Source organism: Lissotriton helveticus, chromosome 8 (assembly GCF_964261635.1).
Source record: "Lissotriton helveticus chromosome 8, aLisHel1.1, whole genome shotgun sequence".
NCBI classification, from domain to species: domain Eukaryota; kingdom Metazoa; phylum Chordata; class Amphibia; order Caudata; family Salamandridae; genus Lissotriton; species Lissotriton helveticus.
The window spans coordinates 1300153492-1300730207 of NC_136069.1; the positions used below are offsets into that span (position 1 = coordinate 1300153492).

At 44.3% G+C, this 576716-nt stretch overlaps 1 protein-coding gene across 1 annotated transcript; it reads left to right on the forward strand.

Moving 5' to 3' along the window:
• Positions 1-171677: 171677 nt before the first annotated feature.
• On the forward strand, positions 171678-447410 carry TSPAN7 (tetraspanin 7). The gene is made up of 8 exons (XM_078658270.1): positions 171678-171833; positions 418036-418224; positions 421152-421226; positions 429271-429366; positions 433094-433249; positions 438494-438577; positions 440893-440965; positions 446339-447410. Exons 1-7 carry the CDS (start codon positions 171753-171755, stop codon positions 440959-440961), a joined length of 750 nt encoding a protein of 249 aa, XP_078514396.1. The 5' UTR covers positions 171678-171752; the 3' UTR covers positions 440962-440965; positions 446339-447410.
• The last annotated feature ends 129306 nt before the right edge of the window (positions 447411-576716 follow it).

The window sequence follows — 576716 nt, forward strand, 5'->3', positions numbered from 1 at the left end:
TCAAAATTCTCTTTTAGTTTCTTTCTGTGAAGAGATCTGGGCTAGGATAGTGTGTTTACTGTTGTGGTAGAGATTGTAAGGATAGAGGGAAGATAGCTGCCAAGGGGGAGAAATCAAAGGGGGGAGCAGCAAATCCACAATAGGGGTGATCTTCTCAGGCTTCAATTTGAATCTATCAAAGTTTTTAATTTTAGGTTCTTGCGGAGGTTGGTAATGTAGGTCATCCTTCCTATTTATACTCATGTAGAAGAAGGAAGGGCCAACAATCATATCACGTGCACTGAGTGTGGCGAAATGCAGTAATTGATATAAAAAACAGCACTAGAGGGTTGTGCGCTATAGATATTAAGACTCTTACTCAGCACTATACCATAATGTTCCCTCTTCTACTCCATATTCACAAGAGTGACTCTTTAAAGATGGCCATTGGGTTACAAAGCTGTATTCCTCTGTTTGTTTTGCCTGTAATAGAGAGACAGAGGCATGTACAAATTCAGTGACATATCCTTCCTGCACTTATGTATGCAGCATCAATAAAGGCAGTTGCATACACATTTATAAAATCAAAGGTCAGTAATAGAGATGTTGGAAGCCAGAGTCCCCGTCCCGCACCACTGTCTCCAAATGCCAGACCCGGGACTCCCCACTCAATGTTAGGCCAAATAAGGACAACGTTTGAGATAGCTCTGCTCACCCCCTTAGTAGCTTGGCACGAGCAGCCAGGCCTATCTCCACCACCATTGCAACCACGCTCACACCAACCCACTGGAGACACCACAAATGGACTCCACACAAGTTTGATAAAGCGAGTATAAACTTTATATAGAAAGATATAAAATCAGACCACACGCTACAAAAGCCAACATATAATAAAGGATAATATTTGTTACGGCTGGCTGGTAGGTTCAGATCCCAGCCACCGCTTTCCACATGCTATGCTGGTCATAATGCTAAAATCACACATGTTGCAATGGACAAACAAAAGTGAACTGCGTAACGATACAATCCTGTGCTTGTTAAAGGAGAAATAATACAATGCGTAACGATACACCCCTGTACCTTGCAATGGGAGAAATAATGCAATGCGTACCGCTGCAATCATTTACTGCACAATGAAGGAATAATGCAATGCGTCACACCACAATCACGTACTTTGCAATGAAGAAATAATGCAATGCGCACTTCTACAATGATGTACTTTTCAATTAAGAAATAATACAATGCGGGCTGCTACAGTTCTGTACTTTGCAATGGAGAAATAATGCAATGCGTAGCGCTACAATCGTGTACTTCGTTATGCAGTAATAATGATTGGCGTCATATTCAGTCCGGCATTTTGTTAGCAGCAATTTTGACAATGTGTATTACGACAGTAAGCCTCTTCGATAACAGTTGCCTCCCACATGTATCAATGATCATTAAGTAAAGCGTCTCACTCTGGCCCCAGTACTGCCACTCCTTGGGTCAGTACGGGCCCCAATTTGAGCATAATCAAAGGCTCACGTCGCCCGAAGGACTGAGAGGCCGAGAGAGTGTCCCTGCAAGCCCACATCCCACCCACCCAGGTAGTGATCAACGCTACCTGGGGGCGCGACCCCACTCTCCTCTCCTCCTTCAGCGAACTGGGCCTTCCGTGCAGAACTTTCTCAAAGGGTCTCAGCGGCTCTGCCGGGCAGCTCATCTCCTCCGGGGCTGCCGGGCCGTGACTGTTTGGAAGGTCTCAGGCGGCCTCAGGCAACACGCACCCCACGCCCCTGAGATTACTTTACTCCAGGTGCACATTCACCACAGCACCCTCCGGGTCTCCTCTGGCCTGAAGCCACACACACAGCAAAAAGTTTAGGGAAATCTAGCCAAAAAGGCCAAGTCCTACAAGAGGCAAGCAAGTAAAATATAAACCACTTATACAGATATAAAGACATTGGGGCATATTTACAAGAACTGACGAATTGGCATCGATGCATCAGATTTCTTGCGCTTACCACAAATGCCCTAACGGCACCATGGATGCACTGTATTTACAATACAGTGCTCCATGGTACAAGGCTTCACGGATCCATCAGAAATTAGGATGCATCTTTTGGCAATAAAGTGACACATTGCTAGAGTTGGTTGCAAGACTGACACTCCAGCAATGTGTCAGTCCCATGTTAAAAGCTTTGTGTCAATCCTTACGCCTGGTTTGAGAAGGTGTAGGGATTTTGATGCAGTCAACTCGTAGAGTGACACAGTGAAAAGTTGTACATTTCACTGTGTCAGTATTACATGGCTTTTAACGTGGTAACACCTACCCTGCATATATTATACCTGGCACTGGTAAGATATGAGGCAGACCTCTACAAAGTGACACATTGGGCCCAATGCGTCAGTTTGTAAATTTGGAGCAGTGTGCACCTCTCATTGCGCCACTGCTGCATCAAAAAAATGAAGTTGCAACAGCGCGTACTCCTTCTAAAAATGCCCCATTGTGACTTAGTTACTTTCACATCTAGTGACACAGCCAGAGAGGGATTGATACACTTATTTAGATATGCATTTTTTTTCAATTTTAAAATGTTTATCTATCGCTAGCTTGACCCGTGGGTATAAGAGCACTTTACATACGCACACTAAAAACAGAAGAAAGTTGCATTACATAATAGGGAGGCGGTAAGGAAGCAAAACAGAGATAAAAAAACACAACATGAAAAATAGGTAAACAGTGCAAGGGAGGGAGAGAAAACAAACAAAGGTGGCTAACACAGTCCGGTCACCAACTATCACTGCATGTCAAGAAGAGAGGAGTCAACTCTGATATTGAAGTCTTGGTTTGTTGACGTTGGTCAGCAAAGTATTTGTTGAGGAGATGGGGTTTCAGGGCCCTTTTGAAACAGGAGAAGGAGGGGTTGCATCTGAGGACTCTAGGGAGAGTGTTCCACATCCTGGGAGCGTTGCCAGAAAACGATCGGTACTGTGTGGTTTCCTTTTTCAGTTTTGGAGGGATTAGAAGGAGTTAGTTAGAGCTTCTCAGAGTTCTGGTTTTTCCTGCTCTTACCAGTTTGTTGTTTAGGTAGTTGGGGGACGGAGAGTGAAGGGTTTTGTGTGTGATGCAGGCCAGCTTGTAAATACACCTCACTTCCATGGGAAGCCAGTTGAGGGAGTTGAGAGCTGGAGTGATGTGTTCAAATCTTTTTACTCCAGACATGAGTAAAGCAGCCATGTTCAGCACTGCCCTTAATAGGGCTAGTGCTGTACTGAAGTAGTGATACTCCTTCAGACTATTAGACCTTTAAATATGTGGCCTTCTTATATCTGTAGAGGCTGTCTATGCAGTTTGACTGCTAGGTTCAGTAGTGATTTAAAATGCTTACCACCCATACTGTGACTCACATACCTATTGACAAAAACTTAGAGACACTCACCCACCCAGTCAGACAAAGACAGATCACTTATACATTCAGTCACATGCCCATACAGCACTTATGTATGCAGTAGTTATATACCCCAACATCCACTAACACAGCCAGTAAGCAATCCATACAGCCAGTTACATACATATATAGAGACCCATAGAGATACTAAGACAGCTAGTCATATAGTGACAGGGCCATATGTAGGTAATTTGTGTTTTGCAATTCTCAAATTGCGATTTTTAGGGAATCGCAATTAGAGAATCGCAAAACGCAATGTAGGTAGGATTAGTAAAAAATTTTGCGAATCCCACTTATTCCTTATTTGTGAAACGGAAATTGAGATTTGCAAATAAGGAATACCTTCTCATTCATTTCTATGGGCTAGAAGTTCCATAGGAATGAAAGGGAAGACATTATCAATTTGCGATTCTCAATTAGAGAATCGCATGTTGAGAATGCAATTTCAGGGTCGCAAGGGTGTCAATAGGACACCCTTTTGCACCCCTGAAATTAACATGTGTGCACTTGTGGCCCACATACATGCCCTATGGGCATGTACGTGACCCACATGGCACTTTGAAAAATGCCAAAAAGTTAATTTTTCAAAGAAATCGCAAATTACCACCAACCTGAAGTTGGTGGTATTTTGCGATTCCTTAAGCCAAAATTCGCACAACTTGGGTGCTTCCTACATTGCATTTAAGGAATCGCAATTTGCGATTCCTTAAATGCAATTGCAAAATAAGAAATCGCAAATTTTGCGATTCCTAATTTTGCATTTGGGATTTTGTGTGCTACATAGCACACTGCCCTAATTGTGATCGCAAATGCTGAAATTCTGTGAGACAGCTACCTTCCCGGAGAGCTGGAAACACGCCGAGATCAACGCCCTACTGAAGAAACCCAAGGTAGACCCCAAGGACCTCAAGAACTTTCGGCCCATCTCCCTGCTCCCCTTCCAGGCGAAAGTCACAGAGAAGATCGTCAACAGACAGCTGACCCGCCACCTCGAAGACAACAACATCCTAGACCCATCCCAGTCCGGCTTCCGCACAACCACAGCACCGAGACCGCCCTCATCGCCGCCACCGACGACATCAGGATACTGATGGACAAAGGGGAAACAGCCGCCCTCATCCTCCTGGACTTATCAGCAGCCTTCGACACGGTCTGCCACCGCATCCTGACAGCACGCCTCCACGACGCCGGAATCAAAGAGAAGGCCCTGGCATGGACCACATCCTTCCTCTCCGGCAGAACCCAGAGCGTCCGCCTCCTTCCATTCCGCTCAAAGACCACCAAGATCATCTGCGGCGTCCCACAGGGATCCTCCCTCAGCCCGACGCTGTTCAATATCTACATGGCACCGCTCGCCCAGGTCGCAAGACGACACAACCTCAACATCATCTCTTACGCCGACGACACCCAGCTGATCATATCCCTCACCGAAGAACCCCTCACCACCAAAGACAACTTCCACAGAGGAATTAAGGCTGTCACCGAATGGATGAAGGACAGCAGGCTGAGGCTGAATTCAGACAAGACGGAGGTCCTCATCCTCGGCTCCACCCCCTCAGTCTGGGACGACTCCTGGTGGCCCACTTCGCTAGGAACTCTGCCAGAACCCACTAAACACGCATGCAACCTGGGGATCATCCTCGACTCCACCCTCTCCATGACCCAGCAAGTCAATGTCGTCTCCGCGTCTTGCTTCAACACCCTCCGAATGCTCCGCAGAATATTCAAATGGATCCCCTTTGACACAAGAAAGACCGACACCCACGCCCTTGTCACCAGTAGACTGGACTACGGGAACGCCCTCTACGCAGGAACAACAACCAAGCTCCTGGGACGGCTCCAACGCATCCAGAACACCGCGGCCCGACTGATCCTCAACGCCACACGACGCTGCCACATCACACCCTACCTGAGAGACCTGCACTGGCTCCCCGTCAACAAGAGGATCACCTTCAAGCTCCTCATCTATGCACACAAGGCCCTCCACAACACCGGACCCAAATACCTCAACGACCGACTCAGCTTCTACACCCCACCCGCAGCCTCCGCTCGGCCAGCCACGCCCTCGCCACAACCCCTCGCATCTGGAAATCCACCGCCGGCGGCAGATCCTTCTCCTACCTCGCCGCCAAGACCTGGAACTCTCTCCCCACCCACCTACGACAGACCCAGGACCTACCGACCTTCAGAAGACTTCTCAAGACCTGGCTTTTCGATCAGTAGCAGCCCCCCCCCCCTCCAGCGCCTTGAGACCCTCACGGGTAGGTAGCTCGCTTTACAAATGTTGTTGTATTGTATTGTATTGTATTAAAAAAGAATGAGGCCAGTGAGTTACAGAATTCCTGGTTCATTTTATCCGTGTTCACAACAGCCGAAGATGAAAGTTTGGAGACAGCTTGAATAAGGGCTTTAGAGATACAGCAGGCTTTTTCAATAGATTTAATAAAATATGGTGATTTTTGCCTCAAAATGAGTTTTTTATATTCCGCCAGTGAAGGTTTACATTTGTTTGTTTCTTTATCATCGTAGTTTTCCCTCCACTTTCGTTCTTGTTTGTGGCATCTTTATTTGGTTGCCCATGATATGAAGACCCTCCAATCCATTACTGACTATGAGGAAGATCCTGTGTCCATACGTAACATGCTTACAGATTTGGAACTATGTACAAATCTCAGTGAGGATAGTGGTTTGAATCAAAGGTGCACACCACAACTTTCCAGTGGTAACAACATAGATCTATTTTACAAGCCTGTGGTGTCTAAAACAGATAAATCGGAAATAAAATCACAATTGAAGGGTAGGAGATATAATAACAACCTGACAAATGGGGAAATTCAGGCTTTGAGAATATGGAGACTTGATCATGACTTAATAATTTGAGAAGCAGACAAGGGAGGACATTTTGTAATGTTGGACAGTAGTGATTATGACGCAGAAATTACCAATCCATTTAGCAATACATCTTGTTATTATAAACTGAGTAATATTCCTATTCCTGAGTTTTCTAAACATATCAATGCTAAATTGAAATAGGGGCATGGATTGGCTCTTATTATTGATGATGAGTGTGATTACACATTGCCCAAGATTCACATGGAGCCCCCCTTTTCCCCAGGCGGGCCAATAGTGACATGTATTGGTGGTACTACCAAAATTTTATCGGAATTTGTAGAACATTTTTTATGTCCTTTCGTGACAAACCTTCCATCTTTTATCCGTGATATGAAGCACATAGTAAATCTAATGAATGATGTGGTATAGCACCCAGGAATGGTCTTGGTAACTATGGTTACGGTTTCACGAATATACACCATGAACCAGGGTTGCTGGCATTACGATACTATCTTAATGAAAGACCTGTGGAGTTCTTTGACCATTCGGATATGCTCATTGTAATGGGAAATATGATTTTAAAAAATAAGATCTTTTTGTATAATTGTGAAGGGATTAAACAACAGGGTGCGTGGTCTCGACCGCACTGTAACATTATCAGATGGTAAACGAGATACCAGTAAGCGAAATTCGGTGATTAGAATTGTTATGAACTTTCACCCTTTGTTCAGCAAACTGTATAGTGTAGTCCACAGAAATTTGCATATTTTTCTAAATCACAGGTTGTTATATCACTTTCTTACAAAAAATCCAGGTAGGGTCTTCCATAAGGGCTTAACACTGAGGACTATGATCAGTCCGAGTTACCAAAGTACACAAGGACCTGGTACTTGGCATGGGAGACTGATCGTAGGATGTGGACATAGTAATGTATGTAGACTGGCGATGGGTGGTATTACGACTTTTGAATTTAACAACTATAGGGTTAATACCATCAGAATGCATATTGCCAGTGGCACTCGGATGTTATAATACATTCCAGGTTGACTTGGATGGTATTTTACTAATCCAAAGATGTAATGCTGTGCCTGGAAGGGTAAAAGGCTTTTGTCATTTTACAGCTCGGTGTGGATGGCACTGTGCTAATCCTATGCTTAAAGACGTTGCTGTAGAAATGGCAAGGGACTTTGTCCATTTCTATTTCGACGTCAGTGGCAATGTGCTAATCCTATGCTTAAAAAATTTGATAGAAAAGCAGACATTTGAGTTAAACAAATTCAGAGTTTTGCTGGTGTTGTAGGGTGCTCTATACAGGAGCTGCTCTCAACCTAAACTTGGGCCTACCCAAATTTACACCCCCACAATGCACTGCTTATGAATTCACATATTACATCACTATATTTCAATGAATATATATATATAGATATATATATACTTATCGATATGAATATATATATGTATTTAAAAACAAAGGTCACAGGGACATTATAGTTAGACTCAGATCTAATATGTAAAAAAACGCAGAAATTCAGCAGTTATAGTTACCTGAGGTAACTAAAACGTATGCCCCCATCACTCATGACACGGTCAGTGAAATCACAGAATTTCTTAGCTTTGCTTTAATTCTATGTTATATATATATATATATATATATATATATATATATATATATATATATATATATATTACCTACTGGCGGTCGCCAGTAGGTATATATAGTTAGGATTTTTTCCCTACGGGATTTTTGAAAATTCTATGTCTAATAACTTTGGCGTTTGTGGACGGAATTGGCTGAAATTTTCAGGAAAATGGAACATTTTGTTTCTGAGCAGCCCCTGGAAATTTGGGGGGGGGTTCGTCAAGGGGGGGCCGAGAAAAAAGGGGGGTCCCAAAACGTGTTTTTCCCATGTTAATTTCCATAGGGCGGTTGGCCTCACTTTTAGGCCGAACGGCTGAATGGATTTGCACAAAACTTGGCAAAATTGTAGGGACTGTTAGCCCGATGTGCCTTTGCTAGGTCTCAATATATGTGCTCCAGTAGATTTTGAGAAATTAACGTTCCAAAAAAATATATATCTGTAAGCGCGCTCCAGGCAGCGCTCCGGTTCGCGTACTTGACGCGTAACGGAACTTCGCGTAGCGAAGCTGATTGGCTCTCCGGTGTCTGTCAACATTCTAAACAGTCCGGAGCGGCCGCCATCTTGTCTCTCGGTAGGATCGAGAGACAAGAGGAGGCCAAAACAAAGGGGGAAATGACCATAAGGGGGCATAGTAGATCCTCCCTGACCCCCTAGGTTTGATGTGGAGGCTTTAAAAGGGCCCCGCAGGGCAAAAAAAAAAAAAAAAAAATTCGTTTTTTTGCGTGGGGAGCGCCCGGTCCGCGAACCGGGAAGCGTTCTCGGGAGCGTACTATAAGGAAAAAAGAATGATAGACTTTTCAAATACTGTATGTTAATTGATTGTTGGTTTTGTCGATTATTTTTTAATTTCTTTATTTTTTAAGCAATTATTTATTATTGTGATTGTGTTTCAAAATTTAATAACATTTCTAACATTTCACTGTCTGAAATGTCGTTATTTTCATTGAACATAGCTTGTAATCTCTGAGTGTGTAAAATGTCCTCATTTTGAAGGAGGTCATCTACTGCTTGCACACATTGCAGTAGTTCTTGGTCCCAAGTTTCATCCATAAATTCTATATAATTTGGATCAATTAATTCTTGGCTGCTCTCTTGCAGGACAATTTGAAATGAAACTTTCTGTTCGCCTTCCATGTTGCCTGAAATTTGGATAAAAAAAATATATATTAGTAGAGATAGGGCACTGTTGGGATTAATTTTAGATAGGCAGTTTTTATCAGTGAATTTATCTTTGGGCAGTGTATAGTATCAGAGTGGAAGTAGGAATATAAAAAAGTGTATGTGATTTAACGTAAGTAAATTCATAATTATACAAGAGAAACCTAACTCCATCCATAACTATAACAGAGAAGTCTATCTAAATCTATAACTACTACAGAGGGATAGTATATAACTATCAGAAAAAGTTTACCATATTAACTGATAGTGCACAATATACTTCAGTTTTTAAAATAACAACTTACCTTTACAGAGAAGTTGAAGTGATTAGTGAAAATCCAATTGAAATGTACACCAGGAAGTAGTAGTCAAAATGGCTGTGTTCCCTTCTCTTCCTTTAAATATATTCAGGTATATAACGAATCAAATGTCAGGTAAAAAAAGTAGAAAATGAAAGTAACATTTTCATTGGTTGTCAATTCCAACACTTCAGATGTGTTCTGTGAAGTAATTTACCTCACGGTATTTAGAAAGGTCTACAGGCTAAATGGCTAAATGGAATTTCAATCAAATTTGTGAAAATGGTAGGGATTGGTATGTAGTATGAGCTAATCTATATTTGGTGAAAGTGTCTCCAGTCGTTTTTCTGTAAATTACTTTCCCACCTTTTTTGATGGAGCGCTTCCCGGGGAGCGCCCCAGTACGCGAACTGGCGAGCGCCCCGGTACGCGAACCTGAAGCGTTACGGGAGTCCACCATTTTGTGTTTCGGTCGAATTAAGATACAAGATGGAGGGCAAATAATGTTCAGAATGGGTAGAAGGGGGCACGGTACACTTATCTTGACCCCCTAGATTTTCTGAGGGTGGATGAGGAGGCCCATATGTGCGAAAAAAAAACATTTTTTTTTTAAATTTCGCGAGGTTAGCTTCCGGTTCGCGTACCGGGTAGCACCCCGGGGAGCGTACTTTGTTGAAAATTAGTGAAAAAAGTTAGAGTAAAATAATAATTGTGAGTGATCAGATGTAGGGTAGCTCTGAGAAGAGCTTTTGGGTTTATGGTACATTTAGGTACTTATAAGTAGGTACCAATGCACAGTCTTAAATTCAGAATGAAAATTCTGTTGCCCTCATCTGAGAAGTGAACTCCATCTCCTCTGTAGATATCTTGCATGTAGTAACGCAAGTTATTGTTGTACACGGAGCCCATTCCATGGTCTCTCATGTAAGCTGAAACAGATTTGTTTACATGCTTCCTCGATTTCTCAATTTGTGGACAAAATTGGTTTGACCACCTCCATTTCTGTCTTTGGCATATATTTGAATATACCAAGGCAGTTTGAGGAAAAAGTGCCATTAATTGCTCAAAGGTGTCCTTTAAAAGCATTTCCAGACCTACCCCAGTCAAAGTGCCCAAATCATTACCTCCACAGTGCACAATTAACAGGTCAGGTTTTGGCAAATGCATAAAGGTTTTCACCAATGGTATCAATTGGTGACATTTTAATCCTCTGTGGCCAAACCACTTAATTTCCACATCTTGTAAATTGAGGTTAGGTAAATTTCTGTTCTCAGCATACCTCTGAGCCCAATAGATGTAACTATGTCCAACAATCCAGACAGAAAACATGGTGAGAGAAGGTTCTGCTGCAGTCAGATGAAGTGTGGCAATGAAATGGCAGTCGAAAAAATAAGAGTTTAAAATGAAAAAAACTGTGGAGTTTCTGTGTTAATGAAGCAGTAACAGTGATTGGTGGATTTTGATTGCTGAAAACAGAAAGTTAGGGTGCATGGATGAGTTCTTTGAAAGTTGTATCTTGAATGGTCAATAAAAAATCATTAAATGAAAGATTGCACTGGATATGCAGGTGCACTGAGAGTTCAGAGTTCAATTGAAACATTGTTGTGTGAACTTGCAAACACCAGAGGTCTTCCAGGAGGTGGTTGCTATGCAAAAAAGGCAGAGAGGGCAGAGGGGGGAAGGGTTTTGATTTGAAAAAAGTGAGGGAAGAGTTTTGATTGGGTGACATGAGAGATATGTGTGAAGAATCACAGCATTTCTGTGCTTTCTATAGCTGCAGCCTCTGGAGTGCATACCCTTTGTTCTGCTGAAGACAAATTGGTGTATTTCTGAGACTGTTTTGAAACTCATAAAGTATTTGCTAAGGTGAGAAAAGATTTATTTAATTTAGATAGAGAATAGTGTGTTTTAAGGAGAAAATTATGAAGAAAGTTGTGTTTTTAAAATGTTGCTTTGTCTCAGGTGTTTTACAAATAGATTATGTTTCTTTGAGAAATTGTAATTGGAGAAAATGTGAAGTATTAGTACTGACAGGGTGTTTTTGTGCATAGGAGCTGTGCAGTGTTTTCAAATTATGATTTGAAAATCGTTTTTGAGGAAAAGGAATGCATTTTAAATTTATGACAAGGACATAATGGTGTATGCTTCTTTATAAGGCATTTGAGTGTCTCTGATGTTATTTTTCCCATTTTAATGTAAGACCTTTCCCCGTGGTGCAAATTCCTTGTAAATATGCTCCCACCTGTGCTTGGCAAATTTAGATTTTGATTGTTTGATTTACATAGCCATGTTAAAAGTGACCCAAAAATGCTGCAAAGGCAATCAAAAAACGCTTCCATGTGTCTTAAGGACATTTTAAGTCATTTCCCCATGTGCAGTGTTTTGAAATTATGACTTGAAAATCGTTTTTGAGGAAAAGGAATGCATTTTAAATTTATGACAAGGACATAATGGTGTATGCTTCTTTATAAGGCATTTGAGTGTCTCTGATGTTATTTTTCCCATTTTAATGTAAGACCTTTCCCCGTGGTGCAAATTCCTTGTAAATATGCTCCCACCTGTGCTTGGCAAATTTAGATTTTGATTGTTTGATTTACATAGCCATGTTAAAAGTGACCCAAAAATGCTGCAAAGGCAATCAAAAAACGCTTCCATGTGTCTTAAGGACATTTTAAGTCATTTCCCCATGTGCAGTGTTTTGAAATTATGACTTGAAAATCGTTTTTGAGGAAAAGGAATGCATTTTAAATTTATGACAAGGACATAATGGTGTATGCTTCTTTATAAGGCATTTGAGTGTCTCTGATGTTATTTTTCCCATTTTAATGTAAGACCTTTCCCTGTGGTGCAAATTCCTTGTAAATATGCTCCCACCTGTGCTTGGCAAATTTAGATTTTGATTGTTTGATTTACATAGCCATGTTAAAAGTGACCCAAAAATGCTGCAAAGGCAATCAAAAAACGCTTCCATGTGTCTTAAGGACATTTTAAGTCATTTCCCCATGTGCAGTGTTTTGAAATTATGACTTGAAAATCGTTTTTGAGGTAAAGGAATGCTTTTAAAATTTATGACAAGGACATAATGGTGTCTGCTTCTTTATAAGGCATTTGAGTGCATTTAAAATGCATTCCTTTTCCTCAAAAACGATTTTCAAGTCATAATTTCAAAACACTGCACATGGGGAAATGACTTAAAATGTCCTTAAGACACATGGAAGCGTTTTTTGATTGCCTTTGCAGCATTTTCGGGTCACTTTTAACATGGCTATGTAACTCATTTTAATTTCATTTTAAGTCATTTCCCCATGAATGTAGGTATACAATTGATTTATATGTTGTGTTTAAAAACGTTTTTTGAAATCAATTACATTTCTGGATATGTACTGCTAGAGCTTCATGCACCTTAAACAAACCTCTGGATAGGCTACACCTTATCGTCATCCTGAATTAATCATTTAAAATGCTAGGGACAGATTTATGATAGGTGTATGCCTCTTTTGCGCCACTGTGTGTCACTTTTGTGACGCAGTGGCGGTGCAAAAGATTTGCTATGTGGCGACAAAATTACAAATTGATGCATCTAGGCAGATGTGTCATGCTGTAAAAAACCTGTGCCACATGAAACCGATGCAGCAGTGATGCAAAAGATGCACCATGTTGCAAGACAGGCCTCACTTCATCTCCAACAAGATAAGAAGCTGAATCTTCTGTAAATGTGAAAATTGTTGTATACACTGCTCAACTTCTGTGTACTCTTTGATATGCTAGACTCCATCTGCACTATGAGGTAGCTAAGCAAAGGAAACACAGGTGATGTAATTGTAAAATGAGGAAAAGAAACTCCACATTTTTCAATTACATCACCTGTGTTTCTTAAGTTTACGAATGACATTGTGCAGATGAAGTTAAGGTCTGTCCACAGACACAAAAGAGGTCTGGCCTTTGTTCAAGAGTGAAGTGCACATGACTTACTTCATTAGTAGGCCTTCACATGTATTATCTCCTCTGTATTCTTCAACAAGCGTAAATTTGATCTGCAACCCTGAGTAGACCTCACCTTAAACAAACCTCTGGATAGGCCACACCTTATCGTCATCCTGAATCAATCATTTAACATGTTAGGGACAGATTTATGATAGGTGTGTGCCTCTTTTGCGCTGCTGTGCGTCACTTTTGTGACGCAGCGGTGGTGCAAAACATTTGCTATGTGGCGACATATTTAAAAATTGATGCATCTAGGCAGATGTGTCATGCTGTAAAGTCCTGTGCCACATGAAACCTGCGTCAGTTTTCATATAGGTGTTTTGTTGCAAGGTATGCATTAATTTGCAAGAAAGCCCTGTAAAACTAACACAGTGAATTGATTTATATGTTGTGTTTAAAAACGTTTTTTGAAATCAATTACATTTCTGGATATGTACTTGTAGAGCTTCATGCACCTTAAACAAACCTCTGGATAGGCTACACCTTATCGTCATCCTGAATTAATCATTTAAAATGCTAGGGACAGATTTATGATAGGTGTATGCCTCTTTTGCGCCACTGTGCGTCACTTTTGTGACGCAGTGGCGGTGCAAAAGATTTGCTATGTGGCGACAAAATTACAAATTGATGCATCTAGGCAGATGTGTCATGCTGTAAAAAACCTGTGCCACATGAAACCGATGCAGCAGTGATGCAAAAGATGCACCATGTTGCAAGACAGGCCTCACTTCATCTCCAACAAGATAAGAAGCTGAGTCTTCTGTAAATGTGAAAATTGTTGTATACACTGCTCAACTTCTGTGTACTCTTTGATATGCTAGACTCCATCTGCACTATGAGGTAGCTAAGCAAAGGAAACACAGGTGATGTAATTGTAAAATGAGGAAAAGAAACTCCACATTTTTCAATTACATCACCTGTGTTTCTTAAGTTTACGAATGACATTGTGCAGATGAAGTTAAGGTCTGTCCACGGACACAAAAGAGGTCTGGCCTTTGTTCAAGAGTGAAGTGCACATGACTTACTTCATTAGTAGGCCTTCACATGTATTATCTCCTCTGTATTCTTCAACAAGCGTAAATTTGATCTGCAACCCTCAGTAGACCTCACCTTAAACAAACCTCTGGATAGGTCACACCTTATCGTCATCCTGAATCAATCATTTAACATGTTAGGGACAGATTTATGATAGGTGTGTGCCTCTTTTGCGCTGCTGTGCGTCACTTTTGTGACGCAGCGGTGGTGCAAAACATTTGCTATGTGGCGACATATTTAAAAATTGATGCATCTAGGCAGATGTGTCATGCTGTAAAGTCCTGTGCCACATGAAACCTGCGTCAGTTTTCATATAGGTGTTTTGTTGCAAGGTATGCATTAATTTGCAAGAAAGCCCTGTAAAACTAACACAGTGAAATTTAGAAGATTTCACTGAGTCAGCTTTATAGCATTGCTGAATGAAATCCTTATGCCTGTTTGAAACAGGCATAAGAAGTGATGCACCATGCAATGTGAGGGTTCCTCCTGTGCATTGCAGTAGACATGTCGCGCTTATGATGTGATTCCTGCAATGTGCTGCTTTTGTGGCACAGATGTGTGACGCATCTGTGCTGTTTTGCTCAATGGTGCTCCTCATTGTAAATTCGGCACACTATGGCTGGCAGAGCAGCGGTGCACATTAACTGGTGCATCCGTGGGGATGCGCCATTTAGCATAAATCTGCCCCTGTACATTTAAGTATGAGCAGGGGACACAGAGTCGGTGAGGCTTATCCAAGGTTAAGAAGAGATGAGTCATGTTCACTGAAAACTTGGACATAGGCTTCACTTCCTCAGCATCGCTGGACATGGCTAAATAATAGCTGCAAAATGTTACTCTTGTTAAACAATTTTACTATTATAATCTCTGAGATTTGGTTCTTACTCTGCAACATCTCATTGTTGTTCTCTTTCTTTAAAGATAACGACAACATCAACCATGAGTGACAATCAGCAATCAGTTGATTATGACATTATCATTGAACTTGTAATTGAAACATCAGTGGAAGTAGATCCCTTGGATGATTTAAATTCTGAGGATGATGAAGAAAATGATGAGGATGCCGATTTGTCAGAATTGTATGATATAGGCTGGGAAGCTGACGTGCTTGAGCCTATGGAACTATAAACATATAAAAATTTATAATAAATGAAAAGTAAAAATGTAAACCGTTTCATTTAAAAATAAAGACACCTTCAAAAACAGGTTATGTGTAGTGTCTTCAATAAAATATTAAAATATGCTCATAAAATTAGATCAGATTCACATATAAAATAGCACAGGTAAAATGAATATGAATTCCATTTCTTTTCTGCTATTTCTGTATTCTAAATTTGCCAAGCACTAAAAAATATTCTATGTAAAAATGTGAAGTAGTGTGTTAAGTTTTTGATGACTGTTATTGATTTACTGTTTGGTAATAGTGGTTAATAACATTTTTTATTATATTTTACCACAGATTCAATTGCATATCATTTCAAGATTTCACCATGCCAACCAAGGATAGAGTTAGAAAGGCTGCAAAACGTCAAAGACAGCAGGCCCAGGAAATAATGCAGCAGTCCTCTAACAAAAAAATGTGTCAAGTCACCAAGAAAGCACCGGGTAAGAGCACAAAAACATTTATAAGAAATATTTGTAGTAAAAAAAATATTACTACAGAAAATGTTTCAGTCCAGAAAAAGAGAAGCATTTTAAACGGAAAGGAAAGGCCAATCAAAAATGTTACTGCTAGAGCAAGAGATAACTCTGTGCATGATAGTAGAAGGAAACAAAAGTTTAGGGACATTCGTAAACGAATGTTCCGCAACAGGAAAATTGGCAATTTGTTAAAAAATATTAAGAAAGGTCAACAGAAAGTGGTTTTTTATAAGAGAAAAAAAAAAGTTGAGAAAGTTATTGATCAGGCATTTGAAATTAAACGTAAGTTATTTATTTTGATAATCAATAGAATTAGGAAGCTAAACAAGGCAATTTATGATTTCAAAAGAAATAGTAGATGGAAGAGAATAGTTAATCGTAGTAATTTTTGTGAAGTTTTTTCCGGAGAATGGATGCATAGTTCAAGTTGTGAGGCATTTTTTAATGAGGAGAGTTATTTCCAGGATAATGATTTGGTGCATGCAGTTGACACCAGTGGTCGAGCTTATGAAGTGAAAGATGGTTGTCCAGTTGAAAAGGAAAAACTTGTGACAACAGAGACAGAAGAGGTGTTAGGTAATGAGGTTTTAGGAAGACGTCCTAAGGGTCCTGTGTACACCTGGAAGTGTAGTAGTATTTGCAGTGTGCGACAGGATTCCATCAATTTGCTTTGTGATTTTGTACGGACATTTAATAAGAAAAGTTTGAAGCAGAAAATGAAGTTGTTGCAAGAATTAGATCCTTGCAGAGTGAGAGAAGTGACAGGTTTGCATGGTCATTCACTGGCTTGTCTTTCCAGGAGAGTATGCCAGAGTGTTTTTCATCATTTCAGGATGCTAGCAGTGCATCATAATAAAGTGAGGAAATTAGTTAGAATGTTGTATTATGCTAAGAGTCCAGCAATTATGCTTAAACAATTATGCGCTGCTCTTTTGCATGGTTCTGAAATAGATGTGAAGAATATTTGTGAAGAAATTGAGTTTTGTTACTTTGGAAGTAAAGAGGAGAATGTTGAAATTGACCAAGAAGAAGAGGGTAATGTGGAAGATAGTGTACAGGTTTCCAGTACAGATAATTTTCAGAGGGAAATTGCGACGTTTCAGGTGAAATCAAGTGAGAGGCCTAATTTCACTTGTGTGTGTTGTCGACGCACTTATTATAAGAATCAGACTAAGTTAGTGGATTTATATGCAAAAAGTGAAAGGGAAAATAATAGTGAATGGAAGGATTTCACAACATATTTGATGGTAGAAAATTGTTTTGATTTGGGATCGGATCAACGTGTGTGTACTTATTGTTGTAGCAAATTAAATCAAAACCAGATGCCTGCTAGAGCAGTTCATAATAATCTGGAATTGGTTGAGATTCCTTCTGAATTGAAGGATTTAAATACTTATGAATCTATTTTGATTCAAAGTATCCATCCCTTTCAGGCTATTGTAAGAATGGAGCCAAAGACAGGGAAATTGCCTCCATCAGATTTACAGAGAGGATTAAAGGGAAGAGTTGTTTATTTGCCTCTAGATTTGAAGAAAAACATTAACACAATTGGAGTAGAAAAAGTGGAAGAGGACCCTCTGGTTATCTTAGTTAATGGGGTTCCGACAAAGAATAAGAAAATATGGCAAGATTTAGTGGATGTTAGGAAAGTCAAAAAGGCAACATTGTACTTGAAAAAAAATAATAAGTACTATAAGAATATATATGTTGCAGAAGAGGAAGTAAGTGAGGAAGAGGATAGCGATTTGTGTGCTGGTCAAATTGAGAAAGTAGAACCCTCTACTAGTGAAGAAATATATGAACATTATAGTGTTCATCCTTTGCATTCCAAGGAAGTCATGGGGAATGCTATTGAGTTGTTTCAAATGAAACAAGCCAAAGGGAGTCCCATTAGTGTTTGGGAGGAAAGTTTGGAAGCTCGGTGTTTCCCACAGCTTTTTCCAACAGGTCAGGGAGGAAGATATGATGAGCGACCTCATCAAATTCCCTCTTCTGAATACCGGACTTTGCGATTGTATGCAGGAGATGCTAGGTTTCGACAATGTATTCCCTATTTGTTTCATCTCCTGTTTGAAAGCGATCTGTCTGGACTGTCATATGCAGTGAACCACATCTTGAAAAGTGGTATACACATGCAAAACATCTCGGCAAGTGACTTTATGGATAAAGTCAATGTCCAAGACAGTATTTTGGATTCTCACCTGATTAATCTCATGGCGTGTCAGCGTGGTACTAATGAGTACTGGTACCGTCGTCATGGTGATTTCAAATGTATGCTGAGGAACTTAGGAACTCCCACATGGTTCCTCACTCTGAGCTGTGCCGAGTATGGCTGGGAAGACTTACTTGAATTTCTACGAGAGGCAAATGGAAACATCGAAAACATCGAATTCAAGACACCCGGAGAACTGTGCTCTTTGGATCCAGTCAATGTATGCCGGTACTTCAATCATAGATTTGAAGCTATGATGTCTTTCATCATGAATAAGAAGAATCCACCTCTTGGAGAGGTGTTGGATTTCTTCTGGAGAAAGGAGTACCAAGCAAGAGGTGCTCCTCACATACATATGCTGTTGTGGATCAAGGATGCACCTAAATTTGGAACAGATCCAGAAGACTCAGTGATGAGTTTCATACAACAGTATTCTACGTGTGCTGTTCCAAACGCAAAGGAGAAGAAAAGCCTAAGAGAAAAAGTTCTACGTTTCCAAAGCCATCGTTGTGGAAAGTACTGTCGTCGTAAATTCCGAAACAAGGACAAGTTCTACACCAAATGTCGTTTCGGCTTTCCACGACCGGTGATTTCTAAAGGAAGAGTAAACAGTTTGATGTCTTCGCTGCGACATAATGTGATGAAGAAATCACCTAAAAACACATACAATTTGAAGAGGAACAAAGAGTCCAAGTACATCAACGACTACAACCCGGTGATTTTGTCCATGTGGAATGCTAACATGGATATACAGTTTGTGGCTGATAACTGTATGGCTGTGGCTCGGTATGTGACATCTTACATCACCAAAAAAGAGAAGACAGAATTGAAGGATATGTGGGAGGACATTTCCCATGAAAAGAGTCTCAGTAAGAAGTTGTACAGTTTCAGTCTGAAGATGTCGCATCGAGAAATCGGAGCTTACGAATGTTCTGACCGGTTGTCTTCAGCAAGTCTCTATGCCAAATCTAGGAGTATCGTTTGGGCGAGTCTTGGTCTTGCTGCAACACGTAATCGAGTTCTGAAACCTGTGCGGGAAATTGAGTATTTGGCGGAAAAGGAGCCAAACAGTACCGACATTTTGAAGACCAACATGTTGGATACATATTATCCAAATCGAAGCAGTCACCTCGAGAATGTTTGTCTGTATGAGGTTCTACAAAATTACATATTCAAGAGGAACATCAAAGAAGATACTGAGAAAGGAGTGTATGCTGTAATTGGAAGTGAGGGATGTCTGGTCAAGCAAAGAAAATGCCACTTGGTAAACCATCGAAAATTGAGTGGCGAATCTCCTGAAAAAAAGGAGTTTTTCTATTTAGCACTATTGCAACTTTTCAAGCCTTGGCGTGCAGAAGAGGAACTGCTTGGAGATTTCCTCTGTTACGAAGACTCTTTCACTGCCGCCAAGGAGACCATAGAATGTCCTGCTTTTCCCAAATATGTAGAAATGTTGAATGCGGAAATCGAGCAGGAAGCAACGATTGCAGCCGAGATTGCCAGAGACAGTTCTCAGGACAGTCAGAGTTCTGCTTCATTGAGTCAGGATCCACTAGGAGGACCTGTTATTGAAAATGAAGCTGCCACTGCTATGAATGAAGTGGAAAGAGCCATGGCACATGCTCAGGAGGATGCGGTTAACTTAGAAGAGTTGGAAAGACAATTCAACGTTGAGCAGAGGAAAATATATGACGAAGTTACCATGCAAATTGATCATGGATTAAGTCATGAGAAGAAAGAGTGCTCATGTACGTCGTTGAAGCCTGTCCGACTGTACGTGAGTGGAGAAGCGGGAACTGGAAAAAGTTTCCTTATTAAAGCAATTTCATGTTATTTGCAGGAAAGGACTGAGTCATCGCTGTCTTGTGTTGTCACCGCTCCAACTGGACTGGCAGCACATAACATTAAAGGGATTACTTTACATCGTTTACTTATGCTGCCAGTGGAGCATGACAACAAATTACAATATCACAAGCTATCTGGAGATGCTTGTTGTGAAGTTTCAAGAATCTTGAGGAAAATGAAACTTCTTATCATTGACGAAGTAAGCATGGTTTCCAATGTCATGCTTGCCTTTGTGCATTTGAGAATGCAAGAAGTTCTCAAAACAGAGTATGATGTGTTATTTGGTGGCAAACACATCATTGTTTTCGGAGATCTTCTGCAGCTGACACCAGTGAAAGGGCAACCTGTGTTCAAAATGCTCACGCATGAAGATACCAGGAAGTGCCTAGGGAGCATTGGCAACGTCAATATATGGTTAAACTTCAATTATGCTGAACTGCATGAAAATATGCGTCAGGCGAAGGATGAAGTTTACAAGAATATTCTACAAGATGTTAGAATTGGAAAAGTGACCGAGCATGGGAAAGAAGCTTTACATGCACGATTACTGTCAAATTTATATCCAGAACAAGATGTTGTGCCTGAGAATATTTTTCAGAAAATTACTGAGAAGAAATCTGGAATATGTTTGATGCCAACTCTTGCAGAATGTGCCATCTTCAACAACAAAATGTTGCATTTAGAAAAGCAAGAGATTGTGAAACTGGAAGCTATTGACAGAGTAGAGCATATGGGATCAACAATTATTTTGTCTGAGAATTTGAAAACAAAATTGGATTCATTAGAGAAGACTATATCTAAAACTGCAGGTTTTGAAAAGACTCTGAATGTGTGCTTGAACTGCCGTATAATTTTAAGAAGGAATTTACATGTTGAAAGAGGTCTGGTAAATGGATCAATGGGTAATGTTGTTGATTTTGTGAAATACAGAAATAGAGATGGAATTGAATTTTTAAAAATTAAATTTGATGGCATTGAGGAAGTACAGCTAATTGGTCGTTGTTCTGCTAGATTTTTGCTTGTAAATGACTTATATGTTCGCCGTAAGCAGTTTCCTGTTTGCTTGGCATATGCGGTGACCATCCATAAATCGCAAGGTTTAAGTGTAGACAGTGCATTGGTGAATATTGGCAGTTCTGTGTTCAAGGAGGGTATGGCATATGTGGCATTGTCACGAGTTAGAACTTTATCGGGATTGTACTTGATTGAGTGTGATGTCACAAACATTTGTGCGGATCTAGATTGTGTTAAGGAATACAATAGGTTAAGAAGAGAGTATGCGCCACATTTGCCTCAATATCCTTTGTTTGAGAAACGTGTGGTAGGCCGGAAACGAACAAATGTGACCAATACTAGGGAGGTTGTAGCAAAAAGACGAAAAGTCGATGAACCTGAAATTATAAGCAGAAACAAAAAGGATTCTGTTGAAGATGTTGTTGGTTTTCAATTTGAAAACAGTTCTGGTGTCAACTGCTATGCTAATGTAGTGGTTAATGTTTTGTTTTCTCTAGAAAATGTAAAAGAAGAGATTGTGGTCAATTCTGATCAAAGATTTTGCAGTTTGTTAAATTCTGTGTTAGAGAAATGTAGCACTGATAGAACAAAAATAGAAAGTGTGTCTGAAATTCGACATCTGTTAGACAGATGTTCAGGTCAAACACAATTCTCTCAAAATATTCAGCAAGATTGTCAGGAGTTTTTAATGTATATGCTTGATGTATTGCATGCTGAAGGTGTAGATGTAGATCACCTGTTTGGGCTTTCTTATCAATGGCAGCATGACTGCGAGAACTGTAGGGTATCAAGTACTACTAGTGTAGACTCAAAATGATTTATATATTTAACTTTGCCAGACAGTAAATCAGTCTCTTTTAATAAGCTAGTAAAAGCAGCTGATCACAACATGGAATGTAGCCAATGTAAATCTGAAATGATGTCCACATTATTTATACGAACATATGGCCAGTATGTCATTTTAATGTTCCAACGATGTAGGCCTGATGGAACAAAATTGACAACTTTAATTAAAAATTTTGTGGCTTCACAGTTGTCAATATCAGGAAGGCCTTTTGTAACTGTAGCAATTATATATCATGACGGTCCTTCAATAACATCAGGACATTACACAGCTTATTTAAAGTCTAGAAATGGCTGGTCATTCTGCAACGATTCTGTTTTAATTTTCAAAAAAAAATTGCCGTATGACCTTAAAAATTCTTACCTGGTGTTTTTAAAACCAAAATTTTAGGGAAAGAATCTCGGGATGTGCTCTGAGGAATTTCAAGGAGTTCTAATGGCTCCTACACGATTTGGCCTTGAGGATAAGTGTAGTACAGAGACATAACTTCTTACCATAACACTGGACGTCCTGGAAAAATAACTGCACTTTGAATGAGTTCAGAAAAACTATTTCTTTTTATAAGCTAATTCAAGCAGCCAATCAAAACATGGAGTAGAGGGAATGTAAGTCTGCAATGCTGTCTACTGTTTTATATTGCTTTGTGATTAAAAGTGATGTAGAAAATTAAATAATTGTAGTAGTCATAGAGGTAGTGTAAGTCTGCTTCATAGTAAGCAGTATCAGTGTCATAGGAAATGTAGAACATGAGTGAGCAAGAAGGGTAAGATATTAGTAGTCCTGGATTGTGAAAATGATCTTCAACATTTTAATTCTGAAAGTTGCGGAAATACAACATGACGGGATTGGCTTACAAGAATTCCAAGAGTTATAAATGGCTCTGACATGATTTGGCCTTGTGGAAACGTGTGGTAGAGAGCGAGAAGTCATTTATTGTATGTAACATATTTTTCAAAACGATGGAGGTTTTCTTTCAGAAAGTGGCGGGCTGAAAGTAATAACAGCACAACAGAGTGTAAGCTGTTCATAGGACATCCTTCGACGTCATGGAAAGTAAGTTAACTTTAAGGAGTTCTGAATTCTGATTTGTTATGTTGTATGGGTTTTTTAAACACAATCATTTTGATTGTGTTTTTTTTCCCCGCTGTTATATGATGAATACCTTCAAGTCACTGTTTTTAGTGAAATTTGATACATTCTGAGAACAGCAAAAATAAACCATTTAACATGTATAATTAATTCTGTACTGTTTGCATTTATGATGTACATGTAGAACTGTGTAGAAGGCATGGAGAAGGTGAGGCTTCTGTAAGTGTCAAAGTTGTTGCATACAGTGCTCATATTCTACGTAGTCTTTCATATGATAGACTACATTTCCACAATGAGATACCTAAGCAAAGGAAACACAGGTGATATGATTGTGGAATGAGCAAAAAAAATTGCAAGTTTTTCAATTATATTACCTGTGTTTCCTAACATTACACATCACATTGTGTAGATGAGGTTTAGGCCTGTTTCTGGAGACAGAGGAGGTCTGACATTTGTTCAAGAGTGCAGTGGACATGACTCACTTCGTTGGTAGGCCTGCACATGTATTATCTCCTCTGTATTCTTCAACAAACCTACATTTCATCTGCAACTCTGAGTAGGACTTACCTGAAACAAATCTGTGGATAGGTTACACCTTATCGGCATCTTGAAACAATCATTTAAAATGTTAGGGTCAGATTTATGATGGCCGTGCGCCTCTTTTGCTCCGCTGTGGGTCACTTTTGTGTAAAAGATGCACCATGTTGCAAGATAGGTTTCAGTTCATCTCCAGCAAGATACCATCAGTTTAAAATGTATATAATTAGCACTGTGTGGGGGGCATGCAGAAGCTGAAGCTTTTGTAAGTGTCAAAGTTGTTGCATGCAGTGCTGCACTTCTGGGTACTGTTTCATATGCTGGACTACATCTGCACTATGAGATACCTAAGCAAAGGCAACACAGGTGATGTGATTGTGAAATGAGGAAAAGAAACTCCACATTTTTCAATTACATCACCTGTGTTTCCTAAGTTTACGAATGACATTGTGCAGATGAAGTTTAGGTCTGTCCACGGACACAGAAGAGGTCTGGCCTTTGTTCAAGAGTGAAGTGGACATGACTTACTTCATTGGTAGGCCTTCACATGTATTATCTCCTCTGTATTCTTCAACAAGCATAAATTTGATATGCAATCCTGAGTAGGCCTCACCTTAAACAAACCTCTGGAGAGGCCACACCTTATCGTCATCCTGAATCAATCATTTCAAATGTTAGGGACAGATTTATGATAGGTGTATGCCTCTTTTGCGCCGCTGTGCGTCACTTTTGTGATGCAGCAGCGGTGCAAAAGATTTGCTATGAGGCGACAAAATTACAAATTGATGCATCTAGGCAGATGTGTCATGCTGTAAAAAACCTGTGCCACATGAAACCGATGCAGCAGTGATGCAAACGATGCACCATGTTGCAAGACAGGCCTGACTTCATCTCCAACAAGATAAGAAGCTAAGTCTTCTGTAAATGTCAAAATTGTTGTATATACTGCTCAACTTCTATGTACTCTTTGATATGCTAGACTCCATCTGCACTATGAGATACCTAACCAAAGGCAACACAGGTGATGTGATTGTGAAATGAGGAAAAGAAACTTCACATTTTTCAATTACATCACCTGTGTTTCCTAAGTTTATGAATGACATTGTGCAGATGAAGTTTAGGTCTGTCCACGGACACAGAAGAGGTCTGGCCTTTGTTCAAGAGTGAAGTGGACATGACTTACTTCATTGGTAGGCCTTCACATGTATTATGTCCTCTGTTCTCTTCAACAACTCGAAATTTCATTTGGAACCCTGAGTAGGCCTCACCTCAAACAAACCTCTGGATAGGACACATCTTATTGGCATCCTGAAACAATCATTTAAAATGTTAGTGTCTTGCGACACTTTTGTGAGACAACAGCAGTGCAAAAGATGCACCATGTTTTAAGATAGGCCTCACTTCATCTGCATCAAGATACTGTTAGTTTAAAATGTATATCTTTAGGACTGTGTAGGGGGCCTGGAGAAGCAGAAGCTTCTGTAAGTGTCAAAGTTGTTGAAAAACTGTTTGTCCTTCAATCTTTTCCCTTGTCTTTTCTAATTTTTAAATACATGTTTTAATATTTTTCAAATGTTTGTTCTCTCTTTCACAGATTGAAAGTATAAAAATAAAAAGTGAGTAAGTTAACGACAATTATAAGGTAAATGTTTTGTACTCTTTTCGTTACATTTCTATCACATTCACCTACTATTAGTTCCACAGCTTCATTTCTTTAACCCTCAGTTTCCTGCCTTTGCTACTTTCCTCATTCCTTTCTCTATTACCTACTTACTCAACTCCTTCCACTCTTTTTCTCAGTCCCTCTCTTCTCATAGTTCCTCACTCTTGTTCACTCACTCCGTCTCTATTACTCTTAGTGTCTTTGACTGATCACTCTTTCACTACTTGTTCATAGTGCTTTCTCTGTGTAGTTGAAGCACACTAAGGGGCATATTATGAACACAGCCAATAAAATTATTGCTGTTTTTATTGGCAGAAAACTGCTGCAAAAGTGGTTTTAGCGGCAGTTTTCTGCCGCAAAAGCGGCTTTAGCGACACATTTCTGCAGATAAAAGCTGCAAAACTTTTATTGGCTATGTTGATGATATGGCTCTATGTTATTTACATTTCTTTGCTGTTTCAATTAATCTTTGTCTGTTATTTTTTCTTTTCTGTTTTCTGTTTTTTCTCTCTGTTATTCCACATGTTTTAATCTTATTTTGAACATTCACTCACATTCTCCAAGAAACTCTTCTTTGTTATTGTTCTACTCTCTTTTTTTTCTTTCACTTCCTTATCTATTTTGTTTTTCACAATTATACCCTCTTCCATCTTTTCTTCGGTAAATAGATCTATTAAACAGTATCTCTGGTTTACTCCCTATAGCTGTCTTTCTTTTAACATTACTCTCTGTTTACTTCCCTTATACTTACTCTTCTTTTTTTTTTTTAATTTTTTTGGTTCGCTCCCAGTTCGCGAACCGGGAAGCTAACGGGGAAGCGAACCAAAAGAAATAGAGCTTGCCAGAGTGCTAAACATTCTAGCAATTTTTTTTGAAAGGGGAGGTAGTTCTGAAAAGAACTTTTTTTTAATGTTTTTGTTGTTTTATATATATATTTTTTTTTCTGAACATTTTTTGTTTTTTTTGTATTTTTTGAACAGTTTTATGTTTTTTTTTGTTTTTGATGGAGGGGAAACAACAAAAAACAGGCATTGGAAACGGCTCAACAGGAGCAAAAAAAAAAATTACTGTCTGGGGCGTTTAGGGCAATTGTGATTTTCATAAGCTCGGTTGATTAAGGTAATGCTCATATTACCACATGACAGTAATGCACCGCAATACAAACAGGTAAACTTCATATGGACAAAGTTGTCCTGAATGTTTGGCACGGTTTCCCGTGCCTCTGCTGCTGTCAAAGATATCTGTGATGATGACCTGGCCACAGGAGTTTGTGGGTTGTCCTGCTGGTCACGCATCTCTGCCCGGCTGTAGTTTAATGGATGCCACCTGCTCATGTGACGATGCATGGTGTAGTTACCGAAGCTGTACTTTTTTAAGGTGCCTCTAGATAACTTCTCTTTACATATGAGGCAGGTGACATATCTAGCATTAACTTTCTTCTGCCCTTCAGGGATTGAAAAAAACTGCCAAATAAAACTGGTTTTCCGATGAGAAACCCGGGGCTGCTCTTGTAAAAACTGTGGTCCTTCTGTCTCCTCTTCCTCTTGTTCATCCTCTTCCTCCTCTGTGTTGCTGATGAACTGGGGAGGTGGTCCTCTCTTCCCATGAGGAGGTGGTGGTGGTGGTGGGGGTCCACCAGCTGAAGCTACCAATGAAGCCATTGCTCAAATATCAAAAAAGGTCTTCCTCTCACAAAGATGAAAGTCAGAGTGAGGAAAGAAGGAGGGGTTTTCATCATTTGGGAAAAACAATAGTTCTAAACCAATGAAAAGTGTTATTTTTAGGTCACCTGACCTAGCCTTACATCATTATGAAACCAAAAGTGAAATGAACCAATGAAAAGTTTTATTAACAAGTCACATGACCTGTTACGCTTATGTTACGCGCTGCGGAACGCGCCCCGGATCGCTTCCGGGTCGCTGCGCTTCGCGCCTCGGTTCGCGCTCCGGAGCACTTCCGGGTGCGCTAATGCGGCGCGTCATAAGATGCATTACGCGGCAACGCGATACGTCGCGCTTTCGCAACGCGCCCCGGATCGCTTCCGGGGAGCTGCGCTTCGCGTCTCAGTTCGCGTACCGGAGCACTTCCGGGTGCGCTAACGCGGCGCGTCATAAGACGCATTACGCGACAACGTGATACGTCGCGCTTCCGCGACGCGTCACGATGTTGATTTCTAACGCGGCAGTTGCGCAAACGGAACGTTTACCGGTTCGCGGACCGGGTCGCGGCATCAAATGGAGCTAACGGGAAGCTTCCCGGTTCGCGAACCGGGAGCGAAGAAAAAAAAATATTTTAAAAAAAAATTATTAATAAACATATAAAATATATTTTGGGATTTAAAGAAGAATACATTTTACAGCTACAGATATTAGCTTTTAAAAAACCAATGAAATTCACTGAAAAAACCATAGGTTATAGACCATATATAGTTAGGAATTAGCATTTACAAAACCTTGAAAATTCACTGAAAAAACCATAGGTTATAGACCATATATAGTTAGGAATTAGCATTTAAAAAACCTTATTTTACTCACACAAAACCATTGAAATTCCATATATAGTTAATTGTACTAACTATATATCGCGCACCCGCAATCCACTGCTGATCATGTCACATATTACATCATTCATGACATGGTCAGTGACATCACTGATGACATCACTGATGACATCTCAAATGACATCACTGATGACATCTCAAATGACATCACTGATGACATCACTGATGACAACATCCAGTGACTGTATGTTTCTGTAAAGTTAAAATATGTCTTACATATTGAAGAATGAGTGGATGTATAAGTGTCTTGATGAAGGATTTAGTAGGGGCATGACTGACTGTATGAGTGACTGATTAAATGTGTCTCACTGAGTGCATGGGTTAGTGACTAAACTGTCTTAATTTGTGCATCATTATGTCTGTTGTTCTGTAAACTGCTGCATGTGTTGATCAGTAGCTATATGATTAACTATATGGGTTATTGATTGGTTGCCCAAGCATTTGTATGGGAGACTGAGTGTGTGTGTGGGTGGCTGGGAGGTGTATGACTCTGTGCATAGATGTGTGAGCAGTTGATTCACTAGATGTATGGGTTCAAAAGTGCATGTGGAAACAGCTGTATGGGCGGTTGACTGTGTGCATGAGTGTATTGGTGAGTGAATGGATATCTCAGTGCTACATGTCAAAGTAAGTACATATGTAAAATACAGTACATGTGAGAGTTGACATATATAAATAACTGTGCATAAGAGCCAGTGAATGTGTGAGTGGCTGTATGGATCATTGTGAACTTGTATCCAGGATTTTATAAGTGAGTAAATATGTTTTAGTATATGTTTGAATAAGTAAGGTGTGTATAACTGTATAGTTGAGGAAATGGAGGTGTGATTGATTCTTTGCATGACTGACTAGGTGTGTGAGTAACTCCATGGATGAGTGACAGTCTGTGAGTGTATGTTTATACTGAGTGTATCTAAGGTTATATAAGAGTCTGAAGAGGTTCATCATAATATCACATGAATGATGTCATCAGTGATGTGATCAGTAATGTCAAATGAGATGTCATCAGTGATGTCATTTGAGAAGTCATTTGAGATGTCATCAGTGATGTCATCAGTGATGTCATTAGTGATGTCATTTGAGATGACATCAGTGATGTCATCAGTGATGTCATCAGTGATGTCATTTGAGATGTCATCAGTGATGTCATTTGAGATGTCATCAGTGATGTCATCAGTGATGTCACTGACCATGTCATGAATGATGTAATATGTGACATGATCAGCAGTGGATTGCGGGTGCGCGATATATAGTTAGTACAATTAACTATATATGGAATTTCAATGGTTTTGTGTGAGTAAAATAAGGTTTTTTAAATGCTAATTCCTAACTATATATGGTCTATAACCTATGGTTTTTTCAGTGAATATATATATATATATATATATATATTCACTGAAAAAACCATAGGTTATAGACCATATATAGTTAGGAATTAGCATTTACAAAACCTTGAAAATTCACTGAAAAAACCATAGGTTATAGACCATATATAGTTAGGAATTAGCATTTAAAAAACCTTATTTTACTCACACAAAACCATTGAAATTCCATATATAGTTAGTTGCACTAACTATATATCGCGCACCCGCAATCCACTGCTGATCATGTCACATATTACATCATTCATGACATGGTCAGTGACATCACTGATGACATCACTGATGACATCTCAAATGACATCACTGATGACATCACTGATGACAACATCCAGTGACTGTATTTTTCTGTAAAGTTAAAATATGTCTTGAGTGGATGTATAAGTGTCTGGATGAAGGATTTAGTAGGTGCATGACTGACTGTATGAGTGAGTGATTAAATGTGTCTCACTGAATGCATGGGTTAGTGACTAAACTGTCTTAATTTGTGCATCATTATGTCTGTTGTTCTGTAAACTGCTGCATGTGTTGATCATTAGCTATACGAGAGGCTATATGTGTTATTAATTGGTTGCCCAAGTATTTCTATGGGAGATTGAGTTTGTGTGGGGGTGGCTGGAAGGTGTGTGACTCTATGCATAGATGTGTGAGCAGTTTATTCACTAGGTGTATGAGTTCAAGAGTGCATGTGGAAACAACTACATGGGCAGTTGACTGTGTGCATGAGTGTATTGATGAGTGAATGGATATCTCAATGCTACATGTCATAGTAAGTACATATGTAAAACACAGTACATGTGAGAGTTGGCATATATAAATAACTGTGCATGAGAGCCACTGAATGAGTGAGTGGTTGTATCGATCATTGTGAACTTGTATCAGGGATTGTATAAGAGAGTAAATATGTGTTAGTATATGTTTCAATAAGTAAGGTGTGTTTAACTGTATAGTTGAAGAAATGGAGGTGAGATTGTTTCTTTGCATGACTGACTGGGTGTGTGAGTAACTCCATGGATGAGTGGCAGTGTGTGAGTGTCTGTATACACTGAGTGTATCTAAGGTTATATTAGAGTCTGAAGAGGTTTATCGTATTAGCACAAGAATGATGTCAAATGAGATGTCATCAGTGATGTCATCAGTGATGTCATTTGAGATGTCATCAGTGATGTCATCAGTGATGTCACTGACCATGTCATGAATGATGTAATATGTGACATGATCAGCAGTGGATTGCGGGTGCGCGATATATAGTTAGTGCAACTAACTATATATGGAATTTCAATGGTTTTGTGTGAGTAAAATAAGGTTTTTTAAATGCTAATTCCTAACTATATATGGTCTATAACCTATGGTTTTTTCAGTGAATTTTCAAGGTTTTGTAAATGCTAATTCCTAACTATATATGGTCTATAACCTATGGTTTTTTCAGTGAATTTTCAAGGTTTTGTAAATGCTAATTCCTAACTATATATGGTCCATAACCTATGTTTTTTTCTGTGAATTTCATTGGTTTTTTAACAGCTAATATCTGTAGCTGTAAAATGTATTCTTCTTTAAATCCAAAAATATATTTTATATGTTTATGAATAAATTTTTTTTTAAATATTTTTTTTTCTTCGTTCCCGCTTCGCAAATCGGGAAGCTTCCCGTTAGCTGACCTTGATGCCGCGAAATAGACCGCGAGCCGGTAAACGTTTCTTTACCGCAAGTGCCGCGTTACAAAACAACATCGTGACGCCTCCCGTCCGCATGACGTTTCACGTTGTCGCGTGATACGTCATATGACGTACTACGTTAGCGAACTGGTACGCGAAGCGAGTCGCAAAGCGCAGGTTTCTGGAAGCAAACCGGGAGGCCCTGCAAAGCGCTTAACGTAAACACAGCAAGTCATGTGACTTGGTAATAACACTTTTCATTGGTTCATTTCACTTTTGGTTTCCTAATGATGTAAGACTAGGTCATATAATCTAAAATGAACACTTTTGATTGGTTGAGAACTCTTGTTTTTCCCAAATGATGAAAATCCCTCCTTCTTTCCTCACTCTGACTTTCATCATTGTGAGAGAAAGACCCTTTGTGATCACTGAGCAATGGCTTCTTTAGTAGCTTCAGCTGGTGCTTCCCCACCACCTCCACCACATCCAAGGAAGAGTGGACCACCTGCTCAAGTTATAATTCAACAAGAAGAAGAAGAAGAGGAACAGGAGGACGAGCACGAAGAGAGGCAGTTTTTGCCTGAGCAGCCCAGGACGTCTCACCGGAAAGAAAACTTCATTTGGCAATTTTTTAAAGTTCCCAAAGGTCAGAAAAAAGTAAATGCAAGATACGTAACTTGCCTTATATGTCAAGATAGACTGTCCAGAGGGACCGACAAAAAATACAGTTTCGGAAACTACACAATGCATCGCCATATGACTAGGTGGCATCCTAACAACTACAATGCTGCACAGTTTCGGAACGACCTAGATAATCTCCCTATTATGGCCAGAAGATCTGTTGTACCGGAAGTAACGGGACCAGAGGGCAGGGAGATGGTGCCAAATATACAAATGAGATTTGGTGATGTAAAACACATCTGCGCATTTTGCGATGGATTCATTTCCTACGGACAAAAAAGCATCACTCTGATCAACAGAGCTATTGACTATCATATGCAAGTTTGTCCGAAACGCCCAAAATAATAAATACTTCTTTTTTTTGTTTTGTTGCTCCTGTTGAGCCCTTTACAATGAATCGTTTTCATTGCCCCCTCCAAGAAAAACCCAAAAAAATATAAAACTGTTCCGAAAAATTCAAAAACAGTAAAAAAATGTTCAGAAAAATAAAAAAAAAAGTTCTTTTCAGAACTACCTCCCCGTTATTAAAAAATTGGTACAATATTTGGAACTGTGCCAACCTCTATTTCTCTTAGTTCGCTTCCCAGTTCGCTCGCCGGTACGCGAACCGGAAGCGAACCAAAAACAGTAAGTATAAGGGAAGGAAACAGACACTTATGTTAAAAGAAAGACAGCTATAGGGGAGTAAACTAGAGATACTATTACCCGTAATCCACTGCTGATGATGTCACATATTACATCATTCATGACATGCTCAGTGACATCATCAGCAGAGGATTGCGGGTTTTTTGGCAACATGCCTTATCCACGGTTTAATAACGCTGCCTTTTGCTTTATATAAGTTTTCAAATTGTATGAAATATATACCAATAGGTCGTTATGAACCTTTAGGTAGTGCTTTTCTTCATGAGGTCTGGTCGCTTCCATACACATACAGATGTTTCAAAGATGATCAAGAAGTTTATCTGAATGGAGAGGAATGCACTGAGACGCCAGATCATTCACTAATGTGTAGGCACATACAGTTACACGGTTCATGCAACAAACACCGACCAAATATGGCTTGCGTGTTGCAAGGCACGCCAGTTCCTGCTATCATCCCCACGTTCAAGTTGTTGGAAAATGGTAGTTATTTGATGCTCAATAATGAAGATTGTTCTGAGTTAATTAAAAGTATTCCTTTTATCGTAACAGTAAGTGAACGGGTTATTTGCTGCAGAAATGTTCTATTTCCTCCCACACATGAACATAGGGAGTTTTCAATCTGGCCACAAATACCAACCTTGGGACACGTTTCAACGGCATGGCAAGAATAAGAGCTCTTTTGTCTCAGAGAGAGGTGGCCTTGAGTTCGGCCCGTGAAACTTTCGTACTTCACATAGCGAACACCCGTACAGAGGTGCACACCCTTTTCAATTAAGATTTGCCTTTCAATTTCAGCAACATGTTTCCGACTATCTTTAACGCATCCTCCACAAAGTCCCTGGCGCACTTTTTTAAAGTTGTTACCAGTGGTCTCGTGACTTCATTTGAGAAAATCTTTGGAGTCATCCCTGCTTCCTTTCATTCTATTTTCTGCACTCTGGTTCGTGGATTGGCATTTTTACTTGCATTACCAGCGGACGCTCTTGTGCTTTTTTACATTTTTAAATATGGATGTCCCTCCTATGCAACCTCCCACCCTGCAGCTGCTGACACTGTTCCGCAATCGCATGCTAGAATATTATGGCACAATGCCGTTGGCGATATTAAGCACGGCATATGGATTATCTTTTCGATTCTCCTACTTCACCTGTGTCCAGCCTGTATTTCACTGCCTGACCTGTGATTTCGATTGGGCCATTGATTTGTGTCTCTGCGGACCGGTTTCTCCTGACGTCGACTTTAATCAGCTGATGACTCCTATCATTACTCACGAGTTGGTTTGTCCTGGCGAAAGGATTATGGCTGTGGCATTGATGCATGGACTACTTGGTCCCTGGAATTTACTGGCGGCAGCACAGTCTTTCTTGGAACAGAGCTTTCTTGAAAACCCACCGAGCTGTCCTCTGATGGTGATAGAGGATCCGGTGCTGGGAGAGCACGTATGTTCTTTTCCGCTTTTAAATTGGATGGCTGAACTGTTTTCGGATGAAGACGGTGACTTCCTATTGGAGGCTGTTGCAGCTTATTTTGCATACACAGTTATGTCATAGACCTTTTTCATGTTTGATATGCTGAGTACTAGCATTTCATTGACAATTCATTGACTTATTTGTCAAGTTTTTATTATTTACCTTGCCTATTGGCTTAAGACTCGATAAAGTACTTGGCTGTTTTATTTTTCTTTAGCATTAAATTTTCCTAGTTTTTAATGCTTTACCTTGCGGACCGTCCACATATAAACTTGCAATCTGCTCTCATGAGATGGCACTTCTATTATCTTATTCAGTTCGTTTCCGGATCATGAGGAGGTGTCATCTAGGTCCTGGATATCTTTACACCGTGTTAAGTTAGCATGGGCTCATTACCGGTTTAAACGCCATTTTTCCTTTTTTGCAACTTCTGCACACGACACTTAGTTGTTGCTTTAGCTTTCCACCTAGTAGTTCATCGTGGTTTACATGAGAATAATATGTTATTGGTCTACTATCTGCTTTACTTGTTAAACTATATCTGTACAGCGAGTGCTAAAGTTTCAAGAACAACACGATACATAATTGTTATGAGGTCTGATCTCCACGACTTCATACTCATAACATAAGTGCAACTTCTGCCAATTCTGGGCATGAGGCGGGTTTTATATTGCTTTGCCGAACACACATACACAACAGTTGATGCGGTTCACATGAAGAGAGAGCTGGTGTATGCTGATGTGATTCCTTCAAATCTAAGACACTAAAGTATGGGCACGCCCTAAACCAACACAAAGAGACCTTCTTAGCAAATAATATAATATGTGTATTAGGGAGGGTGAGATATAAGCAGCCGCGGGCCGTGGAGGGAGTTACGATGGGGCAGGGAGGCGGGGAGGGGGAGAAGCAGGGTGGATCCCTCTCTACCTTGCCCCTCCCCCTCCCCGCCTCCCTGCCCCACCGTAACTCCCTCCACGGCCCGCGGCTGCTTATAAGTGTTGCTAACTCTTATTCATTTACAGCATGTTAACATACTGTCACCATTCGCTTTTTATGTACTAGTAACTATGCTGGTAATTTTGCTACTGATAATATGTGTACTTGTATTCTCCACCCTGCTTCTCCCCCTCCCCGCCTCCCTGCCTCACCGTAACTCCCTCCACGGCCCGCGGCTGCTTATAAGTGTTGCTAACTCTTATTCATTTACAGCATGTTAACATACTATCACCATTCACTTTTTATGTACTAGTAACTATGCTGGTAATTTTGCTACTGATAATATGTGTACTTTTATTATCTAAGGTACTACGCCTGAGAAGACGGCATTAGTAAATAAACATTTCAAATACACATCTGTTCTTCTTAACTCCATGTTCTGGTTTCTAAGAAATCTATAACGACCGACTGTTCATGAGTTCCACGTATCCTGAGGTACTATAAGTTCATATTCTGGATTGTCTAAACATTGAGAGTTTGTTATATCCAATGTGACACTGTACCTAGCTTGCTAAGGAGTTTTTGATTACTAACGTGAGTTTTGGGACACCCTAATTCGCCGAGGTTCCAATCCTCTGTCCACAGTTCTGTGTGAGAACAGAAACCCTGCGACAGGGGCACCCCCGACCCTTGCTGGAGCTTCATCACACTTGCGATACAACTCCAGCAATGCATTCGCCGAGGTTCCAATCTTCTGTCCACAGTTCTGTGTGAGAACAGAAACCCTGCGACAGGGGCACCCCCGACCCTTGCTGGAGCTTCATCACACTTGCGATACAACTCCAGCAATACGCCACCTTTACGGCACAGATACATCACGCATCTGTGCTGTTTTTGCCCCATGATGCGCCGCATTGTAAATGCAGCACACCATAGGTGACGGAACAGCGGCACAGAATGACTAACACATCCCTGGTGATGCGCCAGTCATCATAAATGTATCCCTATGCTTCTTATCTTGTTAGAGATGAACCGCCATATGTATCATCAAAGTTTTTTGCATTTCCTAAATAGCGAACTTTAAGGAATAAATAGCGATTCTTTACCATTCCTAGTTTGCGATGAGCTATTTGCTAATTAGCCGAATGTAGCCCAATGAAGCCCAATGTAGCCCAATGTAGCCCAAAGATGGCCGCCAGACACACAAAAAAACAAATGTAGCCCAAATATCAGCCAGATGTAGCCCAACTATAGCCCAGTGACAGAATGACCAATCAGCTTCGCAAACCTCCGTTACGCGAAGCGGAGCGCTGTTACAGATATATATCTTTTTTTGAACGTTAATTTCTCAAAATCCACTGGAGCACATATATTGAGACCTAGCAAAGGCACATCGGGCTACCAGTCCCTAATATTTTGCCAAGTTTCGTGCAAATCCATTCAGCCGTTCGATTATTATTATTATTATTTTTTTTTGCCCCGCGGGGCCCTTTTAAAACCTCCACATCAAACCTAGGGGGTCAGCGAGGATCTACTATGCCCCCTTATAGTTATTTCCCCCTTTGTTTTGACCTCCTCTTGTCTCTCGATCCTACCGAGAGACAAGATGGCGGCCGCTACGGACTGTTTGGAATGTTGACAGACGCCGGAGAACCAATCAGCTTCGCTTCACAAAGCTCCGTTGCGCGAAAAGTCCGCGAACCAGAGCGCTGCCCGGTCCGCTGTTACAGATATATATCTTTTTTTAAACGTTAATTTCTCAAAATCCACTGGAGCACATATATTGAGACCTACAAAAGGCACATCGGGCTACCAGTCCCTACAATTTTGCCAAGTTTCGTGCAAATCCATTCAGCCGTTCGGGCTAAAAGTGAGGCCAACCGCCCTATGGAAATTAACATGGGAAAAACGCGTTTTGGGACCCCCCTTTTTTCTCGGCCCCCCCTTGACGAACCCCCCCAAAATTTTCAGGGGCTGCTCAGAAACAAAATGTGCCATTTTCCTGAAAATTTCAGCCAATTCCGTCCACAAACGCCAAAGTTATTAGACATAGAATTTTCAAAAAACCCATAGAGAAAAAATCCTAACTATATATACCTACTGGCGACCGCCAGTAGGTAATATATATATATATATATATATATATATATATATATATATATATATATATATATGTATATATATCAAATCAACAACTTGGCTTTCCGTTTCTTTGCCAAATAACACACAAACTCCAATTGCTGAAGAAAAAGCCTTTAATGCAGTTTAAAGGCAACCAAAATACTCTAGAGTATTTTGGTTGCCTTTAAACTGCATTAAAGGCTTTTTCTTCAGCAATTGGAGTTCGTGTGTTATTTGGCAAAGAAGCGGAAAGCCAAGTTGTTGATTTGATATGTAGGTTCGCTACCTACACACGAACCGCCTTCGCTCTGAGGCTTGAGGAGAGCGGAGCTTGGCGGCTGCTGGGCTATTTGAATTTATATATATATATATATATACACATTACAGTGTGGCTGTAGCCACTCTATAGTCATAGTTAGGATTCCCAGAGATGGAAATTTTTCAGATTTTTTTCTTCCTAACTAAGGGGCTGATTACGGTGGAGGATTTTCCGCATCCTCCGGGCCGGCGGAAGCCACCGCTGGCCCGGAGGATGCGGAAAATCCTCTGCGGACCCACCAAAGACCCACCGCCACATTAGGATGGCTGGTGGGTCCTGGTTTCAGTCCGCCGTTTTTCCGCCGCGGTTGGCTTACAACCGCGGCGGAAAAGGCCTAATATGGTGGCGGTGTCTCTCAGACACCGCCAGACATATTAGGATGGCTGAGAAAACATGCTTTTCCGCAGCGGCTTCTCCGCCGAGGAAAAGCATGCGGATCTTCACCTCAGGGACCCGTAGCGGGCCCCCTGGGTGAAGGGGGGTGGGGGTGCACATGGGGGGTACCTCTGGTACCCCCTGCATTTGTATGCAGAAATCGGCAGGCACCGCGCGGTGCCTGCCGCTTTCTGCATACAAATGCAATGTATGCATTTGTAACATTGCGGCGGGTGCAGCTTGAAGCCGCACCCGCCGCAATGTTACAAATAGAGAATGTGACCGCCAGGGTGGCGGTAACATCCTAATTGGACAGGAGGGAACTCCGCATGCCCATGCGGAGGTTCCCTCCTCCTCGGTGATCACAGACGGACTCAAGTCCGTCCGCGATCATAATGGGCCCCAAGGTTGGCACCATTTGAAAAATCTCCATGAAACTTTCCAGACCTATTTATTTTTCTACATTGGGAGAATATGGAAAGCTTTATGGTGATTCATTAAAGGCATGTAAAGAAAAAATCGGGATCCAAAACACATTTTTCCCCAATACATTTTCCATAGACTTTTTAAAGAGGTGGAGCTGCAAAATAGCTGAATGGACTGTCATGACATTTGGCAAGAATGTAGATTATAGTCTGGAAAGGATGCTTTTTGGCAATTCATGAAAATCTGTTATTTTTTATGAAGGCATAAAACTTAGTGATACATTCGGCCACGATATACCGGAGTAATACCATGGTATACCACGGTACATGCCAATGACAAGGCAGTATATGATGACTGGTTTTCAAATACAGCCATGTTGTTTAGCCCACATTTAGTCCATGTTGTGGGTAAGACGTGAAAATATGGAGCCTCATTTACAATCTTTTGGCATAGGTCAGTGCTGCAAGCCTTCATGCTGCACAGCCCTACGTCAAAAGAATGCACCGTAACTATCAGATACGGCCCATTCCTGTCCTTTCTCTCTGTGCTGTCGCAAAATGGCTGCCATGGTGCAAGGGTGTCTGCATTTTAATGGTCATTGTTTTTGTGCAGGAAGAGACACCTTCCTGCACAAAAAAACAATCAATGGAGCCAATTTCCTCTTTCTATGTGTGATGCAAAATGCAGCACACATAGAAAGAGGAAAAATAATGTTATTTCTCCTCGCTGCGCCTCCCCTATATCACCCCTGTTGAGGAGTAGGCTTTTGACTCCTTTCCAGGTTTACAAAATCTTGTAATTCTGGCAATGTGTCAAATGCCACAGGTGTTATGTGGGAACACCCACCGTAACGCCCATGGCACAACTCCCTATCACAGGGTGAGGCAACGCAGCGACTTGCACTGCGTTGCCTCAGTTCATATCTACAAGGCCATGAAAAGCAACGCAGGATGGCTTTATGTGGCCTTGTAAATATGACCCTGAAGTGTGCGCCTCTGAACCATCACTAAAAGTGATGTTCCAGCGATGTAGGGGCCTTGTACATGAGGCCCAAAGTGTTTACTGGTTTATAAGTGCAAATTAAGTATTGAGGCACTTTAGGTAAGTTTGTAAAGGTAGGGAAAGTAGTTTTATTACTATATATATTTTAGAAAAAAGTTTGCAGAGTTCCACGGTACTTCCTAGAAAGTATTGCAATACTTAAATAGAAATATGTGAAAAAAATGAAAAATACACTAAAAAATACTAAATTTGTAAACAATTTAAAATACACTCTACTACACTAAAGGGCTTATTTACAAGCTCCTTGCACCGCTCGCATGTCACTTTTACCCATATTAAAAGTGACGCAACAATGGCACAAGGGGTTTGTACATACACCCCTATATTTCAGAAATATAGTGTACTACAGTGTATTTTAAATTTTGTGCATATTTAATTTTTTTTGTCTGTAACCACCACAGTACTTTTTAGGCAATAGCGCGGTACTCCATTAATGTTTTTTAAAGAACATATTAAGTAATATGACTACTTTTCCTTACCTTTACTTAATTACCTAAACTGTTTCATTTCTTTCTATGAACTTAAAATACAGTATTGCATTATATTTCCTCTTTAAATCCAGAACGTAGACAAAGTTAGGTCTAAACAACTCTACAACACTGCACTCTACACAATTACAGGCTACATCACTACACTGTACACCACTTCGATCTAACCAATTCCACTCTATGCCACTCCACTCTATGCCTCTCCGCTCTTCGATATTTCACTCTACTCTACTCCACTCTATTGTATTCCACTCAAAACCATCCTACTCTACACCACTCTATTCTCTGACACTCAACTGTAAGCTATTCCCCTCTACACCACTCCACTCTACACCACTGTAAACCACTCGAATCTACACTATTCCACTGTACACCACTCCACTTAACACCAGTTCGCTGTATGCTTTTCCACTCTTTGCCTCTCTTCAACATGCCACTCCACTGTACCCGACTCTACTCTATGATATCGCAGTTTACTCTGCACCACTCCATTCTATGTCCCTCGACTGTAAGACACTATACTACACACATTTTTATGACACGCCACTCCACTCCACTCTACAGCGCACCATTCCACTCTAAGCCACTGCACTCTACGCCACTCAATTCTAAACAATGCTATTACACTCTGCGCCACTCCACTCTACACCACTGCACTCTATGACACGCAACTCTTCACCACTCCACCTTTGCTATTCTATTCTACGCCACTAGACCCTACCCCACTCCACTCTACGCCACACCACTCGACATCCCTCACATCTAAGCTACTCTTTGCCACTCACTCTATTCCACTCTTCACCACTCCAGTCTATGCCACTCCAATCTACACTATTCCACTGTATGCCACTCCACTCTACTCTACGCCACTGAACTCTGGCCTGTCCACTATACTACACTCCGTTCTACACCATTCCACTCTAGGCCACTCCTTTCTACATCACTCCACTTTACTATATTAAACTCTACACCACTCCACTCTATGCCACCCCACTCTACACCACTCCACTCCAAGTCACTTCACTCTGAGTGATTCCACTCTACGCAACTCCACTCTACACCACTCCACTCTATGCCACTCCACTATTCATCTCGACCCAGTTCCACTCTATTCCACTCTACTGTATGCCACTCAACTCTACGTGACTCTACGCCACTCCACTTTACGCTATTCCACTCTATGCCACTCTACTCTTTGCCGCTGTACTCCACACCACTCTATGCGATTACAGTGTGTGCCACTCCACTCTATGTACTCTGCTCCACGCTATTCCACTCTATGTTACTCCAGTCTATGCAACTCCACACTATGCCACTCAAATCCACAGCACTCCAATCTATGCTACTCCACTTTACGCTATTCCACTATGCACAATTCCATTCTATGCCACTTTGTGGTACACCACTCCACTCTACACTATTCCTCTCTACCACTCAACTCTGTGCCACTGTGGGCCACTCCACTCTAGGCAATTCTACTGTATGCCACTCCACTCTATGCTTTTCCACTCTATGACATTCTACTCCATGCCGCTCAACTCTATGCCACACTCTACTATACCCCACTCAACTCAATACCACTCCACTGTATGTCATTAGACTCTAAGCCACTCCCTTCTACACACCACTCTACTGTGACATTCTACTGTACCCACTCCACTCTACGCCACTCCACTCTCTGATATTCCACTTGATGATACTCCACTTTATGCCACTCTACTGTATGCCACTCCACTGTACCCAACTCCACTCTACGCCGCTTGACTCTACGCCATTCTAATCTATGCCACTCCACTCTATACCACTCCATTCTATGACATTTCACTCTACTCTATACCCTCCACTATACACCGCTCCACTCTATGATGCACTCTTCTCTCTACATCACTCCACCACTCCTCTCAATGCTATTCCATGCTATGCTACTTCACTCTTCGCCACTATTGTATACCACTCTACTCTACTCTGCGCAATTCCACTCTATACCTCTTGACTCTATGCCATCCTACTCTAGGCCACTGTATTCTATGCCAATTTACTCTATGCCACTCCACTCTACACTAATCCACTATGCGCTATTCTATTCTATGCCACTTGACTATACGCCACTCCACTGTAGACCAGTCCAGTCAACTCCGCTGCACTGTATGCTATCCACTCTGTGTCTCTAAACTCTAAGCCTCTCTAGTAAACATCACTGCACTCTACACTACTCCACTCTACACACCCCACTCTGCTTTTCCACTCTACACTACACTACGCTATTCTACTGTATGTCACTGTATTCTACACCACTCTACTGTACACAATTCTTCTGTATGCTATTCTCTATGCCACTACAAGTCACTGTATAAAAAGAAAAACAAACATGTATTTGCTTTGTGACATGTTGTAAAAAACGTTTTAATAATTCAAAAATACCATCAAAATTTAATGAAAAAAATAAATGTTAAAGCTTTGCTATAGTTAGAAATCTTTATTTATTCTTTTAATAAAACCAAACTTAAAATTCACAAAAATGTGAAATTCTAAAGTTTTGTCACACCTTACATTTATAATTTACACACCACCATCAAACTATTGGAACTCGTGCACCTACATACACAGTGTTGTCAACGCATTAACCACAGATAGTGTTGTCTTCACTATCTTATGGAGAGCTGGGTGGTGGATCCAGCACCATGTTGTAACAGCAGGACCCGCAACTGATGAAACAATCACCATTACAAGGATCATCTTGTGCTGTGAAACCAACACCAGCAAATCTCTAGAAACAATATCTGCACTGTGTTGGTCTTTGGGTGTTCAAGGATTTACAACATTTGCCTAGATGCAAGAAACTCAAGATCAGCAAATATTAACTACCACAATAGAGATGTTACTGGAATATGTGGACGATCAAACAAGTTTCCAGTAGATGAAGATCCATTAATATATTTGCATGGGAAAAAGGAATGGTTGCCAGAACTAGCAGGCTGCCAATAAAATATCTAGCATGTCTTGTAGCCTGCATATCCTCTGAGCCGGTTTTCGGTGTTGCTGAGACAATCGCCATGATCAGAAGGACCAGTCTGCTGACTCAAAATCTAGCGAGACCTCCGATAATCAAAATGAATATACATTTAATTTATAAAAATGATCAAGCTTTACAAGGCACAATAGTGGATGCGGGTAATTTCTCAAATATCACAACTATGGCAAATGCGGTCATCCTCCAGAGGAAGTTCTTGACTATGAAAATGAACTGTGCATGCTGGACTAAAAAATATCCAAAAAAAATGTCCACTTTAAAAAAAATGAACTGAATCTATTTGCATTATATTTGTAAGCCAAGAGATGTAAATAAACAAAACTGGACTAGTGTACAAAACACAACAGAATATCAATGAGAAAGACAAGTTTAGCCATGTGAGTGGTGACATAGACAGCAACTTCAACCTTAGAGGTAACCACAGACCTTATATATCGGCTATGGACCCGTTTCCTGAAAGAACAGGGTGCCTCCAATGCTTAACCTTTCATCCCCATGCTTGGCTGTCTTTGATATTCAAGTTTGCTGCACTGTTAATGTGTGTGGCTTTCATGGAAAAGAGGCACATAGATACAACATGGGTTTGGGAACAAATGACTTGGATAAAAAATAAATAAACCTCAAATGGCTAATGTGAGATCTTGAAGGGGTTTCACTGAATCTGATATTTTTAATGTTCAGATGATAATTCTTGGTGCATGCTTCCACATGTCTCTGTGAATGATACTTGGTTGGGCTTTTGTTAACTGTATGCCGGCATCTTTTAGTTCTTCTGAGTCCTCTTACTTTACCTGGCCTCTGAATCAAAAATTTCCTTTGCCTGTTCATCAAGTCTGTCAATTGTCTGGAGAAAAGAGAACATCATGTCCGGATCTGGTGGCTTAGTGGACTAATGCGTCCACTGTAGGGGCCTGTGTTTGGTCACAGGTTCAAATCCGGCGCGTCCACTCAGCCTGTCATTCATCTGAGGTCGATAAAATGAGTAGCGTTGGGTAACAATAAACATCTGTTATTCAGCGCCTTGATACCCATGGGTGATATGTGCACTTTACAAATACACGTGTTATGTTATGTCAACAACATCCAGGAGATGGACCAATCTCTGGTTATCTGCTTCCAATTAAAGAGATTTAAAGAGGAACACTTCTACAGACTGGATACAGGTTTTTTATTTGGAATAGTGCTAACTAGTGGTTCAAGTGAGAAATGTAAATTAATTAATGTAGAGGACATTTTGGGCGTAGATAAACATGCCATTTTTTCACGTTTGGGTGTTAAGTCTTTCGGGGTCCACCCAGCTAGTTGTATATTTATCTGGAAGTGCTATTAGATTTAGCTACATATAACCGTATTACACAAGAATGTGCTCCTCCCTCTGAGACCTTGTGCATCATGTTTATCTAACTCACCAGTTTTGTACTTTACTTTTCTCATTCAACTGATCCTCTCTTCTGGAAGTATCCTCCGTGGCACCCCTGTTCAGCCCTGCCCCCATGATAGACAATGCCAGAATAAAGTTGCACCATTTTTAGCCCGTGATAATTTGACTTATGACAAATGTTTCACCTATATATGTTCTCCCTATTTTGGATTTCAGCCTGTGCAAATAACTTGAGAGGCTGTGGAAGTCTAAGAATGATGTCAGCTTAATTGTCATAATCCAAAGTGCCATGCCCTTGGGAGTGGCTCAATGGCATACCTGACTCTTTTCCAACTTTTCCCTAATTATCCCTACTCATCCATTAAATTATTACCTAACTCGGTTCCCTGTAATAGATTTACTTTGCTGTAATCTATTTCTACCATCAATAGATCTCACACTTTGCAGAACAGATATGGGGTATGCAAAACCATACCTCTGCGGGATGTGGCCAAATTGCAAAGATACCCCCACCATCTTCACTTCCCTGCCCAAAGAACATCTATTTTTTAAAATAATACTCAGTGATTAGGTACAGCACACTTTTATTTAATTTTTATAATTCATGCCTCCTGACTTGTATGCAAGAATATATTATTGCGTCTAAAACTATACTATACTTCTATTTAGTACATGGACTACTTTGGTATTGGAAAAACATTGTGTGCCTGAATTAGTAAATTACTCAGTCCACTGTGTAGATTTATGCTGGCCTCTGTTTTGCATTTGATACTGATTCTGTCTTCTTTCATGGTGCAGGATGTTTATGCCTAGTTGCCTGTTCCATGTGAAACCAGAAAACTTGCTTCCTCTGGCATCGTCTTTGTTTGGGTCGATTAGGTGGCCAGTTAATGTTTGGCCCCTGCTTCAAAAGCTACTCGCTAGTACTGGAGGAGGTAACAAAGGTAATGGAGATCACTGCTCAGGTGAGAAGCCAGGAGTACTCTGGGTTTGGTGGCTGGCGGTGTAATTTGGCATTTAATTGATGGGTACTACTATTTTGTGGTGATGTCAGAGGAGAACCAACACATAGCTGTTACTGCTGGAAGGGGGTCAAGGGAGAAGTCATGACGAGGATTCAGAGGCATGCTGAGACATTCCACACTGATTGCAGGAGGGTGGACGGCTGTATTGGGAGTGTCCTGGCAAAGAAATTCTTGTAGAAAGTGTTAGAGAGAGTATGATGGAACTGCTTCATTTTATGTGGTGGGCCAGGCTTGAGGCTGGACCTCTACTGTTAGGTAGGTGGACCTTCCATGGTTTAGCCCGATGCTATTGATAAACACACATTAAAGGACACCACTAAACTAATAAAGAAGAAACCATTATTTGAAGGACAAAAGTACATTAATGGAACCAAAAGCATGCAATCCACCACCGCAACAGATCGAACCACTCCCTAAATGCTAAAAAACACAAAAGTAAATTATTCCATCCCTATCTCAGACCACCAAATCACCCACAACCTACTCTACCGCCTCCATAAAACCTTTTATTTATTTTAAGTATTGCTCCATAATTGGTGCCTGCCATCTTGGAGTGGTAAGTAAAAAAACCAAAATGGTGTCTTGTCTTCACATCGGCATCTGTCAACTTCAGCAATTGGGTCATGTCACCCCTTTCTTTTCCCTTGGCAAACCCTCCGTTTAATGACTCCTTGTTTCTGCGTTTGTGTACTTGAGGGACCTTCTCTTTTCTCCTGAACCCATGCCCATCCCTTAATTTGTTTTCCCCTTGTGCGTCAGCAGTTTCACAAGTATCCACTCCCACTTTCCCTTTTTTTCCCAATCCTGCCCCTTTTTAGAGAGCAGCATGCCAGCACCACCCCTACTGGTAGAAGCAGATGTGCACAACCTCACCTGTGGATAAGGCGCCATGAATGTCCACCTCGCCCCGTTTCTTGTACCTGATAGTGACTGTGCTCGAGCGATCCTGAAATTCTTCAGTTTTTTCCCCCATTTTGGTAACTACAGGGAAAAAAATAAACAGAGGAGACTCCCTTGGCTCAAGTCACTGAACAACCATCAGCAGCCCTCTGGAAGAGGGTGCCTGTTCATCCTTTCCCCTGGGCCCTACCCTTGCGACCGTTGAATGTATCTATAAAATCCACTTTATTTAACTCCAATCGTCAATGGAATGGTTATATTTGATAAAACTGTTGGAGGGGTAGGTTTTAATCAGGGTGTGGACCTCACTTATTTTGGAAATGTAGTCCAGCAAACCTAATGACAGGTATGGGGCATTACATCACTTTTGTCATGCCTGAATGAGTCCCTCATTTTATTTTTTTCTGTGATTCTCTGCATTTCGTTGAGATGTGTTACCCATCGATGAGATTGTTTGCATATTCCACGGTTCTTGGTCTGTCAGGAAAATAAAAAAAAAATCATGCAACTGGCACAAAACTGTGTAACCCTGTAGTCTGTTTTCAAACTGAAGACAAGATTTCTCAAAACCTTTACAAGAAACCAAACATAAAAATATTACTCCGCGAAAATTCATGACAGAGAGTCCCTCTTCGATCGACATTCTTTAGGGCAGGATTGGCAATGCTCTTGCTTGCTGCTCCCCTGCGTGTGATACTGCCGTAATGTGTTAGCTCTATTGATATGCTGAATTAAAGATCGCTGCACGTCGTCCGGAAAACCTGGGCTGGATTCATGCACAATCTGTACCGGAGCTGATAGTAATGGCTTTATAAAATGGAAGCAGAATCACGGCGTGTCTATGACAATATCAGTGAATTGTGAGCACCGTGATGACATTTGCCTTCTCCCATACAAATATAATGATGATAACGATAATTGCCGCACGTATGCAGCCAGGGCCTTTCTGTATTCTGTGCCTGCCTCCATCTCAAGCAGCAGCGGGATCACGCCTTCCTTTCATCAGCATCGCGTGGGATGCAAGCAAAGCAAAATGCCTGTAAGATTTAGAAGCCTGTCGCTGTTCTCTGTGCGGTGGAAACGGGCAGAGGCTGCACCGCCAGACACAGGGACAGCACACGAACAATTGGGGCAAATATTCATATTTGGCAACCACAGAATGCTGCAAGTATGAATCTATGGCATTTTTTTTTAAAGGAAGAGCTCGGTTAGCATTTAAGAAATTTGCATCACTCAAGAGCACCCACAACATCCTCTTCAGCGGCATTTGGATTACATTTTCACACCTTTTCTCAAGTTTTAATCAATGTGAAGTATCTAATGGTTTGAAGCATTATCTTTTTGGAACATACAGGGTTTGTGTGTGTAATAAAAATGATTACATTTGTGCCTGTCTCTGTTTAATACTGTGCTCCGTTGAACCAGTTTATGTCATAATGGTGCCTTTTGAAGCATTTATTTAATTGTTTTTTTAGCTTATGTGTAAGTAGTGGTAAACAATACTGCACGTTTGTAAGTTTCAGGCATCTATGCAATAAATGACAATTTATTATATTCATCCAATATCAGAAAAAAAGGGATTTAAAAAAAAATAAAATACACTAAGGGACCTATTTGTGTAAAATTACCTTTCTACACTACACTGCATTACAGGGAAAAGGCAGGAATGCACCGTATTAAATACAATAGGGTGCATCCTTGTCCTTTTCCCAGTGCTGGCGCACAATGAATTGCCTAATGCCAGTGCAGGCACCCTAGCACCATGGTGCAAGGGGGCCTGCGTTGCATGTAGAATTGTTTTTGTGTAGGACGGGGCAAAACCAGCTGTTGCTAAATAGCTCCTTTGTGGGTTTTGACCATATATAAAGATGGTTTACAACTTACATCAATGTAGAACAATGTAGTTCTGATACGTTTAAATAATGTAACGTTATATTTGAGTCTATCTAAGACACTTTCTTAACTAAGTCTCCATACTTATTGCAGATTATATGCATTTACAACATCAGAAAGTGTGACCACTGGCGCACCTCTGAGGATATTGGAAGCTCTCATAAGAGATCAAAAGGTACATCAACATGGTCCTAATCAGAAAATAGTCGCCCCAAAGACAATTAAACAATCAGGACACATGAATTGATCGTTTATTTTTCATTTTTTCAGCTTTAATTAAGATACACCTATGACTATCGTTTACATCATTTAACCTACAGATTGATGCCGTGTTGACCTTGTCTTAGAAAGCAAGCAACTCTATTTTATCGACAGGGAACATCAATATTTAAATCTGGGATCTGATCGTTTTTCACACATAGAGGCTTGATTCACTCACTCTTGACCAATTCTTTATTCTTTTAATTTTCTTCTTGGGAGCACTAAAATATTTATTTGAAGACACGGGTTATCTTTTTCATATATCAACAGAAGGGAAATGACATATAATGAACAAAATATATTGTGTCTTTCCAGGGGTCAAATTCCTAATGCAGTAAAATATTGTCCTGAAGATGGTCTGACAGAATAACTTGAAAAAAGACCGAAACGTCGAATTGATTACCAGTTTTACTCAAAATTATTTGATTGTTTTGACTATTTGTTTAAATGCGACATATGTCAAATTTTGATTCACGAGGAACTGGTTATTGATTCATGAGATATAGGCTTGATTCATTTTTACCTTACTCATGATTATTTATCCTGCATTTATTTCAATGACAATTGTATGTTTATACCCTATTCAATACATTTATAAATTCTGATAAGATATTCCCGTGTTGTGATTCGTTTTTCCTAACAGAACGGTTACATATATATGAACTGTATTTGTGATTTCATTCATTTGATTGTTGGTTAGAATCATTCAACCAGCTACACAAAGATTATTGCTAAGATTTCAAACAAAATCCCTTGCTGGCACTTTATATTTGTTTATACTATTGTTACCCAAGCCTCCAAGGGTTTATTGGGTTAGCCCTCTCCTTTGTTACTAAATTACCAGGAAGGCAGGAGCCAATTAAGCATCTCAGTTCAGCAGCAGTTCCCTGAGACTGAACGCTTGCCAAGGCTGTCCAGGACTGCCAGTGTGGATACACAGCCTATATTATTGGTGGAACACTCTTCCTGCACCATCAATGGTTCTGTTTGGCCCAGGTCATCTGTTGCCTCTCTCTCTGACAATGCTGGCAGTTCCTCGAGGACAGAAGTGACTTCGCCAGCGGATAACCCCTGGCAGACTGGTCTTCTCACTTTAGATGGTGCCCACTTTGAAATAAAACTACAATAAATATATACACACACACACACACACATATATCTTGAATCTGTACATGTTGAACCTCAATTTCATAAGGCTACTGCACATATATCAGCACAGTTTCTGGGTAAAGACCTAGCTTTGTGATTCATTTGGTGTAATCTGTTTGGCCATTTTGACTATTGCGCTCTCTAAAATTCCCAAAGAAAAATACATAGGGGAAAAGCATTTTTGGCCCCACTTCTTCCCAGCCCCAGTTGACAGATTACCCAAATCTTTCCAGGAAGGAGCTGAGGTGGATTTATGTTTTTGGGGAAAGTTTCATGAAGATTTATGAAACTGTGTCAACGTTATTAGTAAAAGTGAAAATGCTCTTCCTATGGAAAGGCTGACCTAACTATAAATACACTGTGGCGATCTCAACTGTGTATTATATGTGTGTGTGAGTATGTATATATATAGGTATGCATATGCATGCTGCAGTTTCTGGTAGAAATCAGTAGGCTCCTTGCGGATGGAACGCGCATCTTATGCTCAGGAACAGATTTTCAGAAAGATGAGGACATTTACATCATTAAGCAGGGGATATAAATTATATAAACCATTGTGTGCCAATGAGGTAGGATTGAAAATTATCTCAATTGATATAGTTGATTAAAAATGTTTTAATCTTTGTGTATAACTATAATTCATATTTTACTTTTAGTATATATTGCCCGTGAGAACTTCGCCCGTTCTTTTATGTATCTTTCGTTGTAAGTAAAATCAATAAAATTTACTTGAATTAAAATAAAAGAAAAACCTCAAATGAGAGGGAGTGATTATAGAAAATCTTCCGAAATTGGAATTATGATATAGAATTCTAAAAGGAATATTGTGAAATGCATGCAGACATTAAAGAAGCCTTTTTGAAAACTAGGTTATAGAGTGAGATAATTTAAATAGTGACTGAGATTTGTAATAGATGTGTTAAACATAAAAGTGAAAATTGTCAAGTGATTTATATCAAACATCAGTGTACACTTGATACATGGTGTAAGATAACACTATTTATCACAGTTGACTAATTTTCCAATGGGTAAAGGTTGGAGGCCCCTAAACAAAGCATCTAAACAAAAATTAAGAGAATTGTTATTCTCTAATAGGAGAGTGTGAGAAAAACACGTTATTATTAATCTGCATAAGAGAAATATAGGGGTCCAAGAAGGTGAAGACACATATAAGGAAACTTTTAAGAGACCCAAATTTCCCTAGGTCTCAACCTAACACTTACTTCAATGTAATTCCAGCGTTAAAGGGCTGAAGATAGGTTCCTGGGCTCCAAAGGTGATAGACAAAGTAACTAAATATGAGCTGTGGCAAGCAATCCTAAATAGGACGTCAATGTTTAACCTAAACCAACAACTCTAGCAACAAGGAAATCAAACTGGGGTATAACATTAAAAGGAGAAATACGAATACAACTCTCTGATCAGGTGACCCTTAGCGCCTGCTGGATCAGTCACGTAGGCGTGACAGATTGGCCTCCTGAGAGTTAAAGTCGTGGATTTTAAGGTAAATAATCTTAAAGGTGTGTCTGAAAATGCTGGCAGGACTGTGGGACAAATGACTTGGGAAGGCAAAACGCGACCTAAAGAAATTGTCCATCGCAACATCCCTTAAAACAGGTTTGGACGACAAGGGAACCCTTAGAAAAAAAATTGTACATGGCTGTCATTTAAACCAGTTGAAGCTACTGCATTGAGAAACGAAATGTAACTAATCAAGAGAGTTAAGCGCCTGTGTCCATGATAAAGATTATAGTAATCTTGGATTTAGAAAATTCAAGTTGTATTTCATGTATAGAAAAAGTATAGTGGCAGGGCACCACACAAACCGCACGTTTAACAAAATCGCCATAGGTGTATTAAAGCCAAAAGGCTAACAAGACAAAATGTTTGATGTTGTGCAAAGGCACAGTAGAAATGGCTGTACGTTACCGCGTCATAAGACTGGTGCCAAAGACTCATGAAGAAAAAGGCAGGCCAAATTAAACAAAGATATTTGGGCACGACGTTTATCAAACAAAAGTACAATATTCTCATATATGAAGTGACACATGCTAATAAGGATGAACATTGGAGCTTGACACTTTTGCAAGCAAATTTCTGTAGTTTTAGAAAAATGTAAGTCAAGTGTCTTTGAGTATAGCAGAAATTCTATAGAGTACAAACGACACAGATCTCATTAAATTATTCCCAAGCTTCAAAATGATAGCATTCATGGACAACGCATGGACTGTTATCTACTCTATGCACATGTCCATGGGCGGACAGGCCTCTTTTCTAGACTGTTGTATTCTTCGACACTAAGTATGATGTCATAAGGTGCCTCTCCTGTGCTTCCTCTTGTGTTCAACGTGTCAGCAGCTGACTAGTTCTTGCTTCTATATTGATTCTGAGATTTGTATTTTAAAAGAAATATATATTAAGCACAATAAAATATGATTTTAACGTCTCTTCTGTGGTATTGCTAATAAACATGAAATGCCTGTACACTAGATTGATGCTCAAGTGAATGTGCCTTGTGGTGCTTATATACAGGGCGGGTATATTGCAGAAAGAAAAAAAATGGCATCTAAAACACTCTTCTATTGCTTTCTCACTCACATCCCTTTTGTTTGTGTTTGGCAAACAGCTCTTTTTGTCATACACATATTAACCTTGATGTAATCTAAGTAACTGAAATTTATTTTTCCAGTGGACACTGTTTACTAATTTAATTAAGCCTAGATTGAACACTTGAGTCATGTTGGAAGGCAAGGCTATTTCCTAACATGAATTGCCAGAGCACCAGGCCTGTCTTCATACAATATAGTGTGTGATGAATTTGAAGATGTGCTGTGTGAGTAGTGTTAGAAGATTGTGCCTGAGAAGAAAATGCTGGAACGTTATTGAAGTTTTTATACGAGGGCAGATGAGTAGGCATGCAACCGGAGCTCACTTTTGTCCTTCGCTCTTTGCTCTGTAGTGCATGCTTTTGGGAAGCAGAATATGCCATGCTAGAACTAATCAGCATGTCTGTAGTCACTTTAAGAATATAGTATTAGCCCTTCGAGAGGCACTGCTATACTTAAATGGGGAAAGCAAATCTCTACTTACCATGGCTGACATAATCTTAAAGGGACCGTCCAGGCATATATATATATATGCAAGGTTGCTATACTTTAATATTATGCATCTTTTGCTTGTTGGCTGTCTCTACAAAGACATTTTGCTACATAAACTGTTAACTATTTGTCTTAGATGGCATTGCACTCAATACTTTAACACAAACTTAGAGAGGGCTTTGTCACTTGCTCACGATTACAAGGCTTCTTATCTATTTCAATTCCCTGCTCCTGATTTAATGTCTTTTCTCCCTATTCTTGTGTTCGTCCCTCCATTGGAGAATTTAGGTTTCAATCTAAATTTTAAAATGTGATTGTTTGAGTGTATCTGTCCATTGATAGCATTACGGATCTCTCTCTCCTTCTCTCTCTCTTCCAGTCAGTGACTCTCTGGGTGGGGCGGGGCTGGCCAGATTAGGGGGAGGAGTGGTTTTCACTCCCTAATTGCGCACAACTGCTTGGCCGGGCCACTTAGGCCACCAAACAGTCATGCGCACTTTTCATCTTCCCCACCAGGCTGTAATGCATAGCCTTTTGAGTAATATGCCTAGCTTTCCATTCCCCATCTGAGCGCTGATCCATGGTGCTCAGACCAATTACAACACTGCATTGCAGCGTTGTGATTGGCTCAGAGGAGCCTGGGAGCCCTGGTGCTTCCTGCTGCCAGGCCAGAGACAGGAAGAAGAGGATGGAGAAGAGGCGGCGGATGACGTTTTCAGGTAAGTGTTTTTTCTTCCTTTTTGTCAACGACCCCCCCCCCCCCCTCCCCTCCACCGGGTCCAGTAGCTGCTGCTACTGCAGTCAAGAGCATCTAGAGGTAAAGTGACAACTTTCTTGCACAAAAAAACATTTGAAAATAGCTGCCGTCTGCAATTGGCTATGTCAAGGCTTGAACTGCAGTTTTACATGCAAGAAAATACCAGTATCAAACAGACATTGACAAAGCCAGATCAATTGCCGTCACAAATGTCTGTTTATGTTTTCTTCCTAACTTGCTTGACTTATTTTGGAGCTTGTTAGTTTGCACCTTACAATTTCTATCCAGGATCATACTTGTTATTTTGTTGAGGGCACTCATTAGGATACCTGCCTTCCCAACCACGAATGCCAACACAGATCAACTTGAAAATAGGGAACCAATTTATATTTGCTAGTATTTTTTTATAGTTTTATTACAGTTTGCTGGCTGGCAGATGGTTGTTTACAATTTTATTAAACTTTGATGATTGGTATAGTAACTACTAACTTTTGATTCGTTGAATAATATTACTCACTGAGTTTGTACCATTTATATCTTTAACTTAACCTCATCTCTGCGGCGCAAATTCCGCCGCAGTGCTGAGATTCCTATCGCGGGCGTGGTCATGACAGCTCCCGTCCGTCATCCGCACACGCCCACCGTGACTCATGACGGCCGGGAGCCGTCATGAGCATGGAAGAGGCTAATGAACATATGATTAACATGTGAAAAAGATAAAGTAGTATTTGATGCCTTCTGCCGTACGGGTTGACACTTTGATTTTTTAAACAGTTTTGGTGTGAAGATAGGAATAACATATCTTCACTATTATCATGTCGATAGTGAAATCATTTTCCTTTTCATTCCAGCCTTTATGTATTGTAGAGGTTAGCAAGGACATGCTATAGCAATGTGGGCCTTGTCACGATGTTGGGTGGGCCATCTTCGACAGGCCATTGCTGGTGGTCCCTCCAACATCCTGAGAATCTGTCCGACGGCCGGATTACAATACTGGCAGTCGAAGCACTGAGATCCGGGGGTTAGGACCGCCTCCTCTGACAGGATAAAAGATCAGTTGGGACAGCGGTCGGATTCCTAACCTTACAATTGGGTTGCTGCCTGCACAGGCACCGTCGTAGGGATTAGGAAATCCCTTTCTGACAACTGCCTTTTCATGCCGGTCCCACCGGCATGAAAAGGCAGCCGGAAAGACACCCCAGGGGCCCAAAACAGGGCCTCCATAAGCCACTTCTAAGCGGCCTGGAAGGCACAAGTAGTGCCCCCCCACACATCCATGCACTGTGTGTCAGACCCCACATGGTGCTTGGCACACAGTGCATGGATGTGCATAAACTGCCTTTTTCCACTGCGGCTTGTACTGCAGCCCTTTTCCTGGGTCGCAGCACAAGTCACAGTAGAAAAAGGCAGTTTCCGACTGCTTACACGGCAGTCTTATCATTATATGGCAGATGCGACTGCCGACTCCTTGTCGGCTGGTCCCATTCCCGCTGAGACATCCTTTGTAATTAGGACCTGTGTTTTATGCAGTAGTATGGCCATTGGAATTTTGGGTATTCTACGTCTGCTGTGTTTTCTGCATAGTTATGTATCTGACTCATTTCTTGAAAAATGCCCTTTGCATAATTTGCAGATAAAAAACATATATTTTCCAAGATGAAATGGGTCAAATGTTATCAATAAATGCATGTAGAATGACATGCTGCTCCTCTTTCTTAGCAAAAGTTAACTGGCCACCTTCACCTGTTAATTTCCATATTCAGCAGCAAGAGAGGTGAGAACTTCAATCAGATTATGTTGGTGTCTGTAATAAATTGATCGGGGAAAATGCTGGTGTCTACAGCGGAAAACAAAAGCTCTGTCTATTTTATGTAATGTCATTAAACTGATCTATAGCATTGAAAGCATTGTTACTCTTGAACATTGTCCAAGCAAATGCATTACATTCAGGTGGACACCACTCTTCAATGCACCTCTGAAACTAGTCTACATGTAGCAACATGAATAGGCAAAAGAGCAAAAAAGAATTCAGTCATCTATTATGTATTATAAAGCATGTACACTGGCTTACTTTGAAGACAGACAAACTCTCCTTTTTCCATAAGAACATCTTTTTGCGCTTACCATTCATTGGGGACTGATTAATCAAATTATGGGCGAGGCCCAGACCCAGGTCATACGAGCTTCTCCATCAAGGTTAGGCACTTTTCACGGCTTGTGGGATGCTGCACTCGTGCTCAAAGGCACATGGAAATGACATGTGAAAGAGCACATGCCACAAACACTATAAGCATGACTAAAACACATATTTATGGGGGCATGGTTTCAGCACCAATTGGGATGAAGGTGCCTCTCTGAGCTCCGGCAGACAGAGGGAGCTTCCTGCCCTTTAAGGCCGCTCTAAAACTCACTTATCAGAGGAGACATAAATGTGTCTCCTCTGGAATTCTTAGTGAGTCATCGGGAGCCACTCCATGATCAGTTACATTACATCTCTGCTTGTGGCTGGCCCTCGGGAATTTGTCTCAGAACACATGGTTGTGTCCGCCATTTTAAGAGGCTGTGAACGCATTCCTTCATCTCAACGTCGCATTCTGAAGTTGCTATGCTCCTGTCTTCATCGCTGCATTTCCACATACCTCATGCCTGCCTTATAATTTATTCTTTCATGGACGCTTCATTTTTATCAAGTATATAAATGTTGCCAGAGCCAGCAAACATATCAAATGAAGGTCACAACAGCGAATATTTAAAGATTATGGAATACCTGGCTTTGTTACATTTCTGATGGTTTGTATTTGCCCTAATAATACAGTTACTATTTGTGAGGAGATTCTAATGTGCTTATTTATTGCATTCCTGGTCTATAACAAAACCACCTATCTTCATGCAAGCACAGATTATCACCTACAGCTTCCTTTGAGGAAGATGGCGTCGGCCGTTTTGAGAAGTGGTTACTGTTTTCCTTTTTTAATGCCACCTTTTTTGGAGCTGCTTGCTCCTTCCACTGGAGGATTTTGTCTTAAATTAGGATTTTGTCTTAAGTTAGGATTTTGTCTTGATTTAGGATTTTGTCTTAGATTTAATTTAAGACAAAATCCTAATTTAGGACAAAATCCTAATTTAGGATTAAATCCTAATTTAAGCCAAAATCCTATTTTAAGACAAAATCCTAATTTAGGACAAACTCCTAATTTAAGACAAAATCCTAATGTAAGACAAAGTCCTACTTTAGGACAAATGCCTAATTTAGGACAAAATCCTAACTTAAGACAAAACCCTAACTGAAGAAGAAGAATAGAGCCTTATTCTATGTCACAAAAAATCACATATAACAGATGCTAGAGAATAAATCAGATTCAGATGGTTGATGGGTTATAACTTATTGTTAAGCTCCTTGTTGACAACATACCTCTGATTATATTTAATGATTGCCTGTCTCTGTTGACAATACATTTTGGACTACAATCTCCGATAAATTGGTTCAATATAATGATGATTATATTATATTTGATGGTGACTGCAATCAACTGTATGATCCTATACTGGATAGGAACTCCATAGTCAAAATTTACACACTAAGATCCACTCACAATTTAAATCCACCATCCATCGTCAAGCCTTAGTTGACTTATGAAGATTATGCCACCCAGATTTCCAGGAAAACTATTTACTCAGGCCCCTCCATTCCGAAACCCGAATAGATTATCTTTTTCTTTGTAAATCCCTGGCCCAACATGTCCTTCATTTAGATACAGGATCAATTTTGATTCCAGATCATGCACCTGTTTATATAGATTTTGATCTCATGCCCTTCTCTACACATACAGATAGATGGCGTTTTAATGATTTATTACTTTTAGAAGCAACAATTACATCTCAATTTGAAAATTTGAAAACTTTGCTTCTGAATTTTTTTGATTTTAACAGTTTGCCTGATTCCTCTTTTGTAATGATGTGGTATGCCTTTAAAGCAGTGGCAAGAAGATTTATAAGAGATTTTGTCTTGCTAAAAAAGAAGTCTTTGGAAGCTGGATCAAATCAGTTAGTTGACAAGATAAAGCAATTGGACTATCAATATTATCACTCTAAGAATGAGACTTCATTGCAACACGTAATCAATGCCAAAATTAATTTGAATAGATTAACCATCAATGTTGCTTCTTTTTATCTACTGAAAAGTAGTGCAAGATACTATGGGGGTCAAAACGAAATAGGAAAACTGCTTGCATAATTATTTGAAGATCAGAAGGAATCGGACTAAAATGGAATCAATATGAAATAATGCAGGGACCACTCTTTACAAGGATAAAGATATTTTAAATTAATTTATTGCCTTTTATACCAACTTATACTCACCAGAAACACACCCACTACAATCGGATCTCACCAATTATTTTCAAACTATTGCTTCTCCTCTTTTACAACATATTGACTTTAATTCACTAGAAGCAGACATCCCAATCTCAAAAATCACTCATGCTGGCTCTGCATTGTGCAGAGGGAAAGCTCCTGGACCTGATGGTTTCACTATTGAATTTGAAAATCATTTTGAAAAACTTCTCCTCCCCAACCTCTTACTTTTGTTCAACTCATTTATTACTAATGGTACATCTCAAATATATATTATTTACAGACAAGGGAACCCAATACAATTGGCCAGGGTATCAGTATGCTACAAACACAGTGGCCCCTCACAAGAACAATTGGAGAGATTGACCACGACCTTGTCGCGATTTGGGACTGTAGTTCAAAGTCTAGGAGTATAGCCGAATGATCGGACAGGTGTGATGGTAGATAAGTTATATCCCTGACTGACTTTTCCAAGCTTTTGTTTATCAATATGAAATCGATCCTTGATCTGTGACGGTACTTATGGTTTCTAAAGGAAAAGCCGGATTTCTGACCCGACCTTGCCCTCCAAATATCAATGAATCCGTATTGATGCATATTTTTAATTAGAAGATCTCTAGATTTAGAATGTACCTGTTGTCGACTAGAAGTAGACTTATCCAACTTCGGATCAAGCACAATGTTAAAATCTCCCGCTATTATCATGGGTTCTGGAAAATGTAACAGCTCGGAGAACAACGTGGCCAGGATCTGGAGTATGTTAAGGTGGAGACGCAAGAATTCTTTAAAATCAACATTGGCTCGGCGTGCTCTAGTTCAGTATGGGACGCTTTCAAATGCTTTTTGAGAGGGATCGTCAAGAATAAAATTTCGTTTCGTAAGAAACAATACACCCAAGCGGTTACACTAATAGAGGCCAATATACTAAAAGCCCAATCAGAATTAGAAAATTTAAACTATTGCTCAGATCATGTTATGCATGCTAAGCAAGAGGAGCTGACGAAACTTAAAGGGCAAATGGCTTCCGTATTAAACCAGCGTATTCTGCAAAGGTGGGAAGCCAGTAAATTAGCCAATTTTGAATTCGGGGAAGGGGCAGGCAAACTACTAGCCTGGAAGTCTAGGACAGACCAAACGTGCAATAACATCAACTCTATAATTTCTGGCTCAGGTACAACATCTTCGGACCCAGAAATAAGGTCAGCTTTCAAAGATTTCTTCCAGGCTATATATCGGGAGGACAATAACATCACCTCTATTGAAGTAAGAAACTGGCTTAATAAAATTTCCCTACCAGTGTTTTCTAAAGAACAGGTGAATCTGTTAGACCAACCAATTATGGTTGAGGAGGTATCATCTGCTATATCAAACAGTAAATCTGGAAAGGCGGCGGGCCCGGATGGCCTTCCGGCAGAGCTATATAAATATATTGCAGCAGATATTGTTCCCTTTCTCACCAAACTATTCAACCAAATACTGGTAGATGGCGATTTACCTTCGTCATCATGGAGCAAAGCTTCTATCATGCTTATTTTGAAACCAGGCAAAGTAGCCACCGCCTGTGCTTCATATCGTCCAATTTCAGTTCTCAACGCCGATTATAAGATCTTTGCGTCTATACTAGCTAAGCGATTGGGACAGGTCGCTCCCTCAGTCTTACATCCCAATCAAAAGGGCTTTGTTAAAGGTCGCCAACTACACGAGCTAATATATGACCTAATAGGTGCAATCGACATGGCAACTAATTCATCATTACCCTTGGCTATTCTCACTTTGGACGCCGCCAAGGCCTTCGACAGGGTCAACTGGAAATACCTGTCAGGGGCCTTGGAAAAATTTGGTGTAGGCCGGGCTTTCCGCAGAGCGGTGGAACTATTATATCACGAACCTTCAGCCTCGGTCTTGGTTCACGGCGGGCTGTCGGAACCTTTTACCATCACAAGAGGCACCCGGCAGGGTTGCCCGCTTTCGCCCCTACTTTTTGATATCTATATAGAGCCATTGGCTCAACTGATTCGTGAAGATATTAATATCGCTCCATTTAGATACAGAGATTGGGAAAAAAAGTATTCTTATATGCTGACGATCTTATGATTTTAACTTCTGACATCAGCACAACGTTTCCATCAGTCCTTAATTTGGCACAACAATTTGGTAACATCTCTGGCTATGAAATTAACTCCACAAAGACTGAGATTATGGCATGGAACAGCATAACAGCGTCACTCCCAGTACAACCTTGTGACAGCATGAGATATTTAGGTATAAAAATCCTAAAAGATATCAATCAGATCGCCCATACAAATTTTACTCTGGTGGCCAAAGACTGTAGGAAGTTAATGAATTCCTGGAGAAATCTACCATTGACGCTCCTAGGTCGATCCAGTTTAGTCAAGATGTCCATTTTGCCGAGGTTGACCTTTATTTTTAATAGTTTACCACTTTATTTTGAAAAGAAAATGATAGCAAAGATGCAGAGTGACATCACCTCATTCATATGGAGGAATACGATAGCAAGAATTTCTTGGAATAAACTAAGGCGTCGTAGGGAGAAGGGGGGTTTGGCCGGCCCTGACATACAAATCTATGCCTGGGCATTTCAGTTGACACACGCCCGAATACTATTTAAAACTCCAGCAGATCAGGGTATCGGCCTCATGTTTTCAACACTTTTAAAATGTGAAGGCTTAAATCAGACGGGATTTCTATTCAAGTTTGGAGACCCAACATTTTTTAAGAAAATCAAGTTGAAGATACTGCAAGGCCTAGCAAGAACCTGGTATAATCTTAGAACTATCACCAGAATAGGCTACTACTCTAACGGTTCTCCTATATGGGATCTTCCGGCTCCTTCGGTATGGACTAAAGATGCTTTGATAAGCCCGCTAAAAGATGCTGGGATCTTAACCTGGGGAGATTTGTTTTTCGAGGGGGAAATGCTCACCTGGGAACATCTAGTGAGTAAGGTAGGCCCCAATCTCTCTAGACTTAAATTCCTTCAGATCTCTAGCTGGGCGCTTGCACAAAAATCCCGCCCCACACGCCGTCCACAATGACCATTAGGAGGCAATAGTGAACTAGAATCTTCCTTACTCGATAACGCTCTAAAAACTAAAGAGGTTTCCCACTATTACAACTTAATCTTAGAGGAAATAGACGGAGTCTTTCATCTTCTGGATCAGCTTTGGGGTTCTCTATTGCCTGCAATAAATGTAAATGAACTATGGGAGACATCATTCATCGTTCTTTGGGACATTGTCAAACCAGCCTGGCTGCAAAGAAACCACTTCTTTACCCTTCACAGGCCTTACTACTCTCCTGAGAGGTTGTCCAAATTTTCATCAGGTACACCAGTAGCTTGCCCCCGTTGTGGTCAGGTTGCAGCCTCTGACGCACATATGTTTTATGATTGCCCACATCTAGCATCTTATTGGCAATCAATAAGCAACAAACTAACATCTTCTACAGGCACCATTGTCAATATAGATCTATGCCTTGTAATTCTTGGAGTAATGGACAAAAACGTAGTGCGAATAACAACCTTTTGTTTTACTCAATGTTAGTGGCTCGACGGGAGATCTGTAGGCGTTGGAAAGAGGCCTCTCCCCGACACTACAAGACTGGAGTTCGTCCATGCTTTCTATATCAAAATTGGATCTCTCCAGAGGTGGTAAACCTGAATAAAGAGCTTTCTGGTTGAAACTCGATTGGTCTCAATAATTAGAAACTGTTTTTTTCTCCCAGTTCCTATGATTACGAAGCCATGTCGCACTCTCTTCGCTTTATCATATCTGTCCTTTTATATATTAAGGTCAATCTGTGGTAAAAGCAATGGTGGAATTTGGCTAATGGAAAGCACCATCCCAATAGTACATAAGGGTCTGTGATTTATTATGAAACTGACTTGGCTGTAGGGTCCTGGCGCTCCTTCGTAACGATTGACCCCTATCAGTCTTGCACTGAGACAGCATGTCTGTTTTTCAAGTCACATTTCTCCTAGTCCACGGTACTGATGGGCCAGCCATGGTTGAGATGAGGAACAAAAAGAAATTAAAAAATAAAAATAAAAAGAAATTAAAAAAAAGAAAAAGAAAAAAGAAAAATGGGAGAGAAGTAATGAATATAGACATACAATTATATCTATATTGTGCTGTCCAGCCGGACATGAACACTTTTAATATTTCAAATTTATAACAAACTATGAAGTAGGAACACAATCTTTGCATCAAGCATTGATATCACCTCGAAACAGATAAATGTGAGGTATGACCCTTACATTTCTTGAGTAATAAGCAACTTTTTCAGCATTCAGGTTTTAATTGGCAACCTCCCAAAATAAAACATTTGGGACTATATTTTTCACAGACCATCAAGGACACTTTAACATTAAACTTTGAATACATTGTGAAATCATTAAATGATAATATTGCTCATTGGCATACACTTTTTCTTTCTTAGTGGGGTAGCATCGACTCTATCAAGATGATGCTCACACCTGTTATATTATAAACTATTACCATGATCTCAGGTCACATTCCTGATCACTATTTTATTATGCCTTTTCTTTAAACTAGCTTCTCGATGGCTTGGCAAATTCTCATTTGTGGCTGTAGCTAAAGAAATCTCTTATGTCCCCTTTTGATTTTACAGAAATTCTTGCTTTCACAAAAAAAATCGTGTACTTCACTTATTTCGCATTCCTGCAAAATCCTGGCACTCTTTCTACCTTCAGCAAATTCCTAAATTACTACTTTTCAACAACCTATTTGGCATAAAAGGTCATTGCGAGTTAGGAATTGTTCTATATACTGGAAAACATGGTGAATCAAAGATTTGTGTTGGTTGTCACAACTCTTTACTAATGATCAACTCCAATCAATCAATCAATCAATCAATCAATCAATCAGGGGGATTGTAAGCGCGCTACTCGCCTGTGAGGGTCTCAAGGCACTGGGGGGTGGGGGGGGAGTAGCAGCTCCGTTCAGTCAAAGAGCCAGGTATTGAGTATTTTCCTGAAGATTTTCAGGGAGGGGGCGTGTCTGATGTCAATCGGTGGCTCGATCTTGGCCACGATGTAGGAGAAGGCTCTTCCACCTGTTCTGGCTTTGCAGATGCGCAAGATTTCGGCGAGGGCGAGGTCGGCGGATCGGAGGTTTCACTTGGGTACGTGGAAGGAGATCCTTTTGTTGAGGTACTGGGGTCAGGGGTTGTGGTGGCATTTGTAGGTATGGGTGAGTATCTTGAAAGTGACTCTTTTCTCTATCAATCAATCAATCAATAAATCTGTATTCAATCTTTTTTTTTAAACAGATCATAAAAGCACAATTTCATTAAATGACCCATAAAACAGTACAAGCAATATTTTAAGAACATATAAAAATATTACAATCTTAATAGGCTATAAATGGCTTTTAGGGCAGGATCAGTTGATTAATATACATTTAATTCTTGGTTACAGCAGTTGGGCCAAAATACCACCTTGCGCCTTTCTCCTTCTCAGACATGCCCACCAGAACCTAGCTACTGAAAAACAGATGAAAGGGTCGAGAAATAAAGTGCCACCCTACATTGGTTAAAGTTATAGCTCCTTAAGATAGGAAGAATGGAGGCTTCTCTTTCTGCCTTGTAAAACTTACAGAAAAGTATTAAATGGAGGTCCGATTGTGTCAAACGGTTGTCACAGGGACATGCATTCAGGTCTGAATGTTTAAATTTCTTCTCTGGATACCCTAGCATCAAAGGGATGAAATTCATGCGTAAATACAATACGATGTATCTGTGCTGCGATATTTTTGTACGAGCCAGATAGGAATATCCTTCCTCAGTTCTAGGGGGGATAAGATTATAAACTAGGAGCACTTTTTGACGCTCGTTCTTTTCCCTGTGGGCAAAATTAGCCCTCTGCATGGCGCCTCAATTATTTTCTGTTTGGAGAACCTCCTGCAGGCTAGATGATCACAGAATAGTTCTCCCAACCCAATTACACTTAGTTGAGACTTTACGTAGCTAAGCCAGCCAATCTTTTTGTAATGATCCAGTTTCAGAGAGTCTTTGATTATACACTGTGTTAAATTAACAGAGTTTCTGTGCCATATAGAAAGCCATAAAAGCAGTGGTGCCAGTTTGATTGTGTCTGCCAAGGGAGGTAGCCCCAGTTCCAGATGAATAATATAATTAGAGGAAGAAGGGGGTAATGATACCTGTGACTTAAAAAAGCTATATTTCTGTAAGTTGGTCAATGTGTGCCATTCCCCAGACTCCTGCTGCATAAGTAACCACTGAATTTGTTTTTACAAGGTAGAAGTTTTTAATTCGTTCCAGGGGATTTGCACCTAGCTTTCTAACAAAACCTTTTATAGCTTGGAGACTTCTTTTCATGCCTAGCCCTCTTGCCACCACCAAGTTAGCCCATGAGTAGTTTTTGTCAAATAGGACGCCTAGGTATGGAAAGGACTCTACCACTTCTATTTTCTTTGAGTCCAGGTGGAAATAGGGGGCTTTAGATGTTTACCAGATCCTGCTATAATAATGTAGGATTTTGTTTCATTCACTTTGAGGTCTAGTGAGGCCATGAATGATAGATACGAAGTTATAAGATTTTGGAGGGCTACCCCCGTCCTAGCAATCAGGACTGCATCGTCTGCATACGCCAACTCCTATCATTTTCTGATCTTCAAACTAAGTTTTCTCTCACGTGTACATCCGGCCCACAAAATGTTCTTTTAAGTGCATCTCTCAACCAATATATATCTGCGTTTCATACTGCAGTTACCTCTCTCCCTATTGCTGTTACACTTTTACCATTATTAAACACTAATCCCTCAGCCTCTGCTATTTATGTCATTGCATATTGTTTTAGACAGAATCAAATCAAAAACAGAGTTGGCCTGGGAAAAAGATTCAAAGGAATGTTGGTCTGTTGCGCTGTGGGACAAGTTGTGGCTTAAACTTCATAAAACTACACGAGCTGCCAATATCACACAAACCCTTTATTTCATTTATCATTGTATGTTATTTACCCCTATGACTCTAAAATCATTTTTACCAACTACAAATTCATCTTGCTGGTCCTGCTGAAGCTCAACTATGGATTTAAAACATATGTTAATTTAGTGCCCTTCTATTTTTCCAATTCTGGAAACTGGTTTGGTGCCAAATCAGCAAGATATTTAAAACTGCCATCTTTGGCATCTCAGTGGCTTTGCTTACCCTCTAGCTATAAGCTGATGGATTTGTTGTAAGCTGTTCTCTTTCATTTAATAACGTCTAATTGAAAACAAGCACATAAAGTTACTTTCAGATCCTGGTGGAATACCATTTGCTTTCATCATAGATTAGTTACAAGCCATGTATCTCCTTAGCCATACATAGCAATCTTTTATGGCTTCCACTTACTGCCTATTTATCATCCTCACCTGTTGATAAAAGTATAACTATGTCTGGCGAAGTCAGACACCCACCTTAAATTAACCCAGTTGCTTTTGTATATTTTATTTTATATTATTATATAATTCTCATATTGTTATCATTATGCTTAAATATTTGATTTACCTTCTTTTTGTCTACAGTTTCATTAATACTATGTCTGTCAATCTTGCATGATATAATTATATGTCTTCCTTCCCTTTACCTCCCCCTTATATTCCCTTAACATTTTTGCAGTTTCTTACAGCTTAAAATGCGTCCCAGTGTATTATTTATATCTATTTCATTACACTTTTTGCTATTAGGTATTGTATTTCATGATTATCAACCTGGTTCTTTATCTTGCTTTCATAATTTATGCAATTTATTGAATGGCAATTTCTTGTTGTTCTCAGTAAACTCAAAGTTTAAAAAAAAACATATTTATTCATTTTCTATAGCTCAGACTGAAACTGTACACCGAGGCTGCTGACTCAACCCCAATATGTGGTGAAGCAGTCCTAAAAAATACACAGGGAAATTATCATGCACATTTATGTTACTGCATTATAGTAATGGCTGTTACAAACATACCATAAGCTTCTTTGCAGCATTACTAATGTATATACTTTGAAATATTTGTTTGGATGTAAACATATGATTTGCAATGTATGTTTTCATTAATAATCTAGACTTGCGTCTATCACTGCAAAGCAGTATTTGAAGCAAACTTTACGTTTTAACGTCATGTTATGTTTTTATTAGTGCTTGAATCATCCTCCTAAGTGAATGAGCACTAAAGCACAATAAAATAGATATCACAGATCTAAATGTAAACAGAATATTTAAGTGTTCTTACCTATTGTAAACCATAAACATCTTTTCCAGAAATGATTGTGTAGATGACATTGTAAATGACTTAACATTACAAAATTTTGAAACAAATGTGATGCAAGTTTGCTTGGTGACTTAAGGAGTGGACTGTCTTTCAACAAGTGTAAAATAAATCTGCTGTCATTAATATTTCAGTTCTAGGATGTTAAGGGTCCAATCAATGGCAGAAGGCGTACAATAGCATTTTTGTGGGTGTTTACGACTGTCCCACCCAACCTTGTTTTGATTGGCTACTCACTCGTGATACTTCGTCTTTCGGAAAGAGGATGCCTGGCATCACATCAACCCTCAGGAAGGATAAATAGTATGAAGATCCTAGAATGACCCTTGTGTTCCTACCATAAAGTTTTGGCGTGGGGGTTATACCTGTGCGCCTACGCTACGATTATATTCATGCCTTGTGCTGGATAGCTGTTTTTATCACTAAGTTAAGGATCATTGCTTGTATGGGCTAATTTTCAATAAGTGCAGATAACTTGTCTGGCTCCCAAGAACTCCTATAAAGAGTGGTCAACAACTATATATACAATGCATGTGGATGGACCGCTCCAATGTTAATGGTTATTGAATGTTTGAGATAACTTCAAACCAGCAGAAAAGTGTGTTGGACATTCCCAAATATTAGCAAGATCAGCGCATCAAGAATATACATTATTTTTTTGTGCGATTTTATATGTGAGCTGAACATATATGGACATGACTGATACTGATTATGGACTTCTGCGATAGCAGTTCCTTTCTTTTAACAAGTTTGATCGTCATGTATACATGACTTGCCCTGAAGAAGTCCTCAGAGTTTTGGACAAAACACATAGGCTGTAGCTTCTAATATATGTTATGTGAAGAAGTTTGCTAAATAAAACAAAAAAAATGAAAATAGGGATTCAACGTATGAAATTTTCCATTTTCTTTTGTTTCTTTACAACTTAAGAAGTGTTTGATATCTATTGACTTATCACAATGAACTATTATGATGTTAGTGTTCAACGGAAACTTGTATTCTTAAATAACAGTGCTCCTCTACTCCTGTAGTTATGTAATTCACTTGTGATGCTTTGTCTTTCAAAAAGAGAGTGCCTGGCATCACATCAACCCTCAGGAACGATAAATGATATGAAAATCCCGGGCTGACCCTTGTGGTCCTACCAAAAAGTATTGGTGCGGTGGGGCTATACCTGTGCGCCTATGATATGATTATGTATGAACAAAAATTCCAAATCATTGAAGGCTCAAGATTCACTACAGACAAACAGCAATGCCTCCTCGAAACTCCTAAAGTTAAAAGGTTCAAGCCGTAAATCAGGCATTCTCAGACACAGCATCAAGTTCTAGAAGGTGATGTCTGAAGAAATGAGTGGCACTTGTTCTGCCTTTTTTTCTCAAGACCAGCTTGTGTCATCTTTTCTGGACTAACATGAAAAGTTAACTCTAAGAGTCTGATTCACAAAGGGCCTTGTGCTCGTGGTAGAAGCCCTTTGTGCATCTCTGCACCCGGGGCAGAATCTCCACGATGGGAATTCTCAATGAGGAGATTCTGTCCAGAGTGCGGGGACTCCCCAGGACTGTGGGCCTCCTCCATGACTGAGACCTCCGCCATGAGTGTGGAGGCTCTTTGTGAATCAGTTCCAGAGCCACTATCTAATTGTCCTCTCGCCTGGATGGCCTCATCTACTCTGAAAAAAGTCAATTGCATTCCTGTATTCTTCATATTATGCCTTCACCAGTCCTTACATCATTATTCTCTGTGAAGTGTTTACCTGTCCTCATGGCAAGCACTGTACTACACAAATACCTTAAATATTGAAATTCAGAATGTAGATATGTTCACACTTCCACTCTGTACTTTGCTGCCCATCTGCTTGTTCTGAACACTATAATCAAGTTTAAACTTAATGAAATGATACTATGTGGCCTATTCACAAACTGCATTTTGTAGTTCATGAAATAGTACTACAGTAATACTACCCATGTGGAACAAAATGATATTCACTAATCTACTTGCAGAGACCTCTGCATCCTCCTTTCCCATTTATTTGATGCGGAGGTCTCCGCCACGTGTTGAATTCTTCGAATATGTAGGTCTACAGTATAATAGTACATTTGGAAGGCATGGGAGAGAAGAAGGAGAAATTGGGAATGCTAACACTTAAATGGTTGGAGTCTAGGGAGAGGTGAGGAGGGGCTATAGGGAGGGACATGTAACTACAAACACTCATCCACCGAAGAGTAAGGCCATTGCTATTCACAGGTACCACTGGACTAAGTGTAGCACCATACATGGTCACTCACCAGTACTGATATACACCCTGTAGAAAATAATTGAGTCAGAGTTAGAATAACACAACACAATATATATATTTAGGTCCTGCAGTTAACAGGGTGCAAATACTACAGCAATTGAAATATTAATTATTTTGAGTAGCAAACACAGTTTGGTTGATAGTTTCCTTTACATGTGTTTCATAATGTCTTACTAAGCCCAAACACCACTATAAGATGGCCACTACTATTTGACCTTTCTGCCCTTTGTTTATGTCTTCACTGAGGTAATCACGTGTGTATTAGTGTTTTTGAAACTTTATTTATACATGTTTTGAACATTACTCAACTACCCGTGATCAAGGCGACTGGTTCGCTGAAACGCGTTGGGCTGTTTCATGTATCTGTGTGTGGAACCGATGTAAATAAATATTATCTTTGCAAGCACACCCGACTGTTCGAGTGATTGACGTGCCACCTGAATGGAGTGCATCGGCACAGTTTTTACTGTGCTTTGTGAATTACAATATATATATATATATATATATATATATATATATACATACATACATACATACATACATACATACATATGTATATATATATATATATTCAAAACACAGTTCTCCAATCTCCTGGCCACTTAGACGATGGCAGGCTTGAGCGAGGAGGCGATCCTCTTAATTTTTCACAAAAGCCTTTTTAAGTTTCTTCAAAAAAGCAATCTCGAGCTCAGCTCCATTAGCGTGAGATTTATTAGAACAAAATGACAATCAAACGCCCGACGTGTTTTGGTGCAGCTGCACGTTGGTCACGGGTGATTTGCAGTTTGTTGACAATGAAACATATAGTGCTCAAAAACATTACAATTAAGGAAGACTACCTGTCCCAACACAAAGTATAGACCTTTAGGCTTGGCAGTCATTTTAAAATGATCAAAACTTTTGCATTTTCAAGCGTTTTTCATGATCTCACGGTCAAATTTGGTCAAACATTCACGTGAATTTGATGTTTCAAACACATGATTAAATAAGGATTAGGAATTGTCAATGCATCTAGGTTGAAAGTGTCATAACGTTTGTTGATGTCTGTTGCTGTGCACCAAGAGCTCAGATGAATTGTATTATATTCTGTCAATAATGAAGCTACAAGTTTGGAGATTCTGCCCTGAGTGTGGAGACTCCCCTTGACTGTGGGACTCCTCCATGACTGAGATATTCACACACCCCATAGTGATCACACATTTTTTTTATTTTTTGTAGGAGACATAAGTGTAGAACAACAAACAAAGGCACAAATAAACGATCAAACTTTGTAATTCGATGTGGAGAGTAATAACATTGTCTCCGGAATAAGGTTTTATGTAGTTGTAAGAACTGGGGTCACCAATTCCACTGCGGTAGCTTGGCGCGAGCGGTAAGGCACCCGAAAGCTAGGTGTAAAGCAGAAGTGCAGCACACACTCACACTGAGACAGGGAAGCACTCGCAATAAAATGACACCACACCAGCTAGTCGTTTTTAAACAAGATTCTTTTATCTAGCTTTGTCATTGCAGGTAGGTAATTCTTTGTCATAAACTAAGCATCAATTCATCAGGCAACATTTCATGATATAGGCATAGGCGACAACATTCCTTCAGAGATCAGTCAACATTTCATTGTATGGGCATGTGCAACAACATTGGACCTAAGCAGATTCAGGATAACCACATTTCATAAGACACTACAATATAGAACATTTCCTCTTTGCAATTTGGAACATTTCATAAGACTACTTTCATTATAAACCATCTCTGGTGAAAAAGGGGGGGGGGCCTTTCAGCAGTTCAACCGAGGCCTAAAGGTATACCCACAACCTGAGCAGGGTTTCAGGCTCAGGGGCAGCTGCAAGAACATTCCCCTAACAAAGGGTTAACTTTAGCACAATCTATGAAGGTTTATAGGAGTCTGGTGCCCAGTTCCGCAGGCCTTTACTTAATTATCCCCTCCCTCCAGGCCTCTATGGGGTTAATCCGGCCCAACCAGGGGCAACAGCAGTCTTCTGTGGGGAGGGGCGGTAGCAGGGCTGCCTCTCGGTTCACTCGAGGCTCCACGGCAGCCCCCGTTTGCTCCTAGGACCGCTGCTCTCCCCCAGGGGATAATTACCTTGTTCTTCGGCCCCTCGTGGAGCCCTTGCTGTGGATTCACGCCGGTGTTCCCAGCCAGCACCGGGCTTGCTGGTGTCCTCCCAGGCCGGGGACCAATCAGGGAGCGGCTGGGTGGAGGCGCGCCTGCAGCCGCCAATGGCAGCGCGGCTCGCGGGGGTGCGGTCACCTCGATCAATGGCAGCGCAGAGGGCGGGGTCGCGGCCTATGACGCGGCCAGCGCCCCATCACGTGATGATGGTGGCGGCCTCAGCGGCCTTCCTCAGCACAGCGGCGGCCCTCTCCTGGCTCTGGGGGCCGCCGCGAGGGTGGAAGCAGCAGCGGGGTCCACGCAAATGGGGCGCCGGGCCGCGACAGTGAAGACAGGCCCCCAGGCGCCTCCGGGTGGCGCAGACAACTCCGGGCAGCGGCTGTGAGTTCAGCCCCGAAACAGCGCTTCAAAGACACATCGCTTCGAGGGGCAGCAGTGCGTTCTCGGGCACAGCGCTCTGGAGACACGAGGCAGTGTCTTGTAGCCCAGCGGGGGAGATTATTACGGGCAGAATAGCGCTTGGTAGGCACAGCGTTTAGAAAACACAACGTTTAGATCAATACCACATGGTGGGGCACAAAAGCAGCCTCTTGAAGCTGCAATCCTGGCAATAGCGCTTGGAGCAACGCAGCGCTTTGGGAGAAGGCAGTTCAGGTGGAACCCAGTTCTGGGCAGTCCAGGGTAAGACAGCTTAGGCAGGACAGCACAGGGGGGGCGCAGTTCTGGCAGGAAAGCGCTTGGATGGTGCAGCACTGTTACCTGGTTGATTCCCCAGCAGTCCTCACTGTAGGTAGGTGTTTCGTTGCTGCGCTTGATGGTTTCTGCGCCTTTCTTATGTAGTTCCCTGGGGGGAAGAAGAGGGGTTGAGTTGGTGGCTCAGAGGCAGGATGGTTCCCTTGGCTCACTGGAGGTGGTGTTAGGTAATTGAGAGAGACCCCTTCACACACCAGGGGAATAGGATACTCGTAAACAGTAAGAAAAAAGGGGAAATCCCTTGGCGGACAGAACTAAACCCTTAGCCCATATATTAGCATAGGTTTTGACATCAAATATACAAACAAACATTTTTTTTTGTTAAAAACAAGGGAGATTTCTCACTTTTTATTTTTGTTAAAACACAGACAGTTTTTATACATCAACAAATTATAATTTCATAAAAACATACGGTGCTCTCACCACCATATTTAACTAAAATACATAAATATACATTTAATGCACAATAATATAACCATGAAAGATGATCGTCATGTACAGAAAATAAATGAGTAAATTTGAAAAGAGAGAAAAGGGGAGAGACAAACACAGACAGTACTTTTTGTCATAAAATTGCACATCTAACCAGACCAATTTGAAGCTATATCCTGGACCTATTTGATTAGTCGTGTCTGCAGGGTAAGCTTAGTCCTGTGATTGTGCTAGTGTGGACGTCGACGCGTTTCGATGGCTCTTTAACAGTGATGTGCCATCTTTTTACTGCAGGTGGTTCCCTGGGTTCCCCAACGCTGGGCCAGATCAGTGGGTTGGCAGAGTGCCTCACCTAACTTAGAAAGCAGTACCTAGGCCAAGTCAATTCCAGTGGTGTAGTTTCCTCCCCTAGGCCCTACCGCCTAAACTCCTGCAGAGGTTCCCCCAGGTCCAGTGATGCCCCAATTTACAGGCAGGTTTCCCTCCTTTCCCCTTATACCCCTAGGTCAGGTGACCACTCTCTGAAGGTGGCAAGGTGTAACCCCTCCCCTATACCGGAAGGTTCCAGGAGCTCCCACAGTCTAGGCTATGGGCAGAAAAGGCGGGATGGCAGTGCTACTGTATCCTAATGTCCCAGCCTGTTCCTGACTACTAGTGCATGTTTAAAAAGGCCACTCCACAGTAGCAGGGGCCTGTGGCAGCCATGTTGTTAGGAGAGAGCACCTGCACCTTAACACTGATTGGCAGTGGTAAGGCGCCCAGAGACCTAGGTCTAACAAAAAGATGGTGGAAAAAAACAAGTAAAAGGGCAAAAAAACGGGGTAAGACCACCCTAGGGCTGACAGGTCTAAAAGTAGTGAGTTCGTTTTCAAGGAGTGGTCCTAAATGAAATCCAGTTATACATAATGAAACGTACACTGGGGCGGAATTGTGAAAAAGCACACAGTATGTGTTGTAAAACAAAATCGCTATGACAATGATTAATTCAGTTTAAAGAGAACTGCCCACAGGGGCAGAATGCAATTTATTGGTGTTGCAATTATGTGTGTTGCAATAGGAAATGCCTACTGAGGCGGAATTGTATATAGTGTACATAGCGTGTTAATACAATATATTGTATATACTGCTACAATATCGCCACAGTCGGAATAATTTCAAATCAATGTTTGAAACATCAAATTCACTTGAATGTTTGACTGTGAGATAATGAAAAACGCTTGAAAATGCAATAGTTTTGATCATTTTAAAATGGCTGCCAAGCTTAAAGTTCTATACTTTATGTTGGGACAGGTAGTCCTACCTTTATTGTAATGTTTTGAGCACTACATGTTTCATTGTCAACAAACTGCAAATCACCCGTGACCAAGGTGCGGCTGCACCGAAACGCGTCGGGCGTTTGTTTGTCATTTTGTTCTAATAAATCTCACGCTAATGGAGCTGGGTTCGAGATTGCTTTTTTGAAGAAACTTAAAAAGGCTTTTGTGAGAAAAAAAACCATATATATATATATATATATATATATATATATATATATATATATATATATATATATATATATATATATATAATGGCAAAAAATATATAATTATTTTGCTGCTACAACATTTAATAATGAACAAATTGTAATATTAAAAATGGACTAAACATTTAAGGGTGATTTAGATATCTGCAGACGGGTTACTTCGTCACAATGGGGATGGATATCCGATAGGCCGAAATTGAAATCCCATTGGATATTATGGGATTTATATTTCAATGGACAGGATATCTGCCGGTTGCAACGGAGTAACCCATCTGCCAATATCTGTATCAGGCCCATAAACCTTTGTTAAACAATTAAAAGATATTTAAATTAATTCTATGCAAAGCTTTAAAAAATGTAAGCCATACAAAATACAATGTTTACTGTATGTGGGACTTTTAAAGAAAAAAATATTTAAGAAATATTTAAAGTTAAATAAATATATTTTCATTTGTCAACACTTATTTTATTTAGGGTGCTGAGGCATTTTATTTCATGATTTTTAATTTTAAAATAAAAATTGCAATCATTCTAATTTGTTTAATTTTAACGTAATATTTTGCATTCAAATATTTGTAATGTTTTAACTTTAATAACTTTTTATTAACTTTTACATTTTCCCTATGCTTTTACAAAGGGAGACCACTGCCATAATGGTAGTGATACCTGCCTAAATTTGAAAAGTTTTGACTAGTAACTTTGCACTCAGAAATCCTAAAGTAGAAGGGGCTGAAGACATATTAATCTGAACCTAGAAGTAACTTTACACTCACATAGGATAATTAGCAAAAAGTGTAAAATTACTAAGAGATGCAGTACTAGATTTACATATGAGTAAACTTACATGCGTAAATTTACCTTTGTGAATAAGGCGCTATATTTTTGAGGCTCCGTAAAAGAGTACTGTATGAAGAAAAAGTCTTCTGTGCTCTGGTTCTCACAGAACTTAATGGAGGCCAACTGGGAGCTGAGACAGCTACAGCAAACGTGGTGTGAAAGAACTGATAGAAATATATAAGAAAGACCTAATGAATTATAAACAAAATAATTTTTCAAGCCAAACAGGACTTTTTCTCAAATAAGATCTATGAAGCTAGTAACCCACAGAGGGAGAACTTAAAAATTATGCCGGATCACTCATCAACAGATAGGGTTAATCAAACAGGGACTAGTTTGCAATTTCATTGCAATAAATTAAACATGTTTTTTATTAATAGGATATGTCATATCGTAGAATCCATCCTAGATAGCCAAAGGTCAGCTACAGAGAGCTGGTTGAATTGATAGAGGTTGAGACTGTACTTGATAATTGTACTCTCTTGAGTGAAAATATCCTAAACCGGCTTAAAACCAAAATAAAATCTGAATCTCCCAATGATCCTTACTCTCCTAGAATTATATAGGCATAGCCCATGTATCACCTATTTGCCCAACATTTCCCTGCAGACATAAAGAGTACCGTACATGTTTGAGAAAGCTATAGTTGTTCCTCTGCTTAAAAACCCAAATGATGACTCTGAGATAGTGAAAAACTACAGGCCTGTACCTCTGTTAATTTACTGTGCAAAAATATTGAAATCTCAATTAGCTCAAGCATTGTGAACTCACTTGCAGACCTCAAACTTCTTGAATGCTCTCCAATTAAGTTTTCGTTCAAAACATAACACTGAATGGTGCTAGTTTCAGTGATTGATGACTTAAGGAAGGACTTAAATGCAGGAAAAGTCATGGCCTTAATCCTGCTTGATCTATCTGTGGCCTTGATATGGTTGATCATGGGATATTGCAACACTGTATTAGGGCCACAGACATCTCTGAAATGGCAAACAAGTGGCTAAGTTCCTTTATCAGTAATAGAACTCTAGCAGAACATCTAGCAACCTTTAGAGTTCCTGAAATTGTTGTGAGCTTCCCATAGGGCCCACTGTGTTTTCTCCCCCATGTTAGCCTAACTGCACATTGTAGGCCGATTTTACTTTTAAAACGTTACAAAAGCTCACAATTGTTTTTGCGCCACAATGTTATCTTACGAATAGGATGCACATTTTGTTATTTACCTCTTCTGCTGGGATTCAATCGGATCATTTCATAAATGGTCAAACAACATTGTGCCCTCTTCTTTTCTGTAGTCGGACACTAACACGTAGAGATAATAGAGAAATTCAGCTGCTGTTTTCGAACATGCCATTCTTATCATATAAACCAGGACTTGTCATTTTGAAGATAGAGAGAAGAAATTCTCACATGGAAAACGTCCCGAGACGAGAGAGCTGAGCCATCTGAGATGTAGAACAGCTACCTATGAATGCCAGGTATGGGGTCCGCCACTAATCCCAGAGATCCCCAATATATCAGTGTGATCCCATAGCGAGGATAGGCTTGGGCAGATCTGTCATTCAATGTGACAGGGTTATTTTTTGTGTATAGTTAATTGATCATGCTAATCACATTGTTGACCTGCACATATTTCTAAATTGCAGAGCAGTTGCTTCATGATAAAGCATGATAGTTTCAATAAATATTGTAAGCTTTCTTTGGGTCTCTTTTTTATTTATTGTGGACATGTATGAGTGAGAGAACGAAAGGTGATGACCTGCTACCACATTCCCTGAGAGAGTCCAGAGTGTTGTGTTCAGGGTGCAGACTTACTTGTTTCTCTGGGAAGGTTAGGAGGGCAAGTAAGGCACTATGAGCTAGTCTGATTTTAGGCCCATAGGTACTGATGTGTCCCTACACACTGATGTTTTGTGGTCCCAGGCAGAGTTCTGTTTCTAAGCAGAATCCCTGCAACAAAATCAAAGTGGACTGTGGAGTAACCCAAAGGTCAGCCCTCTCACCTCATTTTATTAATATTTTCATACAGCCATTGATAAATGAGTTGACTAGAAGAGGGTGCCACCTCTTTAGTTATGTGAATGAATCTTAGATCATATTAATTTAATGTGCTTTATATATATATCGATGGATAAGGACAAATTTCTTTAAATTAAATGCTGAGAAGGCACAAATTATGGTCTTAAATTATAGTCTTTACCGATCAGTATTGGCCCAGGGAAATGAACCCGCCTCTAACACCTAATGACACGGTGAAGAGCATGGGAATAATAGTGGACCATAAACTATCCCTGAGTCTGCAAATTAATAATGTGGTTTCTAAAGGGGTATTTATTCTTCAGGCAGTGATAAAGCTCACTACTTACCTTTCATCAGGAGCCATGAAAAAATAATGGCAGCAATGATTAGAGGGAGGATTGGTTGTGCCAGCGGCATCTACCTGGGTTTGCCAGACTGCAATTTAAAGTGACTCTGATTACTTCAGAATTCAGCTGTGAAGTTGGTGTTTAAGGTACCTCATATGTCACACACTCTTCCTCTATTAAAATAACTACATTGACTACCAGTAATACAATGCATTCAATATAAAGTCTGTTGTTTTGTCTTTAAAGTTATCATGGGTAGGTCCCAGATTTTCTTGATAAACGTGTGGTGAGGTATATGGATAGGGCTCTGCGCTCTTCTAAGGCCAATCTTTTGGTGGTAACTAGGTTCCAGAAAACAAGATTAGAAGATCATAGGTTTTCGATTTTGACTCCCAGGAACTGAAACTCCCTCTTAGCATTTATTTGATCAGCCACATCACTGGAACCATTGAGATGGGCATTGAAAAGCTGGTTCTGAAATATAGTAGCTGCTGGAACATGTCATTTATTTTTCTGAGTGTTAGCAACATGATACCTCTGGGTGAACGTGCACGCTATAAGTACAGCTAACGATAATAATCCTATTCTTTTGGGACTAGTGCTAGCAAAGTTCTTTTTGATCTGTGTGCTTTGGTATTGTTTTTTGGTGAATGTAATATATAAATTGATACCAGTTCATACTGGCATCATAATCTCTTTCAGGCAGCAGTGTTTATAAGAGAGCACTGAGAAGGTAGACAACTGCAAACATTTTACATCTTTTTTCAGGTTTGATGCTATGCATTTTCTATCCTGTATCTTACATTCTTCTGGGTGAGCAAGGACAACAAATAGGTATATCCATGGGTAGCGGTTGGTGATCTTAGCTTGCCTTCTATTTTCCTTGACTCTTGTTACCCCTGGTATCAGGGTTCATGGATTCATTGTCACAAATCAAATATAAAAGGCTTTGAAAACTATGTTCTCTTTCTACAGTTTCCATGCCTGGCTCTTTCTCCAAGCCCTTAGTAGCAATTAGGAAGCAAATGAGGGGAAAGCGCGAGACAAGTGTCCCACCCTAGGTTGTTACCATGTGCCAAGGATTGTGCAACATCACTTCTGTTCTTTCTTGTGTTTTGAAGTGTTGACATAGAGGCTAGCACTCTGCCTACACAATAACTATGTAATGTACAAATTGTTTTGTAGAATCATTTTTTGTTCATAACTAGTTACCTATGATGTCCCTGTACAGAAACAGCTGAAACTGTGCTTAGAAACAGGATATGGAATGTAACACTGGTGCGCAGAATTAAATAGACACACCATTAATCACAAGAAGTGTTTACGTGGAAGAATGCGTTCTGCTGAAAGCACCTTTATCAAATATTTCAGAAAAACGAAGGGGCTCATTTACATTCACTTTTTATGAAGTTCCGATTGTGCACAGGGATTAGAGCCATATTTACAAGGTCACGTAACGCCACCCTGTATGGCGTTTCATGGCCTTGTCCATGTGGTGTGAGGCAATGCAGTGGAAGTCACTGCGTTTCCTCATACTTTGTTGGGGAGACGTGCCATGGGCGTTCAGGTGGGTGTTATCACGTAGCACCCATGGCATTTGACACATTCCCATATTAACAGCAAGTTGTAAGCCTGGGAATGTGTCAAAAGTCGGTGCAATGAGGAGAAGTAACACGATTTCTCCTCATTTTTCCTCTTTCTATGTGTGCTGCACACATAGAAAGAGGAACTTGCCTCCATCGATTGTGTTTGCGCAGGAAGCTGTCTCTTCCCTACAAAGCAGACACCCTTGCAGCATCGTGCAGGGGTGTCTGCGTTGGTGCAAAGCAGCTAATTGAGCACTAGTGCAGATAAATATACAAAGCCTGCTTGATGAAACACGTGTCGGCTGGCGTCTGTATATTCCACAAAAAGAATCACATAAAGCTTTCACCAAACCAACAGCTTCATCTCTGTTTGTCCTGCAATACATTTATACCGAATTGTTTATCTGACATGTGCACAGTAATTGTTTGTATGTTTTATAATGTTCAGGCACCTCATGCCTCAATATTAGTTACAGGGTTTTCCTCTATACTGCCTGCACCGTTGTATCTCACCAACCTCCATCACCAAACCCCACCTGCACTGTTTGAGCGCCCTTCACCTGTACATACCAAACCCACAGCAGATCATACAGTGCAAATAAATATGACAGGAATAAACCATATCTCACAGATGTGGCACATTCCTGCCCTTATCTTTTACTGTGGGCAGTGCGTCTGCAAGGCGTGTGGCGCTGCCCTATGGCAAAATATTGTAAATGAGGCCCTAAGTATTAAAGAGAATGGTGATATAACATTGTGTTAATTTCCTTGCATGTTACACAAATACATTTATTGTTATTGAATAATATATGGGATATTGTCTACTGATTTTATAAATATTTATCTTATTTTTACGCTATCCTTATATTTTCAGAGTATTGGGTTTCATTTTGTAGCCATAGACATGATTTAAATATAATGCCGCCTCAACTTCTACGCTCCCAAACGCCAGCTTCGATCGACCAGCCACGCCCTCGCCGCCGTCCCCCGCATCCGAAGAGCCACCACAGGAGGAAGGTCCTTCTCCTACCTGGCCGCCAAGACTTGGAACTCCCTTCCGACCCACCTCCGCCTGACCCAAGACCACCTCGCCTTCAGGAAGCAGCTCAAGACCTGGCTGTTCGAGCAGTAGCGGACCCCCTCACCCCAGCGCCTTGAGACCCTCCGGGTGAGTAGTGCGCTATATAAATGCTTTGATTGATTGATTGAATGCAATAAGATATCATCTCCTAGAAAACAAAGAAAATGAGACATCACTTCTCACCAGATGGGAGGCAATAAAAGCTATATTCAGAGGGATTATAATTAAAATCAAATTAAATATGAATAAAGAGGCCAATGAGAAGTTACACTACCTAGGAAAGAAAATGTCGGGGCTAGAGAAGATACACATAACCAAAAAGGACCTGCAGACGCTAAACAAGATATCAAACAAGAAGTCTGAATACAACAAAATTATTAACACCAGAGCGGGGGTCTGGATTAACAAACAAAAAAGCCTGTGCCTGTGCAAAGCCAATAAAGCCAGGAAATCCCTAGCCTCATATCTAAAATTCAAAATGCAGAAAAATTTCATCAATGCTATCAAAGATGGCCCAGACTGTCACGATCGTCACCTCCTAAGGATCAGGGCGATGCTCAAAGGGGTCCACCTCCTGATTTCCCCATACTCTAACTGAAAAACCATGCACAGAGCATAAAGGGGATCAAGTGAGGGAAAGGTAAGGAAAGGGACAGGAACGGGAAGGGACAACTGAAACAAGAAAACACAAGGATTATAACATGTATCACTAACTACTCTCATTAGAGTCTCGCTAGTAGAACACGTACCAAAAGTAGCTTTCTGGAGGGGAACCCTTTCCCTTTGATTCTGGTAGCAGATGCTTCTCTCTACACTGATCAATCGCTTTCCTTCCAATCCCCCAAAATGAAAATAAGGAACCCCTCTTCAGTAACCGGTAAAAAGAAAAATACTCAAGGGGTAAAAATAACGGATTAGCAGATGCTTCGATATCACCACCGAAAGTCTTGTACTTTGAAAGGACAATGTTCAAAAAGATCCGAGCTGAAACTAGCTACAATGTTAATCCACCAAGAGAAATGTTGTATCCCAATCTAGAAGAGAAAGAACTTGAAACATCACACGAGGCTTACCCCAAAACAAAAGTCACGATCCTTCAGAAGAAAGAAAAATCCTTCCTGTTCTGTGGCAGCCGTTTCCGCCACCGATGCACTCGGGAAGAAGACAAGCAGAATGTTTTTCCTAACAGAGGGAAATACTCCAGTACGTGAACCGCGTCTCCGCCGAGAACGCGTACTACGAACCTCCTAGAGCCTCCAAAATTCTTGACTTCCTCAAGATCGCGTTTCAGCCGAGAACGCGCAACGACAACTCCGCCGCAGCCGATGACGGCAGAAGTCTTCCAGCAAATACGTTCGGCAGCCGCCGAATGTTCCAAAACGAGAAGACAGTTACTTCTATTGCCACTAAATCAACGTCTCAGCCGAGAACGCTGTAATCAGGTTCTTCCCAAACGATCTGCAATACCCAAGCAAACACGAAACAGATTTCGGGAGTGGAATCACGCACAGCGCACGTCTGTGCTACGAGATACTATATGTCTTTGGCTCCTCCCTTGTACTGGGCATTCTGGGACCTGTAGTTCTGCAGGCGCTTCAGGCATATTGTGACACAGGCACTATCCATATGAACCCACTCAAAACAGAAGATACCTTCCAGAAATAATATAAAAAATTGCACGATACAAATACTAATTTTAATTGAATGAAGAGTAAGGAATTCCTAGATAAAATTTCACTCAATACATTAACTGAACAAGAGATGAGCTCCATGAACGGCCCTATTACCCTCCCTATTACCCTCCAAGAAGAAGTCATCATCATTAAAAAACTAAAATCTGGCAAAGCCCCAGGCCCAGACGGCTATAACGCAACATTCTTTAAAACATTTGGTAGCCTCTTAAAACAACCTCTTATAAACCTTTATCAGCAGTTTACATCCACTGGCCAAATCACAGGCTCCCCAGCAGAGGCTGTCATAACAGTTATCCCAAAAGAAGATAAAGACCCACTCATTACTAAAAACTATAGACTAATTTCATTAATAAACCTAGACTGAAAAATATACGCTATGATACTGAATTTCTGACTGCAAATATATATGGGTAAACGTATTCACCCCACACAAGTAGGTTTCCTTAAATATAGACTCTCCAGTGATAATACTAGGATATTCAGCCATGCAATTGAAAAAGCTTAGCTATTCGACTCCCCTACTACCGCTATCACATTGGACACAGAAAAAGCTTTCAACAAAGTAGACTGGACCTACTTACGCATGACACTAGAAAGGTTCAAATTGTGAGATTTGTTGATACGAATGATCGTGGCTCTCTATTATGAACCTAGGGTTAAAGTTAGAGCAGGAGGTGCAATCTCCTCTTCCCTATCACTATGACAAGTCACCAGACAAGGTTGCCCTCAATCGCCATCACTTTTCCTACTAGCTATAAAGCTGTTTCTCCAACACTTGAGAGAAAATGCAGAAATACCAGGGATAGACTTTGGTAGTGTAACCTTTAATGTGGCTGTGTATGAGGATGATGCTCTGGTAATGTCCAGAGAGGCTGAAACAGCAATCCCGGCCCTCATAATATGATACAGGAGTTTGCTGAAGTGTCAGGATACACCCTTAATAAAGATAAAACAGAAGTTAAACTGTTGAATCATCAAGGCGACAGGGACATCTTGGGACACACAGGTCTGACGTGGCAACCAGGACCAATTAAATATCTGGGTCTACTATTCACTAACAATCTCATAACTGCATTCCAAGAGGATGAAAACTCATTATCTAAGGAAATCTCTGAACTTCTGGATGGATGGTCACCAAAGTTTCTCACGTGGTGGGGAAGGGTAGAAACTATTCAAATGATTATATCACCACTGATCAACTACCTTATTATTATGCTATCTATGATTCTGTCAAAAGACTTCATGAACAAAACTGATAAGGATCTTACCAACTTCTTATGGCAAGGGAAGAAAGCTAGAATTTCTCTGGAAAAACTCAAAAAGTCCAAAAACAGAGGAGGAAACGGTCTCCAAACTTCAGAAACTATCAAATGGCATTCCTATGCAGGCAAGGAGCGGCCTGGTTTGTGGACAACCCACATTACCATCTTTATGGCTGGAAGTTGAAGTGAATTTAATCAAGGGTGCCCCACTTTCAGAAATCATGTCTATGCACACATCTATCCTGCAGCATTTCAAATATATTATACAGAACACACATCAGGCACTCTCACAACTAGAAACACACTCTATTGTTAAGCTCAACAATTCTAACATAGCTGCAATCTGGTATAACTCCAAAATAAGAATAGATGGCAATCTAATCTTCTGGCAGGAAAGGTATAAATGTTATCAATGACCTATACTAGGGCACCTCTCCTAAATCCTTCTCCGAACTACAAATAGAAAAGAGGATATCCAATCTTGATATGTACACATTTCTGTAACTCAAAGTCCAACTATCTAAAAACTCAATACAACCAGTTGACCTCTCTCTACCCCCCCCCCCCCCCCAGACTATCCCAACTGCTCAAGATTGGTCTCATAGTGTCAAGCATATATAAATTTCTACTATCCAACCGTGTAAGAATCTTATAATCAATGAGAATAAGTGGGAAGCTGAACCCAACTCCATTTCTATTGAATTTGATTGGGAACGTATACATGTATTTCCCTTTAGGAACAAAGTCTCGCCTACACGCTCCCAAATGATATTCATGATTATAAATAGGTCCCACTGGACTCCAGATAGGCTCCACAAGCTTAATCTCATCACCTCACCCCAATGCTGGAACTGTGACTCTCACACAGGAGATCTTCTAAATATGCCATTTCAATGCCCAATTTGGCAACCATTCTGGGATAGGGTCTTCGAGTGTATAACACACACTCTACATATCATTCCAAATAGAGAATTCTCGTATATTTTACTTGGGTACCTAGATCCACACATACAAAATGACAATGAAGCAGACTTACCTGATTTAATGCTCACTCTGGCGTGCAAAATAATCCTAAGTAACTGGAAATCCTTCAAGTCAGTAGCTTTCAAGATGTAGCATGGTTAATCTTTTTAAGAGATCAGACAATACTACTCTACAACTTTTCCCGTTGCTTCCATTCAGCAGGAACATGTGGAACACTATGGACTGTTCCTCCTTCTTCTTTAACCCCCATGACAACTTTAACATTCAATTCGCCATGGGACACACATTAGGATTACCATACCCTAGCCGAACAGTACATTATAATTACCTCAATTGCGCATCTCAGATTACCATCAAGCGCATCTATCATTAATAACACGAGCCATTGGTCTTAAATATTATTTTTGATGTTGGTATTATTATTTACTATAATTTAAAGGTGATATAGCAAGATCTAATTTTAAGTAAAAGGTCTTAGTTACTCTTAAATTGGTAATCATACCACTGTAGCTCTGCACATGCAAATAATGATTGTACGATTTTGAATGACAGACTTGGATTCTAGTGTCCACCTGCTGTTTATTTATTTCTTTTGTCAATTTGGTTTATTGTCTCCTTAGTTCCCCTGGTTGTATTTTGTAAAACTTTCAATACAAATTATTTGAAAAACATATAATAAATAATAATGACTAGATAATAACACCTTGGGAATTTGTGCATAATTTGACTTTATTAGTAATCTGCATCCTGCATACTCTGCCCTTTTCTCCTCATCATTCACTAACAATAACAAATGACTTGGCCCTGCCTCTTCCACCATTTCAGTGGCCTTGTGTAAAGGTCATGCATCACTTGCAGAGTTTCTGTTTTGTAAAATGACTCTGTGTACACAACAAGATGGCCTTTCAGAAACATTGTTTTGAAAACAGGGTTGAAGACATGTACATGTTTTCAATACAATTAGAAAATATTTCAAAAGTTACTTTGTGCTCTGAGATGTTCATGCAGGTAATGTATTAGCTACAAATTGATTATAAGTACATCTCTAGGAAAGACCAAGCTAGAAAACAAGGTCTTTGCAAAGGTGTTTTATACATGATGTTATATTTTTCACATTTATGGGTTGAGTTATATAGTGTAGGCCTACAATCAGTACTTAAGCTGTGCATTGGGGTTACAGAAGGTGGGTACCAATACTCAGGGGCATATTTATGAACTTTGGTGTGCAAGACAGCAAAGCAAGTCACCTTGCTGCGCTGCCCTGCGTCACGCGAAAAGGACAGAAATGCATAATATTCATCCAATACGGGGCATTCCTGTCATTTTCCTTTGCACTAGTGCCATTTTGGAAGCCTGGCACCAACACAGGCACCCTTGCACCATGGTGCTAGGGTGCCTGTGTTGTAGGCAGGATTGTTTTTGTGCAGGAAGGGGCGACTTCCTGTACAAAAACAATCCTAAGACACATAAACAATCCTAAGAATGCAGCACACATAGAAAGAGGAAAAAAATAAGAAAACTAAGAATATTTTTCCTTGTTATGAATCTCCTGAGGAGGCATATCTTTTTGGCACATTTCCGGGTTTACCTGTTCTGAAAAATGTGGGAATGCATCAAAATCCATGGATGTTGCGTGGAAACACCCACACCTCACCCATGGAAATTCCTCCCTGGAACAGAGTAATGGATCACCGCAAATTTGCTCTGCGTTACATTACTTGAGATTTATAAAGCCAACCAAGGCCACATAAGGTGGCCATGCCTGGCTTCATAAATATCCAGTGGCGGCAGCCTTCAATAAATAATGGTGAGGCGTGAAGGCGCGAAGGCGCTCCTCACCATAAACTCTGAGCTGGAACACTACCGCTGCAGCACTTCTCCCTTCCATGAGCAGGACCAGGAAGGAATTCCTTCCTGCTTGTGGAACGGAACTCCAACCAATCCTGGAGCTACTTTCATGTTCTGAGCTGTAAAACAACACAGAGTCTGTCTCTAATCAGCCAGGCTGAGCCTCTAATCAGAATACAACAAAAAAACGTGCCTGTACTGGTCTCTGTCCTACTTACCTCTACACACGATCTCTTCCAACCGTAGGGGGCAATGCATATGACCGGTATGTAATGACAAGGACCCAAGCAGCCTATGTATAACCAGCACACAAGCACCGCAACATGCCCGTATGTATTATTACCGATGCGTATGTTTACATTTACCAGTGTTGCCTTCGATCGGCTTACTCTGTACTGTTTTGTAAAAACTTCATCTAATAAAATCTTTTGAAATAAAAAAACAAGATATAAATCATCCAAGTGACAGCAAACCAACAAAAAAAGATTGACGTGTTTCGAACCCCGTGAGTTGTTGACTGGGGGTTCTCCTCAGGATCAATCACTATTTGGCTAAATCAGCCAATTTCGCTTATAGACTTAATCAACTGCTGGCTAACATGGGTTTTTATAATGTGGAAAGAGTCTGTGGGACTCAGCCCGGACGTGTACAAGAGATTCGGGGACGCCAGCTCTGACAAAAGGATATTGCTCCTGCCACGAGGCCGACTAGACTTACAAACAAAAGAAACCATTGAAAGGGTACACCCTTCCCATTCAAGCCATCAAGAAGTCCCACAGACTCTTTCCACATTAAAAACCCTTGTTAGCCAGCAATTGATTGAGTTTCTTTCAGCAAAATCGGCTGATTTCTCCAAATAGTGATTGGTCCTAAGGAGAACCCCCAGTCAACAGCTCATGGGGTTCGAAACGCATCGAATTTTTTTGTTGTTATTGTGAAACAAGTATGACCAATGATAAGATGTTCTCTGCCTGGTTAAATGAATGATGAAACAAACGTCCATAAATTGGCACAGTGCATACATTTTTTCGTTGAACAATTCACGCTCTTGTTGTTGATTTCTCTAGATTGATTAACGAATGTAAAGAATTCTTGCAAAAAGATGATTCAGTGTATATGTTTCATGATTTGTATGTAAGTTGTCTTTTGATGTTGTCCATTATTTGTGTACTGACATTAAGGGCCAGATGTAGGTGGCCATTTACCGGCCGGTACTGGCCGATTTCGTCCGTTACCGACCGGTAAATGGGTTATTGGGATGTAGGGGGCCAATTTTGCAGATTCGGTAAATTTACCGATTCGGTAAAATACCGAATCGGTATTTTTACCGATTCAGTAACTTCTAGATGTAGGTGGGACTCTTCTGAGTCCCAAAGGAACTTTCAGATTCGGTATTTTACCACCCAATGCAATTGGGTGGTAAAATACCTAATCCAGGTGTGCATGCACATGTGTGCATGCACACCTATGCCATGTGACAGACAGACATGCCCTTAGGGCATGTCTGTGTGCCACATGGCACACATGCCTGTATTTGGGGTGCTAGAGGGTGTCAAAGTGACACCCCCTGCACCCTTGCTGGAATCGGTATTTACCGAATCGGTAAATACCAATTCGGTAATGCCCATTGATTCCTATGGGCTTCAATGCCCATAGGAATCAATGGGCATTACCGAATCGGAATTTACAGAATAGGTAAATATCGAATCTTAAGGATTCGGTATTTACCGATTCTGTAATACCTACATACCCCCCCTCTATTTTACCACTTCTTAAATACCGAATCGGTAAAAATCGGTATTTATGAAGTGGTAAAATGAAATTAACTACATCTAGGCCATAGTCATTTAAATGTGTTTTGGTCTTGTGGTGTAATGTTAAAACTTGTAGATTTAGGATATTATGTGAAAAACAAAATGATCTTTGAAAAATGAAAAATAAAATATATTTTTGAATAATTTTTGAGGAGGTTGACAATAATTGGTTTGCTGTCACCTGGATGATTTTTATCTTGGAATAAGGATCAGTACAGGTAAGGTTTTTTGTTGTATTCTTTCATGTTCTGAGAGCAGCTCCAGGATTGGTGGTAACAGGCTCACCCAGCTCTCATTTTGAGTCTGGTGGCCTGTGCCAGAAATCCCCAGGCTGTTTCACAGCCTTTGGGTTGCTGGGTCTACACTGCGCATGTCGGAGAAGACGGCTGCAGACAGCCAGCCAATCCGTCATGCGCACTGTAGACCAGTGCTCTAATCCTGCATTTGCATGTTTCAGCCCGTCCCCAAACCTTGCGCTGTACAAAGCGCAAACTAGTGGTGGCAAATAAATAAAGTTGCCTCCAAATGACATTCTATTTATTTGTGTTTGCCTGCTGCGCTCGCAAAAGGCTGAGTGACGCTCCTCCCTCCTGAGAAGGAGCAGCCCCTGTAAATCTAACTTGACATTTGTATCGCTCTTGCACCACGTTGCGTGGTGCATGAGTGACACAAAGGGGCTCATGAATATGCCCCTTGGTTTTGTGGGATCAAAACTAATTTTCGCCATCATATTTTGGCAAAGAGAGAAAGGCAGAAAAGGGAGAAAGAAGGAGCAAGAGAAAGGGAGGGAAACAGTGACAAAGGGAAATTAAGAGGAGATGAAAAAAAATCTGGAAGAATATGATAAAGTGAGAGAAAGTGAAAGATAGAGGATTAAGGTGTAATTGAGAACTTAGGGATGAAAAGAACATACAAACGATGGGCACCTAAGAAAATTTGTAGCCAACTGCACTTTTTTATTTGTTACAAATCACGTTCAGTCTACAATTTGGTTTGAAAGTGCAGTTTTACTGTGTTTGATGTTAAATTGTCATTAATCGTCTCGCCTAAGTAAAGCAATCTTTTCTGTGTGCCACCCTTTCAGGGTTAGAGCAGTACGTTACTGGGCGAGTTGCTTCAGGTTATTTAGCAACCACACCCTCCTCTTCTGTTACTCACTCTTTACTCATATGGAGCTCTTACTGATGCCAGACAACAGTAGTTCTTTGATGGCACTTATACCCCTTAGATTTGAATAGCTTTGGATACATATAGCTCACAGAAATTCCCAAATAGAGTACAAATAAAACAAACATTGGCAACGTTAATAGGTCTCACCTATTTGATTGTTTTCTGCAGTGCTGCACAGCGTTGGTACACTGTGCAACTTCAAAATTAATTAAAAATGGCACAATGGCCATCATGTAATTCTACTGATGTGCATGTGTCAGAAGGCATGTTTGCGACAGGGGGATGGCGAGTGCACCCGTTGCATTAATTTTATATTTGCTATTCCATAATGACAGGTGTCACTTATATTGGTAAATACAAAAATAATGATTTTTAGCCCAAAGTGCCAATAAAAAAAATGGAATTGGGATGTTGGGGAGAGGGTATGGCTTAACAGCTAGGGTGACCTACCTTGAAGCTGGGGAACCAGATTTGAGTCTGGCAGGAGGCCCAAACAGCCTGTGATACAGGAAGTTTAAGTGATAGGACCATAATCAAGAGACTTTCAAGAAGCCAGGATAAGAATGCAGGTCCTCCGAATTGAAAGGCAGCAAATTCATTATTGGCCCACATCTCCATGATCTCAGCATCAATTTGATAGTTCTCTACTGAATAAAAATTATGTTTATAATGGGATCATTAAATAAGAAACCATACAGCAATGAATTTATAAAAGTTTCAACTAAAAAAGCACCATGAGTTTCATTCCTTTATATATATATATATATATATATATATATATATATATATATATATATATATATATATATATATATATATATATATATATATATATATATATACATGTAACAAACTCCCGGAGACCAGGAAAAGAAGGGTCGCACACACCAGAGGATTCTGTTTCTTCAAAGTTTCATTATTTATTCTTAATTTTGCATATTATTCGGTTCACTCGGCAAGACGAACCAAAAGCCGACGCGTAACTTACAAATACACAATTGTTATTGGTTTACATAGGTTTGAAAAGGTAGTGCATCATTTCCTGCATCATTTCGGTCACAAACAAGCCCATAGGTTTTATGGGACATGTAGTCTATATAATTAAACCAATCTGAAAAAAACAAAAAAGAAGCAGTGCAAATTTACAAAAACAACCCGGGTATTCTGTCAGTCAAAGTTTTACCTTTTTGGAGTATATATGTAAAACATACAGTGTAGTTTACCCCATTCGTTGTTAATATAATTTCTAATAATTCAGCATTCTTTTAGTGCACATATTATTTAAACATTTTGAACATTTTAATCGATTCTGTTTATTGTTGTATAGTAGTTCTATCAAAAGTCATTAAAGGTGCACATAATGTTCCTCCGACTGATTTAAACCAAAAGGGGTTATTGTTCTGAATTTTAAGATATGTCGAGATTCCTTCTGACGGAGTAATTTTTCCAAATTTCCTCCCCGTTTGTTGTCTAAGACTTGATCAATGCCATAAAATTTCAGAGTTTTCCAATCCCCATTATGGACCAATTCCATGTGTCTGGCTATGGCGTTGTTTTTGTCCTTGTGTGTGGTGGCACGAGTGTGCTCCAAGATTCTCTTTTTTAACTCATATGTCGTGCTCCCTATATATTTCAGTTTACACGGGCATTCTACAATGTACACCACATATCTGCTTTTACAACTGATTAAGTTTGCGATTTTCCACATCTTTTTATTGGCCATTTGGATTTCCAGGGTGGGTTTGGCTATTGAACAGACCTTGCAATTGTAACATTTGATGAAGCCTTTGGTGTGTAACCAGTCTTTGCTTTTATTCTGGGTGTCGAGATGACTATGCACGAGGTAATCTTTAAGATTCCTTGCTCTCCGGTATGTTACTCTGGGGTGATCCCCTATCATCTTGTCAATGGTGCCATCTAATTTCAGATTTTTCCAATTCTTTTTGAGAATCAAGTTTATCATTTTGTAGTTCTGGGTGTAATCTGTTATAAATCTTATCTCTGTTGGCTTTTTTATAGTTTTGGTTTTGATTTTCAGACAATCACTTCGTGTTTTTGCATTCGCCTTCTTCCATCCGCTATTTATCGTGCCAGTATTGTATTGCCGATTTTTGAATCTTTTTGCGGTGTTTGTGCTGTGTTTCAGCCACTCATCTTCCTCACTGCAAATTCTGCGAATCCGAAGAAATTCGCCATATGGTATGCTTTGGATTAATGATCTTTGGTGGAAACTGTCAGCTTGTAGGGTGGCATTGGTAGCAGTTGTTTTGCGATGTAGAGTTGTTTGAATTTTGTTGTCCTTTATGTAAATTTTTGTGTCCAGGAATATAGCTTCAGTTTTGTTTATTTGATAAGTGAATTTTAGAGTTTCTATACTCGTATTCAGTATTTCGAAATACTCTTGAAATTCCATTGCTGTTCCTTTCCACACAATTAGGAGGTCATCAATAATCTTGACCTTTGGACGATATTTTCCACATATTTTTGGTTCTGTGTATTCCATGCCACCTCTTTTTCCCACCAACCCATGGTGAGGCATGCGTAGCTGGGGCTGCAGGAAAAGCCCATGGCCGTGCCATTACATTGTCTGTAAATTTCCTCTCCAAAGAGAAAGACGTTCCCAGTCAGGCAGATTTCCAACATTTTCAATAGCATACAATTGTGGTCGTTTAAGTGTATGGAGCTTTCTTGCAGAAAATATTTACACGCGTTGATACCCATGTCATTTGCTTTGGTCGTGTACAATGAGATGACATCCATTGTTATCAGGTGATATGAGTCATTCCAGGTGATTAGTTCAAGCTTTCGCAAAGTGTCACTTGTATCCTTAGTGTAGGATTCTAGATTAGTTACAACAGGTTGCAAAATATAGTCTATGTAATTAGCCATTGGCTCTAGAAGAGATCCATTCGCCGAGACTATAGGGCGTCCCGGGGGGTGTGCTGCGTCTTTATGCACTTTCGGGAGGAAATAAATGGTGGCCATGATTGGATGATCCACCACCAAGTATTTTTTCTCATCGTCATCGATTAATTTCAGAGCAGTCCATTTATCAATATGTTCATCTATCTCTCGTTTCATTTTGTTGGTAGGATTCACTTGTAACCTCTCATAATAAGTTGCATCACTCAGTTGTCTGTGTGCCTCGTTGATGTAATCTTGCCTGTCCAAGACTACAATATTTCCGCCTTTGTCGGCTATCTTTATTATTATTTGTTTGTCATTTGAGAGGTTATGTAAAGCATCCCTTTCTTCTTTTGTTAAATTGTCTTTGTAGCTCATTTTTTTCATTTGATATAGATCTTGTGTGACAGCTTCCTGAAAAAGATCTAGTTTGTTCCCTGGATATAACTGAGGATAAAATCTTGCTTTGGGATGTTTATCACTCAGGCCTGCACCAATTTGTTTATGAGCTTCTTGTAGGGTGATTTCTTCATCTTCCAAAGTATTAAGATTGAGTAGCGTTAGATATGCTGTCGCATCTTTTGCTTTAAGAGTGGCTTCAGGTATAATATTCTGAATGGGTTCATTTTTCGGATGTTCCATGAAAAATTTCGAAAGCTTAAGTTTTCGTATGTAGAGGTATAAATCTATCCTCGTTTGCGCAATATCCATTGCTTTGGTTGGACAGAAGTTTATGCCTTTCTTGAGGAGGGTCTCTTCAAACTCAGTTAGTTTTCGTTTGGATAAGTTGAGTATTTGCAATTCCATTTCATGTGTTGCCTCAGTATCATTTATTTCCATATTGTTATCTAAAATTGTTCCTTCCTTTGGGCCATGCTTCTTGTTGTCACTCCAGTTTTTGTTATTGAACTGCTTGTTGCGTCTTCCTCTCCGCTGCGATTTTTTCCTTTTGCTTGCCAAGGGCGTCCTCTGCCCTTTCCTTTTGTTTGGATTTGCGCACCGCGGTTCTGTTCCCATTCTCTTTGTTGAAGAATTAGGCGCATGTCCCCTAAAAAATCCTGTTTTTCCCTTTCTGTTTGGTTATCGGATTCCTCTCCACTGATTTGTTCCGTGGAGGTTAGGGAGGACACACTGCTTGAGGCACTTGTTGTTTCAAATTTCGATGTGTTTTTTCTGAAAGAGTCAAATTTGCGCGCGAAGGTAAATATTCACCCTTCCGCGTAATCCACTGTATTGTGGAATTTTAGTTCGTGTACTAAACATCATCTACGCCATCTTGCCGATTCACGTATGAACATACACGACAGCCATTTTAGGTACCATGGTCTCCCTGTTCACGATCGCCCATCAGCACACTTCCCTGAACCTTGCAAGCCTTCCCCGCGCCTCCTGGCTGCCCCCGCGCTCACATGCACAAGCCATGAAACCCCCCCATGACTCTGTCTCAGGAAATTACACCCCGCGCCTGACCAACACCTCCTTTCCGTCCATGAATACCCCTCCTTTGATGACCCCTTCCTCTGAGCCCGACTGCCTGTACGAACCGCTGGTCATCCCTTAGCCCGAGGATACAGTTTATTGCCCACTACTGTATGCACTCGCCTCTCCTGAAAGAGACCACTATTGATCATGACGTCCCCACCCCCTGAGATTCGATCAGGCGCACACATTCCAAAGGAATCGGCAGAACACTCAGCTGCGTGATAGCCCCTCCCAATCATATGAGGGGAAAGGGCCTCTACTGTTGTCATGTGTTGGAATGGGCCGGAACTGGGGGGGTGCCGGGGATGTCGTTCTCATACTTCACAATGTCCTTGCTGTAATAAAGAACGTTCACATGTCTTAGACCAGTGTATAAAAGACCAGGTCTCAGAGAGGTTGGGAGAGCACCTCGAGACGATACCTTGTTGTCTGATCTGATGTGTTCTACTCCGACGGAATAAACTTGTTTCCTGTCTTCCTGTCTCCAGCGCCTGCCTCTTTATTGAATAACTTCGTATGGTATTAGAGGCGTTTTACGCCGGGCAAATTTAACTTAGAAAACATCTACTGAAATCGCCTGACCATTTTGAATTGATCTTTATCAATTGGCGTCCCAAACGCGGGGCCCATCAGCGACACGTGGATCCAGTGGGAGAGGTCCCGACGACAGAGTGAATAACTGCAACGATCGGAAGAGCTCCTGTCCGATAGACCCTCGTCTGACAGCCGATCATCTGAACTTCACTGATTCCGAGCAGACCTCTCCCGAGTGATCTACGGTCCTGACTGGGAACCACCAGGAGTGCCGCGATAGCAACAGAGAGTAGAGGACGATCGGGCGCTGGAAGCGGAAGACGAGAAACTGTCCATACGGTCCGGGTAAGGTCGTGACACACGACAAATTGCGAAATTGATTGATTGATTGTTTGAAAATACTAGTATTACTTATTGACTGTTTCTGAGGAATTCTCTATTTGCAAACAAGCACAGAATCACCATACTCTGTTTAGTCTTTGCAGATAGTGAAGGGTAGGCAACGCAAGCCTTTAACACGTCGTGCCTATTTTTTCTCCTCATTTATTGATTGATTGAATCGAGCATTGAATTGTTCGAAGTTGGTTCTCTTAAGGATCTTCTCTGCCTGCAAACGGGGAAGAATAGGAATATTCTCTCTCCCTTTGCCGATAGTGAAGGGTAGGTAACGCAAACCTTTAACACGTCGTGCCTATTTCGTTCTTCATTGATTGATTGTTTGCCCGAACATTGACTGTTTTGGGAATTGGTTCTTTTTGGAGGTATTCTCTATTTGCAAATAGCGTAGAATAGAATATTCTGTCCAGTCTTTGCAAGTAGTGAAAAGATAGGTAGTGCAGGCTTTTGCCCCCCATTGTAATCCGTCATGCCTATCTTCTCCCCATTGGTTCATAGTTGGGTCAACCCGGACCGCTTATTAGAGATGAACCATCCAGCTCCACTGGAAGGCACCCCTAATAAGGACATGTTTACTAAGCAAGGACTAGTCGCTATAGCTTATAGTAAGTTATGGCATAAATATACAAAAAAGGATCCTAAAAGTCAGTGGCCACTGATAGGTTCTTTTGATAAAAATAAAATAAAAACACTAGAGGCAGCTGTAAAAATAAACAAGGCAACGCCCACTATGCTTGATAGTATCGGCATGTGGCGCAAAGAAGCAGAACATCGCAGGAAAAGAGAGGAAGCGAAAATAGTGAGAGAGTTACGAAAAGCCGCCCATCTGGCCGCAAAAGAACTAGATGAAGAAATAAGAAGAAGAGAGGAAGTTAAACAAACGCAAGAATCAGGACTGACAGGCCAATGCCCTGTCAGGACCACCTCTGCGCTCTACCCGGAGATGCCCTCCAAACAGCGGGCAAATGACGAGTTACTGCTCGGTCCTCCAATTATCTACATGCCTCCTCCTTATGCTCCCAGCCAGCCTCTAGCACAACACTCACCAGTTCAAGGTGCAGGTGTGGGTGACCCTAGCGCTAGTGCCCCGGCTCTTACGGCCTTCGCACCAGCCGCATTGGTAACAACAGCAGATGAACATGAGACTAGCAGGCACCTAACAGCCAGACCAAATAGGTTGAGCAAAGATGAGCGGGATGGAATCGACAAGATAGCAAAAACATTGGTAGAACGGAAGGAGAGCGAAGAATATACGATGAATATGCACAATTCACATGCCGGTAGTCACAGACGGCATTTCATTTTACGATTCAGCTACCACACCCTGAACGCGTATGAGGATAGGTACCAGAATAAAGGTCCTGCTAAATTGACTGCTCTATATAGAAGGGTCGATGTTGGAGATGGAACTGAGAGCGATGTGACGGACCTCTTCATGCAAACGCTTGAGGTCTTCCGCTACCTCGCGGAACAGAAACCAGAGGTCAAGATCACAGTCCCTGAGACGATTGAGCCCTCATTAGAAGCAGCCAACACGATGATGCCTATCAGAGAAGCCGCCCCCTATTGGGTTCCCCCAAGAGGTCAGGGAACAAATGATGATATCAACCACGCAGATGCAAAAGGGAGGGTTGTGTACAACTGGGTTTACCAACCATGGGATCGGCAAGATATTTTAACCTTTAGGCAAACCCTGCCCGATTTACGAAAGAACCCTTCAGCCTTTTATACAGAACTAGGCACAGCCTTGGGCTCAACCATAATGACTCTAGCGGACATTGATTTGTTTTTCGGGTTGTGTCTGCCGGCTGATGTATGGAAGCAAATCCGGAAAGCCGACCACACAGACCTGTTCGGACACACCTGGAAACAACTCGATGACCTAGATAGGCAGCGAGAGCCCGGAAAGAAACCTGTAAAAGACATACTGGAACTCCCCGACAAAATAGTGCAGAAGCTAAAGACGTTGATCCCAGAAAAGAAGGTAGACTGGTCGGTAGTCACGGCTTGTCGCCAGAAACCTCAGGAAGATGTATCAGAATACTTCTCACGATTTGAAACAGTGTTCTCCGACTACAGTGGCCAAGATATGACCACCGCAACCGGACAACACCTATTCGTGCAAAACTACGTAAAGGGGCTATCGCAAGAGGTCTCCCAAAAGTTACAGACTAGCGAGAGTAGTTGGGGAGCCTCTAAACCTGCAGCTATCCTTCAGATGGCTCAGTATTACGAACACCAAAAGAACGAGAACGAAAGGGCAACTGAGAAAAAGAAAAAGGACTTAAAGGAACGAGTAATGATTGCTCAATTGCAGGGAGTGACTACAGGAAGGGAACGGTATAGGGGGAACTACCAGTCGATTGCCCCTAGGAATTCGGCCCCTAGAGACCGAAACCCCACACCTGGCGCTCCACGAACCGACCTCGATGAGAACCAGTGTGCATTTTGCAAAGAATTTGGGCATTGGAAGTCTCAATGCCTGGCCCTTCGGGAAATGATTAAAAATAAAGAAACAAGGGACATGACAAATGGCTCCAAAACTGGAGGGCAGGGACGAGGGCAGACCCGCGACACTACCAATGACCGATCTGACAGACCAAACACATTTGACCGCCCCCGACAGAATCAGTGCCAACAGTCCGACTGCAACAATGCTCACGACTCTGCATAGGACTGCCAGGGGCAAGGGAGGGATCCAGTCGAGCTCTGTGTTGACCAGCAAGGTCCTTACGTCACTGCTAAGGTCCTGGGTACAAAGTCTCCATTTTTGGTAGACACTGGAGCGACACGTAGTGTATTATCAAAACGACTCATTGCAAGGGCACCCTTGTCTGGCTCACACATTACCTCGATAGGTTTCGATGGAACGCCCTCCACTAATCCCCTGTCTGTACCTATCTCCTTTGACCTAGGAAACAATCCCACTGACACAACATTTCTGCTCTCCTCCAACTCCCCTGACGCCATTATGGGTATTGATTTACTGAAACATTTCCGAGCTACTATTAGGTGTTCCCCGGATGGAGTCCGAGTCATCCTGTACGACAACCCGAGCATGTCCAGACCTTACCCCGCACGACATATGTACGCCATAACAGATGCTGACCTATCCTTGCTCGATACCCTACCCCTGTACCTATGGGCCAGAAACGACTCGGATGTAGGACGAATGATGATCGATCCTGTACACATAACTGTTCGACCAGATGCAATACTCCCGAAACTCCCACAGTACCGGATATCGCCCGAAGGCGAGAAGGCATTGGTAGCAATTATTCAGTCCTTGGTAGATGCAGGAGTGGTAGAGGAAGTGGTTAGTAATGTCTGCAATAGCCCTATCCTACCCATTGTCAAGAAACAAGGTGAGGGAGATGAGAAAGCGTACCGCTTCATCATCGACCTGCGAGAAATCAACAAAGTGGTGGTGCCACAGTACCCCGTAGTCTCAGACATCGCCACCATTCTGACTCTCATCCCGTCCACTGCCACCACCTTCACCGTTATTGATCTTAAAAATGCATTCTTCTCTATCCCCATCCATCCAGACAGCCGTTATCTCTTCGGCTTCACTTTAAAAAACGTTCGTACCGATTTTGTAGAGCTCCCCAGGGCTACACTGAAAGTCCCAGCATTTACAGCCAGGCCCTCAAAAGACCACTGGACGCCGTCCAGCTACCAGATGGAGTGGTGTTGATCCAATATGTTGATGATATCCTTCTGGCGGCCGACACCACTCCACTTGCAATCACAGCCACTATCCACCTCTTGCACTTTCTTGCGGAGAATGGCCACAAAGTCTCCAAAAAGAAACTGCAGTTCTGCCAGCCCCAAGTAACATACCTAGGTCATCTCCTGTCCACAGAAGGGAGGAAACTTACGCCCGACCGAATCCAAACCATCCTAGACACCCCCATTCTAAAAACACAGAAGCAAGTCCGTTCATTAGTGGGCCTTACTTCTTTCTGCCGACAATGGTTACCAAATTTCAGTCTCATTATAAAACCCCTACTCTCCCTGTTGGCCAAAGATGTTCCGTTCCCAATCCCTTGGACTCCCGAATGCCAAGCATCCTTTAAGGAGTTGCGGGATGCCCTTTGCTCGGCACCCGTTCTAGGAACACCAGATTACTCCAAGCCCTTCTCCCTCTTCACTCACGAAAGGGAGGGATGCGCATTGTCTGTTCTAACTCAGCCCATCGGCGCCAAACAACGCCCTTGTGCCTACTTCTCTGCCACTCTTGATCCAGTCGCCAGAGCTCTACCTGCCTGCCTTCGAGCAGTAGCCGCTGCTGCTGTCTCTATCCGCCAGAGTGAGGGAATTGTACTTTCAAACTCCCTCACGGTATTAGTGCCCCATGCAGTTGACACCCTTTTGAACCAGACTAAGACTCAACATCTGACTAGCGCACGACTAACAGGGTACGAATTGACTCTACTTGCACCCCACATCACCCTGAAGAGATGCACGACATTGAACCCTGCTACACTGTTACCCTTGCCCGAAAATGACCCCGATGTGCCCCCTATACACGACTGTGTGACCCTCACGGACGAACAGACTAGGAGTAGAGTTGACCTCCGAGACATTGCTCTTACAGATCCTGATGGAGAACTATGGGTAGATGGCTCTTGTATCAAACTCCCAGACGGCACCACTTCTGCTGCCTATGCGGTGACGACAGCTCGAACAGTAGTTGAAACCGCTCGCATCAAACAACGATCCGCACAGGCAGCAGAACTAATTGCCCTCACACGAGCATGTATCATAGCAGCAGGAACCACGGCAAACATTTACACGGACAGCCAGTACGCCTTCGGGGTGGTTCATCATTTTGGGCTCCTGTGGAGGGAAAGGGGATTCCTGACGTCCCACGGTACACCCATCCTTCACGGAGATTTAGTCTCCGCCCTGATTGAAGCAGTTCTTCTCCCCAGACAATTAGCAGTGATCAAATGCCAGGCACACAAGAAGGTGACAGATTTAGTTGGACAGGGAAACGCACTAGCCGACAGCACTGCCCGAACCACAGCTGAGAATAGGACAACGACACGCATGTATGTGACCAGGTCACAAGCAGAAAAATGGACTGACGCTAGGGAAACAATCAGGGACATCCAATCGGCCAGCACACCACACGAATTGACTGAGTGGGCGCGGGTGGGTCTAAGGGATGATGAAGGCTGCTGGCGGACAAAAGACACGAACAAATGGTTGCTGCCTGATGCATATTTGATCCCCATACTGACAATGGCACACTCCCCTGCACACATAGGCTCTGCCCCCATGATTGAACTCATTTCCAAAGTTTGGCACAACAACAAGATCCCCGACTCGGCCACACGCCTAGTCCAGCAGTGCCTTATCTGCTTACAACACAACCCCGGGAAAGGAACTGTGGTACCCCGGGGAGGGTTTGGGATCCCAGACCACCCCTTTGAGGTCCTTCAGATGGATTATATCCAGCTAGAGAGGTGCCAAGGCTTGAAGTACGTTTTAGTCATTGTATGTGCCTTCAGCAAATGGGTGGAAGCCTATCCGACCCGAGATAACACTGCCATGACTACTGCCAAAGTACTACTGAAAGAGTTTTTCCCCCGCTATGGCCTTTGTCGAATTTTATGGAGCGACAATGGCCCCCACTTCATAGCTGAAGTTATCCAACTAATCCTGAAGGGGTTGGGGGTAAAACAAAGGTTCCATGCAGTCTTCCACCCCCAATCCGCTGGCCTGGTTGAACGACACAACGCTACACTGAAACTGAAACTGTCAAAAATAGTGGCCACCACAGGACTTAAGTGGCCAGATGCCCTTCCACTGGCATTACTATCGATGCGCTCCACTCCCACTAAGCACCACTTGACCCCCTACGAAGTTGTGTTTGGGCGGCCTATGAACCTCTGGACTGCCCCCAAACCGACCTCCATTCACGACGTCCCCAACGTCCTGCTGTCAGATTATTTATACAAGTTAACTAAAACATTGTCTGTCATTCATCAACAGGTGCAGCAGGCCGTCTCCGATGCTTCCAGGGGTCCCGGTCACGATATCCAACCGGGTGACTACATCCTAGTCCGGAACTTTCAACGAGCGAAGAGTCTGGAACCCCGGTGGACGGGCCCCTGGCAAGTACTGATCACCACTCGGACGGCTCTTCGAGTGGAGGGGAAGAAGCACAGGCTGCACGCCCACCACTGCAAAAAGGTTTCCTCGACCCTGGCCACGACAGACAACGTCAGCACCCAAGAAGAGCTCCTGAACAAAGACCGACCATCACTGAACTGCTATCCTGATACCGAGGCACTTGAACTTGCAAAACACTCTGATCCCACTGTGCCATCTCGAGAAGGGTATTTCCTGCGTCGAAAGGAGGGAGCTTCGGCTAAGTAGGCCACTGACTAAGTTAAAAATCTCAGAACGGTGACCCAAAGCAACCAAGGGTTACCCGGAGAGAAGCTAAACAAAGTCTGTGGTTCTGCCCACTACCGAGCACCTTGAAGATGAAGATGATGGAAGCGCCAGATAAGAAGATGATGGAAGCGCCAGATAAGAAGACGTCGGAAGCAACAGGAAATACCCACTACAGGAACCCAAAGACTGACAATTTGCACAAATCAAAGACAATCGCTTTCTTCATTGTCTTCCTCTTTTGCCTCCTCCTCATGACCTCCTTCTGGATCTTGGAGGAAAGCACACCCGCTCACCAGATGTTGCCAACCACTGTCCAGCCAACCACCATGAAAGAGCACCACCTGATCACCCTTTCACCTCAGCTCCGAGAAAGGCGTAGGGAGTTCTGGAACAATTCCTTCGTACAACTGTTCCACCAGCACGACCTTGCTGCAAATGCCACGAACTGCTGGATCTGTGGGTTGCTCCCACATGCTACCGGACACTCCATCCCCTTCATCCCTTCTCCTTCATCAGTTCACGGCTCCTGCCTCGCCTGGTTGATCCTCATGCAGGAAAGCCACAAGGACAACGCCGCTTCTGGTCAGACAGTGTCACACTTCTACTATGGGTTCTGGCTGAACAAGACAGGAAAGCCCTTTTGTCCTGCAATTTCAGGTTCAACCTTCCTTACGAACATCCCTGCCAAAGAAAGGGTCGAAATGCAAGTGCTCCACAATCCAGCCAGACCCACCTTCTCCCACCTGCGGAAACAAACGGCTGCCACCCTGACCGTGGCCCTGTCTGTCATCAATGTCACAGGACTCGTATGCCTCAAAGGACAAGGAACGCAGCTGGTGGGTCACAGTTCTTGTCGCATCACCAAAACATTGGTCTCAGCTGACCCCCCCACCTTTGTTGCTTCCCCGAATATGTACTTTGTTTGTGGCACCAAAGCTTACACTTGGCTCCCAAGAGGCTGGAGGGGTACGTGCTACATCGCCTTCGTTCTTCCTCCCACGTATGTGGCTCCAGCCAACCACCACCGGCAAAAGCGCGCCGGAGATGTTGAACAAGCCGACTCCACCGGAGCACAGTTCCTGGATGCAGCAAAGGGACTTGTTCCTCTGTGGGGACCAATGGCAAATAGCCGCGCTATCCGACACCTGACTCAGGCATTAGAAACAACCATTAACATCACCACTGGCATCCTCGCCAACAACACGGCTGAGCTTCAGGCCGTCCGCCTGGTGGCTCTTCAAAACCGTCTTGTTCTAGATGTGGTTCTGGCCGACCGCGGAGGAGCATGCCGCATCATCGGCTCCAGCTGTTGCACCTACGTGCCAGATAACTCACCTTCAGTCTACAAGGCAATCGAACACCTCCACAGACTGTCCTCAGAGGTTCACCAGGAGCAGGAAGGATGGTCGCTTGGAGGCTGGTTCTGGGACACTTTAAAGAACTGGGGATGGAGATTGTTCACGTTTTTATTGATACCAATCATGATACTGTGTGGGTGTTGCCTAGGTATTCAATGTTTACCACCTTTATGTGCACTCATTTCCAACTGTATGTGCCCAAAGACTTTGAACTTTAAACCTGAGCACATGAGTCCCCTATACGAGATAGAGGTGCGTGGTCTCATGGGGATCGATCCGAACTGACAAGCTGGCGAGACATGTTAAAGGGAGGACTGTGGAATTTTAGTTTGTGTACTAAACATCATCTACGCCATCTTGCCGATTCACGTATGAACATACACGACAGCCATTTTAGGTACCATGGTCTCCCTGTTCACGATCGCCCATCAGCACACTTCCCTGCACCTTGCAAGCCTTCCCCGCGCCTCCTGGCTGCCCCCGCGCTCACATGCACAAGCCATGAAACCCCCCCATGACTCTGTCTCAGGGAATCACACCCCGCGCCTGACCAACACCTCCTTTCCGTCCATGAATACCCCTCCTTTGATGACCCCTTCCTCTGAGCCCGACTGCCTGTACGAACCGCTGGTCATCCCTTAGCCCGAGGATACAGTTTATTGCCCACTACTGTATGCACTCGCCTCGCCTGAAAGAGACCACTATTGATCATGACGTCCCCACCCCCTGAGATTCGATCAGGCGCACACATTCCAAAGGAATCGGCAGAACACTCAGCTGCGTGATAGCCCCTCCCAATCATATGAGGGGAAAGGGCCTCTACTGTTGTCATGTGTTGGAATGGGCCGGAACTGGGGGGGTGCCGGGGATGTCGTTCTCATACTTCACAATGTCCTTGCTGTAATAAAGAACGTTCACATGTCTTAGACCAGTGTATAAAAGACCAGGTCTCAGAGAGGTTGGGAGAGCACCTCGAGACGATACCTTGTTGTCTGATCTGATGTGTTCTACTCCGACGGAATAAACTTGTTTCCTGGTTTCCTGTCTTCCTGTCTCCAGCGCCTGCCTCTTTATTGAATAACTTCGTATGGTATTAGAGGCATTTTACGCCGGGCAAATTTAACTTAGAAAACATCTACTGAAATCGCCTGACCATTTTGAATTGATCTTTATCAATATCCCTTATGAATTTTGAGTGTTTGTGTTGTCTGACCACTTCCTCATGCTTTTGTATATGGCCTTCCAAATCCTCTTTGTATTTGACCATATCAGGGCTTAGTTTTAATATCGCCAGTTCCTTTTCCATTTCACAGAGTTCCTCTTTTATTTTATTTAAAGCAATGTCTATATGTTTCACTAATATTGCAATCAAACCCAATGACGATTTCAGAACGAAGTTCCCCCAATCTTCTAATAAATCATTGGTAGCATCCTGGTAATTGGGCATTAGCATGATCCTCAATCCTCGTGGTACGCGTTGTACCTCCAAATACTTTTTCAGTGCCAAAACTTCCTAAGATTTATTTATTTCTTTTTTACTCAGTTTTTCCCATGCTCGAAGTTTTCCTTTAACATCCAGTTTGCCAGTTGTATTTTGTGTTTGCACGTCTTTTTGTACCTGCTCCTTTTCAAACATTGACGTGAAAAATTCCTGTCTATTCACCTCTCTTTTCTCCATTTTGTCTTGCTCCGAGTGTTATTGCCACCGTTGTTACACCAAAATTGTGCAATTGGTATTTATTCTATTTCTGTGTGTTTAAATCCTTTGTTCGAGATTTATTTTGCATATAGTAGTTAGTCTATTCAAGAGCTTTGGGTTATTCTATTTAGATCCAATAGCACGGGTTGCACAAACTCATATGCAGAAAGACTCGACCGAATTAGCAAAGTGATGTGATTGAATTTAAATGTGAACAAAGTTCTTTGTTTTGCATTTATCTCATTTGCGTGTTGAATTGTTAAATACACACAGTGTCTTTAAGGAAAATCTTCGCGTCTCTTACCTCCAGCCGGAGATGCGAGTATGATTTGTTTTCCTTATTCCTTTTGAAAATCAATCACTTTGCGATCACCGAAGCAGGTTTCTTTCCTAACCAAACGTAGTCCAAATGTCCTACTAACCAGCGATCTATCGGCGGTGCGGTTTCCGACGGCAGGACCATGCCGTGATTTATGTAACAAACTCCCGGAGACCAGGAAAAGAAGGGTCGCACACACCAGAGGATTCCGTTTCTTCAAAGTTTCATTATTTATTCTTAATTTTGCATTTTATTCGGTTCACTCGGCAAGACAAACCAAAAGCCGACGCGTTTCGCAGCAGCCGCTGCTTGATCACGGTAACTTACAAATACACAATTATTATTGGTTTACATAGGTTTGAAAAGGTATTGCATCATTTCCTGCATCATTTTGGTCACAAACAAGCCCACAGGTTTTATGGGGCATGCAGTCTATATAATTAAACCAATCTGAAAAAAACAAAAAAGAAGCAGTGCAAATTTACAAAAACAACCCGGGTATTCTGTCAGTCAAAGTTTTACCTTTTTGGAGTATATATGTAAAACATACAGTGTAGTTTACCCCATTCGTTGTTAATATAATTTCTAATAATTCAGCATTCTTTTAGTGCACATGTTATTTAAACATTTTGAACATTTTAATCGATTCTGTTTATTGTTGTATAGTAGTTCTATCAAAAGTCATTAAAGGTGCACATAAAGTTCCTCTGACTGATTTAAACCAAAAGGGGTTATTGTTCTGTTCTGAATTTCCCTATGGAAAACAATCCTAACTATATATATATATATACCTACTGGCGATAGCCAGTAGGTAATATATATATATATAATAATATTAACTCGGGGGGGGTCAGAGGGAAAGTTTAACGACCACAATGCTACGACCCTCAAGACTACTAGGAACCAACTAACGAGTAGCATTAAGTCAGAACCCTCTAACTGAGGGTTGAATGGATGCGTGTGCTGATAGCAAAATCATTCATGGAGCACCTACAAGTAATTTGAAGTGTTCCCATCAGAGTTCCATCCTGTACCGCCCTACATCATTTGGGAATGTCACCAGTAATGCACAAGGGAGGACCCAATGTACGATTTGGCACAGCGTTAGCCTAGTAGGGATTGATTACCCAATGGAAGTTATATGACAGGTCGGTATCAGGATGTAACTAGTAAGCAGTGCTAAGCAGTGCAGTGATGGTGGGTGCTGAATTTAATAGCATAGAGAAATGTGTTTTCCATGTCTATGCACAATGTGATTCACTCAGGGGGTGGAGCACTGCAAAGTAAAAAAACGTATTTAAATGAATGCTGACCAGGTGCATGGTGTGTGATCAAGAGCACGAGTTGCTCGAAACGCGTCGCCTGAGAGGTGAATAAAATCTCCCTTACGGCAGCCTGGGGTCCGTGTCTTCTTTATGCAAAGGATTGAAGATTTGGTGTTCATATATATATTTATATATATATATATATATATATATATATATATATATATATATATATATATATATATATATATATATATATATATATATATTACCTACTGGCGATAGCCAGTAGGTATATATAGTTAGGATTGTTTTCCATAGGGAAATCGCAGCATTCTATTGGGAATAACTTTGGCGCCGGTTGAGGAATCTTCCTGAAATTTTCCTTAACTTTGCCTCGCGGCGCTCCGCTCCTTCCCTGAAAGTTTGGGGGGGATGTGTCAAGCGGGGGTCGAGATAAAAGGGGGGTCCCAAAACGTGTTTTCCCCATGTTAATTTCCATAGGGCGGTTGGACTCACTTTTAGCCCAAACGGCTGAATGGTTTTCCACCAAACTTGGCAAAATTGTAGGGACTGGTAGCCCGATGTGCCTTTGCTATGTCTCAAGATATGTGCTCCAGTGGTTTTTACGAAAATTAACTTTGAAAAAATATATATAGGGCTACATTGGGTATATATATGTTAGTGCCCAAATGTAGCCCAATGTAGCCCAATGTAGCCCAATGTAGCCCAAAGATGGCCACCAGACACAAAAAAAAACAAATGTATCCCAAATATCAGCCAGATGTAGCCCAACTATAGCCCGATGACAGAATGTCCCAGAGTGTTCTAAAGAGCAACTAGAGCGCTAACAGTCTTACTTATGACAAAAGTATGGCACACCTGAGGTCATCTTGATTGGAATAAAGTGTTCACACTTAAAACATTTAATTTGCAAAGGAACAAAATGAGGGGGTTCATTTTGCCATAGAAATTATGATTAGTGCTGAAGAAAGAAAAATTAGGGCACATTTTGAGTGACTTCTCAAATCCTCTTATATTTCATTAAAAAAAATTCTGATATGCAGTCTCCCAAGATGGTCACCAGAGACAAAAGAGCCCAAATGTAGCCCAAATATCAGCCAGATGTAACCCAACTATTGCCCAATGACAGAATGTCCCAGAGTGTTCTAAAGAACAACTAGAACGCTAACAGTCTTACTTATGACAAAAGTATGGCACACCTGAAGTCATCTTGATTGGAATAAAGTGGTAACACTTAATACATTTAATTTGAAAAGGAACAAAATGAGGGGTTTCATTTTGCCATAGAAATTTTATATATATATATATATTCACTGAAAAAACCATAGGTTACATACCAGTTATAGTTAGGAATTAGCATTTAAAAAACCTTTGAAATTCACTGAAAAAACCATAGGTTTCACACCAGTTATAGTTAGCTGGAAATTTTACTCGCATAAAACCATTGAAATTCCCACGTTATAGTTAGTTGGACTAGTATAACTTGCACGTCTGCAATGCACTGCTGATGACATCACATATTACATCACTCATGCATATATTTAAATATTTAAACATTACTCGCTAATATATGTATTCACTAAGATACACTTAATAAGCCAGTTAACCAATCAATTTTTTTTTAAAAACACTGAAAAAACCATAGGTTTCAGGCCTTATATAGTTAGGAATTAGCATTTAAAAAACCTTTGAAATTCACTGAAAAAACCATAGGTTTCAGGCCTTATATAGTTAGGAATTAGCATTTAAAAACCTTTGAAATTCACTGAAAAAACCATAGGTTTCAGGCCTTATATAGTTAGGAATCAGCATTTAAAAAACCTTTGAAATTCACTGAAAAAACCATAGGTTTCAGGCCTTATATAGTTAGGGATTAGCATTTAAAAAAACCTTTGAAATTCACTGAAAAAACCATAGCTTTCAGGAGTTATATAGTTAGGAATTCGTTTTTAAAAAACCTTTGAAATTCACTCAAAAAACTATAAGTTTTAGTGGTGTTATAGTTAGCTGGACATTTTACTCATACAAAACCAATGAAATTGCTCCTATATAGTTATTTCTACTAACTATATTTCGCGCACCCGCAAATCACTGCTGATGATGTCACATATTAGTTCATTCATGACATGGTCAGTGACATCACTGATGACATCTCAAATGACATCACTGATGACATCACTGATGACATCATCCACGTGACAATCACATACACCTTTTCATACACTATTACAATTTTTCGTCACTGTTTGTAAAATACAGAGTATCATATTTAAATCCATTGTCACAGCAATACAAGTATCTAAAAATCCACTCAGTGATTCATAGATGTATACACACATCTAATCACTTACCTATGGATTCACTCATACATGCTGTCAATGAGCAATAGAACACTATCAAAAATACTTATACATCTATATCGACATTAAACAACAGCACGCATCCTATTCACATATGAAGTCATCCTACTCACTTATGCAAACAATGGATCATACTTACATATTTACTTAGCAAAACACTTATACAAATACCACTTCTTCTATTCATTTAGATAGTAAGTCATACTTAGTGAATTATAAAATCATTATTACAAGTATACAGTTATCCATACAGTCACTCACACAATCATTGTGTCTTATGTATACTTATTTATATACAACTGACACATACACTGCCTTTTATTTTTCTAGTTTGTTGGACCTGTACCTTTGAGAAATATATTTGCTCATCACCACACCCATAAAGAGATTCCCTCACCCAAACTGTTAGAACATGTAGTTTTAACTTCATATATCTACTGAATCAACTATTCACACATCTTTGGACAGTCACACACCCCCCACTGAACCTCACACACTTTCACACTCCCATACAAATACTCAATTAACTAATCAATAACTAATATAGACTTTCACATAGCTAGTAACCAACTGTAGAATCAGTTTACACAACAACTGACAAAGTGATACAGATATTCACACAGTTTAGTCACTATCCACTATATTTAGTGAGACATTATAAATTGGTCAAGTAAACAGTCAATTACACTGCTACTAAATCCTCTATCCAAATATTTATTTATATATATCCACTCTTCCTTCAATGTAAATTGCTATATATATAATGCATATTTAAATAACGAAGCAAACCACATTCACTGAATGATGTCATCAGTTATGTCATCAGTGATGTCATTTGAGATGTCATCAGTGATGTCACTGACCATGTCATAAATTATCTAATATGTGACATCATCAGCAGTGGATTGCGGGTGCGCGAAATATAGTTAGTACAACTAACTATATAGGAGCAATTTCATTGGTTTTGTATGAGTAAAATGTCCAGCTAACTATAACACCACTAAAACTTATAGTTTTTTGAGTGAATTTCAAAGGTTTTTTTAAAACTAATTCCTAACTATATAACTCCTGAAACCTATGTTTTTTTCAGTGAATATATATATATATATATATATATATATATATATATATATATATATATATATATATATATATATATATATATATATATATATATGATTCACCAAACGCCCACTCAATTGTTCAGAGGGCACACACAACTTGCCTGCCAGCCGGCATTAATTATTCCAACTCGCTCTCAAGTTCCGGTAAGTATCAACTGCCGACGCGTTTCGAGGCTTGCTGCCTCTTCTTCATGGGCATTTTCACAAACAGCAACACGGACTCGCTTTTCTCAATTAAGACAATTTATTGGTTTCCTTGGTGGCCCCCTAGTGGGCCTGTCTCCGCAAGTTGTCCTGGGACATGTAGTCCTACAAGCGAGTTAACAGTCTCCCCTCAGTGGGTGTGTCGCTGTATGATTATACGAAATATTACAATCCTTTCAGTAAGGTCCAAAACTTGTTGAGGGCGAGTTCATTAAGGAAAGGCCTGCTGTACTGTATACGGGAAGGACACAGTTCCGCCCACAGCCTCTCGCATTTCATGCTTGGTTGAGATGGTGCTCCTCTGCGCGGTCTGAGCCACCGTGCTCAAAATGATTCACCAAACGCCCACTCCATTGTTCAGAGGGCACACACAACTTGCCTGACAGCCGGCATTAATTATTACAACCAAGCATGAAATGCGAGAGGCTGTGGGTGGAACTGTGTCCTGTGGATGATTGGTGATGTGTGAGTATCTGTATAGGTGTATAGCTGTATAGGTGTATGAGTGCAAATGATAGTGCTGTATTGATAAGTGACTGCATGCATGAGTGACTGTATGGGTGAATGAGTGGATGCCTGTGTACACCTAGGAATCAGTGAGTGGGTATGTAGTAACTGGTATTGGCGTGTCTATGGTTTCCAAAATGGTAGTCTGCATTTTAGAGTGGGTGTATCAAAGATTATATTAGGGTGTGAGGAGGTGCATCAGATTATCATGTGGATGATGTCATCAGTGATGTCATTTGAGATGTTATCAGTGATGTCATTGACCATGTCATGAATTATGTAATATGTGACGTCATCAGCAGTGCATTGCGGGGGCACGAGTTATAGTTAGCTTAACTAACTATAACGGCCAAATTTCTCTGGTTTTGTGCAAGTGAAATGTCCAACTAACTATAACTTCACTGAAACCAATGTTTTTTTTCAGTGAATTTCTATGGTTTTTTTAAATGCTAATTTGTAACTATAACTTCCCTGAAACCTATGGTTTGTTCAGTGAATTTCTAAGGTTTTTAAATGCTAATTTCTAACTATGCCTAAGAAGTAAGAGATATGCAGAAAGAACCAACAGAGGTGCAGAAAGATGCCTTGTTTCAAAGACTTCCTGTGCCCCCGACTTTTTACTGACCGGTACTGGTGGTAACTGACTCTGCCTAACCAAGCCTAGAGCCAGTGCTATGCTAAAAGACACTTAGAATAAAGTGAAAATATCTACATACACTAGGGAACACTATACGACCGGAACAGCGGAGATAGCAGCAGAGACAGGAGAGCTGGAAGAGGTGAGCGGTAACCTTGGTAAGCATGGGAGCCAGGAGACTGAAACAGATTAAATCAGAGCGGCAGAAGGGCTCAGATGCTGGATGCTCTCTTGCAGGTAGAAGAGGAAATGACTAATAATCTGAACCAGCTCAAGTGCGCAAAGTGGGGGAGCCTAGCGAGTATTGATTCGCAGAGAGAACGTGAAGGTGACAAATTCTTCTCTGTTAATGAAGGCTCAGACACTACCTCCAGTGAAGAGGAAGGCAAAAGCTCAACAGATATCAGCTCAGATACAGAAGGGAGCGATAACAGAAATACAAAGAAAAGGAGGAAACCGACCGCAAGGCGAGGGGACTCCCCGGACAAAACAAATAAAAAACTTCTATGGGACTACTCAGCAACTTCAGGGATTTATCAGGAGACTCTACAAGGGGAAGGAGGTGCAGCAGGTGGAGGAGAATATGGAGCCTCTCAACATGCTACGATGGACATGTTATTTAATACACTAAAGCAAATGCAGGCTGAAGCGAGAACAGAGAGCCGGAGAGCTAGACATGACACAAAGAAAATTCAAGCCTCAATAAGAAAAATGAACAAAAAATAAGAGGAGGTAGAAGAGAGAGTCGTACATGTAGAGGAGCGGACGAGCAGAATCGAGGACGAGATTACGGATTGGCAGTCATTCAAAGCGGAACAGTCAAAAGTAACAGAGGATCTACAGTGGAAAATTGAAGATTATGAAAACCTCCAAAGAAGGAACAATGTACGACTCCTTGGGCTTGAGGAAGGAGTGGAGGGGCAGGACCCAAGAGGATATATTATTAAGTTATTGAAAGAGGCTTTTCCAGAAACCCAATGGCAATGGGAGCTAGAAGTACAGCGGGCACACAGATTCCCACTGTCAAATCGAAAGAAGAAAGATGGTAGACAGGATAATTTGCCTAGAGCCATGTTAGTTTACTGTGGGAACTTTTTGGCAAGACAGGAAATAATTGAAAAAGCTAGACCTGACTAAAAAAAAAACAGCCCAGGGAGTGACTTTTTTTGCTCGACCCGACTTCTGCCATGTGACTGTAGAGAGATGGTGGCGGCTGAGACAAATGATAACACCTTTCCAGCAACAAGGAGCAGAGGCCTATCTGATGTTTCCTGCAAAGCTGAAGATTATTACCGGTGGTCGCACTAGGATGTTTTTCTCTGAAGTAAAGGCCGGAGAGTATTTACCAGAACTTACAGAGATGAACAAGGGAAGAAAGAAATAGTTAAAGGTCTAGTTAAAGGTCTAGATGGCTAGATGTGCATTAATAATAAGACAGATATAGTGTAGGGAATCAGAGCAGTAGAATAGGTTGAGGGGAAAGAAGATGGAACAGGAGGAAGGAGAGGGGGGCGACTATACATCATACAGCAGTCACATATAGGTCATGTGTGACCTATTTGCCTGTGAAAGGGGGGTGGGAGACTTGTGGGAGGGGGGCACTGCAGGGAGAGAGGGGGTGTAGAGGGAGGGGGGGAAAGGGGAGGCTGGAATATGGAGTAAAATGGCACAAAAAATCAAAAAAGGAAACATAAATAAGAGAGAGAAGGATGTACTTCTAAGAGTGTTATTAAGAGCTTGTAGAGGTAGAATGAATTCATGGTGATGCTCAAGATGGAGAAACCTAGGAAAATGTAAATGGCATTAAGGATTATTTTTATAAATGTGTGTGGCTTGAACAACGGAGATAAAAGACAGAAAGTTGCTGCCATGTTAAGAATGCTCAGACTAGAGATAATGTGTCTGCAAGAGACACACATTGCAGGAAAGGAAAAATTATTGATGGAACAAATGGGGTTTGATATTCTTGCCCACACAAAACAAGATACTAGAACAAGAGGGGTCGCTATATTAGCTAAAAAAGGGATTGTGAAACTCAAAAGGAAAAAAGAGGACCAAGATGGAAGATGGGTAATTGTAGAGATAGAAACCCATGCTGGTAGTTATACATTGGTATCAGTTTATGCCTCAAATGATGATGAACCAGGGATCTTTGAGTATCTAGATATGGAACTTGCTTTATGGCCTGAACCGATAATATGCTGTGGAGATTTTGACATCAATGGCCTGGATGGAGGGAGTATGACGAATAGAGGAGGATATGACGGGCGAAAGAAAAAAACAAGAAAGGCCATATATAATATGGCGTTACATAATGCATTAGTGAATGTCTGGGCTGAAAAGAACCCAATAGGGACAGGGAGTACGTTTTACTCAGCCCCTCACAAGGTGGTAGCGAGATTAGATTCCTTTCTTATATCAAGATCAATAATGAATGAATCTAAATTAGAAATGTTGCCCAGGGTAGTTTCAGGTCACAACCCATTAGTGTTAAATCTGCCATCTGCCACTAGGAGAGCGGGGAAAAACAGCACATGGACATTCGAGAGAGGTTTACTAAGGGAGCCTGGATATATTAGACATATGCGGGAATGGATACCCCTATTCTGGGAGGTTAATAGGAACACAGCTACGATTAATATGGTGTGGGATGCATTTAAGGCCGGGGTTGGGGGGAAACACTAAGCTACACATTACAAAGAACTAAGAAGGAGAAGATCAGGATGGATAATAAGATGAGGGAATTGGGGATTTTAGAAGAGAGATTAATCGGGCTATATCTAAAAGAGAACCAATAGAGGAAATACTATTAGAAATAGAATTGAACAAAGCAGAGGCAGGGATAAGCTTGGCACAGAAAGTGGCGGGGAACTATTTGACAAAGAAAGAAAAGTGCTATGAATTCAATGAAAGAGTGGGACACCTCCTAGCAATACGTACCCGACAAAATTTATCAACAGGGGATATAAAGGAAATTAGAGATAGTTTAGGTAGTAAGGTTAATACACCAGAAAAGATACAGGAGGTTTTTAGGAGCTTTTTTTGGCAACCTGTATGATTCAAATATAAGTAACATAGATGAGAAAATAACAGAATATTTGTCAGGGATACATCATGATATATTAGATCCGGAGGCCAAAGAGGAATTAGATCTCCCAATAGCACTACAAGAATTTGAGGTTCCGTGAGAATCGTTATGATGTTTTGGACATGATCGAATATGGGCAAGTTTGGTATCTATGAACCGTAAATGACGAGTTTAGTAAGTGTGCGCGTTTTCGCTACACTACTTGGTAGGGTTCGCCTTATTTACGCGTTTCTTCATCTGAACCCTCGGGTTCCATTTTAGATACGGCATCCATTTTGTTTCTTCCCTCACGTAGTTAGCTAGCAGGCAACTGTCCGCGTCATGACCCTTAGTTCCCAAGCCTTACGGAAGACGCATATTCCTTTCATGCGTCTTTTATGACCAGGGGAATGACACTGCAAAGGCAGATGGCTCCGCTCGAGGGTAATCTTGCTGTGCTGGTCTATTGTTTCAGCCGTGCATGTGCTAGGATCGAATCCTTTGATCCTGTGATCATGCTTCCGATATTACCCTCACACTTTTTTCTCTACCATTGTCTGTCTTCCTTGCAGCTGTTCTTGTCTCTTTCTTTTTCTCGTTTACAACTAGAGTGGAATGTGCCTAATGGTGAGAAGATGTGCTTTTACAGTTGGGAACCGGCAATGTTACTGTAATTATGTTCCGGGTTTCAAGAAGCCCTTTTGAAGTTTATTGTGGGAACTGAGTTGTAACCTTTTGTTCGTATGTTGTCCAATGACTAAAATGTGTATAAAAGGAGCGATCCACATTTGCAATTTGAAGCAGACTCTCAGAACCTACACTCTGTTGTACTTCTTGTGACTTTTGCCTCCCTGCAGTAATAAACGCTGATCTTTGACGCCGAAGGAAGTGTCCCGTGTCTCTGTCATTTGTGCGCCAGAACAGGTAACCCACGAAGGTTTCAGGTGTTGTCCCCTGGCACCGCTGGGCCTTAAATAGTCCAGTCCTTCAGTTGGCGCCCAACGTGGGGCGACATCAGCGGTACCGGTCCAAAGCCTGACGATTGTGAGGAACTTCGTGTGAAATCTCCGAGGGAAGGTGCACCCCGCTTCATCGATCCTGTTGTCGAAATAAGTGGTCCGAAGATTTTTCCCATGAAGCTTCCCGCCTCCTGACGGCTGCGACGGACCGATGCCCTGACTGTCGACCTGTTTTCGGCGCCTGGCGTAGTCCTTTCATACGGCGAGACGATAGACGGGCCTTCCTGGTGACGCCATTATACTCTCAGTTAAGTATTTGTGGGTCGCTCCCAGTATCCTTGGTTGTTGTTGAAGCTTAGTTGTTTGCATGGTTCCATTGCATTTGTGGTTCTTCGTTGTTGGTTCTTAGTTGTTATTTGACAGTTGCAATTGCCAAAAACCGAGGGTTTTGTCTTTCACGAAGATTTAGCGCTTCGATAACCCTTGAAGTTTGATACTTGGTTAGTGAGCAAGATGCCTAGCCGTAGTGGTTTCTTTGGTTTCTTTAAATGTTATAACACTGATTCCCGGTTGGAGGACTCGTGTCCGATACCTCCAGTTGGAACTCCAATTTATGAGCTCTATAGTCGACATGGTGTAGGCCCCTATTATATATAATGAATATTGGGTTTGTTATACGAAAAACGATGGTGACCTTAGTTGGCCACCACATGGAAGTTTTGAAATTACGATTTTAGATAATCTTGAAGCTAAATTGTTTAAAAAGAAAGCTAGGCCCGCTATGTTTGATTCCTTTCGGTTATGGCGTAAAGAGGCCAAGCAGAAAGAAATCAAACAGCTTAAGAAAAATAAAAAAGAAGGTATCATTACGATGATGCAAGGTGCAGAACAGTACCAGCGAGATAAAGCAGAAAAAGAAATAGAAGTTTCTACTAGACTGCATCACTTGAGGATAGACAAATGTTACCCGGTTTTATCAACCAGTCTTGATATGAAAGATGAGGACTCGAAGAAGGATCCTCTGTTAGCGTATTTGATGAAATCGCCACCTCCTTATGCACAGGGTGCTGCAGCCCCTGTAGTTCCCCCTGTAGTTCCTCCTGTAGTTCCTCCTGTCGTTCCAGCTGCTGCTGGTCAGCCTGTTGTTGGTCCTGCGTTTGTCCCACCACCTGCTCCTATTCCTACTGCTCCTTTGCCTGTACCTCCTCAGTCCATTGTTCCTGTTACCTCAACTGTCCCGGCTACCTCTGCTGTCCCTACGTTCACTTCTAATGTTGTTGCTCCTGTTCTTCTTTCTCCTTCTGTTCGTAATCGTATCCCTAATACTGTCGCTACTCTTTACTCCCCACTTTCTGGATCGTTATTTCGATCCGATGTCTCTGAAACTCCTCAGAGACTAAGTCGAATCCCTGGTGGAAGGGAGAGTGCCACGTTGGTAACTATGGCGCGTAGATGGATAAGACACCCTGCTAACTACCCTCCGCGCATGGTTTTTGATACATTCTCTCAGTTTAATGAGCCCACTCAGAGATTCGTATTTGAAGAAATGTGTAACTTTTTGAGAGAAGAATGGTATAATGATGAGTTAGATAATGTACCGCCCGATATGACTGAACTTCAGAGTCAATTTTCGAACTGTATGATTGTAGGTGGTGATGTACGACGTGCATTAGAGCGATTGTTAGCCTTTAGATCCACAGTGCCTTCTCGTGTGTCATTTGATGATGACACCGATAACACGAAAACGAACTCTGGTCAGTATCCTATGAGAGAGGTTCCGCCAGTATGGATGCCAGGTGATGCTAATGCTAATCCTGTGATTCTTCCATATTTCCAACGTGTTTGGATACACCTCCCGTGGAAGCGATCAGAAGTCTTGCAGGTGAAACAATCTTTGCCTGATCCGCGTAAGAATCCGGCGGGTTATTATAAGGAGTTATCCCAACTGGTGGATGCTTCTATTATGAACCTTGCTGACATCGACATGCTGTTTGGAAATATCGTACCACAACCGATTTGGGCAAAAATTCGCCAAGAGAATCATTTGGTTGAGTTAGGTGGTGACTGGGCTACACTAGTAGCGACTGATGGACGACAAATTGGTGGAGCTAAGTCTGAGCAATTAATTTTGGATCTACCCCAGAAAATCATTACACTTATGAAAACACTCATGCCAGCGATGAAGGTGAATTGGGATAAATTATCGGCTTGCAAGCAAAAGAAAGACGAGAGTGTCTCCGATTTCTTTACTAGATTCGAGGAAGCATTTGTCGATCATAGTGGTCAGGACATGAGCACCGAAGGAGGCCAACGGTTATTTGTTGACAAGTTTGTGTTAAATTTGTTGCCTGATCTATGCAACAAATTGAAGAATTCAGAAAGTGCATGGGCTGTTTCAACCACTGCACAGATATTAGCGACGGCTCAATATTATGAGAATAGGGAAAAGGAAGAAAGTGATCGTTCAGACAAGAAAACGAAGGAGCTCAAAACAAAGGTTTTGTTGCAGCAGGCATATCCTCCACGTTCAAATCAAAATGATTTACAACAGCAGTATCGACCACGAGCCCAGTCCACTAGGATGCAGTCGCGCTCTGACTCCTCTGACTTTAGATCTACGCTTGGGTATAATCAGTGTGCATATTGTAGGAGAGAGGGCCATATGAAATTCGATTGTCCCGCTTTACGTGATCGTTATAATAATGTTTCGGCTCGGGGAGGTCGTGGTGGTCCTCAACAGGCCCCTCGAGGTAGAGGTCGAGGTTTCGTTCAAAATCATGAGCGCTCTACTGTTTCATCGGACGCAAATAATTGTTTCGACCAGCGAAATGCGGGGTCCGATAAATCTGCACAGTACCATGTGGACGATTATTATGTTGAGCATGAGATTGTTGCAGATGACTGTTACTAGGACAGCCATCGACAAAGAGAGGGAGTAGTATCAGTTCCGGTTGATCAGAGAGGGCCTTACGTCGCGGTTGCCACATCTGGCGTAGTTGAGCCTTTTCTGTTGGACACTGGTGCAGCAAAAAGTTCCATCATGCATTCCAAGCTCCCTGGCGCACCTTTGTCTGGCTTAACGAATGTTTCCATTGGATTCTCTGGCGCCCCTGTTAGCAATCCTGTCTCTAGCCCTTTGTCCCTTGCGATTGGTCCTCGTGAGCTGGAGGCTCCATTGATTCTATCCACTGGGTGTGGTGAGAATCTTTTGGGTCTGGATTTGTTAAAACGATTATATGCGACTTTGTATTGCTCTCCTGAAGGAGTGGAGCTTACGTTAGGTCAGAGGGTTATCTCTCCTATGTACCTATCAATGGATAAGTTCCCACCGGAATTGAGTTCTCTTCCTGCGTCTTTATGGGCAACAGGTACCAATGATGTGGGCCTGTTAAACATTCCACCCTATGTGGTCCAGTTGAAAACGAATGTTCGATTACCGCGTGTACCTCAGTATCGTATCTCTCTTGATGGTGAGCGAGCGCTATTAGCAATCGTTTATGACCTAATTAAAAAGGATGTCATTGAAGAAACTCGGGGAAATGTGTGTAATAGTCCTGTGTTACCCATTTTGAAATGAACCGATCCATCTAAGCCTCCTGTGTACCGTTTTATAATCGATTTGAGAGAAGTGAATAAAATCGTGATCCCACAGTTTCCTGTGGTGCCTGATATCACGGCCTTGTTGACCCTGATTCCAGCTTCTGCCTCCTGGTTCACGGTGATCGACCTAAAGAATGCTTTCTTTAGTATTCCGATCGCTGAGGAAAGCAGAGATCTATTCGGATTCTCATTAGGAGGTCGCAGTTTTAGATTTAAACGCGCACCACAGGGCTATTGTGAGAGTCCATCGATCTACAGTCAAGCCCTTAAAAGTCAACTTGACGCATTTGTGTTACCGATGGGTGCGGCTTTGATTCAGTATGTTGACGACCTGTTGGTAGCTGCTGATACTGAGATTATTTGCAGAACTGCTACAGTATCGTTGTTGCAACATTTATGTGACTTACATCACAAAGTGTCACCTTCCAAGCTGCAATATTGTTGTCAAGAAGTAACCTACTTAGGTCACTTATTGTCAAAAGAAGGGAGAAGGTTGACCTCAGAAAGAATAGCAGCGATTGCTCGAATGACTGTGCCAAAAACTCAGAGAGATGTACGTGCCTTTCTTGGTATTACATCATACTGCAGACAATGGATTCCGAATTTTTCATTATTGGCGAAACCATTGTTAGCTCTTACGTGCAAGGATGTTCCGACTCCTTTGCCTTGGACTGAAGAGTGTCAGAAAGGTTTTTCTGAATTACGTGATGCGTTGTGTTCGGCTCCTGTGTTAGGTACCCCTGACTACAGTAAGCCGTTTACACTATACGTTCACGAGAGGGATGGCTGTGCGTTGAGTGTCTTGACGCAACAATTTGGCGATAAACAACGTCCATGTGCATATTTCTCTTCGACCTTAGATCCAGTGGCTAGAGCATTGCCAAGTTGTTTAAGAGCAACAGCGGCAGCTGCGGTGTCTATTCGACAGTCCGCAGGTCTGGTCATGGATAATATGCTCACGGTGATGGTCCCGCATGCAGTTGACACTCTTTTGAACCGGACAAAAACCCAGCACCTGACGAGCGCAAGTTTTTCTGGCTATGAGTTGACACTTTTGGCAAGTCATATTAGGATAAAACGTTGCAATGTGTTGAACCCAGCAACATTATTGCCGATCAGCATGGAATCAGGTGATGTAGCACCACATGATTGCTACTTAAGAACTGAAGAAGAGACGAAAGGTCGTATTGACCTGAAAAACACTCCATTGGTAGATCCCGAAGGTACTTTGTATGTTGATGGTTCATGCTTTAAGTTGCCGAATGGTGATGTAATGACTGCGTATGCTGTAGTGACATTGAGTACGGTTGTGGAAACTGCGAGATTGAGTCAGAATTCAGCTCAGGCGGCTGAATTGATTGCGTTGACAAGAGCGTGTGTGTTATCTAGAGGAAAGCGGGTGAATGTGTTTACCGATAGTCAGTATGCATTTGGCGTAGCACATAGTTTTGGTCGATTGTGGAGAGAAAGAGGATTCTTTACGTCGCATGGCACGAAGATTCAGCATGGACAGCTTGTGAATGACCTTTTAGATGCACTCATATTGCCTAAACAGGTGGCAATAATTAAATGTAGTGCGCATCGGAAAGTGACAGATGATGTGGGCCGTGGTAATGCGTTTGCGGATGAGACTGCTAAAGAAACAGCCAGAGATCTGACAATTCGAATGTATGTTACGAGCTCAGTGAGATGGCCAGCGGAGACTAGCATGTGTGAAGACACAATTGAAAGTGTGAAGGAAATACAGAACGAGGCCACTGAGATGGAAAAGACTAAGTGGAAAGAAAGCACGGGGAAGTTAGACGGGAATGGATGTTGGGTTGACTTGTCAGAAAAACAGAGATGGATGTTACCGGATGCATATGTGCTTGCTGTTGTTACAATGGCCCACGGCACAGCACATATTAGCACGAAAGGCATATGCAAGTTGTTGTCTCCTGTATGGCAGAATGATGGGATTACTAAGTGTGGGGAGAGAGTGGTTAAGAACTGTATGGTATGTTTGATGTATAATCCTGATAAGGGCACCCCCACTCCACCTGGTCACTTTGCTCCCCCTACATGTCCTTTTGAAGTTATCCAATTGGATTTTATCCATATGGAGAGATGCAATAATCTGAAGTATGTCTTGGTTGTGGTTTGTGCGTTCTCCAGATGGATTGAGGCCTACCCTCTTAAGGATAATACTGCCCTGTCAACAGCAAAAATCCTGCTCAAGGAATATTTCCCTAGGTATGGAATGCCACGGATTGTATGGTCAGATAACGGAAGTGAGTTTGTGGGAAGTGTGATGAAGAGTGTGTGTCGTGGCCTAGGCATAGTCCAAAAATTTCATAGCGCTAATCATCCTCAGTCGGCAGGTTTGGTGGAAGGATATAATGGCACCCTGAAACTGAAACTTGCCAAAATCCAGGCAACGACTGGTTTATCGTGGCCGGATGCTTTGCCTTTAGCTCTCTTATCGACCAGGGCAACCGTGCACTCTCGAGTAGGGCTTAGCCCATATGAGATTGTGTTCGGCCGTCCTGCGAATATTTGGGGAGTTCCGAGGCCTAAGGAGTTTAACAGAATTGAATATCCGATGTTGATTGATTATCTTTATGATCTGACTGCTAAATTGAGTTTGATTCATCAACAGGTCTTTGAAGCTTTACCGGCACAAACTGAGGGACCTGGTCATCGGCTCCAACCAGGTGACTGGGTGCTTACCCGAAATTTTGGACGAACACGAAATCTTGAGCCAAGGTTCGTGGGTCCCCACCAGGTGTTACTGGCAACAAGGACGGCGGTTCGACTGGAAGGCAGAAAGCATTGGGTACATGCCACCCATACCAAGAAAGTTCCGTTTCCTTTGCCAGCAGATGCATGGATCAAGAAAGGAGTCGCCTCGACAGAGACCAGTACGGTCCCGGGTTTTATACCATTCAGTGATGCTCAGCTTGTAGAGACCAATTTAGTGCAATCAGACATCCCTGTTGAATCAACCGAAACTTTACCTACATCATCACTAGTGGAGAGTTCAAGTCCTGGATTATTACCTGAGCAATCGAACACTGCTTTGCCATCTGAACCGTTGTTTGAAGAACAGACTCGACCCGGGAGATGTCGATATTTTATTCGACCACGCAATAAGGACAAATACATTTCTTTTATTATTTTTGATTTTACATTACCCCCTCACATTTGCCTTCAATATTGTGGACATTTTATATTGTGTGTTTTATATTGTGTGTACCCTTTTCTTTTCGGGCAGCTAAGAGACTTATATTAAATTGAATGCTCAATTCATTTAAAGCCTATCATCTGGGTTGGCCGTAGGGCCGTGCGGGTACTTCCTTCTGTTTGGCAGGTTATTGACACTAGGTCGATTTCTTTTGTCGATTTCTGGGAACTCCTGGGAATTGATAATCGCTACTCAGAACGAAGTGCGTCAAGAACGCCACGGACGGTTTTTAGAGGATGGAATTTACTATGCTGTCGAAAAGAGAGGAAATATCGGCGCAAAGATCTAAATTGCATAAGGTGTTTCGTACAAGATGTTTTTTGTTTCAGATTTTTATACTATTTCTAACTGTTTCTATGCTATTAGTGGGTGGAGTATATTTTGGGATTCAATTATTATTGTCTTCTATTCCGTCTACTCCTCCTTCACATGATTTGAATTTTGCCTCCACTATTTCTCCACATTCCTTTCATCTTCTGCCTCAACATGAACAAGTCAGACGTGCGGAATTTATGAATAATTCCTTTGTTCAACTCCTGCATCAGCATCAGTTGGTGATGAATACTACCAACTGTTGGGTGTGTGGGTTAATGCCACATACCATGGATAAGGGTATTCCGTATTTGGTTCTTCCTTATAGCTCCCACGGGTCGGCTCGGGCATTCCAAACTATGTTCCGTAGTGCACTAGATTCCTACCCCCATCGAGAACCACGCTCAGTAAACCTTGGTCCTGGCCCGTACCACAAGTCTTTGGCGATAGCTATTGCTGATTTAGATAGAGACATTTTTGATGCATCGCTCATCCCAGAGGAGGAGGTGCGAGCATATAAGGATCTGAGTGAGATTGAGTATAGTATATTAGTGGGTAATAGACAGCTTAAGAGCTCGTCTCCGATTTGGATCGTACCTCACCTTGGTCACTTCTGTCTGCAAGGGCTTGGTCAAAATCCGAGAGCTCAGTTTGGGAAGAGTGCTTGTACTGAGACGTATGTCTTACCGATGCTCTCTTCCCCTGTCTTTCTGACAGCCAAAGGTACTTATTTTGTGTGTTACGATCGTGCTTATACATGGTTGCCTCGTGATTTCTCAGGCACCTGTTATATCGCGAATCTTCTACCACCGACTTTTACCGTTGCCTCAGACTATCACAAGACTAGAGTTGTGAGAGGCGTTATTAGTAGAGAGGATACTCCTGGTCAAGAGGCAGGAGACTTCTTTAAGGGTTTCCTACCGTTTTGGGGTCCTATGGTTAATAGTAGGAACTTGAGACAGCTGACTCGTGTGGTTGAATCGACTGCTAATATCACTGCAAGCGCCCTTGGTAACCTGACAGCAGAGCTTCAAGCGGATAGACTTATGAGGCTACAGAACCGTATGGTTCTAGACGTTGTACTAGCAGATAGAGGTGGTGTGTGTAAGGTCATCCATTTGAGTTGTTGCATTTTTATACCTGATAATGCTCCAACTGTCTACCAAGCCATCTCAAAGTTGCATAAAATCTCAGAGTCCATACACGTGGACGAGGGAGATTGGACGCTTCTAGGATGGTTTTGGGGCATGATGTCGACCTGGGGTTGGAAGATTCTGATGATTATAGGGATTGTTGTGACGTTTCTGTTCACGTGTTGTCTTTGTGTGCAGTGTGGTCCTGCCTTATGTGGCCTTAGTGCTACTACGTGTATAAGAAGGCCGTCTGTTACCAAAGAGGCATTGATGGATAGGATAATGTTCCAGCAACACCTGAATGATCTGATGAATATTGAAATCGATTCTGATTTCGACTAGTGCTTGCCTACATGAGTGCAAAAGGAGCGTCTGAGGTTCCGTGAGAATCGTTATGATGTTTTGGACATGATCGAATATGGGCAAGTTTGGTATCTATGAACCGTAAATGACGAGTTTAGTAAGTGTACGCGTTTTCGCTACACTACTTGGTAGGGTTCGCCTTATTTACGCGTTTCTTCATCTGAACCCTCGGGTTCCATTTTAGATACGGCATCCATTTTGTTTCTTGCCCTCACGTAGTTAGCTAGCAGGCAACTGTCCACGTCATGACCCTTAGTTCCCAAGCCTTACGGAAGACGCATATTCCTTTCATGCGTCTTTTATGACCAGGGGAATGACACTGGAAAGGCAGATGGCTCCGCTCGCGGGTAATCTTGCTGTGCTGGTCTATTGTTTCAGCCGTGCATGTGCTAGGATCGAATCCTTTGATCCTGTGATCATGCTTCCGATATTACCCTCACACTTTTTTCTCTACCGTTGTCTGTCTTCCTTGCAGCTGTTGTTGTCTCTTTCTTTTTCTCGTTTACAACTAGAGTGGAATGTGCAAGAAGATGTGCTTTTACAGTTGGGAACCGGCAATGTTACTGTAATTATGTTCCGGGTTTCAAGAAGCCCTTTTGAAGTTTATTGTGGGAACTGAGTTGTAACCTTTTGTTCGTATGTTGTCCAATGACTAAAATGTGTATAAAAGGAGCGATCCACATTTGCAATTTGAAGCAGACTCTCAGAACCTACACTCTGTTGTACTTCTTGTGACTTTTGCCTCCCTGCAGTAATAAACGCTGATCTTTGACGCCGAAGGAAGTGTCCCGTGTCTCTGTCATTTGTGCGCCAGAACAGGTAACCCACGAAGGTTTCAGGTGTTGTCCCCTGGCACCGCTGGGCCTTAAATAGTCCAGTCCTTCAAATTAAGGGAGGCTGTGAATAAACTGCCAGCGGGGAAAGCTACAGGACCAGACCAAATACCGGTCGAATTTTATAAGACATTTTGGGACTTATTGGGGTGAGATATGTTAGAGATCTTTAGACAAGCACAGGCAGCCCGATTGGTACCCCAGTCATGGGCCGGCGCCGATATAATAGTGATTTTAAAGAAGGATAAGCCAGCTTTAGAGCCTGGATCCTACAGGCCAATTACTTTACTAAACGCAGACACAAAAATCTTTTCCAAAACACTAGCTCAAAGACTAAGTAAGGTTATTGAGGGGTTAGTCATCACTTCACAGCATGGCTTCATTCCCGGGAAAGGCACGACTCAGCACATCAGGCAAATGATTACGGTTTTGGATGCTGCAGAGGTGACACGGTACCCTGTCGCGGCTATATTCCTCGATGCTGAGAAGGCTTTCGACAGGGTCTCGTGGGACTATCTGTGTAGGATAATGAAGTGGTTCGGGATAGGCGAGGGCTACATTAAGGCAATTCAGGCCCTTTACGAACAGCCAACAGCAAGGGTTAGGATAAACAGAAATTACACAAAGGCAGTACAGATCAGATGAGGGACGAGACAGGGCTGCCCAGCTTCCCCCTTGCTGTTTGCCTTATATCTAGATCCTTTTTTAAGGAAACTAGCAAGCAATGCTAATATATACCCAGTTATGTTACATGGTAGGGAGTATAAGTTATTCGCATATGCGGATGACGTGGCTATTATAACATCAAACCCAGGGAGTTCGATAACTGAAATAGAGAAGGAGGCCTTAAACTTTGGGATAATTGCAGGCTACTCGATTAATAAAGGCAAAACCCAGATTGTGCAGAATAAGTATACAATACACCAAGATACCAGAATAGTCACCGCAGCAACATATTTAGGGGTAAAGGTGACTACCGACTTAGATAGCCTAGTAGGACTTAATATGAATCCATTACTAGATAAAGTAAAAAGAAACACCGAAAGGATCCACAATTACATCTGACATTAATGGGTAGGATAAACGTTATTAAAATGGTCACCTTTCCGAAATTTCTGTACATTTTTAGAGCGATCCCATTATTTTTCGATCAGGCTTGGTTTAGGAAACTGGAATTAATACTTAATAGACTGATATGGGCTCAAGGGAAGACTAGAAGAGCCTATCGATACATGGTACTCCCGAGGGCGAAGGGAGGATGGGGGGCTCCAGATTTTAGATTTTATTATTGGGCAGCAGTTTTGCAGTATACACAAGGATTATTAGGTGGCGGGGGTAAAGAGAACCAAGATGGCAGATTAAATCACACAAATGTATATAGAGCACTAGTAGGGGAGGAAGCCGAGAATGGCCTGCTGAAAACAGTTGATTTTAACTACTTTAAACATACTAAGTTTGAGGCTCTACGAGCAGCATATAATGTGTGGAAGGCGGTGGCGAAAAAGCTTGGCATTGGTCGATATAATTACTATACGCGTCTATATGGTAATCATTCATTGCCAGGAGATATATTCAGGGATGCAACTATGAAGGTCTGGGAGAATAGGGGGATCAAGAAGATAGGGGATCTACTGGACATGAAGGGGGTGATTAGACAATTTCAGGATTTACAATTAAAACACGGGATAATGGGAAACAATTTTTTTAAATATTTACAGATAAGAAGCTACTTTGTAAATAAAAGAGGTGGATTAATAGGGTTTGAACGCAGTAGAATTATGGATTATTTGGAGAGGGCGGACCACTGTACAATTCGACAGTTGTATGCAAAACTGTATATACTAAAAACCGATGACAGAGAAAAATTTGCTAATAAATGGGCGGTAAAGGTGGGAGCGACCGCGGAGGATTTACAGACATCGCTGGATTTAGGGCACACAGTTCTTTGCTCTGCGACACTACAATCGCAACACTATAAGTCACTATATTCCTTATATCATACGCCAGCCAGAATTGCACAGTGGGTTGGAGACACAGGAATTACTTGTCCACGTTGTGACTCAAGAGAGGCGGACATTGTCCATATGTTTGCTCAATGCCCGCAATTACATACATTAAAAGTGGCAATTGAAAACTTTTTGGAGACCTCTTTGGGAGTTAAGAGTAAATTGACGGATGATATAATAATCCTAGGAGTGTCGGGAGGTTATAGAGGACCATATAGAATTTATGTTTATGGTAGCGGCGGTCTACCGAATTGGAATTGCAAGGGCATGGCTCGATAGGGCTCCTCCAACATTTCAAATGTGGATAGCAAGATTGATCTCAACGTTTAATTTGGAGAGAACTATCTATGAAAGGAAGGGTAGGAGAGCGAGAGCATTGGGAGATAGAATCTGGCAACCACTAGATCAGTGGAATAACAGACAGAGAGAAGAGTAGATATAAAGCACGTAATGTCAAAAGTTATGATTTATAGCAAATTTGTTGTTTATGTTTGAAAATTTACTGTATGAATATGATTTCATGTTTTGAATTCTTTTTGTGCTGTATTGGAAAATATTGTAAAATGGGGTGAAAAACTTTTTTTAAAAAATAAAAAAAATGAATAAAGTGAAAATATCTACATACACTAGGGAACACTATACGTTGAGGTACCCCTGTGATTGGCATGACCTCCTCTGTAAGACCCAAGTACATAATAGGGCAAGGGGATTAAAACTACCTCTAAGTCAGAGATGCAGAAAGATACTTTTTCAAGTAGTAGTCACGTTTGCAGAGTGGTAGAGAAAGGGTGCTGGGCCTCCGACCAGCACTCAGGAATTCTGCTGCTTCGGACTTACAGAGGGTACCAGGAGGGTTGTTTTTTTACAGAGCTTTATATGGCACAAACTTGACCCGAAACGGGTATCAGAGCACTTTACATAGCACCAGTTGAATTACATGAGGACACATTCATTTTTTTTTGTTAGGCACAGGGAGTTTAAGTGATTTGCCCAGAGTCACAGGATGTTCAGCGTCATTGCTGAGACTCAAACCCAGTTCCCCAGATTTGAGGTCGACCACCCTAGCCGTTAGGCCAACTCCTCTCCCCCTCAAGAGTAAAGTGGACTTCATACCCCATCCCGTAGTCTGCCAGGAGTTGCGATTGCAGAGTGGTGGAGAGAGGGGGGCATGGCCTCCAAAGACTTCTAGGCAATCCCACTTTGTTGGACTTACTAGAGGTAACAAGCGGGGTACTTGGCCCCCAAGGACATCCTTGGAGGCCAACTACCCCTCCTATTACCTCCAGTAAGTACCCCATAGCAGGATTGCTAAATTCTCATAATAGTCCACACCCCCTTTGCCCACCACTCTGCAAACGCGCTCCCTGGCGTGCTCTACGATAGGGATTGAAGTCCCCTTCGCTGTTGGGGGTCATTTAAGGGCCAACTAGCCTACCTCTTATCTCCAGTAAGTCCCGCACAGTGGAATTGCTGAGAGGTGGACACAGGCTAGGTCTCCTTCCTTCACCACTCTGCAAGCGTGCCTGGTGCCTTCTTGAATACTGAGGGTCCCTGGGGGCCAACTAGCCCACCAAGTACCTCCAGTAAGCGCCACACAGCTGGATTGCAGAGAGGTGGTCCGAGGCCACACCCAATTTTTACACGACTCTACAAACATGCCTCAGTGCATTGCTACTCGGGGGTGAAGTCCACTTGTGTCCTGAGGTCATCATGCCTGTTGTATGCCAGGAAGTAATTGCCCTGCAGTACTCATGTTTGGCAAGTCTTCATTCCCAGTGGCAGAGTGAAATGGGCCCACGCCCAAGAAGACGGTTGCCGTAGGTCACTTGGTGGAGAATGGGAGGGACCAGTTTTCACTTCTGCCGTCTCTGCCGATGAGACCATCTCTGTTTCAGGTGACTAAGCTGACCAAGCTGCAAGAGGTGGTAGGGTTGGGTGCACTGCAGCAAATGGTGTGGCTGTAGAAGCACCAGTAGAAATGCTGAAAAGAACATGAATATTACATTATTGCACAGCAGAAGAAGAAGAAGACAAAAAAAATTGAACATGTAGTGCTTAATTTGAGCCAGTGGGTTGCAGTACTCGGTACCAGCATTTAATTGGTTTCCAGTGCTCAGCACCTGCACTTAATTGTCAATTTATGACAGTCTGCCACATGGTGGCGCTGCTCATCTAATTTAGAGATGAGCAGAACAGCCATTATTTATGAATACAATATACATTTAAAAAATGACTACTACCTGCCTCCCCAGCCATTCCTTTAGCTTTGAGGCCCTGCAATAATCTGTATTGTCCCACTTGCATACGGGAGAGATGGTTAGTACTTGTTTTGGCAGCGATGACAGGGGCGATGGGTGGTACAAGCTGCAGTGGCCTCTTTGTCAGGGCCCTGGCACTTAGTATTTTACGAATTTGGCACTGTGAACATGTAATACGCTTATAACACTCTGCACAAGTCTAATGCATTCAGAAGTGGACGTTTTGTGTAGCGCATACATTGACTCACACTTCCCTCACTTTGTTTCGCACAGTAAATTATAACAAAACAACCTCTAACTCTAAACATGTCCATGCAATGCAGAAGTTAAAGACTTTCTCACTCAGAACAGCTTGCAAATACTTTAAGGAGAAATGCATTTACTTAGCGCCTCTGTTGAACTTGCAGAGGCTGGTGCTTCCCTTTTCTAAGTAGAAACAGCACATATCACATTTCTACTTATCCACACTCAGATCATTTGCAAAATACATGCAACTGTAAGCGAGATGCTCTTAGAACATGTGAAACACAAATGCAAGTGCAAGCTCACCACAGTAATGCTAAGCATACACATGAAGAAATTACTCAGAAAAGGTATATCACATGCAAAAGTACCAGCTTTGAGCACACTTAAAATGTCCATTGTATGCAGAAGTGCAAGCTTCACTTATATTTGCTCACAAACAGATAGAATCAAGCTTCAGTAATTCAGAACTTGTTCTGGTCATGTAGTGATTGACGCATTCACTCTTATTAGGTACTGCAAATGCCCTGTGACGTAGTCAGAGTCACGTCCAATGACATGTGTAAGCACTCTGCCATTCGCCCAGACACAAAATCAGGGGCTCACTCTGAAAGAAGAACATGCACACTGCCACTCACTCAGTGTCACTCTAATGAAGGTGAAGGCACAATGAAGTTGTTACAGCCACATCCAGCGACACGTGTAAGCACATTACCACTCACCTAGATTTCCTGGGGCACATCATCACAGTCTCCATGACAGTGGAATGGATACAAAGGAACAGTCACAGTGTCAGCACACTATCAGGCACATGCATCAATATTGCTTTTTGCGATTCTTAATTGCGAAAAATAAGGAATCTCAATTGAGGAATCGCAAAATGCAATGCATCAAGAAATCGCTAAAAAAATTGCGATTTCTTAATATTCCTTAATTGCGACTCGCAAATTGCGAGTCGCAATTAAGGAATACCTCTCCATTCATTCCTATAGGAATGAATGGGAAGACATTCTCAATTTGCGATTAGCAATTAGCGAATCACAAATTGAGAATGCGATTTCAAGGGTGCAGGGGTGTCCAAAGGACACCCTGTTGCACCCCTGAAATCAATCTGTGCACATATGTTGTGCACACACATGACTTAAGGGCATGTGTGTGCACAACATGAAACTTTGAAAAATGCACAAAAGTGCATTTTTCAAAGTTTTCGCAAATTACCATGAGGTTTGCTCCCCCTAATTGCGAAATCGCAATTTTTTTAAGTTTCATGCGTTGCATTTAAGGTATCGCAAAATGCGATTCCTTAAATGCAATCGCAATTTGAGAATTCGCAAATATTTGCAAATTCTCAAATTGCGAGGGCCTTCACCCTTCATGCATTCCAAAAGCAGATTTTGCGATCGCAAACGGCCGATTTTTGCGATTCGCACCATTTGCGATCACAAAATCCTTTGATGCATGTGCCTGTTAGACTCTCCAACAAATACACTCAGGGCACAACAGGGGACCTGAACAAACACACTTACACTGACTTGTGAAGAGGTGTGGTACAGCGGCCAGGACAGCTGACTTCAGAGCACATGGTTCGATCCCTGGCGGCAGCTCAACTCAGCTCAGCACCATGTGACTCTGGACAATAGCTCACTTAATTTGAGTGCTCGAGACCTGTAAGGGTGAATAGTTCACGCTTTACAAATACAGATTTACATTTTTTTTGCATTTTACTTGATGAAAGACCAATTGGGGCAAAGGCACCACACCCAGAGATAATTTTCAGGACACTGTCACTCACCCAGATACTCAGGAGCATACTTACGGACTTGGATATGCACACTGTCACTGACGTAGTGACAGCGGAATGGATACAAAGCAGGCATACCGCTGTAGTCAGAGTCAGCACATTGCCACTCACTCAGACACACTGTGGGGGTATACTCAGTGACCTGGGCATGCACTCAGTCACTGAGTTGGTGCACTCCAATGGAGGCAAAGGAACAGTGGCGTAGTCACAAACACAAAAAGGGACATGTGTTCACACACTCGCACTCACCTATATATACACACTCAGGGGTACAATCATGAACCTCACGACACACATGGTCACTGACTCAGTGATACTACAAAAGAGGCAAAGGCACAGTGCCTCAGTCAGAGTCACACACAGGGACACAAGTCAGCACACCACTCCTTACCCAGACACACACCTAGGAACACACATGCATACCAGAAGATGTACTCTGTCACTGACTCAGTGTCGCTCCAGTGAGTCATACCCAGGAACATGTGTCAGCACACTGTCACTCACCCCGACACTCAGGAGCATACTTAGGGACTTGGATATGCACACTGTCTCTGACTTGGTCACATCCCAATGGAGGCAAAGGCACAGTGACGTGTTCAGAGTCACACCCTGAGACATGCGTCAGCACACTGAAATTCACTCAAACACTCAAGGGCATACTCAGTGACCTGAGTAAGCACACTGTCACTGACAGGTGAATGGATGCAAAGACACACTGGTGAAGTCAGAGTCAACACACTGCCACTCACCCAGACACACACTGAGGAGTATACTCAGTGACCTGGACTTGGACACAGTCACTGAGTTGGTGACACTCGAATGAATGAAAAGTCACAGTGCCTTAGTCAAATCCACACACAGGGACATGAGTCACTACACCACTACTCACCCATACACACACTTAATCAATCAACCAATCAGGTTTCTTGTAGAGTGCAAACTACTCACCCATTAGCGCCTCAAAGCTTGGAAGGGGGGAATCTGCAGTTCAGTCAAAGAGCCAGGTCTTGAGGTCCTTTCTAAATTGAGGCAGCGACTGTGCTTTCCTGAGATGCAGAGGCAGGGAGTTCCAGGTCTTCGCAGCGAGGTCGGAGAAGGATCTTCCTCCAGCTGTGGTCTTGCGGATCCGTGGGATGGTCGCCAGGGCCAGTTGGGCAGTAGTAAGAAACTCACATGCATACCAGAAGATGGACTCTGTCATTGAGTCGGTGTCTCTCTAGTGAGCCATGCCCAGGGACATGTGTCAGCACACTGCCATCCCCCCTGACTCAAACTCAGGGATTTGGACACGCACGGAGTCTAAAACTCTGTCTTCTCCAATGGAGCTTAAAGCATATAGATGTACTCAAGGGCATATAGAATGCAAGCTCCTGTCCCACAGTGCGGATCTAACACATTAAAAAGGGGTAGCTTTGTGCATTCAGACCTGGTGTTCACAAACAGAAAAACAAGCGGCACTCACTTCCAAAACTTCTATCACATGTGCAAGTGATGGATTCCACCATTCTGAGCGTCCATGTGAGGTAGGCGTCCAAAATCCATTCACTCAGTATTAGTCACACATGCAGAAGCCCAGGCTTTCCTTATCAGATCTAGATAAGGTCTTGAAGGGGTGGGCACTTCCTTTAGTCTGACTATGTGAACTACATGAAAAAGATTTAGCTTCAAAAACTTAGAATTTGTACATTATTTGAGGTAGTATGAAGGCTGAACTTTAAAGCCTCAGCTTATACCACTCACAGCAGATGCAACATTTTCAAGACACACACACAAGTGTAAGCTTATTTCACTCTGAACAGAACCTTCAAATGCAATTAAGAACAGTCCAGTCGTTCTCTTAGGTGCACAACTGCACGCATATTTTACCCAATAGTACAAATCACACTTTTTTAATCATATTGACATAATATTAAACATGTTTTCGGTCATGCAATCAGATCAGGCTTTGCACGTCTAATGAGTGAAAGGTACAGGGACACAGTCAAATTCACACCCAGGGACATGCATTTTGTTACCAACACTTGAGATGCACTCTGAGGGAGCGCAGAAAAAGAACTTGTAATCCTCGCTGTCATTATCACAGTGAGACAATGCTCAAGCAAAGGGCACAGTGACGTAGTTAGTCAGTGTGATACATACAAACATGTTTCCATCATTCTCGACGCACCAAGATGCACGGTGACGGGCTTCCGGGGAGTCCAGAATATGCTTCGTGTTTGGACCCCGCGACCCACCAATGGAGTGAAGGTTACAGTGAAGACATCAGATTCACACAAAGGGTCAGGTGATCCCACACCGCCACTCACCCGGTGGTATATGCTCGGAGTCACTGTTTTACTGTCACACTAGAGTCGTGAAAGGCACATTGTTGCACTCTAAGAGGCACAAAGCAACATGTTTTTGCACGCTGTCCTTCATTCAGACGCACTCAATCAGAGGCAGGCATGCTCACTGTCACTGTCTCAGGCTCACACCAGTGAAGCGACAGGCACATTGACGTTCACAGTGACACACACAGTGAAACGTTTTCAAACACCACCAGACAATTAACCACAGGCAGGTGCACCCACTGACAGACATAAATACGTGCAGAGAAAGACACAATGACGTAGTAAAAGACAAAACATGCAACATATATTGCCACAGTGACTTCACTAAGGCACACACGTTGCAGCACACTTAACAAAGTAAACCTGCTCACCATAAATGTACAAGTATCACCATAGTCGAGTGAAAGCCTTAATGACGAAGCCCGAAATACACCCAGGGATATGTTTTCGAATATTACCCTTCATTCAGACAGTCTCTCAGCCATACCCTGGGAGACCCGAACATGCACACCGGTATTGTCTTACTGACACGTCAAAGGAGTCAAAGGCGCAGGGCTGCGGTTTGAGAAATAGATCTTTCCCCTCTGTCATTCACTGTGACACCCACAGACTGGAACACATTTATGAACCTGAAGACGCTTACCGTTCTACATTGTCAGTGGCACGTCAGTTGGATGAAATGCTTACAGACATCGGCCAAGCCGCAAACAGGGATATCTTTTTCTTCAGCATTACTATCTCAGACACATGCAAAAGTACACAGACACTCTGAAAGACATACAAATGTAAACAGCATCATGCCAACTAAAATGTTTGTTCACCTATATAACAAGTGGTGGAAAAAAGAAAGACCGGACCTTCAAGAAGAACTTTCAAAGTGTAATTTAAAAAGAAAACAAGCATTGGAAATGCAATAGGTCTCGCATTAGAAAAGTTTGAGTTATTGGTCTTGTAAATGTAATAATTTTTTATTTTAAGTTTATGTTTTTATAATTTCAAATGTATTAATTTTGTTATTATAAATGGGAATTTTGTTAGAAATTGCAAATGTAACACCTATAGCATTATTAAATGTACATGTTTAGTATTTCCCTGACGTACATGTATTGATATGACAAATTGTAATGTAGTTATAACTTTCGCAAATGTGACACCTATAGCATTTGTAATGCAACATATGTTGTATTTACGTGACTTAGATGTATTGATATTACAAATAACAATGGCTTTTAATTTTTGTTAAATAATACTTAAATAAAAGTGATTGTAATTTATAATGGCAATACCTTAAACTTTTGTAAATAACTTTTGTGAAGATTATGTTCAGTGTATTTTATTGTGACGAAAATTCAAGAACAGAAGTAAAATATTAACATCTTTTTGTGACATTTTTAATAAAGCTTGAACCATTGAGAGAACATATTCGAAACAGTCGTTGTTGAATGGTTGTGCAGATTGATGCTGGGGTGGCGCTGAGTGATGCTGTGGTGGTGCTGAGTGATGCTGTGGTGGTGCTGAGTGGTGCTGTGGTGGTGCTGAGTGGTGCTGTGGTGGTGCTGAGTGATACTGGGATGATGCTGAGTGATGCTGTGGTGGTGCTGAGTGATGCTGTGGTGGTGCTGAGTGATGCTGTGGTGGTGCTGAGTGGTGCTGTGGTGGTGCTGAGTGGTGTTGTGCTGCTGAGTGATAATGTGGTGGTGCTGAGTGATAATGTGGTGGTGCTGAGTGATAATGTGGTGGTGCTGAGTGATCATGTGGTGGTGCTGAGTGATAATGTGGTGGTGCTGAGTGATGCTGGGGTAGCGCTGAGTGATGATGTGGTGGTGCTGAGTGATAATGTGGTGGTGCTGAGTGGTGCTGTGGTTGTGCTGAGTGATAATGTGGTGGTGCTGAGTGATGCTGGGTTAGTGTTGAGTGATGATGTGGTGATGCAGAGGGCAGAAAGGCACAACAAGTGCAAATTTCTTTTAAAACCATCCCTATTTATACGTTTTCCCTGGCACCCTTGGCTGTGTGTGTGCGCGCAGTGCCGGTGTGTGTGCGCAGTGCCGGTGTGTGTGCGCAGTGCCAGTGTGTGTGTTAAGTGCCGGTGTGTGTGTGAAGTGCCTGTGTGTGTGAGCTGCGTCTGTGTGTGTGAGCAGTGTCTGTGTGTGTGTGAACAGTGCCTGTGTGTTAACAGTGCTTGTGTGTGAACAGTGCCTGTGTGTGTGAGCAGCCTGTGCGTCTGAGCATTGTGTGTGTGACAGTAACTTGTGTTTGTGAGGGCAGTGTGTGTCAATGCAACGGGGCTCATGTTATTGACCTCAGAAGCATGAAAAGTGTGTGTCTTGAAACGTCTGAGGGCAGCTCGTGTTACAAGCTTGCTTTGAAGACGGTCATGCAGCGCTGGGAGTGGAGCAGATGGTCCTGTTTATGACCTGCAGAGCACGTGTGAAGTGGGCGCGGATGAAGTGACTGGGGGTGAGGGGGTGTGCAGCCTGGTGTGCTGAAGCCTGGCAGCAGAGGCGGCGCGCGCCAGCAGAGGCGGCGCGCGCACACAAAGTGGCTAAGTGGCTGGTGGCAAATGGACGCACATCAAAGGAGCTGCGAAAGTAGCATGCAAGCAGAGGGCTTTTGTTATTTATTTATTTCCTCCCATCTATACTAGTGCTCGTGCTCAAATGACCCCAGATAACACGTAAATCATACATGATTACAGGCCAAGAAATTATGTTGGGTTACTGCCACAATATATGTACAGTTCATGATTGTGCAATTTGTTGTTTGCTGATAGCTGGATTAATAAAGCTAAAAAAAACTTTAAACTTGACATACAGATAATGTGTAAATAAGTATGCGCGTTTGAACATGTTTCACATGTCTCCCTTTTGAAGAGACATAATGACTGCAGGGAAAATAACTCGTTTTACACTTTACTGGTGTGCTCCTGCATTGTGCTTAACCTTTTAAAGAATTTGCATTTTGAGATACTTGGGTTTCCGTGAATTGCTACTTATTTGTTGCTTGATGAAGACGAACTGAGAGGTCAAGTCAGAGCAGGACGCAAGTATACAAAACAAAGCCTTTCCTGGCTTAGCCTGCATGACACTGCTCTCTCCAGCCAAAGCACATACAGACCCGGAAAAGTGGTCACATTAGCATATGTATAGCTGCTTAGCAACAGCTTCCATCCCCCAAAGCCCCCAGCCCCTCTGATGTTCCATGCACCTCACCCAGGAACGGGTAGTTTAAAAGCAGCTAGTGCTTGCAATGAGCCGCGCAATGTGAGCTTCCCAGAGAAGTCTGGCAAGTGTATGTGGTGAGGAAATGGGGGATTGCTTATAGACTGGCCATTCCTTGATATAGTGTCACACATTTTGAAATACGAGTTACAAATATTTTATAACAACATAGAATAATATAAAAAGTGTGACAAACTCGCACGAAGTGTATAAAAAATATAGAATGCGTCTGTGAGTATTTTCCGGCCTCACAATGAACCTTGACCTTTAATTACATACTGTTTTTCAGCGGGGATCCTAACAAGTAATTTAATTCATGAAGGCGAAAAATCAAAAAATTTTTAAAAAACAAGTGTTAGAAATGAAGTGTGATAGTATGACATCCTATTAATCTAAAGATTATTGTCAGCTAAGGAAATATGAGATTAAAACAATTTCCAGAGCATAGGGAGGATGAGGAAGACGGGGCAGACTGAGGCAGCTGGAGAATGAGGGAACGTGAGAGAGTGGTCACATGACAATGTGCTTGTGACTTCTATCACCGTACACAGAGATGTTGCGAGGCTGGTCGCCTGTTTGCTGTTTAATTAAAGCACGGCGAGAGGAGGCCCGCATTGTGCTGTCCAGTGGTAGCAGAGTCTATACCATGGTGAAAGTAACAAGTTTAAAAAAAGCATTGGCAATATAATACAAGAACATCTCCGAAAGAAAATAAAACGCTTTCTATGGAGGACAGGAACGGTGGGCATCAATAGTTGTGGGTGAATCAGGCTGGTGGCCTGAGAAGCGTCCGTGAAGCAGGGGGCGGGAAGCCGAACCCTTTGATGTAGCTCACGGCCTGGCGGCCCTGAAAAAGAGCAATTAGGGGGAGGAGAAGTGAGGCCAGCGCGCACTGCGCACGCTGGGGAAGCCTGTGGGAGGGAGGCTGATGGCTTTTCATGTGGGGAAATGCGCGTGCTTGTGTCCACGTGCACTGCATGAAATCGCCACTTTGGTTAAGCTCTGGATAAGCCCCTATATATCTCGCCCGCAATGCGCTAGCGCATTAGCAGGCGAGACCTAATAAAGGCTGCAGAGCACAGAATTTACAAAGACATATAAATACTCATACAGAGGGAGAAAAGGGTCACCATTGGTTTAGGTACCCATGTTCATTGTAAAAGAGAACTTCTGTCACTCTCCAACCTGTATGAACGTCTGGAGTAAAATGAAGAATTGGGAGAATACCATCGAAAGTTCCTCAGGGGTTTGGTCTTTTAGTTGAATCGATCCCAATGGGAATACAGGAGTAAGTGGAGTGCAGAAGAGTTTGGCTAAGACGTGCAGTGGAACATGGACAATATTTGAGGAATCATAATTAAAAAAAACAAGTAGTATGTACTGTGTGTGAAAATGTAGGTTAAAATGTAACTAAACACTCACACTTGACTCTCAATTTAAAAAAATATTTTTAATCCAGCATTGTCCAAGCCAATAGGTCTTGCCTGTGTGAAAGCTGTTAGTACTGTCAATGTATTTTAGCTGAAAATTAAAAAGTAAGTGCAATGATGTGACCAGCACCAACTGCGTCATAGCGCTTTTTGTGGGGGGGGGGGCAGGCAACATCGATGGGAGTACGGAGACAGAGACTTACAAGCAATATGGTACGGCCACTGCTGGCCGCCTCATAGTGCTTTTGTTCTGGTGGTAGGGGGAGGGGAGGCAAGCAACAAAGATGGCAGGGTGATGGGGCGGAAGCAACAACGATGAGAGGGCAAGCAACAATGACAGTGGGAGGGAGCGGAAGCAAGCAACAAAGCTGGAAGGGGGTGCAAACAACAGTGACAGGAGGGAAAGCCCATCAATGGGTGTGAGTACAAACAACTACGATGGGAGAGCAAGGAACAAAAATGGGAGAGGGTAGGGAAGCAAACAACAGCCATGGGAGGGGGGAGAGAGGCAAACAATGATAAGAGGTGGGCGGGTGCAAGCAACGATGATGAGAAAGCTATGAAGATGGAGGAAGTAGCAAGAAAAAACGCACCTCAATCCAAGCTCGAGCAGTGGAAGGACACTGATAAAATAATTAATCAGTCCTTCATCCATGCTCCAGTGAAGAGATAAACATGCAAAGAATAGAAAGTAAAAATGTCATGCGCTGACCAACAAGGAAACATGACTGACAATTAAGCCAATGAATGGTAAGCAATGAGTGGGATGCAAGCCCTTTGTACTTATCAAAATGTCTCGAAAGTGACAGCTGGTTATGGTGGGTGTTAGCTCACCTAATCATGCACTGTTCACTTGGTGCTCCGCACCTTAAGAAATAAAGAATTTACCACAATCTTTTGAACTCGTGTTTACTCTTATGTATGCATTTATTTTTCACTTTCCCTTTGCAAATTCACGACTTTTGTTATTAATAGTATTCATAACAATATCCATACACATTTCTAAGTACATTTATCGTAACGTTTTCATTTGCATCACAGTCATTATATACATTATTTTTATACAAGCATTGTTAAACAGGCCCAATGCATTTCGGCACTCGTAGTGGTGCCTTCATCAGGGGCAATTCTGCTCTCAATTGAATTACAGGAATCGATATGGTGACCTGTGTATCTAAGGTTCTGCTTGTCTGTATCCAAAGCAACTTATCTTTGTGACTGTGGTGATGTATCTGTAAAATATAGATCGCGTTCTTCAATAGTAAAGCCGCATCGATAGAAGTCAAATTGACTTCTATCGATGTATAACGACATTGTTATGAATACTATTAATAACAAAAGTCGTGAATTTGCAAAGGGAAAGTGAAAAATAAATGCATACATAAGAGTAAACACGAGTTCAAAAGATTGTGGTAAATTCTTTATTTCTTAAGGTGCGGAGCACCAAGTGAACAGTGCATGATTAGGTGAGCTAACACCCACCATAACCAGTTGTTCAGTATCCAGGAATGACTATCCTGATTAATCATAGCACCATTTGAGGTTTTTTAAAAAAACTGAGTATTTCCGGAGTGCTCTTCACTACCCCAATTACCAAGGATTTTCGAAAGTGACAGAGCATGCACTGTCTCAGGTGAGGCCTTAAAAGAGTGTATGGGCTAAGACTATGTTTCCTGACATAAATTATCAACAATGCATTCCAATTGGCAAAACTTTAATTTTAATAGAAGGCAAGTAGCTGCCCAATGCTGAATACCCTTTCGTAAGATGGCCATCATTGTAATCTGGTACAGTCAGCGCAGACGAATTTACAAATGCACGTGTATAACCCCTGAGTCAACTATACGTGACAACTCACGAGCATGTGTAAAAAAACAGATACTAGTGCAGGGACGTCAACAGCACATAACATCTCTCTGAACACCTATCAGGAACCTCCATTCAGCATCTGACATCTAATCAACCGCCGATCCTTCAGGATTGTGAAACATGGCAGTTTATCCCTGGGTATTCAAGAGCTTAAAGTCAGAACCCTCATCTGACATCCAAACCCAATCATACGTAGTCCAGGAAACTTCTGACGGCTGAACTATTTAGGTGTCGTCATAGCTAGTAAGTGCTAAATGAATGCAATTTAATTTCAATGCTTTAAACTGAATTCTAAGCAGATCCAGGAGCCACAACTGAAGATCTCAGACACAATCATTAACCATTCAGATTGAACTGTAGCCTTCAGCCCAGTTTTGTAAGCTTCTTAAGTAGCATCATGAATACTCTAAAGTTACCAGATGGATACACTTCTCAATAAATTGAAATGTCCATACCCAGAATTTTAGATTACGAATATCCCAGAACAATGCTGAAAGTCCTCATACTGTTTGGAATCCTCAATAATCCAGTATCTTGTCGATTTAAGTTTGTTGAGGCCTGTGTGTGGATAGGTGGCTGTAATGAACATAGATAGGGAAGACGTGTAGTCCAGTGGGTCAAGTGTATGCAGTGGATCAGGAATGTGAATTTGGATCCTTGTGTTGCCATGAAATCTAATTGTGTGATCTTGGGTAAGTAACTTTTCACTCCTTGTGCCAGAGTTCCTAATTGGACAAAAAATGACGTGAGCTCTGAAACAGAATGACTAACATCCATCTTTAAGGATTATATAAAAAAAGAATGATATTTAAATGCATTGCAAATTAACACATACATTGTGAAATAGAAATACAAAATTCCCACGTCAGAAAAATGTATGATGCAAATTGACAAATTGATGGATATTTTGATTGCTATAGCAGTGCAAATTATAACTTCTAATTGGAAGTCAGTTAATTGAATGACTTTAGAATCTTGGTGGAATAATGTGTGTCATAATTCATTCATTCATATTTACTTTAGTGCGACTATTACAGTCATAAAAGCACATATAAGTTAAAACAGGCAAAAATAAATTTTCCATAACAGTGTACGATAAGATCTCGCGGTGACGGCAGCATACATAAGGATACAAGATTTCATTAATCATTAATAGCAGGAACCATTTTAAATAAAAATTAGTTTTAAGAATATCATTTAAGATAAAAACTTTAAGAAGATAAATAAACATGTTGTGTAATTCATTAAAATACTCCAGAGTAATTACAGCAATTTTAGGCGATCGCAGTTAACTAAGTGTCTATTTTTAACAAATGCCTTCGTTTGAGCCACACTGCTTGGAGGAATTTAGAGATTACAACCACATACACTGGATCTGTATCTGATTTTAAAATCCTATAGATTGCAAGGTAATCCCTAATGCCCAAGTTTCTACACAATTGCACAACCCATTTAGACCTGGCCTGTTTGTATGCCGGGCGGATGTATGACATCACAACGCATACTTTCACAACGCATGCCATTACAACGCATACCATTACAACGCATAGTGCTTTGGGGCGCTGGATAGTGAATAGTTTAATTTACTATTCCAACTCCAGTCCCCGTGGATAGTAGGGAAGGTGTTGGATAGTAAATTAATCCTATTCCCTATCCTAGAGCGCCCCCCAGCGCAATGCGTTGTAATGGTTTGCGTTGTAAAAGTTGCGTCGTAATGGCACTGCGTAGTGAAAGTTGCGTTGTAAAGGTTGTCTCCCATGCCGGGCAGAAGAACAGTACATGGATTTCTGTTTCCTCCTTAGCTTGGCATCCAGGGCATAGATGGCAAGTCATGTCTAACCACTTGTTAGTTATTGCAAAAAGTGTAAGGGTCCCATATCTGATTTGGAGAAATGGCCTCCTTATTGATGTGGGCGGTATTGAGTCTAGGACTTGCTCAAATTGATAGCATGCCTTAAAGTCCAAAAACCCATGCGTCAGACTTGTTGCTCTGGTCGCCAAAATTAAACTAGTCAAATTAAAATCTCTTAAATTCTTTAGCTAAGTTTTTTTTGGTGTGGCAGGGCAGGACTCTTCAGGGGTTACCCATAGGTCCTCCCTACCAATAGAACGAAAGGAGTCCCTCACGAAAGAAAGCCAAGGTATACTACCCACCGCCCCCAATGACGATAGTAGTGCCTTGAGTTCCTCCCTATAGTGACTCAACTCGGGTGTACTCCATAGCCGTCTCCAATAAAGCAGTGGTCAGCTCGAGATTAAGTCCGCCACTGGGAGGATACCCAGATCCATCCTAACGGGTACCAAGGGAGTGTGTCATAATCATAGATTGTATAATTACAATCCCAACTCCCCACAAATTTCTACTAAACATTATAAGCTAAGCTTAGCTTAGCTTCTCGTCTCCTTTTTAGCGTCTTTCCTTCTGTGATATCTCCCTTTCAGTCTTCTCTTCCCTCATTCTTTTTCTATTCATCTTTCTCAAAATTCGCTTGTATTTAGAAACATTGCATGTTTTTACTAATACATATCATGGTTTATACTGAAGTTGTAACCCTGTATCAAGAGTGCGATATCAATTGTTACTTTACTGTTTTATTCTAATTATTTGCATATCCTTTTTAAGGTCTTAAATCCTTATTTTCAGGATACCATTAATTAATTTCTTGTTACCTAATAAAAACATCAAAGTAAAAAAAATTGTAATTTCCACAACGTGAAAAGAAAGGGAGCATGAAAAGTAACAGATATCTCAACAATTGCTCCTAATCCTCATTTTTAGGTCGAGCTATTTATAGCTCTGAACTATTGTAGTTGAAACAACCCTCTTGAACAAGCGGATTTCTCCCAATGCATGTTGTTGGCACGCGCTTGGCAACATTTGTCTCTCACACCACCAGACATCAAAGGCTGCTGCTCCCCCGCCCACCCACCCCCCACAGCAATGCCCATATGCTCTCGCCTCCTGTCTCTCCCCCCTCTCTCTCACTGTTGGAAAGACGATCCCAGGGGAGACAGAAGATGTCGGACTGCCCGCCCCCAAGACCCACCTTTCTCTATGGAAGAGGCCGAGCGCCGTAGGGAGGCCTCCTTGGCGAGGCTACTCGCCTACAATCGTAACAGCGGAGCAATCACACTACCACAGACGGACACCACACGAAGGAATATTCTCAAGAATCTTTATATAAGAAATGAAGGCACGTTCTCGTAAGATGATAACACCGGGATCGAAGGATCCGTAAAGTCTTGGCTTCGGGAAAAAGGGGGGTAGCGGGACAGTCTTGGCACCAACTGGTGCGTGGATAGTTCCAGGGGTCAGGCCGCGACAGCGTCAGCGGGACCTTGAAGGTGGTTCAGTTCGGTCAGGCCGCGACAGCGTCAGCAGGGCCTCGAAGGTGGTTGCAGTTTGGTCAGGCCGCGACAGCGTCAGCAGGGCCTCGAAGGTGGTTCAGTTCGGTCAGGCCGCGACAGCGTCAGCAGGGCCTCGAAGGTGGTTTCAGCTTGGTCAGGCCGCGACAGCGTCAGCAGGGCCTCGAAGGTGGTTTCAGCTCGGTCAGGCCGCGACAGCGTCAGCAGGGCCTCGAAGGTGGTTTCAGCTCGGTCAGGCCGCGACAGCGTCAGCAGGGCCTCGAAGGTGGTTTCAGCTCGGTCAGGCCGCAACAGCGTCAGCAGGGCCTCGAAGGTGGTTTCAGCTTGGTCAGGCCACGACAGCGTCAGCAGGGCCTTGAAGGTTCCAGGTACATGAGTTCAGATCAGGATCAGCCGCGACAAGGTCAGCAGGGCTTCGACTCCAAGATACAACTGAAGTCCCAATCCAGGGCTGGCCCAGATATAGGACTGGAGTCCTTTGATGTCCGGACCCTCGCGCCTGGGGGTCAGAGGGGCCAGGATGAAGGTGTCCAGACACCCAGCAGGGGGGTGGAGCCAGCGCCCAGGGAGGCTGGAGGGCGATCAATACCAGGCGTCCGGGGACGGCTGGAGGGCCATCGAAACTCCCCTTCCTCCGGGATCTGTCGAGTGGCCACTCGACCACCTGGGTGGATCTTGGTGCCTCGAGGTCGGGGCTTCGCTGGGGCCGGGCGAGGGCTGGCTGCGGCCACGTGCCCGTGACGTGATGGCCCAAGATGGAGTCGGGCCGGGAATGGTGGCCTGGCATGGTCGCCAGACCGGCAGTGTTGGCGAGCAGGGTCCGCCGAGGTCCCATGGGGGAAGCCGTGGGTTGCCAGGAGGGCTGCTCTCGTCGGTGGTTCGGGTTCAGGGGGGTCGACAGCGGGTCGACCGAGGCCCGATGTCGTCCCGGGCCCGCCGTGCGGGAGGGGTAGGACCACGCCACGAGGTCGGGTCCAACACACGTCCCCTCCAGCTGAAGGCGGGGAGAGTCACCCATCTTCCTGGGGATTCTCCTCGTCGAGGCGGAAGAAGCGGGACAGGCCGTCAGCGTTGGCGTGGTCGTTGCCAGGGCGATGCTCCACAGTGAAGTCCATCCCTTGGAGGGAGATGGACCATCGCAGCAGTTTTGGGTTTTCTCCACGCATCTGCATCAGCCACCGCAGGGGCCGGTGGTCAGTCTGGACCCGGAAGTGGGTGCCGAAGAGGTAGGGCCTGAGTTTCTTGAGGGCCCACACGACGGCGAAGGCCTCCCTCTCAATGGTGCTCCATCGCTGTTCTCTGGCCAGCAGCCACCGGCTGATGAAGGCCACAGGATGGTCAATCCCCTCGGGGTCAATCTGAGATAGGACCGCCCCGATGCCGTGCTCCGAGGTGTCGGTCTGGACTACGAACTCCCGGCTGTAGTCAGGGGCTTGGAGCACAGGGGCGGTGCACATGGCTGCTTTCAACGTCTCGAAGGCCACCTGACACGCGGGTGTCCATTGTACTTTCTGTGGCCGGTTCTTCGAGGTCAGCTCAGTGAGGGGCCCCACAATGCTCCCATAGTTCTTGATGAAGCGCCGATAATATCCAGTGAGCCCCAGGAAGGCTCGGACGGCGGTCTGGGTGACCGGGGGCTCCCAGGCTACGATGGCGTCAATCTTGGGTCGGAGGGGAGCCACGTGGCCGCTCCCCACTTGGTGTCCCAGGTAGGTCACGGACCCTTGACCTATTTGGCACTTGCTGGCTTTCACAGTTAGTCCGGCCCGTCGGAGGGCCGTCAGGACCTCCCAGAGGTGCTTCAGGTGCTCGGCCCAGTGGAGGCTGTACACCGCAATGTCGTCTAGGTAGGCGGCACTGAATTCTTCTAGCCCCGCCAGCACTTTGTTCACCAGTCTCTGGAAGGTGGCTGGGGCGTTTTTCATACCGAAGGGCATCACCTTGAATTGGAAGTGGCCATCGGGTGTTGAGAAGGCCGATCGCTCCTGGGCGCCAGGGGTGAGGCCGATCTGCCAATACCCGGCTGTGAGGTCGAAGGTACTGAGGTACTTGGCGGCTCCCAGGCGGTCGATTAGTTCATCGGCCCGGGGGATGGGATGTGCGTCGGTTCTGGTCACAGCATTCAGCCCCCGGTAGTCGACACAAAATCTGAGTTCTGGAGGGGTGCCAGGTGCGGCGGCTTTGGGGACCAGGACAACTGGGCTGGCCCAGGGACTGTCGGAGGGTTCGACCACCCCCAGGTCCAGCATTTTGGTAACTTCTGTCTGGATGCAGGCCCGAACTCGGTCGGGAACTCGGTAGGCCCGGTGTCGCACTGGCTGGCTGTCCCCGGTGTCGACATCGTGGACACACCACTGGGTAACCCCGGGGGTGAGGGAGAATAGGTCCGTGAATCGTCCCAACAGCTCTTGGCAGTCTCGGCGCTGTGCGGGGATCAGGTCGGAGGAGAGAGAGATTCCTTCGATGGAGCCGTCCTTCTCAGCGCACCTTAGGAGGTCGGGCAGGGGCTCGGAGTCGTCTTCGGCCCCATCATCTGTAGCTAGGAGCAGGCTCAGTTCTGAGCGGGCAAAATGAGGCTTGAGCCGGTTGGCGTGCAGAACCCGGAGGGGGTTTCGGGGTGACTCCATGTCCACGAGATAGGTGACAGGGCTCTTGCGCTCGATCACTTTGAAGGGGCCCGACCATTTGTCCTGGAGGGCACAAGGTTCGACCGGGGATATGACCCAGACCTGCTGGCCCGGCTCGAACTCGATGGACGAAGAGTTCTGGTCATACCAGCGTTTCATGTCCTCATGACTGGCCTCAAGGTTGGCCTCGGCAAGGGCCCGGAACTTCCGAGTCTGGCTTCGGAGGGTCAGGAGGTACTGGTAGACATCTGGCGGTGCGTTTTGGACGGTAGTTTCCCAGCCTTCTTTGACCAGGCTGAGGGGACCTCGGACAGGGTGCCCGTACAAGAGTTCAAAGGGGCTGAACCCCAGGAATTTCTGTGGTACCTCCCGATAGGCGAACAAGAGGCAGGGCAGCAGGACGTCCCATTTGCGGCGGAGGGGCTCTTCTAGGCCCTGGATCATCCCCTTGAGTGTTCGGTTGAACCGCTCCACCAGTCCATTCCCTTGGGGGTGATACGGGGTGGTGAACTTATACGTGACCCCGCACTGTTGCCACAGGGACCGCATATACTTCAATATAAAGTTTGTGCCCCGATCGCTCACGACTTCTCGGGGGAACCCCACTCTGGAAAAGATCCCCATCAGTGCTCGGCCCACCACGGGAGCCGTTATGGTTCGGAGGGGGATGGCTTCGGGATAGCGGGTGGCATGGTCCACCAGGACGAGGATGAAGCGATGCCCTTGCGAGGTTTGGGGGTCCAGGGGCCCTACGATGTCGATCCCCACTCGCTCGAAGGGGGTGGTCACCACTGGAAAGGGTTGGAGCGGGGCCTTCACCTTCCCCCCGCTCTTTCCGCTGGCTTGGCATGTCAGGCAGGTGCGGCAGTGGTTATGCACATCGTTGCGCATTTTCGGCCAGTAGAAATGGGTCACCAGGCGGCTGTAAGTTTTGTCCTGCCCCAGGTGCCCGGCGAGGGGCACATCGTGTGCCAGGTTCAAGAGGAAGTCTCTGAATCGTAGGGGGACCACCAACACTCGGCTGGCCCCCAGCTCGGCAATTTTTTGTTCACTGTATAGGAGGCCGTGGTCCCAGTAGACCCAGTGGGACCCCGAGGTGTCCCCGGCAGCTTGGGCTGTGGCTTGCTGCCGGGTCCCCTCGAGGGAGGGGCAGGCCTTCTGTTCCTGCCGGAATTGTTCTTGGGTGGGACCACCCTCCTGGCGCCATTGGGCTAGTTCGCGTAGGTTGCCGAGCTCGGTGTTGTCTTCGTGGTCGGGCTCCGAGGGCCCGGGTTCAAGGTTGGATTCTTCGTGGACTGCAGTCGGTGGTGGCGCGGGCCACTCCGGCTCTTCCGTCGGGGCGGCCTCGGTCGCCGCCGGGGCCCGGGCAGTCATAGATCGGAGTAGCGCAGACCCACTCTGGTAGTCCCATCATCCCCAGATGTTCTCACCGCTCGACTTGGGCCCAGGGAGAGCTCTCGAGATCGTTTCCGAGGAGGCAGTCCACGGGGGCGTCGTCCCGGACGGTCACCTTGAGGGTGCCCGACACCCCCCCACTCGAAGGGGATTCGGGCCATCTGACACAGAGTCTCGGAGTTGTCGGCGGCCCTCATGGGGCATCGCACGTTTGGTAGGATCTGTTCGGGGGTCACCAAGTGGCAGCGGACGGCCGTCACACTGGCTCCCATGTCTCGGAGGGCTTCGGTCTGTCGTCCATTGATGTGGACCCACTGACGGTATTTTTGAGTGTTGCTCGGTAGCGGGGCCCGGGGGACCATGTCTCTTTCACCCAGGCAGGCTAGGGCCATGGCGGCCGGTTCATACTCTGTCTGATCTTCATTGTAGACTTCTTCGTCTTCTTCGCCCCCTTCCCCCAGGGCTGCTGCAGCGAACTGGCGGGTCGGAGGCCCGGTGGTGCCGGGACGCTGGTTCATGGGGCAGAGGGGGTCACTGGCATAGTGACCGGGCCGCTGGCATCTGTGGCAAGTAATGTTCGGGCGGGGCCCCGGCCGTGCGGTAGGGGGCCCTCTTCTGGTCAGGGATGGCGAAGTGTTATTCGGGGGGGACCCCCGAGGTGGGCTCCTTCCCGGGGCCGGCGGAAAGTCTCGGCTCCTGTTCTGGCCTCCTCCGCCGCCCCGCTGGCGGGGGTGCCCCGGGCTGTTCCGTCCCGGTTCTCCGATCGGGGCCCGGGGGACCCGGGTGTTCACCCATCGATCAGCCACGACGGCGAGTTTTCGGGGCTCGGTGAGCTTGCTGTCGAGGAGATGCTGTCTGGGCTCGACAAAGCAGTTGTTGGAGAGGTGCTCCCAAACGATGAGGTCGAACAGCTGCTCGTAGGTGGACACTTTGCTGCCCTTTATCCATCCTTCTAGGGCCCGGCTATAAAAGTTTACGTACTCCACCCACGTGGTACAGGGGATCTTTTTGCAATCCCTGAACCTCTGTCGGTACATCTCCGGGGTGAGGCCATACCGGGTGAGCAGGGCGTCCTTCATGTGGTCATAGGAGGACATCACGTCCTCGGCCAGTTCTAGCAGGGTGTCTCTTCCTTCGCTGACAAATCTCCCCCATAAGCCGGCACCCCAATCTTTTCGCGGGATGCGGTGCGCGGTCATGGCAACTTCATATGCCTTGAACCATTGTTGGATATCGTCATTCTTGTAGTATTCCTTGACGATATCCTTGGGAATGTGGACCTTTGGGTCGGCAGGAGGTGGAGGGTTCCGGGTTACCGCGGCGCCAGCCTCTTCGATTTTGGCTTTGATCTCTAGTTCTTTGAGGCCCCGCTCGTGTTCGTACGTGAGCTTTTTTTCCTCCAATTCTCTTTGTCTCCGTCTCTCTTCCAGATCTCCCTCTAATCGTAGTTGCTCAATGGCCATTTTCTTTTCTGCTAATTGAAGTTCTCCGTCCAGCCGGAGTCGGGCGAGCTCTAGTTCATGGAGCCGACTCCTCTCTCGCGTCTTCGTGGGAGAGGCCCGGTTCTCTGTTGGCGGTTCTTTCTTCCACGGGGGTTATGGCTGTACTCAGGGGTACTTCTAGGACAATGTCATCGTTAGTTTGTGGTGGGGCCGCCCCGGTCTCCACCCATGTTTGCAGCGCTTCTTTAAAATCGTCTTTTGTGCTTAGTGCGGTGGTAGCGATACCCAGGGCTTTGCAGAATTGTTTGAGTTCTTTATGGGTGTACTCTTCTAGTCATTCCTTCTGGAATTCTGTGGTTGTTCCGGCTTCCTTAGTACTCATGGTTGCTGTGTGCCTCTGTTAGTAGTGGCGAGTTACTCGCTGTACGATTTGCGCGGGCTCGGATCCCGTCGCTTGCCACCAATGTTGGAAAGGCGATCCCAGGGGAGACAGAAGATGTCGGACTGCCCGCCCCCAAGACCCACCTTTCTCTATGGAAGAGGCCGAGCGCCGTAGAGAGGCCTCCTTGGCGAGGCTCCTCGCCTACAATCGTAACAGCGGAGCAATCACAATACCACAGACGGACACCACACGAAGGAATATTCTCAAGAATCTTTATATAAGAAATGAAGGCACGTTCTCGTAAGATGATAACACCGGGATCGAGGGATCCGTAAAGTCTTGGCTTCGGGAAAAAGGGGGTTAGCGGGACAGTCTTGGCACCAACTGGTGCGTGGATAGTTCCAGGGGTCAGGCCGCGACAGCGTCAGCGGGACCTTGAAGGTGGTTCAGTTCGGTCAGGCCGCGACAGCGTCAGCAGGGCCTCGAAGGTGGTTGCAGTTTGGTCAGGCCGCGACAGCGTCAGCAGGGCCTCGAAGGTGGTTCAGTTCGGTCAGGCCGCGACAGCGTCAGCAGGGCCTCGAAGGTGGTTTCAGCTTGGTCAGGCCACGACAGCGTCAGCAGGGCCTCGAAGGTGGTTTCAGCTCGGTCAGGCCGCGACAGCGTCAGCAGGGCCTCGAAGGTGGTTTCAGCTCGGTCAGGCCGCGACAGCATCAGCAGGGCCTCGAAGGTGGTTTCAGCTCGGTCAGGCCGCGACAGCGTCAGCAGGGCCTCGAAGGTGGTTTCAGCTTGGTCAGGCCACGACAGCGTCAGCAGGGCCTCGAAGGTTCCAGGTACATGAGTTCAGATCAGGATCAGCCGCGACAAGGTCAGCAGGGCTTCGACTCCAAGATACAACTGAAGTCCCAATCCAGGGCTGGCCCAGATATAGGACTGGAGTCCTTTGATGTCCGAACCCTCGCGCCTGGGGGTCAGAGGGGCCGGGATGAAGGTGTCCAGACACCCAGCAGGGGGGTGGAGCCAGCGCCCAGGGAGGCTGGAGGGCGATCGATACCAGGCGTCCGGGGACGGCTGGAGGGCCATCGAAACTCCCCTTCCTCCGGGATCTGTCGAGTGGCCACTCGACCACCTGGGTGGATCTTGGTGCCTCGATGTCGGGGCTTCGCTGGGGCCGGGCGAGGGCTGGCTGCGGCCACGTGCCCGTGACGTGATGGCCCAAGATGGAGTCGGGCCGGGAATGGTGGCCTGGCATGGTCGCCAGACCGGCAGTGTTGGCGAGCAGGGTCCGCCGAGGTCCCAGGGGGGAAGCCGTGGGTTGCCAGGGGGGCTGCTCTCGTCGGTGGTTCGGGTTCAGGGGGGTCGACAGCGGGTCGACGGAGGCCCGATGTCGTCCTGGGCCTGCCGTGCGGGAGGGGTAGGACCACGCCACGAGGCCGGGTCCAACACTCACGCTCTCTTCTTCCCTCCTCTCATTTACTCTCCCTCACACACTCGCTTATGTTTACTCTCCCTCCTTCCCCCCTCCCATATCCTCTCCCTCCAAGCCCGTGGCCTCTCATTAATGCCCACTTATCTTCCCTTGGCCTGCTGCTTCTTAACCGCATGCGTGCGGCGGTAATTTTTGCGCTGTGCGGCTTTTTTTGAAATACCGCGTTACATGACGAGCTGAGCTCGTCAAGAGCATGCGAGCGGCGCAACTCATGACGAGCTCTAATTTAGCTTAATTTACCTTTGATTTTTCTCTCAATCGCCCTTTCTCTCTCTCTCCCTCTTCACAGCCCTCTCTCTCATTAATCTTCCGCTGTCTCTCAGTCTTGTTAATAAGACATGCTGCTGTTTTCTTTCTTTCTACCCTCCTTTTCTCTTCTCTCATTTTCTTCTCCCCTTCTACGTTTTCTCTCCCTCGCTAGTCGCTACGCCCTTCACCACCTTTATTTTTTTCCTTCATCTCATCTTTCATTCTCTGTCTCGTTATCTTTGCCTTGTCTCTCTTTCCTTCCCCTTCCCTTTGTGTAATTTCCTCCGGTTTCTTTAGGTCTTGTTTGTGTTTGTTTTTTAGACACGGAAAAATGAAGTGATTTGCCCAGAATCACAGGGTGCAGCTCAGTTTCAAAATCCGCGGCTCTGGCGTAAGACATCCTACGCTTTTATGCAAGAGAGCAGAATCTACTACTGATTAGACAGGGACTCTTTCCACAGAGCGTTTACAATTCACAAATAAGGGTATACTTCGCATACGGTTTTAACAGCCCTTTGATGGTGCTTCAAACTGGAAGGTATTTCACCTCTTCCTGCCTCCCTTGAGTTCTTATCAAGAAGTAGACTGCTTTGGATTTACGAAAGTGAAGGCTGGTGTCCCCGATCTGCTTGTACTCGGACAGGTTGTTGAGACGTCTACCGGGCTGCCTGGCTTCTTGTTATTCACTCCCTCTCTCTCTTACACACATTCTCTCTCTCTCACACACACACACACACACTCTCTCTCTCACACACACTCTCTCTCTCTCACACACACACTCTCTCTCACACACACTCTCTCTCTCACACACATACACTCTCTCTCACACACACACACTCTCTCTCTCTCACACACACACACTCTCTCTCTCACACACTCTTTCTCTCTCTCACACACACACTCTCTCTCACACACTCTCTCTCACACACACACTCTCTCTCTCTCACACACACTCTCTCTCTCTCATACACTATCTCTCTCACACACACACTATCTCTCACACACACACTCTCACAAACTCTCTCTCTCACACACTCTCTCTCTCTCACACACTCTTTCTCTCACACACACACTCTCTCTCTCTCACACACACACACACTCTCCCTCACACACACACACACTCTCTCACACACAAACACTCTCTCTCTCTCACACAGTACTGCCTTCTACCGCCACCACTCTACCACTCTCTCCATCAACACTCTACCACTCTATGTGCCACTACTCTATACTGTTGCAGGGTTTCTGTACTCACACAGAACTGTGCACAGAGGAGTGGAACCTCGGCAAATTAGGATGTCCCAAAACTTACCTTAGCAACCAACTCACCCCTTACCGAGCTAGCTACAGTGTCTCATTGGACATATCAAACATCCAATGTTTAGACAAACCAGAACATGAACTTACAGTACCTCAGGGTACGTGGGACTCATGAACACTCTTTCGTTATATTATCATTACAAACCAGAACATGGAGTAAAGAAGACACATGTGCATTTGAAATGTTTATTTACTAATGCCGTCTTCTCAGGCGCAGTATCTTAGATAATACAAGTATACTTATTATCAGTATCAAAATTATCAGCATAGTTACTAAGACATAAAAAGCGAATGGTGACAGCATGTTAACATGCTGTAATGAATAAGAGTTAACAACACTTATATCTCACCCTCCCTAACACATATATTATATTATTAGCTAAGAAGGTCTCTTTGGGTTGTTTTAGGGCGGGCCCATACCTTAGTGTCCTAGCATGAAGGAATCACATCAGCATACACCAGCTCTCTCTGCATGTGCACCGCATCAAGTGTGTTAACGATTCTCATGCAAAGCAATATCAATCCCGCCTCAAGCCCAAGTTGGCAAAGGCTGCACTTGTGTTATGACTATGAAAGCGTGGAGATCAGACCTCATAACAATTCCATATCGTGTTGCTCCAGAAACTTCAGCACTCTCCGTGCAGACATGGTTTATTAAACAAGACTGATATCAGAGCAATAACATATTATTCTCACATACACCACGGCAAACCACTAGGTTGAAAGCTAAGTCAACAATTAAGGGTCGTGTGCAGAAGTTGCAAGAAAGGAAAAATGGCGTTTAAATCTCAAATGTACCCATGCTAACTTAACACGATATAAGGATATATAGGAGCTATACAACACCCCCCCATGATCCGAGAACGGACTAAATAAGGTAACAGAAGTGCCATCACATGAGAGCAGAATCCATTTATAAACGAGCATGAATAAAGATTCAAATATAAAAACTAATGCTAAAAAAATAGCCCACAAATATAATGTGGCTCAAGCCAATAGGCAAGCAAAAATAAAATGTCTTGACCAAAAGTCAATAAAATCAAGGAAATGCTATCAATCAGCATGTCAATTTGAGGCAGTGTCTATGATAAGACCGTATATGAAAAGTAAGCTGCAACAGCCTCCAGGAGGAAGTCACTGTCCTCATCAGAAAACAGTTCAGCCATCCAATTTAAAAGATGAAAGGAACATACGTGATCTTCCAGCACCGGATCCTCTATAACCATCAGAGGACAGCTCGGTGGGTTCTCAAGAAAACTTAGTTCCAAGAAATTTTGCGCTGCCGACAACACATCCCAGGGACCCATTAGTCCATGTGCCACCGCCAAGGCCATAATCCTTTCGTCAGAACAAACCAACTCGTGAGCAATGATAGGACTCATCAGTTGATCAAAATCGACGTCAGAAGATGCTGGTCCGCAGAGACACAAATCAATGGCCCAAAGGAAATCACAGGTCAGACAGCGAAATACAGGCTGGACACAGGTGAAATAGGAGAACCGAAAAGATAATCCAAACGCCGTGCTTAGAGTCGCTAACGGCAGTGTGCCATAGTAATCAAGCATGCGGTTGCGAAACCGCGTCAGTAGTAGCTGTGCGTGGTCTTGCACAGGAAGGGCATCCATATTTAAAAAGGCAGAAAACCACCAATGCGCCAGCCGCTAATGCAAGCAAAAACGGGAACCCTCCAAATAAGGATGAAAAAATAGAATGGAAGAAGGCAGGGATGACTCCAAATATCTTCTCAAAGGAAGTCACGAGACCACCGCTAACAACTTTAAAAAAATGTGCTAGGCCCGTTGTGGAGGATGCGTTAAAGATAGAACGGACCATGGCTCCGAAATGCAAAGGCAAATCAGTGTTTAATAGAGCCTGAACCTCCGTACGGGTGTTAGCAATGTGAAGCACGAAAGTTTCACGGGCCGAGCTCAAGGCCACCTCTTTCTGGGACAATAGAGCTCTTATTCTAGCCATGCCGCTGAATTCTGCTCCCAAGGTCGGTATCTGTGGCCAAATGGAAGACTCCCTATGTTCACGTGTGGGAGGATAAAGAACATTTCTGCAGCAAATAACTCGCTCACTAACCGTTACTATGAAAGCTATACCTTTAATTAAACCACAGCAGTTTTCATTATTGAGCATTAAATAACTACCATTCTCTAACAATTTAAACGTGGGGATGATAGCAGGAACTGGCGTGCCCTGTAAAACGCAAGCCATATTCGGTCGGTCCTTGTTACATGAACCGTGTAACTGTATGTGTCTGCACATTAAAGAATGATCCGGCGTCTCAGTACACTCATCCCCTGTTAGATAAACCTCTTGTTCATCCTTGAAACATCTGTATGTGTATGGGAGTGACCAGACTTCATGAAGAAAACCGCTACCTAAGGGTTCAAAACGACCTATTGGCACATACTTCATACAATTTGAAAACTTATATAAAGCAAAAGGCAGCGTTATTAAACCGTGGATAAGCCACGTAGCAGCAGTGGCTTCTGCCACAGAAAAAGGTAAAGATTCCAACCTTTCAATATGGAGCATAGAAAAGGAAGCATCACGCATTGAAAGCAAGCGTTGTTTGTCTGTCAAATTAAACGGTGCAAATAAAGAGGAAACGTTCATGTATCCCCAGGGAACTTTACCCATTTTCAGAGTCTGAAGTGTCCATGCAAACTGCATGATCGAACGTAATTGATTTTGACCATGGTATAATACAGATACTTCATCATGCACAATATCAACAACAGACGACACAATGTTATCTAATGTGTAAATTCTAGAGGAAAGCACGTTAATGCTATTGTCAACAACTGCAAGAACTTTCTCAAGATTTGCCTGATCAATAGCTCTAAGGCGTGAAGCAGCCTCAATCTGTGAGAGTTTCCAAATTTCATTGTAAACACCATATAACCACCTTTTCGACCTGCCACTAGCTGGGCCTTTAATGAAATCATTCAAATCCACGTCTGCATTCAGTTTGGAAAGGTGATACTTAACCGCAGGTAATGTTGAATGTTTCAGCCAAGCTTGACATAACTTTCCCACAGAGTAAGAGGTGACTGTATGACTCAAATCAAAACGGGGATCCGATCTAACAGTCTTAAAACCGTCAGTTATATTTAAAAATCTTTTTTGGCAAGAATCAGCACTACGGTGCCAAAGCAGCCAACCCTTGGGATTCATACTGGAAATGTTAAAGGAGGAATTCAGAAGCAGAGCCTGTATATCTCTAATGGACAATTTAGTAAAATTACCCCAATCCTCATATTCCTCCAACTCTGGGAAAGACGGGGTGTTTAACCTTTTAGATGTAGCCAATCCAAAGCATGTGGTCTGGGAAATGGTTTCATTTAAAAACCACATATGATTTGGGATGAGACATGCACGGTGCAAAGCCTCAGTGCCTCGTACCTGCCAGGCCCTTGAACCCCAAACTGATTTAAGGTCTATTGTTTCCTTCCATAACTCATAGCCCCCAGTAACTAATTGATCTAGGAAGGCCTTCGAGTACAACAATTTTGTATCGGTGAGTCTAACCTTGGACAGTGGCTGTTTGCGAAATTTAAAATAAAAGGACTCGGGATTGGACTGGTTAAAGTCAGTGAAATAAGTATACTTTTTAAGAAACGTTTCTGAACTCCCTTGTGTAGGAGCTGGGCAATGTTCCCACTGAGTAAAATTAACCGCATCCCTTCGGGAAGATGTCTTGTGTAAGAAGTGATTGCCATAATGTTGGTAACAGAACAATTCACCATAATTAGCAGATTCTAAATATAAATCCTCAGCATCAAAAGCAGCATAGTATTTCAAATCAGAAAACAAACTTTCCACAGCATTAACATCCCAATCATCAGAACGAATGTTTTGTTTCACCACATCCCCCATATTAACTCTCAGTACATTAGGAACATTAACGACTTCCGTTGGACCATGAATCTGAAAACGAACTGCATCCCACGCGATTCCATCCAGAACAGGCCATGCTGTGATGTTAACCAAAGTCAAGTCTCTTTTTAATCTGTGTGTAGAATGTGAAGAGGAAAGTGGGGACAATGTTCCATTTAAATGAGTAATGCAAGTTCTCTCCTCGACATAGTGTCCATTCATAATCCGAAAAAAATAAAACACAAAACCAATTGACATAAAAAGGTAAACCGAAAAAAGGACCAGCCAAATGTATATCCAAGGAGGTATCAAAAAATGTTTTTTAAACAGGCTAGCATATACTGCAATTTTAGAGGGTTTTTGCGAGGCAAGGGAAGCAGAGTCAAATGAAAATCTGGATTCCGTGGCTAAACGAGCTTGCAGGTCAGGCATGGACAAATCAGTGGGGTATGTATAGTCTGTCTCATCAAGGTTAGTTCCTGGTAAATTATTCAATAATGGACTGGAAACAGCAGGTAATTCGATGGCCACCGCAGGTTCATTATTAGAAGCAGTGGGCATAATTGAATTTCTCACAATGGAAGGACAGGAAACAGCCGGTGTCATGCTAAGAAGAATCGGCCACTCTGTGTATCTTGACATTGTCAATAGAAATAAACCTGTTTTCCTTACGACCTGGAAGTGGTGGTAAAATGACTGTTCTTGTGCCCTTCACTCCAAGCACTGGGACTGGAGCTCGATAGGAGGGACCAAACTCTTTCTTGTTGTCGATCTTCTCTCGAACCAGTTCGCCAACTTGGGGTAGCCAGCCAACTACCGGGATCTGCAACGCATCATCCGATGTGGAGGGCAAATGTTCCTTTGCAAGAGTGTCTCTGGTCTTTTGTAGATTCTGTAAAACATTGCAATGTTCATCTGCGTCAAAGGAAGTGGCGCGAACCACTGAGTCTAGACCGTCAAGGTCAGGGACGAACATCTTGATGCCAAAGAGCATTTCGTATGGGGTCCGCCCACCCAGAGACCTTCTAGGGAGATTATTAAGAGCACGCTGCACGCCATAGAGGTGAGCCAGCCAGTTTCTGCCAGTGCCTATAACTCGGGCTGTCAAAGATTGCTTTAAATCACGGTTCATTCGTTCAACTACACTATTACCCTCAGGTCTGTAGGGTGACGAAAACTTGACTTGGACCCCCATCGAAGTCATGGCATCCTTATACGCCTTAGAGGCGAAAGCCGGACCCTGATCCGAATGGAAGGTACCACAGGCAAAAATCCCTATAAAGATACGCAAATCTCTAATGACAGTCCGTGAATCAGCGCTGCGATGTGGCCAAACCCACACAAAGCGTGTGCATGAGTCAACTGCTACTAAGATGTATTTATACGCAGTATCAGATGAAAATGGACCGCAGTGATCTAAATAAACACAGCCTAGCGGTTTATTAGAAATGTACAACTGAGTCTGAGGCGGACGCGTAGCAGTTGAAGGTTTAATCTGCTGGCATATGTCACAAAGAAGGACATAATCACGCGTCTGTTTGTACAGTCCCCGCCACCAGAAACGTAATTGTAATTGAGTTACAGTGGCCGAGACGCCCGCATGCGCAGACGCCACACCTTCATGAGCCGCTGTAATCAAGTCTGCTCTGCGATCCGAGTTGGGAATCAGCCGTTCCCCAACATCAGGAATTGTCACAAAAGGAACCTTTTCGGGACTTAAGTGGTATTTATACTTCGAAGGGAATCCCGAAGGATGTTTACTTCCCTTCTCAGAGGCAGCAATCGCTGCCAAGATGTCGCTATCAATCTTGGTTTTAGACCTAGTAACTGCTGCAACTAAGTATGTAGATACTGCTGATTTCGCCGCTTCATCAGCAAGCGAGTTGCCAACAGCGTGAACTCCTACGCGCTGATGACCGAGAGTATGAATCACATAAACGAGTGGCAACATAGCCTTAAGCTCCGCCACTCGAACCCAGATCATTTTATGTTTTATTGTGCTACCCTTGGAATCATGAAAATCATTTTGAATCCAAAAGAACAAGTTTTCATTGTAAGACTGGACACAGTAGTAAGAATCACTTACAATTAGAGTAGTAACACTTGGATCTGCGTACTCCAAAGCTAGTAAGAGAGCACGAAGCTCTGCCAATTGCGCGGTGCAATCGCCCAGGGGCAACGTGTGTACCTCCCTGGAAATGAACTCATCATTCAACATAGCACCGACCACAATGGCGCATGCGGAAACGTAGGCATGTTTAGAGCCATGCGCAACCTGCGCTGACCCATCAGTGTAAATGATGCAATGGAAGTCCTCCAAAGGTCGCATCGCCAGAGGAGCAGGGTGAACGAATTCATACTGCAAGTACTCCTGCGACCGTAAGGAAGCGTCAAAAATAAACATGACATCCGTGGATGACAATGACGCAGCCCACTGAATCCACCGAGGGTGCAAAGCCTTTGAATTTGGTACACTGGCTTTCGTGACTGCCTCCAAATGAGGACAGGGTGTTACCACTAGCATGCGTTTCCCCTGTGACAGAGCTCGTTCCTTTAGAATAGCCATCTGTACAGCAGTTAAAACCTTTTCTATGGTGGGAAACCGCATCTCAGCCGAGGTGTACAAGTGTGACTTGTAAGCAATAGGTACTGTGTCACCTTCATTAAAAGTGAGGTAGGTGAAACCCACCGTCCCAGGAATTATTCTTATTACCAGGTTGGTGTGGTTATCACGAGTCAGTAAATATTTAGAAGCGAGCAGATCAGCCTGCAAGGATTGCAAAATGGCTGAATGCTCAGGCAGCCAGCATGATTTTGAGAAAGTTGGTTGTATCAAAGCATACAAAGGCTTGATACGCTGGGCATATTCCGGAATGTAAGTTCTGCCGAAATTCAAAAAGCCCAGTAAAGATTGTAATTTTTTCAGTGTTGTTGGAGCGCGCAATTGTGCGCACTTCTCTAAGAAGTGAGGAGCTAAACCTCTACCTTCATTGTTGAGCTCATAGCCCAAAAACAACACTGTGTGTTCAGCAATGTGCGATTTTGCAAAGTTAAATTTGTAACCCATGTCTGCGAAGTTGCAAACAACAGAATTTACACGACACAGATGCTCCCAAATATCGTCGTCTGTGAGATATATGTCATCCACATACGAAAAAGCATCAGGGTCGAGTGCCTCCAGAATAGAGACAATTCGAGCGGTAAATACACCAGGACTATTCTTGTAGCCCATTGGAAGACGCCGGAATTGCTTTTGGACTCCAGCGCTTGTAAAACTGGTCCATTGGGAGCTAAAGCTGTCCAATCTGTGGGCATAAAAACCATTGGATATGTCAAGCGTTGTCTTGAAACGCTTACGCACGAGACTATCCACTAGGGCAGAGCCGTGGGTATTCTGTACAGCACAGTTACGGCAATGCGAGTTTAAATGCCGGTAATCCAAAACCAAACGATATGATCCGTCAGGTTTATTCACAGTAAAAAGGGGATTATTCATCGGTGACACACACGTTTCAATAACTCCCTGATATTCCAATTGTTCAAGGATTTCCGCGACGGAAGATTTTGCTTCACGCCGAATGGGATATTGAGGTTGAGGCTGCGGCTGAGACCGCAACGGAATTTCGTGGCAAGGCGACAATTTATCCCAACCACATTGGTTACGGTACAGAGCCGGCGCGAGAGCCCGAGCCCACTCTTCTGCAAAATGCTGCGCATGCTCTTTCGAGACAGTGTTCGCGAAACTGGGTAGGATTACCTCCTCCCCTCGCGGCGCCGCGAGCACAAAAGGTGGGGGCCAGTCAGCCTCCGAAAGTAAAATATCATATGTAGAAGACAGATTCTCCCAAAATACACCTTTAACGGTACGCTGTATGTCACCTTCAATTAACAGGACAATTTCATATAATCTTTCCGGGGGAGCAAGTCTCGTATCCGCTGTTTCTATCACAACGTAGACATCAGTCGCTGTCACCCTCAGTAGTGGACGCAGCGCCTCTCTGACTATGGTTATCTCCGCCGCGCTGTCCAGCAAGGTCAGAGCCCACGTCAGATTCCGAAGCCGCGTTCTCACTATCTGTGGCATATCGATGCGCTGTTAAGGCTGCGACTTTCTTTTTCGCAAACTGCGGACGCCTAGGCGTAGAATCCTCCTGCTTCACTGCGCCGTCCGTCTGGCGGGACTGGCCACGTCCTTGTTGGCCACCACGTCCACGTCCACCCCCTCCTCCTCCACCGGTCTTCTGGGCCGATGTGTCCTGAAAGGAACGAGGAGAGCGTTGATCAGAACCCTGAAAACGATCAGGCGATTTAATCATCGCGCGGTCGCGCAAATCATAAACTTTTTCGGGTGGCGCAGGAGCTTGTATCGCAGGAAAAGGACCCTGAGTCTGCGTAGTCTGCTTCCCCTGTGTCTGTTTTTTAGGCCAATTCTGTTTCTTGGACTTGGGCTGGGCATCTGTCACAGCAGATTGTCCCTGTGGTTGTTTTTTCTCCTTCACTGGAAAATATTTCAGACCTCTACTTGTGCGGCCAATCGTTTTATAAGCGGCCACCACAATCTTTGCTAACTGGCGGGGTTTGTCGGCATCGGGCAGAGCCGCCAAAGCATTCGACACCTGAAAGTTAACTGCATCTCCTTTAACATTGGAGAGAATGAGATCACTTACAATCTCAAAAGAACCACACAGGCGCATACCCAATTCAACCGCTGCCTCTGGACCGTGATCATTCTGAACACGTCTAACGATTTCAGGCAGGGCAGTCATAGACGGGGTGCCGAAGCACCTTGTATAAACTGCCGCAAATGTTTTTCCCCAGCTGTCACAGTCAGCAAGTTCAGGAGTAATATCCTTCGGTAGAGTAATCGTCAACATTCTATGTTTATCAGCAGGAGTAGAATTCGGAAAAACCGCCTCCAGTTGATCAAACTTCTCTGCTAGCCAGAATGGGAAGTCATCGTTGTCAACAGGACGCGCACCAAAAACCGAATTTACCATCACTGGATTGAGACGCATTCCGCCTCGTTCCATGGGAGCGGCCGCACCCCCCTGGGGACCACCAGGAAGATGTCGACCGATGTATTGCACTAAAGCACGAATCACGGAAATGGAAACTACATGTAGCCTGCGAATTTCTGCCAGGGTACAAGCCCCGTGATTCGGGTGCGGGGTAAAGCCACCCAACGCAGGCCAATTAGTACCTGGAATTGAGAGTGGACCTAACCTCGCACGGGACAAAGAGTGGGGGAGGGCGCCATCAAACCAAACTCGATGCTGCCAATGATCAATAGGTATTTCCAATGCCCTGTATGGCGTATATTCAGCCGGGACATCCGAGGCGGTGTAGGAGTGGAACAAACCAGAATTAGCGTCCACAGCCGGAAACGTAACCCAAGAGTAAAACAACTCGTAAGGAAACGCCGGATCTGCACTTACCACGAAAATCACAGCCATCCCATCTACTGGGACCTGGTACGCCTGAAGATGGTTGCGTACCGCTACGCGACTATGCTGTGCAATAGCCACCGCTGCCGCCATCACAGATTTGGAAACAAGAAAACACAAAGAATACTTTGTAGCACAACTGGGTAGTAATTCAAAGAAACCGTTTAAGTAAGAATCAAGCTTGAATAAAGACCTATTTCAAAAAATAGGTAGGTTTCACCAACACCCCGTTTTCCGGAAACGGACGTGAAGGGGTTAAGGCATGAACGATAAACTACTCGAGTGTCATGATATAAGACCACCGAAAACGTTGGGCGCCATGTTGCAGGGTTTCTGTACTCACACAGAACTGTGCACAGAGGAGTGGAACCTCGGCAAATTAGGATGTCCCAAAACTTACCTTAGCAACCAACTCACCCCTTACCGAGCTAGCTACAGTGTCTCATTGGACATATCAAACATCCAATGTTTAGACAAACCAGAACATGAACTTACAGTACCTCAGGGTACGTGGGACTCATGAACACTCTTTCGTTATATTATCATTACAAACCAGAACATGGAGTAAAGAAGACACATGTGCATTTGAAATGTTTATTTACTAATGCCGTCTTCTCAGGCGCAGTATCTTAGATAATACAAGTATACTTATTATCAGTATCAAAATTATCAGCATAGTTACTAAGACATAAAAAGCGAATGGTGACAGCATGTTAACATGCTGTAATGAATAAGAGTTAACAACACTTATATCTCACCCTCCCTAACACATATATTATATTATTAGCTAAGAAGGTCTCTTTGGGTTGTTTTAGGGCGGGCCCATACCTTAGTGTCCTAGCATGAAGGAATCACATCAGCATACACCAGCTCTCTCTGCATGTGCACCGCATCAAGTGTGTTAACGATTCTCATGCAAAGCAATATCAATCCCGCCTCAAGCCCAAGTTGGCAAAGGCTGCACTTGTGTTATGACTATGAAAGCGTGGAGATCAGACCTCATAACAATTCCATATCGTGTTGCTCCAGAAACTTCAGCACTCTCCGTGCAGACATGGTTTATTAAACAAGACTGATATCAGAGCAATAACATATTATTCTCACATACACCACGGCAAACCACTAGGTTGAAAGCTAAGTCAACAATTAAGGGTCGTGTGCAGAAGTTGCAAGAAAGGAAAAATGGCGTTTAAATCTCAAATGTACCCATGCTAACTTAACACGATATAAGGATATATAGGAGCTATACAACAATACGCCACCACTCTATGCGCCACCACCCTATCCACCACCACCCTATCCACCACTCTAGCGCCCACACTCTAGCACCCACACTCTAGCGCCCACACTCTAGCGCCCACATTCTAGCACCACCACTCTACCTGCCCACCACTCTACCCTCCAACTCCACCCTTAAAATCCACCATCCAAATCCACCATCCAAGCACTACTATACTCTCCAAATACACCCTCCAAATACATCCTCCAAATCCACACTCCAACTCCTTCCTCCAACTACAAATCCACCCTCCAAAAACACCATCCAGCTCTACCCTCCAACTCCACCCTCAAAATCCACCATCCAAATCCACCATCCAACCCTAACTCCACCATCCAACTCCACCCTCCAACTCAACACTCCAAATCCACACTCCAAAAACACCATCCAACTCCACCCTCCAACTCCAACATCCAAATACACCCTACAAATCCACCCTCCAACTACAACTCCAGCCTCCAATTCCACCCTCTAAATCCACCTGCAAACTACAACTACGGACTCCAACTCCACACTCAAAATCCAACACCACCCTACAACTCCACCATCCAACTCCACCATCCAACTCCAACCTCCAAATCCACCCTCCAACTCCACCCTCCAACTCCACCCTCCAACTCCACACTCCAAATACACGCTCCAACTCCACCCTCCAAATACACACTCCAAATACACACTCCAACTCCACCCTCCAACTCCACCCTCCAACTCCACCCTCCAACTACACCCTCCAACTACACCCTCCAACTACACCCTCCAACTACACCCTCCAACTACACCATCCAACTACACCATCCAACTACACCATCAAACTACACCATCCAATTCAAAATCCTACATCCAAATCCACCCTCCAAATCCACCCTACACCCTCCAACTCCACCCTCCAACTCAAACTCCACCTTCCAACTCATCCCTCCAACTCCACCCTCCTACTCCACCCTCCAACTCCACCCTCCAACACAACCCCTCAACGCCACATCACCACTCAATGCCACAGCACCACTCAATGCCACGGCACCACTCAGCGCACAGCATCCCTCAACGCCTCAGCTTCCCGCAATGCCACAGCATCACTCAACGCCACAGCATCCCTCAACGCCACAGCATCCCTCAACGCCACAGCATCACTCAATGCCTGAGCATCACTCAACGACACAGCATCACTCAACGCCACATCATCCCTCAACGCCACAGCATTACTCAATGCCACAGCATCACTCAGCACCACTGAATGCCACAGCACCACTGAATGCCAGCACCACTCAATGCCACAGCAAAACTCAATGCCGCAGCACCACTCAATGCCCCAGCACCACTCAGCGCACAGCATCCCTCAACGGCACAGCATTACTCAATGCCACAGCATTACTCAATGCCACAGCATCACTCAATGACACAGCATCACTCAACACCACAGCATCACTCAGCACCACTCAACGCCACAGCACCATGCAACATCACAGCACCACTCAACACCACAGCACCACTCAACACCACAGCACCACTCAACGCCACAGCATCACTCAGCGCCACAGCATCACTCAACGCCACAGCATCACTCAGCGCCACTCAACGCCACAGCACCACTGAATGCCACAGCATCACTCAGCACCACTGAATGCCACAGCATCACTCAGCACCACTGAAGGCCACAGCATCACTCAGCTCCATTGAACGCCACAGCATCACTCTGTGCAACCATTCAACAACAACTGGTTCTAATATGTTCTCTCAATGTTTCACGATTTCTTACAAATGTCACAAAAAGATGTTAATATTTCACTTCTGTTCATGGATTTTCATCACAATAAAATACACTGAACATAATCTTCCCAAAAGTTATTTACAAAAGTTTAAGCTATTGCCATTATAAATTACAATAACTTTTATTTAAGTATTAATTATTAAAAAAAATAAAAGCCATTGTTATTTGTAATATTAATACACCTAAGTCATGTAAATACAACACATATTGCATTACAAATGCTATAGGTGTCACGTTTGCGGAAGTTAAAACTATTGGCATTGTAAATGACATAGTTATTAATTTTGCTATTTTCAAAACCAACACATAAATAAAAAATGTGTCATTTACAATACCAATACCACAAACTTTCCTATTGCGAGACCTATTGCATTGCAAATGCTTGTTAAAATGGCAAACGTCTAAAGAATGTCAAAAATACGACTCAATCCATACAGTCAAGCGAGAGCCACCCTCTCCTTTCCCCCAACCCTCCCTCCCCCACAGTACACACACATGACATGGGCCACATGACCAGCTTGCTACAAATTCCAATTGCATTCCTAGAGGGTAGTGGGACATGCGTAATTCTAATGCCCTTCGAATAGCAAGGCTCTGCTGGAAAGTTTTTCAGGTTACTTCAGAAACGCTGAAGTACATAAACACACAGCCAAATAGCTAAAGATTCACAAAAAATGGTGTATATATATATATGGCAGAGGTGGCTAAATAAAGTAATTTATGCGCAATAATTTGGGACCACGCTCGTTTTTTCTGCAAAGAATCGGAACTGTAAACTCGAGCAAGAAGCTATATATATATATATATATATATATATATATATATATATATATATATATATATATATATATATATATATATATACATATATATACATACATATATATACATACATATATATATATATATATATATATATATATATATATATATATATATATATATATACATATATATATATTCTAAATAACCATCCCATGAGCTCGATATGATGCCACCGGTTGGCAAGTGTCTAGGCATTACAGCTTACAAGATTTCAAAATAACCGTGTATCACATATTTTTGAATGACCATATATGCATACAGCGGTGATGCGCAGTGCAGAAGTGTTGAAAATTAGTACGTTTTGGTGAACATTATCTGCGCCATCTTGCCTCTTCCCCTGATGCCACACTTTTGTCGTGCGCGCCCGCCATTTTTTTAAGATGCCCCGATCAGAGCGAACCCTTTTGCATGCTGCTGGCCCCTGACATAGCCCTTCGCCTTCACTAAGCCTGCACGCTGACCACCCCCTGCTTGCACCTGCCTTGAGTCATAAACCCCTCTTCGGCGCTGCTCTGCCCCAGGCCCTCATCCTGTTCCCAGCGCGACACCTCCCTGCTTCCCTTTCACGATCTCCGGCCCTTAGATGCAAACCCCTTTTTCCCCGTGTGCCCGTTTTGTCTTCCCCGTTCCCAGGCCGACACCCAGCTCTGCCGATACCATTCCTTGCCCCTCCCCGTACAATAGAAAGCTTCCCCCATCAAAGGATCCCCGGGTTAATCAAAGCCCCCACCCCATGAGATCCGATCAAAACCCCCCACATTCCGTGAATCGGCGGAATATCCAGCTGCGTGATACTCATCACCTGTTGTGACTAGGGTGGGGACTTCAACTGTAAATGTGTGTGGGAACGGGCCCAAAGGGGATTTCCGGGAATGTCTTTTCCATACATCAAAGCTTTAACATGAATGTGTAATTTACAATAAAGTCATAAACCAGGGTATAAGAGGCCAGGCCTCAGAAAAGTATCTAGAGCACCTCAGAACGATACCTTCTGTCCGTTTCGTTGTGTTCTCCTCCGGAGAGAATAAAAACCTTGTTTCCTGCTTTCCAGTCTCCAGCGCCTGCCTCTTCATTGATTAAATAACTAGAGGGTCACAGAGGCAATACCGCCGGGCAAATATCGATTGCCCCCGACCCGCCTCAGGTTTTTACAATTGGCGTCCCAAGCGTGGGGCCCATCAGCGACTCGTGGATCCAGTGGGAGAGGTCCCGACGACAGAGTGAACGACTGCAACGATCGGGAGAGCTCTTGCCCAATAGACCCTCGTCTGGCAGCCGATCATCCGAACTTCACTAGTTCCGAACAGACCTCTCTCGAGTGATCTACGGTCCTGACTGGGGACCATCAGGAGTGCCGTGAGAAATACGAGAAAAAGAGGACGATCGGGCGCTGGATTCGGAAGACAAGAAACTGTCCACATGGTCCGGGTAAGGTCGTGTAATCACGACAAGTTGCGAAATGATTGCTTGATTGCTTGATTGTTTAAAAATACTAGTATTGCTCTTTTTATTTTATTTGGAGATTCACTGTCTACAAACGGAGAAACAACGGGCTCTCTCTTTGCAAGCAGTGGAGGATAGGTAGGGCAGCAGCCGTGCTTATTTTTTTTCCCCCACTCAATAATTACTTGAAACTGAACTGTTGTTCGCAAAACTATTGTTTCCTGGAGATTCCCTGTCTGCAAACAGGGAAGAGACCACCCTTTTTGCAGATAGTGAAAAGGGTAGGTAACGCAGATCTTTGCGGACCTACTCATTCTCCCCATTGTTATTTATTGGTCTTTTTGTTATTTTTGATCCATGAGGTATTCACTGCCTGCAAACAACGTTGAATAGAAATATTCTGTCCGGTCTTTGCACCTAGTGATAAGATAGGCAGTGCTGACTTTTTGGTCCCTCGTTACGAGCCGTCATGTCTGTCTTCTCCCCACTGATTAATAGCCTGTTTAGCCCGGACCGTGTATTAGAGGTGGACCATATAGCTCCACTAGAAGGCACCCCTAATAAGGACATGTTCATAAACTATGGATTAGTCACCATAGCCTATAATAAATTGTGGCACAGGTATACCGAAGAGAGTCAAGACAAACAGTGGCCACTGGCAGGATCCTTTGACCTTGATAAAATAGAAACGTTAGAAATAGCCCTTCGAAATAATAAGACAACGCCAATTATGCTCGACAGTCTCGGTATGTGGCGCAGAGAGGCTATGCAACGACAGAGAAAAGACGAGGACAAACCAAGTAGAGAAATATACCGACAGGACAACCCCAGGACATCGCTACCCACAACTTATCCCCCGACACTATGCAAAAGACGACCAGACTTAGGGCCAGCCCAATGCGCTTTTTGTAGGTATGTCGGACACTGGAAAGCCCAATGCCCGACTCTACTGAGCGTGAGTAAAGGCAAAGGGCCGACAGGAACGACAGGCCGGCAGTACGAGAAAAAGCGCGAGACAAAGAAGAACCCGACTTACATAGACAGACCAGACAGAACCACCACGTTTGATTATGCCCGATGGCACAGATTTCGCCAGGACAATTTCAGCGGCATGCTCAAGTTTTCCTAGGTCGGGCAACGTCAAGACGGGAACCCAGCCTCGTTTCAAATTCACAGACGGAAAGAGATAATTATGACCAATAACTGTTTTATTTCGTCTTGGGTCTTTGTATGTCGTACTTGTACTGTCCCCCGTCTGAGTTTGTGTGTATGTAATGTACAAATCTGCGTCATCCCTCTACACGTGTTTCCGTGTTACTCAACCTCTGTTAGCAGAAACTTAGCATAAAAGCAACCTGGAAAGAAAGAAATGGTAAAACAAAATCCGTAGACCATTAATGAACTTGAACTTTTAATTTAGCACAACAAACAAGGAATAATAACGGTAAACTGTAGAAAAAGAAAGTCAAACTGAACATTCGCCCCCCCCCCCATTCTGGAACCTTCCAAAGTAGGGCAGGGTTACGGCTACGCCCAACCAACGGCAACCCATATAAGGCGGGCCCGGCCGCCAACTCTTGGTCAGGAAATCTTAACGTATGGGGGAGCCGGAGGAGAGGCAGGAGCCAGCAGCCGGGGCAGTTGTAGGTAGTCCCGCCACATGTCTCCTCAGCCAGCCGCAACGGGCCTGGATAGACTTAAGTAGTCCCGCCACATGTCCAGAGGAGAACGAGGCACCCTTTTTTTCCTTTTCTCTTCCGTAACAGCCGCAGCAGCTCTGGACGGCGGGATGTCCTGCACGTACCTCCACAACAATTTGTCCAAGTTGGGCTGGGAGGGAGAGGCGACGCGGACGAGCCTCTCCCACCTCCACCGATAGGAGGTCTCCCAGCCCCCGGCCCGACGCCGAACACCCCCAGTCAGGCGATGGTGCCAATACTTCCACAGCACCGAACACACCATGGTGGCACCCCAGTACTTGCGCAGCACCGAACGTGCAATGGTGACCATATTTTCGGAACACCGAACCTGCAATGACTGCACTGATACTCGTGCCGCGCCGAATGCGCGCCACAGGTGGCCATGCTCCCACAGCACTGAGCACAGGACTTGGGGAACGCCGGATGTGGAGAGACCTTCATGCGGGGCGATGAAAAGGAGCGGCATGGAGTGCACCGGGAGAAGGAGACGATGCGAACGAGTCTCCCTCGCCCCCCCCAGGTGGGGGCATCACAGCTGCACCCCAGCTGAACGTCCCGCTTTCACACAACAGGGACCTCTTCCGTTCACTCCGAAGGATCTCTCCCACTCTTGCAAACTCGACGAGAGTGGCCCCTGTAGGGCCTCAAAATGGCGTCTGGGTCCGCTGGAAGGCGGGCCCCGGCCACTAGAGTAACTTTGACCGGCAATATAACTCGAACATTTGCCCCTTGGAGCACGAGCCCCCATCTCCGACAGCATCTCCGCAGCCTTGAAGATCCTACAAAGGTCCCCGGCGGAACCTTCGGCCTTTGCAGGCTTCCGGTAAGGGACGGCTGCCTTGATCGCCAACGAAACAAACATGACATTGCCACTCCTTCTGTTAGCATGAATTCTAGAACTGCCGAAAAGGACTCTGGTCCAAACTGCCAGTAATGGAAACATTTCCCCCTGATGCTGCTTCCGGACTGAGCCGGCCCCGCCCAAAATGGCGCTGGTATCAGTCGGAACTTACGAACACCTCGTGGTGTTCCTTCGCACTAATATAAACTTGATGTTCTGAGATTTTATATGATCCTTTGTACACTTGGCTAGAAAAGACAAGGAGAACTCACTCGACGAACAGTATGAAAGGATCCCCGTTACAAATGTTGATTCCAAATGTACAGTGTATTATATTTTTATGACTGATGTAAACCTCATTTACGACGCACACGTACGGTATGCATATAGGAAATCTGATTACCACTATTATGATTATGCTTCTAAATTATGAAAATAAATGCCCCCCGAACCCCCAGCCAATTAATAGACGTTTTAGTCTCTTACAAATGAATGAGTAAAACTTTCCGATGTTTTTATTGCTGCAAACGACACCCCCCACTGTATGCACTTTAGCCATTGCCACGACCGGCCAAATACGACCGCGCCCTCATAATCCTCATGCTGAAATGATTTTGCAAAATAAAGTTTTTGAAACTATGGACGGGTATTGCATGTTTTATTTAAAAAAAAAAATGTGGGGTCGGTGGGAAAGTTCTTTTCTGTGCACCCTACTCTGCTCTCTCTTTAAGGTTAAAAGAAGATGGTTGCCCAGCCCTGGAGGACGGATCGGATCGACGACACGACACTCCGCCTTCAAAGTACGCGACTGACTCATGAACTCTCGCGTAGAGGAAGACCTTGACTTCCAAGGATGGGTAAAACGAACGGTGTAAATGAGGGAATGTAAAAGGAGGGTGAAATGAAATAATGTAAATGTGATAAAGTACAACGTTCCAAAGTATCAGGGAACGGAGCTGACCCAAGAACCGAAGAACCTTAGAACGCCACAGCGTTGAAAGAGGTTTAAGGATCCCGATAGTGAGATACATCCTTTGACTAGATACCTCGCACTAAGCACCTCTGGTTTCCTTTTTACGTTTCCCCGCACACGACCTATATGGACACACTACCCCCCCTCGACTCCAGAAACCATATCCCCGGGGACCCTGCCCCGAGGAGGAAAGACGAGTAAGAGGTAAGTAAAGGACTTATGAACCCATGTGTTTGAATATGCGCGAATGCTGTCTCCCCCACCCCCTTTTTCCTCCCTCTGCAGGTTACATCAGAGATTACAGCCGAGGTGTGGCGAAGATCTGAAGCCTTGCCATGTCTAATACACGAAGCGGACTAGCGCCGCAAGGTGGTGTCTAAGCACGCCTGCAAACTACTCACGTATCGAACAAACCCGGAAAATTAGCGCAACCTGATAAAAAGTGATCACCCTTAAACCAGACCGGACGAATGAACCCATGTCACGTATGATGCGAAACTGTGAGGGAATGTGTGTGTGTGACTGAGGCGTCGACCCAACTGGTCGAAGGACCGAGAATGCGAGAAGTGCGACAAAATGGTACCTCCTTTCTTCTTTCCTTTTTCTCAAGGCACGTCCCCTCTACCCTGTCTAATGCTCAAACTGCATGATTACAAGATTCTAACGCAGACCCGTGAATGCCCTTTACTGTGTAATGCACTAAATAGCCTTTCTTGAAATACACCGCCACCCTCTCTGTCGCACGTATACTATTTAGCCTGCCGTTGCACTCTCTCTCTCTCTCTCTCTCTCCCTCTCTCCCTCTATTTTTGCACTCCCACTCTTCCGAGTGATTAGCCCCGAAATTGGCAGATTGCCACCCCTAGCACACCACCTAATTGGCTTCAAATACCGTCAGTATTTGCACAAAAACTTGTCTTTAATACAATCACCCCGAGGCCGCGTCATTACCTCTCCTTTTCCGCTAGAAGTCAATAAACCGAGGTTGGGCCGTAAGGGAAAGGACAGGTAAGACGACAGAGGTTCCCTAATCTGGCCCGAAATAAGGGAACTACATGTCGACGGCTCCTATGGTATAAAACAAGGACCTCAGAATACGCGACCCTCCCCTCCCCGAATTGTCGCAATACCCAAACCAGAAAAATGATCACCCCTGTTACCCCCCCTGTATCAGCCGCCCAAAAACTGGAATTATGAAACTACCCCTCATTTCCGGTTGTGAGAGATGGGTCGATTTATGCCCTTACCACAAGTTTCCTATGTCCCTGGTTGTTCCCCATAAAACCCCTGTCCCTCCTAATTAAGTAATCGGGCTGTAAAAGGTTACGTAGGATCCAGAGTGATGTTTTACAAGGTTAACAGACTAGTCCAAGGTAAAGAAATCATCGAAATGAACCCCGTAGTAGTTGAAAGGCAGGATGCATCGATAGAAAGGAAATGTTTAGCCATGTTCGTCTCTCAGCAAAATACCTGTGTAGTACTATGTTGACGACTCACAGTACCCTTTGTAAATGTAAAACTCTAGAGAACGGCATATCTTTGCCAGGTTCGTCTCACGAAGGTGGGTCACTATCAGATGAACTGTCGTGACTGTAATAAATAATTGTAAAGGAAAGTCATAGTAAATCCAACAGGCCCGTCACCGGTCATTCATATGCCAGTTGTGAACACTAATATAACGGGCATTTTTCATTCTTTGCCTGGAGCTGGGAGAGAAATAGACTTTTTGATTATCTTCATCTGCAAATTCTCTAAAGACTGTCTTTTCAAACTTGTTTAAGGGTACTGCTGTTGGAGGAGAGAAGGACCGGATGTGGGAGCACGAGGCCTGACTACAGACTAAGGAACACCTGCGACATTAGCCAAGGCGAGACCACGACAGAAAAGAGCTGCAGGACGAGGCACTGTTTTCGACAACATGAGAAGAAAGGGTCGACCTGATGCCCCTGCTCGATGTCCAGTGTCTGTCGACAAGTCCCCGCTCTCTGAATTCGGTCACACGCCCGCCTATTTGAAGTCTCTCGTTCCCCTAGTTTGTTCCTAATTTGGCCTTGCTCCATCCCCCTTTTCCTCTGACCTACCCTATGGACTGTTTTGTACGCTCTTCTTCCATCTGAACTTTCTGACAAACACCTCAAAGGACACAGGGCGAAAAGGACCTTTCCGACCAGTAACGCGAGGAAAGGGTCGTGCCCTGCAACGCAGAACTTAGAACAGAGCTGGACTTGTAGCTCCACCGCCGGTGCTCAACAGCGCCAACGAAAGGCAACAAAGAATGATGAGAACTCGTTAAACTTCGAACATTTGACATCCCCAATCGCCGTTTCTGCTAGACCTCATTTCTCTCCCAGCCGCCATCGTATTGATCATGCTCCAATCCGAACCTAATATATATGTAATAACCTGCCAGTATGAAATATGCTTGCTGCTCTCGCTACAGAATCGTTTTTGTATTGCATTCCTATGACTTTCCTGTTAAACAAATTGATCAAAGTTTATCAAATAGGCCCACCTCCTAAAAACTAGAAATGTTAAAATGTATTGTTTACAACTCTTTTTCATCTAGGGTTCCTACCGTTTTCTTTCTCATGCCCACCACAATAGAACCGAGTAGAAAATGAGCCAGCAAGATGTCTTGAATATGTTAAAGGGAGGACTGTTGAAAATTAGTACGTTTTGGTGAACATTATCTGCGCCATCTTGCCTCTTCCCCTGATGCCACACTTTTGTCGTGCGCGCCCGCCATTTTTTTAAGATGCCCCGATCAGAGCGAACCCTTTTGCATGCTGCTGGCCCCTGACATAGCCCTTCGCCTTCACTAAGCCTGCACGCTGACCACCCCCTGCTTGCACCTGCCTTGAGTCATAAACCCCTCTTCGGCGCTGCTCTGCCCCAGGCCCTCATCCTGTTCCCAGCGCGACACCTCCCTGCTTCCCTTTCACGATCTCCGGCCCTTAGATGCAAACCCCTTTTTCCCCGTGTGCCCGTTTTGTCTTCCCCGTTCCCAGGCCGACACCCAGCTCTGCCGATACCATTCCTTGCCCCTCCCCGTACAATAGAAAGCTTCCCCCATCAAAGGATCCCCGGGTTAATCAAAGCCCCCACCCCATGAGATCCGATCAAAACCCCCCACATTCCGTGAATCGGCGGAATATCCAGCTGCGTGATACTCATCACCTGTTGTGACTAGGGTGGGGACTTCAACTGTAAATGTGTGTGGGAACGGGCCCAAAGGGGATTTCCGGGAATGTCTTTTCCATACATCAAAGCTTTAACATGAATGTGTAATTTACAATAAAGTCATAAACCAGGGTATAAGAGGCCAGGCCTCAGAAAAGTATCTAGAGCACCTCAGAACGATACCTTCTGTCCGTTTCGTTGTGTTCTCCTCCGGAGAGAATAAAAACCTTGTTTCCTGCTTTCCAGTCTCCAGCGCCTGCCTCTTCATTGATTAAATAACTAGAGGGTCACAGAGGCAATACCGCCGGGCAAATATCGATTGCCCCCGACCCGCCTCAGGTTTTTACAATAGCCTAAAGACGCTCTTGTGTGTCACTTCTAAAAAATGGATGCAATAGCTGCATGTACTGAAAGGAGGCCGTGCCTCATTTCAGCTTAAAGTGTGCCCTGATCAATGAGTAAACATGTGCATTGCCTTCCTATTCGCACAAGAACTAGCGCAACAAAGCAATGCAATCCGAACGGTTTGCTTTAAAAATCAGTCTTGCTACGCTGGTGGGAGGTAGGAGAATAAAAGGTCCGCATCTTTTATTCCCAAGCCATATAGGCGTGTATGGCAAAACACTAGGAAGACTGAAGCGGTATCAGGGAAATATCAGTTGCCTCACTTTTAATTATTTTTTTCTAAGCATCTTTTCAAGACTGAACATCTGCTTTAGACCGTGCCCCCACAAAATGCCCAAGTCTGCCCTGTTATGATGCCACCTCCCTTCAAGAACACACAACCCCACCCCCTTGTTTGCCAACAAGTGCTGCCCTGAGGGAGCTCGAGCGGGGCTCGCGAGCCGCCCTGGGGGGGCGCTGCACGGTGACGTCACCCAGGCGTTTATTGGCCAGGGCCTGGGGGGCGCGCGGCAGCCCTCCCTGCCTCCGCTGAGCCGCGGGGACAGCCTCCGCCTCGCGCCTGCCTCCGCCGCCGCGTCAGGACCGCAGCAGCGCCAACACCCGGAGCCCGGATTCCAGGAGCATGGCATCGAGGAGGATGGAGACCAAGCCAGTCATAACGTGTCTCAAGACGCTGCTCATCGTCTATTCCTTCGTCTTCTGGGTGAGTCCGGGGCCCCCGGCGGGGCTCTGCTCGCGGCGCCCTCGTGCCCCCTGCGCTTTGGCATCGGTGGGGGCTTGTTTCGTGTATAAAGGGGATCTTGTTATTTGATTAGGAGATTGCATCCGCGCGCCCCCCTCCTTGCCTCTGCATCAGAGAGACGTGAGTCTGCTGCGCGCGCGGAGCTGGAGTCTGCTGGTGGTGCACCGGCGGCTGCTGCGGGCACTCAGTGCCTGTCAGAGGGAGGCTGTCAGTCTGTCTGCAGAAGAGGGGGCGACATACCACCTGCTCCCCTCGTTCATGGCCGAGGAAGGGATACGAGACCCTCGGTCATGTCCCACGAGAGAGGGAGGCTGCCTGCCTGAGCAACGGCTGTACTGTCTGTGACATTCATATCAGTCCCTTAGGGTGGGAAATGTGCCCCCTCGACTCAGTCCATGCCAGGTGGAGACCGTCTGCTTGGGGAATGTTTGCACTGACTGTCCGAAGGAGGGATATGTGTCCATCGCCACCTGACTGTGAAATATATGTGTCCCTCGTCCCTGATTTTGGAATATGTGCCATGCGTCCCTGTCAGCCTAAAAAGAAGACCACCCACCGTGTAATGTCTGTACTAACTATGTGAAGGAGGGGTATGTGTCCCTCACCCCTACCTGTGGGACAGGTGCCCCCTCCTCCCTATCCCTCCCAGGCAGGCACCCCCTGACTGGGGAATTAACACACTATCTGAGCCTTCCATATGTGCCCCCCGTCCCCTAGTCTGGGATATGTGTCCCTCTTTCCTGACTGTGGAATATGTGTCCCTCGTCCCTGTTAGCCTCCGATGGAGACCGCCTCCCCGGGGAAGGTCTGAACTGGCTGTACGAGGGAGGGATGTTTGTCCCTCGCCCCTGATTGCTGTGGGATATGTGCTTTCTCCTACCCAATTCTCCCCATTAGAGCCTGCCTGCCTGGGGAAAGTCTGCCCTGGCTGTCTGAGGAATTAATATGTTTCCCTAGCCCCTGTCCATCCCACAGGGTGCTGCCTGACTGCGGGAATCTGTGCACCAGCTGTCAGGGAGGGTTATGTGCCCCCGACGGTCCCCACTGTGAAAGGCATATCTGCTCCGCGTCACTCCCTGCGCGAGGGATATATCTTATGCTCGCCTCGCTGCTGACAGTGAAAGGGATATGTGCCCGTCGTCTGTCTCTCTGTCGGAAGGAAACTGCCTGAGTGGACAATCTCTACCACAGAGGGGTAGCTGTTGTTTGTCCTTTTCTTTACCCAGGGGAATCTGGTACCTGGAGAATGTCTGCAGTGGCTGTGTCTGGGGAGGGACATGTTCTCCCTCGCGCCCATCCCTGGCAGAGAGAGACAGGCCGCCTCGGAGAATCTCTGCTGTAGATGTGTGTGAGAGAGCAAGTCTTACACTTCATACACTATGCCTGCCTTCCAGAAACGACAAATTCTGCCATTGCCCCTGCCTGTCACAGGGGTATCTGCACCTGTCACTAACCCCGCCCTTCTAGAAATGAGAATCTACCACTGCCCCTACCTGTCACATAGGTAGGGCGGGCCACCTGTCACCAACCCCGCCCTTCTAGAAATCAGAATCTACCATTGGCCCTGCCTATCACAGGGGTATCTGAACCTGTCACTAACCACGCCCTTCCAGAAACCAGAAATTCTACCACTGCCCCTACCTGTCACCGGGATCTGCACCTATCACCCGTTCCTTCCTATCATTCTAGAAGTCAGAATGCCTGTCCCTATTACTGCCCCTTCATTTCATGCGAGGGGAATATCTGCCTCACGCGCCCATCCCATCTCCCCCAGCAGTCTGCTATAACCCCTGCCTGCTAAAGGACTATCTGACCCGTCAGGCCTGCGAAAGCAGTAGCTGCCCTGCCCCTATCCACCCGTGAAAGACGATATCTGTCTGCCCCTGCCTGTGTCTGAAAGCAAAACATGCCTCTACCTACCTCTGGAGGCCTAGCAGGGACTCTCTTCCTGAATTTGCATTCGAAAGTCTATAGCTGGCTATGAAAATAAACCACTGCCCCCGCGGCCTACAAGAGTGGCAATAACCTGCCACTCGCGATTGAAATAGGGTACCGGGGATGCCAGGGTGGTACCAGCTCTACCAAAGAGATGCGATGCCCCTGCCAAACGAAGAAGAGCTCTCTGCTCGCCCACCCATTTATAAACAGAATATCCACCCTGCTTCCCAGAAGGAATTGCTAAGGTTTTTTGTGACCTGCCTGAAAAAGTGCAAAATTGAACACCTTTGCCCTCCTTGTGAAAAGGGTGTCTGCCTCTGTTAGTGAAGAGAGCTGCCTACCAGGCCGTGGAAAAGGAGATGCATGTATGAGTGTGTCAGTGTAGAAATATGTTACTGTCGTGTCCAAGTAAGTAACACTGTCACTCCCAGGCAGGACAGATTCCCCTTTCCCAAGGCAGACAGCCAACAGGGCAGATTTGCAATTTTCCCAGACAAACAGGGAAGATTTGCCTTTTTTCAGGCAGAGTGGGCAGTTGTATCTTTCCTTCGACCAACAGGGTAGATTTGCCCTTTCCCAAACAGGCAGGGCAGATTTACTATTTCCCAAACAGGCAGGGCAGATTTTCATTTCCACAGGCAGACTGGGCAGATTTCCATTTCCCTAGACAGGCAGGACAGATTTTCATTTCCCCAGACAGGCAGGGCAGATTATCGATTCCCCAGACAGACAGGGCAGATTTCCAATTTCCCAGACAGGTAGGACAGATTATAATTTCTCCAGGCAAACGGGGCAGAATTCCATTTTCCCGGACAGGTAGGACAGATTATAATTTCTCCAGGCAAACGGGGCAGATTTCCATTTCGCCAGGAAGGCTCGGCAGATACCGCTACAAGCCTACCTTCCAGCGGACATGTCTGACCCAGCCTTCCAAAGCGAATCTCTGCTAGAACACTGCCCTCTAAAGAGATTATCCACCTCTTGAATCCGTTCTGATCCCCTGGTTATAAAACCAGATCACCTGCCGTCGAAAGAGAATCCTCTCCCTGCCCTACCTGCAAGAGTGATTCACAGCCCCAGATATGTCCCCTGGCAGATAAAAACATGTTTGTCCCTCCCATCATGGCTAAGAAATGAAAGTCACTCTCCGCCTGCCTGTGAATCAAGTATCCCGCCTGCACGTGAAGGGCACCCGTTGTGCCAGTGAAAATATCTGCCGTCTGTGGCAGTCACGACAGAGTATTTACAACCCTCCAACATGTCTTCAACTGCGTTACTGAGGAAGGGGGGCGCCAGGCGCGCCTTGGTTGTTGGCAAAGCATGATCACGTCCCCTGCTGCAGTAGTTCTGCCAGCCTGCCTCACAATATGTGCACATTGGTTGGTGGTGATTTCTTCTCTGCAATGGGTTGCGTTCGAGTTTGGATGGAGGCGGGGCAAAGTGTTTGGGTCTCTGAGTCATTAGATGACACCTGGGCCCTTTTAGAAAAACACGTAATCCTGCTCTTCGTGTATTGGTGAACCACAGGGCCGGACTGGGAACTGAAAGCAGCCCTGGCAAATTTCTGAAAACCAGCCCCCGTCCGGTGGGTAGCGAGCGAGCGCAGCGAGCGAGCTCGACCGCTACTAGGGGGGTTTGGGGGGGTTCTCCCCCCAAGAAAATTTTGGAAAACGACAGACCAAAAGGGTGCCTTTTACAGCACATTTTTCATTACATATTCAATTGAATCAACTTTCAAAGTACAGTAAATAGTAGATGATGACCTTAAAGAGCACCAGGTTGGCCACCCAGTCAAATGTACCCATAGACTTCCTTTCAGAGAGCATCAAAAATAGACACAAGTAGTGAATCAGAGAGAGCAAAGTAAAAGTGAGACCAACCCCCACATGGTGTGTAGCGAGCAAGCACAGTGAGCAACCACAACTAGAGGGAGTTTGGGGGGTTGAACTTGTCCCCCCCCCCAAGAAAATTTGAGAGACAGAAAGGCCAAAACAAAGCATTTTTCAACACATTTTTCATTACATATTAGATTGTATTAACTTTTAAAGCATAGTAAATTGTCACTCATGTTGTCACAAATTAAGCACTGATGTGATGTCGCATATGAGCACACAGGCCACTGACGGAGGCCAGAAACTGTGGAAATGTCACACATAAGCACCAAGGCACTGACCCAGGCCTGGTCACACCACCAGGCCCGTAAGCATGTAAACGTCACATATAAGCACCCAGGCCGTAAGCATGGAAATGTCACACATGAGCCTCCAGCTCCAGGTCACTGAGGCCAGCAACTATGGAAATAGCACACATAATTAAGCACCCTGGCCTGAAAGCATGGGAACGTCACAAATAAGCACCCAGGCTGACAGAAGGCATGGAAATGTCACCCTAGCCAGAAAGTTTGAAAAATTAACACAAAGCCCTGGCCTTGACATGACACATCTTTAAATAGCCTACTTAAGTGGGTGGCACAGTAAGTGTTGCAGGCCCACTAACAACATTTAATGTACAGTCCCTGGGTACATGTAGAACCACATTTCTAGGGACTTACAAGTAATTTAAAATTGCTAATTTGGTGTAAGACAATTTTACCATGTTTGAAAGGAAAGAGAGCAAGCACTTTAGCACTGGTTAGCGGTAGTAAAATGCACTGAGCCCTAAGAGCCAATAAAAATGGCCTTTTTTAATGCAATAAAGCAGATGAAACCGGATTTTAATTTAGAGGAATCTGAGGCCGACAGAGACTTATCTAACCATGTCTCAGCAGTCAGTATGAACAATATGTATCTAAAAAACCTTTTACATGTGCTAATGGCGCTGGGACTTTTTCTGTAGCTTCTCCTTTTCCGCCCAGCTGTTTCAACATCTACAACGTGCTCATCTGTAATTCACATGCAAACAGTGAACGGTCATTGGGGTATGGGCGACATGCCGGAAGATATCGACTGGCTTCAAAGCTGTACCACACCCTGATCATGGAGAAGATCTCAGTTACAGTAAACCACCAGCTGCAACAGTTTGAGAAGCAGTAGGGCCCCTGCGTGAATTTTCTCACAAATGCATTTTGAGAACTCTCTTGCCAGATATATCTATGAGTGATGCACCTCACAGACCTGGGTTACTGTACAATGGTGTACCTGGACCTGCTCCTAAAGGGCAACATGGATCCTTTATCAAGCTTATGAGTGAACAGGACATCTTTCTTGTCATCTCTCTATACTGTCTCCTCCCAAATTTCAATTATTCACCCCTTTCCTTTCCCTTCTCCCCAGCATTTCCTGGCTTTAATGGCGTCACTGGGTTTTAGATACAACACTGGCCTTGTAACCATAACATACATTATCAGTACAATTCAGTGATCTTGTGTGTGGGGGGGTCGCAGTGGTGGGCATTTACTGTGGTACGGTAAATATGGTCCCATTCTCAACAGATCAGTATTACAATTATTCAGAGATAGCAACAAGATTGTTGAGCAGGCAATGCAATGCAAACTGTAATGGGAACGTTTTGAAAAGTTAGGTAGAAACTACAACGCGGAAGGCCGGTGTTATTTCTACAAGGCTGCGGTTTTTCTGCTACTGTACGGTACAATCAATGCCTCTTAAGTGATGGATGTGGTCTGGCCTCAGGCTCTCCTTACTGCATCATGATGGTTTATTTATACCATTTTGGAGTGAGTCAGTGTAAAATTGCTGAAGATTTCGCGTATTTGTTTGATTACATATTTGACTGCCGGCCTCAGCGAGGTAGCAGTACTGATGAGATAAACAACAGTGCGGAAATAGAAGCCACTGTTTCGGGGCAGATCACAGATTATCTTGTTGAATCAATCAATGTGCTGCATCAACATGTACAACCGCTTAAAAAGATGCAGCGTATAGAAGTGGCATATCATATGCGGTCCCTCCATCCCTCCCCTTTAGGTACTGCTGTGCAGCACCAGTACTCTGAAACAATCTGAATATTGCGTGTTATTCCAGTCGCTCTTGCGGTTATTCTAGGTGTAGAAACAATAAAAAATGTTAACTAGCTACTGAGCGCACAGCAAGTAAAATGAGTTGCTATCTGAAGCGCCTGGAAGATTACTAGGAGAGTTTGAATTATTTATGCTGCATGGAATCTCAAATTATGTGTCATATTATTCGATGAAATAAGCATTGGCTTTATTATGTAAATACATTTACATTTCCTCATTCAGGAGAGAGCGGAGTTCTATACAGAGCACACGGGCACCTTAAGAAATAGCTCTGGAATAAAAGGTTTTATTTGCTCATTGAGTCCCAGTTATGGGGAAACGGATATGTTATGTAACTTAAGGCTAATTTGATCTTGATTAAAGAGGCAACTACTTAAAACTGCCTCATTTAAGATGTATTTAAATCCAGAAACTAGGGGCCATGCACGAATAAACAGTTGCTTTCTATCGCGGTTTCTATCGTGCTCATTAAGAAATAACTCCTCAGGCCGCCTAGCTCAGTGCATTTATTTGTATAGCGTGTGTGGCAACTGTGGCACTCGGAGACACGTTTAGGATTTTAGCTCTTTGACCTTTCAAAAGAAAGTTGGACACATTTGGGGTTCTTTTCGGGTGCACTTTCGAGATACCGGCAGGTTACTTGGAGAAGTGTCCAATAGCAATTGGTTTCATCATGACAAAGATACCTTTACTGGAAAAGTATTACTTCTTTCCTCCCCTTTAACATTGAAGAGGACTATTTCAGCTTTAACTTGCTGGTATAGAAGCGACGCAGAATGCTCTGGGGAAGCACCAGTGCACTGTGGGAAGCACTTACTGCCCCACAGGGCTCAGCATCCCAGAGGAGACACAGAATGCCCAGGGGAAGCACCAGTGCACTGTGGGAAGCACTTGCAGACCCACAGGGCTCAGCATCCCAGAGGAGACACAGAATGCCCACTGGAAACACCAGCACACTGTGGGAAGCACTTACTGCCCCGCAGAGAAAGGGGGGCTGACAATGCAACCAGCGGGACTTTGGTACTTACCTAAAGAGCGGTAGAATCTCGCTAAAACCGTAGAACGGTCCTGACCAATGTTCCCTCTAACTTTTTTCATTTGTGTGCGGCAGTGTATGGTCTCTGTGGACCGCAGCCAAAGCTATGTGCACCAAGTATCCGACCATGCATGCGAGTGCAGCAACAAATAATCAGTGCAAATACTACTCTAAGCTTTTACTTAACGTGAAAAGAAAGTGCATTTTCACACATGCAGCACCATATGAGGGGTCTTAAGTCAGATTTGAAATTTAGATATGCATGCCATGGTCTTGATGGACAGTCCGTCTAAAGAAATGGCAAACCATGATCGCCCCACAAAAAGCACTGGTTGAAGTGAGCCAACCCAAAGCTCTCTCTCTGTATTAATTCTGGTAAATCATAGAAACTGCCTAATAGTGCTTATTCACCTGGATAGAGCTCATGTTATTGGCCTTACACATCAGTCTCTGTGGTATGTGGAAAGGCCAAGGTTTGGAGTGCATGTAGTCTTGACACCTCTAGGACACATTGACAGGCACTGTACGAAACTAGCATGGCACTCTGCCTCAACTCCAGAGCTCTCAATCAAGTCCTGCCATAAAAATGCACCCACAACTTCTTTTCAATCACCTGAATGCAACTCAGTTCACAGTATGCACTGTACAAATCATATGCTGCATAAAAGAAATACCTATTCACATCTTATGGAAAAGCAAATCCTCTTAGGAAACTCATGATGAAATACAATGTGAAGCATCCATATACTGCTATGTATTTTGTTTTAAATAGTCTTTTAATGGGGTGACAGAAGCCATGAAGCAGCGCACAACTGTTGCCCATAACAAAAACCGAAGTTAAGGGGCCATAAAGCCTCTTGTTATTGGAGTATCCTGGCTGGGAGCCTCACACCTAGATGAAATGGATTGGAAACAAAAGATAGATAGATAGATAGATAGATAGATAGATAGATAGATAGATAGATAGATAGATAGATAGATAGATAGATAGATAGATAGATAGATATCTTACTACCCCTGATGAGGCGTCAAAGCACTTTTCGATTAGTGGTGGGTTAGTATAAGAAAATCAGTAAATATATGTTATTTTGAGTGGTGGACATTTGAGTCTGTTTGATTGAATAGGATAATGGAGAGATGGAGAGGGAATAGTCTAGAAAGTGTTATTTAGGAGATCACAGCAGTGAGATGAGGATTGTGAGGTGTAAAAGGACAGATGGAGGTGGGACGAGTCTCTGGAAAGGGATTAGGGAAATCACAGTAGTAAAATGAGGTTTGGCATACATGAGCGGTGGATTCAGAAAGAATTGTTTGGGACATCATAGAAGTAAAGTAAGGTTTCCTTAAAGTGAATATATTGAAAACAACATCAAAACATACTTCAACTAATTACGCTTTCAAAGTCTCTGCCCGTCCTAAAACCCATAAAATGTTTTAGAAATAAACTCAATGAAAGAAATTCAACACTGGAATTTACGTGCTTTTACGCTGTGAACAGAACAAAATGTACCCCCATGTTAAACCGACCCATGTGCATAAACCAATTGTGACAGCTTAATTTGATAACTCAATGGTGCACAAAATAAACCGGTCATTGATTACCAATTTTTAACACTGCAAGTGACGCTACTTCATTCAAACCATGCAGTTTAAATTACACATGTGACTCTAAAGGATATACAAAACATAAAAAAGACCAATCGAAATTATGAAAAAAGGAAAGAAACGTTCAGATACACCCTGCACATCAGCACATCATACCCATTAATGAATCAAATGTGCTATGATAATAGGATATTAGCATAAAATTCCTTGAATAACAATTGTAGACACTAAAATACTGAATAAATATGATGAGAAATAATAATTGGCAATATGAAATATTTAACAACCAAATTTCGTTCAAATGTTGACCTTGACATTAACAAAAACAGTACTCTGTAAATCACGGTTCAAAGCTTTGATGATGTAAAGATAACTCCCACTGATGGACTAAGTGCAACCCAGTATTTCCAAGAGGCCTCCGTGATGGCATTTTCCTTGTTTATTCCGTCTTCTCTTCCAGAGAATGTAAGAATTTCAGATTTGTTGGTCTCCTGGTATTTACACAAAATACAATTTAAATACCACTATTTTGTTTTATTTCTTTCATAGCGCTTTAGCACTACAGAAGTGGTAAAGTGCTATAAAAGAAAAAGCTAAATAGTGGTATTTAAAATATTTGTGTACTTTTATGTAAAGTGCTCTGACATCCTACATTGGGATGGAAAGTGCAACAACTCATCCCAATGCAGGGTATCAGAATGCCTTACATCACACGACAGTCTTTTCATGAACATTTGCAGTTATCTTTATCTTTCCAGGAGCAGCGAGTGGAACAACTGAAGCCCACTCGTAAATCACGCCACAAGGAGAAAGCTTTTTTTAAAGAAAAAAAAAGACAGACGTGCTCTGCAAGTAAAACGTAGTGCAATGCAGATTGTGTGGCCTGTTAAATATATTTTGCGATTGTGAAAGCGCATCATGCTTTCAGACTGCGCGGCGCTGCTATTGGGTGACTTTTTAAATCTATTAGTGTTTATGAAAGTGAGACAGCAGCGCTGTCTCAAAGCATGATGCGTACTTTCATGATCACCAAGATATTTTGCATCATTTGTTTCACAAACCCTGCAGCCACGTCCCAATTACTAAATAGAATCGACTCCTGACCCAAACTGGATCGGAACTGGCAAAAAGTCGGTAAAACTGTGGAGGAGCATACAGCTTCTCCAATTGTCACGAAAGAGACATTCAGTGTCCTGGGGCCTGGAATGCGAAAAATGGACCAGCCTTTCCCTTCGGTGAGTAGTACATAGGAGGGATCTGATTGCAAAAATGTAAACCACACTCACCTGGCGGCGGGCGGCACTGGCAGACATTCGGCAGCAGGGACACTGGGAAAGGAAGGGCGGGGGTGCTAGAAATAATTAAGTTATGGAGCAGTGAGAGAAGGCCTCTCGTCACGGTCCTGCCCGAGCCCCAATGCGCATGTGTCACCTCCAAAAGCCGCGCCCGTCCCACCCCCAGCCCTAAAGGGGTTAACTGAGACTAAGAGCAGGCAGCGCAGACGTGGAGACGTGCGCACACGCGACCCACCCCCTAAAATGGCACTGCACTTTCTCCGATGTATTAGGTTAATTAAGTTGTGCGTTTTACCCGTTTTTCCACACGGAGCGAGGAGAGAGGCAGGCATGCAGTAAAGTAGTAAGTGACTACTACTGTCGTATCCCAAAAATCGGCCCCACCCACACCCAGCAACAAAACCGGCCCCCGTCCAAAAAAACGGCCCCCACCCCTGGCAGCCGACCGGGGGATTGCCCGGTGCCCGGCATTGCCAGTCCGGGGCTGGTGAACCAGCAAGGAAAGTGATGGGTGCAATGGGGAAACATCCTTTAACCTGCATGCGTTACAACGCATGTCTTTACCCCGCATTTTTTACTCCGCAAAAACGTTTACAATGCAAGGCTTTACACCGCAAACCATTACAACGCCCTAGTGGAGTTAGAATAGTAAATAGCGTTTTAATGGAGAACGTGTTGTAATGGATTGCATTGTAAAGGCCTGCGTTGTAAAAGTTATTGCGGAGTAAAAAATGCGAGGTAATGGCACACTTTGTAAATGCATGTGCAGTAAAGTGTCCTATTCGTGCAATGGTGGTCCAGTGTAAGGCACGTGATGTGTGCATTGGTAGCTCAGTTAAAGACACTCGATCTGTTATGTTATGTTAGGTCGATTTGTAACGCGCACTTAACACCCGAGGGGCATCCAGGCGCAGGAGTAGATAATGAGGCAGATCAGGCTACTGGTTGAACAGCCACACCTTAAGTTTCTTGTGGCACTTCAGTAGGGACAGGGATTTCCTGATGTGATGTGGAAGGTCGTTCGAGGATTTGGCGGTGATGTAGGTAAGAGAGCTTTGTCCTGATTTGCTTCTTTGGATGTGGGGTATCTGTGTGAGGTAGAGAGTGGCTGAGCGCAGTTGCTGGTGGGTTGGTGGAAGTCGAGGCGGTGGTTGAGGTAGGCAGGTCCAGTGTTGTTGAGGGCTTTGAATGCGTGGGTGAGCAGTTTGAATTGGCAGCAATTCTGAATTGGTAATCAATGTAGCTCTCTGAGGTGCGGCATGATGTGTGCGCTGCGGGACATGTTGAGGGTGAGTCTGGCTGAGGCATTCTGGGTGGTCTGGAGTTTTTGTATGAGTTGATTAGTGATGCCAGCATAGAGTGCGGGGGAGGGCAAAACAATTCTCATGTTATCTCGAGTAACTATAACATGTCCTGAAGTAACTTTAACTTGTGCCCTCACCATGCACTGCTAATAACCTCAAATATTACATCACTCATGACAAGTTCTGTGACTTCATTGATAACATCACTGCAACATCTGAAATTACATAATTGATGACTGCACTGTGCATGGCGGGGCGGGTGTTATAGTTACTTTAGGGCCCCTCCCACTTGCCCTTCATGGTTAGCTTGTTGTCCCGGCCTCCGCCCACCTCATCATGCCCTCTGTTGTCCAAGTCCATGCTTCTGCCCCCTCACTCCACCCCTGCATGGTCTGTTGTGCTACAATTGTTGCTCCCACCTGCCATGTATAGTTAGCTTGCGGCCCACACCCTGCTCTCCCCTCCCCTCTATTATCCGGTGTGTGCCGTTGACCTTTCCCTCCATGGTTGCTGCCACTTTCCCCCTGCTTGCCCTGCACAGTCTGTTGTGCTGCCACTGCCCCCCCTTCCATTATCTGAGTCCATGGGCCTATCCCCTTACCTCTTTCCTCCATGGTCCTTTCTCCATGCCCCAGCACCCTTTCTCTTGCCCATCGTGGTCTCCAGCACTGCCTCGTACCCCCGGCTGCCATATTAATCTAACTATAATACATATTTTCGCCATGCAGTGCTAATTACCAGGGGGTCTAACAGCCAAATTGAGAGGCTACACTGTCGATACTGAGTCAACAAGATCTCAAAATATCTTTACCGCACACACATAACGTATTAATAAGGATAAAGAAGGAAAAAAGGCTAACACTACATGCATAGAGGAGACCGGTACATCATCGATTATTAGTAAAATGGCTGATTAATCCACAACAGATTGTAAAGGGTTTCCATCAAATTAGAATCAATGATCAGTCCTATCATTTGGCCAAACCTTACTTTACCATCAAAAGATCAGTCATCATGGACGGTTTGTGTATTTGGTGGACCAAATCCTGATACAACAATAAGGTGCGGAGCTGAGTGTCCCACTGATCAGGGGACCAGCCTCATTTGCACATGGGTTTGGCCAATTGATAGGACTGATCATTGAGTCTAATTTGATGGAAACCCTTTACAATCTGTTGTGGATTAATCAGCCATTTTACGAATAATCGATGATGTACCAGTCTCCTCTATGCATGTAGTGTTAGCCTTTTTTCCTTCTTTATCCTTATTAATACGTTATGTGTGTGTGATAAAGATATTTTGAGATCTTGTTGACTCAGTTTCGACAGTGTAGCCTCTCAATTTGGCTGTTAGACCCCCTGTGTTTCGTGTGTTATACATTCAGTTGGTGCTGGGGATAAAATCAGGTGTGGGTCTTTAAAATATATATCCCTTGGACCCTATTTTAAATGGTTTTGTTTAAACTGCTAATTACCACACATATTACATCACTCATGACATCTTCTATGACATTATTGATAATATCACTGCAACACTTCCAATGAAATTATTGAGGTGTAAATCCGTTCAGCAGTTTTTGTGCATTTATTGCTCAAAAAGTTTGCATATATCACGTTGCAGCAGATCTGTGGGGGCCGACAGATCTGTTGGGATCTGATAGGCTGACACCACATTCATTGCACCCTAACCATGTCTTGCTAATTACCCCACATATTAAATGCCTCATGACATCTTCTATGACATCATTGATAATATCTCTGCAACATTTGAAAGGACATTATTGACAACAAAACTGTGCATGTCTGGGGGGGGGGGGGGGCTGCGATTTATAGTTACCCAAGGGCTTGAGTGATAGTTACTTGAGGTAATTATAACAACATATTTTAACTGGCATTTTCACAAAACTATGTCACTTTAACCTTTGTATTTTTCAGTATATATATATATATATATAGAGAGAGATATGCGTGTGTGTATATATTTATATATTTATATATGTATATATTTATATATAGATATGTTTTTGTATATATATATATATATATAGAGAGAGAGAGCGATAGAGAGAGAAATAGAGACATATATATACATCCCTATATATATATTCGATTCCAACTCCTGCCTGTCGGTCCTGGATACCAACGTCGATACAGGTACAGACCACAAGGAAAACGCTCAAGTCATATGCAAAAGGTGGTTTATTGTCCCCTCGTCTCCAGCATGACGCGTTTCGGCTACGTCACTGTAGCCTTGTTCACATGACATTAGGAACCAATAACAGTGTTTAAATAGTGTATGCAATCAGAGGCTAGTCATTACAGCGCATAGACATAGACAACACATTTTACATACTAAAGTGCATTCATGTACGATGTGGCAATCATATAAAAGTATATATAAAAGCAGTTAATTTGATAAATAGCTAATTCATAAATAACCATTTTCAAAGGTGATCCCATTATGTGGGATGTTATGTATCGGAATCAAGACCACATTTAAAAGGATTGAATATGCTAAAATTCATGACCACTACGTTATGCTAATGAATGTACAGCAAAATAAGAGGTTGATGATGCTCAAAAACTATGTTCTATGGAACAGCGCTGAAATTAAGACAGCCACAAAAGAAGGACTAAAAGTGCTAGTGCAAAAATATGTACAAGTGCAAATTAGTGCATAGTGCAAAATTGTAGTGAAACTTGGATAAAAAGATATAAAATCACCATATCGCATTACCAATGTATAAGTATAATATATATGTATGTTGTTTTTGATGACTTTTCTGCTGTTACTGAGTTCTGCTTGTTTATTGTGTTAGTGTTCCACATTTGTCACTGTATTGTCATGATCATTTACTTACCTGGGTTGTACCTAAAGTATACCTTGTTTAAGCAGAGAGGTGGTTTACAGCATTTTATTTCTCCTGCTTTTTTGCTTCCCCATGATGCAATCCATCAACATCTGTGTGTAGAAGGAAATGCTCACCTCCTCCACACAAACAGCCTTGCTGCGAAACCTATATTTTGTGGACCAAAGCTGTGAGTGACGTTCTTCTTCCACGCCACTATAGTGGTTTTCTACTCGCAGACGGTTCGGTAATGGGGCTATTTCACAGCCAATCTTGATTGTTGAGGACATGGGATGACGCACTGTGCCAACACTATCCTCATGCAATGTGGTTGTCAACCGCCATGGCCTGGGATGTGAATTTGCTCAATACAAATTGAAATAAAACCGCTGTAAGGTTGGGTTGCCTGGTGTTCCAGAGATACACCTGGCAAAGATTTCTAAATCACATGCAGTGTAATCTGGCAAAGACTGCATTTTGAATGGTGTTCAGTTGCAGTTTAACTCACATATGACCTTGTTACATTGATGACTGTTCTGTTACTATCTTACATGGTCATATTTCCAGCATTAATGGTTGTATGTGCACTCATGCTGTTCGTCAGCGAAACCTTGGAGTGTTTTGGTCTATGTATTTAAGTATGCATGTGGTTCAGCAGAAGGCCGAATCGCCGAAATGCGTCGTCTGTCTGTTTCTTTGTGCACTGATGGTGATTTGGTGATCTAATTAAAAATGAATCTACATGACCTCCAATGTGTGCCATTTTTAGTCTCCTTCAATGTGGAAATGAAAAAGATTTTATTCAGAGTATGTATGCATGTATGCATATGGTATTTCTATAGTGTGATCCTAAGCAAAAGGCAGTGAAGTGCTGAACATAGTCAAAGACAACCATAAACTCAATGAGAAATAGGAAAGGAAGCCAGGTTGAGGAAGGTTAATGCGTTGTGATGTAGTCTTTAAAGACATGAGTCTTCAACTCTTTCCTAAATTGGAGCAACGTTGAGGCGGTCCTCATGACTAGGAAGATGTTGTTGTGTGTATATGATGCCTGACTTGATCACAATTATTGTACTGTAAAGCGTATCAGCGTGAAAGATACTTTAATAAAGGGAAATTGATTGTCCATCAGAGAGAGGGTACTCCGGCATAAAAAGGCCTCACTCCAGCGCTCTGGCGACCAAAGTGCAGCAATGGCTACTTTCCACATGTAAATAACCTGTATGTCCGCCTCTGATTTTTTAAAATTCTAATTTGGTTTTGTAATGTGTTTTCTTTCCCTCTCAATTGGCTGTACTATTCCTTGCCTGAAGCTAGACATTCAGGTTGCTTGCTGCCTTATCTGGTTCTCATCTCTCCAGCTGCATTCCTGGGCATGCAAAGTGCGAAATTAAAAATGGCGCTTTTCCCACTCCAATGTTTGCGAAAAGAGTGTGGAATCAAATTCGGCTTAGAAAGTGGCTGTAGGAAATGAGCTTCTCATAACTGGTCACACACCCTACCTCTTTCGTGCTCATTCTGACTGAGCGGCGAGTTAACTTTGAAACAATGTTTTGGCCCAATTTCAAACAAGGGGGCCTGTGCAAATTGAGCATAGTGCTGTTTTTTCCCCTCCACAAGTTTCTCCAGGCAGTACCTGGATTACTTTGTATAGCTAAACACATTCACAAATGTGAATACCAACCATGTGGTAAAGCTTGTCGTGGAGACCATTTCCACACAATATTCCCCATCGCATATGGGAAAACTTGGAATGAGTGCACAAACTTCCCACAAACTCCCGGTCATTGTATTTTCTTCTGGTCGGTTTTTGCACCCAAGTTTACCGTGATGCTTGGAATGACATTGTTTGTTTGATCATTTTCAAACATTGCACCTAAAGGGTTGGCAAATGGACGTTTATGGCCTTCTCAGGAACTTAGATTATATAGAGTAATGCCTATGGTTTCTGGTCAACTTTTCTATCACAGGTACAGCCATGGTGGTTGAGTATACTCCATCATTGAAGGGTCCTTTTATCCATGATGGGAATGTGGGCTCCTCTGGTAGCACTCACACTGTCTGGATCCCAGTTCTTCTAGAATTTCTGTCTGAGTGCCTTCTGTGCGTTGTATTTTGCCAGGCAACGCAAGACTGTTTTTCAGTTTGAGTGTCCTTTGAATGATTTTTAGCTTTATATCTACAAGGTACTGTTTACCTATTTCCTTTAAGATGGACTAAAATTCCTGCTAGACAGTACTGTAATTTAAATGGATGAAGTGGATGCCCTAAAGTTGTTCAGATGCACCCTCAAGTTTACTTCTTTTGTTGTTAACTCTAGAAGTATTGTATTTGTTATCAAATTGTGCATTAAGGATACCCTGAAAATGGAAAGTATCAAGTTGCACAGAATAAAAAAAAAAGAAGTAAATTTCACACAACTAGTCAACGATAGGTATAGGACCCCTTCTGATTAAATACAGAGGGTGTGATCAAGGGTGTAGTATTGTGGGATGCAGTCTAGTGGTTGGGGGGTGGAGTCAGAGGGAGGAGCAGGAACAGGAGGAGCCGGAGAACAGGAACCAAGGACAGTTAGAGTATGGACAGGGTAGGAGCAAGAAGTGTGTAATAAAGCTCCAGTTAAGGTAACCCCACGTGTCTGTAGTTATTGTAGCTGGATGCTACAACTGCCGACGAGGGTGGGATAAGCAAGCCCACTGCGTGCAGAACCCCAAGAAGACACCCTGTCCCCTGCAGCGTCGAAAAGAGAAAGTCTGCTGCTGTAGGTGATGCTGCCAGCCAAAGGAGAGATAAATAGTAGGTGACCCTGCCCCTCCTGTCATTGTGGGAGCCCAGAGGGAGCCGCTACCACGAGCGCTGAAGCGCTCGAGAAAAGAAGAAGCCTTCGCGCCGAAAACGCGAGCTCCGCCTGATGCGTGAGCTTTGGCACGCTGTCGGCACCGGAGAGCGGGAACTCCGAAAGTGAGTTGGGAGCCTACCCCAACCCAACCTGAAGACTGTAGTGGCCAGAGAAGAGTGAATCCTGGGGTGGATCGCCCCACGAAGGTCTGCTGCTAAGCGCTGCTGAGCGCGCTGAAATTTGAGCCCGGGTGAGGTCCGACGTCGGAAAACCTCACCCCCGATGCGTGAGCTTTGGCACCTCACCCCCGATGCGTGAGACTTGGCAAGTCACCGCCGAGGACCCTGCAAAGTAAGGCGGGAGCCCACCCCAACCTCACCTGATTGTAGCAGTGACCAGAGGGAGCCAAATCTGGAGTATGCTGACCCTGCAAGCAACTGCCGGTGAGTCCCGTGTGAAGAATCAGGTTGAATGAAGAGAGAGAAAGTAGTGCCTGCAGATAACCACGGCGGCCATCTTTGAGTCAGGCAACTTTTGGGACATCCTCTCTGTGCAAACTGTAGGCGGCCATTTTGAGGTCAGGCGAGCTGAGTTTAACAACAAGCATTGGCGAACATAACAGAAACAAGCACTGGCGGAGAACAAACAAGCATTGGCAACAAACAAGCATTGGCGATAGAAATAAAACAAGCATTGGCGATAGAAATAAAACAAGCATTGGCGATAGAAATAAAACAAGCACTGGCAAACAAACAAGCATTGACACCGGAAGACCAAACAAGCATTGGCCAATCGAAGGAAACAAGCACTGTCAAGAACCAACAAACAAGCAGTGGCGAGTAGAAACCAACAAGCACTGGAAAAGCAAACCAACACACATTAGCGAGAAACAGCGAACCGGCACGAGCACCTCCAGAGGTGATGATGAACACACACCGAAGAGCGTAAAGGGGAGGAGCTACTGGACAGAACCGCACGAGGTTCAGAGGAAGGCAAGACTGCGAAGGACGGTCCCGGAAACAAGCACAACATACACGGAGGTGACTAAAGGACTTGCACTAGCCTCACCGCGGAGAAGGAGCCCTGCGACCGGCACAGCGCGGCTGGGTAGTGGACATCTCGGAACGCAGGAAATCCAAGTTCTAGTCACTGGCGCATACGGTGGTGGTTGCAAGGATTAGTAACGCCCCAGCAGATGACCAGACCCGAGGCCTTGACCAAAGAGGATTAACTCAAAAACAACTACGAGAAGCCGAGTGAGCAACCCGCCTGAATACAACCAATCAGAACCCTCTTCTCATGGCGAAGGAAGAAGTAGCATACCGACGCAACCCGTGCTTCAGAGCACCACCCCCAGGAATGCAGTATGATACCTGGAGTCTGTGTCTTGAACAGAACCGATGGCTGGCGACATTGGGTGACTTCCTGGATGCCAATGGTGAACAAAGAGAGAGGAAATGTCTAATGTTGCTCCTCCATTTGGTGGGTCCAGAGGGCCGATGCCCAATCGAAACATTTTCCAAAGAGGACACCGAAATCTATAAAAGACTCCAAGAAAAGCTATGTGCCCGTCTCTCCGCACAAGCGGAAGTGGATCAAGAGCGCATCGCTTTCAACACAGCTCGGCAGGAACCAAGTGAACCATTGCCAACCTTCATCTCTCGATTGCAAAACCTGGTGCAAGGCTGCCACTTCAACACCTTTACGAACGAGGACGCAGTTCGACTCCGGATAATTGAGGGCTGCGCAAACCCCGACACAAAGCTCAAGATCTTGCGAGGGAAGTGGTCGCTAGAAGAAATAATCAGGAAGGCTGAAATTGGAATGCACGTCAAGGCAAGAGACAAATCAAGGGACCCGAGTCTGAAGGCAAATTATCAAGTCGCCCGGACAGATGAAACTCGGAAAACAGACAAAACAATAAATAAAGAGAGGGAAGGCAGACCAATGAAAAGACAACGGGAAAGACACAATGACAAGGAATACTCTGAGTCAATCAGTCAAAGGACAACCTCAAGGAGTTCTTCACTCTCAGGGTATCATCCAAAGTCTGGCCAACGGGAGAGACACAGTGACAAGAAACACTCCGAGTCAATCAGTCAAAGGACAACCTCAAGGAGTTCGTCACCCTCAAGATGCCATTCAAAGTCTGACGAGGAGGGAGCGTCAAGTGGGACAGATCGCACCCCTGGACAAGATGGCAACTTACACAACAAGAGAGTAAGGAAGACAAACTATAGAAGGAAAGCTCAAAATGGTCAAAACTGGAAGTCAGCGCAGAACCACTTTTCGTCAAGTTGTGAAGATGAGTCTGAAGGAACATCATCCAGCAGGAGAACACATCACACCCACATCATGGGTATCCGAGCGCCAAACAAGTGGGAAGAAGAAATAGGTCGCATAAGACGAACCGACCCTCCCCATCAACGAACAGGAAAAGACCAACGCATCAATGACACCGGGGACAACGAAGAAACTGAGAAGACGTCGTTGACATGTGAGAAAGACAAAGATGGAAAATCTCAAGAGCAAACACAAAGAACAAGCACGTGGTTGCTGAACAACTTCTCGAATGAAACAATGCCAAAGACGAGTCGACGAAGGCGCCCGGAGAATCGTTTCAAAGACAACCCTGAGTCACTGAACAACACATCAAGGCCCACTTATTTCAGACATCCAGCACCCGATACACCCTCAAAGGAACGCTTCAAAAGGAGTATGGCCAGAAACTCCTCTGATTCAGAGAGCGCGTCCGTTCGATCCTGGAAGTCGACAAAAGACTTCTCTGACCTAGAAGGCACGTTTATGGCTAGAAACTTCTCTGGTTCAGAGAGCACGTCTGTCCGATCCTGGAAGTCGACAAGAGACTTCTCTGACCCAGAGGGCTCGTCTGTTCAATCCCGTGAGTTGACCGAGTCATGGTCCCGACAACAGTCATGGCGTCAACCACCCAAACGCACCATGGAACCAAAGGACATCCTTCACGTCAAGAACAATACGTCACACACTAAGGACTCTGAACACTCAGTCATGCCACAAGACAACCTGCCAGGTCAGTCACAAGCACATCTGGACCCAGATCAGACACCGTCACCCCTGAAGGGGTCCGCGAGGCTGACTCAAAGGACTTACAGAGGGAAAACAGAGACAGTGGACCCTGGTCACCGGACGGGAAGGGACCAGCCAGTCACTCCGCAAGGAAAACCGGACGCGTCAGTAAAGAGTGACCATCAGACGAGAGAGAAACATGCCTATGCACAGACGGCTCACGAGTCGGCCAGACAACCCGAGGCTGTGAATGAGTCATCGAATCAAGCCAAGACACTCTCCTCAGATAGCACCACACTGTCTGATATACATGACCCTGAATTGGAGGACAGTGTTGCCCTCAACCGGACAAGACAAACGGAAGTAAAAGCAGATGCGGGTACTCGGAAGAGGACCAGAACATTATTCACTCATGAAAGAGATCGAGCATCTGAACTAACAGTAGCTACACCACTGGAAGGAGACATACTGACCGCGGAAGGTGAGAGCAGACGGTTCACACGCAACGTGATCAAGAATGCCCCGATTAAGACAACAGGAAGATTGACCAAAGTCAAGCCCACCGCGGATTCAACACTACTGAGGCTTGAAGAACAGGCTGTCCGCCGACCTGTGTGGTGGATTGAAGAACTACGAACACTGAGGACATTAAGCTCATTTTGTTAAGAAAGGGGGAGATGTAGTATTGTGGGATGCAGTCTAGTGGTTGGGGGGTGGAGTCAGAGGGAGGAGCAGGAACAGGAGGAGCCGGAGAACAGGAACCAAGGACAGTTAGAGTATGGACAGGGTAGGAGCAAGAAGTGTGTAATAAAGCTCCAGTTAAGGTAACCCCACGTGTCTGTAGTTATTGTAGCTGGATGCTACAAAGGGGTCAGAGCACTTGTCACATGCAAGAAGCAGTGGAAAGTGCACAGGAAATGATCAGCTGTGGAATGCAAGGGTTCAATCTTCTTACCAATAGGTGAGAAGGGCATTGACTTGCAGAACTAGTTCAATATGTTGTATAAGGTTGGTCGCCAATATAGAAAACCTCCAGTTCTTTGTGAAAGGTTAATTTTTCCTCCGGTTACAAAGTAATTCCTGTTTCAAGCAGAATTATATGTACCTTTTCTGAAATTTTCTTTGATGTTTGAGGTCTGAGTTTTCACCCTTAGCATGTTTGTGGTTCCACATTTTAGCAGAGTCCCAAATAAATGGCCTATTCATAATCCAGTCGGGAAAAACTGTGAAAAGCAGCAGTAGCGGGCAGCAACATTAAAAAATAGTGAGGTGCCATGCCCAATAAACTCACCATATTTGTTGCACTGACACATAAGATCCCGTTGCTCTTCTGCTCTCCTCGGTGGTGACTAGGGGCGGTCCGGCGCAAAGGGAAGGACTTTGTCCCTTGTGGAAAAATGAAACCACCCAATCCTGGAGCTGCAGCGAAGCTCCACGATGGGCTGGAACAGGCTAACCAGAGCTCATTTTGAGGCTGGGGGCCTGCGGCAGCAATCTCCAGCTGTAACTCAGCCCTGGGATTGCAGGCTCTAAAGTGCGCATGTCAGATTGGCCTGCTGTAGGCAGCGGGTCAATGTGACATGCGCACCAGCAGGGGATGAAGAAATAGTGCAATTGCACTAATCAGTCCCCGCCCCATGCCTTCGCGCTGTAACACCATAAGCCTGGGACGCATTATAATAAAATGGTACTTCTTACCATTTTTTATTACTCTGTGTGGCAGCTGTATTCACAGTAGGCGGGGTGACGTTCCTCCACCATAACAGAGGAGCTGCCACTGAGAAGCAGTGTGAGAAGAGTCACATAACATGCAAAAATATAAGTATTTATGCGTAACCAAATTTAGTATTTTGAAATTGTGTAATATCTGTCGGTCTAAACCTTCATTCTACTGGGACTTCTCGGTAGACAGTTCTCAGGTGTAGGTTTAGGTGACTGTGGAATTTTACGTTTTCTCCCCATTTTTTGCCCCACATGTAAAATGTGTTTTGATATGGATCTATCACTTCTTGTTACTCGCCACAATTGTACATGCACTTGAATATTCTAATCACATTCCTTGCACCTATATTTATGTGAACATGTAGGGTGGGAAAGATTTGATAATGTTGGCGAATACACATAATGTTGCTAGGTTGTTTTCACCACAATCACGATGGCCACTCACATTGGAAGTGCCATTTTCCATCACTTCTAAAATACAATTACGGCTACCTCAGTCCCGGGAACCTGTGGCCTGGTGTATTTTTCGTAGCTGTAAGTGCCTTCTGCGACTGTATGTGGCTATTGATTCTGATTTAGTGAATCAGGGCCTATTATTTGTTGGGTGGACACAGAAAGTTTTGTGCACACGTGAACCTTAGCTGTACACAGTTTGTGAGTCGAGTCTCATGTCAAAATGGAAGTGTCTGTTGGATAAATAAGGTGCATGCATTGTACAGCAGCCCACCGGGCAACACAGCAATTTAATGTTTCTTTTCAGAGGTGCAACATTATGTGCTACACAAGGTCTATGCTTTGTTCAGAGGTTCAATTCAGCGTGAAACACATTGACTATTCTTCCTTCAAAGTCCTTCCAATGTTAGTCGCACTAGATCTTTCATGTGTCCAGATGTTCGCCATTGTGTGGAACACAAGGTGTATACTTTTTACAGAAACCCAAAACAGTGTGTTATACAAGTTCTATTCTTTATTCAGACATCTAACCTTGTGCACCACACCAGGTTTTTCTTTGTCCAGATATCCACCACTCAATGCCAAATAAGTTCTATTATGTGTACAGAGGCAAACAGCTGCGTGTCCTAAAATGTCTATGGACAGTACAGAGGTCTGTCATTGTGTAACACTTTTTCAGAGCTTTATAGATGTGTGTCATAAGGTCTACACTCTGTATAGAAGCCAAACACAAAGTTCCACTCAAGGTCTATGCCCTCTTCAAGGTCTACCAATGTGTGCCATGCAAGGTTTGTGCTTGGTTCAAATGCCCACTACTGCGTGCCACAAGAAATCTATGCATTGTTTAGAGGTCCACCATCATGTTCCACTCGGATCTATTCTTAATTCAGAGACTCTGAACTCCTTGATGGAAAACAGCATTGTCCTCCCAAAAATTCTGTGTCAGTTAAAGACTGTCCACGTGAAGTGAAGGAGCTTCTTATCTTTGGGTCCATGGTGTCGATTTGAGAGTTGTTTTTTTCAGTTTGTTCCACTTAATTCATATTTTGGTTTTCAAAAAGCATAAACAGATTTTTTTATAAATGCTATCATACTTCTATGATGGTACCCAACATTTTACCAGTAGCATGGCCAGTGGTGATGAAAGCTTGCTGATGAATATGGACCGTGGATCCTTTTTTATAAATTACACAAGGACAGCAGCTTAATTCTCAATGAGATTCCTTTGTATTAGCAGCACCAGAGCTTAATCAGTAGTGGTGAAAGCTTCTGATGAATCTAACACAACCAGGACAGGCAGGGCCGGACTGAGAACCAAAACCGGCCCTGGCAAAGTGTTCGGCCGGCCCCCCCACCCCTCAGGGGGAGATGGGGGTGCGACCGCGCTCTTTGCCAGGGCCGGTTTCGGCCGATTTTGTTACAGGGCCGTTTTGCAGCAACGCTGCAAAAAAAGCCTTTTAAAAAAAACGGCCCCCAGTGGCCCAAAACCGGCCCCCACCCTTGCGGCGCACCGGGGGATTGCCCAGTGCCCGCAAAGGCCAGTCCGGGCCTGAGGACAGGTGCTTCTGCTATCAATACCTGCAGGAAGAGCTTGTGCCGCTCAGTAGAGAGCATTCTCTGCTCTAATTGCCCTGAATACATACTGCAGGGTGTCAAAAGGAGGTTTAGACTTGCAGTACAGAGCCAATCTGGGTAGTGACCTGCTTATTTATTTATTCATTTATGCAATTGATTTGTACCTGATGAACATTTCTTGAAAGGCTACTTCACCACTCCAAGTGAATTGAATCAGTTTTATGATAGGTCCCACAGGGCTTATGTTGGAATATGGCCAATAACCCAAGCATCCCATGGCCAGTCATATGCTGGTGGGGAAATGTTGGAATTTGGTTGAAGGGGGCCCATTAGGGTGGCCCAGATCTATCATTGTTGTGATTCTAAGGCCTTTTCTGAATACGTTATGGATCTGGAACAAACTCCCAGAATCCCTCGGAACTGCACTAATGCTGTTCCAATTTAGGAAAGAGTTGAAGACTCACCTTTTAAAGAACACTACATCATGGTGCATTAACTGTGCACTACCCAGCTGCCTCGCCTATAACATATTGATTTTAAGCTTGTCTTCGACAATGCCCAGCCCTATGCTGCCTTTTGGATAGTTCTGCACTATAGAAATACCATATCCATATAAGTAGGTTTTTCAGTCTTCACCAATGCTTCACTCAATAAAAGGTTTTGCAGATTTGATGACAGCTGGCCAGCGAATCTATATCAGTTCTGATTTCTAAAAGATGAATTTTCTTTTTAATCCAGATGGATTGTGCACTTGGAAAGCAGTTAATTGGCTGAATCTGTGGCTCTCCAATAACTCTAAAGGCCAGAAAAAGGGATCGCACTCTTAAAACCTCAAGCCATAAGCCACAGGGTCAGAGTTGCCTTTGACCGACATCATCCCGTATTCAGGACCGACATCCGGTCAGCCGGTCCCGACTTCATAATTACGATGCGACCACACAAGGAGCAGTCACACTCTCCCATTTCCCTATATGAACTTGTGCTGCAGCCGTAAACCGGCATAGCACAAGCTCCCATAGAGAAATGGGAGATTATGTTAATCCCTGCACTGCGGGCCAGGCACCTCCAGGTGCCTGCCACGTGTTGCAGGGATTAACAAGGGGCACCATATGTGCCCCCTTGGCCCCCAACCAGAGGCCGAAAGGAGAAGGGGCCATTCTAGGGGCCCCAAACTCACTTTCCGACAGGCTTTCTATGGTGGAAAACCCGGAATGGAAAGCCTGTCAGAGATTGAGCATTGTAATCCCAACGGCGGAAAAGATGTCTATGAGGATTACGGTCTGGTCTCAGACTTGCCGATGGGCTTCTTGAACCCATCGGAATCCAGCCAGAATGATCGGCCGGTTTCGCTTCCGACTGCCTAGATTGCAATTAGGCAGTCGGAATTCAAACCATCAGTGTCGGTCAGAAAGTTTACAACATGCTGTCGGAGGATTTCCGACCAACATCGAAATAGGCCTCAGATTTTGAGACTTCTTCCAAACGTTCCTTTATGAAAACTGAGTTTCACCTTTTTATGGTGAAATTTTGATTTATTGCACTGCGGGAGTTCAATGCATGAAGCATGAACGTGCATGCTATGACTGTTAGCTACACATTCTAAAGCACAAAAGAAGCTTTGGCATATGCCGGCTCGCATTAAACTGCTTAAGAATATTTATCTACAACGATTTATAAGCTGCTTTAAGATGTTTTTTATTTGCATATTACAGGCAGCATGTTCATCATCCCCAATCTGCAACCAGAAGTTCTGGTGATTGTGTGGCTGTTTATTATATGGAATAAAACACCCATTAGTATTTGTAAAAAGAATATTACAAGTCACCTCATATTCTGGGACCTTGTAAAGGAACGTATCCTCTTCGTTGTGCTATGTCAATAAGGAACCCCTCTGTGGCTTGCAATACATCATATTCTAGAGTGGATATTATCCAATATATAATATGACAAATTGTGTAATATCATCTGAGTAATCTATATAACAGATATTTCACCCAGCATAATGTCAACAATACAGTATTCTCGCTACAGGTTCTTATTAATGAACCCATATGTTTTCATCAGACATTTGCATGGTTCAGCATCAGTTTATTGGCTACTTGCCATATGGGCTGCGTGTCTGGCATGCCATTCATGCTGAGCAGCTGACATGCCTTCTATGATGAGTGTACCACATGTTGTTTGTGTATAGTGTCTTACAGAGCCCCTCTAAGCAGCAATTATACCTTCTAATGGAGATATCTTGAGGGGTGTACTCAGGACTTTGTGGGGAGTGGCCTGTTTCTCTGTCCTTGCACTGTGATATATGCATGTATTAATGCATGTAAATTAATTAAAAAACGAAGTCTGAGAAACCACATTTGGGGAAAACAAACTATAGAAAAACAATTTCAAGGAAATACAAACAAACAAATGGAATGTTCTGTGGTAGAAAGTGATTTTTTGGGTTCAGGGATACATTGAGGGCTTTTGGAGATCAGGAATGGGTGGTAAGTTAATTTTAGGGTTCACAGATGAGTGGAGTTTAAAGGTGTTGAGGGGGTTTTAGGGTTCATGGATGGAGGGAGTAACAACAGTGAGGTTTTTTAAGCTTCACTGATGGGTGGAGTTTAAGGGTGGTGGGGAGTTTTGGGATTTAGGGATGGGTGGTATTTAAGGCTAGAAAGAGTTTCAGTCAGGAATGGATGGAGTTTAGGCTGGTGTGGGGTTTTAAGGTTCACGAATTGTATAGAGGTCAGAGGTATGGGATGGACAGTCTTAAGGTTTGTTATTGTGTTTTCAGAGATCTGGGAAGGGTGTTATTTATTGGTAGTGAGGGTTATTTTTAGTGTTCTTGGATGGATGGAGTTTAGGGGTAGGGAACAGTTTTAAGTCTTCCGGCATGGGTGAGTATTAAGCATAGAACATTTTTTGGGTTCAGGAATGGGTGGAGTTTAGGGGTTGAAAGGGCTTTTTATGGTTCAGGATTGACTGTAGTTTACGTGTTGAAAGGGCTTTTTTAGGGTTCAGGGATGAGTGGAGTTCAGTGGCAGAAGAGGCTTTTAGGGTTAGGAATGGGTAGACTCTAGGGGTCAGAATAGTGTGTAGTTGTAGTGTGGTTTGGGGCTTTTAGTGGGCAGGGATGGATGGTGTTGGGGGGTTGTGAAGGGCCAGTGAATTTAAAGCATTCCAAGTAATTGACAGTGTAAAAACATAAATATAACATCCCCTAAGGTACAGCACTGAAATAAATTCCTCAGACAATAATATTTCTGAATGTAGGACCTGCAACCACTGCATTCACACCTTATAAAATAAGCAAGAAAAGGCCAATTTTGAAATAAAAGATATTCTATGAATTGATTTTTATGAAATGGTAAATGCCATTAAGCAAGCAGATTTCCATTAAACAGCTTAGATTAAAATTGTTTCTGTACTTAATAGGGTTATCATTTGAGTTGGGTATGTACCCACCTCTAGTAATAATAATCACAATCCTTGTCAGGGTGAAACCTTAAAATCACAAAATTAACCTGAACTCAATCCCCTGGTAGCTATGGCACAGAGACGACAGACTAAGCGTAGGGGCAACTTTTGAAGAAATTATAGAGTACTAAAACAGAAATAAAGTCAAAATGCAAAGCAAAAAATATCCCGAAACATATTAGACAAATAGAGTAAAACTTTAAAAACACCAAAAGGATGCCAAAGGACACCAAAATGACAAAAATGTAAAAGGGGGACTAGGGATATGAATTTTTAAAGTTTGAATTAGAAATAGTGCCAATAAGCACAAAGTGCCAATGATAGTCAATGGTTGTGATAGATCAGGAAGAAGGCACAGTTTGATGCTGAATGGAGTCAGATCCCCTAGCCAGGTTTGTCCAGGTAACAGATTTTACTTTCTGACTTGAGTCCTTTAAGCTAAAGTACATGTCTAAAGTCCCCAGGACCTCACAGGATGAACTTAGAGGATCACAGGGTGTCAGGCAGAGGCTAACAGTAGATAAAGGGGTTCAGCATAAGGCAAAAACAAAATGGAGGTGACCCTACAGAAAAGACAAAATTTCACAGTTTCTCAGTAACTGTATTCCAGGAAATCATTTTTCTATGAAATCACACATAACCTGTATGCATGTGATACTTGTCTACCATGAACCTAGCCAAAAAGCAACAGAACGGTGGAGGTTACAGAAAAGCAGAACCCAATCACTATCTTGTTTCAGATAACTGGATTGGTTTAACGTGTGGGGCTGAAGTACATAAATCTCACCAAGAGGCTGATTTTCCACATCCTTCTGTGTCAATAAGGGTATGCCTGATAGCATTCTATAATATGGAAATGTGGTACAGCAGTTTACAATGTTAATCCTGCCTTTGGAAATCTGGGCATAACTTCAAGGCTGAGGAAAGAGGCTTATTGTTAGACGCTGTATCTCCAGATTGACCGATGGATTCATTAATTAACTACTTATTTAGGAGTTTTGTCAAACAGCGTTGGGATCTGGCCTCTTTAGAGAACTGGGGGGCATATTACCAAGCAATAGCGATAGTTATCGCTATTGCTTGGTTAGAGACAAAATGTTACCGCTGAGCTGCGGCGATTTTTACCGCAGATAAACCTTGGTATTACCACGGTTTATCGCAAATGCGCTAAAAAACGGCCGCAATGCATGAATATTGCTGAAAAGTCAGCGATATTCATGCATTACCGAGCAAATGCTCTTAGCCATGTTATCCACCTCCCATTGGATAACATGGCTAAGAACTGCTCAGGGCAGGTGTTAGCTTTTGGAGATATTCGCGCTTAGCGCGAATATCTCCAAAAGTTGGTAATAGGAGATAGCGATGTTAGCGACCGTTTCCAGTCGCTAACATCTTGGCACGCCCACTTTGCATGTCATTAGTGATAAATATCACTGACATGCAAAGTGGGGCCCAAGATGGTCGCTATCTCCTACTAGCTGTCGCTAACTGGTGTTAGCGACAGCTAGGTAATAGGGAGATAATTTTATCTCCGCTTTCTTGGCTTTTAAAGCCAAAAAAGCAGAGATAAACCCCCTTGATAATATGCCCCTGGATTGCTCAGTTAACATTATTCACAGATGTTTGTGGATAGTTGAAATGCAATGAGATGCGCGTTGATATCCCTACACAGTAGCTCCAGGTTTGTCTCTTTTAATGACACAGGACCAGGGCCAGCTTTAGCCTTGGTGGCGCCTGGTGTGACAATATTTGTTGCCCCCCACCCCGATTACCTCCTTTTCCACGCATTCTTCCACTAACACCCTCCAAAGATGCCCTCATATCTCCATAGGCTCCTCGCATATTTACTACATTTCTTTTACATCAATGTAGGGTGTCCGAGCACTTTGTATCACACACGCATAATATAGAGACAATGAATCATACATGTGTGTAACTAAATGTATAGGAAATTATGCATAAGACTATGAGGAATACTAGGTGTAGGAGTCACATGACATCCATACTAGTAGGCACTATATTTTAACAGTGCTTGCTCAGGAGAAGCACAAACTCAGGTACTAAAAGATAACACATTAATTGATATTGGCTTGACAAATAAGAATTTCTTTTTAGCCAAACAAACCCTTTTTAGAAACCTTAGGACAGAGAAAGACTGCCAACAAGACATAAGTTTCGAGAACTGCATGCAAAAAATGTAGCTATCATCCAGCTTTTTGATGCCAGTTCATATCCCAATATGCTAGTTTAGAAGGATTCTAACTTGTGAACTGCAAGTAATATAAACTGTGGCAAAAGCAGTAACCCACTGAGCTATCTACCTATAATACAATTATGTTAACTGCTTGTTACACATGCTTTTCAGCAGGCACATGAATCCTCTTTCAGATGAGCTAAAACTACTATTAGACGAAATAAAATTCAGATCACTCCAGCAGGTGCATTAATCACCAGAGTTATCTTGCCATTTTTATTTTTGCCTGAAAATTGCTTGACTCACCAAAAATTCCGCAGAAGGTGCTTTTAAACCCATAAGATATTTCAGACTGAAGCGTCTCCTGAGCTTGGTGCCCTGTGCTCAGCCGCGGCCCGTGGACGGAGTTGCGGTTGGGCAGAAAGGCGGGGCGTGGGAGGGGCAGGGTGGGGGGGGGTGCTAAAAACCAGAATATGGATAATTGGAGGTAAGTAAACAATTTAATATTTCAAACGAATTTCATAGTGCGCAATGCATCGCAAAATGCGATGTAGCGCGTGCTACGAAATTCGTTTTATGAATTAAATTGTTTACTTACCTCCAATTATCCATATTCCGGTTTTTAGCACTCCCCCGCCTTTTTGCCCCACCGCAACTCCCTCCACGGGCCGTGGCTGCCTGTGCTATGGCACCAATTGCACCAACTTGAAGCCGGCAGTGTAGGTTAGCACGTTTAAAGAGCTTAGATTGCATGAAAGTCAGAAGTAAGGATGGCTGAGTTCTACTCTCAGATTTGGGTTCAGGTAGCTCTACAACCTGGGGCTTGAATTCTATTTTTGTTGCAATAATTCTTTATTGGTATCTGAAGCGCACAAGAGTCAATACAGTAGTCAACAAGGGTTTTACATTAACCCCTTCGATGCTGATGACGGCCCCCAGCCGTCATGCATCACGGGGATCGTGCGCTGATGGCGGCTGGGGGTCGTCATGAACCCGCCCACTTTGAAAAACGCCGCACAGGTGCAGAATCGCGGCCGCGCCCAAGGGGTTAAGCACAGGAAGATAATGAATCATCAACTGCTCAGGTAACATGAAGCAAGTCAAACCCATGTCTGCAGTGTAGTGAAGCCCTGCTTGGGAAGGGGGAGATGGGGTTCACTCTCGTATTGTGTAGCTCAGTCCAATGTCAGCACACTGGTGTAACGAAAATTGAGGGGGCCTCCCTGCAAGGTATGTAGAGGGACTCCCTCCAAGCTCAATTAGGAGCTCTCCGGACAGAGTGCAGTGCAGAGGGGGCCCCCTGGAACATTGGGCCCCCCCGCACCGCGGGGGCTTGTGTTATGCCCCTGTCAGTGCATCACAATGGGTGGGGATACTGAGAAGGGGAGGTGTTGCCTTTGGTCAATCGCAAAAAGAACAATTGATGGACAGAATGCAGAACAATGTCATACATTCACCCCAGTACAGAGATCTGGGCCTACATCCATCGTTTTTTTGCTCGCCATGCCATTCCAGTGTGAACCCAGCCATATGCAAATCAGTCTGGACCCTGTGCCTCATAGGAAGAGTCCAGCCAGAACTGTCAATCAGCAATCGATAAGCAGGCAATAGAAAGTATACTATTAGGAGCCCCAGACAGCTAGTGCCCCTTTTAGGGGAGTTAGTACTCAAAGCAGGAACTGCATCATCCCTTACCCCAGTCCTTCTGTGACAGCAAGAAGGGCTCGCATATCTGGGTAAGGACTTGAATTTCTAAGAACTGCCCTATATGTGTTTGATCCGTGCATTTCTGTGAGTTCTCTTCGTATGTGATGTGAAATCAATACCTCACATATAAAGGGATGTCTGTTTTTGTATGTAATGTACCTTGTTCCTGTCAACTTGCTTGGAGTTTACAGAATGCTTCATGCTAGCAAATGGCTAATTTGTCAGAGCTTTTAATGGAGCCCTGGCATGGGGATTTTTGGGAATTAGTTTGGACTGCTAACACTTTGAAATAAAGTTATCTTATGCAACACATTTTGACTCCGGATTTAATATGCAAAGCTTTGTGTATGTGTTACAACCCTGCTTTTCATTTAAAGAAAGCATACACATTTTTATGATTTACTGGCTATATTATTTAAAATTTGTATGTCTATACACGATAGAGACAAATGCTAGTGCATTCTATTTCTTCTGAAGAGCACCACCCATGACTAAATACTTGATGCAGAGCTATACCCTAATGTTAAAACCTTTCTGCGATCTAGAGACTGTAAGGATTCACACATTACCACCGCCTTTGTGTCTGCATAAAATGTTTAAGCCTCACCTATAGACAGCATTTAGCTGTTGTCAAAAGACTTCTTGTACACCATCCCAAAAATGTACAGTGCGGCTTGTGCCAGCTCATTGCCATCCATTGGTTTGTTTTCTCCTTGCTCTAATTTGCTTGCTTCCTATTTAGTGGTTTCCCTTCCTTTTCTTATGTTCCTCCCTCCCTTTCAGCATAGCTGCATTTTTATTGACTGACTTGTAACCTTCCACTACTCATATTCAGGAAACTACTTTTTTTCTTTTTCACCCAGCCCTCCATAACAGTACATGGATTTGTTCATTCTCCCCTCGTGTGCTGCTTCCCTCTCATGCTCAAGTGTTGCTCCCCACCCTTCCATAGTTGTCTGTAACAGCACAACAACAAGGATATTACAGGGTTATGACTAAAGAGCAGACTTTAAGGGATGTTTTTCTTTTATCTCCTGCATCTCACTTATTGCAGGAAAGGACAGGCCTTGGATTCAGAGATTTTCGTGGCACAGGTGAAGGAAGGGCTGGCTGCTGCACTCAATTAGCATTTGAGGCAAAAGGTGTACTTGGCATGGATGAAAGGGAGTTGTCTCCTTTCCTGGAGTTCCATGAAGCTGCCCACTGACTACTGCAGATGACCACATGCTCTGGCTTTTGTTTCAGTTCTGAATCTTGTGGATAGTAAATTAGGCATCATCCAGCATTTCCCTTTAAACACCAACACGTTCTCATTGTCTTAAAATTCTATCAGAGTATCCTTAGTGAAAAGTATTTGAAAATAAACCATGCCATTTCTAAAGATTGAAAATATTGAATTCAATGTACAATTTTGGGACATCTAGGGTATGTGTTTGCTTTTTCTCCAATATTTTGAAATGCTTTTCTTTTACTTTTTTCAACAATGCTTCAGAAACATGCACTAACAAACCCAGAAACGTTGCACTCAAATTGCAAAGGTGCAACCTACTGCCTTTGCCAATACTTGTTCTTTTTTTGTATTGGTGCTATCAGCCCATGAAGCATAACCTGTGTCAGATGTCCTCAATGAAATTAGTGGAGTCGGCCTTTCTTAATTCGTAAACATTGCACTCCCGCCATTAAGCATGTGAGTGAGCTTCCCTGTAGCAGTGGATTGTCAGGACTGAAAGGTTACATCTGCCAAGTAAGATTCCTGAAGCAGCAGCTTGCCATGACTGCAAGACCACAGCAGCCCAGTGAGGCTCTCAATAGTTAAGTGACCTGTCAAGCCAGCCGAACAGTGAGCATACCTGTGGCACTGACCTTCTAGTATTGCACAAGTTCAGTGGCACAATGAACTTCCCAGTAGCAGTGACCTGTAACTAATGCAATTCTATTTCAAAGAACAAAGGTCCTAAGCGAGTATTGGATGTACACACAATAATTGAAATATAGCCCACGTTGGGTTACTATATCAGTCCAATGTCCAGCCGGACATGGAGTTTTATTCATACAATGGAGGAAATAAGGTCAAAAAATACTTAGAACAACAATAACAGTGGGGCACCAGCCTGTACCCTAAAAGGACCGAGAAGTGTGGGGGAATGGGGTAAGAATACAAACAATAGAACCAAAAAACATAAATACAGGCAAGGACTTTGAGCTGTGGCCACCTGCATTCAAATTTAAATAGCAGCAAGTTTGACCCAAAATAGACACCACAATAGTTAGACACAGCGGACATTGGTGGCCCTATTTAAATGTCATAACAACTACTCGTAGGGGAGGGTCAGAGGGAAATTGTTTAACGACAACACAGGTGAATACCCCCAGTATGAATGCACTAACAACAAGAAACCTGTAAGTCGAAAAGTACAGAGAAAGATAACGCTGGCATTGGAAAAAATTGCACAGAGAGAGTGAAATTAAACTGGCATATCAACAGAAAGCTGTTAAAGTCCTATCAGACCACCCAGATGGCGGAGCCTCATCACGTAGGACTCCTAGACCTTGGTTTGTGTGCAAGTGCCCAGACGTATTTTGGCATTGCATCACCCAGCCATGGTCTAGTCACCAAAGTTGTTCAAGCGGATGGTGTGTCTGACATGTGCAGTGCAAAAAATCAAGTGGTGTGTATAAAATGGCTGAACAGGCAAACAAATAAACTTTAATGGCGTTCGCCTGAACGTCAGGTTAAAAATTAGTGAGGTGACAGTGTGACAAAATCACTGTCTAACTTGCTTGGTAAAGATCAAAAATTAGGGCCAACATGTTTCTGCCATAGCGTGAAAGTCCACTGGCATTCTTCAGGGCCAAGCTGGAATGCTACTGCAAGTAAACTACTAATTGTGTTATAAATTAAATGTGTGGAAGGAAAAAATTTTTTTATAAACCAAAATCCAATCAAATTGGTCATACAAGACCATCCTACCGCATCTTCTTATGTAGTCCACAAGATGCAGTTGGTCTTCCCTGCAAACAATATACAAGAGAAGAAACCATGTAGATACTATACACAAGTACTGTATGAACAAAACATAGATATTACTATCGCTCTAATCAGCACTTAGAAGATAAGCGCTGCTACTGTGCCGAAACCAATGCCAGCTCACTCAACACTGAAATACGTCCATCACCATTTAGCGATGGCCCCATAGGGGGTGCGCAACCTGGCGTCACCAACAGATAATCTGTGTATCCTTTAACAAAAGTATGAACACTTACCCATCAATTTATGGGAGTTCAGCCTCACCTCACCCGGCAACTGCTCGGAATGATAAGGCCCCGCTCTAAACACGTAAATAGAGACAGTTCCAGGTTAGATATCTGCCCCTAAGATGTTCATTCTACATCATTGTTAAAACCCAGTCATTTTCTCTTTTATCTGAAAAAGGTCCCCCACCCAGGCAGAACCGGTGGACGCATAGGGCGATTAACACATCACACCCTTAGAGACATCTATTCAATTATGATGTAAATCAATATGAATGCTAAACCATAGTGTTATGCTGACCTACAGCCACCATTTTATGCATGTAGTCAGTCCATCTGCAGCGTCTGTGTGACCGGGCATGCGCGGTTGCACCTTGGTAATGCGACGCTAAGCTGCGGCCGTGTCCAATGAAAACGCATGCGTCGCGTTCAGTGGCCTGTCGGTAGTGTGAGTGCAGAGGGCTTATTGACAGCACTGCGCAGGCGCGAGGTAAAGTGTGCTCGAGCAGCGCATGCGCTGTGGACTAGGCCTGAGCACAGCTGAGTCGATTCAGACTCGTAATTGGGTAATCGATGGGAGTACAAAAGCGTGCTTGATCTGTCCGTCGGTGCCTCCCCTTCGGCTCGAGTTCTCGCCGCAAGGTACCGACGGACAGGTAAGGTAGGAGCAGGGGCTTCAGCCGAGTTATGGTTGAGGGTGCAGACCACTGGTGGTTTGCTGGCTGCTTATGCACAGTCGAATTGGGAATTCAAGGGCAGATAGGTAGCAAGGCAGTTCACTGTCCTATGTTTGTCAACTAGTGAGCTCGTTTTTACTAGCATGTTTGTCAACAGCACCCTTGATTAAGACTATTACCAAACACTATGGACTGACTACATGCATAAAATGGTGGCTGTAGGTCAGCATAACACTATGGTTTAGCATTCATATTGATTTACATCATAATTGAATAGATGTCTCTAAGGGTGTGATGTGTTAATCGCCCTATGCGTCCACCGGTTCTGCCTGGGTGGGGGACCTTTTTCAGATAAAAGAGAAAATGACTGGGTTTTAACAATGATGTAGAATGAACATCTTAGGGGCAGATATCTAACCTGGAACTGTCTCTATTTACGTGTTTAGAGCGGGGCCTTATCATTCCGAGCAGTTGCCGGGTGAGGTGAGGCTGAACTCCCATAAATTGATGGGTAAGTGTTCATACTTTTGTTAAAGGATACACAGATTATCTGTTGGTGACGCCAGGTTGCGCACCCCCTATGGGGCCATCGCTAAATGGTGATGGACGTATTTCAGTGTTGAGTGAGCTGGCATTGGTTTCGGCACAGTAGCAGCGCTTATCTTCTAAGTGCTGATTAGAGCGATAGTAATATCTATGTTTTGTTCATACAGTACTTGTGTATAGTATCTACATGGTTTCTTCTCTTGTATATTGTTTGCAGGGAAGACCAACTGCATCTTGTGGACTACATAAGAAGATGCGGTAGGATGGTCTTGTATGACCAATTTGATTGGATTTTGGTTTATAAAAAAAATTTTTCCTTCCACACATTTAATTTATAACACAATTAGTAGTTTACTTGCAGTAGCATTCCAGCTTGGCCCTGAAGAATGCCAGTGGACTTTCACGCTATGGCAGAAACATGTTGGCCCTAATTTTTGATCTTTACCAAGCAAGTTAGACAGTGATTTTGTCACACTGTCACCTCACTAATTTTTAACCTGACGTTCAGGCGAACGCCATTAAAGTTTATTTGTTTGCCTGTTCAGCCATTTTATACACACCACTTGATTTTTTGCACTGCACATGTCAGACACACCATCCGCTTGAACAACTTTGGTGACTAGACCATGGCTGGGTGATGCAATGCCAAAATACGTCTGGGCACTTGCACACAAACCAAGGTCTAGGAGTCCTACGTGATGAGGCTCCGCCATCTGGGTGGTCTGATAGGACTTTAACAGCTTTCTGTTGATATGCCAGTTTAATTTCACTCTCTCTGTGCAATTTTTTCCAATGCCAGCGTTATCTTTCTCTGTACTTTTCGACTTACAGGTTTCTTGTTGTTAGCCTATTTAAATGTCGACATTTCGATCCCATGCTCATTAGTTAAAACGGGATCATCATCAGGACTACAACATAACATTTGCCTTGTTTAGAACATATTGTGCCATTCGACACGAGTATCAAGGAATCTCGTAGGAGGCTACTGCGATGTAGACCAGATAGAAGCCGCTCTGATTATCGAATTAACGACAATGATGAAGCCAGCTGGCCGCGGATTTGCGAGGCAGGACGTGGCGGGGCAGGCAGGTGAGGGCGGCCGCCGCTCTCCTCAGGTGGCTCGTGGGGCCACAGTTAAAGTCTGGCAGAGTACCGTACCGTGTTAGGTAGAGGGCACGCTTATATTGCTCGATGGCGGGATCCTTGAGCAGCAATGATGTGCTGTGCAGTAACAGGCGTAATAGCAAGTACTGAAACAATTGCAAGCCCTGGTAGCACAGGGAGTCTCCCTGTAGCAATGATCTGTCAGGCATGCAACACTCAAGATGCCAGTGAGCTTGACTGTTGCACTGACATGTCAAGGTGGCAAGAAGCTAGCCAAACTGTGAGCACATTTATTTTATTTATTTATTTAAGAGGTTTCTATAGCACGGGCTAGACCCGCGGGTATCAGAGCGCTTTACAACATTGTCAAGTAAATTATCAGTCAGTAAGAATACAATATACATGAAGTGACGAGAGTCAAGTCAGTGTAAATTCCTTATGGGAAAACAAGATAGAATTAGGTGGTATTTCACGAGTGAGATAAATGTTATTTCCTGGATGGTTGAGGTGTTGAATGAGCAAGAATTCTTTCAGTTGTCTTTTGAAGCTCACGAAGGAAGGGTTAGTTCTGATATGTACTGGGAGAGAGTTCCAGATTTTTGGGGGATTGCCTGTGAAGGAGGGGCAGAGGGCTTTTTAATCATTGTTTGGGGGGGGATGAGGAGAAGTGTGTTGGAGCTTCTTAGATTTCTTGCCTGGCCTGTGAGTTTGGATGCGAGGTATGCTGGTTTACCAGTGTGCAGAACTTCGTGGGTGAGGCAGACAGTCCTGAAGCAACAGCGTGCTTCGATAGGTAGCTATTTTAGACTATTCATTGCGGGGCACATGTGGTCGAATCTCTTTGCTCCTGTGACCATCCTTGCTGCTGCATTAAGAGCGGCTCTCAGATCTGAGGCACTGACCTTCTTGTACTGAAGGAGTTCAGCAGCACAATTAACTTCCCAGTAGCAGTGACCTGTAACGATTGCAAGCCCTAGGAGCACAGAGAATCTCCCTGTAGCAATGATCTGTCAGGGATGCAACACTTAAGCAGCTCAGTGAGCCTCACTGTAGCAGGGAGATGTCAGGAATGCAAGGATTCAGCCGCATAATGAGCCTTTCTATAGCAGTGACCTGTAACAAGTGCAAGCCCTGGTAGGAGAGGGAGTCTCCCTGTAGCGATGACCTGTCAGGGATGCAACACTAAAGCAGCCAGTGAGCTTGATTGCAGCAGTGGCATGTCAGAGTTGCAAGACTTCAAGAGCACAGAGAGCCACCAGGCAGCAGACAGCATTCACTGGACACAGCCTGTAGCCAGTGCTGGCTTAACACTGGTGGCGCCTGATGTGACAAATATATTTTGGCACCGCCCAATAACTTCCTCCTCCTCGGATTCCGGCAAAAGTGCCCATCACCTGTCTCCAAAGTCTCCCTCTCACATACATTCCATTTGTTTTAAAGCTCGGGTAAAGGCTAGCTTTACTAATCCACTCAGCTATCCACATAAAATACAGATCTGTTCTCTGCAGCAGGCATATTAACCCTCTGCGTTACCTAATGGCGAGTTAAAATGTCACTAGGCAAAAGTCCAATCTCTCTCTCTAGCAGAAACATTGGTCACAAGAGTTATCTCGCCATTTTTATTGCTGCCTGAAAGCTACATGCACAAGGAACTCTGCAGCAGGTGCTTTTAAATCGTAAGTGATTACTAAACGTAGCGCCCCCATGAGGTCAGTGCCCCCCTTCCAGGTAAGCGCCCAGTACTGCTGCACCAGTCGCACCACTCTATAGCTGGCCCTGTCTGTACCATGTTGATTATATAATTGTAATTGGAGAGTTTGCGGCTCATGTGACCGCACCGTTATGCGTACTGTGAACCATTTCACGCTATTATGGAAAGTGAATTTGATTGCATCGGCCTAATAAATAATGCTGATAGGCAGGTAGTGTGCGTAGTGTTCCTTTATAATTGGGCATTAGGTAAAAAGTGCCTGCATGTTCTAACTTTATGCAGGTGCCTGCAGCTGCCATTGTGTGAACCGCTACCTGGTGGGCAGAACGTTTAATGTAACTAGTAGCCCCTCAGACATCCGCGTAAATGCATATTAACTGTACTGCACAATTCGGTACCTAACCCTGCATTTTTGTTTTCTATTTCTGTGCCCGGCTGCAGTGACCTGTACATAAAAATGAAAAGCAATTCTTTAATCTATACATGTAGAGGATTCGAAGTGTAAATTGCATGCAAGGTAATGTCTGTCCGAAACTGAGGGAGAAGTCGAACACATTAAGGACATTAAGTAAAGTTATTCAGAGCAGTGGTGTAGCAAGACCTTATGCCGCCTGCAAACAGTCATGCCCCAATGATATGCAATGAATCTTAAACACAAATTGTTTAAAATATTGTGTTCCTTTAATGTATTTTTGGAGTCCTTACACATATCTTGCAGAGAAACATTGTGTTTATATTTTGCAGTAGCATGCCACATCCAAAAAAAGGTTTACTTTTAAATCGAAACAGGACACCACATATGAGAAATGTAAGGGGGCACACAGATAATATGCAAATATATAAGTGAGCTGCTGCTGTATTACAAAACTGAAAGCACAGTCTCTATCGCTGAATATTAGATGTAACCACATTTAGAATTGTTGGCAGTGTGCTTGTGCCAAAAAGGGCATGAAATGAAAAGGCTGAAAGTGGATCATAAATTCAAAGCTGTTCCAAACAGGAGCCCCCCAAACACGTTTCGTCCAGGGCCCCCAAAACCCTTACGTTGTCCCTGGAGTTTTTAGGACAATGTATAAACACACAACACTGCTCCCCCACCACTGGCCGTCCATATCCCCGAATGATAGCCCACACCCGTTTCACACCACTGTCTTAATCTTCTATTGTGGTTGGGTAGAGTGATCATTCAGTACCATTAGACTGAATTGAATTAGTGTCATTGGTTGTGACTATAAGAAAGGGCGGCATTGGTCTAATGAAGGCATGGGAAAGGGGTCCACGTGACCATGCATGGTGAGTGTATGACATACATAAATAGGGTGCAAGCAGCCCTGCATACCTATGGGTAGTAGTGCCACTGCTTCTGCTACCCCGATGACACTGGCATTCTTTTTTTTTACTATATTTTATTTATTGAGAGTTCATAGGAATTATAGACAAAAAATACCATCAAGTGTCATACATGCTCTAAAAATATTGCAAAAAACAGTAGATCATGTTAAGTCAAAGTGCAATGTGCTAGATATTATCAATTGACAGTGGCATTCTTGAATACCTGGGCAGATTCACAGGGTACCTGGACATGGGTGCAAGCAGCATTTCTCACTAGTAGATTGTGACCTCTTTGCATGAGTTTCTTTAGCTTGTTTTCTTGTGTTAAAGATGTTCATCTCTTTTCTCTTACGCTTCTTCTGTTCAGAGAATCGCCTCGTGATCTTCCTTGGGATTGTGTGTGGACCATGGAAAGGTCACGACAGGGCGAGTCTGCAAATCATATGACTTTAAAAGTGTCAGAAAATGTCAAACACGTTTCCACTTTGTTGGCAGGAAGTGAAATACTTCCATAAATTGCTATGGGTGTAAAACAACCCTTTCACAATTTGAAACTTGGATTTACTCAGGAAAGTTTCTCTTGTTGTTGTTTTTTCTAATATTCTTTTATTAGTCATACAAAAAGAAACAGTACTGCAACAGTACATTGACTAGCCCGCGTGAGCATAGCAATCGATTATAGCTTCTAAGACATTTTGTGAAATAAAACAGTAGGACCACCTCACATATCTTTACCTGGGACCTCCATCCCGCTACCCGTACTACCAGTAGTAGTTCCCCAGGGGTGGGGAGGATTGCATATGTTACCTCTGTAAGTATTCCACTTTCCCCAAACCCGGTCCTACTTCCAGGGACATTCCTCTATTCTTGTAAACTTCCACTTCAGTAATCATACACCAGTCCATGTCCCTATCCCATTCAACTATTGTTCGTGCTTCCTCCGCTCCCCACCTCCGAGCAATATTGCATTTTGCGATCATTCGGCCCAAAGTAGTCCAGAGCTGTTCAGCCCGATTCATGCCGGTTGCCTACCATACATTCAACAAGCACAGTTCAGGGGACAATCGAATAACACGACAATTCGCGCCCTTCATGCATGTGATTATTGCTTCCCAATATCATTTAATAGATGCACATTCCCAGAGAATATGGAAGAAGGTGCCAGTACTCCGGCATAGCCTTCTGCACCCTGCCTCTTCGATCCTGCCCATTTTAACCAGTGTAGTACATGTAACATATGATCTATGGAGTATTTTTAATTTAACAAGTCGCACTCTTGATGATATTGCTTCTTCACGAGGCGATGCGTGTGCCTCCCTCCAGTCCTCTACCTCTAAGTTCCCGATGTCTGCCCGCCAACATTCTTGGAGACTAAGAAGCGGGTTGAGTAGATTATTGGTAATTTTTTTGCATGTCAGGGAAATGGCTTTTAGACAGGAGCCTGTCCTCCAATGGTATATCCTCTCCCCCGAAACTGCCCCCCTAAGGGCTTGCTGTATTTGGGAGTATCCAAAGAATTCCTTCTCCGATAGCTTGCATGCTTTCTGCAGTTCTGTGAATTGGATAATTTTACCCCTTGCCCACAGACCATTCACTTTTGAAATGCCGATGGTGTCCCATTTATTGAAACCCTGGTAGTGGCCCAGCTTTCCCAGGTGCTCAGCCCACTAGAGGGATGTGGCGAACGTCACTTTGTCCCCCCTTCCCAGATGTTTAGTGACTCTGAGCCAGATGGCGACCGTCTGAGCCGTTGGCCCTTTGAGCTTCTGCTGTTTTGGGTTAGTATATAGTGCTTCGCTGTATTCCCCAGTTCCCATCAACCCGTCGTCTACACGACACGACGGATCACCCTGTATGCAGTGGTCCCATCTATTTTTTTTACCATTAATTGGGCAACCCAGTAAAAAACACAAATATTGGGAAGTGCGATACCTCTATCGTACCAGCCCCTGAAGAGTTTGTGGGTTGCAATACAGGGTGGCCTCCCATCCCAGAGTAGGTTTCTAACCTTTCCGGCTATTGATCCGAAGTATGCTTCGGGGATCACGTAGGGAGTATTTTGCAGAGCCTAGAAGAATACAGCATTGCCATTATTTTAAACAACACTGCTCTTCCCAACAGGGAGTGCGGCAGAGCATGCCAGTGCAGCACATGCCCTCAGTCAGACAAGCGGAGCGAGGAGGTTTCGCTCATAAAAAAGTTCCCCCCTGGAGGTGACATAGATACCTAAGTAAGTGAATCCCTCTTTCTCGATTTTTGCTTCACAGCCCACCGGCAAGGTCGGAGCAGAGCATCATATCTCTTGAAGGGTTTTATTAGATGAAATGTGCATTACTTATTGATAAAATGTGCATTATAAAACTGTTCTTGGAGGGAATTTGTTGTTAAGATACCTCAGAGAGGTTTTTTTATGGCGTTTTATATAGCGCGAACCAGACCCAAAGGCATTAGAGCGCTTTACAAGAGCACCAGTTACGTTACAGATGGACACATTCATTTTTGTTTGTTAGGCACGGGTTGAGTTTTAGCACTTGCAGCTGAGATCTGTGTGTGTGATCTGCAGGTTGCAGGTTTGAATTCTGATAAGGCTTTTGATCCTTCGATTGAGGACTGGACTGGGAACCAAAACCGGCCCTGGCAACGTTTTTGGTCCCCCCCCGGCGGCCGAGTTCTTTGCCAGGGCCGGTTTTTGACCAATTTTGTTACAGGGTCGATTTTGCAGCTACCGGGGGATTGCCAGGTGCCCGCTACCGGCCAGTACGGCCCTGCCTCCATTATTAAACTAAAACGTATTCCAGCTTCTGTTGAGTAATATTAATTGCAAATCCAAATGTTCTGCAAAACTAGTGATGTTTGTAAATAGCCGATTCATATGTTGATATATTACATAAGCTGAGGGCAATGCGTTACCAAGCAAAATCAGCCGAGATATTATTTTCTAAATAATCGGGCAACTGAATTTAGAATGAATTTCTTGTTTTTTAGCAATAGGGGTAATTTTTCTCCAAATCGCTAAAGCACGAAAGTACTTAGAGTTCCACATTTCTAGCCATGGGTTATCATGATTGAATCCCTCAATAATTGAAGCATACGGGTTTGGATTGTGCCTGTTCATGCATTGAAGTCCTCCTCAGAGTATTAGAATCTGCCAAAGTTGTTGTAGCGGCAATTGACTCCATAGCTGTCGCTTTTTGTCACTTCTTACACTTGTGAAGCACAGAGGCCTTGTATCCATTTATAGCTACTTCAGTTTTAAATGTTCCAGAAAAGATTTTCTCCACGACAACTCCAGCCAATTTTTTCCATGTACACAACTGTACATGTTGGCATTCTCTTTATGGTTTTTGCTGTTTTTGTAAACTTTATAATTGACACCTGCTATACTCCTTTATTACTAATATTCCTTGTCATGCATTACAAGTCATAAGGTACTGTATCTCACCAAACGTTCCTGTATGAAATACGTTTTCTAGGTCAGCAAAAACATTATCAAACCTCCCTCATGCTGTTGGTTCTGCCTGATGGCAGCCTTCCTCTGCACCTAATCTGAGGGCTCCAGCCTTCACTACCTCATTATACACACTGTGCCCACTCTGGAAGTTTCAGGGATCATCTCGCACACTTTCCATCACACCTTAATTCAAAACGTTAAAATGCCTTTTGTTTGCAGGTCTGGGTTTTACAAACAGGCACGTTGGCAACAAAATTGGGAGACAGGTTGGCCTAACAGCTAAGGCGGTCGACCTCGAATCTGGGGAACTGGGTTTGAGTCTCGGCAATGACACTGAACATTCTGTGATTCTAGGCAAATTACTTAATCTCCCCGTGCCTAACAAAAATTAATGTGTCCTCATGTAATGCAACTGGTGCTCATGTAAAGCGCTCTGATTCCCGATAAGGGTCATGTTTGTGCTATATAAAACTGTAATATATATTATACATAGAGTGGGTTTTGGGTGCACCCCTTTCTGTCTTCAAATGACCTGTTGTGTCATTGGCTTCACACTTTGTCAATCACGTCTTGGCTCAGCCCTTTGGAGTGTTTATCTCTTACCAAATGCTGTTTGAGTTTGTCCTGTCCCCACTGCTTGCACTGAACTACACAACGTACTACTGCAGCCTGTTGGTCACGCCAATGTGTCTCTCTCTATTATGCTAATGCAGCCATCAGGGGCCCTGTTTCTATTACATTTCTTGGTGGCCTTTGATGCTATATTTCTTTAGATATTTATTGATTGCCTGTCTCGCAATGGACTACATTGCACGTCCCTTAATTGGGTAAATTCTTTCTTGGATGATCATTTCCAGGTAGTATTTGTATCCCTGTTTCAAAGTAACTTTAAGAAATTTGATTGTGGACCCCTGCATGGCTCGGCGTTTAGCAAGACTCTCTTTAATACATATGTCTTCCCAGTGGCGCCATTAATCCACTCTTTCAGACCGACCTGTTATGCTCATGCTGAAGACACATCTGATTGTCTATCTGAATGGCGACCTTCATATCCTTTAAGAACAACTGAGAGGTTTTTTATGGGCGGTACCCAGGTGGAGAAACTGCAATTCCCCAAGACTTAACACAAATAAGACAGAGGTGATCTCTTGTGAAGCTCCCTGCTTAGACCTCCAATATGGGGACCAGTTCACCTCCCTCTGCAGTACACTCAGAGTGTAATCTAGAAATTATCTTTGATAATAGCTCGCCTTCAAAGATCATACTAACAAACGTTGGTCATCTTTCTTCTACATTCTTTCAGTAATTTGGAAAACATCACTTACTTTCAGTCTGATTTCCTTAAATCAGTAGTCCAGACTCCTATCTTATCACGCCTGGACTACTGATACTGAGATTATGTCTCCCTCCCTGTTTATTATCCCAGCTGCATCACACACACAATGCCACTGAATGCCTGTTATTTGCCCTCAGTAGACCCATGCTCATCTCTATCAGTGTTTATTCTCTCCACTCACTCTCCTTTGCACAGCAAATTAAAAGTATTGTGTTTGTGGCCAAAGTGCTTAATAAGAAGTCCACTAGGTACAGCACGACTCTTTTAATCTTGTATTCCCCATCCAAGCTTCTTTGCTCCACTTCCGTCTGCCTTTTTCAACTATGCCAAGGTTCTGCAACTCTAGACTGGACAGGCGCGTCTTCTCAATCTTCATTGCCATCACTTTCCACACAACATTCTGCACATTCTTGAAACTCACCTTTTTTGCAGAATAGTGCAGTATTGCAACTTGTTGTCCAGAAGATCCTTCCATCGGTAACTGTGCTATTTAGCAGTTTTCATCATCCTTCTTTCATCAAAGCTAAATGCGTTAGAGCATTACACCCATATTGATTGGCTTTGCCAATGGTTGTTCTTGTAAGACAGTAAATCAGATCTTAATGTTATTAGCTGCACAACTCTCCCATCTTTGTGCACTGATTCTCACATTGTTCCAGGATGGTTATGCTTAATGTTAGGCCATATGTGAAACCTGAGCTGTACATGCATAATCCCAACATTGAAAGGTGGATGTTTCATTTCTTTTGTGATGGTATCACCAGCATGTTTAGATGCTCTCAGTAAGTAACTCATTCACATCTTTTTTTTAAGAATATGTAATATCTGACGCATAAGACAATATGTATGACTCATAAGCCATTGCATAAGGAAACCCTAAATATTTGGCAAAGGAACTTACTGTGACTTGAGAAAGGAAAGGCATAAGGCCAGATTCAGAGTTTGGGGACAGCTTCTCCATCAATGTGATGGATATTCCATCCACTTTATTATAAGTGTACTGACTGTAACCTGTGACGCTTGTAATAAGGTGGACGGGATATCTGTCATGTAGGTGAGGGAGTAAGCCATTGGCCAAACTTCAAATCAGGCCCTGAATATGGAAGAGCATCAGGAAGCTTGCTTTCTCAGGCAATACCTCAAAATTCTTTAACTCCCTACCTTCTATAATGCATATGTCCTCAGGGCCGGTAGGCTTGTGGGGCACTGGGACAAAAGGGAATGTGTGAGGCCTCTCTAATTTGCATAAGTGACCCCTTGCAAGGAGACCATTCAGAGACACTGCGGGACGCCCATTGTCCAGCATTTTAGCACCCCCACAGTTTTAACTTTTAGCCCACAAGCAATTCTCACACCTTCACCCCGATAGGTGTGAGAATTGCTTGTGAGCTAAAAGTTAAAACTGTGGGGGTGCTAAAATATTGGACAATGCGCGTCCCGCAGTGTGTCTGAATTGTCTCCTTGCAATTGGGACAAGAGGAAGCGCCTCCCTCCCCTAGGCCCCCAGACACATTCCCTGAGCAATTCTCACACCTTCAGCCCGATAGGTGTGAAAATTGCTTGTGGGCTAAAAGTTAAAACTGTGGGGGTGCTAAAATGCTGGACAATGGGTGTCTTGCAGTGTCTCTGAATGGTCTCCTTGCAACTGGGACAAGAGGAAGCGTTTCCCTCCCCATGGCCTCCAGACACATTCCCTCCCATGGACCCTAATTGCAAGGAGACACCTTTCTTTTAGTTAGATCAGCAGGGAAACAGGAGGTCACACCACCGGTGCGGGCCCTATGCTGGTGGGCTGAGGGCGGGGCCCTGGGCAACTGCCCACACTGCCTATGCCTAGCGCTCACCCTGTATGTCCTCTTCTGTTGTTATTGCTTCCTGGTTTCACATACCTTGTTGTTGTTCAAGTGTAACCTAAAGAAGCAGCAATTGAAACTTGTTGACCTAAATGGTCCTCACACTCAGTATAGGCAAAAATGAGTCAGTTACCTTCTATTTCAAATCATTAGTACATTTTTTAAACATTATCAACATCCTTACTTTGTTTTATATGTGTGTTCATGTATCTGCCGATACTGATTTGCTCCTCTATTGTGGTACACTGTGCTTCCATTGTTCTCAGGGCCATGGATGTACTGGACAAAAAAACAAATACATGCAAATATTGTCTGGCCAGTGAAACCATAAGCATCCTTGTTCACTGTCAGCCCTGCCTCCTGCCTTAACCATGACCTTCCATTTTTTGCTGTACTTATATTTCCTGGCTAGGCCAACTGCACAAATAAATCCATAATCATATAATTCTAACCAACCTATATTTTATAGTCTGCAATAAAAAATCCAATAAGTCTTGAAGGTTCAAGCTGACCTTCTTAAACAGAAAATACCTGTTCTTTCATTGTCAACTGAAATCTGTTCTGTTTGTCTGAATCTCCAGGTTATGTTTTTACTGTTGTCCTTGTGCCAGCATGATGATGTCCTCTGTGTTTGCAGATGTTAAAGGAATGGAATAGCCAATCCATTTGTCTTGCAAGATGCTTCACCTTATCATTTAAGGTGGACACTCTCTCAATGGTACGAAGTATATATGTATGTTGAATCACAAAAACCTTTAATTTAAACTACAAGCCCAAGCATGTTCTGTGTTGATGGCTGAACAAATAGGCCTTTCTGGCAATCATCCCTATGCCTTGCAGTTGGCTTTCTGCTGTGCAAATGAGTGGGATCATTCGTATGAGGGAGGTGAGAAAACCCGTATCAATTTTGCAATGCCTCGAAGGCAATTTTTCACTTTAGTTTCACACAGTTGACTTCAAATTGTTTATGTTTCATTTGCATAGCCTGCTTCTAAAGGAATACATTTGAATATATTTGCTATAACATCTTGTTAGTGACACTAAAAGTGTGTTACGCCTTGTAAGGTGCCGTGAAGCATGGTGTTGGCTCTGGGGACTGGGGCGTGAGTGTGGTGGGAATCATTGGTTCTGGAAGTATGATCAATTACAGGCTTCAGCTTTGCATTAAAGCTGCTGATCGAAGCTTTTTTTCCTCCAACGCTGTTTCTTTGGGTTTAACTTCCTGAAACTGATGGCGGTCAATCTCGGTCGCCAAAAATTGCTTTACTATCGATGATTTATCCAACACAGTGAATCAGTGGTATTGAATCAACTTCACATAAAACGAAGCATTTGATTTTCAGTTTTTTTGCTGACTTCTTTGTACTGCTAAGTGAGCTATTTTGCACTAAGGTGTTATGTTTTTTGTCTTGTGCATTAATTTGTCTCGCATTTCGTACTCCATTACATACATTATTTATCCGTTGTGAAGCAACAATCCTTATTAGATCAGATCCTAGAACACATTTTTTAGGTATATAGCTTTACCTTTTTCATTTGGATTCTATTCATTTTCAGAATAAAAATATATAGGGCCCTGGTACTCTGGAAACCTCATCATGAGATCTCTGAATTTAAGATTGAGGGGTACCTGGGGATAAAGTAACCTGCCAGTACCTGACTGTGCCAATGTCCAGAGTTGCTGCTATGAGAGTTGGTTTATCCAGGGAAGAGGAGGCTGCAAGAACATGGGGCGCTCCTCCTCGGGTGGTCTATGCTCCTGCTCAAGGACCATCTTTTGCACCATCTCTTTTCTGGCTTTGACAGGTGCGGAAAGGCATTCGGTAAAACCAGGCCAGGTGTCTCCAAACCTGACATTGCAGAATCTGGAGTGTGCTGACCCGAAAGCATAGGGCTACTCAGAATGGTCCAGAGAAGATCTCCCTTAGGGATACAGCTCTGGGCCACTAGTAATGAGGGTCTTTGAAGCAGATTTACTAGCAAGTGACACAATGTAAAGTAGCAAAAAAAACTGCTGTGCTGCATTGCGTGGCAGCAACTCCTGATCTGCCGCACTAAGTCTGGCCTCGTGCTAACTCAGACACACTTGTACCATGGAGCGAGGGTCCTTGCTTTACAGGCAGGATTGTTTTTGTGCAGGGCGAGACACCTTCCTGCACAAAAACAATACTGAGTCTTTTCCTCTTTCTATGTGTGCTGCAGAACGCAGCACTCATAGAAAGAGGAAAAACAAGGAGTAATTAACATATGTCTCCTCATAAAGGCATAGCATTTTGATGCATTCCCAGGTTTTCTAGTGTTAGTGAATATGAGAATGCGACAAAAACATGGGTGGATGTTTGGGAACACCCACACACCACCCATGGAACACCATCCCAGGGCAGAGTAACACAAGGCAGCAACTTTTGATTTACTCAGCCACGGGGAGCCATGTAAGCTGCATGACAAAGTAAATCTCACTGAATTACGTGTGTTGGCTGGCGCCGCCTTGCATAATGCAATGGCAATGCAAGGGCTTTGCAAATCTGGGCCTTGATCTATATGTACAGAGATCTTTTACTATTCTCCTTACAAAGAACCCAGCAAGTGGGTTCTATCCATTGCAGCAACTCCCTTTGTACAGTTATGCAAACCGTGGTAGGATTAAATGTACCAAATACTAAATGGAATGGTACTGCAGGTGTGTTTTGGTGGTGGTGTCATTTGAGCATGTAAAGTCATGTGATGTATATGTAAGCATTTATATAGCATGGCCCTCATTGAAAAGCAATGGAGCACTACCCATTAATGGAAGACGCAAGTGATAGAGACATCAAGTGAGGGTTTTGTACATTTATAAGTATAAAATTATGCATAATTACATTACATCCATAATTATCTGCCCTCACCACGGAAGTCCACACGCATGGTCCAAACAGGAATGTTTTCTGAGCCTTTACTAAAAAGCTCCGGGAAGGAGCCACTCTCATGTTTAAGAGAAATACTATTAATAGGTTTGGTTGAAAAGCTGCACATCTCATATACCCCTATAGTTTGTCTTGCCCTCCTCCTAAATGTATTTCCCATATGTGCAGGTTTTGAGGAGGCAGGCATCTGGAGGTCTTCAGAGCCAAAAGAACTGCTGTAGTCCCATTCTGCACTTAATGTATGTATGTATACAGATTTTATAACGCTCTCTATTACTCCCAATGGAGCATCCTGGAGCATGATTTGCAAATGCAGAAACTGAAGAAAAAGGGAAGAGAGAAAACATTCATTGAAATAAATAAGGGAATAGCAGAGTGTATATGGGGACTGGAAGAGCCAAGTCTTCAAAAGATTTTTGAAAAAAGCTTCAGATTCTGCTAAATGCAAATGGCTAGGCAGTGAATTCCACACTTTGGATCCTAACCCTAGAAATGATTTACCACCCCTAGTTTTAATCTGATGTCGGGGGCTTGAGAAAGTTTCCAGGATAGGATTTGAAAGTTGTTAATGGGGTACAGTGCATAAACCTAGCATTAAAGTTTTTGGGTCCCGTACCCTTAAATGCTTTAAACACCAGTAATAGGATTTTGAACAGGACCCTTTTGTGCACGGCAGCCAGTGTAAACTTTTCAAAGCAGCGGAGGCAGAGCTCCAGCAAGGAAGTATTACCACAAGTCTAGTTACTGCATGTAGCACTATCTGCAATTTGTGAAAAAAAAGTATTTTGATGTTCCAGCATGTAGGCTATTACAATAGCCAAGCCGGGAGGCGATAGGTGCAACTGCAATTGATTTCATGGCAGCTAAAGGAAGAAAGTCAAAATACATTTTCATAGATTTAATAAGGTTGTAGCATATGTCTGCTACTGCCATCACCTGTGGATGAAAAGAGAGGGCAGTGTCAAATTTTAACCCAAGATAGCGTGTCACATCTACTGTGGCAGGAAGCCAAAGCACAGAATTTGTCCACCAATGGGATGGCGAAAAGAAGTTGGATTTTCCAAACAGGAGAATCTCTGTTTTATCTGTGTTGCATTTTAGATGATTTGCTTGCATCCACAAGATAACTTCACTAAGGCACTTTTCGAAATTAACTGCTGAGCCTAAGGTGATAGAATCAACTGTGTGTCCTTGGCATATGATGTAGTGGCAATTCCAAATGAGGTTATCAAAGAAATTAGCAGGGCCATGTAAATATTGGAAGGTACCGAGCTAAGGGACGAACCCGGTGGGACCCCTGATGCTAAAGATTTTTCTGTTGATGTATAAGGTCCCAAAGTGGCTAAGTGTGTGTGACGGGTTAAGAAAGATTTAATCTAGACCAAAGCTTTTTGAGGAATGCCATAGTCCTCGATTCGTTGAAGGAGTATGGATGGTATCCAACGCTGCAGAAAGATCAAGTAAAATCAACACAGCATTCTTTCCCATGTCCAGAGTTAATTTTATAGTTGCTGAGACTTCCAACAAAGCTGATTCCATGGAATGATTTGGACGAAAGCCAGATTGTAGTGGACGAAAAAGATTGTCCTTTTACAGGATAGATATTAATTGGGTGTTCACCAATTTCTCCAGCATTTTGGTTAGGGCAGGATGCAGTGAAATAGGGTGTAAGTTAGCCAATATGTAGAGTCTGCTAAAGCTTTTTTTGTAAAGGTTTCACAGATGCTAATTTCCACTCAGAAGGAACCTGCCCAATTAATAGGGAAGTGTTGAGGATGTTGTTAATAAAAAGGATTGACAATATGGACGGCTTTATGAAGAACGATTGGGGGACAGGGATCAAAGAGGCACCGCAATTTACAGGAGAGAATAGCCTGTCGTGACTGTGTCTGAGCAATGTCCTGAAAGGATGATAAGTCGCCGATCCCTTCTCTTAAAAGATTGTCTGTAAAAGTCTGACCAACAAAAGTGTAATGTTGAGAAAGCATGTTGTATGACCTGTATTTTCTCTTCAAAAAAGGAGTAAATCTGGTCACAGAAAGTTTCTGATGGGGAATGTCTCTGACTACAGCTTTGGGCTGTAAAAAAGATTTTGCAATTTAAAAAATAGTTTTTGAATCACACTGTGTTTCTTCAATCTTAGTTGTAAAATATACTTTTTTGCTGCCTTTATCTGCGCACGGTAGATTTTTTGCATCTTTTTAAAATGAACCAGTTGTAGGCTTGCCGCCATTTCCGTTCAGCCTGTTTGCAGATTCACTTTAGGGACAGAAGTTAAAATGTTAAGGTGACCAGAGGGAAGGCTCTGACTAGTGAAAATCAGATGGGCACTTCTTGTAAGCCAAAGCGGCAGGACTGTCCACATTTTGCAGCCTCCTAAACTGATCTCTACCACACTGACGTAAGGGTGGGTTTCATAATGAGTATCCATTAAGGTGCGGACACCCACCTTGAGTTTGCGGGTTAAGAATTACTAGAGCCTCCTTAACAACACCATTTAAAAGAAGGATGAACAAGTAATTCCTGCTTGAATGTTCATAATCAATCCCACTTAACCACCATGGTCACCTACCTTGATTGGAAAGATGCCGCAGAGAAAGCAGGGGTGGAGGCAGGGTCGGATTGGGATCACAATTCGGCCCGGGCACTGACGAAAAAAGTGGCCCACATTCAAGAGGCGTGGCCCATATTTAAGGGGCGTGGCCCACATTCAAGGGGCGTGCCCTTTCATGAAACACCATTTGCACAGACAAGGAATGAAAGTGGGAGGATATTGTTCTTGCACAGGACACAGGGCCAAGGTGACAATGGCCTACATGCTGAGCAACTAAAAAAAATAGCAAGGCCCCTTTCTGTCATAAAATTATTCCAGCCCTCCAGCACAGGAGCATCTGAAAAGCAGCAAAGCCCCTGCTATTACTAACCTACTTAGCCCTCCCCAGACCTTCATCTCAGGAGCACATGAACAGAGGTAAGCCCCCTGCAATTAGTAAATTAATCAGCCCTCCAGGCCTCGGGAAAATGTCCTGGCAGGGGAGCACAAAACACAGCTTTCTGGGTCATCCAAGGTAGCCATGTAGCCAGGGGGGAGACTGAGGTGAAGCTGGAGCATGGGAAGTACCTTCCCAGTGTGTTCTGGCAGTTTGAGTGTTCACCATTTACTGTAGTATTACCCTTGTACCTGTGTATGGTACCCTTTTGTAACTTGCACACGTCACTTTTCTCTGGTATCACACTGTATGCTACCTCTCACTTTTGTTTGCTTTAGATGCTTGCACGAGTGCCACCATTGCCTAGGTAACGTTTGTTCTTGTGCTGGAGTGTCTGCCATTTATTGCAGTATTATACCTCTACTTGTACTTTGTACGCTTTTGTAACCTGCACACTTATCACTTTTTCCTCCTGTAATGTACCGATTGCTACCTCATGTATTTTGGTTGCTCACTATTGTCACTTTTGATTCATGTAACTTAACGTTTGCTTTTGTAATTTGTCCACTTGTAATTTTTCTCCTCATGTATTATTGCTGTTCCTAGTGTGAAGCGCTCTGACACCTTCGGGTAAAGTCCGCGCTATATAAAATCGCATAAATAAATAAATAAAATAAAAAAATTCCAAACATCACCTGGTCCCCACAGCAAGACCCATTCTTCCTCGCCCACTATGCCCTGAATGTGAAGGGCTGTAGGCGAGGTGTTAAGACTAACACCGTTTCTGGGCTGCATGGGCCCCAGGGGGGCCGAGGTGAAAATGACTCAAAGGCCTGAGAAACACCTGGCCCCCAGGGAGGCCGATTCTTGCCCCAGCCCAGCCTCAGCTTGATTGCTTGGCAGGGCAGGGGTGAAGGAGAGGCCACACAGCTGACAATCGCTGTCCAGTGGCACAGCGAGGCTGCTTTCATTTTCTCTGTCTCTCTCCGTGCACTCTGTGAGCCGTTTTTTTTCTCCCTTTTTCCTAGTCCACTCTCTGTGGACTGGGACAGGGGAGAAAAAAACGGCCCAGAGAGGGCACTGAGGCACCGGCCCTTCGGCCCATGCCCGAATGCCCGCCTTGCCAATCCGCCCCTGGGTGGAGGATGCTCTGGGCAAAGTTCCTCCAAATTTTTAACAGAGAGTCAGAATCCTAAATCTTAATTTTGTGCCGATTTGTTTGTCTGACTCACCCTTGACAGGATTTGGGCACTCTGACTTGATGGACTATAGATCAGGTTGACCCGATGTCATTGTAGCTGAAAGCTAGTGGTGCCCGAGCAAGGAAGGGGGAATCCCCCAAAAGATGAACAAGCAAACTGTAGACACAACGGGGCAATGTGTGTCCACTTGTTGGTAGATCTTGGAAAACACCACTGCGGTCTCTGATGAGGGTGATAGCTCGCGTCGTGGTGCACTCTACCTGCTCTGTGTTTACATCTCTGGAATCTTTAGGCTGGCTGTGGGAGGCCACACATGCAAACGTCAGCTGTTGGGCATGATATTAGAACTTCAAAAGGGCATCAGACACGGTCCGAACCTTTAGGACATGGACAGCACATGGCTCCATGTCCAGGAATCAGCATCACATTGTCCGCACAGATCAAAGTTGATGTATATCTTCATTGTGCTGGAGGGGAGAGCTCCAGCTTGTAGGCCCAGTTTTTGGCTGTAGTGCAGAAGCCTAGTGTCCATTCATTCAAAAGTGCTTATGACAGTTACACTGAGGGTGATCACAGTCAGATTTCCATTTGCATTCATTATAATGTTTGCAATCGTAGTGTATGCAATTCAGATGTTTTCAAGCTTTCATTCAATATAATGAACACAGGGAGACCACTTTATGAGAGATCACTTGACTTAATGTTCACAAGGTTGGGGCTGCAGCCATCACCCCTGGGTGCAGTTACTACGCCCTGACAGTAGATTAATGCTGCTACCACCAAAGGCTTTGGTAAAGGGTGGGGGGGGGGGCTCTAACTAGAGATTACATAGTGGGGAGACAATTTAGGGCCTCCTCTGTCCTATGTTCCATAAATGACGTCCCTACGGAACACTGATTTCCAGTCTAAAGAAGAGGGGGCTTTGTATTAGGACGACCCTCAAATTCAGCCTAAAAAGACAAAATACAATGGAACTTTGGGGATAAAGGTAAATACCAGAGAAGTGGCAGCCAGCTGGGAACATTCATCCTTCCAAAGATGCTAGGACTCTTTGCCCTACCCCAACCACATACAGTTCAGGCGTGGTCTCATCATCATTTGCACCCACAAGACAAATTTGCTTAGCCTCGTGACTTTTTGTGAATGTGATTGTGAACAAAATGCACTAATAAATTGAGGCAAATTCACTGAAATCTGTGGTATATGTAAAACGGTAATACTTGAAAGTGAATTGAAAAAAAAAACCAATTTTTGTTGTTGCCGGGCCTTCAGGTGGGAATGAGCCCCCTGTAAACACTTTAGTTTGTGATCAAGTCGTGCCTCGTCTCCAATAATGTATATTTAGAAGGGACCCCCCTGAGAACAGGCAACGTGTTTCTAATATGATTCTATGTTGCTACTGTGCCATTCCAATATATTCGCTGAGAGCAACAAGACTTTTTTCAAAGAGCGTATAGATTTATAGACAAGCTACACCTGGGGTCACATTCTCTCCCCTTCCGGGCTATACGTTCGCTTTACCCGCACTCACTGAGCAGATCACCATGGAAACAGCAAAGGTAGCAAACGTGCACGAGCCTCCCACCGCTCTGGTCTCTGCCTGCTGCTCCCTAGTGTTCTGTGCGCGCACTGCACTGCGGAAGAAGTAAAAGTCACTCGGCTCACTTCAGTAATGAATGCCAGGTTTACCGAGGCACTTATGTGCTGCGCGTAATTTCCCTCTTGAGGCTTTTTTAATAATACTCACGCATTTTCGCACACCTCTCGACACCACAGACGGTTGTCTGGCATTCCCAAACTGTATTGGGTTCTCATTAATTGAGCTCTTAAAATGCCAGCATGCCAAAATTCAGCAATGAAGCTAATCTGCAAAACATCCGCTGTACGACAAGGGCGGAAGGGTGCCAGCGCTGCTGAGTTAAGGCCTCCTGAGCCAAGAACTCGTCTCATGAGGAAGTAAAGTGAAAGAGAGCATCTCTATGCCATTTACTGAGTGGGCTTTATTTAGCTTGTGTTCACCCTCAAATCCCTATTCCCCCTCAGTCGGCCAGTTTTAGGAGGGCCTCACAAACAATAGGTCAATGGGGAGGAACGGGGCACATTGAAGGGCTGTGCACTCCCACAATGCGCTGAATGCAGGCTCTGCAGAGAATTAAGGGGGTGGGCAGAACTTGCAGAGTTTCACTTTGCGGAACTCCGCGGAGTTTCGTAAAAACGCTGCAACATTCTAGCAACAGGTGTAAAATATGCACATCGCACTGCAATTTAGTACCAGTTGAGCGAGCAGCACTGAAGAATCAATGCGAACCACACCATGTGGTGCACAAGAGCATGCTCCCATTCGAATTGATTTTGCTGCCGCTCGAGTAGAAAATGTACAGAGAAATTCTACTCGAGAATCAGCCACCTGACCACGGCCGCTCGTTAGAACATCGCGATAAGGGATGTCAAATTATACTCTCATTTCTGGATTCTCATGAGAACAAATTCCGCCATGGGGCGATTAGCGGAATTTGGGGGGAGAACATGGCGTTTGCTAGTTGAGCAGCCGTGTGTGTCCGTGCTATCACCTCTCTACGGATAACAGTTTGCACTATGTTACTTGCCGTTTGAGATGTGCCTGTGTTTGTGGATCCTTCCAGCGTGTTCCTGAGGGCGTCGGAATTGCCGCGGAGGAGGGAGCCGAATGCCCTCGGAGCCGTTTGGTGCTCCTCGCCCGCCTTATTTCCCACGCTGGTGTTCGGTCGCCCTGGAGCTAAGGCTGGGCCGCAGAGCGACAGCTTGCAGGCTCCTCCGGGTAGGCAGCGGCAGCGCCGGCATAGGGCGTTTTTTTGGAGTAGTGGGCGCAGGCGGAGCGGGGAATGTCGGCGGTCATGCTTCTACGGGGCGAGTAGCCTAATCGGCACTAGAGGAATTGAAGGCGCCCCCGGGTGGCATGGAGAAGCTGTCTCTTGGTCATTCCTTGGAGCCTCTGGCCTCAAGCAAAGAAAACATCGTGCAGAAAGGTGCCGGAGAAGGTGCCAGAGAAGGCGTAGGAGACTGCGGAGACGGTGGGGGACCAAAAACTTCGAAGAGCCCTGAAGAAAGAGGTAAACCTGGTGGGAATACAGGAAAAAAGGTAGGAAACGCGGATGGAGTGTGTCTAGAAACAGAAAGGGTAAAATCAAAGGAAAAGGAAAGGAAAGTGGAGGTCTAGGAAATCAGTTAGAAGAGGGGGAGGTTTTGGAAGCCGTAACGGCAAAAAACAGTCTTAGAGTCCTTAGTGTCTCTAGTCTGCCCAGTGAGTATTCGGCTTTCCAAAATTACCAGGCTAAGGGCAGAAGTATAAAGGGGAGGAGAAACAAGACTACTCCTATACACAATAAAGTTAAAATTACCCCCTCATTGAGGTCCTTCTTTGGGGTACAACCTGAGGTGCTGAACATTACTGTCAGGAGAATGACCAGCTTCCACGGGAGCAAAGAAGAATCCCTCCACCTCCAGGACACAGAAGCAAGAATGCGAAATATAACACACTCCTGTCTACTGTCCCCTAAAAGTATGAGGGAATTACCCAAGGAGTGTCCACCACTCTCCTCATACGAGGGGGTCAACGGGTAACAGAAGGCGTCTCAGGTGATGGTCCAGGCTAGGAAACAAAACCAAGTCATACAATGTAATAAGCCCACCGTTGCTCTGGCCACAATTAATAAAACATTGACATGTGTGATTAATCCAGGTAATCTTACCCCAACTGCAGGTCGGGCGTGCCTTATCGATGAGTTCAGGAAACAAGGGAAGGCAGGAGGCCCATGAACAGGCCAGAATGAGCAGAACTCACGAAGGACTCACACACCAGACACAAACAAATAAATACAGGGAGTGAGGTGCACCGACCGGCTGCACGGGGGCATGTACAGCGGAGCAGTACACACTCAGGAGGGGAGACACCCGGCCCCTAGGGATCACCAGGGCGGAGCGCTCACTCTCAAAATGGTCTCAAACAATATGGAAAGGAAAGGAATGAATACAGCCACAATGCGGGAAGAAAAGAAATGCGACGAGCAGAAGACGCCCGCAAAATGCGTGAGCAAAGGTAGGGTAGTCGCAAGCGCGTGCTCGCGCACAGACAGAGAAATGCCAAAGACCGGCAGAAACTTTCTCACAGAGCACACGAAGGGCTGAATCCAGCAGAGCAAGGTGGCAGCTTCAACTAAGGCGGGGAAATCTCCAAAAACAACCGGAGGGTTCTGTAAGACGCCAGGGAGACGCGAGCAGGAACCAGGAAGTGGAGAGGGGGGCGTGGTACCAGGAAAGTAAGCCAAGCAACGGCTGCTGTCTGCCGCGCCTCCTTACTCGCGTTAGGGAGCGTCCACAAATGTTCTTGCACACAAGTTTAGGGTTATGGAATACATATCGGACTACCAGTAATCGCACATGTCAAGGCTTCTAACTCCTAACAATTACAAAGCAGAGAGCTGAATACAGAGAGAACGCTGATATTGAAGTATCTAGTTAACCTAGTTTAACCGGCTCTACGGGTTGTACATCAGGAGATTTTCGGGATAAGATGAAGAACACAGAAACAGCGCCTACCGTAGATGGGTCATGTAGGGAACAAACAGAAGTGAGATCAGAAACAGGGTTCACGGCGGAGACAGAACCGGGCCTTCAGAGTGTAGATGGAGCCACTAATCCTTGTACCGTTGGAGATGGGCCAGGTATAAGGCAGCAGGAGCAGGTTGGTTCCCCCTAGTATCGATGGAAGCTCTGATCACCTCATTAAAAGAAGACATCAAGCAAGGCTTTGCGGTTTCAGCAGCTAACCAAGGAGAAATAAGGAACTCATGTGGGATCCTAGAAAAAAAGGTGGACCGCCTAAATGCCAGAACCGAATCCCTAGACACTCTGTAGACGAGTTAAAGACCAACTTAGGGACTGCAGAAGCCAAAATCTATGATTTATAAAGAGGGGAGGCTGTCCTGCGAGAAAGAATGGAGACGCTTGAAAATAATTCCCCCAAGTACAATCTTCGCGTTTTGAATGTCCCAGAGGGGAAAGAAGGATCAGACCTTAAAACCTTTATGGTAAAATTGATAAAGGAAATTCTGCCACTGGAAGAGACTACTGAGTTCCTGGAAAAGGGAATACAAAGGATTCATAGGGATCCCTTTCGCATGAATCCAAGCAGGTCAAAACCTCGGAAGATTCTCATAAACTTCCGTACTTATGCAGTAAAGGAAAAAATCTTGAATTTGGCTCTAAAAACAAAGACTTTAAGAAGCAAAGATTTTTCTTTTGAAGTTCGCCAGGATTGATCAAGAGATACTCAAGAAAGGCAGTGGGAGCTCGGCAGAAGGATGGATAATTTTAGAAAAGCCGGAGCCGTAGAACAGCTTAAAGTCCCAGCTTTTCTAAAAATTATGCATAATAATAAAATGCATAATATCAGGTCTGTTCAGGAAGCAGATGGATTGCTGGCCACCATTGGCAGAGGGGTCCATTAGCTTTTTACCTACGGAATCGCAGGAAGGAGGAGAAGAGAGTAATGCAGAATAGTGTTTTCATAAGGCTTATAGATGCAATTATAGGTTTATAACGAAGAAAGGTCTGTTTCGGCCGAGCAAATAGTATTAGATCATGCATAACTTTAGCTCTGGATAAGCATATAAAAAAAAAAGGAAAAAATGTTGATGATACCAAATAAAAAAATATAAAGCGAAGGTCCTTTTATATGTATAATATATTATATACACGCACACTCTGGTTTAACGAATAATTGTGCATTTGCTGAACTTGCCACATAATATATCATCGGCTGTTTAATCTACAGATTTTCACAAAAAAGTTATTCTAACTCAAACGGATCAAAAGTTACAAAAAACTCTGGTGGGATGTGTAGCACCACAATGGAAGATCCTTCACTAAGGTTGACTGGGCACCCAGGTTGACTGGACACCCCTCTGTTTTATATTGCTGTATTTGGGTGTTAAACTGATACAAATGAGGTGAGACCTTTTCCCAGTAAGTGTTAACTTGCAAAAATCACAAAAGGATGAAGTAATAGTATTGCAAAATATTCTGCATTATGCTGCATAACTTGCCTTTTCTTTCCTCATAATTTAGTCAACTCTGCTGCATAATTTGACCCTTCCCAGCCACATTATTCCAGTGGCCCTAACATACATACATAAATACATAGGCAAGCACAGGGAGAATTTCTTCCACAAGCAAAATTTAGGACGAAGCCGGAGTGTAACAACTACTCTGTAGACATTTGCTATGCATCAGGATGAGCACTACAGGTTCGGGTTCTACAGGGACATAGTTCAAGTTTATTTATTTGTATTTGCTTTGGTACTCAACTGAGGACCACAAATATTTTAAGCATAAAATTCAATTTTTACACCATTTAAAATTTCTCAAGTTAATACAAAGTTAAAAATGATTTTGAAAATGTGTATAATTTATGACAGACAAATTCATTTGGGGGAAATTTGCATAAAACGATCAGTTCCTTTGCTAAATTAATTTTACATTTGACGTATATAGCTTGCAAAAACTTTTTCCTTGCCATTACCACTTTTGGATTTGGGCATACAAACATTAAATGCTCTAGATCCTGCTCTCCGCCATTACACAAGTTACATATCGAGCTTTCCTTTAAGTGCCATTTAGATGTTACGGTTTTGACTGGTAATATGCCAAACCGGAGCAGAACGATCGCTCTTCTAACGCCATGATTAAGATTAAAAGCGATATATTGCTGAGGTTTCTGGAATGTTATTAATTTAATAAAATTCTTATATACATTTAGTTTAGAGCAATGCGAGGAGTCTAGTTCAAAGCTAAATCTTGAAGTGTAACGTTTTAAAAAGAGCTTCAACTGGGCTGGTGTCCAGGCTAGCAGCAAATCTGTGTTAATCTCTGCTATCTTAAAAGCTATTGACATGTTCTTGGAAAATACATGTTTAGACGAGTCTCGGTCAAAGGTCTCAGTTTTGAGCAGGGATCTAAGAGTTCCTTCCTCCGCATGTAGGAGATTGTACGCCCACCTAATAATATTAGCGATTCCTCGAGAATAAGAGCTGGCTAGTGAAAACTCGAGGCGAAGAGCTTGAACTGGGACAGCCTGAGACACCTTCATTAATCTCCATAGTATTTTCCCTTCTTTTAGGTCTAGGAAGCTCCATTGATTTATAGGAATATATTCCAGGGCATATGATAGAAGTGGTGGTATCTTGACACTGTACACCTTAAGCAGGGAAGAGAAATGCCTGTGTCCCGAGGCTGCGTATAATCTTAAAAGAGCTCCCGCATGTACATCAGATTTCCTGATCAGGTTCACAATCTGTGGCCGATTTTGTAGAGTATTGGAGAAAATTCTGCCTAAATAGGTATATTCCTTCACCTCTTCCACCTTTTCTCCCCCAAGGGTCCAGCAATATTTTGGGCTCTTTTTCCTCCCCGAAAACGAGACTATTTTTGTTTTAGTGATGTTAGGAATTAAGTAGTTTTCCTTCGTATATTTATGCAGTGCCTGAAGATTGTTTTGTAGACCGAATGGAGTTAGGTCTAGTATGATAATATCATCTGCATATAACAGTGTATGTATATTATGGGAGGCTATCTTTGGTGGAAAATTATGTACTTCTACAGGGATCTACAGGGACATAGATTCTGTAGCATTGAAACATGGCAGTACAATGTTCTATTATCCTATGTTTGTTTCTATGAAGGAAGAAGGTTGTACCGGAGCACATGCATGAATAGAGAAATCTAGTGATACATTTGGGTTTGTTATTAGTTGTAAAGGTATGTACACTGTGATACATCTATATACTTTGAAAAGGAGTGAATGTAATAAAAATTCGGATTTTCAGTAATGCACATGTTTGACATTATAATCAAGCTTTGAGTGATGCACCCTGAATCTTATCACGGTAGTGAAAGGCAAATTCGTCACCACGTTTTTATTCTTAATTCTTTAACCTAGGCACCGTCCTCCATTGTTCTGGCAAGTAAATCGAGCATTTTTTTGTTCAAAGAAGCCATTTGTAAATGTTTAAGTTCTTCAGGGTATTTAATTGGCTCTATAATGATAGGCTAGCTTGCTGACCCTGGAGAGGAGTATGTTTTGGATATTGCATCTTACTAGTGGGTGTGACGTGGTCCTATGACGTGTATTGCTTACAGAGAATCAGGTTTCATACCATGTGGTAACGAGCTCCTCTTTTTCAAATCTTCACGGATGTGTCACTTTGATTAGCAATGAAAAAATGTTTCCGGGGATCATTGGATGCAGAGTGATTAGCACTGAGCGCAATGATTGCAGAGATCATTGGATGCAAAGTCATATGCCTCTGTTATCTTCTTTGTCCCTTCAGTGCCCATAGTGGCGATCGTGTGGCCTAACAGCCAGAGCTGTAGACTTTGGAACTGGGGAACAACGTTAGATTTCTAGACTTGGCTCAACATCCTGCCAATCACTTAATCTTCCCATATGTTAAAAAGTAAATAGATATATTTATATCATGTAATTTATTTGCTCATGCAAAGTGCTCTGAAAGTCATTGGACCTTGTTTGTGCTAGATTAAACTGCATAAATAAATGAAAGCTGAACCATGCCTACCTCTTTTTCATCCCTCCTCATCCGGCATTTGTTTACACACTTCTCCTCCCAAGTTCAATCAACTTAGTCACCTTAAATGTACTTGTGTGGTGCCAAATAAAGCAAGCCCGTGACCTGGCGGTCTACAGACCAGGTCACGTAACACTTCGCAATCCCCAAAATAACTAGTAGATTACTCACATAATGCAATTAACGTAAGCAGAGAGAGGCACTGTGTACGTGGCTATCAGACTAGAAAGCACCTGTGAGTTTCTGATGACTGGACTTTGCCATAATTTAACAGGATTTGCCTACCTGAGGCTGATGTTTATTTGGGCCTATGTAGTTTCCTGGTAGTCAGCCATATTTGAAAGTCTGGTGTCGAAGAACAGGCACCATTCATCATTCTATTCCGTTGACACATTTATTTGGGCAGAAATTAGTTGCAAAATGTCTCTCCCCACATTACACTACCCCACGATTTTCTTTGGCAAAGTGCAAGCTACATGTTTGCAAGATTTTTTAAACTAAGCTGTGTAAAGACAGGTCTGTGAATAATGTTTTTCTGCTTTTCAAAAATATCAGGACCTGTGTGTGAGAAGTACCAATGTAGCTAAGTAGGGCAAGGAATTCACAGAAGTGGTTCTGTTTGACTTGCCATGACTACATCTAACATATTCAGAGGCAGTGAAGGTATTCACAAATGCTTTTGACGGAATAAGCTAAGATTCTGAATGATTTTTATATTAAGTATGAGTGAAGCTGAGGATTATGATCAATTTGCCTTTTTTTCTGCTGGTGTAAAAGCAAAACTTTTGGCCTGAAATTACCAGCCTTGGACTTCTAGTACTATGTGACAGTCAGAAAGCGGCTCTTGAAGATGTCCATTTAGATTTATGTTCACCTATCCTATGTTATGTTCACTCCCATGGCTGGACTGACCAACCAACACAGAACACAATTGAAAAAAGCATTGGCAAAGCCAATTAGTCTGGCCTTTCACATAGTTATATTTACCTCAATTAATTACGCGCTGTCCTTTCTGAGTCAGAATAAAAACAGCGTGAAGTCTTTAACAGGACTGCAGCCATTCGGAACTGTACTAGATGTACCTCTCAAGTCAGAAGCAAATGCTTAACAGGCCTGTCATGAGGCTGAAATTATTTACGTTGTTGCTAAATGTCCCTCTTGAGTAAAATGCGACTGTTTTAAATGACCTTCACAAGGCTGAGGGTGGGGGGGCTTCAACATAAGAATGTAAATATCAACTTTGGCTACTCTAACAAAGCTTTGATATTCTTTCATGACAGTTCTGTTCCACAAGTCGCTACTAGGTGTCGCTACTAGGTGTCCCTCACAAATCAAATGCAAAGCATTCATAATCTTTCGTCAAGGTGAAATTTTACAAGTCGTTACTAGGTGCCCCTCATAAGTCAAATGCTAAAATGTTGAACTTCTTACATGAAGCTATAGTTCCACTAGTGATTACTAGGTGTCCCTATCGAGTCAGATGCAAATTCATTGACATTCTTAACCCCTTCGACGCGGATGACAAAGCCAGCTCGTCATGGGCGTTACCTGCGCTACGCGCATGACGAGCTGGCTTTGTCACAAACCGCGCGTTTTTCAAAAATCAGCGCACAGCGGGAAAACCCGCTAGCGCGCATGCGGTTAAATGAAGCTGCAGTTTCACTAGTATTGGCGAAGTGCCCCTCAAATCAAATGCAAAATGCATTGACATTCTTACCAAAAGCTACAGTGCTGCTAATCATTAGTAGAAATCCCTCAAAAGCCAATGCAAAAGCATTGGAATTCTTTAATTGCAGTTCCACAAGTATTTACTAGATTTTCCTCTAAAAGTCAAATGCAAAAGCTTTGAAATTTTAACTTGAAGTTGCTGCTCCACTAGTAGTTATTAGTTGTCCCTCAAGTCAAATGAAAATTAATTAGTATTCTTTTGTGAAGGTGCAGTTCCACAAGTCGTTACTAGGTGTCCTTCAAAAGTCAATTGCAAACTAATTGAAAATCATACACCTACCTGCAGTTCCACGAGTTGTCACTAGGTGTCCCTCAAAAGTGGAATTGAATTGAAATCCATTTAAATCGTTTCATGAAGCTGCACTTCCACAGGCCACACCTCGGTGTCCCCTCCAAGTCAAGTGCAAAAGCATTGAAATATTTTCATAAAGCTGCACTTCTTGTTGTTGTTAATCGAGGTGCCGATCAAGTCAGAAGCAATGCTTCAAATAACCTGCAGCAAGCTGAGGAAGTGCACCTTTAGTATATACATTTGTATGCATATGTTTGCTCTTTTTTGCAGCTGTTCTTATTTTCCCTAGGATAAATTATTTGCTGAGGCTGGATCATTTAGGGAGACCAAATTACAGAGTTCAAAACAGTTCTAGATTTTGTTTTGTAAAGTATTTGATCACACCCTTCTATTGAAAGGAACTTTTACTAACTGGTAAGTTAAACACTGTTAAATAGTATATTTTGATTGTTTATATTATATTTGTGGCGGAAGGTCATACATGCTCCAAGTGGAAATTTACAGATTATTTTTGTACTCTCTCTAAAGGCAAAGGTGTTAGTGCTGTTTTATGAAGCTTTCTCTAGGGGTGAGTGATGATATTGCTGCCCTACTGTCAGTCCCTCAAAGGGGCAACTAGTGTTACAGAAGCCTTGTAAAGCTTCCTTATTGCAGACCTATGAAACTCCCTTTAAGGAAGAATGACGTTACTGCAGCCTTTTGAGTTAGTCCATTCTGCCTTCAGACCCATCAGTCCATTCAGCCCCTTCAGCCCATGTGGCCTGCACCAAGCCGTGGGCGTGTGGCTTTAGTTTAAATTGTGTATGTGCACTTTTCCCATTTAATCCAGTTGTGCTTGTTTTCCATAGGAATGATTATCTGCCAAAGCCGGTTTATAATAATGAGTCCAATGTACAGATTTCAATATATTTCTTAATTTTTTTTTTTTACGTTTGTCATCACAACCGACTATTTATAGGAACTTTTATTGACTGGTAATTAAATAGTTACGGTATTTATGCAAAGGTGACAGGAAGGTCTTACCGATCCATGTGGGAGTCAGCCATTATTTTTGTCTTTTTCCACTAGGGGAAAGTGGTGTTATTGCAGCCTTTAAAAGCTCCCTCTTGTGGCTGCACGGGGTGTGTCACTTCAACCTACAAATCTGCATATACACTCTAGCTACTCTAATAACTTGGGCTAATTTTCAGTGTGATAAATATACAGACAAATGGATAAATGTATTGAGGGATGAACATTATAATTTACAATAAATGTCTTGCGAGTTACGAAGATAGATGATGTAACCCTACTATATAAAGTAAGTAATTAGGAAGTGCAAGTGTCTAACCGTTTCTTGAGGAGGAGATGTAGCCTGATGGCTAGAGCAGTCAGCCTCAAAGCTGGGGAACCGGGTTTGAGTCTCCGCAGAGACCGTCAACATCCTGTGATTCTGGGCAAATCACGTAATCTCCCGTGTCTAACAAAATGAAAGTGTCCGTCTGTACGCAACTGGTGCTCATGTAAAGCGCTTTGATACCTTCGGGTCTAGTTTGTGCTATACAAAAGTTAGAAGAAAAAAATTCTAGTCATAGGGAGCTATTTTTCTGAGGTATGTGTACTTAGACAAAATGCTGTCTCCCAAAGTGAAAGCATTTAATGGTTGAGGTGGGCTGGTCTGTTGATCTATTCCTTTTGTTGGGTTGGGGGGAGTATAATGTGAATAATATATCAAAAGACAAATGGTGAAAGAGTGTACCTATTTATGTATGTAATATCTTCATGAACTGTTTTGGAAAATATGAGGCAGTCAAGCCAGTGAAAGCTATCTTCAGGTCAGGCTAAAAAAAGTATTGGCAGAGCAATAGATATTGTCTTTAGAAGATGAGTGCCAACCTATTGGCTTTGCCAATGTTTGAATTCATTGGCACTGAGCATCTATTTTTTTTTATTTTTTTATTTAGATTACCATTCCAACATGGTTACTGGTCATTTAACCCTTCAAGCGGCCAAGATGGACCAGTAGACAGTTTCCTATTGGCATGTGTATGATAAATACTAAGAAGTGTTAAAAATGGTCTGTCTGATGCATAAGCCATTCGCTAGAAGAAACTTCCCTACCTAGCAAATCTACACCTCAGCTCTGGTGGTATAAGGCACCTTAAAAGTGACAAATCATTTTGTTTCGAACAGCCTAAATTCTGGACAGGTAAGCACAAAAAGATTCCTTTCATAGGTCAGTAACTCAAATGTTGCTGCCCATCAGCCTCAAAACAGTGACCCAGCTCTAAATCTTCTGTAAGGAGCACAGGGCTCCCCCTTTCAGACAATTCCGAGACTAAACCCCATGCTGATTCTCTGCACTCAAATTGGAAGTATAAAATGTGATTAAGTCTTTGTTTCCCAAAGTTTGTTTAGCCATCTTCCGCTTCGATGTCTTTGTAACTTGTTAGCCATTATTTTAATGAAAAAGTGCCCTCAGATTGACTGGTCCAAGAGTACTACATAAACAAACAAACAAACAAACAAATAAAAAATCAAATACTTCTCTCTGTATGCAGGCGCGGAAGTATTGAACCTTTCCATGCGTCTCTTTAAAGCTGCAAGTAAAACCCTTGGCTTTTTCACCAAAATATTTGTAAAAGTGTATGATGCCTTAAAATTAATTGCTTGCCTTCAACGTTTTGAGCATTGATTTTCTTCGGTTGGCATGGTGTATCTGAGTAACATCTTTGCTTCCCTTCATAAAGTTCTTCCGATTTGATCCCAAGAAGTGTTTATCTAGAAAATAGTGGAGATATGGCTTGGAAAATAAGTCAACAGTGGAGTGGTGTGGCTCATGGTTAGAGGCGGCAGACCTGTAAGCAGAGAACGGCCCGGGACCAGGGTTCAATTCCCGACGCGGCAGGCGCATGGACCAGGGTCAAAACGGGCTCGATAATGCTCGCCTCGGTGCCTACTTTAACCAGGGGACACACTCGGCAACTCTGGGCATTAAGCTTGCCTCATCTCTACAACGGCCCCCCACAGACGCCGGGGATGCCTGGTTTCACCTTGGAGATACCCAGAAAGGGACCATCTCACAGGGAAAACCAGGACGGGTTCCCCAGTGGTCTTCAGCGCCAGGATACTCCATGGAGTCGCAGTGCGCTTTACAAGTACACTTACATTTACAATTACTCAGCCACACTGGACGGCAGAACTGAGAAATATTGTTAAGTTTAAGCAATTAATGCTCATTGCTGTGGTGAGTGGTATGCCGCCTGTACCCAACTTTTTGTTTTTACAATGGCACCAATGTTATCAAAGGCCAACTTCTCTTAAACAAGCTAAAAGCCTGAACTGCTTGTGATTTCAAATTTTCCTTGGGGTAATCCTCTCTTCCTTTAAAAATGCAACAGATTTGGAATGAGTCTTTACCATCTTTACTCTCTGGGACAGCTTGTAAGTACTAGCCCTGGGTGAATGTCTCTTCCCTTTATATTGCACTTGATTTGAGTGGATCCTATTAAATAACCTGAATCCTGGAAAGACAATTCAGGTATCTGAGAAGACAAAAATGTCAGCTCTTCTGAGCTAGCGCTCAAGAAAATGGGGAATACACAGAATTAGAGAAATTAAGATGGAGAGAGTGTTTAGTTAAAAAAAAGCTTTTATAATGCCTCTTTAAGGTGGACAGATCAGGAGTATGATTGGTGATGTTTTCAGATTTCAAGAAACTCAATTGAGTGGAAATTGACAGATTTGCATCAATGACATAACAATGGAGGTATAAAAAAACGCCCATGTTTTTATGACCATGATAATGTTACCATTTTATCACCAGTAAGATGTTATTATGATTGGTTTAAAAATATTACATTATGAAAAAAAACATAACTTAATCCCTAAAGTAAATTCATTAGGTAAGTTGACTTTTTGGAAAGAAACGAGCCACCACTCCACAGCCGTGTTTCTCTAGATATCTGAGTTGCTTCTACTGTTCGTTTTTAGGTCAGGCATCAACAAAGACCTTTTGACATTAATAGAATTACAAATATAATATACTTATTGGGTTTTAGCCTGCCCTGTCCGTTCACATTTTTCTTACCCTTACTACAGGATAGAGTTTGGTGTAGTGGGTCAGCCCTCAGCAGCCTTTGGCTAACTTGACTGTTACTTTGGCATTCTGCTTTTTCCCAAGGAGTGCATCTCCATACAAAGCAGATCCCTCAAGCTCCAGGGACTGCTGTGGCAATGTGTGCTTTTTGAGACCAAAAATATTTTGTCTTTTAGCCAACGTTATTTGTATAGAATCAATTGTCAAGGGCCCGCAGCACTTCCAAAAGTAAAGCTTTACAAAAATTGTGATAAAATAGGTGTAAAAGGCTGACAGACAACACAAAACCTATTGTCTGATGTTTGATGAGGATGACGAAGCATGACAAAGATGATGCAGAGTGTTTTCTACACTCTGCAACTCTCAACTACAGACACCAGTTGTAGTAATTTGTGAGCCATTTGATGGAAATAGGCTATTGTCACCTGAAACAGTTTTATATCGATCAGTGGCGTAATGATAATTGAGGGGGCCCCCCTGCCAGGTACATGGAGGGGCCCCCTCCGGACTCTATTAGGAGCTCTCAGGCCGAAGTGCAGTACTGAGGGGGCCCCCTTGAGCTTGAGGCCCCCCGTACTGCGGGGGATGCGTGGGCCATTGCAGTTTCAGTGGCTCATAAGGCTGTAGGGTTCAGGTGGCTTTGCTACCTACATATCCTGCCCAGCCACTGGGTGTGTTTCTGGCAGTAATTAGCCAGAATAATGATGGAATAATGATGAGGCAAGTCATTTGGGACCCCATTTGGAATCACTAAATGTGTCTGAAACACATTAATACATTCCGTTTTGCGAGTCACAAATTGCAAAATGGAATGGTCGTACATCTGGCCCATTGTTCTCAAGCAGCATAAGTGTTTGGTTTGGGGTGTACTGTCTCTCTCAATATGTGCCGGTTTTGGTGAGGTTTAGGAATTTAGGGGCAGATGTATCAAAGCAATTATTAGTCGCAAACGCTGCGATTCACAAAAAAGCAGCGTTTGCAACTAAAAATTCGCTAAATGGTATGTATGAAGGAAATTGCCGTAGCAAAATGAAGTAATCGCAAAATTTGCGATTCCTTAATTATGTGTAAGCATTTAAGGAATCGCAAATTGTGATTCCTTAAATGCTATGCATCAAGCATTCAATTATTGCGATTTCTCCTTAAGAAATCACAAATTACCACCAACTTCAAGTTGGTGGTAATTTGCGATTTCTTTCACAAATGCAATTTTTGGCATTTGTGAAGGTGCCATATGGGGCACATACATGCCCTCAGGGCATGTATGTGCGCCATATGCGCACACATGTAAATTTCAGGGGTGCATCAAGGTGTCCTTATGACACCCTTGCACCCTTGAACTTATTCTCAATTTGCGATTCACAAATTGCGAATCGCAACTTGAGAATAACTTCACATTCTTTCCTATGGGCCTCCTGGCCCATAGAAATGAATGGGAAATTATTTGTTAATTGCGATTAGCAATTTTCTAATCGCAATTAAGGAATTTTAAGAAATCGCAAAAAAATTGCGATTTTTTTATATACATACCATTTTGCAATTCTCAAATAGCGATTCTCAAAAAATCGCTATTTGAGAATCGCAAATAGGTATTTTGATACATCTGCCCCAATGTCTCCTCTCAGTACGTGTCGGAGATGTCCTTTAGGTATGTGTGTGTGGTTGTGTGGCATTAGACTAGTTTTAAGAATGTTATCCCCTGGTAGCATTTGTTCCAGTTTAAGGCTGCCCTGTGGCAGTGTGTGTTCCTGCTAGTGTCACAGCATGTCAGCATTGCTTCTGGCAAGTGTGTGCCAGTGTGGATAGATATGTTCTGTCCTGCGGCAGTGCATGCGCAGCATTAGGGTCAGTTTTAAGGGAATTGCCTCTCTCACTAAAGTGTGTCAAGGAATACACAAGATTTAGGAAACGTCTTTCGTCCTACAGTGGTATGTGTATACAACTGGGGCAGTTTATGAGTGAGAAGTTGTGGTACCTGGAAGTGTATGTAGATCAGAAGCTGTGGATCCAAGAAAGGAAAACAGGGAAAGTAAGAACAAATATTTCAGGGCATATGGAAACCATGTTATACAAGTTCTCCATTCGTAAGCATATGCTGCTTTTCCAAACGTTTCTTCACTGGCAGGGTGGCTCGAGTTGGAGCATGGTGGTTTCGAAAACAGTACTCTGTTCAAAGAAGACTTTAGTGTTAAAAACAAATGTCATTCCTCCCTCCCCATGCCTCCTCTAGACTGAAAGAATAATGTAAGAGTAAGCTAAGCCAGGCAGGCTGATGAATATCTGAGTGTTCTAATTCTGCACCCGTGTGTATTTATTCTACGTCAGTGGAAAAGGCTGAATTAATGAGCTTGTGGAATGATCTGCTAGCCCAGCTCAACTCCAGCTCCCCCGGGAGCTCTCAAAGCTTCTGTCGCCTGGGAAAGATGCGGATGTGAGCGTCGCACTTGGAGTTGTTTTTTTTACTATTATGGTTTCATTATTCTAGTAAGGAATTGTGACCGCATAACTATGGGTTGTGTATTGACAAGTTTGACATGGAATCTAGGTACTTTGCGCCCAATGTCCAAAACCTTTTGCAGTCGCAGAGCCTGTGGTTCACAAAATAACAGGCTTTTACAACTGCAAAAAGGTGAGTCACAACGTATTAAAGGTACACTGTGATTTGAAAAAAGTTTTTGGAACTCGCTGTGGGCACTTTGAGACTCACAGTGATTCAGAAAGAGAAGGGTGTGAACGGAAGTGTCTCCTTCGTCCTTCCGTTCACAAGTCATCGATTAGAATCAAACCTGTCAAACCAGGTGATAGGGATTCACAAAATATAATGTTCTATAAAGGGGGTCTCGGGAATGAAAGAGGACCAGACAGCAGTCCAGGATCCACACCAGGATCCAGACCAGTCAAAGCATTATACACATGTAGGGAGGGAGTGCATACCACTCCTGCTCCCTCTGCGGAGATCCAAACCCGCCCCGCGTCACAAAGAAAATAAAATGATAATAATTTCTTGTTAAATATTTTTTTTGTATTTTCCACTACTCAATGAGCAGTGGGGTAACGCTCCTCTGCCGTAGCGGAGGATCCCACACTGTTTTTGTCCCCTTTTTATTTTTAATGAACCCAGCTGCTACAATGCTCAACCTCCTCTTCCCCACACCATGGTGCTTTAGTCCGTACTTCTTCCATTCCAATTTTTCCCGCCTGCTATTTTCCCCCTCACTTTCTTGGTCTTTTTTTTCCTTATTTTTATTTTCTGAAGAAGTCGGCAACAAACTGCTGCCTGGCTGCTCTTTTCTAAAAAGAAAAAAAATGTGACACTGAAAAAGGATATGACAAGTGTTTTGCACTCAGAGTTTTTCCATCCACTTGTAGAGAAGTCCCCAGCCACCTTTTTTAGGTCTCGGCTAGCGTAGGCTGCGCACATGCGCAGTCTCGCTGGCGAGATTTAATGACTCTGAGTAGCGAGGTTAAGCTCCGCCCCTCTTCTCCATTGGCTGGCCTCCTAAACGGCGGCCAGCCACTGGAGGAGAGTGCCGTTCTTCTTTGGATCTAAGCCCCGTCCTTTTCCGATTGGGGGGTATGTTTTTGACATTCTTTCTAGGCTCTAAACAACAGTCAAAAAAACGCCCCCCAGTCTGAAAAGGACAGGGCTTAGATCGAAAAAAGAACCATTTGTCTCTAAGCCCCATCCTTTTGAGACTGGGGGGCGTGTTTTTGACTGTTGTTTACAGCCTAGAAAGAATTTCAAAATCACGCCCCCAAATCCGAAAAGGACGAGGCTTACAGACAAATGGCGAGCGCTTGATGTGCCCAGGACTGCAGCTCTGCACGTCCGCAGTGTTTACTGCATCGGGCTTAGCGCAGCATGCCCGCCTCCTTCCCAAGTGTCTGTCTGCTTCATGAGCGTGTACCCAAGGCCCTGTCTTCTCATCAAGGGACGATGACCCTAATTGGAGATAATTGGGGTACAGTCTCTGCTTGACCAGCCTTGACCCTGGCAGTCGAAGGGGGTCTCTACGGTGCACATAGGCTGCTCATTTTTCTGGAAGGAGAGTGTTTAAAAAAATATTCTACGTCCTTCTTGCACATGTCTGTAGGGCCTTGTATCTTGCTGTTTCTATCGCGAGCCTGTGTAGCATCTCGCTGCCTCTCCTCTCCTACCTCTCTCGTGACAGCATAGTGCCGCCCTATCTCTGTCACCGCCATGGCACTATATGGCCCCTTCTGTTTTCCCACCCTCTATATGCACAAGTATAATCTCTTATCTCCAAGTCCTAACTCTTTGATGTGCATGTGCAGCCTCTTTATTTCTCCCGCCTGTCTCGTGCAGGTGCCCCCTGCCCCGCCCACAAGCCCCCCCTCCCCCCCGCTGGCTCTGGGCAGTGATGCTTGCAGGCACCTCCTCTTCTCAGCTCACTTTGCTGGCTGCTGGCTCGGCGGTGCGGGCACCTTTGGACTGTGGCTGTGTTTCCCGGTCTCCTGCGCAGGCTGTGAGTGGCTCCAGCCTCCTGTGTGATTGTGGGCGGCTCCAGGACACGGGTCTGAGTTACGGTCGCCTCTCGTCTGCCGTCCTGGGGATGTGATGTGGATTCGCCGCTGCGGGCGGGGGCATAGCTGCTCCCAGGGTAAAGAACTGCCCGGCCTGCCGACGCTCTGACCCCCCCTCTTTCCGGAATGGGACCGCACGCGGCACCGGCGGAGGACACGGTAGGGACCAAGGACGCAGATGAGGGGCGGGGTGTGCACCTGTGCCTGGACTATGCGGTGGCTATTGTGGCTGAAATATGTTTTACAACGTAAAACGGTGAGGTTGTGTTTCACGTTGACGCTGCATGAACAGTGATGTTACTTTTATTTAAGGGCTTCTGCGGAGGGAACGTGTGTGCTTTTTTTGCAGCATGGTTTCTCCCATTAAGCAGGACGGAGAGGACACGAACAGAATTTAAATAGCAGTGGGGGTGTAGAAACCAGGCTAGAAGAAGATGGACTATCGGCATGTTCTGTCTACTTTTGCAAACCTTCAAGCCAGTGTCGCTCTGTCTCCTGCTCTTCTTTTCCAATAGCCTTGTTTTTCCCTCATTATTGCCCGGCATTTCTCCCAGTCTTCGAACTCTCCCCTCCACACCTAGGGGTCCATTATGATGTCGGGCGGATTGCCTCCGCCAGGCTGGCGGTAGCCACCACCGGCCTGGCGGAGGCAATCCGCCCGACATCCATTGCCAAATTCCCCCCCGCCATATTAGGATGGCGGGGGGGACCGCAGCGGTGATAATCACCGCCCGCCTGTTTTCCGCCCTGGTGGCCTTGCGGCCGGGGCGGAATATGTTTAATATGGTGGCGGTGTCTGTTAGACACCGCCAGCCATATTAGAATGCGCATTCTGGCACGCCTTTCCGTGGCGGCAATGCCGCCACGGAAAGGCATGCGGAGTCCCCCTGCAGGGGCCCGTTGCGGGCCCCCAGGGACTCCGTGGTAGTGGGGGGTGCACATGGGGGGTACCCCCCGCATTTCAAAGTGCAACATGGCAGGCACCGCGCGGTGCCTGTCATGTTGCACTTTGAAATGCACAACGTGCACGTTTCACAAGGCGGCGGGCGGAGATTACTGCTCCGCCCGCCGCAATGGCAAAAATACAGGATGCGCCCGCCTGTGTGGCGGGCGCATCCTAATGCACATTTCGGGACCCCCGCCCTCGAGGCGGGCGGTCCCGTTTCCCGTCTCCCCACTGTGCTCTTAACCGCCTCTTTCTTCTTCTCTCTCAGATGCCACTTATAGCGCCCAGAAGCCAAGAATCTACATGTTGGCACTGTACAAAAGACCCGGAGTTAACAACTAAATGAACAGGATGAGATGATGATTCTGCAGGGCCTTGAGTTGTCCAAACTCTCGCTCAAGCAGGGTTTGGGACTGAATATATGACATGTCGACAGACTAATAACAGTCTTAAACAGTAACACCAGCAATATATCGAAACTTGAAACTACAGGCAACGATGCCTGATCTCTTTGAGAACAACCGTTTATTTGTTGAGAATGTTGCTCACTACACCATAGGACAATATGTGGATCGAGGAGCCACAGCTTTGACTAGTTTTTTTTTTATCTTCAAAGGAAAAATATACCATTTTGAATCTGTCTGTTCACTGCTGGTGTGCTTTTTGTCCCAGCCAGAACAAAATAAATTTTACGCCGATTTCACTTTAACTATTTCCGCTGGAATGTCTTCATCATATGTGCCGTGCTTTGGTGCCTATGTTGTAGTCTTCTTCAAACTTGGTAAGGCTGAGCCCCTACACAAGATATTTTTGCCAGTGAACCCCCTTAAAAATAAGCGGATGTGTGTTTGAGTGGGGGGGGGGAGGGTACATGACCATGTGGTGATGAATATGGTTTTGTAGCCTTGCGATTGTTGTACTTTTAGGCGCTTTACACCCAAATATCTGTTTTCACAGTTTCCCGAGAGAGCTTTGCGCCAATATTGGTGTCATATTGTAGTAATCCCGCACCTGTCGCAGTCCCTGGCAGTTGGTCTGTAATGCCTTGTTTCATTGTTGCATTGTTCATCGGCGGTGGCCGGGAGGAGGGGAGGCTTTGGTAACTTTAGTGCATCCGTTGTAGTTCCGAATTTCTAAGCCGGAGACTGTAACATGTGAGCCTGAGCAGGCAGGAGGCGCTCAAAGGGATGTGACTTTTCAGCTCTACACACACACATTTATGTCTTTCTCCTTCACACACATTTATGTCTTTCTCCTTAATCCTGGTCATATACATTTTCGCTTCCGCTCTCCGTTTCTCCTCGTGCTCACTTCGCTCCTCTTCCAGAGCCCCCATTGTGCCCCTCTCTTTAGAACACGTCCTTCCCTTTTACCACCCAGTCTCTTCAGCCTTTCTACGGCATACCCTGCCTTCCCCATTCCCCTTCACTTCCTCTTCCTTCTTTGTTCTCCCGTCTCTGTCCTTCACTTTTCCCATTTTGCTTTTCATCTAGCTTCACGCAGAGCATCTCCTACTTTCTGTTCCAAGTGTTAGCTCTGCCGTTTGTTAGTTGTTCGATTCTGCTCAGCTCTCTGCTGGTCTTGACTGTTTCCATGTCAGCTCTTCCCTGTTCTGTTCTGATCTGACCAGTTCTGTGCTGCCCTGTTCTATTTTGCCATGTTCTGTTGGGCTAAGTTCTGTTGGCCCTCTTCTTGGCTGCACTGCTCTGTTCAGCTGTGCACTGTCCTGCCCTGTTTTGTTTTGCAATGTTCTGTTCTGTCCAGGTATGTGCTGCACCGTTCTGTGCTGCCCTGCTCTATTTTGCATTGTTCTGTGCTGCCCTGTTCTGGCCACTTCTGTGCTGCGTGGAAATCCGAGTAGACGTTTAAAAAAAAAGAAACTTGAGGTATGTTGAGCATAGTTATAGAAGACAACGTTTGACCACATGTAAATTGTATCGCTGATTAAAAACAAAACAAAAAGTAAAATACCTGTGAAGCCTAAAGTCTTTTTAAGTTTACTTTTAAAGATCCGGTATGTATGTAGGTAATTGTATGTGATTACTAAATAGCAATTCACTATTTGGTATTTGCAAACACAAATGGGACTTTGACACATTCTGCGATTCCCAGTGGGTCGCAAATAGACCTATCTTGTGAATAATAATGAGGTAGGTCTCAGTTTGCGACCCACTGGGTATCACAAGGCGGCGGGCGGAGATTACTGCTCCGCCCGCCGCAATGGCAAAAATACAGGATGCGCCCGCCTGTGTGGCGGGCGCATCCTAATGCACATTTCGGGACCCCCGCCCTCGAGGCGGGCGGTCCCGTTTCCCGTCTCCCCACTGTGCTCTTAACCGCCTCTTTCTTCTTCTCTCTCAGATGCCACTTATAGCGCCCAGAAGCCAAGAATCTACATGTTGGCACTGTACAAAAGACCCGGAGTTAACAACTAAATGAACAGGATGAGATGATGATTCTGCAGGGCCTTGAGTTGTCCAAACTCTCGCTCAAGCAGGGTTTGGGACTGAATATATGACATGTCGACAGACTAATAACAGTCTTAAACAGTAACACCAGCAATATATCGAAACTTGAAACTACAGGCAACGATGCCTGATCTCTTTGAGAACAACCGTTTATTTGTTGAGAATGTTGCTCACTACACCATAGGACAATATGTGGATCGAGGAGCCACAGCTTTGACTAGTTTTTTTTTTATCTTCAAAGGAAAAATATACCATTTTGAATCTGTCTGTTCACTGCTGGTGTGCTTTTTGTCCCAGCCAGAACAAAATAAATTTTACGCCGATTTCACTTTAACTATTTCCGCTGGAATGTCTTCATCATATGTGCCGTGCTTTGGTGCCTATGTTGTAGTCTTCTTCAAACTTGGTAAGGCTGAGCCCCTACACAAGATATTTTTGCCAGTGAACCCCCTTAAAAATAAGCGGATGTGTGTTTGAGTGGGGGGGGGGAGGGTACATGACCATGTGGTGATGAATATGGTTTTGTAGCCTTGCGATTGTTGTACTTTTAGGCGCTTTACACCCAAATATCTGTTTTCACAGTTTCCTGAGAGAGCTTTGCGCCAATATTGGTGTCATATTGTAGTAATCCCGCACCTGTCGCAGTCCCTGGCAGTTGGTCTGTAATGCCTTGTTTCATTGTTGCATTGTTCATCGGCGGTGGCCGGGAGGAGGGGAGGCTTTGGTAACTTTAGTGCATCCGTTGTAGTTCCGAATTTCTAAGCCGGAGACTGTAACATGTGAGCCTGAGCAGGCAGGAGGCGCTCAAAGGGATGTGACTTTTCAGCTCTACACACACACATTTATGTCTTTCTCCTTCACACACATTTATGTCTTTCTCCTTAATCCTGGTCATATACATTTTCGCTTCCGCTCTCCGTTTCTCCTCGTGCTCACTTCGCTCCTCTTCCAGAGCCCCCTTTGTGCCCCTCTCTTTAGAACACGTCCTTCCCTTTTACCACCCAGTCTCTTCAGCCTTTCTACGGCATACCCTGCCTTCCCCATTCCCCTTCACTTCCTCTTCCTTCTTTGTTCTCCCGTCTCTGTCCTTCACTTTTCCCATTTTGCTTTTCATCTAGCTTCACGCAGAGCATCTCCTACTTTCTGTTCCAAGTGTTAGCTCTGCCGTTTGTTAGTTGTTCGATTCTGCTCAGCTCTCTGTTGGTCTTGACTGTTTCCATGTCAGCTCTTCCCTGTTCTGTTCTGATCTGACCAGTTCTGTGCTGCCCTGTTCTATTCTGCCATGTTCTGTTGGGCTAAGTTCTGTTGGCCCTCTTCTTGGCTGCACTGCTCTGTTCAGCTCTGCACTGTCCTGCCCTGTTTTGTTTTGCAATGTTCTGTTCTGTCCAGGTATGTGCTGCACCGTTCTGTGCTGCCCTGCTCTATTTTGCATTGTTCTGTGCTGCCCTGTTCTGGCCACTTCTGTGCTGCGTGTTTGTGTTGGGCACTGCTCCCTCCTGCTCAGATGTTATGCCCACTTCTGACTAGTGAGATGAAGAAACTGGGGAGAGGTCTCTCAAAGGGGCGTGGCACCACCACATCCACCACCACATCCACCCCCACATCCACCACATCCACCACCACCACATCCACCACATCCACTACATCCACCACCACCACATCCACCACCACCATATCCACTACATCCATCATCACCACATCCACCACCACATCCACCACCGCCACATCCACCACCGCCACATCCACCACCACCGCCACATTCACCACCACATCCACCACATTCACCACCACCACCACCTCCACCACCTCCACCATATCCACTTCCACCACCACATCCACCATCTTCATATCCACCAACACATCCACCACCACACCCACCACCACCACCACATCCACCACCACATCCAGACATCCACCACCACCACATCCACCACCACATCCACCACCACCACATCCACCACCACCACCACCACATCCACCACCACCACATCCACCACCACCACATCCACCACCACATCCACCACCATCACATCCACCACCACCACATCCACCACCACATCCACCACCACCACCGCCACCACATCCACCACGTCCACCACATCCATCACCACCACCACATCCACCACCACCACATCCACCACCACCACATCCACCACCACCACCACATCCACCACCACCACATCCAACACCCCCACATCCACCACTACCACCACATCCACCAGATCCACCACCACCATATCCACCACATCTATGTGTGTGTGTGTGTGTGTGTCTCTGTGTGTGTGTGTGTGTGGCTCTGTGTGTGTGTGTGTGTGTGTGGGTGCAAATGCAATAGGTCTCGCATTTGCGAGAGATTAAGCTATTGGCATTGTAAATGACAATGCCATTTATTTATCTGTTTTCAAAACCAACACATAAATAAAAATGTATCATTTACAATGCCAATAGCTCTAACTTTTGCAAAGGCAAGACCGTTGCATTGTAAATGCTTGTTTTCTCAGCTGCTACTTATATATAAATGAACGTTGACACTGGGTTGCCTCAGCGAGTGCCAAATAAACTTCCAATATGAAAAGGAAACATTTTGTGGATACATTGTGGTAGACTCTGGGTCTGAAGAGGTTTTAAAAAATCAGACGATTCACTCTTTTATGACAAATCCCTTCTACCACCGGGCAGTCCCTATTAGCTGCCTCCCTAAAATGACTGCTCAATGAATTATGTCATAGTCAGTCACAGAAATAAAGGCACGTTCTAGAGTTCCTGGTTATTGGTGGTGGTGCAGGAGCTGCAACATAAAACCGCTTTTTATTATCTTCACTGGAAGTCTCCTTTAACACGGTTATGATGACTCAGTAGCAAATGCAGGCTTGATAGTGTTATCGGCTTCTGCCCCAAAGAAGATTGTCCTAGGCTTTGCTCCCAGGATTAAAGTATCAGTATTTTAGACAGGGTTTGACAGATTAAAAATTGCCCTCGTGTGTGATATCGCCATCATTGGCTGAGTTGAATCCAAAAGCGAGATGAGTGGAGTGCAAGAACTCCTATTTATTTCAAAGGTTTTATATAGCGCTGGCTAGGCCCGGAGGTATCAGAGCGCTTTATATGAGTGTGAAGATAGTAACGGTATAAAACAATATTTCAATAGCGTGGAATTCCAACAGGTTGACAAAATAGAAACAGCTTCCTCTTACACAGAACGAATATACAGACAGATAGAACAAAAGCTATATACACATATAACATGGATATGGGAGATCAGATTTTGTATTATGATATTAGATGGAGATAGACATAAAGGGTTACAGGTAGTAAGTAGTAAGACGCTAATCTGGGGGTTGGGAAACAGATGGGGGAAGGGGGGTATTTTGGATGGGGAGGAGGTATGGGAGGGGATGGGACAGACTGGTAGAAGGAGCAGAGGAGAACAATAGGGGAGGCAGCAAATGAGCCAGTGGAATATAGATGTAGGGGAGGGGAGGAGAAGGGAGACAGTAGGATATAAGAGGGGAACCTAAATGGTGGAGGGGGAATTCGGGACACAAGTTATGACCCCCAATATTTATTGAGTAGGTGCATTTTGAGGTCTTTCTTAAAGCTGATGTAGGAAGGGTTACATCGCAGGTCTTTGGGAAGGGCATTCCAGATGTTTGGGGCATTTCCGGAGAAGGATAGAGATTGTGTGGTTTTCGTTTTTAGCAGGGGTGGGAAGAGGAAGAGAGCATTGGTGCTTCTCATCTGCCGTGAGCTGCGCACTTTGCTGAGTTTATTTGAGAGGTACAGAGGGGTATTTTGATTGAGGGCTTTGTGCGTAATGCAAGCAGTCTTGTAGGAGGATCTGCCTTCGATGGGAAGCCATTTAAGAGTTTTGAGGACTGGGGAGATATGGTCAAAACGTTTGCAGTCGGTGATTAGCCTGGCTGCAAGGTTGAGCACAGATTTAAGTGGTGCTAGGTGGACCTTGGGGATTTCGGTGAGGGTGGCATTGCCGTAATCAATTCGCGAAAGGACCAGTGATTGGACTACTAATTTAAAGTCATCAGTTGGAATAAAGGGTTTAATTTTCTTGCGATGACAGAGAGTGAAGAGGGCTCCTTTAGCCGAATTTTTTATGTGGACATTGAGAGTTAAGTTATTATAGATGAAGATCCCAAGAGATTTTACTGAGTTGGACAAGGAGAGTGAACAGTTAAGGTCATTAAGGTCGGAGATCTAAGTTTGGATGGGGAGAGGGTTATTTTTAGGGAAGAAGATAATGATTTCAGTTTTTTTAGGGTTGAGTTTGAGATAATATGAATTGAACCAGGATTGGATCTTAGTTCGGGTGTTGTTAAGGTGTAGGAAATCCGAGTAGACGTTTAAAAAAAAAGAAACTTGAGGTATGTTGAGCATAGTTATAGAAGACAACGTTTGACCACATGTAAATTGTATCGCTGATTAAAAACAAAACAAAAAGTAAAATACCTGTGAAGCCTAAAGTCTTTTTAAGTTTACTTTTAAAGATCCGGTATGTATGTAGGTAATTGTATGTGATTACTAAATAGCAATTCACTATTTGGTATTTGCAAACACAAATGGGACTTTGACACATTCTGCGATTCCCAGTGGGTCGCAAATAGACCTATCTTGTGAATAATAATGAGGTAGGTCTCAGTTTGCGACCCACTGGGTATCGCAAAAATCAGAGGGATGGTGGCCTGCTGGAGTCAGCAGACCACCATGTCTCTAATTGCTTTTAAAAATAGTTTTTACGAACATTCACAAATGGGAAGGGGTCTCAGGATGGACCCTTCCCATTTGCTAATCGGTTACCACCAACTTCAAGTAGGTGGTAAAATGCGAATGTTTTGAAACCGCATTTTGGTCGCAAATCATTCATACTTACTACTGCGATTCGTTTTAGGCAGGGAAATCTGAACATGCCCCTTCCTATTTACGAACCGAAAACCTAAACTGCGATTCGGTACCAGGTTACCAAATCGCAATGTGGCCTTTGTACAAGCGTGGAGTGGTGCACTCCCAAAGCGTCTTTTCCAATGAGTAAGACTGACCAATTCCTTTATGTAAGACAATCCTTTATTTCAAACGTCATCAGACAAAATGAGCTCCAGCCAAAGTGTTTTGTTCATTAAGGAATGAACTACTTCAGGGCCTTAATGGCTTGAAACCGGACGGAGAGCCGTAGTTCTACGTTCCCCAAAAGTTATAACTGTAGGATGAAGAGCGTATTGTGTTGATGATCTATTTTGTCATCCACAAGGAAGCGTGGTATTCAGGTGCATAATACTGCGTCCTGAGAAGGCCTCCTTGATAAGGGCCTGGTTGCGGCTATTGCGGTCTGTCGTTGTTTGTTGCTTATTATTGCAATTTGGCTTTTATACACTTCAAAATGCCTTTTTGCGTTCGCAAAATGCTCAATTCTATGAATCGGGCTGTTTGCGAACATAAAAAGTCTTTGTACATCTGGCCCAAGGTGAATTTTGAGCAAATGTACCTGGCCTAGAATCCTGAACAACCCAAATAAAATTAAAATGTTTTAAATCTTGGATTCAATGATATTAAAAGTAACTATTCTCCACAGGATATGCCTTTCTTTGTCTGTATGGCACTAAGTGTGCAATGTACTGCACTTGACGACCACTTATCCTGCTACACCTTCTTGCTTTAATGAAATGAGCCCGGAAATATTGCAAAAGCACAGTCGTATGTGTAGTTATGGGAGCTGTCACAGCTATTTTCCCTCTAAAAGTGCTGACTGCAAAAGTCAGGACCCTCTTTGTGCCCTTGAATAGGCTACAGCTGCTATCACACCCAGTGGTGGCTGGCATCAACAGGAAGGTGGGGGTGCACACGCTCAAATAAAAGAAAAAATATCAAAAGAAATGGGCGCATGCAAATGTAAACTTAAAATATATATATTATTTTACTTACGTGACAATAGGACTTCCTGCTCCAGACCCTGTCGTGCTACAGCTCGGCCACCAGGAAACTCCCTTGACCAATCATTGCGCTGCTCTCAGCAGCATGAGAGCAGCAACTAGATAGCAGGTAGCGGCCTGTTTTGGCGCTTCACAGCACTTTGGAGACCTGAAGTTGCTCTAACCCAGGTGTTTTAAGACGGCTGAGTTGGAGGTTTCAAAGTGCACGTGTCTGGCTGGCCGTCGCAAGACGGTCGGCCAAAAAGACATGAGCACTTTGAAAAGTGCACATACGACTCACCCTCCTCCCAGTCCCTGCTGCTGTCATTCAGCAGTGGCCCCGCCCCCGTCCTGACGCTTGTTCTGGACGTCAGGATGAAAAATAAAATGGTAATGATGAATGACCATTTTATTTTCCATCTGGGGCTCAAGGCCATTTAAGAGGGGTGATGCCCCTCTGGTCCAATGGAGGAGCCGACCGTGATCACAACCCAGTTGTGATATTACCCAAAACTCTCCAGTTTCTCACGTCAACCGTGTGTAAATCATCCAGTCCAGGTTGTTTTGCATTGTTGGCTATATAGCTCTGTGATCAATTATAAAATCAGGACTAAGAGTCCCAGAGTGCAAAGGAAAAGGTACAGAGCGGGAATATCGACGTAGAAATATCGTCTTACATAAATATCGCCGCAGAAATATCGTCTGGAAGAAATATCAACAACAAAAATATAGATGACAACAATATCGACTGACAGGTAAGAAATATCGATTACAAAAATATAGTTGTAATAAATATCGTTTACAAAAATATCGTTTACAAAAATATCGATTTTTTAATAATGTTATGTATTTTAGTGTTTTTATTAAGAATTGTGTGTTATTTATTATATGTGTTAGGATTTTTAAAAATATAAATGTATTATAAGTTTAATTTTGCGTTACTAGTTCCGTATCGGGTTGTAGGTTTATAGGGGAATAGGGTGGGAAGTAATTTAATTGAATAAGTAATGTGTTAATTTATTAATTAGTAATTAATTGTTAATTATTTTTAATTAATCAATTAATAAGTAATTATGTTAATTGTTTAATTAATGTTAGGTGTGTGTTGTGGTATTTGTATGTGTACATGGTGTAAAGAGTGGTTAGTAATTAATTTTAAATTAATTAATTACCAATAATTAATTAGTAATTATTAATTGTAAATGTGTAATTAATTTTAGGTGTGTGTTGTAGTTTAGTAAAGTGTAAATGGTGTGCAAGCTGGTAAGTAATTATCTTTTTTATTGATTAATTAATAAATATTAATGAATCAATTGTCATTAATTAATTAGTAAATATTAAATGGAATTGTGTAATTAAATTTAGGTGTGTGTTGTGGATATTCTAGTGTGCTAAGTGATATGTATTTGATTAATTAATAAATAAGAATGAATTAATTTTTAATAATTAATTAGTAAATATTAAATTTAATTGTGTAATTTATTTTAGGTGTGTGTTGTGGCTATTATAGTGGTAAATAATGTGTTTTTTGGGATCCTGTGCTTTCTCTCCTGTTGCACTCACTGGAGTGCGAATAGTATTTTTTTACCCCTTGGCTATCCAGCGCTTTCCCTACTGTTGCACTCTCTGGAGTGGGAATAGTAAATTTTACCCCTCCGCTATCCAGCGCTTTCCCTACTGTTGCACTCACTGAAGTGGGAATAGTAAATTTTACCCCTACGCTATCCAGCGTTTTCCCTACTGTTGCACCCTCTGGAGTGGGAATAGTAATTTTTACCTCTACGCTATCCAGCGCTTTCCCTACTGTTGCACTCTCTGGAGTGGGAATAGTAATTTTTACCCCTACGCTATCCCGCGCTTTCCCTACTGTTGCACTCTGTGGAGTGGGAATAGCAATTTTTACCTCTACGCTATCCAGCTCTTTCCCTACTGTTGCACCCTCTGGAGTGGGAATAATAATTTTTACCCCTACGCTATCCAGCGCTTTCCCTACTGTTGCACTCTCTGCAGTGGGAATAGTAATTTTTTCCCCTAAGCTATCCAGCTCTTTCCCTACTGTTGCACTCACTGGAGTGGGAATAGTAAATGTTACCCCTCCGCTATCCAGCGCTTTCCCTACTGTTGCACTCACTGGATTGGGAATAGTAAATTTTACCCCTCCGCTCTCCAGCGCTTTCCCTACTGTTGCACCCTCTGGAGTGCGAATAGTATTTTTTACCCCTACGCTATCCAGCGCTTTCCCTACTGTTGCACTCTCTGGAGTGGGAATAGTAAATTTTACCCCTCCGCTATCCAGCGCTTTCCCTACTGTTGCACTCACTGGAGTGGGAATAGTAAATTTTACCCCTACGCTATCCAGCGTTTTCCCTACTGTTGCACCCTCTGGAAGTGGGAATAGTAATTTTTACCTCTACGCTATCACGCGCTTTCCCTACTGTTGCACTCTCTGGAGTGGGAATAGTAATTTTTACCCATACGCTATCCCGCGCTTTCCCTACTGTTGCACTTTCTGGAGTGGGAATAGTAATTTTTACCCCTACGCTATCCAGACCTTTCCCTACTGTTGCACCCTCTGGAGTGGGAATATTAATTTTTACCCCTACGCTATCCAGCGCTTTCCCTACTGTTGCACTCTCTGGAGTGGGAATAGTAATTTTTTTCCCTACTCTATCCAGCTCTTTCCCTACTGTTGCACTCACTGGAGTGGGAATAGTAAATTTTACCCCTTTGCTATCCAACGTTTTCCCTACTGTTGCACCCTATGGAGTGGGAATAGTAATTTTTACCCCTATGCTATCCAGCACTTTCCCTACTGTTGCACTCTCTGGAGTGGGAATAGTAATTTTTACCCCTACGCTATCCAGCGCTTTCCCTACTGTTGCACTCTCTGGAGTGGGAATAGTAAATTTTACCCCTTTGCTATCCAGCGCTTTCCCTACTGTTGCACTCTCTGGGGTGGGAATAGTAAATGTTACCCCTACGCTATCCAGCGCTTTTTCTACTTTTGTACTCACTGGAGTGGGAATAGTAATTTTGACTTTGCTGTTAAATATTTTAACTACTAATGTTTTATTTTGTTATTAAATGTATGTATTGTTTTGTTTAGAGTTTAATGTGTTAATTAAATATAGCTTTTAAAAAAATATTTGTATATGTATTTTTTTTATTAATACATTTTGTAAATGAAATAAAGATAATATTTAATAAATTATATTTAAGTAAATATATGTATATGTACAATTTTTTGTGTTTATATTTATTTAATTACATTTATTTGTTACAATTAATTAATATATATATTACATTTAATTTAATTTGTAAATAATAATAACATTATTTAGTTAATTTAATGTAAGTTATATTATTTTTTAAAGTCGATATTTGTTACATCTATATTTTTTACATCGATATTTTTGAGTCGATATTAATGTACTTAGCTGTTTAAGTATAGGGAGTCGATATTTTTGTAATCGATATTTTTGTTGTCTATATTTTTGTAGTCGATATTTAAACATGGAACCAAAGGAAAAGACCCTTGACTAGACAAACTACTCTTAAATGAAACTGGGTAACTTCAGAGCTCTGCTTCACTAGGAGAGAGGTCAAAGATGTGCTCGGTGCCCCTCCATGGCACTAGAGGGGGACACAATTCCCTGGGCTGCAGGGAGCAGCACTCAAATGCTGTGGCCTTTGCTGTCACCCTATGGGTAAAAGCTTTTGTTAATATTCATTGTTGCATTTTGTCAAATCTGTTTGATTTCACAATATCACTATTTTGATTGCTTTCCGATGCATTATACCCACACCTGCCAACAACCCTTTGCAAGTAAGCAATTACTGCTATTGAAGTCTTTGAATACCATTCATGTTTCTTGCTCACAAATCCCAAATGTAAATGTGCATCGAACAAATGTTTTTTTTCTTCAAGCCTTTAAATGCAGTGGTAGTGCACCTTTTGAAAAACTGTTGCAAAATGCTCGTGAAAGGCACTTTTTAGGACAGATGCTGGACTGCACTACCCAGGAAGGCATGGCATGCTCTTAGACCCGGATTCCAAATTGTGAAGAATAGGGTGGGGTGTTCACTCTGGGAGAAGATATTTACTGGAAATGGTAAATACTTTCCATTCCTGGTTTTCAGCTTGAAAATACGGCAATGCATGTAGTGTTTGTATTTAACGCACTCATTCTGCATGTTTAGCATTTCTAGGCCTTTTCACCGCAAACATTTGGTAGGTTTTACTTAATGAAATCTACCATGGGAAAACTGTGGAGGTGTGAGCATCATCACACAAATCTAAGGGCCAGGCATACTGGAAAGATGGCTGCAAAAAGTGTTTGGAAATTGTGCTCCGACGATTTATAACCAGTCTCCGAATTTGCAATGCAGACATGTATTGACATAGGCTACAGGGAAAAATAATCAGCTGCAGAGAGTCACAGATCGACCCACCTAATGAATAATAATTAGGCAGGCCAATCAATCAACTAATCAGTCAATCAATAAAACAAACCACCAAACAGGGCTTGTAGGGCGTGCCTAATCTTCTGAGAGGGTATCCAGGCGCTGAGGCTTCTTGCTACAGAGGCTCAGTCAAACTGCCAGGTCTTCAGTCATTTCCTGAATTGCAGCCGTGAGGTTGCGGTCCGGAGGAGGAGCGGGAGGTCATTCTATGGCCTGGCCGTTAGCTAGGAGAAGGAATGACCTCTGCTGTGGCTTCAACATATGTGTGGGGTGTGAGTAAGGTGAAGGGAGGTAGAGCCCAGTAGTCTGGAGGGTTGATGGAAGTTTAGGTGGTGATTGATGTATGTTGGTCCTTGGTTGTGCAGGGCTTTGCGGTTATGAATCAGTATCTTGCAGTGGCGTCTCTTTGAATGGGGAGCCAAGGCATCTTCCTGAGATGGGGGTGAAGTGCCACTGGGGGAGGTCAAAGATGAGCCTGGCTGCAGAGTTTGTTATGGTCTGAAGCGCTTAAGGGGTGTGAGGTGATTCCTAATTAGAGTGCGTTGCTGTAGTCCAGCCGGCAGGTGACTAAGGCTTGGGTGATGGTACGTCTGGTGTGGACCAGGATGCATTTGAGGATCTTGCGGAGCATGTGAAGAGTGAGGAAGCAGGTGGAGGAGACTGCATCAATCTGTTTTTTTCATGGTGCGCTTGTTGTCCAGGATGATGTTATGGTTGCAAGCATGGTTTGTAAGTGTGGGAGTCGTTCCATGCGAGTTGTTTTTCCTGAAGATCAGTACTTCTGTTTTCTTCTGCGTTGAGTTTCAGGCAGTTGTCTTTCATCTAATAGTCATTGTTCGTCATACACCTGTTGAAAGTTGGCCCTTCTGACAACAAGAGGAGGAGCTGGATGTCGCGGCTTAGAAAATGATGTTAAGCCTAAGTGTTCTGACAATGCCGGCCAAGGGAGTCATGCAGATGTTGATCAGGGTGGGGCCTTAGGGATGAGACTTGAGGATTGCTGCGGAATATGCTCTGGTGTTCATAGGTGTAGGGAGGTAGGCAGATTCTCTGGGTTCTTCCGGTGAAGAAGGAGGCGATCCATCTAAGGGCATCTCCTTGAATTCAGATGTGGTGGAGTCTCTTGATAAGTGTGTGGTGGGATACGGTGTTGAAAGCTGTTGAGAGGTTGAGGAGGATCAGATCAGCATTTCCCCACAGACCAGGAGGGCTCTGATGTCATCTGTGGCAGCAATGTGAGCAGTTTCGGTGCTGTGTTTTGAACGAATCCAGACTGGGAGATGATCAGAAGGTTGTTGTTCTCCAGGTGTTTGGTGAATTGGCAGTTGATGGCTTTTTTGAGGACCTAGGCTTGGAAGTGGAGCAGAGAGATAGGATGGAAGTTCTTGAGTTCACATGGGTTGGCAGACAGTTTCTTGAGAAGGGGTTTGATTTTGAAGTGTTTCCAATCATCGGGGAAGGTGGCTGTGGTGATGGATGCATTGAACATAGTGATTGACTTGCTCCTAAGGATGACGATTTGGTGTTGGCAGAGTTCAGTTGGTGCTCCTGAGTGGACGGAGTTCATGATGGTGATGGTGCTTTGAGTGGTGAGCTGGTCCCAGGTGGTTAGCTGGTGGTCGTGGTTTGCCTCTGTAAAGGTGATGAAACTGAGGATGTCAGCAGCTGTAGGTTGTGGTTTGATGTTTTTGTAGATGTCAGAGATCATGTCATGAAAGAAATCCGCCAGTTTGTTGCAGAGTTCCAGAGAGGGTGTGATGATGTCCTAGGAGGCTGAGGGTTGGAGAACTCTTTGACGATGTTGAATAGTTCTTTACTGAGGTTGGCGCCAACCTCGATGAAGTTGGCCAGGGCACTTTCCTTCATCTTTCTCAAGAGTTGGTGGAATGAGTTGAGCAATGCTTTGTAGCATGTTCTGTCTGTGGTGTCCTTGATGGTATGCCACATTCTCTCCAGTTGCTTTCAGTTGCTTTTTGTAGTTCTTAGTTCCATGGTCTACCAGCTAGCTTGTTTGGAGGGTCTCTTAAGTTTTATGGGCTTGTTGGGGTGAATCTGTTCGTGCAATCTATGATCCAGGCAGTGAAGTTATTTACTGCCTGTTCTGGGTTGGTTGAGGTGTCCGAGTGGTAGGAGTTGAGGGCGTCAGTCCATTGGCTCTCTGGTACTTTATTCCAACTTCAATGAGAAGTGCTGGGAGGTTTGATAGTGGTGCGGCGGGGACCTGTGATGGTGAGGTATCTGTACTTGACTCTGTCGCTGGCCGTGACGATGCATTCGAGTGTATGACCTGCAAAGTGCGTGGAGTTGGTGACTAGGTGAGTGAGGCCGAGGATATTCATGCTTTCAAGGAGTTTGGTGCTATTGGTGTCTTCAGAGTTGTAGAGGTGGAAACCAATTTAGTTCATCGAGTTGGTGGAAAGCGAGGAGATGAAATCATAGATGGAGTCACAGAAGCTGTGGCAAGGTCCTGGTGGTCTGTAGGTGAGAGTGCTTCTGATGGTGGTTTTGCCATCCGTGTGGAGAAGGAAGTAGAGATGCTCCATGATCGGGTGGCGTCGTCTGTGGTGGTGCTGCAGTGGATGGTTTCTTTGTGAATGATAGCAATACTGCTTCCAAGTTTGTTGACACGGTCTCAATATGTTATGTTGTATCCGTTAGGTGTGGCTAGGGTACTATCAGATGCCGATGCAGAGTTGTGCCATGTCTCGGTGGGGAAGATGACAGCAGGGGTGAGGGAAGAAATGGTGTCTCAGATCTTGGTTACATGTTTGCAGAGAGATCTTGCATTGAACAGGAGGAAATGGAGCTGTTTTGAGGTGGTTGTGGTCGGCGTGGTGATAAATGTCATAAGAGGGGGTGCTCCGATGTTGCAGATGAAGATGCAGTGTTGGAATGCGAAAGGACCTACCGTAGATCAAAGCGAGGTGTGGCAGCAGTGGTTGTTGCATCATCCGGGGTCCAGGGCTCGTATCTCTATGGTGGTGTAGCTTTGGGTGGTGGAAAGCCAGCCATATTTGCGCTGGTCCTGGGAGGAGAGAGGGGCCCTGGGAGGCAGAAAGTGGGTGGGAGGGTTCGGATGCAAAGGCAGGAAAGCGATTGGCAGTGGAAATACAGAGAAAACCAAAATAAGCAGGAAAATTACAAGTAATGGCAGCAAACAGGTGAACAGATCGAGGGCAGAGTTAAACAATTAACAGGGTTTGCACAAATATGGCTTTGAATCCAGTATTATGCGCCGCATATGAAAAAGTACACTGAAAGGCTAAAGACATCAAGTAACAGTCAGAGCAGCTAAGCAAAATACAATTTGATAGACTAATTATACAAAGTAACAGTGAAACGGCTAAGCAAAACACCTGATATCTGAACCGGTATTGCTGCAAAACAGTAAAAACAAGCATTTACAATGCAATGGTCTCGGCATTATTAAAGGTAGAGCTTTTGGCATTGCTGATGACATTTTTTTTCATTTAAAAAAAATAAATGGTATTGTCATTTACAATGGCAAAAGGTTAGCACTAGAGAGTAGTAGAGAGTATTCACGGACACAGAGCCACACACACAGAGAACTCCACACACACACACACAGAGAGCCCCCCACACACACACAGAGAGCCCGACACACACACAGCGAGCCCCACACACACACGCAGCGAGCCCCACACACACACACACAGCGAGCCACACACACACACACAGCGTGCCACCCACACAGCGAGCCACCCACACAGCGAGCCACACACACAGCGAGCCACACACACAGCGAGCCACACACACAGCGAGCCCCACACACACACAGTGAGCCAAACACACACTGCACTCTTATGTGAACGTTTTTACTTTTATGCAATATAAACATTTCAAACTATGCATTGTGGGGGCCTATGTGCCTTTTTGAGCATATGCAACTTTGTGGGCTTGTTCACCTTTTGTGAGCCTATGTACCATTTTCGATCTAGACAACTCAACACAGTTGTCTTTACTCCTGCACTCAGCAAACTCTTAAACATGGATCTGGACGGCAGTGTTCTCCTGTGGAACTATGCCTACGTAACAATGCTGCCCAAGTGCGCTGTGAGTCCTAACCCACAAAAATAGAGTATGTGTACGTGACAAGACATGTGTGATCTGGTTTGATCTGCATTGTTCTTCCCTTGCGCTGCATGGGGTTTGCAATGGTATTTACCACTTGACAGTGCAAGAGCAGACACAACATGGGAGAACAGCACTCCCAACAAATTGAGAAAGAGGCTGCGAAATAGATGGTGATCTGTGATTCAGTGAGGGAGGTGTTTGCCTCACAGATCACAAAGTAACTTGTCTCCATTAGCCTCATGACAGATTGTCAGCAAATGTCACTATCCATCAATCACAGTGGTAAGAGTATTCCATAGCCTGTACTCACAGTGTAGGCTAATTCGCCTCTCATCTGATCACAGTAGAAAAACTTACTACTCTCCCCATCAACAGTAGACAAGGTTTTCCTCTGTCCTCCAGACACAGTGAGAGTACACTCCCCTGTCCCCTAATCACAGGGGAGATGGTTTTGCACTGCCCCCTGTGTCACAGAGTGAACACATTCTGCTGTCCTTCATTTACAGAGTAAAAACCTTCCTCTGCCCCCATTCACAGCATAGAAGACGTGGGTGACACCATCTTGTAGTGACAGTGGGATTATAGTCTGCTTCCTTCAGTCACAACCAGTGGGTCTTCTACTGACCGCTACTTACAACAGAGAGGACTTTCCACTACCCAATAACCACTGTAGGAACACCCTCCACTGCCATTCAATCACAGACAGAGCATGCAGCTGTTCCCCTTCATGGAACATAGGACATTCAACAGTTCCTCTAATCACAAGAAAACGGAGGAGATGTCAATCCTAACCAGGGGTGACTCCGAGGCACTCTTGCTCAAGCACGTAACATTCCACCAGGTGTAATGTTATGGTGGTCTGATTTGGCACCAACATCTGCCTTCCTTAAACAGTCCATGATCCTCGGACTGCAGCACCCACTGTTCACAGTTTGCTCTCTTAAAACGCCTCGCCTTTCCTTTTCTTAGTACCCACACAATCACACCACAATTTAAAAAATATACAGAACCAGCGGCAGGCAAGTGCACCTTCTGCCTTGGCAACCACGTCCCCTCAAGCTTCATTAAGTGTCATCCCCAACTTAACAGACACTCACAAATAGATCTTAGACAAAAGCAGTTTTCCCATGACTCTCAAGGTGAGTATCCCAAAAAACAAACCATGTATACAGTTAAGGGCCTTGCTGGGCGTAATTAGAACCAGAAAGGGAAACCAGAAGAAAGAGTGAGAGATACAACAGGAGAAAAAGAGGAAGAAAGCAATTCATAATTAAAGAAATTAGGTAGAAAGTGAGAATGGCAAAGGAAGAAAGTTGAAAAGGTAATGTGTGAATCGAGAAAAGAGTGGCGGTGGAAAGGTAATGCACAATAAAAGGAAAGAAAGAAAGAAAGAAAGAAAGAAAGAAAGAAAGAAAGGAAGAAAGAAAGAAAGAAAACGGAAAAGTAAAACGATGGAGTCATGAAAGAACCCAATTAAGTGTGGAAGAACCATAAACATCGAAAGATAAAATAGAAGCTAAGAAAGCAAGAAAGAAAGAGAAAGAAGGAAAGCAAGAAAGAAACAATTTAACGAAATTCATATGAAGCGAACCGACCTCCAAACAACGCCGTGCGTTCTAGGAAAGTTAACTTGGTCTTGGTATATGAGTTTGTGACCGCACTGGAACCATTCTGCCCTTGGTCCGGTCAATATCGTGTCGCCGATGCCTTTCCTCCCTTGCACAAGGCTCCTTGATTCATGGCAGGCTTTTAAACTCCAAAACAGAAAGAGGGAGAGCCAGAGAGAAAGTTTCCAGGGCTGCCAGTTACCCATAAAAATATCTCTTTTTTTCTGCAGACTACAAAAGCATGTTGTTTCAAAAGCAGAGACTGGGCTGAAACTCAATGCAGCCCTTGGGCTGAGGTTTTAACTATAAAAAATTTAACTGACATGCCGAAGGGTTTCTGCGTCGAGCAGCTTGAGGTCTGCGAGTGAGGGGCTTGATGATGCTCAGGCACCCTCCCCAAGAGAGCCACGGTCCGCCGCAGGTGAAGCCTCCACCGACCCTCGGTGGCAGTGGGTGGCTGTGCTGGCTTGCCCAGGGGCGGCTGCCGGGCAGACTCCAGAAGGACTTGTGGTAGATTGAGCGTGAGATCTGAACGGGTACTTCCTGCTCGTCCACTCGTCGCCCCCACATCGTAGGCTACCAATCTGCAGGTTCGAAGGAAGAGGAGGGAGGGAGGGAGAGTGGTCCTCTGGGGATCAGTGCACTGCTTGCAGCCAGTTCAAAGAGGGGACTGAAGGGCCGAGGTCCGGGGCTCACGCTGCCGGCAGCACACGCCTGCCGTGGCCTCGGGACTGAGGGCACAGACAGAGTGCCCCCAGGGGCTGACCTCACGACCCTTGACGGCGACAACCACATACTCTCACCGGGCACATCAAGCACATCAGGCGAAAGGACGGGACGTGCACTCACCTGGGACAGGACGTGGCGAATCCAACCCAGACCCCAATTCCTGAGCTGCCCCACTCTTCCGCCGAGAAGCGTCCGCTCCGTCTCGCCGAGTGAGGCGTGTGCCTGCCTCCGACTGAAGTGTGCCTCCCTCGCTCTAAATGAAGTGTGTGTCTGCCTGCCTGCCTTTGAATGTGTGCTTGTCTCGCTGTAAATGAGATAAGTGCCAGCCCTCGAGTGAAGTATGTTACAGCCTATAAAATATGTTACGCCTTTCCCACTGAAGCGGCAGTGGGCATGCTCAAGCAGACAGATAAACAAGAAAAACGGCACCAAAAAAAAATGGTGGCCGCAAACTTCCGAAATTTTCGGAATCAGGGGCGTGTTTTTTGCATTCTGAGTGACAGATGATGTCACAGGGCAAAAGAACGCAAAAAAAACACGCCCCCGAATCCGAAAGAGACGGGGCTTGAACTGAGTGATGCTCCTCTCCTCCAATGGATGGCCTCCGTTTAGGAAGCCAGCCAATGGAGGAGAGAGGCGGGTTCAAGCCCCCATACCTAAAAACATTAAATCTCCTACCGAAGACTGCGCAAGCGCAGCCTTAAGGTCCTCGACCTAAAAACAGAGGGGAAACAAGTGGCAGGAGGCGAGCAAGCGCCACACCGCAGAGGAGAACTGGCACCAGGACCTGGAACGAGGGTCACAACTTTTGACCGCTTGTGATTGGTTACAAGGACAGCGATGGTGGCCTAAAAGAAACAACAGACCACAATTCCAGTGTCTGCATTCCAAAACTGGAAAAAAAAATTAGAGAGACGCCTATAGAGAAACTAGTGCTGCTTTGCAAAATAATGTTCACCATTTGGGAACACATCAGAGGAAGCAAGCAGCAGTTCCTCCTGCGGCTGACGATACAGCAACTATGGTCTCAAGCCATTGATACATATAATATCATCCCAAATTGCATATAGGTTGGATCACCCCTTTCGTGACTGTTAGACCTGACACCTTTTGGCGTGGTTCTTCCCCCATCTTTTTGCCTCTGACTCATGTGTTTTGATGCTGTGCTGGATTTCGTTTTTGCTGGTTTAGATGCTTTGGACCCTCTGCCACTGCTGATCAGTGTCAGAGGGTAAGTGCTCCCTCTGTAAATTGTGATATTGATTGAATATACCTGATTGGCATATTTGTAGCACCACGAAGTCCCTAGTAAAGTGCACTGTGTGTGCCAGGGCTGGTGATGACAAATGCTACTAGTGGGCCTGCAGCGCAGATTGCGCCACCCGCATGAGTAGCTTTAAAATGGACTCGGGCCTGCCAGCGCAGAGCCTGTGTGCAGTCAGTGACTGCCATGTCAGCCTGGCCAGTGTCCCCACTGGCTAGGCCCAATCCTTCCCTGTCTGTGCACATCAGTCACCCCTATGGAAGGCTCAAGGTACCCCCCTGGGCAGGGCGCAGTGTATGGATAAGGTAGAGCATGTGCTAGTGCAGGCACTATGCTCTGGTAGTGGGCTACAGCCATTTTTGTGTGCTCACTGCTGTAAGGCTATCTTGCTCCATAGAGTAACATGGAGGGGGGCTGGGCCCATGTGATACCAGCCTATCTCCCCATAGGAACAAGATGGGACATAAGTGAAAGATATCCCTGGACTCAGAATTTAATGACACATCTTTTAGTGAAGGGTGTTTTTAAATCCTGTGTTGGAGAATAGCACTTTTAGAAAGTGGCTGTTCTCTTGTCTAAACCTTTTTCTGTGTGCCTGGGTTTGTGGAATGTCTGCCTGGTCTGGATGTAACAGGAAGGGGCTGCAGAGCCCCAGAGGAGAGGGTCGGAGCCATCCCGGGGATGAAAGGGCACATCTGCCTGCTTGGGAGGAGGGAGGAAGGAATGCCAGATAAGTGCTGGGCTGTGCCTGCCTACCTCCCCCACATTCGCTCTCTCCTGGTGGTCAACTGACCCCCCTGGCCCTGAAGCTGACAGGAAGAAGAAAGCCAGAGACACCTCAGTGCTCCGCAACCCCCAGAACTGGTTTAGACTGGACCCAGGGCCTCCATGCACCAAGAACTTCAAAGACATTGGGGGTATAAGGAAAGGACCCCTGTCTGCAGAAGATTAGATTCTGAAATTCTGCAAGCAAGAAGGAACCCTCGCTGGAAGGAGGGCAGCTAGAGAACTGAAGGAAGATTGCCTTGCTGTGTGCTCTAAGGGCTGACTTGTTCTGCTGTCCACCTGGAAGCTAGGGAGAAGAAAGGGACTTTGCTGAAGTGCTGTGACCCTGCCTACTTGAAACTGCCAGACTCTGCTGTGAGCTGTGTCTACAATTGAATCTCCAAGGGCCTGAGAAGAGCTGGCCTCCTGCTGGGAACCCAGGGCTAAAGGTTCCTAAAGCTATCCCAGGAAACAGCTGCAAAATCGTGCTGTTGGGACCCAGGACGCGTGGGGCTGGACTGCGGGGCGTGAGGAGGAGATCGGTGTGCTCATCGGCACATTAATCGTGAGGGTTGGAGGCTTGTGGAGCCTCCCCTCGTGAAATCTGCTCCCAGGTGGCGGCAAGGTCGAGAGGGGGGGTCTAGTTCTGACCAGCGCCCTCTAAAACCCTTTGCCGCCAAATCACCGTCGCAGCCCGGGGCCAGGATCACCCCTGGAAGTGGCTGTTCGTGACCAGGAGCGGCCGCGGCGAAGAACGAAGCCGCCGCGACCCCATTGGCTGAGGGAGCCGAGCCCCCTCACTAACGCCGCGACGGGATTGGCCCGTGCGGCGCAGCGTCATCAGCAGTAGTAGGGCCGTGATTGGCCGGAGTCGCGGAGCGTCATCGTTTACTGTCCCGGGAGCCGCCCTGCCATTGGCTGACTCCCGGGTGCTGTGGAGGCTCGCCTGAGGAGCCGCGAGGGGATTGGCTGCCTTCGCTGAGGCAGCTGACGAAGCGAGGACTCAGCGCGATCACCGCCGGGCCCGGGAAGACGTGACCTGACCCCGCCGAGGGATCTCCGTAGGTGCTCCAGCCCCTGGCCTGCCGTCTCTGCTCCCCGCTGCTCTGTGAAGGATCCAGAGCGGGCGGAGAGCGTCCTGAGACCGGCCGGGCGGGAGCAACACTGTGCCTGCACCCGCGAGGTGCCCCTGGGGGACCCGCGTCACCGTAAGCCCGAGGAAAGAAGTCCCCCCTCGCCCAGGATACCGGGTGAGCCGCGCAAGAAGCGCTTGTGGTCCCTGAAGCCAGGGGACCCCTTGGGGGATAGTTGTTCTACATTGGCATTGTTTACTCATCATTTTGGGAGAGCGTTTTTGATAACATAAATCAGTGGCCATATCTTTGAGTGCTGATTTAAGAGACTAGAGACATTGGTTTTGAGGACTTCCTGAAATTAAGAAAGACCAATTAAGAATTAAGTGCAACCTTGTTCTAGGTGAAGTGTTTAACGTGCAACCTTTAAACTAGAAATGCTATCTGTTCTAAAGAAGTGATTATCATGCAACTGCTTCATTTACATGCTGAAACTAGATAAAGTTATATTTTATATATACTTACCTGTGTGGTCTCAGTTTGTGGTGGATTGGAAATTATTGTTGTGTTAAGTGCAAATGTTATCCACATTGTCTCCGAGTTTAGCCTAGACTGCTCGCGCCATGCTACCTAGAGGGTGAGCAGGGGTTATCTCAGAGGGTTATTCCGTTGCCCTGACCGGAGCTAGGGGTCCCTACTTGGGCCAAGGTACTTACCTTTGCCAACCAGAGACTCCCGGTTCTAACATTGGTGGCTCGCGGTGCGGATATTGAACTAATGATTGCACTTGACCGGCAGTGATTTCTTGTACATCACTAGTCTAGTTTAGCGGAACAGGTTGCGCAGGATTTTTTCTTTTTGGTGAAACCTTTTTAGTTGAAAAAGGGTAGGAAGCATCATGTCTCGGAAAGCGCCAAGCGTGAATGGAGACGTGGAGGTGGAATTTGAAATCCAGAAGTTGTTAACCTATAACAAGGAGCAACTGAGAAAAGTCTGCAAACAGCTTGAATGCCCAGTGAGGGGCGGCGCAAATAAGGAAGAGCTACAGACAGCTCTGAGGGCCTGGTGGGAGGCCAAACATGGTGTCCCAGAAGCTCCTATGGAAGAGGGTGGCGCACAGGAGATTGGGTTTTGGCCCAGTGAATTGCCAGTGGCGAAGCCAGCGTCTAGGGCCGGCAGCACCCACTCCAGTAGGAATATTTCTCCAGAGGAAGTGGAGGAGAATCAGAGAACTAGGGCCCATGAGATTGAGCTTTTGAAACTCAGAGCGGACGCCGATGAGAAGAGACTGCGCCTGGAAATTGAGAGGCAGGCGCAGGAGCGAGCGGCGCAGGAGAGAAGGGATGCTCTCGCTTTGGAGGAGAAGAAGCTCGAGTTGGCCCATGAGAGGGGCATGAAGGAATTGGCCATCAAATATAAAGAGAGGGTGCCCAGTTCTAATGGTGGCAGCGCACAACCAGTACAGGCGGGTAAGGTATACATACCAAAGGATCTGGTACAGAATTATCAGGGGGGTGATGATATTTATGCGTGGTTTAGAGCGTATGAACTAGCCCTAAGGATGAATGAAGTGCCTGAGAAGAATTGGGGAGCAGGATTGTGGAAGCATTTTGAGGCCTCTGGGAGGGATGTTTTGGCACCCTTAGAAGCAGAGGATGCTTTGTCCTACTCCGCCATGAAGGAGGCTTTGTGCCTCAGGTATGGGCTCACTGCTGAACAGTACCGCCAGAAGTTTAGGAACTTCAAGAAGCTTGATTCAAGTACTTGGGTGGAGTGTGTGAGTATGTACACGCGTGCACTGGAAGGTTGGATGAAGGGCAGCAAAGTTACTGATTATGTGGGGTTGTGTCACTTGATTAGTAGGGAGCACTTAAGTAGTTTGTGTGTCCCAGAGCTGCGCCAGCATCTTTTGGATAGTAAGTTAACTGATCCCAGTGAGCTTGCTAAAGAGGCGGACCGGTGGACTAGCACCAGGGTCCACAAGGGGGTGGTAAGTACCCCAGCCAAGGGTGGACAGGGTCCTCCGCAGAAGAGTGGGGGGGACACGGGTAATCAAAAGGAGTCTTCTAAAGGGCCCCAAACTGGTTCCCAGGAGAAGGTGTCTCAACCCCCCAAGGCTAAGAAGTCCTGGCCCCGTAAGGGCAAGCAGGACAACAGGCCCCCACCTACCTGCTTTACATGTGGGCAGGTGGGGCACATTGCTCCCAAATGTCCAAAGAAACCTCCAGCACCTTCTGGTGCTCCAGCACCGGCATTGGCCAGTGTAGCTTTGGGAGGGGATTTGATCTCTAGTGGGGAGGAAGGGTTAGCAGTGATGACCCTTGTCTCCTTAGGAGACCGAGAGATGGCCCAGGAAACCTTGCTGCCCCAAAACACTAAGAAATACGGGCAGAAGGTGACCATCAATGGACAGGTAGTGGAGGCTCTGAGAGACACAGGGGCCAGCGTGACATCTGTTAGGTGTCAGTGGGTGTCTGAAGAGCAAATTGTTCCCCAGGTACTCCGGCCTGTGGTGGCAGCTGACAGTTCAGTGCGCTACTGCAGGCTGGCGAAAGTTCCATTTGAATGGGGAGGAGTCTCCGGTGTTTTGGAGATTGTAGTAAGTGATGCCTTGCCTGTAGATTGTCTATTAGGTAATGACCTGGAGAGCTCCCCCTGGAAAGAGGTGGAGCACAGGACTCACTTGGAGATGTTGGGTTTGCCCGCGTGGATCTGTGTGTCCACCCGTGCAATGACAGCAAGAGAGGGCGGTCTAACAGAGCTGGAGCCTGGAAGAATGGCCCAGGGACCTGCCAAGAGAGGAAGGGGTAGAGGGCGCGGGAAACCGGCCCCCACTGTTCCCACGGTCCAGGAGGAGGCAGACCCGGAAGGGGATGCCCTGGAACCTACAGGGGAGCAAGTGGCCGAACTAGGGGAATTGCCTGAGCTGTCCCAGTGGCAGCAAGAGGGTGGTCCCTCCAGGGAGGAATTCTGCCAGGCTCAGAAGGAGTGCCCTTCTCTCATTGGTGTGCGGCAGCAGGCTGCTGACCAGGCCGCAGGCCTGGGGTCCAAGGAGCATTTGATCTATTGGGAGGATGACTTACTTTATAGTGAGCCTAAGTTCGCTGAGCCAGGCGCAGCCCGTGTGCTGGTGGTACCGGAGCGCTTCAGGAACTTCCTACTGGGTCTGGCTCATGACGTGCCTCTCGCAGGACATCTGGGGCAAGACAAGACCTATCACAGGCTTGTCACCCATTTCTACTGGCCCCAGATGAAGACGCACGTCTCTGCCTTTTGTAAGTCTTGTCAGACTTGTCAGGCCAGTGGCAAGAGTGGAGGGAAGCGCGTGGCACCCCTCCAACCCTTTCCCGTGGTGAGCACCCCTTTTGAGCGGGTGGGCATTGACATCGTGGGGCCCCTGGATCCCAAGACAGCCCTAGGCAACAGGTTTATCCTGGTCTTGGTGGACCATGCCACTCGGTACCCGGAAGCCCTTCCGCTCAGGACAGTCACCGCCCCAGTGGTGGGCCGTGCCCTGATGGGGATCTTTTCCCGGGTGGGATTTCCGAAGGAGGTCGTTTCGGACCGCGGGACAAACTTCATTTCTAAATATATGAAGTCCCTGTGGAGTGAGTGTGGGGTGACATACAAATTCACCACTCCTTACCACCCTCAAGGAAATGGTTTGGTTGAGAGATTCAACCGCACATTGAAGGGCATGATTATGGGCCTGGAGGAGCCCATGAGGCGGAAATGGGATGTCTTGTTGCCATGCCTGTTGTTTGCCTACAGGGAGGTGCCTCAGAAATCATTAGGGTTCAGTCCCTTTGAGTTGCTGTATGGCCACCCTGTCAGAGGACCTCTGGCTCTGGTGAAGGAGGGGTGGGAGAAATCCCGTGGGAAAACCCCTCAGGATGTGTTCAGCTATGTGCTGGCCATTCGCAACCAGACTAAGCGCTTCAGGAAGCTCGCTCAAGAGAACCTGGAGGCTAGCCAGGAGGAAATGAAGAGGTGGTATGACCAGAATACTTCTCTGGTTGAGTTCCAACCTGGACAGAAGGTGTGGGTGATGGCGCCAGTGGAGCCTTGTGCGCTCCGTGACAAGTGGTCTGGCCCATATGAGGTGGTGGAGCGCAAGAGCGAGGTTACCTACTTGGTTAACCTGAAGACTCCCAGGCAGCCCCTGAGAGTGCTACATGTGAACCGCCTCAAACCCCACTTTGAGAGGACTGAAGTGACTATGCTCATGGCTACAGATGTTGGAGGGGAGGAGGATAGTGATCCTCTCCCTGACCTCCTGGCAGTCAAGGAGCAAGATGGGTCGGTGGATGGTGTGGTCCTCTCCACCACCCTGACCCCAGAACAGCAGGAGGACTGTCGCCAAGTCTTGGGTCAGTTCGCCCCACTGTTCTCCCTGACCCCAGGTGTCACCAAGTGGTGCGTCCACGACGTGGACACTGGAGACAGCATGCCTGTGAAACAGAAGTTTTACAGGGTGGCTGACAAGGTCAGAGCTAGCATCAAGGAAGAAGTTTCCAAGATGTTGGCGCTTGGGGTTATTGAGCCCTCCAGCAGCCCCTGGGCTAGCCCAGTGGTCTTAGTGCCTAAGAAAGCTGCTACCCCCGGTGGCCCCCCAGAACTTCGGTTCTGCGTGGACTACCGTGGGCTCAATGCGGTCACAAAGACTGACGCGCACCCCATCCCCAGAGCTGATGAGCTGGTGGATCGGTTGGGAGCTGCCCAGTACCTGAGTACTTTTGATTTGACTTCAGGGTACTGGCAGATTGCCTTAACTGACGGGGCAAAGGAGAGGTCAGCATTTTCAACGCCAGAAGGACACTTCCAGTTTCGTGTCATGCCCTTTGGGTTGAAAAATGCCCCCGCCACATTTCAGAGATTGGTCAACCAGGTACTGGCAGGGCTGGAGCAATTCAGCGCAGCCTACCTGGATGACATTGCGGTGTTCAGCTCCACTTGGGAGGAACACCTGCAACACCTCACTGAAGTGTTGAAGGCTCTGCAGAAGGCAGGCCTCACTATCAAGGCCAGTAAATGCCAGATAGGGCAGGGATCTGTGGTGTACTTGGGACACCAGGTGGGGAGCGGCAAGGTGGCGCCCCTACAGGCAAAAATTGATACCATTCTGGCTTGGGAACCCCCCCAGACCCAGACGGAGGTGAGAGCCTTTCTAGGTCTCACCGGGTATTACAGACGGTTTGTCAAAGGCTATGGCACCATTGTGGCCCCTTTGACAGAGCTGACATCTAGGAATCAGCCCAGGAAAGTGAATTGGACTGAGGCCTGTCAAACTGCTTTTGACACCCTCAAAACTGCCATGTGCACAGCACCGGTGCTTAAGGCACCTGACTTTTCAAGTGAGTTCATTGTGCAAACTGACGCTTCAGAGCAAGGTGTGGGAGCAGTGCTCTCACAGATCAATGATGAGGGAGGAGACCAACCTGTGGCTTTCATTAGCCGGAGGCTAATCCCCAGGGAACAGAAATGGAGTGCCATTGAAAGAGAAGCTTTCGCTGTGGTCTGGGCTCTGAAGAAACTGAGGCCCTACCTGTTTGGGACTCACTTCCGTGTTCAGACCGACCACAGGCCCCTCAGATGGTTAATGCAGATGAGGGGTGAGAATCCAAAATTGTTGAGGTGGTCCATTTCCCTACAGGGGATGGACTTTACGGTGGAGCACCGCCCTGGTACAGAACACGCCAACGCTGACGGTCTGTCCAGATTCTTCCGCCTTAGTGATGAGGACTCCCAAGAGGTTGGGTAGTTCTCCCCACTTTCAGCTGGAGGGGACACGTGTTAGACCTGACACCTTTTGGCGTGGTTCTTCCCCCATCTTTTTGCCTCTGACTCATGTGTTTTGATGCTGTGCTGGATTTCGTTTTTGCTGGTTTAGATGCTTTGGACCCTCTGCCACTGCTGATCAGTGTCAGAGGGTAAGTGCTCCCTCTGTAAATTGTGATATTGATTGAATATACCTGATTGGCATATTTGTAGCACCACGAAGTCCCTAGTAAAGTGCACTGTGTGTGCCAGGGCTGGTGATGACAAATGCTACTAGTGGGCCTGCAGCGCAGATTGCGCCACCCGCATGAGTAGCTTTAAAATGGACTCGGGCCTGCCAGCGCAGAGCCTGTGTGCAGTCAGTGACTGCCATGTCAGCCTGGCCAGTGTCCCCACTGGCTAGGCCCAATCCTTCCCTGTCTGTGCACATCAGTCACCCCTATGGAAGGCTCAAGGTACCCCCCTGGGCAGGGCGCAGTGTATGGATAAGGTAGAGCATGTGCTAGTGCAGGCACTATGCTCTGGTAGTGGGCTACAGCCATTTTTGTGTGCTCACTGCTGTAAGGCTATCTTGCTCCATAGAGTAACATGGAGGGGGGCTGGGCCCATGTGATACCAGCCTATCTCCCCATAGGAACAAGATGGGACATAAGTGAAAGATATCCCTGGACTCAGAATTTAATGACACATCTTTTAGTGAAGGGTGTTTTTAAATCCTGTGTTGGAGAATAGCACTTTTAGAAAGTGGCTGTTCTCTTGTCTAAACCTTTTTCTGTGTGCCTGGGTTTGTGGAATGTCTGCCTGGTCTGGATGTGACAGGAAGGGGCTGCAGAGCCCCAGAGGAGAGGGTCGGAGCCATCCCGGGGATGAAAGGGCACATCTGCCTGCTTGGGAGGAGGGAGGAAGGAATGCCAGATAAGTGCTGGGCTGTGCCTGCCTACCTCCCCCACATTCGCTCTCTCCTGGTGGTCAACTGACCCCCCTGGCCCTGAAGCTGACAGGAAGAAGAAAGCCAGAGACACCTCAGTGCTCCGCAACCCCCAGAACTGGTTTAGACTGGACCCAGGGCCTCCATGCACCAAGAACTTCAAAGACATTGGGGGTATAAGGAAAGGACCCCTGTCTGCAGAAGATTAGATTCTGAAATTCTGCAAGCAAGAAGGAACCCTCGCTGGAAGGAGGGCAGCTAGAGAACTGAAGGAAGATTGCCTTGCTGTGTGCTCTAAGGGCTGACTTGTTCTGCTGTCCACCTGGAAGCTAGGGAGAAGAAAGGGACTTTGCTGAAGTGCTGTGACCCTGCCTACTTGAAACTGCCAGACTCTGCTGTGAGCTGTGTCTACAATTGAATCTCCAAGGGCCTGAGAAGAGCTGGCCTCCTGCTGGGAACCCAGGGCTAAAGGTTCCTAAAGCTATCCCAGGAAACAGCTGCAAAATCGTGCTGTTGGGACCCAGGACGCGTGGGGCTGGACTGCGGGGCGTGAGGAGGAGATCGGTGTGCTCATCGGCACATTAATCGTGAGGGTTGGAGGCTTGTGGAGCCTCCCCTCGTGAAATCTGCTCCCAGGTGGCGGCAAGGTCGAGAGGGGGGGTCTAGTTCTGACCAGCGCCCTCTAAAACCCTTTGCCGCCAAATCACCGTCGCAGCCCGGGGCCAGGATCACCCCTGGAAGTGGCTGTTCGTGACCAGGAGCGGCCGCGGCGAAGAACGAAGCCGCCGCGACCCCATTGGCTGAGGGAGCCGAGCCCCCTCACTAACGCCGCGACGGGATTGGCCCGTGCGGCGCAGCGTCATCAGCAGTAGTAGGGCCGTGATTGGCCGGAGTCGCGGAGCGTCATCGTTTACTGTCCCGGGAGCCGCCCTGCCATTGGCTGACTCCCGGGTGCTGTGGAGGCTCGCCTGAGGAGCCGCGAGGGGATTGGCTGCCTTCGCTGAGGCAGCTGACGAAGCGAGGACTCAGCGCGATCACCGCCGGGCCCGGGAAGACGTGACCTGACCCCGCCGAGGGATCTCCGTAGGTGCTCCAGCCCCTGGCCTGCCGTCTCTGCTCCCCGCTGCTCTGTGAAGGATCCAGAGCGGGCGGAGAGCGTCCTGAGACCGGCCGGGCGGGAGCAACACTGTGCCTGCACCCGCGAGGTGCCCCTGGGGGACCCGCGTCACCGTAAGCCCGAGGAAAGAAGTCCCCCCTCGCCCAGGATACCGGGTGAGCCGCGCAAGAAGCGCTTGTGGTCCCTGAAGCCAGGGGACCCCTTGGGGGATAGTTGTTCTACATTGGCATTGTTTACTCATCATTTTGGGAGAGCGTTTTTGATAACATAAATCAGTGGCCATATCTTTGAGTGCTGATTTAAGAGACTAGAGACATTGGTTTTGAGGACTTCCTGAAATTAAGAAAGACCAATTAAGAATTAAGTGCAACCTTGTTCTAGGTGAAGTGTTTAACGTGCAACCTTTAAACTAGAAATGCTATCTGTTCTAAAGAAGTGATTATCATGCAACTGCTTCATTTACATGCTGAAACTAGATAAAGTTATATTTTATATATACTTACCTGTGTGGTCTCAGTTTGTGGTGGATTGGAAATTATTGTTGTGTTAAGTGCAAATGTTATCCACATTGTCTCCGAGTTTAGCCTAGACTGCTCGCGCCATGCTACCTAGAGGGTGAGCAGGGGTTATCTCAGAGGGTTATTCCGTTGCCCTGACCGGAGCTAGGGGTCCCTACTTGGGCCAAGGTACTTACCTTTGCCAACCAGAGACTCCCGGTTCTAACAGTGACACTTTCAAACCACGATTCAGTACTGGTTTGCAAACCCATTTTGAGTCAGACATGCTTTTCACATGCGCATACTGGGTTTTATATGTACTAGAAATCCATTTAGCCATCACAATCTCTGTGATTTTTGCGAACGTCAGTGTTTACAACCACAAAATGGCCTTGTACACAGGCCTGTCTTCAGGAACATTTATTTGCATGGGTCAAGGGTGCATCCGGGTGGGCCACTGCAGGCCCGATTTGTCAATTATATGTCCAGCCAGGCCTGCTTCTGGGCCCTCCTTTATCTCTTCTTAGTCTTACAAGGCACAGTAAAACCCACTCATTTCCAAATCTCTTCCTAAATGTTATCGCTCTCAAAAAGTGTTTTTTTTCCATGTAATGTTCCTTTGATGGGAAGAGGAGGTTTCTAAGGTAGGAGTATCAGGCAAGTGACACTACTCGGACATCCCTCTGTGCGAGCCTTCAGGGAGAATCCCTCTTCATCACTACCTCTACATCACCCCTGACTCTGCAGCGCACTCCCTTTCAGGCTTTTTTATCCACTTTACTACCACTCCTCTCCAGTGCATCTTATCTCACAGCTGACCTTGGGCCCCAGCCCCATGTCAGCCACCATCCGGTTCCACTTGTATTATTCCCGGAAAAAACATTACTAAAAACACCTTCAAACTTGAAATATTGAATATAGCTGTAAATGTAATTAGCATGCACTTTAAAGTATGCTCCACAGTTGTTCTAATCACCAGACTGTTAATTAAATAAACAAAAACATAAAGGCCATGACAGGGCAGGCTTTAGTGCTGCTGTGAAATTCTTTTTTGGTACCCCACCAATGACCTCTTTCTCCGTAGCCCCTCCCCCTCGTGACCTTCTCCTCTTCAGGCTCCCTCACTACCACCCTCCACCAGTGTCACTCATCTCTCTGTAGCTCCCCCACCCCATGACCTCCTCCTCGGATTTCCTCACTGCCACCTTCCACTATTGCCCCTCGTTTCTCCATAGCACCCCCACCCCATGACCTCCTACTCGGATTCCCTCACTGTCACCCTCACTGTCACACTCCTCTAGTGCCCCTCATTTCTCCACAACCCCCCCCCCCCCCCACCCCATGACCTCCTCCTCGGATTCCCTCAGTGCCACAGTCCAACAGTGCCCCTCATCGCTCCATGGCTCCTCTCCCTATTGACCTCCTCCTCGGATTCCCTCACTGCCACCCTCCTCCAGTGCCCCTCATCTCTCAGTTGCCCCTCTCTCATATGCATTTCATTTGTTTTATAGCGCTACTCATATAAGTGTAGGGTGCCACAGTACTTCACATCACGCGCACATTATACAGAGACAATAGATCAGTCTACAGGGAATGTCAGATAAGCCAATGAGGATTACAAGGTGTAGAAATCACCTGTCACCCATACTGGTTGGCAATATATTTTGCAAGGGTTTGATCTGGAGAAGCACAAACTCAGGATTTAAAGAGTAGTGATTGGGGTTGGCTTTACTGATAAAAATGTATAATTGCCCAAATAAACTCTTTTTAGCAACATTAGAGTAATGAAAGACTGGAGAAGTTCTAACTATATCACAACACAAAAAAGCGAAGTTTGTATGCAGCTCTTTGATGACAGTTCATAGGTCACTGTCTTATGTTAGGATAGTAACTTCTGAACTGCAAGTAATACAAGGATCCTTGTGACAAAGCAGTAACCCACTGAGCTATCCACATAAAACTCAGCGTATCTGCATTTAAAAACTACCAACAGACAAATGAATGCTCTCCAGCAGGATGATAATTCACCAGTTATCTGAACATTTTTATTGTTGTACATCGGTGGCAGATTCACTGCGAGGGCCAAGGGTGGGCCAGGCTCATGGTTGGGTGGGTGCATCATGCCTATTACGCATTACACTGGGCTTTAAGTGGGCTGGGTCCTGCCGGTGCTCAGAATTGGCAATTCTAAAAAGTAGGTGCTGAGACGGGTCCCTATCGGGCTCTCCATTTTTGCCCTCACCCTCAGGGTGAAAAAAAATGTAAACTCTGCAACAGTACCACCCTTCACTGCCTTTGATATAACTTCAAAGTTCTTTCACGGTCTCATCGTTTCAGAACAAAAGCATTTTCAATATTATATACAACAAAGCCATAGTTGTTGCTTATTTATCTTATGCAACTAACAACCATTGATAACGCCAACAGTCCTTACTTGTTGTAGGTATAATGTTACTTGTTGTATTATATATCTGGGCACGGTAAAGTGATAGAAGCAGCAAAGGGCCAGTGGGGCGGCACACTATGCCAAGCACGATTTTTAGCTTATGTGTTTTAAGCCACGCCCTTAATGACATTGGCTATGACCCTTTGACCTACCTCCCAGTTTTCTTATCCCACTTAAAGCCCTGGCATTAGGTCTAAGGCAGATGGTATAAACAATCCAAGTTGGTATTTAGCTGTGAACGAAGTGTGGGGAATTAGCTCAGTTGGTTAAGTGCAGTTTGCTGACATCTGGCTTACACAAATTGATTAATTGACCATCATGCAGTTGGTTAACTGGGACACACGTTTATAATGGAGCAAACCGATTAATCAGTGTGAAAACCCGCTGGAGCTGTATAGAAACACGTTCTCTTTAGGATGAGAAAGAACAGTGTGCGTTTGTTCCCGGATGAAACTCGTGTTTTTCAGACACCATGACAGCGCCCAGCGGTGAATCATTTAATATGCACGATGCTGGCTGCGCATGTGAGGTTTTTCCCACAACCACAGTAGCTGCGTTGGTTACGAGCTAAATAAATCTGCAGTGCCGAATTGAAAGCACATTGCCTGGGGAATTGAAGGAGCCTGTGACCTAAATATTCGTGGCTTGGAAGTGAGCGCCCCTCCTCCGGCGCGAGACGCCCGCACACATAGGAGCGGTGGGGATTGCCAAGCTGGTGGTGAATGTGCGGCGGAGACGTGAAAAGTGTGTGGCACTGTCTTGCTAATGAAACTGGTTCTAAGTTTAGAAAAAAAGGCCTTACCTCCAGTTGACGCGAAGACCACTGGATAACAAGTGCTCGTGAAGTCCGCCTGTCCTGCCATCTCTCCGCTAATAAGCAACGCCCAGCCACATCATTCTTGTTGCTAAAGTGAAGTATTTAATTGCGGGACCACTACAGAAGGTAGAGATTAGTTGTGTACAGTAGTAAGAACCAGTCTTTGGAATGCAACTGAGGGGCATATTACCAAGGCGGGCGATATGTGATTATCGTCGCTTTAGCGGCCGAAAAAGCGGCAATAATTCTATCGCCCTATCAGCAAGCTGTCGCTAACAGCAGCTAGCGACACCTTGTAGGCGATAGCGAGCGGTTTGGGGCCCGTTTTGCATGTCAGCGACATTTATCGCTAATAACATGCAGAGTGGGCGTACCCAACCTGTTAGCGACTGAAAGCAGTCCCTAACGTCGCTATCGCCTATGAGCAAGGCAGGCGTAGAATATCTCCAAAAACTAACGCCTGCTCAGACCAGTTCTTAGCCATTATATCCAATGGGAGTTGGATATTATGGCTAAGTCCTCATTAGCGATAATGCATGAATATCGCTGGATTACCAGCGATATTCACGCATTTCGCCGCTAACGCTGGATATTTTATCGCTTTAGAGATAAACGTTGCTAATAGCACTTTATCTCTGCGATAATATCCGGCGATGCTTGGCGTTAAAAAAATACTCGCTAAGCCCATTTAGCGATAAATATCGCTAGTTGTTGGTAATATGCCCCTAAGTGCTCTCCGATAGTGGACATGCTTTTCCCCTTTCAACTTGGGTAGCCAGCATATCTTATTTTGTACATGCCCACGCTACACGGAGTGTTGGAAGCAGTGTAGTTCATTATGTCCGCTGTTCGCACTGATTTTTAGCGCTGGATATTTGTAACATGCCGCAAAATCAGTGCGAATAGCATCACGTGCAGGGCAAGAGGGCGTTGCTTCTATCTGCCACTCAAGCATATGTTCTACTCAAACGGCAGCTTCCTCAGTGTGAATGGAAAGTTTCACAATGCGAGCGCTAGGGATCACCATGGGCTGCCCGCGTTGAAAAATCTTACCGGTAGGTGGCTGGCGAAGGCAAGCGAGGAAAAAAGTGCGCTCCACTCCATGCAGTTTTTCAGAACTCCGTGCACTACCTGGAGCACAGTGTGGGAAAAACTCTGCAACCTCCATGAGCGGAGCGGAATTTCATGGTCAGGCCTACAAGACGGTAGAGCTTCTCACTACTGTAGTATTACATCCTAAAAACAACATCCAGATTAAGGCCTGGTTGGCTAAAGCTTTGAGCCCTGACTGTATACTTTGTAATGTCTTACGAAAAGATGGAAATGTGAAGTGATGGCAATGAGTTATGAAAACATTTCTAGCCCATAGTTAGTAGGGGCATGAGAGTATGATTCTCCTCCTTCATATCTTCTGTAATTTGGCTCCTTTCCCCAGCACTCCAATGTGTGGAGTAAATGCAGATCGAGTGTGCCTGCTCAGGGATTGTGCCTTGTAAATCAGCACTATGTGATTGAAAATTGTATCTGTGTGTCTTACAGCACCGGGGCATGGTTGTCCATCCGCCATTTCTTCTTCTTTTTGCCTTGGATGATATTTATTTATCAAACTTTTTGCCCAGGAAACCTCACTGAGGGCCAGTTTTACAAAGGTGTGAGTTTACTCTTTTTCGGTATTGACAAAACTGTGCTTTAATAGTACCTTTATGATTGTGGAGACTCCGCAGTCTGAGTGGAGAACTCCGCACATAAAAAGACAGGACAGGACCATTTTTATGTGCAGAGTTCTCCACCAACCTAGGAGTTGCATAAGAAGACATTTGTGAATTATGCCAAATAGCAGCTGGAAGGAATTCAATATAAGGAGATTAAATGTTTTCATACCGCTTGCCATGGCTGAACTACACATTATAAGGAACCCAAATAAGCTCTGACAATCAAAGAGCAGAGAAAGCCTGTGAAGATGCCCTATAGATTTTTTGGCCATCATTCAAATTTTAGTTAAGCCTGGCCTTCCCTTTGCAAGTCTCCTCCCACCCCTAGCAGAGACAGTAGCTCACTTTAAGCAGTTCATAGCGCTGCTCCGTACAAGACACGCATGAACTACAGCTGCTTTCTAGATGGCTGAAGCTCCATATTGTTCTGGGAATACTTGAAGTTCTGCCTGAGGCCCTGCTTCTGAGCCTGACTGATGACTCTACATGAAGAGTTTAACCCAGCGAAATGAGGATGTAAATACCCTGTGGAGGCTTGCCTGTAGCCTTCCCATGAAATCTCATCATAGAGTAAGAAGGGCTGGCCAGTCCTGTCCAAGTGCAGGTGAGCAAAACTGGAGTGCTGACCCCAAACAATCAAAACTCCCTTGCACCACAAACTAAATTTTTGTTCAGCATAAGCTATGCCATACGGCCAACATCAAACCTAGCCTCCAAGTAGCATGACGCAAAGCAAGACTCCCATCAAGACTTTGACCAGGGGGCCACAAGTGTGCACCACGGCAAACTTTGCAACCCCGTTAAGCTGCTGTGCAGTAACTGTGGGACACCTTTGTTCTAATTTCCAAACTTGTTCCAGAGAACTGTGAGGTCCTAACCCGAAAAAAAGGGAGAAAGCCAGCCTTCCTGTCCCCCTTGGCATAAACCTGCTGTCATTCCCTGATTGTAACCAGTGGTTTTAGGTTTGGGGTCGCATACTCAGAACTGACTTTAGGTAAGTCAATTAGGGAAGGCAGCAATCCCAACCCTCCTGGAACATCCTAGGATTTCTTCTACCAGACCTACAGGACAGGTACATTTTCAGTTTTTGACTGTTTGGTGCGTGCATGTATGTATAAATGTATGAATTCGTTGAGATTGATTATTGTGAATGGGTGTGTGGGTGCACGTTTGTGATTGAATGGGTGTGATTGAGACTATATGTGTAGCCAGTATGCCTCCTCCCAGTCATTATTACCGGCCGCCACAGGAAAGAATGTGACAAGAATATGGGAATACTTATTGGTGGGTACACTAGAGAGGGGGTCTCGATTCTCCCCTGCCTGTGACTTTGAACTACCATACCTCTTATAGACCTTCAAAGACAACAATGTTAAAACCTTTCACCAGACGAGACAACTCTGCAGCTGTCCCTGGTGCTGAACACTGAGAGACTAACTTTGGCACTTAGTTTTCCTTTTTGTCAAAACTAACTGAGGCAAGGACCTGAAGTTAAAATTATTTTCCTCCATATCTCTCGAATAGTTCTTACTAAAGACGAGAGACTTTCACTATTGATCTTACGTGTTACAAACAATGATTATAAGGCACTATATTGTTGTCTCTTTTTGAGTAGTAACTCACTGCACAATCATATTTCTAGGGTGTGTAATTATTGTTTTATTCCGCTCAGGTTCAGCATTCAAATCACCTCCCATAACCAAGGTATTGAATCATTCACCAAGCCACTCAGGAAGGAGGCTTTTGCTCTACATCAGACCAAAACCTGCCATCTTGGCCAGGCAGGATCACATGCGATCTCAACATTGATATGGCTAAGAGATCCCTACACCTCTAGCACCTTTGAATACGCATGTTATTTTATTTAATTCTTCATTCAGTTATTAATGATTGTGACACATCCCTTTCACCTGATGCAAAAGTTAAAGCAATCATTTTAGTATGCAGTTTAAAGAGTTACTCCCTTCCATTGATGACTGTTCTGTAAATAATCACTGTAAGAGACGGGAAGTGGCGAACAATAATAGTGGTATCTCTGCGTAACCAGGTTGCTTTGATGAGGGGTGAACGTGCATACCTTCTGGCTTGAGCCCCTTTATTTTTATTTACCATATTAAACACTCGCTTGTCATTTCGTCTGCTTGTAGATAATGGGATACCTTATCAATTATGGGGTTTTACCAGTGCTGATTTAAAGCCTGTGGAGGCCCCTAGGCAGTCGAAATTTCGGGGCCCCCTTTGCAAATTATCTACTAATAAGTTTTTAATTTTACCAACCAACAATTTTAATAAACCAATGTTTTATTCCACAAAACTAAAAATTAACATAATACAGTATTTTCTCTATAGAGTCTTTAATGTAAAGTCTTTGTTTCTATGATGTGATTGCAGTGGGGCAGCAAGCACACAACAGGCCTTAATGTAATCAAGGAAATGCCTTTAGCACATTTCTTGTTGATTTGTAAAATCTATCCGAAATTGGGATGCTGCTGTGTCCTGGTTCTGCAGCTCCTGCTCCAACAAAAGCGGCGAGCTAGGCTGCGGATGCACGCTCGCTGAGGCTGCTGGAATTTTAAATATCGATCTGAATGTTGATTGCTGATTTTAATAGCACTCTTGTATTTTACTTGATTTGTGTAGCGAACAATCTTACCTTACCTCACTTTGCCACGCTCGTGACCCCGTTCCGCCCCGGCTCTGTGCCGTTTGCGCGGAGGGTCAGTCAGAGGAGCGTCACTTCCTGCCTGCCTGCAACACCACTTCCGCCCTGCTTACAGGCATTGCAGGTTAGCGGTCTAGTGTTGCCGAACTGGAGTAGATTTATTCTTGCTCCCAGCGCCCGGCCAGTGACAAAAGCGGCGAGCTAGGCTGCGGATGCACGCTCGCTGAGGCTGCTGGAATTTTAAATATCGATCTGAATGTTGATTGCTGATTTTAATAGCACTCTTGTATTTTACTTGATTTGTGTAGCGAACAATCTTACCTTACCTCACTTTGCCACGCTCATGACCCCGTTCCGCCCCGGCTCTGTGCCGTTTGCGCGGAGGGTCAGTCAGAGGAGCGTCACTTCCTGCCTGCCTGCAACACCACTTCCGCCCTGCTTACAGGCATTGCAGGTTAGCGGTCTAGTGTTCCCTCTCATAGGTATAAAATGGCAGTATGGCGGAAGCGCAGCGGACGAGCGCAGCGGGAGCGCCGACTTCGCGCCGAAGTCGCGCATAAGTCAAGCCCGTCTGCGCCCGTCCGCGGCAGACCAGGCCCAGGGCCCCGTCGTAATGTCCATTTTTTAACATTCTCTGCTGGGGAGCTCACTACTCTTCAGGGCCACTGGCCGCTATCAGAGTCAGTCCGCTGCCACATCGCCTCACTAGGGCTTACCCCCCCTTCCTTGACTCCTTCGTCTCCCCCCCTTGTATCTTTGCCACCGCCTCCTTCTTTGCTTGGTTCCCTTCCTCCCACTCCTTCTTTATCCATCATTCTGCTCAATACCAGGTCAGCGGTTAAACACCACCATGAGCTGTTTGTTCTGCTTGATTCTGAAAAGCCCGACTTACTGCTCCTGACCGAAACCTGTTTCTGTGACTCTTCCTTACCTGCTCTCTTGGCTGCTCTCCCCCCTTCCTATGTTGCTCTACGCGCCGACCGCCCAGCGGGCAGGACTGGTGGCGGCGTAGCCTTAATTGCCCGCTCGGACTATAATTTTCAATTTTTGCCCTCCCCCCCATCTCTTCCACTGAATACCTTGTAGTCCGCTCTTTCTCTTTTACTCCTCCGATTACCTGTCTTCTAATGTATCGTCCACCCCAGCCTTCGCCTCTGTTTCTGCCAGCATTTCAAGACCTATTGGCCACCCTGGTGGTCAACTACGCCTCTGTCCTGGTGTTAGGCGATTTTAATTACTGGCCTTCGGACCCTTTAGAGTGTACCCCTTCTAAACAATTCACTGAATCCCTCCAGTCTTTGAATTTTGTCCCTCACATATTTGTCCCCACACATTCTCATGGTCATACATTAGACCAGGTTTGGTCCCTTAACCTCTCTGTTTCCCCCGTGTCTGTATCTCCCTGCCCTTGGTCTGACCATGCCCTTATTTCTTTTTCTCTCCTTCTCAACCCCACCACTAAGGCTCCGCACGCCAAAAACACCTGGGGCGCGGAATTGGAATCGGGTTGATTTTCCTACACTGACTTGTAAATGTAGTATACTTGTAAAGCGCACAGCTGCCCCAGCAACGGGGCGTCCCGGCGCTGTATAACTCTGGGGAACCCGTCCTGGCTTTCCCTGTGGGATGGTCCCTGCTGGGAGTCCCCAAGGTAGAGCCAGGCATCCCCGGAATTGGTGGGGCCGTTGTGGAGATGAGGCAAGCTAATGCCCAGAGTTGCCGAGTGTGATCCCTGATTAGAGTAAGCACCGAAGCGAGAATTATCGAGTCCGCTGACCATGGTCCACGACCCTGCCGCGTCGGGAATCGAACCCTGGTCCCGGGCCGACTTCTGCTCTCGGGTCTGCTGCCTCTAACCAGTGAGCCACACTACTCCACTTCCCTGCTTTTGAATTCCTCCCCTAATCTCTCAGGCCTATCTTCCAATTTACAAGCCACCGCTATTAACATCTGGCTTGCTGGAAGCTGCGACTCGGTCGCCCCATTACGCCGTATTTCAATTCGACGACTCAAGGACTCCAATAGGTGGTTCAGTGACGACCTAAAGGAACAAAAATTGGCCGTTCGGCAAGCTGAGAGGCAGTGGAGAAGAAATTACTGTCCTTTATTGAAAAACCAATATGCTTCATTGCTAACAGAGTACAAAAAAGCCATTTTAGCCACCAAAACTTTGTATTTTTCCACAAAAATTCATTCAGCTGAAAATAAACCTAGGGAGATTTTCACTATAGTCAACGATCTAGCCTACTCGGACAGGGCTTCACCCCGATCCCCTCCTACCCAGGCCCTGTGTGACCAATTAAATTCTTATTTTCTGGATAAGATTGCAATTATCAAGGCAAATATCCCCCCCCCCTCTTCTATTTTTGTTGACCCTCTTCCCCCTACTGTCCAGTCCCGTCTCACCTCAATTCCTCCCTTCACCAAAGAAGTATTTTTAAAGATGCTGCCTAAAGTCAAATCTGGCTCTCCGGCAGACATCTGTCCGGCACGAATTTTACAACAGATTTATTCTGCCTGCCCCCAGCCCCCAATCACTTTCCTCAATAGCTCCCTTACTCAGGGAGTCGTGATCCCCGCACTCAAATCAGCCACAATAGTGCCCATTCTGAAGAAGCCCGGCGCCGACCCGTCCACCCCAGCCAACTATCGCCCCATCTCCCTACTGCCCTATTTGGGGAAGGTGCTTGAGCGCCATGTCACCTCGGTACTCAGCGCCCATGTAGAGGTGAATGGAGGCTTGGCGTCTCGTCAGGCCGGCTTCCGCCCTAGGCACTCTACCGAATCCGTCGTGGTGTCGGTCCTGGACAACCTCAGGGATGGCATGGACCAAAATAAACATCAGGCGCTGGTGCTCATCGACCTCTCTGCCGCTTTTGACACGGTGGACCATACCATCTTGCTTTCACGTGTCAGAGCGGCGGGAATCGAGGGCTCAGCCCTGGTCTGGCTATCGTCCTTCCTTGGGGACCGCACCCAGGCGGTTCGGTTGGGGGACTTCACGACTACCCCACTCCACGTCACTTGTGGTGTTCCCCAGGGTTCCTCACTTTCTCCTTTACTCTTTAACCTATACATCTTTCCTCTAATCTTTGCGCTCCAGCAGCTGAAGGTCGCCGTATATAACTATGCGGATGACCTCCAGCTCATTTTCAGTCTTTCCTCTTCTCCCCACTCTATTTCTAATTTCCAGTCTATTATGATTTTCATCAGGGACTGGATGAACCACAACCACCTCAATTTGAACCCGGACAAAACCGAGTTGGTTCTCATAGGTGGTTCTTCCAGTCCCTGGAACTCTCTTTTTTGGCCCCCTTCTTTTGGTCCTTCCCCCACTCCTTCCTCCACAGTCAAAACCCTGGGTGTTAAAGTGAATAACCAACTCACTTTACACTCACAAATCAGCTCCGTCGTCTCCTCCTGTTTCCTCACTCTTCGCACTATTCGCACTGTTTCTCGTTTCTTTTCCCCTCTGGCACTCAAACTGATCATGTCCGCTCTGGTGATTTCGCGGCTGGATTACGCCAATGCCCTGTACAACGGTATCCCTGCGTACAGCCTGTGGAAGCTCCAGATGGTTCAGAACCAAGCAGCACGATTGGTGTATGGTCTTTCGCGCTCTCATCACTCTACACCCCTCCTTAACCACTTGGATGCTAAGGGGGGTGCAATGAGGACCATTGAATTTCCATTGAAATCAATGGAAACTCCATGACGAGTTACCCTTGTCATTAGCACTGAAGGGGTTAAGGAGCTTCATTGGCTCCCTGTCAAGGAACGTTCCCTTTTTAAAATTGGTTGTATGATTTTTCAGGCTCGCCAGGGTTCTGCTCCCGCTTTTATTTCCTCCTTGATTAATGAATATGCTCCTGCCAGAGAGCTTCGATCATCGTCCAAATCTCTCCTCCAAATTCCGCGCTACAAACGAAAAAAGTGGGGAGGAGCCAATTTTTCAACTCTGGCTCCTACCTTCTGGAACTCCCTCCCTGATGATTTACGATTTGCCTCCCATTATTCCTCTTTCCGCAAAGACCTTAAAACTTTTTTGTTTAAACAAGCTTTTCCTCTGTAAATTGTGCCTCATGTTATTTCTTGGGCCAGCCATCCACGGCTCTGTTTTGCTTAACTTTGTCTACACAGCGCCAAGAAACCGCAGGGTGTATGTTGCGCTCTACAAATGTTTTAAATTCAAATTCAAATTCAACAATGATGCTGCACCCCTAGGGTTGCTGTCACACACACACTCCTTTGAAATCCTTTTTTTTACAGCTAGGCTTTTTATGTTTCTTGATTTATACCAGGCAGGGCAGGTGATGAGAACAGTCAAGTGAAATTAGTTTCAAACTAATGTAGTTTCCAGTTCCTGGCGCTCAGGAGTGATAGTCATGCTAATTGAATATGGCTTGCCAGATTCGTAGTGATGGCTAATTAGGAATGTGACTCGCAGTTTCAGAATTATCACATTGGAGACGTGTAGCATTTTTTAAGTGGTTGAATAATTAAATATTGTATTTCTTATTTTCATATGTATATCTATATGCATTTTACACAGTGGCATTCGCCAGCCACTGTGTAATTGTAATTTGTTCAGAGGTTCCATAGGAAGAGCATTTTTTCATTAATAAGCTTAGCTCCTTCTTTGAAACTTTCAGGTTGATCTGTCAAGGGTGGGTCAAGAAAAGGGTGGAGGGCACAAAACAAAATTTTCCCACGTCGATTACCATCGTAAATTCTGGGAAATTATACTGAAAATATGGCTAAACAGTTTGGCAAAATGTTGGGACGTTATTCAGAAAGTATACACACACACACACTCACACACACACACACGTCTTTATTTTTATATTTCTTTTAAACCTAATCTAAAGAGTCAATATATTAAAAAAGAAAATCACATTTTAGTTCACATGTTTACATTTTGCTTACAATGCGCTATCTGGCTTATTGTTGTATAAAACACATTTTTAATATAAAGACATTATCCCGAACAAAAGCACACATTTCTTAAAAAACTGACATTTTCCCAAAGAGTACATAAATCAGTTAATACATCATGTAATACAAAAACAACTCATAACAAGTAACATGTGTAATATGATACTTTATTGCCATCTGTGTGAGCAGGTGACAGCTCTAAACCACACAAACACACACACACTTTTATATATCAAGCTATACCTTGAGGACACTGGATGGAATTCTGAACGTTGCCAAATGAGATGATGCTGTTTCTTCAGACCTGGGTTATGGATTGTCGCTCTCACCCTTAATCTACCCACATTCTTAAGAGTGAAATAATATTGTCAATATTTCCTTACACCCCAGCACACGTTACAGTTCTCCTAAGGTATTTGAGATCTCCATGCAGTATACTTGTAGATGTCCAAGATGCTGATTATGCGCAAGTGATTGAACTGTGACCCGGTAGTAGCTGCATCTGGAAAGAGATGTGCTTTGATGGAAGAAAGAGTGAAATAGCCACTACAGTATGATACAAGAGTGATTATGTTTTCATTTAGTAAATACCTATCAGTCAACGATCTTACAATACCTAAAGAGACCTGCCAATGTTTTTTTTTTTAAATAATCGGATCAAGATGGTGGAAAGGTGCCACACTGCCTCTTTTTGGAATAGTTATGTGAGTTTTTTTGAATTGCTTTAATGGAAGAGAGAATAGCAACTAAAAACTAGACTCTCGGCAGCTTTATATGTCAGATAAGATCTATGGTATTTTTAAAACTTGATCCACGACTTCTGAAAGTTTCCCATATACTTCCATAAGTATGTCAGCTTACTTATTTTTATTTTATCCGATTTTTAGCTCTGCGTTTTTTATTTTTGTCTTCTTTCTCGATTAGCGGTGACCTCTGGACTGTTTTAAAAAATCTTTATTTACTGAAGGTTACCCAGTTAACCGGGATATTTTTTTCCATGGAGCACAAAAATTATTACATCTACTCTGGTTGGGGCCCAGGCCAGAAGACAGGTCTATACATTTCTGACATCACAGCCTCGTGCTTGATGCAGGTTCCAAAAAATAATTTTTGGGTTAAGAAATAAAACATTCAGACTCATGTTTTTACCAAGACACATCAGACCATATTAAATAAAATACTTTTAACAATGATGTAGATAAATGCATTACAGGCTATATATACATATAAAAAAGAAAACATTGGAAATGCTAGCAGCAGAGAGAATAATCCCAGAGAAACATCAGTTAGTGTGTGCTTTGCCGAATTCACGAAGACTAAAGTGTCCATTGGGGCGTTGGGGCGTAGCCCCACTAAGCCACATGGACGCACGCACGCTAAGCAGGCAAAATGCAATTGTATTTGCCAATGCTCCTTACCTTGACCTTCCGTCCTCGACTCCTTCCTCACCTCACGCGTCACGCTGCTGAAACTTGGGGGTGGGGCGACACCGGCTGGGCTGCGGCAGCTTGTTTGAGTGGCACAGGGCTATAACCAGCCCGAGCATGCGCAGAGCACAGGCTTCCACCTTTACAAGGGACCCAAGGGTGCTGCTTCATGCCGCCAGGGCCGCGGCAGCCCCCGGGTCTAAATGGGCGATCAGGGCGAATACTATCTGTGCCCCCCCCCAGGCGCAGTGCAGCCACGTCACCGGCGCACACAGTCACGCTAGACCTTGTGTTGGTGCGTGTAGTGAGTTCAGTGACTGTCTGCTGAGTCTGACTGCTGGCTGGCTTCGTCACGTCGTCACTGTGACCACCTCAACTTTTCTATCTTGCAATAAACTTCACACTTGAAGTTATTCTATTTATGTTGTCCTTCATTGCAACACTTGCGCAGACTAATTGCCGGCTCGCACCTCTTATGATAAAACTCGTGTCAGCGCGAAACGGAACATTAGGAGGAGGCCTGGAAAACTGACTATGAGGCCTGCGAGACGAGTGCCAGGGCCCCTTCTGGAAACGGGAAAAAAGGAAGGGAAGAGAAGGAGAGGAGAGCTGAGGAGGGGAGGGGCAGGATGGGAGGGAGGGAGGAGAAGGAGAGAAGAGAGAGAAGAGTAGAGAGAGGAGAATTGAGGGAAGGGGAGGAGAGGAGGGTAGTGGGAAGGGTAGAGAAGGGGAGGAGAGTACATGAAGGAAGTGCAGCTAAGGAGAGGAGGGGCGGGCTGGGCTGGGGAGGGTGACCGGCAGAGGAGGAGAGGAGAAGAGGGGTAGGGGATGGGAGAGGAGAGGAGAGGAGAGGAAAGGAGGAAGGAAGAGAGAAGGTAGGATGGAAAGGCCAAGTACAGAAAGAAGGGCAGGTTGAGCAGAGAATGAAGGGAGAGATGGAGGAATTAAGGCACCCACTTCTACAGTCTTTAAATATTACCATTCTACATACTGTGGTAATTACTGTGCAGTAATACCTGTGTACCTGTCATTACAGATTTATGGCCAATCACTGTGTGACTTCAGTGAAGCCATGCAGTAGCGATTGGCCATGGCTGTGTGTGTGGTGACGTCCCAGGTGCAGCACAGCCCACGTCACCGGCGCACACAGTCACACTAGACCTAGTGCTGGTGCGTGTAGTGAGTTAGTGACTGTCTGCTGACTGCTGGCAATTGCTTTATTAACTTTCCTGCTTTCTCAAATTTGCTTGAAAGTGCACCATTTTTCTTCTCTTTTTTCAAAATTTTCTCTTATGGTGGTTCGGGCTCACGGCGCAGTATGCCAATCATTTTACGCCCTACCACTTTCAAATGTCACCAGCCGCCCCTGCAAGAGAGTAGTAATCAATGGAAAGGGTAGGGCTGGATGATGAGGTGACATCTTTGCAGATATCTGAGTAAGTGCAGCTCTTAACCTCGAAGGGTCCTGATGATGCAGAAAGTTCCAGATCATGCATGTAGCAGGAATGTAGCAGGAATGTTTGATATTCATACTCTTTACTCTCATCGACCCACTCTGCATCGCCTAAATATCTCGTTTCACTTCCATGCCGCTTCGTCATTCTTCCTGGCAGGTGAGGAGGTAGGATATAGACATTCAAACTCTGTCTCTTGATCATGCTTCCAGTATCTCTTTGGGTTGTCCCAGCTGAGCAAGGGCTTACAGCACTCCAGGACTGTTCACTGAACTTGTCACCCAAGGTGCAACCCACCTAACACAATCTTTCACAGTGCAGTAGTTTTGGAAGTATTTTTAGAGTAGGAATGATGGACTCATTGTTTCAAAAGGCAAAATGAAAACAAGTAATGGCGAACCTCAAGTATTGTGAACCTGCAAGGATGCATTTCATCCCTAATCCCATCTTTGTGATTTTAAAAGTGAATAATAATATAATATAATATATTATTATTTAATATAACATAACACATTTTTTAAAATATATTTTTCTTTGAGCGGATGCTGAATAAATATACACAGATAGCATACATCAGAGGTAATATTTTCCTTATGCAAACATATAGCAACTTAAACGTGCAATAGAGCTCCCAAATACAGTTTTGTTGTTATTGTGTTTAAGATTCCCTAGCAATTTGCAGAAAAAAAATCATAAACTTTTTTTTAGTTCCATTTCTAATAATAAAATAGAATTCCAACTATACATTAGAGAATCATCCTAATAATGTGTAGAAACTTAGATCAGATATTTCATTAGATTCCTAACATTTCTAAAAATCAATAAATACTAGAGGATAAAGTTATAATACAATGGCACCATATATACATTGTTATAAAGTGCTAAGATTTCTAATCAGTCTCACGGATAACATAACATATATAATATAAAATAATATATTATACCTCCATAGAAATAAAATTAATTGTATAGCAAACCTTTCACCACTATAAGCAGTAGAAATGACTTTTGTTCCATAAACTAACAATCCAGAACGTAATAAATTAAAGGGACTTGCTAAACTATTCGGTGTTACTGGTTTTTCCACAGTTCCATTGCTGGGATTTGTCTTTGCAAATATTGTCATCTGGAACGATGAAATTTGATCTGTGGGTCATAGATCCACCCACTAGCACAATAGTAAAGACAATAAGGAACAAATGTTCATAGCCTTGAGCAACATACATAAAGGAATGGTGTGCTAGCAGATAGCTGCTACACGCCTACAAGATCCAAGACAAACACCTGACTTCCATTGTAAACCACCGTTTGAAATCCATTGCCAAGGACAACAGAACATTGTAGTGATCAAAAAAGATTACTAACATTTGAGGCTGTCCAGTTAGTAGAAGGACTAAAGAAGCAAGATCATACAGGCACGGCCCGTGCGGGGCGTTATACTGGGGCGGTGACATCAGGCAGGGGAGGGTCAGGGTGGGGGGTTGTAAAATGCGGGATATGGACAATTAGAGGTAAGTACCGAAAAAAGTAAATAAAACAAATTTTGTTGCCCACGCTGCATCACAATTGGCGATGCAGCGTGGGCAACGAAATTCCTTTTTTTTGTTTTTGGTACTTACCTCTAATGGTCCATATCCCGCCTTTTACAACCCCTCACCCTGACCCTCCTCTGCCTGACGTCACCGCCCCAGTATAACGCCCGGCACGGGCCGTGCCTGAGATCATACATCTGAGACCAGAGAATTGTCCACTGACCTCGGTTGGAGGATTCAACTTTCTTCAATTCATTCTAGCGTCTGCTGCCCTGTATTTTCAAGTTCAAAGGTACTCCCATCTTGGAAACAGGTTTTTTTTTGTTTGCAGAGTTACATAGCGCAAACTCAACCCAAAGGTATTGGAGCGCTTTATATGAGCACCAGTTACATTACAAAATGACACATTTATTTTTGGTAGGCACGGGAAGAGTAAGTGATTCGCTCAGAATAACAGGATGCTGAGCCAACGTAGAGACTCAAACATGGTTCCCCAACTCCAAAGTCGACAGCTCTAGCCGTAAGGCTACATCCTCTCTCATCGGTTACGGAGTTATGCAGGTCCTGGGCAGTGACTACCAATCCTGTTCCACCAGACCGGGATAGGGGGCAGAAGACGTTTCAGCACAGGGACTTTGATATGGAATGCTCTTCATAGGCATGCGCAGACTAGGCTTCCCCTCCTCCCAAAACAAACTGAGAACTGTAGGATGCGCTCTAGTCTATGAGCGTGAACGCGATGACGCGTCACGCCATAGACAGGAGCGCGACGCGCGCGCATGCGCAGTAGGCGCAAATTGCAAGGCGCGAACGGGGAGAACGGCAGTTGGCGACCGGAGCAGTCACTGTGCAGACGCTCGGCGCCCTTATGCTCAGGATACTTGTTTTGAATGAGAATAAAGATAAAGAAGTATACACCTACCTGGTCTCAGTGTGTAGTGTGGGTGAATAACATTACATTGGCGACGAGGGTGGGATCACGAACCCCAAGGAGCACGTGGTCAGGAGCAGACACTCCACTACAGCCCCACACCACCAGCAGAAGGACAACAGCGACTAAAGACGAGCAGAGGGCGTGGCAGCAGCAGAAAAGCACGGAAAACAACCAATTAAAGCTCCAATAACCAGGTCAGTGCTGGGCCAGGGAAGGAGAGCACAGCCAGCACCCTGGCAGCCAAAGGCATCGACCCCAAGACAGAGGAAGGGGCACAAGCTGACGACCCCACGCAGGCTAGAAGGGATAGCACCCCAGGTAGCCCCAGAGGGCAAGGGAACACGGCAGGGAGTGCAGGAGCATCCGGTGTACCCATTCAACACAGTGCCCAGGTGGTAGACCCCAGAGGCGAGGCCAGGATGGCGAATCAAGCGTCCGCTCTGATGGCCCCTGTCCCTTTCCTGCCTAGACCGGGTGAGCCACAGCTAAAATGGGAAGACTGGAAGGAATACTTTCAAAACTACATTGAAGCACTTGAAGATGAAAATGATGGGGCATTCACCCCGGAAAGGAAGAAGAGACTGTTACTCCACAACCTGGGCCCGGAAGGGGTGAGAGTGTTCAAGAACCTGGTGCCCAAGGAGAGGGGAGCGACTGAAACAGATGTCTTTAAAAACGCCCTGGATGACTTGGACAGCCATTACCGTCCAGCAGTTTGTGTCTCCATAGACAGGTATAATTTCCAACAGAGGAAGCAGGAGGTTGGTGAGTCGATTGATGATTATGTGGCGGCGCTCCGACGTCTGGCCATCACGTGCCAGTACGGAGGTCTTCAGGAGGAGTATATCAAAGACCAAATTGTCATGCACACCACGTGCAGGTCTGTCCAGGACAAACTGTGGGCGCAGAGTGAGACATCGCTTAAAGAAGTTGTGGCTATGGTCAAAAAGGCTGAGATGTCAAAACGCGGTGCAGAAGCGGCCAAACGTGAGAACGCACCGAGACAGATGGTCAACAAGATAGACGAGGCACCCCAGCCCAGCAAACCCAGAGGGGTGTATGGAGATCAGAGAAAGGATTTGAGATGGACAGGGAAGCAGACAGTCCGCCCTGGTCCAGACAACAAGTTTGCGTGTTATAGATGTGGCAGCACGGCACATTCGGCGCAGGATAAACGCTGTCCCGCGTTCCGCGCCAGATGCTCGTTTTGTGGCCTGGTCGGCCATTTTGAAAAAGTATGCCGCAAGAAGGGGAAGAAATCCACGGTCAAGTGCGTCGATGCGGCCACAGCGGACGTCAGCGGGGAGGACGACCTGGAAGACGACGATTTGGTGTTATGCATCGAGGACCAAGTGTTGGAGGTGACGGGACAGCGTAGAGATAAGCCTCGCACGGACATGCTGATAGGGGGAGTGAAGGTACATGTGGCCGTCGATTCAGGATCTCCTTGGACCATCGTGCAAAGATCCATATGGGAAGAAGACTTTGTGCCTGTGGTGGGGCCAGACCTATGGCCGCCGGACATCAGACCCATCTCGTACACTGAGAACGCCATTCCCCTAGTGGGGTGCCGAGACTTCATATTCGAATTCAGAGGGAGGTCGGCCACGTGCACCCTGTATATAGCAGAGAGAGGTCCTTCAGTGCTGGGGTGGAGAGACGCAGGAGATCTGGGAATCATACTCAACCCGGGAGGCAAAGAGCAGATTCTCTTGACAGACGAGTGGCCCCTCACGAGGGATGAAGATTGGAAGTCTGCATACCCCAAAGTGTTTGATGGCTCAGTTGGGAAACTGGACAAGTTCGTCCACAGAATGGTCCTCAAGGAGGGCGCAGTACCAGTGGTGCATAAAGTCAGAAACATACCCATGTCTACCAGCGGAGCGGTACAACAGGAACTCCTGAGGCTGGAGGAGCAAGGCGTCATAGAGCCGGTGGACAGTGCGGAGTGGCTATCCCCCTTGGTAGTGGTCAAGAAGCCAAATGGACAGGTTCGTCTCTGCGTTGACCTCCGCGAGCTCAACAAAAATCTCATCGTGGAGAAGTTTCCCCTACCTAGAATCGAGGAGATGCTTGCCAAGACAAAAGGTGTGACTCACTTCTCCACCATAGATCTCACGTCTGCATACTATCAGATTGAGCTGCATCCATCGAGCAGGAAGTACACCGCCTTCATTACACCTTTTGGGTGCTACCAGTTCCAGAGGATGCCCTTCGGCCTGGCGTCCGCAGCGGCTGTCTTTCAGAAGCTAATGCATCGGCTGTTCAAGGACATTCCGGGGGTACAGTACTTTCAGGATGACATCCTGGTGATGGGCTCTTCCAAAGGAGATCACGACAGGAAGTTGCAGAGGGTTCTGGAAGTGCTGCAAAACAAAGGGCTAACGGCGGAATGGAGCAAATGCAAGATAGGGACCCACTCGGTGACATACTTGGGTCATGAGATCAGCACGAGTGGAATTTCACCCAAGGAACGAAACGTGAAGGCCATTAAGGATGCAAAGGCTCCCAGCTCCAAGGAGGAAGTACGGTCGTTCCTTGGAATGGCCGAGTATTATAGTAAGTTTGTGAGACACTTTGCCACCAGGACATACAGAATGAGGCAACTCATCAGAGACAAGACCAAGTTTGAGTGGGACTCAGAAGCGCAATTGGAGTTTGACACGATCAAAGACTGCATCAGCCAAGCTGTTCCATTGCAAGGGTTTGTCCCCTCGGGCAAGACTGTGGTGACAACAGATGCCAGCGATAAGGGCTTAGGGGCTGTTCTGGCACAAGTGAGGGATGATGGTGCCACTGAAACAATCTGTTTTGCTTCACGTGCGTTGTCTCCGACGGAGCAAAGGTACAGCGTCATTGAGAAAGAGATGCTGGCCGTCACCTGGGCTTTGGGCAGATTCCGGCAGTTCGTTTGGGGTACGAGATTCAAGCTACAAACTGATCACAAACCCCTGATCAAAGTCTTGACTTCCTCGGGTCATGAGACGGCGACCCCGAGAATAGCAAAAATGACTCTGAAGCTGCTCGATTACACCTATGATGTCGAATACCTGCCAGGAACGCAGAACAGGGTCGCAGATTATCTCAGCAGGGCTGCGGCGATGGAAGTGGCGCCGGAGGATGCCCTGGATAAGGAAGAGATGGTGGCAAGCATGGAGGACCATGAGAGATCGATAAGTATCCAAGAATGGGAGGCTGCCTATGATCAGGACGTGGAAAAGGTGGAGATAAAGAGACATTTGACGTCGGGCTGGCCAGACAAAAGGAGGCTCGCCGATGGAGTACGGAGGTTCTATGAAATAAGAGAGGAACTGTCCCTGAGTGACTCGGGAGTGTTCATCTATAGAGGCGAGAGGGTCGTGCCGCCAGACTCACTAGTACCCAGATTATTAACTCTACTGCACGAGGGCCATCTAGGTATTGTAAAGACCAAAGCACGTGTCAAGCAAATGTATTGGTGGCCAGGCATGGATGTCCACATTGAAAGGCAAGTAAGGGAGTGCGGCCAATGCCAAGGCGCTGACAAAGTGCTTAGACCACTCCGACCGGCCTTGGGAAAGTTTGACACACCACAGGGACCCTGGGAGAACGTGGCCATCGACATACTGGGGCCTGTCCTGGACAGCAAAGGAGTGAACAAGTATTTATGTGTAGTAATGGACAAGTATTCTAAATGGCCTGAAGTGGACATTCAAGAATCCATGGACACTGACACGATTCTGAAATTCCTGACGACAGTATTCTTAAGAGAAGGCATTCCCAAAACCATCCTCAGTGACAATGGCCCGCAGTTTGTCTCGGATAAATGGATTAGGTTTATGAGGAGGAATGGTATTGAGTCAAAACACACGGCAGTATATCATCCTGCATGCAACGGTCAGGTGGAGCGGTTCAACCGTGTGCTAATGGGCTCCATACAGGCGGCCATCACGCAGGGAAAGGATTGGGAGACCGAGGTGATGAGTATGCTGTGGTCCTACAGGATCACCCCCACGGCCGTGGGGTACAGTCCATTTCAAGTGCTGAGAGGACGCCATCCGTTCACTCGGGACAATGTAGTATGGAGAGAGAAGACCATCACCAGTAAATGGTCCCCTGCGGTGGTTCAGCACAATTTGGAAAAGGCCCAGAAGATCTATGCCGCTAACTATGACAAACGTCGAAATGTGAAAGGAACAGAGCTGGAGGAAGGAGAGTGGGTTAGGGTTAAACTCCCTACCCTACAAAAGAAAGGTGACAGCAAATATAGTCAGCCGTTACAAGTCAAGGAGGTGCGAGGTAGAGCAGCCCTCCTCAGTGATGGCAGGGTGTGGTCCCAAGACCGCATGGCCAGAATGAACAAGATAGTCGTATGGCCCAAGCTGGAGGAGATAGAGGCACAGAGGGACTTCCATGAAACCAGGCCTCGACCAGTGCAGGGTGATGAAGTCCTTCCCGAGGGAGTAGGAGAGGACAGTGAGATGGAAAATCCCAGCAAAGGATCTACAACCAGAGATGTAACACCGACTGGAGTAACACAGAGTGGAGACCGGAGAGAAGGATCGAGATCAGGCGGAGAAAGAGAGGTGGAAGAGAACATGCCGGTAAGACACACCCGTAGTGGCAGGGCAGTCACAGTGCCCTCTCGATATAGAGACTTTGAAATGAATGGACATTGATCATAGGCTTGTCAGACTGGTGGCCCAGCCAGAGAACATTGGGGACCATGGACACACTGTTAGAGTTTGAGAAAAGTTATTTTGTTTATTGTTAAAAAGGGGAGATATGTAGGATGCGCTCTAGTCTATGAGCGTGAACGCGATGACGCGTCACGCCATAGACAGGAGCGCGACGCGCGCGCATGCGCAGTAGGCGCAAATTGCAAGGCGCGAACGGGGAGAACGGCAGTTGGCGACCGGAGCAGTCACTGTGCAGACGCTCGGCGCCCTTATGCTCAGGATACTTGTTTTGAATGAGAATAAAGATAAAGAAGTATACACCTACCTGGTCTCAGTGTGTAGTGTGGGTGAATAACATTACAAGAACTGTTATTTGTTCTCATTGTTCTCTTGATGTCGCCTTCATCCAACCAAAATAATAGTTGAGCGCACTCTAGGAGTATTTTTTTCATGTCATTTACTCAATTTTAATAGGAGGCCAGGCTTCGCCAGTGCTTTTTAAAGTTATTTTTACTGTACCAATCAGCATCTGTTGCAAGTACAGCACAGGTATTGATGGCCTTTATTTGCACAATTGATTTATTGTTTTCGCCTGCGTCGCAGCGGCGCTGCAATGAAAGGTTTTGTCTTGCAGCCGCACGGCAGGCAGGCCAGCTTATAAATGCAGCTGAATCTTGCTTTGTAGCATTTTTGAGAACTGTCACGTTCTGATTATCGGTTCTGTTTTAATTTGTCAGAAAATTTGACGTTTCTCATATTGTGCCCGACGCCCTACCTTGGGGACTCAGTGCTGATATATAGGTCTCATTTTCGAGTTCTCATTTTCCTCTCCCCTCCAGTGCTGACAAGCCCATTAGCGCCGAGAAATACCTGAACATTTTCGAGGCTGTGTGGAAAGCTGTGACGCAGTGTGCAGAACACACAATCTGCGGGGCGTATCTGAAATTGGTTTTCCGTTTTAGCGCAGAGCCTTAAGGGTGCGCGCTAATTGCTGTGAAGTGTCAGCAGGGGTAGTGCTTTTGTCGTTTTTATTGCTGCTGGGAGTGTGTGTTCCCTTCTAACGGCTGCAACGGGCCTATTTCTTTGGCGGATTTCACTTTTGTTGTATGGTACTCACCGCTGGCTAAACAGTACTTTATTTCTGCAAGTGGCAGTGCTTAATTTGAGCCGGTGGTTGCAGTTGGGGCCCACCAGCACTGATTTATGGGACCGCACTTACTTTTCCTCACTAGACTTTAAACTAAAGAAGGATAATGTGGCTTAAGGGATAGAGCGGCGGACCTTGAAGCTGAGGAACGGTTCCAGACTGGCAAGGAAAGCTCAAGCATCCTGTAATTCTGGGCAAATCTCTTAATATCCCCGTGCTTTAAAAAAAGAAATGCATTTTCCCGTCTGTAATTCAACTGGTGCTCATGTAAAGCGCTCTGATACCTTCGGTTGTGTTCGTGCAAAAACAGCAAAAAAAGAGAGAGAGAAAAATACAAAATGGTGACCGTATGAGGAAGAGAAAACAACTATAAAACAGTCACAAAGAAAGAATGGAAAGATGAAAAGGAACATGAATTAGTGGATACATGGGCAGAGAGTGTCTGGTGGGGGATCAAGAGGGCATGTGGTGGAAGGAATCAAGACCGTGGAGAAGTGTGGCTCACTGGTTAGAAGCGGCAGACCCTGATGCAGAGGTCTGGCCTAGGGTCAGGGTTCAATTGCCGCCTCGGCGGGTCTTGGGCTCAATGTCCACGGACTCGATAATTCTCGCCTCGGTGCCTACTCTAATCATGGGTCCCACTCTGCAACTCTGGGCAATAGCTTGCTTAATCTCCACAATGGCCCCAACAGTGCTGGGATGCCTGGCTTCACCTTGGGGGTGCCCTGGAGGGGGCATCTCACAGGGAAAGCCAGGAAGGGTTCCACAGCGGTATACAGCGCCAGGATGCCCTGAGATGGGGTGGCAGTGCGCTTTACAAGTATACACACATTTACATTTACATGCAGCATTGGCATTCGGCAGCCCAGATATTCAATAGCACCAGCCAAGTGTTTCAGAAGGAAACCTTGGGTCCTGGCACTTTTTCTTTTACAAATTAAGCATTGGCAAGTGGTAGACACTGGCACTGGTTTTGCTGGTCAGGGATTTATTTTTCATCATCGGAGTTTGCACAGAACAAGAAAGGGAAAGGCAGAACGAGGCAAAAGAAGGAAGAAATGAAACACTGGAAAACAGTGACGAAGGGGCGAAAATGAGGGTAAACAAGCATCAGCAAAGCCATTGCGTGCGGCTTGCACTATGAGTCTTGGCTAATGTTTAAACAAATTGCTGCAATGGAAAACAAAACGAAAAAAAGAAGTTTACTTTCAGAGTACAATGCATCTATGAGATAAAAAAAATGTAAAGTGTGATGATGAAGTGCACTTTTGAGATTCGAAATTATTCTTTATTCATTGCAATGTAATCACTCAATCGAGCTGGAAAGATCCACTAAACAACAAATAACATGAGGGGGAGAGAATTGCTCCTCTGAGCAGAACCAAAACCCCCTCTATTGACATTTTTAAGAATTGGTAACAATAGGTGAACAGGCACCTGTGCTTTCAAGCCAGACCTAAAAGTCAGCTCAACAAACATGGGGTGTAGGGTGGTGGAAGAAAGAGTCATGAGGTGGAATGAAGGTCAGGAAGTCTCTGTTTGGTAACCCCAATATACAGGCACACAAGTGCGGGCTCCTTAGAAAATCTTTAGGGCTTTGCACTTTATTTTTAACTAATTAAGCATTGGAGTAAAGGATTCCATTAGTCTCATCTTGAGGACCAAGGTCACATTTTTGGACTTCATTGAAGACCTTTCATGCCAGGCCCAGAGTTTCATCCAACCTCTGCTGAGCATGTTTGTGGGACAAGGCGATTATATTCCCTGCAAAATGTATTACCTTGTTGGTTTAGTTGGTAGACTGTAATGCTGCAATTAATCCTTCACCTATTTACTTATGCGTTTCTGCTTGAGTTAATTAGCATTTGACTGTTGCTTTTCTCCAGAAGCTTCTGAAGGAGCTGTGTCTTGTCACTCTGGTGTTGTCGGCTGGTGGATGCATTCAAGGAATGTAGGCCTTAGACTGAGAAGTGTCTTCCAATGTTTGAGATGCTGTATCATTTGTGGCTGTGTAGTAAGCTCCAGATGGATGAGCAGGCAGTGTCCAGTCCAAGCCTTGATGAGATGACAGAAGGCTGGACTCCAAATTTGAGGCACATTCTTTTGCAAGCCAATGTTGAATGTATTTTCATATTCAAAATGGCAGCTAATGGCAACCTTTCATAACTAGTTTTTTCTTTCTGTGGACGAAGGTGATGATGCGTAAAAGTAAACTCGGGTATTATTCATACGGGATGACTGCAGATCTAATCTTGGTATCAATCCTCCTTTTGAGTCAAGGATGATGTCTATTATTTTGACCTTTTTCCTGATGATGGTTCTACTGCTCTAGAGTGAATGGATCAATGTACGAAGAAGTTAGTTTGGTAGGTTATTTGGCACTGGTTTGCATTAAGGAATAGTAGTTTTGTTTTTGAATCAGATCCGAAGGCCATCTATGGCTCAATCATAGCAAGTTATATATGAGATCCCACATTGATTTTGTATGTATAAGTAGAGTTTTGCACCACCAGTGTAAGAATGGAAGTAGAAGTAGGGTTTGCAGTCTTCTTCATGGACATGTAAAGACAGGTATTTAGAGGATAATTGAGTGAGGCGACCTGTGAGGAACTTGGCATAAGGCTTGGCAATGTGGGCCGTTAATAAATTGCTCAGGGGCACTTAAAAAACGTTTTCCACAAGCATGGTCAGCAGAGACCCGATTTAACACTGGCCTGCAGCGGCGGCCGGTAGTGGGAGTACTGGCCGGGCGGTGACGTGGGGAGGGGCAGGGTGGGGGGTAGTAATGTATGGATTATGGACTTTAACAGGTAAGTAAACATATAAATTAATAAAACGAATTTTGTTGTGTGCACTGCATCACCAAATGCGATGCAGTGCGTGCAACGAAATTTGTTTTATTCATTTATATGTTTACTTATCTGTTAAAGTCCCTAATCCATACATTACTACCCCCCACCCTGCCCCTTCCCCACCCCACGTCACCGCCCGGCAGGTACTCCCACTACCGGCCGCGGCTGCTGGCCTGACATGAGAGTTCTTTAATGGAGTCCAAAAATGTGACCTGGGTCATCAAAATGGGACTGATGTAGTCCTTTACCGTAGTGCTTAATTAGTTAAGAATAAGTGCAGGGGCTAATGTTTGTGTTCAGAATACATGCTTTTCCCTTCACAGCTGCACTATGTCAAATCCCAGATTTTGGATTGTACTGTTTTAGTTTCATGCCCAGAATTAAGTGCAAATTCTTTTTTATCTGATCTCTATTCCATCTTTGTGTGTATCTTTTTTCCAACAATTTCCTGCCCCACTTCCATCATCACCCCATTAGCTTCTTCCCAACCTTTTGTTGTATATCATTTTACACTTGTTCCCATAATTTGCCAGGACTTTCAGATCTGGTTCCACTAATTCCTTATCTCTTAACCAGCTTAATGCGACTTGATCAACAGTTTCTTCTCCCTCATCCAAATCTAATGTTAAATTTTCCTGTTACTTCCCCACATCGCTAGACAAGTTGAGGGATCAATGGGTGGAATGGGTGGGTCCTCTTGACGATGTGGACTGGCGCGATGTCCTTATGGCCCGTAGAATAGTTACTGTCTCTGCCAAACTCAAGCTGATTCAGTTATACTACCTACACGCAGCGTACCTCACCCCCCTGCACCTGAAGCGAGCGGGGTTGCACCCAGATGCGTCCTGAGCGCGATGCAAGCATGTCCCGACCGACTTACTCCACATGGTTTGGTCGTGCCCCCGCTTGGGGCAGTTCTGGGGTTCCATTGAGGGAGAATTAATGGAGGTGCTAGGATGGGAGGTTCCCCATGATCCGCATCACTCCTTGTTGGGAATCACCGACGGGCTGGATGGGTCCAGAACTGACAAGTTTTTTTACAACACAGCTATGATGGTGGCCAAGCGGGACATTGCGGCGGCCTGGATAAGCCCTAATCCTCCCACCCTGGAGAAGTGGAGAAGAGGGGTGGACTGGTGTGCGACCCAAGAGAAAGCCATGTATACAGCGAAGGGGCATGCCATGAAATACTGTAGAATGTGGGGGAAGTGGCTGGGGGCTGTGGAAGGTCCCGATTGACTGGAATCCAGCTTTTACTAGGGTTTTTAAAGGGATCTTGATTGGGGGGTATAACGATGAAGTGAATGTACTTATATCTGTGATTTCCATGCTCTGGTTGATTTGTTCTTCTTTGTTTTTAAAAATCAATAATATTTGCTTATCCCCCCAAAAAATTTCTGTTACTTACTTTTTTACTTTCACCATTGTAACTGATTTTTGATAAAAAGTGGAAATTAAGTTTAAAAAAAATTCCAATATTTTCTTACTCCAAGTTATAAAAATCTACCTTTATTAACTATTAAGCTTGCTCGTGGAAAATACAGCTTTGTGGACACACTTATAGACAGCTTGTGGCAATTTTTCATAGTTGGGACACCTTTTTCTTTAATATTTAATATTCTTCTTTCCCTGTTGTTTTTTATTCCCACTTTTTGTTATTCATCCAAGTGAACCTTTCTACAATTTAACTCCTTCCATGCTCATGACGAGCCCAGCTTGTCATGAGTCACAGTGGAGCTGTGCTCATGCCGAGCTGGGCTCGTCATAACGGCCACGGCCTGCCCATGCGCGATTGATTCCCCGCCTATGCGGGAGAATTAATCAGTAGGCGGGGTTGTGACGAGCCCAGCTTGTCATGAGCACAGCTCCACTGTGACTCATGACGAGCTGGGCTCGTCACGAGCACCGCGGCGCTGTGGCCCCCCCGCACCGTGGGGTAATTACCCCCGCAGCGAAGGGGTTAATTTTTTCTTGCGCTTTTCCCTCCCCCCTCAACTTGCTGCTTTTCCCACTCCTTCTCCCACCAGCTCCTCCATTACACCCAACCCCCAACATCTGCGATCTTTTCTTTTTTAAATTGGAGCTTTGACCCTAAAAATATGAATTTTTTTACTTACCCGTCCTAGTGCAGTCTGCAAGCTTGGATTGATAAACCAAAAATGTAAGCATATGGTACCCACATCATTCTGCAGATGTGTGCAGGATTTCTGACTCGTGTGAGCGTCACTGTACGGAATTAACCACAATTGCATCTTTTGTAAAATTTTAATGATGCCGCATATTGTCCTGGTGCTGTACAGCACTGGCATAGCAGTTGGCAAAGCCAATAGGTCCCAAAGGTGAGGTAATTTGGGGTGGACCGGACAAAGGACGAGAGGTTATTGGGCATAAAAAGTCAATATTGAGCGCTGCTTTACGCGCACTGGTTCCACAAAGAAGTCAAGTAACAGGGAGAATCTTACCTTTTCAGTCGCCACGTGGACAGAGTTCCTCTTTGCTCTTGGCAACGCATGGGCCAATTCAACAGCAGTTTCTTCTGCTGGTACAATTTAAGGACTTGATTGTATCCGAACCTTCAGACATGGCACTATACTTACCCATAGATTGCACATACATCAATGTTGATCTTTACTGTCAGAGATGTGAGCAGTTTGGACTTTCTTATTTATCTAGATATGTGGTAAATCCTCTTCGCTTTCATCATTTTACCTCATCCCTATCCTTCTCTCCTATCTGGTGATCTACACTCTATAGCAAGTTATCCCACCGGACTGTAAGTGAGTATTTTGCTTCATACAAACATGATTCCATATTCAGTTTTTACCTTTTAACAGGTTTCCATTGCATAGAACGAGGGATGCTTTGTTATTTGGCCTATTTGTATATAGCTTCACACCACCAGAAAGACACTTCAAAGCACTGGGGCTTTTCCATTTTTGTGTTTTACAGAGGACATCTGATGAATCAGCAGTGTTTAATTTGAGCCAGTGGTTTCTGGTGCTCAGCACCAGCACTTAATTGCCACTTATGACATTCTGCCACATGGTGGCGCTGTTGTCTAATTTGGAGATAAGCACAAAAAACTGTTGTTTATTGTTTACATAAAAAATGACTAATACCTGCCACTAAAGTCATTCTTATTAGTTTGAGGCCTTGGAATAGTCATTATTGTCACACGTGTAAGAGTATGATGGATAGTTGTTAGTTTCTACTGTAAATGACAGAACTGACAGCAGCAATAAACAGTGCAAGCGGAAGTGGCCTCCCGAGGAAGGCCCTGCCACTTTTTTTTTTTTTTTTTACAAATTAAGCACTAACTGATGTCACAGTAAGCTTTACAACCCAACCAGACATGTCAAGGTTATGTTCCAGAACCCTTATAGTTGGTGATTGTTGATTATGTAACATTGGGTAGGAGGACTCACGTTTTACTTGTCCCTTTAAGGGTTGAAAAACATAGCGGTTCATTGCACTTAAGACTTGACTTCCTTTAATTGAAATGCATATTTGGACACGTTTTCAGGCAGACTGTGTAGCACCAAACTAGTGCCATGGCCCAAAACAAACTGCTGATTCCGGTAACGCGTGAACAGGTGAAAATGACCTATCAGCTGCTTGCCTAATAAAGCAACGCAAACATTGCATCCAGCTGTGAAATTAAATGAGATGCAGTGAAGTGTCCCAGGCAGCGTCTAAGTGCAAACTATTGCAGGGGAATGCGCGCACCAGAAGGAGGCAGGTGTGAAGTGCAACCAAACATGACCCCTGTGCCCTTTGTGACGAGCATGGCATGGCACCCTGCTTCTCGGCACTGCTATCATGAGGTGCGTGGGTGGGAGGGCATTTCCTCTTCATAGTTAAATGTGTTCAGAAACATGAGCTTTTCTTCTTTGAATCAAAGTGTCAGAAAGGGGAGGACAATTGCTTTCTGCTTTCATATCGGATAATATGCGGAATCAGTAATTATAATAATTAACTACTTTGCGTGTGCAGTATGAGGTGATATTAAAATTTTAACTCGTAATGCCTATTAAAATGTAAAAATGAAGCACGCATACGAAATCCGTCGTTTCCGCTTTTCGTTTAAGTACCTTGTTCGTATGCACGATGCGGCCACTCTGTCTCGCATGACTAAATAGAGGATTTGAATCGGATTATAAAATGGCGGTGCAAATTCGAAGTGATAAATCTCAAGTGGGAACAGGAGGTCATAGGGGCTTCCAGTGACTAATTTGGGTTCTTGGCAGTCTAGATAATGGTTGTAACATTCATACCATCACTACAGCTCCTGGAATCCCCCATATTGTGGACTTTATAAAGGATATTAATTAAGTCTTATATGAAGTCATTTTTTTTACATTGATATGTATTTTTTAAATGCATGGGGACATATAAAGTGATACATTGTGTGAAGGAATCAAAATAAGTTGTCTTAAATGAACAGCACCAAATGTTTATTTTTTAGTTGGATCTAGTGGGGATGTGAGCGTGATTTGATCCAGAGAATATGGACCTTATAGATACAACATTTCCAGGGGCGGCCTTAGGCATGTTCAAGCTGTGCACCTGCACAGGGCCGCCAAACCCCAGGGGCCGACACGCCACTATATATCCTTAATATAATAATCCTCTGAGGATGGATATATATTTGCTTGGCGGCCCCTGGCAGGGATTTGGCGGCCTTCGGCTCCGTTCCACTTCCAAACACCCTGACCCCTCCCCCCCCTTCACTGGCCTTCGCACCAGCGTTCCTCCTGGTTCCTGATTGGCTTCTTTTTTCCATACCCACTGCTGGCCCGCTGGTACAGGCATATATCGGGGGACTCTGCCCCACCCGTGCCCCCTCTTCCGGGGCCCCCTACCTACGCTCCCTGCCCAGGGCCGCCATGAGCCTAGAGCCGCCCCTAACATTTCTATAAAATCTATAAACTCATGGCAAAGGTAGTGCACTTGACTGATCCTGCTGGACGTTCAATCACTGGAGTATCCTTATACAACCTTGGGGGACTAGCCATGAGGGAAAGGGGTTCAGACTGTTCATGGCAGCCCCAGGACAGGTCATACCTGTCTGGGTATTGATTGGTGCTCCATTTGGGTCAAACCAATGGAACCAACTCTGCTGTGGAATAGACACACTAGGGACGTTTCAGCTATGCTTGGCTCTTCTGGTGGATGTAGGCTTAGTCCCTCCCACCCAATATTCATTTCCACTTAAAGGGTTATGGTCCTTCAAGGAGAAAGGATGTGGTTCTTGTGGTGGGCTTATTCTTAACCCCCTCCATCCTATCTCTAGTTCTAGTTACCGGGTTATGTTTCTTAAAGGAGAAACGATGTGGTAGATTCTATAAGTAGAAAGCACTAACTGACTGCCAGCATTCCGCATCATTAGCAAAAGGTTTATTAAATAAGGAACACAATTCACAGACATTTATATGCATGCAGGTAGAGCTCACACCTGTTAAAATCTTGGAGGAAAATTCCTAAAACCTGCTCTGGATCAGTGTACCTTTCCTCCTGGAGAATGAACTTGTGATTGTGGATGACCTACCACTATGGTGCATTGTCTTCAGTCATAAATATAGGGGTAGGTAAGTGGGCGTCTGAGGGAGAGGGGAGGAGGCGGTTAGCCATGAAAAATGCGCTGACCACCAACACTTTGGTAGAGAGTTTCCCACCCGGTAAGAGGACGCAAATAGATTGTTATAAAAAGTGAAAGCAAAGACTTTCCAAAAAGTCAAAAGGAAGGGGTGCCATGCTATGGTTCCTGGCGATGTAGGGGAAGGCTTTTTACAGGGGTTTCTCAATGAATAAAAAAGCAAAACATGATTGTGCACATTCCCGCCATGTATACTCCAGTTGACGCAGAGCCAGGTGGCATAATTCATTGCACATCTAAGATTGAAGTCTAATATAGAAGTTCAGATCAGCATGTTGTACCCCCATTTGAAGGATACAATAAATGATCGTACTTTATCCTATTAAGATTTTTGAAAACTGCATTTGGTCTTGCATTTATTTGATTTATGATCTTATAAAAAAAGACAAAATCTTGTGATGGTGCCTCCTGTTTGGAACAAATTTGGTCTCTGCTTGCACTGCTGGCTTCCCCAGCATACAAGGATGTCTTGACATGGTAGCATAAGAGATGAAGGCCTCAATGGGTCTGGTTGTTGATTGTAATTACACTTCCCTCATTGCTGCAGCAAGGGAGATATCCCTCTTGTATGTACACACTCCATTTCCGCTCTCATACTGAGTTAAGATACACTAATAGTCGGTAGCCTCGTGATGTTTCCTGTAGGACACCTGCACCTCCAAATGGACACCAGTGCAACCAGATACCTCCCTTTGTATAGATTTATAGAACGAACTATTCCAACATCACTGATTGTATAGGTATTCTGTATTCTTGGATAAATTAAGGCTATTCCAGCCGGAACAGACCTAAAACAGAGGCCTTGATGTTTGGTAACAATGGGAAAAGCAACTCATCATACAGTGAAGAATATTATCCCCTTTAATTCAAAGATAGATCTTTCTTTCCGGCTATAGAAAGTAATCTGGGGAATCAATTGCCAAACTCTCTATGCCAAAAGGTCTTCCTAGAAGCCATCCGCCAGGTGGAGCTAAAAAGAAGCATCAGTCAGGCCATAGCTTAATTGCAGCAACATCATCTACCCACGCATCTCTAAAGATTCCTCAATGCTTTTAAAGAGCATAGTCTGTAACTTAAAATGCAGTAACAAGAATATAAATAATCCATGTTAAAGTTGGGGATGCACAAATTTGTGAAGTCCATTCACTGGCCACTTCACAATTTTTTTTATTTTTTTAAATTTTGCAAGCTTTGTCAAGTGCAAACTTGATAATGTTGGTAAGGAAGAGCGGAGGATTGTGTTGCCCTTCACAAACTGTTCTACCTTCCATAAGGGAGTGTGGAGGCCATGGTAGGGCTACCCTCACTTACCAGCAGTTCAGCCTCCTCCCAGCTGAGTCCCACTGAGTATGCATTTTCACCCCTTGTGCACTGTCCTGATGGTCCAACTCCTGACCTGTATCAGTCCATGGTTGTTGTTCGGTCACAGGATGTTCAACCATTGGTAGGCAAGACTTCCTATGGTTGGAAAATAGAACGGTGCCTCAGCAGAGGGAAAAAACTGTATATTTTCACTGAAATAAGGTTTCACTTAATCCAGCTGACTTTGCGTACAAGGGTACATTTTTTTACCTGCCTCTATATATAATCATGCCTTGGCTTCAGCAATGGTTAGAATAAAATTTAAAATAATGTGTAACACACATGTCACACTGAGTTACATGACTAAGCTATGGCTTAAAATTGGCCATCCACTAGGCTCCCATGACTTTTGCGAGGACCAAATATACATTAAAAATCTGCCACCAGAAGCTCAACACAGAGGAAGGTCTCAGAGAGTGCAAGGACCACTTAAGTGAGTCTCAAATATTAATCATGTTACGTATGAAGATTTGTTGACCCGTGGGGCACTGCCTTTAAACAAAGGGAATGATTTGCATTACTACTAACTTCTTGCTTGTTGTTTTGTGAAATATCGGTTGCCTTAGAAAATGTTGAGTATAACAATGATAATAGCGTGCATTTATATATCACGTTCTACAACACTTCTGTGGTGTCTAAGAGCTGTAAATACATGGAGTTAATATTAAACATTTAATCGTACACCATTCCAGAACCACTTTAGCAATTGCAAGAATGTGACACAAAAATAAAAAAATAGAAAAAGAAAAAATTCGCTGTCTATACCTGGTGCAAAAAGAACAATTGATGGACAGAATGCTGAACGATGTCAAACACACACATCCAGTACAGAAATCTGGGCATAAATCCAACGTTTTTTGCTCACCACGCCAACCCCCGTTTGGACCCAGCCGTATGCAAATCAGTCTTGACCCTGCTCCCCATGGGAAAAGTCCAGCCTTAACACCCCGACCAGATCCTCCCTGCAAAGGAAACAAGCATCCTAGGGCCCGTTTTAGGGTATCACCCCTCATCAGCCAGGATAGCTTGAATTCGGTGGCCTGGTGGGTACAGGAACCATGTCTGGGCATCCCCATCCCACTGGGGTGTAGTGCCAATCAACAAAAATTCTAAATTTAACCCAGATCTATGACTGGGGGTGAATGCTTGATTTGTTCAGCATTCCGTCCATCATCTATTTTTTGCGTCTAAACCTAGTGGCAGTAGCGGCTCCTCGAGGGAGTGGTGCAGGGCGGTGGGACAGGGTTGGGGAGGGGCAGGGTGGGGGTAATAAACTACGGCATATGGCCGCTCGGAGATAAGTAACTAAATAAATAAAACAAATTACATTGCGAGCGCTGCATTGCCGATGGCATTGCAGCGCGTGCAATGTAATTTGTTTTATTTATTTATTACTTTATTTATCCCTGTGCGGCCGTATACCGTAGTTTACTACCCCCCACCCTGCCCCTCCCCCACCCGGCCCCACCGCCCTGCAACACTCCCTCGAGGAGCAGCTACTGCCTAGTGGCCATGTGCTTGCAATAACAATTTTAAGTGCAAAAAAAAAATAACTATCATTTATACTAGAACAGAAAAGTACAGGTGCCCTCCACAAACAGGTATACTTAGAAATGGTTTAGAAATTATTTTTAGATTTAATACTCATCAAAGGAAAAAATATTTACAAAAAGAAAATGTACTTTTGGATCTGAATTACTGTAACCAGAAGACCTAGCATAAACACACAAGGAGGTCTAAAAATAAAAGGATAAATAAAGGGAAGAAACTGATAAAGTAAAATAGTGACCCACTTGCCCTAGCACTGATGTGTACTTGTTTTAGGTGGATGGGCACATGTGATCATGTTCAATACTGCCATTCACTGTGCAGAAGAGCCAATGACTGGAGTGGGCTGGCCAATTACCCCCTTACGTGTGCTGTGGTGGGTGAAAACAAAATGTGAATAGCAGTTGAGCAGACCAATGCATGAAGAGAGCTGACCCAAAGCCCCTCTGTACATGAATACAGATTATATTTCTTATTTTTATATTATTTCATGAGCCTCACTAGGCAGCTGAAGGTTTCTCTAGGCCATACTGAATAACATAGCACGCGATTGTCCGCTTGCTAGGAATAGCTCTGCAAATCCCTTGTCAAAAAGTGTTTTTCTTTGCACTATAATACTAACATGCCCTTTGGATATTGTATATGCCCCTGGCATCAAATCACGGTCTTAGGGGCTTACAGCACGCCTGTAGGAATCTGTAGAAAAGCAATCAATGTTGCCTGTTGCTCGCTGACCCTGGCCTTCCGCGCAATCCGCTGGGTCATTGCGCTAGAAACATTGTGTATCGACTGTTCCTGTTTCACAGCCCTCCGTGGCCCTGGTAAGAGCTCTGCCCTTTTGAGTAGGATTAATGTGGCGTGAAAAGCTGGGCATGTTCTGCATACTGATTTGCCAATTGCGCTGTAGTCGCTGACATTTTATAATGAGAGGGCCAGCCCTAATGATGAATTCCAAGTTCATTCATCTAGAACCTCGGAAAGTATGAGACCTTTGGAGAAGCAGTAGCAGTGTAGAACCAGATAATAAATATATATCTGTCTGTCTGTCTGTCTGTCTTTCTGTCTGTATAGATAGATAGACCGATAGGTAGATATTTATTTATCTGTCTATCTGTCTACCTACCTATCTATCTACATTTAGATCTATATAGATAGAATGATCTATCTGTATCAATACAGATATATATATTATATATATATATATTTATATACATTTTTATATATATATATGTGTATATATGTATATATCCACCCGAAACCGGCGAAGAAGCTAGGATGGCCACTAACAGCGGCGGGCCGGGACGGGATCGCCACTCCCCCGTATTCCACAAACAGTCGTTCTCCTCACTCTCACAAGAACGATGTCCAGGCCACAGCTCGGTTCAGAATTTGTGTTTATTCACAATGCACTCGACGCGTTTTTGGGAACTGGGTCCCCTTGTTCACTCGATGTCCAGGCCACAGCTCGATTCAGAATTTGTGTTTATTCACAATGCACTCGGCGCGTTTCGGGAACTGGGTCCACTTGTTTACTCATGAACAAGGGGACCCAGTTCCCGAAACGCGTCGAGTGCATTGCGAATAAACACAAATTCTGAACCGAGCTGTGGCCTGGACATCATTCTTGTGAGAGTGAGGAGAACGACTGTTTGTGGAATATATGTATATATATATATATATATATATATATATATATATATATAGGAGACAAGGGGTCAATAAACCACCTTTGCAATCATCTGAAGCGCTATTTTTGTGGTCTGTACCTGTGGTTAAGTCGGAATCCAGGTCCGATAGGCAGGAGTTTGGATCATATATACATATATATATATACATATATATATACAAACCACTTCCGATTCCTTCATCAAGAACGGACACCGACACAGGGGTTGCTTTGCCATCCAGTCTTTTAGTTTATTAGACTTCGCTCTAGCGCTTTTCGGCACACCTGCCTATTTCACACATATATTTATGTATATATGTATATATATATATATATATATATATATATATGTATATATATATATATATATATATATATATATATATATATATTCACACAAAATGGTTACCCATACGGAGGAGCCCAAAACAAGGTGAGTAATGCTTAAAGTCCGTTTATTGATGCAGAGGCTGCCAACATGGAGAGTGGAAACATCACGGCAAAATGTGCAGCCTTACGCGTTTCGGGCCAGCGCCCTTTGTCAAAGGCTTGATCCAACATCAACTCTCAGCGTGCTGTTGTTTAAATGTTCACCGGTACTTGTCCAAGTGGGCGTGGCTGTCTCACACAGCCTTCTGGTACCTGTAGTTGTATTCCCCAAGTGAGGCGCTGTGAGGTGAGCAAATACGGAAAATTAAAACCACAGTGGGTGCTCGGGCTGTCTTCACGAACACCATGTCAGCTTGTAATAGTCTCTGGCAAGCTCCTTGTTCCTGTTAGCTGACAAGCGCTGGTTAGCGTTGTCTCAGGACCGCTACTGCAGCTGAGCTTCCTCCACGACCGGGTCGGCCGTAAACATATTCACACAAAATGGTTACCCATACGGAGGAGCCCAAAACAAGGTGAGTAATGCTTAAAGTCCGTTTATTGATGCAGAGGCTGCCAACATGGAGAGTGGAAACATCACGGCAAAATGTGCAGCCTTACGCGTTTCGGGCCAGCGCCCTTTGTCAAAGGCTTGATCCAACATCAACTCTCAGCGTGCTGTTGTTTAAATGTTCACCGGTACTTGTCCAAGTGGGCGTGGCTGTCTCACACAGCCTTCTGGTACCTGTAGTTGATGTTGGATCAAGCCTTTGACAAAGGGCGCTGGCCCAAAACGCGTAAGGCTGCACATTTTGCCGTGATGTTTCCACTCTCCATGTTGGCAGCCTCTGCATCAATAAACGGACTTTAAGCATTACTCACCTTGTTTTGGGCTCCTCCGTATGGGTAACCATTTTGTGTGAATATGTTTACGGCCGACCCGGTCGTGGAGGAAGCTCAGCTGCAGTAGCGGTCCTGAGACAACGCTAACCAGCGCTTGTCAGCTAACAGGAACAAGGAGCTTGCCAGAGACTATTACAAGCTGACATGGTGTTCGTGAAGACAGCCCGAGCACCCACTGTGGTTTTAATTTTCCGTATTTGCTCACCTCACAGCGCCTCACTTGGGGAATACAACTACAGGTACCAGAAGGCTGTGTGAGACAGCCACGCCCACTTGGACAAGTACTGGTGAACATTTAAACAACAGCACGCTGAGAGTTGATGTTGGATCAAGCCTTTGACAAAGGGCGCTGGCCCGAAACGCGTAAGGCTGCACATTTTGCCGTGATGTTTCCACTCTCCATGTTGGCAGCCTCTGCATCAATAAACGGACTTTAAGCATTACTCACCTTGTTTTGGGCTCCTCCGTATGGGTAACCATTTTGTGTGAATATATATATATATATATATATATATATATATATATATATATATTATATATAATTGTCAATTTGCCATGGCTCTCTTGAAGTTCACAATTCTATTTTGGACCTACTATATATGTTTTTACAGCTTGCCTCGAATTTCAGCATGCTACGTTTCTTTTCCTATTTCTGCAGCTAATAAAAGATCAAGCAATCATTTAGTTTTTTATATATTGTGCTTCACTGTGCATTTGTGCAGTCTCTCAGTGCTGTAAATTACAGATGCTTCTAACAAAGCTTGTCCTCTGAGTTCAGCTTTTGCACTCTATGGACGCCCTCGGTAAGCTAGCAAGATGTCGAAACCACGTGAGTGCGTGCCTCACGCAGGCATGGGTCAATAGAGGACCGGCAGTTTGATGATGCAGCCCCATGCTGCTGTGTCGAATCAGGAAAGCAGTGTGTGGTAGGATCGTGGTAACAGGAGGCACGAAGCAGGTCGATATGAGGTACAGGAAAACATGCTCCCCTACCGCTTCAGTGAATATTATAGTCATGCTGGGTTCCGATACAGAATTGTTCTATAGCCAGAGATCTGTGCTGAATCCTTCTGTATTCAGTTACATTGGCAAACTCTATCAACTTTCCACCGAAAATGTACTTACTTCTTTAGTTTAGGAGTTTTCCAGTGGCGGCTGGCCTCTACTGATGGGATGGGTGCGCGCAAATGAAATAAAAAAAAGGAATTAAAATAAAAACACTTATCAGATCCAGACGACATGACGTCCTCCCCGCACTGACCTCTTCTGCTGAGACCGCAGTGCGGGCCCCTGCAAACTCCCTCGACCAATCCTGGCGATGCTCACATGCTGTTGACCAGCAGGAGAGCACGCCCTGGTTGGTGGGATTGGCCTCTCTCAGCACTCCGCAGCGCACCGGAGACTTGCACTCGCTCTCAAACCAGCTGTCTTAAGACAGCTGGGCTGAGACGTTTAAAGTGCACATGTCTGTAGAGAGCCACCCGGGCTCTCACCTACAATGTATCTTTCCTAAGCACGCACGCACACGCAGCCTCGGGGCGGGCTCGCCCCTAGGTATAAATTAACAAGCGGAAGACCGCTCGTGGTCTTTCCGGCTAACCATACACCAGTGTCCGTGTCATCATTGTATGAGCGTGAGCACACGTGGTAGGCCTTACCTTACCACTTTACATTGGCGATGAGGCCGGTGTTCATCCCCACGTGTGCCTGGTGCCCTGGGTCGCTCTGCCGCCTGCCTCCCGCTGCGGTGCCTGCCCGCTGTGGTATCCCGGCTCCCCGTGCGCCTGAGACCCGCCCACGCATCTCCCGTGAGGGAGCGCCTTCAGCCGGCGGGACTCGGGACCGGCGGAAGCCGACGTGTGGCCTGGTGAAGATCCTGCGGGTGAGTGATCGTCTGCCCCGCCTGCGCGGCCCCTGCCCTGCCGCCTTCCGCCAGCCACCGCGGAGGAGGTGCGCCTGCCAGCAGCAGGCCCTCGGAGAGGCCCGGCGAACACCACGTGGCGGCCCGCCCTGGACCCGCCCCTCGCTCCCGGAGAAGGCGCGCATCAGGCGCCCGTGCTGCGGCGCGCGCCCAGCACAGAGCTAGGCCCCCTCCTGGGTGACACCTGCCCTCGCTGCACCCCGGACGCATGCACAGCCGTGCAAGGCCCGCTGCCTGCCTCGTCTGTTGCTTTGCGTGAGGAGGGGGGTGAGCCACAAGTCCAGAGGAAGAAAAAAAAAAAACAAGCAGAGGCACCTGCAAAGAACTTTAGCCTGAGGCAGCTCAATAAGCACTGGCAATTACAAGACATTGCATCAAAGACCCTGCCACCACTGCTGGTCCCCGAGGTCCTTACCCTCGCCACTGCTGCCTCTTCCTGCGTCACGCCCTACGGCGCCTCGACACGCAGCGCGGCCTGCGCCTCTGCCCTGCGCCTCACGCCGCCACCATCCCGGAAAGCACCAGCACGGCCAGAGTGACGCCACACCATGAACCAAGATGCGACAGGAGCCGCCCAAGATGGGGCTGGCCAGCCCCCCCAGCAAGCACTCCAGCCGCCACCAGTTGCGCCCGCCGCTCAACCACAGGCTCAAGCCCAAGCCGGAGCGGGTGCCCCGGTAGGACCCCCCGCGCCTGCGCCCCACGCGCATCAGCACGCCGGTGCAGCGCCCATTCCACCGTTCAGCGAATCTGCGGACCCGGCGACGGCTGCTATCCGCTGGAAAGCATGGGTCGGACGCCTCAATCTGTACTTCAAGGGCACAAGGGAAACTGACGGTACGGTGAAGAGGTCGCTCCTCATTCTCTATGGGGGTCAAGAGATCTATGACTTATTCGAGTCGCTCCCTAACACCGGAGCTGAGGATAACTATGATGCCGCTGTCGCGGCCCTCAACGCACATTTTGATCCTCAGCTGAATAACGATTTCGAAAAATTCAAGTTCAAACGTGCATGGCAGATGGACTCCGAGTCGGTCGATATGTACTACACTCGACTCCGACGGCTCGCGAGCACGTGTCCCTTCACCAATCCTCGTGACGAAATCAGGGATCAGATCATAGTTGGCTGCAAATCAAAGCTACTGAGGAAGCTGATCCTCAGACAACCAGGAATCACTCTGGACGAGATCCTCATCCTGGCGAGATCACACGAATTGTCTGATGCCCGAGCAGAGGAGATGGAGGTAGCGCTGCGCACCCCGGTGATCGCCCCGTCTGCGGCGAGGGCCCCGACCATCAAGGAAGAACGGGTGGACGCGGTCCACAGACGATTCCCGCCCGCAAGGCCGCGAGGTGGCCCGCCAAGAAGTAGCCAATGCGGGTACTGCGGTGAAGACCACCCTGCCACAGCCACGTGTGGCGCCAAAGGCAAGACGTGCCTCAAGTGTGGGCGTCTGAATCATTTCGCAGCTGTCTGCCGGGGATGGAAATTCAGGGCGGCAGGCCCGCGCGCCAGAACTGTGACACAACGTGTCAGGCAGCTATCTCTCGACCAGGAGAGACCCCCTCCCGACACAGAGGCACAAGACCGCCGGCCCAGATACGAGGACGATGAAGACGACGAGGTCTATGTCATCTCCTACGTGAGCCGAGCATCCACGAAAAGACGACCGCCTCCCATGTGTTCCGTCTCAGTTGATGGGACGAGTGTCAATGCGCTGATCGATACAGGGGCATCCGTGAACGTCATGGACTCGGACCAGTATGAGCGCATGTCCCCGAAACCAACGCTGGCACCGTCCGCGGCGCGCATCTACACCTATGGAGGGACGGAACCCATGCCTCTTCGTGGAGTGATTCAAACCACCGTGGTCAACGGAGAATATTCCACTGTGACCAAGTTCCACATCACCGAGGGCAAGAAGGGCACCCTCCTGAGCTGCCACACAGCAGAGGACCTGGGACTGGTGTTTTTTGCCAACCAAGTACACCAAGCTCACGCGGACTTCATGCTAAAAGAATTCCCGGAACTGTTCAAGGGCCTCGGCAAGCTCAAGGGAAAGAAGTTTAAGCTACACATCGATGCGACCGTGAAACCTGTCGCTCTCAGACACCGGCGAGTGCCTTTCAACCTCAGGCCTCAAGTGGAGGTAGAGCTTCGCAAGCTTGAAGAGTTGGGAGTGATCGAGAAAGTGTCGGGCCCGACACCCTGGGTCTCGCCACTGGTAGTCGCCCCCAAACCGAAACAGCCGGGGGCCATACGTCTGTGCGTGGACATGAGGCTCCCCAACACCGCTGTCAAGCGCGAACGGCACATCACCCCTACTATGGATGACATCATAGCTGACCTCAACGGGGCGAAGTGGTTTTCAAAACTGGACCTCAACTCAGGCTATCACCAGCTGGAGTTAGAGCCGGCTAGCAGATACATCACCACATTTTCGACGCACGTGGGGCTGCGTCGCTACACCCGGCTCAGTTTTGGGGTCTCGTCGGCAGCCGAGGTCTTCCAGAACGCCATTCGCGAGGTGCTCTCTGGCCTACGGGGGGTGATCAACCTGAGTGATGACATCCTAGTATACTCAACGACCCTCGAGGAGCACCACGCCAACTTGAGGGCGACCCTGCAGAGACTCGCCGATAGCGGCCTGACCCTCCACCGCGCCAAATGTGCCTTCTATCAAGAATCAGTGGACTTCTTTGGATATATCTTTACGAGGGAAGGCCTGAAGGTCGATCCCAAGAAGGCAGAAGCCATCAAAGCAGCCAGCACTCCACGGAGTCAAACCGAGGTCCGCAGCTTTCTGGGCATGGCCACGTACTGTGGCCGGTTCATCCCGAACCTAGCCGACATAGCGGAACCCCTCCGAGCCCTCACCCGTGCTGATCAAAAATGGGACTGGACTGCAACCGCCAACAAAGCGTTCCAGACCATCAAGGCCAGTCTGCTCGACAACACCACCATGGCCTACTTCCAGCCTCGAAGGCGAACCGAATTGATTGTCGACGCCAGCCCAGTAGGGTTAGGAGCCGTTCTGCTGCAAGAGTACGGACCGGAAGAGTGGAAGCCCGTTGCCTATGCCAGCAAGGCCCTGTCCGACACTGAGACCAGGTACGCCCAAATTGAAAGAGAAGCGTTGGCCATCAAATGGGCATGCCAGCATTTTCACCTCTACCTCTGCGGGCAGGAATTCACTGTGGTCACAGACCACAAGCCCCTTCTACCCCTCTTTGCGGGAACGTCACGGCTTGCTCCCCCGCGCATCGAACGGTGGGCTGTCCAGCTGCAAGGTTACCGGTTCAAGGTGGTGTTCAGGCCAGGAGCACACAATCCCGCCGACTACCTGTCGCGTCATCCGGATGTCATCCCGCCCCCGGCCCTCGCAGACGACGGAGAAGAGGTGGAGGAGATCGTACACATGATCACACAAGCGGCGTGCCCCGAGAATATGTCGCTCCAGGAAATTGGCGACGCCACGGCGGCGGACGAGACCTTGGTGAAGGTCAGAGAGGCACTCGAGGGAAATCGCTGGGCCCATTTTCTTGATGGCGCATCGTGCCTCCGGCCGGAGGTGAGTCACGCCAGACAGCAGTTGTGGCAAATACGGAGTGAGCTAAGCATCGGAGATGAGGGAGTGGTGCTACGCGGGCACCTCATAGTCATGCCCGAAGGTCTTCAGCAACGAGCCCTGAGCCTAGCCCACGTGGGACACCAAGGTATGGCTAAAACCAAGGCCCGCTTGAGGAGTAAAGTGTGGTTTCCCGCGATGGACAGCCAGGTGGAAGCTATGATACGGTCCTGCCACGCATGCACGATCACGGGCGGAGACCCTGCCCCAGCACCCGTGCTCACGGAAGAAGCACCCCAGGCCCCGTGGGCTCAACTCAGCATTGACTTTGGCAGCTTTCCGGACGGTCGGCACATGGTGGTGCTGGTAGATTCTTTTTCAAAATTCCCAGTCGTGGAAGTCATCGCGTCCACTGCATTCCCGCAGGTAAAGAAGGTCCTAAACCGAGTGTTTGCCACGATGGGGCTCCCTGAAGAAATCAAGTCCGACAACGGACCCCCCTTTCAAGGGAGAGAGTTCCAGGCCTACTTGGAGGCTCTCCGGATCAAACATCGGAAAGTCACACCCCTGTGGCCCCAAGCCAATGGGGAAGTCGAGAGGCTGATGCGGACATTAAACAGAGCACTCAGGATAGCGGTTGATAATGGTGAAGACCCGGAGACTGCCCTGGACGATTTCCTCGGAGCCTATCGTCAGACGCCTCACTCAACGACAAAATGTGCTCCCTCCCATGTACTGTTCAAGCGAGCTCCAAGGGATGGCATCCCCACTGCAAGCACGTGGGTGCCGGAAGAAAGGGACGCTGAGGCCATACAAGCCCGGCGACAAGCCACAAACATCAAAGTGAGTGTACACCGGCATGCCAAAGAACCAGCCCTCCGGCAGGGGGATGCAGTCGTTGTCAAGGATTGCCATCCTGGGTGGAAGTTTCGGACTCCATTCGAGCCCGAAGTGTGGATAGTGGAGCGAGTGCAAGGGACTATGATTACAGCTAAAAGAAATGGCCAAGCCGTGACGAGGAATGTCACATGCTTCAGGAAGATAACGGACAACGTCGATGGGCGTCAGAGAGCTGAGCGAACAGAACTGGGAGACCAGGAAAACATGGACTTAGACAACTATCCTAGTCCAGCGCCTACTCCGCCAAGAGTGGTCACTCCGCCAAGGCCAGCGTCACCCGGCCCCGATGTCGGGCGGAGTCAACCAAGGGTCGAGGATGCGAGAGAAGGTCCGAGGATAACCCCGGCCGGGGTTATCGAACTACCTCGGACCCAGGATCGTCGCTACAACTTGCGGCCCAATCCAAGGCCGAGTCAACGGTTGCTGGACTTTGCCTGTTCGTCTCCCTGAGCAATAGTCTCCAAAGGTGCCTGCCGAAAAGGACTAAAATAAAGGAGGGATGTAGAGAGCCACCCGGGCTCTCACCTACAATGTATCTTTCCTAAGCACGCACGCACACGCAGCCTCGGGGCGGGCTCGCCCCTAGGTATAAATTAACAAGCGGAAGACCGCTCGTGGTCTTTCCGGCTAACCATACACCAGTGTCCGTGTCATCATTGTATGAGCGTGAGCACACGTGGTAGGCCTTACCTTACCACTTTACAATGTCTAGCTGGCAGACGCAAGACGGCCGTCCAAACAGACAAGAGCACTGTAGACAGTGCACAGGCAGCACTCCGCCCACCATTCCTCCCTGCTGCCACTCAGAAGGCCCCGTCCTGTCCTGACACTCGGTTCAGGCCAGAATGCTGAAAAATAAAATGGGAACAAATTACCATTGTGTTTTTCATCTCTGGGGCTTTGCGGGGCACTTAAGTGGGGCGACGCTGCTCTGCTCCAATGGAGGAGCCGCCCCTGATGTTTCTTAGTGCCAACATGTGTATTTATTTAAACATTTCACAAAGAGCGATGTGCAGCACTTCAGTCATTTCGCAGAGGATTATACACTAGTAATATATAATGAAGGAGAAGCTATAGAGTACCTGTGCCCGTTGTTCTTCAATTGTCAAGTTCAGTTGAAAGCAAGTATAAATAGTTCAGTTTTCATTAGTTTCATAAAAGGCCTGTGATGGGGTTCTTGGTCCATATAGGGGGAGAATGTTACACACTATAGGTCCATTAAGACAGACCTTTTGTTCACCTGCGCAAGCAGGAGCACATCAGACCCTCCGATTAAGCACCCCCCTTACCCCCATCTGATGCCAGGGTAACATTGGGAATTGTGCACCATCACAAAGCTTTCTGTGGGAAAAGCCTTGCATGCCTCACAATGCTCCAACAAAAACATTGCTCAGTGACACCCTTTTGATCAGCCAATGACCGTTCAAGCATTCGAAAGGAGGAAAGATGGAGGAAGTTCACCAGGCATAGATGGTCCTAGATGGTGGAACTCCATGAGTTTGAACTTTAGATCTTAACTATGGTCGCATGAGATTAACTTTATGAGGGTGTAATTTAGTATAATTTCGATAATTTGCGTTACTCTTGGCACACAGAATTTCTGAAATTACAGCATTATGTCACATTTCGTCACTGTGCTCTGATCATGTTAAAAATTTATCAAGGAGGAAAGGGGATATCATCAACAGTAACTCAAGCGACTGTTGTTCATGGTGCGTTTGCTCTGTTGCAGAATTTTTTTGCTTGAAATGCATTCTCATGTCCATAGCGGATGTGAGAACAGATTTCATGCTAAAATGCAGCACTAAATTCAAATGTCATATACTTACATGTAGTTTTGCATAACTTTTCTGATATGGCATGTATTTACACAAAAGCAAATTACGTCAATTTCACTAATCTTAACCCAACTATATTTGGTCAGTAAACGGAAAACTGAACTATTGTCTTTAGTTGAACTCAACACATAACATGGATAGCAATCCAAGAATTTCGGACACTCTAAGTTAACCATCCATCTGCAATATAACCTCTCCTCCCACTCATTCAGCTGCTATTTCCTCCTCTTGATGGGTCCTCTAAAATAACCGAAACAAAACACTTAGCCCCTTTTTATCCAATTTTTTACGATAAAAAAAATACCAAGGGATCTACCATCATGTTTCCTTCTCTTGACGGATCATTAGTTGATAAGATGAGTGGGGGAGGAATGGCATTTTTTTTTTTTTATGATTTCTAGGTCGCTGTTGGACCCAAGTAACATTTGTGCTTTTTACACACAGCACAGCACCCTCAAACAATAGCTTCACTTACACTGAAATAAATTAAGTTATAGTTTTGGAAGGTGGTTTATTAGTAGGTGCAAGTAGGTGACTACAGCTAGTAATAACACCACCATCACAAATAAAGTCCAGTCAAGTCTCAATAAATTAATCCTTGTCCAACCTTTGTAGCTTGGCTGACCTGCAGTCAGGCTTAACGTAGGAGACAGGCATGTAAAGCATTTAGTATCAACAAGCCAAAGTCAAAGTTTCAGGCCCACCGCGATGGAGTGCGGGTTGGATGCAGTGAGTGGTTGTATCCGGTCAAGTTTTTACCTTCTGAAGTAGTCACTTTTTTGAGTTTTTTCTCTCGATGTCGAGCGATCATGTCCTTGGATCTGGATTTCTGTTCGATGATGACAGTCTGCTCTATCACAATGCCTTGGTGAGTCCTGGAGGTCTTTTTCTTTGCTGTCAACAGAAAGGAGCTCTGGAGCTTTTACCGGGGCAAACCTGTGTTGTCACTGTTTGACGTCCCTGGCTTGACTCAAATCATCAATGCCAGTCTTCTTATGGAGCTTTTTCACAAAAGTTGCCAAAAAGTTCCCAAACTTTCAGATCTTTTTTTGAAAGGTTCCTTGCAATCGTCCACATCACTAACCAAGAGTTCAGAAGCTCTTGTTTGCCTATTGGGACTCTGGTACTTCAACTCCCATAATGCACCTTGTTAATCCAAGAAAAATCCAGAAGCAGCTGGTCAGCCTGAGATCTCCTTGTTGTACATGTTGCAAGTAGCTTCTTCTTTCAGCACTTTTCTACCTATTGCTGATCAGGGAGTCCACTCCGTTATCTTTTAAGACAGGCAAAGTCCTCTTGTTGTAAAGTCTTGAGAGTGCAGCAGGTCCAGTACTTCTGAGTGCAATCCTCTCTTGTGCAGTCCAAGGATCCAGCAGGGCAGACCTTCTTCTCCAGATGTTTTCAGCTGTGGATCTCAGGTGCTCTTGCAGCTCTCCCATATTTATTCACCATTCTAGGCTGGCAAGAGTGGGCCACCCAAACCAATCAGGTTCAAGTTGCCACCCTCCGCTATGACCAATTCCTGGGAACTGTACCTTATTTTAGGCCAAGAATGCAAATCTCTTTTAAAATCAAAACAGAAAAAAAAATCTCTTCTTTGAGTTCAGGGCTGGCTGACCTAACCCACTGGTGTGGCTAACTTTTCCCTACACTCCTCTTCTAGCCCCTCTCCTAATTAGAGGGGCTCCCATCTGTCTGGGGATCACAGAAGTGGGAGTGGGTCTGGTTCCTGTGCTATCGGGGCTTCTGCATTTGAAGACCAGTGTATCTTCCCAGCCCCTTCCTGTCCTGGCATCTGCAGGCGGCAGATCTCCTCCCACCTATGCCTCTATTGTTTCAGCCCCAGGCTTCTTCACACCTAATCAGGGAGCAGCTGGGCTCAGGCTGTCAAAGGCTGGCCAATCAGAAGAGGCGTCTACTGGGTTCTTTTTAGGTAACTTCAGGAAAGCAAGTTCTAAAACTACTTTCCTGCCATAGTTATAATAAATCCAACCTTGGCAAGTTGTTCGGTTTATTGGAAACATGTTTTGATACTTTGAATCATGTTGCTAACTATTACCAATCCAAAGTTAGACTTTATTAAAGTTTAATAAAGCCTCCTCATGTTAGCCTAGAGAGAGAGAGCAGCAGTACAATGGGTTACAATTACTTTGGCTGGTTTTCCCTCACCCGGTCAAATTACACATTTTTTATAATGTCCCTGCGTTTTCTAACAAGGCACCATCATTTAGGGCCACTTAGGACGAGTCCTTAGCGTTGACTTGCAAGTAATAAAAAGGTGGTTTTAGATTTTGGAAACAATTTTAGTTCCAAAGTCGAATTTGGGCATCTTTTTTTTTTAACCAGCCTTCAAGTGCACACTTAAGTGCATTAAGTCCACTGGGGTCTCGAAACATCCCTTCCCTATTATATACTAGGGACTTATGGTAGGGTGCCTTGGCCAATCTTAATTTTACCTAGAGTGTCTTCACCAATCATAATTATACCAAGCACATATACTTTTAAGGGCAGGGCACTGGCCCTAGGCTTGGTTAACAGAGCCCAGGGTATTTTCTGAGGCAGCAACAACCAGTATCAGTTAGAAAATGGGGGTGCTCAGGGCAAAACCGATGACTTTCCTATGCATAGGTGCATCAATTAAAAAAGTAAAATTAACCTGTATGGCTGGGGGTTGATTTGAAGTTAAAATAACAAATCTTAATCATAGACTTTATTAGGAAATCAGAGTTAAGTGTCAATTTGAGATCTAGCGACAGGAAAGATTTTGGACAAGTAACATGCATCGAAATATGCAAAGCGGTTGGTTAAGTGGAGAGTAGGAGAAGGTAGAAACAAGTTGTTGCTTATTGTTGGTCTCCAGAGATAATACATCTCTAAACATTTCTAGAATGTGAATTATGTGAGTTGTGTTCCTATGATTCCTGATAGGTGAGTGCTATTACATCTTTTCTTTTGATTGTGTCCTGGAAGGTAGTGAACTGCTTTTAGATCAAAGTGACTTTACAGGTCAGGCCACATGTCACCTTAGTGCTGTGAAGGTTGTTGTGCCAGCTCCCCCTGCGACAGTTATCCTGGCCAGCTTGTTTGCAGTACGCTACCCTCTTCTACCTTAGTTTTGTGCCTCTTCTGCTTGTTTTCTGCTCGTTTTCCGCCTTCTGTTCTGCTCACATTCCGCTCATTTTTCTGCCCACTTATGTCCTCTATTTTTGCCTCTCTGCTCAGTTTTCCTGTTATTGTTCCTCTTTCTGTTTGTTTCTGACCTTTATTTTGCCTCTTTCTACTAGATTTTGACCTGGTTCTTCGATAGAGATGTTGCATCTACATCTACGAGATACCCCAAGGGGTAACAGCGCTGTGCTATACAAATGCTGATTGTATGATTGATTGAAGGGGAATACAGTAGACAATACAAAATGTGAGGGTGCAAGGGAAGCTATAGGAAAGCAATCCTTTTTTTGTATGTTTTCACTGCAGTTGGATTTGTTTGTGTTGAAATTTTTTATTAGCATTTTATAAATACATTACAGAATGTTATAATAATATAGCAATTTCTACAACATTTAGCAATAAATTAATATTGGTAAATACAGTTATGAGTAGATAAACTAGTAGATCAAAATATATAGAATACTATATCTGACAAACATTTTGAAATAAAACAGACTATAATAAGTGGCTGCAGTTGGCTTTTTGAACATTTTTTTTGCTGGACTAGAGTGAGAGCCATAACATCCACCACAACATTTACTACCATGTTCAACTCCATTACAGCCATTGATACATCTATTACAACCAGCACCATTCCCAACAGCACAATTTCCATTACAACCATCAACATTATCACCACCACCATTACTAACAACACCATTTCCATTATACCCAATGCTATTTCTACCACCACAGCATTTATTTGTGCCTTTGTTCTAATGCTTTATCACATAAAAGCAAGACCTACTGGCCTTGCCAATGCTTTAAAATATTGTGCATTGGCCCCACAAGATTACTGGTCTATGGAATTCAATGTCATCTGCAAATGGGAGGGCACAGACATACATCAGAATGGACTATTTAATACTTTGTTTACAAGAAATACCAGCAGCTCTCGTGGGCTGCCAACAGATAAACAACTTGGAATTATTGTTCACTTTGCTAGCATCGTTATCTCATGCGTTTCCTCCGAGGGTAGCAAAGATGGATGAATGAGCATGACCAAGGCCCCCGGAAGTGTAAAGCAGTTGCAAACAAAGCAAATAATCAAAAGGGAAAAGTTGAATCTGCAGTATCCTCTGAGCGGAGATAAGCAGAAAAACGCATGGAAATAAACATCACACAAAAATAGAATAAGCTAAGAAACGTTGTCCAGCTGGTTGTGAGGAATGGCCGTGCCCCAGTGTCCTTTGCACTTTATGTTCAGATCTGTGATGGGACAGAGGGCAGGGCATATTGCAGCAGGCATTTTATATCTTCAAATGGTCCTCTCTGGGGAGTAGGGATTTATTGAATCCATTGATAAGGACGTGTTCATCATGCCTGGTTTGCTACCATAGTTTTGCTTGTTTCTTGGAGCTGCAGATGACAAGTGTTACTGTTACCCATTTTACTAGTACTTTAATTATTAACTTCAGAAACCTCAGAACCTGGATTGTCCTTGGTATAGAGAGAAAAAAATAAGTCTGTGTTCCTCCATGAATACCCCATGCTTCTGTTAGAGCAGTTGGATAGATACAGACAAAAAGAAACTGATGCCCTCCAGAGGATTCTTTCTTTATACATGAGTACTTGTTACCCGTGAGGATATCCAGGAGCTGGTTCAATAGCAGTATCAATATAGGAGCTCTTCAAACATGGCAAAAAAACTAAGGAGGCTACAACTGAAAAAATATAAATTCTATGATTTTCTAGACGTCATAGAATATTTTCCAAAGGTGCACACAATTTTCAGATGTTTAAAAAGAGGAGGTGAAAGACAGGCTACAAATGAAATCAACAAAACTAATGAGGCATATACACATAATACACATATTAGAATAATTGTTAGATCAATTTCGCACCTCCTCACAAAACGAAAGTACTCTAAATAGATCTTGTAGATAGGTCCAATTGATGATGACAGAATCAACGTTTCAGCTTCCTTAGTAAGTCAAGAGAACCATCATAAGGATTAACATGTTAGCAGAAAACATTTTGCATCTCACTGCTCTTTTTTCTTAGTCTGAACAACTAGGAAATAGGAGTAAAGAATAGCCGTTTACTGTAAAAACACACAAAAAAACATTACTTGAAGAATCCAGCGCCCAATTAATACAACAGAGGTATCCCTTCAACCAAAAACAGATGCCTGATGATAAACATGTGAAAGCAGCAACAAAACTCTTTGTAACTTAATTTTAAACTTCAAGTGATGGCGGCCTATGGTCCCCTGCGGCATTATGAAGTAATGTACTTTCATATATAAAAGTTATGGCACACAGTAATACTAAAACCATAATATACAGCAGTGAGCAACAAATTGTACATTACCTATCTTAAATTCACATAAGACATATCTGCTAAGCGGGTTGTCTGTACACAGTAAAAACAACCATCACCAAATGAACAGACAGGGAATAAATGAAGAGATCTGTCACACATTGCTGGACAATTTGGATGACTTTGATATAATCTACCACTGCAGGTCCCAAATATCTGTACATTCTGATCATGTTTTTACATCTCACAAAGACACTTAGATATGGGATGATAATAAAAATGCCTATTCCAACAGATCTCTCCACTTCTCTCTCCCGTTGACTATGCACGCTCTGGGTCACAACTATACACAAAATCTCAGTCCGGACAACACAGCGCAGTAACCAGCTAAGCAGACTATATCATACAAAACACTGCAAAGGGGCCTGCAGAACTGTTCAAAGCTATCAGCAAAGTCATAACCTTAAAACTGCACATATGTCACTCACACTTTTATCCACCACAATGCTAAAGGCTGTGTCCAATTACACCATAATCTCACCTCGGTATTCAGTACGCACAAAAGAGAAAAACTTCCCACATAGTATCAAAACCAGAGAACATCCTTCAAATCACATGCCCTACACGGTGTTGCATGCTACTCATGTAGACAAGTGCTTCAGCACCCATATAGGAGTAGTAAGTCTATATAAATGTTGCAATACATCTAAATGTAAGCAGAGGTTGAAGGTGCTCAAAAACATCTCAGACACCAGTAAGGAGAATTCCCAATGACACAATAATGTAAAGGAGGGGACCCCTCTAATACTACTTTAAGGTCAGGGAAAAGAAGGGGAAAAAAGGTACAATACTAGAGAAATTCCCTCATGACCTATCTACTTTGTATTTTTCAACATTGTTATTCATTTCACATATTAAATTTCCAAAACACAACACAAGTATTGATTGATATCATTCCTTCAGTATATCTTTATTTCATCATGATTACTTTTTTCAATAATTTTTCTGTATCATATTTTATCCATTTTGTGTATAGTGCAATTATACATAGTACATTGTTCTGCAAAAACATTATTTTGAATTTCCAAATAGAATTACATATCTAAGACAACTATATAACATATATCCCCATGGTTATAAAAACACATCAATACTATCCACACTCAGCTCCCTCAAAAACATTCACTCAAATTCATACTCTTTCACACAACTCATATACATCCAGTATCTGTACAAATCTTGATTTGAGAAACCTCTGCCCTAGTGTGAACCATAGAATATTGTATTTGGCTCCACGCAAGGTCGACGCGCGTTTTGGTGGATTTTAAACCACCTTCCTCAGGACCTATGCAGATACACACACTTCCATTAGCCAGAGGCCAGGGGATTTTTGAACTCTAACGCCCTACTACTACTTCCAATTAATATTGTTGGTATTTTCATCTGTTCGGGTTGTTAATATTATTCCTTGTTTATTCAAAAAATGGCATGGGATAATATTCCCTATTAGATGTATCCTATCCCACTCCACAGGACAGTTGAAGGCAAGAATTCGCAAATTTCTGTATGGATTTTATCCTACATCTACTGCACTTCAGTGTAGGTTCTACTTTACTTTATTGTAGTTTCCATCTTTTATTATCTTGAATCTTACTGGTTTTATCTTCTTCAACCTTTGCTCGCAGTCGATTTCCCTTCCACTGTAATTTCGCAACCCGATCATTTCAAGCGATGAGAGTAAAGTAGATAGGTCATGAGGGAATTTCTCTAGTATTGAATTCTCAATGACACTACTACTCTTTTTTGTAAAGTAGCCTCTGTGTTATGTTTTTAAGCCATAGTACTTTGAGTTAGTGTTGAAACCTATTATGATTTGACTTGGTGGGATTTCTAAACTAGATCAGTTGAGAGTTGGCTGGAGAGGAAGAACCATGCTCGGGTTCTGTCTGTCCAACAAAGGACGGATTTCACGTTAAAGGTATCCAGCCTCTTCATAACACCCTTCCTGGTACCTTGTTAATTATAATGGGAAGCACTTGTTGGCCTCTTTAGTGTGTCTCCTTGAGATTTATTTGTAACGTTGTTCTCAATCTGGTGATGGCCTTCCTGACTACAGATATTTAAGGAAAAAAACAGGAACGCAAGACTTGAACGTAGGAAAGTATTGTGGTAGGTCTATGCTATGCATTCTTTCCTTAGTTATATATCACCTACTGCTCAGTCAGTGAGTGTGAGGTAATAGAATGCTGATGTGTGCATGGTTTGAGTGAGTGTCAGTGGAATGAGTGGGCTGAGCAGCAAGGATGCTGCTCCCGGTGGGGCCTTCCTGCTTCCTTTCTACCATCTCTACCTGTAACTTGAGACACTTAACTTGAGATTAAATCTTATCTTGTTTTACCTATACTACTGGCTACCCTTTATCTTCATTTACCACAACAGTGAAGCTGTACTAAAAAGTACATGTAGACAACCACAATTCTAGCATTGACAAAACTGCAGCGGCCATATTACAGCAACTTGCATGCAAAAAATCTATCAGGGCTAATACAGTTGAATAATTTTACATGGTTGTTTAACATGAATTTCAATGTGCGGGTTTTGTTCCCGAATGTGCATATGTAGCATTGCGTAATGCGAGGCAGGGGAGCACTGTGGAGGGTCAAAGCCAAAGATATAGCTAATGAGTGACTGGAAGGCAAGCTGGATTTGGAGGGTGCATTTATATTTCATGGAGATTTAATTTCTTTTGCAGTTTTGTATTGCAAAAACTCGACTCAAAGGTATCAGAGCGCTTTACATGACCACCAGTTAGTTACATTGCACAAGGACACATTCATTTTGATTTTTAGGCAGCGGGTGATTAAGTGATTTGCCCAGAATCACAGGATGTTGAGCAGATGCCGAGACTCGAACCTCGTTTTCTAGTTCCACAGTGGGCAGCTCTGGCTGGTATGCCACATCCTCTCCCACATTCTAATGTAATGCTCCTGCCCATATTAGAGATATTCATGGGCAAACATGGAGGAAACCGATTGTGAAAACCTTTGTAACACATATTGCTTAGTGAACATTTTTTATGAGTAATGGAGATTTTAATGACCAAATCCTAGGCAATGAACAACACTAAAATAGAGACAACGGATTTTGCACAGTTTTTGCTACTTATGTAAAAAGAAAAGTAGCAAACAGGTTTTGCCGTAAAGTAAGTCTTGGGTTTCACATTTGCAAAGTGGTAAAAAGTCACTGGCCACACCACCCGCAGGTTGACATAGAGGTGGCAGCATACTATTGTTGCCCTCCTACTAGATAGGGTGGAAGTTTTGTGCAGCAAAGGCAGAGCCACTGGAATTGTGCAATTGTGCGACTGTGGTGTTATTCGCATAATTATCGATTTGCCGTGTTTGTTACATAATTCCTCATGTGCTGCATAATCTGCAGATTTTAATTTAAAAAATTGTATTTCTCCCTGAAGTGGTTGAAAAGTTACTAGTAACACAGCAACACGTGTTGGTGCACTGTGGGAGGACCTTGGCAAAGTTTGACTGGTCACCTTTCTGTCGCTTATTGCTGTGTTTGGGTGTTAAACTGGTACTAATGAGGTGCAACTAATGTTCAGACAGTGTTCAGGATAAAAATGATATAATGAATTAATATCATCTCATAATGGGGTGCATTATGCTGCATAATTTTATTTTTCTTGCCGCATAATTTACTCAACCCTGCACATAATGTCGCCCTTCCCTACCACGTAATTCCAGTGGCCCTTAGTAAGGTCCACCGTAAGTCGAGGTACCCTCTTCGTTTATTGATCTGTGGAATAAGAAGGTGGGGAGTGTTTTCGAAATGGGATCGTATAGGGGTCGTTAAACAGGGTTGGGCCTTTTTGTCCCACACTTGCAAAGGGGAAAATGCATTTTACACGTATTTCATTGTGACAGAGCAAACTTTATGTGAAATGTGACTGTGCCATGCTATCTTTGGTGCAAATCACGTTGCTCTATTCCTATAACTCAAGCTGTACAAGCAGTGCAAGCGGATTTGCCCTGTTTTTTTTAATTTATTACATTGTATTGCACCAGTGCAAAGCTTCTGTTGCAAGGCCAGAGCTTTGCCCCTTTCCGTTCATGATGTCACACTTTCCGTTGGTCCGTCCCGCGTGCTGCGGACACAGCGTGCTGTAATTAAGACCAGAAGCTCTTGGATCAGGGCAGCTCACGAGCCCTCTGCCTGACAGCTGGCTCCAGAGTCTCCATTATCTGACAGCACGTCCAGGGTTCGCGCCAGCATTCATCATATAAGATGGTGTCGTCTACCGTTTTGGCCTACATTACATCCGGGATGTGTCCGGGCTCAGACTATTAATACCTTCTCAGCAACAGCTTTCTTGTTGTCTCTGCACAGATGGTCAAGACACTTTTTATGTCTCGCATATTCTTCATTCGGACCACACCGACTTCTCTCGTATTTTCCGTTCTTGGTCACTCCATAAGGGAAGCGCAAACATTGCATAAACTATGGTGCTCAATTTTTTTGACAGCCTATATTGTCATTTGTGTATTGTGCCCAGACAGAATGATAACTACTTTTCCTTAGGTACTTCTTCGAAAGTCTGTCGTTTTAACCACTATAAATAACAAGTGATAATATTAGGCAATTCACTGGTTCTCAATGTAATAATTATGGCGTATTGGTAACTGATTACGCCGTGATCCGAGCATGTGAATTACAGACCAACTCAGATGTCAGCAGTGAGTGCTTAACTCACTGAGCCATCTTGCAAAAGAGCATCATGGTTTGGGTGGAAGAGTTTAAAGAAAATTGTAGCAATGTTACATCTCTATTTGACAGTCTAAAATTATCTATGTCTGTAGAACTTTTTTATGAACTCCTAAACTATGTGATAATCTTACCCTGCCTGGTCACTGCACACCAGGAAAAACAAAATCTGCTTTTTGGGGACATTTTCTCTCTGGTGATGCCTTGCGGGGCAACTTCACGGTGTTTAGCCCTACAAATACCCCTGTGGGATTTGAAACCATTTATTGCACTAAGTGAAGTTTGCAGCACACTGTGCTATAGACTTAACACTTTCACTGCTTGAGTGTGTGCACACTTCTTTGTTAGACTTTTCAAAAACTAGGCATTCGGTTGTTAAAGCACATGTTCCTCTTAGGTCTTTTTGTGCGCTCAAACAAACAACATGTTTTTTGTACACATTCAGGGATATGTGTTATTACGAACAATAAATCAACATCTCATTGCAGCCTCATGATATAAAGAAAGTTGTGAAGATTTTTTTTTTAATTGCTCAATTTTCTGTTGCATTTTTCAAATGGACAAACATAAGTGCCAGAACAGTATTCAAGGAAATGTTGCCTTGAATATCGACAGCCTGGAAATACTGAATATGTGTGGATTTTCCTGGCAATCTAGTCTGCACACCCAATCATGTAATGTTAGCACTGATCATGACATTGTGATGGAATCAATGTTTATGGTGCACTGTTGGTTTGATAACAGATGTCGAACTCAGGGCCATGTGGGAAGTATTGACATAGATTGTGTTTTCACATTATCAACAATCTATTTTATCTGTGAATAGCCCAAGAAATGTTCTTACCATGTACTCCAGGGGCTTTAAATAGAAGCAATCGACAGGCCTTACAGCCAATGGATTTAATGTCTGTATCTATTTCATCCTATTTTTTGGCACATATAATGTTAAGAAAGCTGATTTATTGTTGCGACTAAAATCGGCAAAACCACACTCATGAATTTCATTTATTTACATTCCTGTGCCAAAGGTTTGACATCAGCCTTCTTCAAAAATTTGGAACATTTTTACTCTTGATGAATATACTTTTCTAGGAATGATTTTAAAAGCAAATGTAGTCGGGGTGGCGGTGGGGAGGTGTGGCCTAAGGCTATACCAGCCGAATTTGAAACTGCGGAACCGGGATCGAGTCCAGACCTCAAGCATTCTGTGACTCTGGGCAAATGACTTATCCTCCCAGTTCCGAAAAAAAGTGCAATCCAATTTGGTGCTTATGTGAAGTCCTTTCATGCTATTCAGCTTGTTTGTGTTTTATAAAACAGAAAAATAAATAAAAATGAAAAAAAGAAAACGATTTCACTGATGCACCTTTAGCGTCATACCCCACTGAGTGTGAGATGTATGTAAGTCAGTGCTTTAAATGGGGAAAAAGAAGTGCGAGTACTCAATAATTAGACTGGGAGGGTCTTGAGGGGCAGTTAGGGTCGTGTCTGGGGGCGTAGCTGTTGCCAGAAATTTAACAATAGCAACCCCGCCCCCCTTTTTGCCCCCCTTCACTCCCTCCCTTACCTCCCCTCGCTTCAGGAATTGAGCATAAGAGGGAGTAAGTGCCAGCTTGTCTCTTCCAGCTCTGCCACTAGTGTGGGCCTCTGACAGTCCGGACAGGCAAATACCTTCAAGAACAGTCAAATCCACACTTGAGACAACCTTCAATACATGTTTTGTTATACATGACCCTGCGGTCCAGTTTATATATGCTTGCCTCAGCTGACCACCTCCTAACCCAGTCAGGTCACAGAACACTCAGCTTCCAACACGTACATCAGGATGTTGTGTGTGTTGTGAGAAATGGCAGTCATCATCCTCTATTTCATATGTGCAGGGCCTAATTCTTGGCAGTTTGATATGGCGCAAATTTGTCCCATGGGCATCATAGCACTTTACATGACAATCAGACGTTTTGCATTAAAGCATGCATTTTTTTAAGTACTGGTGGTTAAGTGCGTTGTTTGAATCACAGGATGATGAGCTGATGCCGGATTCCAGCCTGGTTCCCCAGTTCCACTGTCAGCAGCTCTGGCCACATCCTCATTCTTGTTGCTTAGAACGTAACACAGCAGAAGCAACACATCGCCGGAATACACTGCCTGTTGTCTGCAAGAGCTGCACATAGACATGATTTTCAGCAGCTTTTGCTTTGCACTTACCCATACTTAAGGGCCTGAGCCTTGCTGCTACTAGCAGTACCAGTAGTGTCCTTGCCCAAAAAGAAGTTCTGGTCCTCAGGGGGAGAAAACTGAGAACTGCTGGTACTCAGTACCAGTGAGTACCAGCCCATTTAAAGCAGTGGCGTAACGAAACTTGAGGGGGGCCCCCTGAAAAATACTTGGAGGCCTCCCCTGGCCCACCGACAACCACTTGAATCCCACTGTATGGTGCAAAGGGGGTCCCTAGAACTCGGGGGCCCTCCACACTGACGGGTCTGCAGGGACTAATGTTCTGCCACTGATTCAAAGCACTGATGTTAGTTGAACCCTCGTTCACTACTTTAACAAGATTCTGTGTCCTGTGTGCTAAAATGGGTAAAATCCTTCACTGCTCACAATCCCTTGTAGTATGCACTTACCGTAGAAACCTGCCTTTTTAACATCCAGTTTTCCAAATTAGGGCCGGGGCCGGACTGGGATTGGGAACAGAAGCTGGCCCTGTCAAATTGCTCAGCCGCCCCCCCTGTGATGAGGGGGAGTGCAACCGAGCATTTTGCGAGGGCAGGTTTCGGCCGATTTTGTTACAGGGAGCCGATATTGCCGACCCGCGGTAACAAAAACAGCCCCCAGGGTCCCAAAACTGGCCCCACCCTAGCTGCCTACCGGGGAAACACCTGGGGCCCGTTACGGCCAGTCCAGCCCTGGCTGTGGCATACAAAGATATTTTGCGGTTGCAATTGCTGCGTTTCAGTAGATAATATGCTTTGTGACAGCAAAGTACCTTTTTACTATTTACAAAACTCTTTTTCTAAGTTTCCACTCATAAAAGGGTTTTAGCGGTCTTGTCCGATTTACAGATAGGACCGGTGCCTCCTTCGAATTGCGGAGAGGAATGTATCAGTGGTTAGTAACATTAATTTTGGTCGCAAACCATTTTGACACCTCTAAGTGTGGTAGTATCTGATTCTCAAAGGGAAGAATGTCCATTTTGGAAACCATGATGGTAGTATCCAGGGACCACTTCAAGTTGTCCCTGATGCCGCCCCAAATCAGAAACTTTTTTTTAAAGCAGGGCCTGCCCCTAGTAACTGAGTTACTTTAAAAATAAGTGTTTATTGATTGGAAATGTAAATTTAGGGACGAAAGTCTGCTGTCTCTTGCAGCTCTCCATCCTTGCATTTGCAGCTAATCACAAGGGGTGACCTGCTCAATTAATATTTATTACGCAGGTTGTTTAGTGACCTCTGAGAATGTCAAATTTGTGAGGCAACCTATTGGACAAAGGTCACATGGCCAATTGCATTCCCAATCACAAACCAGTCGGTGTCTTCTCTGCATTGCGAATGAGAATAGCACATCATGCCCTAAGATTCTAGAGCACCTGCATCAGATTCCTTCTCTCCAGAGATAATCATCATCCAAGACATTAAAACTGTAAAATGTGTTTATCAAAGCAATTTCCTGGCATGCTTTTATGTTGTCATGTGTCAAAAGACATTCAGGCATCATTTTTTTCTGTACAATGTAAATTAATTGAGAAATACATTACTTATCAAGCTCCCAAAATCTTCCATGGAAGCCAGCATTCGTTTATTTGTTTGTGTATGACTACATGTTTTTATTGCTTCCAGAGTGATTCTGTATCAAGATAATTTTGATCAGTTTGATGAATTTAATTATTCTGTACAGCCCCTCACTTGATCAGGTGATTTTCATCTCAAAACAATATATATAAGCATGACAGTGAAAACATAGCTTCAAGTAAAACCACCATGTATTGCATATCTCTGGATGAGTTCGGCCATTTTGTATAAATGAAAGCAGACAGGTTTCAGACAACTTATTCCCCAGACACTTTAATAAGTAAGACTAATATGCACTACACTATGCTGTACATCCAGTTGAAAGCACTGTTTACGGTGTTGTAAATCCAGCTGCTTCCTAGCGTACTTTGCTTCTCTATTGGGAAGGAAGCCATTAAGCTCTTGCAGCTTTGTAAATAGCTCAAGGATACTGTGCCCAGCAGCCTTTGTTTGGACTGGATCATGAACTCTTTAAAAATCAGATTATGTCTAATGCTTGCAGGTTTATTTTAAATGGTGCGTTTTATACAGTAAGTGGCTGGTGTTTTCTGTTCTGTGCCTTTAAGGGAATTTAGAAACAGTACATTAATAACAGCTGTAGTGTCTTGCAAATTAAAGAACGCAGGAACTCTTTAGGTTCCCACTGTACACTGTAGACCTGTGACATAAACATTGGAGGGTGAGTTGAAGGCAGGCTTAGAATATTGAGTTCTGACACACGCCGCAGAATAAAGATGTGTAAAACTACTCTCCGTGTCTACTGTGGTTATTGGTGAGTACCTGTGTTGGAATGACACTACAACTGGCGGCGAGATAGGGGATACGAAGCCTGTACACTGAAAGCGCACTTCCAGTTAGCCACATGTGCTAGGTCAAAGTGCAGAATCAATGCTGGCTCTGGTGGAGTCTCAGCACAACACCAGCCTGTGTAAAATGCTTGAAGATAAAGAAAGCAACATTGATAGACCACATATCGATGGTCAGGAACTGAAGGAAATGACTGTAAATAAAAGGTACTGTACCAATTCACAAATTAATGCCATATACCATATAGAGTAAAAACGCTAAATTTGGATGCAACCAGCTTTCAAACACAGTGCACAGCAATAAATCAGTACAAGTCAAACTGAAATTTAGGTACTATGAGATTAACCAGGTGTGAGTAAACATTTACACACAAATCTAACCAATTATAGTAACATTATCTACTTTCATGGACTAGTAGTGTACAAGATTTGTCTACTTACCGAAATGACTAAAGAGAGTAGTCATGTCACTGTGTGGTACAGAGCAATCTCAGAAAGGGGATCAGGGGTTGTGCTAGTGGAGTTGTCCCTGAACAAAGCGACCCACAACCAAAGTTCATGTGTAGGGGCACAGAACACTTCCCTAGATTACCCTCAAGCTCCTATTGAGGGCCAGGATGTAATCCAAGCTCCTAAATTCATTAAGGCTGATCCCAAAGTTAGCACGCCATAAGGCGCTAGAGAAGCTCCGATTGATCGAGTTCCACAGGAAGCGCCTGAGAGACCACTACAGTCCACAAATGTATATACGGCTGCTTCATTCTTAAAAACTCCATCTGCATTTGATACTGCCAAAAACACAATATTGGCAATTGATGGACAGCTTGGATAGAGACATTTGAAGATTTCATAGATGAAATAGATGAAAAAGATTATAAAAGTATTATAAAATATCTTATAACATGGCCAGTGAAGGAGATTACGAAGCCTTGAAATGCATGCCATAAGAAGGTGAGGTCAAAACAGCCTTGAATGTCAAGTTTAATTCAGTGCCAAATGTAGATTACGAAAGATACATATTCAGTAAAGAACATCAGAGACCAGGTGAATCCATCAATGAGTTCGTGAGAGACTGGATGTTCTGGTGAAGCACTGTAAGTCCAATGAATTTAATGATGACAAAGCTACTCGCCTCAGAACAATCATATTCCTTTCGACAAAGAGCGCTGGAACTCATCTGGTTCCCACTGTCCTCTGTAGGCCTGTGATGTGAGCATTGGAGGGATGAGTTAAGGCAGGCATGGAATGTTGAATTCTGACTTACACGCAGTGGAATAAAGACATATAAAACTACTCTCCATGAGTGGAATGCTTATTAGCGAGTACCTGGGTTGGTAGGACTCTACAGCAGCAACAAAAGAAACAAGCATTGGCATAGCCAATAGGTCTCGCCTTTGGGACCTTATAAGTGTTTAGCCATGCAACACTTGATGCTGTTGCACCAAGGATATTGTGCTGGATAACTAAACACTTATAAGATCTCAAAGGCGAAGACCTATTGGTTACGCCAATGCTTGTTGAATACAGCAAATGGTTACAGATTGTTTACATGCTAAAAGAGCATCGCCATTTTTACTGAAGCGACAGAGAGAATATATGGGAGACTATACGTTGAGCAAGGCGCTGTCCCATTTAGTACTGAACAGAGTAAACATTTGAAGGAAAAGACATGTCTAGTGATAGACAGTGCAAGGGACGAAGGAATGGTGACAAAGTTCAAAAACAGTACAGAGACATTAGAAGTCCCTACTAACTCAACACTTGACATTGGGTAAAAGAAAGGCAAAAACTTGCAGAATTTAAACAAATGATACCTAACAGAAGACGCCTAGCACACACAATTCAGTAAATACAAGAAACGTTCATGACCATATATCACAGAATCAGTTATGAGGAACATACAATAAGAGAAATGTACATATATCTTGTTCAAGAAGTTAAAATACAAAGTTTTCAACTTCCAGCTTCAAGTGTTTGTTTTCCCATGGCTTTGATTAACTCACTATTAAACGAGTTTTGATAGTCTGCATTAGTAATGCGGGCTGCGGAGCCTACTGACAGGGGGTATTTTTTCAATGATCTGCAATAAGTGATCTACTTTGCATAGTGATTCCCTTGCTACAAGGTCTTATTTCTTTGCATCAGTGATTTGTTTATTTGCTCTGATGTTAATATTGCGGGTCTAATTGCTACCTACAAGAATTATAGCTCTGAGCCTAAGATTCACCCCATTTCTTAATATTGTTGTCAATGTGAATTATGTGGCAAGTAGGAGGGATGAGATGGGGTTGGTACGGCACAGGAGATCCGCGAAATCGGGGAGATGAGTCATCCGCAAGATGACAAAACAAGGAATGTGCGTGAGAGAGAGGGGGAGCAGGAGGTGTGCTCGGGAGCGGTGCGTGCGCTCGCAGTCTGTCATTTTCAAACACTACACTCATGCTTGTGACGCGCCCCTGCTCGCTCCCGCAAGGTGGATGCCGCCACAAGCACAAGTGTGTGCTTGGAAATGAGCAGAGCGACGGCTAAATCCACAAAGGGCCTCCGCACTCGTGTCCCCTCCTAACAGCGCATGCGCGCTGCATAGGCGAGACCTAAAAAGCAGCAAGTGTTTGTTCACATTCCACAAATGGTAACTAACTGCCCATTTGTACCTTTTCCTATTTTAAAAGTCTGTGCCCTATGTATGATCATAAATAGTTTATTTGGTCTTAAATTCAACCAGATGTATCCACCCATTTGTCTCTTATGATTATTCCCTTCTCTACCCCGGCAATAACGCAAATTAAATCACCCAGAGTATCTTGTCTACTTAGTGGAAGGACACCCTCGCAAGAAATCTTTGAATGTAACCTAACTAAAGCTGTACCTGAAAATGCCTGGCTATCCTAATACCAATAAAACACTGATGAATACTCGCAAATACTTGTGAACACAGATGCTTAGTTTCCCTTTAACTGATATTAAAGCACCAGGCCATTACCCCAACACTACAGATGTGCAATGGTTCTGCTGCAAAAATTATTTGATTTCATGCATACCACCTTCAGTTTCATGCACATAGGATCCTATCAGTCAGGTCACCTTAGTCACTCACCTGCATGCTAATGTGACTTTGAAGAACGTGTCTGTTGCCTTTGACTCTTAAGTCTTTGACTCTTAAATTAAGCTGTTTCTTTTGCCGCCTAGTCCATACAGTAATGTAGCACAGTACTTTTGTATCAGTCCTTTAGTTTACAGCGTGTTCTATTGGGCTGATTTACAAAGGCCTCCACACTCGTGACGGAGGCCTCGCAGTCGTGGAGCAGTCTACACACTGAGGGCCTTATTTATGAGGCCATGCGTCAGTTTTGCGCTGCTGTTGCGTCACTTTTCGTGAGGCAACAGCAGCGTAAAACATGCCCCTGTTGCATTCTATTTACAAAGTGACGCATCTAAGCAGATGCGTCACTTTGTAAACCCTTGCGCTACATTATACCTGCATCAGGTATAATGTATGCAGGGGGGCATTCCCATGCAAGTAAATCTCGTAGAAGTGATGCAGTAAAATCAATGAGATTTCACTGCGTCACCTCAAGGACGCCTTTACGTCAATATCTTACGCCTGCCTCACAGCAGGCATAAGACTGACGCAGGCCCTTTCACATGGGGACAGGACACATTGCTGGGGTTGCGTCACTTTTGTGACACACTACAGCAATGCGTCATTTTTGCGCCTACAGATACGTCACAAATACTGACGTATCTGTAACTCCTTGCGACATGATGCGTCATCCTGGAAATATGACGCATCCAGCATGTTGCAAGGAGGGCGCAATAAAAAGTGACACATTTTTCATAAATGAGGCCCTGAGACTTCTAGGTGCAAAGATTCCGCCCGAGTGTGGAGGCTCCCCCACAACTGTGGTGCTTCTGAAACGAGTGCGGAGGCCCTTTGTGAATCAGGCCCTTAATCTTTTCTGACTCACTTACTGATGCATATAACCAAGTGTCCATTCCTTTGTTCACCCAGTTTTTTTTTTATAACAAACCTAGTACTGTTGCAAACTGCTTGCAGGAAAATTCCCAACCAGAGCTTAATTTGTGGAAATATAAGTGTCAGGGCCAGAGGCATTCCTCAGGAGGCCACCGTGATTGGCACTACTTGCTGTCCCCTCAAGCACTGTCAAATACTAAACATCACATAATACAAGTGTGATGTTTTGGACTATTCAGGTCACCTTCAGCTGGAAGGATGGCCTGGACTTGCTGATTTTATTATTATTTTTGATGTACGTTTAACACTTTAGTGATGATCACTGCTCAAACACAGACAGGCAAAGTCACAATTTCTTAAATAAGCAGTGCTCTCGTTCAGGAATAAGTGCTGATGTCAAGCATAAGCAATGACAGCACAAATTAAGCACTGTTTCCAACCATCTTCTGCCAAAGAGTTTATTGAAAATTTAATCATATCTTCCACAGTGTGTAAGGAACACTTGGATCCTAAACCACAAAGCTAGGGTGCACATAATTGGCAGTTAGGTGTTTATACTTTGATGCGCTGATAAGCACATGTATACGTGCAAATGCTACTTGGTGATTCTCAAAATGGTAACTAGCACTTGTAAATAGATTTATCGACACATTTTCCCCAGTATGGTGGCTGTGGGTGGTTCGGGATGGTGGGCTTGGGTGGTTCAGCATGGATGCATATGCAGAAACATACATACAAGGTTGGGAGGTTTCACCAACGTTTTTCAGGTAGTTTCTCATGCGTAAAATAGTCAGAGGCACGAGTAAATATGTATTACGGGTAGGAAAGAGAAAATCACAACGTTTCTGTGGTTGCCCAGGAAAAGGTTTAGGAACAGGGGAAAAAATAATCTGTGGAGAAAAGAAATATGTAGCAAATGCACTTATCCTTTACGTTTATCCATGTGGAAGTGCACACCTATTTTGAATGCAGGAAGATATCACCTCAATGCCACCTTATATTTATTTGTCTTTGTATTGGGAACATACAGAAGATGGTGTGCCTTTGTCCAGGAAGTTAGCCACAATTCGCCTCAGAGCTGTCTACCTGCTAGATGTTTATTGTTGGTCTTGTGTTCTCGGATCAGAGAGATCACATTATTTTTAGCCTCCATACCACACTGGATTGAGCCATATTTTAACTTTTACAAATATACCTTCCTATCTTCTATTTAGTTTCTCTGTACTTCTCAAAAGCTACTACTTTTACTCTTGACACTATCACTTCCCTCATTCATAATAATGGATTTGTCTTATTTTTTTGTTGCCTACACTTGCAAATCTTCTAATTTCTTAAACATTGTTTGTGCTTACATTTCTTTATCCAAAATTGATTACATGCTAGGGTCACTTTAATGTATTCACAATCTTTGTTAAAATTTACTTTCACCTTACCTTTGTATCGACTGCCTCCTCAGTAGATGAACAATGTGTGTGCCTTTGTCAGGGGCTCGCTTCACAGATCTAAGTTACAATTGACTATTAATAAGATGCTAATCCATCCTCGTACCTTACTGTAGGGAACTCTACTACTGTCTGTTTGAGGAGTTCTACTCTAAGAGAGCTCGAATGGCTCTGCTTCTAGCTGTAACTAGTTTTGAAATATATTTCCACAAAAACCACTTGATTCCTGTTGAACACTTCGTAGTACGGGTTCCTCCTTCGTGATAAGTGGCCATCACGTAAAATCATTTTTCAACAAACATCCACCAGGGACAAAGGAGCACTCTGCGGGTTCCAAATTTCTTTATTATAACCAAGTAGACGCGTTTTGGCGACATTGCCTTTCTCAATACTGGTTAACAAGATTGGTATCAGCTGTGAGCCTTTTTAATTGAATCTGTTCTCATTCCCATTGTTTGATGTCTCCTAGCAAGAGAAAGTGGAGTGACATTATTCAAGTTGGTAACATTAACATCCTCCATCACAGTGTGTTGAATTGTATATTTGTTAATTTTATTAATGGCATTACGCTTGCCCCTTTGCATTATTTAGTGATGTTTAAACCATAATGGATCTCACATATGGCACAACTCTTTGACCACACTGTCAGATTGTGCGATTACAGTCCTCCTTTAGCCACTTCAACATTAGCAGACTCAAGCAATTTCAATTTGTGTATATATATATATATACATATATATATATATATATATATATATATATATATATATATATATATATATATATATATATATATATATTTACAAATGTTCCTCTTTATCCAAAAGGATGACAACACCTTGTGTAGCCAGCTACACAAGTCATCGTCATCCTTTTGGATAAAGAGGAACATTGGTAAAATTACGGGACCTACTCCTGGGATGTTCCAAAGAGGCGACGCGACTCTTGGAAGTAAGGCAGTGGTAAACGCACAGGAGAGTGTGTGGAGGAAATATATATATATTTAGAGACTCGCCGTCCCGCCGTAGAACGCCGCCGCAAGAGGCAAGGATGAGGCTTTGCAACACTCAGCTGATGGATATATATATATGTATATATATATATATATCCAAAAATCGCCGCTTTGAAATGCCGCTGGTAGGCAAAAGACGAGAAGTGGACCCAATATGTGTATATATATGTATCTGTATGTGTGTCACTTACATATAGCACAAACATAGGTACAAAGCAATGGAGCAATGGATACAACTGGGGCTACATGACTAGAGCAGCAGAAAATGGATAGTGGAGGGAAAGGGAGAATCAACAAAGGAAAGCCAGGTCAAGACGTAGCACAGAAAGGGGAGAGGTGCTAGTGAGGGCATATATAGGTTGGTTAGGTGAGGAAAACTGGGTCTGAATGTGGGAAAAGAGCAAAGGTTGTTGGACGGGTCTGGCATTGGAGCTTTGGAGGCTCTGGCAACTGTGGTTATGCATACCAATGACTTGTTTTGTTTACAAGTGCCCCACCCTACCTTTTGTCCCTGGTATTCATTTTTTATTACATTGCACCCTTCAAATTTAGATGACTCTCCAGAGTGCAAAGATTAGTAATTAATTTTGAATATTTATGGAATGCTGCATGCCTCCTTCTGGTTACATCATTGAAGTTGGTGAAATATGGAAGGGGGACTTAAAATCTGGTCAGTGAAGGTAGAGTCATGATCTAATATTCTCTAGTTAGTCCCTCTCAGGTGAAGTTTATTTCAATGCATCCTGGAGCAGTCCTGCTTACAAGTCTTTCCTTAAAATGTCTTAGTTTGGTTCTATCCACAGGTTATGGTGGATCGAATTTCACAGCCTGCTTGCCTAAACAGCCAGAGCTATGCCTCTAGTTTTATTTTGTCTATAGGCTCATTAAGAGCTACGGTTAAGGGCAGTTGATCGTTTCTGATGAGCATATTGCAAGCATCTATTCCCCACAAGTAGTGTTGGCCTACACCAGTATCAGCCGGCATGGCTCGCCGGTGAGGAGGTTGGCGCGAGTGGTCGCATGGGGTGGATTCGCGGGGCATCGCACAAAAAAAAATTCAACTCACCTTTCTACCGGCCGGGTCCAGCGTCTTCCCTGCTCTAGCTCAACTGCTCTCCTGCCTCCGACAGGAATAGGAAGCAGGCAGCCAGGCTCCCTCCCTTAAGCCAATCACAATACTGCAAGCAGCGTTGTGATTGGCCGGGACGCCGCCCAGCCAGTGCTAACCGGGTGGCCATGTTCTCCATGCATGGAGTAGGACAGAGTGTGCATGACTGGATTGGGCGGCTCGAGAGGGCTGACCAAACAGTCTTTGCGCACTCAGGAGTGGGCAACCCATTCCTCCCCTGCCCAGCTCAAAGAGCAGAGCAGCCCCGCCCACCCGCATGCCTGCATTGCGCAAAGCAAACATAAAATAGTAATAACTTAAAGATATTACCATTTTATGTTTTGGCTTTCAAGCACTGTGAGAAAGCAGTGGGGTGATGTTCCTACCCCCCAGTGGAGGAGCTGCCCCTGGCCTACACTCCCGAAACCTTCTTATATGATGCAAAGAACTTTGTATTATATTCTTGCACCTGTGGAGAGCTGGTGGAGGGCTTTCAGGACTAGTGTAATGTGGTTGCGTTGCTGGGCATTCTCTTTTAAGTCGTTTGGTTCTGGAGGTTTTGAATCCTACCAATTAGTGTCTCCAGATGACTGGTGTAAAAGCTGTTACAATAGTCTACACAGGTCTCTAGTTTGAAAGGTTTCTTGTCAACTCCACCCAGTGGTCAATTTGGAGAACTGGAAAAAATTCACTGTAGTAAGGAAAATTAATGCACATGACTACTGTATTGAACTTAAACACAATGAGGAATACAAGTCCTGGAATTGGATTTCCTTTCAATGATACTCATTGGTGATATAACTTGATATGCACTCCATAAAGATCTGCACTCTATAAAGATGTGTCATTCACAATACCCTAGCATTATCAATAACATGTGTTGAATAGGTTTGCAGCCAGGCTATGCAATGGCTTTCTATATTCCCACACAGCAAGGAACGTCGAGGCGTTAACCTATTATATTGCAGAAACATATGCTTGAATACTTTTTTCCGTTTCAGATTATGGCGCTGTCTTAGATAGTTCATTGTGTGCGAGACATATTGTTGTGTGATGCTTATTCTGCATAGATCTAACCTGTGTCTTAAAGGATGGAAGGAAGAACCATGCTGAGAGTCCAGCTGTGAACAAATCTCCAAGCTGTGAAGCCTGAATGCTTTGAGAGCGAGCATGTGTCCTAGATGATTGTTTGTTGGTCAGTGTTTATTAAATGTCAGCAGGAAACCACCTTTACAAGGCGATCATTACCATGCAATACTTTACCACGCATCCATAACCACACATATGCCTTTACCACGCATGCCTTTAGCATGCATATGCATTTGCATTTACCACAAAATAGTAATTATATGGCAGGTGTGTGTGTATATAGTTAGGCTCAGACTCATACAAAACCAGTGAAATTTAGCAGTTTTAGTTACCTGAGCTAACTATAAATCACGCCACGCAATGCACTGCTCATGACCTCACATATTACATCACTCATGACATGGTCAGTGACATCACCGATGACATCATTAAGTGAGTGTAAGTGTTTTTAAGAGTTTATGGGTGTTAACAAAAGTTAACTTAGTACACTAGGTGCACTACTACTGAGTGATACTATTTCTAACATATATTATGTGAATAGCTGTATGACTATGTATCCTTGTGTGTATGGGTGTGCAAGAGGCTGTATGGGTGATAAGTGGGTGTGTGAGTAGCTGTGTAGGGTAGCGAGATGCTGTGTGAGTGGCTGTATGTGTGAGTGAGTGGTGGTGTGAGTCGTTCTATGGATGTGTAAGTGGGTGTATAGTGACTGTATGGGTAAGAGATTGGGTGTCTGAATGGCTGTATGAGTGAGTAATACAGTGTGTAAGTGGCTGTATGGGTGGGTGAGTGGCTGTTTGAGTGGGTGTTTGGTTAAGTGAGTTGATGTGTGAGTTACTGTAGGAGAGTAAGCATATGTGTGAATGGCTGTATGGGTTAGTGAGTGGATGTGTGAGTACTTGTATGGATGGTATTTAAGTGGTTCTGTGGATGAGTGTGTGCGTGAGTGCTTGTATGGGTGAATGAGTGGCTGTGTTGAGAGGCTGTATGGGTTTGTGAGTAGCTGTGGAGGTGAATACGTCTGTGTGTGAGTAGCTGTAGGGGTGAGTGACTGGTTCTATGAGTGGCTGTATGGGTTAGTGAATGGTTATGTGAGTGGCTGTATGAGAGTGAGTGGTTGTGTGAATGGCTGTATGGAGGAGTGAGTTGGAGTGTGAGTACTAGTATTGGTCTGTGAATGGGTATGTCCTCTGACCTTGCTAGTGGACTTCTCCCTTCACTGCAGAGATCCACCTGGTAGCTGCTGCTGGCCCCATTGCTGCTGCTGCCCCTCAGGTCAGGAGTTCGAGGCCCGACTCCACCCACAGGCTCCTGCCTGCACTTCATCCCTGTTGGTCTAGTGGTAGAGCATCACTGCTCTGCTGCTAGACTACCTTGTTGTCTCTCTTTTTTCCTGCTTTTTCTGCCCTTTTGCATTTCTTCTACTGCTGCCTTTTTTAACGCTTTTACCCCTTTTCCTTTTCCCTTTTTTCCCTTTTCCTTGTGCTTCACCACCCTTACCACTGCGATTCCCTTTGGCCCTGCCCCCTCCAGTGACCCTTTCCCGCTCCTTGCGTTTCCCACCTCCCAGCTGTCCATCCCCACTGCACAATACTTAATGACAGCCACTGCGCGGTGAAGGTGCAGTCCACTGACCTTTCTAGTGGGCTTTCGAGTTTGAGGCCCTCCTCCACCAGCAGGCTCCCAGCTGTGCCTCATCCATGGTGGTCTTGTGGTAGAGAGTCACTGCTCTGCTGCTAGACTGCCCTTCTGTTTCTTTTTTTCTAATTTGTTGTCTTTTTGCCTTTCTTCTGATGCTGCCTTTTTTTCTGCTTTTAGCCTTTTTTCTTGTCCCTTTTTGCACTTTTCCTTGTCCTTCGCTGACCTTGCCCAAGCAATCCACTGTAGTCCTGCCCCCCCCAGTGACCCTTTCCCGCTCCTCATGTTTCTCTCCTCTCAGCTGTCCAGCCCCTGCACACTATTTAATGGTGGCCATTGTTTGGCCGTGCCACTGGCATGCCAAAGGAAAGCCTGTCTGCTTCTGTCTGAGCCTGGACCGTACCCAGGGCCACGCACCCTGGTTCTCGGTTCCTCCACCATTACGACGTCAGTACCCTTCATGCCCTCAACATGGGACGACACGCCGCTTGCCACCTGACCTTGCTGAAGGACACCCAAGGTCCCTTCTCCTGCCAGAACTGTAGCAAGATCATCACCCACCACAACACACCATCTCCTCTCGCCACACAGTTGACCAACAGTGCACCCGACTGGCTCAACTGCAACCTCCTTAACATGCGCTCCCTCCACAAGCACGCCTTAGAAATCTGGGACCACCTCGACGCTGCCTCTCCCAACATCGCCTTTATCACAGAAGCCTGGACCAACCCCTGCTCTGGTCCAGACATCACAACCAGCATTCCCAATGGCTACAAAATCACCCACAAGGACCGTGCCAACAGACTAGGAGGAGGCATTGTCATCGTCTAAAAGAACAACGTCTGCCTAACCACTCGCTTGAGCAACCCAACGACAACCATGGAACACCTCCATTTCTAGACCCAGACCAACCCCAACACCACCCTCCACATCACCCTCAACTACAGGCCTCCCAGCCCCCGCCTGCCCTACGCCGCAGCCATCATAGAACTCATCGCACCCCAGGCTCTCGCATCCACCTATTACATCCTACGATCTCAACCTCCATCTGGACAACCCCACTGAGCAGAACACTTCATTCTTTCTGGAGAATCTCGGCAACATCAGACTCAAGCAGCTAGTCACCGCTCCGACCCACACAGCTGGACATATGCTCGACTCCATCCTCCCTGCCAGAGGGAACATCACCTACAGCCACACTACCGAACTCCTCTAGGCCGTTGCATGCACTTCACCTTCACCACTCCTTCCATACACCACCACCCTCACTGCCCTCACAGCCCCATCATAGCTTGAACAAGGTCACCAAAGAAAATCTCATTGCCTTCCTCAGCACTACCACACCGCCAATATCAACAGACACCAACACCTCGGCACGCAACCTTTACTGCTGGATCTCCAACTGCATCGACACTCTGGCACCCCTCAAGAAGGCACCAGGTAAGCAACACTCCATGAAAGCCAGCTGGTTCACTTCCATCCTTCACAACAGACGCACCTGCAGTCAACTCGAGAAGAGATAGAGGAGCAACAAAAACCCAGACACCCATGCAACCTTCAAAACCACCATCAGCGCACACAACTTCCTCCTCAAAACCACAAATGAAAACGGCCCTCCAAGACAAAATCAATGCAAATGCACACAACAGCAAAGAACACTTCACTATCGTCAAGGAATTCACCATGCCCAACAGTGAGACCACAGATGTCTCAACCTCCCAAGACCTCTGCAACAAACTTGGCAGCTTCTTCCACCACAAGATCAGGCAAGTCTACGACACCTTTGACACCCAAAAACCTGTCACAATGCCATTCACCACCGAAGGCAGCAACACCGAATCCTCAACAGATCCTGTTCAACTGGACTCCACTCACCACAGACAACACACTCAAGACCATGAAGAGCATCCACTCCACTCTGGAGCCCCATCAGACCCTTGCCCGTATCACATCTTCCATAGAGACTCCACGATGCTGGCATGCACCCCAAGGCCCTGGACTGGATCCACTCCTTCCCTACCGGCCAAACACAGCAAGTCGGGATACCTCTGTTTCTCACAGAACCTAAAGAGATCAGCTGCAGAGTACCCCAGGGCCCCTCCCTGAGCCCCACCCTCTTCAACGTCTACATGGCTACCCTTGCAGCCATAATCCGAAACCACTGACTCAACATTGTCTCCTGTGCCAACGACACCCAGCTGATCCTCTCCCTCACCAACGAACCCACAGCCACCAGAATCCACTTTCACAGTGGGATGAAGGCCGTTACATCCTGGATGAAAGATTGTTGCATCAATGTCAAATTGGGCAAGTTCAAAGTACTCATCCTTAGACCCTCCCTCTCAGCCTGGGACGACTCCTGGTGCCACCACACTGGAAACACAGATCAGAGTTTGTGGCTGTAGTGGTGGCAGCCAATCCGTCATTGCTGTTGGCGCATGGATCCATCTAGATCCGCATCTCTAGATATACATAAATCTTTTTTTCATTAATAACCTCTTAAATACTGAATAGATTTACACCAAATTATAAAAAGCACTCTTTCTGGGCCAAGATCTAGCTTCCTGATAACTTGGTGTGATTCCATTCAACAATTCGGGCTGTAGTCATGTCTAAAATCCCAATGGGAAATTGCATGGGAAAAGTCATTTTGGGATCCCTCCTCTTTTCTTGGTCCCTGCTTCATGAATCACCCTGAAACTTTCCAAACAGCAGCTGAAGTGAGTGCCAAACAAGTTTCGAAAGTTTTGTGAACATGTGTCAAAGTTATTAGCAAAACAAGAAACGATTTTGCTTATGGAAACTAGGTCCTAACTATAACTACCTACAGTCGACTTTCAGTAGGTTACATATATATATATATATATATATATATATATATATATATATATATATATATATATATATATATATATATATAGGGATTGCCCATTTGAGGAGCCTCGAAGGAAAATAACAGCCTTTAATGCAGAATTTTAGCAGCAATGTACAGCAGCAATGTCTGTCTTCAGAATAACGCCCAACGGTTTCGAACATGAAAGTTGCCCCAGTGGGTACTGCCATCCATCACCATAGTAAATCCATAATAAAACCTATTGTAGGTGAAGGTAGACTCAGTGGTAACAGTGCTGCTTTCGTTTCATAATCGTGCATGCATCGTTTTCCATCTTTGCGCTAGAACCTTCCAAGCGCTGAATCTGCCATCGATCAGCAGTGGGCTTTCTCGCGACCGAGCACGGCCGCTTCACTGTTACACAAAAAAAGGATTGCCCATTTGAGGAGCCTCGAAGGAAAATAACAGCCTTTAATGCAGAATTTTAGCAGCAATGTACAGCAGCAATGTCTGTCTGTAGAATAACGCCCAACGCGTTTCGAACATGAAAGTTCTTGCTCACGGGCTCATATATATATATACATGCATCCAGCCAGCACCCTGGTCATCTGATCCGAAGTATCCCTTATGGGGAGATGCTGAGGATCAGAAGAATATGTAGCACAGATGAATCCTGCTTGGCATCACAACTTAACAGCAAGGAATGGTTTCTGGAAAGGGGCTATTCGGAGGTCTTGGTTACAAAAGCAATGATGAGAGCCAATAGAACAAGTACTCTGCTCAATACTGAGGGCAAATCTAATGAAAGATCAAAGGCGAAAGTTAGCGCAGGTGGCCAACCAAGATTAATTACTGCGTATAGCCGCCAACACAAGCAATTACAAAAGATTATTCGCAAGAATTGGCCGATAGTCAAGGGGGATCCCATGATTGGCAAAACATTGGCTGATTCTCCAGCCATAACTTACAGTAGTAGCGAAACAAAAGGGGATGATGGACGGAGCGTTTGAGCAAATCAAACACTCACCCCCAGTCACCTGATCTGGGTTTAATCCATCACCATTCTTTAGCCCACTCAGCCACCCCATTTCAGACATGGCTATATGCAAATCAGTCTGACCCTGTGCCTCATGGGAACAGTCCAGCCCGAACTGCCAAGCCATGTCTTCCATGGACCGGAAACAAGCATCCTGGGACCGGTTTCGGATTCATAATCCTCATCAGCCAGGCTATCTTGAATCCAGTGGCCAAGTGAGCAAGGGACTCACGTCTGAGCATACCCTGCCACACTTAGGGCGAACAAAGCGAAACAAAAGGGGATGATGGACGGAGCGTTTGAGCAAATCAAACACTCACCCCCAGTCAACTGATCTGGGTTTAATCCATCACCATTCCTTACAGTCGTGCCAGGTCAATGAACGATATGCTTGTCAAGAGTAGCCCGGAGGTGGTGAGCAAAGACAATTGGCTCATGAAGAGTAAAGGTTTTATCAAGTGCGCTGTCTGCAAGGCACGCACCATGGGGAAGAATAAAACAACGTATATGTCCCCATTTAGTGAGGCCCCGATCCCGATCTCGAAGAAGATGACATGTAAATCAGATTTTGTCATCTATGTGCTGGAGTGGGTGTGTGGGCTACGGTACATGGGTAGCACCAAGCTACAGGTCCACAAGCGCATACTACAGCACATGAGGGCCGTCAACAACAAGGATGAAGCATACCCTGTGGCGAGACATGTCAACTCTTGCCACCAAGGGGATCTGGGGTGCCTTAGTTATTATGCTGTAGACATGGTGCCACCACTCCGCAGAGGAGGTAACAGGGAAGCACACCTGAGGTTACTAGAGACTAGATATATTCTTGAACTCAACACCAAGACACCGAATGGCCTCAATGCGACAGAGGACTTGTACACGTGCTTGTAGATTGAAACAGTAAAATGAATTATGCAGGCACCAGTACAAGGTAGTCCTCAGAGAAAACCCTTCGTGATATGTCATCTAAACTGAACAAAACAGCCTTTTTTTATAAAAATCAATTTATTTATCACTAGGGATAATTATATTATTTGCACGTATAGATGCACAGGGTGTAACATGACCATGTGGGCAGTGTAGATGCAGTTATCCACAAACAAATTCTGCCCACTTGGGCTATTATTATAAACTCTCCCCCTTGCACTTTAAACCCAGGAAAGAGAGACAGCTAAATTGCATACTTTTGCACATTTTAAGCAGATTTTGCACATACTTTTATCCAGGTGTATTAATGAATTCAATGAAATTTTTATTGGGATTCGTTGTTTGATAATGGTGTATATATGTAATGAAATATTAGCCCTGATTTTACATTTGATATAGTGTTAAATGAAAAAGGCATTATTTAATATTTATAAGTATATATATTTGTATTTATCTATTTATTGCGAAGTTTGCACAATATTCATTCTGGGTCGATACATTGGGGAGCATTACAAGTGAAAAGGATGCAATGTATATATTTTAGCAATGTTGCTGAATATGCTTTGTGGCGCTTTGCACGTTACTCTATTGTGAAGGTTGTGGAGTAGGCAGTAGTCTGTTGTTCATTTCTACAGGCCCAGGGTCAGGTGACCCATGTATGCACTTTAAAATCACGAGGTGTAATTGACCATGTCATGTGATCAAGGGCTTGAGGGCCCGAAACGCGTCATGGCGGACGAGAGGTTGCACTAATAAAAACCAGCAAATTTACCTGATTGGGTCCGGTTCGTTCTTGATATCCAGCAAAATGGTATGCAGACGAAGTTCCTGGCATATATATATATTTATATATATAGATATATATAGATATAGAAATATATAGATATATATACGCACATATACACAGATAGATAGATATCAGAGTAAGGTAGTTTTTAGGGTTATGGGTGGGTGAGGGTATTGGGTAGTGAGGGTATTTTTAGGGTTTATGGTGGGTAAGGGTAATTGGGTGCTAAGGGTGTTTTTAGGGTTTAGGGTGGGTAAGGTTATTTGGGTGGGAAAGGCAGTTTTAGGGATTAGAGTGGTAAGGATATTTGTAGGGTTTAGGGTGGGTAAGGGTATTTTGGTGGCAGGGGAGTTTTGTAGTTTAGGGTGTGTAAGGGTATTTAGGTGGTAAAGGTGGTTTTTGCAATTAGGGAGGGTGAGGGTATTTGGGTAGCAAGAATGTTTAGGGTGGGTGAGAGTATGTGGGTGACAAAGGTATTTTTAGGAGTTAGGGTGGGTAGAGTTATTAGGTGGAAAGGGTATATTTAGGGTTTAGGAGTGATTGAGTTTAAAGGTTGGGGTCGATAAGGTAATTAGATAGATAGATAGATAGATAGATAGATAGATAGATAGATAGATAGATAGATAGATAGATAGATAGATGGATGGATGGATGGATGGATGGATGGATGGATGGATGGATGGATGGATAAACGGTTTTCACTTACCTGCCATATACTTACATTTTCATTGTGAAGGAATGGGTGGTAAAGGCATATGTATGGTAAAGACTTGTGTGGTAAAGAAATGAGTAGTGACGGTAAATATGCAGATTGGCCGGGTGGTAAAGCTATGTGTGGTAATGGCATCCGTGGTTTCATCATACAGCCAATGTTAACAGGCCCTGTCTATTCACTGTTGCAGCTTTGATGCAGACAGCATTTTATAAGCGAAGTTGGAATAACAAAGAAATAATCTTTCAGATCAAATGGGATTATGTTTCAAGTGTTTACAGCCTGAGAGCAACCACATGATGAACGTCTGATAAGACTAAGCATTGAGTGGAAGCAATATCCCTGTTGGTTGTATGCTAGAATATAGATAACAAAAATATTATCTGACAAATATGGTGACCTAAAATGCTTACCAAAATGTCACTCCGTTGGCTGTAGAGTTTCTTTAAATGACCCCTATTTGTCAATATTTTCGAAAATGACATTTAAGACATTATATTTTTGTCAGAGGATAGCAACCACAATATTCTAGAATTAACCAGTTATGGTGTTAACAGGCTCAGTAAGTGCAGCGGTAGTAGTTTGAGACAGACAGCATTTTATAAGAGAAGTTCGGATCACTAAGAAATAGTAAAGCATGTTAAACATCTTAAAGATTTAGCAACAATCATAAGTGCAGCAAACTGCAGCATCATTTGCATGAGAGCCCATTAACAATCTTCAAATGAAAGTGAATGCTGACGATGAGTCTGGCACAATATCCACATCACACCAGCTTCAGACTATCAGGCTCCATCATTTACGGTCTAGAGCTGAGTTCCTCCCTCTCCTCATATGACCATCTTTGTCCATCAACAATATTAAAGTGAGATCTCGCACTGTCTGTCACCCCATCACAAAGGCACTGATGTTGCTCATTGTGTTGAAAACTGTTGATTGGTTGAATCCTGTTTCATTAAACCATACAGGCATCAGAAGTGTATATGAGCAGGGTAGCTGAGGCAAGCAGGTGGTTTATGAATATTCCTTCTCTTGCCTTCTTTGTGGACAAGCAACTTTGTTGGCTCCACCGAAAGATCCATACTGCTAGTCAACCATAGGAAAGAGCCTATTTTTGTCATTGAGGTATGAATTTTGACATAAGGGATCATTCTAGAGATTTTCATGATCTGCAAGAAGATGAGACCAATGGTTATAACATCTGCATGAATGAATGTTTATAATATTTCCGCTAGGAGCGTTATTACATAATTCACTTCCATCAATTTGGGACAGTAAGAAAGGCAGCTTCGGTCTGGAATCTGGCCACACATTTTTGTGTTCCTAAACACTATGATTTTATCCAATATACAGCTATTGTCTCAAGATTGTCTCAAAACGCACCAGGTCCCTATTTCTAAATGTTCATTATGTACTAATTGTATTTGAATATTCACTGAATATTCACACAAAGTATGTTGTGGAAATAATTCACAAAGGCATGTACGAGTATATACAAGAATGCCATAGGAATGCTACTTTACATAGTCCAAGATACCGCCTGAATAAGTCTCACAATTGGGAAGCTGTGTAGTTATGAGCAACGATATGAAAAGCAAATTATATGGGAGCGAAATTGCCACAAAATGAACCCTGGAGATTAAGCTTGAAGGAAAAATAGCAATGAAGTTCAGGTTTCAGAGGAAACAGGCAATTTGGCAATGGAATCATTTGATTAATACTTTATAATCAACTTCCTAATGTGATCCAGGATGTAAGTACTATGTAATAGCTGTATTTCCTGAAAGAACACCAGGCGCAGGAGTCTGGGGAAAAGACTAGCCTCGCTTTTCAAATCTTACTTTAGCAAATGATTAATAACATCTACAGTGTGAATGGTCAGTGGCTGCTTTTATGTGTGTGTGTATTACACAAAATCCCCCTAAAGATGCCCAGTTGATGTACAAAGACTTGGTTATTTTGAACAACTCATCAGGATTAAGAAGGTTGTAAGTATTTTCTTGAGCAGATTATCTGGTGTCTTGCTCATTGGCTGGTACCATTTACGTGAAATACCTTCTACCTACAGTGTGTGCACAGGGCACGAAATGCGAGGACTATGACCAATTCTTATCAATAAAGGTATCAAAAAATGTATTAGTAACATTGTTTAAGGCCTGAAATTGAAGGGACACTTGTTTGCTCATAGCAGGCTGAATTTGCAACTATCACCTTTTATAAGTAGAGCTATTTAGGTGAGATTGAAGAAAACCTGTAAAATGGACTGATAAGTAGAACAACAAATGTAGCTAAAAGGAAATGATGGCTTCTGGGAAAATTGAGTTATTGAGAAATAATATTGGAGGCCATCCCACATGAAAGTGTCTTTTATAAATACTATACCAATACATTGGGATAAGGAAGTGGATATAAGAAGATAAGTGTTTTTTGTCTAAAGGGCGAATTTCTTAGGACAAGGAATTTAAGTTATGCCTTTCAGACTGATCCTTGGTGGGTTGTCCTTTAGTGTCCGGTCATGGAGGCCACCTTTACAAAAGTATACAAGGGATTTAGAAGCAGCCAATAGGGGAGATAAGAAGTGAGTTCAATGTATGCTGTATGCAAGTTATGAAGAGAGGAGTCATACTTAAACAACCATTGACAATGCTAATACGTCTGACTTTAAAGGAATGTTGTACGATAATGTGAAGCATTACATGTAAATAGCATTGGAATGAATATGTATTTATGTGGAAGCAAAGAACTTCAGAATAATGTTGGGGTAGGTTAAAAGCTCAAGTGGCAGTTTAATTGTCACGTCAGAGCTAAACACCCATGTAGGTTAATGACCGCCCTCTGTGCTCCTGCCAGTGAAAAACAACATAAATTATCTAGTTATCTAAGACTCTTTAATAACATTACAATGTCATGTGTCCCCTCCTGAAAGTTCAAATTCAGGCAGCTGTATAAGCAAGCAAAATGATCAAGCTGTGTCAAGGGGAAGCACTTATTTGTGGAGGCATACCACTTCTGCCCAATCAAACCATATACTCCTGGATCCCAACATATGGGTGGAGCCAAAGCCCCTCTCCTGATGATGCTCACATAATTGTGTGGCAACAGCTGCGCTGTCAAGCCAGACCATAAAAAAACACAACCTATTTTTCTCTACGCTCAATAAAATAGCTAGGCAGATATGGGGTGATAAATCACATTAAGGGGAATGTAATGCCCTTAAACACTGCTTAACTTTTATGTGCATTTCTTATCCTGTTTAGCTTTTTTCGAACTTTTGACTTATTCCATTCATTGTTGTCTGTTTAACTGACGATCTGGCAAGGATTAGCCATCTTTTTTGACAATACATTTTGATGACTTATGATTGATTATTTCCCTCAATACTATTATTGGAGTTATTAGAGTTTCACTTTGCGCCGCCGGATCTAGGGTTTATCCTGGATAGATCAATTCACTATGTTTGAGCAACATTCTGTTTTGTAATTGGGATTCATAGCAGCAGAAATACTTTTACCACAAGTGTTGATTTTATCTTCAGCAGTACCAGGGAGGTGTGGATTTTACCACTAAGAACTATTTTTCCCCTTTGTAAGGGCAGTGTTAATCACCAGACTGTGTTCCTACTCCTCCTTCTGTAATAAAACGCAAAGCTGTGAATTCTATCGTGCATTTTGGATTCTAGCAATGGCTGTCTGCAGTGCTTAATTTGTAAAATAATAAGTTCCAGGGCCCTGACAAGGAGGTCACTGCAGCTTGCACCACGCATTACCGTGTCGTCTCTGCCAATGACGTTACCAAAACAACTACTAACCATCCCTCTCACCTTCATGTGTGACAGTTCAGATTATTCCCGGTTCACTGAGCTAAAGGAATAGCTGGAGAGGCAGGTATTCATATCTCAATGTATATTGTATTCACAAACAACCGTTGTTGTGCTCATCTCTAAATTAGATGAGCAGCACCACCATGTGGCAAAGTGTCATAAATGTGGTGTTGACAATAAGTGCTGGTGCCGACCACCGGAAACCCATCAATTGCTGGTGCAGAGCACCAGAAACCACAGGCTCAAATTAAGCACTGGCTGTCTGTATATTTTATTGAACTTTTAGAAGGATTCAAACTTAATCCAACAACAACTGGAATTACTTGAGTGTCTAACACAATTAATTGGTTGCTGTGGTTTATTCCCGTGTTTTGCTTTCTTTGATTTATCGTTTTTTTTTTTAAAGAAATCCACTGAGTGCGGTTCTATAACCCCATGTATCACGCCTCACCAGGACACTAATAAAACAGTCAGCTACATTTGTAATAGCTAATGAACTGGGCTTTTATTGAATTATGCAAAAAGTGCAGAGTGCAAATGCTTATGTTGAAAGAAATGAGGGATGGCACTCACAGACGGGCCATTCACCCTCCACCTTCGCGTTTCTCAAGGTGAACGCATTTCAACTCCATTGACCTAATGCGTCAATATTCACAGGAGGCATCAATTCTAAAAAAAATCCAGAAGGCAATGCTCAAAATCCCAGTCAGATGCTTGCTGGAAGATGTAGTCCTACATATCTGGAATATTGCCATAATGTGTATATGGAGCACACACTAATACAATAGTTAAATATGCTTCAATCAAACACGGTAATGATTAAATATAAAACCTCATTTGCTAAGGAACAATTAAAAAAACATATCAACCACAAATAGGTAAAAGTTATATATATTGGACTTATTCTTACACCTAATTTTCATGCAATACCTGGACTTTTAGCTGGGAACAAGCTTCAGCCACCACAGCCATTGCTGAAAGGGTACCTATGCTGGCTGAGGCTATGATATAGCTATATACAATTTGTAGTGCAAAGCTCAGGACCATGTGTCAGAAGGATACAGGGATAATTGAATTAGTATTGTGTCATCTTCCATAACATAGTAAATGTTCCCTGTTGATGCCAGCACTCAGACCACATAACTCTTGACTGCTCTCCAACCACTGACTCTTGCCTTCTTACCTAATTTTGCCTTTAATTGTGCCATTTAGAAAATTACATAGCTTCATAATCCAGACTGCTTCAGGGAAAAGTTACTATATCCAGTGGAAACTCCAACATTGAAATCATATTTCTCTTCTCTACAGCTAAGAAGTGTAGAGCTATGAGGCCAGCTGCTGGAGGCTGAGCCCGAAAATTGATCGAGTCTTCGGGCCATATGCATTAACACGTTTTCCCATAGACACAGAATGGGCAAAACCCTTTGATGAATCTGGCTCTTTGTCTCTTAAAAACCTCTGCTTTGCCACCTGAATCTTTTCTCGCTTAGCGACTACTTTAGACCTTCTCCATAAAGATTAATCAGGCCAACACAACCATCTGAGATGTCTAAATCTCCTCTCTTCCACCTGCGCTACCTAGTCTCTCCCAGCTTACTTTCCTAGCCCCCACTCATAGGGTGACGTAGTATTATCCATGACTGCCATTTGTGTTATTGGCTTTTGACTTTCTGCCTGTGCTGCTTTGGGACTCCACACTCCTGCAGCTTAGTTTGTGATTTATGAAAACTAGAGAAAATAAGTAAAGCAAGATAAAGCGAGTTTTGTCCCTATAAGACTTTTAAATGTGTTCCTCCAATTAATGGCACACACGAAAGTTTCCATGTTTCTGAGATACATTTATAATCTTTTTTTCAGCCTATCTGGTGAGCTAGTTTTCATAATTATGTAAATTCCCAGTGAACTAGACTTTATTTGTAAATTACATCTAGTAAACCAACTTTTAACCATCATAGAACAACCCCATTCCGGCTGGTACCTTTGTAATGTTGACAGCCTGATGCCTGTGGGCTAGTATTGGCCAACTCCTATGGGGCAAGTGTTGAAGCCATCCATCCCATTGTTGTCAGAAGGCCCTAAAGACTCCTCCAGTTCTCCAAGGGCATTTTAGGAGATCCATCGGTCAACTCCTACGTTACTGACATGAAAAACAAACATCAAAAGGCTTGTTTTATTTCAGAAGCATTTTCCTGGATCATTCCATACTGAATATGTAGTTGACATGTGTATAGAACTTCAAGAATGTCTGCTAATTAAACAATAGGTAAGCTAAAGGGTTCTATGCACTTTGGATGAAAAAACAACTTAGTGGAGCCAGTTCTGATTCTCCTTGTTCATCGAACCAGTTACCACAAATATCTTCACCTTGAATGACATTCAGAAGGTTGGCAAAACCAACCTGGTTAATGCCCTGCTCAGTAAAATATTCTACACCCAGTTTTATTTTCACTGAGTTCTTTCTTTTTTACCTGCCTCTGGCGAGCCATACTTGTTATTTTTTATTTGTTACATGTTCTTCTTTGCTTTTTCTTCTCACTCTTTAATCCCACCCCAAAGTCATGCTACTATTCAAAATTGTTTTTAGCCACATTGCAAAACACCAGTGCTACTGTACAGCATGGTTACAAAACATTGCCAAAGCCAATAGCTCTCATAAACGAGACCTATTGGCTTTGCCAAGGCTTGTTTAGGATCCCTACCCATCTAGATTCTACGTGTTATTGCTCATGGTGTGATTTTAGACTGGGAGGAGATGGGCAGTGGTTGCACAGGCTGCTGTTTTGTTAAAAGCAGCAAACCATGCAGACCTGACTGACCTCTTTGATTAGAAGTGCAGCATCCTGATTGTTGAACAGTTTCAAAGACATGATTTGCAGTTTACAAGAGTACTTGAAAGTTTTACTACCAGAAAATTAATGAGCCCAATTAACGTTGTGTTTTAAATCGATCAAATAAGGTATTTAATTTAAAAGAATCTCTACACTATAAAATAGCAAATAATTCTTCCCAAGTTGGCAGTATAATTCTTCCCCAGTTTTTCGACAATGTTTAAATATTTTCCACTTTAATTAATATTTTTTCAATAATGTAATCTGTTGTGGCAAACAGTTACAGCATTAGCCCAAGAAAAGGCACAGGAATTAAAAAACACTTTTACATCAGTGTGCATTAATGTGTCATTCATAACACTAGACATTCAGCAATGATGCCTGCCCGTCCATCGGGCCGGCAGCTCTGAATGGCTTAAGGGCTCGATTCATGCACATCAGTGATGTACTAATGTGCTTCTCACTTGCCGTTTGTGTTAGAGGTTTCCTCTTCACAGCTTGACCACATAACATCTCTGTTCTTCCCCAGAAATTAGATGCTCATTGTATTGAGTACCGATTGCTGGATACCATATTGGGTGAATAGTTGAACTTTATCAATCCTGATTATCAATCCTGATATCAATCCTGATTGACTGATTGGTTGATTGATTGATTGTGTCATAAAAATATTTCTTGCCCTGAAACCTGGTATCCCTGTCTCATGGGTCCACTCTGTTAGACTTATCTTTTTGTATTTACATTTTTTTTGTCACTTGAAGCTTGAGCTGTTCATCCCTCCGCTTCTGACAGTGACATTCCCATCAGGGACACTTTCTGCCTCCATTTAGCCTTGGTTTTAACCCCACAATTATTTTTAGAGCGGGCACATTGGCATTTGCTTAGTGCTGTATACTGCACTTACCAACAGTTACCTAACTCTTGTTTGATTATTTTTACTGAAAAAATCACTGAGGGATCAATTATTGTTCAGCAGTTTAGTACTCGCTTGAGAAAATAAATAAAACAAGTATTGGCAATGCCAATAGGTCTGGTTTATCAATGCACTGTCAAGCCAGACCTAAAAACCATGTATGTTAACAACTGCCTTTCTCCCATCTGTGCTGCTGCCAAAGAGAAACACCATAAATTATTTAGTTATCTAAGACATTTTAATAGCATTACAATGTCATGTGTGTGCACCTCTGAAATTTCAAGCTCAGGCAGCTGGATAAATAAACAAAATGATCACAGAAGTGTGGAGGATAAGCACTTTTTTATGGAAGCACACAGCCTCTGCCCAGTCAAAACATGTACTCCTGCATCCTGACATGTGGGCGGAGTCCAAGCCCCTCTCCTGGTGATACTCACATAATTGTCTGGCAACAGCTGCACTGTCAAGTCAGGCCATAAAATTGTGTGCTCTTTGTCAATTCAATTATCATTTATTTCCACATCATAGTCTGATGCCAGCCTGCTCCACCCATAACTCCCCATGAGTTCACACTGTTAGTGATGTGTAACTGATTCAGGCAGCTTGTTTCGTGGAGAGCAGTAGAAATCAGGTGCAGGAGGAGAATTCTCAAAGGGCAGTGACGATGGATGGCAGATGCATGATTTTCATTGCACATCACCAGTTATTCCGCTTGAAGAGCTGATGTTCATTGAATCCCCATTGCTAATAAAGTCCAACTGAGGGAGAGGGCATTGAAAACTAAGAAGACGCATTGTGGCGAATAACTCACCTAAAAATAGGATGAAACTGTGCAGTGATAACAGCTTTTGTATTTATAAATGCCCTTTTTACATTTTAGCATGTAGTGCCACAGCTGCAAGATGACGGAGTGTGCTGTAATGATGGTGCATGGTGCACTATGCACAAAGTGACCTAAAGCGCTATCAGCCAGATTCATCAACGGAAATTCGGCTCGCAAAGGGCCAGATTCTGAGAATCTGGCCCCTTGCGAGCGCAAATTTTGCATTTGGGATTCACCATCCCAAATGCAAAAATCGCAAATTGCGAAATCGCTAAATTGCGAGGAATTGCATTTAAGGAATCTCTATTTGAGATTCCTTAAATGCAATTCATGAACCATTTTAGAATTGCGAAATCGCAATTTTTGGCCGCTATTTACCGCGAAGTCTGACTTCGTGGTAAATAGCGAAAACTTAGAAAAATGCACTTTAGTGCATTTTTCTAAGTTGTATGTTACACACACACATGTCCTTTGGACATGTGTGTGCGCAACATCAGTCTACATGTTCATTTCAGGGGTGCTACAGGGTGTCTTTTGGACACCCCTGGCACCCTTGAAATCGCATCCTTATTTGCGATTAGCAAATTGCTAATCGCAAATAAGGAAGCTGTAGAAATCGCAATTATTTTTGCGATTTCTACATGAATCCCGTTTTGCGAGTCTTTATTTATTTATTTATTTATTTATTTATTTATTTTTTTAAACTTGTTTTTTATTGTTGCATCATCAAGCATGAAAAGAGAATGAACCATCAGCTGGCGTGGCGTCAACATTCAGCCGCGGTCAGCAATTCACGCAACTTTTCTGTGTATAAACCTAGTCAATATGGCATTTCATCCACCGAACATCACAGACCATTCAAACAATTATTCAGGCTAGGATACAGGAAATAAACTCCGCACAGGAGAAGGAAATGAACAGCAGACATGCGAGTCTCCGCCATGGGGGTCGTCGGATCGGGGTCTGTACGGTTCTCAAAGTGGTGGTGCCAGGTAACTGGGGGGACAGAACTGTGGGGGGGGCATGGAGGCGGTAGCAAGAGCATAGCAGGAGGAGACAGCTGTCGGGCCATGGGTGGCAGGGGGGTCCGCAGTATTCACTCACAGTGGAGTAGAGTGGTCAGAGGGTGGAATCGTCTCGTGTATAGGGGCAGCGGGATGGTCGGCGTGGGGGGGGCTGTGTCGACGGGGGGCGTGGAGTACTGGGATCGGTATAGGCAAAGAGGGTAGCAGGGGCAGTCAGGGATTATGGGGTCACTCAAGTGGGTGGGAGGGGGGGGAGGGGAAGGGGGTGTAGGCGTAGGCGGGACATCCGCGCGCATGGACTGCCGGAAGCTGTGGAGGAGTATGGCCCATTCCATAGAAATGGGATGTTTACGCGCTCCCTTGGCCTCCTCTTCCCGGAGGGCGTCCTCTTCGGCCTCCGCCCATTTACAGACTGCCCCTGTCCATGCCGCTATGGGGGGACCTTCCGGGGATCGCCAATGCATAGCTATACATCTTTTCGCTAATAGCAGCGCCAAGGACACAAAGCGTTTGTGCATTGGGGCCCGTTTAGATATGTGAAAAATACCCAGTGCGCTGGATTCCCAAGAGGCTAGAGTTGTGAGGCCCGTGAAATTTGTCAGCGTGTCGTGTACCGTCCGCCACAGGGACCAGAGGCCGGGGCAGCTCCAAAACATGTGGCGGAAGTCTGCGTCGGGGGAATGACATCAGGCGCATAGGAATTGTGTTGTGGGGTAAAACTGTTGCAGTTGCGCCGGTGTGAGGTAAGCCCTGTGTAGTATGTAATATTGGATGTTTTTGAAACGGGCGTTCCTGGAGACTCGTTTCGGGGCCTCAAGCACCTTGGTCCATTCCGAATCATGTAATGCGCGTCCGATGTCTTCCTCCCATGTGGCCCGCAGGGCCGTCAGGGGGGCGTACGAGAGTTCTCTGATCGATTTATAGAGCCAGGTGACTAAATGGCGTCCCACACCCATGCGCAAGATAGTGTGTATAACTGGATGCATGTCTGGTTCGCCGGCCTGAAGATTATGATAAGGGCGGAAACCCTCAAGCAGCTGTCGGTATCTGAGGAATTGACCCGGGGGGAGTTCGAACTCAGCGACCAGTCGGTCGAACGACTTCAGTTGACCCTCCTCAAAGAGTGTCTCCATGTCCGTGATGTCGCAGTGCGTCCATTCCGCCAGCATAGGAGCCGAGAAATAGAGTTCCCGTCTGGGGCAGCCAACCAGCGGTAGTGACGGGAAGTACGGAATCCTCCCGGGGGATATCCGGTGGATCCGCATTATGCATCGACGCGCTATCGCGACTTGGAGGGGATACGTTCGGCGTGGTTTAGTGCCCGGGAGGAGAAGACGGATCAGCTCCGGGTTCGTAATTCTACCGGTCGGGGTGCCGGTTTCCTGGGTATATCGGTCCGCCGTCCAGTACGACAGCCATTGGAGCTGCGCCGCCAGGAAGTAGGACTCAAAGGAGAGAGCTCCCAGCCCGCCTTGTGTCGTGGGGAGTTGGAGGGTTTTCAGAGCCACTCTGTGTCTACTCGAGCCCCAAACAAGGGTGCCCAAGAGAGAGTTGAGGTCCCGTAAGAAGGACCCAGGTGGCACCACTGGTAGGTTGGTAAAATGATAGAGGAGCCGGGGTAACATTACCATTTTAGCCAGGGCTATCCGCCCTATTGGGGCGAGCGGGAGCTTGGTCCAGAAGGCAACAATCGGGCGGAGGCTAGCTAGTGTTCTACATTGATTACCATCGAAGATGTCGGTCGGAGAGTGATACAGACGGACACCGAGGTAACGGGGGGCCTCCACGGACCATGCAAGTCTATGGGTCCCCAGCTCAACGTCCCGGGGTGGCAATTCCGGGTGGAAGGGGTAGATTGTAGATTTGTCCCAATTTACTCTGAGTCCCGACGCATCTGCGAATTCAGAGAGCGCCACCCCTATGGGGGTAAGATCCATTTCGATGTCCTGGACATAGATGAGGAGGTCATCTGCGTACATCGAGACGCAGTGTGTGACGTCCGCAAGCGGGATGCCCCAATGTATTTCCTCCTGACGCAGTCTGATCGCCAGCGGTTCGACCGCTAGGGCGAAAAGGAGAGGTGACAGGGGGCACCCTTGTCTGGTGCCCCGCCGGACCTCAAATGCAGGGGAAATGTGTTTCCCAATCCTGACACGTGTCTTCAGATCGGTATATAGGAGGCGCGTGTATGCTGTGAGTATCGGGCCAACGTTGAGACGGCGTAGGACCGAGAAAAGGTACGGCCAGGTGAGGGTGTCGAATGCCTTCTCTAGATCTAAAATGAGGCAGGCGGCGCGAGGAAATCTATCCCGCACCTGGTCCTGGACATGGAAGACCCGGCGGATGTTCTGTGAGGTGTTTCTCCCAGGAACGAAGCCGCACAGGTCAGGGTGGATCAGTGGACATATGACCTGGGCGTATCTGTCGGCCAATATCTTCCCGAGGACCTTACAGTCCGCTGATAGGAGCGTGATGGGGCGATACGAACCCATGTGGCGCGGGTCTCTGTGAGGTTTGGGGAAGGTAACGATCACTGATTCTCCCAAGGAACAGGGTAGCACTCCTAGGTCAAGGGCTGTTGCAAACACCTGAGCCAGGCGAGGGACCACCAGGGGGGAGAATGTCAAGTAGTATTTTAGCGGGAAGCCGTCTAGGCCTGGGGCTTTATTACGAGACAGGGCTCGCAAATGCGCGGGTGATATCCGAGGGTGCTATTTTAGCATCGAGCGCACGCTTGTCTGCATCCGATATCGTGGGCAGCGACAGTGGATCGAGGAAGTGGTCCACAAACGACGGAGAGAGTTGTGTCGGGTCCCGTATACCTGTGCATAATAGCGTTGGAACGCCAGAAGGATCTGCTTGAGAGCGCACAAGCACACCTTCTAGGTTGATGATGTCCGTGATCGGTTTGATCTCGGTGTCTTGCATCGCCATCCAGGCTAGCAGCGCTCCCATTTTGTCCCTGTCTTTGTGAACTCTGGCGGCATAGGCCCTGAAATTATACTTCCTGAGATCAGCACAGGCTGCCTGATATGTTGACTTCGCCTTAGCTGTGAGCACTGCGTGCTCCTCCGAGTCATTGGTTTGTTTAGTGAGTGCAGCTAGACGCTGTTCCGTGGATGAGAGTGTCTGTTCCAATGTGCGGCGAGCCCCTGCGATCTGTTTGATGCATTCCCCTCGGGCCACCACCTTGAACGCATCCCATTCTACTAGTGCCGATGTTGCCGTGTTCGCATTGTGTGAGAAGTATTCCTGCATGTTGTTTTTGTGTGCGTCCCTGAACACCGGATCTGTCAAACAGTCTGTAGGGAGTCGCCAAGTGGGGACGGGCGGGTGTGGGGGCCGCCAGGTCAGGCGCAGTATGTGGGCGTCATGGTCCGCGATGATCCGACCCAGGTAGTCTGAGGAGATTAGTTTAGGGAGGATCGGTGCCGAGCATAAGAATCTGTCCAGGGGGACCCGGAGGTTGTGGGGTATCGAGTGGAATGAGTAAATGCGGGCATGGGGATATAAGTGCCGCCAAGCATCGGTAAGCGCCCAGTGTGTGGTCCACGTTCTGAATAGCTCCGCCTGCCTGGGGATTGGGGAACGCGCAGGAGGGGGGTGGGAATGGTCCAAAGAAGGGTCCAGCGTGCAGTTGTAGTCACCCCCTAAGACCCACGGGACTGTAGTGAACTGGGCCAATACTCCTGTGAGGTGATCCCAAAATTTATCTTGTTCAGTGTTAGGGGCGTAAATGCTACCCAGGAGGATCCCCTGTCCGTCTAAGAGCCCCTTCAGTAGTGCATATCTGCCTTCCTTGTCCACCACCCGTCTAAGTGTTCGGAAGGGGGTTCCTGGCCTAACCCATATTAAGACGCCGCGCGCAAATGCTGAGTATGTTGTGGCACAGAAGGTCATTTGGCTTGTAATCTGCCTAATTCAGTAGCATTAATATGTGTCTCTTGTAAAAGAGCAATATTAGCTGACATTCGCTTTATGTAGGAGTAGACAGAGTAACGTTTACTGGGCGTGTGGAGGCCCCGTACATTGAGTGTGAGGACATTAACGTCCGAATGTGGAGCCATCATTACTAAGGGATTGTGTTCGCGAGCAGAGCCCCCCTGCGTCAGTCCCCAAGGGCAGTGTGGTTGTGTGACTCGTGTGTGCTCCTGCGCGCCATGCTTCCAAAGGTTTGGTAGGGGAACTGTCGGGAGTAAAAACAGGTATAACTAAGGGTGGGAAACAGTCCCAATACAAGGGATATATCACCGGGGGTGGCATATCCAAACCAATGTCCCACTAGGGGAGAAATATAACAGGATTCTGCGGGGGTGGCAGCATGTGTCATCGCTGGGCTTGTGCGCGGATCGGGCTTTTGTAGGAGATGTGTCTATCGCGTGCGAGCGTACACAGTTAATCAATCATGTAGCAGTGGTCCACAAATAGCACATAGAGCGACCAAGAAAAGAGGATACAGTAGTAGTTAGTCCGCCCTTCAAGAAGGGGCGCCAGGTTGTCCAACCAGGGTAGCGTCCACCATGTGTGTGACAATGAGAGGGGAGGAAATCGGGCCAAACCCCGACATTGTGCCATCGCTGTCTCGGTCTTTCTCAGGGGTGAACAGATGCGGTTGGCGTTCAAGGTCCGGTGCTAAGGGAGAGAGGTGTAAATCTGTCACCGCTCTCAAAGCGTCTCGTCTCTCCCGCATGATTTGCGTGAGGTTGGGTGAGCCCGATGGGGAGGAATCTGGGCTTTTGGACGAGCCTGCCTGGGTACGTTTCGTGCCTCATCTCCGGGCTCGGCACGAGTTGCTGGTGTGTTCCCGTTGGGGCCTGGCTTTTGGGATCAGCGGGCAATGGAACTCAGCCCAATCTTGTGCCTCATCCGCATTGGTGAAGAATAGGGCCTTTCCTTTGTGTAGTACCTTGAGGTGAGCCGGGAACAGGAGGGAGTATTGGAAATCGTTCGCATGGAGGCGTCTTTTAACATCCAGAAATGTGGACCTCTGCTGTTGGACTTCTCGGGCATAGTCTGGGAACACCATGACTTGTTGGTCTTCTACCTGCAGGGGACCCGCTGCCCGGGCCGCTCGAAGCACTGCATCGCGGTCTCGGAAGTGCAGGAACTTGGCCAGCATGGGACGAGGAGGGAGACCCGGCTTAGGTTTCCGGGCGGGGACCCTGTGGGCTCTTTCAATAGAGAAGAAAGCCGAGCGTTCCGATTCGGGGGTGAAAGAGCTGGTCCATGACTCCATGTAGGTCAGGGGGTCCGAGTTCTCAATACCTTCCGGCAGTCCAAGGACGCGGATGTTGCATCTTCTCGAGCGTCCCTCCAAATCAACCGCACGTTCCTCAAGGGCCGCCACGCGGCGTAAGACTTCCTGCATGTCTGTCGCCTGAGTTTTCACCTTGGGTTGCAACGCGGCCACCATCTGCTCCCCTTCCTTCACTCTATCTGCCAGCTTACGGTGGTCATCGCGAATCATGCTGATGTCTGTCGTCAGGACACCCAGTCGTTCCTCCATCGAGAGTCGGGACAATTCAATAGCTGCCAGCACCTGGTCCAGTTTCGCCGACAGTGTGGGGTCCGTATGTGGGGTGTTGACTTGCGTCCAGGCCCGCGTTTGCGGCATGTTCTCAGGGGCCGTTTCAGGGACGACGGTCGCCTGCTGGCCTCTTGGTTTCCCCATGGGGCCGCTGGGATGGGATTTGTAGCCCCGTATATTTAGGGGAACAGCGGGCCGCAGGATATCAGTTCGCTGGGGTGGATGGCAACCCTGCAGGGTTTGGTCACGAAGCAGGTGTCGGTGCGGGGGTGGTTAGGGGGTCCACCCGTGTAGTGATCCCGCCCCGGTGGGGCGTCGAGCAGCAGACAAGTGTCAATGGTGAAGACAACTGGTGCCTAGACGTGGTCTAGCAGCTCCGTGTACCCGGTAGTCCATGAGCCCAGGGGGGATGAAGACCGGGAGGGCCCAGATCCGGAGTGGGCTGGTGGTCCGTAGCTACTGGTGGTGTTGGTGGGGTGGCAAGGGGTTAAGTGCACATCCGTCCGTGGGCCCAGATGGATTGGGAGGTGTACCCTTTCGGCAGGCCTCTTCTGAGGTAGGGGGCCCCCTTGTCACCCACGGTAATGTTGTGTGGGGGGTGGCAGAGCCCCGCCCCTCCGTCCGGTGCACAGAGCTGACGTCGGGCCTGGGGCGAAGTGGCAAGGTTCCATGGGTCCTAGTGTGTTGGAGGGTCGTCCTCGATGCGGCGGGTGGCCACCGCTGAGCTGAGGGAGCCGCTGCTCCTACAGTGGGGGCGTGGCACCACACATCAAGTCCGGTGCTGGGGTCCCCTCGGGCGCCATGTTGAGGTCAGGCATTGCGGTCCGGAGGGTCGCCTCCAGGCCTAGTGATGCTTCGGTCCCTCCGCCCGGGGGACGGAAGGGCAGGCGTCTCTCGACGGATCCCGGAAAATGCAGGGGGCCGCTGGGGCGCCGGAGCCAATTCCTCGGGCGGGGGGGGAGGAGCAGGCACTCACCGCCCTGTAGGCGGCGCGGTGGTCCGCCGGGTCCGACGCCGCGGACCCGGCACAGTCAAGCCGTGGAGGCAAACGGGGTCGACGTGGAGGCCGGGTCAGACTCCCCTCCAGGACTAGGTGCAGGCAATGCAGGGTCTCGGAGCGGCGGCCGCCATCTTGGGTTCGCTCGAGGAGCTCCGGTATGCAGCCAGGTCGAGTCTACGCCATACAGGGCTGGCCACGTCTCCCGAGCAGGGTCTCCTTAGCGGCCGGTCGGTCGCACTGTTCAGGGCTCCCAATCAGGGGGTCAGGCTGGCAGTGGCGCCGGTCTCATCGGAGCCGAGCCGCGACCGCCATTTTACAGCTCGGCGCGCGGCTCCGGCGTGAGGCGTCGCTGGGGATTCCGCGGGGCAGCGCAGTCCGCATCGCACCAGGGGGGTGCCGCTGGATGTGGGGGCACCCTGTGTGCCGAATTCCGAAGTTGGGGCTCCTGGCGTTCACTGGGACAGGGCAGGATGCAAGCCCGATCGCGGAGCCTCAGCAAGACACAGCCGCCATCGTGGCTTGCTAAGCCACGCCCCCCGTTTTGCGAGTCTTTAATAGCGATTCCTTAATAATCGCTATCAAGGACTCGCAAAACGGGACATTGATGAATCTGGCCGTTTATCTTTTATCTCTTGCTTTGTGGTCTGTGGGCCTGTACTTCTGCAAATAGTCCTGCCAGGGTCCTCATTTCAGTGTATCACATTGCTGCATGGAATGGTGGTTTATTTTATGCAAATAGGCACCTCCATATTGTATCAGGATGCATGCTGAATGCATGAGCTCCCTCTCGCCATTGTTGCTTTCAGTTTCCCCGCATTTGCTATGTTATGTTGATTTGCATAGAGCACTATCACCCATGAGGGTATCCAGGCGCTTTTCTATTAGTCACACTATCTCCGCTGGGTTAACCAGTTTTCTCCCCTGCCCCTGATTTCCTCCAGAAAATGTACTAGCTGGCCATCATTGACAGGTTTGTCTTAATATTGTCAGCGGCACCTGGCAAAATATATTTTGGGGGCCCCTGTTTGGGAAGACTTTAAAATGTTTTTCCCATTTTCTACTAATTCAAGCACCATGATGGCAAACAACATTGAATCATGAGTTAAAGGTTGAGGCTGAGAAATAGATAAAAGTAAAATAGAGAAGAAGTTCACTTTCCCTGGGGCCGTTCAGAAGGTGGGGGCCCAGGGAAATTGACCACTTTTCCCATGCCTTAAAAAGTCTCTCATAATTGATCGAAACAGGGCATTCAAACACCACATCTTACATCCTCCCTGGAGCAGACAAATTAGACCTGCATACAAGTATAGTGGAATTATATCCCTGCAGGGGATACTGCTACGCCATAGTGACGTGGTCTCGTGTTTCTAGACCTAAAATTGCTGGATATGGAAACGCTGACCCCAGTTTTATCTCATGCAGTTTATACTCTGTAAAACTGCAGCTCAAGAGGGACAGAGGCTGCAGACAGAGGTACATCCCGGTCCTAGTCCACCAGCACCAGTACCACAGACGAAGCAGACAACGAACACCCTACCCTGTCACAGCCTGAACTGTCCCCCAGCAACTCGGCCTGCACCGGGCTGCCACTGACATTACTATCTTTTCACAGCAGGAGGTAAGTATTTGCAGGTTTGTGCCAGAATTTAAAAAAAAACAAGAAGAAAACCCCCAGAAAATACCAGGGTCACATGGTTATTCCCCATTCTGGGACATAACATTTAAGAATGTCTGGGTTTTGGTACAGGGATACTAGCCAGAATCGAATATTCAAGGACCCCGCTATCCCCAGTTCTAAATCCTTCTAACTCATAATAATAACGGCTTAAGTGGTTCTGTAGATTTCCACAGCACCAGAAGCCATAAAGATCTCTGTGTTCAAGCATCTAACTCAAAAGAAAATGCACTGTTTCAGAATTATTACTTCTACAATAAATGGAATAGGAAGATCTAATGTTAAATGCGGTATTAATATAAGCCTCAAAGTGTGTTAAATGTTTTGTGATACGCTTAGCTCTTCTTTTTGTCCAATAACGTTTTTCTTACAGAATTTGTCTTTCTTACTTGGCGGCAAGATGGCTGCCGTGCGGGAGGCTGTGTAGTCAGCTTGCTCCCTCGCTCTTGGCGTTCTATCGTTTTTTTCGCTGAAGGAGAAGGAGAAGAAGGAGAGAATCTGGCCGATTGACGTTACGAATAATGGAAGTTTAACGGGCGCATCCTACCTGGCAAAACCATTGAACAGTGCCGGCCAGTTGCTGGAATCGTTATTACCGCTGTGGCTGGGGTCGCGCTGCCTGTGCCGGGCTGGGCTGGGCTGCTTGGAAAAGACGGAAACGGAGAACGAGTGCTTTTGGTGCATGAAAGCGGCTTTCCGTTTTACTTCACTTTTCACCATATCAGGCTGGGCTCCTTGAAGACGGAAGACGGAGAATGGAGCTCTCTGGTGTCTGAAAGCGGCCTCTTTTTTTTCACTTCCTAACCGGAGGGCTGGATTCGATTGCTCCCGGCTGGTAGAAAGGCGTTGACCATTTCCGAGTGGGCTCTAGCAGAGGGGAAAATGCCTGATAGACGCCGATCTCATTGGAGCCTGGTTTGAGTAAATTATATGAAACTCATATAATCACGGAGAAACAGGGAAAGAAATAATTATATCGTGTTGCTTCAGCACGTAGCAACATTAATCTATTATAATCTGCTACAAACTATCCCTGCATCAGGCGGAGTTACGAATGTTGCTGAATTTTTTTGAGTTTAATCGGCGGTCTCCGCTGTGGCGTGCTACACTTTGTTTGTGCTGGGCACAGAGTAACGTTTTTCCTGGCAGAGGTGGCTCACGGAAGAAAAAGAGGACACCGCTTCCACCCTCTATTACCACACGCAGTAATAGGAAAACTGGCCTTGCGTCCGAATTGAGTAACGTGGTGCAAGAGAGCGAGAAGATTGAGATGGCAGAGGCAACACCGCTGATCGCTGGTAAAAAAATCATCACCAAACAGGGTAAGAATCCTAATAAAGGGGCTACTGCTAAATCTAATGAATCTATTGGCATAAAAAGCCCAGCATTGCAAACTCTACCAGACCTGTTTGAAAAGCATGCTGCGAGAAAGAAAGTAACTGACACTGATAACCGAAATACTGATTTAGTTGACATAACTGCAGTACAACCCACTAGTCAATTACCAGTAAGCGGTGATAATCAAGACAATTCTAATAATTCTGCCACTGTGGCCACTACTCAGTTATCGCTCGATTCATTAAGGAGGGGTGTTATGGGACCTGTAGTTCCAACTCTGGGTGGCGCTATTATTAATAGAGCATGCTCTCTTCCATCGTTGGCATTACTATTGAATGAAGCCCCTAGTGAAACACGTACGGTGAAAGAAACTAGTGCTCAGCAACATAATCAAGATCTCCCTGAAACTTTTTACTCACTATCAGAACTCTCATCCGATGAAGCGAATAAAGATTGGGCAGATCTTAGTGGTGAGAGTCTGTCCTCTGTGAGTGAGACTAGCATGAGCCCTGATAATATCAACGCGGCCACCATCATAAAAAAGAAGCGGAGAACAAAGAGACCGTCTTGTACAACGAGCCAAGGGGTCACTTCTAATTCACCAAATAACACGATTAGTAACCTGAATCGCCCATCTTCTAAATCTATTGCTTCAGCCGCCCATGACACCTTGGGGTTGAATTACAACGCTACTCAGGACCCTAGTGCACAGCAGGAGAATAATGATGAGATTACGCTGAAAACAATATTCGACACCATGATGTGCCATAGAGCGGAGAGTAAGGCTGAGAATCATCGCACGCAAATGACATGTGCTAAAGTAAAAAATGTAGTGAGACGTGCAATTAAATTATGCTCAGAGACCGCTGACAGGGTCACCGAAGCAGAAGCCAGGATAGCTGTACTTGAAGAAGAATGTTTGGCCCAAAGACAAGAAGTGGGAGACTTCAAAGTACAAAAGGATGACCTATCCGACAAATTAGCTAGCTTGGAAAATCAGGCCCGGAGATGTAACCTGCGTTTTTTGGGGATTCCTGAAAACAAAGAAGGAGGAGACCCGAGGAAGTTTATTATCAACTTATTGAATGATGCCTTTCCAGAAGTTACTGACTGGGATTGGGCTCGGGAAATACAACGAGCGCACAGGTTCCCATTTACAACAAGGAAACCACGACAAGGTCAGGAAAATTATCCCAGGGCCATCCTGGTGTCATTCAATAATTTCCTTGCCCGTGAATTGATATTTGGAAAAGCCAGACCAGATAAGAAAGCGGATGGGCTAGGCTGTCAGTTTTTTGTGAGACCAGACTACTGTCAAGCGACTGTCGCTCAACGATGGCAACTGAAACAACTAATTCCTGATTTTCAAAAGAAGGAAGTAGCAGTATTTTTGCAGGGCCCTGCAAAACTAAAGACAGTATATAAGGGCCAAACAAAATACTTTATTTCTACTATCAAAGCTAAAGAGTATCTGGACTCTCTTTGAATAAATGAGAAGGACTGCAATGTATAATAGGACAAATTTAGAATCTGGGCGTAATTATATTGTTTAATAATTATTCAAACACAGGACTATTATATCCGTTATCTACATATTCTTTCTCTTGCTTTTTTTTTGCCTCTCTGTATATCCTGTACTTCTTTCTCAGTTTGTCTCTTCTTTTTTCCTTTTTTTTTTTCTTTCTCCCTCTCTTTTCTTCTTTCTTTAGTAAGGGCGCCATGGGTTAGGGACACGGCATCCATACGCTTCAGGAACTGATAGCTCCTGTGCCTCATGTAGTGGGGAGGGTGGGGGGAGGGGTTCGGGGATTAAGGGCGGGGGTGGGTAAGGGCAAGGGGTGGTGGCGGGGTGTTCAACGCAGGGATGATTACAAGGTGTTTAAATGATATCATTGAGGAACAAATATTTGTGATGTTGGTCGATAAATTTCTTTTTTTTTCATTTCCGTCATGTATAAAAAGGTGAAAATATGCACTATTAATATTAATGGTCTTAATGATGTCAAGAAGATTGCTATGTTTCGAACAATGCTTCAGGTACTGAATATCGATCTGCTATGTATACAGGAAACCCATATTTCATGGGACAAACGTTCTCTTTTGAATAATTTGGGACTGGAAGTTTTGATTACCTCTAAACAAATGGGTATTAAAAGAGGCGTAGCAATTTGCATGCGAAAAGGAGTAGGGAATTGCACAAAAACACTCTCCGATAAATGGGGCAGATGGGGATTGGCCGAGCTAAAAATTGGAAGCTGTAAATTTACTCTATGTTGCATCTACGGCCCTAATTTAGATGATGCTGACTTGTTTAATACTATGAATACAGAGCTGTCAACTTGGACTCAACCAATTATAGTTTGTGGAGATTTAAATATACATATGTCAGCTAGTTGGAATATTCGATTAGCGAAGAGATACATGGGCCGAAAGGTTAAAACTTATAAAGCTCTCAGAAACTTAATACTTAGCAATGGGCTAACTGATGTCTGGAATAAATTCTATTATAATGACCCCGGATATACTTTTTTCTCTACTCCTCATCAAAAATTTGCCCGTTTAGACTATTTTTTTGTATCCTTAGTTTTTTTAGAAAAAATTCATATTGAGATATTACCACAAGTCATCTCAGACCATAACCCAATAATGGTTGAGATACAATTTTCTGTCGACTGTCAAAACCTTACTAGACCCTGGTCATTTCAAAGAAATTTATTGTTAGATGAAGATTATCTTCAAAATATGGTCAATATTATTAAAGATTATTTTTTGATTAATAACGACACTGCTTCCCCACAAGTAGTCTGGGATTCTTTTAAATCTATTATACGGGGCGAGACTATTAGTTTTGCAAATTATAAGAGGAAAAAAAATCAAACAGACTTCAGGGATAAACTAAATAAGATTAGGCAGATCGAGTTTGATTTATCTATCGCATGCAAAAATAAGGCTAATATAGAGGATGTACAAAGGCGACTAACCATTGAACGCTCTGGTCTTCGCACACATATTGCTGAAGAAGTAGCGGCAAAATTTAAACAATATAAATCGGAACGCTACGAATTGAGTGAACGTACGGGAAAAATCTTAGCCCAGCGCTTACGACAAAAATCATCTTATAACGAAATACAGTGCGTTAAAGATACAAATGGGATTCTCTGCGAAAGCAGGGAAGGAATATTAGCGGCATTTCAGGGCTTCTATAAGATGCTGTATAATGACTCTAATAACGAAATTGACAAGACTCTTGATCCTATAGACTATTTTCAAGTTATTAATCAACCTTCCTTGTGTATAGATGATATAGATCTATTTACTAGCCCAATAAGCTGGGAAGAGATTGAAAGGGCTATCACGAGTCTTGCAGCTGGTAAAGCCATGGGGCCTGATCAGATTCCTCTCGAATTTTATCGGACATTTAGATTCTTGCTGAAACCAGAGCTGATCAAAATTTTTAATGTAGCGTTTCAAGACAAAGCTCCTGATTCCTGGTCTACAGCTACTATAGTTGTATTTGTTAAAAAGAACAAAGATCCAAAAGAATTAGGCTCGTATCGTCCTATTTCTCTGATTACAGCCGACAGCAAGATCTACTCTAAAATTCTTGCAAATAGATTAAACGACGTTATGCCGGGTTTAGTTTCTAATATTCAACATGGGTTTATTAAGCACAGGGACACTACAGATCATGTGAAAAGGGTTATTGCATTGCTGGATTGGGCTCAGGCAAAGGAATCCCCAGCCGGAGTTATTCTGCTTGATGCTGAAAAGGCGTTTGATAGAGTCGACTGGGGGTTCCTTTGGTCTGTGCTAAAATGGAAGGGTTTCCCACCACAATTCATTAAAGCTATACAATCACTTTACTTTAACGCACAGGGTGTAATAAGACTAGGTACGGATATTTCTAACCCATTCTCGATCACCAGGGGGACCAGGCAAGGATGCCCTTGCTCTCCACTTTTATTTGCACTTTATTTAGAACCTTATTTGAATAGACTAATTATAGAACCTGGCATTCCACATGTTCGTCTCTATGAGATAGACCATAAAGTACTAGCTTACGCGGACGACGTGGCCATTGTAACCTCTGATCTCTCCTCTGCATTACCTAAAATAATAGAAATTGCAAGCGAATTTGGCAAGCTATCCGGATACAAATTAAACATCTCAAAAACCCAAATTATACACTCTAAAACTGGTATACCTACCGATATTCCTATTAATGACACCGCCACATATCTCGGTGTAACTATATCATCGAAAATAGATGACATTGTTGGACTCAATGTGGATCCATTACTCATATCCACTAACAGAACCTTAGAAAGAATAAATAATTTACATTTATCCTTATTTGGACGGACCAATGTTATTAAGATGTTGATTTTTCCAAAATTTCTTTATTTGTTTCGAACCATTCCCTTATTTTTTTCTATGTCTCTTTTTAACAAAATAGATAGGATGCTGTCCAGATTTCTATGGGGGTATCGTCGTTCAAGGAGATCGCTAAAATGGTGTACCCTACCGCAAGGATGTGGCGGGCTGGGATTTCCGAATTTTAGGATGTATTATTGGGCTATAACTCTTAAAACAATTAAGGTTTTATTATTTCATGATCATATTAATGAAATTTTTGCTTCACCCTCCATCTATGAAATGCTTCTGGGTACTCACGCACGCCAATGCTTATTGATATTTATGGAACAGAGCTACTACAAGAAAACAAAATTTAAGGTTTTTCTCTCTGCTTTTTTGGTTTGGAGACAAATTAATAAAGCTTTACGGATTATTCCAAAATATAATTTTTACTCACCCATTTGCTGCAATATACCAATATCCGACATCCCTGAAGATATCCCCACGAATCGATTTCGTTTGGGACAGATACACTCAATTGGGCAACTCTACCATAATGGGGCCTTGATGTCTCTTTCTGAACTTCAAGATATATTTGGCCTCCTTAGAAAGGATTTTTTTAAATATCTACAAATTCGTAGTTTTTTGGGAAAAAAAAACCTTTTATATAATGATGAAATGGTGTCTAATGCTGTTATGGAGAGTGGTAGGAGGGATAGCCGTATTGGTACAATTTATCAACTAATGGTCAATAGGCTGCACGATGATCTTGACCAACAAACACAGAAATGGGAAAGGAAGTTGGGTACAGAAGGGATAGATCTGGCAAGGGCGTTTGAGATCAGCAATAAAATATTAATCAATAGCTCTCTCAAAAGCCAACATTATATGGCCTGTTTAGATCTTTACTACACACCGGCAAAATTGGCCAAATGGAAAGCTACGAAAGGCATTAATTGCAGCCGATGTGGTACTGTAGCAGCAGATTCTTGTCACATGTTCTTTAGCTGCTCTAAATTAATTGTATATATTAATAGGATAGAAAAGTTTTTGACCAATTTGCTTAATACTAATATCAAATTATGTCCATCTGTGATTATTTTTGGTTTATATTTTCCATCCAAGAGTCTATCAGCTGACCAAGAATATTTTATGTTTATCGGAATGTCTATCTATCGTTTTTGTATTACTTTAAGATGGTTAGATGTTGACCCACCATCTTTCGAACAATGGTTGGGTAAGCTGCTAGATGTGTATAGAATGGACAAAGCAGTGTACAAACTGAAAGGACATAGAAAGAGGACATTTGCTAGGAAATTATGGTCTCCTATTGATAATTGGATTTAATTTAACAATGTTTTACCGGTTTATTTTCTCGTCTTTGGTTCCGTCAAAAATGTATTGACCGCTACGTGAATGAGTACCAATATGTTAAATTCAAAATGTTTTCCTCATCCTTGTATTGTATACCTCTGCCACTGAAAACAATAAAAAAAAAAAAAAAAAAAAAAACAGAATTTGTCTTTCTTTTTTTTAAACTGTGTTTTATAGCCCACTTGCATTCAAGGCCATTTAGGCGCTTTGCATTTGACAAGCCAATACATAAAGTACGTTGAGAGAATAACTTATAGAAGGTATTAGCATCAACTTCATGAATAGGATGAGGCATCGAGGTGCTCATGTGAAGAAATTAAGGGGCATATTACCTAGCAATAGCGATATTTATCGCTAAGCAGGGTTAGCGGGAATAATTTTATCGCCGCGCTACGACGATGTTTATCGCTGAGATACCTTGCTATCATCAAGGTTTATCTCAGAAACGATAAAAATCATTCGAAATGCGTGAATATCGCTGGAAATACAGCGATATTCACACATTATCGTGACAATGCTCTTAGCTATGTTATCCACCTCCCATTGGATAACATGGCTAAGAACTGCTCTGGATCAGAATCAAATGTATTATAAGTACATTAGGATACAATGCATTTATAATAGGGCAGATGGGACATCCGTCATATTTGTACGGTGTACCTGTCTGCCAAACTCTAAATCAGGCCTATGTTTTTTGCCTATGTTTATGATTCCTGCTGCTTCTGGTTACCCGTCAGCAAAGCTAGATTAACGATTGAAGGTGCTTGGGCTGGAATCACCCCAATGTTAAGCATTATTTCATGGCATGTTGTTATTCTAACCCCAGTCATTTTGCCTATGTTTGACATCACAAGATGTTACCTTGTTTTCATTATAGTTTGTTTGTGCTTTTCCCCTATGTCACAAGAGATGCAAAAATATGAAGCAAACTTGACTTTGTAAAACAAGCACTGGCAAAGCCGAAATCTATTGGTTTACTGTACTAATGCATTGAACCATATCATGCTAGAGGGATCCAGAAGGTGGGGATCTAGCACAGAGGACGGAGGCCTACTTTTGTAAAATTATCGCCATATTAGTGGGAAAAAGTCCTTCTAAAGCGGCGATAATGGCCCTTGGTAATATACCCCTAGGAACGGCATATGTTCAAACAGAAGAGAGAGAGCGATGGGTTGAATTGGTGGTGATCGAGAACATGCTATTCCTTAGCAGTAAAGAACACAGGGGCATATTACCAAGGGCCATAAAATTATCGCCGCATTAGCGGGAAAAAGTCCCGCTAAAGCGGCGATAATTTTATCGCCCTATTACCAAGTTAGCGACAGCTTGTAGGCGATAGCGGGCATTTAGGGGCCCACTTTGCATGTCAGCGATAATTATCGCTAATGACATGCAAAGTGGGCGTGCCAAGATGTTAGCGACTGAAAACAGTCGCTAACATCGCTATCTCCTATTACCTACAAAGGCGTAGTTTTGGAAATATTCGCGCTAAGTGCGAATATCTCCAAAAGCTAACACCTACCCAGAGCAGTTCTTAGCCATGTTATCCAATGGGAGGTGGATAACATGGCTGAGCATTGTCACGATAATGTGTGAATATCGCTGTATTTCCAGCGATATTCACGCATTTTGAATGATTTTTATCGTTTCTGGGATAAACCTTGATGATAGCAAGGTATCTCAGCGATAAAAATCGTCGTAGCGCGGCGTTAAAATTATTCCCGCTAACCCTGCTTAGCGATAAATATCGCTATTACTAGGTAATATGCCCCATAATTTCAAGACGTCTGAAACATACAGAATGGATGTAAGAGTGCAGTCCTCTAAACATGGGCCTGATCTGAAGTTTAACAGACAGGTATCTGTCACAAACATGATGGATATCCTGCTTGCCTTGTAATACAAGAGATAAATTACCCCCTGCCATACATTATAAGAATATTTCAAGTTACCGAGGAGTTCCACAACCATATAGAAGAACGCGGCAGAGGGCCAAGTTCCTTTATACCATTATGGAACTCTGAGGTGACTTGCAATATGCTTATCTTGTATGCCAGGGGGTATTTTAACCCATATAATCCATGGTTACACCATCGCCTTTCCCACAAACCACTTAACATCTTGGTGTGTAACTCTTTCTTATGAAATAGCTAGCATGTTGGCAACCATGAAGAATAAAAGTAAAACCTCTAGTGCAAAATTAAACGCATCAAAAACGGGTTAGATATTTGTTGCAAACAGATACTAGAAACAGCTCAATACAAAGACAGTTTTAAAAAAAATGCTACTGTAGCTGAGAATATGTAGAGACATGTAGAAAGATTTTAGCTTTTTTCTAACTAAGTAGTGAAAAAAGTCAACATATTCTCCCTGCTTGTAGGCTATAAAAAAAGAGCAGATGAAAAAAGAGAAAACGTCTGTTTTGATTGATTTAAACAGCCGTTCCATTTATTGTCTGTGACCTTACTTGCTTTTCACCTTGGCTACTGGCTCTTGGCTCTGGCAGAAGGCATTGATGTCAGAACTTGACTGTAATAACTTACTAGAGTTGAGTTCTGACATTTCTTTATAATCAGTGACTGCTTGCTTCACAAGTCACCTATTATAAAGGATTTAGAGACTGCTGTTTATACAGGAATTACAGAATCAAATGTATTATAAGTACATTAGGATACAATGCATTTATAATAGGGCAGATGGGACATCCGTCATATTTGTACGGTGTACCTGTCTGCCAAACTCTAAATCAGGCCTATGTTTTTTGCCTATGTTTATGATTCCTGCTGCTTCTGGTTACCCGTCAGCAAAGCTAGATTAACGATTGAAGGTGCTTGGGGTGGAATCACCCCAATGTTAAGCATTATTTCATGGCATGTTGTTATTCTAACCCCAGTCATTTTGCCTATGTTTGACATCACAAGATGTTACCTTGTTTTCATTATAGTTTGTTTGTGCTTTTCCCCTATGTCACAAGAGATGCAAAAATATGAAGCAAACTTGACTTTGTAAAACAAGCACTGGCAAAGCCGAAATCTATTGGTTTACTGTACTAATGCATTGAACCATATCATGCTAGAGGGATCCAGAAGGTGGGGATCTAGCACAGAGGACGGAGGCCTACTTTTGTAAAATGGTCCCTCGTGCAGTTCAATGCTGGCACTCGACTGGAGTCAAAAGGAGACACCCAAACAGCTGCGGTCCCTATCATGGAAATGAGGTGGGGCAGGGGTGAAAGGGTTGGGTGGGTCTAAAGGGAGACGAGATGGATCAATGTTAAGAAAAATAAATAAACTTATCTGCTGTCCTCCATCCCGTTGCACTCAACTTCAGTGTCCCAGCTTGCCCTGCGGCAAATCCTGAAGCTGCTCTCACTCCAGGATTGGCCGGAGCGCCCTCAATTAGCGCTCCAGGGCAGACTGTGAGTCTGTGCCTGTTCTCTCTAGCCCAGCAACGTCGCTGAGTTGGAGAGAACTTTCACTGCAAATTATGGTTTGGCCAGTATGGTTTGGCCGGCCAAACTGTCGTCTGCAGTGAAAGGAGTGCACATACCACTCCCCTCAGTGCCTGTCATCACTGTAACTCCACCCCCAAGACTCAGGAAAGGAAAATAAAACAATAATAAAAACGAGTTTTAAACCCGTTTTACAATTGTTTACTTTTTCATGATTTGGAGGGTGCTGGCAGGGGAGGGCGACGCTCCTCCACCATAGCGGAGGAGCCGCCCCTGCACCCAAACAGTCAATAGGATTAGGTAAGAGATGAATGCTTCATTTGACTGAGCCAGTTCATCCTTGACAAAGCTGGTTTAGTCCAAAAGTTTCGCCTTTCAGCATCTACAGAGCCTAAAATAAGTATAGTTCAGAACTGGAGGGCCGACACCACCTTTTCGGTTCGGTTCCTAAGTTTCACTCTTTGGGTAATCCAAATAGTCAAAGATTAACATAGGTTTTACCAAACATTATTTGACCCTAGTGCTATGCATCACTGATAACTCACCCACGCTGGTATTGAGAACTTTGAGTAAATGTGCAGGGAGCCTCTTTAGCAGTGAAACTGAGTAGATTCTGCATAATCATCACATATACTCTCTGGGGTTTAAATCTATCCACAAAGAGATAATGATACGTGCTGGTGCTTCTTCTAAGAATGAAAAGTTCACATTTCAAATCATATGTCCTATTTATATATTTGCCTTTAGAAATAAGCCTTGGGGATATTAAAGTCGCCATACATCCTGTTTAGTGATCCTGTGTTCATCACACTGATCTACAGGCAGAGCGGATATGAAATGCGGTCACTTTGAGAGAGATGGGGTTAGGGAAATTACACTGGGGCGTTTTGAGATGTACCACTAACTTCCAAGAACATAAGTGTTTGGGCTTTGCAAGAATATTGTGATAAAACGTCTTGTTTGTACTTAGGAGTCCAATCTGATTTATTTTGTTCCTACTGGGTTTGTGATTCCAACAGCAAACGGAATTGTAAATGTGAATAAGGATGGATGATAAATGCTGGATTTTTTCAATTTTGAGTTGAGAGTGGGCAGTAATTATACAACCTTTAGGGAAGTAAAAGTGCTTTAGAGAAATGTATTTGAGATCATATTGGCTGTAAGGCAATGTAAATCATATTTATGAAGAATGTAAATTGAAATAATTTGGAAATGCAATAAGATGTTGAATATGTTTGGAACAATTGGTTTACTAATGCTTAGTATATAAAGACTAAGGTACCTCCACCTACCTCTTTTTTCATCTAAAAATTGACACTGCTCCCTGGGAGTGCAGCCAAGAAGCGTCCAGCCAATGTAATACGTAAAGTATTCACTATCAAAATTAAGGTTCATGGTGTGTGGTAATGAAAGGGCGAGATTTTGATCGATACCTTATATCTATTGATCCAAACCTCGATCTGGTCGACTGAACCTTTGTTGCCTGTCTGTAAGGAAAGAAAGTGCACCTATTTCCAAGTCAGTTCACCCAAGAAAGGACTCTACTCCCAAAGATCACGGACAACTTCTAGTTTTCAAAAGTTTATTGTAAAGATATAATGAGCTGCAAATACAGGCATCTCAGAATGAGATTCACGAGATACACAGGTCCAATTACATACATGTGCTCTCGGAAAGCCCTCAGACGAGCAACGGAAATCACTAACACAAGTTCTAAGAATAATAAAGCTATCAGCATAGACGCATATCTCTCCTTCATTTAGGTTGGAGGAAAACAAACACAGGTTAGGCGTCCCTACCCTGTTCTAGATGGTATCCCTACTTAACCAAATCCCAACCTAACAAAGGTGTCAGCAGTGAATGACCCCAAGGGAAGTCACCCACTCTAAGTCTCTTGGTGAAAACCTATAGTTCTCCAGTCATGACCCCTCACTGCCTACCCATCCGCTCTCTAAAGGGTCCTCAGGTATCTGCTCTAACTCCACCCAGGGGTGCTGTGCCTAATACAAAACAGTCAACAACATTTGAGACGCCCCTTGCGGAACGCCCCTCACGTGGTGCAACTTCTGGCTTTTTCCATGATGCTTTGTCTTGGGCCTCATGCGTTAGAGTTGACCTTGCTTCTCAGACTCTTCTCCGGCCCGCTGATACCCCTTAAACATTCCAGAACCCTCCTCCATGTCTGGGCCGTCTACTGAACAGACCTCTATTCATTCATTTATAATTGGATCCCCCCTTTCCTGTTGCAGACAGATATCTGCCGCCAAGAACCCAACTCTCATATACTTCTAAAAGGCTTGCAACATTTCTCAGCCCAGACATGTACGTGTAAATCAACGTTAAAACATTTCAGGCCTACAATATTTCTCATTATGATTATAGCATTCAACTTCTACATTTAATCAAAGCATGTTAATACTCTTATTCTATTATTTAGTAAACATTTCTATAAATCATGGCCCATTAATGCAATGACCAAAAACCTTAATATAATCTGTGTCGTGAAAAGAACCACCTTCCCTTTCCCTCCAGCTCTGGCCCTGAGGCCTACCTCGTTCTGCTTTTAACCACATACCACCTTACATTTTAGCAGCTTCACGACATGGATTCAAAAATAATCACGTCTAATAAAATCATATAATGTCACACATTTCTGTATTAGTTCCACTTCTACTTAAATCTCTACATTAGCTATACATTTAGGATATATTTGCAGATACTATTAGCACTCATGGCATTTCTCTTCATGATTTGTGCTTACTACAGGTAAGTGTGATGTACTCATACATTTAAATCAGTTTGCGCTCTCTCAGTTCCCCCCTTTGATGACCTCTCGGGGTCATCACTAACATTTAAACTGAAGTTATGGGTAGCATTCTCTGCGCTTCCAGAGCTCTCAGGCTCCTGTACTGATTATCTTGTATGGCAGCCAATCTCTGCAGCTGCTCTCTTTGGGCCCTTTCTGACCTTCTTGCTCTGTACCATTTGAATACCCTCACCAATCCCCACAATATTATCCCACAGATCAATATTATGATGATAGGCTTTAGGATATACCAAACAAAGCTTTTGCCTAAGGTGGAAAACCACCCTCCAACTGTACTCATTCCGTGGCCCATCTTTTCCCAGACATTTTCTCTACTCAAGTCTTCGATCTCCTTGTGTATATTAGTTATGTTCTTAATAACTTTCTCAAGGGGCTTCGAATTGTCCGGAATGTAAGTGCAACATTCCTGAACCTTCAAAGCCTTACAGACTCCGCCCTCTTTTGCTAGTAGGACATCTAATGCAAGACGATTTTGAAGAACCATAGCCCTTATCGATTGCATCTCTCCTTCTACCAGCATTAAGGACTGAGCAGTGCTGGCAGACAACCTGTCGACAACTGTTGCCAGTCGTCTAATTTTAACATCATTAAGGATTATTCCCAAAAGAGGAAACATAGCTCCAAAGACATCTCCAACCATTTCGGCATCACCTACATCTCTCCTTCCCCTCGATGATGTCTGACCCTCAATGATCACTAAGTCTTGTGCATGATATATTTTGGGGAAGACAATTGCCAAGTAACATGATCCATACCAGTTATCAGGTAGTCTCACGTAAGCATTTCTTCCACATACAAAATACACATTTGGAATCACTTGCATTCCCTTCAGGAAATCCTTAGTGTAGTATTCTAAATTAAAAGCATGCTCACAGTCAACTTCACCCACGTATACATTTTCATAATACGTTTTGGCTCGGTGAAGACATAACTTTCCTCTCTGCGCTTTATCTAAAGCTATTGGACCACTACTACCCTTTCTCTTATGTGACTTCTCTTCCTCGGTCCAATCTATTTTCCCTTGTCCTGATTTCTTCAAAATCTTTTGTCTCCTGTAACGATCATCCACCTGCCCTATGAACTTCTTCTCGACTTCTGACACCTTGCATGTCAGGTTATTTCTACGGGCATGTGAAGTATCTAAGGTAATCCAAGGAATGAAGAATTTGGCCAATCTGTCTTCACTCTTCCAGTAGTCCCATTTGTTCATCTGCTTATAATTTGGGACTTCTGGCAACACTGAATCATAATTAGAGAAATAGTATTCAAAACTATCTCTCTCATAAAATATACTAAGCAATAAGCTACATGTAATGCCATATGTCAGAGGGAGGTGATGGTATCTAATACCCTCGTCTACAGATGCCGGCAACTGCATGCAGACATAACAATCCTTAACCTCCATGGCATCCACGTATTCATACAAGAGTTTAGCATAAGCATTTGACCTAAAGTCTCCTTGGGACTCGTCTACATGTAACCTGCGGGCTTCTGCAGCCAATAACGCTTTCTCTTGAGTGTTTTCCCTTTTCTCACCAGCAACAATAGGTGTAAGCGTTACTACAGAACTCACATCAGTTACCTTTACCTCTTCCTCATGTCCCTTTACATAAGAAATTGTTACCACTAAAGCTATTAATATTATTACTCCTACTATTAGTGTACCTATTATACATTTAGCTCTGCGGTTCGGGGTGCCGGCCTCCATTTCGTCAGACAATCTGGCTCTCTCTTATCTTAGCAAAAAGTTCTTTTCTTCTCGTTCCTTTACAGTCTCTTTTCAATCCTTTTGTCTTTAGAATCCACACAACTGGAGGCTGACAGCCTTCTTCGCAAAAGTCCTTTAACAGTTCAAAAAGACAACCCTAGCCCTTCTCCATCAACTCAAGGGAAGTTCCCTAAAATTCACTGCTTCCTGGGCGCTAGGTAATCTTCTTTTTTCTGCTTGTTTTATTTACAAAGTCCTTTAACAGTCTACTATCAGATTTGTGGTTGCTGCTTCAATAGCATAGTTCAGTATTTCCAAACGAAGATTGTGCTCTTCATGTGCTGTTATCGTTGTACCAAAGTCGGGGAATTGCAATTCTGTAAGAAACATATGTTTTAACTTGCTGAGGCGGGGAGGTCTGGGGAGCATGAATGTTAGTGACCCTTCTTGTTCGACACCGGGTACCAACAGTCGTATTTCCACGGTGATAATGGGCTCAGAACTGGACACCACCACCGCTCGGATCCTCCCTGTCTCCGGTTTCACAGACATTTGTCGCCAGATATGTCCACTCTGGTGTGGAGTATCTTCTGTTAGGCACACGCACTCTTCTTGACCTTCTTCGGTCCGGTGCTTCAGCGCCCTGAGCACCTTCTTCTGGGTCTGAGTCTTCTGATATCGGAGGAAGGGTTAACTCTGGAGTTGACCTCAGGCTAGAGCTCCTTCTTTGCGGCCAATTAGCTTCTCCACGTGCCCTTCTACTCCTTCTCCTTCTGGTCTGTTCTCGCTCTCTTTCAGACCTGTCAGGGTCAGACTCGTACTCCCAGCTGCTTTCTCCTTCTGTAGCGTCTTCTGTTTCGCTGTTGTACTGACCGTCCTCAGCTTGGTCAGACTCGTTCCCTGCTTCCGCTGGCACCTCTACAGCTTGGCTAGCCCCCTCTATGGCTTCTCGGTCCTCTGCTGGACGTCTATCCGAGAGAGGAGCTGTTTCCAGAGGTGCTGGAACCCTTTTCGTATGTGACGCGTGGATCCAATTGGGCAGGCCTCCCACCTTTACAGCTGTGTTTGTGATCAGGATGACCTGGAAGGGTCCACGCCAACGAATATCCAAGCAGCTTCTTCTCACATGTTTCTTCACCAGGACCCAGTCCCCAGGATACAGGTCATGGCAAGGGCCCTGGCACGCTGGAACCTCGGCAGCCTGTACCTGAAGAGACACAGAACGCATTGCGTCAGACAGCCCCTTACAATAGTCCAGGATCATATCATCTGTGATATTTAACAGTGCAGTAGCTGGAATAGATGGCAGCCTCATTGCTCTCCCCATTAACACCTCATGTGGTGACAACCCTGTTCTTCTGTCTGGGGTACTACGAAGGCTCATGAGGACTAATGGCAGGGCATCAGGCCAACTCAGGGTCGTTGAGGAGCAAACTTTTGCTATCCTGCACTTGATCGTTCCATTGATCTGTTCCACAATTCCTGAGGCTTCTGGTCGGTAACTGCAATGCAGCTTTTGGTCAATATTTAGAGCTACACAGATCATCTTCACAAGCTCGCTGTTAAAATGTGTTCCCCTATCTGATTCCAAAAAGGCCGGCACCCCGAAGCGAGGAATGAGTTCTCTAAGCAGTAACTTGGCCACTGTGAGGGTGTCGCACCTACGTGTAGGGTATGCCTCAACCCATCTGGAGAACACACAAACAACCACCAGGACATAGCGGAGGCGGTTGCACCTTGGCATTTCAATGAAATCTATCTGCATTCGATTGAATGGACCTCCAGACCTTCCTATGTGACTTAGTGCAACTGGTGTTCTTTTCCCTACGTTCAGCTGCTGGCAGGTCACACAACGCTGGCACACTGCTTCTGCTGCTATTCTAAACTTAGGATTGTACCAAGTCTGTCTAAACACTCTCAGCATAGCATCTCTCCCTAAGTGTACGGGACCATGTATGAGTCTAGCCATTGGACTCACCATCTCATTGGGCAACACTGCTCTACCGTCTGCTGAGACCCAAAAATGGGTCTCACCCATTACACATCCTGCCTTTTCCCATGTTTCTTTTTCAGAATCAGGAGCATTTTCTTGCATGGTTGACAGTTCATCCCAAGTATCAACAGTTTCCAGTATCATGGCTAATTCAGTTCTTACATTTATGCCACCCACATCCACCTCTGTGAAAGAGTACCCTTGTTCCGCGCAATACCGCGCAACTTCATCAGCATATCTATTGCCTTTCGAAACAAAGTCCTCATTTTTGGTATGTGCGATGCACTTTACAACTGCGATACTTGCTGGGCATTGCAATGCCTCTAACAACAGGCGCACAAACTCTCCATTGCGAATGGGAGAGCCTGAAGAAGTCATGAACCCTCTTTGAGACCATAACTGCCCGTAATCATGAACTACCCCATACCCATATTGGCTGTCGGTGTATATGGTAACTCGAATTTGATTGCCTGCTAAGCAAGCACGTGTCAGGGCAATAATCTCGGCTACCTGAGCGGAGTGTACTCCTTCCAGGCACCCAGCTTCCACAACTCCTTCAATTGTACAAACAGCATAAGCTGCTCTCAACTGCCCAACTTCGTCTCTTACACATGAGCCATCGACAAAGAAAACTTCGTCTGGGTCGGTCAGTGGCTCATCTACGATGTCGGGTCTGGGTTTGGTGCATAGTTCAGTCACATCGAGACAGTCATGGTCTGTATATTCATCATCATCCTCAATATCATTTGGAAGTGGCATCAATGTAGCAGGGTTCAAAACAGAGCATCTCTTGAGGGTCACGTTCTCTGCAGCAAGAATAACTTGCTCATAGCGCGTGAGCCTGCTATTGGTCAGATGCTGTGTTTTGGTCCTGGTCATTAACAGTTCAACAGAATGTGGCACGCACACCTCTAACGGGTGCCCCATAACGATATTTTCACATCTTTCAATGCTGACACCCGTTGCAGCAACGGATTTGAGACATCCGGGCAACGCTGCGGCTACTGGATCTAAAGTAGCCGAGAAATAAGCAACTGGTCTACGGGCATTCCCATGGATTTGGACCAACACAGACAACGCGCAACCTTCTCTCTCACAACAGTAAAGAAAAAATTGTTTAGTGTAATCCGGCATTCCCAATGCCGGAGCACGACACAGGTCCTCTCTCAGCTGTAGGAACGCCATCAAACAGTCTTTGTCCCATGGTACCGGATCACTCACCTCTTTGTGCGTCAGTTTTTGCAAGGGCTTTGCTTTCAGTGAAAAGTTCACGATCCACTGTCGGCAATAACCCACCATCCCTAGAAACATCCTGACTTCTCTCTGTGTCTTAGGCGCATTCATTTTCATGATCGCCTCTATCCTGTCTGGTGACACCTTTCGTTTGCCTTTCTCAATTCTGTGTCCTAGGTACTGCACTTCTGTCAGGCAGTACTGCAATTTTCCCGGGGACACCTTGTGCCCATTGGCAGCTAGGTGATTTAACAAAGCAATGGAGTCTTCCCTGCAAGCTTCTTCTGTTTCTGACGCCACAAGGAGGTCGTCTATGTACTGGACCAGAACTGACTTCTGGGGCAGCACTAGACTTTCAAGATTTTTCTTCAGAAGCTGATTAAAGATCGATGGACTCTCTGTATACCCCTGAGGGATACGACACCATGTTAGGACGCGATTTTCCAGCTTAAATGCGAAAAGAAAATGGCTTTCTTCGTCCAGAGGGATCGAAAAGAAAGCCTGGCAAAGATCGATCACAGTGAACCACTCAGCTTGGAATGGAATCTGAAACAGTATCACTGATGGATTCGGTACCACTGGACAACATGAAACGACTATGTTATTAATCTTTCGAAGGTCCTGCACTATCCGAAATTTCCCATTTGGTTTCTGCAGACCCATAATCGGGGAGTTACATGGACTACCCACAATTTCTTTCAGTATTCCCTGTTTAATCATGGACTCGATCACGGGTTTTATGCCTGCAATCGTTTCTGGAGTCAATTTATATTGGGGTGTTCTTGGGAACTCAGCATGCGGTTTCACTACAATTTTCACTGGGTCCACCCCTTTGACCAATCCAATCTCTTCCCCAGTGAAATCCCATACTTCTGATGCCACTGTCTCTCTCAAGTCCCAGGGGAGCTCCTCTACTGTTAAAGTAGGGTACAGTTCCACGCATATTCTAGAGTTTGCAACTTTAAAGTCTGCATCATCATCATTGGTCAATACCTCCACTCCCTGAGGTGTACAGTATATAGTACAATTCAATTTACACAACAGGTCTCTTCCTAGCAGACACACAGGACTTGAATCGCAAACCACAAACTGGTGCTCATCACTGTACTTCCCTATTTTCACCTGCACCGGTTCTGTCAATTGGCTGGTTATTCTCCTGTTTGCGACCCCTACCACCTGTATGGTCTCTCCAGACATGGGCAGGTCTGGAACTGCAGCTGATCTGATCGTGGATCTAGTGGCTCCTGTGTCCACCAGAAATGTCGTAGGGCACCCTGCTACTTCTGCTTCCACATAGGGTCCCCTCTGATCTACCTCTAAGGCTGCCCCGAGGGTGCAGTCTTCTCTTTCCACTCTCTGTCCGGTTAATGGGTCCACATAATAGCACTCTTCCCCTTCCACAAACAGGGGCATTTGTCTATAGGTCTTACCCATACTCCCTACTCGAGGAGGTTGCGGGAACTGGGCTCGGGGAGGAGCCCCCCCCCCTTTGAGCACCTTTCCTTGGTATGGCGTTACCCCTCTTGTAGGCGCGCTCTGGACCTCTTCCTCCTCTATCTCTTGCTCTCCAATCTCTACATTGTAGGGGCACTCGCGTTTCCAATGCCCCACCTCGTTGCACTGGTGGCACCTAGTCGTTTTCTTCAAGGCAGCTATATCTATTCTGGGTCTAAAGGTGGAACTCTCCTCATTGCCCTTGTTCTGACTGTACTGCTTCTTTCCTCCTGTACCTGTTCCTTGCTGCTGTTGCTGTTGTCCCCCCTTCCCTGCTGCCTGCATCTGTACCACCATCAACTTTTCTTTTAGTTTCTTAGCCTTGGAATCTATCTCATCACAGCAGTACCTGGCATATCTCAGTATTTCATCTAGGGGTTTAGTTTGCCAACAAATCGAGTGTTGCTGAATCATTAAACTAATATCCGGTCTCAATCCCAGGACGAACTTGGACACAAATTGCCCTATATCTTTTGGATCCATTACATCCAAGCCGCTATACTGTTTAAACGCCTTCAGCAATCTCTCGTAATATTCGTGAACTGTTTCTTTGGGTTCCTGTCTCGTTCGGTCTATTCTGACCCAATCTATGTCTTGCATTGGCACCTTCTCTTTCAGCCAAGTCATCACTCTCTCGAATTTTGCCATCACAATCTCGGACGGCCCATTAGTCTTGGCATCTCTCTCTGGCTCCGTTATGGGCCACTCAGCGCTAACCTTGCATGCTGTCCACAGATCGCCTGGTACTACAATGTCAAACAGCGTGTTCAGATCTATCCAAAGGACCTTTGAGATTTTTACAAATCTCTCCACTTGCTTGTACCACTCCACTGGGCTCTCACGTAATTTGGGGAAAGAGGTGGTAAAAGCAGCTAAATCTCCCCTACTCCAAGGGACATGTACATAGTTCCCGTTTGCAACTTCACGCAAAGGGTAAGCTTCTATTCCCTGCTGTCCTGGTGTCATACCAAGCGTGCTTCTCCTGCCGGTCCCTTTCTTGGACCACCTCTCTTCCCACTTATCTAGTGCCCTCCATGTCCTTATTCCAGTAATCAGTTCCCTTATGTGTGTTTTCAGCCCAATCGTTCTCCTCTCATCTAGGTCTCGATCTGAGTAATGTAGCCTGTGGTTACCCTGTAATGCTTTGGTTCTTGACAGATCCACCATATATTTGCCTGCTAGTTCGACTAACTTCTCATGGACTGCTCTCGCCTTTCGAGTGATGTCCTTTGCCATATACAGTATTTCATCCTGTTCATACATTTCCATTCTTTCTAAAGGCAGGGTACCATCTACCATGTCATCCAGGTCTGACCTTAAACTGGAGACATCGAGTCTCTTGGCTTTTATCTCAGCTCGCAATATGTCTTTCGAAGGGGGCTCACTGGTCTCCCTACCATCCCAACTTCGAGCTCTACGTTTGGGCTCGGGAGAGTTAATGGGTGGCCTCCCTTGCTCCCATCTCTCCAGGTCCCATGCTCGGCCATCTGATCTTGGAAGGTGATGGAACACGGGCCTGTTACCCCTACTCTTGCTCTGCCCACTCTCATCTTCTTCTCTCCTCTCACCGCACATCTCTCTGTTATCTTCCCTCTGGTCGCTACACTCCCTTTGCCTCGTATCGCTCAGTATTCGATACGATCCTTCCTGGTTCCCCATATTCCCTGGGCTGCGCTCATTTCCATCATCACAGGGTCTATGGTGCGACCTCTCACAACTCCCATTCAGTTCTCTGGTGCCGGGCACACAGTGTGGACATTTAAAGCTGTTTCTGTACTCTTGTGCTCTCCTCTCCCCTTCACTGAGTATTGGGCGCGCCACCCCTTCACTCCCGGGGCCCCCGTTTTCCAGGTCTGTTCTATCTCCTTTCCGGGCCCAATGGGTGACTCCCCTACTCCCTCTACAGTCCCACTCCGGGCTACTCTCCCCAGCCCCGCAGTGAGTCCGTGCTCTGCTGTCCTGACTTTCCCTTTCTGCTTCTGCAGCATTGATGCACTTTTGAGCCTTCACTGCCTCATCCCACTGCTTCATGTACTCATTTAGCTCTTGAAAGGATTTTCGTCCCGATCCCCTCAGATCCATTGGCCATCTAGGGCCCCCAGGATCTCCTCCTGGGTCCCCTGCTGTGTGCATCGGGGTGCTCCACTCTCTGGGTATCGGCATCTGACTTGGGGAATTAGTGGTATCGTTCCTCCTTGCCTCCTCTGCTCTTTTTCTGTCTTTCCGTACCCGTTCTTCCCCTCTTGCTCTCTCTTGGTCATATATCGATATTATAGGACCTATGGTAACAGGTACCTGTAGTGCATCTGGTAATGGGTAGGATGTGGCGCTTTCCGTTTCCGGCGCTCTTTGTACCACAAACCTACCGACTACCTGTTGCACATGACTAGGCTGGGACAGCTCTTTCTTTGGCTCAGGATCCCACTCTGAACTGGGAAGCGGTCTATGCTCTCCTGCATTGCCCCCCTTTTCTCCTTCAGTATTCTCGACCTCTCCCCCTGCTCTATTATACGGGGGTGGCCTGTCTGTCAATAACCTGTTTATCAGGCTGTCCTCTGTTTCGCTCTCATCATCTTCTTCTATGGGGCTTTTATTTACTGGCGCCTCTAACACTGGGTACAGTTTATTTATTTCCAAATTATGCACTCTCCATCTTTTAGCATCCGCATCCCACCTGGCATCCTGCACTGCCCTTACCGATCGTTTCACCCTTTCTTGTCGTCTGTTCATATTCTTTTCATGCGCTGCCCTAATCCATGCTTCAAGAGCTTCAAACTGGGTTGGTCTAGGCAAGGGTCTCATTGAGGTCATGACTGATTTTAATCGATGTAACACCTCCAATCTGAACGTCCCGTACTTCGGGAACGTCAGTTCCTCATTTCCTTCAGTAATCTTACTCCACTCTGATATCCAAAGGATCGTATGCAACCCAACATTTACTGCCATATAACGAGCTGGCGTACCCTCCGGCGGGGCTTCTTCCCCTTCATACGATCCCCGCTTCTCTTTCTTAAACAGCGCTTTCAGCCACTTAAAACACTTCATAATTATGCGCACAAAATCCAGCCTCGCTACTCTGTTTCCTTCCTGATGACAATCCACCAATCCTGTCGCGGCTTTGCTAGCTTGGCCTATCACAGCGCGGTCTTTCTCCTGTCGGCCAATCACGTCGCGACCCTGTCTGACGTGTTCGCTAGCTGGCCTATCACAGCGCGGTCTTTCTCCGGTCAGCCAATCACTGCGCGACACCACCTGACGTCACTTTTCTCCGCTTCGCAGCAGCACCCCTCCTTTCTCAACTCGTCTCCCGGTTATGCATGCGTCCCATTCATACACCGAAAAATGACTACTTCCGACCAAGCGGTCACTTCTCTCGACTGTACGTCCACAGTCTATCTGTAATTGTCAACACAACTGACGAGATGTCTATCGTCTCTCTGATAGGTTGCTTACACACACAGTAACTTCCGACCAGCGTCCGTTACTCACGCACTCACTCTTACGTTCCCCCTATCTCGGTCTCTCGGGTGATCAATGGTACCTCATGACCCCCTTCACACTAGTTGACAATTACTCTGGGTGTCCGATACACCCGAACCACTTAAGCTCTCCTTGAACTTAAGATTTCCACCGGTTGCGCGCGCTCACAACCTGTTCCACAGTCACTCTACAGACATTCAACTCCGCCAGACATTACAACATAGATACAATACAAAACACCGCAATCTAACACGCATAACCCTTTATACTCACTCTCAACCGATACTGCTGCTTTTTCTGTCTCACGTCATCCGGATCTTCTCCAGCGGGCTGTTCTTCCGATCATCGATTTCTAGGGGCCTTGGGGTAAGCTAACCTGGCCTAGGTCACCGTCCTCAAGAAGGCAACCATCCTCTGCTACCAACTGAAAGGGCGAGATTTTGATCGATACCTTATATCTATTGATCCAAACCTCGATCTGGTCGACTGAACCTTTGTTGCCTGTCTGTAAGGAAAGAAAGTGCACCTATTTCCAAGTCAGTTCACCCAAGAAAGGACTCTACTCCCAAAGATCACGGACAACTTCTAGTTTTCAAAAGTTTATTGTAAAGATATAATGAGCTGCAAATACAGGCATCTCAGAATGAGATTCACGAGATACACAGGTCCAATTACATACATGTGCTCTCGGAAAGCCCTCAGACGAGCAACGGAAATCACTAACACAAGTTCTAAGAATAATAAAGCTATCAGCATAGACGCATATCTCTCCTTCATTTAGGTTGGAGGAAAACAAACACAGGTTAGGCGTCCCTACCCTGTTCTAGATGGTATCCCTACTTAACCAAATCCCAACCTAACAAAGGTGTCAGCAGTGAATGACCCCAAGGGAAGTCACCCACTCTAAGTCTCTTGGTGAAAACCTATAGTTCTCCAGTCATGACCCCTCACTGCCTACCCATCCGCTCTCTAAAGGGTCCTCAGGTATCTGCTCTAACTCCACCCAGGGGTGCTGTGCCTAATACAAAACAGTCAACAACATTTGAGACGCCCCTTGCGGAACGCCCCTCACGTGGTGCAACTTCTGGCTTTTTCCATGATGCTTTGTCTTGGGCCTCATGCGTTAGAGTTGACCTTGCTTCTCAGACTCTTCTCCGGCCCGCTGATACCCCTTAAACATTCCAGAACCCTCCTCCATGTCTGGGCCGTCTACTGAACAGACCTCTATTCATTCATTTATAATTGGATCCCCCCTTTCCTGTTGCAGACAGATATCTGCCGCCAAGAACCCAACTCTCATATACTTCTAAAAGGCTTGCAACATTTCTCAGCCCAGACATGTACGTGTAAATCAACGTTAAAACATTTCAGGCCTACAATATTTCTCATTATGATTATAGCATTCAACTTCTACATTTAATCAAAGCATGTTAATACTCTTATTCTATTATTTAGTAAACATTTCTATAAATCATGGCCCATTAATGCAATGACCAAAAACCTTAATATAATCTGTGTCGTGAAAAGAACCACCTTCCCTTTCCCTCCAGCTCTGGCCCTGAGGCCTACCTCGTTCTGCTTTTAACCACATACCACCTTACATTTTAGCAGCTTCACGACATGGATTCAAAAATAATCACGTCTAATAAAATCATATAATGTCACACATTTCTGTATTAGTTCCACTTCTACTTAAATCTCTACATTAGCTATACATTTAGGATATATTTGCAGATACTATTAGCACTCATGGCATTTCTCTTCATGATTTGTGCTTACTACAGGTAAGTGTGATGTACTCATACATTTAAATCAGTTTGCGCTCTCTCAGTAAGAAATGGACGAATGTGTTTGGCAGCAAGGTCCTGCTATCAGTAATATCGCGGGGAGGGGCTTGTCTGTCTGTAAACATTTGAGATGCAACATAATTGCAAATTTGAGAGTAGAGAACTGTTAGCATGATATGAGGTAATAGACAATTAGCTTAGTTATTTAATTAAAGGCGTAGCTGCAACCTCAGTGCTTTGTATGCATGTTTTCAAACTCAAAGAAAGCAGTGTCACTTTTACAACAATGTATACAGACGTGTATATGCTCTTCCACTCTGAAATGTATGTGGCTGTTCTGAAATAAAACTTGCATGACAGCTAGAAAAAATAATGGAATTGTTAAGTGTTCACATGTTAATTTAAGAATGTTGTTAGTGTCTCTTACAGTATACATATTTTGGAGGTGTACAGTAGCCGAGAGATTGATGGGTAATCTTGGTTGATCAGTGATTGAAAACCCTTTTTCGTTCTAGACAATCCAGCATTGGTCTATGGACTGACCATGTAATTTGCATGGTAATACTTGAGCCTAGTTATAAGACTGCTAGCCAGAAAAATGTTTCACCTCATCTCAGTCCCAAATACACGCACAATCAACAACTTACTCTCTGATCCACGCCCACTCATAAATGACCCATATTTATTAACTTTAATGTGTGCATACTTTCCTACCATAAGAAAATGCATGCCTACCTCCATCCCTTAATAAAAACTTCGGGGCAGATTTAGGAGCCCCTTGCGCCACTTTTGCGCCGCTGTTGTGTCACTTCTATGACGCAGCGGTGGCGTAAACCATGTGCCATGTTGCGCCCTATTTACAATGTGACGCATCTAGGGAGATGCGTCACATGGTGAAGCCCTGCGCCACATGAAACCTGCGTCAGGTTTCATGTCGGTGTTCCAGCCCAGGGGGGGTGGGGGCGTTCCGGTGCAGTAAAGCCTCAGTAAAGTCCCTGAGTGAAATCTACAAGATTCCACTCAGTCACTTTTCCGATGCCGCTGTGTCAAAATCTTGCGCCTGCTTGAAGCAGGCGTAATGCGTGACGCACCATGTTATGTATGGGCAGGCCACGAGCACTGCTGGGGTTGCGTCGCACTTGCGACACGACTCCAGCAAAGTGCCACCCTTCCGACAGGAGATGCGTCACGCATCTATTTATCCTTGCACCATGATGCCCCGCATAGTAAATGTGGTGCATCTGTTGTGGCGCATGGGTAAACTTGCATGACGCATCTTACCTGGCGCATCCCTGCTGATTTGCAGGGATGCGCCAGTCGTCTGAAATGTTCCCCTTCATATCCCAGCCATACTCACCTACACCTTCACACTTTGTCACAACATCCTCACCTAAACTCAGTCCGGTAATCTGAGCACCTAGTCCTTGTGGTGCATCACAGGACCCTTTCAGTCTTCAGATCACCAAACCTCCTGACCTCACAGCTAGTATCATTATCTGACCTCTCTGCTCAATGGTTACCTCAAATCTGGCACACAATTAACTTGCTTTAAATAGGTTGGGGTTCTACTTCTTTTACAGATTAACTACTGCTGGACACTTGTGTCTCTCCAACTATAGTCCAGCACATCAACTCTCCTTTATCTCAAAGATATTATTACAAATAGACTTTAATCTCCTGACAACCCTTCTCTCTTCCAATAAACTTTCCAAACACCTCCAATATGATCCCTGATCACTTCATTCCACTGAAACAAAATGTTGACACCCATACAACTTATCACCACTGTCCATCCCAATTGACTTTCTTCCATCTGCATACATTTGGAGCTATCTATAGCTTTCAACACTGTTGAGCAACCCACTCAAGGCTTCTTTTTATCTTCACTCAGCATAACTAGTCTAAGAACAACTAACGTACCTGTTACCTTTCTTAACATTCATTCTCAGTTGCATGGGATGCCAAGAAATCTAGCCCACTATAGGCTAGAGGTCATCCTATAAGGCCCTCTCCTAGACCCTCTCCCTTTCTCTCCCTGCACCTCTTCCCTCTGAATTATTATGTCTTATTTTGAGTTATTGTATCAATGTATGCTGATGACACCCAGATATGTCCTGTAAGGCCTACATAAACAAAGTAAAACACGAAATGTATATTTTTGACATCACAAGATGTTGCCATGTTGCCTTCATAGTAATTTTGTGCTTCTCCCTTATGTCAATAGAAATGCAAAAATATGAAGTAAACATGCCTTTGTAAAGCCAGCTTTGGCAAACCTGATAGTAATGGGTTTAAGTCATGTAGCAATATCATACTAGAGGGATACAGAAGGTGGGGATCTAGCATGTGGCAACATGATTTACAAATCAAAGCAGAGGAAACAAAGTGCAGTACAAAGTGAGAGAAAGGGTAAAGCTGGAGCCCAAGATGTTTCTCTCGGGTATTATGTAGATAGGCAACATGAAGACCTAATGGCCTAAATCTGAATCCATATGTACCGCTTATCCAATTGCATTTCAACATATTGCCATTTTAATGATTTTTGGGGTACCAGGCAAGACATATTTGGGGGTAACCTGTTCAGAGCAACTTTATATTCATTACCCTTTTCTATCTACTGTAAGCTCTTCATGAAGTCAAACAATATTGAATTACACATAATGCTTTTCTGAAATGAGGCATGTAAAAGTAGCTGAAAAACACAAGCTGGTCATCATCCACCAGGCAAAAGAGCACAAAAAAAGCCTGATCATGTACTGATGAAGCCATTTCTTTTTGCACTTGAATCAAGATTTTTCACTTTGCTACAATAATATTTTATTTCGAATTCAGCGTTTAACCTCCTTTTCATCGCATTGTAGGAAACCCATGGTAAGGATGGTGTGATGGATATTTAGTGGGTTGTGCATAATATTGAAATATGCAATGCACGTGGTACTGGAAATTGTAGCTTTACTCACCAGAAGTGAGTGATCAAATACAAATCCCACGTGCAACTAACAACAGGGAATATCAAAGCACCGTCTGGTAATGTTCTCCGTAGTTTACTTTGTCTGCCTTGTCTGTCCTCTCATTTATTTTCTATGTGTGCATATCTGCTGATTAAGGAAATGGGAGGGGACAGAAAGCAGGAGAAGAGCAGAGAGGTAAAGAGGATGGACTAGTGAGAGGGGTAATTTTGAGGGAAAAGGAAGTTAGAGACAGAGAGGCGGTAGAAAGATAGATGGAGATGGGATAGATGCAAGGTAAAGAGAGAAGGGTGAGGTAGCTTGAATATCCAATACAGAGCGCTAGAAAGAGAAAGCGAGGAGAACAGGTAGGTATGGTTTTAGAGAAGTAGAGAGAGCTAGAGGCATAGAGGCATAAACATAGAGAAAGGGGAGGGTTGGGTACGCGTTGAGAGCATGGACAACCAAATGTTTTCTCCTTTAAGTTTACAAATTCAGGACCACTAAATCCGCGGCCATCGTGCGGTGTGTCTCCTCCCAAAAAAACCAATGGATCGATGTGGACGAGCCAAGTAAATTACTGATGTTTCAACTAGTTATCTAAATTAAGAAATACAATGAAATTCCTAAATCTCATGATTACTATAGCTGTCTTGGCGTGGAGTAGAGGAATCATTTGATGCAAATTTGAGTACAAAGTCTGAAAATCAGAACAAACCTTTCTGCAATTATTCTTACTCTAAAGCCATAACCTGCTTTCTCAAAATGTCCATGTTATCCAAATCATTATTGCCTTAGTTTTATCAAGCATTGACTATGCAAAAGGCCTCTATCTGGGACTTCCCATTGGCCTTAATCACATACTTCAAATGGTGCAAAATCAAGCAGCGAGACTGGTCTTTCAATCATCTAGGCATTGTCATACTAAACCTCTGATGAAGAGGCTGCACTGGCTCCCTTTGGCTCAACGTACCATCTTCAAAACAAGCGGCATAATTTTTAAATTACTTCATAACAAGCGCTATAATTTTATATCCTCAAGAATCCGGAGCTATACTCCGAAGCGTAACCTCAGATTGGCCAACATGAACCACCGATTGGTACAGAGCTTCAAGCAAAAGAGGTTGGAAGGGGCAAGGTTTTCAGTGTTAGGTCCCTATACCTGGAAATTAGATCACCAGCAAATTGTATGAGTTTCAGAAAGCGCCTGAAAACTTGCTTATTTAGACAAGCATATGGCTAAAATTCTGGCTAGATGTTGCTTCTCTCTCCCCTAGCACCAAGAAACCTTTTTGGTGTACGTGTGCTATACAAATACGGTATAAAATAACATGATGTATGTTAAAAAAGGAGAAACAAATGTCTGTAACACCTAGGTTAGAGTTTCTTTTTGTCAATTTCATACATTACTTTGGATTATCCTTGATATCATGCTTGTATGAAATGATTGCCTTTATATATTTTTCACAATCTTGTGTTAGCAGAATCAATATCTTAAATGTTAAGCACCCGGGGACTCATTTATGAGCCCTTGCGTCACTTTTACGCCGCTGGTGCGTCACTTTTTGTGACGCACCATTGGAGTAAAAAATGTGCCTTGTTGCACCATATTTACAAAGCGACGCATCTAGGTAGATGCGTCACTTCGTAAACCCCTGCGCCACATTATACCTGCCCCAGGTATAATGTATGCAAGGGGGGTGTTTTGACGCAAGAAAGAGTCATAGAAGTGACGCAGTGAAATCTATAAGATTTCACTGCGCCATTTCTTGGACGCTAATGCGTCAAAATCTTACGCCTGCCTCATGGCAGGCGTAAGACTGACGCAGGCACTAACAACATGGGACTTGCCCATATGAAAGTACACATTGCTGGAGTTGTGTCATTTTTGTGACACAATCAAGCAATGCGTCACTTTTGCGCTTACAGATACGTCAGAAATGCTGACTTATCTGTAACTCCTTGCGACATGATGCGTCATATTATAAATATGATGCATCAATCATGACGCAAGGAGTGCACACTGAGAAGTGACACATTGCTGCTTTCACGCAGCGATGCGCCATTTCTCATAAATGAGGCCCCCAGTGTCTGGGCACTGAGTTCTTTCTGCAGTTAGTCCATATTGCACATAGATGGCAGCTCAGTCTTTGCTTTCCGCACCTTCCTGCTAATTGACCAGGAATATCCGCATTAGCGTGCTGTCATCATGCGCTCCACAGAGTAAACATGGAAGGCTATTAGCGCAGCCTCGCGGCTTGATATTGCTTTTGGAAGTTATTTGACCAAGTTAGGTGACCGTGCTAATGCCTTTTTGAAAGCATTTAAAAATAATACTCTATTTGAGTGTGAGAACATTGCTAGACTGATGTCTAAGCCAAATGAGGTTGTCTGTGTGTGGATCAAAGGAAATCATGACTCCAGCATGGGAGACTTGCTGCGTCTCCTTGCCGCGGGTGCCTTCTCTGTTCTGTAGGAATGACTGTAATGAAGCAAGAGGGTAAATCATTCATTTTTGGTGTATTGGTTACTGGCAATGTGATTTATATTCTATGTTTTTGGGTGGTATTTTGGATCAGGAAGCCTGGTATCTTGCCACCGGTTCAAAGAGACCCATTTGTGAAACATCTGAACTGCTGTTAGAGTTACATCGAAACTTTGGGTAGACCGAGTTTGAAACAGACTGCAAAAAACTGGCTAGAAGAAAAGGATTCTACACCCCACACAGACAGTGAGGTATTCTTCCCTGTACTCTTATTTCTAGCCACTCTTGTGGTGCATATCCCGTGAGATGATGTGGAGTAGAGTCTAATGCTGCATTGATGCAAGGTCCTACCTTAGGCTTCTACTTCTAAGCACCTCCTGATTTCTTACTGTTTAGTTCCATTTCTCTTCCACTGGCTAAGGCAGATGGAGCTGTGATGAGGTCTCATATTTTAGAGCTAAACTAAGCAATTATGCACATTTTACTTCCTGTGTGCATTTGGTTGTTGGCTACCTCGCTCATTGTGCCTACCTCCTAGAAGGTTGGTTGCCTCACTCCTTGTGCCCACCTCTTAGAAGCTGATCAATGCAGCGCTAGACATGGAATGAGTGCTCTGATACTGGCACACAGATGTATGACATTACAACGCATGCTTTTACTACGCATGCCTTTACATCGCAGGTTTTACAATGCATGCTGTTACAACGCATAGCGTTAAGGGGTGCTGGATAGTGAATAGTTTAATTTACTATTCCAACTCCAGTCCCCATGGATAGTAGGGAAGGTGTTGGATAGTAAATTAAATCCATTCCCTATCCTAGAGCGCCCCCCAGCGCAATGCGTTGTAATGACATGCGTTGTAATAGTTGCATCGTAAAGGCACTGCGTGGTAAAAATTGCGTTGAAAAGGATGTTTCCCCTGGCACACACCAGGCATCCCTTTACTGCCTCAATTGCCTGCACCCAATCTCAGACTTGTTTTTCCTGTTTGTGGATCAGCTGATGATTCCTAAGGATCTCAGTCTGCATGAGTGGGCACTTCTACCAATATAACCTATAGTTTAGGAGATGTTCACATGAGTATAGAAGCCATGAACTCACCATGGCAACCAAGTGCACTCTGATCTTCTGTAAGTCAGAGGGTGCTTCCCACGGCTGGACTGGGAAAACAAAAGCAGCCCAGGTAGAAAAGCTCAAACCAGCGCCACTCACTTCCTCTCTTTACATCATCCATTCTCTCTCCCCCTCTTCTTCTCTCTCTCTTCTATGTCTGTGATCGTTCTCTCTCTACCTTCCAATAAATTTTCCCAAACTTCCATCTCTAACGCCCACAGTAATTCCCCACAAAGAGCTCCACCTTCCCCTCAAGAGTATTCACGTGATTACCATTCTCCCTAATTGGCCCTTATTTACTTGATCAGTAGCATGTCCAAAACATTTTAAGGACTACAACTTCCTAAGTGTTATGTGCCATTATGGAATATCTACATTCCACAATCTGAGACACCTTTCTTCTAAAAGGGAATGTGAACCACAGAGAATATGGACCCTTTCATGCCTTTTACATGCATGTATCATCATCCTTCTAAGAGGGAAGTGGCATGAATGTCTGACTCAGAAAAAGCAATTTGATTGCATGGTCATCTCCCAAAGGTGATGTTGATATCCTTTTTTGGGGACCAAATGTTTTATCTATCATATTGTGTTATGTTGACATGGTGAAATACCCTGGGGATGAAAAGAGAATCCATGCCTTGTCTTCTGTATTGGCCTGATTCACAAAGGTAAAATTATAATTTTTGTCTAAGTTTAGATAAAAAATTAAATGTAACTACTTTTCAGTATTCACAAAGGTAAGTTACGGCTAATATTTTTACGACTGAGGAGTTTCCGCACCCAGGGCTGCGTTTCCACACTCAGGCATAATCCCTGCGCTCGGGGTGGACCTCCGGCTTGTGTGCGGAGATTCCACCCGAGTGCGAAACGTTGAAGTCTTAAAGACACTACTTGTAACTTACCTTTGTGAATACTGGAAAGTAGTAACGTTAGAATTTTGGTCTAAATTTAGACTAAAAGTCTACCTTTACTTTTGTGAATCAGGCCCTCAGTCTTTATTCAACAGATACAAACCAATGAATGTAAATTAAATTTCTGCATCCTGCACCAACAGAACAAATGAATCTCCACAAGAGTAAATGTAAATGTAAATGTATAGGCATTTATATAGCGCACTACTTACCCGTAGGGTCCCAAGGCGCTTCGACCGCTGCGAAACCCTTCCTGGCTTCCCTGAGAGATGGTCCCTTAATGGGTATCTCCAGGGTGAGACCAGGCATCCCCGGCGGTCTGGTGGGGCCGTTAGTGAAGATGAGGCAAGCTAATGCCCAGAGTTGCCGAGTGTGAACGCTGATCAGAGTGGGCACCGAGGCGAGAGAATTATCGAGTCCGCTGACCCTGGTCCAGAAACCTGCCGCGCCGGGAATCGAACCCTGGTCCCGGGCCGTCCTCTGCTCTCGGGTCTGCCGCCTCTAACCAGTGAGCCACACTACTTCACTTCACTACTTCAAGAGTCAATAAAGATATTCCAAAGTTACCGGTGGTGATCCTCATCTGATTCCAGACTTGTGACACTAACGCTCTGTTTGCATGGTCAAATGACTAGACTCCTCCTTTGCTGCCAGTCTCCTCTTGTTACCAGTAGGGACTGGTTAAACAACACATGGCTGGCATGTTTCTTTTGGCAACCCTACTTTATAATCCTTTTCATGAAATTCATTCTCACACTACCGCAGTAAATGTAAAATACAAATGTAAGAAATAGGCAAAGTGGTACTGGAACCATGAAAAAACCAAGCCCCTGCAAGCAGTTTACAAAGGTATGTACATATGCAAATGGTCTTTAAAGACCTGTGAAAACCTTGGGCGCCCCGGAGATAAGACTCCAAACACTGCCCAGCTGAGCCTACAGCAGTTCGAGTTGCAACAGCTCGGGCTGAGACACACAACGGAGGGCCTGAAGCCCTATTAGCCCTATGGGTGTTGCACGCCTGTCTTTAAGTCTGATCAGGCAACACAAAATGATCTTTATAAAGCTCCTTAGGGTTGTTTGGACATGCATGTCATCAAGCTGGTCCCGGTATTATACAAAGATGAGAGGATTACACCTCATGCTTAACCTAGGGTGGCTGAATTCCAAGAGTACATATATTCAAGACTGTCACTCCCAATCCTAGACTGTATGCCTGTATATCAACTACAAAACACTATGGTACAAGAATATCATAGCAAAAATATCAACAACCAACATGTCGTGGAGGTAAACATATATACTGGTAAGTATGGATTTACTATTCTTAACCTTCCATCTATGTACCTTGCAATTTAGATAATTCTCAAGGTGCATAGATAGAGTTAAGTATTGTAAAACTATACATGCAATGTATGCATCCTGGCAATAATTCTGTTTTGAATAGTTCTATGACATTTTTAAACACTCGATACCATACTAAAGCCAAATAGGGCATGACTGAGAGATGAATAACTAGACTGACTTGTTGTTTTATGGTAACAGTGATATTTCCTTCATCCTTTCTTCAAGACGCTGCGTGACAGGAGGTTGAGATGTACACTTCTGTGTGGCACTTCCTATTTCATAAATTAAAACCACTGTGAGGCAGGATAGGTAGAGGTATCCGCTGAATTTCAAGCAGTCTCTGACGTCTGATGCGTACAGCCTTGAGGGCGGCCATTTGTTTTATACTCTGCTGCAGTGGCACCTGCTCGTCAGACCACAGTAAGGAGCCAGCATACAAATCATCTATTATCAGGGTAATGGGAAGGAAATTACAGCCAGCCAGAACTTAGATTCTTCACTTGAATCGCACACATTTGCGCTATTTCCTGTTTTCTTAAGAGTACAGATCTTGCATTGTATACCGCATGCATTTGGGTTTGTGTGATGCCTTTTTGTGGCTTCTAATTTTTTTTATGTTTGCTCTTTCTCTCATCCCCTGACTCAAAATGTTGTGTTTATGTTCCTTTTCCATTTGTCTTGTGCACCTGTCCATGCCAAAATCTTGCGTTTATGTTCCTTTTCCATGTGTCTTGTGCACCTTTCCATGTCAAAATCTTGTGTTTATATTCCTTTTCCATTTGTCTTGTGCACCTTCCCTCCCTCCAAAGGTATTTCCATGTTTTTGGAATACTTGAGCATAGCTGAGTCCAAAAGACACAATCTAGGCAAATTCTATCAAATCAACCTTAATAATTGTAGTCTGCCTGCTCAACTTTCTGGTCTCCAATTACATTATGGACTGTTATATATTTTGATGTAAATCTGCTATATCCCAAATGCATCCACATACCTGCCAACTTACAAAATAACTTCACCGTGTGAGGAAGGGATGGGGCCTTGGAGGGTGCGGGACCTGGTGCCAAGAGCTCTGCCCATCAAAAGCCTCACCCCCTTCCAAAAAAAACCAAAACCAAGGGTCAGCAAGGCTGTCGCCGATGTCCTGGGGTGTTTTCACACCTTTTAATGGACATCAGCTTCTTACTGCCTCCAAAAACAAACTGGAAATCCTCAGTTTACAGTGGTTTTCAGCTTGTTTTCCCTGCCACCGTGTGATTTCTGTCCTTCACCATGTACCCGTGTGAAGGGTGCTGAAGTCCTGTGACACACGATTAGCAGGTCTGCATCCAGTTTTTTGTTTAGTAGACGAAACACTCAAGTCTCAATGCTTTATTTCCATGTTGTTGTGCATTAAGTAGTATACTTTCTCATATTATGCTTCAATGCCACTCTTTGCTGTCATCACTATTATTCTTGTGGTAACACACTACGTGTTGGGACACCAGATCGGAACCACGGGCCCTGAAAGACAAGCCCCTCTGCACTTTCCCTTCAGACAGCACTGATGGGAATCTAAGGGTGAACAGCGTTTACAATGCAACTTTTACAACAAACTACCTTTACCACGCAACTTTTACAACGCAAGTTGTTACAACGACTTGCGCTGGGGGGCGCTCTAGGATAGGGAATAGTTTAATTTACTATCCAACACCTTGCCTACTATCCACGGGGACTAGAGTTGGAATAGTAAATTAAACTATTCACTATCCAGCGCCTTCCAACGCAAGTCGTTGTAATGACTTGCGTTGTAAAAGTTGCGTGGTAAAGGCATGCGTTGTAAAAGCATGCATGCTAACGACATACATCCAATCTAAGTTACCAATTGCAAACTACTGCAGCTGCTGTCTTAGTAAAAGTGAATTGAGGCTGGCTCTTGAATCTGTTTGCCCATTCTACTAGCTTGAGAAATAATACACTTTAACCCTATTCAGTTGTTGTTCCGCAGATACTGACTGGCAGGCTTATTATTATGGTCTTTAAATCGCCATCATTCTGCTTTTCTCATTTTCTCCTCTTATTTTGTGCCTTTTCTTGAGGGATCACGTATTGCATTGTATTTTATTTATATAACACATATTGTATTGTATTTAAATGACACGTATTTTATTGTATTGTATTGGTATAACAAGTATCACCCTTGTTGCTACATTACCTGATCTCGCCTGATGGTGGTGAGCTCTTTGGTGGCATTCAACCTCCCCTGTCCACATTCCATGCCTTTACCCATCTGTAGCGGTACTTTTCCTCTGCATCCATCTTTACGTTGCTTCTTTCTTTATAGAATAAGTGTAATTTAATGGGATGGGCACTAACCCAACGCTTCGACACATTGCCTGAGCGAGTTCATCTGACCGCTCCTACGCCTCCAAGCCAATGCTCTGGTCCAACAGTTCACCCCATTAGCAACATGTTATGGGATATTTGCAATTTAACTGATCTGATAGCGTTTGCCTGCACGGGGATTCCATGATATGATATTACTTTTGATGGTCTGATTGGCTCCATACGAAGCTTAGCACAACGTTCCAATTCTATGTGTCATAATGCGCATATGTTAAGTTAAACGGTTTGCAGGGAAGAAGTAGCTGTCTTTTGGAAAATTGTGTATTTTACAATATGTCTTTCTGGTTCTAGCATCTCTTGTGCTGTTTCCTTTTGCTTGGGAGTAGTTTTGATAAAACTCTCTAAGATTTGAGGGAATTGTTCACATCCACTGATCCATGGTGCGAAGAGAATAGCCAAGGACACAGGAATCTAGGTTGGCTGGGCTTTGTGTTTCAACCTTAGAAATTTGTGGTGGCCATTTTCAGTTGCCACCGGAATATAATAAAAATATCATTAGGCACCCAGCAGACTCTGTGATAAATTCGCCTTTGGTGGCACAGCCATCGCCAGATTTTAGTCATGCTTCCCCTTCCAACTCCTAGGCCTTAGTCAACCCAGGTAAATTGTGATAATTTGTAGATAAAGCATCCTCACAAAGCTAACAACACTCTATGGCCTCATTTATGATGTTTTGCAGTAGAGCAACGCAGCAGGCCTTCCTGCTGCGCTGCGCAGCCCTACGGCAAAAGAAAAGGGACAGGAATGCACCTTATCGATAAGATACGGTGCATTCCTGTGCTTTTCCCTGCCCTGCGCCAATGCAGGCACCTTTGCACTATGGTGCAAGGGTGCCTGCGTTGGGGGATGATTATTTTTGTGCAGCAAGGCAAATCTTCCTGCACAAAAACAATCACTAGTGGTCTTTTCCTCTTTCTATATGTACTGCAGAATGCACCACAACGTAGAAAAAGGAAAATCGAGGAGAAATAAAGATATTTATCCTCATTGTGCCCTCCTTGAGGCGTAAGTTGTTGGCATTGCCTCAGAGTTACGATTTCTCGTAAATCTGGGGCAGTGTCAAAAAGCTTTGGGTGTTGCTGGAAACGCCCCCAGCAACACTCACTGCATGCTCCTTTAATGCAGAAAAACTGCGTTGAAGGGAACCATATTTACAAGGCAGCATTAAGCCAAAAAAAGTGACTTAGTGCTTCCTGGTAAATATGGAGCAAGCTCCTGCGCCACCGCAGCGCCACAAAAAGTGACACATCGACAGTGCAAAAGGCTTATAAATAAGCCCCTATGTATTTATGCGAAAATAGATTATTATTAGTTTCTGGAAAACCTAAAATATAGGGGTGTTTCGAAAGAAGAAGGAAAACTAACTTTTAAGGTGCTGATTTATAAAAAATAATAATTATAATAACTGGTTTTACATAGCAGTTTATAATGTGCTACTACCGTTTCTAAGCCGAAATTTCAGGCCCGGATTGGGACCCAGAGCAGCCCTGGCAATTTTAACAGACCAGCCCCCCTGCTCCTTTGCTACTGGGGGCCGATATAGCAGCACTGCTGCAAAACCGGCCCCCAGTAACAAAAACAGCCCCCACCACTGCAAAATTGTCCCCCAGCCTTCCAGCCTCGTGGGAAAACGCCCGATGCCCCCTACGGCCAGTCCGGCCCTGAGTAATTTGGTGCTCAATTTACTCACTGCAGAAGGGTAGAAGACTTTTCATGATCCTTTCTTGTGATCTGTAGATCTTAGGACTGAGCATTGTAACTCACTGAGCCATCCTTCCAGCATGAAGACCTTTTTGGATGCATATGTATTAATATAAATATAGCTGTTTTTCTGATGCCTGGCGAAACTATTTATAGCCAGGTAATATGGAAAACACAAATATATTATTGACTTGCAGTCCGATTTAGAAATGTATCAGTCTCCAAGGCATTATTTTTCTTTAACTCCTTGCATGCTCATGCCCCCGGACGCCATGAATCATGGTGGACTTGTGCTTACGACGCCGGGGGCCGTCCGAATTCCGCCCACTATGTAAATGACCCACACAGCGTGAAAATTCGCAGCGCATGCAAGGGGTTAACATAAAGACACTGCATGAGTAGGTTAACCACCTCACTCCAAGTCATTACGAACACTGTTTCCAGTCCTGCAGTTTTCACCTATGAATCATTGTTTTCATCTGTTTAAATCTTATTAATTCATTGGAAGCAGCTCATGACTACAACTCCCAGAATGCATTAGGTCTTCACACAAATGTTAAGGAGTGGAAACAGTGCCTGTAATCACCTGAAAGCAGATGGTCACCCCATATGTGAAAAATGTTCCTATCCAATATAGATGGTTGCATCTCAGCATGGATTGGTATACAGTGGTTCTGTACTGGAGAAGCCAGATGTAGGTGTGCAAGTGTTTAGGACATGTGATGATGTGGGTAGATGGCAATTGAGAGATTATAGAGGCTATGGCTAACATCATCTAGGCCAGAAGCTAACCTAATCGGGCCAAGTGAACTTCAAAGTACCTAAGTGTCATGCATAGGCATGGAAAGTTATGGCGGAAATTATGCAGTAGACTACTGAAGTATAAACAAGCATAGGCAAAGCCAGTAGGTTTGGGCACTGCCCGAGCTATTGGCCTTGTCAGTATGAATGTCTTTTAGCCATATTGTATAGCAGCAAATCTGCTGCTCAGATTGGCTGAAAATTACTAAAGGCCTGGAATCACAGGATGTTGAGCCGACGCCAAGTTTCTCCACTCCCTCATGTTGAGTTCATTGTCCTGCTCTCCTAACACAAAAAAGGGCTATGACGTGGCCTAAGCTGGCCACATAATAGCAATTTTTCAGTGACTTTCAGCCATGCTGAACAGCATATGTGCTGCTAGGCATCATGGCTAAAAGGCATTCACATTGACAAGTCCAATGGCTCAGGCATTGCCGAGATCTATTGGATTTGCCAAGGCATGTTCAGTGTTGGCGGGGTCTTGTTGAACAAATGTGGAAGCAATAGTTAGAAACAGTTGAGGAGCTCTGAAGTGAAGTAAGGGTGTGGCATAACGACCAGAGAGTCGACGAGGGAACTGGAGACCTGGGAAACCAGGTTTGAATCTTGGGTTCGGCTAAACAATTTGGGATCTGCGCAAATCACTTACGCGTCCCCTGCCTACAATGATGAATAGGTCATTGTGTAATGTACATGGTGAGCACTTAAAGTGTTCCAATACCATTGGCTGGTGTTAGCACTATGGCAAGATGGAGGATGGAACAAGTGCTTGAATACTGTCGGTGCACAAAAAATAAAAAGCAGGAGCGACGAAGGTGGTAGTGGGGGAACAGGTCAAGAAGGGAAGCAGGAGGAAATGGGGAGATGGGCAAGCAACCATTGGACAAATAAACCTTAATTGAAGCAGGATCTGCAACAAAAATGAATGTACCAATGAGTAATGTAACTGATGAGCACATAAAGCACTCTAATACCATTGCCTTGCATTCCTGCTATGGCAAGACGGACGACCAAGCGAGTGCTCCCATACCCTCGGATAGTGCAGAAAAAGTGCTGTTCATGTTTTACAACTTTTTAAGAAATGCATTGTTTTATGTACATGCGCATGCTTTTCAGTGGTATATGTGTATGTGTACAAGGGAGATGGCCTGAAAACACAAGTATTCCTAAAGAGTGCTTGAAAACAGAGAAACAAAAGCTCTACTAACCGAGAGCAATGTAAGGAGGCATGTACTTTGTTCATATGCTATGAGAGGGCCAAACACAAGAAGAGGGCATGGGATCCGCATGCCATGATGAATGGTACCAAAGACAATGAGAGCAATGCTGAAGTTTACCAATAGCAGGTGATGGGCGGCCTGTAAGCCCAGAGACATAACACAACCCATCTCTTCGAGACAGCGCATGCGCTGTCTAGTCAAGACCCAATGACTACAACATTATTAGTTGGTGAAATCAGATCTGAAAGGGGAAAGGGCCCTTTTTCCAAAGAAACCATGTTGTAGTGTCTCTGAGTTTCCACAAAGCACAAAGAACATTGCTGAGGACTGAGAAAATCTGGCTTTCTCTTCCCCAGGGACTTGAATTAAGAGTAGTTGGGGGGAGATAAAGCTACACTGGGTTTTCCTATGACATCAATAACGCTGCCCTTGCTGCCTCTCCACCTAAAGATCTTAAAGACCATGGCAGGAACAGAAAGCAAACACAGCTCTGGGAGTCTGGTTAACTCTCTGAAGTTTTTACTATTTGATATACCCCTGGGCGTCTGCATTAAACTGGGGATGGCCGAGTGACTAAGAGGTCGGAAAGTGGTCAACCCTTTGGTTTCATCAAAGGTCAAACGAGTTCAGGGTGTCACTTTTGCTACTTCTGGCATTTTGATGAGATACTTCTCAGCCATACAATTTGTGGAAGGATCGGCGAGAAACGGGGCCTCCCCAATAATACCCCTGGGCGTAGTTCGCATAGTAGCGCTACGCGTAGCTATGTGAAGTGCACTTCGCACTATGTGAGCTACGCGTAGCACTACGCGAACTCCGTAGTGCGGTCGTGAAAGGCTGTTCGTAATGATTGCACAGTGCTGGATGCTTGTCTGCACTGTGCAATCATTGCAAACGGCATCTTGCACAGTGCAAGCGGTCTTTTTCTGCCGCTCGAGTACATTTTTACTCATGCAGCAGCTTTCTCAACGTGGACTGGTAGTTTCTCTTCGCAAGCAGTCGCCAGCATACGCGACCACTCACAATGAGAAACCTGACCTCACCGCGTTGAGAATCTTGCCGGGAGGTTTTTTTCACGCTCGCGATCGGCAACTTCATGTTGCTGATTGCGAATGAGGATAAAGTCTCGCCGGGAAGTCATTTTGCTTGCTCGTGGTCGCCAACTTGACGTTGAGGACCGCGAGCGAGCAAAAAATGACAACTATGCTACGTTACGCATTTTTGCACTGAGCTACGTGCAATTTGCATACCGCGTAGTTGCGCAAACTACGCGAGTGTAGCGTAGTTTTCTGCCCAGGCCTACCCAATAACCCTTTGAAATAATCAACCGATTTCAGTGGTGTAACGAAACTTGAAGGGGCCCCCCTGCAAGGTACGTGGATGGGGCCCCCCATGCTCCAGACCCATTCAGGAGCTCTCAGGCCTGCTTGTGCACAGTGCCAGAGGGGGACGACAGAGCTCAGGCCCCCTGCACTGTGGGTACTGCAGGGGCTATTGTTCTAAATATGTATTAAACATTCTTCATTTTGAAACGCATAGTACTACATTATAGAAATATCTTACACCTCATAGCCTTACATTGTCAGGGCTTCCATTAGGTGAGCAGCCATAGCACCCGCTTGGGCTCTGATTCTACAATAATGTAATTTGCTTTCATGTTATTTCACAAAACTACACGTAAATATGCAAAATGCAAACCTGTCGTTGTGTGCTATATTTTAGCGCAAAATACGTCAGAGTATCAATTTTTGCTACGATAATACATTTTAACAAAAGCACCGCTCACAATAGCCAATAACTTTCTTTTGTCCCCATGCATTCAGAGTAAATTTTTAACATGATTATGTGCAATTACATGAAATAGCATAATGGAGTAATTTGGGGAATTTCGCATAATAAGCGTAACGCGAAATTCTCAAAATCACTTAGATTTTTAGTCAGACGCAATGTCATTTTCACCCAGGTTCATTTTTGAGTTCAGTAGAAATTACCTTACGGAATTTCGCTCCACCTGATTCAGAGTGGATAGGTTTTCCAGGTGTGAGAGAACCATACACAATACAAATTCATGGCAGGCTATGGTTGCGGCAGCACAGCCTTAACCCTCGTTTTTAATTTTGACTGAGGCAGGTTTTCCCCCCATGCCAAGAAAAAAAACCTTCACTTTCTATCCTCGACCTGCAGGATTAACTCTGTTGGCCCAACAGAGATTTTGCTGTAGCAGACATCAGTGGAAAGAAACATTCTGTCAAAGATGGAGGTGGTTTGATCTATGATGCTTATTGCTGCCTTTTCAGAGGTCTAAGAAGATCGATTTATCTATTGGAGGAATTTATGAACATCAAGTCTTAATTTCCCAAGGGAAGTTTAATGGAGACAGGGAAGACTAAAGGAGAACCTGATCCCTTCTAGAATTCCAATTTGTGCTGCTGTCTGTTAATATTTTCCTTTGCTGCTCGTTTGATTTACTTTCGCATCTTTTGTGGTATGTTACAGGACTTTTTGTAAGGCATCACACTAGGTTCAAACAGGGCCGTCTTAACAGCATTATAGGCCCCCGGGCAAAGCAATGCACTGGGCCCTGCCTACACAACCACCCTCAGGGATACAAATATTTAACGGAAAATTTGTGTTAGATTCTGGTCTGCAAGGGGGCCCTATGGTCCTGGGGCCCCCGGGCACCTGCCCAGCTTGCCATGGCACTAGGGTCTCATCGTGGACGTTGATTCATCAAAATGTCACGGGCTGTGGAAGTGATATCACACATCATTTGACCCTGAATGACATCACAGGAAAAGCATCTTCTTGTCCCACCCTTTGCCCCAGGTGATAAATGAGAAGAATAAGACAGATTAGCAGTACACTTCCTGTTCCTGCTGTCATGAGCTCTAAGGTCGGGGAGGCATGGGCAGTGCCATGGATTGCAGAGGTCATGCCAAGGCAAGCATCTAGCCCTGCTGGAGTATTCTAATGGACACCTACGTGTGCCCTATAAATGGTAGAAAATAGCTATAGCTTGAGAAAGTGGTACTTATATAAAACATACAATGTATGTGGACTGTTCTTTGAAACTTGTTATGAACATTTAATAAGATATCTGTAAGAGTAAATCATAGGAAACAAAACTGATGATGGTTTTCTTTATTGTTTGTGTAGATAAATAAAAATACATCACTCTCCGAGTTGTTCCTATGCATACTTTATCACAATCTAAGTTTTTCAGCGAGGTGTCTGGCACACTTAAGAACAGCATCTAGCAATGAGTTAATAGAATCATGAATCCCTTACCCTTTTTACTTATCTGTACACAGCTCCCATGGTGCAGGGGGGGGGGGCCCGAGTTCAAGGAGGGTCCCTCAGCACAGTGCCCAGGCATCACAGCACCTGACTGAGTCCAGAGGGGGGTTGGGGCTCTATGTAGTTTTCAAGGGGGTCCCCTCAAGTCCCGTCACACTAGTGATCTGTACCCATCCAGTACCACCACCAGTACCTACAATACATGTTTTTATCACAATCTAAACTTGCCAGTGGGGTATCTGGCACACTTAAGGACACACCTGGCAATGGGTTATTAGAATCATAAATCCCGTACACTTGTTACTTATCTGTACCAGGGGCATAACAAACGCCCCCCGCAGCCCCCGCAGTGTAGGGGAGGCCCGAGTTCCAGGATGGCCCCCAGAAGGGGAGGGCCTCCAAGCAGTTTGCTGGGGGCCCTCCTCAAGTTTCGTTACGCTAGTCATCTGTACCCATCCAGTACCACCACCAGTACAATCCTGCACCACAGCATCTTATTTTGAGACAAGTGGGTTTTACCATAGGCACTTCTGAGGGAGACTGAGAGCACTGGGGACAAGCAGATAAACCAGCCGACTGGCCAGGCTCAAAATGACCTATTTGGTGTGCGTGTAGTTTTAATTAATGCTATGCTTGTGATATGGTTTGGCATTATTTAGATAAAGAATTGTGTAGTAAATCGATGGTTAATGCAGTTTTTCTTCTTGCGTTGGTTTTTGTAGTGGAGCTCAACTGCGTCAACTTAATGAGAAAGTTATACCCAACACTTTTTGGGGGCATTGAATACATCGCAACAACACCATTTGCTCTGTAATTTCTGTTACTTTTTCCCACTTTACTAGTTGAAAGGAGTAGGAGAATTACCATTCTAGCTCGTGTCCAACATAGATCCAGGCCTTATAATTACATAGAGTAGTGTTTAAAGCCCTTCATGGTATTGGACCCAAACCTTTACAGGAGAAATTTGCCTGGTACATTCCGACGAGGTGTCTTCGCTCTTCCTCTGCCTACTATGTGAGAGTTCCTAGAATTTGAAGAGCTAACTCAGGACGTAGGGCTTTCAGCACAGCCGCCGCAAAGCTTTGGAATAAACTTCCACTTGAAATCAGACAGTCCTATGACCTGTTGCATATAGGAAAAAGGTAAACACATGGCTGTTCCCTAGAACTTGATCTCTCTTAATGTCTGAGGATGTTCACTGTCAAACCACACCCTCTACCACCTGTGCGTGTTGACGTCATGTACTATAGCGCCAAAATACCCGTTGGGTGATAGCTGCGCTTTATAAATATTGCATACAATACAGTACATCTAAAAAAGCAGATTTTCATAGTCGGTGTTAGGCATTAAAATGTGGCACGCAAATAGCCTTCCTGAACCTAAATTACCCAAACGTACCAACCTGAAGCAGGAGTTCTGTTCTGAAAAGTGGTGCATATCTTGTGACCCTCAAATGATGAACCTGTCTTGTTTAAGCGGTTGGCTTCCCCTATGAGTCAAACTTCAAGTGGCGGTTGGCACAGGTAAGCGTAGTGGGGCAGTGAGGCTGTGGGGCAGGGCATGGCTGGAGGAAGTCGACACACGACGGAATAGGTATTTATTTATCTGATTATACCTATTCCGCTGTCTGTCGACTTCCTCCCTCTCGCACTCCGTCCTGCCCCGACTTACCACACTTACCTGTGACGGCCGCCGCCGAAAACTTCCATGTTTCCTCAAGGCATACCTTGAGTACTAGACCCAGGCTTTTGTAACTCCTGTCACATGCACATGCACAGTCGTCTTTTGTGTAGAGGTCGGCGGAATGTTTGATTAAACTGGGAGAGTTTGAGTAATTTGCGTTACTCCTGTATTTAATCCACCATTCTACCCCCACAGTTAAATCAGCACTGCAATGATACTTAAACAGGGCTGAGAGGGAGCAGTCCCTCTATTTAAAAAACAAAAACACTGTAGATTAAACTTTAGTCTGCAGTGGTTTTCAAACATAGAGGGTCTGTTCCCTCTTTCAGCCCTGTTTAAGTATCACTGCAGTGCATGTACCCCTCCATGCCCTTACATAAGTATATAAGGGCCAGAGGGGTATGCAATGGAGTGAATACCCCTCATCGCATACCTCTTGTTGTCCTAACATAAGTATGTAAAGGCACCACAGGGTATGCACTGCATTTGAGTGCACTGTATACCCCTGGGTGACCTTACATAAGTATGTAGGGGCACCATGGGGTATAGCGGATACCCCTCACTGCCTTTACATATTTATGTAAGGGCGTCAAGGGGTATGCACTGTACATTGTAGTGTCCCCTCTGCCCCCTGTGGAATTCCACGGAATTAGATGTATTTTTAATGTAATTTTGCTAAATTCCATGGAATGGAACTCTGCCAATTCCTCCCACTCCTATTTTTGTACTTTCTATCACGCAGTGAAAAAAATCAAATTCACCACAAAGGAGGTTCAGTACCTTTACACTTTAACGGAATTTCACTTGACTGTGCAAGGTACACTTGTAAGCAGAGGTGTGAGATTTGCAGGGCGATCATTGGTAGGCAACATTTCTTGCATGAGGATATATAGATAGTGCATATTTTGAGCCAGTGGTTTCCGGTGCTTGGCACAGGCACTTAGTGGCCAGCACAGGCACTTTGACAGTCTGCAGCATGGTGACGCTGTTTGTCTACTTTAGAGATTAGCACAACAACAGTTGTTTACTAATTCAATATGCATGAAACATGACTGATACTTGCTGCCCAAGCCATTCATATAGCTTTTGGGGCCTGGAATATTCTCAATTGTCACTCTTGTAGGAGTGTGATGGCAGTAGTAGTGTTAGTATTGTCATTGGCAGCATTGGCAGGGGCAATGGGTGTTGGAAGCTGTAGTGACCCCTTGACGAGGGCCCCAGCACTTATGTTTTTTACAAATCAAGTACTGTATATGGAGCACATTCTGCAAAGAGATTTGTGGGCAGTGTATTGAGTAGTAGCAAACACTGATGCTTGAGGAATTAGTTGTAGGTACTGTTGGGAGATCATCCCTCTTGTTCAACAGGTACTGAGTTGATAGATCGATTTCCTGCTTTTCTTTACTGTTCAGGTAGTGCTGCATGTCATCTTCATACATATGGTCTGAGGAGTCCTGACTTTCGATCATGGCTCTGAGATCCACATATGGTGACCATATTACTTACATACCATGCGCTGTACCTCATGGCTTCCTCCAGTGTATTATGAGCATGGTAATTAGATTTGAGGGACCACAAACTTTAAATGTCTCATTAAGAGTACTTGAACCGTGGGATACCATTTGTGCCATAGGACATCCTTTTCTTTGCATCTGCTGCACATTTGTACATTAATCACACCTATTTTTGTGTCTTTCAGATAACCGGTGTTATCCTACTAGCTGTTGGAGTATGGGGAAAGCTTACTTTGGGTACGTACATCTCGCTCATAGCTGAAAACTCCACCAACGCACCCTATGTCCTTATTGGAACGGGCACTACAATCATCGTCTTTGGCCTGTTCGGATGCTTTGCAACATGTCGAGGAAGTCCATGGATGCTGAAGTTGGTAAGTGAACATAAGGGTGTTTCATTAAATTGCTTCATTTTCAGTGTTGATATTGCAAAGTTCCACAATATCTCCCAAAAACTTAACAGAGAAACTACGATGTCAGAGAGAGTTCACTTTCCTGCATCCATTATTGCTTAATGTCCATTCCTGCACAAAAACAATCACTACAGGCATTTCCCTCTTTCAATGCGTTCTCTAGAATGCAGCACACATTGAAAGCAGCACACATTGAAAGAGGAAAAAACTAGGAAAAATTAAAACATTTCTTCTCGTTGCGTCTCACTACGCCAGCATTCAGACGCATTTCCAGATTTACGATTCCTCGTAAATCTGGAAATGTGTCTTGTTCCATGGTTGTTCCTTGGGAACACCCACAGCAACACCCATGGAACGCCCCTTTCACGCAAAGTGCTACATGCAAAGGGGCCATATTTACAAGGGCAAGAAAAGCCACGCAGGGTGGCTTTTCCTGTCCTTGTAAATACGAAGCAGTAACATACGTCACAAAAAGGTACGTACTGGTGGCACAGGGGGCTTGTAAATCTGCCCCAGAGAGTTATATTTCATATCCTAGCATTAATTTTGGATGTAAGGACACATTTCTTGCTAAAAAGAAAGTACAATCAATACAATAGAACCGAGCAAAAGCCGATCGAGTTAGGATTTTGTTTCTGCAAAAGATAGATAACTTACAGCAAAAAAATACCATAACTGAAATTCACAGGTTTTTTTTTCTTGCTAGGATTTGTTGGTTTGAATTTCTATATCAGTCATGTTTTTCACATTAATGACACCAAAAAATCCTCTTGAGTATTTTGTAATTATAGGACGTGAATCCCTCCACAAAATTCAATAGGCCTGAATCACTAGAGTTTTGGCACAACTTAATGTCACACAGGTACGGAAAAGGAATTATTTGCTTTTGCAAAATGAAGATTTTGATTCCCAGAAGAAATGTTTGCAGATTTTTTTTTAACAACTCAGATACACTTACTTGATAAACGGCCTATTAAGGGGCGTTTCCGTGTGAATAAAAAAGATGCTTGCCAGGCAGCGTGGCTATTCAAACTCTTGTTGAAAACCATAAAGTTTGAACTTTGTGGGTAGTCATTCACAAATATTTACATCATTTTACCTATCCCGACCGCAAATAGGATTTATTTTTATTCATGTCTTTCTTTTTTTTTGTTGCAAAAGTAATTATTGGTTTCTGTGCCACCAGAGTGGGATCGGCAGGGAAACTTCACATTTAATGTTGTATAACCCGTTAAGTGCTGCCGTCGGCCGTTGAACATTCGGAGCACTATCTGGCTGGTGCTGCGCACGTTCAACAGCCGACTCAGCCCCGCCCGTTCTTTAAAACAGTCGCACTTCCGCGAAAAAACAGCCGCGGTTAACGGGTTAAGAGAAGAGGTTTCTCCACAGTGGAATATATATATTTTTTTTTATGTGAAAAACATGAAAAGCTCGACATAGGTAAGCATGATGCAGGGAGGAGTATTTAAGTTTGCTCCTCAGCTTTTTAAAAGCAGCTAAACCAAAGGCATGAAGTTGCTTTGTGAGGCAAGTGGAGAAAAATGTACTCTTAACACAGGAGGAAATCACAAAAGAAACTTCTGACTTTTATAAAGTCTGTGCGATTGAGAGACCATAGCTTTATTTATGACTAACGTTCTTTTTGGTTTATTCATTGCTTTGTATCAAGAGCTCTCTTACATTGAATATTGTAATTGGAGTAATGTACTTCCAGAACCTTCTAGTCTCCATGGGATAAAATTGGGATAAAAAAAAATTAAGTGATATCTTGAAAGTCTAGAGTTTGTTGTTATTTAAGATTACATACCAAATTCAGTTCTAAATTAATTAACATTTTAATTGTTTGGACTTTGAAAGCATTCTGCTAAAGTTTAACAAATTATAAGGCAGGCTATACAACACTAATTTAAACGCTACAGGGCTTATTTATGAGCCCCAGCGTCACTTTTGCACCGCTGTGCATCACTTTTTGTGATGCAGCGGCGGCGTAAAATATGTCTCACGTGGTGCCCTATTTACAGAGCGACACATCTAGGTAGATATGCGTTTAATGTATGCAGGGTGGGCGTTACCCTGCAAGTAAGCCTTGTGGAAGTGGCGTAGTGAAATCTATCAGATTTCACTGCACCGCTTCTAGGACGCCAGTGCTTCAAAACCTCACGCCTACCTCTTAAGGGTGACTCAGTGCCATAGGCACAGGCCTACCCCATGCATTGCTGGATTTGCGTCATTGTTCCGATGCTACTTCAGCAATACGTGGGTTTTGCGCTGACAGATATGTCAGGATTTCTGACGCATCTGTCTTTCCTTGCGACATGGAGCACCGTACATTAGATACGGCGCACCCATGGTGTCGCAAGGAGGGCGCAGAGAAACTGATGTTGATGCGTCAGTTTCTCATAAATGAGGCCCTACAACTCTTGTACGTGAATTAACGAGTAACACTCACTTCTTGACTATTGAGTTTTATGATATTGTAAGCAGCTGTTCTTTATAAACCCTTGCACACCCACACCTTCTGCTTGTATTCTGTTCTTTGGCAGTGATAAATAGCAATAGGTGGTGTTGCGTGCATGGTCAGTGGTGTGACAGGTGGACAAATAACAGAATCTTTAACAGTAGTACAATGACAGAACACAGGTTTGATGGAGTAAATGGACATAACCTATCTTTGCTATTTCAACACTTTATGGGGAGTGTGTGTATAAAGTTGTTGCACTTCCGTACTCTAAATGGGAGTAATTGTTGATTTAAAGAAAGAAAACAGGGATCACTCGGCTTAAAATCGTTTACCTCCTCGATGTATAGCCAGTACTGTGAAGCTATGTCTCCTATAAACATCTGTGCACCGTTTCACGTTTGTGTTCTGTTTATCACCTTTCTTTTAGTATGCTATGTTTTTGTCCCTGGTGTTCCTGGCCGAACTAGTAGCTGGCATTTCCGGTTTTGTTTTCCGCCATGAGGTGAGTAAAGTTAACTTAGTGTTTTTTTTGTTTGTTTTTTAAATGCCCATTTCCCCATCAAACTTTAAGGAATAAAATGCATTTTACTCTTCAAAATGTTAGTTTTCAACGATCTGAGGGGCATATTACCAACAACTAGCGATAATTTTTGTCTCTAACTTGTTTAGAGACAAAAATTATCGCCGCACATCGGCGATTTTTATCGCAGATAAACCTTGCTATTAGCAAGGTTTATCGCAAATGCGATAAAAAACGGCCGCAATGCATGAATATCGCTGAAAAGTCAGCGATATTCATGCATTATCGAGCAAATGCTCTTAGCCATGTTATCCACCTCCCATTGGATAACATGGTGAAGAACTGCTCAGGGCAGGTGTTAGCTTTTGGAGATATTCGCGCTTAGCGCGAATATCTCCAAAAGTTGGTGATAGGAGATAGCGATGTTAGCGACTGTTTCCAGTCGCTAACATCTTGGCACGCCCACTTTGCATGTCATTAGTGATAAATATCACTGACATGCAAAGCGGGGCCCAAAATGGTCGCTATCTCCTATTAGCTGTCACTAACTGGTGTTAGCGACAGCTTGGTAATAGGGAGATAATTTTATCTCCGCTTTCTTGGCTTTTAAAGCCAAAAAAGCGGAGATAAACCCCCTTGATAATATGCCCCTGAGTATGGCTCTAATAGCCCGCAAACAAAATAATTTGTCAGGATTTGATAAACTTCTCTTTCTGATTCACAGACCTACGATAACAAGCAGGTGGAACACTGCCACCTTGAGGATTGCTCTTGAACTGACTGTTTAGCTCTAGCGTGTGTTGAATTAGAGAGAAACCTAAAATAGGTTCAGTTGCACAAAAATGGGAGAGCAGGCAAATATTTTGTGTGGTTTGTATTTTTTAAGGGGTAGCTACTTTAAAACATCTAGCTGTCAGCATGTTCTAGAAGGAGGTATTCAGAGTTAGAAGAGGGGGATCTTGCATAACCTCACCAGTCTTCCCCAAACCCCTAGAAACCCCATCGCTGCCTTTCCACTGAATTGGGCCAGATGAAGGAGTTCCTCAAAAAAGACTAAAAATAACAAAATGAGCCAGGAGGAGTTTCCAAACAAGGTAACTGTATTGGTTCAAAGTAGGTACGGTAGTTGATAGTTCGCTGCTAATTGGGTGCTTTAGAACTTTGGCTAAGGCAACTGACTGCATCACAGAAAGTAGAGCCTGTCTATACATTGGGGTGTATCATGTGCATTGCTGTGGATTTCTTGGCATAGCCTCAGCACACTGTGTAATGGTATGCACCCCCATAAAAAAGCCTTTTGTACAACTTGAAACAGACTTGATACATTATTAGCTCTGTTCTAGTGACAGCTTATATAATGTCCCTAATATTGAGTCTTAGACTAGCTCTACTATTGGTCCACAGGTAACTCTAGTATTGGTTCTCAAGGCTTTCCACAGCACCCACTCTTAGGTTGGCCTTAGCATCTACCTTTACGGTGAACCTAGTTTCCCTTGTCATGCTGGCTCCAGCATGGGCTCTTAGGCCGGCCCTAGTACTTGCTCTTAGTCAGTCCTTAGTACCCACTCTTAAGATGGCCTATCGTTGGTTCTCAGTTTGGCTATTACATTTGTTCTTAGTGGGCTAAAGTATTAGTTATTTGGCTGGTTCTAGCATGCGTTTTTATGCTGGCTCTAGTACCTACTCTTAGGGTGGCCCTAGTGTCTGCCTTCATAGTGGACCTAGTATCTGCTCTTTGGCTGTCTCTAGTATCAGTTTTTAGGCTGGCTCTAGCATCCTCAGCCTCAACTCCTAGGCTGACTCCAACATTAGGTATTAGGATGTCTCTAGTATCAATTCTTCATCTGACTCTATAATCCGATTTTAGGCTGCTTTTAGTATCAGATCTTAGACTGGCTCTAGGAGCCTCCCTTAGGCTGTCTCTAACATTAACTCCTAGGCTGGAGCTAACATCACATCTAATGCTGTCCCTAGTATCAGCTCTTAGGCTGGCTCCAGAATCAGATCTAAAGCTGCCTTTATTATCAGATCTTAGGCTGGTACTTGAATCAAATCTTAGGCTGTCTCTAGTATCAAGACTTAGGGCCCGATTCACAGAACTAACTTAAGACAAAATCCTAAGCTTACTACCATTTGGGTATTCACAGAAGGCACTTACTCATTTTGGTATTCACAGAAGGCACTTACTCCTTTTGGTATTCACAGAAGGCACCTACTCATTTCGGTATTCACAGAAGATAGAAGTTCTAAATTTAGGACTCCTAAATGCCTTCTGTGAATACCGAAAGTCTTAAAATTAGGATTTTTCTCAGTTTAGGAGTAGTAAAGTTAGGACTCCTAACTTTAGGACTCCTAAATGCCTTCTGTGAATACCGAAAGTCTTAAAATTAGGATTTTTCTCAGTTTAGGAGTAGTAAAGTTAGGACTTCTAACTTTAGGACTCCTAAATGCCTACTGTGAATACCGAAAGTCTTAAAATTAGGATTTTTCTCAGTTTAGGAGTAGTAAAGTTAAGACTCCTAACTTTAGGACTCCTAAATGCCTTCTGTGAATACCTAAAGTCATAAAGTTAGGATTTTTCTCAGTTTAGGAGTAGTAGCTAATCCTAAACTGAGAAAAATCCTAACTTTAAGACTTTCAGTATTCACAGAAGGCATTTAGGAGTCCTAAAGGTAGGACTCCTAACTTCTGTGAATACCAAAATGAGTAAGTGCCTTCTGTGAACACCAAAATGGTAGTAAGTTTAGGATTTTGTCTTAAGTTAGTTCTGTGAATCGGGCCCTGTGTCTAAGCCCTGTGGCAGAGGGCGGAGGGCTTCGCGCTGAGCGCTGGAACTACACTTTGGCCTTTTTAAACTTGCTAACCTGCTGTGCTCTGCTGATTGCTAGCAGTTTTGTTGTTCATTCCTTCACCGTCCCGCTGATTAAAAGCGGCGAACGGCAATCTTTATTTTTAATCTCACGATCCCTACCCCGCCCTCCCTACTCCTCCCCCACCGCATCACTGCCTACATAGGCTCCGCCTATTCCCCCTCGCGCGCTGTCTAAGCCCTGTGGCAGAGGGCGGAGGGCTTCGCGCTGAGCGCTGGAACTACACTTTGGCCTTTTTAAACTTGCTAACCTGCTGTGCTCTGCTGATTGCTAGCAGTTTTGTTGTTCATTCCTTCACCGTCCCGCTGATTAAAAGCGGCGAACGGCAATCTTTATTTTTAATCTCACGATCCCTACCCCGCCCTCCCTACTCCTCCCCCACCGCTTCACTGCCTACATAGGCTCCGCCTATTCCCCCTCGCGCGCTGTCTAAGCCCTGTGGCAGAGGGCGGAGGGCTTCGCGCTGAGCGCTGGAACTACACTTTGGCCTTTTTAAACTTGCTAACCTGCTGTGCTCTGCTGATTGCTAGCACTTTTGTTGTTCATTCCTTCACCGTCCCGCTGATTACAAGCGGCGAACGGCAATCTTTATTTTTAATCTCACGATCCCTACCCCGCCCTCCCTACTCCTCCTCCACCGCGTCACTGCCTACATAGGCTCCGCCTATTCCCCCTCGCGCGCTGTCTAAGCCCTGTGGCAGAGGGCGGAGGGCTTCGCGCTGAGCGCTGGAACTACACTTTGGCCTTTTTAAACTTGCTAACCTGCTGTGCTCTGCTGATTGCTAGCAGTTTTGTTGTTCATTCCTTCACCGCCCCGCTGATTAAAAGCGGCGAACGGCAATCTTTATTTTTAATCTCACGATCCCTACCCCGCCCTCCCTACTCCTCCCCCACCGCGTCACTGCCTACATAGGCTCCGCCTATTCCCCCTCGCGCGCTGTCTAAGCCCTGTGGCAGAGGGCGGAGGGCTTCGCGCTGAGCGCTGGAACTACACTTTGGCCTTTTTAAACTTGCTAACCTGCTGTGCTCTGCTGATTGCTAGCAGTTTTGTTGTTCATTCCTTCACCGTCCCGCTGATTAAAAGCGGCGAACGGCAATCTTTATTTTTAATCTCACGATCCCTACCCCGCCCTCCCTACTCCTCCCCCACCGCGTCACTGCCTACATTGGCTCCGCCTATTCCCCCTCGCGCGCTGTCTAAGCCCTGTGGCAGAGGGCGGAGGGCTTCGCGCTGAGCGCTGGAACTACACTTTTGGCCTTTTTAAACTTGCTAACCTGCTGTGCTCTGCTGATTGCTAGCAGTTTTGTTGTTCATTCCTTCACCGTCCCGCTGATTAAAAGCGGCGAACGGAAATCTTTATTTTTAATCTCACGATCCCTACCCCGCCCTCCCTACTCCTCCCCCACCGCGTCACTGCCTACATAGACGTTCCTCATGCGTCGGCGCAGCGGACGAGCGCAGCGGGCGCGACGTAGGCGCGCCGGAGTTGCGCCAGAGTTAAGCCCGTCTGCGCCCGTCCGCGGCAGACCGGGGCAAGGGGCCATCACCCCTGGCTCCCGCACCCACTATTCATCCGCTGACTTGACCCTACTGCAAGGTCATTGGCCCCTCGATCCTCGTACCATTCATCGGATCGCACTGCTGGGCTGTAACTCTCCCTGTGATGCCTGCCCATCTGGTTGCCCTCCTCCTCACGAGTCGCCGTCGGCCCCTGTCTCATTTACCACCTGTGATTCTCATTCTCCCCCTTTATCTATTATGTTACTTAATACCAGGTCTGCCATTAAACATCACCATGAACTTTTCACCCTTTTAGACACTGACAAACCCGACCTTCTATTGCTGACGGAAACGTGGTTTACTGAAGCCTCCCTCCCTTCCCTCCTGGCTGCCCTCCCCTCGACTTACTATGCCATCCGTGCAGACCGCCCTGGCGGGAAAGCGGGTGGAGGCGTTGCTCTCATTGCCCGCTCTGATCTCCAGTTTCAAGTCCTCCCTTGACCCTCCCTGGGCAGAATCGACTATCTGGTGGCCCGCTCTACCTCCCTTTCCCCCCACTTAGCCATTGTGCTTATCTATCGCCCTCCCCACCCAACTCCATCCTTTCAAGACCTACTTGGCACCCTGGCGGTCAACTATGCCTCGGCTCTAGTCCTCGGGGACTTCAATTATTGGCCCTCGGACCCCAAGGAGTGTGTTTCATCCAAGGAATTCTCAGAAACTCTCCTCTCTCTTAATTTTATTTCTTTTGTTCACACCCCTACTCATATTCACGGACACATTCTTGACCAGGTCTGGTCTCTTAATTGTACCCTCTCTACACTGTCCGTTGTCCCCTGCACTTGGTCCGATCACTTTCTAATTTCGTTCTCCCTCAGCCTTTCTTTGACCAAGACCCCTATCCACATCAAAAACTCATGGGCTCGTAACTGGGGTAAGGTCAATCTGTCTGATCTCTCGACTGCACTCCGGGCCTCCTCTCCCCCTCTATCGGGACTGGATTCCGCAGCCCAAGCCAAAGCCATTGATTCATGGCTTATGGAAGGAAGCGATTGCTTGGCTCCTCTCCGGCGTACCTCGATTAGGCGCCCGAAAGACGCCAATCGGTGGTTCAACAACGAGCTGAAGGAATTGAAGATTACGGTTCGAAGGGCTGAACGCAAATGGAGACTGGATTATTCCCCTAATTCCAGGACCTGCTACGTTCACCTCCTGGGGACCTATAAGCAAAAAATTACTGAGGCCAAGAAAGCATATTTCTCGGCCAAAATCTTAGCGGCCGAGAATCAACCAAAGGAGATCTTTGCCATTACCCATGATTTGGCGTTCTCTGACCGGACCACACTTAAACCCCCTCCCTCCCAGAAACTCTGCGATTCGCTGAATCTTTATTTTGTCGAAAAAATCACGACAATCAAATCCAACATCCCCCCTCCCTCCCCTTCTTTTGTTGACCCCCTCCCTCACCCTGTCCCAGCTTCTTTTAATTCCTTCCCTCTTCTTTCTGAAGAACTTTTCCTGTCCCTCCTCCCTAAAATTAAGTCCGGCTCCCCGTCTGACATATGCCCGGCTCATATCTTACGGCAGATCTATACTGTCTGTTTTTTGCCCCCTCTGGGTTTCCTTAACGACTCACTGGCCCGAGGGGTTGTCACTCCATCTTTAAAAGCCGCCTCCATCGTCCCTATCTTGAAGAAGCCGGGAGCCGACCCCTCTGTGATGGCTAATTATCGCCCTATCTCCCTTCTCCCTTTTCTGGTGAAGGTGCTGGAGCGGCACGTTACATCTGCACTCAGCTCCTTTGCCGAGGAGAATGGGAGGTTGGCCCCATGTCAGGCTGGGTTTCGGCCAAAGCACTCGACAGAGTCAGTGGTGGTGTCAGTATAAGACACCCTCAGAGAGGGTATGGACGCAGGTAGACCACAGGCGCTGGTCCTCCTCGACTTGTCCGCCGCTTTTGACACGGTGGATCATTCCATCTTGCTTTCCCGTGTCAAGGCGGCGGGCATAGGAGGCTCAGCCCTCATCTGGCTTTCGTCCTTTTTGAGGGACCGGACCCAGGCGGTTCATCTTGGGGAGTTTTCAGCTACCCCCTGTCAGGTCCAGTGCGGTGTTCCCCAGGGCTCTTCTCTCTCTCCTTTACTGTTTAATCTTTATATCGCTCCACTCATCTTTGCTCTACAGCAACTGGAGGTCACGGTATATAACTATGCCGATGACCTCCAGCTCATCTTTAATCTTTCTTCTACTCCTGACTCCATTTCTAATTTCCAATCTACTCTATCTTTCATCAGGGACTGGATGAACTTCAACCACCTGAAACTCAATCCCGATAAAACGGAACTTGTGGTGATGGGTGGTTGCTCCAGTCCCTGGAATTCTCTCTTTTGGCCCCCTTCTTTTGGCTCTCCTCCTACCCCTGTTTCCTCTGTTAAGACTCTTGGTATTAAGCTAAATAATCAACTCTCTATGCACTCCCAGATTGGTTCTGTGGTTTCCTCTTGCTTTCTTACTCTCCGTACTATCCGTTCTATCTCCCGCTTCTTTTCTTTCCCTGCACTTAAGCTAATTATGTCCGCACTGGTCCTATCCCGCCTGGACTACGGGAACATTTTGTACAATGGCATCCCTCAGTACAGCCTCCGGAAACTGCAATTAGTGCAGAACCAGGCTGCCCGCCTTGCTTTTGGTCTTCCTAAATTCCATCACACTTCCCCCCTCCTGAAAACTCTTCACTGGCTCCCCGTGCGGGAACGCGCCCTGTTTAAATTAGGCTGCATGGCGTTTCAGGCCAGGACTGGCCTGGCCCCCTTATTCATATCTTCAGCCATCAAGGCTTATGTCCCTGGCAGAGACCTCCTTTCCTCGGCACAACTCCTTTTAGCTGTACCCCGTTACCGAAAAAAAAAACAGGGTGGCTCAAAATTTTCCACTCTTGCCCCCATGTTCTGGAACTCTCTCCCCTTTCATCTTAGGTCCCTCACCCAGTACTCCAGTTTCCGCAAAGCTCTGAAGACCTTTTTATTTTCTCAGGCTCTTCTTTAGTAATTGCCTGTTTTCCAGTTGTCGCCTTAGTTACCGTTCTCGCTCAGTTGGCTGCCTGTTACTTTAGCGCCAAGAAAACGCCCAGGTGTACGATGCGCTTGATAAATATTTTAAACTTTAAACTTAAACTTGCTCCAGAATCCGATCTTAGGCTGCCTTTAGTATCAGATCTTAGGCTGGGTCTAGGAGCCTCCCTAAGGCTGTCTCTAACATTAACTCCTAGGCTGGCTCTAACATCACATCTTATGCTGTCTCTAGTATCTGCTCTTAGGCTGGCTCCAGAATTCGATGTTAGGTTGCCTTTAGTATCAGGTCTTAGGTTGGCTCTAGAATCTGATTTAGGCTGCCTTTAGGATTAGATCTTAGGCTGGTTCTAGCATGAGGTCTTAGGCTGGCTCCAGCATCAGCTCTGAGGCTGTGTCTATCATCAGCTCATAGGTTGTCTCTAGTATCAGCTCTTAGGCTGACCTCTGCCTGGTCCAACACTTGCTCTTAAGGCTGGTCCTAGTATCCACGATTAGACTCTTAGTCAATAATGGATTGTTTATACTAAATTCATATACAAGTAAATATTTAAAAAACTTAGTGTGTCTTCTAATGTTACTTTCAGATCAAGGACACCTTCCTTAGGACATATACGGAAGCTATTCACAATTACAATGGGAAGGATGAAGCGAGCCTTGCGGTGGATGACATCCAAACCAAAGTAAGTACCACTCTTTCAAGCCCCTGATTTAAACTTCTGTATTATCTCACATGTGCTGCATTTGTTCAAGCCAAAGCTCCATTGGAAAATTGTTCTTGTTCTATCATTCCTGCAACCACAGCTGGAATGTGTGTGATGTGAGTGAAGGGGCTGAGGGTGTTGGTGGGTATATGTGAGACTGTGTGCATGAATGAAATACTATGTGCGAGGTCAGATACCTCACCTGCTCCTAGACACCCTCTCGGGTGATTAGTTTGCTATACAATTCACATAACATAACAACATATCAGAAAAGCTTAAATGTAGTGAAAATTTTAGGTTTTATGAGATTGTAGTAAAATGAATCTATATCTTGTAGGTTTCCCCCTGTGTTCTAAGTAGATTTCTGACTTCCAGGGATTTACAAAATTCTCCATGGACACCATAAAAACTATAAACATTTCTATGCCTATTTCTCCTCCCCCTGTGTACTTCTGTGGATTGTTCACAGGGCCGGCACTGTGCAAAAGTTAAGTTTTGCAGAGATATGATGTAGACAGAACATCCAATTCCAGTAGTAGAATCTCCAGTCCCTACCCCCCAATCAAAAATAGCAGCCTTTCAGTTCCTTTCCCCAACCTGGAAACACTCTATCTAGCTCCCACCTTTTGTAAAATATTTATGTTTGTGTTTCTACTGAAAGAATGACTACACCAAATGGTTTGAATGCCTCCAACGTTCTGACTGTACAAGTAGATCATGTGGCACTTCCCCGATATTCCCCTAACCTCCTATTGCCATGGCCCTACTCTTAAACTTCCCAGAAGGCAACAGTGGACTTCCCTAGTGGTAAGGGCAATTTGTGGTCAGAAGAATCAGTAAACGGTGGTTCAACTTTGTGGGACCCTAAGGGCACCTTACTTGGGCAACAAGTTTTTGTTTTAAATATCTTTTTTATTGGCATTTGTTATTTTCACAAACATATAGTTCACGATTTCCGTATTTTTATGCATATATTAAATGTTTACAGTAATTATCACTGGGTATAGCATGTAGATTCATAGATCTTGCAAAAAAGAAACGGCATGCATGTGTTCATCTTTACATCGGAATTCTTAAGCTCTTAAGGTACACCATACTATCGTGTAATGTTCCCAGCTTTACTATTGCCCCTGCCAGATTACAAAGGAAAGGATGATCAAAACATCAGACAGTAAGGAAGACTAAGGGGCATATTACCAAGGGCCTTATCGCCGCTTTAGCGGGAATTTTTCCTGCTAAAGCGGCGATAATTTAATCGCCCTATTACCTACCTGTCGCTAACACCAGTTAGCGACAGCTAATAGGCGATAGCGGGCATTTAGGGGCCCACTATGCATGTCAGCGATAATTATCGCTAATGACATGCATAGTGGGCGTGCCAAGATGTTAGCGACTGGAAACAGTCGCTAACATCGCTATCACCTATTACCAACTTTTGGAAATAATCGCCCTAAGCGCGATTATCTCCAAAAGCTAATGCCTGCCCAGAGCAGTTCTTAGCCATGTTATCCAATGGAAGGTGGATAACATGGCTAAGAGCATTGTCACGATAATGCATGAATATCGCTGATTTTACAGCGATATTCATGCATTTCCCACGATTTTTACCGCTTTTGAGATAAACCTTGATAATATCAAGGTATCTCAGCGGTAAAAATCGTCGGAGCGCGGCGATATTTTTATACCCGCTAACCAAGCTTAGCGATAATTATCGCTATAGCTTGGTAATATGCCCCTAAGTGATTCCATTTGTGTGGGCCCGTTATCCATACAGTAGTGGCAATGCTACGTGTCGAGGCTTTGATGGGGCACTGCATTATCAATCCCACAATTTCCCAATTGTATCCAATAAACATAAAACGAAGTACAGTCTGGTTGTGTAAGATAACTTTCGCCAAAGTAATCTAGCAAATAAATAATGAAACACAAGAGAGCGTTCTCTGTGTCTCTGTCTATTTTGTAAACAAAACTTTAAAACTAACTACCAGGGGTCTAGATCAGTATATCTTGTACGATTTATTAGTCCTGGACTAGTATAATCTGTAGGGCAATGCGGGAGACCCGGGCGGTGAAGGGCTGCAAATCTCCCTCCATGCCAAACGAACACAGTGGAGAACAAACCTTCCCTACGCTCGAGAGTGTCATAGATGCTCATGTCCGGTCGTGAATGTCTCCCACATCAACACAGTACTTTATCCAGCTCTAAGTGTCTGAATCAGACAGCTCTATATCGGATGACTGTGATGGTGCATGACGCTTATCCCAGACTTTCACTAAGTCAGCCCAGGGTTCTGCAAGTGATTTACGTCTTTTAGTCACTCTATGGGGCATATTATCAAGAAAGGGCGATACATTTTCGCCGCTTTTATCGGCAGGAAACTGCCGCTAAAGTGGCAATAATGAGCTTGATAATATGCCCTTTTGAATTCCCATAGAAGCCCAGGTTCTGGTGTTAACCTGGGCTTCTATGGGAATTCACAAGGGCATATTATCAAGCCCATTATCGCCACTTTAGCGGCAGTTCCTGCCGATCAAAGCGGCGATAATGTATCGCCCTTTCTTGATAATATGGCCCCATCTTCTTTAAGCAGAGCCCGTTCCTCAGCTCTCACCCATCATGTCAAGTCATCCTCCCATTTGGTCAGTAACGGGGTCTGTTGTGCTTTCCACCCAAGATCTATGCGTCTTTTAGCCAAGAGCAAGGCTGGGTCTACAAATCTGAACCTCAGTCGTTTGGCTTTAGGCCTCGGGAATATTCCCAGGAGGCAAACTGTGTTATTTGGGCAACAAGTTGTGTGAATCTAGTCTTTACCCGTTCCAGAACATTGCCACTGAAGAACCACTGACATAAAACAGAGACACAATAATTCTTCTGGGAGATGATGGAACTTTAGATCATTTAGTATTCTTTACAAATATGTCTTCCATTCGGAGTGGTGGAGTTTGTACACAAAGGGCAGCTGGGCCTAAATTTGCCTCTGCTTTAATGACAAGAATATCAGACTACCACTAGGTACGGTCAGACCAATAAAAGAGATAATATTTAACACCTGTTGTTTTCAATGTCCTGAAATGTCAAAAATGTGATATGCAGCTCTCTGAATAATATTATTAATAATCATTATAATAATCCTAGTAACCATGTACTAATAATAATATTAACAATAATAATAATCATGATAATTGATATTTCTAAGATTATCATGAATAGGAATATGATTGTTATTATTAAATATTCATATCGTTATTAAAAGTATGCTTTTGATTGTTATTCTTGTTATTATATTCCTCATGATTATTATTATGCCTATTGTTATTACAACCACAGATAACTTCCAGGTAAAGAATGGTATACCACTTCTCCATGCTATCTACTTTGTTTATTTTAATTAAATTGAGTATATGACGTATTTTTCACGAAGTTATGTTAGAAGGCAAAGAAACAACATTACAAACAGGGACATTTATTTCGAGGTGTCATTTTCTTTGTGTTTGGGGTGTCCTAGTATGTTCTAATTTTTTCTTCTGAACTCAAATGTATTTGATAGAAATCCTAATGTCCCAAAAATTGCACCTGTCTTTTCAGTTGTGTTTATTCTGCACATTTGAAGTGGTAGCTTTTGTCCATTTTATGTTATACAAAATCTATACAAGAAGGTAGGTGCACCACTGAGATATTCATCATTTTTCCTTTTTTCCTTTGAAGCTGCGCTGTTGTGGTGTGCAGAGCTACTACAACTGGACCAGTAGCAGTTACTCGGCTGAGTATGGTATTCCTTCAAGCTGCTGCTCAGACCTCAACGACTGTAAACCGGAGGACATGCGTAACATGACTATTGCTGCTACTAAAGTCTACCAGAGGGTACGTATTGCATTGAATGGTACCAAGAAAGTTGTAACCAATGAGTGAGTGGCGTAGCACATAACATTGATTGTGGACCCTTCAGTGACTATCAACATGTGTCAACTTTCAAACTTAAGAAGCATGGGCAGTGTGTTTTTTACAAACATGCCACTGTGTAAAACACAGCTTTCTGTTTGCAGATATCCTAAGGAATGTTCACTTGAATTGTGTCCCCAGGGCACTAGGAGGAAATTTGTCACGTGAAAGGCTCAAGGCTGGGGGAAGAAACACAAAGGAGGCTGGAGATCTGGATATTAATCCAGTCCTGGCTGCACATGAAGAAGGTCAGCAGTAGATCAGACCAATCGACATGGAAATCAGACCAGAGTTCCTTCTCCTGCCAATCTCAATGGAAAATATTGGATGATGATCACTAGAGGGACTTGCTGCATCTGCGTTTAGAGTAAGGGAGAGTCAAAGGTAGAGCTAACCTACCCGTTAGAGGACTGTGGCCCGTAGCCTAACCCAGACATTTAAAGAGACCAAAGATTAAGAAGTACAAAAAAGAAAAACAAACCAACAGGCCTGCTGCATAACTACAGTTGCTAAGGGCATGAATATTCCCCTAAATTAAGATTTTCCACAGCAGGATCACATGGACACAAGAGGAAGAATGTTGGTTCTGGAAATTGAAATATAGATGCTTCAGGGTCATATAATGACATGCCTGGCTGTGAAACCATGCACATCTTCATCCCTGTAAAGTTAGGGATTCGACTGAATGATAGTGTTGAAATGATATAGTGTAGTTACTAACAAGTGAATATAAGCTGTTTGCTCTTCTTGGAAATGCAAGCACTGTATTCCTCTGCGATATGAAGTGAATTTTGTGTAAAATGAAAGTGAATACAACCAACATGCTTTGTTTTGTGCCCTAGCAAGTTACACCCTTGCATCTGAAGGTACTAGTAACCGAAGCTAATAAAGTCCACATTTGTAAAGCGCACAATCACCCGTAAGGGTCTCTAGGCGCTGGGGGGCCATCGGGAAGATTAAGCGAGCTATTGCCCAGAGTCACATGGTGCTGGGCTGACCTGCCGCCGGAGCCGGGGATCGAACCGTGGTCCCCAGATTCCAGCGTCAGTCGCCCTGGCCGCGGCGCCACACCTCTTCCATGTGTGTGTAATGAACAAGGCACGAGTGAATGTGTGGTATTATCCGCCTGCCCACTCCGCCCTCCATGTGGAGTTTCGCAAAACTCTGCAAAGTGATGCAGAGCAGAGTTTTTTTTAACAATAACCCCTTGTGAGCGGAGCCGATTTTATCCCTGAGCGGATGATTTAGAGAGTGAGAGGGATTCGGACGGCTGCCGGCCGTCCTCCGCACACGCCCACCATGACGTATGATAGCCAGGGGCCGTCCGAAGCACCGAAGGGGATAATTTGGCGAGCGCAGGTGAGAAAAATCTTGTGTTAGATCTCCCGGAGAGATTTCTCAACACGGGTGGACGTGGTAGGTCATGACCGCTGGGGATGAGAAGTCTGCCTCTCACGTTGAGGAAGCTGCTCTTCGAGTATAATATCTACTCGAGTGGCAGAAAGAAGCAGAACCTCTGCTGTCATGCGTAGTGCTGTTTGTGCTGATTTTACAGCATGGGACAAACTTCTGGTGCTGAAAATCAGTGCGAGCAGCGCGACTTATAACACTATGCTGCTTGCAGAACAACGTGGAGTGCGGCAGAGTTTTTTCAGGACTTCAAGGAGTTCTGTGGAGCAGAACGCCACAGACGCCATCCCGGCCGATTTATATTACATAAGAGATAATGCCACCCAACCCTCATGTAAATTTCTGCAGACTGCAGGGGCTCATTAACAGAAACAGCATGCTTGGATCCATGCAGCGAAACAGAATATCCAAATCTGATTACCATTTGATGAGGCTATGCAGATATAAAGCTGACTATGGGCCAGCTGCTCCAGCGTCAGACAGGCACAGTCAGTAATGAGAACAGCGAAAGAGAAATCAGCCATGCCTCTTCTTTTTTGTTCTCTTTGATGCCTGTTCATTTAATGGAAGACATTAGTCTTAAACTGTGCAACATCTTAGCCAATTTTCAAACCATCCTTGGAAATGTATACTCTATTAGCATATATGGAAAGTAGTATGCATATATATATATATATATATTTATATATATCCATGTCTAGTCCTTCTTTTCCTGATGCCTGATTAACCAGAGTTAATTTCGCCCAGTAGGCTAACAAGAAGCTAAGTTGCATTCTTGGTCCTTCGCCGTCATGCCATGCGTTCCGCAAACCCAATGGCTTCCAGATCTCTAGACCCACGCCCCTTGCTGTCATGTTTATACATCTTAATGTGCTCGGTACTTGCACTCTCTTGTATTGTGTACGTTTTTTAAAAAAAGTTTCCCTTTATTGGGTTTCATTCCATCAGTGAAACCAGATGTATTCTTCTGTTTTAATAGTGTTACAGTTTAGTTTTATGGTGCTTCACCCCTATTTCACCGGGCTTATGAAGTCTTTTTCCACCTGAAGAACTTCCAGACAATTTGTTGGTTTCTGTGGGCAGAAGAGCCCTGGTGATTGTAACATCGAGTTTCAAACTATAGTTGCCCTGTGAAGCCAGACACAGAACTCTGACTACATAGCCCTTTAAGATGATCAAAGACTAAGACACCTAAAGGTGTTTCTTGTGGCATTTCACTGGGCTCTGCCCACAGTTTCATACCTAGGTTACATGACAGACTTAGGCCAACATGCTTGGTGGGGATTAAAACAGGAAATCGACCTTGGTGCCCTTAGCAGCTGCAAATCAATAATTTCCATAAGTGCCTTCTGGGGACAGATGCTTTGCTGCACCGGAAAAAACGGGGTGGCCGTGTGCCAAGCCTGGCTCATGGGCACCATCTTGGTCCACAAGGCCTATCTGCAAACTTCCCATACTACCATTCTTGGGTTTTCTTTTGAAGCTTGGACTTGGCCTTTACCCCACAAGCTCTTCTCTCATCTGCCTCTGTGAGGTTTTATGAAGGGCCTTCTGGGGGTGGCTTTTGATGGCTATCTTTTGCACTTTTAGTCTTCATTTATACATGCCAGGGTTTTCCCCACGGTCTCCTATCCTATGTTCCATGGTGTCTTGCTTAGGACTTGACCATGACGACTTCATGAGTGTAACATAGGGTTTGCCTTTTAGCACTTGGGTCCAGTTGTCACCTGCTGCCTGAATTCCCCACAATGGCAGAATTCCCCTTCAATAGACATTCAGGGGCATATTATCAAGGGGGTTTATCTCCGCTTTTTTGGCTTTAAAAGCCAAGAAAGCGGAGATAAAATTATCTCCCTATTACCAAGCTGTCGCTAACACCAGTTAGTGACAGCTAATAGGAGATAGCGACCATCTTGGGCCCCGCTTTGCATGTCAGTGATATTTATCACTAATGACATGCAAAGTGGGCGTGCCAAGATGTTAGCGACTGGAAACAGTCGCTAACATCGCTATCTCCTATTACCAACTTTTGGAGATATTCGCGCTAAGCGCGAATATCTCCAAAAGCTAACACCTGCCCTGAGCAGTTCTTCATCATGTTATCCAATGGGAGGTGGATAACATGGCTAAGAGCATTTGCTCGATAATGCATGAATATCGCTGACTTTTCAGCGATATTCATGCATTGCGGCCGTTTTTTATCGCATTTGCGATAAACCTTGCTAATAGCAAGGTTTATCTGCGATAAAAATCGCCGATGTGCGGCGATAATTTTTGTCTCTAAACAAGTTAGAGACAAAAATTATCGCTAGTTGTTGGTAATATGCCCCTCAGTTGTCCCAGTCCCAGTCTATGATATGTCTGGGGCTTAACTAACACTTTTTTGGTATGTTTTTCAAGCTCAACCTTTTTATTACAGAATCAGGGGAATAGGGTTAAGCGCCAGACATCATAGTGCAGATTTCATGAAAAAGTAGAAACGTCCTTGTCACACATCACCTATATTTTCTTTACCCACCCCAGTCTTAAGAATATTCAAAGGTTAACCTTATTATTAATTATATCATAAAGCTGTTAGATTATCTCAAATCTACACTGTGTCCTACTAAAAGAATAAGACAGGGATAATGGAGGAGGTTAACAAGAAAGATCATGCTTAAGAACCTCTTATTATATTTGATATATGACTTAGAGGATGAACATTCCCATCTGTATGTACCAGCAGTCACAGGCTGCCATTTTCTCTTTGTCGGCAGATGTTGCCCCTGCACTCTTCTTAGTTATCCATCATATAAGGCACTCTGCAAACTACTAATCTGGTGCTCCCAATGGCCACTCTTGGTGAGAATGGGGAAATGCAGGACTTAAATGTCTTTCACCATATCATAGTACACATTCTCTACCCCTTTTCCATGGTACTCACTGGTGAGAACATGTCCTTAATTTTCAGTGCAGTAACTTCACTCAGGAGTGATGCCTATTGCCCTGTGTTAATTACCTCCCGTGGCCTCTGGTAGCAGAAATCCCTTTTTATATTTTTCTGAAAAAACATTTTTGCCATTATTAATATGACAGCGATTGTTTTGCCGACTGTCACAACCTGTTGTGCCGGTTTTGCATAGCTGATCACTAATCTTTTTGCGTAAATGTTAAGGGCAAAATGGAGGTTAGACGCTGTTGCAGATTCGGCAAGGCCACTCCGCCTCATCTTCTTCTCCACAGAGTTCCTGGCTGGGATTTACAAGTTTTCCTCATCAATCAGTCCTCCTAGGATTACTGTATGTTTGATGACGTATAGCCATCATTACCTACATAGTATGCTGATCAGCAATATCTACTTTATCTCAGAAGCCCAAAAACGTGACTCAACCAGAGTAGGAAGAGTTTCAAAAGTGTAAGATGCACATGAACTAAGACATATCCTAACTCTTGATCATAAACCTCTCCAAAATTCTCACCGACATTAGTGCTCATCCTTACAATCACACATGTAACTCTCCAATTTTTTTTAAATTAGCCATGCAAAAACAGTGCAGTATTTGATTTTTTCTAATTTTTTATTGCAAATAACTTTATAGCCAACTTCTCCCATTACATTCGCGCTATAGAGAATGTCTTCTCCAGAACTCTTTATAGCCACCTAATCCCCATCTTTGTGGGTGTACAATGATAGTCCGTGATATGAGAATTTACATATCATCACCGTCTTTCACTCACACATGCAAATTTATCACCATTGTCTTTTTTTATCTGCAGGGGTGCTATGAGCTTGTGACCAGTTTTATGGAAACAAATATGGGAATTATTGCTGGAGTGGCATTTGGGATTGCATTCTCTCAGGTACAAAATCATATTTTTTGCTTTTCTATCCTTTGGTATGACTTTTGCAATGAAAATGTTTACATAATTTAGGAAACCACAAAAAATATCCGGGTCTGTACAATGTTATGACATTTTTTGCGACAATGGTATTGTCTATAACATAGTTGAAAGTAAATAAAATCTGAATCAGTAGCGGCCCGTGGAGGGAGTCCCATGGGGCGGTGAGAAGGGGTGGGGGAGGGGCAGGGTGGGGGGTTGTAAACACCGGAATATGGATGAACGGAGGAAAGTAAACATTTAAATAAATGAAATGAATTCGTTTTATTTATTTAAATGTTTACTTACCTCCGTTCATCCATATTCCGGTGATTACTACCCCCCGGAATGAACGGGTGTAAGTAATCAAACAGCAGCATTATTTGGTGTCTCTAAACAGTGACAGAGTGGTATTTCGCAAAACAAAATAACAGCACAGCTAAAACATAAATGGCCAAGCACAGTGCAACAAAACCATAAAAATAGGACACCACACAACAATCACACCAGTAAATTAATGCAAAACAAAAAAAAACTAATAACAACAAATCACTACCACAACCAAATGCAACACAACAATGGATCACAATAACACAATGGCACAATACAATATAAGACAGTAACACACTTATTAGAATAACAACACAACAGAACAGAGCAACGTGACAAATGCACTATCACAATACATCACAGTAACACAATAGTACACATAAAATGCAGCACAACAATGTGCCATAGAGCAACACACAAAACAAAGCACAACCCAACACCTTTCTACCACACCACAGCACCAGAACACAACACAATAAACCCTTACTGAAAACAGTTGCATGTGTGTGCTGTTGTATTGTTTTTTGTGGTGTATTATTGTATTCTGTGTCATGATGGAATGCTGCATAGAATTGGTTTGTAGTGATATTGTTGAGTTGTGATTTTGTGTTATCATTGTTTTGTTATTGTTTTTCTGTTTTTTTTTCCATTTTGTTTGTGTGTTCTGTTGCACATTTGATGTGTTATTGTTGTACTGCTCTGTTTCTTTCATGTTTGCTGTTACTGTGCAGTGTTATTGTAACATAGTGTGTTTTTGGGTGTTGTGTTGTGATTTTGTGTTATCATTGTTTTGTTATTGTTTTTCTGTTTTGTTTTCCATTTTGTTTGTGTGTTCTGTTGCACATTTGATGTGTTATTGTTGTACTGCTCTGTTTCTTTCATGTTTGCTGTTACTGTGCAGTGGTATTGTAACATAGTGTGTTTTTGGGTGTTGTGGTATTTGAAGTGCATTCCGTGTGCATAGATATGCAGAAATATCCATGAAATACATTCCCGCCTTCACAAGACGGGGGAGAAAGGTGTATGTATCAATCACTATGTTACTTACCACAAATGGTATGTAATGGAACAAAAATGTTTGTGGTCTGGCCCACGGTCACTATTGAAAATATGAGATTCATGCAAGACACAATCAATAAACTCCCAGTCAGCACTATAATAGTTTACTTTTCTGTAAACTTGCTTTTTCCTGCCACGTTCCCTCTTTCAGGTTCTTTTTATTTACTCACTTCCTGAATTTTGGCTTTTTTATTTCTCAGTATTATTTCTATTTTTCTAATTCCTTTGTGCTGCCTAATTTTTCAGTTGTTCCTCATGTTGTTACCAAATTGCGTCTGTGCCCACAGCTTACATTTTCTTGTGTCCCTTTATTTTGCCATTTTAAATACATTGGGGCAGATTTATGAAGACCTTGCGCCGCCGGTGCGTCACTTTTTCCCATGTTAAAAGTGACGCACGGGAGGGCTGGAATCCATAGATGGATGCAGCAGTTTATGGGACTGGTTCTGAAAGGATCTTTTTATTGATTGTTGCAGAATATTAAAGCAGGTCGGATGGTATCGAATTTCCAAACCATGCTAGTAAAAAAATGACAATGAGGTAATTTAATAATTTGCCTTGTGCTTCACAACGAAGTGATATTTGCCCATAAGTACACGTGATGGCCTTCACGTTTACACCATTTATCACATGAATTATAAACAACAAGTAAAATTGTTAGGTTGTACAGTGATCAATCACGTGAAATGTTTATGACCTTCGATGTAGCGTTCATGTAGCCATGTGAACATAGCGTTTAAAGGCCCATGTGCTGCTAGACATTCTGTTACATTTTGTGGCACTCCGGGTAAAAAAACAAAGTTTTCTCTTTAAAAAAAAAAAAGAATCGAAATGTAACTTTGATAATAAATTGTGATGATCTTTTCTGAATATGCTTATTAGATTTTGTTTCTTTGTGCTTTTCTTAGTTGATTGGAATGCTCTTGGCTTGCTGTCTTTCGCGATTTATTACGGCCAATCAGTACGAGATGGTGTAATAAGGTGAGTGATTCTGTTTTTGTATGCCACTTGACGACATGTATTATCCTTCCATTATTCATCTCAATATTTTCAGGGTGCGGTCGCTTTTTAATTTAATTAGTTTGGGAGATTCCTGTGAGTTGGATAGCAAATTGAACTTAGGAGACTGAAATAACAAGCAGGTGATTCTATATTTATTTTCATCTTAAAAGCATGCCCAATAAGCAGTGATCAAAGTAGCCTACGAGTTTCGTCCTATTCGGACTTCTACAGGACTCAAATATTAATGTAACAGTTCATAAATCTTGACAGACTAGTATCGCATGCATGGTCCAGAATATTATCCTTCCGTTCAAGAAAAAGATCGAGTTTGTGTGCTTGATATGTGATATTGAGGGCACAGCGTCTGTTTGTGATGGGAACTTTTCCACGGAAGGATAATATTCTGGACCATCCATGCGATACTAGTCTCTCATGACTCAGGAATTGTTACATTAATGAAACAAGGATTGGTAGTGGTGTTTCCCACAATGGAAAAAGACCGCACTATCACTTATCGATTTATATAAAGGAAATTAAAATGGGCTTCTAGTAAGATCTAACACGTTTAGTTAAGGCGGAGTGCTACACAGACCACTGTCACCCACTACCAAGAGTGACTATTACCAATCAAAAAAGGTCGGTAAATCAAAACATGCACAATAGGGTCAAAGGGAGCACAATCCTAAGCATATGTAGAGCAAGTGATAAATGATCACAAGATTTTAACCCCTTCGATGCGGATGACAAAGCCAGCTCGTCATGGGCGTTACCTGCGCTACGCGGATGACGAGCTGGCTTTGTCATAAACAGCGCATTTTTGAAATTCCAGCGCACAGCGGGAAAACGCGGTAGCGCGGTAGAGGTTAAGACAACAATTAAGCAGAGTCCAATTGAAAATATCAATAAGTATTCTTTTTCACTTAAGGTACACAATCAATTGTAGTCCATGTGTGTTAATTTTTCCATTTATTCACAATGCTTCATAGAAGATAATCAAAAACAGTCAACAAGAGCAGCCAACACGTGTTTCGTCTGTACATCCAATCTGTACCATGACTTTTTCAAGGCTATATATAAACAGATGGGAGCGTGGTTGTTCGTGGCCTCGCTCTTAAGTCTGAATATGAGAAGTCTCGTCTTGGACCTATGTCATATAAGTGATGGGCATTGTACAGTAATCTTCAATGTAAGAGTTTAAAAATTGAATGTTATGTTTCTCATGTAAAGGGACAGTTCCAACATGGACACTCAAAGTAAACGAGTTGTAAATGTAAAGTAGCCGGGTCGGGCTATCCCACTTGATCTGTCCACTGGATCAGGTATTGAGAAGCACTTTACGTTTTGACTTGCTTAGTATTGCTTATTCTTGTTTCTGCGGGGGACCGTGTATTAAATATGTCCGTCTGGGAGGAGCTTAACGCTTTGTGTGGCACCAAGTACGTACCGGATGCAACACCCCCCCCCAAGCATTTCAGTCGTGGGCGAAAATTCTGACTATGTAAGTGGTACTCCGCGGGTCCTACCCTTACCCCTAAACAAAGACATAAATGAGCCCAATGCTCTGTTTCGGGGTTTCAATACTAAAAGGAAGCATGATGGGGCAAATGCTAATGAGAATCCACCAAAAACTCAAAAGTTATACACCAGCCCCACAACATCCCCCTCTAATCTAATCACATCTAAGGCGGATATGGATCCGGACACAACAGATGACCCTGTTCCGACCACCCATTTGACTTTGTTGGCTCAGCCTGAGCAAATGTTCTTATCGGCTATATCACCCTTGGTTACAAAACTCAATGACTTGGGGGACAGGCTGACCAGTATTGAGAAACAAATGAAAAGGAATTCCTCACCAACCAAGAAACTGGTAATACCCGTTCATTCTAATCAGCCCACTACCCCTGTTAAGTTCAAGTCATCTACTCATAAGAATGTTCAAACTAACATACTTCCACTCCCGCTTAACTCACCTACCGCAATAGGTCCTAAAGTGGCATTGAAACCATTGTTAACCAACTACACAGTGGCCAGAGCAGATCCAGTAAGAATGCCACACATTAACCTACCTCCTGATGCTGCCCCATACGTGACTGTCCTCTCCGGGGTTCCCCCACTTAGACAGGGAAAACATGAAACATACCAGGAGCTGCTAAACAAAGCTATTTACTGGCTACAGAACAAAAGACCTTTGCCACCAGATCTAGATGGTGGAATCCTGAGTGTCAGGAGGGTGGGGTGGATAGGTACGTTGCCCAAAAACACCTCTGGAGACCTCGTTTTAATAAAATTTAAGAATAAGAACACCACCCCATACTTACGATCTTACCTGCCCAACGAAGGAGACTGGCCTATCTGCATCTGTGACTTGCATGACTTTTATCCAAGTATCTCACCCAATCCGTTGCCCAGATTAATGACAAAGAAATACAACCCCTGGGGAAGCGGACCCTGTACATCTAGCGCCACTAACCATCTAGCCTTTAACAGATTTGATCAAAGGTTTACAAATCGTATTTTCTCATAACAATTTTTTTTTTTTTAAGAGGCCACTCAATAGTACTTGCATAATTGACACGGTTGTAAGCACTTAATAAGCAAAATGCCAACATAGGTTTGTCCGACGCTCTTTCCCTAAGCATTAGCTATTTTGTGGCACTGTATGCATGACCCACTTTTCATTTAGAGCTGTTATGAAATGTCCTATATTGATTAGCTGTTTTGTCATATCCATTTAATTCTATTTTAATAGTTGAAATTAACTTTTGTAATGTAATGTCAAGGTACTTATTTTTGTATTGCTGCTGCTTTTATGATTTTAAACTAAAAATCGAATAAAGCTAATCTGACTGACTGACTGACTGAATAAATGGAAAAATTAACACAGATGGACTACAATTGATTGAGTACCTTATGTGAAAAAGAAGACTTATTGATATTTTCAATTGGACTCTATTTAATTGTTGTCTTAAAATCTTGTGATCCTTTATCACTTGCTCTACATATGCTTAGGATTGTGCTCCCTTTGACCCTATTGTGCATTGTTACATTAATATTTGAGCCCTGAAGAAGAACATTCTTCAGGGACTTTAGCTACTTTGATCACTGCGTATTGGGTGTGCTTTCAAGAAGAAATGAATAAAGAATACATTAACACAGACATCACCTCTTCATGTGCTAATTATATGTTAAGCTTTGATAATAATCATTGTTACAAGTGACATGACACATGTGCCTAACTCATATGAGATAGACCTAATTTAATCAACATTGTGGGTGCTGAACAACTATCAATCAATGCTGGGTTCCAACAGTACTAATACACGTATTTACATTCATCAAAATGAAGCGCTTTGTTAGTTATACGACGTGCAATCCTCTCATATGTTTCATGGCCTCACATCGAGAAGAGCCTTTTAACCTATTAAATGTTGATCTCAAATAATACCTTCTTATATCAACATGTAATGTGCATGATAAAAATAGATGTGTTCTGTTTTCTGTTCTTCTGAAGCACATTGGTACTACTACTTTTTGAGATCACTTCTGCCTACCAAACACAAATTGTAGTCCCTTCAAGCCTTTCAAATAAAAGTTGTGTTTGCTAAGAATAATAGATAGATTTAAAATCAAATTATCACGTATATACATTCACATGGTTTCATCCCAGACATGTATGCTCTGGAGCAAAATATTGTTTTGTAAATGACACGCATGCTCAAAGTGGATTAAGCATGGAGTAATAACTAGGAGTACTAACTAATCTGTTAGACAAACATTGGTCATCTCCAGCATTAGCACATTTTCTCAGATCCCACAATTTTTGCCATTAGTCATCCTTTGTTTTGCATGGAATCCTGGTTTTAGTTTGAGTTCTTTAAATGACTTAACCAAGAATACTTTACTTTGGCTTAACTCAAGGCAACCACTTTAACCCCTTCGCTGCTTCTGTCGGCCAATGGCCGTTGCGAGCACTACCTCCGTAGTGCTGCGCACGTCCGTTGGCCGACGCAGCCCCGCCCACTCAATGGAACGCTCCGCACCGCGGCGTAAAGCGTTAAGGGCATCTTTGAGGCATTTATTTATAGCTCACACAAATGTGCATGGACATTTCTCTTCAATTCTCACTGCATTCAACAAAACACAAAGGTTGAATTAATCTTGGGAAAACATTTTGGATACAATAAAACCTTAAAATACGTATATCCCCATACTTCACATTCATAAGTAATGGATGAAATATTGTCTTGAAATGTTTTTAAAAACGGGGAATTCATTTAGAGTAATCTCTTTTAAAAACTCGATTTATTGTTGCTCACTGAAAACTGAGTGCTGTGCAATTTGAATCGATGGCTGGATACAGAGTTGTTGCTTTCATTTCCATAAAAGCAAAGTTGTTCGTGGGCCTCAATCTAGTTTTCATTTTTTTTAAATGCTTAGGATTTTCGCTTTAGTCTATTTCAGTTCTTGCAGCTACAGTTGCCAGAAGCATGCTTTCTCATTTAAAACCAGGCTGGTAGTGCACAATTGGTTGCAAACTCCTTTTGTGTATGCTTTTTCGCTGGGGTTGATGGAGAACTGAGTGGAAAAGAGGGTTACTTGTTAGAAAAGTGCAGAACAAAAACATGTGAAAAGAATATATCTAGTGTTCGTGTACTTGTATTCAATTTTCTTAAATGTGAAAATGTACTCACAAAAACCCCACCACAAATATTATTCTCACCGAGGAATTTTTATGGTCACTTTTTGCTCCAGATCTTGTTGGTGTGAGAGCTATACTGTTTAGATCATACTAAAGATATGATGTCTGCCCACCAACCATATAGGGTCGTTGGTTCATCCTCTCTTAGTAGCCATACCAAAGACATCAATTTTACAATAAATTGTTGAGTGAATTGAAAATGACAATCAGCTCGTAGACAGGAATTTTTAGGTACTCAAATAGTGGTAATGTGTGATGCTCATTGTACTAATCAGAATTTATGAAAGATCTGAAACTCTAGAAAAATGAGTAATGCCTATGTGACTAGGGTAACAGTTGCGTAACCTATGACAATAAAGGGACTGATTACGAGTTTGGTGGACAGGTCACCCCATCACAAGCTTGAAATATATCCCGCTCTCCATATTACGAGTACCATTATATTGCTTTGGATATATTGGAACTCGTAATATGGCGGACGGGATATCCGTCATATTTCGGATCGAGTAACCTGTCCGTCAAACTCACAATCGGGCCCAAAGTTTCTTTGGAGCTAAATATTGGCGTAAGGGTTAGTCGTTAGTGTGCTTGGAGAATAGCTCTCCTATAGATTTCCACTTTTACCAATAATGTTCCCTTTTGTCTTTCAGCGAGGCTGTTTGAAGCTCAACTCCATTTCAACGTCAGAAACTGCAGGAAACGAGGAGACCTTTTTGAGAATGTTAGAGCACATACCAAGCACATACTGACACAAACGCACCACTCCATGTTCCATATCCCTGCACCATTTTGTTGTGTAGTCATTCCTTCAAGTACAGCTGTGCCACAAGGAGTAACTAGCCTGGTAGTACCCAAACACGCTCCTTGGAAAGGCTCTGCATATGATGGCACTGCATGTATGTGTTTGGTCATACCGTAGTGGCGTCGTAAGAACCGTAATCCATTAACGGCATCGATCTCGCTGTGCATGTAGTGACTGGAGGGCATAACTGGCCTTTCGTCACAGTTGATAAATGTTGCACACAGTTATATAGAACGGTATACATACAGAGATATATACATTCATATGAATATATATTTAAAAATCATGTTGGAATAAATCTTTTTGTAATGGCTTTACAGAGGTTTTAACCGTATCACCAGACCCATCTACCCGAAAAAGACCCACGATGCACCATGAAGATACTTGAAAAAAACGAATGTCGTAATATTGTTGTGCTTCAATGGGAACTGATATTTCTGATGTTAGACCAGAGTTTGGATCTAACTCTCTGTTGTACGCCTAGTGCTTCAGCTTTGTCTAGTGCATTTTGCATCTGAACGTATGTATTAGTGTTACTAAACTGTGTTGTAGCTTAGTGTAAGGGCAGTTTAATATGGTGTCTTTTTATCATTCAAGTATGGAAACTAATTGAAGTTGTGCGGTAACACAGCCTTTTGTCCTTTTTTTGTTAATTTGTTTTTTTGTTTCACTTGAATCTTACTGGCAACAACCAAATAACACTGTAAAACCAATGTGGGCTCGCGCACATAGGAAGTATCCTGGAAGACGGGTGGGAGGGAGGGCTGTAGAAAGTAATGATAAAAAGTGAAAAAAAACCTTTATTATTGAAATATCTATTATGAATTTGTTTTGTTATCGCCTCCGTCTAGCATGCCAATGAGAATGCTTTGATATTGTGACCATTTGTGATATACGTATTAATAAATTGAACCATGACAGTTCAGGCTCACTGTGAATTTTTTTAGGTTGCAACAATTTGCCCTCCATATGAAAAATAGGTTGTATGTTATTGGATGGGTTGCTATGTAGGTATGTCAAATCCTTGTTATTAGTCTGAATTTCACTTGCTCTTTAAAGTACTAAGCCGTAGAATCTATTTTCAAATATTTAGAGAGCATAACTTTTTCATGTCTTCTAACTGGCCACTAGTGGCATTGAGAACTAGCAAAGTCCTTGGGACAAACAACCTTCCTGTGTACCCCACCCCATTAACCCCTTTCTCTCACATCCACAACACGTGCTATACCTTTTCTGCATGTAAACAAAGTGTGCCCCGCTGTTTTCTGGCTGTATCATTTTTTTCTATGTGGTGGGGACTTTGAAGATGCTTTCAGTAATACCTGAACAGTCAGACTCAATGGCGGCTGGTGACATTTCAAAGCGGTGGAGGCATAAAATGTGGGTATGACTTTTATGTAGCAAGCAAAGTGAGCGAGCTTAATGGACAAACGTGGTTTCCTGTCACATACCTTCTAAATGTACACCAAGAAGAGGTACAACTCTAACATGTCACAGAAAAGCATTTATTTAGGGCCATTTAATATCACTAATAAACCAAAATGTGTAGTTTAGGGATGGATTGCTGCAATTCTGCTTCTGGACACCCAAACTGTACAATTACGGTTGGGTGCTAGGACCCAGAAAAATAAACATAGCAGTATACATTAATTCTGAAAATGTATTAGAGTTGAGGTAGCAGGCTTTCAATGCACAGCAAGGGATGAAGATTCTAAATCAAAGATCAATGTTTCTCCATTTATAGAAGGTATACCATGGGATGTAAACAAAAACGTGAGCACTTACCTCATGCACAGCAGCCAACACTCCTGCAGCTGTTGAATTAAAAAAGAAGAACAGCGGACCAACTTTTGCTAACATATCTGCCAGAGTTTTCGGATTTGATCTCTCAGCCTGGACTTATCCACTGGAAGTGTGCTCTGTTGTGTTTTTCCTTCATCGTTGACTTTGCAGGGAGATTCTGTGGAACATGTGCCATGATGTACAGGTGCAGAACATCGCACTAAGATACCCTTCTAGGTAAACGTGAGGATTACAAATGCTTATGCGTCTACCCAGTGATAATCAACCTGCTCCAGAAGGTCTTGTCTTCCTAAACCAGCCTCCACACATCTGAACTTCATATTTCCTTTCCCTTTTTCCCCTTACTCTTCCACATTCTCACTTCCTCTACCCCACCTTTACATGTTTTGTGGTCTCTTGATACATTTATGCACTCTCTCCTTTTTGCACACAGCTGTCTCTATTCATTCGCTCATTCTTCATGCTACAGCACTGCTTTCCTTTCTCTGGGGGGGACATCCCAATGCAGCAATTTCCTCTTTACCATGGTCAGTCACATACCCTACTGGCAGGGTGAAGGAGGAGAAGTTTGGACTTTGTAGCACTGCACAGATCACATTTAGCACTCTCTGGACGAGAGGGAGGTAGTATAGCTGAAAAACAGGACGCAGCAAGATCTGGAGACCTACAGAGCTCTAGTTGACTGTACTTGCAGTGTATCTATGGACCAGGCAGCGGGCTGCATGGGAGCGTCGTAAATCTTTTGCGAGAACCGGTACATGACACTAAAAAATACAGAACTTCATTATCTGTCCCGTGATGCCATAGAACCATACTTTCTATCTTCTCAGCACTGCCAAGTGACTCCAGAAGAGTTCCGCCTGGGGGAGCCACCAGGAACGCTCCTTTCTTCCAAAAGGGGCCCCTCTAAACATGTAGCATATATTTATCCACTCCAGTTGTTTTAACCTTGTATGAAATGCTAATGTTGTTCAATTGAATGTATATCAGCTCTACTGAGAAGATGGCAAAAGTTAGCCCATCAAAAGTACTATCCCCTCTCAAAAATCGCCATTATTGCCCCACTAAAATAAAAGCAGCGGCCTTTACCTATTCTGGCCTCCCCTGGCACTCTGCCAAGGAAATGATGACTCTTGTGATGAGAGGTGCGGGTAACCGCCCACTTAAAAGTATAGCAGCACCGCTCAGATCTGCTGGCAGTGCCGTTTAGAAAGTGCAGCATCTTCGATGATGTCCCAGTAAGGGATTCCAGCTCACCGAGGAGTCCATGTGATTTCCAAATTCAAGTAAAGGAACAGCTATATTTATCAAGCAAACTGTCCGACCAGAATTAGTAGCTCGGTTCTGGCGACCAAACTCAGATCTCTGCAATGGGCACAGTAACCAGCTGAGCTAAATCAATCAATCAGGGGATTTGTAAAGCGCACTACTTACCCGTTAGGGTCTCAAGGCGCTGAGCTTTATATGCGAACAGGCGATAGACTGTAAAAAGGCCATTTGCATGAATCAATATGAGGCAAATTTCAGACAAATGGCTGGTGGCTGGCTGACTGCTTCAACCTTATCGGTTATCCATGTGTGGGAAGGACGGATCCCCCAGACAGGCTAATGCTGCTACATGGCCTATGAGTCTGGGGCAGTGTTAGTCTTTTGCGGGCAAAGGAGATGGAGACGTCATGAAAGTGTCCGTTTAAAGCACTAGCGTCCTTTACAACAAGACAGTCCTCTGAAGCTGCCTACCTCTAGGCACCCTGTGAGGCTGAAAGCAGCGTTCCGACGTAACTCTTTCAAACCCTGGTCTCTCACCTGAAAATGCCCAGCGTAGAAATCCGAGTGAGTCTGAATACAAAATCCGAAACTTTGCCACATGGTTTCTGACCCGCCCACTGCCTCCCACGCTTTCTTGAAAATGAGGGCCCCCAAAGGCAAGCTATTATTGTCAAAAAACAAACAAATCCAGGATTTACTCTCATGCAGCTTTAGACTTAAAGCTGCATGCATGAGAGCAAACCAGCGATTGGTTGGAGCAGGGGAACACAACGCTCCAAAGGAGGCCAGAGGGGCTGTGCAGTTTTCCTCCGGCTCCCAAACAGAGTTCTGGGTTCGAAGGCTGAAATGCACATGTCGGATCGGACACAGTCTGAGACCTGCACAACCCGACATGTGCACTGGATGCAGATGAGGTCTGCATACGGCATTCACTGCCAATCTTCCATTGGTCATCCCCTGTGTACACCCTGCTCCTGCTGATGGCACCTACAGAGCTGACAGGGATCCCAGTAGTCCTGGGCAATAATGACTTAATTTATGGCACTGGCCCTTTGTGGGGCAACGCTCTTCTGCCCCAGAAGAGAAACCGCCGCTGATCAGGCTACGTGTTCTTGATGTTCTCCTAGATGCCACCTTTTAAGGCTGTGTTCCTCTCGCCTTCCTCTCATTCCACCTTACCCTCCTTTATCTGATCTGCAGACCAGAGAGGCAGTCCATTTGTTTCTAGCATATCAACTACTGCACTGAGTCTCACCTGAGGAAGAAATTGATGAGTATGTAATCCTTATGCTATTTTTTCAAATTATTTTTGTCCAGTATTGTGTTATATGCTCATTTGCATGGGGTGTGGGAATTACAGTAATTAATCGCCATTGTTTGCACCTGCAGGCAATAACAGCTGTTAATTACCCTTCTTACAATTATGGTCCCGAGTTACAGGTGATTGGTCAATGAGAGGAGACAACATAACAGCTTTATTGCCCAGTAGGTAAGAGCATTAAGGCTAATAGCACCCTCTCAAAAAATAAGATGTGCTGCAAGAGTAGGAAGATAGCAAAACAATGCCCCCATTCTCCCGTGTAGAAAAGCAACCGTTTTACATTTTTTGGGGGGCTGATTGGTCTTCTCACCTAGCAAATCACAGAGAGGAGCCTGGACACCCGCATGTGAAATGGGGGGCATATTATCAAGGGGGGCGATAGGGAATTATCACCTCTTTAGCGGCCGTTTTCGGCCGCTAAGCGGCGATAATTCTATCGCCCTATTAGCGAGCGGTTTGGGGCCCGCTTTGCATGTCAGCGATATTTATCGCTAATGGCATGCATGTAAAGTGGGCGTACCCAACCTGTTAGCGTCTGAAAGCAGTCGCTAACATCGCTATCGCCTATTACCAACACAGGCGTAGCGATGGAAATATTCACGCTAAGCGCGAATATCTCCAGAAAATAACACCTGCTTAGACCAGTTCTTAGCCATTATATCCAATGGGAGGTGGATATAATGGTTAAGACCCTGTTAGCGATAATGCGTGAATATCGCTGTATTCTCAGCGATATTCACGCATTTTGCCGCTATCGCCGGGAATGTTATCGCTTTTGAGATAAACGTTGCTAATAGCACGTTATCTCAGCGATAAAATCCGGTGATGCGTGGCTATAAAAAAATAGCCGCTAAGCCTACTTAGCGATAAATATCGCTATTTGTTGGTAATATGCCCCTGGATTCTTTGAAGAGGCTGAAAGAGTGCTGTAGTAGAATAGAGACATTTTTATTCACTTTTTCGTTGAAGTAAGAGACAGCTTCTAGTCATACCGGAGAGATATTAGGAGCTAGCAGCTCAGAATGCTCCCTCCCTCCATGGTCCTGTAACAAAAGATATAGCCTGCAAAGGGTACATTCTGATTGGCTGTCCAGCTCTCAACGTTCCATCCAGGGTGCTAAACTGTGTAATGACACGCTCTGCAGATCAGGCCTCCTCTCTGCTAATCCTTGTGCACTGAGGCAGGCAGTCTGTTTCTGACCGCGCGCGGAGGGCTTGAGAGAAGGTTTATCCTTTTCACACATTTGCTGATCTCTTCTGCCACAAATGGCCTTCTGTCCCCTGTCCCTTTTTTCCGCTCTATTTGGCAGAGTAAGTGGATGGGAAGGGTGACTGTCCCTCAGGCTTCGTCAATGTCTGTCGTTGATTCGCAGTCTCCATGTGTTGTTTATGCTGTGTGCGTATGATGTATGCTCTGTGATCGTTTTAATTAATTGCTCCACATATAATACTTAGGTTTTGTTTGGTTATGTCTAATGTCATGATGCCATGCGGTTAGTAGTGATGGGGAAGGCGTCTCATCAGCTTTGTTTTGGCGAGTCGCAGCACCATTTGGAAGTGGACTTGGTTAGGCTTTTCTCTTTCTATTTTTCTGTCTGTTTCATCTTCACAGAGTTCCATATTTCGCAGTTATGGCAGACTTTTGTGCTACCAACACTTAAGTGCATTTTTACGTGGTTCACCAAATCATTTTTCATCTGCCTCTTTAAAAAAAAAAAAATGTAAACACGGCAGAATTCATCGGCGATTTATTTTCCCAATCAAGGAATGTGTAGCACAAATGATGCTACATGTGGTAGCACCAGCAGTAATAATGGTAGCAGTCGGATTACTAGCAGTAGCATTACGGAGAGCAGGAGAGTGCGCTGCTTTTCTCATAAACAAGGGGTCAGGCGGGGTGGTGCTTGGGCGCCAACACTGTTTATCTGTCTTGCAGCAGCACTGTCCTCTGCGGCCTCGGATGCACAAAGGTTTGTTGATGAATTATTGAATGCTTACTCTTGACTGACGTGCTTCTGATTGCCAGGATACAGGATGCCGCTTTCATTTTAACGCAGTGGGTGGGCGTTGGCAGCCTTGGGGTTCGGTTTTACAGCAGAGGAGAATGAACTCTTAAAGGGTGGAGGGACTACTTGATCCTTACATTTTCGAAGAGAAATGAAATCCAGTATTTGTAAAGCGCACAATTACTTGAGGGTGTCAAGGCGCTGGGGGCCGTCGGGAAGATTAAGCGAGCTATTGCCCAGAGTCACATGGTGCTGGGCTAACCTACCGCCAGCGCCGGGGATCGAACTGTGAACCCCGTGGTCTGGCTCCCTGGCCCCTGCGCCACACCTCTTCCAGGAATGTCAAATGACGAATGTCAAACATTTTTAAATTAGGAACTTCCTTGGCTTAGCTACATTACTTCTATATCATTTGACCAGAGAGACAAACACCCAGAGCTGGGGGCGGGGGTAGATTCTAATAAATATATATAGAAAACTTTACACATTTTTTAACGGGATTTGTAACCACTGGACCACTAGTTCATTGACTGCACCAAGGAACACATTTGGTGTGAATTCCCTCTCATCCTTGGCTGTCTTCAACCCATTTTGTTTTTCAGAGGAATACTTCTTCCTGCAGATTTCTCACCTTATGAATAACTCCATTTGCCAGGCTGGATTCAAAAACCTTTCCCCCCCATCAATGGTTCTCCACAGTCACCAGATGATGACATGTCACTGCACGTGGAGCTCTGTCCAACCTGGATGTGACAACAGAGGTCTTCGAGAAGCACTGTCTAGCATGCTGGTGTCTGTTTTTCTATCTCTGACTGACTTAGATTTGTAGCTCTTCTTTGGCTTCAATCAATACATTCCCCTATGATTTTGACAGTAAGTAGGTCAAATGTAACGTTCTAATGTCTTGAGGTTCAAACCCTGTCAACAGTGTTTATAGAAGATGTCGTAGGTTCCCACAACATCTGCATGTGCCAGGGTTGGTGCTCACGGCACCTCCATGGTTTCAAAGGCCATCATGGAGCAAGAGACCAACTAGTCCATGGTTTGGACCATAGGGATACCACTGAATGGTGCCACTCCCATTCTTCATGTATGTCTACTGACGGAGTGATCTCCCATGGGATCTTACAACAACAAATGCCATTGAAAGAAGTCCTCTTCGACCGCAAGAAAACCCTACGGCTCTCCTGCCCAGCACAAGTCTCTTCCTCGTCTTGTTTAGAGCTGATTTTGTTTCTCAAAAAAATTAAACTATAGGTTCTGGCTTCATTCGACAAACATTCCAAGGTCAAGACCCTTTGGCACGCCATAGACCATGTCCTGTAGGTACGATGATTCAAGTGGCCCAGACAATCTCAGCTCTTAAAGTAGGCAGAAATCATTGTAGTATCTATAGAAGACATTAGGTCATCATTTGAGGATCAGATCCTGGAAGAGCCTCGCTCTAGATAACTGACATTCGCCTGAATGGAGGAGCTCTTGCCTTGGATCCTGATGCTCCTGAAATGCATCAGCATTAAGGGTGGACTAAGAAATACAATTTGGAGGTTGATAGGATAATAATCAGGGATGGTTCACTGATATGGGCGAGGGGGGCCACGGCCGCCAGGCACAATTCATACAATCTGAGTAGCACCAGCAATCTAAGATTTGCCGGTCTGATGAGCTCACAGCCCTGAGGTTTGTGACATCATCAGCCCGGCAAATCCCTTGCATTCCTTGCTGAAGGACCTCCACCACCAATAAAGTTAGCCCCAAGCGCTGTAGGCTTCAGCCATCAATCACAGTTCAGCAAGCCTCACTGCTAACCAAACCCTACCCTGCGACAGCCACATAAAGGTGGGTCTAAAGTTAAAAGAAAGAAGCTGCGCTAAGCTTCCTCTCACCTGAGGTAAGTGCAATGAAAACATGCATAATTCTACCAAAAAACATACTCAAAATGCATGCGCCTGTTTCATCTCAGCAGGCCATATAAGCGATTAGTAGTATTTAAATGTGAATTCTGTGAGCTAGTTTAGTGTGCTTGTGCTATGTCTAGCTGGAATCCTGAAGTGTGAGATTGCTTCTTTCGACCCTAGGTGCAGAAAACTGTCTAGCATTTAGGGGGATATTTACAATAAAATGTCCGGAGCGGAGGTGTTACTCCAAAATTGGTAACGCTGCACTCTGGTATTTCTTAAATGCAAGGTGTGATATATTTACAAAAACAGTTGCCTAGCGCCAGTGCAGGCACCCTTGCACCCTGTTGCAAGGGTGCCTGGACTGCAGGGGCGATTGTTTATGTGCAGGAAGAAACACCTTCCTGCATATAAACAATCTCTAAAGGTGATTTGTACACATAGAAAGAGAAAAATACGAGGAGAAGTTAATAATTTCTCTTCGTAGCACCATTACTTTTAAAGATGGGGCAGCGTCAAAAAGCAATGAGTGTTGCGGCAGAACGCCCACAGCAACACCCATTGCACGACCCTTTCACGCTAAATGAAGCGTGAAAAGGGGCCTTAGTTACAAAGCAGCGTTAAGCCACGTCAAGTGGCTCAATGCCGCTTTGTAAATAAGGAGAAGGGGATATCGCCACCAGAACATCACTAACGGGCATATTTACAAGGAGATATCACCATCAGACCATCACTTTTAGTGACACTCTGGAAGCAAAACTGCCTTATTAACCCCTTAGCTGCAGCGGCTATTCCGCCGCAGCGCTAAGGGGGAGGCGGGGCCGTGCGGCACTCCCGTACTCATGACGGAACCGCTCCGTCACGGCCCTCGGTGAGCTGTGCTTGTGACGGAACGGTTCCGTCACGGACCCGCCCGCTCTTTAGAACGCTCAGCGCAGGCGTGGAATTCGCGCCGCGCAGGTGCGGCGAGCGGGCCGTGACGGAACCGTTCCGTCACCAGCACAGCCCACCCGAGGCTCGTGACGGAACGGTTCCGTCACGAGCACGCAACGGGTTAATATGCCCCTTCATTTCATAATAGCAGCCAAATTAAAAGCACATGTGCAAAAGTTAACTTTGAGGCTCACACTGTGCAAGTAATTGTATGAAAAATCATTTAATATCGCTCAGTTTGAATGTTAGAGGGAACTGCTGCAGAACACATTTTGCAAGTTGCATTGGTAAAGTATGAAAGTATGAACTCAGTCTGTGAACGCCTTAGCCTTGCACCTATCCGAGAGCAATAATCTCAACACCATATTAGTAGGAAGATTTATCTACGCTGTTATGAAGAACATTTAGCATAAGAGCAAGCACTAATTAACAGTTATTAATAGTCTAAAAAAAAAAGCAAGTCACAACAGATGCACCTCGATTTGCTTTGCAGTTATTTTCACAGGAGGACTGACTATTTTACAGCTGTGGCTCATATGGTGACAGAATGCTGCATCTGCTGGACTGCATGTGTGCCCCCTTATTGTATACATAGTGTTGTGCTTAAATCCCAGAGAAGCCTGACTGACAGCAGAAACATATGCTCCTCAGAGCTTATTGTTTCAATTTGAAATGTAATGCTGGTGTCAATAGAGCAGATACAGCCTGAGACAGGCTCCAGAGATGCCCAGGATGTTGACATTGGGAAACAAAAAGGGAAGGAAGTGATGGTGGGAGAGAGTGGGCAGTCTGAACCAAGCAGCCAGGAGTTGCCCTGGGGGAGTGCCAGTTCATATCCATCAATGGTATGTAAACCCAAAGTAGGGTAGTAGTAAAATTCTTTGGGGCATATTATCAAGGGGGTTTATCTCCGCTTTTTTGGCTTTAAAAGCCAAGAAAGCGGAGATAAAATTATCTCCCTATTACCTAGCTGTCGCTAACACCAGTTAGCGACAGCTAGTAGGAGATAGCGACCATCTTGGGCCCCGCTTTGCATGCCAGTGAAATTTATCACTAATGACATGCAAAGTGGGCGTGCCAAGATGTTAGCGACTGGAAACAGTCGCTAACATTGCTATCTCCTATTACCAACTTTTGGAGATATTCGCGCTAAGCGCGAATATCTCCAAAAGCCAACACCTGCCCCTGAGCAGTTCTTAGCCATGTTATCCAATGGTAGGTGGATAACATGGCTAAGAGCATTAGCTCGGTAATGCATGAATATCGCTGACTTTTCAGCGATATTCATGCATTTCGGACGATTTTTTTCGCTTAGGAGATAGACCTTGATAATAGCAAGGTTCCTAAGCGATAAAAATCGCCGCAGCACGGCGATAAAAATATTGCCGCTAAGCCAACATAGCGATAATTATCGCTAGTTGTTGGTAATATGCCCCTGTATTCGGTTAAAATAGATATAACCATAAAAAGATACATAGAATCAGATAAGACGAGCAGTGCATACCCTCAATATTTTAAAATATTGAACGAAAAAGAAGGACAAAGTGCATGACCGCAATCCAATACACATTAGTGCACAACCATTGACCCTGGGCAGCAGACAGATCTTTCCGAGCTGGATAACATACAATCTTCCACAGAGAAAAAAGGCATCGACAAAAGGCAGAAAAGAAAAGAAGATAACGTGCATAACCACAGTGCAATAAACATCAGCACACAGCTAGTCGACCTGGCAGACAAATAAGTCTTTCCAATCAAATTTACAAACAAAAATCATCTTCGAGGTAGTATTCAATTGTATGACACTTTCTCAGGAAGAGCTTCAACCTACGGTGCTCCCATAATGAGCTATCGACGAAGCAATGTGTAAATATTAATGTGTGCTTTATAATGTGTCATTTGTTTCAGTGAGGAATTTTCCTTGAGTTGTACAATGTTTGGTTTAGGTAGCTTGTCTGATTTTACATTGCATTCTGGTACTTGTAGTTCAACGCTTATAATGAAATCACAAACTACATGCACCAGAATTCAATGTAAATACATGACAGCATGGGAATACCTGGGCTGGTCTGGACTAGTCAGCAGGTCAGCCACGACTGATAATGTCTGCAAGAGGTATGCAGGATAATGATGGCCTTGTCTCCCTGGCTCAAAACAGCCAATGAAAAGCAAAATGCAAGGCAAGCAACGGCCTCTCTGTGAGATAGTGAGTTGGCGGCTTGACGACATCTCTTGTGATTTGCTGAGGTATTTGAAGAGGCCTGTTGAGGTATCATTGTCAATGTTGGCCTAAACAAGTGTGCATGTCACTCACATTTAGCAGTGTTGGGAATAGGACCATTTATGCAGAGGTACAAAAGGGCCACTCGAAAGTGTGCAGAATGTGCAAGCCTGATTGCTTCACCTCAATTTTAAATTTAAAGAAACATGTATGAAATGCCTAATAATTGTAATACTTGTTGCAAGTGTTACATGACATAAACATATTTTATAAAACTTCTAGCTGAGGTGATGGCACTGCCATCGTGGACATAGCCAGCATGGGCAAGAAACACTTGCTCAGTGTATGAGAGGACAAGATTATGGTTTTGGGAAAAGCAAAGGGTGTTTCATCGGGATTGAGTCACTCAGCTGACTGCCTCTACAGGTGCAGTACAGCTGTAACAGGATGCAAATCGTTTGTACAGGTAAGTAAAATAAAATATTAATGACATGGCCTATATGGCATTGTATGAGTTCCGTACTTTCTCAGCCTACTTGCCAGCATTGCTTTCCATGATCAAAAATTTGCAAGTTTTAAACCACTCATTTTCATGATGGTGACATCAATAAAATTACAGCGCAAAAACTTTGGTCTGATGGTGACATAACAGTAAAACCTATTGAACAACCCTCCCCCCCCACCAGTTACTTCTTTCAATTTTTAATTCAAAATTAATTTAACCCGCAACCCTGAAAATGCTTCTGTGCTGGATTGAAATCTAATAGAACAAGCATTTACAATGCAATGGTTTTGCCTTTGTTAAAGTTAGAGCTATTGGCATTGCTCTTGACATTATTTTTATTGATGTTTTTTTTAACATAAATAAATGGCATTGTCATTTACAATGCCACTAGCTTTATCTCTCGCAAATGACACACACAAACACCCACAGAGAGCCCCCCCAAACACACAGAGCCCCCCCACACACACACCCACACAGAGCCCCCCACACACACAGCCACACAGAGCCCCCCACACACACAGCCACACAGAGCCCCCCACACACACAGCCACACAAAGCCCCCCACACACACCCACACAGAGCCCTCCACACACACCCACACAGAGCCCCCCCACACACCTTCTGGCCCATTATCTTTTCTCCTCATCAAAATAACTGCCACGCCCCTTTCTTTGTTCTGAAAATGGTAGGTAGCAAGCCATTTCAAATCTAGGGGCCTGTGGCCTATAGAGAACTTTCTGAGGGCATGGAAAGAACAGCAGCCTCCTTTTTCATGGATGAGCATCCCCTAGCTCGGTTCTTATGCTCCACCTGTCTTTCTTTGATACTTCCTCCATTCTTTCCATAGTGTCAACAGTGGGTCAATATGCTTTGTCCTTTCTTTCCATAGCATCATGGCCGCTGTTGGATTCGATACCAAGTCCCCTCTTTCCATTGCTATCATAAACAGTATGTCTCGATTCCTCCTCTTTTCGTTCAATAGCTTTCAAAGACTGTCTGGGAAAACGCGTGCTCTAAATGTAAGACTGGAGGCAAATAATATCTAGAGGCAAATAATATCTGGAGGCACTCGCATCATGCACACTCCCAGACTTGCTTGTGCATGTTTTTTTTGTAAAACAGATAAACAAATGGCTTTGTCGTTGACTAGTAAATAGCTTTATAGTTACGAAATGTGAGACCTATTGCATTTGCACTTATACACACATATAGGTATATGTACACAGAGCTGTACACACACACACACAGAGCTCCTCCTCTACACACATTGACAGGCTTTGTATACACAGCTACATACACACACAGCTACAGACATGCACAGTTATACAGACAGACACAGTTCCACACACACACACAGTATTGTACATACATAGCATCACACACACATAGCATTACACACAGACAGCATCACTCAGCTCCTGGACACATATCTGCACACATACACAGCTACAGACACACACAGCCACACATTGCTACACACATACACATAGCATAATACACACATAGCATCACACACACATACACAGCATCACTTAGCTCTTGTACACATAGCTGCACACATACACAGGTACAGAGGTGCACAGTTTGAACTTGTTATAGACACATACAGCATCACACACATAGTATCACACACACATAGCTCTACACATACACAGCCACTCACTGGCACTCTGGACTCGCACTCTGGACTCGCACTCTCAAGCAGGCAACAGGGTCACAAGCAGGCAACAGGGTCACGAAAACGGAGGCACAAGCAGGCAACAGGGTCACGAAAACGGAGGCACAAGCAGGCAACAGGGTCAAGAAAACGGAGGCACAAGCAGGCAACAGGGTCACGAAAACGGAGGCACAAGCAGGCAACAGGGTCACGAAAACGGAGGCAAAAGCAGGCAACAGGGTCACGAAAACGGAGGCACAAGCAGGCAACAGGGTCACGAAAACGGAGGCACAAGCAGGCGACAGGGTCACGAAAACGGAGGCACAAGCAGGCAACAGGGGCACGAAAATGGAGGCACAAGCAGGCGACAGGGGCACGAAAACGGAGGCACAAGCAGGCGACAACAAGTTATTGTGGGCACTAACAGTGGACCAGTCCCACCCACTAGCCAAATTGACTGGTCAGGATTTTAGTTGACATGGTTTTCAGCCATACTGTAAAATTACATAGGCCAGGTCTCCTGTACAAGATTCCTACCATAAACACAATTCTCGTACAATAAAAGAGGTGGTTGAAAAACAAAAACACACGTGTAACTGGTAGCTGAATTTCGCACTAAAGGAGGGGTCAGTAGGGGTCATTGAAACAAACCAGCAAGTGAAACTGTGGGAGGACCCCTGCCAGCCGGAACAGGGAGGACAAGGGTACCCCGTGAGGAGGGGGCGTCGAAAACAAAGAGGAGGGAGGGGGCAGCGAGGACAAAGGGTAGCACTAGACATGAAACAGAAGAGATAGGCCGAGGCACAGAGGTGTTTGAAGCCCTTTCGCCGCTACAACCTAGAGTACCTGTTTTCAAATGCCTAGCACCCCCTCTAGGACCAGTGCTCCTAATGAAGGCGGGGCGGGGGGCTTCCTGTCATTGTGATGCGAGGCACATAAACATCGTTCAAGGGCAAACGGAGGGAGGGGGGCTATGTCTGATAGCAGTTTAGGGTCATGAAAAGAGATTTAACCCCCAAAAACATCCCTTGTGCCCAAGTAGACAATAGAACTATCACAGCACTGATACAATTGATCAAGTACACCGTCCTCAACAAAGTGCTACAAATAAAGGTACGCTTTGTCTCGCCGTTGCTTACGTTAAGCATCAAGCCTTTGTTGACCCCACAAGTCCGGGCAGCAGATAGATGGTTTAAATGTGAAGGGGGCTCTCCCGGTAACACCCTGTCTCCCAATAACGGACAGAGTGTATGCACGACGATATGTCACCGTTAAAAACAATTAAAACTTCCCAAACCACACCAGCGGTGTATTGAAACGAGTCACTACACAACGTTCAGCGTGGAAATAAAATACAAATTACAAGCAAATAAAAGTGAAAATCATGAATATACAAGAAACGTCTGTGTTTACTGGGGAAGAGGACCACGCAATCCCAGTGCCCCCCTAGCCTCTTTCTATTGCAAGTCGTGACCTACTGGTCACACTGGCAGCTGGGGACTTTTTTTTTTTATCATGAATGTAATTTTTAAATGTTATGCGTTTTTATATAGCGCGGACCCTTTTCTGGATGGTTGAAAAGATGTCAAATACACATTTTGTGTCACTTACTCACCAATAGAAGGTGCATGGCCTAGGTTTAGTCCACCATTGTTTGGATTAATTCCAAGTATGGTGTGCAGATGCACTGGAGGGTCTTTCAGAGTTATGAGGGTGTAGTCCTGACCGAAGTGTAAAGTTTCAGAACAGCCCCTTTGCTTAATGTCGGTACTCTGGTGGAAGAACTAGTTCCACAACCAAAAATTCTGCCCACGTGAGTGGAGATAGATAACTTCCTGCGATTCCTCTCAGAGGTCAATGGTATTTCTCACATGATAAGACCATAAACATTTTGCTTCTTCAACTGGATGGTGTAAAATCCTCGTGTTTACAGTCTGTTATTTCCCATTCCCACGAGTTTTACAAAGTTCAATCAAGAAAGGAAAGTCTGGCTAGTTATTGATCCAGCACACACAAAGTAGTTTTTGTTATTTCTTTTTTAACTTTACTGAGCAGATAAGTGTATGGGCAAGCTGAGGCGGCTATCTTTCAGACTGGCAGTGTTTCGTTTAGCAGCGTGCCATCGTTGGTACAAGAGTGTACTTGTGCCCTCTGACGCTCCTCCTGTACCCACACATGTTCCTGAACTGCTTTTAACAATGCTGCTGTGCCCCGGTAATTTATGTAATCCTGGGAGAAGCTGAGAGCTCGCAGGCGTCGGGCAACATTCACCCATTGTATTTTTGTGTTTCAAAATCTAGGAAGGCAAGACGAGGCACGCGCCCTTCCCACAGGTGCCACATTCCTATCAGCCTCGCTTCCGGGTGCACCCGGCAGCGTGTGCAGGGAGTCTCTGCCTTTTGATTTGCAGTGACTTTAGGTTGTGTGACGTGTATATGCCACCATAGTTCCATTTTACCCTGGTCTCTTTTTAGTGGCATTAAATATATCCTCGTTCGTTAAACGAAATAATACACTAAATTGTGAATGCAAATATGCTTGCATTCTAAATGAGAGAAACGAACATTTCACAATTCAATTTATTTTCTTTCATACATTAAGGGTTTGCTTTGTTTGTTTTGAGGGTGTCCACCTGTCACTGTTATTTCTTGCATATTATCTGAATGGAATAGGTCGCCTGGAATGTGTTGGGGCATGTCGCCCCTTAAATGTTTGTTTTTCATTATAATTGAACGCTGCCACTCCCGTCTCTAACAGAACAGCGTTCAGATAGTATGTATCTGTTAACATATAAGACATAAAATCCATCGAGGGGGTGTTGATCGCCTGTCAGAGAACGCACCTCCTACCCACATGCAGGATGAAACTGGAAGATGTTGTCACAGAATCGCCCCCACTGGGCCCACCGCACACTGGGCATGTTGGCAGGCCCAACATTTTCTTTAAAAAAAAAAATAATTATGCCCCACAGGGCCCGCCGCGTGCCCACAAAGAATGCCCCCCCTGGGCCCGCCGCACACTGGGCAGACGGACGCTGACGATGGGCACACGGACAGTGGGAGGGGGGGGCGGGAAAGGAACGGCCAGCGGGAGGGGGGGGAAGGAACGGCCAGCGGGAGGGGGGGGAGCGGGAAAGGAACGGCCAGCGAGAGGGGGGGGCGGGAAAGGAACGGCCAGCGGGAGGGGGGGCGGGAAAGGAACGGCCAGCGGGAGGGGGGGCGCGGGAAAGGAACCGACAGCGGGAGGGGGGACAGGAAAGGAAAGGAACCACTCACCTGGACTTCCTCGGCCGGCGGTCGGCCGCCAAATGGCCCAAACAAACCTCGACGAGCCCAAAAAAAAGCCCCGCCCACCGCTGCATGACGTGGCCAAAAGAGAAAAATTCTCTGGAACGCCCCCGAATCTGGTCCGGCCTTGACGGACAGATCCGGCTCCCAATGGCTAGCCTCCATTTATGGAGCTAGCCAATGGGAGGAGGGGGCGAGGAGGGGGCGGATACCCGACCCCACAGAGAAACATAAGATTTTGCTAGTGTATGCGTACTTCGTACGCATTGGCTAGGCAACACCTAAAAACATATGGGGCCATATTATCAAGGTGAAGTATCGCCGCTTTTTCGGCGAATTGTGCCGAGAAAGCGGCGATACTTCTAGCGCCCTATGAACAAGGGCATGCTAACGCCTGCCTCAAGCCTCATACCGCCCCACTTTGCATGTCAGCGATAAACATCGCTAATGACATGCAAAGTGGGCGTTCCCACGTCCAATTACATGTAAAATGTAGTTGGAGGTGGGAACGCATTATTTTCAAGGCAGCCCGTGACAGGCGTTGGGAGACAAAAACCTGCGATAAACTTGTTTATCGCATGTCTCCCAACGCCTGCTATTTTTGGGTCTTAGCCATACTTTGCATGGGGGGGGATTGCAATGCTGAATCTACCCCCCATATTCACAAGGTGAACATTAGCGCGTGAAAACATTGCTTGTTTTCATGCGCTAATGTTTACTTTCACCATCTATCGCCAGTTTGGACATCGCCTGTTAGCTGAGCATTGATAATACGCCGCTAACAGGCCGATGCAAATCGGCGATAGATGGCGATAGGATTTTGAGCGTATTTATCGCAATTCTTAGATAATATGCCCCATTTTTTTCTCTCATCCTCTTTGATGCTTGAATCAATTTCAGAGATTTTGTGGATGAGGGACATTTTTGACCTTTTCAGTGAAACTGAAGTCAAAGTAATACATTTCAGGAAGACTTTCAGGATCTAATGCAGTACTTCAAAATAACATCTGAACTATGTTTTGATCTAACTGCACTTCTTGAGCACCATTTAACTCATTTTTTTAAACAAAATTCTCTGTAGTAGAAACCTCTGATACCCCCTTGGGACAGTTGTGCTTCCTCACCACACTTGCTGACACCTCCATGTTCGTGATTTAGTCTTATGCCTCACCACTTTCAAAGGGTTCAGCCCCCACTGCTAATAACCTCATCTGAAGAAGTGGTAATCTTCATTCTCCGGGAATACTAACTAATAAAAAAAAAGAACATGGCACAGAAGCTGAAAATATGAAAAGACATCTTTATTAAATGTAATAAGTGAGGCCACGTCACACAGAAGTCGTAGCAACTGAATGAGGTAGTCTGAGGAATACAGAAAACAGAGGCCTTTTATATGCTTAGGGTTACAAACTTCAGCATACAAGTAAGGGGCAGTCCTAGCTTTTGCAAGCATGCAAAAAATGCCTAACATGGACATGCAAGGTCTGCCAAACGACAAACCCATTTTCCAGTTGTCCGGCCCATAATCAATCATTGAACAAACCCAACATTCTTCTTTAGACAGGCCGGACAAACCCATAATAAAAGGACCACAACCCATATCATAATCAGACCATAAAAGAAGGTACAGAAAGCAGGATAAGGGGTGTGTGTGTGCATACCAAACTCTACAATGTCCTGTGCTTTGATCCTCAATCTTGATCAGCTAAAGGGCAGGAACTGGTTTAACAAGGTCAGCTTCAAGCAACAGGGTCAGTTCACTCAGGTCAAACAGGAGTCAGCATGAACTCGAGCTAAGGTGTACATGTCCTCAAAAGACTAGTTTCAGCCACAATCATGGCCTATGTGAGGGCAACCACAAAATGGCTGCCATACACAAAATGGAACCCATGGGGTCAGAATTCACAGAACCTCAGCCCCTCCTTTTGCCCTTACATAGGCAATCACTCGCAGCTGATTTGACAGTCTCAATGTCTCAAGGCAGTGCACCAATATCTCTCCTCTGCGGCAGGCACTACAGATAGTGTGCTCTCCATTGATCATGGGCACAGATCATCTCATGCAGACCCAAGTACTATTAATCAGGAAAGAGCAACAGGCTTTCATACTCAGCAACACTTTCAGACTCCAACACTCGCTTTTCAGTGTCAGAGGATGCTCGGGCTGCTCTTCCATTTAATCATAGGTACCACAATGTAGTGCCTTTTTCCAATCCTGGATCCTCTGGTGCACTGCCTTTCCGTTGGAGCAAAGAAAAGGGGGGGGTGTGGCCAAAACTCGGGCCAAGGGGCTCAATGGACTGCCTACTGTCAGAGGTTACCAGCACATGACAGGTGAAAAACTAAAAACTTAAAATAACTGGAATCCTTCTCTTTCGCTCTTTTGCATTGAAACTCTGGTTCTGTGTCAAAACCAGCTCCTCCTTCTTTTCTGATGTTCAACACCTTCTGATGAAGCAAGTACAATACGTTGGAGATATCACTGATGACACGCTGGCAATCACTGTCTGGGTGCTGGGACTGTCACTGATGGGAATTAGCTTTTCATCGAAGGTCCGCAGGTTATTATGACTTAATCCCGCAGAACGTAGTGACGTAGGAACCAGGACACATTTGTTATTTTCCTTCAATTTAGTACAAAAACAGTTCGTTTTTAACAAGAGGATTGCCAGCAGGTGGCCGGTAATCTGCGAGGGAGTGGCCATACGCCATGAGACAATTCTGGTCTAGAACACACTGTCATTCTCATAGAGTACAAAGACAAAGGCAATAAGCAAAGCAGTGCCTCTAATTTCTTCAATTGGGTTTCCATGTGAGAGTATATCCTCTACCATCTAAGGGTAGATAACTATATGAGAATTTTATCTAAATGGATGTCCTCACACATAGTGACATCGTCGAATGGGGTAAACACATTTTTTCTCTCAATAATTACATATAGGTGTTCCTAAATTCCTTATCTAAAACATTTCAAAAGAGAAATCGCATAATACAGATTATCAGGGACATGTAGATACCTCCCTTTTAATAACTGTGCATCAAGTGCACTACGCAATACACAGGCTAATAATCAAAATGTGGAAACTTGTCTTATAATAGCATTGAGTCAGTTAACCAGTCCATCACTACCATGACGGTTAGACTGGAAAACATCAAGTTAGGCCTAAAGAAAATTCTTAAAAAACAGTCTAGTCATACAAAAGGGAATTATACATAATATAGGGGTTCCTAGTACATTACTGCAATCTGGAAGTGTGAACCTAATACAATAATAATAATAAAAGAAGGCTAACTGGTGAAAGGAATATGGAAAAGGGAAAATGGGACTAGGACACAGCTAACATCCCCAATTACTAGGGACGATGCAACATCAATCAGGGGAGAAGTGATGAAAGAAAAATCTATAGGAAGAACAAGAAATTACTTGAGTGAATGTTAGCTCTACCGCTGGCCGCTAAACCATATATGGTAATCTCAGCTAATGTTCCAGTTCCTTTCTTCAGGGAAAAATGAAACCTTGTTTCCTTTATGGTACAAGGCCATACACTATTCAGGAAGCAGAACAAAACTGACTAATGTAATATAAAAATTAGGTCACCATGCGCAAAAGTCACAGATCTATAATTTATCCTTACGTCCAATCAGGATACATAAATGTAGGGCTGCCTGTTCCTTAAGGGGAGGGACAGTACGTGACTAACAGCATGTGACACACTTTGATTCTGTATATCTCTTTTTTTATTTTCCTTCAAATACCATTAAAGCCAAATTTGACATACACTGATGAAGTGATGTCTGTCTTTCTGTGAAATTTAGTGTCAAAGCAAATCTACCCAACTGTTTGCAGGATACACATCGTCATGTATATCCCTTCACAACACAGGTAAACTTGTAATAGTATCAAAAGCAACAACATAAACGCAAAACGCACATGTTAAGCCATCAGATATACTTGCTGTATATCAAGCACAAAAAACATAGACAAAACAATAGCATATGTAAATGAGCGGCGATGCACACACTTCAAGTCCTTTACTTTATGCACTGTGAACCTGCAGCCCAAAACTCAATATTTGGGCTTGCTTAATTTGTCAGGTTTAAAATCCTTACCCTCCTTTTTGACAGTAGATCACCAATTAGTGGATATCTGCTGTCAAATACAACTTTCAGACACACAGAACCAGCAAGAACAATTCATGATAGAACCAAATACACAAACATGAAAAACTCATGGACATTTCTTTCCAAAGGAGTTACGCAAAAACTCATCTCATTTCAACCAACCAAACTCACGTGTCTTGTCAGCCTTAAAATCACCCAGAACAATCCATGAATGATCTGTGGACAGAAGCAAAAAAAAAATACACAAAGGAGAGACATTTCTCATAACAAACAGACATCAATTATAACGTTTAATCAGAAGACAAAACATAATACACATGAACAGACACAAAAATAAATGTCCATTACTTAACTGTTACCATCTTGTCAGTCAGCTTGCAACATTAAGCCATTTTAACTTTCCAAAAGTAAAATTCTTTCACTGACACTCCATGTTATCTTTGCGCCACAATTCGTTCTCACTTAGGCATGTAGCCTTCAAAATTTCAATTAAAAAAACTTTGTCTTATTTTCTGTCTAAGACTTAATGCAATGCTTCATTTTCGGTCAAATAAAAGCAACTAGCAGACATTATTTTTTTAGAGGCAGAGCTACAAATATATCATTTCTGCAGAGCATTTACCATGTGTTGGGACTTTCAAAGAAACCTGTTTCATATTTTCCCTTTGGAATTAAGTTCTTTAATTTTGTGGAGAAACCAGAAACCCTTCCTTTTAGAGGCCTGTTTAGCAAGGTCATTCTGCATTTCACAGAGACAAGGCCTTAATTTAAAAGGTCACAAATGTCAACATGACAGCCTCCTTCCATTGTTTACAGGGAAACTAAAGATAACACCTCAGCGGGACTTGAGCAAACCTCTGCAGTTCTACTAGCCCCCACCCTCTCCTCATTCTGAGGCTGACAAAGGCAAAAGGCCTTCCTAATTCCTCCTAACCTGCATTAATTCACTCTATTTAAAAACACATGTTATACATATGACTCCTGTTAGGGGCTACAATTTATTGCTATAATTATATTATTAAAACATTTACTGTGAATAATTTGCACAACCTAATAACATAACATACCATCTTTAGAACAGATGTTTGCTATTACCCTATGCAATGGTACTCATTTCAGCAACCTTAAATAGATAAACATTTCAGTAAGTCCAGCTGGAGTTAAAACCTTTAACCCTGATATTAAACTCAAACCTCTGCACCAGGCACATTGGCTGACTGAGCCATTTAAAGCATCCTCAAATGAGAACAGCCTGCAAAGTTGTATTATACCTAAATGTATGCATTCACTGAAGCCTAAAAGCACTTTAAAGCTATTATAATCGGCAAACATATCCAAAATCGACTTTGATATTTGGGGCACTTAAAAATAAATATCCTATAAGTATGTTACATATTAATCATCCTCAGAATGTTCTTTACACATTACAGATATTAGACATTAGACATATCCCATGCAAATCCTTAGAAAAATGAGTTTTTTACGCCTGCTCTAAGTGAGATGTCATATGCTAATGTCTTCATTATGCAGTGCAACACAACTCAAATTAAACTATAATGCTAGGAGGTCACAGTATGAGCATTAAGCTTCATGAATAGTAAAAAACGAATTTTGTAGCACTTATTTTTAATAATTATTTTTCATAATTTAATAATTATTTTTAATAAACCCAATCATTTTGGCTAATTTCACATATAAAAGCAAGCTGCATCCCTTATTTCAGACATAAACAGAAAGGGGTGAAACACTCAGGACACACAATACGGCGCACTTTAGTCATGCATTTCGTGAATAGAGCCAACGCTATTCACTTACAGAAGTTCCACTAATGGGAAAACCACATAGACATTTAAACACACATTTAACCCACAAACCAATACTCAGAACAAAAACAAAGGACAGCCCACAGACTGTACTTAAACCAAACCATTTGTAAATACTAGTTGTAAGTCATATTTACAAGAAACGCTTCTCAATTGTGTTTCAAAAGACTGCAAAAACAGCCCAACAGACTGATGTATGTCCAAGAAGCGAAAATACACTCAATTCACTAGCTTTGGCTAGCAGAACACCAAAAAATCGCTCTGCATATCTTCCTTCATAACATTGCGCAGAACAAAGGATCCTTATATGTGTTATGTCATATTTTAATTCCCTGGGGATACAAAATCACCAAGGAAGAAATATGTTTGTAAATCTAAACCTATTTAGATATTCCCTCTAGGGAAGCCGGCTAATTTACTTCACATCACACTATGGTACCTTCCAAATAAAGTCACACATTCTTCGTATGTGAGCTTTTAAACAGGCATGCCAAAAATATTGCAAAATATACAATATTATAATCAATGTAGTGCTTAATGTACTTTTCGTACGTGCACCGTTCAACTAAACCAAATAGAGAAAATTCTCCTCATTACCTGTTCTACACAAATTGCAATTCGCATATACAAACCTATACAAATCCAAGGTTGGCCAACACAAATTCCAAACTTCCAAAGTTACCTTCCTAAATTTGCTAAGACCAGGTATCTCATAGCTCACTAATCTAGCTTCAAACTTCAAGGGGTTATCAAAAACGATCTACTCACAAATATACGAGACCCTCGGCTTTGGTAATTGCAATAACCAAATCAAAACCAAGAAACCAAACAAAGTCGTGGGAGCGACCCACTTGTACTTCTTATTCTTACTAATCAAAAGGTTATCCAAATTCTAACTGTCAAGTTCTACATGACCTAACGGTCTTTTTTAGAATACTCACGCCAAAAAGGTTCTCAGTCATGAGAGACATCATGTGGAGGATCAAAATCAGGAAGATCAGAAATATACCGGGCTGCGAAGACAGAGAATCTCCAGAATCCTTTTGCACAAAGTAGCAGAGTCGCATCCTCTCCTCCTCAGTAGATTTCAGTCTCCTGACAAGATCACTCCTTCTCTGATGAAGCCCCACGTTGGGCGCCATTTGAAGAAGTGGTAATCTTCATTCTCAGGGAATACTTACTAATAAAAAAAAGAACATGGCACAGAAGCTGAAAATATGAAAAGACATCTTTATTAAATTTAATAAGTGAGGCCACGTCACACAGAAGCCGTAGCAACTGAATGAGGTAGTCTGAGGAATACAGAAAACAGAGGCCTTTTATATGCTTAGGGTTACAAACCTCAGCATATACGTAAGGAGCAGTCCTAGCTTTTGCAAGCATGCAAAAAATGCCTAACATGCACATGCAAGGTCTGCCAAACGACAAACCCATTTTACAGTTGCCCGGCCCATAATCAATCATTGAACAAACCCAACATTCTTCTTTAGACAAGCCGGACAAACCCATAATAATAGGACCACAACCCAGATCATAATCAGACCATAAAAGAAGGAACAGAAAGCAGGATAAGGGGTGTGTGTGTGCATTCCAAGCTCTACAATGTCCTGTGCTTTGATCCTCAATCTTGATAAGCTAAAGGGCAGGAACTGGTTTAACAAGGCCAGCTTCAGGCAACAGGGTCAGTTCACTCAGGTCAAACAGGAGTCAGCATGAACTCGAGCTAAGGTGTACATGTCCTCAAAAGACTAGTTTCAGCCACAATCATGGCCTATGTGAGGGCAACCACAAAATGCCTGCCATACACAAAATGGAACCCACGGGTTCAGAATTCACAGAACCTCACATCCTTCCCTAATGTACTCATAATGGAAACGACCTAGACCCATATAGTGCATGTGGTCTTGAAACATCAATATAGGATTTTTTCCCACACCCTTCTGGCCTTCCTTCTGAGAAAGTATGTTCATTCATATCAGCAATACACAACAAATTTGGAGATGCTTGAATTTGCCCACTCTGCAGCAATGTCTGGATGCGTTCCACCGGTTTCTCAGAAGATGTTCAGGCAGCCCTAATGTACAAGCTCTTCGATGGTAAATAATATTTGAGGAGAACACCAACTCATCCCTGTAATGATTTAAAAACAGCTGTGTCACAGCACAATAACTGGGCCATGTCTCCTACCAGGCTAAGCATTATCACCAACAATAATGTCATTTCCAGGGCTCCAGGGCCCAAACAGGTCATCAGTGACTTTCACAGCCAGTGCAGACTCCACTGCAGTTCTATGGGTCATTTATGTGGGAGAGGTGGACCTAGGTGACACCAGCAGCTGTAGCAGCACAACATTCCCCATCTTTCTGGATCTGCTGCTTCAAAACCTCTTTGATCTTTCCTTCCTTCACCATCAGCTTCCGGTGGGGGTAAAAAAACTCTAATTTTCTCACAATCCTATTTTGTCCTCTGGCTAAGAGTGCTCACTTTCTGCAAGGAACTGTTGTCCGGTGCATGCCTATATTCGTGAGGTGGCTGTTCTCATGTTGTTGTATGTTTCTGTGCATGTATATATTCATGTGGTATTTACATAGTGCACACTTAGCTGTAAGGCAGAAGAGCACTGTGCAGGGTCAATGAACAATTGGAGGGGTACTCCAGCACTATGCAGTTGTATTTTAAAAGCTGTGTCTTCAGCTCTTTCCTAATTTGGAGTGAGGGGGACTCTCCTAAAAGATACAGGGATATCATTCTAGATCCTGGGTGCATAGATGGGGGAGGCCAGTAGCCATGCTGTGTTTGTACTTTTTTGTCTCCAGTCTGATGGTGTCTATGCTTCAGGTGTGCTGAGAGCCACAAAAGATGGTGAACTTGATACCTGGCTGTCTTGCTTTTCTTGGTGACTTGCTCCTTGTGGCTGAGGTCGGTGCCCAAGGAGAATCTAAAAGAACTGGCATAAAGGATCCATAAAAGTGGTGCCCCAGTAGGAAGGTAGTGCAGGATTTTACTCCATGAACTTTTTCATAAAACAGAACGACTGAAATCTCAGACCCATTTTGGACTTGAAGCTAATGCCCTAAATCCTGCAGGATAAGTTCGACAATCAAACTGCCATCTTTGAGCCCACAATGTGCAGCACTGGATTGCGTTCCTGGATCTTCAAGATGCCTATTTCCATCTCTCCATCCTTTATGATCACAGCTTTACCTCTGATTCACAGTGGGATCCCAACTATACCAATTGTTGGTGTTACCATGTTGTCTCACAAACACACTACGATTCTTCCACAAAGTAGTGGCTATAGGAGCAGCTTCCTTTCCATTCTTGCATGATTGACTTGTAAATACAGGGCCCCCATTGCTAGTCGCAAACCATCTGCAGCACACCATGATTCTTCTTCACTTCACAGGGGGATTGGACATGTTAAACACACCTTTGATTAACTTAACACTTGTAAATGGTGAATGCACAAGTGTCATAAAGTTACTCAAAAGTGTAAAACTAATTTTACATGGGTAGATTTTTTCTAATTGCAATAACTTTTGCCCATAGCTTTGGCAAGTTACATTTACTGTCAGACGGCCACCATTTTCTTTCCAGACAAGATGGTTCTCCATACTTACCCATCCTTTCTTACAAAAGTTGTATCACCCTTTGATATGGGCCACTCTATTATCCTTCCATGCTTCTTTTATCTTCTTCACTGGTTGGGCTTCTTTCTCAATGTTCAGATTTCCCATCTCACTGCCTTTGCCCAGAGGCTTCAGTGCTGAACACAACTTGCAGGAGAGCCTGTCTTCCACTTCATAGTATTTAGGATATTGTTTTGATCCTTCTGAGTTTGACTCTGATTCCAGTTCTACAGGCTCCTCGCCTTTTGGGTTTGATGCTCTTGTGTATTGTATTCATGCCACATGCCAGGCAGCTAATAAGGGTTCCTCGTTGGTGACATTGTCTCCAGCATCATAGGAGTCTTTGGCCTCCTGAACCTCCAGTGGTAGCTGTGCTCCTTCAATCTCACAGTGTGTTGTCCTTTCTGTCAGCTACAGTCACAGGCCTCCTTTGGATAGAATGCCTTCTCGTTGCCACACATAGGTATACATTTTAGTAGTAAATGTGAGAGGGACAAGGTGAGTGACTAGCAAATGGGAAATATTTATTACTACAAGGAAAGGGGTATGGGAGAAGTAAGCAGGGGTTAACAGAGGGCCATGGAGGTGTTTAGGGAGGGACATACGGACACCCACAAAACTCTCATGGCCTGATTACTACTTTTGGTGGTGCGGGAATGGGTGGAATCTAACCGCCATGTGCCTGCACCATCCAGACTCTCCGCCACCGCCGCACAGATTACAAGTAATTTGGTGGTCTGGCAGGTGGGCAGAGAGGTGGTCCCATGACGGTGCTGTGTAAGGGCTCATTGTGAGACTTAAACAGCACTGCAGCAGGACCACCAGTGCACATTCCTGCACGGGAAGGAATGCACCATGTTGTGCATTCCTTTCCGTGCAGGAACTGAGGGTGCAAAATTACAGGGGGGCACAGCATGTGCTCCCCTGCATGCACCCTCATGCATACGGGCACACTTTTCTCACCGCCAGTAGTTACATGGGGAAAGAACCTCCCTGTAACTGCTGGTGGTCAGGAAAGTTGCAACATGCTTGGCGTGCCTCAGGGCACCACCAAGCATATTGAGGCACTCAGACCTCTGCAGGACCACCAATATGCAGCGGTGCAATTGCAGTCTGACTGCCAAAGTCATAATAGGGTGGCTGAACTGCAGAGCCACCACAAGTTTGGCGGTCATCAGACCATCAGACTCGTAATCAGGCCTTAAGCCCCTTCCTATTCTCAAACTGCACTTCTTAGTTACTACAGCCAAATAGGACCCAAAGCAGTAGGAATATACTCCAGCTCATAGCTGGATCAAGTCTAGCACCACCCATGGCCACTCACAGTTACTACAACACCCTCCCATAGAAAATAATGGAGGTAGAGAATAAAAAACAGGGAGTAACGTTAAAATAAATTGACTGAATCTATTTTTTATAAATATATATATATATATATATTACCTACTGGCGGTCGCCAGTAGGTATATATAGTTAGGATTTTTTCTCTATGGGTTTTTTGAAAATTCTATGTCTAATAACTTTGGCGTTTGTGGACGGAATTGGCTGAAATTTTCAGGAAAATGGCACATTTTGTTTCTGAGCAGCCCCTGAAAATTGGGGGGGGGTTCGTCCAGGGGGGGTCGAGAAAAAAGGGGGGTCCCAAAACGTGTTTTTAACATTGAGTTTTCCATAGGGCGGTTGGCCTCACTTTTAGCCCGAACGGCTGAATGGATTTGCACGAAACTTGGCAAAATTGTAGGGACTGGTAGCCCGATGTGCCTTTTGTAGGTCTCAATATATGTGCTACAGTGGATTTTGAGAAATTAACGTTTAAAAAAAGATATATATCTGTAACAGCGGACCGGGCAGCGCTCCAGGACGCGTACTTTTCGCGCAACGGAGCTTTGTGAAGCGAAGCTGATTGGTTCTCCGGCGTCTGTCAACATTCCAAACAGTCCGTAGCGGCCGCCATCTTGTCTCTCGGTAGGATCGAGAGACAAGAGGAGGCCAAAGCGAAGGGGCAAATGACCATAAGGGGGAATAGTAGATCCTCGCTGACCCCCTAGGTTTGATGTGGAGGTTTTAAAAGGGCCCCGCGGGGCAAAAAAAAATAATAATAATAATAATCGAACGGCTGAATGGATTTGCACGAAACTTGGCAAAATTGTAGGGACTGGTAGCCCGATGTGCCTTTGCTAGGTCTCAATATATGTGCTTCAGTGGATTTTGAGAAATTAACATTCAAAAAAAGATATATATCTGTAACAGCGCACCGCTTCGCGTACTTTTCGCGTTACGGAGCTTTGCGAAGCGAAGCTGATTGGCTCTCCGGTGTCTGTAAACATTCCAAACAGTACGTAGCGGCCGCCATCTTGTCTCTCTGTAGGATCGAGAGACAAGAGGAGGCCAAAGCGAAGGGGCAAATGACCATAAGGGGGCATAGTAGATCCTCGCTGACCCCCTAGGTTTGATGTGGAGGTTTTAAAAGGGCCCCGCGGGGCAAAAAAAAAAAAATAATAATAATAATCGAACGGCTGAATGGATTTGCACGAAACTTGGTAAAATATTAGGGACTGGTAGCCCGATGTGCCTTTGCTAGGTCTCAATATATGTGCTTCAGTGCATTTTGAGAAATTAACGTTCAAAAACAAGATATATATCTGTAACAGCGCTCCGCTTCGCGGAGATAAAATTATATCTGTATTACCTAGCTGTTGCTAACACCAGTTAGCGACGGCTAGTAGGAGATAGCGACCATCTTGGGTCCCACTTTGCATGTGAGTGATATTTATCACTAATGACATGCAAAGTGGGCATGCCAAGATGTTAGCGACTGGAAACAGTCGCTAACATCGCTATCTCCTATTATCAACTTTTGGAAATATTCGAGATAAGCGCGAATATCTCCAAAAAGTAACAGCTGCCCTGAGCAGTTCTTAGCCATGTTATCCAATGGGAGGTGGATAACATGGCTAAGAGCATTAGCTCGGTAATGCATGAATATCGCTGAGTTTTCAGCGATATTAATGCATTGCGGTCGTTTTTTATCGTATTTGCGATAAACCTTGATAATAGCAAGGTTTATCTGCGATAATTTCTGACGGTAAAAAAATCTTTGCAATGCATCGTTAGGGATAAATATCGCTTAACTTTGGTAATATGCCCCAACGTCTGTTAACGTTCGATTCGAAGGAAATCAGGAAGTGTTGAAAAACATTGTCTGCGCCATCTTGTCTTTTTTCAAATGCCACACTTTTGTCGTGCACGGCAGCCATTTTAGATGCCTTGACCAGACCCACTCTGTGCACGCTGTCGATCCTTAGCATGGCTCCCCACCCTCGCAAGCATCTCACCCAGGCAGTGGTCACCCCCGCTCTCTGTCTTATGCATGGGTAATAAACCTCCCCCCATCTGCGCTGCTCTTCCCTGAGAATCACACCCTGTGCCCGCCCGACACCTCCCTTTCGCCCTATTCACTACCGCACCCTCTGACACTCCTTTTCCTCTGTGTCCGATTGTCCAGGCCGGTCCTAGGCTATCAGCTAGCCCTGCAGATGTAGTTTATGGCCACAGCTGTAAAGAATCACCCCTCTTCAAAGGAGTTATAGTAGATCAAGGCCCACACTCGATGAGATCCGTCACAGCAGAAGCGTTGCTATTATCTGAAAACCATCCTGTATTGTGATTGGGGAGGGGACCGAGCGTGAAGCGGAAGATTCTAGGGATGACTCTTTGTACATCAAAGTTTTTACAATTATGTGTCACATTAAAAATATATAGCACTCCGACAAAGTAGTAAGATTATAAAACTTTAATAATTTATAAATATATACAAGAAAACAAAAATAGTAATAACATATAAACATTTTTAGGGAAAAACAACGAAGTAGCGGTCGGCTGTGCGAATAGTCCCAACGCAGCACAACGTCCAGATTTCCGGCGTGGGGCGTCGCGGGGGGTGGGTCATCAGTAGCAAACTGTTGTGCGAATAGTTCCAAGGCAGCAGAACGCGCCGAAATCTAGATGACACGAAAGTGATGTCTAGTAAGTTGCCACCCAGCAAATAACGGCGTGGGGCGTCGCGGGGGGTGGGTCATCAGTAGCAAACTGTTGTGCGAATAGTTCCAAGGCAGCAGAACGATGGCACCAAGGTGATGTCCAGTAAGTTGCCGCACTGGTTTTGGTATCCTACAATGCTGCTCCGAATAACGGCGTGGGGCGCCCCGGGGGAGGCGGCGTGAACGGGCCTCTCCAGGTGGAGTGTCATCTGTTGTAGTGGGGCGCCCCTTTACCGTTTCAGTTGCCATTCCGTCCGTTTTTGGTCCACTGTGTCAAAAGCCGCAATTCAGCTGAGTTGCGCCCACTCTTGCGGTGCAGCGATAGGCGGCTGTCACAGGACTCTCAAAATGGCGGCAGGCTCTTTCCTTTTTGGGCCTGGTCCACTGAAATGGCCCTGGGACACCTTGGAAATCGGACGCTTGTCTGCTAGGTCTTGGACCCCATTCTCGAAAGCGTCTCCTCCGCCTTGAGAATTCATCAAAAGTTTTGGGGGCCCCGACTCCTGCAGGCTTCTGGTGGGGAGCGGCTGCCATGATTGCTCGCGGAATGACCACGACGGAGCTACGAGATGGTGGTGCTCTCATGCTGACGCCAGTTTAGTCTGAAACATCCAGAAACAAGGTGGGGCTTTCATCGTTTGGGAAAAAAAAAAAGTTTTCATCCAATGAAGTGTTGTTTTTAGGTCATATGATCAAGCCTTCCATCATTAGGAAACCAAAAGTAAAATGAACCAATGAAAAGTTTTATAAACAAGTCACATGACCTGTTATGCGGCATAGGGTATAAAATGCGGAGAAAATACGTTGGCACGTGAGGCGGCGTCAGTAGCGGACCGATGTGCGAATAGGCCGAAGGTAATACAACGCGCCAAGATCCGGATGGCACTGAGGTGGTGTCCAGCAAGTTGCAGCACTGGTGTGGCCATTCTACAATGCTGAAAGTCGGCGTGGGGCGCCCCGTTGGCCTGTGAGTTTGCGTCAGTAGCGGACCGATGTGCGAATAGGCCGAAGGCAGCACAACGCGCCAAGATCCGGATGGCACCGAGGTGGTGTCTAGTAAGTTGCCGCACTGGTGTGGCCATCCAACAATGCTGAAAGTCGGCGTGGGGCGCCCCGTTGGCCTGTGAGATGGCGTCAGTAGCGGACCGATGTGCGAATAGGCCGAAGGCAGCACAACGCGCCAAGATCCGGATGGCACCGAGGTGGTGTCTAGTAAGTTGTCGCACTTCTGTGGCCATCCTACAATGTTGAAAGTCGGCGTGGGGCGCCCCGTTGGCCTGTGAGATGGCGTCAGTAGCGGACCGATGTGCGAATGGGGCCAAAGGCAGCGCAACAATATTTTCTGACTGACACCACAAGGCGCTGAGATGCCAAGATCCGGATGGCACCGAGGTGATGTCTAAGTTGCGGACTGATGTGCGAATGGGGCCAAAGGCAGCGTAACAATATTTTTTGTATGGAAGATACCACTAGGCGTTGAGATGCCAAGATTCGGATGGCACCGAGGTGATGTCTAGCAAGTTGCTGTACTGGTGTGGTCATCCTACAATGCTGAAACTCGGCGTGGGTCGCCCCATTAGCCTGTGAGATGGCGTCAGTAGCGGACCGATGTGCGAATAGGCCGAAGGCAGCACAACGCGCCAAGATCCGGATGTCACCGTGGTGGTTTCATAGTTGAGAGGCACTTCATCTGCAGTGGGGCGCCGAGATCCGGATGGCACCGAGGTGATGTCTAGCAAGTTGCTGTACTGGTGTGGTCATTCTACAATGCTGAAAGTCGGCGTGGGGCGCCCCATTAGCCTGTGAGATGGCGTCAGTAGCGGACTGATGTGCGAATGGGGCCAAAGGCAGCGCAACAATATTTTCTGAAGAGAAGACACCAAAAGGTGCTGACATTCCAAGATCCGGATGGCACCGAGGTGGTGTCTAGCAAGCTATGCAGTTGAGTTGTGTGCGCACTTGCGGCGAATAGGTCGAAGGCAGCATAACAATGTTTTTTGAATAGAAGACACCACAAGGCGTTGAGATTCGGTTACCACCGAGGTGATGTCTAGCAAGTTGCCGCACTGGTGTGGCCATCCTACAATACTGCTCCGAATAACGGCGTGGGGTGCCCGAAGGGGGGGGGAGCCGGCGTGAATGGGCCTTCCTAGGTGGAGGCTCGTCTGCTGTAGTGGGGCGCCCCTTTACCGTTTCAGTTGCCATTCAGCTGAGTTTCGGTTGCTCTTGATGCTACAGCGACAGGCGGCTGCAAGAGGACTCTCAAAATGGCGGCCTGTTCTTTGGATTTGGGCCTGGTCCACTAAAATGGCCCTGGGACACCTTAGAACTCGGACGCTCGATTTTTTTTTCCTTTCCTGTACATGCAAAAAAAGGTAAATGCCCGGTACGTTACACGCTTCATCTGCCACGATGAACTCTCCAGAGGAACCGAAAAAATATATAGTTGTGGTAACTATACCATGCATCGTCATATGGAGAGGTGGCACCAATTAATTATAGTGCTGCATAAAAGAGAGATTTGGAGGAGAACCCCTGACCTGCTAGTACATTCATCAAAGAAGTGGCACTGAGAGCTTCAGAGGCAAGGGAAACGGTCCCAAATATTTAGAAGAACTTTGGAAAGATTAAAATGACATGTTTAGATTGTGGCAAATTAATTTCATGTGGACAGATGAGTGTTACTCTAATAAATACAGCATATGAACATCATCATAGTCGATGGTTGGTAGAGACATTTTGACTATATCCTGGACCTGCCCGTCCTCGCCCAAAATGGCGCCGGAATAAATGGGACTCGTAACTCCTTGTTGTGTACTGGTTGCAGAACCTTGAAATCACGAGATACGTATGCAGTTTTGAAGCACATGGCGGGCGGGGACGAGAATTGATTGACTATTTCGACATCCCTATTGATATTAAGTTCTGATGTGTTATTGATTACTGTACTGTTGAAAGTTCGAATTAACGTCACCCATGGTACTTGCCCGCAAATGTATATCTAGATAATTTTATTGTAACTGGCCCTGTCGTATTTTAATTATAAAATGTACGTCCACCGATTCCGTAACTGTTAGACACCTTAGTTCTTGCAACCTAATGGCCCGCCCGTTACGTTCCTCTACAGTGTAAATGTCTATTCATCATATACGATTACAGTTTGCTCTGTGGCAGGCCCACGTGGTTATAGGCTCGTATTTGTATAATGAAATTTTCACAATAAAGGTTTTTAAAAGAAAACATGGTAGTAGTATATACATTGGTAAAGTTTTTAATAATAGTGACTGTTTTAGAATCATTAAAAGGCAAGTGAAATAAAGCAGACCAATTACATGAAGGGTAAAAGGTATAATACGAAGGAACGCAGTAAAGATAAATGGTCAAGGGCTGTTGTGTTTTCTATTCCTGCAACATAAAGTGATCGATAAGAATCTCATATTCAGGCGTATCGGCGACTAAGACAGCAGGTCGACCCTCTTTTGCTCAACGGCTCCGTCATGGGACGAAGAAACGCTCTTTTTCTCGAAAAAAGAATATATTTTACTTGCAGGACAGTTGTAAAATTTCCGGGAAAGTACATTAGCCTGGAACATTATAACATATATTTAAGAAAAAATAATGTTCGGAAGTAATGAAAAGCGTAATTTTTAGGTCATATGACCAAGCCTTTCATCATTACAATAAGAAAAGTAAAATGAACCAATGAAAAGTTTTATTAACAAGTCACATGACTTGTTATGCTTACGTTACGCGCTGCGCGCCCCGGATGACTTCCGGATGCGCTAACGCGGCGCGTCATATGACGCATTACGCGACAACGCAGGTACAGAATATAGTCAAAATGTCTCCACCAACCAGCGGTCGGAACACAACCCCTTTCAGCAGGCTAAATAGTTCTGTTAAATGACAACAAAAGGGACAGGCAACAAGAACCATCAGTCAAAGAGGGGAGGGCTAGTTCTTCTCTACCGGGTTACATTGGGGCGCTACCGGAACTGATCGAATTGGTAGTCTACAGTGTTTCTGGATGTTTCAGACTGAAGCTGGGGTTAGCATGAGAGCAGCACCATTTCGTAGCTCCGTCGTGGTCATTCCGCAACCAATCATGGCAGCCGTTCTTTATCGTTATTTTGGGCGGGGTGGGTGGCGGAGCCGAGCTGTTTTGCAGCCATCATTGTGTGGAGTTCAGTTCATCTCACTAGTTTTGTATTTGTCATGAGGGGTTGTTCCTAATGTTTCTATTTTAGCGAGGTCAAAAAGAGATCCCATTAGTGGCCTACTGATTTTGCTCGATTCCTTTTCTTTTTTTTTACACGATTTTTCGTTATCTGCAAAGACTAAACAGAGTATTGCGACTCTGTGTTTGTTTGTAAATAGAGAATGAACCAAAGAGAACTAATTCTAAAACAGTAAATACTTGGAAAACAATCAATGAAATGGAGAGAGAAGCAGGCACGACGGATTACAACGGGGGCAAAGGCCTGCGTTAACTACCTTTCACTATCTGCAAAGAGAGAGTACTCCTAATAGAAATGAGGGGGGGGGCACCATTCAAAGCAGATCAGTGTGCATAAACACGAAAAGGTTTTCACTTACCACGTACTTGACATTCGACAGCTTATGATATTTGCTATTAAAAAACCATTGAAATTCACTGAAAAAACCATAGGTTATAGACCATATATAGTTAGGAATTAGCATTTACAAAACCTTGAAAATTCACTGAAAAAACCATAGGTTATAGACCATATATAGTTAGGAATTAGCATTTAAAAAACCTTATTTTACTCACACAAAACCATTGAAATTCCATATATAGTTAGTTGCACTAACTATATATCGCGCACCCGCAATCCACTGCTGATCATGTCACATATTACATCATTCATGACATGGTCAGTGACATCACTGATGACATCACTGATGACATCTCAAATGACATCACTGATGACATCACTGATGACATCTCATTTGACATCATTCTTGTGCTAATACGATAAACCTCTTCAGACTCTAATATAACCTTAGATACACTCAGTGTATACAGACACTCACACACTGCCACTCATCCATGGAGTTACTCACACACCCAGTCAGTCATGCAAAGAAACAATCTCACCTCCATTTTTTCAACTATACAGTTAAACACACCTTACTTATTGAAACATATACTAACACATATTTACTCTCTTATACAATCCCTGATACAAGTTCACAATGATCGATACAACCACTCACTCATTCAGTGGCTCTCATGCACAGTTATTTATATATGCCAACTCTCACATGTACTGTGTTTTACATATGTACTTACTATGACATGTAGCATTGAGATATCCATTCACTCATCAATACACTCATGCACACAGTCAACTGCCCATGTAGCTGTTTCCACATGCACTCTTGAACTCATACACCTAGTGAATAAACTGCTCACACATCTATGCATAGAGTCACACACCTTCCAGCCACCCCCACACAAACTCAATCTCCCATAGAAATACTTGGGCAACCAATTAATAACACATATAGCCTCTCGTATAGCTAATGATCAACACATGCAGCAGTTTACAGAACAACAGACATAATGATGCACAAATTAAGACAGTTTAGTCACTAACCCATGCATTCAGTGAGACACATTTAATCACTCACTCATACAGTCAGTCACGCACCTACTAAATCCTTCATCCAGACACTTATACATCCACTCATTCTTCAATATGTAAGACATATTTTAGCTTTACAGAAACATACAGTCACTGGATGTTGTCATCAGTGATGTCATCAGTGATGTCATTTGAGATGTCATCAGTGATGTCATCAGTGATGTCACTGACCATGTCATGAATGATGTAATATGTGACATGATCAGCAGTGGATTGCGGGTGCGCGATATATAGTTAGTGCAACTAACTATATATGGAATTTCAATGGTTTTGTGTGAGTAAAATAAGGTTTTTTAAATGCTAATTCCTAACTATATATGGTCTATAACCTATGGTTTTTTCAGTGAATATATATATATATATATATATATATATATATATATATATATATACATATATATATATATATATACATATATATATATATATATATATATATATATATAATGAAATAATATTTGTTTATAATTATAATATTTCATTTGTTCGCATTAATATATTTTTATGTGTGTTTGTGTGTGAACAAATGAAATATAAATTATAAATAAATATTATTTCATTTTTCAATAATTTAATGATCTTTACAATTTAAAACTAAATGTAGTTAAAACATGTTTTTATTTGACATTTATTCTGACTCCACTACCATATCAGGGGGATTGGACATGTTATGATATACTTTTGAGTAACTTAACACTTGTAAATGGTGAATGCACAAGTGTCGTAAAGTTACTCAAAAGTGTAAAACTAACTTTACCTGGGTAGATTCGTTCTAGTTGCAATAACGTTTGCCCATAGCTTTGGCAAGTTACATTTACTGTCAGACGGTCATTTTCCAGACAAGATGGTTCTCCATACTTGCCTATCCTTTTTAACAAAAGTTGTTTCACCCTTTCATATGAGCCACTCTATAATCCTTCCATGCTTCTATTATCTTCTTCACCATGCAAACGAAGAACTGAGATTACTCAAACTGGACTCCAGGCAAGCTGTCTTCTACTACACTGGCTATGCAAGTGAGGATCAGGTGGATGGTCAACATTTGTGGGCTTTGCTGTAGACAAGAGAGGCTACGCTGTGGCCAATCATACTGTTTAACATTGGATCAGTTGCAGCCAGCATGGCTTGCGAGTTGGGGGGCAGGGGGGTCGCGGGGGAGGTCGCACGAGGGTTGTTAATTTAATAATAATAAACAAAATCAATTTAAACTTACCTTTCCGCTGGTAGGGTCCCACGTCTTCTGGCTCCTGCTCTCCTGCCTCTGGCAGGAACAGGAAGCATGCAGCCAGGGTCCCTCCCCTAATCCAATCACAATGCTGTAAGTAGCATTGTGATTGGTCAGGACGGCACCCAGCCAGGCACTTATGGGGAGGCGAAAATCTACATGTAGGCTGCATGCAGCCTGCATAGAGAACTATAGAGTGTGCATGACTATTTTAGGCGGCCCCAGAGGGCTGACCAAACAGTCTTTGTACACTCAGGGCCGGCGTGGGCACACCACTCCTCCCCTGCTCGCAGAGCAGCCCCACCATGTTTCATGTTCTATAATTTGTAGCACTATAATGAGAGAAATCTGTCGTCAGAAAGGAAAGCAGTGTGTTGCTGGCAAGGTGTGTAAGTCCTCTAAAGCCTCAGTGAAAAATCAGTACACGCTGTTAATTGCATCTTGCCTGCGCTACACCCGCTATCCAAATTTCTTTATTTAAAGTTTATATGAGGGCCATGATTCCAACTGTTGTGGAACCTACACCCAGTAAATACTGAAAACTCACAAAGAGGTGTTAGTTGGATGTAATAGATATTTCTAATTCCAAATTTGACACTTGACAATTACATGCAAAAAGAGGTGCGATCTGCATCTATTTCTACATTTATTAAAGGTGACCTCTCATTTTCCCAAGCTAAATTTTAATAGATTTGACCTGCAGATATTTATCTTGGAAAAATTGTTTGAGCGTAGACATTACTGCAAAACTCATAATTCTCATAATTCTTATCCCTGTGCATACATTGGAATTATGCTTCACAAGACCTCTGCAACTCCCTCGCCTCCTACTTCCACAACAAGATCGCGGACATACACAACAGCTTCAGCACGCAACCGACGCACGTCAAGACCGAACCACCGCCCCCCACCACCACCCTCCGCGCCTGGACCCCGATCAGCACCGAAGACACCGTCCGCACGATGAACTCCATCCACTCCGGATCTCCGACCGACCCCTGCCCGACCCCTGCCCTCACCACGTCTTCAACAAGACCGACGCTGTCATCGCACCCTACCTGCGGGACATCATCAACACCTCATTCGACACCGCTACCTTCCCGGAGAGCTGGTAGCATGCCGAACTCAGCGCTCTACTAAAGAAGCCATCAGCCGACCCCACCGACCTCAAGAACTACCGCCCCATCTCGCTGCTCCCGTTTCCTGCAAAAGTCATCGAGAAGACCGTCAACAAGCAGCTGGCCGCCTTCCTCGAGACGAACGGATCCCTCGACCTCTCGCAGTCTGGCTTCCGGGCCAACCACAGCACCAAGACCGCCCTGATCGCAGCCACCGATGAAATCCGAGCCCTGCTCGACAACGGAGAAACAGCGGCCCTCATCCTCCTAGACCTCTCCGCGGCCTTCGTCACTGTCTGCCACCGCACCCTAGTGCAGCGCCTCAGCAACGTCGGAATCCAGGAGAAGGCACTGGAATGGATCATCTCGTTCTTTGCCGGAAGGACACAGAGAGTCCGCCTCCCCCCGTTCAGATCAGAAGCCACCGAAGTCATCTGCGGCGTTCCTCAAGGCTCCTCGCTCAGCCCAACCCTCTTCAACGTCTACATGAGACCCCTCGCAGCCATCGCACGCCAACACAACCTCAACATCATCTCCTACGCCGACGACACCCAGCTGATCCTCTCCCTCACCAACGACCCCGCCACCGCCAGAGCCAACCTACACGAAGGGATGACAGACGTAGCCAAGTGGATGATGAACAGCCGCCTGAAACTGAACTCGGACAAGACGGAAGTCCTCATCCTGGGATCCTCACCCTCCGCCTGGGACGACTCCTGGTGGCCCCCGTCCTGGGCAGCGCACCCAAACCAACAGACCACGCACGCAACCTGGGCTTCATCCTGGACTCCTCCCTCTCCATGACCAGACAAGTCAACGCCGTCTCCTCGTCGTGCTTCAACATCCTGCGCATGCTACGTAAGATCTTCCGGTGGATCCCCCCCGAGACCAGGAAGACGGTCACCCAGGCCCTCGTCACCAGCCATCTGGACTACGGCAACTCCCTATACGCCGGAACCACCGCCAAACTCCAGAAGAGACTCCAGCGGATTCAGAACGCCTCAGCACGACTCATCCTGGACATCCCCCGTCGCAGCCACATCTCCGGACACCTGAGAGATCTGCACTGGCTCCCGGTCAACAAGAGAATCACCTTCTGTCTCCTCACCCACGCACACAAAGCCCTACACAACCAAGGCCCAGGATACCTCAACAGCCGCCTCAACTTCTACGCTCCCACACGCCAGCTTTGATCGACCGGCCACGCCCTCGCCGCCGTCCCCCGCATCCGAAGAGCCACCACAGGAGGAAGGTCCTTCTCCTACCTGGCCGCCAAGACTTGGAACTCCCTCCCGACCCACCTCCGCCTGACACAGGACCACCTTGCCTTCAGGAAGCAGCTCAAGACCTGGCTATTCGAGCAGTAGCGGACCCCCCCCCCCCCCCGCCAGCGCCTTGAGACCCTCCGGGTGAGTAGTGCGCTATATAAATGCTCTGATTGACTGATTGATGCTCAAAACTCTGAATTGGGGCTTCAATATCCTTACTTGACGATTTCACAAGTCTATGAAACAATGAGATGTCCACTACCTGCAGCAGATTAATGGCTGGTTATAATGAGTCACATTTTTATAATTGTTCCCCCATTATGTACATATCAGGAATTGTTTTCAACAAACTAATTTATAACCAGTTTGGTGTCAGGGATAGGCCTTATGCTGTCCTCCTATGTAAAGATTATTTGACCATGTCAATCCAATTTACTCTTGTTAATTACAGTTGGAGAGCAATGAGTCTTAGGACCAACGTTTTATCCTCAGCACATTGAGTGTTGTTCTCTGTGCTCCCCCATTTAGGTATGTTTAAGTTATTAACTCTATGCTTTGGCACCAATAGGAAATCTCATTATATATATGCTTAATGGGTGTCATATTTATCTAATTAATGAATGTGTTTGAGGTAGTTTGTATTATTTGGCACACAAAATGTTTGATTCTAAAGATGTATTTCAAAATAAAACACGAAATAGGTAGTAATATTAGTAACAGAAGTGCCAATAGTAAGTGGAATTCTAATAGTTGGTCAAATTTATCAGTGACAGTAATAATTGTACTAGCTGTCATTGTACTAGTTCTAGCTGAACTACCGGTAGTCCTGTAGAGGCAGTGGTGATAGTTGTACCACTAGTAAAAGTACCAGTGGTATTTATAGCGGTAGGGCCAGCAGACGTTATTTTAGATGAACTAATATTGCTACTAGCTAACGTGAAACTGTAGTAGTAATAACATTTGATGTTTTAGTAGTATATTGGTATTAAGCTGATAAAGCTGCTTACTGCAGAAATCAGCCTGCATGTTACAAGTTCATGTCCTGGCTAGGCCAACTCAGCTTTTCGTTCTTCAGAAATTCATGAAATGAGTACCTTTGCCTAGTGTAATTGTAGCACCTGTTTGTACCTCACTGAAGGGAGAAAACAGATATGGAAAACTCTACTTAAAAACAGAATCGCAATATAGTGCAGATGACACCAATATTGGCGCTCATCTGAAGTCTTTGTTACCTTCAAAACTTTAATTGCAAATACCTTTTGGTAAATATTTGACTCCAAATTATTGGAAATTGGAGGCTAGTTTGTCATGGTTTGTTTCATTTGACCAGTAGGTGTCTCCTTCCCCTCTGCCTGATTATAGCTATAGCAAAACGTTTACGTAGGAGCCCTTTGACGGCCATTTTGTTTAATGGCAGCAGCGCCTACTTCTTGTGCTGTTTTTTTGTGCTCTATTTATTATGATCTCTTTGTGTGCATATTTCAGTTTGTAAAACATATTCGGTAAATTGCTGCTTCAATATTCGCTCCTATACAGTCTGGTCTTCCACTGAACCTAGGGCAGGATGTATCAAAGGGTTTTACCCATTCCCTGTCTATAGGAAAATGTGTTCGTATATAAGACCCTTAGTGCACTATGGTACTAAGAAAGGTCTAGACTCTTTCTCTATAGAAAATCAAAATAGGTTGTTTCCCGGCTTGCTGTTAGTCTGTTCCTTTTTTCCTAAGGCACTTGTTAATTTCCTTCACTTTACGTTTGTCTGACTGGGATTCCCCATATGCATTAAATGGATGCCTATCACAGCATACTGGAGAAAGAGTCAAGCTGGTAACAGATCACTGACAGCACAGCAGGGAGTGGGACTCTTATTTTAAGGTCTGGTTTTGATGGGGTGATTGCCAACAGAACTATTGCTGATAATACACACAGTAGCCTTTGACTCTGCGCCTTACACCCATTGACTTTATTCAGCCAGTCTCTTTCAGACATTAGCTTGAGACTTCGTCAATCACATCTGGGTGAAGCTCAGTGGAGTATTTATCTCTCACTTGATGCTATTGACAATTTCTGTGCATCCATCCGCTTCCACTTGATTGCTTGCACTAGACTGTGGGAGAGACTCATTTACAACTATAGACCTTGCTGCCTGCTCTTACTGGCTCCCTCTCGTATTTCTCTAATGTCTTAACTTTGCATGCATAGGGATATTAAACCTAGACCTGTTGGCTTTACCAAAGGTTTTTTTTGAAGGGAGAAATACATTAAAGGACTATCTCAGAATAATTATTTAGCTAAACTAGCGTTTCACCCTAAAGGAGAATTAAAAAGACAAAAGGGGTTGTCTTTAATTTGGTATTGTTTTAAAAATCTTATACAATTTGGTTTGAAAAGAGATATTTCTCTGTAAAAAAACTGTTCTAGTACTGCACATATAGGTAGAAATATTCTAGATTCATAATTAATAACTGAGGTCAAGGCCAAATGGAAAACAAATGATAGACAATGTGCAAGACATGACATTCTGTCAATGTGCATAAATAAAGCACACTGCAGATGGCCAATGTGCTGTCAAACCTGAAAGGCCCACCTTAGATGGGGCAATCTGGTAATTCTGACCAGTTTATGTAATGGGAAATGTACAATTAGAACTGACTACCATTGTTGCACGCGAGAACCACTGGATCCAACCATGGTGGTTGATTCCTTTTACTCTGAATATTCAGGGGTGCAACCAACTATGGATCCTGAGAAACCGGGCAAGTACCCCTTCTGCACATGACTCTCAGTGGTAACTGTGGACGAATAGTCAAAGGCTTCTTTGTGGGGGAAGTGTAGATACAGATAAGTGAACATGACTCATAACTCAAAGTGCACACAATAAAAACAATAAATCAATGTCCAGTCCATCACTTTTTAAAGAAAAATAATTTTATTTCGAGCTCTACACATTCAGAAGTATAACAACATTTATGAGCAATACCACAATCACCTTGAGGTTGGGGCTCTGGTAGTTGTCACGCTCCTCCCTGCTCCAGCATCACAGCAGCATTCTGCATTACAGTGGGTGCCATGATTGCGGGCACTTGCGAGTTAAGATCCTGCTTGGAGAAGTCAGCTGCTTGTGGCACACAGGGCTGCACCTGGCAGGCACGGTCCTACCACCAGCTTTGAGTCTACAGTAATGAAAGATTTGGGGTCCACACTCACCTGCTCCTGTTCTTCTAGGCAGTGTTCAATGTGGAACCCTTTCTCCAGGTCCCCCTTCATAGCAGCATCTTCACCCCCAAAGAATAGAGCCCTGCTTGAGGCAACATACAGGTCAGTTCTGTTTGTACCATAGACCAATTGCCTGAACTGACCACATATGGGCCGGACTCCGGCAATGGGTAGGTGGTATTTTTCCACATGTATCTTGCATAGTTGTGCATTCGACACATCTGTGCAACAGAAGAGAATGTGTTGGATAGCCCAGTGGTAACATTTACTATTCTCACTCCAGTCTGTGCAACAGTAGAGAGATGGTAGTTCACTTCAAACAAATACAATATTTTACCACCTACATCAAAAAATACAAATATAAATATTTAAATCTAAAATATATTTTTTAATATTTATTACAATGTTTAATAAATATTTTAAACTAAAACAATAATAAAATGATAAAAATACAACACTATATGTTTACAATTATAACAACAAAAAATACAATGTTATTTACAATTAACAAAGCATAACACAATTAACACATGACATAATAAATAACACATTTTTAAACTAATAAATAACTATTTTTATGTTTATTAGTCCTTAAATTACTTCCTATCCTACACCTCTGCAAATTAAACAGCACACACATAAAAGATATCTTAATATCATAATAATTAATTTTTTTACAGGATTAATTATCAACTTAACAATTAATAGTAATTAAGTAATAAGAAAATAAATATACTTAATTTCCCACCCGTTATCCCTGAAACCCAACAACGCGCAACTAATATATATTTAAAAAAATCCTAAATTACATAATTTACATAATTAATTCTCAACTAAACAGTAAATAACAGTTAACTAATTATACATTAATTGTACTTAATGAACTTCCCACCCTTTATCCCTACAAACACAACTCGCACCTCATATAAAACGTAAAACATTTCTTAATTGCACAATTTACGTAATTAATAGCAATTAAATACTTATTAATGTTTAACTTAAATTATCATCATTAATTTCCTTCACAACCTTTAACCCTACGAAAACCACAACCGACACCAAAAACAGTAATAAAAAAATAATTAATGACACAATTTACATAATTAATTATCAATTAAATAATTAATAATAATGTACAATTAATTATTAAATAATTATAAATAAACTACTTCTCACCCTATAACCCTACAATCCCCACAACCCGCACCTAAAATGAAACGCCATTAAACAAATGTTAAAAACGAATTAATAGTTAATTTAACTCCCACCCTTTACCCCTATAAACCCCACAACCCACTAAAACCCTAAAAAATACAAATAAACTATTAAATTAAATTTAAAAACAACTACAAATTTACATACTTTATTAAAAAACATTAATTATACAAACAGTTTATAACATATACAATTGAAATATATACTAAAAAACTAAAATAATTAAAAAACAATATTATTAACAACAATATTTTTGTAAATGATATTAACAACATAGCTATTTTTAGCATTATTATTAAAAACATAGGGCCTGATAAGGAGGGTGGGCTGACTCAACACCGCCCGCCACCCTAACGGAGATGTGGACTGCCTGACATAGTGTTGGGGGGTCCCACATGCCAAATTGCAATGCGACCGCCACTGTGGCGGTCGCATTGTCCAGGGATTCCATTGCGCTGGGTGCTGCTGGCTGCAGCACCTGCTGCAATGGAAAAAAGGGATGTGTAATGCATCCCTGTACTAAGTGACAGGCACCAAACGGTGCCTGTCCCTTGCTACATGGATCTGTAGGGGGCACCATAGGTGCCGCCCCCCACACACTCAATTAAGGGCCCAGGATGAAGGGGGCCCACTACACTTACCCAATATCCATTCCCGTCAGCCTTTCCATGGTGGGTGAACCGCCATGGAAAGGCTGGCAGGGAGGGACCATCCTAAACCCTACCACGGTGCATGGTAGACAAACACCACCATCATAGGGATAGGAAGGCCTCCGACACACTGGCAGGCTCAAGGAGCCAGTTGATTGTGTGGCAGTGGGAGTTTGCCACTCAAGATAATGAATGACCACACAGATGAAACAGGAAGACAACAGGCCCAAAAAAGGAAAAGAGGATTGCAAAGAAAGAGAGAGCTTGCCTTTCAGGAAAATGCTGGTTGACGATCCACAGCTGGCAACAGATGAGTTCTGGAGGTATAGTCTATCAGTTTGATAGTTATGTACACCAGGATGATACAGGACATGAAGAACATTGCTGCACAAACCTGCCATCAGCTATACTATGTGATCACTTGTGAATTGCCTGTCTGAGCATTCCTGCATAGGGCCAGGTACTATTCTTCCCTGTTTCAAGCATGAAATAGGAGAGAAGTAAGATGATCAGGACCTAGTCCTTCCACTCAAGAGCTTTGCGTCATGTCCCCTGTAGACTCTAGGGGTAGTAATCCCTATTAGCCTGTTCTTCTCAAATCTTCAACCTTGATCCGGTTCAGGGAGGACCTGGTCTGGCAGTTCCAGCTAGACTATTACTATTGGAGCAGGGTCAAGACGGATTTGCAATTGACTGGGTCCAAACTGAGTGAACATGGTGGGCAAAGGAGCAGAGTTTGGAATGCTACCCCTAGTGATTGCCAGTGGTTTATCTTATTGCAAGCATTCCTCCCATCTCCTATTGTGTGTTTCGTGTACTAACTTTGACATATGTGCAGCCATCTTTGCATTTCTTTCATAAGGAGATAGTGGAGAGGAGGCACAGGCCTCCAGTGCCTTTTGGAGCTCTGACAGTGAAACCAATGATGGCTTGGGTCTATACACTAACTGGCCTAGACCACTCTAATTTAGAACAACAAAACAGATGGCCAGATAGATTATTTGGAAAACCTAATCGTACCCCACTTAGCCGCAAAAATCCTAAGCGAGCACACTTTTCATTTAGAACTTTTTACTTATTCCATAATTTCTAGAAGAACATTTACATATGTCCGAACATAGAAACCTTTTAAATAGCAAAATTCACATTGAGTGCGATATTCAAAACACACATTTTTACAAACAATACAAATGAGACATATTTACAATTACACCGTATACATAAAAAGAACCACAGAAATACATAAGAAGATGCCTCTATTCATTCAATGCATGGGGCACCAGTCCTGATATAAAACCAACAAACAAGGGTCCATTTGATTCTTTTAGCTGGCCTACTTGCTTGACTGTTCTGGAAACATATAAATCCAAGGGTCACTTCTCAGGTAAACAATGTCTTAATTTAAAGTCCTGAAATGCCCGTCCTGAATCCCGTTCCAACACAGAGTCAACGCGTTTCAAACCCAGATGTGTTTTAGGGGTTCTCCTCAGGACCTGGACTGGAAACTGGCCTGTACTGTGGGACCTGATGTGAAGTCTTGATGAAGCGACTGTGTAGCTTCTCGCGGGGGCGCTAAAATTCTCATGGAAGATTTGAGTCTGTCATCGATCTATTGTAGTTTAGTGATGGTGCCCGGTGCTGTAAACAGCAATTAAGCAGCCATTTAGTTGCCCTTATCTATGGTGTGTATCTAACATGCGATTCTGCTGCGAAGCGTCTTTCACATACCTTCCGACTTGTAAATGGAATTTATCCCGATGCGAACATAGTTGTCAAGGGGATATTCGTTGTAAATTCTACCCACCGGGTTTCTGCTCTGTGTTTGTCACTCGATGCAGCTCACCGCTGGCAGCTTCTGCGTTAACTGTTCAGGTCTTTTTTAGGAGAGCAACAGTCAGAAAGAGGGAGAGGGGGAGGCCAGGCACCGAGAGGTCGGGGCGGGCCAGGAAAAATCCAACATGGCAAACTTTCTCCCCACGTGTCACCAGGAGCAGGGGATACAAGCAACCCCAGTTTTAACAACACATGACAATAATATTGTTGTCAACCTGTCTGACTATGTCCTCACACCCACAGAGCTTGAGGTTCTAAACAAGGGACTGGGATTCGTCCCCACTCCTGCACTTGATAGTTTTAAGTGTCGGAGTGAAATTTGTGAAATCCTTAGAAAAATTAAATTAAAGACATTTTTTGCAGATAAACCACAGGACCCTCCTTCAGTGTTCAATACAAATCTCCACTGCCCCTCCACTTTTTGATCAACAATGAGCACCGTAGGACCAGAAGTAGCTGTCTTCGAAAAAAAGGTTTAATCTGACATTGAACAACTGGAGCAGACAGAATCCAAACGGAAATACTCTAATGTGAGCAAAACGGAATGGTTGGCAGTTAAATCCTTGGAAAACAACACTTCCATTACCATCAAGCCAGCCGATAAAGGCGGGGCTGTTGTTGTACTAAATACTACGGACTCGAAATAGAAATTAATCGCCTGTTGGGAGCACGCCAGAATTACCAACCGTTAATGCGTGACCCCACAGCTGAATTGCTCACGGTAATTACAGCACTAGTAGCGGAGGCTAAAGAAAAAAAGTGGATCACGGCGAAGGAAATGGATTTCCTAATTAATCCAAAACCAAGGACTCCAGCATTCTATATTGTGCCGAAAATCCACAAGGCCCAGTCCCCACCTCCGGGATGACCTATAGTGTCCGGTATCCAGTCTATACTGGAACCACTGTCTCAATTTGCGGACTTCTTCCTCAGGTAATGTGTCATCACCCAAGCATCATACGTACAGGATACGACTGATGTACTCAACATACTGACGGATATGGAATATGACCGGACCAACAATTCTTGGTAACAATCGACATCGAATCGTTATATACAAGCATACCCCAGGAAGCCACGCTGGTGGCAGCAGCGCGGGCCCTAGAGGGGAGAGAGTGGTTCTTCGACACACCTCCATCTTTTGTCCTGCAATGTATTGAGATAGCACTTACCAGAAACTTTTTTCAGTACAAAGACCAACTGTATTTACAAATATCTGGGACGTCGATGGGGGCTACATTTGCCCCCAGTCTAGCGTGCATCTATGTGGGACAGTTCGAGACCCACTACATTCATCACCCATCAAACCTGTACCAGAAGAACATCAGTCTCTGGAAACGATTTATTGATGATGTCATGTGCGTGTGGACTGGGTCTGAGGCTACATTACAGGAGTTTTTCGCATGGTTGAACAATTTGGACCCATGTTTGAAATTTACATGGCATTAAAATAGGAAGACAGCAGTATACCTGGACCTTGATATACTAGCCCAGGACCATCTACTTACCACACATGTCCACAAGAAGCCGACTGATAAAAATTCATTGCTCCACTATAACTCATTCCATCCTCGTGCACTCCGTGACAACCTGCCGGTAGGGCAGTTCCTCCGGTATAGACGGAACTGCAGCACTAGAGAGAAATATGTGGAAGAAGCGAATGATTTGATGGCGAAGCTGGAGAGACGCGCTTATCCTAAAAGAATAGTGAAATCTGCATGGAAGCGAGCATTAAATACTCCCAGAGAAAGCCTCCTTGAGAGAGTACCAAAGGAAACAGGAGAATGTCTACCGGTGGTCACCACCTTTGATCCATTGTCCTCAAAGATCCGCCTGATCTTAAGAAAATACAGGCACCTTTTGAGCACTAGCAGTTTCAAGATGCCCCCGCCGCGGTTTGCCTTTTGAAGATCCAAAAATCTGAAGGACAGACTAGTGCATTCACGACCTAGACAGGAAGGTGTAGCACCACAGACAGTTGCTGGGCATCACCCATGTGGGTGTTGCTCGGTGTGTGGCCTCACTGAAAAGACGAAGAGTGTCCAACTGATAAGCGGGAGAATATGGAATTTGAACAGCCTGACTAACTGCAATACAGCTAATGTCATATATCGGCTTACATGCCCATGCGGACTACATTAAATTGGGTTAACAACCAGAAAGGCTAAGGTCCGCATTCAAGAACACCTCAGCACGCTGAGAGCAGGACGATTAACAACTAAGCTGGTACAGCATTACAAACTAGCGAAACATCAACCGAAAGACATACGCAGGGTGATCCTAGAAAACATCGTGGGGGACCCAAGAATGATAGAAACCAGGCTGATGTCAAAAGAAGCTCACTGGATCTACCAAGAGAAGGCAGACAAAGGTGGACTCAATGACCTTATTGAATGGAATAAGATATCTGTAAGATGAATGAGCACTGACAGGAGGGCCCTCTGAGTTACTTCTTCCTTGAGAGGCTGTGGCACACGTAGGGAAATTAATACATCTCCTGCAGGTATAATCAGCTGAGACTTTGCTACAGGACACAATCCCAGGAATGCGTACCCATTGAGAATATATAAAAGAATAAGGCAAATGCATATATAGACATTGGGAATATAATGGGGGAGGATGCCATAGAATGCTAATTATAATCTCTTTTTCAAAGCAGTGAAACTTATCAACGTGTCATCTATATCGGCACGTAATTGCATTCTAGTGTCAAATAGTCGAGAAATCGCATACACTACGAGGAGGGGGCAGAGCCACGTCGTAGGGAAAGAACGAGAGATCTTCCCATTCCAAGATTGCCGCCGCGATGCTGTAGGTCATGTGACACGCTACGTCACACGCCAACTTTTAGTAAGCCGGTGAGAACACGGCTTGAGGTAGCGGGAACGGTACCCTGTAAATGAAGAGGACGATACGCAGGAAAGAGATGTCGTAATACAGACACTGATTTTAACAAATAAGTCGTGAACCAACCAGTCCCGAAAAATCCTTAAATGTAAAAGGAGGATCTTGATGACACGTGTATAGAAGGCGGCCCTGCACTCAGAATTACAGAGTAAAGGATCTAATGGATAATTGGTGAGAAAAGAGAAATTAAAACAGAAACAGGAGTGAAGATAATAAACATCCACAGTCTTCAAAGTTTCCTGCTATAAACAGAATATACTTCAAACAGATAGCCAGACTGAATGGGGCTATATAATCTGTGGTGTGAATACGATATCCAAATCCTGTAATTTACAAGGTACACACGCAATGTTTAACTGTATCCAGCCCATAGGAGAGTGATCTCTTGGTCTTGACAAAGATGGTTTAAAATTGTGAGCCCATCGAAACGCGTCGACGCACTTCAACTAGTACACAATCCCCCAAATCCACATCACTTGAACGATAAAAATATATATATATGTGGTCAAGTACTGTATGAAGCATATAGTCTAACAGGGGATGTGTAGTTTTCCAAGACTAATTGTGTAGGTCTGGTGAAATACTCTCTTTATGTTTGTTCAATAATTATATCTGTGTTTTTATCTGTGATTTTTAATATAGTAATGCTGCTTTAATTTGTTTAGCTGATGTTCAGCTTTTTAATAGTAAAATTTTTATGAATTTTGTCAACTGAATAAAGTGTCAGATAAGCAAATTTATTGGCCCTTGTTGTATACTGAGCAATTGCTGTAGTACATCCTTGTAGAGTGAATGGAATGAGTGAAATTCTCGAAGTTATTGGAGAACTGTAATTGATGGATGAGTGAATTACCCTTTGGGATTTTTCTATTCCTACACTCTGATAGTGCCCCAGTCCCACTGGGTTTTTTAAGGGGCCCCTCTCCTTTCTAAACATACCTGAAGTATCCACAGCCCGTGGACTAGTAAACGGCAGATACAAAGACTTGCGGTAGTAATTTGCTTACACCTTAAGAATCGAGAATTAACATACAGGAGATGTAAGAATGCGCTTCTGAATTGGGACTCACCCAGTATTAGGGGGCAAGTATATCTGCATTGGACACTGGAGGGGCGAGAGCGGCAATAACCTTTGGGAACCTAGGTGACAGCGGGGCACAAGTTATGCCGGAGATTTAAAAATAAATGGGGAGAAGTGGCACAGTTAAGGAGTCATTTACTAAGTGTGCGCATGATTACAGGTCGACGAGAAGCGACCACAAAACATAACCAAAAGGTGGACCAGTACTGCATAAGAGGGTACGAAGAACCCCAGGTATGCCAGTAGGCACCGAGATGAAGGTAATACTTCTAAACATGTCCCTGAAACAGTTGGATTCTAAGCACATCCATAGGAAATGGGCATTTAACTAATGTGTGTCACTCTATGTTTTTTATGTCTTTTGTCTGTGTGGTTGTACTACTGTGTCTACAGATTTAAATGCCGGCAGTGCCCGGCTGTGTGTGGAGAAAACACCCCCAGCCCTGAAGAAGTTGCCGACGAATTTAGATAGGCAATGAAACATGTTGGCTTCATAAAATACAAAACGAAGCACAACGGTAGAGTGTTGGTTTTAGTGGGAGTAGATACCCAGCATAGAATAAAGTTGTCCGAATAGCTAGGGACTTCTAACTCCATTTATAACAGCATCACACTGAATAGCGGTGTTGATACCTGTGGGGGTAGATGCACATCAGTGTTGTAGGGATATACACTATTGAGTTGATTAAGATTTACTTTAACAATTTTTCCTACTTTCTATTTTGTTTATTTACGGTGGGAAGGAGCCAATGATGAGAAGTGGAACACACTGACGAGAACCTGTCAGTAGTTCCCTGGTGGTTGCTCCCGTGGGGCACCTTCCTACCATCCACACATTTTTTCTGACTTTTTCTGATTCTTTCTGATTTAGTCTGATTTATCCCTCTCCGCATCCATACATAGGGTTGCACGAGCTCTGCTTGAGAGTGGGGACTATAGACACACAGGGAATGACACACACAGAATGTGCGAGGATATTTTAAAGATAGGCGCACCTTGTTGTAACTCCTGGAGTGGGTGTAAGGTTAAGTGTAACCACACTAACGAGTCAACAGGAGATGGTATGAAATATATCGCCTAGTGTATAGTAGGACCAGGTTTTGTGAATAGAATGGTTTGAACGACAACAATGTCTAAATACACTTATTATTCAATTGATATTCCTCGTTTCATCAAAAAATGTAATGTGCATTCGCAGCAGGGCACAATATTTGCCCAAATTACTAATATGAATCTTAGAGAGATGAACCCCAGGGTCAGCTCTCCCGAGATTTTGACCTACATGCTCATTTATTGCTCATACACAGTTGTCTGCTAATCCTGTGTTGTGGCAGTTACTTTCAGCTCAACAACGTTAATGGGAAAGTGAAACTACAGCCCAGCATGCTGAGTGATAGTATTTGTTTTTTCGATATGTTGTGTTTCTGTGGGTTTTTCCGTGGAGCATATAACTCTTGTATGGTGCTTACTGTGGACCGGGTGAGTTCAGGTTGTGGGCAGGTGTTTATGACTGGACACAGCTGCGAGCTCTAGATCTGCGGCTGAAGTCAGTTTGAGATTCACACTTTGCCTGTCTATGGACCATAAGGGTGTGAAGATGCTTGTCCAGTCCCTGGTGTAGCCAGTGCCAGATTGAGAGGGAAACGTCGTTTACAACGCGGTTGTTACATCGCGATGCCGTTACATCGCGGTTTTTAGAACACAAGTCGTTACAACGACTTGCGCTGGATGGCGCTCTAGAACAAGGAATAGTATAATTTACTATCCAGCATCTTCCCTACTGTATGTAGACTGGAGTTGGAATAGTAAATTATACTACTCCAAAGTCCAGCGTCCTCCAACGCAAGTCGTTGTAACGGCTTGCATTGTAAAAACCACGATTTAATGGCATGCGATGTATTAGCATGCGTTGTAATGTCATACAACCGATTGGGAACACAAACCAGCCCTGGCAATTCGGTTGGACTGGCCCCGGGGAGGGCAGTGGTTGCTAGTGAGAAGCACTGCTACTGCTTTTGCTACAGGGGATCGATATTGCAAAACCAGCCCTCAGTGACAAACACGTCCCCCACCACTCAAAAGCCGGCCTCCACCCTTCCACCCTACCCAGGAAAATGCCCAGTGACCACTCAGTCTGTAGCCTCTCTGCTGAGCAGTGCACACAGACTGATGTTCAGGTATGTGCCGAGTGTAATAACCACCATCTGTGGAAGTGGAAAGGAGGAATACCAGCAGTTACAATATTGGCAGCTGCTAAAGAAAATAAACTGTTGTGTTCACATTTAAGGAGAGTGGGTTCTTATGTGTGAGAGCAAAGAGTGATAGTAAGTAATGAGGGGTGAGTGAGTGAGAATGAATGCAGTGAGTGATGGGGAGTGAGAATAAGAATCTAGGATAATTTGGGCTCCCTTACTTGGCTGGCATTAAGAGACATAGCTTGGTCAGTATGATTGGTAAGGTGTGAGATTCAGATTTCCTAACAGTAGCGCTGGGACATCTTGTTAAAACACATTATAATGGAAGCAGGACATGAGGGGGGCGTACAAGGCAGTGGAAAGAAAGAGGTGTGAGAAATGTTGAGGGTACTTAAAATGCAATATTTTTCAAACTAGTCAATCATTTCTAAGGCCATCAAAACATAAGCACAAGAGAGTGTGGTTTTTTTTCTCCGTAGTTTGGGCATGTAAAAATCCCAGGTGAAATCTGTCGGACACTTCGAATTACCCAACTGAAAGCACTTGTACCCAACTATTTACGACAGAATATATTATTTAGGAGGGTGTAAAGCCACAAACACCCCTCCTGGAGCTACGCTTCTGCTGGCATTCAGTGCATGCATTTTACCCCACTAGTTTCAAAGATCACCAGGCACCACTGAAGCTATCTGGACACTAACTCAGTTGTTCAATAGAGACAGTGGACTCTGTCTAGCTTTAAGGTCAAATATTGAACTATGCATTTATTTTCAAATGCTTGTGATTCTGACTACAATGTAAAATACACCACCAACAAGGAGTGTTTGCAGGGAGGGGGCTGCAGGCAGGGGTGTCTGAACATACAGATTGAGGGTTGGCAGGGAGGAGCCACCAGAATGTCAGGAGTAGTTTAAACAGCAAGACTGACAGACCGGGGGTGAGTCAAACAGTAAGAAAGCCCTGATCAGAAAGAGCTCCAAAATGCAGGAGGGGCTACAAACAGTTGAATAGGCCCCAGCAGCAGGATGGGCCACTGGCAGGAATAAGATAAGCAGCTGGAGGAGCGTCAGAGCATGGAGAAAAATGTAGGAGTTCTCAAATAGCAGGGTGGGTGTTGGGACAGAATGTACCTAGGATGGTATTCCTAGCATGGACAGAACAAGTTACTCGAATGCAAATCTCTAATGTATTTTCTTGCCTCAGTATACTTGACAATCATGAGTACATTCTGAGGAATGCTTAGCTGAACTCATTTAGTAGACCCAGAGCATGTACCTGTGGTCCGAAGGGGTGCGCCCTCCTCATCAAGAACTACTATTGTCCCTTTGTCTGACGACATGAGCTCGGAGGTGGTGGCAGCATGTTTTTTCATCCCAACAGAGGACACATTTTCCCCTTATACTCTGTACTTGCAAAGTGGCCCATCAGCCTTGCTCCTCTCACATTCTACCTAAGGACCTAGTTATGAGTTTGGCGGTCCATCAGACCACCAAACCTGCGGTGGAGGTGCGATGGGGGTCAGGGACTGCCGCACCAGCAGTCTGACCACTGTATTACGACTATGGGGGTCGGACCGCCATAGGACCACTGCAACCACCTGGGATCTGTGATCCCTGGAGGTGGCGCAGCAGTCTGAGGCTGCAATATGCATGGTGGTGCTGCTGCAACAACGCCAAGCATATTACAAGTTTCCTTACCACCAGAGGTCTCATAATGGTGCTCTCGCCATGAAAATGCTCTTGGTGAGGAAATTAAGGAACAGGGCCCCCTGTTGCCTCTGGGCCTGGGGATACATACAGGGGAGCACATAGTGTGCTCCACTGTGTGCATGCACCCCATTTCCTTAATGGCATGGGCTTCACAGTCCATGCTGTGCAGAAACGGGCTTTGGCGCTCCCACTGCAGTTCCTTCTAAATAGACACTGCCATGATGCCCCCAAAGGATCGCCCGCCAGACCACGAGGAAACTCGTAATCTGGCTGGCGGTCAGCGGTCAAGTTTGGCAGTCTCGGAGCGGGGTGCCTATGTGGAGGCACGCTCCCACACCACCAAACTCGTGATCAGGCCCTAGATCATATGTTGCCGGGTCACTTGCTACATACCATGTGCTTAGGTAGTTGATAGCGTGTGCCAGTGGACAGTGTGTACTATAGGAATGTTAGTCCGTGGAAACCCATTTTGGATTGCCACTGCTAGCATGCTGTACACGATGAAGGTTAGACGTGGCCTGCCAGAATAACATTGCTCATTGTTAGCATCCCTGAGGCTTTTGTACATCAGCACACTTCGAAGTATGGAACAATAGACACAGGGCTCACTTTTGATGTGCAGCAGTGAAATATTACTGTGTCCCATCTTTTGTTCCTTCTTGCGAAACTAACATTAGACTAGATTGCCGCTATCAGGAGTCTGGAAGGAACAGTTTTCCTTGAAGTGGAGGGTTAGCCTTTGCCAAGCTTTGTTTCTACCTTCCCCCAGAGGTGCTCCTCCTGGGCATCAGATGAGAAAGCTTCTCTCTTCTTTGTGTTCATGTTGCTGGATTTTCCCAGTAAAGACTCTCATTGTCACCTCCTACTAACTTCCAACACCTGTGTCTGCTCTGGAAGAAGATGGATACACAGTGTGACTGAATCACTTTGTACTGGTTACAAAACAGAAATACACATGCCATGTCTGAGAAAGGAGTATAAACGAAGGACGGAAACTGCTAGTCAGTGGTAAGCTGAAGATACTCTTGCAGGAGGATTCTGCCCAGAAGAAGAAATCCAGCTGCAGCTGCCTGTGGAGAAGCTGCCCACAAGAGCGGACTGTGTACCAAAGTAATTGCAGACTCACACAAGGAATTTGTTAGATGTCTCCTAGAGCTGTGGTAAACTACCTGTCCTACAGTGTCTTAGGTGACCTTCATCTAACCTTCAGATGTTTCTCTGCCCCATCACTCGGAGTGATCAGAGTGCCGCCCAGCATAAACCAATGAAAGAGATGTTTCAGGAGTCAACCCTGGCATGACTGAAACTAGTTTACTTGTGTACCCTGCTCGAGGTTCCTTGCATTGAGAAGAAGGGCAAAAAACCATGAAGTCACGGGGGAGCACTGATCTGTGCTGAAGACGAGTGAGGTTTTAAAAGGAGACAATGAACTGCTGCCTGTGGTTGCCTCAGTGAGCCATCCGTGCTGGTGCTAGTTTGAGCTAGTGAATTTGGACCCCGCTTTCATTGTGTGCCAGGGATCCCAGAGTGTGAGCTTCTATAATCAACTCTCAGTCCCCCTAAAAACTCCTGTGAACTTGTCTCAAGATCCATTGGTGGGCTGTGCACCTTTCCTTGGTCAGAGGGTTTTAATTTGAACCTGAACCACAGTGTAAATTGGGTCTGCTCCTCTGCTTGACCACTGTCTCTCTGGAGCAGCCACCCATGCCTGGAGAAAGGTGGGGCTAGCAGCAAAATTGAATTCAGAGGAAGAAACCGCATGATTATGGTTCTGATGTAGCGCTCCTGGTAAAACTGTAGACTTGACCTCTCTAGATCCTAAGTATGGCTACCGAAATTGGTGCCTGTTCACAAACTGCATTTTGCAGTACTTTTAGTAGTACTAAAATTGTACTGCTAAACATACCACAAAATGATATTCACTGAGTGTAAATCTCCACCTCACTTATCTTTTCTAAGGGGAGATCCTCACATGTGTAAGTTTACTACTTAGGGATTAATTATTAGTTTTTTGGTCCACCCAAACTCACATTGGCATGGCGATGACGGTCCAGCCACCGCCGCCTTATTATAACTTGGGCAGTCGAACCGCCATTGTACCGCCACAACAGTCTTGATGCCGCAATTTGCTTGGCAGGACCACCGTGGTCTCGCCAAGCATATTACGACTTTCTTTTCCCACACGGTTTTCATGGCGGTTCCTACTCCATGAAAAGTGTGACTGAGGTAAAACAAAGGGGTCCCTGCAGGAACCCCTGTTGCCTCAGAGCCATGTGGTGCATCCAGGGGGGCACATGTTGTGCCTCCCTGTGTGCATGCATCTTAGTACCTGCATGTCATGGATGGCACCAGTCTATGCCGTGCAGGTACTGCCTTTGATATTCCCGTTGTGGTGCCTATCTCTTAGGCACCGCCGTGGGATCACCAAAGAACTGCCGGCCAGTGACTGTCAAAGTGGTAATCTGGCAGGTGGTGCACATACAGGTTTGGCGGTGTGGAAGAAGGGTGGTGGCATGGTGGTCCCGCTCCCACACCGTCAAACTTGTAATCAGTAGTGAACGTGGAAGAGACCAGTGGAGTGGCTGGTAAAAAGGCCATACTTACTACTTAAAGGAAGGGGTTTAGGGATGAGTTAGAAGTGGTTTAGTGAAGTTAGAAAGGGGTTTACGCAGACAAGCACCCACACACAAAACAATAAGCATATTGCTATTGATAAACTGCACTTCCAAAGTTACTGCAGATAAAAATTAACCCAGAACATTAGTAAATGTGAAACAGCTCATAGCTGGAGTAAGTAGAGCAGCACACATAGCCAACCACTAGTACAGCATTACCCTCCAATAGATAGGGACTTAACATAAAACCTATATGAGATAATTTTAAATAAAATGTAATTACTATACATTTATTTTAATAACCTTTTATAAAATGTAAGAAATGTATAACATTATTTTTATTAAAATATTATTTAAATTACTGTTCATTGTATACATCATTTTTAATATATATCAACACATAATACAGAAATATATATTTTTTACTATGTGTGGATTTGTAATATAAACTTCAGAAAATCAGCTTTGGTATCATATACTCAAAATAATTCACGTTCAAATAAAATTAAGTTCATAATTCTGGAGCATTTTGTCAACTTTGTTCTACATTTGACATAGATGTCTTTAATATTTCACATAAAACTATTTTCACTCTTTTGTTCTAGTTTAATAACCTTTTTCATTTTTACCTAAACGTTACCATTGAGAAATCTGCCACCGGGGTGTAGATCTGCCTGTAGAGGGAAAGGTTAATAGTTGATTAAACTTGACAAAAAGTTGTAAATATGAATGCAAATTAATTTTAAATGTTTATTTTAAATGTAGAAGAAAATGTAAAATAATACTACAACTCTATTAATTTAATTTTATATTAAATATGTAATACATTTTACACAATCTTTTACATGTATTACAAAAAATGGCACCTAAAGTAAAATGTTTATGTTAGTACATATTAAAAATTACAAAAATTAAGCATAGAAATAATTTAAAGCAATTTACTTTATTTAAAAAATAAATTACATATATTGCATGGAGTCTATGTTGACCTACGAAGATATGTAACATCAGTTAGCCTGAAAGAAATTCAGTAAGAAAATATTACACATGCTTGCAAATTTACAACATAATAAACATTACTCTAGCATAGTATCAGGACTTTACGTGTGTTGAAAAAATGGGAGGGTCTCTCAAAGGGGTGTGGCCGATGTAATTAATGGCATGGCCTAAAACACATAGGCTAAAAACCTGCACTTAGCATTGTGTGCCACCGGACTAGGATTTTGCCTCCTCTGTCATTGCATCCTGATATATAATACAGGTAACATTACACCTACAACAAGCCAGGGATATTGGCTTTGTCAACGGTTGTTAGTTGCATAAAATAAATAAGCAACAAATATGGCTTTGCTGTTTATACCATTGAAAATGCTTCCGCTCTGAATTGAAACTGAAAGAACTACAACAAGTCTCTTTGAAGTTACCCCAAAGGCAGTGAACGGTGGTACTGCTGAGTTATGGGATATGGCTATAACATCAACATCCTTCAAAAAGGCAATTAACAGAATAACCAAACGAATGTCATTGCTGAAGGATAAAGAGCTGTTCTCAAAAAGAGAACATGCGTGGATGGTTCTGAATGAGTACAAAATCTTCAAAACGCAGCCTTATTTAGAAATACCTTGTCTGCAAAAATAAAAAATGTCTTTATTAGAAGCGAGATTTGGCAGGATCAGCGCACGCAATGCCATGGTTGCGACCTTCTAAGTCAATCCACTGCAGACTCATGCAACCAATGGAAAGAAAACATAATCCACTCAGTTTGCATATGAGCAGCAATGAAGGAAGAAAGAAGGAGATAGTTAAAAAGTAATTTTAATAATCGAATAAGCCGAACTTGTAGACAAGCTCTGGTAGTCGGGTTTAACCCCTTAGATGCTCATGACGAATGGTTCCGTCATGAGCATCGGTGCCCCTGTACTCATGATGGAACTATTCCGGAAGAGCTAGGGTTAAAAAACTACAGCTAGACACTTTGCCAAAAAAGGGTAATTTTTCCCGGTGAAATTGTGGTGTGTCCACGTTGCGTTTTGTGCCGTTTCCTGTTGCGGGCACTAGGCCTACCCACACAAGTGAGGTACCGTTTTTCTCAAAAAAGTTTGGGGAACACGGGGTGGGTGGAAATTTGGGGATCCACGCAAATTCCAGAACTTTCCACCACAGAAATGTGTTTTTTTTTTACAATTGTGTAAGTTTGCAAGGGGTTCTGGGTAACAGAACATGGTGAGAGGCAGTCAAGTCACCCCATCCTGGATTCCCCTGGGTGTCTAGTTTTAAAAAAATGTATAGGTTTGCTAGGTTTCTCCAAGTGCCAGCAGAGCTAGGGTTCAAAAACTACAGCTAGGCACTTTGCCAAAAAAAGGGTAATTTTTCACTGGGAAATTGTGGTGTGACCACATTACGTTTTGTGCCATTTCCTGTCACGGGCACCAGGCCTACCCACACAAGTAAGGTATCATTGTTCTTGGAAGACTTCGGGGAATGCAGGGTGGGTGGAAATTTGTGGATCCACGCAGATTCCTGAACTTTCCACTACAGAAATGTGAGGAAAATTTGTTTGTTTTTTTTTACAGTTTTTTAGGTTTGCAAGGGATTCTGGGTAACAGAACCTGGTGAGAGGCAGTCAAGTCACCCCATCCTGGATCCCCTGGGTGTCTAGTTTTTACAAATGTATAGGTTTGCTAGGTTTCCCTAGGTGCCGGCAGAGCTAAGGTTCAAAAACTACAGCTGGGGACTGTGCCAAAAAAGGGTCATTTTTCACTGTGAAATTGTGGTGTGTCCACATTACGTTGTGTGCCATTTCCTGTCACGGGCACCAGGCCTACCCACACAAGTGAGATACCATTGTTTTCGGAAGACTTCGGGGAATGCAGGGTGGGTAGAAATTTGTGGATCCACTCAGATTCCTGAACTATCCACCACAGAAATGTGAGGAATTTTTATTTTTATTTTACAATTTTACAATGTTTTAGGTTTGCAAGGGATTCTGGGTAACAGAACCTGGTGAGAGGCAGTCAAGTCAACCCATTCTGGATTCCCTGGGTGTCTAGTTTTTAAAAATGTATATGTTTGCTAGGTTTCCCTAGGTGCCGGCAGAGCTAGAGTTCAAAAACTACAGCTAGGGACTTTCCCAAAAAAGGGTCATTTTTCACTGTGAAATTGTGGTGTGTCCACGTTGCGTTTTGTGCCGTTTCCTGTCGTAGACACTATGCCTACCCACACAAGTGAGGTACCATTTTTATCGGGAGACTTAGGGTAATTCAGAATTGTAAACCAAATGTTATTACTTATTGACTTTCGATGCATTTCTGACTTCCAAATAAAAGACAATGTGTAAAAAATAGGTGATTTTGTAAAATGATCGATAATTCTCATGCTAGTATGAGTATTCCCAATTTTGGACATGTGCAAATATCTACTGGTTTTAAACTCTATGTTTTGTTCCCATTTCAGAAATACATAGGTGTCTTTCATACCAATTTTTCCAGGTATACATTTTCCCAGAATAATTGCTATATAACAGGTACATAATAAAAAAACATTGCAAGTCGCCGCTCAGTTTTTGGCTCTGGGTTTGTCAGGTTCTTGGTTAGCCTACAAGTCCTATATATCCCCGCAACCAGAAAAGGTCCAGTGGATGTAATGATGTATTGCTTTCAAAGAGTTGTCATAATTAGAAGAAGTTACAGGTGAAAATGTTGACAGAAAAGGCTGTTTTGTTCAACTAATTTTAATTTTTTCCGATATTTAACTGTTAGTTTCTGTAAAGAAACCTTGAAGGATCTACACAAATGACACCTTGTTGAATTCAGAATTTTGTCTACTTTCCACAAATGTTTGGATTTCCAGGATCCATTATTGCTTTAATACCCATTCCTACCATTAACTGGAAGGAGGTTGAAAGCTCAAAAAATAGCAAAAATAGGCTACGTCCCAGAAAAATGCCAAAACTGTGTAAAAAATGTTGGTTTTCTGACAAAAGTTTGTAATTCTCTAAAAACTGGGGAAATGGTGAATTCAGCCCCACAAACCCTTTTTTGAAACCATTTGCAGGGGGAAAAAAAAAGACGCTTTCATTTGCAGCAGTTTTTTCCCCTTTTTCCCTAAAACCCCCCAAAGTTAGCTCTATTTTGTCTAATTTCTGGGTCCCCTCCAGGGGAACCCACAAACCCTGGGTACCTTTAGAATTCCCATGATGTTTGAAGAAAAGGACGCAAATTTGTCGTGGATACCTTATGTGGTTAAAAAGTTACAGGGGCCTAAGCGCAAACTCCCCCAAATAGCCAAAAAAGGCTTAGCACAGGGGGGGAAAAGGCCTAGCAGCAAAAGGGTTAACCCAACATATAATCATGAATGCAAACTTCACAAAATATTTGGTTTTAGCAAAAAAGAAACTAGAATCTTGTGATTTGAGTATAGCAAACTTGGGGGCATATTATCAAGAAACAGCGTTAAAATTATTATTATTTTTTTTTTTTTTTTTATTAGTTTTATTTTTTTTTTATTTTTTTTTTAATCCTCATTTGCCGTCTTGCCGCCCATATTCTTAATCCTTTCCAACCTCTGGGCTGTTGTTGTCTCTTAGGCTGGTCTAGAGTAATGGGGCGTAGACAACACATATTTTTGAGTCTGATCCCCTCTCGAAACTCCTCCTTGACCACCTGACCCAAGATGTGTGTCTTCCACTGTCTCTATTCCTCGTTATCGAATCCAAATTCCAGCGAGACAGGCTCGGGCTTAATCATTGGATTTTTAACATAACTATAACTTTAACCAAAATTTTTCAGGAAGGGTAGCCAAAAACCTCTATTTCTTTTAGAACAATCTAACATATCTAACTTTGCTATGTATCTCATAGCTAATACCCAGTCCAATAAGGTAGGACTGAGTGGTGAAACCCATAGTTTACATATCTCACGACGTGCTAATAACATAGCATAAAAAATAAGTCTAACATTATTACCCAAAACTCTGTTTTGTAAATCGTATCTCCCAGAAATAATTAATTCAGGGCTTACCTCAATGGGTTGGCTCAATGATTTGGAGAGGGAGTTACTCACGTCAATCCAAAATTGTTTGATATTCGGGCATGATACGAACATGTGTAAATCATCGACATTTGGGGCCTTACATTTTGGACATTCCACCAATCCTCCTTCTTTAAATTTAGAAAGCTTGTACGGGGACCAGTATGCCCTGTGGATAGTAAATAAAACATTTCGCCTTAGATTGGCAGGTTTAACAATTCTATATAGCATGCTCATAGTTACTTGCCATTGGTCTTCTGTAGCAATCCTTGGCAAGCTATTCTTCCACAGGGTCTCCGGTAGATCAAATATCCCATCCTCCATTTCCAATATTCGCCAATACCAGCAAGCAACTTCCTTCTTAAAAGCCGTTAACTCCAGTTTTAATTCAAAATCGTTTTCCTGTCCAATCCCTGATCCTGCATGGTTTGCCCAACTTTGAATCTGCAAGTACTTGTATTTTGAAAAAACTGGGCCCCAGTTTTGTTGACATAAACTCCAGGGAATCAATTTTCCATCCTGAAATAAATCTCTCCATCTTTGTAGAGCTGGCTCCTTTGTCAAATTTAAAGCTAACGCATCTCTTGTCCAGGTCGGAGCTCCCGGCGATTCCCATATCGGAGCCATATAACTGAGATAAGGGATCTTAGTTGTTTTTCTTATTTTATACCAAGTCTCGGCCAAATCTTTCAGAGTCTTGAGTTTCACTTTTTTGAAAAACTTAGGGTCTCCAAACTTATATAAATAACCAAACTCATGATAACCTGATATCTTCAGCATTATTTTAAAAAGTTCGCCGATCTGAGAGTGAACAAGAGAACCCAACAACATCCTGCAATTTTTCAAACAAAAAGCCCATGCATATATTTGTAAATCAGGAGCCGCCAATCCTCCTTTATTTATACTTCTTCGTATTTTCCTCCATGAAATTCGAGAGGTTTTTGATGCCCAAATAAATGAAGTTATCATACTTTGTATTTTTACCAACCATTCCTTTTTAAAACACAGCGGAATAGCTTCAAACAAAAAAGTAATTTTTGGTATAATCACCATCTTTACAAGATTACATCTCCCATATATTGACAAAGGTATATTCATCCAGCCCTTTAGCATATCACCAACCTCTTTTTTTACTCTGTCCAGATTAGTTTTAGCCAAGTCCTCAATCTTCTGTGTGATCCTAACTCCAAGATATCTCATTTCTGCTGTAGTTTTTACTCCTCTTGTGTTAAGATTCCAGGTCATTATTTCGGTCTTTTCTTGGTTTAGCTGGTAACCAGAAATCCTACCAAAATCCTTTGTTATCTTTACTAGATTTTCCAACGAGCTAACTAAACTAGTAGAATAAACAATAATGTCATCCGCATATAAACCTAATTTCCTTGACCAGTTCATCACAGCAAAAGGGAGGTATCGCTTCTGAAGCCCTGATTTTACAGGCTAAGGGTTCTATATATATATTGAAAAGTAAAGGTGATAAGGGGCATCCTTGCCGGGTGCCCCGCATTACCCTAATAGCGGATGTAAGAGTGCCATTTATAAGTACACGTGAAGTCGGAGCATAATATAGTGAAAAAATAGATTGTGTAAATCTATCTCCTAAATTAAGATGTTGCAAAAGAGTTTTTAAATAAACAAAATTAACACGATCTAAAGCCTTGGCAGCATCTAATGCTATCACTGCCAAGGGATAATCATACTTAGAAGCTAAATCTATCATGCCTATCAGAGAGTGGGTAAGGTCTTTTAAATACCTCTTTTTAACAAAACCTCTTTGATCTTCATGTATCAATTTATGGATGATTTTACTAAGCCTGTCAGCCAAAATTTTTGTGAAAAATTTATAGTCGCAATTTAAAAGCGAAATCGGCCTGTACGCATCCATATTTTTTGGAGATTTCCCTGGTTTGAATATTAAAACAATGTTTGCCTCATTCCAAGAACTTGGGATTTTCTCTTCCCCCCTAAATATTTTGTTATATAGGTGACAAAGAGTGGGGACCAACGTATTATCAAAAGCTTTGTAGACTTCTGCGGGTAGACCATCCGGTCCAGGGGCTTTTCCCCTTTTGCTGTCCTTGATAACTTTCATCAGCTCCTCTTGGGTAATTTCCTTATTAAGCCCTAACATGTCCCCATCTGACAGTGGTTTTATTAAAGATAACCAGGTCTCCATCTCAACCCTATCCGGACAGAGATCTTCTGCATAAACATTCGTGAAATATTCCTGAAATGCTTTAACAATCAATTTATTTTCTGTTATAGTGTGATCTATGCCTGGTTTCTTGATCTCTTTAATATGATTCCGGACAACATCTTTCTTGGCTTTCCAAGCTAATAACTTGCCACATCCCTCTCCATATGAAAAATGTGCCAGCTGACTGGCTTCCCATCTCTCTTTAACTCTCTGTGCAAGTAACGCAGTGAGCTGAACCTTTAAGTCCAAAAACTTTCTCTCCCAAGGGCCATCTAAGGTAGTCGCTTCCAGGGAAGTCCGATTCATTTCGCACTCTCGAATCTCTTTTTCTAATTTTGAAACCTGACTATAATACAGTCTTCGCCTTTTCGCACCCTGAACTCCCATTCTACCTCTCATAAATGCCTTACACGTTTCCCACACTATATCATCCTTAGCTGAGCCTACATTTACTTCTAAAAAAACTTGTATCTCTTCTTTGAGAATCTCTAGGATTTCTGGGTCACCTAAAATTGTCCGATCTAATCTCCAAACTGAAGTAGCTTCTTCTCCTTCCAAACTCAGATTTAAACTCACTCCAGAGTGGTCTGATAGATGCGCCCCTACATGATCTACCCCTGTAACTCTCCCTTTCAATCTATTATCAACAAAAAAAAAATCTATCCGTGATTTGTGTTTATATTTTTTGTTATGAAAAGTAAATACTAACAGTTGTGGAAATTTACATCTCCAAATATCACAAAGACCAAGTTGCCCCATCATTGACTTAACTTTGGCAGTCATTTTAGTGTTCATTATTGCTCTATTATTACGTTAAAATTATTGCCGCTTTAGCGGCAGGAAACTGCCGCTAAAGCGGCGATAATAGGCTTGATAATATGCCTTTGTGAATTCCCATAGAAGTCCATGTTCTGGTGTGAACATGGGTTCTATGGGAATTCTCAAGGCCATATTAATCAAGCCCATTATTGCCGCTTTAGCAACAGTTTCCTGCTGCTAAAGCGGCGATAATTTTAACGCTGTTTCTTGATAATATGCCCCTTGGTTGTTTAATTCAACTAGTATAGAAAGCTAACTTGCACAGGACTATTTGCACTTTAAAAAAAAAGGTTTTAAAATGTATGATCTTATTGGACATAATTGTCCTTTTTAGGTCTCAGCTAGCGTGGCTGCGCACATGCGCAGCTCGCTCGGCAAGATTTACTGATTTAGAGGACTTTCAGTAAAGGGCTTAAAGCCCGCCCCTATTTCCCATTGGCTGGTGTCACCGTTTATGCTGAACGGTGGCCAGCCATTGGAAAAGAGCTTTTCCTGACCTAGACTTTTCTCTTTTTGAGACAGCCCACTTGGACGAGCTCGACTGATATCCTCCCATCGCAAAAGGTTTCTTATCTTTAGGGGGCCATGTGTTTCAAACACATGGCCCCAGAAAGACAAGCTCCGCGGCGTGTTCATTTTTGCATTTGGCTTTCACTTTAAAGTGAAAGCGAGATGCAAAAATAAACCGTGGCTGCCTGGCGAGCGCTTGTTACCACTTCTCCACGCACTTTGGGATTGTTAGAAAATGATGCTCTTTGTTTCAAGGGCGGGAATGCACCACTCTTTACTATGTGGCATTAAATTGTAGTTTGGGAGAGGTGGTAGTTGCAGGAGTCTGCCGCTCCCCCGAGCTTTAACTATTTTGGATTTCTACTTAAGAAGGTGTGAATGACCTCATAAATGTGTTTGGGGCTTTGGTTTAAGACACCGCAGCAGATGGGCGTGGGGGGGTAAGCGCACATCTCAACAACAGTGGAGCAGACTCAGTTGAATTTGGTGCTTTGCTGTGTCAATAGTGCACATGAAAGTCTGTCCGAATAAGTGCCTGACTCCTTTTTGAAAGAGGTGGCAGAGGGACTTTGTGTCTTATATCTTTTGCAATACCTCAGTGCCTGCTGGTTGTAAAGCAAATATCCGGTGCCCCAGGACTGCTGTTAAGGGGCCCTGTATCACATCGGACACCTTAAGCCAGTGTTGGCATTTAACTTGCAGCAGTTTGCATTCTGGGCACGTGTAGTTTTGATTTGAGTTGAGTAAATAGAGTATACACAGCTGAACATGCTAAATACTTGTGCGTAATAGGCGTTGCTCCATTATCGGAGTACAACTTAAAACACAGATGTTCTATAGGAACATGTTTCCCCTTATAGAAGCCTGTTATACTTTACATATTATACAGTAGATGCTATTTCTAAAGTACTCTGCAGTGTCGACATAACCCTTCTCCCTTCGGCTCAGCTCGGCTAGCGCCTCGGCTCTCAGAGGCAACACAGTCCAGTCCAGCTCTCCGTATGAATTCTCTGCCATGAATTCTCTGCCTTGCCCCGTTGTTAATGGGGCTTTGGGTTCAGTTTCTTTGAGTGCGTTGGAAGAGGCAGGGCTAGTGACCACTGGGGACCAGTGCTTCGTTCTCTGTGTCACTACAAGGCAAGCCATGTTGTCCGTGTCACATGACTTCTAGACTTTGTAAGATCTCCTTGCCTTCAAAACGTGTGGAAACAAAGCACTCTTGCAGGAGATCGCAGGGGGCTGGGCAAATCGGAACGGTGTCCCCAAAGTGAAAGGTTCGTAACATGAAAAGACTACACCGCAGGCACTACAACCTGCTTTGTTTTTACTAAATAAATGTAGGTGGTGTGTGGGAACCCCAAACCTGAGCAGGTCATTTTCATCACAGCCATGACTGGCAAGTAGGTCAAAGTATGTCTATGATTGAAAACATCGCTTTTGAAATGTCTGACTTTGGCAGTGACACTGCCTTGAGCATATACAATTGTAGTGCTTGTTGCTTGGAGTTTTTCAGGTTAAAATGTTATTACTTCTTATGTCAAGTTTGGCCATCTGCGCCTTCTACCTGTGCCTTTAATCTCAGGATGGCAACCTGTAGTTAAGGGTCACAAATTTGTTGTGTTCATGATTGAGTAACGTCCCTCACTTCTTCACACCTTCATTGTATTAATACATGAGGTAGGCATTTCAGAGCCTCTGGGACCCAACAGGCGGATGTGAGCTGTGTTTTTAGGTATCCTATTATTCTGCCCCCGCCCACATTCCCACCATTGTTTCTTGATGATGTACAAAGGTTTGTATCTGCTGCACCGTGATGTTCTTGTTTTTTCACATTCGCCCCAGCCCAGCTGAAAAGAACATGGCCGACTGGCACTCTGACACTATTGTGATTTTAACCAGCCAAAACCCTGCTCCATTTAAGTAGTGATGTGCAAAGCAGCACTCAATCACTTGCCAAATGCCATTTTTTTTCAAACTACCTAAGGTTGAGAGTGTTGGTGGTGGGCGGTGTTTGGAATGTAGAGGAAGGTTCGACGTTCCTCCCTCTCTGAGAGCATATTCCCATTTCTGAGAAATGCTTCCTTTGTCCCTAGGCAAACTGCAGCCATGGTAGTATAATAGAGCATCATGTTTAAACACTGTACTTGAGGAATACTTTACATTTAAAAACTGTAAAGTGGGAGATTTTGAAAAAAAATCACGGGAATGTATTTTCCCCATTGACTTATATTGAAGCATAGGCAATTTTGGACGGGAGACAGCTAAAAATATAGGGACATTTTTTGTTTAAAAAATCGTGAATTTCCTGCCTGATTCTGGTCTGTTGAGGTGATGCATTTTGACGGCAGCAGGACGAGAATGGGGTGGCTTTTTGAAGGTAGTTAATACTTGCTACTTTCGCAATAGGTGTCATCGGGTGAGCCATATCTTACAGCTCTTAACTTATAATCAGTTTTATAAGTTCCCAAAATGTAGCGCCCACCAAACATTTCACTAAACGGGAGGTCAAAGTGTTGATTTAGAATGCCAAGTCATTGCCTTAAATCAGAATTGGACCTTTCAAATCAAACTCAGTGAAATGTTGTGGTACTTTTACTTTACTTGAATTAACAGCCATTCGGCACTAACATGCATTTTTCAAACTGCAGACTCATTCGAAGGGTAGACCAGTATTTCGCTAGCATAAGGCCCACTAACCATCAATGCTGAGCTTGAAACTAAAATCAGCCTTGTCAAATAGTTCAAACTAGCCTTGAATGGGGCCTTGGTGGCATGGTTGGGCCATGGCAGCACTTCCTACTCAGAATGTAGCACTTTAGCTTGCGGTCCAGTGGGAAAGTGCCAGGGAGGCACAATGGCCAGTCCTGCCTTGATCACAGTAAAAGTTGTAGCAATAAGTTTCTTTTAGTTAAATACGACCAAATTGTGACAGGCTCACTTCACAGCTTCTGAAAAGTTAGCATTGTAGGTACAATGGTAAAGTCTTCTAGAACAAGCATTGAAAATGCAATAGGTCTCGCTTTTGATTAAGTTAAAGCCATTTGCTTTGCTAATGGTATTGTACAGCAAAACAAATGGCTTTAACTTAATAAAAGGCAAGACCTATTGCATTTTCAATGCTTGTTTTATATAATGATATGAATTGTAGATCTGTAATCTGGAGGACTCAAATTGGCCCACATTACTTATTCTTTATTACAGTAGGCAACTTTTCTGCTCAAGGTTTCATTGGTCCTCGGAACTGAAGCATTACTTTTATTAAGGTTGTATAATTGATGATTTTACATTGTATGATTTTAATTAATCCATCAATAAAACAATTGATTTACTGCTGCAGGGTTAAGATTTTTTTTCACCAGGGGTGAGGGCAAAAATAGAGAACCCGAGCGACATGTCTCAGCATCTGTTTTTTAGAATTTGCGGTGCTCAGCACCGACAGGACGCAGCCCACTTAAAGTCCTACTTAGTATGATATATTTTCTTTATTATGGAGCACAAGCTACACATTCAGAATGCTATCGAGAAGAATGTGTGTGAGTACCTGCCCCTCTGCCACATTCTCCGCTGGAAATGTTGTGGCCATGTCTAATTCTGCCTTACATGGGCGTCAAAATGTTAGTCGATCCATTATAGATGGGGCCCTACGTTTTGCTGACTCTGGGGAATCAGACACACAAGAAAAGTTCTGGCAGACTGCCAAAGCACATACAGTGGTTCAGGCAGACTTTGCACAAGTACATCCTTTATTTATTATACTTAATGTAAACACTGTGAACTGCAAAGAATCACTGCCTATGTGTTTTTTTCAGTGACATGGATTCAACTCACTTTGTGCTTTTCCTTTTAAAAGATATATATGTGATGCAAATGGGTAACTGGTGGGCTCAGGGGTCAGTACTGTAAGTAGGCCTGGCACAAATACTCTGGGCCCGATTCACAGAACTGACTAAAGACAAAATCCTAAACTTACTACCATTTTGGTATTCACAGAAGGCACTTACTCATTTTGGTGTTCACAGAAGACACTTACTCATTTTGCCTTCTGTGAATACCAACATGAGTAAGTGCCTTCTTTGAATACCAAAATGAGTAAATGCCTTCTGTGAATACCAAAATGGTGGTAAGTTTAGAATTTGTCTTAAGTAAGTCCTGTGAATCGGGCCCTCCATGCCTGCAGGAAAATCAGCTTTGTGTGCTGGGCCTCCATTTAACAAATTAGTTGTGCAGGCTGGGTTCCAGCAATTAGAATTTGTTAAACAAACACCATATAATAATGACTTTTACTAAAAATGAAATGGTAAATATCTTGGAGGAAAATTAACGTGCAGGAGGATATCACCTCATGTAACCTAGAAGCAGCAACGTCTCTGACCCTGAAAGAAAATATCTGGCTTTTGAAGGAGGATGAGCACAGAAAGGTAAGATGGGGTGGGCTGAGTCAATGTGCTTCTGTCGGAGCAGTAACCTACCAGGAGCCTGCCAAGCCCATTAGGTGACCCATGCATCTGTAAGATGGAAATTTGACTGGGGTTTGAGCCATGAACCTACACGAAGATGCAGCGAGTGCAAGATAAGTGTTTTTTAAAAATATTTATTTAATTTTATCTACCCCTTCGTCTGTCGACTTTCAGCCCCCCGCCTCACCACTCTTACCTGTGCTGGCCACCACTGTCTTTCTTTGCATTTCAGTTCTTGCAGTGACAGAAGGTCAGTTCTTCTTACCCTTTGGAGAATCCTGTTCAGTCATTGGTACCATTGGCTCAGCAGGTAGCTTTTCCATGTAACTGTCAGTGAAGAAGGCCACTTCCCTGCTGCTACGTAGGAAGTAGTGTTCTGCACTGCATCCGGTTACGCCCTGTTCATGTCCTGAACCCCAGAAGGCCAGGAGCCTATGGAAGGTAAAGCTATTGTTACCAGTGGTAGGTTGGTGGGTGACATTCAGCCAGTCCCGCGATCGGTATGCCTTGGGCCTTTTTCTCTACTTATGTAAAACTCTTCGGGGGTGATTTACAAAATCTCCACGCAATGCAGCGCAGCCTCCTGTGAGGCTGCACTGCATTGCGCAACAGTAAGGGAGCAGGAGAGCGCCATATTTCTAAAGATATGGCTCTCTCCTCCCCTTTCCCTTGCTCTGGCACTGATTTCAGCTGCTGTGCGCCATTCACAAACCTTAGCGCCGCAGCGCTAGGATGTGCGCATGACTGTAGCATAGGTTTTGTACAAAATACTATGCTAGGCATGATCCAAAGCTTTTCCCACTTTGTATACGTGCTGCACAGAGCATCACACATGCAAAGTTGTAAAAGGAAGGAGAAATGAAAGCATTTCTCCTTCCATGCGCCTAGTTGAAAAGGGCGCAGTTTTCTTACACTACACCCAATCTACTGTTTTTAGAAAATTGAGTTTAGCATGAGAAACCTTGGGTGCTGGCATGGGAACGCCCATTCACCATCCTTTTTACACCCCCATGGTGCAAAGTAATGCGAAGCAGCCCAATGCACTGCTTCGCATTACTTTTTTGTTATTTCCAGCGCTAAACAAGTTTAGCGCTGCATAGTTAATTAGGGGGAAAAGATTTTGCACCATTTTGCATCGCTTTTGTGACGCCAAAATGACTCAAAATCTTAGTAAATCCCCCCCTTCAAGTGCTAATATTCCAGGGACTCCTAGATGTGCTGCCATGGAGGTCACGGGACTCGTCTTTGGTGGTTTATTTCCATGAGATACTGTGCTGGCATTTTAGCTTGGAACCTAACTAAACTTGTTCAGTCCCCTGTAACTCTGGCCTCCCAACCCTATTGGTCTTTTACTATTTAGGGCTTGATTACGAGTCCGGTGGTCCATAGGACCACTATACTCATGGTGGCAGTCCGTCCATCGCCACAGCTGCAGGCCTGCCCGCAGTATTCTGACTGTGGAGGTTGGACCACCACAGGACCGCTGTATCCACCTGGATCCAGGATCCTGCGGCAGTGGCGCAGCGGTCAAGAGCACAAATATGCTGCAAGTGCCACTGCAGCACACCAGCATATTCTGAGTTGCTTGTCCAACGCCTGTTTCATGGCAGTGAGCCTGCCATAAAAAGGGTGGCATACAGGCAACTGACTGACATTATGACATTATGACAAATAGTTTATTTAAATGATTAATTGAAAATCAATACAAAAAATAGCAATTAGTGTGAATAAAAGCAATCATTATGAAAAAATATTTAAAATTTAGTAAAACAATGTATGTTTTAAAAGCATGTGCTACATAAAAGATTCCCCCAAGTAAAAAGTCACTTTATGCCATGGTTGTGTTATCCATTAATGCTGTTCGCGCAGAATAAATGAATTTGGCAAAGTTGGCCATGTGCTTCACCGTGTCCAACGAATATAGTTGAAGAACTGCCTCTTTTACCGTCCGCACACCTAATTGAAGAAGAATGGGCCTTAGGTGGATTCTACGGGCTGATAGCAGTGCAGGACAGCATAACAGAATGTGCGCTAGAGTTTCACGTTTATAATGACAAAGGCGACATTCCGCAATAGCTGGGCCTACTTTCACAACCGGGTACAGCTGTTTTAAGGGGAGCACATGGAGTCTTGCAGCCAGGATCCTTTGTAGGGCTTGCCTACCCAACGACTGTACAAGATGTGGTTTGTGGCCATTTAAAATGTGGGGAGAGCTTTGAGACTCATGAAAGCCCCTGACCGTCAATGCTTCAATGTCAAATTTTCTTGAGTGGGTTCTTACTTGCTTTTTCATAATTGATTTGATGGCAGTATATTTTATTGTGTTAGGGTCCCAATTTTCTATCGATAAACTCAGGTGCTCTTTGGCTAGGTTTAGGCTGGCTGACCATGGGTTACCTGATTTTGTAAATATTTTACTTATTAGTTGCTTCATCGAGTTCTCCGGAGCTGTGGTCGTTAAGTAATACTATTTTGCCATGTTTGCCAGTTCTTCCAAGGATTGCCGGCTGAGATTGAATTCTAAGCGAATTAAAGTGTTCCTTGTGCATGGTGGAAGGCAAAATAGCTTTTTATAGGCTGCACAGTTAATCTTTTCGAGATCTTCACTCAATTTGCCCGGGAAGGCCTGTATAGCGTAATTGAGGGAGGGTAATAGTTTTGCTTTCAGAACCCGTTGAATGGCCACGGTGGTTGGGCTTTCCAAGGTCGCATTAAGTTTGCAGATGGCGTAAGTTACCATTTTGGCTTTCTGCAGGAGCTTAGTTCGATGGACCTGTGATCGACCTATTTCGCTGAGCCATACTCCAAGATAGTTATATGCTTGTGTGCTAGATAACGTAAGTGGTCCCAGTCTCCATTTTATTAGCTTCTTTTTTGGGTAGCGGCCAAAAATTAGTATTTTAGATTTTGCTGGATTTGCGACCAGTTTGTTTTTGGCGTTATAAACTGCTAGTGCTGTTAAGCATTTCTGAAGACCAACTTTGGTGTGATCCAAAAGAACTAGGTCTTCTGCGTACTGAATTAATTGGAGTCTGGTTCCCTCAATCTTAGGCGTCACCAGGTTAGCTCCCTGTAGTGCCTTGCCCAGATCAGCTGTATATAAATTGAAAAGAAGCGGGGCAAGGACACAGCCCTGCTTTAAGCCCTGGTCTGTGCTGATTTTTTCGGTGGCTGAGTCACATGAGAGTTTGACTCTTACCCATGTCTGAGTATACAGTGATCTGATAGCTTGTAGAAGTTTCGGACAGAAGTTCCAACACGCCAATTTCCTCCATAAGATGTTCCGGTCAATGCCATCAAATGACGCTGTATAATCTATAAAGCAGGCAAAAAGAGGCTGGGCGCCTTGAATCGTTGTTTGGTGTACAATATACGAAAGTGCTATAATGTTGTCTATGGTTGACGGAACCCTGTTTGATAGAAGGGAAGCAAATTCTCCTTGGTGACCCAATGTTATAATTCCGTAAGGAGAGAACTCGCATATGCCTTGCCCTCCACGTTCAATAAGGCTATCATACGATAGTTCTTAGGATCTGTGCTTACTCCTTTTTTGTAGATGGGATGTAACAAGGATCCCCTCCAGGAGTCTGGGACATCCATAAGGAGTCTGCACTCCGCATACAGCTGACCCAGGTTCTCGGTCCAAAAGTCTATATCCTCTCTAAAAAAGAGAGCCTGGTAGCCCGTTCAATCCCGGTGCCCCATTGGGGCGTATTCTTTTCAGGATTCCTGTTAGTATTTTTCTTTCAGCAGGTGTGATGTTCACAGGGCAGGCCGTTGATTCAGTTGGTTTATCAATTAGATGTTTATCGGGAGATGTTCTTAAATTTGGATTTTGCTCTGAGTCATTAGTATAGAGAGTTTTTACATGGGCTACCCAAGTTCTAGCGTCGAGTGGATTCTCTCTATTACACTGCCCATTGCTGAGCTTGTTTATATATTGCCAAAATTCTTGGGTCTTACTAGGAGCAAGCAGTTCAAAGATTTTCAGCCATTTTTGCTCGGTTGCTTCATGTTTCACCTGCAAAACCACTTTTGCGTGTGCCTTGGTCACCTCTTTTAGCTCATTTTTTGCAGTTATCGATCTAGTAGCCCGGTAGGCTCTGCGTTTGGAATTAAGAATTTTTAAAGATTTTTTTATTTTTGGCTGGAATCCCAGTTTGTATTTAGAGTGGTCATATACTCTTTGATTGTTATCCTCACGAAGTTGGTATGCAAAGTCATATGCAAGAGCGCCCCATTTCCCAATTCTTCCAAGGTCATTACGGTCGATCTGCCAGCCTTTCCAAGATGATTTCCATGCAGCAAACTTGTGGGTCGGGAGCGGACCCCATTTGATTCTTTTGAGGAGTCCATGTTGTACATCTCCATTTGTAGCTCCAATATGTTGAAGGGTATGTCTTATTTTCGCACTCAAGGAAAGTTCTAATATGAGAGCGGCATGATCGCTGTCGGACCTAGGTTGAACAGTATAACTTAACATGTGGCTTTGTAGGCGTTCGCTTAATATCATGTAGTCTACTGTTGTCTGGTTGTTAAAGGTCTTGATAAAGGTATTGATGCTGTTCCGTTGTTTTTTATGGTAATATAATGTGTTGTTGCCAGTTTATAGGCTCGCATTAGGGCGTTGAATCTTTTAGTGCTCGAATTGTGGTGGCTTTCATCAGTTAAGTGCCCTATATCGTGCAAATTTAAATCGCCCAATATAATTGAGTACAATCCTGCATGTCGTAGCAGTAGAGCTTCAATCTCTTTTGATAGGTCGAACAGTTTATCTTTTGAGTTTAACCCATGACGGTTATAGTAGATGTTAATAAGGAGAATCGAAGTCAGGCCCTTGGTTGTTATAATGCCTTTTAAAATTCCAGCTAATAGCATTCCTGAAGTGTTCTGTAATATTGTGAAGTTTACCTTTAGTGCATGCTTTATATAAGTTGAGATGCCGCCCGATGGTCTCCCAAAGATATTAACCTTTTTTGCAGGAATAAAATATTCAGAAAAATTCCATAATGGTGTGGAGGAAGTGGCCCATGTTTCCTGTACACAAATTATGTCCGCACCTGCCATAAGTGCTACTGCACTCGGACTTTGCAAGGCTTTGTGTATTCCTGCAACATTCCAAGACAGTATGTTGATAACTGGAGTAATCGTGGGATTCATATGGAGAGCACAGCTACTTTTAGGAATTGATTGTGGTAAATGGTTGCCAGAATCTTGGTAGGAGCCAATGATGCATGAAAGAGGCTCTTTGCACCTGATGTTACCCAAGGTATTATTTATTGTTAGCAGCGAGTTGTTTAATGAGGTGGCGCTATTGATGTTAGGGAGTGGAATTTAAGGCCTGAGCCAGCCAACTGACTGGGCTTGTGAGTGCATGCAGGGGGCACATGTTGTGGCCCTCGGAATTGCACCCTTGTCCCATTCATAGTGTGGTATGCACGACCTGGTGCATGTCACACCTTGCAGGAACGTGCAGTTGGCACTCTCATGGCAGCAGGAGCCTAACATACCACTGCAGTGAGACCCAGTGGGGCTCGCCGAGGTAGTGCTGCGGGGCAGGGGAGGAGCAGGGTGGGGCAGGTAGTGGACTCGGACAAACGACGGACAGAACTCAGACTAAGGCTTACTCTAGGTTCTGTCCGTCGTTTGTCCGAGTCCACTACCCCCCACCCTGCCCCTCCCCTGTGCTTCTCCTGGCTCACCGCCCCACAGCACTCCCTCGGCGAGCCGTCACTGGTGAGACCACCTGCCCTACCTGGATTACACTCATAATCCGACAATCCTCCTATTGGTGCAGCGGTTGCAGGCCGACAAGAGGCCCGCCAAACTCATAATCAGGCCATAAGGCACATCCCTGAAAGCCGCAGTCTTTCATTATCCCATCTACACTCCTGAAGATGGCCTGGCTCCTAATCTCTATCAGCGATGCCCTATCGGCCAAAGGTTGTTGACTAATAAACTCCCTCCAGCTCAGAAAATGCAGCCACCCTCTTAGGCCTACTCAAGCGAAATGGTAAAGGCAGGTTTCACTCTTGCGGTTGCAATGAAAAGCATTGAAACATGAACGTGACATTATAATTGTCTTGTGTTATACTTCAGGTGGACAATTTTTTTAAAGTCAGACTCATGGATTGTGCAAATCTGCACTGCAGCTCCTTTGTGGCATTAGCTAGTCCTTTTACTGAGGAAAACAATGTTAGACAGAGAGAAAGCGTGCTTTAAAGATTCTTAATCGTTTTAGTCTTGAAATGGAGACACCCAGATGTAGCCCCAAGGTATCAGCACTGGACATAAAATCAGTAATCACTTCTCTATTTGGTGCATTCGGAAAAATCGATTTTAGATTTTGCTAAATGGTTCATCTGTCCGAGATTGAACTCCGGGCAGTTTGTGATAATTAAATCCCAAAATAATTTTCTTCCACTGCCTGTAAAGACCACTACTTATCTTCTTCAGTGCTGCAAGCTCCTAAACCTTCACCTTTTTGCTTCTTTACTGAATCAGTCTGCCTTGGTCTCCTATAACTATAACTACTGTTAGCTGCACCAGGATACCCTCTGGGTAACTAACTATGTACTACACAAAACCCAAATCTAATCATTCCACTGTCTAATGTGGGTCGACTACAAGTAGCCGAGGATGTGGAATTTATTTAATTGGAGCCAAAACCAGATTAAAGGCGTTTGCATGTCTAAACTTAAAGTTTCTCTAATTGTTGGGCTGTCTGGTCAATGTCCTATCCAATATGAATCCTTTAGGAGACGCTGCACGCTCCACTGCGCACTCTCATGGGGCACGTTTAGCTAGTACTTATTCAGTGATTTGGAATCTTTTCCCCCTCACTTCTGGTGATGGATATAAGGTAAAAATAAATACAAATATATAGAAAGAGCTGTTCTGTTGCTCCCTGCCCAGGCTCAGGCCTAAAGATCTTGCCTGGGTGATGGATGTTTAGAATGTGTATATGGAATTTAGCAAGAATTCATTGTCTATCTCTGTGAATTTCACTATACCTCCGACTTCATAGTAGGATAATGCAAATATAACCCCTTACTTCAATCATTGGCCATACGATAATTCAGATATGTTCTTCTTATTGATGGTTGTCAGTCAGTCACTTAGGTTAAATTCTCCTTCTATGAAAGACCACACCACACAAGGGCAGGCAGTCACTTTGAAGGTTCAATTCATAATGGAACTGACTTCCTTGCACATTCTATTACTGAATAATGAACATATTATTACTTCCCAATCTCATTCCCATCCTACTAACTTTTCACTTAACTGAAAGACAATCACAACTCCACAACTACTCTTGCCACTATTCCTGCCAAAGACTCTTTCTCTTTTCCTATTGACAGGAAATACAATGAAAAAGTAATCTGTTATATATGAATGTTGTTTCTTATCATTGTTAATATATACAAAATAAAAACATATTTTAATCACAACATATTTTAAGAACACTCCAAACCGCTTACTCAATGACCTTTTGAAAATTATTTCTGTCTTATGGTTGTGCCAATTGATATTTCACTACAAGCACTACAGGTTATATGCTAAAGGGAATATTTCATTTACAAGATAAGAAAGCTACTTTGATGCTGGCTTTTCCTAGCCGGAATGCCAAAGTACCTTGTAGTGCATTGCAATGCACAACGTGGCAGGAACCGGGCGGTGCCTGCCAACTTGTGCATGACAATGTAGGGGGTATCGTAGGTACCCCCTGAGTGCAGTCCCCCCAACCCCCACCCCGCGGGGGCCCACAACGGGCCACCAAAGCAATTCCCTGCCAGCATTTCATGGGGGCGAATCCGCCATGGAAAGGCCTGTGTAACCCAGCATCCTAATATGGATGGCGGTGCCTGCTAGGGCCCGCCACCATATTGAGGACCAAGTCCGCCCAGCCGGCAATCGGAACAATTGTCGACCGGCGGAATAGCAGTGGACCCACTTTGCATTCGCCGCGATACCCCGCCATTATAATATGGCAGGGCTAAATCGGGTTGGGATGGCGGGTGGATCGCCACCACTTGGCCGGCGGTGGTGATCCAACCGCCATCCTAATGAACCCCTAAGTCTCACTCGGTCTCATTCCCACTCTGACTTGTTCACTTAGTCTCACTTATTCTCAGTCAGTCTAGCTCAGTCTCACACAATCTCATTCATTCTCTCTCAGCCCCACTCATTCTTACTCAGGCAATCTCACTATGACTCACCTATCACTCAAGCCTACTCTTACTCCCCAGGTCTCAATCAGTCTGACTTAGTTCCACTTGGTTCCATTTGTTCTCATTCCCTCTGGCTCACTCACTCTCTGACTCACTCAGTCTCACTCATTCTCTAACTTACTCAAACTGTGAATCCCTCAGACTAACTCACTAACTCAATCTCACTCCTTTTCAGCCTCACACAGTTCCACTCATTTTTACTCATTCTCAGTCAATCAGTCTCACTATGATTCATTCAATCTCACTGACTCACCTAGTCTCAATCAGTCTCACTCATTCCTACTCAGTCCCACTCACTATGACAAAACCACTTTTACTGATTCTCACTGTTTCACTCATTCTCGTTCACTCAGACTGTGACTCCGTCTTACATAAAGTAACACTCAATTACACTCATTGCTATTTTCTCACACTCAATAAGAATCACTTTCGGTCATTCTCACTCTTCATATCACTCATTCTCACTCACTTCCACCGATTTTCTCACTTACACACGCGCACACACGCACACAGGCACACATACACATATCCACAGACATGCTTCCACATGCACATGCACTCTCTCATAGAAATACACTATCCACAAACAAACACTCTTATCCATATGTACAGCACACAACATGAAGCTTTTTTTGCTTACCTTCCTGTAGCCCCACTTGGACTCTTGCTCCGTTCAGTTTCCGCGCTAGGGCATGAAATTGAAGCCTTGAACCTGTGCAGTTGTAGGGACAGGTTTCAGTCTCTGCTTCTTCACGCCACCTTTTCCCAACTCTCTGCTGAGTTGGGAAAGGGTGGGCGTTCAGGCTGATTGGCGTGTAGCCACGGGCTGAAGCCTGCAGTGCCCATGTCTACCTCTAGCTGTGACACTTAGCACGTCACCAATGGGAGAGGTATGGAGGAGTGCCAGGATCCCAAGAGCAGGGATGGGATTTCTTCAGCCCTGGTAATCTCTCTCTGAAGGCTGGTGCAGGCATCTTAATGCACCTTTGTCAGCCATCAGACAGAGACTATTACCGGACCTGAAAGAGGTTGACAATTTTTATACCAAGAGTGAATATTAGATTATTATTCACCCTTGGCGTAATAAAACAAGGGCCTTAAAACAAGGGGGGCATAGCACTTGAACCCATTAAGAGGAGCCGCCACTGCTTTTTACCTATTTAGAAACCTTTCAAATCATACTAGTGCTGAAGAAATTTGAAATTAAGTTATTATAGGGGAAGCAATATTCGCATAAAAAATTGAGTTTAAACCTTGTAACTCCTTGCTGTTTTATGCCTTTTATTTCACCAGGCATTTCCCCGTTGGGAAGGAGTGGCTCGTCGGACCTGAAAGAGGATGGGGTCGGGGCCTTCGGAGGAGCACGCTAACGCGGATGAGGCAGCAGCGGGGCCTCGAGGACAAGTGGGCCCTTGTCTCCAGATGGGCCTTTGGACCTTTCTAAGATGCTCAAGGCTGATGTGAGTGGGAATTTAACACTTCACCGGCAGGGAGAGGGATCAGCGAGCGTCAGAAGGCTCTAGGTGCCAAGGTGGCAGCAGGTGAAGGGGGTTCTGGGCAGGACTGGGCAGGAACACAGGTACTCTGCTTATACACCTAATTCAGGGAGGTCAGTCCAAGGCCATGAGCAGGATGCTCAGGGGGTTACAATGGGGCAGGTAGGGGTGGGGAGAGGTCAGGCCAGTAAATGGCAAGGAGTAGACCTAGAGGCAAGGATACAGTTGGGAAAGTGGGGCAGGTCATGAAGGTCAAGGGCAAGGCTGGCATAAGGGAGAGCGTGGTGGTCCCAGGGCATTCCAGTGGAGGTGGGTCCTGAGCACTGTTCCCTGTAAGGTGTGTATCCGCGTGCACCTATTTCACTCCGAGTGCGCAGTGTCTTCTTTGTAGTGCGCACACACACACAGCACATCCACCGAGAGATAAGTGTTCATGTTAATTGCAGTGCCCTGTAGAAGAATGATGGGCGCTGCTATCAACATGAATACTTAAAAGCAGACAATCTGCCCCCAGCCACGCTCTATTAAGAAAGGCCACCAACAGGGCCGGACTGCTACCGGGCAGTTGGGAATGCTGCTGAGCTGGGGGGTGATTTCGTTCATGGAGACCTGCGTGTGCTAAACGAAATTCGTTTTGCATTAAATATTTCGAAGCACAAGCAGGTCTCCATGAACGAAATCAGCCCCCACCACAGTGAAAGCAGCCCCCAGCTCGGCAGCATTCCAAACTGCCCGGTAGTCAGTCCGACCCTGGCCACCAAGCATAAAAGCACGGTGTGTGCTTTCACATTCACTAATATAAATTAGTGATTGTGGAAGCAATCGTCGTGCTTTTAGGCTTGCTGCACGCATTTTGTTAATAGAGCGCGGCAGATTGTGTGGCTTTTTAAACGTTTTCATGTTAAATGTAACCCCGTGTATTAGCATGTCGGGCACTGAAATTAACATAAAAACTTTCAAAAAGGCACGCAAATATGCAGCGCTCTATTAACAAAATGCATGCAGCAAGCCTAACAGCAGGACACGTGTGCTATCAAAATCACTAATATATGTAAGTGATTGTGAAAGCACACATCGTGCTTCTGGACTTGCTGCATACCTTTTGTTAATAGAGGGTGGCTTGCGGCAGATTGTGCAAATTTTTAAAAATATTCATGTTAATTGCAGCGCCTGTCATGCCTATACAAAGGGGTGCAATTAACACTATATTTTTAAAAATCCACACAATCTGCCTGCAGCCGCTCTCTATTAACTTAAGACATGCAGCAAGCCCAGGGCTTTAAGTGGGCCGCGTTCTAAAGCAGGTGCTGAGACGTGTCCCCATTTTTGCCCTCACCCTCAAGGTGGAAAAAAAATCTCAACTTTGCAGCAGTACCACCCTTCACAGCCTTTAACGTATCTTCAAATGGACACTGTGTAATTCTTTCACAGTCTGATCATTTCAGAACTGAAGCATTTTCAATATTCTAACAAAGCCATGCTTGCTGCTTATTTATTTTAAGCAACTAACAACCATTGGCAAAGCTAATAGTCCTGGCTTGTCGTAGGTAAAATGTTACTTGTTGTATTATATATCACGAAACGATCGCAGCATCACAAAACAAAGTGTATCTGAGCTCCAACAGCCTTGTATTGAACCTTCAGGAGGATAGTTTCGCTAGAGCAAGGTAAGTCTGCAGTTTTTGTTATACTCCTGGGGCCTTATTTATGAAGGCCTTGCGACGCCGGTGCGTCACTTTTAAAATGGGAAAAAGTGACGCACCGGTAGCGCAAGGCCTTCATAAATAAGGCCCCTGGATTCTTCTGATGACTGTCTCTGTATTGGACTTTAATCTTTACATTCCCACCTGAGATTCCTGTTCTGTACGCCTGGGGGGAGTGGGGACCTTGTAACAATTGTTGCCAATAACACTGTAAGTCTCAACCGGAGTAGCATGCTAGCTTCCAGCGTTTCTTGGACAGTTATGGGCTATTTCCTGGAATAATTCTCCAGAAGAGTAAAAATATTGGAATCCGTTGAAACCAATGACAATCCTACACAAAAGGGACAGGCAATATCAGCATTGGACTCAGTTTTTTTTCAGTTAAAGTAAAGGTAATTTTCTTTTGTTTGGTAGGGCACCACCACCTCCAAGTCATGCTGTACATAGACTAAGGAATGGTGCATCCAAGGAGTTATTGGTACACAATCCAGTAATGCATTTGAGAAGGGACGGGTTGAGATTTAAAGTAAAAAGAAAGTTTAAAAAAAAGAAAAGAATGGTGAATAAACGAAAGGTACTCCGGTCAAGCATTAGGCTATTAATCTCCATTTTGGGTGTTGTGATGCCTCCCCCGGCAACACATACACGCAAATCTACCAGGAGGGATTGCCTCCCTAAGATAGGATATCTGCACCATCGCACTCCTTGCCTCAGGTCCCCTTTGAAAGTTCATATCCCTTAGAGCATACCTGTTCTTTCTGCATTCCTTTATATGGGATAGGAGTTAATGGGAAGTGGTGACTAAGTTGATGGTGGGTGAATTGTCTGTAAAAGCTTACTGTGTCGGTGTCCAGTGTAGCTGTCATTAGGGCAACTGGTGGAATGGCCCAAGCATAGAGGGGTAACAGTGGCTCTTTGTGCCCAAGTTATGCTGTTTAATCAGGTTAGAAGTGCTTGCAGTGGAGCACATGTCTAAATGTAGGATTAATCAGCAAAATGCCAAGAAGCCTCTGGGCATTCACTGCGCTTTATAAATCTAAATTCAATTTCAATTCAACCCCACTTAACTGGGGACTTTAACATAAGTGTTTTCAAATAAATGCCAAATTTCACGATAGAGACACAAGTAAAAATAATTGGCAGGTTCATGCTTTGGCATTTTAAGGTCCCCGAGGAAATATTGCACATGCTACCTTTCCCTAGTAGAAGGATAGTGGTGCAGAGCTTGATTAAAAAAATATATATTTCTAAATCCTTCCCTCTTCCATCCCACCACTATCCTTTTCAATCCAAATAACAGACTAAAATGTCCATTACTCAAATTAATTTCATATTTCATTACACTAATTCACCACTAATCCTTTATGGGTTCCAGAGTAGCAAACTACTCACCAAAAAGCGCTTCAACACCCCATCAGGGGTAGCAAGCGCTATATAAATGCAAACCTTTTTCCCTCTTCTATCCCTCCACTATCCTTCTCATTCCAAATAACTGACTAACACATCCACTCAAATTACTTTCATACTTCACTATACTAACTCACAACTAATCCTTTATGGGTTCTGGAGTAGCATGCTACTCACTGAAAAAGCACTTTGACGCATCGTCAGGGGTAGCATGCGCTATATAAATGCAAATACAATACAATATATATGGATGCAATGACCGAAGCAGCAGAATAACAGGCGGGCGGCACACTATGCTAAGCACAGATTTTTAGCTTACTTGTTTTTAAGCCACGCCCTTAATTACATCAGCCATGCTCCTTTGAGAGATCCCCCCAGTTTTTTTCATCCCACTTAAAGTCCTAAGCAAACCTAAAAGCACCACATGTGCTTTCAGAATAACTAACATATATTAGTGATTTTGAAAGCACATGTGGCGGACTTCTATGTACATTCCTCCACCTGCATATCCAGGAAACCATCTTCAGAGCTGATAAATGAACTAATGATTATCAGTTCTGAAAAGTGGAGTGATAAACCCATGGAGCCAGCTCTGTTCTGCAGAGAGTCTTTCCCTAATGACCTTGAGTAATTCTTAAACAGATTGTTGCAAATAGCATTTTTCTTTCACTTATTTTTAATCTGGTTAATGTGTGAGAGTCTAATACACACATTTTATGACAAATGTGTTTTTGTTTCATACAACATCCCTTAAAAATGTTTCTTTTAGAAAACAGGATCTCAGATATGAGAAATGGGAGGATGTCACTGTGATTATTTGCAGTAGTATTAGTGAGCTTCTACTGTGTTCCAATATTGAAAACATGCATCACTATCCATGAATATTAACTATAAACACATTTAGAATTTGAACCAGTGTGTCTGTGCACTGTGTGTGATCTGGCCATGAGAGAACTGAAACTGGATCATAAAATCAAAGCTGAAGTCCACAGGGGCCCCCAACATTTCTTTGGCCTAGGGCGCTCAAAATGCTTAAGATGCCCCTGAGCCGTTTATGTGTAGTCAGTTAGGAAAGCAGAGGTTCACTGGGGGCTGTGGAATGAGGCAGGTTGCGCCGGTTTCCTAATATATATTAGTGTAGCTTTGTCGTGGTTGCAGATGCTTTGCACGCGCCATAAGTGATCACAATCGTTTTCGTAGGAATCTAAAGACATGGTTGTTCGACCTCTAGCTGCATTGAAGTCTTATCCTCTCAGAGACATCCACCAGCGCCATGAGACTCCCGAGTGATGTGCGCTCAATAAATGTTTATGATTTGATTTGATTTCCAACATGACGCAACCAGTGTATGCCAGTCACCAACACAAAGGCCTTCCCCAGGGCCAGACTGGCCGTAGCAGGCATTGGGTGTTTGCCCAGGAGGATGGAAGGGTGGGGGCCAGTTTTGGATCAGTGGGGGACGGTTTTGTTATGCGGGGCAGTTTTGCAGAGATGCTGCAATATCGACAGCCAGTAACAAAAGCAGCATGTGGGTACCGGTTTTGTTAATCTGTAGTGCTTCACACTTGCTCCCCCTGGGGGGCGGGGGGGAGGTGGGGGCCAGTCTGACAAAACTTGCAGGGCTGCTTTGGGTTCCCAGTCTGGCCCTGCCTGCCCCACCAAGCAGGCCTCCTGTATTCCAGTACCTAGGTCAGTTATCTGCACAATCAAACGGGAACCCCTGTCGCTGCACCCACACGTGTGGTCGGGTTCTTGGCGCACATAGCCTTGGCTGCAGCACACATAGACCTTGCACTGCCGCACATCGAGGAAAGAAATTAGAGGGAACATTGGTCATGAGTATGGGTGCCAGGTGACGATCAGGTGGGAGAGAGGTTTGCGGGGGGTGGTGCGGCTTGTGGGCCTGATTGCATGAGGGGCCTGTTTGGTTGGAGCAGGTATGCGGTTGGGGGAGCTGCAATGCCAGTCATTTAGGCTGACAGATAGTTCGACACACCAACAGGGTACATGACGGCCTCTGGATGTTGGTCTGAAGCACTAGGGGGGGTCTTCGGCAGCCTTCTCTACTGAGAAGGATTGGACACGCAATACTGTGGCGTCAGCAACACATTGTGACAGGACGGTGCCTGGCATGTGGAGTGTGAATGTAGTGGGGCGCCTGTTGAATGAGGTTTGTTATCAGGAGGATGAGCTGGTTTCAGACTATGACATGGGTAATGATGAGTGGGAGGAAGATGGAGTGTATGATGACATGGAGGTGAGTTTGCCGGTGGTGCAGAGTACAAAGAGTGGTGGTGCAACGGCCTCCTCAATTGGTGTATTGCAGGTCTCAAGTGCGGACACTGATGACAACACGGGGCAGAAGAAGAAGATGAGTTGTGGTAGTTGCAAGGTGAATAGGGAACACGGATGGTTACCCCCATAAATGAGAGAGATTGGTGGTCTGTAGGGGATGCCCCAAAGGCTGGTGCGCAAACAAAATAGTGTAAATCATTTGGTGGATGATGGCGTAATTGAGAGGGCAGGGGCACAAATGGATGACAGGAAAACATTGAAAAGGCAGATAATGGATGCCAAGAACGGCAAGATGATGGTAGGGACAGAGGCCTCATTCGATATAATGAAGGCAGCTGAGGAACGGGGTATTAATGATAAGGAGTGGGAGGACACAAGAACCGTCTGCCCTATTAGGGTCTGGCGATGCCCCTGGGGTCACACGTGCGAGATAAAACAAAGAATCACATATGGAGACACAAGTCTGTGAACATGTTTAAGCTCTTACATAGGGACATCCAGGCCAAAGAAGCGTCTTGGAAGTAGAGGAGTAGGAATGGTCCTGATGGCCCAGTGTATCCCTTACTGGATGTCGGCTTTCCTGATATACCCAAGTATCTACTGTGAGAATGAAGGGGTTAGTGCCTTATTCAAATACATGGATATCATAGCGAAAGCGCAGATGCACTTTGGGGGCTACACCTGTCTCAGTTATGAGGGGGAATTCAGGGCCAGGGTAAGTCTTAACCCAGACAAAACTTGGGGGATGTGGACTTCGAACAGGGGATGCAGTGGATGTCCCTGACACAATCTGTGACCTCGACTCACACAGCGGGTGGCCTGCTCATCACTTAGAAGCCCTTTCGGCCCTAGTCCGCTCAGCAGGGGGTGGGTAATACAGCAAAGGCCCCAAGCTCTAATGAAGTAGCCTGCTGGACTTTTAACAAAGGCTTTTGTTTACCACACCCATGCAAGTTCAAGCACGAATGTTCTAAATGCGGAGGTGGGCACCCTGTTACACAGTGTTTCATGCTGGCAAGCCCCTCCGAGCAATGGATGGCAACCAGAGGGAAGGTACCGCAGCACCCTACTAGTGGAGTTGGTTAATAGGCAAAAGGCTAGGGGTCTGAGGGTTGTGCCCCGATCCCGCCCGCATTGTTTTTTGTTGTTGTTACTTGGTGCCATTTTGTGCCCCAGCCCATCTCCTCCTCCCCGCTCCCCGATCCCTGCCGCTGCTCTCCCGCGGCCCCACCCCCGCTCCCTACAGAATTCACAAGCGATCCCTTCCCCACTCGCCACCCCGCTCCCGCCTCCCAGCTGTTTCTCCCTCGCTCCGCCCCCCTCCACTATCCACTTATGTCAGATGCACCTACGCGCAGCGGTCACGCGCAGCAGACGTGCCCTATGCGTGCCGAAGGCGCGCCAAAGGTAAGCCCGTCTACGCCCAAGCGGGCCTGGACCGCGCCCAGCACCAGACCCCCTGCCTCCCGCAAAATCCACTCCACCCACCTAACGTACGACGCCGCAACCCTCTCCGTACTCAACACCGGCCGCCTCCCCGACTGCCACCAAGCCGCCCCAGGACGCACCCATGGACCCTTCACCTGCCAATCCTGCAAGTTCGACTGCATCATGACCCACACTACATCCACAAACGCCAAACAGAGCCCCGACAACAACCACCTGAAGTGCTTCCTGCTCAACACCCGCTCGGTCCACAGACACGCCATTGAACTATGGAACCTACTAGACAACACCACGCCGGACGTCGCCTTTCTCACAGAAACTTGGATGAACGCCTCATCAGCGCCCGACATCGCCATAGCCATCCCGGACGGTTACAAGATCATCCGAAAGGACCGCATCAACCAGACAGGAGGAGGCATCGCCATCGTCCACAAGAAAACCATCTGCATCACGACCAGCTCCGACGACACCCTCACAACAGCCAAACACCTCCACTTCCAGATACACACCGACCCCAAAACCACACTTAGAGGCACCCTCATCTACAGACCACCAGGACCCCGCGCACAATTCAGCGAAGACATCACTGACTTCATCAGCCCACACGCCCTCCCCACCTAGGACTACATTCTCCTAGGGGACCTCAACTTCCACCTGGAAAATAACAATGACAGCAACACCATCTCCCTTCTGGACAACCTCGCCAATCTCGGACTGAAACAACTGGTGAACACCTCCACACACTACGCCGGACACACGCTCGACCCAATCTTCTCCTCCAGCAAACACGTCTCCTTCAATCACACCACAGGACTCCACTGGACGGACAACAGCTGCGTCCACTTCAACTTCAGAAAGACCACGACCCACCACCACCCACAACAAGTCCCCCGCAGAAACTGGAACAAACTTACCACCGACCAGATCACCACATCGCTAAACAAAAAACCCTCCCACCAAATCATCGGACCCAAATCAAGCAGCCATCAATCTCGCACAATGGATCACCCACTGCACCTACGAATTAGCACCCTTGAAAAAACAACACAACAAGCCAGGTAGCAAAAAAGCCTCCTGGTTCAATGACGACCTCAAGAACTCCAAAAAGATCTGCCGCACCCTCGAGAAAACCTGGCGAAAAAACCCAACCACAGACAACATGGCCGCCCTCAAGGATGCCACCCGCAAACACCACCAGCTGATCCGATCCACCAAGAAATCAGTATTCAAGGACCGACTCGACAACAATGCCCACAACAGCAAGGAACTCTTCAACATCGTCAAAGAGCTTACCAATCCCAGCGCCGACACCAACGACATCACTCCCTCTCAAGACCTCTGCGACTCTCTAGCCTCGTTCTTCCACAGAAAAATCGCGGACATACATAACAGCTTCGGCGACCAGTCCACCCCCCTGACCACCGAACTGAAGCCCCTCACCACCACCCTTTGCGCCTGGAACCCGATCAGCACCGAAGACACCATCCGCTTGATGAACTCCATTCACTCCGGATCACCAACCGACCCATGCCCCCACCACATCTTCAACAAGGCTGACTCCATCATCGCCCCCCACCTCCGGGATATCCTCAACTGCTCCCTCAACACCGCTACCTTCCCAGAAAGCTGGAAACATGCCAAACTCAGTGCCCTCCTGAAGAAACCTACAGCAGACCCCACTGAACTTAAGAACTACCGCCCCATCTCGCTCCTCCCTTTCCCTGCCAAAGTCATAGAGAAGACCGTCAACAATCAGCTCGCCGCCTTCCTCGAGACTAACTGCTCCCTCGACCCCTCACAGTCCGGCTTCCGAGCCAAACATAGCACCGAGACCGCCCTCATCGCAGCTACAGACGACATCCGAACACTACTCGACAGCGGGGAAACAGCTGCCCTCATCCTTCTGGACCTCTCCGCAGCGTTCGACACGGTCTGCCATAGTACCCTTGTACAACGCCTCAACAACATCGGAATACAAGGAAAAGCATTGGATTGGATCATATCGTTCCTCGCCGGGAGACCCCAGAGAGTCCGCCTCCCCCCTTTCAGATCAGAGGCCACCGAAGTCGTCTGCGGCGTTCCCCAAGGCTCCTCGCTCAGCCCCACCCTCTTCAACGTCTACATGAGCCCACTTGCATCCATCGCACGCCAACACAACCTCAAAATCATCTCCTATGCTGACGACACACAGCTGATCCTCTCCCTCACCAAAGACCCTATCACCGCCAAAATCAACCTACACGAAGGGATGAAAGACGTAGCCGAGTGGATGAAGAACAGCCGCTTAAAACTAAATTCAGACAAGACGGAAGTCCTCATCCTAGGATCACCCCCCTCAGCATGGGACGACTCATGGTGGCCACCGGCCCTAGGCAGCGCGCCCAAACCAACGGACCATGCTCGCAACCTGGGATTCATTCTAGACTCCTCCCTCTCAATGACCAGACAAGTCAACGCCATCTCATCATCATGCTTTAACATATTACTCATGCTTAAAAAGATCTTCCGATGGATCCCCACCGACACAAGAAAGACAGTCACCCAAGCACTTGTCACAAGCCGACTGGACTACGGAAACACCCTCTATCCCGGAACCACAGCCAAATTACAGAAAAAACTCCAACGCATTCAGAACGCCTCCGCCAGACTCATCCTAGACATACCCCGCCACGATCACATTTCCGGTCACCTGAGAGACCTTCATTGGCTCCCCGTCAACAAGAGAATAACGTTCCGTCTCCTCACCCACGCACACAAAGCCCTCTACGACCTAGGACCCAAATACCTCAACACGCGCCTGACCTTTTACACCCCCACCCTCCAATTACGATCGTCCAATCAAGCCCTCGCCGCGATTCCACGCATCCGAAGAACCACCATGGGAGGAAGATCTTTCTCCTACTTGGCGGCTAAAACCTGGAACTCTCTCCCCACCTACCTTCGCCTCACACAGAACCACCTCTCCTTCAGAAAACTCAAAACTTGGCTATTCGATAAGTAACGACCCCCCCCCCCCTCAAGCGCCTTGAGACCCTCCGGGTGAGTAGTGCGTTATACAAATTTCTGACTTGACTTGACTTGACTTGAGGGTTCAGCATCTATTGCGATGTTGTGTTTGTGGCTGAACATAGTTTTAAATGCTAAACATGTACCGGGTGCCAACTATTGCTGATTCAATGTCTTGTTCACAATAGAACCAATTGTGCAGCTTGCCGCCAGGTCAGAGGAAAGCACAACAGCATTCCTACAGAGATTTGGGAGTGGGAGGGCATGAGAGTCTTTAGGCTGGATGAGAAGTCTTAAGCAGATTCCACCAAATGGAGCTATCAGCTGGCATGGAGTAAATTTGATTCTTTTGGGGGTACAGAGGGAAGTCTGGATCATGAAGAACAGGAAAAAGGGTCTTAAGTTTTGTTAAGTTTCTTATTGATAACGGTTTGTCACCTGAAACGGCAGCAGGAAACCTGGCAGGTCTTTCCGTTTACAAAAAACTCTACTGGGGGTTTGACCCTGCTTGGGAAGACATTCTGAATACAATTTTGAAAGGGTGGGATAGAGAAAGGTGGGTAGAGGGGAGGGAATTGAATGAGGCTCTCACTTTTGAATGCCAGTGTGCTGTGTGGATAAGTTTGAATTTGCTGTTTTTCGTTTATGCATGATTTGGATGTTCTTTGGAGCATTTTGTGTATCTGAGCTGGGTTTATGACAGAAGGCAAGAGTGCTGCATGGGGAGCATGTTTTTCTAATTTGACTAATTCTGTAATATTATTATTAGATCACCCCAATTGTCAAAATGATATACATGAAATGATTGTTTGATCACAGTTGTTTAGTGAGAGACATCTAGTTAGTGAAGCATATGTCTTCTCTTTCTCTATGTTTTTTACTTTTTCCATGTAAGTACAGGCAGGAAGCATTATAGATTTGTAGACAATTTCTATTAATAAAAGTCTTTTTAACATTATTTCCTTGTTATCATTTATCATTTTTCAGCATCATTTTGCAATTATGTCACATAATGCAAATTACAACAATAATTGCCTGGGGATTTGTTATTTACAATTGTGCTGCATGGGGAGGTGCATCTAGAGAGGGGAAGGCTGGGTATTTGGCTGCATAAATCCAAGACGGATCAGCTAGGGAGGGGAAAAAAGGTCTGGTTACAGCAGGGAGGAAGTTAAGGGGCCTACCCAGTGAGTGGATGGTGCAGCTTTAACGAGTGACCAAGGCTTTGACAGAAGGCAATTTTTTTGTCACAAAAGAGGCCTATGTTATGACTTTCCAACTGTTAGCTGTGCTCCGCATGGCTTTTCAGAAGTTGGATAGGAAGAGGGCACAAGTCCTAAAAAAATAAGTGGGGGGACCCTGACATCACAACAGGAAGTGACATCACAAAAAGTGGCTTGCGCAATCAGACTCATTGCCTCCCCTCGCTCACCCCACGAGAAGCCAGCGCGTGAGCAGCGTTCTGAATGTGCTACGATCTCGCCCCAGAGAGGCCAAAGAGTGAATGTGTGGCTCCATTTGCTCCAGTTATCGAGCTCCCGGTAAAATAAGTGGGGGACGCTGTCCACCCGCGTGGTACCCCGACTCAGGGCTCACCATACTACAACACATGCAATGGGACTTGATGTTAATTCAACAAAAGTTCTCAGGGACCTGCTTGGTACGGACTGAGTTTGCGCAGCTCCGAAAATGGAGAGGGCGCGATTAAGCATGTGAACATCGATAAAGCTAGAAGGAAGCTGAACAAGGCAATGAGGGGTTTTTTGTTTGGCAAATGATGTCAAGGTCTTAGCACATCAAGGAGGATGACATGGGGCTTTTCGATCTGATGGAGTGTATATTTCTGAGATGTGTACTGCATATTATATTCTGGAACAGAGAGATCTTATTGGGGAACTGAGGAGAGAGGTCGGCTACTATTGATTGGAAGGAACTCATTGAGTAAAAGATTAAAAGAGTGAAGAATGATTGGCTGGGGTGAAACCTGGGGCGAACAGAGTAGGAGGGGGATGTAAAGGACTATGTTTAAGATGTTGTACAGTTGTTTAAATATTGAAATGATAAGTTCATTGCAATCCTGTCCTAATAAATGGCCTTTTACACTTGACTGGAGTGTTGTGTGTGATTATCTCAGGAGCCTTCATTGACACTTTTAACTAATTACTCGTTGGACAGGTCATACTTTATTTGCTTACCTTTTGCCAGCAGAGGGCGCCAAAGTATAACATACTTGCTGAGCTTCATTAGCAACGAAATGTTTTCAGATTATTGCACGCAATGCTCTGCACTCGCAGGGTAAAAATTAAAAACATAAATGAAGCATGAATGCTACTGTTTAAATAGCCTTGAAAACCAAAGCATTTGGGCAAATTTTACCAAATGCTCCAAAACGGGTACATCACTCTTTGCCATTTTGGACGCTCGTGCGTCAAAAAGTGACACGATGTATGGGAAGTGCGCTACAGTACGCAAAGATGTGGCAGTAGTGGCTGCTGATGATGACAAGAGAGGCGGGATAGCGTGAGCTGTGTGGAAAGTAAGACTCATAAAGATAAGTATTACATTTAAAAAAATCCAAGTTCCAGAATGCAAAGCGTTCTTAGAAACACGCTGCCCTTAATTAGTGTGACACACATGACATATGGCCTCCTGGCAGCTTACCTTGATATACATGTGAAACGAGCAGTCACTATTTTCACATTTCTGGAGGTCATATAAGGTGATTCAGAAAAAGTAGGGGCGAAGGTGCAAGAGATGACCTTTCAAAAGCGCATGCGCACATGAAAATGCTAATGTTCAAATATTTACACCCATCTGAAACAAAGGGGCTGGCTAACAACCCGTATCCAGCAAAATGAAAGCCCCCAGGATCGCGGGCCGTGGGATAAGAGAACTCTGTGCAGCCGCACTCCGCTGGTAATGATTACTGCAAGACAATTAGGGTGTGTCTGAAATAATGTGACCTAAAGTAGAGGAACACATCTTCAAAGATGAAGCAACAATCCCCTCTAGTTCCCATCCATTTCGACCCAATGGCAGCACTGAAAGGCTACGAACATCGTGGCTTCTTTTGATTAGTAGGGGGAGTGGTATAATGTATGCAGGGTGGGCGTTCCGACGCAAGAAAGCCTTGTAAAAGTGGTGCTGTGAAATCTACAAGATTTCACTGTTGAGTCACTTTTACCACGCCACTGCGTCAAAACCTTGCGCCTGCTTGGAGCAGGTGTAAGGAGCGATGCAGCATGATCGGAATAGGCATTCCTGACCATTGGTGGAGTTGCGCCGTGCTCCAGCAGTGCGCTGCCCTTATGCCGAAAGATGCGACACGTGTCTGTTGACTAATAACGTGGCACGGTCTTGGATGGGAATAGAATTACAACACTATAGTATGTTGTAGCTTTGAAAGGTGTTTTGTCACCTATTATTGACAGTAACAGAGAGACAAACACCACGAGCATTAATGTGCTTATGTTGTTTAAGAATGCTTTCTTTAGAAACCCGGCCAATTTACATTTCTGTTACATATGTGATTTGGATTACAAGAAAAATAGTGTTAATAGAGACAGATATGGACTTAGAGCGGAGTCAAATGATCGATCACTCTAATCAATGTGAGGCAAATTTACGTTGCCTGACGCATCTCTGCAAATTGGCAGAGATGCGCCAGGAAAGATACGGCACGCAAGTTCATCCTTGCACCACCCATGATGCGCCGCATTTACAATGCGGCGCACCATGGCGCAGGAATGAACAGATGTGTGTCGCATCTTGGGCGTAAAGTTGGCGCAGTGCTGAAGTTGTGTTGCGGCGGCACGCAAATCCAGCACTTTTCCAACTTGCCCTATCTTTTACGTGGTGCCTCAAGCCTTACGCCTGCTTCAAGCAGGCGCAGGTTTTTGACGCATCAGCGTTGGGAAAGTGACTCAGTGAAATCTTGTAGATTTCACTGAGTCACTTTTCAGGGGCGTTCCTGCGACGAAACGCCCTCCCTGCACCAGAACGCCTACATGAAACCTGACGCAGGTTTCATGTGGCGCAGGGCCTTACACCGTGACGCATCTCCATAGATGCGTCATGTTGTAAATGCCTCGTAGGGATGCGCCACGTTTACGCCGCCTTGCGTGACGCAACAGCGGCGTAAACGTGGCACAAGGGGCTTGTAAATCTGCCCCTATGTTTTTTACCATGCGAATTTGGCGAAGTGCGGGTCATAAGAGATTGGAGGAACTGTGGAAATTAAAGAAAAGAAATCATGAGCCCAATCAATTACTTTGTGGTCTATTGTTTAATGACTGTACTATTATTTTATAAGACACGAGTGCTCTAAAAATTGTGAATTGGGCCTCATAAATGAGGCCCTTTTTTTGAGTAAAATTGTTTGTTTTATATACTTATTGATAGGGAGTTTCTGCCAGCAGTCTCATTCATTGTTTGGGGGGTGTGTCATTCATATTTTTATTTCACCCACTGAAGCATACAGCATGGGGCAATGGGACAGTCCAATTCAACCATTGGCTAACTTCACTGTGAGTGGCAGCATTCTGCTGTTTCACAAGGAACATACAGGCACACAGAGTAGTTCCTTTTAGTGCCAATGACCACTATGACAATGTGTACTTTTGTGACAAAAGTATTATTGATTTCTCTAGTTTTTTTTGTAAGTTAGTATAATTGAGGGCCTAATAGTTTTCACAACAATGTTTTAAATAAACCGTGGCCGAACAAAAAAAGCATTGACAAATCCAAAAGACTGACAGCCAACGCCAGACCGATTGGTTTTGTCAATGCTTATGTGACTATTAGTTCACATCTGTATACTTTAACGATTGCTTAATGACTATGAGAACACAAATCCACATATGTGCCTCAACATGCGCTGATATATTTTATTTTTCAATTGTGATTTCGTTTTCGTAACAGCTTAAAGCTCACTAAAACCTTCGATACTTACATGCATGTTAAATAAATTACCATTTTGTTTCCCTGTTTTGCATATTGCACATTTTAGCCTAATCCATTCCATTAAGGGTAGCCTGGTTCTCAAGCTGGCATATCAAAGAGAGGATTGCAGAAAATAGTAGAGTCAGCCTTTTGCTCAAGACACTCATAATAGTTTCTCAAGGACTTCTTTCATTCAACACACAAGAGCCCGACACCTGCTCGTTTAGTGTCTGTCTGTAGGTTTCTGTCTCGTGTTCTTGCTTCCAGTCATCAGCATGGAGAAAAAGTGTATAAATGTAGCACCAAAATGTATGATTTTATCCGTGCATTGCTCCACTTAAACAAGGAGTAAGCTCTGGTCCATTGATGCATATTCCCTTTATTTATTTTTGTGGCTTGCTTTCAATTTTGCATTCAGATTGGACATCGATTTTATAAGATCTCTCCACTGGCTACCCATCAAGAAGCGCGTCCTTTTTCATTCTTTTCCTCTCCAGCCCTGGTTGTCCCACAGACAGATTTTTACCTTACTGTTCTGCCTGATCTAGGCGCTTGGCGTTGGCAGCCTTGGTGGTAGTGCTGCACAGTAGGCGCTCCAGAAGGGAGGAGCGGTCCTTTACATTTCTGGCTGCAAAGCATGGAACCAGCTTCCCCTGGAATTAAGGACTGTGAGCTAGATGTAGGTGGCTAAATACCGGTCGGTAACGCAGAAATTCGGAAAATGTCAGCGTTACCGACCGGTATTTAGGCATTTGAGATGTAGGGAGGATTCGGTATTAAGGAATTGGTAAATACCTATTCCTTAATACCGATTCCTTACGGCCTTGCATTTAAGGAATCGGTAATACCGATTCCTTAAATACAATGTAGGTAGCACTTAAAACAGTGGACCTCAGCCTTAAGGAATCGCTTTGGTGGTAAATAACGATTTCCTTTCAAAAAGCACTTTTTTGCCTTTTGAAATGTGCCATGTGGCACACATCCATGCCCTTAGGGCATACATGTGTGCCACATGTGCACACATGCACATTTCAGGGGTGCAACAGGGTGTCCTTTGGACACCCTGGTACCCTTGAAATACCTCCCGGTATTACCGATTTGGTAATATCGAATTGTTAATACAGAATGTCTACACATTCATTCCTATGTGCTTCCAAGCCCATAGGAATGAGTGGGTAGGTGTTCGTTATTACCGAATCTCAATTACTGATTCGGTAATAACGAATATTAAGAATTCAGTATTTTTTACCGAATTCTTACCTACATCTGAAATACCGATTCCTAAATACCAAATCGGTAAAATTCGGTATTTAGGAATCGGTATTTCCCAGTTACCTACATCTAACCCTGTGTCTTTGGAGGTGGCTTTTTGCCGGAAGCTGAAAACTTGTCTTTTTTCTATTCAACAGTGGGTTTTTAGGGTTCAGGCTTTTCTGTTTTCAGATGTCTCAGTACTGTAGTCCACAGTGCTGGGACACTGTTCAAAAGCTGTGCCCTTTAAATACCCTCTCATTTATTCATTAAACATGTGGTAGGTTTCTATGCACTATCCCCGTGCATGTTCTCTTTGAAATTTGATATCCATTTCCAGGGCCTCATTTATGAAAAGTGTTGCATCGCTGTGATGAAACAGCGATACAACACTTTTCACTGCACCTCCTTACAAAACAATGGATGCACTGTATTTACAGTACGGCGCTCCATGTCACAAGGATTGACAGGTGCAAGAGGAAACCTGAAATATCTGTTGGCACAAAACTCATGCATTGCTGGAGTTGTGTCGTATGCATGCCGCAACCCCAGCAATGTATGGGGGAGGCCTATATATATTGCACTGCATCTTTCTTATGCCTGCTATGAGGGAGGCATAAGATTTTGATGCTATGGCATCCTAGAAGTGGCGCAGGGAAACCTGATACATTTCACTGCGCTACTTCTACGAGGCTTTCTTGTTGGGGAAGGCCCACCCTTGCATACATTATACCTGATGCAGGTCTAACGTGGTGCAGGGGTTTACAAAGTGACTCATCTACCTAGATGCGTCACTTTGTAAATATGGTGCAACGTGGCACGTTATTAATGCCGCCGCTGTATCATGAAAAGTGACACAACACTGACGCAAAAGTGTCACAAGGGGCATTGTTTTTATCAAATGGCTTGAAGAGGTCACTGCTTGGAAGTTCATCAAGGTCAAAGGGCAGGTGATTTCACTTCCATAATGTGAGGGGGTGAAAAGGTGTGTGATGCCACATTTACTACCCCTGAGGCTTCTATGAAATTACCCCGGTGCCTTGCAGGCTTAGTTGCTTTGGTAAATAAGTAGGCAATGTATCTCCAGCTATAGGAAGCCCAGTCAGATGAGAGAGAGCAAGGAGACAAACGATAAAGATCAAAAACAATTCTGAAGCATCACCCTGACCAGGATCTGTTCCAAGCATGACTCCTGGGAATCGGAAGAAACTTTGATTACTTTGCATATTCCTGCTGAGTTTCTCGTGTTCATGGCGTTCTCAGACAAGGACCGACTTCCTGGATATCCTGTTTGCCATCTTCACAATTCAACAGTGTGATCAAATGCTATCTAGCTTGTTTTTGTCCAAATGCATTCGATGTGTACACACAGCAGATAATGTACTTTGTAGTTCTCTCCACATTGACACAGCTTTTGAAATATGTTTATTTATTTTAAACCTCAAACAATTTGTGATTGACATTGAAATGTACATATACTCATTGGAGCCTACCGTGTATCTACACTAGCATTCTGACTTTAGCATGCAGTCTTTAAAAACAAAAGTACTAGTATAGTTGTCTGCTAGAAACTTTTTCATAGAAAGGTTGTTAGTTATGGAAAAGAAGAGAGGGTGAGACTAGGGCAGGTTAGGAGGACGTAGAATGTGATTAAGATCCCGTAAGTAAGCAAGAAGGTACACCAGATTCTCCATTAGTAGATGATACGTTAGTACATGACGCCGTAAATATGCAAGAAGATACACCGGATTCTCTTTTAGTAGAAGCGGAGACTGGTAACTTGCTGATGTAGTGCGGCGGGCACTAAAGCGCACACTCACTTCCACCTATCCATAAGCACTCACACTCCCACCCATCCGTTTACAAGCACAAACGTGCACACATACTCGCATCCATCCATTCACAAGCAGCCACGCGTACCCATACTCGCATCCATCCATTCACAAGCAGCCATGCGTACACATACTCACATCCATACATTCACAAGCAGCCACACGTACACATACTCGCATCCATCCATTTACAAGCAGCCACGCGTACACCTACTCACATCAATCCATTCACAAGCAGCCACGCGTACACATACTCGCATCCATCCATTCACAAGCAGCCATGCTTACACATACTTGCATCCATCCATTCACAAGCAGCCACACGTACACATACTCGCATCCATCCATTTACAAGCAGCCACGCGTACACATACACGTATCCATCCATTCACAAGCAGCCCAGGTACACATACTCGCATCCATTCACAAGCAGCCATGCGTACACATACTCACACCCACCCATTCACAAGAAGCCACGCATGCACACACTCGCACTCATCCGTTTACAAGCACAAACTTGCACACATACTCGCATCCATCCATTCACAGGCAGCCACGCATACACATACACGCATCCATCCATTCACAAGCAGCCACGGGTACACATACTCGCATCTATCCATTCACAAGCAGCCATGTGTACACACACACTCACACCCACCCATTCACAAGCATTTACATTCACACACCTGCAGTCACCCATTACAGCACACTAGTACAAATACACATACATTCATACATAAACACACACATCCAAATATTCAGTAAGGCACTTACTGGGCCACAACAGTGATGAAAGGACCAGTGGGTAGCAGGAGGAAGAACCACAACAGCCCATGAGGCTCTGGAGTCTTCGGGGAGGAAAACAGGAGACAGAAGATCCTACCGCCTCCTCTCATTGGCTAAACTTGTCAGGGGTTAGCCAATGAGAATAGGACCTTCCCTAACTCATCACCAAATAGTGTAGTTTAGTGAGACCCACTGTTCCCACCCCACTTCCTGACAAGTTAGGGAAGGGTGATGTGAGGCACCACTGATCGACAGTCAACCCTGAGCGCTTCTGATCTTATACCTGAAGATCCTAGGGCTGACTCCATCAGTGATGCTCCCTCTCATCACGAGGAAAGGATACTTGCTGGGCTTTGCTGGGCTGATGATGTTACTGCCCTCAGGGCTGTCAAATCATCAGTCCAGCAAAACTTGGTTCACGCTGCAAGGTTCCTGCACATTAACGCATGGAAAGCACCTGGCACCTGACCCTCACATGATGAGTGTCTGTCAGGCTGACCTTTTCCTCAGCCTGTCAGACACTCATCATACTTTGAAAAAGAAAGTGAGGTGGAGCCCATGTACTATAATGATTGGCCACCTCTGGATACCATTAGGTTATTGGAAAGTACACCATCTGTTCCATTAGAGCATGATACTGTAGGTATGTAGGAGGGTACACCAAATTCTCTATTAGTAGGTGATACCATAGGCATGCAGGAAGGTCCTCAAATTCTCTATTAATAAGTGATAGGATCTTTTGTGCCTGTAATGGAGGAACGGTGTAACAGACTCCCTGAAATTAGTTTCTTGTGGAAACTGGCACAGTCCAAAGGATGAGTACAAGTTCTTGGTTCTACCCCGAATGGCTGCTGGTAAAGCATCACACGGCGATGTCTGGACCAAACTGCATTTAGTTACCAGATCTGAACATAGAAATGTTGCACAGATCTAACAACACATACTAAGGGGCATATTTACAAGGACATTGCACCACCGGAATGTCTCTTTTTCCAACGTTCCGGTGGCACAATGTCCTGCTCCATATTTACAAAGCGTTAAGCCACTTTGTATAGCTTAATGCCACTTTGTAAATATCATTCCCTTTCACGCAGGTATTTGCATGAAAGGGTTGTGCAATGGGTGTTGCTGTGGGTGTTCCATCGCAACACCCATTGCTTATTGATGCTGCCCCAGATTTACAAGGATCTGTAAATCTGAGGCAGCGCCAAAAACTAATGCCACTGAATAGCAGGCGCAACAAGGAGAAATACTTTTATTTCTCCTCGTTTTTGCTCTTTCCTAGTGTGCTGCATCTAGCACACATAGAAAGAGCAAATCGCCTTTAAAGATTGTTTATGTGCAAAAAGGTGTCCCTTTCTGCACATAAACAATCATTCTTGCAACACAGACACCCTTGCACCATGGTGCAAGGGTGCCTGCACTGCAGGGATGATTCCCTGCAACCCTGGTACCTTTGCACTATAGTGCAAGGGTGTCTGTGTTGGAGCTAGGCAACTTTTTTAGCCCAGCGCAAGGGAAAACACAAGGGTGTGCTGTATTTTTGTAAATATGGTGCATCCCTGTGTTTTTTTTATGACGCAGCGTGGCAATGCTAAATTGTGTGCAGCACAGGACCATTTCCTTGTTAATATCCCCCATGTTCCAGTTTATTAAAATGGCACTGCTCAGATATTGAACCTTAGGCACTGCATTAAAAATTAAATACAAAATACACAAAGGCACACTAGAAATTGTGGGAGGTGTAATTTTGAGGCAGATAGGATTCCAATTTAATTACATCAAGTCACGGAAACATTATATTTTGCACATTCCAATGCTGCCTGTGCTTTTGCAAAATATAAGTTTGTATAGCTCTATTCCTGCTGAGCATGGCATGAGCATTAATTATTAACAATTTTCTGAGTGGGAGTGATGCTATCAAAGTTACATCACCACTGAAGTCACAGGGTTTGGGAAAAATCAAAGCAAGCGCTACAGGAAGAGTAGCAAATAAGCCATGCCGAGATTTGACTTGATGTATAGTCTGTAGTCATTTCTTCATTACCTGCTGCTGATATATTTAGAAATATCTGTGAAGTCCATTTACAAGAATTTCAACCCGCTTTGTGTTAGAAAACATTTGGCATACTACAGCCTTCTCTTTCCATTCTCTGTACACCATGAGGATTGTAAGCTGGTAGAAGAACTCACTCACTTTGCAGTAAAAGAAAAAATAGTCTCCATATTAAACTAAAGAGGAAACAGCAGTTTGCTAGAAGACCCTGCCTGACATTTGACCTCTGTCTTTGACTGCCAGTCAATGCTACAAGATTAAAACAAAATGAAAGGCTTTTTTATTGATCATTTGCCCTTTCAAGATCTCCAAGGTTATTCTGGGGGTGCAGCAGGACCTCCCACATCCCTAGTTACAGCGTCCCTGTTAGATAAAGTGTCACAGCTTGTTTTATTGGTAAACTACCATGTGAGACAACAAGGGATAAGGAAAAACAACTCCCTACTACAGGTGTCACTGTCATGAAAACTTGCCTTATGAGCATATTTCAGTCTACAGATGGACAAAACATGCAGTACAAGTGAAACTACATGCTTCCAGGTCGGTTAGGATGGCTGGCATTAAACCCATCTAAAAGCTGTATTAGTTTACCTTGAACAGGAAATGCTTTTGTCTTATTTAGGAACAAAAGAGATGACCTGGGCCTTAATAATTTCTGTTCGTTATTACATTAACGTGAAGACCAAACACATTCCTTCAGTTGTTTGATCAGGTATTTTTATTTTACCCTATTATTCAAACTATTTTTCTTGATTTTCAAAAATGATGTGAAAAAGAACACGATGTAGTCATATCAAGTTTTCATACATCAATAAATCATTACATTAGTTCCTGTACATTTACAAAGAACATTCAACAATACATTTACAGGACATTACAAAAAAGACAACATTAATTTCTATCCCCAATTTGAAGGGTATCATACATTTTTTGAGCCTAGACACTCTTGAAGAAGTACAAATGAGGTCTCTAACAAACAAGGTGAGCACTTTAATATCTATACCAGGGGTAGATAGAAAAACCCTCTGCAGGGGCGGCTGGTGACATTTGAAAGTGGTGTGGCGTAAACTAATTTGCATATTGCACCGCAGCGAGCGAGCGCAGCGAGCGAGCCCGAACCACCTTGCATCCATCCATACATCATTCATGCATCCACCCACCCACCCATCCTACATCCATACATCATTCATTCATGCATCCACCCATCCATCCATCCACCCATCCATTCTGCATCCATCCTGCATCCATCATTCATTCATGCATCCAACCACCCATCCATCCTGCATCCATCCTGCATCCATCATTCATTCATGCATCCACCCATCTATTTAGCTTCTCCATAAAAGACTCAATTAAGAACTTATCATATTTGCCGCAACACATCTCCGATCATTCTGCTATTACCTTTACGTTATTGTCAGATCAGGGGCCCACCCATACTTCTTGGTCTTTTGACCGCTCCATTTTATTGGAAGAAGAGGAAAGAGAACTTCTTATATCTGAAACTGCCTCTTTTTTGGAGTGGAACATAGAATCCGCCTCCTTGGGGATTGTCTGGGAGTCATGGAAAGCATACATAAGGGGTCATATCACGAACCGGGCATCCTATAGGAAAAGGATATACAGAGAGGAGATAACAAAAATAGAGCAGGATCTGGCCGTCTTAGAATCTGCAGACCCAGAGTTACTGGGAAATTTGGAAAAGAAAAGGGAGCTAAAAGATAAACTAAATACACTTCTGCAGGAGAGATTGAGTAAACGATGGCAGGTCAGCAAGCTCTCCCACTTTGAGTACGGTGAATCGGCAGGGAAGCTCCTGGCTTGGAAAATAAAAACCGACCAGGTTAGGAATCATATAAAAGAAGTAAGGTTAGTGGGAGAAGTCGACAGTAGGAAGACAGATATTGAAATAGGTGAAGCCTTCACCATTTTTTTTCAAGATATATATACAGATGCGACTAATGATAATATCGGGAAAAGAACGGAGTGGTTGGATAAGGTGAATCTTCCTAAGCTGTCGATGGTACAGATGGAAAACCTAGAGAAAGAAATTACCGAGGCTGAGGTTGAAAAAGTCATTAAACATCTAAAACTGGGAAAGGCTGCAGGACCTGATGGCATCCCGGGGGAGCTCTATCGAGTGCTTAACCCAATTCTCACCCCGATCCTAACGAACCTTTTCAACAACATCCTAATTAGAGGGGAATCACCACCCAGCTCCTGGGGAGAGGCAAATATCACCTTAATTCTAAAAACAGGCAAAGATCCTGCGGACTGTGGATCATACCGTCCAATCTCGCTTCTCAACAACGATTATAAGATCTTCTCATCAGTTTTGGCTGCACGTTTGGGAAGCGAGATTGGCACAATTATCCATCAGGACCAAAAGGGGTTCATTAGAGGCCGACAATTGGCTGACTTAACCTATGATTTAATCGGCGCGATAGATATTGCGTCAACCTTTGCCTTGCCTCTCGCCATAATGACACTGGATGCAACAAAAGCATTTGATAGGGTAAACTGGTCCTATCAAACTGCTGTTATGGAGAAATTTCAACTGGGTCCTAAATTCTGCAGAGCGGTAATGCTACTATATAAAAACCAGAGAGCCAGCCTACTAATTAATGGCATGCGCACAAACTCATTCGAAATAAGTAGAGGGACAAGACAGGGGTGCCCCCTCTCCCCTATTCTATTCAACATTTATGTTGAACCATTTGCCCAGACTATTAGAGAGGATATTAACATTCTGCCTTTTGTGTTTTCCGGATGGGAGAAGAAAGTCGGATTATATGCCGATGACATTCTCATCTATACAACAGACCCGGCCCAGGCTTTCCCTATAGTAATTAAAAGAGCAGAAGAATTCGGAAAATTTTCTGGATACGAAATAAACGCCGGAAAAACTGATATAATGGCCTGGAACATTGTGAACCTTCAACTTCCGGTCAGGTCCTCAATTCGCTATCTGGGTATCAAAATCACAAATGATCTAAATTTCTTGATCCAATCTAACCTGGACAAGATATCCCGTGAAGCTAAAGCTCTTATGAAGTCCTGGTCTTTTCTCCCCCTTACCATCTATGGGAGAACTAGTCTGGTGAAAATGTCTATCCTCCCCAAATACACTTTTATTTTTAACTGTATTCCATTAATATTCGATACTAAGTCACTCTTCAAATGTCAACAAAATATCAATTCATTTATCTGGAGCTTCAAGTCAACTAGGCTGGCTTGGAAGAAGCTGAGAAGGAGGAGAGAAAAACAGACCTTGAATACTACGCTTGGGCGTTCCATCTGACCCATTCAAGAATGGTATTAAAGATCCCACTAGACAACCCAAATGGCCGTATGTTCAAAGCAATGATTCTGGGCTCCACTCTCCCATTGGACGGATTTCTATTTAAGTTTGGACATCAGAGATTTTTCAAAAAAGTTAGGCTAAAGACACTACATAGTTCTCTTAAAGAATGGACTCTAATTAAATCTAAGCTAGGGATAGCATATTTCTCCAACTACGCACCGATCTGGGACCTTTCAGGATTCTCCTCGCAATATATCGACACTACCAAAACCGCTTTGCGAGAAGCAGGAATAACACATTGGGGAGATTTAGTCGTAGAAGGGTCCTTATTGAACTGGGAACTATTTTCAGACAAGGTAACCTCACCATCATCCTGGTATATATACTTACAATTGTCCAGCTGGCTGCGAATTCAATTAAAGGATAAGGCTAAATTCGGTGGAGTTAGTATATTGGAGAAAAATCTAGTTGAGAAACCTTATGGAGGGAAAGAAGTAGCTTTTTAATACTGGAATATTATGGAAGAAGTAGATGGCGAATTTGATCTTCCGGTAAAACTTTGGGGTGGAGAGGGAGAATTACAGGCAGAAGAGAAATGGATAGAATCTTTTAGCCTTCTCTATAAAATCATTAAACCTGCATGGTTGAGGCGTAATCAACTATTTACACTACATCGAGCGTACTATTCCCCCAAAAAGCTTTCCAAATTTCAACCAGGGAAGTGCTGTAGTAAATGCTCCCTCCCAGCTGCCTCGGACCTACATATGTTTTGGGAATGTCCGAATATTAAGACATTCTGGCAAGATGTTAAGGTATCACTAGAATCAATTCTTCGAATCCCTATTCCTATCTCATGGTCTTTAGTCATATTTGGGATAAATAACAACATTAAGGGGCTAGAAAGAGAATTTCTATATTATGCTATCCTAATAGCAAGAAGAGAACTATGCAAAAACTGGGTTAATGTTAACTCTCCGACCCATACAGAGTGGCTGTCTTCACTTTATGAAGTATCGAAGGTAGACCTGGCCAGAGACTGTAGCGCTCGATCTCTGAGGTTCTGGAACTTTTTAATTGATTGGAGACGGGATATCTAAAGAGCCCGGGTTTTTTTTTTTTTTTTTTCCCCGGGTCCGATGATTAAGCCTAAGTCTCCATGTCCAATGGGAGGCACCCCACGCCACAACGTTATTGGACTTTCGGCCACCAACAGGCTTGAATGGAGTTGGTCTGTGCGGGGCACTTCAGCGCTCCCGCATTTACCTGCCGTGCGCTGAAAAAGTAATAAATGGCTTGTTTGTGACAAAGCCAGCTCGTCATGAGCGCAGGGCAGGTAACGCCCATGACGAGCTGGCTTTGTCATTAGCGTCGAAGTGGTTAAGACATCAGGTCCATTCTGTGGGAGGTCTTGAAGTCAATTCCTGGCTTCGCGACGACACGGAAACGACTGTCTTCCTGTAGCTAGAGTTTCTTCCCTGCTACGACAAAGCGGCCTATGAGGACAAAAAAAAACAAAAAAACATTAATTTCTATCCCCAATTTGAAGGGTATTATACATTTTTGAACCTAGACACTCTTGAAGAAGTACAAATGAGGTCTCGAAACAAACAAGGGGAGCACTTTAATATCTATACCAGGGGTAGATAGAATACCCTCTGTCTAGAGCGAAATTGAATACACAATCCCTCAATGTTTGAAATTTTGCCAATGCGTTTTGAGTTCCGGGCAAAAAAGTACAGGGGCTCTCATCAGGGCTTCTGAATTTTATGGGTGATGGTGTTGTCTGGCAGAAAATATTCTTTCTGTCAAACTATAGCTTCAATGGAGGGGAATGGAAATAAATTATTTACAAGGCGCAAGTTCAATCCAATTTCCTTGGACGTTTCTTGTTGCACAGTCGATTTTTCAATAATCTCTGTTCCGAATAGCTTCCTCAGCTTGCACTTCTATTTTAAACGAGTGCGTCGTGACGCACGCGGCTGGATCTTGCACAGTTTATCTTACCACGAATTCCTTGTGTCAGGAAACACTTCCCATCACGACTTACGAATCCCTCCTAGTGATTCCTCGCATTTCTCCATCACTGTTAGCCTTCATTACATCGCACTTCCTGTCAGCCGTCTCAATTCGAATTGAGACAGCTGACAGGAAGTGACGGAGGGATTCGTAAGCCCAGGACTCGAAACGCGTTGGCAAAATGTCAAACATTGAGGGATTGTGAATTCAATTTCGCTCTAGACAGAGCAGCGGTGCGTCCATTGGGGCGTTCGGGCGTTGCCCCGCCAACCAATGCGCACCGCCATCTGAAACTTCATCGGCCGCACCAGATGTAGCTTATAGGGGAGAAAGGGGATGGGGCTGTACTTGATCGGGTTGTTGTGAGTGTGCGTGCTCACGCTGCTCAGCAGTGCTACTGGCGCTAGTGCGCATGTTTGCTTTGGGCTGGTCATTTTTCTGACCAGCCCGAACATGCGCAGTAGCCTCCCCATTGGGAGACCGAGGGTTGCCTCATGCCGCAGCCTCCGGTCTCCGAATGGGGCAGGGAGTTACGCTGCTCCACAGCCAATCCTGGCGCTGATAAGCAACGGAGACCGCTTTTTTGAGGGTTCTCAAGGGGATTGCAGAGGACACCGATTTAGAATGAAAGGTGGTCTTTTGGACAAATAAAATGACACATTTGACACCATTCTGACAGCGTAGTTGACCCGAGTATAAATATCTAGGAAGACTGGTGAAAATTGTTATGATACAACAGCACCAGCATTGGGGTCACTCTCGAGCAAACCACCAAATACCGTGTAAGTAAGAATTCCAACAATCTTTGTCACAAACCAGACTCAGCCGTCACCCGCCTATGTGCAGACTCCTGTTATCAAAATAACAAGATGTTGCGTGTGCACACTTTTGGAAGTGCACAGACCGTCACGCATATGCTTTATTTCACACTTTAACCTTTTCTTTGTGGCTAAGTAAAACCATCTAATGTTCTGCTGCTTTGTATTGTGTTTTGCAGCAGTGTTCTTTGGTATCACATTTCTTCGTTTCTCTACGACTCTTGCTTGGTGCTTTGTTATTGTGGCCCATGAGTGGTGGACCCTAGGTGTATGATTGTTGCAGGTTACACAAGTTTGGAGAGTCTTTCCCCCAGTGGTGTGCATTTGCGCTGCTGATGCTGGTTCTCCCTCTCTTCATTGCGAATGCGACACTACCCCTTATCACGTAGGTTGGCACCAGGGGGATGCTTCCGGACTGAGCACTGCCTGTCAGCTCCTCGCCAAGGAGCCTGGAGATGTTGAACTGCAGTGCCTTTCTGTTTCGGTGTGCGGTACGGCAGGTTGCAGAGCAAGATTGTGGCGTCCCCTGGGCGACGGTGCACCTGTGGATGTGGTGCTCAGAAAATGTATTGATGTCTGGTCTACCCTACGTGGCCGAGCTTCTTGCGTTCTCTGCTTGGCAAGTGCAGTGGCAAGAAGTGGGGGACCCCGTGGGCGGTGTGGCACCTGCAGAAGTGATGTCCATTTGTATTTGTGCAGTGGATGGGTGGATGCATGAATGAATGATGGATGCAGGATGGATGGATGGATGGGTGGATGTATGAATGATGGATGCAGGATGGATGCAGGATGGGTGGATGGGTGCAGGATGGATGGGTGGATGGATGGATGGATGGGTGGATGCATGAATGGATGCAGGATGGATGATGGGTGGATGGATGGGTGGATGGATGGATGGGTGGATGCATGAATGAATGATGGATGCAGGATGGATGGGTGCATGAATGAATGATGGATGCAGGATGGATGGGTGGATGGATGGATGGATGGATGGGTGGATGCATGAATGAATGATGGATGCAGGATGGATGGGTGGATGCATGAATGAATGATGGATGATGGATGCAGGATAGATGGGTGGATGCATGAATGAATGATGGATGCAGGATGGATGCAGGCTTGGTGGATGGATGGGTGGATGCATGAATGAATGATGGATGCAGGATGGATGCAGGATGGATGGGTGGTGGGATGCATGAACGAATGATGGATGCAGGATGGATGCAGAATGGATGGGTGGATGGATGGATGGGTGGATGCATGAATGAATGATGTATGGATGTAGGATGGGTGGGTGGGTGGATGGGTGGATGCATGAATGATGTATGGATGGATGCAAGGTGGTTCGGGCTCGCTCGCTGCGCTCGCTCGCTGCAGTGCAATATGCAAATTAGTTTACGCCACACCACTTTCAAATGTCACCAGCCGCCCCTGCAGAGGGTTATTCTATCTACCCCTGGTATAGATATTAAAGTGCTCACCTTGTTTGTTTGAGACCTCATTTGTACTTCTTCAAGAGTGTCTAGGCTCAAAAAATGTATTATACCCTTCAAATTGGGGATAGAAATTAATGTCGGCTTTTTGGTAATGTCCTGTAAATGTATTGTTGAATGTTCTTGGTAAATGTACAGGTATTAATGTAATGATTTATTGTATTGATGTATGTAAACTTGATATGACTACATCGTGTTCTTTTTTCCATCATTTTTAAAAATCAAGAAAAATAGTTTAAATAATAAGGTAAAATAAAAATACCTGATCAAAGAACTGAAGGAATGTGTTTTTTTCTTCACGTTAATTTAATAACGTAAAGAAATTATTAAGGCCCAGGTCATCTCTTTATTTCATAATTGTATGGCCCTACCTGGTCCTTGTTCTCTTTGGGCCTAACTCCTATAGTGAATGAATTTGTCTTATTTAAGCACAGAGTGAATTATTCTATGCTAATTCATGCCTATGCTTTAAAGGCTTTGCCAGAGCACTGCCAATTTACACAAAAAAGAAACTACCTTGGGCGCCCTCATATCTGAGCATTTCTTCTGTTTTAACATAGCCAGAGTTATTTTTACATATGGTGACATTAAGGGGGATATTTACAATAAAATGTTGGAGCGTGATGTTAGTCCGAAATTGGTATCGCCGCGCTCTGACATTTTTTAAACGCAGGAATGTTCAGTGTTTAATACGGCACACCCCTGCATTTCCCCTAGCGATGGTGCTAAAAACGCTGCCTAGCACCAGTGCGGGCATCCTTGCACCATGTTGCAAGGGTGTTTGTGCTGTAGGGGCAATTGTTTATGTGCAGGAAGGAAAACCTTCCTGCACATAAACAATCTTTAAAGGCGATTTGCTGTTACTATGTGTACTGCAGAATGTGAGGAGAAATGAAAAATGTCTCCTTGTATCACCAGTCTAAGACCAGGAGGGGCATATTATCAAGTAAGGGCGTTACATTATCGCCGCTTTTATCGGCAGGAAACTGACGATAAAGTGGCAATAATGGGCTTGATAATATGCTCTATGAATTCCAATCGAAGCCCATGTTAGATGTCTTCACATCTAACATGGGCTTTGATTGGAATTTATAGAGCATATTATCAAGCCCATTATCGCCGCTTTATCAGCAGTTTCCTGCCGATAAAAGCGGCGGTATTGTAACGCCCTTACTTGATAATATGCCCCGGAATGCCTTAGTCTTAGTTTTTGGCTCTACCCCATCCTTGAAAATATGGGGCAGCGTCAAAAAGCGGTGGGTATTGTGCCGCAACACCCACTACAACAACAATTGCACGCCCCCTTCCCGCTAAGTGAAGCATGAAAATGGGTATTTCAAGACAGCATTAACCCTGCTTTGTCAATAAGGAGAAGGGGATATCGTCACCAGAATGTCACTAAAAGTAACATTCTGGTGGCTATATCCCCTCATAAATGTGCCCCTAAGTGTTGAACTGTAGTCTCTCTGCAGGACAGTCTCTGCCTCCCCCACTACAGTCTATTTGCAGGGTGCTCTAATAGGTGCAAACATATTTTCCTCACAAGTCACAGTGTTACCAGCATCATGCTTAATGTAGATTCCAAGAATATATTTTGTTTATGGGGGAGTGAGTACCACTATATATCATGTGTTCTAATTTCCTAACATTCAGAGTTGTGTACAGATGCCTTCAGGTGGGAAGTTTAAATAGACCCCAACACTTTGAGGAGTACAGGGGTTAACAGGTGTGCTCCACACATATTTATGAGCCCCTCTGCGTCGCTCTTCCAACGTGCATGGTGGTGCAAGAGTGACACGAATGTAAAATGAGATTTATGAAGCCACGCAGGGCCAATTGGCATGGCCCTGCATGGCTTCATAGATATCAAGTAGCGTAATGCAGTGCAAATTGCTGCATTGCATTACTCTGTGCCAGGGAGACGTTTCCATGGGTGATGAGTGGGTTTTCCCATACAACATACATGGATTCTGATGCATTCCTAGATTTACTAGAACAGGTAAACCTGGGCATGTAATAAAAAGATAATCCTCCCAGGAGAGGCATAACAAGAAAAAATATCTTTACTTCTAGTTTTTTCAGTTTTCTATTTGTGCTGCATTGTGCAGCATACACAGAAAGGTGAAAACATATCTCAGGATTGTATTTGTGCAGGAAGGTGTCCCTTCCTGTATAAAAACAATCCTGACTACAAAACATGCACCATGCACCATGGTGCAATGGTACCTGTGTTGGCACCTGTGTTGGCGCTATGCTGCCAACACAATGCCAGCGCAAGGGAAAAGGACAGGAATGGGCAATATTGGATAAATACAGCTCTTTCATGCTCTTTCCCTGTGATGCAGGGCAGTGCCACAAAAGTCATAAATATGCCCCTTAGATATTATCAGTACTAGGTTGCGGGCAAGTGCCTAAGATACACTCTGGGCCCTTGCTTCACAGCAGAAATTCTCCCATGACCATACCATGTGGATGATTCCATTACTGGTTTAGGTTTCCTGACAAGCCTTCAATATCAGGAGGTAATGGACTCGTGCCTCTGCTGATACGCTGTTGTTTCTATAAGATGAAAAAAGACAAGTAAACAGTATTTTACAAACTGTAGCAAACCAGTCAATAACCTGTACACTAGTACAGCTTTGGACAAGAAAGAGGACAGAGAATAAATGCAAGATTTTCAGTTTTCTTGCATTCCACAGTTTCTGTTTCTAATTATAGGATATATAAAGGGCGTGGCTACCCCATTAGGATTTCCCGGCGCTAGGTGAACCCGAAAGAAACCATCCCACAGAGCCTCAAGGAAGAGACACATTCATAATAGCCATTTTGTCGTTGTTTATGGAAGCAGCTCTCTGTTGGACAGTTGTATAACCATGTAGAAAGCGAGTTCCATTGTTTGGAAGCCAGATACATGATGGAGCGCCCACCTGAACTGGCCTGGTTGAAACGTGGAACTTGAGCCAGGTGGCAATAGGAAGAGCGAAGAACTATGGTAGGACAATGGGGTGAGATCAAGCAATGGAGACAAACCAGGCCTACATTAGTAAGGGTTCTGTAAAATAAAACGAGAACACTTTAAACTGAATGTGCTTGCCAACTGTGAGCCAGTAGAGATCCCTAAGTTGGGTAGAGATGTGAGAGTGCTTGAGCAAATGTCCCAAGAGTTCTGAATAATCTGTAATCTGTGAATGAGAGTGTTATTGACTCACAAGTACAGTACATTTCCGTTATCTAAGTGAGATATAATCACAGCCTGGACAATGGGAGTTATCAAAGAAACTTCCTTAAACATCTCAGAGGGCCAAAGCAACCAGCTGTGACCATGTTGATCTGACCATCAAACTTGAGTTGATTATCAATCCATATGCCCACATTTTTAACCACAGAATTGGATGCTGGTACCAGATTAATTTTGTTCACTACTATTGAGGCCCCCAAAGAGTGGGCTGATTGCCGATCATCTGAATTTCTGTTTCGGTGCCATTTCATTTTAGGTAATTATTGTCTATCCACAATGGACTCCATATAGTTTTGGAACAGATACCTTCCACTTTTCCATCTTTTTTTTTTTATGTCCTCATTTGCCAAATTGGTTTTGTTTCTATGATGAAGTCCAGTGGTATACGAGCGGGAAGCTGTCTCAGCTAGTGAATAACTGGTAGGGCCCAACTTAACACTCGATAATTGACCCTCAGCTCCTCCGTCTCAACCAACTGTAATCACCAGACAAAAACCAATCAAGAAAAGAGTGGATAGTTTTTCCACAATGATGTCATGCCCTGGGTTAGGTCTAAGTGGCTTAATCATTGGACCCGGGGAAAAAAACCAAAAAACCCCGGACACTCAGTGCGCCCAATTTAATAGTTGCCAGAACGCCCTTTTGTTTGAATTACCAGACCTATCCAGGTCTAATCTGGAGACCATTAATGTGGAGGTGTACCAATCTTCGATTGTAGGGGGCAAAGCGTCTTTCCATTTTCTGCATATCTCCCTTCTGGCAAGCAAGATAGAATAGAAAACTAGCTTCTTCTCTGAGCTTTGGACACCATCCAAAATACCAAAGATGACCAGTGGAAGATCGAGGACTATATTCAAATTCAAGGATAATGACAAAGTTCTTTTTATGGCCTCCCAAAATGTTGACAAAATGGGGCATTCAAAAAACATATGGCAGTCTGAAGCGGCTACCAGACCGCACTTAGGTCATGTCACCAGGCTCCCCTGAGTAAACTTCGAAAGCCTTAATGGAGAATAGTAGGCTCTATGGATGGTGAAGATGTGATTTCTACGGAGCCAAGATGGTTTCACTACATCCCACAACATTCCACAGGATAGGCTCCAGAGCTCTTGCAGATTAGAATCCATTATAGTAGACAACCAAAGCTCTTCCGGTAGTGAAAAAACACCATCCCTTTCTTCCATAATCAGCTTATACCAGTATGAAATTTCCTTTTTGGCAAGAGGTTTATCGACCAAGAGAGATAATAACTGGCTGTGACCACCTAGGGGAAATTTGTTTCCACGGGTTGTCCGAGAGACATATGCGCGGGACCAACTAGATATTTGCATATGCTTGAACCTAGCAAAGTTGGGGCCAATGGTATTTCTAAGGCACTCCCACGGGAGCAGTTCCCCCTCCATGAATAAGTCACCCAAACAGCCAACCCAGCTTCCTTAATCGGGGTCGCAAGGCTGTCACTCAACAAAGCCGGACTCTCGGGGAGATCCCAAAACGCAGTCCTACTATTGTAGTACCCTACCTTAATAGTCTTAGTTAACTGTGCCCACATTTTAGCCATTCCTTGCAGAATCTTCAGCTTAATTTTTTTTTTTAACTTGGGGTCCCCAAACTTGAACAGAAACCCTGATTGGCTAACACCTTCTCCCGTAAGAAGGGTGGAATACAAAGAGCCTGCCCCATACTCAGATGGATTTTTTAAAAGCACACAGTTGGAATGCCCATGCATATGTCTGAAAGTCTGGGGCAGCGATTCCACCCTTTTCTCTACGCCTCCTCAACTTTTTCCAGGAGATCCTCGAGAGGCGCTTACTCCAAATGAAGGAATTAATATCAGATTGTAATTTATTTATTAATGAGGGATCAAAGTATAACGGAATTGTGTTAAAAAGAAAAGAAATTTTAGGTAAAATAGACATTTTAATTAAATTGACCCTTCCTAAAAATGATAGAGGAAATTTTGCCCATGACTGTAATAATTTACGCATTCCTTAGCTACAGCTACAAAATTTATTTTGGTGATCTGATTGATATCCTTAGTAATGTTGATGGCCAGATATCTCAACTTATTTCCAGGACGTACTGTAACATTTGCTGGAACCTGATCTACATTCCATGTCATCATCTCCGTCTTATCAGGATTGATCTCGTACCCGGAGATTTCACCATACTCAGAGGCCACCTTTAGGACTGCAGGAAGTGCAGTGTGTACCTCTGATGTGTACACCAGAATATCATCGGCGTATAGGGCCACCTTCCTCTCCCACCCCTTATACATGAACGATCTGATGTTAACATTCTCTCTTAAGCACTGGGCAAATGGTTCAATGTATAGGTCGAACAGGAGCGGGGAGAGAGGGCAGCCCTGCCTTGTACCTCTCGAGATGTTCAGTGGCTCAGATAGGATGCCATTTACCAAAATACGGGCATTGGGATTCTGATATAAAAGATCAATTGCCCGCCGTGTTTTTCCACCCACGTTGAATTTGGCCAAGGCCTCCGACAGGTAAACCCAGTTCACCCTGTCGAAGGCCTTGGTTGGGTCCAACGTGAGGACTGCTAAGGGAAGGGAGTCCAGTGAGGCCATATCTATTGCCCCTATTACATCATAAGTTAACTCATATAACTGTCATCCCTTCACAAATCCCTTCTGATCTGAATGAAGGATTTCAGGAGCCACCGTTGCAAATCTCTTAGCAAGTATTGTGGTAAAGATTTTATAATCCACATTTAAAATTGATATGGGTCTATACGACCCACATGACGTAGGTGACTTTCCGGGCTTTAGAATTAAAGTTATAGAAGCACTATCCCAGGATGGTGGAGGGCGAATGCCGTCCTGTAAGATTTGGTTAAATAAAACTGTCTAGAAGGGGGCTAGTTCTTTCTCTAATACTCTATAAATTTCGGCTGGTAGACCGTCCGGTCCTGCCGCCTTCCCCTCTTTTGCATTTTGAACGGCTTTCCCAACTTCTCCCTCTGAAATTATACTATCCAAGAACTCGCTCTGTTCTCTTGATAGGGCCGGAAGGGCGATTTGATTCAACCATTCCCTAATTTGATCAGGTTCAGCAGTTTTATCTTCATGATATATATCCTGGAAAAACTCTCTAAAAGCCTGTCTTATATCCAGGTCTGAGGACCGTGGAACGTCATTGTCCATGATCAAATCTATGTTATTACGAATTTGATCCGTTTTGGATTTCCAGGCCAATAACTTCCCTGCGCCCTCACCGTATTCAAAATGGGCGATCTTACTAGCATCCCATCTTTCTTGAATACGCTGGTTTAAGATTAAAGTTAGTTGGCCCTTTAGAGAGAGTAGCTTATCATGGAGGCCTGACAAGGGAGTTGCCGAGGAAGCCAAGTTGATATCAATGTCGTGCTGGACTTTAGCTATGTTTGCTTCGACTGAGGCCACCGCCTCCCTATATTCCTTCCTTCTATAAGACACCGTGGCGGTGATAAGGCCTCGTAAAAATGCCTTTAGGGAATCCCAGACGATACCATTATCAGCTGACCCAACGTTTTCATTAAGAAAATGCTGGACCTCAGTTTTAAGGAATAAAACGTCATCGGGGTGGGAAAGCAGGGAACGATCAAATGTCCAGCTCCTAGTTGAAGCATTGAAAGCCACCAAGAGCTCCAATACTACAGCCGCGTGATCGGATAGATGTATGGAAAGATAATGAATATTCTTTACATCATCAACTAAACTATGACTTATCAATACAAAATCAATCCGAGATTGATGATGGTACTTGTAATTTCTAAACGAAACCCCCTGCTGAGTCCCAGACTTTTCCCTCCAAATATCCACGTACCCGAACTGCTTCATCGAATTAAGCAAAAAAGTCCTGGATTTTGAAGGGATACGGGAACGGTTATTTTGCGACTTGTCTAGAATTGGATCAAGTACAATGTTGAAATCTCCCGCAAATATTACTGATTCGGGAAAAGATAGAAGATGAAAGAAAATAGTCTCTAATACTGAGGGGTCATCTTGATTCGGGCCATAATACCCCACAAGTGGAGAAGTGTGGCTCACCGGTTGGAGGCGCAGACCCAGAAGCAGAGGTCGGCCCGGGACCAGGGTTCAATTCCCGACGCGGCAGGGTACGGAACCAATGTCAGCGGGCTTGATAAATCTCGCCTCGGTGCCTCTCTAACCATGGGTCTCACGCTGCAACTCTGGGCAATAGCTTGCTTAATCTCCACAACGGCCCCCTCGCTGCTGGGGATGCCTGGCTTCACCTTAGGGATGCCCAACAGGGACCAACTGGGAAAGCCAGGACGGGTTCCCCAGCGGCACACAGCGCCAAGAAACCATGCGGTGAACGTGTGCTCTACAAATTCAGACTAACATAACAAGTGTAAATTGGGCCCCAAAATATTTAATAAGGCAATAACCCATCTGCAACCAGGGTCCGCCATGGAGGTTATCAATCTAGCCTTTAGTTGTTTTTTAAAGATCAAGGACACTCCCCTAGTATTCGTGGATTTGGAGGTGGAGACCGCAAAGTCAATCCACCTATTTTTCTTTACCACTATATCTATCTCAGACTGGGTCAAGTGAGTTTCCTGGAGCAGGATGACCTGCGCATCTATATTTTGAAGATACTGAAACAATTTTCTAGCCCTGGGTTTAGTCCGCAGGCCATTTATGTTCCAGGAAACTATTTTTAGATTAGCCATAACCATAGAAAAAAAAAGACCAACCAAGTTCTTACCAGATAATGACACTGATACCCAGGAATGCCGTTATACCGTTCTAACCAGGACAAACTCAGCTGTAAATCATGAGGCAACCACTGAACTTCATAGTGAAAAATCATATTGAAATGACAAATGAGGAATGTTTTTGCTTTGGACCCCCCCAACCCGTCCTCCCCCCCATTACCTCCCCCCTCCCGTGGAGAACCCTATATGTATCTAACCGGAACAAATCCAGTAGATGGCACCCCCCTACGGACCCCGGCTAGCCCATCCGGGCCCAACCTGACCCTGATACCCGACACTTGAGTTTAAATACCCTTGTGACCCATTTTATGTGCAACTAGATATGAATTTTTTTATATTTTAGTTTCTCATTTATGTGTGTATGTGCATTTTTTTCCATCAAGCATCTATCATTTAATTTCTAAATGCCTTAAATAAATGGGGAAGAGATCTCAACTTCATTTTACTCCATTCTCCTGGAGACACAACCATCCCCTATACCGAAGAAGCCTTGTTACCCAATTCCAACAAAAGCTCATCCGCTGCCTGGACTGTCCTGATGTTGAACATTTTATTATTGTGCATTACTTTTAATGCAGCAGGAAATGTCATCTGAGCTGTTGCGCCCACCTTCCTGAAGGCGTCTAAGCGCCTACCAAACTCCCACTGCCTCTCGAGTGTAACCCTGGCCAGGTCAGATCTTATGAGAAAAGAGAACCCCTTCCCTGATAGGGATTTCTGTTTAAGGGCTTGGTTGAGAATTTGTTCTTTAAGGGCATATGTGTGAAAATTGACCAAGATCTTACGCGGTTTAGGCCTTTGTGGATTACGTCTAAAAGGCTCTCTATGTACCCTTTGAATGTCAGTGGCCAGCTCCTCCACTGAACAGTCAAGGCTTAGTGAGTCTTTCAGAAGCCGAGTTCCTTCAGGCACATTAAGGACACAAATGTTACTGCGTCTGGCGTTATTTTCCAACACGTCCATCCTGTCCAGAAGGGCTTGATCTTCACTCTTTAGCTTAACAATGTCCTCCTCGACTTTGTCCACATGGAGTGACAACACTCCCATGTTCTCTTCCAGTGTGCCTGTTCTTGACGCCAGGCCGTCTAATTTGGTATCTAGGGATTCATAATAGCTCCTTATCTCTGCTTGATTAGCTGAGGATTCATCAAACCCCCTCTTTATATCCTGGGAGAGAGTGGAGAACATTGCCATCAACGATGCTACCGAGATGCCAACTGTGGTGTCCCCTGGTGTCAGACTAGCAGAGGCAAGTATAACGCTTTGTGGCTGTATAGTATCCAGGAGTGAGAGCTCTTTTTCACCTTTGTTCTCTACGGGATCTTTGTCTCTTGCTCCAGTTACTAACCCCCCATTGGAGTCAACTAAAGTTGTGAAAACCACAACAGACCTATCAGAAGGTCCCGACTCTACCTGCTCTCCCCCCTCCAAACTCGTACCCCCCACCAGACTTCCAGAACTGTTCATGAGCTGCCTCTCCTCATCCAGCACTAGTGGTGAGCTGCTTGTTGCTGAGGAGTCAATCGTATTTCCTGGAGACTCTGGGGTATCAGCAGGGATTCCAACATGGGATACTATAAGTGCTAATCCTACATCCATAGGGGCTGAGGGAATACCCGGTCTCAAACCCGGGACCAAGACTGGTGCCGAGGACAAGCCCAAGGTAAGGAGAGGGACGGGGTTAGAAGCAATGACTGGAGCTATTACTGGCGCTGAACCTGCACCTGCGGCGTCATTGACAGCAGCCATTTCCTGATTTTTTGAAAGGTGCAACACTTGTGGCAAAGCCTTAAAGTAAAAACGCAAAGATGGTGTAGTTTTAGAGCCTGCTTCTGCTGCGATGTTAACACTTTTGGCGTTCGCCCTTGTTTTAGCGCTATTTGAGCACGTACACTTAGTTTTCACCTCTGTTGTTAGAAAAGAAGAGGGCCCCTTATCCGTTAAGGGGGCTGCCTTAGATAGCGTCTTAACCAGTGTTTTCCCCCTTTTCTGAACACTTTGCTCCTTAGATCTAGTTTTAGTCTGGCGGGGGGGGGAATTTAATTCTGGGCTGCCCACTACTTGAACACTCCCCTTACCGTTTCTGGAACACCCTTCAGCCACCTCGTCAGCCACTTTCACGATGGCAACCAACTCCCCACAGCTCCTCGTTGAGACAGCGCTTGACACGCGCACCAGATTGCGTGCTCTCCTGCCCCATCACAGCTCCAGGGCGGCTGAAGACCACTGCCGCAAAACCAACGGGAAAATCTTGTGGCTCGGCGATTTGTGCAGCACCTCCGCTCTACAGCCAGGATCAGAGACCGAAATGCCGAGAAACGCCGCTGTAACGCGGTCACAACAACCAGGCATAGAAAGGGTGAAAAGACTCCTCGCCGGGGGAGATGCTTAGACACAGAAATGTTGCGCAAATTCCTCTAATCACGGCAAAATTCAATTTCTTTAAGGGCGGACAGCAAGCTCCGATATAGAGGCTTTAATTACGTTCATCTTTTGCCGGGTCGGGTCGAGTCAGGTCGTCGGATAGGACACAGCGGGAGCCCCCTTCACGGAGCACCACGGCAGCTCAGCCGTCTGCCGCCATGTTCTCCCGATCACTTTTCCATCTTTGATTTAGATTATCTGTTGTTTTCCATAGTCACCACAGTTGATGACATTTTTTGTTGGTGTGATAACAGCTCATGGTATGTCCTTCTTCAGGTTGTTGAGCTGCAGTGGAGCAAGGGAAGTGCAGCAGGTCTGCTGTCAGTGGTGGTCTTACCATAAGAGATGATCCTGTTTCCTCTTCTGTGCTCCCCTTTTTTGGGATGCAAGTGCCAGAGCTACGGTCTTTTTCATGGATCCCATTGCCTGGAACATTGATGGTGACATCTAACGAGTGAAGCTGCTGCTTTGTTTTCTGTTTTCAAATGAGGGTAGGACATGTACTGAAAAGAAGAATCATGATTTCACTGATACAGCCCTGCAGGCAGAAGAAGATGCGGTGGAGGTGTATACTGATCTGTAGTCTATAATTGCAGAGGCATTTGCTGTGGCTATGGCAGCTCCTGAGCATTATGCTAAAAGACTTAAAATACCTTTTCCCACTGAGATTGATGACTTGGACTTGGACCCCTGTCTTCTGGTCAAGTATATGCAACGTACACAGATGCAGGATGTGCTTTCTCATATCCAAGAGATATAGGCGTTTCTAGCACCTGCTGAGGAGGTCTCTGATGACTTTCACTCACGATATAACTTTCTTTCTGCTGAGTCTCTCCCTTTTCACTGCATTCTTGAGGTAATCCTCCCGAAAGACTGGACTGGCAAAGGTAACTCTTATTGTCCTTTTTTTTTACGCCTGTGCTACTTGTTGCTTGACTTTGAGGTGGCTTTTATACAAATTCTTAAGGTTAACTCCATCTTTTCCAGCACGGCATCCACCTCCTTTAGTGGATTTTGGGGAAGCTTCCCATCTGGCTCTTGTGAATAAAATGTTGGAGGGGTTCTCGGAGAAGTCTTATGCTGCATCTAATATCTTTAGCTGGGTTGGTGCATGGGCTATTTATGTTGCACAGATTTTGAATGACTTCTAAATGTTGCCTGACTGACTTCAGGATGGGAATTACCATATGTCTTTGTTAGCCAATATGGATCAGCCCCTGACATGTATTTTATTTGATCTGCTCTGGTCCTCGGCTCCTGCCTCATGGCTTCTCTAGCTGCTTGTCATTATCTAGGTAAACATCGTTTACAACGATGTTTTCACAACGCGGTACCTTTACACCGCGGCTGTGACAACGCAAGTCGTTACCACGACTTGCGCTGGAGGGCGCTCAAGGTCTAAAAATAGTTAATTTACTATCCTAACACCTTCCCTAGGGTCCACGGGGACTGGTGTTAGAATAGTAAATTAAACTATTCGAAATCCGCGCCCCCCCAACGCAAGTCGTGGTAACGACTTGCGTTGTCACGGCCGCGTTGTAAAGGTATGCGTTGTGACGGTACGCGTTGTACCGTCATATATCCCATTATCTATGGATTAAGCTGTGAAAACTCAAAGGGGGTGCTCCTATCCTGGTCTGAAGTTGTTTGGTCCAGAACTGAAAAATCTTTTTCAGAAAATGGCTGATGAAAAGAAGATCCTCCAGCCCTTGCAAGATGTGCTTTTACACTCTTGGTCCTTCCTGCACTGACAAGCCACATTGGAAATGATTGAAGGCATTGTTCCTTTCATAACCAGATCTGGGGTGCCTTGCTTGTTGACAAATTCTGGCAACAAGAACCACCTCAACAGCAGCCTCTGAAGGCGTGACTGTACAGCTCTGAGGAATGATGTAGTAGGAGGTGCCACCAAAAAGTCTTCATTGCCTGATCACACCTAATTCGAGACACTTGCTTCCTGTCCATCGCTATTCCTTTTTTTCCAAGCCAAACTCCATCATCACCAGCAATGTTTGCTTTCATATTCAGGAGCCGGGGTTCCTGTTGAATATCGCCAAGTCACACCTCATTCCAGCTCAGGATCGGTTCTTTGTCAGGGCTTTCTTCAAGACCAAGTGGGGTCCATGTTTCTGCAGAAGCAATGAAAATATGTTTACAGTCCCTCCTCAGAATTGTTTCTCACATTACTTTGCTTCTGTGTGAGGCTAGCTGAAGGTACAGGGCCCCAAGGCAGGAACAACGCGTGGTTTCTCAGGCATGTCATCACCTCAAGCCTTTAGGTACTTCACCTCCTTTCTCATTGGCTTACAAATTCTAAGGATTATGAGACTCTGGTTCCGATTACAGCAGATATTTGCCATGTCTTGGCATGGTAGCTCGTCACGGTAAATTACTCTGGATGAGTGTCTCTTACTCCTCCAATTTCTTTAGTCCTGAGCATGGTACCAGCATGTTGGGATGGGGGTTACCTTGGAAAGCCTGGAGCTCCAAGATTATTGGTCTTCATTTAAAGCCATCATTCTTTGAAATGGTGGAAACTCTTGGCTATCTTCCAGGCTGTTAACGATTGTGCTCCTCTTCATCTCGTGGGTAATGCTGACATAATTCATATTGACAGTCAGGTGGCCAAGGAATACATCACTCACCAGGGGAGTACCAGGGAGGAGGCACTACCTTAAGTAGCTTGGGAATTTTGCTCCTGAGCAGAGTCTCTCCTGAGCAGAGTCTACTGTGCTTTTTATCTTCCATGGCGTGGCAATGTTTTGATGGACCAGCTTGGTCTGGTTTTCCTCTGTTAAGTGTAGTACCACCTGAATCTGGTGATCTTCTAGCTCATGATCAGCCACATCAGAAATCCTTGGCTGGATCTGAGAGCTTCTCCTAGCACCACTGTTTCCTCTCACTTCTTCTCAGAGATGTTGCACCAGGATATGAAGGAATTGGATAATCTGTCCTTTCTCTGGCCAATGGGTTTGCTTTGCGCCTTCCCTTCAATGCCTATTGTCTCAAAGATGCTGGAGAAAAGTCTGGGGAGACAGTGACTTTGATAGGGGTGACTACGTTTGTTGCCCCGCTGCTTGTGGCTCATGGCCCTTCTTCAGTTATCTCTGGATTCTTCCTTCCATCTTTTAATTTCTGCTTTCCAGTTTCTTTCCATTTCTCTGTAGTGCCTTCTCCAACTGTGTCTCCAGGCTTGGAAAAATGAAAGGGTGGGGTTGTACGGTGGGGCTACTTCAGGGGAGGAGCAAATTCCATTCAGGTTTCCTATCGGCCATGTACCGTTGCCAGTCATCTTAACCACTGGAAGACGTTTGCGGACTGGTGTGGTGAGAAGTCAGTTCTCCCTGGACTTGTGCCCCATTTCTGATTCTCAAATTTCTGTGCAATGTGTTTCTGGAAGGGTCAGTTCCACCTAACTTTGGTCCACAAAGTGCGGGTATTTGTAGCTTTCGGGACTCCTGGGATTCTGTAACTGGAATTGATCATTTAATAGCCCATTTGCTAAGAAGCTTCTCTGTCTGGAGGCCTCTAATTCCTGTTCCCCTTCCTCCCTAAGTTTTTTAGGTTTCGCTGGAGGGCGGAGCTCTTAGCTCCGCCTCCAGAGAAATCTCTTGATTTCGAGTAAGGAGAATGGAATACGCCCCCCTGTCCCATTGGCTAGCTCCATAAATGGAGGCTAGCCATTGGAACAGAGATCTGTCCGTCAAGGCCGGACCAGATTCGGGGGCGTTCCCGAGATTTTTTCCCAGGGCGGAGTTACGTTTTCTCCCGTTCCCTCCCCTTTCACTGATGCGCTGTCACGTTTCCCACCGTCCGTGTCCTCTCCCGCCCCCTCCCGCCGTCCGTGTCCTCTCCCGCCCCCTCCCGCCGTCCGTGTCCTCTCCCGCCCCCTCCCGCCGTCCGTGTCCACTCCCGCCCCCTCCCGCCGTCCGTGTCCACTCCCGCCCCGATTGATGTTATCTAGAGCCGGTGCCCACCCGACATTTGCCCGTAAAAATCAGCCCCCGCCTGCCTACCTAAGGAGAAGGGCCGCTGCGCTGCCCGCAGCGACCCGGAAGTGGTTGGCCGGCCGGCCAATCCCAGCGCGGCCGGCCGGAAGTGCCCGCCCCCGCAGCCCGGGGGGAAGAAAGAAGAAGCATGGCAAGTAATAGACGGGTTTTGCTAGGACTGTTAACTGTGCACATGCGTCCTGTTAATGTGGTACGCAATGTGCCTCATTAGCGCCAGGTGTGCCCTCTAGCAGTAATCCGTGTGCACTATGTGAAACAGCACTGCCCGGTACCCATCTCCGAAACAGCTCTGACCTCTGAGCTCTTCAGCGGATTGCAGTTCCCTATGTTTGCCACCGGTATGCAAATGACGAGCTTAGACATCCCTGGTATACAAGTGGTCCACGGTGCCGCTGCACATATATGCGCCACTGTTAAGTTAGTACACTATGCGCACTCCGTGTACACATTACAGTATCCGCCCCCATTTTAGTAATTACCCTCGTGCATCCCTCCCAAAAGGAGAAGCCAGAGTCTGCTTCCTAATAATGCAGTGCACACTGTGCACCCCTCAACCCCCCTGCCCCCACCTCGCCCGGTACGACAAAGTTAGCAGCGAGTAACATCCCGTTCAGGAGTGCCCATTGTCCTGTTGTAACAAAAAGCAGCCAAGGTACGGAGCAAGGGGCAGTGTGCGTCGCTTGTTATGGCAGAGGCAGCAGAGCCGCTGCGCCCTCCGCCCCCTCAGGACAGCAGTGCCCAGTCTATTTTTTTACATGGGTCAGTAGTGCCTAGAGTGCACAGCAGCGCCCAGTCAGCCTCTATGTAAAGAAGAATTCAACGTGAGCTTCCCAGAAGAAGCATGGCAAGTAATAGACGGGTTTTGCTAGGACTGTTAACTGTGCACATGCGTCCTGTTAATGTGGTACGCAATGTGCCTCATTAGCGCCAGGTGTGCCCTCTAGCAGTAATCCGTGTGCACTATGTGAAACAGCACTGCCCTTTACCCATCTCCGAAACAGCTCTGACCTCTGAGCTCTTCAGCGGATGGCAGTTCCCTATGTTTGCCACCGGTATGCAAATGACGAGCTTAGACATCCCTGGTATACAAGTGGTCCACGGTGCCGCTGCACATATATGCGCCACTGTTAAGTTAGTACACTATGCGCACTCCGTGTACACATTACAGTATCCGCCCCCATTTTAGTAATTACCCTCGTGCATCCCTCCCAAAAGGAGAAGCCAGAGTCTGCTTCCTAATAATGCAGTGCACACTGTGCACCCCTCAACCCCCCTGCCCCCACCTCGCCCCGGTACGACAAAGTTAGCAGCGAGTAACATCCCGTTCAGGAGTGCCCATTGTCCTGTTGTAACAAAAAGCAGCCAAGGTACGGAGCAAGGGGCAGTGTGCGTCGCTTGTTATGGCAGAGGCAGCAGAGCCGCTGCGCCCTCAGCCCCCTCAGGACAGCAGTGCCCAGTCTATTTTTTTACATGGCTCAGTAGTGCCTAGAGTGCACAGCAGCGCCCAGTCAGCCTCTATGTAAAGAAGAATTCAACGTGAGCTTCCGTACCAAACAAGCATTTACAATGCAACGGTTTCGCCTTTGGAAATGTTAAAGGTATTTGCAATGTAAATGACAATGGCAATTATTTATCTGTTTTCAAAACCAACACATAAATACAAATGTTGTCATTTACAATGCCAATAACTCAAACTTTTCCAAAGGCGAAACCGTTGCATTGTAAATGCTTGTTCCACTTTGTCTCGAGAGTTACAAGGTCCTCCTTTTGAGCTGCTTGAATCTGCTCTGTTTTCGTAGTTATCAAGTACAGTGGCCTTCTTGATGGCCATGACCTTGCTCAGAAAGTGTTTTTCTAGAATGGGTGGTTTTGGAGTCTGACCCTTTACTTCCAAAGCATTGTCTTGTTCAATGTCTCTAGAACATTCTTTATTATGTTTGATCCAGGATCTTTTGTGAATTTCTCCATTTCCATGGATGTCCACATGTTGTTGCTTATTTATTTGGACAGAACACAGGAGTCCCTTAATTTAAATGCTTTGTTTGTTTCGGATGTTCCTGCCAATATAGGAAAAACATACGTAAGCCACTGGTCTTGATTGGCATCACCAGCAGCAGCTAATGGATGACCCTTACCTAAAACCTATTTCGCTGTTACATGGGCTCACTCCTATACATTTATATCCCACTATTGTCTGGCTTTAAGAGACTCTGATGGGGTTTCTTTTAATTCTGGTGGGTTACTTGGTGATTCTCTATCATTGACGTTCTTAAAATGTGATTACAGCATTCATACAGTCCTGTGTGCTCCTGCAGTCACTCATGAACTGGTACATAATTACATATGCAATGTCTGGGATGAGGAAGGTGAACAAAGAGGTAATGTTTCAATTACTTACCAGTAATGGCCATTAATTCAAGTCGCAATCATCCTTGTTCCAGTCTTCTTCCTGTCTGCCATTCCATCATCTCCATCTTGGGCACACTGAAAGACCCAGCTTGGGTCCTGCATCTTGTTGGCAGGTGTTGTCCCAGGTGACCGGTAGGCTTATGGGAAAGAGATGAGTTTTCTGTTAATGGAAAGAGAAGAAAGACTCTGGGCTTCAATAGGATTATAAAGAAAGCCTTCTTCCTAGCTGTACACCTAAATCTGTCCGGGGGTAGGAAAGCCTAGAAGGCTAGGATTCGGCGTAATGAAGATAAGCAGTAGGTAACTGAAACATTCATGATAAATTCAGAGACCTCTTTTAGGAGTACTTGTGCTGCAACTGTTCCTTGAGTGAGTAAGACAACGAGTGCTGATGTCCCCTTATGTGCTTTTCCTGTGTGTCTTTAGGATACCAGAGCTGCTGATTGTTATTTTCTTAGTTGTAGCAACTCTTGTCCTCCTGCACCCTGCATGGATGATATGTTGAGTCTTTTGCACTAAAAATTAAATATAGGCAAAGAGGCGGTAGTCTGGAAAAGAGACTGAAGGATATGCCGAGGCATTATCAGACCTCTTTCATCCAGATAAGCAGTTGTCCTGAATGAAAAGTCATATACACCAGATGGTTCGGTTGTTTCTCACTTGTTTAACATAGATAAGCATGACACAGGTGAAAGGGTCGTGTTACAAATGGTTGTGATAATTTGATACGTGTTTGCTCCCTCCCTCCTTCACTCCTCCCTCCCTCACTCCCTGCCCTCCTGAATTCTATGAGATCTGAGTCTAACCTTTGGTTACAAATGGCCAAAGCAGGAATGGTAATAGTGAGATCCCAACCTAAGAGGAAGGGAATAGAGTTACCTGGGAAGGGAGGTGTAATATCGGGATGCATTCTAGTGGTTGGGGTGGAGCCAGGGAAGGAACAGGAAGAGGAGGAGCTGGGGGACACAGGAAAGGGGCAGTTAGAGTAGGGACAGGGTCATGAGCAGAAGTGGAATAAAGCTCTTATAAATGTACTCACATTTTGTCAGTCGTTATTGCTGCCACGACGTGACAACTGGCGACGAAGGTGGGATGACAAGATAACCATCCCAGAAAGATCCTGTCCCCGGGCACCACGAGAACGAGTCGTCTGCAGGACACGTGTGCCCCGAAGTGTGAGTAGAAGAGAAGGAACTGAGAGCCCACCTCAGTCCTCCTGAAGCACCTTGAAGGAGTGGGGAGAGTCCGGGAAAGCGAGGGACCCCTACGGAGGCGCCAGAGAGAAAGCGCCGGTTCCGCCGACATCGGGTCTCACCCCCGATGCGTGAGAAATGGCAAGCGGCATCGGGTCTCACCCCCGATGCGTGAGAAATGGCAAGCGGCAAACGTAAGACGCTGGAACTCGCCCCTGGCCTGCCTGGACGGTGAAAGTGGCCTAGAAGTGGGAGCGGAGCTGCCAAATCCCTGCTGCTGGAAGAAGAGACCCTCGGTGAGTGCCAAAAGAGACCGAGTGTGATCGATGCTGAATGGGAACTCAAGCCTCGTGGGTGACTGGTGGCGGCCATCTTGAAGTCAGGCAATACTAGGCCCAACAAGCATGGCCAATACAAAGGTGTGATGAGACGTGCCTAAGCAAATGCAAGCAGAATAAGAGAACAGATCTAAGTAAATGTCAGAGACAAATGAAACCAACGGTGAGCACAAACAAACACTGATAAATGTAAACGAACAAGCATTGGTAAATGTAAGCAAGTGTAGACGGACAAGCATTGATAAATGCAAGTGAATAATAAGGAACCAGCCTTGGCAAGTGTGAATGTACAAACGTTGGCAAACATAAATGAACAATCACTGATAAATGTAAGCGGACAAAAAGAACAAGTGTTGACGAGTGTCAAACGCAATAAAACAAACCATGGTAAATGTAAAGGAACTAGCATTGGTAAATGCACAAGAGCAAGCACTGGTAAATATCAATGAACAAGCAAAGACAAGTGATGAGGCAAGGCAACATTCAATACGCACAGGCTCAGACTAGTGCGCTGAGTGAGATCAACAAGCACGAGTAAATGCAATCCTCTGAAGTCAACAAACACGAGCAAAGACGACGTGTGAGAACAAACAGACACCAGCGAAGACTATCAGAAAGGCAATAAGCACAAGGAAACGTAAGGGGCGATTACAAAGAACGCAGGCAAATATAAGTCACGAATGCAACACATAAGCCGATACCAAGCGCGAAGGCAACAAGCACCAGCTCATACACGCCTCAGATGCAACAAGCCAGAGCAAATGTAAGTCTGGAATGCAACAGGCACAAACAAAACCCGGTCTCAAAGTGAGTTCCAGCGCTAAGTGAAAGCAAGCGATTAAAATCAAAGAGGAAAGAATTGTACATAAGACCTCGACTGCAGAGAGTTCTAGAATAACGCGGAAAAGCACAAGGAAACAGTCTTGTGACAGTAGCATACTAGGACTCTCCTCCGCCATGTCGGTGGGAAAAGGAAAACACAAATCCAATATCTGCCTTGAGGTGCCACCCCCAGTGACACAGACCAATGACCAGAGTCTGGGTTCTAGATGGAATCGGTGGCTAGAATCACTAGATGCATTTCTTGAAACAACCGGAGAGCAAAGAGATAGCAACCATCTACTGTTACTACGTCGGCTGGTGGGTCACGAAGGCCGACGCCTGATCAGGACATTCTCAGCAAAGGACACAGAGACATATAGAAACCTCAAAGAGACGCTACGCGCTCATTTCAACGCACAGGAAAGCGTGGATCATGAACGCATGTTTTTCAATGCAACACGGCAGGAACCAGGAGAATCATTGCCCAGCTTCATCACAAGGCTGAAAGGTCTGGTACAATGCTGTCATTTCAACACATTCACAAATGAAGAAGCAGTTCGGCTCCGGATCATCGAAGGCTGTTCAAGTGCTGACACGAAGCGCAAGATTCTTCAGGCGCAGTGGTCGCTAAAGAGAATCATCAGAGGGGCCGAGGTTGGAGTGCGGATCAAAGCAAGAGACATATCAAAAGACGTGCACTCGAATGCAAGACACAAAGATGTCTGGAAGGAGACATCCCTCATGTCTGGGGGCAAGGCCCAGGAACCAAACATAGCCAGAAAAAGGAAGGGTGAAGACAGATCAGAGCCAAGACAAAACAAGAGACAAAGTGTCATGAAACACTCCGAGCCAACAACACAAAAGACCAGGATGAGTCAGGATTGCGATAGCGGCACTGATACAACTTCAAAGAGTTATTCAACCTCAAGGAGTCATTCAGAGTATGGCACAACCTATTCTGACGAGGATGAAGCGTCAAGTGGGACAGATCACACCCATGGACAAGATGACAGCCTGCATAACAAGCGGGTAAGAAAGACAAACTATAGAAGATTGGACCAATCATGTCAACACTGGAATTCGGCGCACAAACAACCCCGAGCATCCCACCATTCACCGAAGTCTGCAGATGAGTCCGAGGAAGCATCAAGCAGCGGGACACATCATCCCCATGGCATGGATGCCAGTACACCAAACAAACGAGAAGACGAAGCACATCACATAAAGCGGAGTGATTCACTCAGACACCGGAGGGGCGGAGACAAACGCACTCATGACACCCGAGACAATGAGGAAACTGAGAAGAGGACATTATCATTATACGAGAGAGGCAGCGACAAAGTACCCTGGGATCAAACACCAGAAATAAACATGTGGTTAGCAAACAACCTCTCCAGTAAGATGGCGCCGAAGCCACTTCAAGAAAGGTACCTAGAGAAACATCCCAAAGAGAACTCCGACGCTAGGAGCGGCTCGTCACGGCCTACCTGTGTCAGAAATCCACCATTCAAGACACACTCAAAGGAACGTTCTCGAAGGAAATCAGCACAAGACTCCTCCGACTCAGAAAGCATGTCTGTTCGATCCCTCTGGTCGACTGAGTCATGTTTCCGACAACATCCGTGGCATCAATCACCCGAACACACCATCGAACCAAAGGACATCCTTCCCGTCAAGGGCAAAACATCTCACGCCAATGCCTCCGAAGACAACATCACACCACAAGACAACCTGTCAGGTCAGTCACAGGTGTGTCGAGACATAAAGAACATACCGTCACCCCTGATGGGGTCAGCGAGGCTGACTCAAAGGACCTACTGAATGAAAACAGATCTAAGGGACACTACACACCGGATGAGAAAGGACTATCCAGTCACTCCTCAAGGAAAACTTGACATGTTGACAGAAACAAATCATCATCAGACGAGAGGGAAACCTGCACATGTTCAGACAGTCAAAGGGTTCACCAGTCCCAAACGTGAGTGGGAGTGGGTGAATCAACCAGCGGCAGCAAATGAGTCCCCGGATCAAACCAGGATGATCTTTCCAAACGGTGTATCACCATCTGGTATGCATGACGCTGAACCGGAGGACAGTACTGCCCTCGACTGGACAAGACAAAAGGAAGTAAAATTATATGCCGGTGCTCGAAAAAGAACCAGAACAACATCCTCCCCCGAAGGAAATCACGAGTCAATTGAACAAGAGCCCCAAAGGAAGACAGACTGCTGCCATCACGCGGAGCCCTTCATGGTCACCTCACGAAGGGCAATCGTGATCGCCCCGGAGACTGAAGATGAGTGAACAACCCAGAATCCTATCGGAAACCGCCATGAATCTGGGAACAAGAAAATCACACGAGACATCTCGCAATTTCAAAGACGCACCCCTGTAGTCAAAGAGACTTTTGTCGAGGCAAGAGAAAGCCATGCCATGGAACTGGACATGTGTCTTCATAGCTTAAACGGGCGGCCTGCAGACCCGCGTGGCTGATTGAGGAACTACAGACGTGGTGGACACTAAACTTATTTTGTTAACAAGGGGGAGATGTAATATCGGGATGCATTCTAGTGGTTGGGGTGGAGCCAGGGAAGGAACAGGAAGAGGAGGAGCTGGGGGACACAGGAAAGGGGCAGTTAGAGTAGGGACAGGGTCATGAGCAGAAGTGGAATAAAGCTCTTATAAATGTACTCACATTTTGTCAGTCGTTATTGCTGCCACGACGTGACAGGAGGGGTGTGTAG

Bases quoted from the DNA above. Each gene is read 5' to 3' on its own strand.
- TSPAN7 (XM_078658270.1), top strand. From the start codon at position 171,753: ATGGCATCGAGGAGGATGGAGACCAAGCCAGTCATAACGTGTCTCAAG. The intron at 421,227-429,270 runs GTGAGTAAAGTT...TGTTACTTTCAG, and splicing joins GTTTTGTTTTCCGCCATGAG to ATCAAGGACACCTTCCTTAG. The intron at 429,367-433,093 runs GTAAGTACCACT...TTTCCTTTGAAG, and splicing joins TGGATGACATCCAAACCAAA to CTGCGCTGTTGTGGTGTGCA.